Raw genomic sequence first — 576716 nt, forward strand, 5'->3', positions numbered from 1 at the left:
AATGAGACATGTGTCAGTACCATTCATTTACACACCCACGTTCATATAGGACTTATGTTGACAAATACCATACGTCTACTTAACTTCTCCCCAATGCAAACTGTAAAAACCAGCATTTGCTGTCTCCTATACTTTGTCACCTTGGACTTTCAAACCTTCGTTAAACTTTCACTAAGTCACCACACAGTGCGACAAAGCTAAACTGAAAGTCATGTCGGACCAGCTATTCTGATAGTGGCCACATTTTTATAATTTATCATCTTTTCTTCTTTCATCTCTCGTCTTTGGAGAAATCTGAAAGACTAAAACCTCTGTTCCAGGAACGAATCAGTGTGTGTGTGTGTGTGTGTGTGTGTGTGTGAAGTGATTAAACACGGTAGGACTTTATCAAACATTTGAAACTCAACTGCGAGTGTTTCCAATTAGAGAAAACCGTGGGAGTTACCGCCAAAGAGGAAAGTCTGTTTCGCATTGTGTAAAGTTCAAAACATTTCGAGGCTTAAAACAACCTTTTGCAGCCTAATGAGTGAAGTTGAAATGTTAAATATATATTTTTAATGAGGTAAAGTCGGTCGGACAGCACTCCACTTAAACTCTTGCATTTAGCCTTTCCCAATAATTACGCAACATGAGGTAGGTTGAGGCAGGCCTCCCACTCATGCTATAGTGATAGCCACATAAACTGGAGCCCTCAGCGTATCCTCCACCACACCTGCATAATGGACTTATGGAGGAGAAAGGCATGATGAAGAGGTGGATGGTTGCAGCACTGATGTGTTTTTGTTGATGAAGATGGAGAAAGGAGGAGAAAACCAAAGCACATCTCATTTTTGGAGCAAATCTGCAGCTGTGAAACACTGCATTGAAATCTCTCTCTCCCTCTCTCTCTCTCTCTGTCCTTTTCTTTCTCCCACATTCGCGCGCGCTCCCCCACGCAGCCGGGCGCGCACACGGGAACCTGCCAGCCCGTGCACTGCACACATGAGCCTGCTGACAGAACCCGCGCCTGCCTGGGATCGCTGCCTGGCGTCCCTGACGCTCCGCCGGATGCTTGCGCAGAGGACATTCGCCTCCGCCGGTCACCGCATCCATCTCCAGCTTCGTTCCCACGTCTGAACTTTTCCCAACGCGTGACCGTGTCTTCTTTTTTCACCTCATTCGGTGGGAGCCTGTGTCTGAGATCGTGTCTTTCACCGGGTGATGAAACCCCTGTAGAGCCAGACGCTGTTAACTTACCGGGGCTGGATGGCACAGCTCTGCGTGCCAGGTCTGGAAAGTTGCGCTGCGTCAGGGAGCATGGGCGCAAACTTTCAAAGCTTTTTATAATCGACAGTTAGCTTCTTATTTTTTTTAATTATAGTAAAGAAAATGAAGGCAGGTGAGTCACCCGAAGACTGAGAGGCGCGCACAGATCCACGGTTCTCCAGGTGCTGGGGAAAGGGACGGTGACGCGGAGGGAAGTCGTGATCTGTGTGGCGGATTGCGCTACGGAGGACGGAGGGGAACGCACCGATGAGACAACATGGGTGAGTGAGTGGAGCACCGTCTCATTTAGAATCAGGAGGCATCAGGAGGACCAACACTGGTGGACCTGTTAGTTGAGTGCAAAGATTTTCCTCTCCTCACTTCATCCTTATTCCTGCGCACACATCTGCAGCGTCACTTTGGCATCATCACTGTTCTCTGCAAATGTTTCCTCACATTCTTCTGTTATTTGTGGCGGAAGTGGTTTGAATATGCAGCAGCCAGGAGCGTCCCTGCACCTTTCACCCTCAGTTTAATGATGTGATGGAGGCTGCTTATCAGTCGACGGGGACCGTGCGTGTCTGCGCGCAACTGGGCTCGGAGCTAAACGACGCCTCGTTATGTGCCAGATAAACGTCTCTGCTGCTGCAGTGACAAGTTCATCCACACGTTCCCGACCTGAACTCAAATGGCTGAAATCTGGGGGAGGGGGGACGTGTCTGTTTTTACTGCGGCCTCCCCCATCCCACCTCCTCAGGTCCCTCTTCATCCCACCTCCTCCTTGTCTTCCTCCGTCCAAACCTCTGACATGTTTTGACTCCTCGTCCTCTCTCTCCTGCCTCCCCCCCACCCCCACCTCTGTACACCGCACCGCAGCTCCTCTCTTTTTTTTTTTTTACCTCCCATATTTATTCTCAATAGAATTGTTTTTCCATTTTCAGCGCAACTTCTGCTGAATATCGCAGTGAGGGACTGTTTTTTTCATGCACGTGCACGCGCAGGGTAGGTTTGACAGGAGATTAGCTGCAGACGGATCCATTTGAGTTGAAACTGCACCTCTCTGAGCTTCCTTTGGTTTCTCGTCTCCTCCTCTCACTTGTTGAATTTCTGCTGTTGTTCTGCTCTCTTGTATGTTTTACTTTCTTTTTTGTGTGTGTGGTTTATTCTAAGATGTAGTGAGAAGCTGATGCAGCCTGCAGGGATGCATGCTGCCCACACATCTGTGCACAGTTTGTGGCGTCTTCTCCTAATGAGCAGCTTAGTGCAGCTAATGAGCGCCCACTTTTACAGTTTTAATTATTTCACTACAATTACTACAGCCCAAGCCAAACTAAATGGTTGCATTTGTTAGAGCATCAATATTTCTGGCCAGCACGCTCTCCCGCTGGGTCTGCTCCCTCCATTGCTCTTTTGGTAAAGAAAATCATGTGCAATCCTCCACAAATCAAGAATTAAACCTCGGCATGATTTAATTTTCCAGATCATTCTCGTGGAGGAACAGGGCTGCAGCTAAATAGCAGCTGTTCAGCATCTGCAGTTGCACTCAACAACAATTTATTAATGCTGATCAAATCACTCAGGAAGTCAGTCAAAACAGCAATTCCTCAAATTTTAGAAACTCAACCCAGAGAAAGTTGGACCCTTTTGCTTAATGTATGTGACTGAAATGATGAACACAATTGTCGCCAGCATTTTGTGTTGATTGACCAATTAGAAATTGAGGTGAAATGTCAAAAACATGATATTTTGCAATGTTGAAGAAGGTGATGAAACAGACAGGGGTGTAAACATACACTGCTGAAGGTAAAAACTAATTATCCCAGAAAAACCCCAGAGAAACTTTATTTGCTCGATAAATTAAACAGACGTGACATTGGTTCACCAATGATCGAATCAACTACTTCATTCAAATCTATCAAATAATGGAAAATGCATTTTTTTCAAGAGTAACAAGTGAAGGAAGCTGCTTTAGATGGAAAATCTTTATGAATTTCATCGACGAACTTAACCTATGAAATTCATATTCAAGCCTCTTCCATAGCCCCAGAGAACAAAGAAACTAACAAACCTTGAACAGTTCAGTGCTGCAACGGAGGCTGATTTTAAACACTGGAGCTGAAGCCTTCAATAGGGAATACTCTGTCAGGGTGATGCATGTCTCCTTTTTGTCGCACTTGGTAATATTCACTTCACCACTGCCCACACATGCCATCAAACCCTCATAACACAGGATATCACATTGAACTCTCTCCCTTTACATCTTTTGTTGGAGTTTTTTTTTTGTGTCCCTTGTTGACTATATTCAAATGCAGCACTTCCTCCGAAGTCCTATGTTCCTTGATATTTCCGAAATAACTGTGAAAGACTTCCCCAAACAATGTGTCCTGCATATTGAACTCACGCAGTGAAGCACGTACAGACACAGAAGTGAGAACATAAGTCTGGCAGTAAGCTCTGGGAGCTCAACTTTCACACACAAACCACACAAAAGACTCTGAATCAAGAGCCACATGATAATGTGTTGTCTGTGTTTGTGTAACTGAAGCACAACGCAGCTTATGTTTGGTTGTCATGGTGTTGCACATTTGAACATTTTGGTATTTTGCAGCTAAAACCGAAAGATCATTCGTCAGAGCTTTTTAAAATGATGTAGTATTGATGTTTGTGTTGTACAGTGAATCTACCGCCTCTTTGGTTAGGTTTAAGCAAATCAGTTTGAAATGAGATGTTGGATTAGATCTAATATTCATAATTATGTTGTTATAAGTGTACAATCACCTCAACTATACATTCTTACATTGTGGTTTTCTTAGAATGAGCTTGTTCATTGGATATGGGTCCTCTTCCAGTGTCCACCATTTTGCACCCCCATGTTTCTACAGTAGCTCAGAAAAGACAAACCAAAGACACAATCTGTGTCCTTGGTTACCTGAAGGCCACTGTAGGTACAAACCTGCAATACGCAACATCCCCACCAGGTGCCACTAAATACTACACACTGAAAATGTACTGCCAACCAAAAGTTCAGGAAACGGCATCTTTAGGAATTATTTATTAACGCTCAAGAGTTCAGCTGCGTGACCCCGTAACATCTGATTGATAATAAACAGACAACCACACAGATTCGACTCAGCCGTCACACTTCTGATTCGAGTTTTGCTGAGTCCTGAGCGGTGCACAGAGACACACACGTTTCAAAGCTGTGAGAGACGGTAGGAAAAACACAGAAATCTCTTATGGGAAATAATCAGTCTGTGCTCCGGCAGAAAAATGTGAGTTGATGTTGGAGCTCATTGCTCATAATAACAGGCAGACTGAAGTTAGGTCTTCAGGGCCTCTAACAAATGACTGGTGCTGTCATTTCCCTCTGACGAGGCCCGGCCTCTTTGAGAGAAGCTTCAGAGAGAAGGACAAAGAAATACATAGCAGGACAACGTTTTTTCCTATTTTTCATCCTCTCATTATAAATGCTATCCCAGATCCAGAGGAATATATCTGGGTGTAATTTATGCCAAAGTATGTTTTCTATTCAATTACCATTCAGAATGACTGTGCTTTTATTCTGATAGATTAGTGCTAGAGGTCCTATTTTTGTTGCTGCAGGTGGAAAAATCAATGTGTTGTGAAAGAATGCAGGAAGAAGGTGTTTTCTTTATAACTCATCTATAATGTCTTCCACCGCATCCCCTCAGGGGGCTCCACGGGGGATACAGCCAGTTAGCTAATATAAAATAGCCGATTTCTCAGGGTAAAGTGAGCCAGTCACAGTAAATAAAACAGGAATCATTAAATTCACTCTGGTGCACATTGGGACTGTCTCTAGTCTAAGGGAATATCTTACTTTGCCATGAATCTTTAAAAATTGGCAAATTCCTGTTGGCTGAGTCGCAACCAGATCCCCCACCACCCCAACCGCCCCTCTGTACCTGCAGGCAGTGAATCACATCAGCAGAGGACAGAAGACAGGACGAGGGACTTGCTCATGTCTGTCGTTTGTCATTCTCTCTAAACGTCAACAGTATTTCAATGTCAGGAGCATTACTGACATTTTAGATTTGTTTCCAGCCCATGTTATTGAGATGATGCAGCTCTGGAAGTGTTTAGCTGTTGAGATGTTCTCTGAAAACGCCGGCTAAATCTGCAATTTAGTTAACGAGGACATCACTCCTTCCTTGTCACTTTAAAACAGCAGTTGCGCTGTGCTGCATTCGCAAGTACTGCAAAGAAGTGGGCCCTGTAGTGTAGCATCAGCCAGATTTAGCTAAAATGTCTCTGCAATTTGGGAATATTTCACGCAGGAAAGTCCCACAACTAAGACGGCAACGTGCGCCGCATACAAGACGAGTTCTTTTTCACTTCTAAAAGTTCTATGATGTCAATTCTCTGTATGTAGTCGTGGGTCAAAGGATTTAACCTGAATTGGTATACATGTATATGTATAATATATACATATAAATGCCGCAAATCATGTTTTGAAAATTGAATTTGATGTTCTAAAACTTTGTGTCTCAACATATGAGATCTGATATGTTCTTTTTGGTTTGCCTTTGGGATGCCCTGTTATCCCTGCTCACAATCCAGTAGACAAACGTATTAGTGGGGCTCAGAGTGCATATCCCCAAACTCCCCATTGCTGACTACTTTCACCCACTGGCTTCTCCATATCCTTGTGGAAAGCCCTGCTCAGCACTCATATCGATCAACGCAGCTCCCTGCCTCAATGCACACACACCAATAACCTGTGTGTGTGTGTGGGTCAATAGGAAAGCCAGTGTCAGTACAGTTCTTGATATGTGGGATATTATGGGCCCGTGAGCCGGGTCCAGATGTTAAGCGCTGTGGCTGTAAAGGCTGCCTCATGCATTCACTGCTGTGAAATGTCATCTGCTTTACTGGTTATTTTGCGAGTTTGTTTTCTGTATCTTTACTGTGGACCGTACATAAAGACAGACGATGTGTCTCGTGCTGTTGAAGTCATTTTGGAGCCCGAGTTTTCTCATGTGTGGAGCCACAGTCTCAAAGTCCCGCCGATGCATGCCCTCGACCAATCAGGACTCAGTCTCAGGTGTCAATCATGATGTTTCACCTCTGTTTTTATTTCACCAAATCACTGAATTACTGCAAAATTAACATTAATGTGAAAACAACTATCTAAACAGAAATGTCCCATCTACTAACATTGTCCATGTCCCATCTGCTTACATGGAGGAGGTGGGGTTTGTGATATATATATATATCTATATATATATATATATTATACTAAAGCCGGCTACAAGGGGTGATTAAGATGATTTGGCTTCACTATTGGGGAGATGTCGCGTCTTCTCATTATTCTTATAATTTTTATAGTCGATGAATTAAGCTTCTAGTTATGTCCAGTTTCTGGACAGATGATATCACGACAAAATTGTATTTTTACTTATTGTTTTTTAAAATATTCATAATATTATCAAGCACAAACATCGTGTTGGATCAAAACATAATTAGAGTTTTAATTAAACACATTTTATAAAACACTCAACATAATTTAATGCACATGTTTTTTTGGATTCTAAAATGTCTTATGCATTAGATAGTGAATTGCACAGGTACAATTTAAACTTTTGCATAAAGAATATTTTGAGTTTACTCTGTCTGCAGCAGCTCCTCTAAAAAGTGAACTTCCATCCAACACTTCTCATTAGAGTTCTGCCTTTCCTCGCAGCAGGCGGCCTCCATGGCCACACACAAAAAAATGCTGGTGTAAAAACCTTGACATACAAAATAAGCTCCTTGCTAATTAAATATTTCTCCGTTGACAAGTTGAGAATGTGATTTCTACTACTCAGATATAAAAAGATATTCGTTTCTGAGACAACTGTTTATTAGTGCCGTCATTTGCCTGAGATATGATCTGAACAATTAGCTGATTACCGATCGTTTGGTTTGTTGTGACTTAAAAATAATAATCAGTAAAACGATGAATGATTCAGTCGTTGAACAGAAAAAATAGCAAACATCTGTTTGCACCTAATTAGGACTGAAGGCCTGTTGTTTTTCTCTCTTTTATTTCAGTGTAAATGTAATTATCTTCACTGTTGGTCAGACAAAACAAACAAGTTTAACATGTCACCTGAAGCTAAGAAACGTCTACTCACTAATTAATCAACATAATGATTAATAATGAAAATATTCATCATCTGTGGCTAATTGAATTAAAAGATCTTAGAGAATTTACAGTTAAAACTCTAAGCTACATATTGTGGGTGATACTACCCTTCGCCTCAATGTCGCAAAATATCAGATGTACTCATTGAAACTTACCTTTGGAATTCATTTATTTAAAGCTGTTTTTTCTGTTTCTTACTTTAATGAAATATAGTTTCTGGGCGTGGGTGAATCCCTGCTCCTTGAATGTCTATGCGTCATCTACATTTCCACAGGAACGAGTGTGTTTCACGAGGCCGGGTCTCTCTATCTCCATGTCACACACCAACCTGAGGCTTTTCCCATTGTCTTTATTATACGATGGAACATTTCCACTCTCCTTCCCCCTGCAGCAGACCCCACAGCCTCTTTGCTTTACTGCAGCTAGCACAGCGAAGTGTAGCTATCCTCTCTATCGTCCCCCAACTTTAGTGGATTCTAGATTCACACAAAACACATTCGAAATTTAAAGACATTCTTCCCCCGTCACGCCCACACACATGTTTGTACTTCTTGACCATCACATAGCCCTAAATATAACCCTAACCCAATTCTAACCCTAACCTAACACTGCCATAATTAAGATAAACTAAGATACACCCAATTCAAACCTAACTTAATTTTAACCCTAACCCTAGAATAAACCAAATTCTAACCTAAACCTAACCCTAACACCAACCAATCCCCTTTTGAATACAGGATGTTAACTCTTTCATATTTATATAAAAGTCATGTGCAGATGGTTCACTCTATGTGAGCATTGGCCCTACAAGGTCCGAGACAGTTTGGAACACTAGGTGGCGTTATGAGCCTTGTTCAACCCATAAATATACTCTATTTAAAAATTTTTTAAAAAAAGGGAATATTAGTCATATAATTAAGTAATTGTGCCTTTACCTCTTTAACTGAGAAGATAATTGATTATACTATAAGGCCTCTACCCATGCCGGCCAATCACAATCAGAAACTCTCAGTGGCATCAGTTAAAGTGATAGTCAGTGGACATGGTGGACTGAACTGTGAGAAGCTCATGTACGTTACAGGCACTTTGTTCCAGATGTTACTTAACGCATCGATCTGGTTGAAGCTTAGACTTTAACAGATCCATACACCTAATCAAGCCATTAGGCCTTTTTCTCTTTTTCCTCTAAAGTGGCCCTGGAGTAGCTTTGAGAGAGCGAGCTGTCCGTCTTCATTCCGCTCTCTCGCTGTAATGCTCGAGTCGGTCACGTGCTCCCTCGACACACATCGCTCACAAATCCAGACAGAATAACCGAGCTAACGGAATCGACCGCTCATTTCAACTTTTAATAGATACTGCTCCGTTTAAGCCGTATTTTGCCATTAATGGTGTGGTGCCACCCGGCCGAGCTCTACTTTCCATATATCTCGCTGCTGCTGTGCGTTGTGTGTTTACCCTGGCTGCTGCTCCGCCTTCCCCCCCCCGCATGTATGTGCAGTTCCAGTAGTAGTAAAATAAGCTTTTATCATAAATCAGTCGCTTTATACTGTTTCGTGCTGTTGCTGCGAGCTGAAATTACAGCAGACTCCAATTTTCAAATTAATGGATATAAAATAATGGGTTTTAAGTGTGTAAAAGGTACTTCATTTCAATATTGTAATGCCTGCGTGTCCAATTAATCAGGGTTCCGTGATGCACCCTGGGACTGGTGATACGTCACACACTTCTGTGCCCCTGAAAATATTTTTAATTTTATGTGCCTTAAATCTGAGTGAACACACTCAATAATGTAATATATCACACATGCTGCTGGGCCCTAGAATTTCGCTTGCCTAAGCTAAGTCACACATCACACACTTTAAAACCCTTGGCTCCCGCGTCAGAGAGGAAGACAGTCGAGGAGAGAAGGGGACGGAAGGAGGTGGGGTCGAAGGAACAAGCGTACTATATATGAGTATATTAGTAATACTGCATACAAGGTAGTTTTATTATAAAGCACATTTCTTTGACAGTGGTACATTCAAGGTTTTGTTCAGGTACATTAAAAAGCACAGAGAAAACATTTAAAGAAGACAATCCTACAAATCTAAAAGGACGATCTAAAACAGTTGATGATGATAAAAGAAAAGAATAAAGGAGGCGAAGAGATTTAAAGTGGAGAAGAAATAAAAAGGAGAATTCGTATAAGATCTTGTTAAATGTAGTTGTTAAAAATAAGTAAAATAATACAAATAAAGTGGATCAAAACAAACGACAATGATTGTACGACCTTAGATTTTTGTAAAATAACATATTGGTAACATGTAAGAACTTAATCAGATTTTTCAGGCAGTCAATAACCTTGAGAAGCTGCCAAGAAGGAAACACCATCCAGTTTAATGTGTATAACCTGTGCTACAGTCGACCATTTAATAAGAAATAGTAGATATACTTTGTTTTCCAGCGCACTTCTCATTTCTTTGAAGTGCCCCGGTGTGCGGCCCCGGCACTGTTGGCCAACCCACTCGGGCACTCTGGGTAATAGCCTTTGCATCAGTGCTCTGAGCTCGGTGCATTCAAATGAAATATCAACTTGTCGCGCCGCCAAGGAGGACGACAGCTGACTCTGCTGGGTCTGCCAGAGCCCACTCTGTCCTCTGGGGGGGAAGCAGTCTCACTTTTATGAGATTTCACAGAGGTCGCCATCGGAATCTGACCTCAGCTGAGGTAATTGGGGAAAAGATATATTTTCAGAATAAAATTATAATTTATCTGGTGCTGTTTGCGAGCCTATTTTAGTCGAACATTTGAGTCTGGCTAACGTGTCCCAGTCGGTGAGTAGCTGAGCCTTGGGGGGGGGGTTAGTGAAGCACAGAGTCTGTTCTTTAATTGATATTTATCGGCTGCAATTGCATCATCAAATTGTGGTGAAGTCTTATTGGTTGCACACAATAAAATAAAAAAGCAATGCTTTGCTTTGAGGCACTTCTTCACATCTCGTCCCACTCAGAGTGCTGCTCCACACCGGGTGGATGTTAAGATTCTTTTAAAAGGGAAGTGCACTAATTTCACAGGTCGTCATGAGAACTACTGCAACAGGAATAAAAGTTGCAGAGCTGTTTGTGGCTTCAGAGGGAGCCACTCGTATCTGATAAAAAAAATCTCAATTGATGTAACTTGACTGGTTGGCTTAAACTGTCCAACTATGTTTTATGCATGCAGTGTTAAATGGTGGAGTAGGGTTTTAAAATGAGGTTTAATCTAGCATTATTTATTTATAAAGCTTTTACTTCACATTCAATTTCAATTCTAGACCCGCAGTTGGACTAACCAGGGATATTGAATTAGAAATTTAGACACAGGCTTGGATATCCAAAGTAAAATATCTGCAACGGGATCTTAAAACTCAGCTCGATGATTGAAACAAACTAATAAACAACACCACAAACTTAACCCTTGAAAGTTTAATTGGAGCAGATCTTCCTTCTGTGATAACTGAACTCAGGTTAACTTGTGTGCTGATGTACACACAGTTTAAATCTCCAGGATTTAAAGTCTACAAGATATGAAATCTTCCAAACCCTCTGGCTCTGATTGGTCACGCTCTAGTAAGAGGAGCGAGCCAGGTAAACAGATGTGTGTGGCTTACCGCAGGAGATCCAATCTCCTCTGAGGGGGAAGAGATCCGATAGCAGCGCCGCTCACAAACTCCAGTTTATATTTAAGGTTTTTTCAATGTACGTATTGTTTTATCAAATGACGATGATACAAAGACAGACATCTTTTAATTTCTAGGGGTATTCGTGCACTTGTGTTTCCGACATCTGAAGCATGAAACCAGGAGAAAACCTGAGTGGTGTCTGCACTTAGCACCACATTTAATGATTGAATAATCAATTTGTACTAAAGTGAGAGTCTCTCTTCATTCCTCCCTGTTAACCCTCCCATAGGAGCCTGACATACACATGTCCATTGGATTTTTATCACTCCTCTGTCTATGCAGGAAACCATGCTGAGCCAATGCATGCTAATTAATGATGCTGTCATGCGGAGACGCCAGTGGCTGGATGTTGTGGCTTTTTTATCGCGATGTACCGCCCGGAATTTTCAAACTCATAAAATATGCCTGAGTCTTCCTCTCTGTGTTTGAGAACAGGCACGCTAGATCGCCAAAGTAGTGTTAGTGATATGTTATGACACAGTGAGCTCTCCCTGCGGGTTCACAACAGAGCCCTGTAAATGCTCCAATGAGATTATCATTTAGGGAAAACTAATGAGTGTGTGTCGCTCTGTCGATGCTTGGCCAGATCACTCTGTACCTAATGGAGGTGATGGACGATTCAGGGGATTTATTTATAGCACGCGTTTCCACATAGAGTGTATCTTAACTCATTCTCATAGAGACCTCTCTTAGTTCCTCTACCACCTCACTTCTCTCTGCTGCTCTACTTTTTGCTGAGAGGTTTTTGCATTGTCTCTTTTTATACCCCTGCCCACTACTTTTGAGCATGAAGGGTTTGAATTTGATTATGCAAAAGCATGCACTGGCACACAGACTCTAATTAATGTCACACAGGAGCTTGGAAGTGTAACCTCTCAAACCAAGTTATTTATCAAACTTTGAACTTGGCATATTCCGATAGTCCGATACCTAGTGTTGTCTAATCAGAGTTTTCCATAAGTGTCGGCTGCCGGCCAAAAAGCTGAATACTCCTCTAAGTCCAGCTGGCTACTTTATTATATTAATATTTTGGATTCTAATAAAATTATTTTGATTAATAGGTTACGGTTTGCTCGCTGTGTGTACATTTACGACCTGTAGCCTCCGTTTCAAAACAATGAAATTGCAGGGTTTTGTTATTTTGGAGTTACTTTTGGCAAAGGTTTGTTTTATGATTGATTAAAATTAAAAAACAGCTTGTATAGGCTGAATTAGATTTGGGATTATCGTTGTGACATGTCTTGATAAATCAGTGCAATCTCATGATTATTATCCATGTTGGGCTAATAAAACTAAAATTCACTGGCTCCCCCACTGGTTGGCTACAACACATCCATGTGGAAAGGAAGGAGGAATACTTTTTAATGTCAAGATCGGATTCTTTTTCCAGCGCTTATGTGTAACAAGAGAACATTTAATCACCTGTAAAATAAGATGCCCATTATTTCCAGGCTGTAAACAAACCTGCCTGTGAAGACATACGGCATAATCACAAAACCTGTTGAAAAAATAAAAACATGTTTGCTACCTTTTGAGCATGAAATCGTTGCGGTGTCACGGTGTTTAATGAAGCACTCTGCAGTCTATGTGCCCTCACAGGTTAGCACACAGATATGATGGGATTTTTTAACTCGTCCCCCTGCATTTGTTTAAGCTGCATAATGAAGCTAATTAATGGTTATCACGAGGCGCTACACAACACTCTGTTTATTTATAGCTTCCTGAGCACTTGTCAGTTTGAATGCTTACCGTATAAGTAGATTACAATGCGCGTGATGTGCACATTTACAAACTTGCATTGTGAATTCATGCAGTTTGTCCAGCTTCTGTGTCGTCTCTCTCTGCCATGCATCTTTTATAACGTCTGTCCAGTGTCCACACTGATACTACATATCTCTGTATGCAGGGAACATGATGCATTTCTGTTTGTATTCATGTCAGTCTCCTCACTGTCGTTTTATGAACCAAAGTCAAACAGTAGCTTCTTACCCATACACAAAACATTTGCTGTTTCAATTTTTGAAATTGAGAGTGAGGGCATTTTAATAAATTGAGATATTCTTCAAAGGTTTGGGTAAACACGTGTTCTAATGGCTGAAGTATTACGCTGAGGTTAAGTTAAGGGTTCTGGGAACATATCTATGGTGGTGGTTATGAACCTTGACAGTACATTGTGTCAGTGAGTATCCTCGGAAGTGAAGTTATACACACGTGTGCGTTGTCCACATTGTCCATTGGCAGCTGACATTAGGTCGAGTGTTAACTTAGCCTATGTTTAGTTGTGTATGTTTTTTAATGCTAATGTTTATTGACAACCCATAGTAGTGATGTGAAGAAAAATGCCTGAAGTCTGCTTCTGGCAAAAAGTTAAATGAGCTGTAAAGTTTGATTCAAAATATATCATTGAGTTAGAATTTCCCAAGGGCCTGAAAAATGAAGTTATCCAATAATGTCATAAAAAAGATATCCTGAAAATTATCTTACAATGGAATTAATTCTGTGCAATTCAACACATTACATATTTTCCCTCCTCTCAAATGACTCCATACCTGTGGCAGCACACATTATTAGAGAAAGTTTAATTTCCCCCAATTAGACAAAAAGCCTAATTCGATCCCCGGTGTAATACAGCTTTTTACATCCACACAATGCTGCTGATCATTCATGCTCTTACCCACTTTATACTCTGCCATCCAGCCTGTCCAAACAAGGTTAACAACCTCCCTCCCTATGTGCCTTTGTGGCTCCTCATTGTTAATTGTCAAATCTGTAGCTGTTCCCTGCAAAGCAGCTGACACAAAACTGAACATGAGAGCAAACGGATGCTGTAGAAGAGGCAGCAGGACCTTTGAAAGCATTGTTGTCTTTAGATATGAATATCCATAGTCTGATCACTGGTAGAGTGAAACAAAATGAGAGCCCGGGGTCAAGGATGTGTCCCTTGACATATGGTGGAGTCAAAAGACATCAGGCACTGACATATCTTTTAAGCTGCCGGCTCTGTAATGCACCATGAAACATTTGAAATCAAACCAGACTGTAAGGTTAAGGGGCCAACTGTCATCTTTCATTTGAGGGTGATAGACTTGAGGTGACTCACTATGACAGTCATTGACTTTCTGCTCTTAGGCCTTGATAGGTTTGCCTGCAGGATCATTGTCCTACTGCTTTGTACTTATTGTATGTTGTTGAATTGTGCATATTTAAGCCCTTAGGAAAGAATCAGTAAATTGTCAGTTCTTGTATTTTTATAGTTTATAAAAGTTGTCATTGATTCAGATTACAAGATAAGTGCATTTATCAACGCTGGGGTTTTAAAATGTAAATTGCTGTTTGGATAAGGCTAGCAGCTTTGTGCGGTTGTTATATTGATAGACTAAAGATTACAAGATCTGTGACATCTGCACAGAGTTGGAACAGTACTTAAATGAAACACAAATTATGGAGTTTGAGTCTGTGTCACTGTCAAGGGAGTAAGAAATATCAGATCAAGATGAAAATATACCTGGTGTTTCTTCAACAAAGTAAAAATGCACTTACACATAATATTAAACCTTGAAGAGGGCTTGTGCTAACCCTGATAGAAGAGTACAGTCTCACAATTTGCTTAATGAAAGATCTGTGGAGTATCTATTGAGATTGCATCATCCTTGAGAAATGGTTCATGATATAAATGTCTTGAAGAGAGCAACATTTCAATGCACACTTTCTCAGAAACTCTTTTTGGGACCTGCCATCATATAAAGACAAATAAACAGGATGGTAGTCGACGGTTTAATTGCAGATAAAACTTCTAAATATGATTTGATCTTCAGTAAACCCCTCTCTTCGTTCTCTGTCTCATTATCTCATATAGGTCCACTGCTGTGTGATGGACGACTGACACACCTCCTCTTTCCACTCCTCCTCCTCCTGCGGGCTCCCCTGCTGTTCAGCTTTGGTGAGCGCACCTGCCCCAATAGCTGTCGATGTGAGGGGAAAACGGTTCATTGTGATTCATCTGGCTTCTTAGATGTCCCAGAAAACATCTCAATCGGCTGCCAGGGCCTCTCCCTGCGCTACAATGAACTGCACACCCTGCTACCCTATCAGTTTGCTCACCTTAGCCAGCTTCTCTGGATTTACTTGGACCACAATCAGATTTCAGCCGTTGACAGTCGAGCGTTCCAGGGGGTCCGCAGGCTTAAAGAGCTTATACTGAGCTCCAACAGGATCACGTCTCTACACAATTCAACATTCCATGGAATACCCAATCTTCGTAGTCTGGACTTGTCCTACAACAAATTGGAAATCCTGCAGCCAGGTCAGTTCCATGGCTTACGAAAACTACAAAATCTACACCTACGCTCAAACGGTCTCTCCAACATCCCGATTCGAGCATTCCTAGAGTGCAGGAGTTTGGAGTTTCTTGATTTGGGCTATAATCGAATCAAGGCTCTTACTCGCACCACCTTTCTGGGTCTTCAGAAGCTGATGGAGTTGCATCTGGAGCACAACCAGTTCTCACGTATCAACTTTTTTCTGTTTCCAAGGTTAGCCAACCTGAGATCGCTGTACCTGCAGTGGAATCGCATTAGGGTGGTTAACCAGGGCCTTCCGTGGAATTGGTACACTCTGCAGAAACTCGATCTGTCAGGAAATGAAATCCAGACCCTGGACCCAGCTGTGTTTCACTGCTTGCCCAACCTTCAAGTCCTCAACCTGGAATCCAACAAACTGTCCAATGTGTCTCAGGAGGCAGTGTCAGCATGGATCTCACTGACCTCCATCAGCCTTGCTGGCAACATGTGGGATTGCGGAACTGGCATATGTCCTCTTGTGGCTTGGTTGAGGAATTTTCGGGGCAGTAAAGACACCACTATGATATGCAGCAGCCCAAAGTATCTGCAAGGAGAAAAAATTATGGAAGCCACAATGAACCATGGCATCTGTGAGGAAACTGATTATATTCTGACTGAAACACCCTCACCAATGTCAGAGCTCATTTCTGAAGCAACTGCTGAACCAACCTTTTCCCCGACTGGCACCTCTCCACCAATGCCTCCAAGCAACACCTTTGGTCCTCTGCCACCATTTAGACCTCGACCTATTCCTCATCCTACTTTTCCAGGGCGCATGAACAAGGACCCTAGAGACTCAGTAGCTCGCACACGACCCACTCACTTACCACCCCCAGAGATGGAGCACATGACTCTGCACAAAGTGGTGGTGGGCAGTGTGGCACTCTTCTTCACCATGTCCCTAATCTTGACAGTTGTCTATGTGTTGTGGCGGCGATACCCCGGCGCAACCAGGTTGCTGCAGCAGCGATCCATGGTGGGACGGAAGCGCCGCAAAAAGAGTCCAGAGCCAGAGCAGAACCTGAGCTCCCAGCTCCAAGAGTATTACATGAGCTACAACCCTGCTGCCACACCAGAAGCATTGGAGGTGCTGGGCAATGGCACTGGTTCCTGCACTTGCACAATTTCTGGCTCCAGGGAGTGTGAGGTATGACCCATCGCATCAACCTAAAAATAAAAACTCAAAATCAAAATACAAAGGCTCAACAGAGAGGTAAATCCTTTATCAAGTATACCCTGTTATAAAAAGACACTGTTAAAGCACAGTTAAGCACCTGCACTGTTTGTTCATAACGTGCTTGAATTCAAATGTTAGAGGTCTCCAATTATTCAGGTTATCACTCTTAGAATCAACCTTTAAGTGGGAACCAGAAAAGAACCATTCTGATCCAGGGGAACTAATCTACAAGTTGGATAAAGAGAAACAAGTTACAAAACTTTACTATGTGTAGTTGTTCGGCAACTCAGAATTTATCTCTGTAATATTTGTTATCTAAATTATTTCACTTTAGAAAATGTTCCTCTTAGGGACCATGACTAATTGGACACTGTCTAACTATTTCACACACCACTCCACATCAGCATGGCATGGCTCACTCATGTTAAAGAAATCTGTTTGTATGTGGGGAGTTTGTGGGAGGGGTGTGTGCACGGAGCTTATTTTCCTGAGAATGTCCATTTTATTACTCATGCAAACCTTCACGTTGCCATAACTCTATTTATCTTGTTGTAAGACAACATTAATTAGGGCAACATTGACAGCAAAGACTATGAAGTGCTTCGGTATTGATCAGAACTTTACAGTTTTGCTTAAACGTCTTTGCCTCAAAGGTTTTTAATTAACCAAAACATCGGAACATATTAATTTGTTCAGTGCAAGGTTGCACATCCATTATAGACAAAGCTTTGTGATAAGCACAGTCTCGCTCTTTAGTGTTGAAGCAAGTTTCACCAGAACAGTTCAGACCTCTCCAGTTGTGTGGGGAGATTTATGGAAATCTGAACAGAAGTGAGACAATGTCGAAATCCCAAAATTCATGATATGACTTACAAGCCGATCCCTTTGCTGTGATAAGGGGTACATGTATAAACCAGGGTAATTAAAATCACCAGCATGAAAACTTAGGTAGGTCGTCTTTGTTTAATCTCAGGAAGTACATGGTCTTTAAAGCAATGCATACATTTGACAGCTTCACCAAAAGGTCCGGCGTAATTTAAAAGGTTAATTAAAACACTGCCTGCCAGATGTCTTGTTTGAAAAGATGTCAAAAGTACTAAGAAATGCAGGAAACTATCAGACACCTTGAATTGTGATTAGTCTACTGCGGATTCCAAATGTTATTTCATCATTGTCAGGTTGAAGTGTTTTATACAGGAGGCAATTACCCACTTTTCTCACCAGGAGCCTCAATGCAGAAAATAATTATTCAGAGGTCATGTGACAGGGTTAGGGATTAGGGTTAGAATTATTCAACACATTTTATGGGTTGACATGCTTCTGTGTTTGGCAGCCATTTTGCAAACTGGATACTCAAGGACAAACTCACATTTGGGTTTTTGGGAAACTCAAAGTAACCCCAAGCTGCTGATTTAAATTTATTTTGGGGGGGATGCTAATTTCTTAGATGCTTCTTTGTGCCAAGTTCTCCACTGAAGTGTGTGTGGGGTCAGTCCATCAGGCAGTCGAGGAAGATCGGAGCGCATGCACCTGTCAGATTCTCTATTTGGTTTAATTTTCCTTTTTTAAGTACTGGTTATATCGTTTCTGTGTAAATCATAAAACTAGTCCACTTCCATGATGAGTGCAACAATTTAGAGTAAAAGCGTAACTATTGGGATTATGTGCAATTTCTAAAGGCGACGGTGAGGAACAGTGTTTGAGATCAAATCAGTTTCTGAGGTTTTTATAATGCGCAAATGAAGGGAAATGTCCTTTTCATCTGCCTCAGTGACAGAGAGGAAACTGTATCTATATTCATACGTGTTAGTGAGGTAGCAGCTGATCAAGCAGGAGCACCTTGAAGGTTTGCTCTCAGAGGGAAGGAGCACTTCAGAGGTTCAATCCAGTGTTAAATCTAGAGCCAATTAGGAGGATCTTTTATGCAGAGAGGTTTGGCTCCTCTCAGATATTCAGCAGTTCCATACATAAAATAATGATGCATTATATAACAATACATATGTATTGGATATGTTCCTGAGCATGTTCCCTCAGCAGGGTCCCTCAGTAGAAAGAAAATGGGGTTTGTGGATCTTGCATGTGATAAAAGAACAAAATGACTGGTGTTGTTTGCTCGATATGTGGCCTCATCATAGACTGTTAACTGTGATTCAACAAGGCCATTAGTTTCAATGTTTTGTTTTTTTTTGGCAGTTTTGAAACCAAAGTTTGTGTAAGTTTGACTTTGATCGATAATAAGGTGGTCGCCGTGGCGTGAATGTGGCATTGACTGGAGTTGCAAGGTATAATGGTTTCATTGTCACTGCAGAGTGTGTAGGAAGTAAATTGTGTGGCTCTGAATTCAAGGAGTTATCCATCAAGGAGTTTTTTCTCTTCAATCCCTGATCCCTTGTTTATTTACAGTCCAAACTAGTTGTGTCCTTTCCCCCCTGAAAATAAATGAATAAGAAATTGGCTTTATTTCAGTTAGTATGCCAACTTATCGAAGAAAAGGCTGACAGACACAGCATTAGCAGAGCAATGCACAGTCCTGTTCCGCACAACAAAAGTGTTGTTCTGATTTCCCCACGCAACTGAAGATATTTCTGTAGCAGTCCACGTCAGAGAATTGTCTCTTGCTACATAACAATAATCCAAATCTCATTATGTCTAAAACAATCTCCCTGTCAGCATCACTGACGGGTGTGTTGCAGCAGTTTGTTTAGAGGGCGTTGGTGTTCTATGCTGTGGCTGATTTCAGGCATTAAATAATTGACAAACTGGCGTCAGCCTGTCGTACTTTGATGAAAGTGGCATTTCGCTGGCCGGCACAGCTGGTTATGCCTTTCATTACAGCTCTGTGCAGCGGCGGCGGTCCCTGTGGATGGCAACGTCGGAGAACAAAAGACGACACAACGCGATCACCCCGCTGTGGCTCGGATTTAGCGAGGTATCGGCACAGAATGGTGTCAGAGCTCAGCGTGAAAACAGTTTGATCAGTTCACTGTCTCTTTCACTTTGGTTGTTAGAGGCTTAAAGGCTGGAAACTTAACAGCCCCTGCAAACCCACACAGGTGTCATTATTTAGTTATTATTGGTCGAAGATGAAGATGAAGGTCTGCCGGGAGTTTCCTGAGATCACCTAAATCCTTTCCCGAGTGCTGCATTCACATCACATTACACCGAATGGAAATGAACACAGTTGAATGGGAGAAAAAGGACATGCTGTGCTGCGTCGAGGTCACTGGGAATTTCCTGTCAGCTACAATATCTCCACGTGGAGAAAAGAACAACAGACGGATAAAGAAAGTCGTCCTAAAATAACACCAAAGCCCTCAGCTCAGGCTAATCCACATCTAACATTAGAGCAATTAGCTAAATTCTTTATATTTTGGTGGATGGGGGGAAAAAAGGCTGGATTTAAAACAGTGCAACATTTTAAATCCCCAGTTCACAAATTGTAATCGAGACTCATATAATTAAAAGTGGAAAAATAATGAATTCAAATCATCAATAGTGTAGTAGTGTCGTCAATCTTCAAAGACGTTTGAGGCGGCTCTGATTAGGGGAAGAGAGCAACTCAGTCCACAGTCTGTTTCATGTCAACAGCAGCGTCCAGACAAAGTTGTGGATAATGATGGAGTCTTGTCGCCCATCCCAACCCCCATCCACCTGACCGTACCCCTCCCCCACCCTCTTACTCCGGAGGGCGTGAAACTACTTTGGTTTAGCAGAGGACGCTCAGCGCGCACGTGACCGTTACGCTGCGATTTCATTATTGCCGTTATCTCCGAATACAAAGCTGTCTTCTCCCCCACACAGACGGTGACAGTGACCTGATTTCATTTTGCATTTCAGTCGACATGAAACGTGACGGAATGGTTTGGCACAGAGGGCAGTGGAGTAGCAGCCTGGAGATAGCGCCGTCTTCTCTTTTTATTAAGCTGAGAATCAATCTTGAATTGAGAATTTATTCAGAGCAGAATTGTTCTTCAGACTCTCAAGTCCTTCAATGAATTCCCAAGCCTTTGTTGAATCTTTATATTCTTAGATTTCTTTGGCTTTTTAGAACCCATGCACATCTTATCACTTTTGCATTTGGTAGTTCACAGGATAACTTGAGGACGGATTATAAAAATACTTGGTCACTTTTTTTTTCCCTATCTAAAAGTGTCTTTTGTAAAATGATATAAAATATGCTCATTTCAAGCCAAAGGTGTGATGTAAAAACAATTCCTTCCATTTCCTGGTTACTAACACTTTAAGAAATGATCCAGTACATTCAGTGACTTTTTTATTAGTTGAGTTGTAGTTGTAACCTTCATCAGTTCTTTTAAGGTTCTTTTATACACAAGCATGTTCATTTTCATGAATATACTTGTAATGAGCTCTTCACCACTTTGAATAGAGTCAATAAGAAATTTCACAAAAAGGCGTCTTCTGGTGAAGGCTGTGGATGTTCAAGAGCAACAGATTGGTTCTCAGCAAAATAATGTTCTCCACATCTCAGTGTTGCAACACCCTGACAGATGCTGTTACATCGCGGCCTTTAGTAGTTTTCTTGATATGGTTTTAAAAGCAAAGTAAGTCATCGTTCATGAAAATTACTAATTTGCCCAACTCTATTTTCAAAACTAAGAACATAATTGTGCCTGTGTTATGTTATCAAGTAATTATCTCTTTAGTTTCTGTCAAAATGTTCTATTAAGCCATAAAACATTTGCTTGTAGAAACTTTATCATGTAGAAACTTTATGTTTCAACTCTCACAGCAGACTTCAGACGCCAAACATTTTTAGTTACATTTCACATGAAACAAAAACTTTCCATTACCTTAAGCAAAATGCTTTTAGTTCGTGCATCTCTGACCTTAATCCAAACAGACGTTCCCATCACAGTGATGTCAGGAAAGCAGTTTAGTTTCTAGCAGACGGCATCATCCTACAATGTCGCACTTTACTTCTGTGGCCCCATAATGACAACGTTTGCACTTGTAGATATGAATAAAGGATGGTAAGTCTCCTATGAAAAACAAAAGGGAATAAGAAGTACGTGTGTTTAATGTTGTGCAATGTGTTGAGGCTTGTTTTAAAGGCAGCGGCCCACAGACTACAGTCATTATTAATCAGCACTGGTCCAGGTCTGCGGCTGTCTGCACCCGGTGGCAGACATCTTCACCACGCAGACATGACCACCTGACACAGTGGAACGATTTCACCCCTGGAGGGCGGCGAGAAATTGAGAAGCCTTCTCCCTGAAGCTACTTCTGGGACCCGAAAATATCCCCATGAAGAACTTCCAGTCTCCGACTGATGATTCAAATCTTCAGAATTCAGTATCATAGACGGTCGAAGTCCAACCCAGGAAGGACTTGTAAACATACGGAAATAAGTTCATGGCCAAAAACAATCACAAAGTCGGGCTGAGACAGCCCCGCCGGGTAGCGGAGGCTGTGACGGCCTCTTGCGGGACACATAAAAAGACTGATTTACCACTTCGCCATCTCTCTGTGGTCGTTTCCTCAAGCGCTCCCTGCATCAAGTAGATACTGTGCTGCTCCCCTCCCTCCCGCTCCTCCCTCGCCCTCCCCTCAGACAGCTTTGGAGAGAGAAGGATGTCACACAGCCAGCCACGGCGCTCACTTTGCATGTCCCCTGGCTAATTTCCCCCTCCAGTCCCGTTCCACTTGACAGGCATTCCTCCAAAATCCATTTAGAAGAACACTTTCATTTTCCGCTCCCTCTCCCCTTTACCTCATCAGTTTAAGGGAACCATTAAGAGCTTAAGTGCAAGCAGGCGTACGCTGCAGACACAGAGATCTTAATGAATACACTGTAGGTCTCATATTCCAGGTTCCTGTGAAGTCATTTGCTCTGCCGCTTTTACTTTTTTTTTTTATCCCTCTCTCCCCAAATTCCTCCTTGCAGCAGCTTTTAATGTGTGCATCATGAAATCCTCCCTGGTCCTAAATTATTAAATTCATCATTTCTGTGATCAAACAAGATAGGGTTTTATAAAGGCTGAATTATTAAGAGGTTTTTACAGTTAATAGAATGCTTTCTATTACTTATCATGCTGCGACTGTCAGCCGATAACTCAAAACGCTATTGAAGACGATGGGGGGCTAATGACGGCGAGATTTATGTTTCTGACAAGGAAATCTGAAAACGTGCTCGTCGTTCACTGTTTCCGAATGCGGACGACGAGGGCGGCTGCTCAGACGACAATGCCAGCACAGCCCTCGGTGCACGGTGGAGTATTTCCACTTATCCACTGCAACAGCCTCTCTTCTATCTCAGAGCTGCAATTTCATGCCCTCCTCCTCGATTGCTGGGTCATCCTCACAAGAACTCCTCCTGTGGTGGATGATGATGCATGTAGTGAAATGTTGTAAACGTCGCTCTATACCCGAGGCGCTCCTCCCTATCGTACATGCAGTAATACAGTCATGCATACTCAACACAAACCCCAGTGAGTGGAGTATTATTAGCTGCCTCCGCAGCCTGGTCTGGGCCTGCAGCTAAGACAAACAGGGATCTTCTGTTTTACTGGAAATCACAACAAAAACAATACGAGAGAGAACAGCAGATTCTTTTTTAAAGTATATACATGAGTGTATGTTTGTGTTCCAGACTGAAAAATGGGGAAACAGCTCAGTAGCACCTTATATAAAAGATCCACCCCCTCTATTGCCCTAAATTGAATTTTATAATCTCCTATACAAGCCCCCCTCTTTCTTTTACCGCGGGCTTTGGCAGCCGCTGTATATTTCATCCTCTGATAACAGTAGCATCAACCCACCCACCTTCACTTCTGTAGAAAACACACCATCGTCTTTACACTGCCACGGCCGTTGTAACTGCAAAGACACACATACACAAAGTCGGATGAGTGGAAACTGAGAGGGAATAACTCGCAGTATTATGACATGACTGCACTACACAGACTTAGTGTAATTAAAGTGAACAACACCAGCTCATGCTGGGTGTTAAAGTACCTTAATCCCTGCAATTTAGAACCTTTAGTGAACCTGTGACAGCGCAGGAACAGACGAGTTGATCAGTAGGAAAATAGTAGACTCCTGCATATTTCAATCAAATGCTAAAATAATTAGTGGGAAGATATTCTGCTCATATTTAGGTTCATACCACAGACTTTGGGTTTTTCCAATCTGACCAACATTTCAACTATTTTCTGACAGTTTGTTAAAATGATTTAATGTATGTTGTTTTTTATCAGACAAATATTGTCGACCCTGTTTGTGCCACAATATGTGTATGCATATTTAAAATATCCAATATCTTTCTTCAGAATCACACAGTATTAAAGCTGTTCCACAGCATGATCTATAGTCCATGGATTTTTATTGCCTTCACCCTTTTTGCTGGAAATATGCTCTATATTTATTTCTTCCCCTCTCGTTGTCACATTCATTTTAATTTCACAAGGCTCAGGCTCTTTCTCTGCAAATGTTTGAATTATTAAAGTGTGGTTTTCAGGAGGGAGCCCAGACATTTGTGAAGATCACATATTTTTTAATGGTGCCTTATAGGCATCATGATTTGCTGGAATCAGGCAGCAGCCACAGCCACCCACGGATTCCATTCCTGTAGAATAGATTCACGCCGCCTAAAGTTGCCACTCAGATTGACCCCTGCAGGTCTGAGAAGTCTACATGTTATGCGATTGTTGTGAAGTGAAAAAGTTTGTCTTCTATGGTCCTGACCAGCTGCCGGGTGTTTTTCTGTATCGTGCAATTGGAACAGTCTGATTATTGTCTGATTGAGCATAAATTTGAATTTAATTAAGTTGCTTACATATGCTATTGAAACATAATTGCACCCTCTCACACTATCTATAAGGAAACATTAAGAATAAATATACTCTTCGATTGTTGACAGCCTTACCCTGGTCAGGAGGTATTATGAGTGAGGACGTTTCCAGAGAAATGGAAGCAGCAACAACAGAAATAAAACTGCAATAAAAATTGTGCAGATAAGGTTGTGTCAAGCTGCAGTGAGAAACAGTTCAGTTGGGACAGATACGGGGAAAATAACAGCCGCTGCCAAACAGAAAACTACGGACATGAGCACAATTTCATCGTGAGAAATGAAGTGAAGAAATTCACCCGTCATGTATTACAGTACAGTTCGATTTGATATATTAGTAAGTATAATTTACCAGTTAAATCTAAGTATCTTTGGATTTTTTGCAGTTGATTGGACTAAAGTAATATGAAGAGCCCAGCCTGGTTAGGACAAGGGATTCATCAGATAGAAACAATCAATGATCAATTAGGAAAATAATTGTTGCAGCACTTTGCTACATCGCCACATGGTCATATAAAGCAATGAGCCAAAAACATTATGACCACTCACAGATGAGGCAAATGACATCAGTTATCCTGCCAGACGTATATTGCACATTGAGTTGGAACAGCAGCATGTGAAGGACCAACATTACAACCAGGCACGAGGGGCCATAATGTTCATAGCTCATCAGTTCATTTTATAATACCGCAGTATATATTGTATCTCCAGGCCAAGTCTTAACACGACAGATAAAACTGTCACCGTTGTGTTGAGGTATGTGGAATGAAATTTGTTATGACATGAGATTGGGTGATTCCATAAATTCATACGCAGTCATTGGCTTTTTTAGTGCTTGATAACTGAAGAGCTCCAGAGTGAGCGTTCCTCACGTCTGATCTCCGAAGTTCAAAACTATTCCACAAAGTCACGTCATCGTGTTCGCTGTGTGACGATGTCTGCGATGAGCGCAGGGTAACGTCATCTCCGGCCTTCTGCTCAGAACTGCAGGATTTGCAGCTCACAGCGTCGTCTCTGGTTTTTGTTTTGGTTGCACATTTCACATCAGTTAGCAATAGTTAGCACACATTAGCCTGGAAACTTGGGTATTACATCGCTGTTTTTTTGTTAGTTAGGTTGGGGAATTTAGAATATAGTATTTTTTCCAACATTTTTGTTGAATTTTGTCGAATAATTCACAGATCTTACAAAAAATCGGACAAATTTAGAGGATTTCGATGTAGATCCACATCAAAATCCATATAAATATTTAAAACATTGCTTTGTAATTTATCTTTAAATAGGAACAGAGCGGATTGGACTGAGACTTCAGGTCCAGGCCTACAGGTAACATCTTACTTGCTTCTACAAACGTGTGGTTATTTACCTTTTTTTTCCTGTGAACCCAATAACAACCTTTAATCAGTTCTTGTTAAAACTAATGACATGAGAAGCCCTTTAATACGTTACCCAACATGAACTTCACACAAAGTATATTAACTCCACACCACACAGGAGCTCGCCACTTAAAACAGCAAACACACATAGATTAGCTCTCAAACGCCGGCCGGAGGTTGTAAGATGGGGATCGACTGTGAGAGGGAAGAGCGTGTGGAGCTGGAGCTCAAGTGCCGAAATAGCGTTCTTGCTAAAAAGCATAATAAGATGTGACATAAAGTTGTTGATCAATGTGGAAAAGTTCTTTAAGCAGTTGCTGTTATTTAGTGGTTGGGAGCGTTTTTACTTCTAAGAAACCAGCTTTTAGATTCCAGTGAACTGGGACTGGTTATCATCATGATAGTGTTTCTATTCCACGACGCTCGAAAAGGTCAGGATCCTGATATCATTTGCATTCTTTTTTCTGTTAAATGTCACATTACGACCGCTATTTGCTATGACACTGTCACTAGCGGTTGCAGTAGGAGTGCTAATTGCACTATTACACCCTCTGGCAAGTGTCAACAGCCTCTCCAGCGGGGAGGGGAGGGAAATGAAAACGATGTCTCCTGCAGCCATCTGGCAGTTCTTCAGGATCAAGTCCTATTATGTCAGAAAGCCACAGATGATTTGAAAGCGTGTGAGCGGGATGTGCATGAAGAACTTCTGACAAAGTATAGAAGGACAAGAAAAGATGCCTCGTAGTCTCCGCTACATGGACGAGCAAATTTTTGTAACTGGCACCACTTCAGCGTGGCTGAATGTTATGTGATTAACAAAAAAATGTAATTAAACACGCTCGTCCTTTTGGCCAGAAAACTAGAAATCGAGGCCCACTAGCCTGAAGACAAAACTGTGTTTGTTGGATAAATAAGAGCGTCAGCCACCGGGCCACACTTGGATACGGTTACATTTCCATGGCACGTCTGCATCGTCTGAGAAATCCACTTTTGAATCATACAACTTTAAAGAATTTTTATCCTCTCACACTCAAACCAGGAAACTAATGAGAGATCATGAACATTTTGGCCCAAAGAGCTATAAAGACATGACAATTGACACGTCTATTTTTGCAATTCTGAGATAGAAAATTATGTCATCTAATAGGAAGACAGTTCTGTGAAATAATTGATACAATCCAACCCCCGATCCTTTTGAGAGCGATAGAAATCTTTTGACAAGCAGCCTCTTTATGAAAAGGTCAAAGCCATTTCAGATTTCTTTTTTTTTGGGGGGGGGGGGGGGGGGTGTGTGAGCGTAACTCTTCCCTCCTCTTTAAATAAGTACCGAATTATCTCTGAACGAGGCGCCAGTCGAGCTGAGCAATGCCGATGTCCCCGAACACAATAAAGTGGAACGATCGCAGGCACGAGTTAAATAGATACAGATTAATGTCTGCAACTGAAATAGTTGTGTGGATGTGACATTATGGCCCCATTATACCAGTCGTTTTAACCATCTCACGTTGGAGATGAAATACACATGAGATTTAATGCACTTTAGTTTTGACTGAGCCATATATTGCAAATATTATCAAGGCAATGAAGCCGGTTATACATTTCTCTCATCTGTAGGCCAGTTAAATTATGACAAGTGCAGTTAAACCAGTGTTATTCATGAGAACAAACTTACAGCTAAAGTTAGAGTCAGGAGGAGTCGTTCATCCATTAATCACAGTTCGTGATTTGAGTGACACTGAATCTCAGTTCTCCTGTTTGTGTGAATGAGAGGGGCGTCGTTAAGGCCTTTGTCCGTTAAGGTAGAGAAGCACGATACAAATACTGTCCATTTCTAATTTATGAGTGAGACAAAAGTTTTTCTTCTCGGATTCTCATGAAGTCACATCAGTTAGTCTGCTCATTATTTGAGCTCAGCATCTCGACTTAAAGTTACTTGTTTTGTCCAAGTATTAATTCAAAACACAAAACTAATACAATTAAAGTAGTTTATTTTTAGATGTGTCAAATTGATATTATTGTCCAGGACTAATTTCCACTTAAAATGAGCTGTTATCTTTCTTTGTCACGCTAATTAATAGATCAACTATTTTTACACTGTTAATTGGGACTTTTCCATTGTTGAACTCGAAGGGTGCTTCAAGAGTGCGTACCTACGTTGTCGAGTTAAATTCCTGGATTGGCCAATTTATTCAGAACCTCTTCTTTGGGTCGTGTCCCATCCATTTACGGAATTTCACAGGAATCAGTTGAGTAGTTTTGGGGGTAATCCTGCTGACTGACAAACAAAAACAAGAGAATACCTGTCACCGAAATACAAAGTCCAAAGTTTTCCACAAAGCCGTCAAATCATTAAAGCAGATTTATAATAGAAGTCTCAGTCTATTAAGACTGATTAAAAGTTAACGGCTTCGGTTTTACTTCTACAACAAAGAGTGACGTTTCACCTTCACATTATGAAACTGAATTTTTTAACACAGCTATTATAAAATGCACTTGACTTCCCTCTGGTTATATTCAAAGTGTGCAATTTAAAACGCGGTTCTTAAATGCCTGTGATTTCTTTGCAGTATTCACTTTACATCCAACTGTAACACTGCCATCAGTAATCAGTATTCTTCACTTACCAGCAGCTCTGCATGGTCAGAATCAATTACTGAAGACACCACACACTACAGCAGCACTGCGTTATGGATAAAAAATGGGCCTGTTTGGAAGACTTAATCTGAGTTGACTTATGTCTCCTTTACTCCTAATAAAATAAGATTGTACCAATATCTGTCCGAACGAAATGTAGTCAATCATCTAAAAAGGTTTCTATCATGATTATTACAATGTGCAGGAGTCCATTTTAATTTACATCTGTCTCTCTTATTGATGCCAACATCCCCGTCCTGCAACCGGGGGCCAATATTCTGTCCGGTGGAAATAACGTAATAATAAAAGTGTTTACAACAATTCTATCACACTTAATCACATCACAATGCATTGTATTGCATCGAGACAGGCCCCTGAATTGAATCTCTGACTCAAGCACAGATTTTGATTCATGCACAGATGTTTACCGAGTCGATGTCGGTGGTAACGATACAGTCACTGGAAATTAATAGTTAGTCTGAGTCCCTGCTGCACAGTTTTTGCACAATATTACATGAGTTCACACACCAGACTCTGCTCCCTTGTGTGGCGTCGGTAATGAGTTATTCATGCTTATAAAATGTTGATTAATTGAACTGTCTCAGGCCAAAGAAATAATACACATGAACTCTAATTTCAGACGACTTTTCCTTCCCTCTATTAGTTACTATTGGGTTATTTTGCACAGGAAGTCATTACTGTCCGTCGAACGCTTATCTATTGAATTTCTCGCGTAAGAATAAAAGTCAATGGAAGAAAATTAGGAGGAAAAACCTGGCTTCAGTTGTGTGGCATATTTAGAACAAAGAAATAATGCTTTTTTGCTTTTATTTTGATATGACCCACTATTCCCAAATAAAAGCCAGATGTCTCTGTGGATGGAAACAAAAAGCTTATTTTTATTCAAATAAAATCAGAAACTCAGTTGTAGAAATGTTGTGTTAGTTTGGGAGCGAGGTTTTGAGGTGATGTCCAGAGCTGAGATGAGAGGAAGCAGATGCTACCAGAGCAGAAACCCTGTGACTCGATTTCCAACAGGACCCCGGGAGACGTGAGGGAGAAGAGAGTGGTCTGATTGAAACAGATGCAGCATTCAAAGAGTGCACAGAGCAAAGCTGATATGATGACAAATTGTTATGCAAAAGAAAATGGAAAGTTGTAAACTGGCAGAGACAGTTATTGTTGTGTTATTAGCGTACAAGCTGCCCCTGCACAGTTGGACGTCTGCTGCTGTGAAGCCATTGAAGTATCGGCATGGTGAATTCATTCTTCTGCACCGATGATTCAATCCAGAGAATTGAATCTCCAGAAAAGTTATTCAATCAATTTAAAGATTTAAATGTTTTCAATCGTAATGTCTGTCTTCAGGTGTGCTCTGAAGACACTGCTAATAGACTATGGTAAAAAAAAAAAAAGATAAAAGAATAATAACTAGAACTCATTAGAAACCATTAATTATTAACTATTAATTATGTTATAGAAAGTAAATAACAACCTTCCCTTAAGTGTCATGATAATCCTTCCACTAGTTTTTGCATAATCCTGCTAAATATGCAACAAAGAGAAGCCGGCAAAATATAATATGCATATAAATGGAAAAATATTTAAGTTAAATACAGTAGATACAACTACAGTGGAAGCAAACGTCCACCAAGGCCAAACAATCCCACTAGAAACTGTCTTAAAATTTAAATTCTGTTAACCACAGAACTATTCAAAACACCAGATCTCAACACCAGAATGCATGATTTCCTGGTGCACAGTTCAGTACTTTCTGCAGTAAACAGACAAACTAAAGAAACAGAGGTGAAACTGTACACAAGAGAAATATTCACAGAGGACAGAGAGCCAGACAAGGCTGAGGATAGTTCACCATCCCGCTGGTCTGAGGAAGGAAAATGATTTGTGAGTCTCTCTGTGTGTCGGACTTGCGGCTGCAGAGTTGTTTACCTGAGCACAAAGGCTGGAGTTGTGAGGCTCATTCAACCCGCTCTCGTTCTGCAGCATCGCAGTGTGCAGGCCGTGCAGAGTTGAGAGCGTGGATCACATGGTTCACTGCGCTCTGCAGGGCTCTACAGTCCTGAGCAGCACTTTACAGACCCATCACTGATGTCCCCCCAATGCTTTCCCCGTAACCAGGGTAGGCCCCTGGGAAAGAAAATTGTTGTTTATTTCAAAACTGGTGGGTCACAGTGGTGAGGGAAATGCCACCGATTATTGCTGGTGAGTGACACACACTCCATTGCTTGTCTTTCATATATGTTCTGCCGTCAAACTGAAATAACGTCACATCATCCTCTCGGTAACACTCTGGACTCAACCGTCGTTGAATTCAGCTTTTTGAATTTGCCTGAAAGTCTGACTCACACGTGTAAAAGAGAGCAGATGCAAATAAACAGTCAGGGGGTAAGTTGGGCAATCAGATCGTAAGCAGTTGGCGGTTATGGCCTTTCTAAGCAGCTACTTTCTGTTTAATGTCACATCCGACTCACAGACAAGCTTCTGAAATGATTCATGTTTAACTCAACGTGATTCATTTCGATGTGGGAAGTTCCCTCCAGCGCGAAAATTCCACGAAAGTGCCAGTTTCACAAAAGCTCCGAAACAGAAGTGGCAAAGGTGCAAAGTTAGCACGGTAGCATTTATGTTAAATGGACGGCATGCTCGTCTATTTGAGTAGGTATTTGGCTTTTGCATTCATGTTGTCCACTAATGTTCTCGTGAGAGGCCACTTGACACATCATTCACACAGCCGTTCAGTGTCTTGTCCAGGGACACTTACGGCACGTGCAGCAGAGGAGCCTGGGATTCAGCCACTATACCTCCTGAGCCGCCGCCGCTATTTATGGGGAATGTGTTCACTTGAAATAAACCATAGCAAACATAATGATGGAGCTGCACCTGCTTATTACTGCTCATTAGTAAATCAGTCATTTGTAATTGGCAGGTTTAAAGGACAGCTGTAGGGGAACGTGTGGACAGAACTGCTGAGGCCGACTTGTCTTCACCTGCACAGATAACGGAGAGAATAGTGGAAAACGTGTGGAGAGAGAGGGAGTGAGACTGAGAGAGGGACAGTTCCTTGATGCTTATCTCTGTTGAAAAGATCCTCTTAATATCCTGTCGTACGTGAGGCAGCACTGTTCTGTATTCCTCCATCTTAAGTGTATTCAAGCTTTCAGAGGCGATAGTCACCGAACCTGTGCGAGGATGAAACCTGTTTTAGATTTGGTGGAAGATTTTTAAAAAACTGTCATCCAGGTAAAGCCATATCCTCGTCAGGCTGATGTCAACCCACTTATGTGTTAGCTAAGCTACATGTTGCCTAGCAACGCAGCAGTGTGAAATCGTAGGCATAGAAAGTCTTTATTATTTTGATGATGCTTTTAACCACAGGACATGAGCTAAGATCTCTGCTGCACCCAAGAAACAGAAGGAGGCATTAATTCAATGACATGGCAGTTTGTGTTGCTCGGTGTTAGGACACGAGTAATGGATGCCGCCGTGGTCACGTCCTCCGGGTACACGAGCAGAATACCTCTTCGGGTATTATCCCTCAGACGATACATGTGTCCTAACAAGGGCAAGAACATATTGATTGCTTTGTTTTATGTACGTTTCCATTGTTGTGTCCACACATTCAAAATAGATTTTTATTGTGAACCACATGATGTATGTATATATATATATATATGTGGTCAGTGGGGGCGGGGGCGGCTGTTCCTGATGTGGTCATCCATCACCTGCATAAATCACAATCATCATAAATCATAACCCTCGCGATCAGATAAACATGCATGTACAGAAATATGCGAGACATTTCATCAGGGACACGTTCGCTGTGCTCCCTGCTCGGAGATTTCCTCTGGGAGATCTTCCAGTTCTACCTCCACACCACGGTTTGCATCTCATGCTTAATGCACACAGAACCGCTCACTGCTTAACTTCAAATGGTGATGTTCTTTCAGAGCGGTTCACTCTCTGCGGCCCACTTAACGCGTGAGTCTGTAAAGATTCTCCTCTGATGAAATATATTTTGGGATGTCAGAGGCGAGGGTAGTGTGGAGGGGAAACACAGTCAAGCTGTTAAACATGTTGATTTTCTTTCTCGACACGCTGATATCTTCATGCTATCAATTACAAATAAAGGTTAATTCCAGTTTAACAAAGATGCAGCCACTTCTGTAAGAGACATTTGTAAAGTGAGCATGGCAGTAGTCAGACTGGGCATTTGTGGTGTTTTAGTACAGTTTGCTCACTGGATATTTCTCTTTCTTGATTTCCTACAAATTTCTGAACACTGTCTTGAAGCACGGCTGGAGGCGGAATATTGCACTTGCTTTATCTATTCATACATTCATGCTCTCAGCACTAATAATAATGTGTTTATATAGTTAATGTATGTATTTTAAAAAGAGATGGGGATGCATTACATAACAAGAATAATACTGAGATGAACACAGATATGTTGCTGGAGCTGCAAGCCACGTTGAAAACATAAACAATCATACATGTAAAAAAGAAAAAGCACAATTAAGATCATTCATTTTCCATGATACATGTCTTTAATGTGCTCCGTTAGTAGCTGCTTTGACCTTGCTGAAAACAAAATTAGGCGTGTTTGATGGATGACTTTTTGTCAGACCATTAGTAAAGGAAGTCCATTACTTTGCCTTTTTATTTCCACTGAACTCTGTCGTGTTCTGAGCGAGCGGCTCCCTCGTTACCTCAAACCAACTTCTGCAGAAATCTGTCGATGTCTTTTTCCGTCTTTGATTTTTCGTTCTTTCACCAGCTACTGACACTTCAAACAATAGTAAATCAATACGGTGATTTCCTTTATTTATTTATTTTTTAACCGAGAAATGTCACTTGGTCATGATTAAACACAGGACTGAGTGTGTGTTTGTGTGTCAGCGAGAGCTTAGGAGAAAGACTAAGTATCTGTGCTGCAGAGATCAAGAGCTTATTCAGGCATCAGCTCCCCAGGAAGACTTTTTCTCGCATAATTGTTGTTTTCCTTCAAACAGGAATAAGCCTGCCTTTAATCTGTCCTTTGTCTGTATCCTAAATGGAGATCAGAGCAGAGCCGAGTCTGTCATGATCTCAACTGACGTGTAAATCTAACACTGGCATGCAAATACACACATGCACTAACTGTACATGGCCGGAATGACAACGGCTGCGTTCATACGCAGACATTGATGTTATCTCCGAAGTTGCTGTGCAGACAGTGATTAGCTCGACTCATTAACTTGACTGTACACAAAGACTCGACACGTTCAGTGTAGCCAGCCTCTGTATTCCCAGGTCTTTGGGGAAAGAGGGGGACATGGCGACTTCACACAAAGGGGGGTGTGGAAGTGGAACAAGGTAATTGGAGCCCTGAGTGGAGTCAGAGGCTTGTGATCTCTTTGTGAGTGGCTGGCATATGTCTGTGTTACTTCCAGCAGTCCCGGCTGTGAGCGATGATCTGGTGTTTGCAACCTGCTAATTAGTGTCCTAATTAAAAACACATGAAGGCATTGGGGGGGGGGGGGTGTCGCTCTGGACTTCTAACCTGTGTTCTCGAGAAAACCAGAGCTTCGTCACAGGAGTTTAATTCCTACATAGCAGGGGGCGGCACACTTCAGACTTTTCAATTAAGATTTTTATCATTTTTAGCTGATATGCTATTTTATCAAAACATAACATGGACTCAGTTGTGTCTGTCGTGTATAAACATGTACAAATACTCACCAAAACTACTGCTCGTTACCTCCACCAAGGAGTATCTGCATTTGTTTGTCTGCTCTTTAGCAGGACTTGGAAAACTCTACTATGAAACGTGGTTGGATGTGGTGTGTGTCAGAGAAGAACCAGTAAAACTTTGGTGTTGGTTAAATGTGGTTTAATAAGGAGGCTGTTAGGGCCTTGGCGGAGGTTTACGCTCTTTAATGCCTCTTACTAATACAACCACTCAGGCATATTCACAATGTATACATAAAACTGCCATATCACAGGCCAAGTTTTGCAAAAACCTGCAGACCCAAGTGCGTTTCTATCCACTTATTTTTACGTGTAAATTAAAAAAAATTCTGACATCATTCCAAAAAATGTTTAGTAAAATTTGACCAAAATTCACTGAAAACAAACCTGGTGGATAAAATCGTGAAGTACCTGAAACAATCTGGACCACGGCTGCTGACGCTTCCATTACCATCGACGAGTGGAAAAAAAATTGGCGGCAAACGAGAGCGTCGTATTTGTGCGGCGACGAGGAGAGTGTAACATTACTCAAGTTAATGCAGCGCGTAAATCAAACATAAACGCCATATATCCATCATATTTTTCTACCGTTCGAGGTCTGAATGACTTTCAATTACATTATCTTTACGCTCTCTTCTTTCTCAGAGCTTTATTGGCGTTTGACTGTAGAATTATCGCCCCCAGCTGTTTATCTTGATTCCCTCCGCTGCCAATATTTGCATAATAGTAGTAGATCAAAGTGCACGTTCACTTGTATTTTCTTTTTGATGAATTTCTAGTTCAATTTCACACAACGTCTGGATCGAGACCCGTCACACCGTTTCTTTGTTTGCAATTTATTATCAATATTATATTTGATTCCTTATTTAACCAAGAAGAGTCCAGTCAGACACACAGAGGCCTGGTCGAGAGCAAGCAGTGAATTTAAAGTTGTATATAAATACAAGCAGGGACAAATAAAAACACAAACACGTACAGGCATACAGGTAAAATAAAAAGGAATATAAACGATATAACATTGTCTTTCTGTATAGCAATTATCAAAAACAAACAAGAAGTCTTTATTTGGACTTGAAACTTACAAAATGGACGAACGGGCCCAGATGAGGATTTGAAATGAACCAGAATTGCAGTTGCTGTAGATCTACTGTCGCAAACGCTCGTGCACAAATACATTAATTAAGTTGCCACAGGTTGATGCACAGAGTCCTCTGAAGATCACATCAACCCTGTTTGGGTTTGCTTATGTAATATAATCAATACTGGGTTATGTGAGTGCTGACCAGTGATATTCTCCAGAGCTGTGTGTAGGATGTATGAGGGCCGTGTTTGTACATTGATTAAATCCTTGTAGCCTTCCTGCACCGTATATATATGTACACTGTCTATAGTGAACTTTCAAGGACGTCCCCTTTGCTTTTTCAAAGGAGAACAAGTCCCTCTGAGGATTTCATTCAGACTAGATCAGCCAAGTCATCTCCGAGCATCAAGGCAGCGTTGTCCAGCTGCCAGCTTCTCATAACTTCTTTTTCCAGCAGCTTAGAGCCTGTGTTGCATAGAAATGCCATATTTGCTATCACATCCCAGAGGGTATATGAGGTGACAAGATCTTAAATGGACAGTGAGTGTTTGTCCTTTAGGTAAAAACAAAAATCCCGCTCTGCGCTCCAAACTTTTCGATCACACTGCGATTTTCAAGATGTGCCCCGACAGCTGGCTTGTCACTGGACATCACATTAGCCCTGGCATTTCATATTCCTGGTGTTTGCTGTGTGAGACAGTGACAGGGCTTCTCCGTGATCCTGAACAGTATTAATAACCAGAAAGCTTCGCCTCTACCTCACACTGCCATCCTGAATTAGTGGAGAGGATGAACCCTTGACCAGAATGTTCTCCAAGTTTATCCTGGGCCTTTGCCAGCGAGACCAAACTTCGGCTAAAGCCGAGGAGGCTACTTCGGCCTTTCTTTTAGAGACAAACTGTTTTTGTGCTTCTTTCATGGAAATGTCAGCAGGATCTTCACATGTGGCCACAGGCCGGTGGAGGAGGACAACTTATTCCTCAAATACAGGTTGTGATGTTGTGAAAAGGCCAAAGTTGTTGCCCCAGAAAAAAAAATTCTGGAAAAACAGCAGCAGATAATTTTAGTTCCAGTTCTAACACATCGAAGGAGTCAAACACAAAACCTCCTCTCGATGTACGAGCGAGCGATCGGTCTTGAATCTCAGGAGCAGAAGTGATGAGATTTTAGTGAAGTGTGTTGAAAAAAAAAACTAATAAAAAACCATCCTTAACTGTCCAGTGCAGTCATGCAAAGAGTTGTAGAAAAACAGTCTCCAGCTTATGGCTAAGAGGCATCAAACGGCTAATGAGTGTTTGCAAAGTAACCATTTGAAAAAGGTGTGAGCACTAGAGTGAATTACAATATTCCTCATTTGGCCAGACCCTTGAAGACAATCATGCTTGAGAGGCATAATGAGTTTGGGTAAACAACAGCTCAGATATCTGTGACGCAAACAGACGGGCGTCATGAGAGCAACAAAGGGAAAACAAGAACAAAGCGGGATCGGAGTAAAAGTATATATTTGGTTCTTCTTGTGCAGTTTGTGAGCTTTGACCATCAAATCACAGTCGGCCGCGTGACCACCGTCTTTACGAGCGAAGCGATGCTGCAGTCGCTCGGCGAGGAATGACGAGGACGTGACTGGAATTCAGATGCTGCTGAAATGACTTTTAAATTATGAGACACATTTGCACTCTGGACTCATTCAGGTTCAACATGGCTCCAAGACAAAGTAAGACATTAAATGAACCAATATATATACACGTCTATATAAGTACCAACAATATACAGAGTTATTCCAAGTTGTCGTACTGTTCCATTACACGGTATATTGTGTTAGATGTGAATTGTAATGAGCGAATTATGGTTAAGTGATCTTAATGATGTCCGCTGCCTCGTCCCTCAGGGCAGTTGGACTTTTGATGCAAAATCACCTTTATGCTCAATCATATCTCAGACTTTCAGGCTCAGTCTCTCGGGTTAGAGTCACAGTCACTTTCCTAGTTTGTGGTTTCACTTGTTTGGATTCTAATCTTATCTCTGACTTGTATTTTGTGTTATGAAGCTTTGTAGACGTTGAGATCAGGATTCAGCTTCTGACCTCTCGGCTTCAGACCAAGACGTTTAGCTTTAGACGTCAAGGTGGAGTGATTGGGTTTAAGGACGATCGTTTGGTGAAGGCATCATGACCTTGAGAAGCTCTGGTCTGTGTGTGCACAATGAATTAGAAGTCTGTGCAGCGTCCCAACAAGGATAGCGGCACAGACTCGTGTATGTGTTTGTGTGTGTGTGTGTTTGCCTGCGGAGGCCTGCATCCCTCAGCGTTTGTGCTGCTTTCATCGGAGTTGACGTTAATGTGTGAGTGTGCACACAGCGCAGCCCGGGCTTTCGCTGCGAGTTGTCTCCATGTTTGTGCCCTGCTGAAATTGTCCAAGTCATGACAACGTGCGCAGCTGTCTGCACTTCACTCACACTCCACCTGAGAGGTAGATAAAGAGTTGAGTGAAGACTTGTCAGCTTGTTTGATAACGTTTAAATCAAAGTTCTGCTCAGGGCGCGCTCGCCTGAGCCTCGTGTTACAGAGATCTGCTTCACGCCGACAACAATCTCAGCCTGAGCAGCAAAAAAAAAAAAAAAAGCTTGAGCCGGGATAATTTCAAACAGATTCTGAAAGCTTTAAGAATTGCTTAGCCTGGCAAAACTGGCAGCATTTGTGCTATTAAGGCAACTTGGTTTTACCTGTAGCCAAATAGGCTCTTTTTAAAGGTTAAGTCATAAAGTAGAGAGTTTCCAAGCACAAATGCTGAGAGGCAATCTTGGATACACACAGCGGCTGTGCCTCCGTCAGTGTGGAGATCACTTCTTAAACGGGAGCAGAATGTCAGAGTCTCTTATTAATATGAAACAACATTTCAACGACGCCGAGGTGACCTGTGAGAGAGAGCTGACATTTAAAGGTCCCGAATTATTCACTTGTCATGATTTCTAATTTAAGAATTTCTACTGATGCAAATGTGCTACGTGAGAGGAAATAGATCATTTTCCACTTTAAGTAATTTCATACTGTGTGTAGAGGTGTTACTACACATTACATCAGATATGAATCCAAGAAACAAGAACATGTCCAGGTACTTTATTTGAGCGTCAATGAAAAAGTATTGAATAAAATACCATTTATGTTTTTAAATATCATATAGTCAGTACATTGACAAGTTGTTTCCCATTATTATTTGCGTCTGCATCCTTCAGATAAAAATAATACGAGATATACCTTCATAAATTCCCCATAGAGGAAATTCAGTTTGACACAGCAGTGCAGGGGAAAATGTTGAAATATCATAAGAATAAATCAGATAAAAAAATAATACAATATAATACTGTATTCGCACCATAGGGGCCACATTCATCAATATGTCTCTGATCTGAGTGAAAAGACGTTTTACATCAAATATCTGTTTAAAAAGGTAATATAAAGAAATGCAGTCCTCTTCTTAGATTCTATATATACTAACATATACTCTATATACTAACAATTCTTCATAGAAACGGTTCAGATCCGTGTTCAACAAGAAGATAATTGAGATTTCAAATGTAGCGAACAATGCATGACTTGATGTGACGGAGGAAGACAGGTTCAATTGAAAAAAAAAATTTAAATAATTTTTTTTTTATTATTTCTCCTTTAATTAACATTTTCATAATCAAAGCTTGTGAGAAGTCAGCGCGAGACACTGGGGAAGCCGGTCCACCTAAAGCCTTTCTGAGCTATCTGAGCTCTTGATGTTTCATCATCTGCTTAATTGCTCACCCTAATTTGCTTCGCTGGCGCTGTCACAGCCCCATTGTGCTGTTATCAAATCACTGGGCACTGTAATTAACTTTACATTGTAACCACCACCTCTGTTACTGCTACACTCCAGCTGTTAAAGGGTTTTAACTTCATTGTCTTTTCTTCTTCCTCCTCGCAGAACGAGTACACGTGTCCGCGCCCCCTCCCCGGTGCCTGGCTGGGAGACGTCCCTACCATCCGTTAACCTCCAGCGAAAACAAGGATACAGGAAGGCCACGTGTGACGAGAATTAGGATCCTACTTCAATTATCCACATCCAAGAATACGTTCAAAACGCTCCTTCTCGCTAACGGGGGCCGCGAAGAGGAGATGACACTGACTTTTTCTTTTTCTTAAGATTTTATAACGTCCTTCGTTTGGCCCGTGGTCACCGATCATCAGCTTTGTTGCAGGTCACCGTGCATTCGTCACACAAAAGGAGACTTGTGGGAACACAGTCCTGGTGGTGAACAGCAGAGCTTTGGGAGAACACTCATGAGCACTAATGGATGAGCAACATGGAAACTGTGTGGAGGTTATTGTCTCCATGAGGACAACGCAGCTTTGTTTTGAAAAACACTGCACCGTTTCAAGAGGCTTTAAAAAAGAAAAGTGTAAACTGAGCAGTGAATGGTTTGAATTGAAAATGCACTGAACACGTAGCTCGGGCCTGTGTGCAACATGAAGCGGTTTGCATATTCTGATTCCATATGACGCATCGTGTTTCCCATCTTTCGATAATTTTTTATTTTTTTTTTGGAAAAGACTAATCAAAGGCCAGGATGATGTAAATGTGCCTCACCGGAGCGGAAACATCACGACTCACTGGTTTCTCTCGGTGCACCTGTCGGTGACGAGGAACCTGCTTCGTCCGCTGGAAATCAAGTCAGCGGCTGGAAGGTTGTTTGAAGCGTGTGGAAAGTTACCGCAGGGAAGCGAGCGATGGCCCAGCCAACGACATCTGCTGAGGTTTCTTGTTTCGTTTGGGTTTTTCTGGTTTGCTTTTGTTTCTAATCACAATCACACCTCGACAATGTGGTTTTGATTCGGAGGACAGGGAGCGGCAATCAGACGCAAAAAGAGAGGACAAAAAAAACAAAAAGCTCCTGTCAAGGGTAAATTGTAATTTTCTGCAGTTGTAATGTTGTTAATGTTGTACTTTATGAATATGTGTTTCTGCCATTTTCAACACCAAATACCAAAGAGCCAAACGTGCGTTTTTTCTGCCTTTGGCTCTTCAAACCATGGGCGACGACAGATCTCGGATCTGTTCTCCCAGAAAAAAAAAAAAAAAGAATAGAAGCCTCAACTCCTCTCACGTCCAGCAGTGCTCTTGTTACCGAATGGGCTTTTTTTCATGTGTGTAACGTGTACGTCTTTGTGAACAAATCTCGCAACGGCAGTCTTCATTAGGAAGCTCTTGTCTGAAAGATAACTTTGACCACTGCTTTACATTTTTATGACTTATTATGTTTAACACACGCTTCACTTTCCTGACGATAATCGGCCGAACCCCCCCACCCCACCCCACCCCACCCCCCTCTTTGAAGAGAAAGCGGTTTTCAGCCATTAGACTTTCTTGATTATGTTCTGAGACGAGTTTAGTCGTGAACCTTTTGTTTCAACCTGCAAACTTCATCTTTCTACGTCGGAAAATGATAATTTTCTATTGTAAATTTCTGCTCTCCCCCTCCCCCCCTTGAATTTGTTGATATTTAGTAAGCACTTGTATTCTTTGTTCACTTTCAACAGTATGTTTTATAATGAAAATAATGACTTTACTGGTGAGCAATATGAATTGGTCAAATTAAAAATATTCATTAATCATTTTTTTTTTGTGTTGAAACTCATTTTTCTTATTTTCCTGTGTAATTCAATTCGCTTGTGTTTGGTGTTCATGTGAAATCCGTCCGCCCACAGATCTGCAGTGACGACTCTGTCACATCAACATTAGCCTCATTAATTTAGAGAGCAGAACATTGATCTCCGTTCGACCGCTCTGTTGTCACGGTGGCGCTCGCTGCCCCCCCCCCCCTGCTTCCCGTGGAATGTGTCACGCGGCTCAAGAGGGGGGCCTCGCTCACGGATTTCTGCTCCACATCCGCTGCAATTGGCACATGTCAAGCTGTCAGGCCGAGGTCCAGATGGCCAATCTGCCCGGCGCTCCCTGTGGTGTTTTCATATACTCCTCTCCACCTATGTGCCCCCCCCCACTCCCTCGTCGTGCCTTCCTCTCACTCATGTTCGGTTTCTCCCCATTATTTATGGCGTTTCTGGTCGTCTGTATCTCCGTCTCACTCTGCTTCCTCCCCATCTGTCAAAAGGGCCACATCATCCAAGTTACAGAGATTTTCTTTTTCTTTGGTGTTATCTGTCCATGAAGATAGTTTCAGTTCGACATTTTCTTTCCTATAAATGGGATGAAAACATTGGACAGTTTCATGCAGGGCTGCAATTTATCAATTCCACAATTTATAATTGATTAATCTGATTATTCACCTTATTGAAATATCAGAAAAGTTCCTGGGTTGCATTGTCAAGTTGTTTTGTCTGTTAAAATCGCCCAAAGCCTGAAGATGTTTTAAATATAGCGTTGATCGTGTGCTTCTGGAAAACGCAGTTGAAATCATCACATCCCGATTAAAAGTTTATGAAAATGTTAAAAAAAAAAAATCACTGTGCGAACACACCAAACACCATTTGGAATTCTTGAGATTTCACCGACGGACGCTGTCTCGTTAACTGATATAAAGTTGAGTATGACTCTGTTACTTGCAGGGCCGGAAATCTCTGACTCACTTACCCACTCACCAAAATGACACAGCACAAGAAAAGGCGTTTTAAGAGTGGGGGTGAGAATAGCAGGCACCATTCTTCAAAATAATTGTGAAGCTGCCTTTTTAAAGTTAAAACGTTGCATAAACGATTTTTTTTAACTTCCGGGGACAAAAAACTATGCGGACTGACTAACTGTGAGGCTCCATTTTATAACACAACTGCAAACCTCAATGACGGATGAATAATCCGATGTTCTTACTTTATATTTTGTCTGGCTTTCTGTTGGTTTGGGGAATTTTTGACAGATTTTATGCACAAATATAAAAATCCAGGTGCAGAAGAAAACAAATCTAGAGAAGAGCTGAAGTGCAGGAAAGCAACAAAATATTCGAGTGTAAGTGCACAGTCTGAGCACAGGCACAATCAGGGGATGTTTGAGTGCGAAGGTTTTCAGTGAAAACATTGAAAAATCTGAGCGTTGAATCGATGATCTCTCAAACTGAAAGGCCACGCATTGAATAGAGATGAAAAACCTCATACGTGTTATAGAAATACCTCTCTGAGCCTCATCCTCTCTTGTCTGCTGCACTTCTGTCTCCCTGCGATCATGTCTGCTGCTGTTGATCTCTGTAACTCAGTCTGCTTCTGCGACGCTGCAGGTCCAGTGGCAGCACAGACAGGCCTGTGTGCCTGAGAGCAGACATCATGCATAATTCATCCAGTCTGGGTTCCCCGCTGACCAGAGTCCAAACACTTGGCTCTCTTTAACGCCTCCACCGAGAGGCCGCCGGGATGATGTTTAACCATAAGCGAAACACACCCATCTAAGATTTATCAAGCAGCTCCTCTGACATTGTAAACATCGTAACTTTCACATGACGTCTTCCTCACTCAGCTCAGACCGGATGATGAAGTGCCAGTTTTAAGCGTGTGAAAAAAAAACCTCTGGAGAAAAGAAATGCACAAACAGGCCGAAGCAAGATTAAAGATTACGATGTAGAAACTTTAGAGAAGCTGTAAAAGATACGGAGGGAAAGATTATTGACTTCACGGCGACTTGAGAGAGGTCAGATGCTGTTGCACATTATAAACAAAATGCAACAGAGGGAAATTTCAAACCTAAGACTGAAACATTATTCAGAGAGAATCTGTCAGAGCAAGACGAAAAAACAAAGATAATCAGCGTCCCTTCTGAGCCTCTATATTGTTTTATCCCTTAGAAGATTTTTATGATTGGCAAAGCATGAAAGAAAACAGCATAACAAGTCGATTCTCGTGTTCCTCCTCCTCTTCTTCTTAATTCCCTTCAAACACTGATAACTTTGCTTAACCTCTCGGCGCCTGACTCACCATTGAATCACTCTTTTATGTAAGGCGTGTTAATTACATTTGACACTCCAATGCAAAGTTTCATTCAGGAGCCATTCATGAATGTCTGTGCCTCTCGAGGAATGACTCCCAATCTCTCAAAACCTCCTAATCTCAAAACTTGTTCAGCTCGGCTCAGCGGGTGGCTCGCGCAACATCTACCGGGGCGTTTGGAGCAATTAGTCAACGTCTGTCCGGGAGAAGTGAGTTAAAATACCAAACTCCATCACTAGACTAACGAGTCTGTTGTGTCAGCGCCGCTTTTTTCAAAGCAGCAAAATCGCTGCTTTTGCAACCCACCAGCAGAAGTGGTGTTCAACAGATCATCTGCTTCAGCCATCTGCTCCTGACTGGGGGACTGCAGGGTTCCTGTTGAGATCATCTCCGATAGCATCATCGCCAACTGCTGGTCTAAAGCTTTTTCCTTCGCATTCGCCTCCTTCTTTCAAACCTTCAATCAGGATGAGCAAACAATGCCATGGCAACGAAGGAGGTGTTTACTTTCTGACCGTGAATCATCGATTCTGAGCATGCAGCCCAAACAGCGTTTGAACCTTCAGAGAGAGAAGTTTTCAAAGTCAAGAGTTTTCACATCTGCAGCCTGAAGCCAAAGTGTCTTGATCGCCTCCTGGTGGCTGGCTGCAGTGTGGGTATTAAACCCCTCCGAACCATGGCAGTTCAACGCACTGCAAATAGAAAAAACACGAGCACTTTAAAAAGTCACAACACAAGCAAATAAAGAAACGCACTGCAAAACGTGAAAACAACACCTGGAAATGTTTGCAGGGGACCCAGAGAAGTGAGGAACCTGTCTGCAGTTCGATGTTTGATTTTTCCAGCAGCTGCGACCCCAAATTTTTGCAAGAATTTTTTTCTATTTGCATGTGTTTTCTTAATTTGCAGTGCGTTGAGCTCTCACAGCCACCGTACCTCCATGTTAGTGGATGCGACCAAATTAAAAAGTCAAAATGAATGTTCAATAAGTTTCACTCAATGATGGTTCCTGTTATTTTAAGTAATTGTTATCACACTTTTTACTTTTTCTGGTAAATTTGGTTTTAATTTCTTATTTGATGTTATGAAAACTGGGTAAAACTATCGATCAATCCTTCTATAGCCACAGCACGTACTCTGCAAACAAGCGCTTTCTTTCGGACGTTGGATATCATTAAGCGATGTCTTCGTCCCACAGTGTTGGTTTGGAGAAATTTCTCAACTAACCTGTTGGGAATCAGGGCATCCAGAAGGAGCTGAATTACAATAATCTCATTCATGAGAAAGTGATTTATTTCAGGAAATGTGGAATATGTTGATATTCCGGGAACTTTCACCTTTTCCTCAACTCAACTACTAATTCTCCACCTTGGTAGATAATCCACTATCTGTTTCATCTGGACTGGAGACGGATGAATCTAAATTGGATAATCCATCTGATCCCCAGGCAAAGATATATTAAAATTGGAAAATTCCTGCCTCGGAGCCAAATGTTTCTTATTATGAAAAAGCATGTAGCAGTGATAAGCAGATGACCATCAGAACCAGGACATGGAGCTTAAGGTTGTTCTTGATTGCAGAATAAAGCCCTGAACAGGAGCTCAGCAATAGTGTCATGAAGCTTCCTCATAAGACTTTTGCTTTTCGGTGAAATAGTTTTCTAATATTTAGCTGAAGTCTTTGGAGAGACTTTGAATGTTACTTCTTCTGCTATATGAGACGTATCGGTTTTTCCCTTGAAACGAATAATATGGGAAAATAATGGCGTGAACGGGCTGTGAGCAAAACAGTGAGTCGGAGTTTGGACCAATAAGAAAACAAAACAACAAGCATCAAAAGTAATTTGGCCCGTAACGCTCAAACATGTCGATAAAAAAGCACAAGAGCAAAACGATGCACTCGACCAAAATACAAATAAGCTCATCCACAAGAAATTAACTCACAATCAATACGTATACAAAGGAAGCACCTGAGATAACACTACACCATGAGAGAATAAATAACATCATATCAACACACGAGCTAACAACACATCGATGAAACAGAAGCTTCGTGCCTTGTTGAAGAGCAGCACTGATTTCTGGCCTGTCAGCTGATGGTAAATCAATCTCTCGGAAATATAGGTGTTGACAACAGACCCGAGTTCTTTAAGCTTTCTGACTCATATCGTCGCTATAACATGAGTCTGGATCTTTTTGGTTCTTTGAAGCAGCTTTGAAGTTTATCTGGAGCTGTAGGAACTGAATCAATGAACCTAAACCCTGCAAGAGTGCATCTTAGCTGCATCTCTTTGTGCTGCAGACAGAAACACATTTCTGCCCCAGAAAATAATTTCTTAAGAGACTTTCTCAATGATGTTGGAGCAATAATTGGCAGAAGAGTTTTTTAGAAGAAAGCACACGTTGATGCAGAAGGGCAAGAAAAGCAGAGCTTTTAGAAATCAGCGTACAACACTCAAGATGTTTGTGAAAGGCTTCATTGTGTTACTCTGCCAATTTGGAACCATCAATTTTCTTCCATGTGCAAAAAACCTCTGGTACAGTTTGTCCAAACATTATTCCCTTATGGTTAAAAATGCGCCTCATTCATGATCAAGTCCCTCTAACGAGGGGGACTGTGTGGACAGGAAAGGATTACAGGCCATAAATGTTTAGATACATACCCAATTACTGGTTTCAGATAAAAATCTCATCTAATTGGCCAGACTGTACTCGTTTAAAATGTTCTTCTGATCTGCAGTACTTCTCGTCTAATAAGCCACGTTGATGCAAAATAGCCGGGAACATGAAATATTATACAAGTTTCGTTTCTAAATGATTCCATAAAATATGCAGCAGTGACTTTGTACTGATGATGACAATAATTGCTTACCTTAAAGGTTGGATGGTTTCCCGCTTGGAAACAGGGGATAAGCCTGCAGGCCATATTTTATGTCCCCATGTCCTAACCTCACCCCAGGGCCACAGCCCTGTGCAGGACCAGGGCCTGAAGTGTTTCTCTGTAATGTTGTCTTTGTTGTTGCACCTTGTTGTTGGCAGAGATGCAGTCTGATAAGGAGCCAGAATCGAGAATAGAAAGCACTGAGCACATAAAAACTGTATTTTCGTATTTGTCATTTAGCTGGACTTGGCCAGAAATACTAATGGTTTAGTGTCAATTAGGCGAAGCATGATTTAATTCAATAATTCAGTATAATTCAATTCAGCAGACTTGCCACTAACAAGCTGTTCATCAAGCATCTGAATTTCCTTTTCCAGCCTCATTAGCCTTACAGCTCAATACTGCATTTGCTGCTCCGAATTTTCTCTTTCAATCTGTTTATTGCACAATGCAGACAAAGAACTTTACAATCAGCTCACCTTCTTCTCTATTTCGCCACTGGACGGGACATCGGATGAAGGATTTTCTGTAGGAGTGGATTCCTGCCAGGGTCACCTTTAGTTGCAATGCAGCAGGCAAATTCATCCGAACAAAATTCAACACCAACGCTGACCAACTGCACCTAAATACAGAAGAACAGAGCAAATGGAAATAGCATCTTTACTCTCAAACAACTCTTTCCTGAATACAAATAATTGAGATAAACAGCCTTTTGGATCTTTTGGCACATAAAACACAAAGATATAAAGTCTTCTACCTTCTGTAATTATTAAAATATGCATAATGAAACATGGAAACGTTTCATAAATATTGTTGCTGGGCCCAAATAAAGTTTATTAATAAATAAAAGTGGAAAACAACCATGGGCGATCACAATACTCACAGAACTGCAAAACAACGCATCACACATGCACAACACAAACATGAAAACATTCACAGCCTTGTCAAGTGGCATAAGAATGCATTAGAGGACACTGACTCTGCCAGATTTCCCTGAGGGCTTCTCAGGCCTAAAACCTCAAAAGCTCGAGCTCTCTGTGACTTCTCTGAGCCCACCTGATTAGAAAGTCTTCGAAACAGGAAGCAGAGACCCCACAGTCAATGCAGAGTCCGACCGGGAGCCAGTCAGACAAATGAAGACCATGCTAAGGTCAGGTTTTCTCTCTGAGCAGCAAGAGCTCCTGCAACTGTCTTCAGTTTACAAGGGAATTTCATACAATTGATCAGCTGCTAAAATCCAAATGATTTTCGGAGACAGAGCTGGTAGCTTATTTTCAACAATGAAATCACTGGGCTGTGTCTCCTAAGGGGGCACGTTAAGGATAAATTAGACCCAGTGACTGCACAACTTGGGTAGACTGATGCAACAGCCTTTTAGAGTTTAGATTCTAATGAGTATGACAAAAATGTTTGCACTGTATCTGAATTCAGCTGTTATGACCTTAAATAACTAGAAGGAGACAACGTCAGCCAGGCCGGGTCACCACGTCAACCAGGAGCCAGTGGACAGAAAAGTCAAGTCGTTCAATCTCCATCACACCCTCACATTCGATATATGTGTTGTTATCCTGTACAGTTCCATTCTTTGTTCACAAGACGAACCCTGAACCAACTCCATTCGATGAAGCAGAGTGTGACGTGTGGTTTAAAGCTCAGACTAAGCTAAGTGCTCCTTCAATCTAATTTGTCGTACACAAATTGACCTTTCCTCACCTTTCTTGTCGATGTGATGTCTCAAGAATGCCTTGAGGGAATCCTTTCACATTTTCTACAAAGATTCAATTTGATTTAAAAATGTACTGATTTAATTTTGGTAGCCAAAGGTCAAGGTCCCGATGGAGTTTTCTTCAAAGTGATATCTGAAGATCAACTGGAAGTTTGGTACAAATACTCACTTGGACTCACTGTTGACGGAGGCATACAAATGGATTGCCTTTGTCTCCAGGCACCAAAATCGAATCAGTTCATATTTGAATCGAAGCGAATGTTTGCACCAAATTTAAACAGATTCCCTTGAGGCATCCTGGAGATATCTTGTTCACAAGATGAAAACATGTTTGTACCAAACTTTCCCTCAGGCTGATATCAAGATATCACGTTCAAGGAAAAAATCCACTTGCTTCGTGAGGCCACAGCCGTGTCGTCCGTCTTTCAGTCATTAGGTCTGTGCTCAGATTAACTTAACGGAAACTACAGTTTTAACAACATCAACATTCAAACATAAACTGATTAGAAAGAATAAGGTTTTCAGGACTGAGACTAGAAATACTATCCAGACAGATGCTGGTGCATATTGTTTTCCCAGCAGTTACTGTCGCACCACCCGAGGGCAGAGGATTCTTCACTGCATCCAAGCATGTGTTCTTTTCCTGGACTCCCACATGTGGGGCGAAAAAAAGAAAAGAAATGCTCTTTCTATTTGACTGATTATCATGGATCCATGTTTCTCTTGCAGAGGGCCACTTAGAGCAGCTGGCCTATAACAGAGAACTTATCGTAAAGTGAACTAACGACTGGAAAGACGTGATTCTCACACAGCTCATCACAAAGCCTCTTCGCCTTCAGCTATTGTAATGGTTGGCAAAGACTATTTTTACATCGTGCTTCAGTTCTGCTGCAGATTTGCTTTTTATGTACATTTCTCACATCTGTGTGCTTTCCTGTTTGTCGTCATCGTTGTCACTGCCCTTGGGGCAGAGTCGGAGATCTGTTGGAGATGTTAGTTCTGGTTTGGTGGCTTGGTAATGTCCTGCTTGGGCATCATCCTCAGAGGATATCTATACACCTTGTTGCACATGCATTTGTGCAAACCTGAGTGGAAATCGGTCTGTCAGATTTGTTCTGGCACAGACACTGCGCTGCGTATGGAGAGTTGTTGGATTGTTGGCCTCGATTCAGCCTGGACGAGCTTAAAGAAAAGAACAGGAAGCTGATCCAGTGCAGGCGGCGATAACAAAGACAAATAGTGGGCCTTGGCACCTGATTAACGTTCAATGATCAGTGAGTGTGGGTGGATACTCTCCAGGACTGAAATAGGGACTGAAAAGAATCCTTTCATTCAACAGTGCAATCAAGTGATAAAGTTCAAACCACTTTTTCTTTCTAGTTCTTGCAATTATATCTACAAGAGAGAGCGCAGACTTCCGTCTCGACTGTGTTGTCCTCTGAGAATTGCCCAATATTTTCTTCAAAATACATTCATAAAAAGATGAGTTAAAAAAATAAATGGTGCAGTGGGTAGATTAACTTTCGAGACAGAATGCCAACATTTCCAAACTTAAAATTGATAAGGACAACCCAGCAAATCCATGTCAAATGACTTTTAATGCGATAATAATCCCAAATAATGGTTTATCAAAAACGCATTTTTCCCCCTTTGTTTGTGTGTCTGTCTGCAGGATTACTCAAGAACTGCTGAACCTGGAGTCGTCGGAAATGACTCACAATAGAGCCCATTCAATTCTGAAGTGGATTCGCACAATGTAACATGGTTCTTTTCAGCTTTTTCCATAAATTTGACAAAATCTTATGTGTCATTTGACCTCAATACATGCAATATGGTGATAAAGTGGCATTTTCAGCCTTGGTGCAGGTATGAACTCATAAATATGTACTTCTAGTTGAATGGGAGGGTAGTGATCTGAGGGTATTGATCTGAGATGGGTGGACACCTGACGTCGAACTTTGAATGAGGCACATCACATCTGAATATGCAGCCGCACAAATGACTCATTTAGTTTTCAAAACAGACTCATAAATCAGAAACTAAGTTTAAATCAGCTGAAAGAGGAGCAGAGGCCATAAGCACAGCGTCGCCATCTTTACTGAGAGTCACTTGATTTGTTATTTGCATAACAATAGAAGAAAATGCAGTGGAAACATAATTACCACTGTTGAATCAACCCCTTGCTGACATAATTTGAAGTAATGAAACTTTGCATGGGGAAGTATTTAATCCCTGTTTCCTTAAAGAAAAAAGCTGGTTTAACCCGGAGAAAATAGTTGTTTACAGTCACATATACTGGTCACACTGTACTGCAATGAATGAATTTTTAAAGTTAATGTTGTTGCCTGAGGGGGAAACACTGAGGCAAGTACCACGACAGGTGTTTACAGAGGCTACAGTAATTGCAGCAACATTACTTTGAATCATTACTGGAAATCTTTTATTGGATGTTTGAGGAGAAAAACTCTGCACAAGATCCACACGGTGCAGAGCAGAGCAGAGTTTGATGCTAACAGATGGGGAGTTGTTTTTTCTTTTGCATATTTTGTTTTGTTTTATGATGGAATATTATTCCCCCTGAATTAAGAGATGTGTGTAGATGAAATGATGTAAATTTAAGCACCTTGTTACGGCTTACACTTACATTTTATTGCAACGTGATCTCTAGTGGCCAAAGTAATTATGAAGTCAGGTGTTGTGGTATAAAGCTTGAAAGCGTTAGCAGGAGGTTGCTCTTGGACAAGAGGGTCAACACAACACTGATTAATCAAATTCAAATTTAATTTCCCACATACACCGACCATACACAGCACGACGTGCAGTGAAGTGCTTCTCTGTGACACTTCTCCACATGAACATAAGATTAGATAAAAAGATTTTAAAAAAACACTTCACTATTTTGCAGAGAAAATATACATAAAGACAATATTCATATATATACATATATGTAGTGCACAAAAAGATCAATGCACCTTTTTTAACATTGACAAAGCCTTTTTAGCGTTGCCATAGCGATGAAGAAGAAAAAGAAGTGCTGATTTTAACTCGAAGAATTTTTTAACAAAGAATTATTCATAAACCTTTAACCAAAAATAGCTGTGACATTATAATGGCAGGCTTCTACCTTGAGACGTGACAGTTCTGTAATCTACATAAACACTTGAGAGTCTAAATGTACGGGAGGATTATGAGACTCCGTCTATCTCATAACAAATCTAGAGATCGGATCTATGGGAGGGATTGACTGAAAAATGACTCTGCACACACATCTGAGCTCAGAATGTGTCAGAGAGACAGATCTGATCTCCGACTACGGGAGTCGAGGTCAAGAGAACAGCGTCTGTGATTTTTGCTTTATCAAGTCAGCCACCTACCTGGGAACCAGCAGCACAGCTCACATCAGGCTGACGTCTTGTCAACACAGACAGCGCACATGAATTAGTGAAGAGACTTTCAGGTTGTGGCCTGTCTGTGCTCAGTCTGATCATTAAAGTTGATGTCTGCATATAAAACGAAGAATCTGTATACCAACAGTCCAGATGTAATGTTTGGGGGGGGGGTACACCTTATGAAGCTTGTAAAAAATATTTCTGAGTAAAAGCTTCATGATTTATTAAGGGTACGTTGGTGAAATCTCACATTGACCATGTTTAAAAAAATTATTACATACGAAAAGGATTTTTTTTCTCCCGCACCTTTGCACTGTTGGTAGTTCAGCCATCAAAAGCTTCAGCGTTTGCAGTGGTGGTTTATTTAACCTTGGATTCAGCAGACTTAATTAAATGCTCATCTTTCACAAGGATCATGAATTAACACCAGAATCCAAGGACCTGAATTGCATTGACTGGAAGAAAAAGTGACAAGGCACAATGCCAAACCCGCAGATGGCACGTTACCGTATTCACGCCTTAAGCCGATGAGGACATGTACCATAAGAAGAAATCTTAGCACTGTGATGTCCCTGAGATAGCTCCCCCATCTGTTTTATTCTACGTCGAGTCAGGTCAGGAAAAAGCAACTATATCTTACAGTGTATGGCTTGATTTTGTTTCATGAAATTAGAAAATCGTGTCCACCATGAGAACAAATTACCCTTTTGACTGTCAACCTAACGACCAAATCAGAGACCAAATGGAGCAGAAAAACTCGCTGTGTTTAGAGACAGGTTGTTGGCCTTGTATCAGCCTGAAAAGGTTTAAATGAAACCAGGGAGAACAGGCAGTTGATTCAGTGCAAGCTAGTGATAACAAAAACAAATAGCAAGCCACAGCGCCGATGGAGACCATCCAATGGTCAGCAGGCGTTGGAGCGACTCTCTGCAAGAGACACGGGGGCTGACAAAATCCTTTCCATCAACTGTGCAATCAAGTGATAGCGATTAAATCAATTTCTCCGGGGACGTTATCATTGTGTGACTGCTTCATCCATCGTGCGATCACTGGATTGAACGTTGGTGGTTTTGTGGGTGCACAAACGCACATGTGGCTCTGCTCCAAGCCTCTCAAGCAGGTTTTATGGCTCTCTGGGAAACAATGCAAGGCACACAATAAGAAAGCCCCCGTTTCCCGTGGCAAACTGGTTTACACACAGCATGATCGCTCTGAAGCTCTAAAGCTCACAAGCATAACCTTAATTCAAGATCTCGATATTAAATCTCTGGAATCTAGAACAAATGAGGTGAACTGCTGCTTATAGTGCGTACTCCGGTTGATTGATATGGAGAGTTTAAATGAGTAAAATACAATATTTTAAAAGATGAAATGAAAAGTGAAAGCTTAAATCGCTGACTTCCTCCAGTTTTATTAAAATTTTGTAAACATGAATTGTATGATTAAACCGGTTAATGAATAAAGATCACATTGTATCCAATTTGCTAATTTTACATAAATATATATTTCAATATGTCTAAAAAAAAAAATCTAATTAATTTATTAATAAGCATTTAAATCTGTAATCTATAAAACCATCTTTACACAGCCTCAACAACACAGTTAATTCTGTCTAAATCTAAACTGATCATAGGAATATATGACAATTTGTTAATCAGTTAATAAGATTAAACCAAGTAGATTTTGACACTGAAGCAGCGAGAGAACAGCAGCGAGCGGCCGACAGGTACCGTCACCGAGCTGGTGTTTCTCTGCAGGACACTTTGAATGTGCAGCTCAGCTTGCTACTCCTCCAGGGCTCGAGGGGCAGAGTTTAGACAGCACTTCCAGAGCTGCTCGCTGACCAGATTCCACCGCGCCGCTCATGTACCCACACCACTTGGTGGCTGTTTCCGTGCCGGCCCAATGGATCCTGTAAATCAAGATACTCTGTGAGCCACGTTCCGAACACCGTGCTTTATGTCGCTCTTTGAAAAGGCATTTATTTTAATTCTCTATTGGAGTAATTAAATCGCTTTCAGAACATTAACACAGTGTCCTAAGCCATTAACATTCATTTGCATTGTAAGTTTTATGGGGCACATGAGATCACTCTGATGAACTGATACAGTAGTTTTGCACTTTAACAAGTCTCTGTTGGCTCAGATATTCCATGTCTCTGTGAAAGTAAGTACACGCTCGACAAATCAGGCTGCTGAACCATGTAGGGGTTACTGAGAAGAACTCAGTAACAATACTTCTCTCCGTTCCCTTCTTCTCTCTTCCTAATGTCATTGAAAAATAACTAATACTTTTCCATGACTAAGGTGCAGGAAAGAAAAATAATGTTATTGAAGGAAGACACGATAAAAAGTAATTGATTCTTCTTAGAGATTAAATTACTTTTCAAATAACAATATAACATTTCTGGTCCGAACATCACGTCGCATGAGCGCACAGCCTACGGTGCTGGAGTGGATGTAGCTTCACCACTTACATGCTGTGAGTCTGTAGGAGGCTGAATATTATATAGCGAGAGGAAAAGAACATGATGGCAACAAAAGCGTCTGACATTTGGCCTTATTTAAAAAGTAGAGAGAAAAGGTGAGTGTCAGGAGTTTTGTGAGAGGAGAAGCCCTGCGGCTACAAAATCTATGGGAAGAAAAGCTCAAACCTGAAGAGACACCTCTATGTGAAGAGCACAGAACCTGAGGTGACCTAACATTGGCTTTTTGAATGACGTTACTTTACTTTGAAAGCTTCTTTAAGCTGGGCACTTTGTTGAATTGGCATTTTACAACAATGGAGCATTTCTACCTCGCTTGTACGTGAAGCTTCAGTCACCTCGTGTAACGTTCAAAGGCTTCACAAGTTTAACAAGCAACACATCATTAGGGAGAGAAAAAGTTTGACCCAAAACCTGAAAACATAACTTGGCTGTCGCAGGGGCCTAATGCCGTGTTTACACCAAACCAGAAGTGTGACTTTGGCCACAGAATCGTTTGGATTTACTCGCTGTGCTGGCACAAGCAAATTAACGCAATCTGTTGACTTGTGCCCGTTCTCCAAGTAAACATAGTGACGCTGCCAATTGCTGCACTTGAAGAAATTAAACACGATTGCTCTGTGGAACTGAAGATAATGCGTCACTGAGCCCTTTCAGCGATTGCATTATGAAAATGTACCACTACCAACCATCCGATGGAAGAATCTTAGTTTTTTCTCTCTAAAATCTGTAATCCATTGAAAAGGAAGGAGAGTTGCATCTTGTAGCTCATCCTATTACCTGTGTCGTCAGTTAAGAGGTAGGAACCAAATGTGAGTCTAATGGAGAAAAACAAGGTAACATCATCCGTTGATCTTTGGAAAACCCCACACAGCACGAAGGATTAAACTCAATGTTCCTTCAGTACTGCTGGTGCAGTGCTAAGTAAAGATTACTGTTGTGGATCACAGATTGAGGTGCTTCTCCTCTGGCTTCTGTGGCCACATTGATTGGGAAAGGGAGGCTGAGCCAAAGCCCAACATGAACAGTTCAACCTTTCAGCTGGAGTCTTTCAATGGTCCAATCCACCCGGTGAGAATGGAGCAGCAAAGGTGAGAACAAAAGTGCAATTGCTGGACCTGAATTCCTTTTGTCTGCTCCAAAGTTGGTCACCTTGCGAGCACTGATTGATATCCAAACCAAGTGCGTAACAACCTCTCCAGATAATAGACAGGCCCCCTTCCAGGAGGTTAGAGTGCACTACAGGAAGTAGTCCGTCTCTTATTTAGAAACTGTAGTCCAATTGTTCTCTGATAAGCCAGAAAACTAAAAGAGGTGAGTAGTAAGCTCTGTGCTTTATGAGCGTTTGTGATTCTGCATGCCTCAGGGCGGGAACATGCTAATGCAATATGCATACAGATCATTTAGATAAGTTCACATCTTCCTTTAGTCTCCAACCAGTGATTCAAGATAACATTTCTGTTTTTTTTTTGTTACAAACCAACCCCCTGAAGAGAAGCTGTATTGACTTGAAAATTACTTCTGCACTGCAACATGTTTTTTGGGTTTTGGGGAAGGTGTGTGGAATAATTAAAATTCCTCACCTGAGTCACCCGAGTTTCATCCATTGAGCAGTGGAGACATACACATCACAACAAGGCAGTGAAATTCTGTCTGATGGTCTGATGTCATTACATCAAGGCAAGTGTAAAAACAACAGGTGGTGGTCTGGGCGAATCGAGAGGTCTGCGTGACACTAAAAGGTGAAAACAGCTGAGAAAGTCCTGGACGGGCTAATTTACGAAGCTCCAATCTGCCAGTGATGCATTTGGTCAATTCTTTCGACACCTCTGCTGATGTGAAATCTCAAAATTGAATTCACGTGTGAGTAAGAAAGCTTTTTTCAAAGGGCTGGGGAAGTAAATGAAGAGTTTAAAACAGGTTTCTGTGAACTGAAAAGCTAAAAGGCTGATCAGGATGTATAAAGAAAATATCAGGAGGATACATGAACGCTGTCTCACCCGAAAGCCCCGGCAACATACGACTATATATCGATTATATTTAAGCAATATGTTTTATATGAAGGCCTATTCTTTAATAATCCCAGCTCCATTCAACGCTTAAATCCTCAAATGCACTCACCATCCCATAAAATGTTTTTATATTTTAAGGTTCCATTGGAACCATACCAGCCCTTACCCCCGTCAGCCAATCAGGAGTGGAGAAGGACTCCCCTCTTTCCACCTTTAGTCTGTCCAGAATCCTGTGATGATTAATTAATGCTGTTACAGCAGAGTTATCCTGCAAGTGTTGCAGCTACGCTCCTTTAAACCAGGCTGTTGTCGGCGTGTGTGCTCTCTGCATGCTGCCATCAGTGCCTGTCAAAGATAGTCTGTGAGAGGATAACTTTGGCTCTGCAGCGCTGGCACGCAGACACGAGTGAAAGTGTTTCTTTAGTTCAAACAAATTCACCAGTGAGACGACGTCCTTCCAGCAGATCATTCCCTGTCACTGTCAGGGGTGGCGTTCTCCCCATTCAACTTTCATTCGTGTCATATCAATAATTTAAGCTTATAAACTTTTTATTTTTGAACCATGACGTGGACCCAGAAGCTCATGAAAACTTAGAAGCAGTGTGTTGTATCACAGCATTTGACACATTTAACCAACTTTTAATTAACGTGATAATAATGATTGGATCGGACCGATAACCAATGAGATGCTCCTGTTCAAAAGCTCTTTGTTGCTACAAGATGCAACTTGAGATTTCATCTGCAGAACTCAGACTGAGAGGACTCTTGACAACATGTCAACGAGCTTGGTGTTGGTATTGCTCACCAGCTGCCCGTCCACTCAAAGGTCTTGCGGTATGATTGGTCTCAAATTGATGGAAAAATGTTTTCTTCAGTTGCCTGACATAACAGAGTAATTACAGGATTCACGAGCAGCAGATAGTTGTACAAATTGGTTTGGAGGAAGTTCTGTAATAGCTGAATACAGCAGTGCCTCAGAGACTGTGATAAACCGGGAGATGACCCAGACACAGGATGAACAGAGGATAATGTGAAAGGGAAGCAATGCATACACCGTGTGTATTAATGAGAGATGACATAGAAAAATCAGTTAACACATTTATTACAGCAGCTTGCACAGCAGGTGGTGGTGAACAGTAAAATGAGCAGCAGCATTATAGACGACAGATTGAAGAAAACAGCCCGTGGCCTCGATTGAACTTGATTGGCCCCTTGTTTAAATCGGTGTCTGTGAGATAAGCGTTAACTGACACTGCTCATCTGACAGCAGCCATGACTTCAATGCAACACTGTGAATACGGTGGTCTGAGATTAATCCAAGCTCCCGAACTGGGAATAAAGATAAAAGAATCCCTCTGAGCCACTGGGACATCATTTTGACCTCTGCTGTATACAAACTCCTCTTCTGTTGGGCTCAATTTAATCACATTTCCCAGTGGGCTCAATGAAATAATATAATAGGAGAGGAACAAAATGGGTTTGGAAAGAAATTGCTCCTCATTGTCACATTAAACACAACAGACCAAAGGAGGGATGAGGCTTTTCTCTCTGTTTCTATTATTATTCCTTTCTTGAGCATTTCGTGCTCTGGAATAAACTGGTGTTGCTGACATGACAGCTCCACACAGGTGAGGCCAAATCATCGAGAGGTCAAAATCCTCCATGTTAGTGAATGGGCCTTTTTAAAATGTCGAATAATTTTTCTGTCATTTTAGTTCTTATCACAGTTTTAGTTATTTGACGCTATAAAAATGGGTTGGACGTCCTGTTGGAAGGCTGAGATTGACTCACGATTGGTCGAGCGCATGTATGGGTGGGACCTTTTCACTGTGGCTCCACACAAAGATCGCTACTTCGCAGACTCCTGCTCCTCCTCGTGTACGAAACATTTTGTACAATGGGAGGAAATGATGTCCATCCTCATTAACACTCTATGGATTTTAACTGTTATAGAATATAATGAAATGCCTTGTGTCTATATATGAAAATAAGAAATGTACAAACTGACGGATTGAGTTGCATGTTAAGTCTGACAGGATGAATTCCTCTGACGCTTCCTCGCATCATTATCTTCGTCTATTTCAGAAGTGTGTATAATTCCCTGGTGTAAAGGTTGACTGCAATAGACTTAGTTTACATTTTCGTCAAGATTTCAAGAAATCAGTAAACTTTTCTCTCTGCGGACTCGTGGGATCTCTTCTCTATTTGGAGTTGGTGCTTGTGATAGTGAGAAACACGGCATCTCCAGCGGTGTGCAGGCAGATCTGTGGTGTTAGTGCTCAGGGTTCTTTTACCCTGCGTTTCAGCAAGTGAATGTTACTAGAAGATGGGGAGAGACATTTTCCTTTGCCCCATGGCACCACAGGTTTCTTACAATTTTCCTCCTTCATAGGTTTCCATCACTGGTTGAAGAAAGTGAGGATGAACTTATTTTTATTGGATTGTCTTGTATAAACAGATCCTTTACTGTTGGTTTTGTGGAGGTATATCACAACCACACTGTATGTGTTGACAGGGCTGGATCCTCTCAAGGCTTGTTCATGTATTTAGGTGTTGATTTCAGGGTTTTTGGGGTGAGACAGGATTACTTGTCACTACTGCGCTAAAAGTCCGATCTTATTAAACTTTAATCTTTTTTTACCATTGACCTTTCAAAGCCACCTTGTTTGGTGCAGATGTTCTGACTTTTCAGTTTGATCCGAAACAAAACAACAGCTGTGAAAGGTTTCTCGGACCGATGAAAATTTGGTCAGATCAAAACAGATCAAAGCACTTTTGAACAGTTGAGGCTTTCGTACCAAAATCTGCCCCAGGAAAAAAAGTGAGCAGCAAACTGTACATTTTCACTATCTCCGGCTACACGAAACCAGGAGTGCTGTTGCTTTAATGAACTCGCTTAACTCCATTTGGAATCGTCAATAATTTAAAAGGTTCTCCGTTGGATATGGAAGATGAAAGCTGGTTTCTAAGACTTTTCATCTGATCTTAAGGTCAGTATCGCTCTTAAACTTGCTGGGCCTGCCTCAGACAGTTTAAGCCTCTGACTTGATCCTTCAGTTAGGTTCTTCTCGTGGGAGATCTGCTTTACTCACCAAAGTAACCTGGAGCAAGTATAGTTGGAGCAGGATTAAGCAAAAACTACACAACCAATTTCCTCTGAACTTGGTGGAGGGATGGGGCCTGGCTCAGGGAACAGCCGGTTATATTTTGGTGCAGATGCAAGGTAAGGAATTTTTTTACCACTTTCTTCAACATTGCAACACGGACCATTTTTCAACATTTTGTAATTTTTCAGGGAATAGAACACAGATCTCTTATATTTCTACTTTATGAGCGAGACAATCATGTGAAGGGTTGTTTGGCCTTCGCAGAGGTATGCTCTCTACTGACTGTCACTCTTGTTGAGTCTGTATATTTTCTACGCAGTGTTGTGATAATTGTTTCGGCCTTGGAGACTCAGACTTGGATACATATTTCCGAGCCTCCCTCCATCTCATGTATTAGTCATTGGCTACATCTTCCCTTTGTTAATACACAAAATCCATTTTCACATTTATAAAGTGTCTCAGCCTCCTCCTCTTCTCGTTCTGCTAACCATCCTTAAATCGGCGTAAACATTTTATGTTACCGCCTGTATTTCTCGAGACGTTCTTGAAAAGAGAATCAACATATTTTTAGCTCTGCTTCTCTGATCACATAAAAGACCCCCTGAGGAGTAATTTTAATGTTTTCAGGATGAGGAGCAGAGTTGCTCTTGCTCCTAAAAGGATCCTGAAATGGCCGGGAATCTGACTGACGACACCCAGAGATGAATTTCGAACCCTGCAGAGCTCAGCCTGTTAGCTCCGCATGTAATTATTAGCGTTAGGTGCTGTGACTAGAGTTATGGGATATAATTATCGCTCTTGGTGAAGAATAAACCTGTAATTTTTTTAATTTACTGAATTTCTGTGTCATAGGCTGAACGAACTTATCCTCCGTGGTTGGCAGCAATTATCCAAATAACGTAGAGGAGCAACAACAACAAGCATTTTGTCTGGTTTTTGAAAAAAATCTGCTTCTCACAAAGCAACTGTGCTGTGTTTAATACACTCAGGGCCTTTACTTAGTAAAGCACAGACCCACAGGGGTAAATTTTATTCATAGTTTCTTGGCAGCGATTCTGCTTCTTTCTCACTCCCCTCCCCACTCTCTCTCTTACCAGAGGGCCTCTCACATACTGACCACTCATGCAGGCATATATCCACCTAGGATAATCACTCTAATTATACAAACCACACTGGTCATTATTGAGATTCATGCTATTCCGAATGAAATCCCTTAATCCAGCGTACACCACTGGAATGGGCTGTGCTGTTAAATACAGTATGTTTGAAGCGCCGGCTGCTTCTTTTTTTTTTTTTGTCAGAGGACTGTGGAACCTGGCTTCATTACATGTGCTGGATTAGTGTCAAGGTCATAGCGTGTCCTTGAAGATCCATTTCCTATATGGAGTGGGAATATGGATATGGGCTACTGCCCCGTGCCGCTGTTTGAGTCATGTTATGTAATGAGCTTCTTCTGCTCCCTGTGGACTTAATGCCATTATGGAGATGAATTACCTGGCTCCCCCTCCCCACCTTTCGCTCTCGTTCATTCGGCTCGGCGCATCTCTGAGCAGGCCATTAGAAATGGATTATGGGACGTTTTCCTCTGAGAACACCAGCTTCTGTCGACCTCTTGCCATTTTGTTAGAACCGGACTAATATGTTTCCGTGAAGGCATAATCACTCCCACGACTCATGTCTACGCTCTGCGGGCACTGGGTGCTTGTTTTTGTGCTGTAAAAATAGTTTAAACATCCACCAACCACAGACCGTATCTCTCATAGAGGGATACAATCTACAAACTCAAATTTTTGCTGTTAAAAAGATTTATATCAAAGAATCCATCACGCTGGTGCACTCAACAATATCCCTCTGCATAACCTTTTGTTTTGGTGAGAACAAAGAGGAAGGAGGCTCTTCAGAGTATAGATAGATGTAGAGGTGTGTGGCTGCGGTGTATTTGTCATCAGCTGTGTGATTACCTGCCACAGGGCTTCCTCAGGCTCGGGTGGTAATATGTTAGCAGACCTGGTGCCATGACGTTAACGGGGCAGCCACCGCTGTAGGGCTCTTTAGCCCAGTCCTGAAAAGCAGAGAAGTTAAATGACGACATTGAGAGGATATGCTCCTGTCACGTGGAGAAAAAAAATCCCCCACCAGGATACACAAGAGAAAATAAAAACTATGTGTGGGTTGGCTCTTCTGGATAATTCATACTTAAATAAATAAAATATACAAATATAATTAGTGTAAAATATAAAGAAACTGGGATGCCCATTGGGTCCGCTTTAAAATCAGGCCAAACATTATACCATCAATTCATCTGCTTTACTCCTCTTCAGTAAGCTCAGAGTTCCTGTAATTGTATTCTATATAAAATGATGTTCCCCTTGAGTCTCTTAGTCAACAAAGTGAAATCACGATGTTCCCCTCAACATCCCTGCCTCAACTTTCCTCGGGGTAATTTTCTTTCCATCTTGCCTTTCAACGGCAGAGAGAGAGAGCCGTCCAGGGACCGAGATCATACATCTGCATGATAAATGTGCTGTTTTATCATGCGACCAGTGTGAGCTGTTCATCATGGAATGGACCTAAGCACTAATTCTGTATGTGTGTCACAGCATGATTTAAGACAGTGGGATATCAGCTACATGCAAAATGGTCTCAGTAATGTGGTCGTGGCTCATGTCTGTTCATTACGGCGACTGTGTTCCCTTTGGAGGCACTTGGCTCTGCTCACCTCGGGCAGGATTGACACGCCCACTCCCTATAACCCAGTAGATTTACAATAATGATTTTTTATTTGCTTGTCTACATTATGTATGAGTTTCTCTGTGGATGTTCTCCTCTGCAATTCTTCAATTAAATAAAAAAAAGTCTCAAGGCTATCTCCGAGCTCGCCAGAGCACGTGTTGATCCCTCGCAGTGTTAATCCAGGATCTTCATCATATTGCTGACATTTAGATAAACTGCATATCTAGTGATCTTTTTCAAATATGGATTGTGTCATAAACATATGTGGTCCACTCCTGCATTAATCTAGATTTGCATTAAATTTCTGGAATAGAAAATAAAGGCTGGTATAATGTTGAGTTACAGGATTATTTGTTTTATTACATCCAACATCTACCACTTACCTTCTCCTCATAGTGGATGAAAGACGCAGCCTCGGGACCCAGGTATTTGACCAGACTGGAAACCACAGCGTCCCTTCTCTCTCCAGCCTGAAAACAAAGGGAGATGCCTGTACCCATTACGCTCACTTCATTTCATTTAGAACTAGAGGGGAACTCTGAGAGCAAATGCTTTCACCAACGCTATCACTCCCCATGTTATAGAAAGTTAATTGGACCCACCCATTTATATAGATCCACCCCTGAACAGTGAAAACACAACCTCCTTGGTGGAGGTATACACACAACATCAGCAGCTGAGATATGAATCCATACTCCATAGAAACCAGCCCAAGCTGGACACAGGAAGCCGCAGTCAATTTGAATAACTCAAGCGTGGTCAGCACAGGCTCCTGGTTGTATTAGCACACACGGTGAGTTACACACAGAGCAGCTGAGGCCCGAGGACCGAGAGGACGGATCACCGTAAAGCGTCCTGACGGATCCTCATCTGCATGTCACTTTACCTTTGCTCCCAGCACAACCACTGTGGACCATTTGGAGCTGATGCTCCTGACAGAAGAACAAAGAGGGAATGGCAGCATGCCCTTCAACGCTTCTGAGCCATTTTCAACCAAAACCAAAAAAAATCCATCTGCGTACCAAGAACATAGTCTAATGTAACATTAATGGCAGAATCATACTTGTACAGCTCAGCGTGACCTTTATGTCCACTTGCCTCACACACACCAACACTATTTTCCTCTGTATAGCAGCGGAGCAGCGAGCGGAGGTTAATTATTTAGCACCCTGTGCAGCACAGCACAGCGGGGACAGCTAGTCTACAGCTTTGTGGCAAGTCGGGATAATGGCTGTGATGCCAAAACAACACGAGAGACAAGGCTGGATTCATTTATTTCTGCAGGTGAACGGAAAGCACTGGGATTAAATGATAATGTCAACAAGAAGGGAGGGTGGAGGCTGAGTGTGTGCAAAAGTATACAAGGGGGAAGAAGAGTGGAGGATTGCAGCAATACTCTTCTTAGTTTTTACTATATTAGTTTGATGGTGCGGGTGTGATATCCTGTGAGAAGTGTGGAACTGACCGACAGTCGCAGTGTCGCATTGTCAGAATCAGGTCCAGCAAGTGGAAGAGTAAAGATGTAGATCAATTAAAAACCAGGGTTCATCTGCGATATTCAACCTGGAAACTTAAAATATGAAGAATTCTGAACAGGGTTTGGTGGATTTGTTACAGCAGCAGCTCCTCTGGTTCAGGAAGCCGGGGATCATGGGTAATATCCAGCGTTCACTTGGCTCAGTGAGAGAGACATCGCAGTCAAAGATCCACTCAACACATTGATTGACTTAGTTTTTCTCAGAGCAGAGGGCGCTGCTGCTCAGTAGAAGTGACATAATGTTGTTTTAATAGTCACGGGAGAAAAATATGAATATATAACGTTATCAATCAGAAATGCAGGAATAAAGGGAAACTAACCCACGAGAGACCACGCTTCACTTTACACTTCATATTGTGATGCGTCTATAATCTAGAATAATCCAGTCAGGTACTTTTTAAAGCCATTTCTTCTGAGATTGCTTATTTACCATGTGGTTGAGCATTAGCAATCAAGAGGCTCCTTAAACTTGAAATAAACAATTTCCATTTTATGGCGAGTGGGCTCTCCACCTCCGCCTTCCTCCATGTGCAATTATGACGCTTGTTTTTGTTTCACTGCAACTGACTGGCACTTAAAACCAGGGATAAACAAACGATTATGCCATTAGTGAACAAAATAAAAGTATAAAAAAGTAATAATAAAAATGGAATAGAGGAATACTCACACTATATATGTTTTGCATGTACTGGAGTTACTGTTGCTGGAGCGCCCCACTGTTCTCAGTCTATATGCTCCAGTGTTTCAGAGTTCAGGTGGTTCACAATCTCTCATGCAGTTTTCATAATGCTGCCCCAGAGCGTTTTCTTTTACACAACAACATCGTCTGGATGCTGCACAGTATGTTGCATTTGTGTCCACACGTGACATTAACACAACACACACGCAGGACACAGATGAAGCCTTGTGGAATACTGAAAATCCAACTGTTGTGCATCTTTTCTCGAGGCATCGTAACGCTCGCCCACATTTGAATTGAAAACCGTGACATCTTATTACAGGCAACTCGCTGTAGGGAGAAGTTCTGCAACAGTAACTGAATATTTTATGCCTGCGACTACAATGTAAGTTTTTCTCGTAAGACCCGAGAATTTGTGTCCACTACCAACTAAAGTGAGGGAAACTCTCCACTGATTACTTTTCACCTTTTATTTAAATTTGGCTTAGTTAGAGTTAGCAGAATAAAAAATATATTGAACTGATAGATACATCTAAAAAGAGAAATGTTAATTGTATCTGTCTTGACGTTCTTTACCTCCTTGGAGCTCCACTGAGACGCTTGCTGGCCGGCGATGAAGCCCAGCAGGGCAGCATTACCTCTGGGGCTGGTGGCGTCGAAGGTAACGCAGAACGGACAGTCAGTGGAGGATCCTGTGACTATTTCTCCAGAGAAGTCCTTCTCTCTCCAAAAGGCCTGCAGACAAACAGAGGCAGTCATCACTAAAGACAGCTGTGCAACTCAAAGTACTCACTCGTGCAGGGACATATTTAAATCATGACTGTAAATCTAAGTCTAAATGAATGATTTGAATTTGTCCTTACGTGTGTAAATATATTGAGGATCAGATTTAAATAAGAAACACTGATTTTCCAGTCTAGACAGCAGCTATCTGGGGTCAAGACTCCATCTCCCTTTCACGGTTCACTGGTCGAACACCAAAACACGAGACGAGTCTCTGTGGGTGTTTTTCGGGGAAATATTTACCAACAGCTTTCTGCATATGAATGGTGATGAATTAAAAAACAGCAGTTAAACAACTGTTTCTGAGGTTCCTTAATGGCAGCAGTGGAATATTCACTCTTATATCTGATGTTATTTATTTCAGTCTGCTGCTGCCCGAGCTGCACTTGAAATTTTAAATAGAACTTTATTGTCCTACAAGTGTCACATATGTTCCTGCATCACGACCTCCTCCCCTCAAGGGCATGTTTTAATGGAATACAAATTTTAACAGATAAATAGTCTGGATACTGCACAGTAACAGCAACCCTCAGCACCAGGCCTACGCACAGCTTGGATGTAAAATGCAGTTTAATTTGAGGCGTCTTGACGTTGCTAACATCCCTGATCAAGTCAATCAGTTCTGTTCAGCTGTCAGTTCAACTTTATTATTACTCAAGATTCAATTCAGTTTTATTTGCAGAATAAGAGAAGAGAAGAGTCCATGTATTGTCCCACAGCTTGACTGTTTTGGGCTTTTCACCCATGCATAAAAAGAAAACATGTAATGCAGAATTTATAAATCTGGGTTAGTAAATAATGAACATGGTCGTTACAGCAGCTGAAGCACACAATGCATAGAGAAAACATACAATTACTAGTTTGGGATTTGACTCTATACATGGTGTGTATAACTCAGTTAGAGTGAAATGATTTTACTCTGATGAAAGTGGAAAAGGTTTATTTATTCCAGTGGTGAAGCGTTGTCTTGTCTCAGCTCCCTACAAACAATGTCCTCTCAGGGAGACATGACTACGGCAGAACTCACACCTCAAGGTAAAGAATACTGTTGGTGGGGAGGACGGAGTGTTGCTTGATTCTTTGGACAATCTAAGTGGCAGCCACAGAAATATTCAGGGGTGGTCCTCAGCTTTAAAACCTATTTGAATGTTTGCAAAACCTTTCTTGTATGTGTGTCAATGTCCCAGAAAAGAAATGGGTGATATTTTAGTTGCCAAGTGTTCACCAGGCGAAGCGGCTGTTTCACTTCAACAGCGTCCTTTCCTTCAATATTTAAGCATTTCAAACTTTTCATCACACCACAGGGAAAGATACCTCAAATCTTTAATGACATCAATCGTATAAGTCACTTTAGTTATTATTTTTTCTGCTTGGCTGAATTTAGCAATAAACAGGATCACTCACTGTGGTAAACAGAATAGAGGCCAAGCGGTGCATGTTTGTGAAGAGTGTGTGCAGATTACGAATGAGTAGTCCGCAAATTGAATGCTGTGCAGCCTCCTCTGATGTTTGCAGGGATTGCGGTGAAGAATCAAAGGCACGTTCATTCACTGATTCATAAAATATGCAGTGCAGTACAAACAACCGTGTACAAAACACAGTATATGTTGGAATACATCTCATATGGGCAGAATTTCCATATCTAATGTCAGGGGCGGTTCTATGGTCCTCCCTCAGATAGCATGAGAAATATAAGACAAATGTCTCATGAAATAATAAGCAGCTGGCTCTCTTACTATGTGTAGACTGCAGCCTCATGTAATAATAAGTGGCTCTAATGTGCAACCAAAGACTTCTGGCCACTTTGCATCGGCATCAAATGACATTTCACGTTGACATGTTTTATTGAAGCAAAGTTTCGTGACAAACCGACACGCGGGCGGAAATACATCGATGATCTTTGGATCACGTCTGCGCACTACATCGTGTTGTCTGTGCGTGTGCTCCCGCTAAGTACATTTGAACATTCACGTGTTCGCCTGCATCTGGTTGCATATGCATCTGACTGTTTGTCTTTTGTCATCTTCCGAACACAGCGATCTGAGAAACGTTAATTTTTTCATTTACTTTTGATTAACCCTGAACGCTGACTTGATTTGCTAAAATGATCCCGAGGAAATGTATTCAGTTTACCAGTTGTAGCTACACTAACAAAACACAGTTAGAAAGCAAAATGTACTTTGCAGTTTTACTTGGGTGGACGTTTGAAAAATCCACAAAGCTTTTAGTGGCCCTGTCAGTGTCTTTACCAGTCGTCTGTATGTGCCCGTCATTCATGCTGCGCAGGAGAATGTGTTGCATGTGTGTTTCAGTGCTCACTGTGGGGGTGGATGAATGAGGAGCTGAATGCAGTTCTGTCCATTTAAAAGCCTGTTTGAGGTCTGCTCATGATTGACTTCATTTTCCTACAGCTCAATAGTTTTTGCCTTTTTTCTTATAATTTCCTCAAAGGGATGTTGTTCCACCTCCTGCAGGAGGTTCCAGCAGCTTGATCCTTTATTTCTGGTTACACACAGCTTCCTTTGTGCCTTTGTCTCATTTGGTAAAAAAACTGAAAAGTAAAACCTATTGTGAACCAGTCGAAACACCAATCTATGCTTGCACTTTCCTGCTTGTTGCTTGATACAAAACAAAAACAATGAAGGCATAATATTCTTGCATTTAAATTTGACAGCGAGGATCTTACTTGTGCCTCCGCTGGCTCAACTACCTCGTTATTGCCTCATTGTTGGACCATGTTTACGAAGGTATACAGAGATCCTCGTACTCCGAGAGGTCGCACCTTCACCCTGACGCGGTATCCTACATTAATCCACTCTGAGGAGAGGGCCGGCTCTCGTGGAAAAGAATTTGCTGATGTTCTCTCTTTTACTTCACGTAAGCTCCTTATAATGTGGAGAGGATTCGGCTGCTCCGAGCGTTGCCCTGGCAAATTAACCAACATCGCGGGACATTGTCACAGGTAAGTGAAGGCACAGATGTGACGTCCAGCCTCAGGCGACCTCCAAGGACAAGCTGGAGCTTCTATGGTTGTCCCCCACTGTGGAACGGATAATTCGTAGCAGAAATGCAGATTCAACGATTTATGCTGAAAATTCAAAATCCACGACCGAGCGATACGACAAGAGCATTTCAGCGAACTGCTCAGTCAGCTCATTGTTCTCTCTCTCTCTCTCTCTCTCTCTTTCTTTGAATGTGCTACTAGAGAGACGCCTCTTGCCACCTGCTATCAAAGTGTCTGAGTGATGTCCTCTGCTCGTGGGGTTTTGTTTTTAATCACTCTCTTCTGCAATGTTTCCTGCAGGAAGTAAGATGACAGTGGCTTGTACTAAAACATAACCCGCATATGAGATTAAAATCACTAACCAGTGCATTATGGGTAGAGCTTTACCCTTAAAGCTTTTGCAAGAAATCTCCGAGCAGAACGTCAGTAAACACAGACGTGAAGGTTTCGATGTTTTGAGCTAAGGATTGCCTGAGGGTAACAAACCCTGGATAGCAGGCCTTCCTTAATGAATTTAATTGATTATTGAAATTAGCACTTCACAAATAATTCAATTTATTTAACGAGGAAAGCAACATCGGCTCATTGCAGTTTTTCTTAAGGAGGTTGTGCATGGACTGGCGGACGTCCAGATCCAAAAACATAGATATTCCATGCAACATACTTTCCCCAGGCTGGGAATCAAACTGTGCAGCATTCATGTAATGTAAACCCCGATGCAAAACCCAACCAAAGCTCTTTGTTGTTAATTGAGTTTGCCTCCTCTGTCATGTTGTTGTGTTTCTGACCCTCAGCCGCCGCCTCTCACTCACTTCTCTTATATGTTTCCTCTGCATTAGTTTCCCTCACAGCAGCTGAGTGTCGGGGAAACATAACCACACAGCTTCACAAGATTAATTTCCAGCGTTCCATTCTAGTGTGAAAGTATTGCATGTTTCTGTCCCGTGAGATCCGCCTCCTGTATTACAGCTGGCAGAAGAAACATGTCCTATTCATAACTGCAGTGAGTAAAGTGTAGCTCTGCAATCAATCACCGCACACGGCTGCAAACACACAAGAAGAGAGAAAGAGTTTCACATGACAAACATCTTTGTGTTTTTATCAGAACTCAAATATGCATCTTGGCAACACACCAACGCGCAGATCGAATAAATGATTCTGTGTTCATTACAATAGGCAAATTCACTCCGCTAACAACGCGCACAAGCATTTGGTTAATTAATTGTCAGAATTAATTAAGTGCAAAATGGAGAACAAATCAAATTTCATGTGCTGGAAGCTCTTCTGCCCAAAGTGCTGAGATCTATAGAGAACTTGTGCCAAAACGAACGAGCTGTGCTGCAGGATTTCTGTCTGATGACACAAGATAACAAACATATTTGAGAACTATTTCCCCCTCACCTCTGCTCATGCTGCAACTGACTGCAAAACATTTGTGCTTTTTCACTGCGCTCTGGGAATCTGATCTCAGATGTATTTCTGGATGTGAATTGTGGAAAACTATAAGTTGTTTCGGTATCTTGATACAGACGTTTGTGAGGATTATTCAACAAGATTGTTTTTTTTTTTTTCCTCCACTAATCTTGACAAATGTCTCCAAACAAAAAACAACCCATCATATTTCGATCCACATGCAAGATCATACACAACTTGCAAATCCATTACTTGTAAGCACCAACTGCAACCGCCATCATTTTTGATGTAGTTAAAATAAGCTTCTGTATGAACGACTATGGAAATAAAAAATTTAACAAGCATGAAGAACTTCAGTTGAACTTTAGAGTTTAACAGGGCAACAAAAAGGTTCTGGGTCCGAACCTGCCGACTGACCGACCGACCGGGGCCTGTCTGGATCACAGCAGAGACACGGACAAAGGTGACGACTTGGGAAGACAATGAGATTCAAAAACATGTGATCATCATTAACATGCTTTGTACTGCATCTTGCATGTGCCACCCCCCCCCCGGCCTGAACCCTGCAGAGATTTGTCATGAAAGCATCTGACCGTAGGATCTCCTGCTGCGGTCTTCATATCTAGACCCCATTAATGTGCAGCCATTTGCCAGAGTTCACAAATACTGTGTTATTCCTGATGGAAATAGCTTCACTGCTCACCATCGCATGTTTGTCCAGTTCAATAATCTGCTGTTGCCAACCTACACAATATCGATGTGGAATCTCTGACGTTGTTTAGAGCGAACATGACTCACTGGAGAAGAAAATGTGAAAATGGCACCGACTGTGCGGAGGACTGAAACGTGATTGTCGAATGAAAATGAATGTTCGCTCAAAATGTGCTTTATCTCGTTTTACTCACCGTCTGGTAGGTAATAATGAATTTCATGAGGTGGCCCACAGGCATGTTCTGGGTGAGGAACTCTCTCTGGCTGGGCAGGGCTGGCTGGTACTGGATCTTTGCTGTTGAAAAAAAAAACAACAACAGCACATCATGAATCCATATCAGTGGCTTCTTTAGTCTTCCGCGCTCTCACCTGGAGTACCTTACATGCAGTGTAGGACAAAGCTATGCTTGGTTGGAGGATGAGTAAAAAGAGGGAAACTAAATGTTTGATACTAAACTGGAAATGATGCCTCCTGTCGATCAGGAAGGTTTTATCTTGAATCACTGAATAGAAATAATGGCCCTGGCGAAAAGACATGACCTCATACTTCTGTGGCGGAGCACTAACCACGGCTCTTACATTTAAAAAAAAATCTCCATCCTGCCGACGTGAGTGAAGCAACTTCATCGGCGCCGTTAAAGGTATAGCGCGCGTCACGCACGCACGCACGCTGGTCCCGCGCTCCCTCCGGCAAGTGAAGTGACATCTGGCCGTAAGCCAGGCTTTTAACAAATGAACCAGAGGAAGATGTGAAACATCATTTAGAAAATGTCAAGAGGCCGTCAGCGAGCTCAAAAATAATGCCCTCAACGCTAAACAAAATTGATGAGCCTGATGCAGTAAAATTGAAAAACAGCGACATGATAAGTGGCTCCGAAGCAATTTGACATGGTCACTTAGACGTACAAATGACAGCGCTGTTCACATGACATAAGAGCTGTCGAGCTGTGTCATATCCATAATGCCACTTGTTTTGACACCAAAGACAGAAACTTACCAGCAGCAAAAAGCCTCAAACCTCATTATTCATCCGGCAGATGTTAAATCGTCGTCGGCTAAATGAGACGTAGTCTGGCAACTTATTCTTTTTGAGCAGCAAAGTGCTCCACGGTGACAAAACTGTCAAGGTCTCCCAAAGGGAAACAAATGTGATGTGACGCTTTTTGCAGGAAACTTTGTCACAACTCATCATTTGCTCCTAACTCGAGATGACGTGTGCAAACAGGTTCAGCGTGATGGCAGTTTATGTAACTTAATGACATGAGATTAAGCCGAAGCTCAGGAAGGTTTGCTCCGATGCCTCGCTGACGGATGGTGAGAGAGAAGCGCTTGTGTACAGATGTCATCCCTCGATCACAGTAAAATAATACTATTGTTATACAATCTTTCTGGCATCCGGCAATTTCCAGACTTGTTCTTTTGAAGGCGCTCACTTTTGGCCCTTTCTGTAAAGGTGGTCTAAATTACACAGCTCCTGCAGCGCAGGATAAATGCTGAGGATTTCCTCTCTGTCAACACAACTGAAAGAGCCGATCGAAAAAGGACAAAATACCAACTTCAACTTCACAACATTTCAGTGCTTGCAGTCGGTATGATGGAATTACTCCACTCTGCTCTCAAAAGTAAGACGGAGAGCACAAGAAAAGAGAAAAGAAAATACCTGAAATCTCCAAAATTCAAGGTAATGTCGATTTTATTTACTCACAGGTTGATGAAGTATTCTGCAGATGTGTGGAACTGGGACATCGTGCAAGATTATGGGCCGGACTGACGAGGCCCCCTTTGTTGTAACTTTTCTAAATATTCAGATCTTTCACATTTCCCCACAAACATATATAACACACCTGAGGGAGGCATCATCTTAACAAGCATTAAAACACCCTCTGTATCTGATGAAAGGTGATGAAAAGAAGTCGTGAGCAGACGGGAAAGAGTCCAGCCCGTCTTCTCTCGGGGATGCTGACGCAATTCTCACATGCGCCGCCGTCTGAAGTTTCCCTCGACTGACAGCTCACCAGAATATTTTCTTTGCATCATTCTGTGATCTTGGGAAAACCTCTGCGAATTCAGGAGCGTCCGGTGGCTCCTGAGCAGTCTGCATAACAGCTGCATAACAGCTGGGTCCTGACCCACAGCTCTCTAGCTTCTGAAGAGGCTGCCTCCCGCTGAGTGGGCTCCTTCTCATCGCCTTTTTCTGTCCGTCTTACTCTCACTTTCCTCTTTTAAAGCTAGGTGGCATTTGATCCTCCCACGCAACATTTTTGTGTGAATGCACCACCGGAGAACGCCGACCCTTGCCATTTGCGATTTCCTCCGCCAATGACCTGTGAGTCGTACTTTTGGTAGTCCTCAGCGAAAGGGCTTCAAATTCCCATTACTCTCTCGCTCTGAACTTTTACCTCCACACAGGCGCTGTCAGTGTCTCTGACTGTCAGAGGGATGAGGAAAAGTGAAACATGAAAAGCCACTCAAATCAAGACCTAACATCAAAGCGGCGATGATTCAGAAATGCAGCTTTCCGACGACAATTTGTGAAAGAGCAGGGAAACTTTCAAAAAGTATGAAAACAGCTAAAACCGAGCTTTCACTGAAGTTTGGTCCGTGGCACTGCCTGTGAAATTCCATTATCTCTTTCATCCTGAAAAGCCAACAGAGCAGTGCGGAGCATATTAAGTGGCAAACCAGTGTGGAAAATAAGAGGTAATCATATGCACGACGTCTTGCTAATATCTGGAAATATAAAAAACAAAAGACCATGAAGGCCGTGTGAAGCAAAGTTAAACCAGCGATGGAAACGCCTCTTATAGTGCAAGTCTGTGTGGGTATGAGTAAACACGGTCAAATAAAGAAGTCACTACAGAGGGATTCAAAAAAAGAAGAAAAGCAACTGTCGCTGTCGTAAATCTTGTTAGAACATCTGGGTGAGGGCAGCACAATTCAACTACTACTTCATCCAAATGTTAAAAGATAAAGTCCTTCATCTGTGTGCATCTTACATCACAGATCTTTTAATGAATCACAGATGGAGCCTCTTGACAGAAATTGAAATTGAAGCCTCAGTAGTGAACTCACACACACTCACACACACACACGTATAGTTGCCACCGTTACTTAATATTTCCTCGTCCTGACAACAACGATGACCCAGTTGCCAAAAATTCCCCTCATTAGTTTATACATTCTTAAATGAACTGATCTTTAATATTGGATGACTCTTAATGTCCAATGAATAAAATATTAAAGTAGTGGACTACAAACAGGAGACTCATTTGATTTTGACGTCTCATTTAAACTCCCTGAGAAAGTGTTTTTAATCAGCAGCTCGCGGGAACAGTGACGTTTGATCTGCGTACGGCGACGTCTTCTTTCCGATCGGACAACAGACCTTCTTCAGCATCAAGGTCCAAACATAAATGACAAGAGTTTATATTGAGCTTATTCTGTCCCTCTGGGGTTTGAACATTTTTCCACTGGTGAACACAGCTCTGCAAAAACCACATTTACTTAATTTGCCTGCTCATCAACACTCGCTGCATTGCTCATCAGCAGAGATGTGAGCTGCACACAGAAAGCTGAATCCATTTCCACTGTGTTTAAACTCAGCGAGAGAGAAATCACTTTGCATTATTTATTTTCACAATCACGTTATAACTCCCACTTCATGTTTAATCCCCAAATTAGGCGCCATTAGTTTAATTCACAGTGGATATTGGCCCGGAATCCAGACTCATGCCATGTTAGTTATAAATGCCAACGCACATGTTTCATACAAGACTCTGGACTAAACTGTGAGTGGCACCTGCAATCATTTCCTCACCGCACATGCAGCAGCTCCTCCTCCCTGAGAAGACACAATGGCGACGTCAGGTATCGTGTTGCATGTCCGCCTGTCAGCTCCGGTCGCGAACAAAAGAAACTGCCTTAAATTCGGTGCGACAATCTTTTCCGAGTGACAAAGAGAACTGCAGTGTCGCCCAATGAACTATAGATGTTCACTGTATGTGGACACAAAGCCACAGAGTTCACATGATAAAGGAAGACAGAGAAAAACACATTGAAACAAAATGTTAATTTAGTAACTGCGCCGCTGTCTCTGTAGCGATCACTGGATATTAGACTGCATGCCTAATTGCGTTATACTGCAACTTGCAAGCTGTGAAAGCCTAATTAGATTTTTTTTTGTTGTGCAGTGTGAATATTACACGGGAACCTACTCAAGCACCAAATAAAACATGCACACTTCAAGCACGATTTCAAAATGTCAACACCAGGCAAAAATTGCCGTTTCCGAGCTCATCTATCCCCCGTGCATGGCAACCTGCAAATTTGCAGTGAAACCAAATAGCTCATAAATCTTTGCGATGACTGAGAGAAGCGATAACAATAAAAAAAGCAACAAAAAAAAAAAAAGAAAGAAACTGACAGAACTCTTATAAAAGATGGATGCATGAATGAGGGGATAAATCCAGAGGCCAAGAACAGGACAAACATGATGTATGAGTGAACACGCAGCTCATATCCAGCATCTGCATCGGTGTGTGAAGAGAAACTGAAGGGAGTGTTCTTTCTTTTCTTTTCTGATCATTCATCGTTCTGCTCATTCACTGATGACTTGAGAATTAATTAGGATTTCAGATAACAAACATCTAGAAGAGGAGCCAAACACAGGGGAGGGGGGGAGGGGGGGAGGGGCTGTGGGTTCTTTACACTCATGGCGCCCAAAAGAGGTTCGGCATCATCCCGAGTCATTATCGTCATTCCCACTGTATGTGTTAAGCTCCTCTCTTCACTCTCCCGCTAACAGGAAAGCTGCTCAGGTTTACCCACTTCCATAAAATTGAAATGAAACATGTCACACAGACGACTTCAAGCAGCAGTCCTCTCTTTAATTTATCCCCGACTCCTTTTGGGAGAGGTGACGTCTCAGTCACTGGCCTTACTTTGGCTTTTGAGAGTCGCTGTCAACCTCCCCGCGCTGATTTAAAGCCAACGTGTGGCACTGTGGCATCTGAGCCGCAGCAATCTATGCTGCATAATTCAACACCGCTCTCAAACCTGTCTCATTAAGGACCCTGGCCATGGTCCATGGCGCTGGGTATGAGGCTTTGAGTGACAGATCTGTTGCCAGCTTAGTGCAAACAGGTACAGACCCAGAGTAAGCTCCAGCTCCAGCTACTTCCGAACGTGGCAGAGCAGCAGCCTCCACTTCAGCTTCAACTTGGACCAGCACCGACTCCGATTATTAATATTTAACCAACACATAACAAGCACGGGTCGTGAAAAACACTTCAGCTGCACCCATGAGACACCCCAGAAAAAGTCCAAAGATCTTTTGGTGATGAGGGCGGACAAGTGATCTCTGTAGTTAAATTTTACGCTGCTGTTCGCTCCACCCAGGCTCCACCCATCGCCTGAATGCTCCGGAGGATTCTGGAGACAAACTCTAGAGAAGGTCCAGATTCAATTGTCCGGAATTCATAAATAAATAAATAGATCGATAGACAGACAGATAGTTAGAAAGAAGTTATAGTGTCTAACTCGATATAAAGAAATAAAAAGTAGATTCTGTTCAGAAGTTTGTGTTTTCTCTGAGTGCTCAATTTGTTCACACAGTCAAGAATCAACACATTTTCAGATGCAAATGAAAAAGACGCTGCTGGTTTTCGAACGTCGAGCTAGTTGGCTCAATTAAAACTTTCTGCTTCTTGTGACCGGCCCACACTTTCCTGCTGGGCTCCATATTTTCCCCCTGCCTGGAAACTCGATTGCTGAGAGGTCAGTAATGACGTGTTTGTCACTTTCAACTTCTCGCCTCCGACCGTGGCGAATGTCACATTAGCCTCCAGTTTCAGCTTCGACTCCTGCGCTGGTTCCCAAAATCCAATCCAGGCGATTCCTCACAAATGTATCTACATGGATGCACAGTTTGCCACGTTTGACGGACACGCTGAGAGAGGAGGATACTCGCCTCCTGCCTCGGTGAGAATGTCATTTAGCGAGTTGATGGAGGTGGGAGACTGACACACTGACCTGCTAGATGAGGAGGGCAGGTGACAATCACAGCTCTGCACAAGAAGGTGGCGGTGGCGGTCATCACCCGAGCCCACTCAGCATCCTGCGGAAACAGAAGCAGCTTCTTTTAATGAGCATGTTGCACAGATTTATTGGTAAATGATTGTGTCTGGTGCAGAAACTCTTTTTCTGATTTCCTCATGGCTGACCACATCTTCAGTATCCAGCTGAGCATGTTTGAGATGGAATAAGTCATAGAGTTTTGGAGCCATATTACATTTATGCATATTATTGAGACTTTGCAGACATTTGTATGTGTTTGCACCGACAGTTTTTACAGTTAAATAAAGAGTATTGATCGCCCCCTGGTGGCTGGATTCAATTTTACCAAAGTAAAACTCAAAATGCATGTCAAAGGAATTTTAGGTCGGCGAAAGAACCCATTGCATTTTGGGGCTGATCTAGACAGAAAAATTCATGGATCTCGTTAAAAAAAGCAATGGTGCAGCTTGATTTGATTTAGAGGACCCTTGGTGTGCCATTAGTTATGAAGTACACATATACTTATATATATATATGATGTCATATAATATTTATAATATATTTTTGGCTGTTGGCAAGTTATCTGCTCAGAGAAGGATATATTCCTGTCATTTATTCATACCATGTGGTAAAAATAAACTTTAAAAGTTGATTAAGTATTTTTTAAGGCTCATGTTCTACTGTAAGCCAATATCATGAATTAATCATTTCCCTGCTCTCACATGTTCTCTCACATCCCTCACTCATGTTCAGTATTTCCACTAATCTCTGCTTCCTGCTGATGAAGTCAATCACCACAGAAAGACACTGGACAAAAAGCTCCTGTCCCTGAACACTGTAAAACAGACAGAGATTCTTGGATGCTGAAAATTAGAAGTGAACACATTTCCAGCTCTCTCGACCGGCCCCCTGGTAACGTTAGGATTTTTATTTTCAATGATTGATTCACAAGGAGCCTCTCCATGCTTCCTATCTCCCAGCACCACCCTCAGCTCCTCAAGAGAAACTCAGGGCTGCAAATAAAAGGTGTCCAAGCTCCTCCAGTTTAGACAAAGCTCTGCTCAAGGTCCCAAAGAAAAGACATTCATCTATTTATTTCCATATATCTGCGTAAAAAATTATAATTTTGCTTGTGCATGTCACCGTTGCTTCGCAGCGAGAAGACGTCTCATGAAACAGACGCCCCGCGGCTCTTTTCCTCCGACCCAGAGGAATAGAGCCTCTCTGTGTGAAGTTTGCACATTTCCCTGTGTGTGGGTTTTCCTCTGGGTGCTCTGGTTCAGCTTAGGTAAAGTGGAAAATCACCCATAGTTGTGAATGGGAGTGTGAACGTGTTTGTCTGCCAATGTGTTTTATCACTGTGGCAGACTAAATGTCAAGGGTGAGCCCTGCCTCTCCGGAGCAGGACGGCAGTCAATAATACTTTCTCATGACTGATCAAATCTATAGTTAATCTTTTTGATTCATTCATTTGTTAATTGATAAATATTGTTCTCTGTATGTTGCCTGCCACAATTTCCCAGAAGCCCTCTCGTTTTGTCCAGCCAACAGTCTAAACTCAGATAATATTTGTAAAAGACAAAAAATAAAAAACACAAATAAAATCAAAAACATAGAGCTTGAATTCAGAAATTTAACTTTAACTCTTTTATGCGTATTTTAAACTTAACTGCACTTTTCGTTAACAATGAACATTCATGAAGCTGCAGCCACTTGGCATTTTTGATGAAAAGACAAATTGTATAATCGTTACTTTAGACGGAATGCAGATTCCTGACTGATGGTATTCAGTGATCAGTACAATGGAGTCTAGTCCAGCGATCAAATAAATCCATCAGCCTTGGAGCTGAACTGTTTATTGATCTGGTGAACACCTGAGTGTGCTCACAGTCTTCTTGGTTTCCCAGCTGTGGATGATGGAGACAGTCAGGCGGAACACACATTGCCTTCACGGGAGACGGCCTGTTTCCCCAGCGAGGAAGCTTTTATCTCTGTGTCGTGCCTCATCAATCCCTGAGAGAGCCGTTACCGTGCCGTACCTGCCATATGGCCGTCACCGCCGAACCCAGCCGGACGTCCTCCAGCCCCACACGCTCCGCCAGGCGCTCTGAAAGCTGTTGGGTGCCTCCCTGTGGAGACACAGATACTACAGTGAAGGTGGGCTTCAAACCCACAGCTGCCCCGATTCCCTGGAGAGAAAAGTTAAAGGGTGACTTCGCCCAAATTACAAAGCAACAAACCCCCGGCAGTGTCAAGCCAGCCAGCCAGCCAGCCAGCCAGCCATGCAGATAATAGTTTATATTTGCCAAGAATTTTATGTATCTGCCTCTGAGACCTCTGCTGACACTTCAATACATCAAAACATTGACTGTGGTGAATAAGCAATTACAAATTATGCTTTAGAAGAAAAAAAGATCAGCAGCATCTCCGTCCAGAAACTGTCCCTGTAGCTCTGCAAGAGCCGCAGAACTGGAAGTAAACGGTTTTCAAAGGAGATAGAAAACTTCAGTTTGGCTTTTTTATCTATAAGCACCAAAGTGAAGCGAGATCATCTTCTTCTGCAGCCAGTCGTCACCGGAGGTCATCAAAATCATCCACGTTAGTGAGTGGGACATGGATTCGGAGGAACGCATCCTTCGCAGGCTGCATTCACTGACAGATTGCGTCACAGCTGCAAATTTGAAGGCTTCCTCGGAATATGTTTTATGAGCATCAGAGAAATTAACATACTCTGAACGTTTTCGTGGTTCAGATGAGTAAAAGCACACTTTTGGTGATTTGGAGACATTTCAGAGACGTTCAGAGAAATCATGTCTCAAACGTGCATTTTAAACTCAGAGCATTTTCATTTGACTTCCTGTGACAGACTTTGCTCTTGCATGATATTTGACTGATGAGGCACATTCCACTTCACATTTGCTGCCGCTCTCGCTGCAGCTGTGGAGTAGTCACGCCCACATTGCTGCTCATTAAATTTCGTCAGTAAAAAGCAGGAACCCCATTATAAATAACTTGCTGCGGATGAAAAACATGGAGGGAATTCATGCCATCTCTTTTTTTTAAGGCATCTTGACGGACTTTTCTGCTTTTAAACCCGACTGAGAAACAGAAACAGCAAAGGTTCGATAGCAAAAACACAGAAATAGAACAGAAAGGAGGCAAAACCTTCATGTTGAGAGAATGCACAGAAAAATTCAGAAATCCAATAAGAGACCAGAGCTCAAAGTGTTTAAACAGTCAATGAAGCTCCAAGGTCAAAGAAAGGCAAAGTGTTTGTCGGGACACAGTTTGAATGAGCAGCACAGACTGCAGTGAGAGGCTGGGGTTATGTTTTAGAACAGGAATTCAATGTGGTCTCCAGTTGTGAAAAAAGCACTCGAGCCAACACTGTCTGGAGAGGGACGTGAGCTCTGTACCTTTATTTTGAACTCCTGAGCAGAACCTGCAGAGCTCTCCAGAAGTGGCAGCAGTCCTCCAGCCGCTGCCGCGTACATGAGGAAGAACAAGAAGGACATCTGGGACGACTCCATCCCAAACACAGAGCGGCTGCACAGAGCCATCTCCTCTTTTAGTTCTGGAGGACAGGGGTTGAGATTCTCAATGTTAAATACTGTAAAACTGAGGCTGTTCTCCTCACCTGCAACTTTACTTTGTGTTATATATAAATGAATGAGTGATGGGATCATGACAGTATGACATTCTTATACTATATAGGTTATGTTTAGTGATCAGCATTTTACATGTAGACCAGTTTTAATTTATAGTAAAGTTTTAGACAATATTTATGAAATGTTATTAAAGGTGTCGTGTCTTCTTTTGTACTGTATTACTTATTCTTTTTGTACCATAAACCAGCAAAAGATAAAATTACATTAATGCCTCTGATATGGGACAGTAAAGTTTTTAACCTAGATGAACAAAGCCAAAATAAAAAGTCAAATATTTTTATTTTATGGTTGAGGTGAGTTGAAGTCAGTTGTTGCACTCAAACTGAGTACAGCATTTTATTTTATTTGAAGTTAGATACATGAGGACAAGGTAGGAGGTAACAAAAAAAAAGAAAAGAATTAATGCACAAAATAGCAGACGTGATATTTAAGGCAGCTTTTAACCCTGACCTGCAGTCCAACCGTGTTTCTCAGTGTAGGAGTGCAGGGTCATACTGTCCAGCTCCGCAGCATTGGGAGTCTTCGATGGATCCTGGACGCACACTGTCGCACACAATCTGTCAATCTGAGAGCAGAGCACAGTCACAACACACACACACACACACACACACACACACACACACACACACACACACACCATTCATGTATCTTTGAGGAGAGGGTCGATGGGAGGGGTTGGGATGAATCTCATTTGCTTTTCCAGGATCACCAACCCCAGCTTTAATATGCGCTTACAGAGGAATTCATCAGAAACACCTGGTCTCCCTTTTATTAGTTCCACCTCAGCATTATTTTATTCCCTAAATACAGAAAACCGCTGCGTTGGCGCGTTGCCTCACCTTCCTAAAAAACTGGGTTAAATCCATTAGCGTGAGTGGGGACAGAGCCGGAATATTGGACCTGTAGGTGCGGATTTTGGCGCCTGGTCCTCTCATGTGTTGCACCTTCCTGCCAGTGTTGAATTGTGGGTAGGTCTCTAAGCCCAGCTCCTTTATTAGCTCCAGGATGTGAGTTTGGGTGCTGAAAGAGAAAGAGAAGTAGTGGAAAGGATATTCAGAGATATTTAGAGATGGATCGACGTGGTCTTGAAAATATTATATTGCTTGATTGAGTCAAAGTCTTCTTAAAGAATGGAAGTTCTCTCCGAGTTCAAAAATAACTTGAACTGCATCACTGCACGATAAATCCAATAATTGCTATATTGCTTATCTATTCGCTGCCTGGGTCATAAATCACATTTCCTCTGTAGCTTTGACCCCAGAACTGTTTTGGTATCAGGTGAAAACCACCTCATTTGACCCCCTTGTTAATGAGTTTGCTCATATTATCTAATATCACCAGGCTGTTTTAATTTTGAAGGGGGTTTCACTCGGTGGAGAATCCCCAGTTGAATATTTGTTTCATGTCAGAGTCACATTTCAAATGCATCTAAATGACGAAAGTCTCTTTGTGAATGTATCTGTGTAATGTCAGTTAGAGCATGAATCATTCCCGTAGCTTCTGATCCATTTTACCTTCCGACCCACTGGCCTCCAAAGTCCCAGATGTCAGCCCCATTGGCCGCGGGTATTTCCGTGGACAGCGTGCGTCCTCCCACTCGATCTGCACAACAAACCGCACGTGATTTACTTCAGAGCAAAACAGAACATGACTCCTTTTGATAACAAAACTATTTTACAAACCTTTCCCCTCCAGTATCAGTATTTCTAACTTGGCATCCGTCTTTCTGAGCAAATGAGCTGCACTCAGTCCAGATAATCCGGCGCCAACAACAATAACGTCCCAAATTTTCGCAGTCATAGTCAAGCCCCAGTGACTAGGTTTTCTCCTGCCAACTTGGCGTGCGGTGGTAAACTGCGGAGTCAGAAACAGAAATCCGACTCCCTCTTCTTCTCTGTATCAATTAGGTTATCTCGCAGAGTCGGAACTGCTTTCATAATCGTGCACTTTGGAACTGTGAACAACTGAGCTCGTGACCTACTTGGCAGAGGATCGGTTGTGCAAATTTCAGATACAAACGCCAGGAGAGGCTTTTGATTTTTCAACAGCAGAGGCTTCGTCGGAACAAAAGAAGTTCTGCGCCTTTGTAACAAAGTATTAATTTTAATTCGGCTGTTAAATAATAATGCAGTAATTGGGTTATTCTTCAAACGTGCAGTATGTTAATGTGATTCATGCAGAGGGCCGTGTGATGGATGTTTGTTTGGTCGAGTTTTTATACTGAACACACTAAAGTCCTTCTTATCTTAAATCATCTTTTATAATATATCTTTATTTTATCTCCTTTATTTGTGTTTATTTATCTGTTTTTTGCTGCAAAAACTAAAAGAGTATGTCTGGACATTTACTGAGTGAGGGTGCAGCTTTCCACAAGAAAATGGAAAGCAGATTAAAATAAATTATTTTGATTTAGGACATATACATTTGAAGTCATCCCACAAATAAAGCGAATGTTAGTCTCACTTTTTCTTTACGTGTCTTTATTTTTTAATGTTTGTGTTCATTTCTTCTCGCTGTGCTGTTTTGTTTTTTGTCTTATTTCTGCGTTCACATTTTTAAGGTCACTTTTGCAAACTGTTACAAGAAAAAGTCAAACGAAGTGGCTAAACACTTGGAGGAAAAAAAGACTAAACCCTCAGATCTATGGAGGTAAAATACATTAGTACCGGTGCAAATCATCCACAGGGGTCAGCGGTTCAAGAACCATGAAGTATCTGTTATCTAAGCAGTACTTAATGTGTCAAACAAAGAAAAAAAAAAGTATGTTATGTGATTTAAGTCAAGGGTACAACAGTGTACTCTGTAAATTCTGCAGTGTGTGATTCAAACAGACTTGGGTATCATGCGGTTGGTTCATCTTTGAAAATGATGTTCTACTCAGTTTGCACATGGACTGAATATTTGCAGATAAACTATTTATATATATATATATATTTAGTATAAAGTGTTTCAGTGGTAGTCCTGGTACTTTTTATATAAGGTGTGTGGTGGTAGTACATTTTTTTGATGTGCTCAGTGGATGTGTCTTTGCACGGCCGCATCTAAACCCATATTTTGTTCACCGCTGTCTGATGTATTGGGGGGGGGGGGCAGACAGATCGCACGCATGAGAACAACTATACTGAGAATTTGTGTTAATCGAAACAGCGTGAGCAGGAGGGGATGAGCGGAGTGACCGTCTGGGCCTGCGGCGTCGTCACCGGAGGGGGTCGAGAAACTTGACGGTGTTGAGGATGACGCAGCACAGCAGTCGCCATTCACCTGCATGCCTGTGGTTTGCAACTTTGAAACAGTGAAGACTCGGTGTAAGATGTGAGCTGTGCATTTTTGTTGTTTGCCGGAGGAAAACATTTCAGACTCTGCACATTCAGCCACGTCCCCCATCCCCCCCCCTCCTCCAAACTGGAAGACCTTGACCTCTGTGAAAGGATCATGCATTAATCAACGGAGCCCAGTTTGTGAGATGACCACACCTCGTCCAATCTCATTGTACGTTTGAACTCTGGAGTCTGACAGGGCTGTGTGCTGATGACCTCTATGCATTTATATAACACAACTGTGATAAGCCTTAGTACGGGGTTAGTCAGAGAACTTTTAAAAATCATAATGAAGAAAACTTAAAGTTAATTACAAAAGATAAAACAAGAAAATGTAAATTACCTTGAGAAAATCTGATCAGAAAGCGTTGCATGTGAACAGAGATCAATGCTAAGTTTTATTACAGTGGGCTAATGTCTGTATCATTGAGAAGGAACTACGACAAACTTCAAAAAACTAACAACCCTAACATCAGAGTTCCTTGAAAGTAGCATTAGATGAATGCTAACATAATAAAGACATATTGAAACAGATTTAGGCTAAAATTGAACTTTTAGATTTTTTTTTTTTAAGACCTTGAGCCTAAAGTGCTTTGTGTGATTGTTAAGAAGAAAAAATCACGATACAAACACAGTGAATCTACCATCATCTGCAGCCGTGCATGTCTCCAGCTCGGAGTTCTTGGCTGCACGCCACCTTCGCTGTGGTCAAGAAAACAACGACGCAGAGAATCACCTAAGATCTTCTCACCATCTGTATAACAGTGGGAACGGCTCTGACTGTAACTGTATAACACGGCAGCAGATGGTGAAACTTGCCCCCAGCTCCCATCGTCCAGTGCATGAGCACGCTCTATAGTGTACGTTCTATAAATACCAATGCATGTAACATAGCTGATTTAATGAGTTTCATGGTACTGATATTTACTGTGTGCAACGTTCTCTGAAAAGGATTTTTGTTTTTCCTCAGACGAACATCATTTGGAAAAAAGCGGTCGGTAGCCTTTCATGCTTTCGAAGCAATTAAATATAATTTCTTCCAGCAGAATACAAAACAAACAAAAAAAAGATGCTTTTCAAGATTCCTTTTAAAAAGCAGTTTCTGTGAGTCTCCTACACGAGTTGCTCAGAAAAGAGTTTTCGAGGTGAGACGGGGGTTTCGCTGCGTTTTAAATGGAGCTGACTCTGTCTGTGACAAGTGTGGCCTCAAGCTTGAAATATACATGTTGTGAGTACAAGAGAAAACCCAGGTTAAGATTCAAAACAAGTGTTTGGTATTTTTATAGAAGTGGAGATAAAGATCTTTATCCCTTGTCACTAATCCATTTCCTCCACGATGCTGCTGAGGGATACTCCTCCGTCTCTCATTTATAAAGGCTGCTTCCCTGCAGATCTGGCACACAGATTAAATTTGTCCTGTCTTTTTATTCTCTCTACATCCTGTTATACAAACTGTGCCGGCTTGTGTTTTTTGGCTGAACAACCAGTTTCTTGTCACTTGAGACCTCCTGCTCTCTCTTTGTCTTCCTTTTAATTTGAAACCACCGACACCTGAGAAATGCGAGGTGCTGAAGTGGTGTATTGTGCAGTGTTGTCTTTATTTTCTTTAATGGACAGTGTTAATTTTGTCGGCTTGGACCTAAAGACAGAATCAGTAAAGTTATAAAATATTGAAATAGATGAAGAATCAAGTCGTCTAATTGACCAAAACACAAAATAGTGAGCAGATGTAGAAGTTGTGTGTTTTTCTTCAGTTCGGTTTCCTTCAGATCAACACCCCGAGTTTCTATCACTCACCGTCAGAAACTCTAATCATGTGGCGGCTCCACCAGTTTCACCAGGTTAACATTAGACTGCTTTGCATTGTTATTCAGGGATCAGGGCACTTATTTGTTTGTATGATGTTTGATTGTAATCTTATTTACCTGCATGAACAACATATCTTATGATTATTTTTAACCCCTGTCTGTTTGTTGTTTTTTAATTTTGGTGAAGAATCCGGTTCAGGGGTCAGATCCAGGAATTTTCTTGTGAGATGTTTTTTTTAAATATATTTTCTCAAGATTCCCATTAGAAGGATTAATGGATCTTGATTTTAAATCTAAATTAAAAAAAAGGTAGATTTAGGGAAGTGATATTGTGCAATTTCAGTGCAGATCCAAAGAAAATAAAGTGAATTTAAATGTAATTTCTCGAGGGGACTGTCGGGCCTTGGCGGATGCTTGCGCTCGACTGATTGCTCTTCGAGTTTTTGATATTTTTTCTGTGCGACTTAGTTTTACAGGTTGCGGTGAAAAGGAAAAAAGGAGTGCACATGGAGAGGCTGTTTGAAGCACTATCAAGGGAGTCTCCTGGTAAACAGGTAGAACAAGTGGAGCGGCCGTCCAACCAGGAGGCTTCGTGATAATGAGGAGTTGGTGGAGGAGGAGGAGGAGGAGCTTAGCGTGAGGCGCGGCACACTCCTGCTTGATCCTCTGTATTCCATCCCCAGGCGTTTGGATGTAGCATCTGCATTCAGGTAGTATTTATAAAAAACCTTCCTCGTCCGCTTGAATGTGTAACTTTTTGTTTTGCATCCATGCTTTTGTTGAATTCTCTAAAAAAAATCTATTTATATAAATATATATATCCACTTATTTCTACCTATTTGAAAACTCACAGTTTGAGTGAAGACAACCTTCTCATTGGATGTTTCTGTGTTTCCATCCCAGTCAGCAGCACTATGTCGAGACAAAGCTGCAGTCGCCGGGTGCCAGCTCTCCCCCTCGGCTGCCTGCCCTGGATCTCTGGCTTCTTGTTACACACTGCGACTCTCCTGAGCACGGGTAAGAATGCAAACACACGGGCAGATCAATTCCAGCCCACACTAACTCACTGACGTCTCCTCCCTCTGTTATCTACCACACTGTATTTCACAACACCGCGCTGAACGCGGCTTCTTTTTGTTTGTTTTTTGCCAAATGATCCCTGGTAGCTTGGTGTCTCTCTCGGCTGATCACTGCTGAGCTTAAGGCCTTAGTGGTGTGAGACTTCCCCAAGTGTTACCATGGCGCTCACAGTCTGTCCAATCAGGCGTTGAGATTATGCCTCCAGATGACTGTTGACTCCTTAATGATCCAGGGATTCCAGCTCGTATGTTGTTTTCTTGTGTCTGTGGCTCTGAATGCAAATTCTTGTTTCATGAGGAAGTGCATTTTATGTTCTGCACGCCGCTCGTTTTATTAAAAGTACAGGCTACAGTTCCTTTAACGTACACTAATACAAACTGCTATCAGCACACAGCACAGTTACACAAAGAGTGTTTCAATGAACAATATGATCTAAAACACCAATAAAAAGCTGTATATACCAGAAGTTGTATCCAGTGCACACTTGGCTCTGTGCTTCTGTAGATTTAAGATAAAATAACAGATTCTACATTAAAGTGTAAACTCTGAGCTTTCACCCAGGCAGGTTCACATTAATATACAAAGAGTTATACGGGAGAAACAGTCTAATATGGCCAACAGCTCGAGGCAAAGAAACTCATGATCATTTCATGTCCAGCAGAGAATCATTTGCAGTCAGTGATTTGCCTTAAGTCATTAACTAAAGCCATTTTCAGACATTTTAGACCTAACATAATTGGATCAGGACATTCTCCGGAGTTTGCCTTTCACAGGTCACTGAAATGTCCTTTCAGGCGCAGACAGGTGTGGCACAGCAGACAAAGGCGGTAATATATAAATTCTGCTGTAGAGACAACTTCTTCTACGTCTCATTTTAGCAACCGGTCGTTTGCGGGTAATCCTCTGGCCGATCTCTTGCTGTTTTCCCACATGCGCTCACTCTGACCAGAAAAACTCTCACTCGGACGTTTGCGTTGTCACATTCAGTCCCTCCGGAGAAAAGTCGGGAGATTATGTGGAGTTCAGTGCACGTCTGACAGCAGCTCCGGAGACATCCACAGTCGCTTTGCGTCTTCTCTGGTGAGGCTTTCCTCCAGCTCCATCACTGCAGCCACCTTTAGCCCCTGTGCGTCGCGGCGTCTCTCCGTCTTCGGTCTGGTCTCCACGGAGTGGAAGTCAGCAGCTCAGTCAGATTTAGCTTCAGGGTCAGACTCAGCCAGTGATAACAGCAAATTCCACATCTCTCACGCTGAAAAGCTCTGAGCTTTGTCGCTTTGTTGGTAGGTTTCTGCGTTTGTCCGGCTGAGTTATGTCGTCAGAGGGTTTTGACATTTGAGTGTGAGCCCAAAATGATGCTGTTTACCTCTGCATTCACTCTGCTGCCTCTGTCAGACATGGAATCATCAGTTAATGCCTGCGTGCCAGTCCTATTGGCAGCTGCACAGTGTATATGCCAAAGCCATTACAGCACCACCACTGTGTTTGACAGATACGGTTGTGGCTCATGAGTTGTTTTCCTTTTTCTACAATTTCTGTTCCCCTGGTTTCTTTTGTGTTTTTGTGAGCTGCAGTCTGGCCGCTCTGTTTCCGACACTCACCGGGGGGGGGGTTGCGTGTTCAATTCCTCTGAGATTACATGGTCATGAAATTGTCTCTTGACCTTAGTTAAGGAAACACGTCCACCCACGTCCTTGGGTTTTTTGTCACAATGCAAATGATTTCCCCACTTTCTGTTGTTCCTGTGAGGAATCATCAACCTTTGATATCTCTCTGATAGATTATTTTTTCTTGTGTCTGATTCCCTGAAGAATTGGGATTTACACAAGGGCTGCAGGTGACATCCACGGGCCCACAGACCCTCCAGAGGGCGGAGGGTGAGAGTGTGATCTTGGGCTGCAGCTTCACACTGAGCCCCTTTGACAGCGGAGAACTTGACATCGAGTGGTCGGTGGTCAGTCCAGACACCACGAAGAAAGATCAGATGGTAAGCTTCTAAGATCACTTGTTTAATTTGGAACAGAAAGGACCCAGAAATTAAAGCGAACCCCAAATATGACATCCATCCCATTCAAATGATTAGCAACGTGTGATTTGCTATTTCCCCTGGAAACCAGACCCGTCATCTCATGTTTATTCACTTTTGCTGTTCAACCAAATACAAATTGTTCCGGTGAATCCAGGATCAGCCTCACCTTTTTCATTTTCACTCAAATTAGTTGTTTATCCCATTTGCCCTTTAAACTAAATAAGTCATTAGTGTCCGGGATATTAAATTATGTTTTTTTTGGTCCTCATGTTGCCCTTTGGGAGCAGCCACTGTATCAGTCAATACAAGGAAAGATAAGTGAAGTCAGTGTACGTTACTGATTCCTGTGCAAATTCAATGCTTTGCACCAGAAGCGAAACACTTAACATTCTTGTGTGCAAATACGTATTTATCCACTGCTGCATAAATTAAAGCTGCACTAATGGATTTTCAGCCACTAGGGGGCAAAGGAAATCAAAAATGAGGTGACAAGCGCTTTAAAGTCAGTTTCCTGTTTGCAGAGAGCAGCAGACCCTCACTATCGTCCAAGTTAGACAGAGCAACATCAGCATTCACCTGCTGTCCCTCCGTCCTCCTGCTCAATGTCAGTCCAACAAACACTTCATGTCCTTAATGTCTGGTTTAGTCTCCATGATTAGAGGAGAACACTGGTTCCTCAAGTGCCAGATATTACACATTCTGCGGGTGTTATCTGTCTGCTGAGCAGGTAGTGTACAGTGGATTTGTCAGAGCTTGTTTGCTGCAAACAGCTGCCAGCTGCTGCTGCTGCTCCTGGAAACAGTGTTGGTGAGAGAACTGCACAGTTAATGTTACGTGAAAAAACAATTCAATGAGCTGCAAGAGGTCATGAAGTTCAGTGGAGCTGCAGCGTTGGTGGGTTTGTCCCTGTGAGGGACCCACAGCATTACATGTCATCATTTGAGTCAACATAATATTATGTCTTTCTGTTTTCCATCAGCTGCTGTCCTACACCAGCGGCACTGAATACATGCATGGTAACGACGCTTTTGCACACGGGCTCCACTTTGCCGCTCCTGACCCCTCGAGAGGGGATGCTTCACTATCAATAGCTGCGCTGTCACCTGCTCATAGTGCGACCTACCAGTGCAAGGTGAAGAAATCACCTGGAGTGGACACGCGCAAGGTGTCACTGGTGGTAATGGGTAAGTCAGAGTGTCGGGTTTCACATACTGTCTGTCTGCTTACCGCATTATTAATGACCAGCACCTGGGACAGCTGTGCTATTGTTCGGTTTTATGGAAAATGCAGCTTCTCAATTCACGTTTTAAAGTTTCTACACTCAGGTTTGTTATCTTCCCGGGCTATGACAGCTAAGCTAATGGCCCACTATGTGATTTGTATCCAGTAAAAGAAACAGTTATAAAGAAAATGCTCGAAATGTAGTTCATGAATTGAATTTAGTAGAAAAAAGTGTCGTCCCTGTATTCTGTCTTAAGATGATGAAAGTGAAGAGATTTATCTGATTCTCGTCCAACCTACTTTGTTTGAAGAGCTTGAGCAGCAGCTCTGGTGCAGGAGGGGTCGTCTCATTTACACATTTATTTACTATGATTTTAAGACTGTTTATTATATCACACAACTTCTCACAAAGATGTTTCATGATTGATCCAATAATTGGCCCAGTTATAGAAAAATAAAGAATATGGACCCTGCGTCTAGGAAACAGTTGAGGACCCAAATACAGAGGTCACTCAAGGGAAAACAATAATAAGACTGAGCAAGTTCGGCAAGGGCAAGTTCAAAAAACACGGTTACACGGGGTTAACACAAGGAACTTTGACCGATGAGAAGACGACAATGAGCTTAACGAACAAGACGCAGGTGGAAGTTACGAGGGGGAGGAACATGCTCAGAGAGGTGCAAACATCAAGAAATCTAAATATTTAAATCCCGGGACTGACAGTGAAGTAAATTAGACTATTTGGGGCTTTGTGATGTCATCAAGGTTGGAAGCGGGTGTGGCTGCTTGGAGCCACCCCCTTCCGAGGTCTAGATACTGAATAGTTGGTTAGTTGATGGCTCTGAGTGAAAGGAGATGAGTGGACTCACCAGGGCTCTGGATATGGAGACTGGAGGTGAGTGTGGGAGAAGCAGGGTCGCAGCCAATCACTGAAATTACAGATTTAAAACAGCAAAGACACAATTGGCTGATTGAGCTCATGGAAAAATCTGATTGGATTACTGTAAACAACCGGCAGCCGGTGAAATATTATCGTCAAATGGAACGAAATCTGATTCTCAATTTGGAGGCTGCATCTTTCAGAGGATGCCGTCTAACCACTTTCTTTCCGGGCCACGTAGACCGAGAAGGTCGAACTGAAATGAGACGGGTCCACGGATGATTTCCAGCTCGTCCCCACCCTCATTGTTGTTGCCTGGCAACAGAGCTGAAGTTGGAGACACCTGGATAGTTGCCCCTTGCTTTTTTTAACCTGTAACTCTTTGGTTGAGCTAAAGCGTGATACCTAAAGATAAGGACGTCTCGTTGTTTACCAAGGCCATTACCTCTTTGAATAACAGTTCATCTGTGAAGCGTAGTGAACTCTGGGAGAAGTTGGGCCAGGACGGATCTGCCCATTGGGATTGAAGGATGCTTTCGTCAGCCACGTTTGAAGGTGCCTTGGAAATGGGACGGTCTAGTTGCACCGCTGTGATGCAGTCGGTCTTCAAATGCAGACTCTGAAGGATGCGGTCCCTGAACGGAGACTCAGCTGTGGAGAGAGTCGTCCTGACGCTTCACAAGGCCAAAACATAAAACATCTGCACAACTGAAAGACTTTTGAAAAAGGTCCCCAACAGAAACACAACAATTTCAAACAAAGAATCCCAAGTTCTCAAAAAAGGTCCAAGAAGTCTCGTCAAGAATAAGACAAGACAGAATCATAACAAAAGTGTGAATTATACATTTTCTTGGCTCAACTTTTCAATTTATCGATCCAGAGCTGTCAAAATGTCAACCATTGTTATTTCAAATTGACGCTCACGATGTTTTCAGTAGGTGGAAGCGGACACATCTGATTATTTACTTTAATGAGTGTCACGATGTGTGTTTATTCTTATATAATAGATCTTCTACTTCAAAATGACCCAAACTGCCTCATCTGATCAAATTTGTTCAAAATAACATCTTCATACAAAATCATCTCGTAAATGATGATTATTTAGCTTGTTTACCAAATAAGTTTCTTACAAATGACACAATCATTTTTGCACGATCAGTGGGGTGAGGGGCTGGCTGTGGCAGAGGAGGTCGCCCGCTGATCATAAGCCCGGTGGTTTAATTCCTGGCTCCTGTGACCCTTGATGTAAAGTACTCTGAGTGGTTGTTACGACGAGAAAAGCTCTTCACATTTACAACTGACTTGTTGGACCTAAATTATTTCTTTGGACTCTCAACAAAAAGAACCTTGTATCAGATGGAATCAGGTCCGTGAAGCACGCTATTAAATAAGAAGATAGATGACCGAAAAGCAACACACACACAGTCCTGGTCGATGTCGTATAAAAAACGCAGAGAGGTAGAAATGTACCAATGAATGGAGGCAAGGTTTTCTTTGTTTTCCTTCTGTTGCAGTGGAAAAAGAGAGACGCATGAGGCCAAAAGAACCTCTGAGTCTTTGAGTTGCAACATCATCAACGACACCAGAGCAGTTTCTATTCTCTTTCACCTTTTCACAATGAGACTGTTGGTTTAATGCCTCGTTTCAACAAAGCTTTGTTTCCTTATGCGAGTCAGTCAGGAGTGTGTTTATTCCCATGGCAACCTCTTCGATCTACAATGTGTTAGAAAACAAAGGAAGTTTTGTTTTGGACTTTGAACGGATCATATGCTACAGTAAGTTAGCAGAAAAACTAATTAGCTAAGAGGCTATGTCATTCAATTCAGCCGGTTTAACATTGTGCATCTTAATGTTACTTTACTCAAACATGAATCAAATCAAAGTTCTCCATTACATTCATATGCATACAATTATCGGAATAAACATCAATAGATGTATTGATAATAATATAATAAAATTTTTGTTAACAGGCAATCGTAAAGCAAGACTTTATATTCCAAGTGCATATTTCGCAAAAAAAACAAAATGCATTGAGTTTGGTTGAGTCCATATGTGAAACAGAATTAGGGAAACTATGGTAACGAGAAGTCGAAGTTCAGTGTTTCAGTCTCGTTATCTCTTCAAGCTTCCGTTCCATATTGACTTTCGCATTAATTATGTGAATAAAGGCATTTAGTACATTTTATAGGATTTTCGAGTTTAAGATGTTTCTTCAAATCACATTCTCTCTATACGATTCTTCCTCTTGCCGTGGAAGCCACAGTCTAAATGCTTCCTCCCGTTTCATCCTGGAGCTTTTCAGCTGTACCGCTGCTTAAGAAACAGAACTGACATGGCAGCTCAAAAAAAAATAAATGTTGTCCCTTTGCCGTGTGATTACAGTGAAGCCGTCTGTGCCTAAGTGCTGGGTGGAGGGGGGGGAGCTGCTGGGAGAAGCTGTGGCTCTGCACTGTCAGTCTGCACGAGGCTCCACTCCCTTCACATACTCATGGAGGAGAGAGAGCGTGGGCCCCATCCCCGATACAGCCACGCAGAGTAAGTGTGACCTCTGCTGATGTCACGATGCTACTGCACAACAGAGAGTGCGTGTGCGTGTTGTGTGTGTTGTGTGTGTGTTGTGTACAGGCGGATGTGTAGTTTTTGATTCTGTGTGTGCAAAACTCAATTATCTCTTTCAGGGAACAGGGTGTGATTATTATTTTAGCTTTTTTTTTTTTTTTAAAGAGAAGGGATAATTGTTTGTTCTGATTAGTGAAATAAAAAAAAAAATATGTGAGATAATTGAAAACCCAGGTGAAAATACCACAAAGAAATAATGATGAAAATTAAACTGGGAATGTGCACAACCACCAGCTCAGAAGCATTTTCTCCCAACTTTCTTTATCCTCTTTATAGAATGACTGTTTTCATGAGTTGTTTTGACATGAAATTCATTGATCAATGTCCTTTTGCAGTGAGAAAACCTGCACCAGCACATTTACTCTCACAAAAGCTACATATTTCTAAGAGGAAGTTGATTAAAACAACAAACCTCGACAATGTCACACTTGTATTATTCTACATGTATAAACCAATCCGGAGAGATTAAGGCTCTTGCATGTAGAGCACAGTATGTTCTGCATGTGCTAATCCGTATCTGTGGGCGTTCTGTGCATGTTCTCTCAGACAGTGTGACCGGCGAGCTGAGAATCAGCAACCACTCACAGAGCTTGGCAGGAGTCTACCTTTGTGAGGTGAACAATGCTGTTGGAGCCGAGCGCTGCAGGATCAACCTGAAGGCAAACAAACGTAAGAGGGGAACGCACGTGCCTGCACGAGGACGGCACATACGTGGTCAGGAAGACCTAGATTTCCTCCTCCTCTCTTTGTCGTCGTGCCAAAGCCTCCACACTGCTCCACTTCACTTTCAACATCGTGAATCATCCTCGTTGTGTCTTTTAGACAGGAGGTCACGGTCAATGGAAAGAAGTAGCTTCGTTCATAGAGTGCTATCCTGGTCGTCACTTCCTGATGTGGAGTCACAGAGTCACTCACGGTTACAATAATGTGAAAATGATTCTCCTGCTTAACAGCTTCATGAAATGCAGCAACAACAATAGGTGCATTGATTAGAGCCGGCTCGTCAGAGTGATTCAATATAAATAGAATCATGAATATGCCTCAAAGAAAATCCCTTTAAATGAGGACAGTGCTCGTTTTATCATGTAGAGCAGAACCAGGGACACACCAGAGCTGCCTCACAGGGGGTGGATGTGGTGACTGTGGCAGAACCACCAGGGAGAGCAGCCGGTGATTCAGTGCACCATTACGGAATAAATCATCTCTGGACTCAGACTCAAACAAGCGCACTGGATTCTACAAATCCATAAATTGACTTTGTCTTTGTGTGCGTCGTGATCCGTGGAGCAGATCTTACATCTTGTCGAGTCCATAACTCCTGGTGTCAGTGTTCAGATTTTTTGGCACCAATCAAGGGGAACCATTCGTTTTCATTTCAAACGCAGGGTGCAGAGCTTCCGTCGCTTCAGCTTCGGGGAAAACCTGCATAACAAGATTGCAAGATTAATAGGAACTTGTAGAAAGAAGATTTCTCAAAAAAATGTTTCACTATTCCTTTAAAACAAGGTTGTTCTTACTTCCATGGTTTTAATTTAACATGGTTGAGTTGTGAGAAGACTATATCCCAATTCATAACTGCTGTCACCTAGCAACAGAGCTGCAGTTAATCACAATGAAAGTGTCACAGGGCACGATCACACACTTCAGTGTCCCTTGCTTCAGTTGATGAAGCTTGATGCTGAACATTTATAAGTGTAAGGATCAGCCACAATTGAACTTTAGATAACATATGTCATTGAAGCACAATGAATTCTGGGATAGGTTTGCTCGTCTGTTGCTCAAGGACGAAGGAGCCTTTGAAATGGGACAGCTCAGCCTCAAATGCTGACCACTGAATTAAGACACAACTTTATAAAGGCTCCACTACATCAAACAATAAGAGTATAATTGATTCTTCACAATGATTAACTCGTATTCATTCTGACTTCACAGCTCCAAACAGAGCAGCGGTGATAGTCGGCACCGTTGTGGGCTCCCTGCTCCTCATCCTCATCCTGCTGGTCTTCATCGGGCTCCTCTACTGGAGGTTGAGCCGCAGATTCCGCTTTGAGAAGGAATTCTCCAATGAGATCAGGTACAGACACCGCAGCTCCAGCAGAGAGAGCAGGGCACATTTTGTGGTTCGATAACTGAGCTAATGAAGGGAGGAGGAAAAAATCCACACATAGTGTCTGTTGGCAGGTTTCAACTCGTCCTCGTCTGTCGGCAAAAAGTCCCAGGAGGAAGAAACTCCAGCCTCTGTTAGCTAACGTTAAAGGGTTTGAACAATAGGATGAAACTATGGTGTGTGTGCACTTGTACATTTTTTTAGATTTGCATGAAAGTAGTAGAAGTAATAAGATGTTTTATGCCACGAGACAAAAAAATAAGGAATGAGATCAGCCAGTAAAGAGAGGACACGACACAAAACACTTAAAAATCTCTTCAATTAAGAATAGAACCAAATTACTTCACTAAAATAAAGAAAAATGTGAACACAAGAAAAGTGTAAATAGAAAAAGATATATTTTATAGAGGTCTACATTAACCAAACATGTCTCTCTCTAGTGATTTCATTTCATTCCTCCACGTTCATCTACACATTTGATTATGCAGAGCGTCGTCTGCTGTCTAAATACGAGTTCCTCTCCCTGTGTACAGCAATTTGATGAAACGCTGTTGAAACTCAAGGTTTTATGTGATGAGTGCAGAAGCAAACTGATTTTCTTCAGGTACGCTGATGCAAATATAACCGCTGACATAAATAACATCAGCTCCGCCTTATGCTCGGTCTTAAAAGTGTGAGTGGGATTCATTAAAAGTTTCAAACTCTTTTTGTTGATCGTCTCCGTCTTTCCTCAAAGTTTGGATAACGAGAAACTCTCTAGTGTCAACAGACTCTCCTGGCTGTTCTTGTCTTAAGACTTACGGCAATTATACAGTTTCTGTGGAGAGTGGTTTTTCAAACAAACAATAAAAAAAAAAGCAATACCTTACACCACTGTGGGTCAATGTAATTAAATGTTATATTTACCTTTAAGAAGAAGTCTGCGTTCTGAAATTCTGGAAGGAGCAGCAACAACGAGGAAACACTGCTGGATCTTAAAAGTTTGAAATGATGAGAAATAGTTTTTTTTTTCTCTTACAGACATTTAGCTTTGCTTTGCAGTAGAAGTAGAAACGGAGGCGAGCACTGAGCCTGGCTGTCTTCAGCTGAAACTGAATCCACCTACAACCACTAAAGTTCACAAATCAAACCTGTAAGAACAATTTTTCACAGAAAGACATGAGAGGTATCGATCTCGCCATCTAAAGCTGAATCGGCTTTTCTTTGGCGTCTGATGTCAGATGGTAATGATGATGATGACGGCACTCACTGCTGGTTTCCACTAAAACAATTTTTTAATCTTCACTTTTGTTGCATGGCTCTCAAAGACAGCTATTCCACCCTAGTATCAATCTCGGCGATGACCACGAGCCTCTAACAGGAGCTGCTGGTTCAAGCACATTTCAGTCCTCCGATGACGTAAACGGGGAAACGCCATCCTGGGTTGATCCAGAGGTGACAATATGCAGCTGACCTCACATCCTGACACGTCTGAGAGGATTTCTTCTTTTGCAAAAAAAATGAAATATTTTGGAGCTGTGGTTCTCATGCAGTTGAAAACAGCCCACAGGCTTTTAAAGCTGATGTCGAATTGGGGGCAGCGTCGGCGTGGGAGGACAGTGTTGTGTGCAGGAGACAGAGAAGCATTCAGGGCCAGAATCCTTCTCCATATCAGCGATAGACAGGAGTTAAACTCTCCTCACACGAACATGACTTTGTGGAGAGAAGCTCATGTGAAAGAGATGGCAGAGCGTAATAATGCGAGGCACACAGCGATGGAGCCTCTCACATCTGTCACTTACTAGTTTTCAAAGTAAACAGTGCAGCTTGAAAAGTTCAGGGATGAGTCATGCAGAGCATTATATCACTTCAAGTACTCCATTCCCTTCATCAAAAAAAAAAAAATACAGTGAGAAAAATAAGACTGAAGCTGTGACTCAGGATCAAAACGCTGGAGTAGAAAACCAACTGTAAATGTGCTCTGACAGCGAAAAAAACATTTTTCTTGACTTTATTCACTTTCACTGAACAAAGTCATTAAAACAGAGATGTTAACAAACAACCACCCAAAGTGCAGATTAAAAAAAAAAAAACAGAGATATGGAGATATTTTACAAAATGAAGGTCGTGTGGACGGATTTGTGCATCACCTGATTTTCTGACCACTCAGGGGCAACAGACACAAACTGAACACAGCGGCGACATGTTCTCCTTCAAAGTGTCAGAAATCACAAGCATTCGTTTGCTGCTGTGTTTCTGTCCATTTCACAAATAAATCTTTTCATGTTCGGTTTCCAGCGACGGCTGTTGGAAATATCTGGTTCTTTCATCACAGCTTTTGATGTGTTGCTAACAAATATTAATTACACTAAATAATTATTTATGCTCTAACCACTTTGTTCTTGAGGCAGCGAGGAGAGACTTGCAGAGAAAAAAGTTAAATGTGTTTCAATGTTAATTGTTTCCAGAAGAATCTTACGTAATAATGTCGGACAAATATCTTGCAACACAAAACATGCGTGGGAATGTGCCTCCCCTAAAGTTTAGATACTCACTCATGTCTGCTTTGATTTAATTTGGTGGCACATATTTCCTGTCTTGTTTCACGGCAGCACACGTGCGACCCAAGAATCACAGGTTCAAGAGACTCGAGGCACAATTTCATCTTAACGAAAACAAATTTATTCCCTTAACCAGCAAAAAATTGGCGTCCTTGGCCTGCACGGGATGAAAAGATGTCAAAGTGGATCTGTTGTGCGGGTGTTTCCTTTGACAGAGGAGCAGATCCGAGCTCCTGCTGCAAAGTTACGTAAATGCAGAATGCAAAGTGGCTCCTAAGCTCGGATGCTGGCAGCGGCGTTGACGAGGGGAGATTGTATTGTGTGCATGTCAGTGTTTTCTGGCTGAAACCAGCACCGGCATTTTTATCCCTTTAGCAGAAGAGAGAAAGTGAAGGCCGGGTCTCAGTGGAAGTGGGCACAGGGACGAGCATCCAAAGACAACAAAGATTTCTGCTGCTCAACAACCAGACGACATTACACAACCGTGTTCAAAATGGGTTCGAGCAGAGGACAAATCTTTGTGCACTTCTAACGACTGAATTTCAAGAACTTACGAGATCAGTTACATTGAAGGTTGAACTTCCTGTTGAGCGTTTATGTGACAAAAGCGTGATGTCCAAAGTCTTGTTCAGAAGAATCAGTCGCTTCCTGCTCCTCAATTTAAACTACAATTTAAAAAGTTAGCTACTGCATCAACTCTATTTGACAATAATGTATAATAAGTTTCTGCAAACCATGACAGAGCACAGTATAAGTACCCTACGTTGTTGATAAGACCATTGGTTGAGTGAATCAAGAAACATTTTAAGTCATGTATCAAGAAAACATGTTTGCATGATTGGTTCTAATCCCTAAAATATGAGATCATGCAGCTTTTCTTTATCTCTAACATCGTTGTTCTGATGTCAAACAGAGAGGACGTCCCTCCTCCCGAGAGCCGTCCTGCCAGTCGCCACATGAGCCGGAGCGTCAATCAGCACCCACAGGTGACCTACAGTCCGGTGGGTGGGGGTGGGACAGAAGTGAGCTCTCTCAGTGAAGTACCCACACATCCGCCCTCGTGCTCCACACCAGTCGAAAGCAAACCGCTCGAACACGGCGGCAGGTACGGATACGCAGTTTGAACTGAACTGAGAAGTATTAACTTCAAGAAGTCCAGAAAGTTTGTGTAGTTGAATTTGAAAATGAAAGTTTCAGAGTTTCGTGAACGGAACTCAAAGCTGTGCAATGTGAATTATTAAAAAAAAATGTTTTTCTTCTATTGCTAAACAATTCAGGAGCGACTGTGGACGTCGCTGATCATGACAAAAGCTTAAGTTATTACATTTTGTGTTGAGATTTGAGTGTTTTTATAATTTGCAATAAAACATTACAAATTAAAAAGAACCCGCTGTCTTTTTCTTTTTAAACAAAAGAGAAATATTTATTTATTTCATGATAGACCTCATTTGGAAATACTCAACCTTTCAAAAAAAATGTACACAATGAAGTACTTTTTTTTTTTCCAAGGATGTACTGACAGGAGTTGACAGATCAACAGCCACATGCAATGGGTTTTTGTCCACTACATAAACCCCCCCCCACCCCACCCAGACCCCAGAACTTTGTGTTCCTCAGGGGGAGCGATCAGCCTTTGTTGCACCAACTCACATCACAGACGATCAAACGTAAATCTGCATCGTCTGCTCAGGAAGTGTTTGTGAGCCCGAGCTGATGTGCTCAGTGTTTGCACTTTATTTCTCAGTGTGTCGTCTGAACGCTCCGATGCTTCGCTGGCGACGAGGAGACACTCATTTCATTTTATGAAAATAGCGAATCCTATTTTTTTTTGTAAAGCTTTTTTCACTTTTCATTTCAAAATTAGACAATTCCAGTGTAAACCCGCAGCGATACATTAAAACTGAAATGTGAGGGCGGAGGATACGGAGGATAAATATTAAAAGTTATTCAGTTTATTGTACATTGAATGGAATGTGAAATTAATGAACTCAACTTTTAAAGACATCTGAATATCTATATAACAAATTAAAAAGTCTGCTGCATTTATTCTCTCTGAGGGAATCTGTATGCCAACTCACTGCAGACTAAATGGCTGTTAATCAGTAAAAAAGTATTAAAGCCTCTGGGGAGTAAATGGAAACACTGAGCACTGCACCCCGAGAAAATCCCAAAGTGATTAAGGGCTCCTTCTGTGGATTTATATGAATTAGCACAAACAGTTCTTCCTTCAGGTTTAAAACTGTTTTGACACTGTTTAATGTTCACCAGTCAGAGCGGATTCAACACGTGTAAAAACCATGAATTAATATTCGAGGAGAAAAAAATCCCATCACCTGATCATCTGTAAAAATAAGGCAAGGTACAAAAAAAAAGATTTTAAAAAAATCCATGCACACATTAAAAATATGGCAGAATTTGGCTTCAAATGAAAAAAACAACAACAACAACAACAACAACAAATGGTCCAGTTCTCAAAACTAAAAATAATAATCTTGATTCTGTGCAAAAAAACAAAAGTAGAAGATTTAAAAGTGATGAGTGGTTGTCAAGTGGAACGTCTCCAAGATTCCCTTTCGCATCCGGCTGATTACACCCTTGTGACGCCAAAACTGATGTGAGCGGCGTGTGTGATTTGTTGTTGGCTATAAAAACCCTCCTCAAGTCTCCGAGAGTCCAATCCCGTCTCCAGTGCGGACGCGTTAAATGCTTCACCATCTTGTTTTTCCCCCCGTGTGTTGCTGTTTAAGTGCCTCTGTCCTCCGTTTCTTAATAACGTCCTCTGGATGTGGACAGACTTGTGTGTTTTCCAGGGGAAGGCAAAGTTCTTTACTGGCTGATGTTGAGGTTCAATATGCAACGACCATTCTTCAAAGGCACCGTACTGTACATTGGTCGGCGTGTGTGTGTGTGTGTGTGTGTGTGTGGGCCGCACATGGGCACATGCACACATGGAGAAGTAAAAACAAAGTTGATTCCCTCCACTGGTGTCAGCCCACAAGGCATCACCATGACAACTAAGGCAAAAATCTCTCGACATGAAAACAGAGCGTCAGTCTTTCTTTTTTTTTTTTTTCTCATTTTAGTTTTTCTCATCTGATTCTTTGCTGCTGCTAAAATCAACGTCCCCACGATAATCATTCGTAATGATAATAATCTCTATTCAATAAATTATCTATACTGTACAATTATTTCACCTCACGTAGACCTGCAACAAAAAGGGGCGTCTTTTTCATAGTAAAGCTTTCCATGGTCCGTCTCTGCTGCGTCCTCGGTTCAAGACAAACAGCGCGGCCAGTTTCTTTCTTCTTTCCTGTACACAAATTAAACAGGACGTCCTGCAAAAAACAAAACAAAAGCAAAGCTGATGCATAATTGCAGATAGAGAAACGGGAGAGGAACGCTCGCCGGGAAATCCAGCGGGAAAACAACAGCAAAAAAAAAAAAGAAAAAAAGGGAGTTCTTTTATTCCTTGTGTCATTTTCCTGGGGAGAGTAATTTTCTCTGAGAACAGTAGGTAGAAGATGGTTCCTGATTTAAAAGGAGCCAGGCCGGCAGACATCCCAGCTTTACTGCACTCCCTCTTCATCCACGTAGGTTGAAGGAAACCATCCGATCTGAAACATGAAATAATCAGAGACGCCTTTTTGTTATCGCAACAGACGTTAATTGGGTTCATTTAAAAGCCTGTGTCACACCAGGTTTAAAATAGATAATTGTTGACACTGAAAACAATCAGCTGGAATGTGTCGCACTGAGGCCACGCAGAATACTTTGCTCTAATTGGCTGAGGGCTGTGCATTATTCTCAGGCTAAGAAGCAGCAGCAGCAGCCTCATCCCCATTTAGAATAATAAAATACTTACTTTAAGTTCTACTTCTGCCGTTGCTAGGCAATAGCTTCTCCTACTTGTTGCAATAGTAAAGTGGCTCCTGTGCTGACGGAGGCAGCGCCGACAAAAAGGCTTTATTCACAGAGCACGTTGTCCTAATTCATAAATAATCAATATTTCTTCTTTCTTTAAATTCCTGGCAAGAGGTGATGTGCACAGGCCTTTGTGTTTAAACCTCACAGAGACGAACAGGATCCTCCCTTTTGTTTGGATGCTATAAGATCATATTGACAACATATTTTATTTAGAACCACGTTTCGTATATGAACAGCAGCTCAGGGTGCAGACAGGGCAACTGTCATAAACTGGTCAGGCTCTAATTTGTTTTTAAAAGCCATCCTCCTTTAATTTACTGTAAGTTTTCCATTCTTCATTATAACAGACCGGTAACTTCAATTCAGTTTGCTGGTACAACAGTAGCTGCAGCACCAGTCTGGTCTCATTACAAGAGTTGAGGGCGCTCTTCAAGCTGCACAGCTTCACATTAGCTCTGTCAGATCTGCACCCTAAAGTAGAAACAGTCCTAAAATAAAAAAGCTGAATTCACATCCAGTTTTACTGCCAGCTTTTAGAAGTGGCACATTTCCCAGCAGCCGGGCTTTTACTTTATTGTCTCTACCACCTGCTTCAGAAGAGCTCTGCAGTTCAATTATTAAATCCAGTCACTCGAGTACCAGGATACTTTTTAGGGTAAAATACATAAATGCATGTTTTTGACATTTGCAAATCTGTAACTTAAAGAAATCAGCAGCTTGAACTGGTTTTTTTCAACAGTAAATGAAATTAAAGCAGCAGAACTAGATTTTGCAACACATGAATAAACATTATCGTTTATTCAGTATCGTTTACTCACTCGTCCGTTGGCCTCTCCTTTCCACCAGCCCTGGTCTCCACCAATCTTGCTGTAGATTTTGACGATGTCTCCTTCTCGCAGCGACAGCTCCCTCATGTCCCGCGCCGCAAAGTTATACCTGGCCACGGCCGTGCTGACCACCCGCGGAGTGAACACTGGAAACGCAAGCGATGGGAGATCAATCCAGTCACAGATTAAATATCAGCTTATTTTCATCACAGCTTTTTTATACAATGCAACAACTGAAGTTATGAATCGCTAGTAATGAAGTTAAATAACAATCTGTATGCATGGGGGACAATGGGGGGGTAACACTGATCATTTTATTAGTAATTAGTCGTGAAGAGAGAACAGAGGGATGACGCTCGCCTCAGTGTTTCTTGTGACACTAATGAGCTTGATGAGAAAGGACAAGTTGTTTCATTAAGGGAAAGGAAATAGCTTTTCTTTTTTAATGAGGGATTGTCTTTCTACAACTGAAAAGTCCTCGTTAATGAAAATAGCACCGCAGAGAGCGAGTAATGAGGCTAAGAGCGCCGAGGCTTATTATGAAATTACAGGCGGCGAAGTGTGGGAAGGGCGACAGGAGCAAGAAAAGACACAAAAATCTGGTACCTGACCAAAAGGGAGCTGAGCTCTGAGATGAGGAGAAGTTGAGGCCCTGCGGACTGAGGAAGGAGAAGTTGTAGGAGGCGCAGGAGGCTGCTGAGAGGAAGATAGGAAGAGAGAGAGGAGGAAATAAAGCTGGAAAGTGATTTTGAGGCGTGTGCATGCAGAGATGCAGAGAAGAGGAGGATTAAGAAAAAGAGCAAGCTTCATTTGTTTGGATTGTGTCTGCAATTTAACAGTGCATTCTATTCTGACTATATTTAATCTCAACGGTTCCTTTATTCAAACAATAACCCTGTTTACAATCCACAAATTCATTTATTTGTGGATTGTAAACAGGGTTATTGTTTGAATTGTCAGTTTATGCATCATTTAGCAAACTTTACTGTTGCATATAAATACAGTCCGACTGAATCGTACCCACAAGATCCTTTTAATGGCAAATAAAGTAGAACCAACCAAATATAACATATTTCAATTCAAAACAATTATTTTCATATTGCAGCATCGTTATCTCATAATGTGGCTGATGAGTGAAACAGCCACGTTGCTCAGAGACAACAAGATGAAACCAAGGACCCGAGATGTTCGGGACACACGCACCCAGGTCTGATCATCTGTGTGAGGGGACGGAGAAAACTCGTTCAACCATTCTTCCCAGTCCCGTCACTGTTTCCATGCAAACCTGCAGGGGTGGGATGTTCCTGCAGCCTCAAAAACCCCAGGCAGGAAAAAGACATTGTCTCCATTCATTTCCAAATTTAGCCAAAGCAGGAAGGAAACAATCCCTCTGTAGTGGCCAGTTGGGTCTTCCTGCGGAGCCCACAGAGGCCGGCCCAGCGTAGGACAGAAGCCAGTGCGAGGCAGGAGCCAGTATTCATTCGGTGTAGTGGACAGCGAGGGCAGCCAATGCAGACAGCCAGTCCACCGGCGTCTTACTCAGCTGACAAACTCCTCCTCTTTGTCTTGCTCGCTTAATATATTTCGCTCTGTTGCCTCATTTTCTGACCCTGTCCCCCTCTGGCCCGCCTCCATTTCTTTTTGTATTTGTCAAGAGAGTCATTGGCCTCGGAAAGAACAGAACACCGGGGGAGGTGGAGAAAACAGGTTGCAGCCTGTCTCATTTATTTTCCACTCCCTCGCATTATCCACAGCCAAGATGGCAGGGGATTAAATTTGTAAGCCGGACCTGCACTTTATGTTTTGCACTTTATAACATCTCTTCGGAGTCAAATTAGTTGTGTCCCTGCCATTCATGGAAGCCAGCAGACTTATAAATAGGCAGAAATGTCCAGCCAGTCATACGTCCATCTAATTTCTGTCTCTTATCTGGATCTGGACTGTGGTGGCAGCATATGTCCTTGTCCATGGTCACATCTTCCAACTCTTCCTGAGGGATTCTAAACTGTTTCCAGGTCAGGATGCACCAGAGATCCCGGTGTCACCCTGCAGAGACAACACTGGCCCGTTTGGATTACTGGATATAAGAACCAGGAGTTCTGCCAACAAGGTCAGAACCTTCTGCAAGAAATGAAATTACATCTCAGGTCTTTTCTGGCTCCTTGACTCTGAATTCTAACCAGACAGACAAGTGTTGTCACTTCATGTCCACTGTCATTCTACGTATTTACACTAAGATAAGAAACAACTCGGAATTAAATGAACTGACGCACAAAGAGCAGTTCACGTTTATTCACAGTTCCGTGAAGATGGACTCAGTATACACAACTGGAGAATCAGTTGTCATCGCCGTGGGCGTGACGTTAACGTGATCGACAGCGGCGGCTGGTCGGCTGTGTATTCAAAGTTTATTAATATTGAACGTGTTGTTTGTTCAAACCAAATTCAACAGTGCACTTGCTCTGGGCTTTAACAACACACATGTCCAGAGTCGAGACGATCAGAAGAACGGTTCTCCAGATTCACGAGCCACACACACACAGACGAGAACTCTGGAACTATTACATTTATTCATTAAAGTATCATTTAAACAAAAGTAGGAGTTCAGGTCATGAAGCAGAAGAAAGCAGGAAAAATGGGAGTTTGGCCTCGGTCCATTTGTAATTTCTCAGCTGACTTTTCCTGGTCGTTCATGTCTGTAAATAAATGTTTCCAGGACTAACACATCTTGGTATTAGCTTCAGGTCAAGTGCCGTGTCAATGGTCCGACTGTTTTCTGACATTTGCAGAGAGAGCGACTTACCTGGAGACCGCGTGCTGGCCCGCGTTAGCGAGCGTTCTCTCGACTTGTAGGGGTATCGCAACGTGGTATCTAACAACTTGAAGCTTTCTTTTAGTGAATGGGCCTGATAGTACTCCACCAGCTCCTGTTGTGTGGAACAGAACAGAACGGATATTTTCACCCCGACATCCAGCTTCTTATTGGTATTTATGTACAGACGTCCGAAAACACGACTCACCAGGAGACTCTCAAACTTCTTGGCCTCAGTGATGTGAATCCAGTTGTCTTTTTCAATGACTTTAATGTGCTTCACTTCATCATTGAATCTGTAAAATCAAACAGCACAGTAACTACAGAGAACTCACCGATCAAATGACATTTTGCAAGACAACGTCACATTTTGTTGTATTTTATTCTCATTTACATTTGCAGCAATGAGTTTATATACGCTCAAAATATTCTGTATTGTTGTATAAAGTTGTTCTTAACTCATCAGTCCTAATTGGCCTTTGCACATTTCTTATAGACGCGATATTCTACATTACAATACATTATTATGTGACAGCTCGGACATTGTATTTCCTCGAGATGCATTCTCTCGGAGGGAACACACACAACAACAGGATTTAAGAAAAAGCAATTACTGAGTGGTAATTAGCCGGAGCTGAAAGATGCACTGAGAGAGCATCCCGTGAGAATCTCCCATGAGGTGAGAATAAAAACCTTCCCCTTGAGATTTTTTCTTCCCTCCTGTACGATGCGACACACTCACTTGATGCTGATGGCGAACCTCTCTGCCTCGGCGGTCCTCTCCCTGATAAGGTAAGTCCCGCTGCAGTGGGATTTCAAGAGGTTGTCGGCCTGCTGGCGCTCCATGTTCCCTGCAAACCTGCAGCGAAACGCAGAATAAAGGCGGTGACCTCCAGATGCAAAGTGATATCATCGAACGACAGAATCCACAAATCCTCGACTTCAAACATGCGTGTGGTAATTAATCTTTGGGTGGCGGCTACGTTTGGAGCTTTGAATTTTGAATGAGTGCGTGAAGTTAACATCAGTAGATCTGGGTTAATATAGAAAAGTAACCTGGGGGTGATAGAAGTATATAATATATAAGGTATGAGCAATATGAAGGGAACAATAGTCTGCACCCTTCTGAAGTTAAGGGTCTTACCAGGGATAACCGTAGTAGTCTGATTCCCTTGAGGACTGCCGGCCCGATAATGACTGGAAGGGCTGCAGCAAACAAACAGAAGCTGCACATTAAAGAAGTTATAAACAGAACACGGGGGTGGAGATATATATATATAGAGAGATTTATATATAGATTTATATGTAAGCCCCACACAGGTAGTTAAGTGCACACTTCAGAGAAAAGGCAATGGGCTCTGTTCTCAGAAGTCACACACACTGCAGTGATTCAGTGAAAGCTGGTGACAAACCTTTGGGTCCAAACAAGGTTTTACACACGAACTGGGAAAGAAGCCGCTCTTCTGTGTTTGTATCAGTTTCCCCTGGAAAATAAAGAGCAAGGAAACGTTTATTTGAAGAGAGAGAGAGAGAATTCAAAATGTTTCACACACACTAAACAACTGAGGGTTTAAAAATACATGAAGAAGGAAATTAAAACTATTAGTATGTTTTCTTAAGTATTGGAATAATATGTGAAGGTCCATCGAAGAGACTGTAAATCAATACATTTTAAAAAGAAGAAAGATCATCTGACACCATACAATACAAAATAATAGATATAATATATAAAACAAATGTTCATAAATAAGCTATTTATTGCAGGTGTGCAGTCTTATGTACAGAAATAGAAGATTTGCAACTTTGGCGCCTACTAGTGGCAGCATCAGAAAAGACTGTGCTAACAGACTGCACCAGTTTGATATTGTTGATGTTGTTATTAACAAAACACAATTCATATCATTTTAAATAGAAATCTGTATCTCTGCAAATAACTTTCATTTCAAGTTTATCTAACAATGAAATTCAGAACATTCCTGGGAACAGCACTTCAGGATGAAGGTGTGTGTTCCACAGCACACGCATTAAGAAAATAAATAAAGTATATAAGTAATATCAGATGTTGCAAGTTATCTCAGGTCGGTATAAAGAAAACAGGGTATTAATATAAAGGCTCTATAATTAAAATATTATTCCTCATGTATCTAATCCAAACCTGATCGATAGTGTTTATTTTTGGTTTTATGTGGGATTAGACCTCAGATTATTTCACATCAGATATAAACAAGATGTTAATCGGTGAGCTTTAGAGGTTCTGCTCGGTCGATTGTGTTTCCTTTGTTCAGCTGAGGAACAACTTAAAACATCCTCGGAGCCAGAGTCAGCACTTTGACCTCGGAGTCAAGGAATCGATGAGCCGGAGTGCAGAGCCAACAACAACTGTTTAAATAAAGATATTCCCGATTTACATCTGCACACGGTCTCAGAGAGAAGTGACACGGAAGTGCTGCTACCTCCCACCACGTCGTGTCCGGGTCTCCCTTCAGCAGCTCGATAAAATCACCCGTCTGAAAACACAGCGGCGTCTTCCCCGGAGGTGTCGGCGTACCGTGGTAGTTCCTCACTGCCACCATCTTGGGACCTGGAAACACAAGCATGGATTTGTGCATTAATGGAAAGAATAAAATCAAAACTGAACGTTAGCGTCGTTACGTTTCTAAAAACCTTCATATTTATCGGCAGAGAAAGATTGTGATGTTATTGTTTTGGGGGAAATTTACTGAGGAATTTAAGAAGCAAAGATCCAATGCTCAGATCCTCTGTTAAGATTTCTGCAGTGTATTTTGGATTTCCCTCTTTTTATGATTTCAGCTGATAACACAGAGCTGTTTTTATATTTAAAAAGTCCTGCTCTCTCGGTGAAGCAGTCTCCAATAAAAACAATATAACCATAAAATCCAGGATCTATCATTACAAGCCATCAAAAGCCAGAAAATACAATACACCAGTCCAATTCTGAATATCTTCAAATCTTTGAATCCCCAAAACACTTTTAAAGTACATACAGTACTAGCTCTGTATATATTTGCATTGCCCCCCCCCCCCCACCCCGCACACTCAATGAGTCTGATAAACTTGTTTTAGGTTCACATGCAGATGAACGTATCCACTAGATGTCAGTAGAGAGCTGTGCTGTTCAGCCTCTCTCCTGAAAAACTGACAGAATGTCCATGTTGACATGTTGGACGACAGGAAGTGCTCGTACCTGAGGACATCCCAGGTTCCTATTGGAAAAGAAAACACAAATACATGATCAGTGATACAGACACAGAGGCAGAAAGCAGGAAATGGTGATGATGAACATGATGTTGCTGTATTTGACCAACTCACCAAGTCGTGAGGATCTGAAACGAAAGACAAAAGACATGGACACAGTCAGGATTGATTAATTAATCATTTAACAAATTGATTATTTAACATTTTTAACATAAATATTGCAGAATAAAAGCCCTTTAAGAAATAATAATGATGATAACATGATACTGAAGAAGTTGAGAGGAGACACCTACTGATTTTACAGATGGTGATGACTTCCAGACACTCTTTATGTGCTCCTGTTCCACAGCGAGAGCAGTAGTAGCCCTGATAGAAGATGCCCCTGAGGACACACACAGGAAGACACACACACACACACTAATGTAAACAGGAAGTGTCTCAGACGCAAATTAACTTCTTGTAAGTACAGCCCACCAGGGATCCTGCTGCTACTTAGTATAATTCTATGATTGCTGCTACACATGCTCCATCATCTCCATCCTGTGATCCCTTTAAAATCACAAAATCAACTCGCTCTACTTAAGGCCATGCTCTCCTGCACTGTATTTGATACACATTCTATAACGCTGCGTGCATCGCACACTGCCATGTTGAATAGTGAGCGCCATAAATCACAACGGGATCCGCTGGGGCTGCAGCAGTAATTAGCATCTCGCAGGGAGTGAGAAACGCTGGTCCCTGCCTCCGCCGGCTCGCTGGATTTAGGTCAGCCGGGCCGTGAAATTTGTGGGTCAATACGCAGCGTGGAGTTTAGCCGGCCGACTGTAATAGAGGTGAAAGTGGTTGATTCAGTGACACGGGCTGTCCCTGCTGCAGCTCTCACATGGGACGAGGTGTGTGCACAGTGTTTCAAGATGTCAGCCTCTGTCTCACTTACTGGAATATGTCCTGAACATTACTTCAACGCTGACGAGGGACCAGGTTTTTCGCTTTTCACTAAATGTGGTCATTTCTCTCCAGTTCACTCTGGAGATCCATAAATTCTACTTCGCGTACGGCTGCTTAAAAACTGTGGTGAACAATAACCATGTAGATTAACTCTAGTGTCACGTCGATTTACTGTTGAACTACCCTGGAGTATTTAATATCAAATTGTTTTTTTCTGCTAAGTAATACTTCATTCGTTCAGAGTGGATTGTAGTTTTTACCCTGATACCTATATATTGAATTTTCCAATTTAGAATGCTGCATAAAAAACACGATGAACTTTTAAAACATGTACCAGTTGATAGTTACTAGTGAATAGCACTTGAAGAGTCTGAATGAGGACCCATTCATCACTCAGCCATAATGTCACTGCAGGATATGACAGTGATGTTGTGCACGTCAGCACCAGAGTGGAGGGGTCGTTACCTCAGCAGCATCCTGCAGGCTCGACAGTTGGTGTTCCTGTCAAACGTGTGCATCTGGAAGTTGTGCTGATTGGCTGTGGCTCTCTCTGGCTTGATGTTGGACCTGGATGAGAAGAGTAAATAATCCTGAATGAAAGAAACTGATGGAATCATTTACTGTAGTTTCCCGTGATCAAGTTCTCTGGTGTTTTAAATGACGGGGGAAAAACTCCCATCTGGTTATTTCATCCAGAGAAAAGTTGAATTTCAAAATTCTAATTTTACATTATGCTGTGACAGAAGCTTCATAACTACAGTGGAATTATACTTACATGGCCATTTCAAACTGCTCCATCCACTTCCTCTTTGTGTCCTCGGTTTTACAAAAGAACTGGAAGCCCTGCTTCCCCTGCAGGTGGATCAGGTAGAAACCGTACGACCACTGGAGGGGAGGGGAGGGAGAGAGAGTGAGGAACAGATGGCAGAGACACGTGTGGGCGGTGATGACGGACAGAGATGAGCCACAGAAGCTTGTGATACAGCTGTTTAAACAGTATATGTATGTATTGTATATGTTCACATTTCATTTTGAGCTAAATGAAGCTCCACGTGCTTTAGCGATGCGTTTCACCAACAAGCTGGAGAGCCAATCACAGAGCTGGCGGGTACACGTGCAATCACAGCGTGATACCCATTAAATCAACAACTGCCAAAGGTAGGCGGCAATGAGAAGATGAGTTAAATAAAGGGGGTCGCTTGAGCTTACCATTTTTCCACTTGACTGGTAAGCATGCAAAAAGAAAGACACCAGAGAAAGACCCAGTTACACATGCAGACATGGAGACACATGCAGATTCAAAACAAAGAGATAAAATAGGCCATGTTAGAGGAAAGCACTGCGGAATGATTTCATGAATCCTAAATGACCGTCACTGCATTTACACGTTCTATCGAGCATGAGCGAGCACAATGCATATCTGACACTTGACTGCGTCGCTCCTCATTTTCCATATCTGTAACTAGCATCAACGAGCTCCTTCGGCTCAGGAGCAACATCGGTAAAGATTACACAGGAAGGTTCATCAGCTGATTAGCAAAGATCTCATAAGAAAAAAACTGTTCTGCTCCAAACGGCTCATTTCTTACCTTCTTCATGTCGCGGTTGTTCATGGGGTCGTCGGACATTTTATACGACTGCAGCTCGATAATCTCTTTGAGCTCATAGCTATAACCTTTCCTCTTGCAGACAATGACCACTTTATCAAAGAGGAAAATATACCTGAAGACACACACACACACACATTTAATTTATCGTTCAGCCGTGAAAATAGGTTTCGTTTCAGCTTTTGAAGAGTTTGGACTCACCGGTCCTGTTTCGTTCGGTTGACGATGGAGCAAACCTTCAGCTCTCCATCGATCTTTGGCCTCCCGTACTCCTCCAGCTTCACCTGCTGCTTCGGTCACAAACACACACCCCATGTCAATCCACTGCATGTTAGAAAACTTAATGAGAGACCATTAATAATTCAGCTAAATCTGAATTTCAGAGAGAATCCAAATAGATACGTAACGAACGGTGCAGCAAGGAAACTACTAATTACAGTTTGAATCCAAATTTCTGGGTCTATGGAACGTGTAAGAGTCCAGAATTAACCGAGTGACTTTGCGCCTCAGCAGGAAACAACAGGTGTTGGAGCGTCGTGACAGAAAAACGGAGAGTGAACAACCATCTGGAATCCACGTAACTCCAGACTTGATTTATTGAGGACAATCCTGACAGGTGGAAGCAACGTGATGTAAACAGTCGGAGCAGATGAGACACAATGTGGACATTTTTCAACAATGGGCGAATGCTCGGTGACACTCGGTGACTTATCACTCTGACAAACTTTACACTCCTGCCTGGTGATAACATTTGTGCCGCTGTATTAGACTTTCATACACACACACAAAACTGACGTCTATAAAGATGTCGAATCAGGAAATGTGACAATAGCGGACGTAAACTTTTATTTACAGATGCTTTTGGGGCTTCAAACCTTTATTTGACGGTTAGGCAGTAAAAGGGGAGAGAGGGAGAGAGTGTGGAAGACGTTTGATGCTGCGATTATGCTCGAATGAATCGGTCTGTGGGTGCAGCAACTGTGATATCAACACTTCCCCTTTTCTGCTTGTGGTGTGAGGGACCTGTGCAGAGTTCTACTAAATGATGGTTGTCGCCCAACTCCGCCAGAAAAAGGCAAAAAAGGCAGAAGAGGAAGAAATGCAAACAGAGGAGTTTTCCTCCGGGGAACTTCGCTTCAGGCTTGTGTGCACTTCTTCGCCTCGACAAAGCGGTTGTGTAGTTTTTTAACAATAGATTCCAGCAGAATGTTTCGCCTTTACCAGCGATTTCTGTGATTCCCCTCCTGGAGCCATCTGGGAATCTCTTCGCTGCCTCATGAAATTAATTCAGTGTCTCCAAACACCTCCAAATAAAAATGAGCGAAACGACGCTGTGCACACAAGGACGGGGAAATGCAAGCGCAATCTAGGCCTCAGTCCCGAACACAGTATTTCAAAATACTTACAAGATTTTCGATTGAGCTTTGGAATTCGCTGATTTTCTTCAGCGTCTCGTTGTCCCGCTTCACTTCATTGATGTACATGGCCAAGTCCTGAGAAGACAGACAGCGAGACAAACTTTCAGCTCTTTCGGCCTTAAAGTGAAAAATCTTTCTGACAGCTGTCATATCAGGGTCAAATTACGCTACTTCAAGCCACAGCGGCTGTATGAAGGCATTTATGCATCTTTGGCTTTAAGCGCTGCAGAGTTCTTATGTAATATGTTTTTAAAGCACACTCATGAATGCACAAACGTGTGTAACACAGACCTGCATCGCCTCCAGTGCCTCTTTCAGCTGCTGCCTCTCTGGACGGTCAGTTGAATGACTTAAAAGTTCCTGCAGAGGGAGACGAAGACGATTTTTATTATTCGTATGACTTAAAAAAAAATATAGCTATTAATAAATACCTCTGTTGTCTCAAATCTGCAAAATAATATATATTTTCCGAAATGAATGAATCCTATAGAGCTACAGTGGGACGGCTGTGAGAGATGTTCAGTATCTGCTCTTTACTGTGATTATGGATGTGACACTGACGCGGCCGCAGATAGAAACAAGTCAGCAACGTACATAAAAATAAGACAAGCAGAAGCTGCCAACCCGCCTCCAGGTCTGACTGCTCTTCATGGTAACAAGATGACAGCAAATGTGGCGTCGCCGGCAAATCATATTGTCTCCTCGCAGCCAATCAATAACAAATACGTTAGATCGTTTGAAACCATGATTGTGTGGCTCCTGCCTCCACCGTCGGGAGCGATTTATGAAAACACAGTCGAGCTGCGGGGAGATACAAGTCTTTTGTAGTTTCGTCAGCTTTTGCAGTTTTCAGGCACCGTTTGAAAATCACATGTGACACATGACTAAACAAACTACTGTACTTTTTGAAATTCCAGCGCACGGCAGTGAGCTGCACAAACCGTGTTCAGGTTCTGTCAGTGTCTTCGCAGTTCACACTGTGACTGCAGAGTTGCTGGAATTTCTATAAAGACAACTTACAAAGACTAGACAGGGTGAATCGTCAGAGCTGCATGAACACGTCTTAGTTTGAATCTCACATTTGTATGAAGATCTTCAAATAATCCAACACGGCCTCTGTTGTCACTTCAGTTTTCTGCTTTCATTCACATCTTGAGGCTTTAAACAGCTACAAGAGAAAATGTTAAACATGTTTCTTGATGTGATATTTTCCTCATGATGCTTCTTGATGCCGTGAGATTCAGTCTCAGAAATAAAGGCGACCAGGCTTCTGCAGTGAATGTCCCCATTTTCTGGAACAGCTTAGTTATTCATATTAGAACCGCTGAGATCGTAGAAACATTTAAATCACTTCTTCTCACTGGATGAGTTTGAGGCCTTGATTTCATCTATTGTGCAATTTTTTAACTGTCATCTATTTATGATGTTTTATTGCTTTTGTATGTTTTTCTTTATGTTCTTTTGTCTTTATTTAAAGTCTTTTCCACACTTTGGTCAAGGGTGGTTGTTTTAGAGGTGCAATATAAATACACTATACAGCTTTTGAATGATTTTCAATTGTCATAGAAAGTAAAACACAAAGGTTACACCAGAGGACACAACTATATTATCCTCCCAGCTGCAGGCGCCCCGGAACAACCCGTCCTCTAACGTGGACATCACCCCTCACTGGTTTCCCACCAGCAAATCAGTGCCACCAGTAGGGAACCAGTGAATCATGGTCTGTAACTTTTGCACAAGCTGTTTGGAGATATAAGAGACACAGTCTCATTGTAAATTCATCAAATATTCACGTCCTGCTGGAGGAGAATTACCTCGGAGACAACGTTGCTGAATTCACTTTATTCAAAGCTGCAGGACATGAAAAATGAAGAGATCAGAGTGTTCACACCGTGAGCAACTACCACAACTGTGGTGATATCTATGCAGCATCAACTGAGGACGTGACGCATGAGTGGAGACAGACACACACACACACATGCACGCACACATGCACACACACACACACACAATCTCTCTTCTGCAATCTTAACCATCATAACTTAATGCAATGCCTCACCCCTTTAAGCCCTGGAACTAAATCAAACCATTCTCACGCCTCTCACACTCACACACACACAAACACGCACACACACAGGAACCTGTCGGCCTGACAATGCCCAGGGCCTCAGCAGCTCAGCAGTGTCCTGCAAAGCTGTGGGAAGCAGTGAAATGGGGTGAATTTAATCTGATTAGTGCACAGTTGATTTGACTTCAGTGCCTGGCTGAGACTCCTGCAGGGGTTCGATTCAAACAAACACAAGAGAAGCTGCAGCGCTCTCTCTCTCTCTCTCTCTCTCTGCGTGGACCTTCACCAGCTACCTGACGCAAACACGCTCGCCCCCCTTCCCTGGTCGTAATGCACCGCATCATAAACTCATGCGCTCATCCATAATTGAGATGCAACGTCAGTTAATCACGGGGAAATATATGCAGTGCTCAGTTTGTTTTATACATGAACACCGGGAGGGGCGCTGCAGGGAGAAACACTGGCTGAGGTCAGACATTGTGCTTCAATACATTAGTATATTGGGCGAAAGGGCTTCAATTAATGATTATAAACCACCATCACTCCTCATGAATGCTGCGAAAGAACACATTTGACATTGTTATTCTAAGAATGACCTAAAATGATTAATACAGCCATTAAAATTGACATCAATTAATTAAATCAAGCATATGACTTATAGACAAATTATTTTAGCACTATATCTGTTGCATTGTTAAAACAATCTCTAAATATATAAACTAAATAAGACGAAATATTATTCTGTAAAAAGATAAAATAATATTGTGAATAAATCATTTAAATTAGAGTAGGCTAGTGATTTAAAAAACATATTAAAAAAATGTACATTAAAATTTAATCAGGCTTTTAAAAAGGCAATTTCTTTACCAGTTTCCATTTCACTAAAGCTTTTCCTTTTTCCTATTAGCTATTCCATTAGCTTTGTCATTTAGCTTTTCCATCAACCTTTGGGTCGGATGCTGCTAAAACAAATCAGACACCCGAAACAAGCTTCATTGTACAATTCATTAATTTATGAATACGAAAGGCTTTATTGCTGTTTCCATTTCCAAGACGAACAGTAATAATTCTCTCCTGAAAAACACCAACCAACGCAACCAAATTAAACTTTAGTCGCTATTTGTAATTTTAGCAAATGATGGAAATAACCAAGTTAAGTTAAATGCCAAGTAACAGCTTGTGTTCCCGTAGAGCCAAATTGTTGGGTGAATGATAATAAAGCCAACAAACACTGTTTCATGTGGCAAGGTCAAACGTCTGGAAAAGTATCACAGAGCTGGTGATAAACCAGAACACCAACTGTCGCCCGCCAAAAGAAAAGATTGACTTTTTATGGACTGGCTGGAATTACAGCGGAAGTTAACCTCATCTGTGTCAACAGTGCAGGACTCAAACATGATCCCAGGTTTAAAGATGTGGAAGAATCTGACTTCATTCCACAGTGATTGGCAGCAGGTTTTTCAATATGTTGCAGAAATTGGACAATGCACGTCCTTTCTCGCTTTTCAAAGTTTCGCTTTCTGCTTATCTGTTCATACTGGCAGCGGGGAGAAGACCGCCGGATGCATTTTCATTGTAAGTGATCCTCGCTCATATTTTCTCAGGTAGCTCTTCAATAGAAAGTAACAAACCAAATTTCACAGAGACGAGCGAGAGAGAAAATACAAATGATTGCTCCCTTTCTTCCTCTGAAAGTGTGACTCCTGGTTGGAGCTCGGAGAAGGTGGTGAAGTGGTGGATGCTGCAGGAGCGTTTTGAGAAGTGTCAACGGACATTTACTTCCAAAGTGAAAGTGACCCACCGTTCAGACGTATTGTAACTGCTGTGAAGTAAATCTGTCGACAGCTGCGCTCCTGAATGAGAAAAGCGAGCTACGAGCCTTTCACAGCTGAAACTCAAGGCTACAGAGTGAGAATGTTTGACATTCAAAAACAAAAGAGTGGAGTTTATTTCAATCTGCTTCATGGAAGGACTTGAATTTCCTTCAACTGTTCGAGGCCAGAGGATTATTTATGACATATTTTGACATGTTCGCCATTAACCTCTTTGTCTTGCAGCTGTAAGAGACGTGTGATGCTTCCTACCTTCAGTAGTAGGTGATACTTGAGAACCCTCTGCATGGGAACCACCAGAAGATCCTGCAGCTTGAACTTCCCCTCCTGCACCTTTAAGGTACATTCCTGCGGGATGACACGAGCAGCGGCGGGGCAATCATTACACATAATGCACCATTGTGAATTCCCCCCCACTAACAAGCCCTCGTTCATTATTTAATCATCCATTATGTCTGGTTGCACTGGTGCTGTAGCTTTCACACATCCATGCGGCTCCATTAACAACAACGAGGCCAGTTTATTCTTCCAGGGCAGAGGAGCTCTGGACGTTGTTTGTGACACAATTAGCGCGCAGGCCGACGGCTGGATTCCTCCGGCTAATGTTTACATTTTTATATTCTGGCTCCACAAGAAACTGACCTTTGTTGGAATCTTCCTATAATGTTCCCTCACAGACATAAGTGTGGGAGCAGTTCAGTTTTTATAGCTGAGCCGTAACAAAATCCACTTATCGAAGGTTTTAGAGTGAAGCAACGACAGGAAGCTGTTTGACTCTGTTACAAAGCTTCTCTATTTTAAGAGAGCTATAATCATCTCATTCTTTTTGTCAACAGCTCCCACAGTGTTCCTCTGTCCAGGCTCGCTGCTGATGTGCCTGAACCCCATGATTACATGAGGGTGTTAGCTCTATGCTATCATCAATTCGGATTCTGGTTTGGATAAGGTTGGGGAATAATAGCTGCAATAGTTGCAATATCTTGCAGCAAAAAGAAACTCCAAATATCTTGGTTGCACACTGCCATTCACTGTTGCATTGTGGGAAACAATGACCACACTTTTGCTTGTGGCATAAACCACTGACAGAGAAAAACATAAAATCATAATATTCATGAAGGCTGAAGAAGCTAATGTTTATGTTGTTACTGAGTGATGGGATTCACCCACTTTTTAAAATGATGGGGGACATTACCTCCACTTTAATCTTGACGTCCTCCCGTGTCGCTATTAGCTCATCCAGTGTCTTCTGGGCGTTTTCCATGTGACTGCAGTACAGACCATAGATCAACAACCTGGAGAGAGACACAATTCAACAACTGTTAAACCCAATAACCTTCAGTCAAACCCTCTTCTAGAAACATTGCATCTTGTGATCGTTCCAAATATTAGCAGTTGCATGTGTTTTATTCAAAGCTCACAACATTTTCCATAAAGTAAAAAAGAGGCTTTAATAAGTACTAATGAATCCATTCTTAAATCTTTTCTAAAAAACACAGAGTCAAAGAAGAAGATCGCTGCTTGAGTCCACAATTATCTCTCAGCTGGTTCCTATCACGGAGCCTTGAGGCAATGCCCTGCACATTCATTTTAAGATTAATAACACAATTTGAGAGGTCAGCCTGAGGATCATCTGGCACTATGGGGGCAGATAAATGAATATGTGAATACATGTATTATGATTAGGAATAGATGTGAATTCCATAAATAAATAATGACCGGGTTCTCATCCCTGGGCAATATTTGGAAGGGGGGGGGGGCTCCTCTTGCAAATAAGCTGTAATCACAGAGCACAAATGAAAGATGCTGCGTTTTATCAGTTGTTGCTCTTATCAGCATGAGAGGGAGGAAAAAAAATCTCTTAATTTCCAGCAGTGAGGATATGAGAGCAGTGTTCATTAGATATTACAACGGGACCCTGACACAGATCTGTGGGCTCAGATGGGAGGGAGCTGAAAGTCATCTCGCCGGGAGGACGCCGGCACACATTCCTCACTCTCGCTGAGTCAAAGTAGGGCATTGGCACGGCTGGTATGGTGCCAAACGCCCCCTGGTGGTGTTGGCACTCAATCTCTCAATCTGAGTCTTGAATGGGGCGAGGTGGTGCAGAGAGCTGGCAGCCTGACGACTTAATCAAGCCTCTGATAGATGTGTGACGCAGGCACACAGAATGTATACACACCATGATATCCATCCATCCGTTATTTCTACAGCTTAAGTTATAAATGCCATATATACTTAAATATTCCTTCAAGTATATTTTAAAAGGATTTCAGTTTTCTGTTCCCAAAACTCTAACTGTTACAAACGGGTGATTCTCCATTATTAATACAAAAGCATCACATGAATTATTCTGCTGCAGAAATATTTCTAAAATGTCGAGGCTGTGAATGTATGATTCAGTGTCATGCTTTGCCAGAGGTGGAACTGTGAACACAGAAGAACAAACTGCTCCTTAAAAGCAGCGTCTCCATCACACCCTCTCGAACAGAGACCGACCGGGGAGACGATCACTGGAGCCCAGGCACGAGATTTGCCTAAGGACCCCCTGCAGAGACGCTCCTACCCTGCATGGTTAAACCAGCTGTGGGCAAAACTCTGCCCCTGATTAAGACTTGAGCCGCAGTAGGAGAGACAGCTCCCCTTAGCTTCCCGCTCCTCCAGGACGGCAAAGTGATTGAGATTAATGGGGGCTTTGATCAATTAGAAGACAGCAGGCGAACCGAGCAGCGTAGCGAGGATCCAGGGGCACGTGCCAGAGACACCCATCATATAGTGGGGACACAATGTGACGTGGAGGTCTTCTTTAAAGAAGCTGCTCCATGACAGGAATGCAAAGTGCTCACGCTACTGGAGTGAATGTGGGAAGATGAGGAAAAGGAAGGCGGAGCAGCATCTCCTGAGGTTTCGCCTCCTGACAAAAGTTAAACACAGCAGATCTGATGGAGTTTGTTTCAACATTTTGAGGAAAGTTTACTTTGCAGTGGAACCAAATTTAGCTGATGTTAAGCCCTTTTTCCACTGGTCAAAAAAAAACACGAACACCCACCCACACCTTACATCTGGCTTTTGTCTGCAGGGGGAATCTACTTTTACTTCTGGGTCAAATGACTCTGCAGTAGACACAGATTTTGTTTTAATCAGGTCCTGCTCTGATCTGCAGGGATGGAAACAGGGGCTGGCAGTCTGCACCTTTTCTGGTGCGATGATATCACACATATTGAACTTCCAGGTGTTGGTGCATAAATACCCATCAACCTTGTTTTTTCTAACCTTGCAAGATGCAACACTGGCAAGACAGCGAGGTGAGAGGATGAGTTTCTGGTGACGTTGAAAATGACTCAATTGGAAAAAGAGACATTTGTTTGTGTGTGTGTGTGTGTTTATGTGTACCACTGGGTGCTGGGGACACTTCATGGTTCAAGCTCATCCCTCTCATCATCCACATTTTTGTCTTCAGCACTAAATTGCAGGTAAATAAAGTTTGTATCTAGTTGGTTTTTCGGAGCATCTAAATAACGGTATTCCTTCCTGGCATCAAAGTATCACACCCAAGGTCTTGTCATCACAAACAACTCGTCAATAAAAGGCTAATGTGTTAAATGTAAATGATATTTTTAATAACAGCTTTCCATCTGAGACACGAGACCTCTTCCCTGAGACAGGCAGCGGGACAAAACAGCTAATGACAGTCTTGTCCCAGTCAGCCATTATTAGTGATATGCACATTCTCTTCTTGACACCTTGTGTAGACACATCGCAGCGGGAGGTAAGTATTCATCATTTCCTGTTTTCTCCCTGCAGCTCTGCCTGAATCAAATCCCGAATGTTCTGAATATTTCAATTAAATTACAAATCGTAAGGTAGCAATGAAGCGTCTTAGCAGCCTTTTGCAAAACAACTAAAGTAACCTTGAGAGATTGGAAACGGTCGAAAATAATTTACTCTGAACGTCTCACGTGGAATATTTACTCAGCGACAGAGAAGCATTAATAATGAAAATGCTTCCTTGTTTTTGCACCTTCCGTATGCATTTGAGCAAACATTGATTTTCCTCAAAGCGATGGATTTATGAATTCTTGACAAGAAGGAGGGAAAACAGAGGATTACGTGTTTATATGCGTTTCATTGATTTTCCTCTCACTGAGCCGAGTGGAAATATGAAGAAGATGCAGTTAACTGACAATGATCAGGGAAAAAATTGGATTTTATGTCGAGGGAGACAAAAAAAAAAAGACAAAGTTATCTCAGTCCTCGAAACAGCCGGATGAGGGTCATTAAGTTTTACTTGTTAACTCGCAAAGAAAAGCAGGCATTTTTATTTTCTACGATTAGGACCAATTGGCAAGTTTTTACTTGGGCCATTAGAAAAGCTGCAGCAGTTCAACAGTCAAAGAAAGAAATTTCCTACCAAGAAAAAAGGCAGAGCACAGATTTGTTTGGGAGTTCTCCTCTGGGCGGTACACTTTGCTGGTGCAGTAAAAACTTGCTGTATATATTGTTTTCTCGGCACCGGGGTTATCGCCCTGCTGTGCTGGCCTCTTTCATAATGAGGATGCTGTCGTGCATGTTATTTCACAGGAAATGCAATTTTGAGTAGCTGTGCTCTGGGCCTCCCCCCCTAACCCGCCCCGGCTGAGCCCCGTGAGCCGAGCCAGGCGACTGAGGAAATCTCCCGGCAAACCAAAAGTGACAGGGTTGTGGAACCAGCTAATATTCTCTGACACATGGCATTGGGACCCCCTCACCTCCACTCAGCATAGCCGGCGTACATTAAATGGAGGAGAACAAAGAGCAAAGACCTCCGATAAAGAGGCTCAGAGTGTGGCTGTGATTAGGCACCGCAAGGATACGGGGGGAACAAGATTACTCCAGGAAATGAGTCGGGGAAAGTCGCAAATGAGGACATCAACAAGAGGGTACTTAGACGCCCATTTAGTTATAGAGCCTCTCTGTGCTGTTCAATGCAGCCGGGTTCTCGCTGTTTAAGGATGGAGGAGCCGTCGAGATAAACCGGTGACATTTTCAGCGTGGCATTCACCTCAATGACAAACCAAAGAAAAGCGTTTCGTCTTTTGCGGTGATGTGAGAGAAAAAAGCAACAAGCACATTGTTGTAAAGGTCGCAGGGACTTACAAGCAGAGATAAGCAAATTATTTATGCCGAGGCAGGTCCTCAGGAAAATTGCCAGGATGCTTGATGAGAGCGACGCTGCGTGGGTCCAAATCTCCCTGGTCACTCTTGTTTACGGCCACGGAAGAGACGAGACACCAAGGTGGCCGATAATGAGGCAGGTATACATGTCAATCACACGCAGGGAATCAAAGCCTGTGACGCACGGAATCTGCAAATCTAATGAATCCTTTTTCTCAAAATAACCCTGAGTCGCATTTTGGAAAATGTCGCAGAGGGTGATTAATAACAATGAATGGTATACGATAAGCAAATTTGGTTATGAATAGAAGGCAAATGTGGCATTTCTGTCGGAGACAGGAAGGTTAAAATCCATCACAGAACAAACAGGTCGAGTGTTGAGCTGTTTCCAGACTCGCACTGAACTCCAGGGGCTGCGTGTGAGGATGCAAATGGCCGAGTCAGTTGCTCCAGACATTCTCCGCAGTTTTACCAAGGGCCTGGGAGGAAACTCTCAAGAGTGAGATAAGGTCTGGTGCGTTGATGACGTTTCTAACACGTTACAGACGAAGAATACAAATATCTCAGGATGCAGATCTTTGGGAAGATAAAGGGATTCGAGAGCTTTTGGTGATGAAGCTTTCATGTGCCACGGTCCCGGTCCTTTACTGGGACCTTCTCCAGGCTGGACCTTATCTGGGATTGCGTGCAAATTAAGACTCCCGACCACTGCTCAATCAGATCAGAGAGTCTCACGAGCTAAACGAGGGAGCGGGAGCCTGTGCATGCGTGTGTGAGATGGAGGGACAGAGTATGTGCCTGCCTCCGTCTATTAGTCGGAACAGAGTCTGTCGTGTCACACCCACTTTGCGTTACAGAGCCCTCTAGGCTTAAGGAAGAGGCCTGCGACGAGCCTATTACCTATGCAAACCGACATCACCCACAGAAATGCAGTGACTGTGTGTTTAAGAAGAAAAGTGTCCTATCAGGACGGCTGTGCAGAGTAATATAATACTTGTGTAGACGCAGACGTGCAGTGAAGTGTGAACTCACTCTGCTCCTGCAGTAATGACTGCATCATTCGACGACAGTGGCGTATCCATAGCCAAGAATACAATTATGACCGGGGCTAGAACCTATCATCACCATCATTATGATTATCTGTGAAGCAGCCGCACTCAGCAGGGAGGAAAATCACAGCTCCACTCGGGGATGCAATTTATCCACACGTTGCTCAGCAGCTGGGCCAAACAAAAAACCCGTCTGAGACAAAAGTGTGTTCAAAACTGTTTTCTCATCCAAATACTCTAGAGTTCTAAAATCCTTCACTTTTCAATCACTCCAGTGGAAACGAGCTTGTCGTTAGATTTCCCATTTTTGAAATAGAAAATAACGGCAGATTGCTGCAAAGACTTATTTCATTCATTTTAAAGGAAATTATGTAATTTACCGAAAAACAAATGCAAAGAATATATAATGTACAAGGATGTGGCTGCACAGGAGGAGCACAGGAATGTGACTGTGACACACTAATGCTTTCTTAAAAGGATTTACTCTGATTGTTTTTGGTTGAAAGAGCAACAATATATGCTAGCTCAGCTTTTAACCTGCTTATTCTCTGAACATTAATCCCATCAATCCTCCGACTCCGAGTGCGGCCAGAAAGAAAAACACATTTTCTTTCAATTAGCTTTAAGGGGATTTTAACTATATAAGCAAAACACAGCCTCAAAAACCTCCCACTGTGTGCATGTAGACATCGAATATGGATTTTAGGGGACGAACCTTTCCTTGAAGTCGAGGAAGATCTTCCCGAGGCCACTTCCTCCTGTGACCATGTTCAGGTCGATGGCTCGCAGCAGAGCAAAGTGGACTTTGATCACATCCTGAGAAAAAAATCCCAATAAATATTTATACACTGTCACATACATAGATAGATCTATATAAAAACATACAAACATGTATAAAAGATGATGTTCCTTATGTTTATTTATTATACACTGATTTCCTCTATTTTCTATTCTCTAAAACAGCTGGACGCTTCAGTTTTTAGCAAGAATTACTTGGATAAAAAAAAAAAATATATATATCTATACATTATTCATCATGTTTATGATTTAACGTCTCTCCTAAGTACTGTGCACAGAGCTGCAAAGGACAGTTAATGTGGAACTGCTTCAAAACAAACTACAGGAGCTGTGTTCAGTCACTGAAGGTCACCAGTGCAACAGTGTGGTTTATTGATGTGTTTTTAATAGTTGCTGGACAACAACACGCTCTTTGGCACCGAGGAATAAACACTTGTTTACATGAACGATTCATTGTTGGCTTTGGCCGAGCGTCATCCATTAAGTTAACTGGGACAGTGTAACCGACAACGCTGGAATCGAACACAGAGGAAAAAGACTTTAGTCAGGCTTTATGTCTTTGTTCACATTTGATCTGGGTAGATTTTATTTATTTTGAAGTTTTATACCAAAACTGTCCTTGAACCTTTGTACATTTCTCCAAAATGAATACAAAATAAACACATCTTTCCTCTTTTCCATCACTCTACTGAAAACACGACCCAAAAATACCTCCGCATACCGAGCGATGAATTTGCATACAGCACCGTGAACACCCACGACGTACACACTGAATAAACCACGCATCCTCTCATCCATTCATCCATCCATACACACATTCAATTATTCACTCGCTGTGCCACAAATCCGGGGCTGTGCTGTATAGAAATAATTTTCCTCGCTCGAGCGAATACTCACCTCGAGGTTGACAAAGATCGCCTCCATATCCTGCGGACTCAACACTTGCTTCAGAGGAATCATGTAGTTCTTGAGGAAAAACAAGACATGAGTCAGTGAAAATGTGTGTGTGTTTTTTTTTAAACACAATAATAGATTTCCTCCTAAAAAGCTTGAATAGAAACTCAGAGTTAATCAATTTTTCCCTGTTGAAAATATATCAATGAAATAACGTAAAGCTCCGGCTAAGCTTTTAGCAGATCTGAGGACAGCTCAACTGAAAGTTAACTGAAAGGAATATCAATACCAGGGTACGCAGTAAAAGTACTCAATATGTTTCTGTTATTCGGAGTTATTTGATTTCACTGAGTGCGTCATAAATACACAGTGTGCAGCTGTGCTCTTACAGGAGGAAAAGGCTGCCCGTTAGTTCTCCAACACTGTTTTATGGTTGTCACATTCCATCATCATAATAATAACAAATAGACGAACGAAGAAGCAATGAAGAGTTGACGGGCTTTATTAACCCCAACTCAATTAAGCTTAACGAGTCCTCTGATCATAGGAAGGTTATTTATTCTCGTTCGGTCTCGTGTTGGTCTGAAGCGGGAAACGCAGAACACACATTTAGTTTAATGAAATTAGCGGAGCGGATGATTTGTGGCACTCCATCGAATCGCGAAGGAAATCTGTCGGCAGGGAAACTAACGTGTGGGCGACGCAGATCTTAACAATGGTGTGTGTGTGTGTGTGTGTGGGGGGGGGGCTTCTTTAAACACAAAGAATAAGTATTTAGTAATATTGAGGGTTGTGATGTCCGATGTAAAGTGCTGCTGTAAATAAATTACTTTGAATGTAAGAAGTTGATTCAGCAACATTCCTGATGATGAATGTTTACAGTGTTTCCAGGCCTAGTTTTTTAGGCTTAACGTTAGATGCATATACGGAGGAGGACGGAACCTTCTTTCTGTTTTCTGTGTTTCTTTCAACCTTTATCTGTGAAAGCTCGGACGAAACAGAGCGATTGGAGCAGTACCACTGGAAATCATGGGGGGGCAGTGTAGCTAGTAGTTCAACAAGGACGATCTTAGGAAACAGGAAACAGCTCCGAGACTCAACGTAAAGCACGCGTGGAAGTATGTGGTCAGCGACATTGTCGAAACAGACTCTTTCTGTACGTTAAAGCAGAATAAATGAGTCACAAAACGTGTGAGGATCTGATGGGAGCACACACTGAACTCACATCTGCACGACTAAAGAGTTTTATTTCAAATCGATATACAAACATGTGGTAGTGGTGAAAATTAATTTCTTTTGGGGGCAACGATACCATCAACAGAAAGTGCAAGGAAGAAAGACAAAGCAAAGAAAACACGAAGAAAAACAGTGTGAAAACAAGAGTGTGCGTGACTTCCACAGGCCTCTAAAGAAATGTTGTGTGCAGGAGGGGGAAGAATACATGAATAAATAAAAGAAATGTCAGACAAATGTGAAACAAAGAGGATGCCAACATAAACACATTTCAGCAGGTACGGCAGACTCCATAAGCAACCCGATGAGGCTCTTATTCTGGAAAATATGACCCTCTTCCTGCTTCGGACAAATGATGATTTCTCAACCTCTTCAAAATAAAATCAGTTGTGCAGCAAAATCTTTATCTCATAATTTTAGGAGATGCAATATGTGTCATGTGCATTAAGTGTGTGTGTGTGTGTGTGTGTGTGTTCACGTGCACTTAAAGCTGCAGGGATCAGTGTCACTTCGGGAGGCTGAGCCAATAATAACCCTATCGATCACCTCCTGTGACATTTGTGCTCCCAAGTCAATCTGCCAATAACTGACATTTCCATGCTGTGACCCGACGCACAGGCCCGAAGAAGTGACAGAGGGGAACACGACATTTCTTGTACCTGCATTAAAAAAAATAAAGACATGGAGTTTTAAACACACACACACACTCTGACACTCACCTTCTCTATGTCCTCTAGAGTCTTGTAGTACTTTGCCTCGGTCTCCTGGATCTCCACCAAGCAGCAGTTTCTCTTGTCATCCTCCGTCATTCCCATTTTCTATAGTGACAACCGATCAGGACAAATGGACTGTAAATGATTATGTATGAACTCCGTCATGCTACACTGCATCTATTTTTTTTTATCATTTACATTTGCAGTTTTTGCACGATCATATCATTCTCCACGGAAAATAATATGTATATTAAAAGCAACAAGGATTTGCATGATCTTTATAAAACTGGAATTCAAGCTCAAGCCAATGTCCATTAAAGTACGAAACCAATAAAAGTACATAATGAAGCTGTAGTCACACGGATATTCTACAGCAAGAATAATTTAGTGGAAAACAAATCTTTACTTCACTATGAAATTATTTACGCCTTGTTTAATACGTGAATTACCAACACATTCAAAACATAATTAAGTTTCAGTAATCTTTCAGTAATCTCTCCACTATCTGCATAACGAGCTTTCCAGGGAATTGTGGGTATATAATTGAATACACAATTTCCTGTTTAGGAATTAGTCACAAACTACAACTGCTGGAAAAAGAAGCGAAATGCACTGAATGAATAAATTGATTTCCAGATCAAACTGCACCAGATGAAAATTCACACGTACGTGAAGACGGAGTGAGTTCAGCTGCTGGCAGGGTTTGGATGGCGTGAGGTGGTGATGACACAGAAGCATGTGAGCTTGTGTGTGTGTCTGTGTGTGTCTGTGTGTGTGTGATACTTCATGTGTATGTATATGAATCTGTATCCAAGGTGATCAAGTTACAGCCATCCAAGCAGATGCACATAGTGGGAGGATGGAGACGAGATACAAACATTTCTCATGAGGAGTGACGTGTGTGTGTGTCTGTGTGTGTGTGTGTGTTTATGTGCGTATGCGTATACATGCTCGTTCTGTAGAGAAAGAACAATATCATGTAACGCATATTCTGAGTGACTCACACTAATGAGCCAGGATGAACACACACACGTACACATACACACACAGTTGTTTTTCTATACTGTGGCAGTGATATGAGCAGCTTTAATGGTGAATAATCATCTAAGTCCTTTGACTGTTGTTAGTCAGGCCTCTATCCAGCACGTCATCAACCAATCAGCAGCGGCGCCGAAAGCCGGCAGGATATCGTGTATTTGTCTCGTGCTTCGATGCCTCAGCTGGTGTGTCCTCGCTGACATCACATTAACATCCAGCTGATGTCTCCGACGGGCCCTGAGTCACACTTGGGAGCCGATGAAGTCACTAATATAATTGGTCGGCCTTTCTATCGGGACGCTATGAGTGTGTTTTAAAGGACTGTGATGGGGGGGGGGGGGGGGGGGGGGGGGAGTTAACTGACAGGGTGGGGGTGAGTCACAAACACGGCAGCACTCACCTGCATGTATCTGATCTGCAGCGTGAGGGAGGCAAAGCAGCGCCAGTCAGAATCAACACCGGTTATTTAACACACACAAACAGTGTACGACAAAAATGTAAGTGTTGTCTCGAGGATACCTGGTCAACAGGTGCAAAATGAAACCATGCAAAAAGAAAAACCCTGCACACTGTCAGCATCTGACATGGAGAATGCCTGAAGTAGTAGTCACAGTACAAACACTTACATGATCAAACACCGATAAAGTGTCCACAATGATTAAAGGGCAGATTTAATGGTTTGAGGTTCTCACCATGGGTTGTCGTACTTCCACCTTAATAATGTCCTCGTAGATGTCATCCCCATCGTCATCGCACGGCACACAGTCATAGATGTCGTCCTCGCCCAAGTCATGTTCGCTGGAAAATAAAACACAGGAAACGTGTTGAAATGAAAAGATGCATCTAAAACACGTCTAATGGAGGAAGGAGGGAGAGCAAATATCCCTCAGACATGGTGTCTTCTGGTTTCTAAGATGGCGCTGGACAGACTCGAGGCTTCAAACCAGCAGCTCACACACCAGAGGTTGGCGTCCCAGCTGGTTGCCACTTGATCTGAACCCCAGCTCAAAAGGATAAATGCGTCTTCTGCCAAAAAGTGCTCGTATGCCCCCTTTAAACTGATCGATGAGAGGCACCGAGCAGTCAAACCACAACAAGCTCATTATCTTTCACGACCCCGATCTGAAGAGTGTCGCAGGCGGGGCGGGGGGGGGGGACGACACAGCGGCCGGCGTTCACAAACCTCCGCTGAGTTGCGTTACTGAGTGGCATTTCTCTTTAATGAGTTTATGTCGCTCTGGCACCCGGCTTCCTAACTGACCTTTAATTAGGGAGGCAGCCAGCAGAGAACAGACAGTTACTGTGGAGAGCAGCATCTACTGGGAAACATGCTCCAGGAGCTAACACTGCATCTCCCTGTGCTGCCTGATGTAAAAGCAGTTATTGTTCGGGAAACATATTGCAGCAGTTGAGATGCCTCAGCAGGAAAATGCTTTGGCCATGATGGGCCCACATCGATGTACTTAATAAGCAGGATGCTTCAAGAATAAAAAAAAAGAAAAAGAAGAAGGAAATAATCGATTAAATCCAGTAAACAAACTGGAATGGCACTCAGGAGAGCGAGGAACTCTGCCGAGGTCCAACAGTCCCTTTATGAAACTGTGTTTAAATCTGCTAGATATGGATTTTTACTTGGATCTGCACCAAATTGCACAAACTTATAGAAACCAGTCCTCTGAATATGGCCTTTTTTTTAAATGAAGATCAATTAATGAAATGGGTGAAAATGTCAATTTTACAATGTTAAAGAAAGCTGAGTAATGTCTTGGCCCACAGTTTGTGTTTCCAAAGTACCTGTGAACATACAAGCGGTGATCACTGGACACTGGACACTCAATGAAACCTAAAAACTTGATTATTCTCAAGGAAGTTTTGAAGTTTTACTGATTTCTAAGGTTTTTTTTTTTACATCCCCAGCATGCACCTGTCCCTTTCACCTCCATTTTTTTTGATGTGGGAGAAAATAAAGTAATGAATACTAAAAATAAATAGAGATAAACAACTCCCTCCACCTGCTCTGCTCAGGCACAGCAAGTGTCCGTCCTGCTTAAATGTCCTTCAGCAGGACACTCAACAGATGGCAAGTAAATGGAGGATTTCTGTATTCGGATGAATAGCAGCTCATCCAAACAAATCTATTTTTGATCCTCAGCATGTAAAACTACCTGTGAGATTCTTCTCAAGAACGTTTTTTTGCTTCACACAGTTTGCATTAAACATGGACAGAGTGTGATTGACAGCTTGTGTTGTCCAGTGGGGGAAAAGCCTCCAGCTCTCGGTCAGGATCCCTCACGTTAAGATCTCCAAGATTGAATATTTTATTTCCAGTGTGCGTAGTTTGTCAGTGCATGAATACAAGACAAACAAAAAGAAAGTGATATTTTGTCGAGATTGTCTAAGTTTGACCTTCTACATCGGCCATTACGTCTGAAATATCCCTCCCATCACTGTCTGTGTACAAAGACGATAAAAAAGCCTTAAATCAGATATTCAGCCTTGTCGTCAGGAGCTGCTTGAAGTTTTAATTGAGGTGGCTTGGTTCACTGTCAGCAGCGTGCTGCTTCTGTCTTCATTAAATAAAAGCGGTTGCCGTTGAATACTGAGGAGGAGGCTGCGTGGGAGGACAATGGCCGACACCATCCCATCATCCCTCTCTCTGAACCCAGAGATTCCGCAGAGACAGACGCGTTTTGCTCGGAAGAGAAGTTCTCAGAAAGCAGATGTAACATTTCATTTTCACTTAATCTCTCAGGGACAGTTCTGTGTGAGGGAGGTCCAGTGCAGCGATATGAACATGACCTGTGGAGAGATCTGAGATGAGCAGGGGCCTCCAGGGAGAGCATGGAGGAGCTGGAGGAACAGCGGAGAGTAAATAATGGAACGATAGAATAGAAACAGATTAAGAAGGAACAATGAATACAAAAATAATAATTCTGCAGTTCACTGATGTGTTGGAGAACTAATCGGACATGAAGATTACTTTGTGTCCTGTATATTTACTTGTCCTGTTAAACAGCAAACACATCAAGCCTGTTACATTTCTTTAATGACGACATCATGGGAATTCATGGGGACGTGTGGGCGGAGCCGCTGGACCGAACAGAAGGTGGTTAGCTGGAGACGAAGAAAGACGTGAGGGACGTTACAACCACACATCTATCGCCCTGTTCAACACTTTCTCTCTTTGACCTAATGCCCTCACACACACACACACACACACACACACACACACACACACACACACACACACGTGATTCACAGGAACGACATTAGAGGATAAACATCTTTCCCTTTTGTATATTATCTTTGGATCAAAGAAAAACAAAGTGCAGGAGAGGGACACGTGTCCTCCTCGTGGAGTAAAACTGTTGCACTGCTACGTTTCTATTAATATCGTTTTGTCTCTGGGGCTTTAGCAGCCATTAATAAATCATTCAAATCCATTTCTGAGTGTGTGTTTGTATGTGTAGGTGTGTGCTGGTTGCATGTGAGTGTTTCACGGCACGAGCAAGTGAAGAGCGGGGCCGCAGTCCTGGGGTCTGGTGAATTACGTCTAATTTTCTGTCCGATTACACAGTGACGGGCCGCAGGGCGTCTGGATGCGATTGGCCCGCGAGCCTCTGCTCCCAGGCCCCAATGACATCGAGTTACATCAGTGGAGAGTGACTCATGGTGGAGCTACTGAGCATATGTGTCCCAGAAGGCTCAGCAGCTTCACAGGGGGGCTAGTTATATATTATTATGTTACGTTGTCGTGTGGTGAGTAACAGACCTTCACAGCAGGAGTATGACGCTACAGGACGTGTGTGTGTTGAGGTGGTCAAACAGAAACCGAAGCATAAAGCTAGAGGAAGACCAATACGGGTTTCTGGAGGCCGATGCAGATATTACAGAGTAAAAAACCTCCGATATTGTAAATGTGGTTATCAAACCATGCGCATCTTCTCTGCTTTGTTTAATCTGTAAAATGAAACTTGTCATACCTCTGCAGCAAACATAAACTGAGATACAGATCTGTGTCTGTGAAAGGCTCTCAGATCAGCAAACCCCCGGAGCTTGTTAATATCATTAAACCTCTTTCTCCTGTTAATTCTGATTCTGTTCGTGTGGCTTCATAAAGTGTCATTTAAAAAATATGCCACTTAATACCTCACAGTAAATAACACCGAGAGTGAGCTCCATCCATTTTCAAAATATTGATTTCTTATGTCAACCTGCCCAAGGGATTAATGGAGCATAATAAACTGCAAAAGAGTGACAAAAAGCACTTGTGACACTGTTTGCTTTGTAACGTAAAGCTATGTGTGTCTTTCGCAAGAAGGGGAAAATAAGTCCCTTGGCAACTGTGCCCAATACGCTCCCATTTCATGCTTTGTCAACTCCAGCATGGAGTCATTCCAGACGGGGAGGACTGCGAGTTAAAGCGATGTGAAGACACGGCATCGCGAAGCCAGAGGGAGGAATCGCGGAGCAGGTTTACCATTAACCCAGGAGACCTCAATTAGGACGAGCCCGGCCTCTACCTGACTCACACACTCCTGCAAACACATCCGGTCCCGCAGGGACTTTGTAAATATACACGTGGGCCTATATCACAGAATCTTCACGTCATTTAGTTCAGAGCAGACATATCCGGCTGCAGCTCAGACTGACGGCCTGAAGCCTCAATCCACCTCACATGACATGAGCTCCTCTGACATGATACGGTTGTTATGGAGATCATCCAGCGGTGAGCGACCTCTAACAGACCTCGACGAGAAAATGCCGCAGAGTCAGTCTGAGACCACACATACTGTCGACGGAGCTGCTCGGCTGCAGCGTTTCAGAGATAACTCAGAAATGAGTTTTATCTTTAAATTCTACATCGGTGAAGCTCCAGACGGAAGTCCCCGGAGAGCGCGGAGGTTCACTGGTTCAAGTCTCCGGCCTGCTCCAGATAAAATGAAAAGTGTCGATCGATCTTTAGCTGCACGGCCGCTTGTGAAATCTTCCATTTAACATTTGGTCCGCTGACATGATCTCCGTTTTTAAAACCTCCCCTCGAAAAATCCATTATTTATAGATTGCTTTCCGCAGCAGTTAGTATCCTTTCTCGTCTTACCACTAAACTTAATGATGCCATTTTATAGATTTGTATCTGTTGCTGAGATATTCTGCAGCTCTATTTTCTCCCACTAAACATCTCAGGTGGCAAAATGGCTGTTTTATTCCTGACATGATGTTATTTTTACGAGGCGATGTGTCCTTCCCCTTATAAAAATCCATTAAAAACGACTGTACGATCATCATCAGTCTTCTCCATCACAGTTGCTCATATTCAATCATGCATGCATCAATATTTCAGGCTAATTAACAAGTCTTTGAGAGCGGGGTTATTGAGAGCGAGGCCCATGTGCTAAGTGTGTCCGACTGTATTAGGTGCAGGACCTGCTGATGAATCAATTATGCTTCTCCTCATTGATGAAACTAAATGCATACATGTTCTTGGTAAAAGGTCAGGGGCGGCCGTGGTGCAGAGCAGCATGATTAATTCAATAAGATCCAGGCCTCTGCACCTTCAGGTTACACAAAGAGCTCCACGATACAATACCACCGAACAGAAAAACAGATGAGCTCCAGCTGCAGGGCACCTGAAGCTGCTGCTGCTGCAAGGTTACAGGGGCTGAGACCCAAGACTGGACAGAGGAGATTTCACAGGGTGGAGGTTGGAGGTGAAGGAAACACAAAGTGTCACCCATAGAGAAAAATACACTATATACCACTTGGTTTACTGGTGGATTCTTGGATTTGTATTTGGAGTAAAATAAGGAACAAGCGAGAGATTTCCACGGACCTCAGTGGAAGGACGGGGCCTTTACCAAGAAAGAACTTTTATTTTTGACATTTTCACCAACTTCTTCTAGGAATAATTTGCACATCTTTGGGTGTGAGGGACTGTTAGGCCAATCGGTTAGATTTCAATCCATGTTTTTGTAAATAAAATCTTCAAATCGAACTTCGTATTTGCTCTCGTCTCTTCAGGATCACTTTTCTGTGAAAGACTTTCAAGGTAAAGGCCCATGCTACAGGCTTGCAGGGCTGCATGTTTGGCTAAGATGCACTCTAATCCAGTATTAACCTGCTTGGCTGGTGCTCTCTTCTAGCGAGAGCACATTCCCTCAATCCCCCTAAAGAAAATCTCCATCATGCATTCAGGAGGCATGTACGATATCTGCAGCTCGCATGCTGTCCTCTCTATCTCTCTCTCCTCCTTCTCTATCTCCCTGTGATGAATGACACCCATCTCAGAGCGGTTAACTAAGTATCCTCCATTAATCTGAGTGGAGCGGCTGCTGTCGCTGCTCGTATGGAGGCCAACTCAGGAGACCCAGTGTCTTCTCCTCTGTGCACGGGAAAAAAACACCCACACACCCAACTAACACACACACACACACACACACACACACACACACACACACACACACACACACACACGGCAGGCATCGAGCCACCGACCGAGTGGAGCGGCGAGGCAGCCAGGCCGAAAGGCAGAGCAGCGCTGGTGTCACCATGGCAACAGGCAGAGTGACTGAGGGCTCCGTGCTTATGTAATTAGGCGTTTAGAGGAAATTGACAAAAGTGGCGATCACGGTTCATTTTGAGACATCACAAGATGCATCGAGTCACATGATGTGGAGAGGAGGGAAGTCTGCTCTCGATATTCTTCTGTATTTATTGTTAAAAACCCAACAATTCAAATCAGGTATAAAATGCCAGTGATGCAGAAACATTATATAAAGCGCTCTCGTTTATCTGCAGCAAATATCAGCACTTCCCGTCCATTTCTACACAATTAAGTCTATAACTTCAGACGAGTAAAAGCTTTTCTCTGCTGCTCTCATCACAATAACGACAAGTTTACTGTAACCTTTCTTCTTATAAAACTGAATATTTCATGAAAATATCTCAAATGAAAACCGCTTTCAACCAGACATGCACTGATATCCTAAATAAACAGGACTCCCCCTGGTAAGAACTCTTGAGAAAGTCCGAGTGAGCTCTTGTGAAAGCAGGATATTGTTTGGAAGATTCACCACGAGCATGAGGGCGTGTTGATGTTTCTACCGCGTGAAGGACGCAAGAAGAAGATGTCAACTTGAAAAGACGAGACTCGAGATCGTTTGGTGATGAGGGACGCGTTGCTGTCATTGCGCTGTAAACTAAAACGTGATTTCCGAGATTTTTTTTTACGTCATGTCTTGTCAAATGCGCTCTACCCAGGCTCCACCCCTCACCGAAAAGATCTGGAGATTATTTTGTTTATTTCATGATTGGTGCAGGACTCCAGGGATTCAATTTAATTAACTGCAGTGTCCTCGTGGGTGACGGTAAAAACAAGTTTGTGTGGGTGTTGGTCGTGTAATTCATACTCACTCTGCCAGCTCCTCCAGGCTCCGGTACACATCATCCTCATTCAGAGCTGTGTCCTCTGACGGAAAGGGCCTGGAACACACAAAGAGACACACACAGGAAGTGAGAGAGGGCACACAACACTAAATCATTACACACACAGCACACGGTCCCGGGTAGAAAAAAAAAAAAAAAAAAAAGAACCAGTGGAAATTCTGCATGTTCCATCTGCCGGGTTGTCACTCTTTGCTCCATCACTTCAGCGGCAACAACAGCAGGATGGATTCAACAGAGGACGCCATCACTCACAAACAACCACGTCAAAACACATCAGCGCACCGCAGCTGACAGATAAAACACACGGAAAAAATGGCATCTTCACACTGTCAACTTTCTCAGGGACTTTTTCGTGGAGATGGACGATCAGGTGTCTTATAAATCCTCTCTGGGAGCTTTCAAGGAACCTCAGGGACGAGTGGAGAACTATAAAATATAGAATATGAGCCGTCAACATCAAATGGGCCCTTCTCCACTTAAGCGTATGTCCATTATGGCCATGAGGTCCACTCATTTCCGCCCCCACGCTGTTTACAACGACCACAACACTCGAGTGGTGGAGCGTTTTAAATAATATGGTCTCGGTGAACGGAGCGTGTTTGTAAAGATTTATTTTTCTTTCACGAGAGCAGACTGCCACAAATTATTAGCCGATTAGCGTTAATGCCGTGCACGATTGAAGCCCATTAACATCAGTGAGGCCGTGATCAGCGCTAATAACCAAACACGCTAACATTACTGAAACGGAAACAGTCTGTGTAATTAAAATTAATCCTCAGGATGTCTTATGAATCGCTAACCTCCAAGCTGTGAGGGCGGTAAAATGGAAATAAAACACAATTTAATGACAAACACAGCTAATAAATGCATCGCTATGGTTGATTTTATATTATATTTTGTTTTTCAGTTTGCTTTGTTGATTCCTGATAGCAGCGTTCAGTGTTCTCCCTCCTCAAACAATAAATCCAACACAGAGCAGCTGTGGTTTCTGTACAGTAAACAGCCCTGCGAGCTCGACCTCGACTCCCACTGTATAATGTAACTACCGGACACATGATTTGTTTTCCCGCTGCCAAAGAGCCACAGGAAACACAAACACACTCGCACGCAGAACTCTATGCTGCCATTACTCAATAAGAAGAAAAGGTGGAGGACGGAGAGACGGCAGGAGGAGAGTGAGGGTCTCAGGTTCATGGGAAAAGCGAGGCTGCACCTACGGGGTTTGACAATCACTGATGACAAAGCAATTCCTAAATGGATGCAACTGGATTTTACATCTAACAACTCTGGTCAATATCGACTGCACTGACACGACTCACTGTCAAGTTGAGCGAACTGAAGGAGAGACGGAAAATTGTTTGCCTTGTTTTAGTTTTCTCTCTTTCTATACTTTAAAGTGCATTTGGGGAAAGTTGAAAATCGATGCTGACCGCAGGAAAGAGAACAACAAGAAACACAATATATGAGTGTGTGTGTGTGTGTGTGTGTGTGTGTGTGTGTGTGTGTGTGTGTGCAGAGGTCGGTGAAAAAAAAAAACAACCATTCAAGGCTCTTATAAAAAGCTCAGAAATCCTTTGACTCAGAGGACGACTGAGACGCTGGGTCCTATGTCGTCATAAAGAACCTGCAGCAGTGACCAGCGAGAGCATCGAGGCCAAATATCACACGTTTGAGTGAAAGTGCAGCGTGAACTTTAAAATAACAGCAGCTTATTTTATTCTAGTTGTTTAAATGGCAGGTTTTTGTGCGTCGAGTTGCGAGCGTCTGTCAAAGCATTGGTCACACTGAAAGACTGTGCCAGCCCGCGGGTTAATGAATGCTCAGCTGGCTGGTCAAAGGTCGCCGTCGAGCACGCACACACACACACGCGTGCACAGAGAGGGACGTGCAAACTCTCCTGCAAACCCTCTGCTCTGCTTCATTTACTCTGCTGATCTTTATTTCATGTTTGACTGCTGTAACTTCATTAAAATCTCTGCAGGTTCAACAGCTCATTACAAGTATTACTATTAAAAAATAATAACACACACAAGAAAAAAAAAAAAAAAAAGAAGAAGCCTTGTGTGATTTTCTCGCACACTGTTATGAGCAGGAACGCAGCGCAGACGGTGCTTCCTCCAGAGCGCAATAACACACCCACATCTGATGGCCCCCTCCAATGAAATGAGCATTATATTATAAGTTATTAATGGAGTCCCTCAGGGCAAAATTTAATTACACAGTAGTTTGTGGTGTTGCGCTCACATTCCTATCGCTGCCGTGTTGTTTTGCGGAGCCAAGCAGTGTCCGATGCTGCCGTTTTCATTTCTCTTAAATGGTGCAACCAGGTGTAATTGGGCTGTGTTTATAATTTCATCAGATCTCTGATGAGGCGTCTCTCGGCGATTCGATGTTTCCTGTGAGCGTGTTACTTCCTGTTGGTTTATTCCAGTGTTTCTTTTACCTCTGCCAAGGATGTTATGTTTTCACCCCCGTCCGTTTGGTTGTTTGTTTGTTTGTGAGCAAGATTACACAAAAACTAATTAATGGATTCTAATGAAGCTCAGTGGAAGAATCCGATCAACTTTAGTGTGAAACTAGATAAAGACGTTATAGCCAGGATTTTAAAAATCTTTGACAGTGTGATTCAAATAAATAAATAAAAATCGATTGAATTTAAATGTGGTTTCATTAGATTTCTTTGATACTTTATCTGTTCATCCCTCAACACTTTTTTTTTTTAGCTTTATCATTCTTTACAGGTAAAATTATAACATTTTAAGGGTAAATTTATCTACTTTTATCAAGTAATCCTCTATTTAACCAGGAAAATCACTTCTGCCTGGGAGTCCTGGTCATAAAGTGAATAAAACTAGTTTCATTTATACAATCAAGCAGGGACCAATAATGCAAAAAAAACAATACAACAAACTGAAACACACAAACAAGCGAGAACCAACAGCAAACATGAACAATGGAAAACAAAAAGCACATGTTCTCTGAAAACTGATTTTTTTCCAAGTTTGAAATGTTTTGCAGCTTTTTTCCCCCAACATGTGGTGCATGAAAGAAAAGAGCAGATTTACACAGTTCGGTTCGGGCGGTTGGGAAATGATTTCCTCTGATGATCCAGCAATGAAGCTTCTGACGATCAACAAACTGGGAAAGTATTGTAACTTGTCCAGTGAAGCTTTTGTAATGTAAATTATGTTTTCAATAATTTCCCAGAGGTTTCACAAGAGTTCAACTGCAACACAGTGAATTAGTTCAAATTAATTACAACCATAACCCACAGGTCTGTAGCTCATGAGCAACTGAACCTGGTTTCTACAGGCTTAGAATTCAACATAAAGACACTTTTATGAATATTTACTTGGAATTAAATTGAACATGTCTCTGAAAGAAATTGTAATCTCACCCAAATAACATGATGAATGATGTTTGCATTATGTGTGTATTACTGTGTGATTGACTAAAAAAAGAGCTGTATAATGGAATTACATTTTCCAGAAGACAATAAAACAAAAAGACCAAGTGAAACATTTGTGTCCTTCCTCACTCTTTACTCTTCAAACAACCTTTTCCCGACTTTACTGCTTTGCCCTTCCTACATTGACTCCACTATTCCAATAAACCCCAAACTGCTTATGTCAAATTTCTTCTCCACGTTCCATAAAGCCGATGCTGGTGCACAGGGAGCTGTTGGGCACACGTGCGCTGGACAAAGCCTCTGTGAGTCAGTCCCATTGATCAGCGTTTGTCGAACAGCAGAACAACAGTGTAGTCGTTAGGTGTGAACGCAGCTCCAGTGGCCGGCGTTGGAAGCAGTTTCATGTCCCAGGGCGCGGCTTTGTTTCTGCAGGGGTCGATAAATCGCTGGAGCTCGAGCAGGCCGCTGCACTCATTGCACCGTGCCTGTCCATAAACCCTTCCTCCTTTAAACATGCATTTTTCATTTCACACACACTCATGCACCGGGGGAGGGTGCATGAGCCCGAAGTATCATCCGAGTAAGAGGCCTTTTTTTTCTTCTTCTCCTTAGCACATTTAAGTTATTTTCACAACATTTACATGTGGAATGAAAGAGTGAGGGACGTGCAGCGTGATAACTGCACACGGATGTGAGAAGTGATTCAGTGGGATGAGGGGGGGGGGGGGGGGGGGGGGGGCTATGATGACAGGACAATTAACACTGAGGCAGCTCGACCTTCTCCGCTGCACTGAAACCTCTTCATCCACTTTAAAGAGACTATGAAATATGTGTTTTGTTCATGTGCTACGTAGAAAAATGTGAAATCTGTGAAATGATTTGCAGTTACACAAAATCACATTAAGTCCTGACACACGTCTGACAGATAGACGAGGGAGGAAGTTCACGATGAACACGTGACCTTGTACTTCGGGAGGATTTGAGGGTTTATATCATCATCAGCAAACTTCCTCCTCATCCGCTCAGCGTCTTGATGCTGCGCTGAGGTCAAGCGCACTCTACGACCCCCATACACAACCACACAGAAGGAATCAGCCGTGAACTGGGACAGCGAAGCATGAGCAGGTTGGAGGTCAGAGCAGGGTTGGCTGAGGACGCTGACGATAAGCGGTAGGAAGGAGAGTGACGTTGAACAACAGGACAGAGCATGACGTAGGCTTACACGTAGATAAGCTGACAGAAACACAAGGTCGGCGGCAAGCCGGGCTCTCACAAAGGGAGATGGGAACACGAGGTCGCAGCACAAAGGGGATCGTGTTTTCGACAAGAAGAGAGAAAACTGTCATGGACTTCATTGGCAGGTTTTGCAGTGAATCATTTGGAGATGTTGGCACAATGGGGTTAGAGGTAAAACCAGATCTATTCAAATAAAAACATGAAACCTAAGTTTTAAAAAGTAATTTTTCCAAATACTAAAACTTTTTTTAGTTGACATGCTCAGAAATCACATCACTGTCCTCAAACTGTCCACCGCTGCAGCTCCTCTTTTCAGCCTCTGTCTCAAACACTTAACTCTGTCTCTTTAAGACCCCCCCCCCCACCCTGATAACTGGGTTTTTAGGGGGCGTGTCGGATGTGGGTGTTGTGACATCACATGACATCACGAAGGTGCAGAATAAATGACAAGGTGTTTTAGGAGCTTCAGTGTTTTCTATGGAGGAGGAGGAGGAGGAGCTTCCTTTACTGAAGTCTGAGGGCTTTTTAACTTTGCAAAACTTTTACCTTCACCCAAAAAAACTATATGTCACACTAGATGAAAGACAAAATAGTAAACTTTAAGAGTAAAAAAGTGAGGAGAGGATGTTAAAATATGTAAAAGAACAGAATCACCTCTTCCTCGCTGTACTCAGCAGAATTCACTGTGTGGCCTTGGATGTAAAAGAACGACTGAAGCTGAATCCACAAGAAGTGAAAGTGTCAGTGAGGAAATAATTGCTCGTCTGTTGTTATCAATGTGTAGAAGAGCATGTAAATGTCCATGTGCAACATAAAGCCTGGACTTGTGCGTGAAGGGCTGTGGACTGGAATGCTGACACAGTGACAGAGACATGAACTATTGAAGTCTGATTACACGGAGCAGACATCACAGTCCAGATCAATGGGCTTCAACAGAACGTCAATGGACACGCCTGTGGCGATGTTACCCAGAGATTTAACAGAGTGACGAACTCTCCGGTCACTGGAAGCTCAATAGACGTCCTGTTGGGGCGTCTGTACTCCGATGATCTGAGAGCATGGGGTTATTGTATCTGGAGCTGAACGCTGAGGGGCTGAAGCTGGAAGAAATCCTCGCGGTTAAAAAACATTCTTCTCTACTCGTTGATCAGTGACTTGTTTTGTGCATTGGTTCAGTTTCTGTACCAGCAAAGAAAAACACAAGACACACAGACGTTGGGCGACAAAGGAGAGAAAAGACAGAGTGACTGAAAAGTGATTTAGACAAGAGGTGACACATTGAATTATTACTGGAGCGCTAACTCCTTTTTCCTAATTCATTTTGGGACACAATAAACTCAACACTCATCTGAAATACAGCGGAAAACAAGCACATCTGTTTCCTCTTATTTGGCCTGAGCCTTTGCCAGCAGAGCCAGAGGTAGACAAACATTTTCTGTTTTTTATTGCCCTTGATTGAGCTTCTTTAAAAATCAAATGCTGGCGTCTCCTGGTAACTGTTCACTTTGGAATTGATTTGAATATTTCCTTGATTAACTTTCGTCATGTGCATCATCTGAACAGGTTGTCACAAATGATGGATCTTCCAGCCGCTTGTGAGGAGCACTTCAAGATCGAGTGTGATTTTTGATTTGCCTCTTCAAACCCGTCAATTTCAGGATTGCGGCAATATCGTCTTTTAAGGATATAAAATGTCCCAATCAAGGCAACAGGAAATTGTACTTGTGTCATATCTGTGGTTGAATCCAACTCTGCGATAACTTCTGAGACAAACGATGTATTCCTGTTTGTATTAATTACTCGTAGTGGATCATAATTCTTTGTTGCTGTTTGCTGCGTATCACGATAAAACTACCACATGCGTGACCATGATTTGTGCCTAAGTGGCATCGGGTGTATTTTCATCAGCAACGGTGGTGATTTTGTCAGTCTTTCGATTGCCCCCTAGTGGCCAAAGTTACATATTGCACATGCAAATCACCTATTTAAACTTTATTCAATAAAAAGTGGACACATGTTGTCAGTTTGATCTTATTTAGCCTCATTCGATAGTGTTTTAACCTTCACATGCTCTGACTCTGTAATGCACGTCACAACCTGATTCTGAAAGGTGCTATACATCACCGAGTCCGTGTCCATGTACACCTGGAGGGCGTGGGCATCCTGTGAGTGTGGCAGAGCATGTGTTTGAGTGAGTTATAACTGTTGTCAGGTCTGTGAGCGGCTGACAGGAGCTGTGAAGGGAGACAGAGGAAGTCTGTCATGTCATCGACCTTTGAATGGAGCTGACCTTGCCCTTAGCAGAGTTACGGAGAAGTCAGGGAGGAGACCCTTGAAGAGAGGCCGACTGGGGTCAGTAAACATCCTTGTTGTGTAAGTGCAATGCTTAATCGTCCCGTGTTCATGACAAATCATACAGTGAGTGGCTTCGGAACCTCGTCACGCATGTGTCATATGTCCTTGTGCATATCTGCGAAGCCTGTGGCGGAGGCAGGGAGATACAGCTGAATGCGTCAAGCTCCATTAAGCCCTGTTTAGATAATAACAGTGAATGTGTCCTGGCTGCTGATACCACTGAGAGAAAAACACTCTGATCCTCAGACCTGCACAGTTTGACTCTTAATGCTCAAACCGTCATAAAAAATATGTGTCATATGAAAACCGTTCCCTTCAGACAAAGCATTTCAGTGCCTCATTTAACAACCTTAATGTTTTCCTCTCAAGGCCAGAAGTCAAATGTGACCTTAACTTGATAAAGCCAGACTTTAACAACCTGTTTTCACTCCTTCTCCTCTACAGCGGGCGTCAGGCTGAACCCCCGGAGGCTGGAGGGAAGGAAGGAATTCAAAGTTTTATCTCATGAACGTGTCAGCAGTCGGATGCTTGTCCTTCCGTTAAAGGACAGTGACTCCATCTTGCCTCTGCCCTCCGACCCACAGTTTGAAGAGCTGAGCTTTAAATAATAGTTAGAAGCTTAATTATTATTCTGATTCTTGATTTTGATGAGCGTCAGGGTTAGAGAGTCAGGAGCCTGATTTACACCGAGGTCAAACCAGCATTGATTTTGACACCTTACAGCAAAAATGACCAGAGTGGAGAGGCGGTGAATTGGCCGACAGTCAGCAGGTTGTGTTGTTTTTATTAATGGCAAAGGACCTCTCTCTCTCTCTTTCTCTCTCTCTCTCTCTCTCTGTCACTCACCTTCTCTTTCTCCCCCCTTCATTTCCTGGCCGGGCTGCTAATGGGCGCGCTCCATTTACTCATTACTCAGATGGATAAAATGGCTTTTTATGTGGCGCCGGTGAGCCACCGAGCTCCGAGCGGATTCAGCAAATGAAGAGAAATCAGACGCACATTTCAGGCCTGATAAAGCAGCGCGAGGGTTTTTCTCAGCTTCGCCATTATCTGAGAAAAATTACAGCCCTTGAATACGACGTAGTTTTCTGACTCAGACTCAGAGTCCACGACGTGCTGAGTCGTTTGAGTGACAGATGGAAATGTGTTGTGGATTTCGTGCCCTGCACGATAACGGCGGCTACAAGCTGCAGCTAATTACAGAAAAAGGAAATTGACTTTTAAATGAGCAGCAGATGTTACCAGCCACCTGCGTTTTTAATACAGTAAATATAGAATCCATTCATCTGAGTGTTTTCTCTGTGACAGTGACGCTCTCGAGTGCCGTGGCTGTTCACATGATGAACGAGAAGAGTAACGAAGAAGACACGTACCTGATGCCTTTGATTTGTGCGATGCTGTGGTGGGAGATCCTCGACAGAGCAGAGATGACCTGAAACACAGAGAAAAGATTTGTTACCATCAAATTAGTCATTCTACATCTTTTAATTACTGATAAACATTTCATTGGCAAAGTTAATTTGATTTGAAGGTTATTTGTGGTTTTGTTCTAACTTAATTGACGGTGTCATCATACTGTGATCATGGATTATTTCATGTGAACTGCCCAGAAACGTTTGTTAGACACAAAAACCAGCAGTAAAAATAAATATAGAACAAACTATGATGAGTCCAAATCTGCTGCCAAGGCTCAACAGTTAGTTCCCTTGAAGTCCGTCGATTTGCAACCACTTTCACACACTCATAAATATCAGATTGTTTTCATAAAGGTCCATGAACCGAGGAATCCATGAAAAAACAACAACAAATACTTTTGTTTCTGGAAGCCGGTGAAAGGAGAACTCCTCGACTTGTGTCACACATTCTAACACATTCAGTAAACCAACAAGCAAACGGGTCAGCGATCAACAATACTTTCACTTTCTCCTTTGTTTCTGTGTTTTACCACGAGGAGGTTACACGTGTTCCGTTATCTAAGCTGATTTATCTCCGCTCGTGAGTCACACGCAAGTGGGTTTACGGCTGACGACTGCAGATGGTGCCGCTTATTGGGGTCTACAAAGGCTCGTCCAGGAAGATGAGGAAACCACCACCCCAAAACGCACACACACACAACAAAACACAAACCCCTGTCTCCTACGCCTCATTACCCACTCCTGGGTGCATTTCCGCTTGCAGCACCGTGACAATGCCAGATGCCTCCTCGACAGGGAGGAGAAAATTGTTATCTCAGCCCCTCATCCTCGGCAGGTGCGTCCTCCGCAGCCTCCCGTCGACCTCGCTCTCTAAAAAACACACAATGCAGCGTGCCGCCGCCTGGTTGTCTTTAAAATTCAAGACGAGCCCGCGTTAATGGTCGTCGTGAGGAGAGGACCCATCACCTTCTGGAGTATTCAGCGCTGAAGTGGTGTTGACCAAAAGCCCCTTTTCACTCTCTCTATTCAAGTTGTCCTTATGTTTAACATAATCGCTTGTGGAGAAGTGGAGGGATTACGTTCGACTGCATCACATTCACTGACATTCAACCATCCTGTGTGTATTGGGGGGGGGGGGGGGGGACCTCGCCGGGGCCATCGCTCTGCAGGATGATAAGGGGTTATTTCTCCGTGTAGCTAAAGACCCGTGTAATAGGCAGTCATGTTCCTGCCTAATGGTTCCAATATGTGCCCAGTCGACCATTACCCACGTCCTTAACATATACTCTAACTGCACTCTGCAGCCGGGGACCCAAAAGAGACGGAGACAAAGACAGAGGAGAGGCGAGGTGCTAATTTAGCTGTTTAGTCAGTGGTTAGGGTGTTTAATAAATCACTGTGGATAAACCCTTTGTGCTGCTGGGTGGCGTGATGCCCACCTGGCCACGCTGCAGCGAGGGATCACATATGGCCCCAGAGTCGTTATAATCTCTTTTTCCCCGGGCCTTATTAGCCCCCATTGTCTTTGTGGAGGAGAGGCAGACAATAAACTGAAATTTAGACACAGAGGATGAGAACAGCCTGAAGCGGTTAGCAGGACGCTGGATGAATTCAGTATTTACTGACGACCCATGTTGAATCCTGGGTGGTGTGATCAGCTGTGGTCGAAGACACACACACCCGGCTCCAGCCAGGTTGGTCCAGGTTCAAAGGATAGCGGTCACACAGCGCTGCCGAAACTCGCTCGGCCTGCAGGGGGGGAGGGGGGGGGGAAGACAAGACTCGAGTGTGCCGGCGCCAAGCTCGCTATAGCGTGACTTCCACACATCACGGCATAACGTCCATTAATATTAAATCTAAAGTTTCCTTTAACATTAAGCAGTTTGTTCCCGTTTTTCAGTTCATGTTAGCCTCACACACCATAATGTGCAGAATATGTCTCAGTGCTGGGAGGCGTCCTGTGACTCCCTCTGGCCTCGGTAAGAAATGCTAATTTACAATCTGTTTCCAGGGCGGTGGAAAAAAAAAAAAAAAACGTCTTCTCACACTGACGAGTGCATAAAATGACAGTTACATTTTTTATTTATCGCTGTAATGTAGGAGCTACACTCTCGCTGCAGACAGAGTGGAAGTGGATACAGAGCGGTATTTGATTTATTTAGCCTCTTACTCGACAAAACCCATATGGAGGGAGCATTTGAAACCTAGAGGCTGCGCGTGACGCTGTAAAGAAAGATTTACAGTGGAGTTTCCCTTTAAAACACATTTTGAGACCTGATGTGTTTTATCACTCTCATAATGCAACTCCTCTTACTCCCCAGCCTCTCCGATTGTGTTTTCCACTCTCTGCCCCTGGTTCAAGTTCTCCTCTCGTACTGGAATCAAGCCCGGCATCACCACAACAATTTGCATTTCGATAAAAACGGTTGTGATTGGCCCAACCAGTTTAACGATGGACGTAAATCTCTCTGAATGGGAGGAGGGGCCGGACCAATCAAACGAGAGTGAGTAAAGACGGAGGACGCTGATTGGTCCCTGACGTACCTCTGATTCACTCTCTTCACCCTCCTGTGATCCTGTGCTTCAGTCAGATCCTTTGATTCTCCTCACATTATTAATTTCTCTCTCATCTCGTCCTACCGGTGGGGTGGGGTGGGGTGGGGGGAGTTAACTCTGGGGCTGGCCAGAAAATAAATCCTCTATCTCGTCCTCAGAACATGCAAAAGAAAAGTCACCCCATCATGTGACTTTCTCAGGTTTTCAAACCAGGATCTCACCTTCACCCCTCCCCCCTCACAGTTCCTTACATCTCTTAAGTCACATGGGACCAGAGTGTAACTGAAGACACGTGTTCAGTCAGACACCATCACTGATGTTTCTGCATTAGACTGACACGCAACATTTATAATTTATTGCATTATATGTTTGTATACACGTGTGTGTGTGTGTGTGTAGTGCAGGGATAAGGATTGTGTCTATGGATTAACTGTGAGGCGACGCAGAGTGTTCGCAAACACTCTCGTCCCCTGGCAACCGTGGGCGTGACTGAATATGCGTGGTCATCAGTTACAAATCAAATCAAACCTGCGCCATGTGCCATTAACCGCAGGAGGGCGGGGCTGTGATCTGATTAAGGTCTGAAAATGTGCACGAGAGGACTATTGACAGGCGTCAGGAAACACACCCCGCTGCCAATTGGGTTTAGATCTGATGCAGTCAGGGACGTGATTGAAGCTCACGCCGCAAATCAATGCACGCGTTGGCAACAAAGACTCAGGATTAAAGTGAAATGAATCATGTTATCATTGTGGAAGTTTCCTCATTTCTCTCGCTCTGGGCTCTTCCAGCAGCAGCCACCTCCCCAGGAGTGTGATATATTTCTGAAGAATTCACACTTTGACAGGACGGCATTCCTCCGCTCATGCCAGCCTGCTAAAGTGGTGGGCATGAGGCAAAAGGGGGACAAGAGTGGGAGAGCCAGGAACAGATGGCTGAGTGGGAACCCTGCGTGCCCAACATCAATAATAGACACACAGAGGACGGCTGAGCCCGTCCGTGTGTGTGTGTGTGCTTGTACTTGTGTATCTGTGAGGACCATTTTGAGCACAGTGAGGACATTTTGGCCGGTCCTCACTGTTTCACTGGGCTGTTTGAGGGTTAAGACTTGGGTCGGAATGAGGTTTAGGTTAGGGTTAGTTTGAGGCTATTTAGTTGTGATGGTTAAGGTGAGGGTAAGGGGTTAAGGAATGTATTAAGTCCATGAGTGTCCTCACTAAGAGAGAAGTAAAAGGATGTGTGTGTGTGTGTGTGTGTGTGTGTCCTACTGTCCCACTGCCTGCGGGAGTTTCTGTCATTTACAAACCTTCCCTCTTCTCTTTTTCTCTCTCTTTCAGATTCCTTTTTGTATCATGCACATGAAAATGTTCTGTACTTCACAGTTAATAAAGCAAAGATTCTCCCAGAGCTGCATATTCATGCACGTGACTTAAACGCTGTAATTAAAATCTAAACAAGATTAGCACAAAAACTAAAATACTTAAAACTACAACATAAAATCGAATGTATCCATGGAAAAGGTAAAAGTAAAAAAAGGAACGAACCAAGCAACAATGCAACGATATCATGTAAATGTTCATTCGGGATGCAGTCAGATAGAGCGGGCGAGGAATGATGAATGAAATACTACAAAATAAACCTCGATAGAACTTCTGCTGTCCTGAATTATAGTGAAAGTGACAGACACAACACAATCTCTTCTGGGACGTGTCGAGACACCACACAACATCTCTAATGGTCTTTTCTGCCCCTTGTCTGAGCCTCTGAGTGAGTGTTGGACAGGAAACCTCATGAATGACTGTGATTAGTCTCCAGCTCATGTGTTAAAGTTGCTGAGTGCTATCAGGAGAGGGGCCTTTGCAAATCCTGATCCTCCGCTCAGATTGGCACCTGCCACATTGCACTAAATCCCTTGAAGCTGAACCTCCAGCTGCTTGATTACAGTAGATTTCTCTGCGTATGTCCAGGCCCAAAAAAATAAAAAAAGCAGGGATAGTGCTGCTGCTGCTGCTCCTGACCCAAAGACCCCATTTAGTCTCCGTGCCAAACAAAGTGGCAGTGAGCCTACGAGGGGCATCGGGTCCAGGATGTACATACGACTGATGTTACAGATTGAAAATGTAGCTTATTATAGCTTAACGTAAAGCTGATGATGCTAAAGGATTTCAAACCTTCAGATTCCCGTGCATTTCCTGCGCCCGTCAATATAAATTATAGATGAGATTATTGTCTACAGTTCAGTTTTGGAGCTGATGGAGCCCCAGGACCTTGAGAATTGATTTGATGTGAACCCGTTCTGCTTCAAGTATAAAGGGCAACATTGGCAAATGTGTGCAAACACCTGCCAATACTCTGCAGCCATGTCCATGACCTGTAACCATTTCACGCTCAATCACCATACATGGGCCTCGCTCACTCATGTGTGATCACACGCAATTTACAGGGTGTCTGTACATGTGTGTTATAACACACATTGGGACTGCTTGTGCATTTAAAGGCCCAGTGCAGCTTTTGTACATGGATAATAAAACGTGTTCTCTTGGGCTTAATGAGAACAACTCACACACAAACACAATTGAAAGCTGGAGCATCCTCATATGTGCTGTACAAGTTTACATGTTACACGCACACACACACACAGATCAATGGCAACGGTGCAATACTGTAGAAAAAGACGACAGGGAGGAAAAGACAGAAACAGCAGCACAACAAAAATACAAAGCCACTGATATTCAATTATTTGACAATACAAAATTACTTCAAGTGACTTTAACACACATTCATTCATTCAGTCATTATTCAATATCAAATCCATTGAATACAGAGTCACAACAACCAAAAAAGCGCCTCAGTCTTAACACTGTGGGACTGGGATGCAGAATGTGGAACAGCAGGAGATGCGATGGATTTACTCTCTGTGCGTGCAGCGTTTCTCTTCACCATAAACCAAGCTGAACGGTTTGGTTAAGAGGTCGACAGAAACGCTGCCTGAATGGCTCCGCGTTCGGCTTAAATAGCAAATCCATTTTTTAAGCCGTCTGAGCCGTGCAGCATTAATAACCCGTGTAAATGAGCCCTGATCAAACAACAATACCACAACGAGGCAAAATGCTGCCACACTGAACACTAACCGATGTCTAACGATTGTTGTGCACACGCGGCTTATTTGTTGCAAAGCCCGTCCATTCATAATGAATGAGGAGGCCGTGTGTTTGGAGTATCGCTGCAGTGTCTGGGCTCCGGGGGGTTGGGGGCAGGGAGGAGGGAGGTTTGGGGAGCGAGGAGGAACTCTGAGGCATTTGGTGACTCAGCAGCAAGATTCAGACGGAGCTGCCTCCACTGAGGAGTTTAACTGAACTTGCACGCACGCTGGTTTTACTTGGATAAGGCTTTGACACAAATAGTCGACATACAAGTTTTTTTTGTACTTTAAGGTTAAATAACATGTGGTGGTCATATGATGAAATTAAATATGACACAGAAAATCACTATGTGTGTGTGTGTGTGTGTGTGTGTTTCTTTAGGTGAGAGTTCAATACTAGGTTATGAAATAAACGGCCTGGGTGTTGCTGTGATGTGATAAATGTGTGACTGCAGGAAGCCTTCATCACTTAGAGCCCAAAGGGTTCAATCACAGAGGTGAGTGATAAGACGCTCTTCCCTCTTCTTACATTTCGGTCTGTCTCCTAATCTCCTCCTGAGGCACACTGTGCCTGACCTGCCCACAGGGACGTACCTGCGGTTTTGATGGCAACAGGGCAACTTTGCACTTCGCAAATTGCGAACGACGGCTGCGTTTACACGTGTTTGAACAAGGCGTCTCTTCGGGGACAAGGTGGCAGCTGACAAAACGACAAACGCTGTGAACAGGGGATGTAAAACCCACTGTCCTTCCCCTGTCCATGAATTCTTAAGCCAAACTGAGCCGCTGCCTTTCACAAAAACATGGAGCGTGAGATGATCTCACAATGAGCTGAAACCGCAACTGTGATTGGAGGCGAGAGCTGAAACACGAGAACAACAAAAAGAAAACTGTAACAAATGACTCAAAATCATCTGCGGGCCAGAGTTTCATTACAAAGCCATCACACAGGGTGGATTGTCAGTTCGCCAGTGTCTCCGCTCTTTGGCTGCAGGTTACCCCGCAGTTAGAAATGAGCTGAGATCAGACATGCAATCTGTCCACTATTACTCATGATGTCAATGCACAGCGGAGAAAAATCACAATCCTCTTCCAAGTGGAAAGAGCTGCGTTCAAACTACAAAAGGGGGAAATGTGGACGTGTGCACAGGCATGAGTGTATTTGTCAAATTTCATGCATGTTTCATTTGGCCCAGTTTTTTTTTTTTTTTCTTGAGTTTGACATTTGCATGCTAGACTGACCATCCCTCCCGCTGTGGTGAAAATTTCCCGGCTGCCACGTTGTGTTTCACGCGACTGTTTGTAGACTATGACCTGGTCCAACCTACTGGACCATCGCTGACATTTCAACCAGCGTCACATGCAAAGACGTGTGCACATGGCGACCTGTGACAAAACATCAGGAGCGGAGCGTTAATGTCATTCATGGTTAAATTGAGCTTAAAACACACAAACAGCTGTAAGAAAGTGGCTGAGAGGCAGATTTGTGCAGTGAAGCAAAGTGTGTCAATTAAGTCTGAATCAGAGACGAAATTTGAGCCAAAATGTTTACGATGTGGTTTAAGGCAGTGACAGGAAACTTAAATCTGTGGATTAGTGGCCAGACAACACTTTGACAAGATGATATAATGGGCTGATATAATCAGGAATACATTGGCAAGCAATCTGGGGAATAAACTTGCAGAGTAAATGCAGGGAGCCAGAGAGAAATATATATCTCCTTCCCCCGAATGAGGGGCGTGCATGTCCTGACAAAGAAGTATGCGCACAAATCAATACAAACTATTTGTATCGTCTTGCATCACGTTCGATGCTGCAGCATTTCTTAAGGCCTGTCAGATGTGCAGTCTGTTGTGTCTGCTTGCTGTTTGCAGAGCAGTTCCGGTCAGGTTGCCAAACAGCACTGTCTGGCTCGCATCTCAACAGCAAACAGCTGCTGCCTTCAGCCAATCCATCAGTTATCACACAGTCTTCTCTGCTCATTTCTTTTACTTTGGGCCCACGCAGCAAGAAAACTGCTGTTAGTACAGGCAACAGGATGTCAAAGTAAAAATCCTTTATGGTTCAGCACGATCCCCCGGAGAAGACAAGTGTCAAAACAAGCAATGAAATACTGACACACTTACCAGTAAAATAACTATAGTGTTTAGTGCTACGGCTTATGACAAAAGCAAAAGCGAGTTTCTACCTCTTCTTTTCTTATTTATGGAACAGATGAGTTCAACAAGCTGAAATTTAAACATTGTTGTTTCTAGTTTTCTCTGATGGACGACATCAAGACATATATAAATAAATAAACGTATTTGTTTCTCCCAGGTCCACTCTGATCATCTTACAAAACCTTTTTAAAATTTCACATTCATTAAACCCAATAACACACAAGAAGAGAGAAAAACTGAAAATATGTCTCCTTTAGATTAACCTGGAGGTTTGTCTGCATGAGCGCTTGCTTCCTCCACACTGTGTCTTTTAGATTCTCGTTTTAATTTCCTTATTGCGGAGGAGATGAGCCCTTGAGACCACGTCACTATTCCCTCAGTTGCTGGCAGACAATCACTGTAACGCACAAAGTTTGTCCTCAACATGAAAACACTGACGTCTACAAGAGGCATTTTTGGCGTTTAAACATCATTTTCAGATTTACCCGCCCCAGTGTGTACACGAGAGAATGATCCCTGACACAAAGCCGGCGGGAGCATATGGTGACACGAGGGTTTAAGGCTTTGAAGCAGGTTGTGGTGATAAGGGCAAACTGGGGATCATGGGAGGAAACGGGATTTCCCATGATGTGGTGGGGATGGGCTGATGAGGCGAGAATACTTCCCTCTAATTCTTATCAGACACAGGCACCTGAGCGTGTGTGTGTGAGAGAGAGAGAGAGAGAGATGGTCCAGTGCATGTCGGTGAAACACAGAGCGCGGAGAGAAAGAATGGGATTAGACCAACATGAGTAATCCAGCTGGCCTGTGGGAGGGAGGTCTGCCCACACCCCTCTGCTGGAGGAGATAAGGAAGTTGGGGGAAAGGGCGGGTGGGGGGGTGCGGGGGTTTGCAGACCCCTGCATCGTGCACACATCTGAATTCAGGATTTCACAACGGGACTTCAACACAAAGGTCACAATTCATGGTATGATGCAATCAGGGATTCAGTTTTGTGAGTATGAGAGATGTGGGTGTTTCTCAGAAACAGACGGTCTCATGAGACGAGGCTTTTGGTTGCAGGATGGAAACCGAAGGATTTCTGGAGTTAAAGGACTTTGAAACAAGATTATTCTGCCTTTATGTTTTCACTTTTGACCATTAGCTTTCTTTATTAGGTCCCCGAGCAACTTGTTTTCAATTTTATGGCACAACAAATTTCTGGAATAACCATTTAAATTCTGATAAAGAATATTAACCTTCATTTTTTTAATAGACTGATATTTTATTATTACTGTGGTAGTGGTAGTTAGAATTTGAAGCTGCAGTTCAAAAGTTAAAACTGGCTGGTTTTGACATGATTAAGACTTTTCTACACTACTAAAGTGTTTCTACAGTATATTTCCCTCTTTGCTTTAAATAAAATCTCGTTCCGCACTAACTTCATTTTACAAAATTGTTCCATCCACATGAGCAAATAGAAACGACCTCACACATTCAAAGAGGAATGCAGAGGCAGAAGCTGCAGATGAAGTTTGGATCAGGGTAATATTGGGCGAGTAATGTGTTAGTGTGGACCGGGGCGTCGATCACAATCTTTCCGTGCAGTGTTAAGAGCTCTCCTAACATGTTAGTGCTCGTTGGTTTTGCAGAGCACTGAGTGGTGATCAATTTCTCTCTCGGTCCTGTATCATTAATGCACAACGCAGACGTTCTTCCTCTAAAGAGAAAGCAGCTGCTGTTCCACACTAATGCTCTCAGGTCTCGTAACATTTCATGTGAGCTTCCAGTTGTTTATTTTGTGGTGGTACAGTACTGGTTCCCTTATTAATATGACAAACTGCATCTGCAGGACTGGTTTTATGTTTTATCTTGTGTTTCCCCCCCGATTCGATTGTGCCGCATGCTGCATACTGTGCTGGACAGTGGAACATGTGCATGTATTCATGTGCAAAAATCCATGTTTTATTCAAAGCACAAGAATGCAATCATGTGCACGTAAATAATTAAACATAAGTAAAAAATAAAAATTTAATTCCACACAGTATATTCTATTTCACTACCCATCAAAATATTATTGATGGGATATTTTTGATGAGGTAATAACGTTCCCTCTGACATAATTTTCTTGCAAGTGCCTGAGGCAGACGCTCCGTCTTCTTACAGTTTAGTTGTCTCCAGAGTGTCGAGCTTATTGGTTTCGTTTTTCATACACAAGTGGACGACTTTCCCTCGTCTCACTGCACAGCCAAGTCCCACTCCGCCGTCTTTAGTTGTATTTCTGGAAGACGGATCCAACAGTGACCCGCTGGCGCTTTATATTCCAACTGGCTGCAGCGGAGATACAGATGATCTTCTCTCACCACTCCCTGTCCCTTCAACTCTGCCAGTATTTCCTTCTCTGTAAAACCCTTATCACACAGCACAGTGTGTACCCTGTGGGAGAGAAGCATGTAGCCGGGGCTACCTTCAAATTCACCTCGTAGAAAGTCAAGTGTATTCATAACCACTTCAGGGACGGGATAAGCCGGGAACTCTGGCATCCAAAACATAAGGGTGGAACGGATCTCTCCCCGCTGCAACGATACGGCTTTGGTTTTGGTCTACACAGGGGACAACAGTGAACACACCATTCATCCATTCACGTGTAATACAAAAGCTAATTTTGCTCAGACTCGTATTGAAGTATATTCAACATCCAAGATCTCTGGTCGACTGGGTGAGAAAAACTGCGAGCAGGAGGAAAAAACTTCAGATACTTCGGAGTGATCGATGTCTCAAGTCGAGCGCTGACAGAGGTGCAGCGGCAACTATACCTACAGGGCTCGTCTGATTGGCCGGCAGGATGATTCCTTGGGTGCAGTGAAAGTGACAACTGAACAAAGGGGTTCCATTAGAGGCCCTGTCCCCTTCACTCTGCTGCTATTAAGACCCTGTCTGTGGGACGCTCAACGGCACTGACAGATGAAGAGGAGCACGAGGAGGCGAAGGCCAATCTCAGCTGTTGGGCTGGATTCCATTCATTGCTGCACCTGAATGTCCACGTGAGACCACAAGTAAAAACAGGTTCGGCACAGGCTGCATGAAAGTGAACTGTGTGAGAAACTGTGTGGTTTGATTGTTAAATGTTCGCTGAACACACATGGCAGCCACAGTGAGAGCGTAATCACCAGGAGGGGAAGGAAGAGGGGAGCAATAATAAATCCTGTGGTGTTCATAGTCACATTCATTGTTGCTAATTACGCAATAAAGAACAAAAATCATTTAAATGGCAATTAAACCAGTTGTATTGTGTTAATATAACAAAATGGCATCTAAATCACGAACAAATTAGGTTTAGACGTAATAAATTGGGAGATAATAAATTTACTGCTTGGATACAAACTGCTGGTATTTCACGTGTTGGACCTGTTGTGTGCAAAGAAACTGCAAAAAGACAAATTGATAATGAAAACTGCCTTAAAGCAGCTCAAGGCTTTAGACATATTCTAATATCCACATGAATAATATGGCGCTTGTATTATTCATGAGATCTACAAACAGCACAACATGCAGCTCAGACAATATGCATGTGCCTCGTGGGTGCTTCCTGTCTCAGCGTGTGTGGGCATCCATAGACAGCGGGAACTGACAGCAATATCTACAATAGGTCACAAGCACCTTCACTCCACAGTTGTCTAAGTCAGTGGTGCATTTAAGGAGAAAAACCCTGCACACGCTGATTGTAACAGGATCAGCATGGATTTGTCTACATGTGTGAGGAATGTGTCATTCACGGGCGGCACCGACAACGAGGGCTTTCTACAGCTGGGTCCTGATTGAGCCTCCGGGAACATGGCGTCGGTAAGAGCACAGTAATATACCCTGTCTGCCCCGGAGCTGAGTCCTCCTCAGACAACACAAACTGAAGAGTCACCAGCGGGGAAGCGGAGGAGACAGCGAAGGACCGTAACATTAGGCTGGGCGATGAAACAATACCAATAATCGATAGAACTTTCATTTGGAGCAATATAACACATTTGTAAAACATGATGCTGTGTATGGCGTGTAGGAGCATCGGCCTTTACTTTTAAAATAAATAATAGTTATCGAGTGATATGACATTTTCTATCTTGATGTAATAAACACAAACGCTGAACGTAATTAGTCCTGATTTCTTACAGATCGAATTCACCAGGATCAGAAATGACAATAGAAAGTAGATTATAGGATGAGAACAGAGTTATAGAAGTGCAGGTGAATAAAACTGACCTCTACCAGTCTCATATCTAATATACAACAGGGATGTTATATATTCTACATAGAGAAAGCAGCACATTGCTTCTCCACACCAATGCTCTCACGTCAACCTACTTTTTATTCGAGCTTGCAACTGTTATGTTGTTATGTATGTTGTTGCAGGACTGTGCTGGCTGCCTTATTAATACAACAAACTGTATCCGTGATCTGCAGGAACGATCTTATACATAATTTATAATGTACGTGTTTCCCTGAAAACATACCACCTACTGTCTGCAGTACCATGTGAGTATACACTACTGTACATATACACAAATGCTGAGTGTAATATATTGTGTCCTCATTGCAGTAAACACAATTGTACTTAAGTTTATCAAAGGCTCCAGTGAATGAATCCTCTCGGAATCGATAGGCTTCTCTGATGCATGTGCGCGTTGGTGTGTGATAGTGTAAACGTGTTACCCTCTGTGTTCACATGTTGTCCGTGTATGTGAGCATGTGTGTTACAAGCACGCTCGCAGATGAATGCGTGTGCAAATGCATGTCAACTTATCAACGCAGTGATTAAGTCTTTGTCGACTTTTCGTCTGTGCAGAGTCGCTCTGGTAATTTACTGGTTTTCTTAAGTGCGCAGTGACACATGTGGAAGCAGCAGCAGTAAATGAATCCAGGATCTACAGCACAGAGACAGACGAGGGGACATTCTTCTTCTGCCAGTCTGACTAACACGTGCCTGGCAGAGAGGCGAGGAAGACAGGAAGTGTGAAATGAGCCCGAGGTGTGAGGGGGAGGAGGGTGAAACGCCAAGTCCGACTTTATCTATCAGGCTGATGGAGTGGTGTGACATATTATAGACAGAGTATGGATGACTTGGAGGCAACTCCCTGACTCCACTGGTCTCTGACAACGTACCAGTGATTAAACCTTTATTGTGGTTAGACTTATTATGATTATTATGAAAATGAAAATGAAAATGATGGATGAAAATACTGATGTTTTTGTTGCACGAGATCTTTATATCTACAAATTACCCCAAAAGATTATTTATATCTGGGTTTATTTCTATAGCTGAGCAGAGAAGCCAATGAGAACCGTGATGTACCGAAGAATATGAAGGTTTTTACACCTGAAAATCAAATATTTGACAGATAGAAAAGCTGAATTTTATTTGATCCGCCTCCTCGACATGCACCGAAAAACATGTTTTGAGCTGCAGGAGCAGGCTGATCACCTCAGCTTGAATTAAATTACATCCTCCTGTGACAGGAGCTCAACCAATGCTGCTGTTAATAAGAAATTATCATAAAAAGGTGAGAAGAGGAAATGAGCAGCTCATTAGTCACCTCAGTATTTCTGTTATTAACTTTAAAATTCAATTTTTACCATTTATTTTAAGTGATAAATATCTCAAATAGATAGATAAAGGATTTAAAATCGAAATAATAAACTCTTTGGACTTGTTGTGGGGGTTGCGTGTCGGTTCAGGGTGACGGGGAGGTCACAGGAGTGCTTCAGATTACCTGAGGTACTGAAGAGACAGACTGAGCTTCACACACACACACACACATCAATGACAACTCGAGTGGGGGCAGGGAGGGAAAAAAAACTGCAAAAACAAACTACAAAAGGATAACAGGAGCGTAGAGGGCTGGGATTACACGTGAAGACGACACCTTCAGGTATACAGTCGTTCTCCGTACGCACAGAGGGAGGCTGAATGTGAGGGAGTGTTTGTTAAAAGGTGGGAGGGGGCGTTATTCTTGAGGATGATTATGTCAGTTCAGATGTGACAGGCCACAGCCTGACTTCAAAAGAACTCATTTCTTATTAATGTCCTCTCTGAAGGGAGACAATGCATTTCAGCCGCAGGGGGTGTGACCAAACACTGGCTGCGAGTGTGTGGCACATGTGTAAGAATGTGTGTTTACGTGCTTGTGCTTGTGTGTGTGTGTGTGTTTCTTCATGCGTGCACGTGTCTGCGTGCGACAGATCAAAAGGGGGCAAAAATCCAGAAAATAATAAATTGGATCCTCTTTGTGCTGCCACTCTATATGATGTCCTACACAACGGAGAGTGAAAGATCCCTCCCATGGCCTCCGAGTTCACGAACCGTGAAGGACCGACACGTCAAACTAGGCGACGGCAGTGGAGAGAGTGTCATGTCGCGTCGGCGGAGGGGAGGTTGGTGCCTGTTAACCTTTCAGGATGGCCCGACGCCTCAGCCAACGCTGGCAGTCTGTGTGGCGTCGCACTTCCAAAGCTTGAACCCCCCCCCCCCTCTCAACCCTTCTTCTTTAGTCTTACCCCCCCCGCTTCTCGCTGAATATTTTCACATTCCCCGATGCTGAAAATACTGTTAACAGGCCGTGCGACACCGAGAGAGAGCGAGGGAAGAAACGCGTGCGCCGTACGTGTGATGTGGTTGCAGCTCCGGGCCACGCCAGCCAAACTGCGCTTGTCAGCCAATGTGAAGAAACTGAAAAAAGAATAATGCATGCTGATGAGTGGGGGGGGGGGGGGGGGGGGGGGGGGGCGCACAGGGATTGGGGCTGGGGCTTGAAAGTTAGGTGGCCACGATTGTACGGCTCCAAACTGGTGAATAATTCTCTCTCATGAGGCTGGTTAATGCCACCGTCAGTGCCAGCGTGTCACTCAGGAACACTGTGGCATTTTGTTGTTGCCTCGGTTGAGCTTAGATCTCGAGCCCACAATACAAACAGACGCTTACAGCTGTGATTCATCAGAACTGTGCACAAATCTGGAGGATCCACGTGATATAATAGAGGACCATGGGTATTTTTTTTAAATAGTTCTAAACAATCTAATCCACAACACGGTGTCTTTGTTAAATATGTGGACGAATGAACTGATGCTGCGTTTTGAAGATTAAACCGGACAAAACGCTTCAGGCCACGCTAGCAATAGCGTTAACATTATGTCGGACAGCTCACAGCTTTTGCTTAAAATCACTTTTAGCCGTTTTTAACCAAAAACACTAGATGCTTACGTTTTATAAAATAATATCTTAAGTTACGCAGTCCCTACAGCATTATATCCACTTAACCATTCCTCACTCATAGGCATTGGGACATTTTATATTTAGTGTTATAAGTTGGATTCACATTTGTATTTATTGATCAGAGGCCAAACCAGCGTAGAACTTTACCAAGCAGAGTAAAGTGCTTCCAGTGGTTGGACGATGAGGGAATCGGAGGATTCATACAGCTTCTGTGGTCACAATGCAAACACTGCCGTTGGTTTTTTTTCCAACAGGATGTGGGGAGTGTCTCTTTTTTTAACTTTTGTCACTTCTGTGTGTGCGCATGCACCCATGCGTGACAGTCTGCTCGCAAATTTCCATACGAGCAAATGTGCGAGTTTTCTCTTTGAGTTTGAGTCAGAGAGAGATTCACCACAGCCTGACTTTCAATTTCAATCTCAGATGGGTGGGGGGAAGAGAGGGGAGAGAAGAGTGATGTACGTTATGCTTGCTAAAGATAACATTTGTGTTTTAGCCAAAATTATTGGAATGTGCTTCTAGATGATGAGCATGTGTGAACCACTAACAGACTCCACCCAAAAACATGAAGCAAAAACAGACTGACAGATACACAGATGAAAATCACTCTTTATTTTTGATCCCTATGAGTCAACGTTGGCATTTTGGGTTTAGATTAAATTTGCTCTTCAACAATGCCCCCACTATTAGCTGACTACAATCCCCCAGCTGTTGCTACACGGGCATTTTGGGCCGTTGGGCCATTCGTCTATGTCATGGAATACACTGGAGCAAATGTCTGAGCATATATAAAAGGTCCAAGGCATTAAAGACATGCTATTCAAGCATAGAAATCCATTCTCCATACATTCTGAGCTGCTCCGGGTCCTGGGATACTATCCATTCAGTATATGATCAATAAACACTGAATAATACATGGTTCAGCCAATGCTGAGAGCTTCAGCACACAATAACCACATCACTGTGCTGCGCTGTACGACCCTGGAGATTTACTCCTCACCAAATGAAGCTCAAACAAGTATCGCTCGATGGCAACTTTTAAGTCTAGATTCTTTACCCAGGTTTGACTTGGACACTAATTTATCATGATCCATCAAAACCGTGAACTGACAACACTCCAAATCATTTTCCTCTGGAGATAAATCAACAAATTAAAAGTTAGACAGGGTGGTATTAAATATATAAACGTGTCATCTTGATGCTTAAATACCAGAAGACAGCCTTTCACATTTGGACTCAATTGGACGTCAACCAGAACCAGTTCTCTGGACCACACCCAGGTTAAAACACAGCTTTCATGCTTGCTCATGTCTCACACTCTCTGGTCTTATAGGGCTGGAAAAACCTTGAAGACGCAAGCGATTGTAACCAGTGATCTTCCAGACACAACTTGGCCCCTTCAGTCTCGACTACATCGCCAACCCTGTAATGGTTTCTCAGTATTAATACGCTCCCTCAGATGTACAGGCAGATGCTGCACTTCCAGGCAGGGGCTGTCACTCCTGCTGCTGCTGCTGCTGCTGCTGCTGCTGCTGCTGCACGCGTGTTCTCACCAACTGCCTCACTTACCCTAATGAAAAATAAACACTGCTTCGCACTACAGGGACCATGCGTTGAAGAGTCTGAATTAAGCAATTTGAAGCAACAGACAGGCACACAACAAGCTAAATTGTTTACTGCGATGGTTTAGAAGTCGGCGAAAGCACATAATTCAATCCCCTCAGTGGCGAACAGAAACGTAAATGATGTAAAAGCGTTAAACAGGAATTTCTTTTTGTAATTATCTCTTCCAAACAAAATAGGGTAAGGTCAGGCTTCAGGGATAAAAGCTACAGAAGTCAGTGTTGAGAGAATGTGTGATGGACTGTGTAACACAAGTCTAGGCCACAGGACCTCACTGAAAGTGCTTTGAACCTCTTCCATCCCTTAATGGCATTTGGAAGCATTTCTGGGGAGGAATCCCTTTATTCAGCACACAGACGTCTGGAGCGGGAGAGGAGAGGAGCTCTGCCCGAGTGAAACATCACAGCCTCAGACTGTGTCAGCTGCAGACAGGGGCTCATTATGGGTCTCCGTTCAGTACGTCTCACCGGGGACAGTGTGGAGGAGACTGGGGGGAGGGGAGAGGATACAGAGACAGGGGATCCACAATCTTTTTTTTGCTTATGTTGCTTTCACACATGCACTGCAACACTGGACTTATCAGGGCTTTATCTGGAGGAGCTGTATCTGCAAATCAGTTGAACCACACGCCAGCTCCCCGCAAAGAAAACGGGTCATTTTCTGGAGACTTCATGTCGTACAAGTGTGCATGTTGATAACAGTTCTATTGTGACACTGCTGCAAAACAGGAACCCCCAAGAAAAAGGATTATCTACACGATAACGATGCCAAGTTCGAGAACTTTCTTGACATCGTGTTCTCCTGCAAAACCAAAACCAGGAGGTGAACATAAGTCTGATAAAGAGAATCTCCTGTTGTGTCCAAACCTCATTCTCACGCCGTTGCCCTTAATTCATATCATATATAGTTTTTCAAAAGAAGATGCAGACAGAGGAGTCCTTGTTGGATAACACAATGAAAAAACAGCTATAAAAGTCAGCAAGAGAAGATCCCTTCAGATTAGAGGAGGAATGATTTGAGTATTTTACTGACTCTAAAGTGAAAGCAGCAGAACCCAGCTGCGTTGCAGAGTTACCCTCACATTAAACACCACAGAACCTCTGACAGAGACCAAGAGTTCACCCCTTTGGGGGCGTTAGCCGCTGAATGCGAGTCACATTCGTCGCAATGCAAATCCCACATTGTGCCTTCAAAATCTGCCACTGAGGCAGAGGTTTTAAATCTGGTGACCAGGATCCAAATGATCTCTCAATTATTTACATTCCATACAAGATAGTGAGAAAGTACGTAAAACCTCCTCTAGCAAACCAAATCAAATGGTCGGCTGGTGACAGATGGACTCCAGGGTTTTTTTGTTTTGTTTTTTTCACCTCTAAACACTTGCTTCCTTGTGGGAGCTCATAAGCGCAAACGTATCTTCATGGGAGCCATTGTCATACCCGGTCTCATCCTCTCTCTCTCTCTCTCTCTCTCCACCTCCGCGGCATAGTGGCATTCTGTTATCCCTTCACTCCGATCACATCCGAAAAGGAGAAATACTTCTTTTCTTATGGAGTTTCAACTCTTGACAGAAATGCGAACAGAAAGGCAGGTTCACAGCCCAGTAGCCGGCTTTGCCTTTGCTCTTACACTGACGCTGGAGGGATTTTATATGTAGGTTTCAAACCAGGGAAATCCATTAAGATGTCAGTTGTCTCAGTGCTGGAAAAGTGCCGTCCAGGACTCACCTGTCTAATTTTATTGCCAAACCATGCACTTTTCCTTCAGGCCAGTCCGATTAGAGAGCATGAGAAAGGCTGTAGAATCACAATTGCTCCATAAGCCCATTTCCACAACCTCCTGCAATTGCCTGTAACATTTAATGGCATTTAATAGCTGTGTGCACATTTTAATAATGTAAGACAATCTTTCCCCCTTCTCCCTCACACTAGAACATAGAAAGACATCACATATAATAAGAAATATTTAGTTGTTATATTGTGTTAATTCCTGGTATTTAATATGACAAGCCTGTTTTATCTTGTTGTTTCCTGCTTCACATACATATTGGCACAAAGGAATGCACACTCGTTCATCAAAAAAATGTTAATGAACACACCTGCTCATCGCTATCAGAGCACATCATTCAGAATCTCTCTCAAAATAATAAAACAGACGTCCACACATACCCAGACCAATACTGAGGCAATATCCTGCACTTCATCTTCGCCACCTTCATTGGCGTTACTGGTGTCAGGAGTGGGTCGCTCTCGCACATGGAACAAGTGAGTTTGACAGCTGGTTTTATTATTGATGTGACGGCTCGTCCCTCGGAGGATGGCACTGACCTGTCTGTCACTTAGACAGTAACCCGAATTACAACAACCGAGAGCGGACAGGACAGCTACGTGCACGTATAGAGTACACAGTTCACACACTAGCACAAAAGTTGTCAAGGAAATAACCCCACAAATACACACATGCACGCAGAAAAAAAAAAAAATTGAGGAGGGGGACGTACAAACACATGTGCCCTTGTGCACACCCACACTCCTGAGCTCAAACTGAAACAGACAGTGACACTCTCAATAACCCTGAATCCAGGGGACAGGGTGGAATCTGACAAGCGGCCCTGTCATCTACGGGCGGGGTTGGGGGCTACATGAATCCAAGGCTATTATTAGTCTTTTCATTCAATCTCTGGAGAAAAACGCAGCATCACAACAAGCACCGACGTACCTTTTATCTCTTCAGTCTTACATCAGAGAATGTCCTTCTTAATGGATGTCTTAGTGTCACTACACGTACACTCACAGACATGTTTTAATGTGTGCGTTTCTGCACAAAGTGGAGACGGTGCGCTGTGCTTCCCCAGATTCAATATGCATATCATTGCTGCAGGGAAGGGTCGCCTCTTAAAGCACTCAGGGTGATGTAATGTATCCACAAGGCCACGGACATGACACCAGGAGACAGATCTGGCAACCACAAACATTATGACCAGAGCGGCACAGCCACACTATCCAAACGCTCTGAAACCACCGCTAAACCAAGAGTGGAACAAGGAGGGATGACGGAAACCGCAGACGGCCAAGGAGGGGTCAACAAGGTAATGGTTTTCAGGAGAGAGTGCGTCTGGATTGAAAATCTGAGCCTGATTTGATGTAATCCTACAAAAATGTGATTTCAGGCCCAAATCAAGAGCTGCTAATTAAGTGTTGTGTGACTTAACAATCAAAATACTTACATTTGGTGATTTGAGGACTTTTAATCACATTACAAATGGAAACACATTTAGGAAAAACATGTGAAAGCATATTTTGCGTGTGACAAATACATTGGTGGTTTTCATTAGTTATAATAGTGATACAGCTGAATTCATGGATCCTTTTGGCAAGAGGTGAACTCCAGAGCCAGCGGACTGACGCATCTTTTAAAGTACTTATGACTTACACATGTGCCTCTGAATGAGCAACACAAGTTTGTAATTGGAGCAGTTTTCTTGTCGATCGATGACAATTCCAAAAAAGCTGTTGCTTAAACACCAGCTGGTTGGAAATGGGGTTGTTGTGTGCAGTCCACATGAACAGGTCAGTAAATGTGCTGTAAAGCTGTAACAATGAGCGATGAACAACCCAAACACTCAGGAGAGCCCATGATCAACACGATCACCCCTTTGCACATCACACGTGGTCAGTGGAGTCACAGTACATAAGCAAAATAAATTGGAGCATCATTGGTCAATTTGTCGAGCCAACAACTTGGTCAACAGCAGGTCATCTCAATAACCACAGGCCAGATTGCCCTGAAACTAAATATGGGTTCACCTACAATGTCCACTGAGAAATGGACATAGCCGGTTGAATCATCCCTTTTCTCCTTATGGGTATTTGCAGGCCAACAAGGTGGAGATCTACCCAGGTGTGGAGTTGAAGCAACGGGTCTTCTCTGAAATCTCAGCCAGACACCATCTCCACGGCCAAACACATATCCCATGAGCGTAAAGGCTCACTTACAGCGAGGAGGACCAAGGTCATGGGCTGTGACAAAGCCAGTCGCTGCACAATGAATAATGCAAGAGGTATAACAGAAGGTACCTTATCTATTGGAAGTGACAAGAGTGGGTTTTTAGAGTAGACTGCTCCTCGTTCAGCCAGAGCTCATGGTGTTAATGCACTCTCAGTAATGAGCAACAGTCGTCTGATCTCTAATGTGTGCTTCTCTTAAGTGAAAAACTGTGTTCGGCTTGAAAAGGGTGACAGGGTGAAGCAGTAAACACCTACAAATAAAAGCTTCATTCATTTGTTTCTCAGTGATATCAGAGTAAAGGACAAAATTGATGGCAACATGTATGAAATTTGCCAAAGTTAATTTGTGAAAATATATATTAAAAAAAAAGAATTTGCAACGGTAAAGGAATTCCTGGATCCAACCTTTTGTCCGGATCCGCCCAAAAATGGAACAGGTTCTTTTCTGGCCCATGTCCGTTTTGCGCAATCAACCAACCAACACTAACAGCCAAGAACAACAAGCTGCTTTGGCCTCTTTCTTTATGCTTGATTTTAGAACAAGCCGTTTCTTTAAGGACAGTAATTTATCGCTGATTCTTTTTTCCTCGACTTTGCCACTGCATCACATAACATCCACACACGTCTCCATATTCAGAGAAATGCCTTTTCTCTTTCCTTTGAAAAAAGTCCTACTTTGAGTTTTTAAAGCATCAGGTTTTACCATTTGAAAAGCAAAATAATGGGTAATCTGTTTATTGTTCGACTGGGAACACACAAGGCTGAAAGGTAGAGGCACCTATTCAGAGACTGTGCTTCCTCCTGTTACCGTCCCGGGGGAGCAGCCACAGATTTCCTCAGAAACATCGAACAATAAAAGCCTACCCCATCCTTTGTATAGAAAATTGGTTAAATCCAGTTACCTACGTGTTGTCTCGAGCCAGAGGTGAAGATTTGCATGACCGAGGCGTGTTTTGCTCCAATTGTTTCACACGGGATTCCTGTTCCGACTACTGATGAAGCGATGGAAGTGGTTGAATGGCTCACATGGCTGCTGCGGTCAAGGACATGATGACAATGCATGATTTTTTATTTTTATTTCATTAAATGGTACATTAGCCTAAATGTACCTGAGAGGACGGATGCAGGATGAGGGCGGATGGGGCTGTGGTTGTGGTGTTCCATAAGAGAAATGGCAGATGGGGGAAACGTAAAAGCAATAATATAGAGTTTCCAGATCGCTGGGCTACAAGCTGTTTCAATTACTTTTTTCTCATCCTATTTTCTCCAACATTCTCTCTCTCTCTTTGCCGTCATATCTTCTCTCCCTCTCTTCACCAGGAAATATAAAAGCAGTTGATGTGTTTTGTTTGTTTTATAACGTTTCCATAATGGAAGACGCCGCATCCTGATCATCCAGAGCGCAGCCAGCCCAGGAAATGGGATTTGTCAAATAGGCACGAGGCAGGGACGGACGTGACAGAGCAAAACATGTGGAAGCACACCGCCCAACATGTTTAGGCTCTGGGCTGTGCATGTAATACTCGCTTCCCCAATTGTTTATTCATTGCTTCCTGGACCTCGCAGAGTATTGGAAAAGCTGCAGAGAAGGAACGAGGAGGAGAGAGATGATTGCTGTTTTTCTTGCTTGGTGACATTTCGGTTCCTTAGAGAAACATACAGCGCAGAGCCAGCTGCTCCAGGCAGGCCCCCCCCTCACATGGTTTAAGACTCTGTGCTTTAATAGTAGACAGTTGAGGGCTGGTGATGCTTTACAGTGGCTGGGTCTTTGGAAACAACTCGTAAAAAGGAACAAGATGGATGGCTTTATCCAGGATGCAATTGCAGAAGCAAACAAAAACAGATTTCAGCCTCCTGCAGACACACTCTAATTAGGCTATCCATGCAACAGCAACTCGACCCTTGTGGTCACAGACACTTTCACAAATGAAGGGTTCTGGGTGGTGATGTAGCTCACTTCACTCCCATGTTTCTTTTCTATCTTGCACTTCTCACGCCTGTGTTATCATAGCCAGACATGCCACAAATCCTGCCGTGGTTCACACGCTCTTCAAACATTACGATCCTCTACTCCAACAAAGTCTATACTTTATAGCAGATTTGTAAATCAGGTTTAACCTGGCTCAACCTTCGCCGGGCCAAGTCGTGCTTTAACAAGTCATGGTTTAAATCCGTCCATTTGCTATTCCGTTTATACTTTTAGGATTGTATTCACACTCAAATTAACACCTATGTGCAAGTTGAGGTCAACGATTAGCCTAACCTGCACTTTTATTGACTATGGCAGCAGCCGGAAGAACCCATGCTGGGACACGGAGAACATGCCAAGTCCACACAGAAAGGCCCCGAGCCAAACCTCAGCCAAGGAAGAGAAAAATAGAACATTAATATTCCCCAAGTTGTTATTTTCTTCAAAACAGCAGTATGGATTAATGAATGTAGACGTATCAACCCAGCTCAGGATTTGCCCCTCGGCTGTGAAGGTGACACCAGGGCTTCTCCGTGGCTGCGAAGGTCGAAACGAGAAACAAGCTATTTTATTGCAGCAGTAATCTGTTGCAGACGACTAATTCATTCATGAGGTCGTTTTTCCCTACTGTTCAATTCCTTCAAGCCACGAGCCACTTTATTAAGAGAGTAAAGCACGGGGGCTCTGTTCAGATAAAACACCCAAACGCTCCGATTAAACAAGCTCCTCTGAGTAACTCCGAGTATAAAAGCTCAACAATTAAAGGCTTTAGCACTGTAATGAAATTTGACTCTCCTTTTTAAAACTGACCAACTGGAAATGTCAAAGTATTGAAATGAGGTGATGCTAAAACTCTTTCGACCTTTAGAGTAGAATAAACAAGTGATAACTTTACTGCCCACTAAAGGGAACATAGTATTGTACTGAGCTAACTTGTACTTTCAGACCAAACAAAATATCCAATCACCAATATGTACATTTTTGATTTTAAATTGACCAATGGAAGTACGGTTTGTGAACAGTTAATTCACAATGGCGGATTTTGTTGCTGTTTATCAATTGCTCTGTTATCGTAAAATATTGTTCTTACTGTGACATTATGCTGGGTAGATACATCAAATATTAATATACTGTAATTGTGCAAATAGTTTAATGTACTTGTAACTGGACATTATTAATACTTTCATATTTGCTAACATAAGAATGAACAGTTCACAGCCCTACTGCCACTCTCTGACCCTCTGGTCCAAACCGTGTAAGCAGTTGCATACGTCTGTGACTGGATAAGGACTTGCTGTGAATCCAAACGGGTGTAATAACACAGTGGCGCTGCGGAGCGGTGAGTTTGGAGAGGCTCGGCCTAATTGGCAGCTCAGAGTGCTCAGCGGTGAACCCATAAGGCAACGGCCTCTTCCCGAGGAAAAGGCTCATTCTGTGGGAGGCAGGCGGGCGTGCAGCAGCAGGCTATTGACAGTGCCCCACAGTCTTAGTTCCAGCCTCTCACGGCTCTTCCTCTGCAAGCTCGACAAACACACTCATACACACACACTCACATATAAATACACAGATTTGAGTATTTAACAGCTGGGTAAGATCCTGGCTTTGAGCGTGTCGGCTAAGGGGCTTACAAGCTACCGTGCTACTATGAACAATATGTTGAACATTCGTGTGTGCATGCTACAAATGTGTGTGTGACTTCTCCATGGCCACTGAATCTCCCAGCATCCCTCTGGAGAAAGCAGCACACAGAGGCAGCTTTGTGTGTGTATGTGTGTGTAAGTGTGTATTGCCTTTGTATGCAGTCAGTGAAGGAAGTAGTACCAGTTACAATTTCCACTGGGGCTCTGTGAAAGACAGAGCTATGTGTCTACATGTCGCTGTCACACACCAGGGATTATTAAACAGCTAATCATGGGAGGAGGATTTGGATCAAGAGTTTCATTGAGTGACTTTTAAGTCCAGAGCATTGGGTCCGGAGTTTACCCAGAGTTTTCCTTTCACACAGGCACAATGCAGAGGGAGGTTCTGTGTTCACAAATCGGATTCTCCAACTCAGGGGAAAATAGGAGGATGTGCAGAGTTCAGTGCTGAAAGCAGCTTCTATTCTATGTACAGGTCTGGTTCTCAGAACTATATTTTCATTTAAAGTTAATCTCAAAAAGGTTATTGGACATCAAAAGTATGAGTGATGCACAGAATCAAGGAGACCAATCAGCAACCATCAGCATCTGCAACCACAATCTATACCAATGGACACTGGGGAGCAAATCTATGCAAATTGTAAATGCATGAATAATGCATCCATCTACTTGAAAGATGATGGTTCATGGATTACAGAAACCAATGTCAACTCTTGATATTACCACAAAAACACAGTATGTGTAGACACAGATGTATAGAGAGGACAGTCTTACATCTACATAATCAGAAGAGGTCACCTGTGTGGTTCAAGGTTTTCATATTTATCGTAATATTGTGCACAATCTTTTATATTCTGCTGAAGTGCTACTTTTTGTTGAGATAAGATCTGCGGTCATTTAAGTTCAATTCTATTTTGTGGCCTCTGTCTGCTACAATGCAGGAAGTTAAGGATAAGCTCTCAACCAACCTCACTGTGGGAGTCCAATGTGAATTAAGCATTAGATCAGTGAAGAGCCCTGCTGGCGCTCAAGCGAAGGACTCTTAACTCATGACACATCCTGCCCTCAAAGCAGTGACGGCAGCTTCAGCAGCCAGAGAATCGTGCTTAACTAAAGGACGACCTCAACTTCAAGCCGTTTACCCTCGCCACCGGGGGAGCCCTCAGAGGAGAGGAGCGCGCCAACGGACCGGAGTCTGCAGGAGGAGGCAGGCTCATGAGTCCAGTGCCTGTGGGGCTCTGCCATTAAAAATAAATGAAAAGTACACTGAGATACGCAACCTGTGGAGTGGAAAGTTTGCCCGGAAAACACCGAGAGCCATATAGTGTTTGAACAAATCAACCTGATCAAACAGTTGGCTGAGAAACAAGGAAGGAGGGAAGGAGAGAGGGAGGGAGGGAGGGAGGGAGGGAGGAGGGCGGGGGAGGAAATGATTGATGACAGGATTCATTCACGTGTGGAGATCTGGATTATTTTATATTTACATAAAGACACTAAACCATCCGGTATAAATCTGTGACTCGATACTGTCTGCATAGTAAAAGCATGATATAACTTTTCCATCTTCCGTGTTGTCACTTCACACCATTCTCCACAACTAGAGAAAAGGATTCTGTGCTTATGAAATGTCAAGAGCATTAATGAACAGATGTACAGAGGATGTCTCTCGTACTATTTAAAACCTGTCCTGAAATATGTGTCACTGAATGTTCCTCCTGCAATGTCACACTCACAAAGTTCAGTATATTTGAACTGAGCGGAGCTTGAGAGCTAAAGTACGAGTCCTACTGCTGCCTGGAGGAAACTCAATCTGACCGCAGCCAAAACAGTCATCATCATAATAATGACATCTACCATGGAAAAGGGATGAGGGACGGCAGACGGAGAAAGTCTGCTGACCTCCACACTGCAGTGTAGCTTTGCAGTTTATTCAGTGAAAAAGGAAATCTTTCCTGAGGCCATATATCCAAGGCCATCTAATCTATTACTCTGAGCAGAGCCCTCCACAGTGGGAGATGAGCGGTATCTCACTGGAGAGGCCTGGCAGCAGCTGGGCCTCCGTCAAGACAAAAAATATTATCAAGGAAAATAAGATTTCGATTCAGTTTGGGGTATAAGAAAATATTGGATTTTGTTTCATTTGACAAAATGAAGAATGAGGAGTTAGAGTTTGGACAGTTTCTAAGGCACTTTTTCTTTCCCTTGAACTGAAAGCACTCGACATTAACAGTTCTAACGATAATGTTATAATAAAGATAACACATTGGTTTAAATAGTTTTTTAACCAAACACAACACAACAGTGGTTAACCTGAGTAATACTGCTAGAATAGATATATAATGTTAACACCTCAAATCATTGACTGCAAAGGCCGGCTGTGCAAAAACTGTTTTCTTTTTGAGCTTTTCTCATAATATCTAAAAAAGAAACTGGCATATACTTGTTAGAAGTATATTTACAATGCAGTGTGGTGCTAATTGTATATAGATAATGGAGACACTGTTAGAATCCACCCATAACATTAAAGCTTTTGAATGAAATATAACTTTTCTAGAAATGCCACTCTGAGTACTTGGGTTGAAGTATAGCTGTATATGAAGCTGCTGAGTTTGTAGAATTACATACGTTCAATGTTTACAGAAATGAGGAATGCAGATTTTTTCCAACCAGCTGAAAACTACTGGTAAACATGCAAATCAACCAACATCATCACTGTCGTCAGTGTAAATGAATATTTACAAGTTAGCATCTATAATTTATGTTGGTTCAAAGACAGAAGGGAAATGTAGATTATCTCTTCAACATCAGACCTGATGTCAAAAATCAAATGTGTGCATTTCATGTCAAAACCTTTTAGATCGTAGTTTCACAGTTTCTGAAGTATAAACAACCAACTTTTCAAACTTGGAAATCCGAGTCCAATGAGTGGGTCGGTGCTCTATGACATGTGTGTGAGAGGCAGGGAACCCAAACAGCCCTGAGGGCTGTCTGGCCTGTGTCCAACTGTGTTTGCCTCTGTCTATCTCAGAGCCTCTGTTCCTCCTCCACTTGTTCCCCGGCTGCTCGATGTGGGGAGGGGTTGTCAAGAAGGAACAATTCCCTCGGGACTGATGTGCTCTCGTGCAGACTGCTGGCTCGGCCCATCACGTCCAGCACAGAAGAACATAATTAAGACACAACTGTTTCCAGCTGAACGTTGGTTTGTTTCTCGGCCTCGAGAGAATAACAACTGCTTTTATATGTAGGTGCTTGTTAGTGAGTCGCCGTGTTCAGACATGACCTGCAGATAAAGTCCTGAGAATTGGGTCCGACTGCACAGTGGGGGGGGGGGGGGGGGGGGGGGGGGGGGGTTCTCTGCACGGACCACGGGCGTGTTCACAACAGCAACACCTCCTCCACATTTTTCAGGCGAGAGGTGGAGCAGCAGGAAGAAACATATTAACTCAGAGATCACGTGATTTTCTTGACAACACTCAGACACCAGCGTCGGCTCTCATCACCACCAACTCTCCAGACATCTTCAGCCGTGTCTTCTATGTTTGTGTCTCCGCTTTTCCACTACAGATATTTGTTTTTGTCATTTTGGCGTCTGTCGCATGTTAAAAGCGTCATGAACGCCCTCCCCCACTCACTCGCAGTGAGTCCAGCGGGGATGATTTTAAGTTTATTGACGAAATGATGCCTGATCAGTCTGAACATAAATGCAAAGTAAATACATTTTTTCTTCCCAAACTGCAGCGAAAACTGTGCGACTGTAAAAAAAGTATGTGAATAATAACAATGTTTTGGATAAAGTAGGTTACAAGCGACTGTCAATACCAGTATCAGTGTGTCTGCTGCTTCATCCGGCTGCCTCCTCTTCAGTCTGATAAGAAACAAAAGGAGGGTGGCCCATCGTTTTCTTTTATCCCTCCACTGTCTCCTCAGTGCCACTCACACAGGGCCTGAGAATGAGTCCTTATCTACTGTGTGTGGGCTCCGAGCACAGACACACACACGGGACTGGCATCACAAGCAGAGCCGCCTGAGATACGTGCCACAGAGAAACCTCACAAGGAAGCAGGAACGCATTAATAGTCAAGTGAGATGAACCGTGCAATATTAATCAGAGCATTATCAAACATCATCTCAGATCCACTCTCACATGCTGAGGTGCTGCATAGAAATGTTCACACACACACAAATACATGTACACACACACTCACACACACAAATACATGTACACACACACTCACACACAAATACATGTACACACACACTCACACACACACAAATACATGTACACATCTCGAATGAACCTGAGTGAGTCTCTATAGGGGATAATTGAGTTTAATAGGAGAATAATAAAGGGAGATAACTACTGTTGGTATAAGTTTGTTGGAGGATCCAGTGTCAGAGTCATTGTACTAATATGCAGCGGCTTCAGGAACTGAACCTAATTGAGATTTTATTATTTATGGCACGTTTATACTCAGATTTCATTGAAGTTCAATATTGTCAAACGGTTACAATATATTGTGTTTTTCAAATTAATTCAACAAACTTGATTTTGGATCAAGTGACCACACGGACACGTCACCGAGCACAAAGAATTCAGTTGAATGATTTAAAGAGCTTCAAAGTTTAAACCAGTGGAGCTAAAACGTTCTGCTGTGATATGAGGAGACTTCAGCCTTAAGCTTGACCTCTTACGTCTGAGTACTTCACTAGAACTTCAGACCAGTACACTCACACCTTCACATGCATAAAACACAAGAGACAGGTACAGGGACGAGTTTTTTTGTTTTGCTTGAGGGAGTGTGGCAGTCTCCGAAGTACAAGCTAAAGATGTCCCCTCTCTCCCTAAAGATCCGTCTCCGGGGCCCTCCAGGCTGAGCTGGACCCTGTCAGGCCGCATCGGCTGGTATTTAGATGAGTGGGTACCGGAGGTGGCCCACAGCGCGGCACACGACACACCTCTGTGCGTGGGCATCCTGCAGGAAGGTGGTGAGCAGCAGTGACCAGACAGCAGCAGAGAGGAGGAGGTGGTGGCGAGGCAGCTGTTCCACGTCACTGCCTCATCTGGGGGTCAGGCCGAGTTAAGTGAGGGGACTTTTAGTGTTTAACAACAAAAGACTGAATTTACATGATCCCCTCTGTCATGTGCGTAAAAAGCTGCTTCTGGGCTTGTGTGCATCTTCGTTTGATGAAGATGAGGAGATTCAGAACATGTCCAGTCTGTCTACGAGTCACTTTAATGATTCCTCACATTATTTCATCAATTCTGAAAGACTCCCTGAGCCACTGAGAGATCAGAGCAGCAGTCCTCAGACCATTAAAAAAAATGCAGTGTGACGTAAACAAATATGTGTCTTTAGATAAAGAACTTTTAGAAATAGTTGCTGTGTTCGGGAATAAACGGCCGCAGGCGATAAAAACAGATTGAATCCACCGAAAAGACATTCTCATCATGACGCAGCAAACCTAAAGAAATAAGACCATCAACAGCTTCAGACAATAAAACTAAACACCCACACACACATGCTCTGCCTCTGATCAAACGTTTACCTCTTTGCAGCAGTAAATATAATTTGTGCTCGTATTTCAGTTACTGTGCTGACTTGTTTACATGCTCCCAGAGTCACATAGATTATTACAGTTAATCTGACGTGTCTGCGAGGAGTTTTTTCAACCGGAAGTTCAGCCGGATTTTTGCTGTCGTGCTGTCAAACTAATTAACTCAATGAATTCCCTATAGACCCCAAAAAAAGAGCAAAATATGCAAACAAATGAGACCTTGATGTGTGCAGTCACGCAGAGATCGGGCGTAAAACCTCTGGGCACACACAGAAGGAAAATATTGTTTTTTTTTTATTCAGTGCATACGGTCGGATGAGTTAAATTGAGATGCAACAACCAAAGGAAGCAACAAGGCATGAATCCAAAATCACTAAGCAGCAGCAAGAGTGAGAATATAACAATCACAGAGGGAAATTACAGAGAAAGATGACGACAGTGCGACTGTTGTTTACTAATCTAGCTTCACAAAACTCCAAGTCAAAGAAATGATGCATCTGTGTGTGTGTGTGTGTGAAAACATAGAAATGTAAATTCAACACGGCGGAGCGAAAACTGACGTCCACCTCATGCGTCTGCCTCTGTAACATCTGTTCACTGACACACCACAGCAACAGATGGAAACTATATATATATATACTTGTGTGTTCAAAATCATACACATGACATAAGACTGAAGTATAGAAGTTCATAAATGTGCATTGTATTGAGTTATACTAAAAGATGAATTATAAAAGAGCTTTAATGAAATATTTTCACTCTATATTTCTTATGTATATTAAATAAATGTCCATTTTGTTCGGTGTTGTCTTTAAAACCTCTTCGACACTTTAGATACCTACTGAACCAAAACACACAGGTTCCACTGAGCTATATAACAAACTATAACAGATGATGGAATCAGTAGCTTTGTGCTCTCCTCTCTTTCATTGCTCCTCTGCGCTGCACATCCATCTCCCCTCTATCAGCCCTCACGGGACTCTGAGGTATTTCTCCGCTCTGTCAGAAGCCTCTGCTTGAAAGCACGCCATAAGAAACTGCCATTTATACAGTATATAAATTCCATATTCACCCCGTCTGACTTATCGTTTCCCTTTTACCTCTACATCACGGAGGCAGAGGAAGTAATTTAGTGACGGAATATGGAGAGCGTCGGCCGTGGGGGGGAGATAAAGACGCTCGCACCTCTTCCCTTGAGGGGAGAAAAAAAAAAAGACGGCACTGCATTTTCACAGACAGGCTGTGGTTTGCCGACGTGAGATGCTGCTGTTTGGTTGCTAAGCCATATACTGCGATAGTACAGTATTAAACCTCCAAATATCACACCTCGTAAGCTGTCAGAGCTGCTGGGTGCTGCAGAGAGTACACAACACGGGTTCCAAGCATCTGGCTGTCAAGGGATGTGACTCAAATTCTGATAGAACCGAAGGATATTTCAGGAGGATGTACGACGGCATGAAGTCCTTTAACGATAATGTGAAAAATCTATATCCCAATAATCTTTCATTCTATCCCAGGGAAGGTGTTTTGCTAAATAAATGGGCGAGCATCATCAACGTCAAAAGTTACGTCCTGCACCATGACACTGGCCCGTTCATGGAAGCTGATACTCCAGAGTTGTCAAGCTCGGACAAACTTCGGACAAACAGCTGATTGAGGTGCAGCCCGGTCCAGCATTGGTTCTAGAGCAAAAAAATCTTTTATCACTGACTTCATATAAATTCAAACAGAGCAGGATTTCCACGTCAAACCAAAATTAGATTTTCTGACGGGGCACTTGACAGGAGGCATTTCTCTTTTTTAAATCCAAAATCCACACACAGGTCCTTAATGAAAGCCTCTGTTTTGCAGTCTGGAGGATGCAGCCATCACGATGCCGAATGTTGCCGAGCAGAAAGCCTTTACCGCTAATTGATCTGATATGAGGCGATGGGCCTGTGTGCGTCTGTGTTCTTCTAACTGAGAGATAATCATGATCCATTTCCCAGTCGACCATGCAGGGCCAAGATGTTGCCTCCTAATATAATCCATCGAGCTGGGTTTTGTCTGGTCAGATAAGTGCTGTAATTAATTATATTATGGAGGGAAACTTCATTAGCAGGCTGGGCCTCGGCCTCGGCACACCTCAGCTTCATAAACCCTGCTCATGTATCAACAGGTCGCTCACGAGAGTGACTGCGGGAATATGCACATGAGCTTAAAGGTTTTTATTCACATTGGAAAAGCCTTCGCGTATATCGTGTAGACAAATGTTTCTATAAGCGGACTTAGTTTTCAACATGGATTTCAAGTGCACCAGGTACCAGAATAAATATATTTCTACAATTCGGTGGCTCCTTCCTCAGATTGCTTTTTGCGCCCCGAGGTTCTTACTTTTTCTCCCCGCCGTTTTCCCAACTGTATGTTTTAAAAAGCCTTCTGCCTCTAAGGGACATTTGAATAAAAAAAATTAAAAAAAATGTTCACAATAAAATATATTTAATTTAGCGTTCACTTTGATATAGTATTAAAAAACAGCACTGATGTCAAAGGAATTCAGTTTCAGCTTTGAGAGGAAAAGCAGGAGTGGAAGATGAAAAAAAAAGGGAGAGAGCCCTAATGTGCAGAAACACGAGTGCACGCAGTTGTAACCTACACAAAAAGCACACAATGGCAACGCTGCTGATAGAGTAACACGTTCACGGCGCGGTGTCAAGCTGTTTAAACCTCATCGTCGCTGTTTTCAAGAGCGCGCCGCTTGTTTTCTGCAGGGCACATTTTGCATTTATATTAAGTCTACAGCAACTTCCACAGAGAGACAGACAGAAACCATTACATATTACATTATGTGTCACACGTAAAAGGTCACAGGGGATGAGGAAAATATAACAATATGAAGTCAACTCTGCAGAGGAGTGAGGACTCCGGGGATGGGCTGACTAGTGTCTGACTAAAGGAGGGTAGATGTGCATCACTGAACCCTCTGGAAACAACTGCTCCACACGCCTCTACTGTATGTGGACGGGCAGATACTCAAGTGAGTCCGTGACATGAAGTGGAAAAAGTAGACATGCAAGTCTGCTTTTTCTAAATTCAAAGTAATCTTTATGGAAACAATTATGACTCCTCGTTGTTATCAAACCCTCATGACAAAGAAGAGTCACTGAGGCTCGATATTTTACTGTTTAACCATAAACTTTACGATAAAAACTATAAATACAGACACACTTATAGAAGTCTAATTGACAAAATCAACATTTTTGATGTAAAACGTGAACAGAAACCTTATTTTTTTATTCTGTAGAGGTCAAGCTTTCGTATAAATATCACATAAACAACGACTTCAAACATCATTTTCAATTTCTGTGAGGACACCGACAGAAAACACAGGGAAACATGTTGCAACAGATTATAACCTTGATTCAAATGTAAACACCGAAGCAGCAAAGCGGCCACTTAACAAGTTCGGCCACCTGATGAACTAGGACGCGAGGGTTTGTTCTGCACACACTACATTAATGACACAAGTACACAAGACAGATCAACAGCTGGACTTTCAGAATCAATAAAATATTCAGCCGGCGGCTCCACACTCAGCTGAACAGCAGAGGCGTCCTCGTTGTGCATTCAGAGGAGCGCCGGCTTGTTTGTCCGTAATGAGATTCCTCATTAAGGTATGGAAGGACGGACTGGGAGGACGAGCGTGTGTGTGTGTCAGAGGGCAGGTGTGTGCACGAGGAAGACGGGAGACGCTGCTGATGAGAGGGTTTGGTGTGTGTTTGTGTTGAGCATGTAACGCATGTTGTTTTGTTCAAGAGGCCTCTGGACGCTCGGGGAGGTTGGAGGTGATTGGACAGAGCACTGAGGCAGAACACTGATCCTGTTGTCTGCTCCGGTGTTTGTGCTTTCATAACGAAATGATATGAAAAATGAAGCTGATTAAATAAAATGTAATCACTGTAATTAATGAATGAATTAATCTATAACAGGTCAGAAAGCAGAGGAAGAAGAAAAGGTCACATTTTTAAATTAAACCTTGAGTCTAAAAACCTTCCTTCACCTCTACCTTTATCAAATTAAGTCCTTATCAGTTGATCATCCGTTAATTAAACAGTGAATTCATCTTTTCAGGATTTAGTTCCATTCCAGTAGTGACAGATTTAAGTGGAATCAAACACGTGATATCATGGTTTTTTTATTATCTGACTGTTTGTGGACTCGGCTGCGGTAACGACACAGTTTCTCTGCACGTCACAACATTTCAATCACACACGTTGAGGTGATGATTAGAACTGAGACTCCAGTCAATCAGGCGACAGTCGTTTCCGTCACCTCGGGTTCATCAGCACTGTTTTCTTCCTTGGCTCCATCTTGAATACTGATGAGAGTTTCATTGTTTTAAATCATAAACTCTGAATGAAAGATGAAGATCGGTTTGGGTTTGTTGCATTTCTCCACTTTTAATCAAACCAAACCGTCTTCATCAAATCCCTGCGATGTTTATCGCTCAGGGAATTAATAGCCTCGATTTACGTCGAGGGATTTTTCTGACTTCCACCCCTCACACGCCTTCTCGCTCTCTTTGTTTACATGTATCTCTCTTTGTCTCTTCTCTGTGGTTTTTTGTCTCCCCCGCCCCTCTCCTCTCATCCAGGCATTCAGTCTTTCGGGACAGACTCGGGGCTGAAAGAGATTGCAGGGAGTCGAAGGAATCGATCATGAAGTGGAGGGAAGAGGAGCAACTAACTGGGGGGCGTAGAACAAACAGAGCTACTCCTGCCTCCTCCTGGAGAATGGAGGGGGGGACTCCAAAAACACAGACACTCATATGCAACATACATTCAAGGACAAGGCATTAACAATGAGATCATGGGGCACGGTCAGGATTAACAACAGCAGGATAAATCTGCAAAGTATGGTGCATTTACTCTTTTCAGCTAACGCACAGTTCAGGTTTACCTCTGCAGGGGCTTACACAACGCTCACAGGCTCCAAGGTCACATTCCAAACGGACAAATACTTTACTGACTGAATCAAATCCAACGGGAGAGTCCAGACGGATCCTTTGCAGGAATTAACGATCACGTCGGAGGTCAAACAGGCGCACGGGCGGGGGGAACGAGCAGAATCCCCTCAAATCTCCAGTCACACGTCCTGATGAGCTGAAAATAGGCCGGCGAGGTCTATAAGGGATTCCAGCTCTATCTATAGTGAGCGTGTAATGATAACCCACCATGCAATAAAGTCTCTATTCCATGAGGGAAATTAGTCATTCTGACAACCACTTCATCTGCCTGTGCTCCACAAAGAGAACTTCTCCTCTCCTCAGCCCCCCTCCTCCTCCTCTCTGTCACTTACAACGAGGCATATCACACTTTTCTTTTTTTTTTATAGAATATTTTCAAATTAAATATTTGTTCAGCAGAGGCCCCGCCTCTCCTTTCTGCAAGCTTCAAATGATGCAGATCCCACAGGACGTTGTGCTGAACAGTATCTTCCGCACTCCTGTGAGGGTTTACTTCTTATGTCTATCAGCCGTGCACGGGTCAGTGTGATGATTGTTCTGCTCGCACTGTATTCCTGTTTTTTTCGCTCCAGTTCTCCTGCAGCTGACTCCACACTTTGTCCCCCCGTACAAAAGACTTCAGCGATCAAGAGTCGGTTACAAAACACGGGGAACGACGTCATAATTTATGAATAGAGGCGTCTTAATCAGCCACGAGCATCTGAGAGTTAGACACACGTGTCGATGGGCGTCATGGGACTATTTTAGACGTCAGCTGAGAGGCTTGTTCTCACTGTGGTTTGTTGGATTCTGATCTTGACAGTTGTAGGAAGCCTCCAGCTCCATGGATGTATACATGTTGTCAGCACATGGTGGAACACAGCAGTGTCTACTCTGTACTCCAAATACAAGACGGAGACCAGCATTGTATCCACATATTCCCAATATTAGTACAACTATTCCGTTTACTGGCTCTGGATGCAGAAAGAAGACCTGACACAAAACTATCCACATTATTCATGTGAACTTGAGAACTTGAGAACCAAAATCTCAACGTTCAACACGTCAGGGAATCGATCAAACTGCTTGGTTTTCTTTGCAACGGTCATTACAGCCTCACACATGACATTATTAACATGTTAAGATTATGCAACTGGCATAAACAGCACATCAGTGCTCCAGCACAGCGGACACTGGGGCTTTCAAGCTGACAAGGGTCCATATGGGACACGGTTGACCACCATGACAGGTCACAGCTCTGTTTTCTACTTCCCGGAGCTGGATGTCAGGGTGTTTACCTGGAGAGCTCCCACTACATTGAATTTCCAGGTACTGCACAGTATATAGTGTGTGTGAACACATGGAATATGAAGTTAGACAAGTAAAAGTAATTCAACACTTTAAAAATAAATAGTTTTCCAACAACAAACCAAAGGTTACGGCCTCTCAGGACCACCAGCTGAAACTCTGTGTGCGTCTCCCTGTCAGTTTTGATCTTGAGGTTATTTTTGTCTGCAGCTTTGCCCACACACTGCAGGGCTCAATTAGCCACGGTGAAAAGAGGTCATTAAAAAACACAGACATTGCGAGGGCAGCCACTCGTTGGTGCTTGGCATCTAAAACCTGGCTGAGACCCAGATGAGAGACGACGCTTTAAATGTCACGAAAAGAGTCGAACAGTTCAACTCTGACTAAAGACAAAAGGAGAGCGAGGTGAAGGGAAAGAAGCGGGAAGAACAAATCACAGCAGGCGTCGATTGATTGTTGCATACATGCTACCTTACAACAACTCACATCAGGTAGACAGCAGGGTGCGATGGCATGTTGCCGCAGATGCACAGTTCCGCCCTCGGGGTACAACTGTGCATGGGATGTGCATTGTTGCCATTTGAGAAACAGCTGAATAAAAGTTTCTTTTTCAACTTAAACAGTGAAAATGACAAAGAGAAATGTTTTTGTTTGAGTGGCAATGGCAACTTTGCCGTGATGCCAACTCTGTTGTCAGCGGAGTGCAAGGCTCTTGTGGACATTTATTTGGAACTGCATCAAACTGTACACACTCATATATCAGTGCCCTAATTTTCATCAGGATCCATGACACAGTCCCTGGGAAATAAAAACCAACAATCACACAGACACGAATGAGAGCATGACATTTCTGTGATGTGGTGAGGATTACAATAGTTTCCCTTTCGGTCTCCTTCCAGTCTGATGACCCTCAGCTGTCTCATGTCTCATCCAGGCCCTCTAATGTGTTGCGTGTCTCATGTGATGCTGCATTAGCTTCACTCTTTATTTGGTTGATGTCCTGTCCTCTATGCTGCATTACATCTGACTGTGCAGCGGCCCATTAGCTCTTACTGTGTCTCACATTATATGTTATGTGAATCCAGCAGCTCACATCAGTATAAGCGTCCTGTTATACATCTGCGATTCACTGACAACCCTCATTAAAATCTGTTTTTTCCCCCCCATAGCAATGGTGACCAGAGTGTGGAACAATGCTCATCACACTCCCTCTCATCAGATCTGGGTCAAAACCTTGCAGAGCTAAAAGATTTTAAATATTTTAACAGACAGAACCAGGTATAAATTTAGCATAAATCACAACACTTGAATGTGAGTTTCTAACAGCGAGGGACACAGATAATTATCACACAACACTGCAGTTCCCCTCAGCCAGTTGGGTTCAGTCCTGGGACACCGTCCATGTCTTTGTCAAATATCTCGCCAAATATTTACAGTGATAAAGCTGCAAGAAGCCACTGTTTGTGATGAGGAGAGCGTCAAACTGAAGATTCACAAAGTTACCAACAAGCTGGTGAACAGAGCGGAGCACTTAGCAGCTAAACAGACAGAGAAAGAGACGGAGGGAGAGGAAAAGTGGGAAATGAGAGGAAACCATAAAATCAAACAGTACATTTTTCTCCAAGATACCATCCCCTGATTCACAGCCCGTAGTCACAGCTATAAAAGGTTAAAACACCACAACTGACATTTTGTTTTAAGCATTTGAAGGTCTAATGATGTCAGGATGTCCCAAGTTAAAAGTGGAATAGTTACTTTAAGTTAAACACAGTTTAAAGTACTTTATGTACTATTGTTAAAAAGTGAGACAGGTTCTCTCTCCTGTAAAGATGCTGCTGAATGCATCTTTATATGGAACCTCGGTGTCGATCCAAACCTCAAACATCCAGCCAGGTTTCAACTCTCTATTGACCTGCACGAAACCAAACCCACACTTATTGGGTTCAGGCAGCAGCTCGAATACCTTATAAATAAATAATGTGCTTCTTCTTCTGTGGAACCAGTTGTGTCATTGCAACTTTCACTCCAGTGTAAATTTGGGTCTAGGGAGTCTTCACTGCGATACACTAGACCTCACATCGGGACATTTAATAAAGCTTGAACAGCAGAATGAGTGGCTTCTCCTATTTTTGCTTGGATGAATGATTCCACGATCAAAACGAGCTCCTCCGACTCTGGGAGCAGATCGTACAAACAAAACCAAGAGAAACAAAGAATGATGAACTCAGATTAATGGCCCTCAATGGCTTTTGACACGCTGAAATTTAAACTAATGACGACGATTGGAGGAGGAAGATCAGAGGATAAACTGAAGGAGAAAGAAGAAAAAAAATCAATTTTCCGCAAGCACTTGTAAAATGTGATCTATTCTGCCTCAGTAATCTCTTAATACCTTTGTAAAACCTGCTCCGTGTGATATTAATAATGGCCCAGAGACATGAGCACTGATCCACACAGGCGCGAGTTGTAACGGTGTCGGGTAATGAAGCTGAAAGGTGTGTGCATCAAACACGGTGGAGATTTCTGTGCTTTCACTTTTGCGTTCCTCTACTTTTAGATGATCTTAGCATCCATTAATGACCCGGGCCGTTCTGCAGCAGTCAGGGCCTCTTCTGTTCCCGCTGCGTGATGACAGTCACGCCGTCACCTCAGCTTTGATTAAAGATCAAACTTAAAAAAAAATTAAAATGTGCCTCTTCAATAAATTCACACTGGGTCGAAATTGTCTGGGAAAGGAGACAAATTCAGACAAATAAGAGACGGCAGGCGAAATGTCTCCGTGCTTCAAGTGTCTTCGGTGGGAAGGTGCCCTGGAGGGTTGTTTGACTGACTCACCGAGATTGATCTTCTTCAGACGGATACTTAGAAAGCGCAGAGCAGGTGACACGGGGGCCTTGTATTGGAACTGAGGAATCATTGCATTATCACTGATCTATAATGAATCAAAGACCTCGGAGAAGAAGAAGAGAAGAGGAAGAGACAGATGCAAAAATGAGCCGGGAGTTAGAAGAAGAAAGTGGAAGGGTGACGGAGGGGCAAAGCTTTTTCTGAGGAAACAGTAAAAAGGTGAATAACTATCGGAAGAGATGATAATATTTTCCGTCTCAGATTTACAGCTGCATATAGTGGTTTCACATGATTGAGGCAATAAACTACTAATTGCAAATTCCGGCCTCAGGGCGAACTGTAAAGTTTTAAATTAGTAACCTGCTGCCCAGGCAGCCATTTGTTTCCTTGTGTTTTAATACCCTATAAAAATGACTTGAAACTTAGTCCAGTGAGTCATCCTCATTCAGAGCTACAGGCAGCACGTCAGCAATTAATGATTAATGCATTTTAGACTGTGTTCCTGTATAAAGAAATATAGGGAAGTAAGACTGATAAAAGTGGAAATTTGTCACAGTTAAATTAGGTTATTTGACGTGATTGCTTGGTAAATTACTTACACTACAGTGACAGTAGTGGCCCATTAACAACACACATGTGAAGCACGAAGCCGCTACGATGAAAAGGTTTCTTTGATAGATGATGGATCCATTCTCAAATCTGTTAAAAAGATCTTTACAGCAATGACATGCATGAGAATTCACCAGTCGATGACGAACAATAAAAAAGATAATTGGAAACCGTGAATGCTGTGAATATTCTTCTTGCATTGAAAGAGGCCAGAACGCTGGGTTGTCCTTGAACGCATCAACAGGGGGAGGTTTAAGAGGCCCTGCTTGTGGAAGATGACTCTAATTTTAAAAAGAGGATTACACATCCTACACTTCCTGAATGAAGATGTTATTAGCCACTGCTGTGTGATGAAAGCTTCCACCCACTCACTCACTAACCTGCAGACATGGCGCTGAACTGTTGCTCCTGTGTGGTCCTAAAACACAGTGTGGAGCAGCTGATTTCAATGTGCACACACAAAAAAATGAAAAAATACATGTTGCACGTCCTGAAGGAGGACGACACAGGAGGGTTTGATGCGTTCCCTCCACCGCACATCGCATTGATTAACATTCATCTTGTGAGCGAGCAGCAACACAGCAATGCTTGCACTGCATCTTACGCAGCCTCGGCGATCGACCTGGCCGCGCGCTGACGGACGGGAGAGGAAAAACACAGGGATGGTGGAGGCAGAAAGAGAGAGAGAACGATTTAAGATTGGAGGCGAAAGAGGAAAAAAACGGTTGGAGAAACAAAAGAGTCGGAGGATATTAATAACTGCAGAAGCTTTTAACCAGGCCTGCAGAGAAGCAGCGGGCTAGCCACTCGATTAGCGCCTGCACTGAAGCACTAATGACTGTGAAGACGGAATCTAGAACACACCTTCACACCGGGGGAAATGTGCCGCGGAGCCACGAATGTAACAGTTACACCGAGCAAGATTACAGACGTCAGGTGGTTGATTCGAAACCAGGAGAAGCAAAAGCACAGAATTAAACTCGGCACTGAATCATGCAGCGTTAAGAGCTCACTCTTCTACTGGCAGGGAGTCGCAATTACAGTATTGTGTTTGTCTGCTTGTACTACAACATTTTCACGTTGTGCCGTGTGGACAGAAGTATCTGGACAAACGGCACTTTTCAAATTCACATATCTCGGTGTTATCAAACTGTGAACCTCTCAAGGTGACATTCAGAGGCCTGGTAATAAGGTGAAAGGCAGTTAATGCACTTAAAACAATATAATAATATATTAACTCTGTGTTAAAGTGATCCACACACACATGAGACATAGTCTTAATTCATAGTTGTCCACATACTGTGAGACAGTGTCCTGAGGTACAACTAGCTACAGCAAATTCATCTATTGACTAATTCCCAATTCAGAGATTCATCTTCAAGTTTTTCAAATGTCAGAAAATAGTGCAAGTTGAAAGAAAAGCAGATGTTTACACGTTTAATGAAGAGTGGCAGCGGGCGACCGGCTCGTTTATCCGAGCTCGCTGCTCGTGTGTGTCTATGTTGTTATCTCTGCTGCTTAATCAACCCATTCTCTCTGTAACTGCACAGCCTCTGCTTTTCATCTTTGTTTCATCTCCCTCTTCGTTCTCTCGGCTAACGCTCATCAAACATAGATGGCCTGTTTTACGCTCCATCATTAGCTCAACTCCACTTCGCTCCGTCTTTGTGCTCCCCGCTCTCGCTCTCTCTCTCTAATTTTACCAAAACAGCGTCTGACTCACAGGGATTTTTCGACTTGATTTAGGTGAACACGACAAGCCCGAGACGGCGCAGACAACTCGGAGAGGAGTTGACGCATTCTGGCTCCGCTGTAAATCCATTAATGGTACATTCAATTAACATGGCAGAGAGAGAGAGAGAGAGAGAGAGAGAGAGAGAGAGAGAGCACCACGCAAGAAACTTCCTATGGTAATTAATTAAGTCATTATTTTAAAATGTAGTTCCCTCCACAGCTGCAGGTTGGTGGCTTGTTCTCATTTCTAATCACCATGGGGATTAACGTCAAAGAAACATGATCATCTGACTTTGGGTATGACTAGATTCTTAATTAATGAGCCTAAACGGACCAAGACCTACAGGTACACCCATTATTTTGCATTTAGGCAAACAGCAGACACGCAGCGAGTTTAAATTATGCTTTTAAAAAGTAATTTACTTTAAATCACAGCTGTGCATGACTAGAACGTTGAAAAATGCAGCTATGGCAAAGCCTTGCAGGTGAGTGTGTGAGCCTGAGGCAGGACGAGCAATGTTTTTTTTCCACAGGCGTAATCCCACGTGTCAGCCAGTGGTGGTTTGTTTTGACACGGGATCATATCTCAGGTCACGGAAAACGTAGAAACCGAGTCCCCGGGCTGTCATAACATCATAACACAGAGTTGGGAGCATATTGGGATCACGTAACGTTTCCTTGCTCAATGCATGAAGCAGTTTAAAGCATCGAAAAGTGGGTTTAACTGAAAAAGTAATTTGCTGTTACTGATGTCTAATAATAATTTTTTCAGGGAAGAAAAGAAAAATGTCTACCGGGTGGTGTTGGGTTAAATCTGAGAAAGCAGGAGCTCAAGGGAAATAGGAAATAAAACTTAGGGAAGCCATTAAATTTAGAGTTTGAAAAACAGCTAATTGGATCTCCCTGATTATGGAAGCAGCATAACTCTACAAAACATTTAGCGAAACATTGAATGCTCTAATGTAGGTCACAACAGACAGAAAAACATTACGTGATCCAAAATAAAATGTGTGTCTTCAAAGTGCCACGCAAATACTGAAATATTGATTTGTTTCTAGATGGAGCACAAATGATGCAACATTTGTCTGTTTGGGCAAATGGCTCTGATGCAACAGAAGTTTTGCAGCACAAGTAAAAAATAAAAACCATCTAAAAACAGCCACAGATAGTTCAGACCATCATTTAAACTCTAATCTGGCTGGTAAAGGACATTAATGTTGCATACAGGCCAACAACAAGCATCATGCACTTTGGTCGCCGGGGGTCCTCAGGGAGAGATGACAGCCCGCTCAGGTTGTTGTTTGGCAATGAGGGCATCTCTGGCTAAAAGGTGACATTGAGAAAAGCTGCGTTTCCTTATGTTATTCCCATTTAGAATGCTGGTATCCATTAAAGAAGGATTGTGTACTTGAATTCTGCAGAGCTGCTGTTTAGCTTGGAGAGTTAGCCACAGGAAATTCTTGTATTCTTAAATTCATGACTTAATTTGGCAATACCTCGTTATTTGTTTCTTCCTCACCGGCTCCTTTGGTTTTATAATACTTCACTTTGTTTCGCAGCCTTGCATAGTATAGTACGGGATGCAATTTTGAAAGTATAATTGAGTACAGGTCGATTTGGTCGTGTTGGCCGGGCACCTACTGGAGTTTTTACGCTGTACGGCAAAAAAAAAATTCTCAGGCTCGGTCGGGTTTGGACATAAAAAAATAAATTCTGTACTTAATTTTAGTTTGTTTGCCTCCTACATCCATCTTCTGCAGTCATCAAAAAACATCACGTGTGACTCACTGTGGAGCTGCTCTACCAACAGCTGAAGAAATGTCTAAATGTTTTCGGGAGCTTAAGCCCCGGTTGTGTAATCTCCAAAAACATCCTAGTGACTAAAGCCATCGCTGCTGCGCGACACTTTTATCGCTCACAGTTTAATCTTTAGGTTTCTGTTTTCCATCTCCGTCCTTCAGCCAAACACCAAATACCATTATATCAAGGCATTCGATGAAACCCATGGAGCAACTCAATGCTATAATCATCAGCTTCGCATGCACACTTAACATCCCCTCCTTTTAAATAAGCGTGCAACAAAACAAATAACCGCAGCAAATCAATTAACTGTGCGTATCACTGTGCATGTAACTGTGTGTGTGTGTGTGTGTGCGGCTGTTTGTTTTATTGCTGTATTACTCTAATGGGTCACAGAGATTATTCCGCTATTACAGCTCATTTAGATGGTCATTTATGTGTTAATCCTGAGTCAACACCAGACCAAACAGGCAGTCGCTGTGCAGGAGGAGGAGGAATGAGTCCGACTAGTTCCACAAAGATAAATGACGCAGGCAGTTTTCCCTGCATGAACTCACTGCGGGGAAACTTAGCTTTTAAATACAACAAAATACACTTTTGAGCATATTTTCATGCTCTTCACCCAGAATGCTTTTCAGATTCTTCTACGAGGTGGAAGAAGAGTTGGCCTTTAACCAGCAGTTTAGAGAACCTTGACAACCATGTTTGAATCCTTCTCTGCAGCATATTTCACTCCTCTGCTGTCAAATCTATCTCCAGAATACTGTCCAAATATCTACATGCACAAATATGTTGACAAATTCAAACGCGTGCAGCAGGTAACACCTCTAGCCGTGAAAATACGAGAGTCTGGAGCGAACAGATGGACGGCAGGCAGACAGATTAGGCTCCTTGTCGCTGCATCTTTGGGTTTCCTGTAGAATCCAATGTAACTGCTATGAACCAAAGGTAAAAAAGATTATTTACTTCCCACGGGAGAAAGATACAAGGAGTGCTTCATACCCAAAACAGTAAAGAGAAGAGATAACGGTGGGAACAATCTCTCCAGATAAAGTATAAACCCATTTGTATTTGCAGAAAGTAGGTTAAGAACCGATGAGGCCCGAGGAACCGTTGTGAGTCACCCAGCCTGCGAGCCCTGTCAGCTTCGGTGGGACGTTCGCAGGACTCAAACGCAAATTTTGGCTCCCGTGTGAGCCCGACCATTAGAAAACCAGCTGTCAACAAACAGCCGTCACCGCACGTGGCAGGATGATGGCACATCGAGGCCTCGGGGGGGGAGGGGGGGAAGACAGGACGAGAGATGACCATCACTGTGACAAGGAGCGACAACAAGGGCGCGGTGGATCCTACAAGCCGGCCACCTCGTTTCCCCTGAGATAGAAGAAGTGCGGCTGAATTCTGTACTTGCTCCCTGGTGACAATCCAAGGACGTGTGGTTTTATCCTCGTGCACATCTGGGACGCTACTACAGTTCACAGCTACATGAATACTGGGGGAAGATGAAGAAGACAAAACATGGCTGTGGTGGATGAACAGGGATCCAGAGGGAAAACTGGGACACACAAAAACAGGAGGATTTTGTGTGTTAAAAAAACTTCATTTTTCTAAATATTACAGAGGTTTGTTTACTTTGTAATCATGCCTCATTGTAAATTTGTGATATTTTGTGTCTTGATGTAAAAAGAAATCAGAAAATCTCATTATTCTGAGATTCGAACAGTGAGCGACAAACCAAATAATTATTTCACAATCTTAGTGAAAGTATAAAGAGCCGTCAAAGCTGTTTTGTTGTGAGCACAGAAAGCTCATCGAGATTGCACTTCTTGGACAATAACAGAATTTGAGTTTCCACACAAATACTAAAGTTATAAAAGTCATAAAAGGTATTTCTCTATCACGATATTTTTTTAATTCCTACTTTCACTTTTGCTTTGAAAGGAGCTTAAACTAAAGGTAAGGCTGTCGACATGTCGATCTTAAATTCAAAATTATACCAAGTAATGTCTGATCAACAAAATATGCAAGAGTTCAATTCAGAGGATCAGATACTTATTTTCCTTATGTGGTTTGATACTCATCTTTAAACACAGTATAAGAAAAACGTCCTTTTTATTTTACATAAAAGCCTCAGATTGTGCCCTTGTGTTCATTTTATCTTTTAACAGCTCTTACACATGTTCATGCATTATGAATGAATGTTAACACATTTTAAGAAATGTGTTAAATGATCGGAGGCTGGGAACTGACCAGCGCTCAGGTCTTCTATACGTCTTGACAGCAACAAAGAAGATTGATCCAACGGGATCTTTTCTTGGGGCTGCGAATTATAGCCCTGTCATTGATTTCCACTTTATGGGCCTGCACAGACAATGGCTCCCTTTCTCAGGGACAAAATGAAATATATAAATAAAACGAAAGGAGCACAAATGTTGCCACTGTGTTGTGTTTAAGCCTGAGGTTATTACTTCTCGGGGAGATATTTCTATTCATCCCAACCCGGGAGGAGCGTCACAAATCACCTTCTCGCACGCGCCATCGAATAAAGAGGCAGCGCAAATTCATTCATGCACACGCACAGTGATGGGATACCTGCTCCATGTCCTCATAATCACAAAGACCACAGGGTGTCCAATCTAATCAGTATTTAAGTGATGGACTTAATAAAGCAGCCTCTGATGCTTCAACAAGAGCTTCTACGAAAAACAAAAAAGCGGTTCAGGGCCGCCCAGGGTATCTAAGCCGTCTGAGCCCAAAACTATTGGATGTGACATAATGGAGTAAATCACACATGACAGAGGGACTGTGGTCGGAGAGGGGGTGGGAGATTAGGGGGTTTACTCAAGAGACAGTTGAGGTTTTAGGAGATTGAACCACAGCATTACAGTAAGTATAACCAGAGGAATCGGAAAAAAAACACATCTGACTTTTCAATATCTATCCATCCTTAAATAAAAAGCCATAAATCAATGCACTGAAATTTTATTTTATTATTTTCAATAATTTAAATCTTTATATTAACCAAGTGTATTAAATGTTAATAAAAAAGGAAACAGTATTCATTGTGTTGGAGGCAGATGTGGGTCAGGAACGAGGAATTTTACCATATTAAAATCAAAAATCGTCCATAAACCAGAAGGTCGGTGGTTTGAATCCCGTAATACTGCAAATCACAAGTGTACTGGACGGTAATGTGGAGGTCGAAGTCCCAAAAATATATATTTCACTCATCATTTGTTTCTTAGTGTCAATGTGTCATGCTCATTCTGAGCCTGGCATCATGAAAGAGAGACACTTCCACAGGGAGAGAGAGAGAAAGGAAGCCAGAGCAGGGGATTAAGCATGATTGTTAACATGCATTTTTAGGAGCGACTGAACGAGACCGAGCATGTGCATTCGAGCGTGTACGTGCCTTTCGTGCCTAATATGTGTGAACATGCATGTGTGCACACGTGTCTTCATTTAAAGCTGTAGCAGAGCATATGTTGATCAGAGGGCAGAACACCTTCCTCCTGCCCCAGAGCTGAGACGGACCCTGACGGAGCCACGGATTCCAAATCTCAGCTCCGTCTCATCCGAACCCGGCCGCTCCAACTTCTCTCAGAGCAAAGACACCGAGAGGGACCGCATCGGTTCAACTGTAGGAAGACTTACTCAAATCAGCACCTGTCTTTCCTCATGTGGAATGACCTCGGAGACTTGCAACCACTGAAGGAGTCCCTGAAGGGTTAACCCTGTGTGGTCTGTTCATCAGAGATTAACAGTCTGTGTGAATGGAGGCACTCTCAGGCCTCTTGAGGAACCAAGGCTTTAAAGTCAACAATTATGGGAAGGAAGCAGCAAAAGGATGCACATCAATATCACCATGGCTCTGTGGAGGAGTCAAACCTGTGACGTGGTTTGACCCAGACTGAAATATCCGAACAAATACTGGATCAGTTCTCATAAACCTTTAAATAAGTACAATCATGATCCCCAGAGGATAGATCTGCATGTTGCCCTTACATTTCTGAGAGATCCCCCAACAGCCTACAAATGGAACTTTGACTTCAACAGAATATTCAATACTATTACCTTGAACTGGACGGGTATTTTTAGGGGACTCGGAAAGTGCAGAGTTGAATTTGGTTTCATTTGGACACAAGCGCTCCGTAGCAGCAGCTGCTGGGAATCATTGTTGTAAGTGACGTTGTCGATGACAACAACATGGATACAGCAGGGAATGCACTAATAGGCTATTATTAACACTGGTGTACTTAACTGCATTTTTATTTTGGTAAAAAACGATTTATTATGTAGTTTGGTCTTTAAAACATGCTCCGCTCAAATTGCATTAAACGGCCCTGGTGCTTTGGCGCATGGCTTTATCAAAATATAAATATATAAATGAAGCGTAATTTACTAAAAATATATAATTAAAGTAGTTAACCGGAACAGAAAACTATTTTGCTCCGAACACAAAAAAATTTGTAATGAACTAATAATGATTACAAGATTGCCAACACAAGAGTAGAAGGTGAGAACAAATCCCTTCCCGGGCTCATTAAAAGCTCCACCTGGCAGCCTGTGATTAGCATTATGTGCACTAATTCTCCGGTCCTGCAGGTAAATACAGCGACGTCGCCTTTGCCATCCACTCCTGGCCTCATTATCACAGAGAATTAGACGACCAATTAAAGGGCATTACCTCGACAGTGGGATCGCCAAATCCCTGCCACAGTTAGATGAAACGTGGAACCACTGCTCGGCTAACTTCAAACATGAACAAAGAGGATGTTAGACAGATGTTTTGGGCTGGACGACCCCGGCCCCTTAGCTTTGTTAAGCATGAAATCAACAGGAATATGGCAGCTATTGATATTTTAACTTGGGAACAAGCCGAGGACGAGTTTTCCTCTAATGAGTCTTGTGGTTTCCTCTGTTAGCGATGGAGCTGGGTGAGAAAACGACAAAGATAATTATCGAGAAATAACTTTTCCTCGATAGAACTCATTCCATCCATGATTTGACGGAGGTGCACACCTGTATGTCAGGAGCGGGAGCGAGATAACGGAAAATTGGGCGACAGCGTGACCGAAGAAGACTTCAATGGACACAGACTCAAAAGACGAGGACATTGTGTGGAGATATTTTGGCTGTTTAAAGCACGACGAGAAGCAGAGTAGCGTGCACTGCAAACTGTGTCAAAGCAAGTTCCTACAAAAGGTAATTTCACAAATGTTTTTTTTTTTTTATTATCCGAAGCAGAAATGACACAAAGAGGGATTTATTTCTAGATATATATCGATCAGATTAAGCAGCCGGCTCGAGTTCCTGCAGCTTCGCTGAATCAAATCTGAACAAGAGATGAACACAGGGAGACAATGAGTGGACACTACTGATGGGAGAGGTCATTCGTGTAGTGACCGGGCTCTTCATTAAATCGCCAGTTCCAGGAATAGATGGAGTCTGGTGCGGGGGAGCGGACAAAGGAGGCGGAGGGGCGATGGAGGGAGGGTGCGAGACAAAGAGCAGTCGTGTCCCCGGGGAGCGGTATTAAGAGACAGATGAGCTGAGCAGAGGACGATGTGGCGGCTGTAGTCAGGTGAGGTCACAATGGGGACGGCAGAGATCCTCAGGAATAACGATGCTGCCCATTTCAAAGTCCGCATCCAGGACTGCCTGAAATCTGACCTTTGACCTCTGATTATCCAATGATGTTTACATGTTATTTTGGGTTTTACACAAGTTGATCCAACCCTAAAGGTTTTAATTCCTTTTATATTTAAAGCCAGTCTTTTATTCCAGATCACATATTTTTAGTTAACTTAAGAGCTTATGAGTCATATTTTAAAAAAATGCTGCGGTTGAATATGCTGAAAGTAAAATAAGCCATGCAGGGACTGGCTATAAATATCATCTTTTTTTTTTTTTTCTTCTAAGAAACCATTTAGCTTTCGGCACATTAATTATTAAAATGTGGGGATTTTACATTCAATGCTAAAGTGCATGTATCAAAAACTAAATATACTTTATTGAGGGCGTTTTAAAGACTCTTTTATTGCTGTCTGGCAGGTTCTCTCTGCATTAGGCTGATGTTTGGTTATCAATTACTGTGCATCGGTCGAATTTAACATCCAACTCCAGACAGCTCATTACAATAAGTCTCAGCTCAGGTCCAGTATTTTGCAGGAAGTCGTTACGTTAATTACATGCTGTGTATATTATTATTAAAATCTGGTCTTTAATAGTGCCGTACAAAGTTCTGGTTCGGATTATTCACACAATAATTACAAACTAATAATTTAATTGGTCAACTGTCGACATGCAGCTCAATTAGCTTCTGAATATGAGTTTACAGACTCGTGATTGGTCAGCATCTGCGGTACAGCGATACCTCGGCTCCATCACCCAAACGCTACAGTGCAGACTCAGGTTCCAAATGCACGAGATGGCAGCGTTGGATGTTTTGGATTCATTTCTAGATAGTAGGAGGGAGTGGAGAGCGTCATCCATGTTTGTTTACAGTCTATACTCTGCCGGTGATGGATAAATAGATAAGGTCAAAGTTAATCATAAACAAAAATCAAATGACTGTAACTAATATTCTATAGGTTCTGCATTAATTCTTCCTGTGCATGTAGAAGTGCAATCCTAGAGCTGGGGTTACAATCAGTAACCTCTGTTTATACTCGATCACATCACACACTATTTAATTCTTTGGATTGTAGGAGTGGTGAAAAGCTACAGAAGCTTGCATAAGTCATCATGGAGATTTCTAAAAGATTTTACATCACAAATTGCGAAGCTGGGAGAGACTCTGAGCGCATGCCTGCATAACAATGGCTCCCTGTGTTCCGCCACAGTCGTTTTCTTTGGATTGCACTGTCAGATTTTATCAGTGATCTATGATTTGCTTCACCAGCATCATCTCAAGCGTAAAAATAAAATCTTACAGCCCGATTTATTTTCTGTCTGACAACATTAGCGCTTCAGTAGTGCCAAAAATGATCTCTGCTCCATACTGATGTTAATATGTTAATAAATTAAGCCTTTTTTAAATTTTTGTTTAATTTCACAACAAGTTAAGTTGATCTGCTTGGGGCAGATAAAGTTGTAGCGTCATGGATGAAGCACTGACAACAGAGGACGTGGCCCATGTCTATTAAGGTGTGTTTGCATGTGTGTGTGTGTGTGTGTAATTTTGTTTGGGGGGTTGGAGCCTCCTCGCTGCCTGTCAGTCCCTGATAAATGATTCTGTGTGAAATATCTCCATTAAATCTGCCTTTATCGGGGCTGGAAGCCTCGTTCAGCACCGTCATTAGCATTGCAATTTATTGGACGGCTCCCAGGCTCAACAAATCAATTCCCTCGTGTACCTGGCCAATTCAGGCCAGATTAGTTGAAATTAGGCAGGGCAGGTTTTTAATAATGCATCTGGTGATTATACTGCAGCACTGAGATATCTTCGGTTTCACACACACACCCCTGCTCTTTTGAAGCTTTTGAACCATGTCCCACTGTGGTGTTTTCTTTTTCACAGCACAAAAGATTCCAGGCTCTCTGCTGCTGCTAAGTCAGCACTGTAAACAGAAATGCTTTCAATAACAACCAAACACTAAGATTTATGATATGGACTCAGAAAAGCCCTTCACTCTTGTTTTTTTTTTTTTTTTTTCCTCTTGCTTTATGAAAAAACATCAGACCAGGTTGTTTTTGTGTCGAGCTGTTTGTCTCTGCCAGCTCCTCTTCACAATAGGGAAGATGTTGTCAGTAATGGGGAGACAAAAACCTATACGCCACCTCCACAGCCAGCATCCTTAGAAAACAACCCAAAGCTTTTTAGCTTGATCTTGAATTCATTTGTGTCAAGAACAACCCACCAGAGACTGTATCTGCTGCTGTGCTGCTGTGTGTGCGTCTAGAAAAACATTTACATGTGAGACAGAATCAGAAGATGTGGGTTGTTCTCATTGATCCTCGTCTCACCTCGTCTGCACTTTGCTCTGATGTTACAGTGACCAGCTCTTCTGTGCCTGCACCCACGCAGACGACTGAGAGGGTGAAGGGCATTTGTGTTGATCAGACATTAATGCAACTCTGGCAGAGCAGCCAAGAGATGCTGTGATGCACCTGGAGCACCTGAGTTACTCCACAGTGCATATACCATGTATGTTTTTTTTTAAATGAGACCTTTTGAGCTCATATTCAGGTTCGTAATTATAATTTGTGTTATAAAGTAAAAAGGTTTACATGCTCTAATGTTCAGAAACACATCAGTTTCAATGGTCATCAGCTTTTCAGCCATTTACCTGACTTTGTTAGGGGGCGTGTCAGACTAGATGCTAGGCGTGCATTATGCAAATGAGGGGAATCGTAATTTTACAACTTTGGCCTTTTACATCCATAACAAACTAACTATACAGGGAAAGGGATAAACAGAAAAACTGCAATGTCTCCTCTAAATAAATCATCAACGAGATAATTGGGGCTTTTTAGAAAAACGAATATGTGAAGCAAAATGTGCATATAACAGAGAGAAAACAGAAAAAACTCATTACCCTACTGCAGCGGGGGGATGGGGGCTCTATCAGACGACACAGCTGATCCTGAAAGGCTCCGACAGGCAGTGAGAAACGGCCTTAACGTGGAGAGATGGTAGAGGGCTCTGCGAGGTTAGGAATTTCCTCAACCAACAGGGGGCAAATGCAGAGGAACATAGGCCAGAGGTTGTATAAATAGCAAGCCCTCCTTCCCAGGCAGGAAGCATGAGCAGACGACATCCTGCTCCGCTCCTTGCATGAATCCAAACGCCACAAGGATTCTACAAAAGTTGCGCAAAATCGCTCCCCCACAGAGCTTCTCCTCACGTGCAGCACTTTAGCATACGATGCAACGTCCGCAGTGCTAAAAAAGCTCTCGCGCATCAGCTCGACGAGCGCTTGCAGGCGTGCTCTTGTTTGTGTGTACGTGTGTTTTTGCGTGTACGTGATGGTGCCAGGCAGGGCGCTGTGCTTATTGGATTATACATCTTCCAGTCATTCAGTAAAGAGGCTGCTATTAAGGTCAAGAGCCTGGGGAAGGGGGGAGATTGAGAGGTGAAAAGGAGAAGAAGTGGAAAGAAACTGTGATGTATATTCACGGGCGGCACGCTGTCGCTTTGTCTCTCGTCACTGTCACCGTCCTCCTCAGCATCCTCGGCGAGGACGAGCGGCTCGTTGCGATCAACCCTGCACAGCAACTGACGTTATTAACATCCTGACTCCGCAGCATATCAACATGAAAATCGAACTAATCCATCGTCCACTCCTGAAACCTCTGTTGAATTTGTGCCTCTGTTTGTGTTTCACTCACTTTCGGTACAGAGGCGAGAACAAGTCAAACGCTATCGGCAGTTTAAAGTTGCTGTTTGAGTGATTGTTTCATTAAGTGCCGTGGAAAGCGTATTACAAATTATACGAACATGTAAAATGACTTGGCGCTTGGGTTAAATACACAAACCTGCAATGAAGCCGGGCCTGGACTCAGTTTTAATAACTATCCCCGTATCCTGCACATGAAAAATGATTTGGTCGAACCTCCCTACGCAGGACGCAGCAAATGAAAGCTGTGATTTTAAAAGTGAAAACCGACCGTGGTGAGACTCATTGCTCACAGCAGATAGCTGCTGCACAACGAAGGCCAGAGGAGAATATTTATCCAGATTTATCCTGATTTTCTGCACCAGCACCAAAATGACTTTTCAGGTTTGGGAAATTGCATATTCCTGAAAAACTACGGTCAATCTAAAGGTGAGACGTTAACACACAATTCCTCTTTGCAGAGTTACAGAAAATGCCACTGACAAGCAACTTCTCATGGGGCTGGCTTTTCTGTGACGTCTATAAAAACGGGTTTCTCCGTGATGATTTGGAAAACACACCTGTACACCTGCTCATTCATCCAACCAATCAATCAATCAGTTCCATGGCAGCAGTGCAGCGATGCATGAAATCGTGCAGCTACAGATCAGAAGCTTCGGTTACATCAAACATCAGAGTGAGAGGAAAATAACAAGTGATCTCAGTGGCATGATTGTCGGTGCCAGGGAGGCTGGTTTGAGGAGCGCTGATGTGAAACTGCTGTGCAGATTTTCATGCACGGACTGGGATTTCTGCACAAAGCACAGTCACAGCAGGTTTGTTAAAACATGTGACTCTCTGACAACAAAGTGCCTGTGTATATATGTATGTATGTATTGACATTGCTCTGAAGACATGAACGATCCATGACTGTGGACTGTGGGAGGAAGCCAGAGAACCAAGAGTGGGAAGAACATGCAAACTCAAAACAGAAAGACCCCGGGCGAACCTTCCTGCTATGAGGCGTCCAACACGTGAAACTAAAATGGCACATCCAGTTTCATGGTTTATCCAAAAACCTCATATGGTTTCTATTGTAGCGCGGCCATCTCAAAATCATTAATCAATACATCTAACTTTAGAAAGTGTAAAGCAAGTTCCACCTAATTTCACACATATTTCATTATGCATCAAAAGCAGCCCATGTAATCAAGAGCAAATCTAATGGGTGAGTCAGAAAGTATGTCGAGGTCGCACATGTGGTGCAGGGAAACACTTTCTGCAGCCGTCATGGGTCTGGCCACAGGCCTAATTCCTCCCCTGCCTGAACCTGCACACAGATCATCTTATCAACGTGCAAGTGAGTTGGCAGAGCGATCTAATGATACTGAAACTACAGTAATGTAAAGAAATCATCTCTGTTCACCGATTAACTTTCATTACAAGAAAAAAGCAGCGGTTTCCACCTCCAGCTGCTGCGCCTGTTAAAAACAGATATAACGCTCCGTCTTTAGAGATTCAAGAGTTTCAGCTCGCCTCAAAAACCCATCATAAATAAATCCTCACTCAACTATTTTTAGTGGAGCTGCACATGCTATAGCAGGAGGGAGGGATGGGTGAGAGAGGAGGGAGGGCGGCTCACTCAAAAACAAGATGTTGAGACTTTGGAAAAACCTGAAAGCTCTTCATTTCCCCGGGCCACACAAATCTCATTACCTCCCCCTGCACCGCTTCAGCATATAGGGTGAAATATCACGGCCTTTCACTTCAAAGTGCTGAGTAATACAGAGGCTGAATCTGAGCCGCCGTTCAGGACAAATGAAAATGTTTAGATGAGCAGGAGCGATGCTTTGATGAAGTCAACGTGCTTTAAAGGGGCTTGTGGGTCTGAAGACCTAAGACGAGGATAAACCAAACAGACGCTTTCTGCCTTGTTCTCTGTTTTTCTTATTTTACTCAGATTTTTGGGGGATGCAGGGAAGGAGTCAGGGCTGAACCTGGAGCCTGGGGCCAAACTCTGGCTACATACACAAGCCTTTTACTTTTACAACACCTAAACTGAGAAGTTTGGGAACGATGACGTTGCTTTATAGACTGCAGGGCTAGAGGAACTGAGACGCTTGGACACAATGACACAGTCACCTGCATTCACTTCCTTATTGAGTTCATATCAGTCACAACTCAGTGAATGCAAAGTTAACACGGAACAGTTCCACCTTGTTCTCGTAACATCCCTGTAGCATTCTCTGTCACGAGCAGATAATCTGCTTCCTCGTTAGCGATAACGATATCATTTTCAGTTCATGAGTGAAGTTATTAAGGACCAACTATTGAAGTTAAGATATGAGTTAACACAGTATTTATCATATTTATCATCTTATTTGAACCTGCTAGCTTTTGTTTTTGCCCTAAAGATGAAACCAGAGGAAAAGTCAGGTGATACAACAGCTTTTTCAACATTTCTAGTTGGCCGGTCATCTTTTAACATTGTGTTTACCTGCTATTGGCTATTTTGTACCAAGAAATTGATTTCAATGGATCTTTGCAATAAAAATATTGAAAATAAATAATAAATAACACTACACAGCATCATTTGTTGGAAGAGATCACACACACACATCTTCTTAAATCGAAAGTCTTACAAACTGCATCAAATAGAATAATCTTTATATCTCTACACAAAAGATCACTATACACTAGTATAGACATAATACTGGCTGACATGGTGTTCACACACTGACACACACTGACGCACACACACACACACACACACACGCCTGGGGAAACAGATCATGTCTTCAACTGAGTCACATGAGTCAAATCAAGTCCTGTCAGGGACAATATGAAGTCAGAAAGTGAATATGAGTTCATAAGAGAGAGAGAGTGTGTGTTTGTGTGGGTGAGGTTGGGAGGTAAGGCAGTACAGTATGTCTATATATATATGGCTTTGTGTGTGTGTGTGTGTGTGTGTGTGTGTGTGGGTAGGAAGCCGTCAAGCCACTTGATGTGTACAGTATGTCTATATATGTGTGTGTGTCACTGTGTTTATAAACCACAGCATCACCCCTGTGCCTCAGCCTCTGACTACATCTTGTGCAGTGCAGACACCAGGGGAGCGAGATCAATGCTGGTGCTTTCACTCAGGCACAAAGAGGAAACAACTCTCTATGGTCCATGAGACTTTCTGCACTAGAACGATTTTACATTTCGGGGAGCCTGGCTCAACCCAACAGCCCAAAGAGTAACAAAAAAAAAAAAAAAAAAAAACGATCCAGGCTTTTGCCGTTAAACATCCCTCAGTGCAGAAGAAAATGAGCTTGGAAACCCTTTTGAAAACAACAGAACCAAGTGATATTGGAAAAGCCAGAAGGAGGAGGTGATATATTAAACTGCCAGGGCCGCATGGCCGCTTGCTCTCTCTCTAGAAAATAAAAAACGTGTGTGTGTGTGTGTGTCTGTGTGTTTCGTTCGCCAGAAACTTGGCTTCAGGGAAGCTCCAGAGTTACTTTAGATGCTTTATAATATGCCCACAACTGCTGCAGGACACTGGAGCAAAGTCTTCTTTGTTTCCACATCACTAAAAATACCTCTCAGGGTTTGGATCGTGTTCATGGTTCATGCTCCTCCATCAGATCTGCATTTAGCAAACTTAAAAATAAAGAATCACAAACTTTAAAAATACATGCACACACAAAATACATACATTTATTTCACCCACCTACAGGTTCAATCTCCAGTTTCTGTTGATTCAAACCATAAACTATAAATAAAAAAACGTGCCATGTCTCCTCCATGTTAGTGGATGCGACGAGGACCAAACTATAAAATCTCAAAGTAAACATTAAATGTCAACTATTCATGTTTACAACATGTAAGTCTGGATATTTTAGCTTAATACCTGTACAGTGGGTGGAGATATAGAAATGTGTCGACCATCTCTTATACGGTTTCTGGTTTGAATAATATCGACCATCGTGTCACTCAAAACAAAAACCCAGAACTTAAAGGTGTCGGACATTTGTTATTCCATTTTTTATTAATTTTATCAATTATTTCTGACTCCAGTGTGACTTTAACTCCAATGTTCACAGTTCAGGACATAACTCTTGTTCCTCTGACAGTAAACAGCACAGAGTGATGGTCCGCAACCACGTCTCTATAATGAATACAATCCAGTGTGACCGCTGACTGCATGCCTGCGTCCACACAATGCTGCAGCCACACAAACACACACACACACACACACACACACACACACACACACACACACACACACACACACACACACACACACACACACACACACACACACACACACACACACACACACACACAGCCTCACTGTTCTAGCCGGGGTGGAAACAAGTTGTACCGGGAAGCCCGACTGTGCCAGCAGGCTCACAAAGTCCCCACTGTGTGTGTGAGTGTGTCAGTGTGTTGGCCTTCTAAAAACACGCTGCTGTCCAGTCACTGATTTCACTTTGGCTTTTAGCGTCATGCACAGCTTGCATCCTTCTCTGCACACGAGGAAACGAAGAACATAGAAGAAACTGGACAAGATTTTTTTTTTTTGATTTAAGCTTCATGTGTTTGTTGCATTGTTTACATTCGATCTGGATGGTTTTGGTTTCACGTTGCAATTTATTAAGCACACTTAAGAGTTCTGGTTTGGATTAAACTTAAAGGTCCAGTGTGTAAGATTTAGCTGAAAAGATTTGTGGGCAGAAATTGAATATATAATAATCCTGGTGATGTTTTGTTTTATTCACCATCTCTGTGGAGGCTGCCATGTTTTTTTTTACTAAACAGCTTTACTGAAGCTAACTCCTTCATGTTTGGAAGGGGAGGGTGAGGTGAGGAGTGTTCAGCTGCAACATGCAACTTCACCACTAGATGTCACTAAATTCTACACACTGAACCTTTAAAAGTCCAGATCAAACAAGGTGGATGTGAAAGCCTCTGTTGGATGTTATATTAATACTGAATAAACTGTAAGTATTTGTCTTATTAAGGGAAAATGACTATTATTACAAATTAACATTTTAGTTCAAACACAATTAACTATTAATACGGACTAGCTGGAAGGTTATTGTGGGAAAACATTCATGCATGAAGTACTGGAGTTTTATAATGACAGAGTCTATATACCTCTGTTGACTATAATCTTTTAAGCCCGACATTAACTAAGTCTTTGAAACTTTCTCATTCTCAGGTTGTGTTTTTGCAGAACTTTCTGACACCTGAGGCGATATAGCAAAAAAATAACTTCTTCTTTTATTTCCTGTGAATCATCTAACAACCCTTCATATTCAGCTCATGACCCACAGGGGGGATGCTGGATCGCAGGCTGGGAAGCAGTGGCTTTAAACATAAAGGAAATATTTATGCGGCACATAAAGAAAAGCCACACAGACACAAATCTCAGCACCGTGTGCTTCAGTGCGGCTCCGGCTCTCTCAGGGTGAAACTGAGGGGATTATTGATTGTTGCCATTTAGGCTGACACAGGCCCAGTCCGGCCATTAGCCTGCTATCCTCTCAGCCCCGACTGCAGTGAAACCACTCCTTCATCACAAAGGCCACTGAGGAGCCTCGCTGAGTGAACGCACCCCCACTATAATGTGAACTGCAGCGAAGTAACGCTTAATTATCTGCGTCTTTACTCCATCTCCGTTACAAGAAGTTCTTCTTCTGCAATTAGCCTGTCTGTTCCCGTCTTTGTCTCTTGTCCTCCTCAGACCTCCCTTGGCGTTCTTTCTCCCATCAAATACCTGACCTCTGTCCCAAAGTGGTTTTGTCTTGGTGTCAAATCCAAGTCCCATGTTTGTCGGTAGGTGTCCTCTCCCTCCCAGAGCCACTCGCTCGTTTCTGTGGCTTGTCAAGCTTGGTGACGTGTGGAGGAAATTATGATTTTAACAAAAGGACAGACATATAATTGTTCTATTTAAAAAGTAAATCAAATCATAATTACAAAAAAAATCATTATCAACTTATTTTCCAATCAATTAATTAAGAGTTTGATCAATCAAATGTCAAATCTTTGTTAAAAATGTCCAAGTTAAGACACGACATGTTTAAATTGAAGACATCTGAGAGAATGTTTGCTTCAGTGATGATTGGTTTTGATTGTATTTCAGAAATGACCTCTGTGGAAGCTCGACTTGTCAATGAAAGATAATCTTTCTGTCCCTCCCCCTCTGTCTGTCTTTCGCTCTTCATCCCTCACCCAATCCCTCCATCTTCCTCTCCCCTTCTCCTCCAGCCTTAGGGGAGCACCCAAAAGCAAACTAATTTTCCTCTCCCCCTGAAGCCTCGTTGCTCTCATAGAGTCTGTCTCCGTCCACCTTCCTCTGCCGCTCATTGTCAATCTTTCACCCTAATCTCCATAATGCGGTCTCTGGCAGGAGCTGCTGGATGTGCTTTGTCCAGGAGTCTGTCTGGCTCTGGGATGACGAGCAGGTAGCTATGGGCCCTCGCTCTACTGGTAATTGCAGCCCAGACAGACGGTACACAGCATGGGGGCCGAGTCGCACACACACACACACACACACACACACATATACTGTACTGTTCCCAGCTCTCACTTTCTGCTGCTGGAAGATTTTGCAGACGGGGATCTAGCAGCAAAAGCTTCAACCTGTTTTAGTGCACTGGAAAACAAAATCGCCCCATTAGTAAAGCTTGATCAATACATTGCAGCGTCTTGGGATTTAACACGTGTACAGTTTGTTCACGGTTCCAGACTCACTTTTCCGCACGGCTGCACCTTTGTTTACTTGTGAACAGGAGTTCCTCTTCCACTGTGTTACAGGCAGTGTTGAAGTTCACCTTTTCATTCCCCTTCATCGAGCGATTACTCTCTTATAACGGCCGAGAAGCGGTGGGAAAGTTTCAAGCTTAAACTGTGTTGACCCGGTAACAAGTTTAGCGCTGCCTGCAATGAGCGAGGGCCACACTGGCTGCGGCGACAACACACACACACACAGCGCAGCTTTCAAATTCGTTCAGAGTGGTACTTTTTCTTCCTCAGTGGCTCAGTCGCTCGCTGCCTGCACCTGCACCCTCATCATCAGTCATGTCTGAGTCGGGACCTCTCGCCCGCTCCGCCGGCTTCCTCCTCTCGCCTCCTTAATTTGTTTTTCTTTAAATAATCAGGTACAGACCGCTTCATCTTTGGAACACGCTAACGGCTAAATGGATTGTTCCGCGGGTTCTGTTGATCAAAGTAAAGGGAGAGGGCAGGTAGGGAGACGGAAGTGAAATAGGATTTTCTGCCACAGTGGCTAACACAGTACCCACAGTACCAGAAACAAATATCCACATGTACTCACACAAATCAAATTGAACTGTAACTTACACACTCTTAAAAACGTAGCTGCAGATTTGACTGTTGCGGCTGAAGTCTGGAACCTTGATGTTCACAGGAAGCTGCAGGAATAAAAGCTTCACTGTGACAATTTCTGGTTTAGATTTCACTTTAAAGTCATTTATTATGTGACCACGTCCTCATAAAGTTAAATATCCTTTACTAAACGCACAACAATCAAAGTGAAAGTTGAGTAACTTGTCAATAACTTGACAAATACATGTACAATGGACAATAAATAAATAAATATATATATATATAATCAATATATACAGTATGTTAGACCTTATTAAACCTATTAATTAAAATCACTGAAATTTAGATTTCCCCCTCCTGCAGCAGGTGTAGCGGACCTTCATTGTCATGGCAACAATACGACCCGCAGGAGCGTGCGAGCAGCAAGCAGAGCAGCCCTTTGTTGTTATGGTTACAATAGTAAATATGAGGGTAAAGGTTGTATTACCACTTTTATGAGTTCCTCCTTTTATTTCTATCGCTTACTCTAAACACACATAAAGTCAATCTATTCTTGATTTGAACATTTTCTCAAAGTATGGGTCGTGTTGCCTCACATATGTGGAAAGTTCTGCCTCTACCTACACATCAGGCGGTCCACCCCTCTGGCCACATAAGGCCTGTGCATCATTACTACCTGCAACGAGGCACCTGCAGGGAAATAAATGAACAGAAGCACTGAGGAGGGCGTCAGTTTAGTGGCGGCTGCAGGGGGGCATTTCTAACACCTGGCAAGTTACCCGACGCCACGCAAAAAGCCTGCTAGCTTTTTATCACCCGTATCGAATTACCATGCACCACGCTGAACGCTACACCCACAGCCGCGGGTAAAAAAAAAAAAACACAATCATCCTAACCAACAGGGATCAGAGGTGAGAAAGGAAAGTGAGAACGTGACAGCTGGTAGGAGGAAGAGCTGCTTGATGAGAGTATGATGGGAGGAAAAGGCGGAGAAAATTAAGTAGTGGTGACCATGGTGACGCAGAGTCTGACAGATGGGAGGAAGAGGAGGAAGAGGAGGGTGGATTATTAAAATCTGAAAAGGTAAGTGGGCTGGAGCATGTGGCTGATATCGGTCTGTCGTCCATATTACACTCAAATGTGTTGCTACAACTTTCTGTGATACGTGCCACAGGTAATGAGAGACCATGTCACCCGTTCAGTCTCATTTCCATTTTACAGCTTCTGGATGGGAGGAATCAGAGCCGCGGATCCAACAGACACTTTATGTGGCAGTGTGTGTGTGTTCTCCTGTTGATGAACTGGACTGTATTAGAGGCAATGACAAATTTAATGAACACAGTACAATGTGCTGCCAATGCTCCAATTGAGCAAAGTGGTTATTTTCACTTCTGCGGTCATGCATATCTGACGGAGTCATTTTCGGTCAGTGTGTGTGATAATCCTGCGTTTATGTGCTCAACTGCACCTGCAGGGCAGACAGGGAAATAAAGGTTATTCAGGGTCTTTGTTTATCAAGATAACAATGTGCAGGTTTTTTGCTCATCTGCAGTTTAAACCCCGTAGAGTGCTTTAGTTGCACGTCTCTGTTTTGATTCCTCGGCTGATGCCTGAGGCGAACATTTGCACTTTTAACCCCAGAGGTGGGAGGTTGGTGTCAGCCTCGCTGCAGCATCTCTGGAGCTGGTAGAGTTTCAGGTGTTTGCTCAAGGACATGTCAGCAAAGTTGACATCTTTGAGTGTAGACTGAAAGCTGAGCTCTGTCACGGTTCGTGCAACTTACATGGTACAAATGTTAAAAAAGAATACCATGTGTAGTAATGTCAGAGGTGCAGAAAGTGAATATCTTGAATTTATATATAATTCTGACCCCAGTAAATAAACCAGTGCTGTGCTTGGACAAAACTAAGAAGAGCTCATACCACCAAGGCCCTACAGTCACCTTAACTTTAATCAAACCACCCGTTTTTCTCATCAAGATCCATAAATTATTATAAGAAAGCGAAAACAAATTCCCGGGTCTGCCCCCTGATTCACCAAAATTTAATGGGATCTTCCTTAACCCATTCCAGATCCTTCCACCACATCTATGGTTATTGCTTGTTTTTCTCGATTAAAGACATGTGCGGTGAAAAAAATAAAAGAAATCAGCCCAGTCAACAGGAATAACCTGACCCGAATAACATTCAAAACTGTTTGTCCCTTTTTCTAACATGCTCAAACCCAAAGAGAAGCAAGTTTTCCAAATATGTTTTCCACCAAAAATATGTGACTTTCTTTCTTTGTTGTTTTTCTAACTGTCCCTGACACGAGCTTCTTCTTCGCGTCACTGTGCAACTAACGCAACAGACACAATGGTTGTGATTCATAATTCCAGCACATTCAGTTGAGAAAAACAAGGTGTTAATCAAACAAAGCAGATATTTCTAGTTTGGCCCCGTCCTGCCAAACTAATAACACAGTCAGTAAACACCAGAGTCCAACTCACTGGTAGAGAACCTTTTCCTTCCTGTGGCGTCTAATACTGCAAATCTGTCTGCTCTTCCTGTTTGATACCAACGTTGACTCAGTGCCGCACCAAAAAACTCTGAAACGCACAATATTCTGATTTAAATCAAAGAGCGGTCTGTGCATGTTTTTTGTGCCAGTGGACCCCCCCACCCCCACCCTCCTTATCCAAAACACAGAGGATTGGTTTTTACGTGACACGCTCTGTCATTTGGTTACTCTCATGATTTAATCAGGGGTTTTGTAAAGCAGCTTATTCTGATGATCCTGCAAAGCTACCTCGATGTTCTGTCCTCCGTGAGCCAAATGTCTCCCAAAAAAATAACGTCGCCGCAGGGCGAGCCGCTGAGCCACTGTTTACAGCAAAACAAAATGAAGGTTAGGGGTAATGATCGTCAGTTTGAGAGCAAGTGGGGTTTTATTACATCATCCGCAGAGTGCACCGAAATGCAAATTCAAATTTGTGCACAATAAGTATATTTTCTGAGCAGAGTGGGTTTGCCTCTCAGCTCCAAATGAGAGTAATCCCAGAGCAATGAAAAAATGATTGAGGACGGGCTCCTTTTTAGGTGATTTTCCTCCTTTTTCATGCCAGTGATTCCTCTGAGAATGTACCTGTCCATCATAGCTGCGCCTGTGGGGCCTCAGAGGGAGGAATCGGGGGAGGAGAAATAATGAGAGCTCACATCGGCTGCGAGGGATCCACAGACTCTGCCTCTGTGGGGGCTTCTCCTCTTTATCCCACCGCTTCAGTCCTGCAGCGCTCCAGAGGTGCCACCCTTTAACACCAGGGACACGCCCTCCAGTGACCGCTGACTGGCATCCAAGAGGCTAGAGAGAGGGTAGTGATCACACCTCAGCGACCTTCTGGGTAATCTGCACCGCACAACAGCGAGTTGAGAAACTTCACAGAGCTCGTGTCAGCTCGTCTGGTATCAGATAGTAACGTAATGGCCACCCAAAACAAAAGAGGCCAATTATTTCCACAACAGGACTCTGTAAACGTTCAGTAAACGATTTTTATATCGCTCATCACTTTTTTTTTCTTCTCGCTTGCTTGTGGTGGATTTAAATGACAGTGTTGTGCAACAGAAGGAAAAACTGTAGCAAGAGCAGAGAAAAAGACAGCGTGTCTATTGATGTGGGAAGATGCTGATTCTTCAGTTTCAACAGAGGAATTCTGTTAGTGCAGCAAACTAAAAGAGAAATAGGGGAGGGGAATAAAAGTGTTTAAGTATTCATGATTTCTGGGTCCGCAATTATGATTTTACACGAGAAAACTGCATCAGACTCTAGTAATTAATCATCACTTATGCAGACGTCAGAAAAACTAAATACAGATCTAATACAAATGCAGTTTTGAGATGATAATATGCTTAATTAGAGTTTTCAAACGAGAGCAGCTGGAGGAAATCCAGATGGCTCAGAGATTTCTCTGAAATGACACATTTCAAGTCATCTGGACCTCGAGCTCTTGCTCATCATCCGTCAAGCAAACCAGGCTTCACTGCGGACTGAAATCAAAAAACGGCTGCAGCCATTAGCCGTCCAAGTCGAGCACCGACCACATCCTCGCTGACCTCCTCTCGGCAACCACCTGTTTCCATGGGTATCACGGTAACGAGCCGCGGGGATAACGAGGAGGTGGGAGTGGAAGGAGACATGGGAGGGGGGTCTAAACACAGGGAGGGGGGGGAGGAAGTTCCCATTTATAATTCATGTCAGGAGAATTATCATCAGCACTGTGGCATTTGGGATGAATTATTGATTGTGTCTCGGAAGCTTTATGTAAAAATTTGCAGTTGTGGGGGGGCGGTGTCCTGATGGACAGGTGAAGCAGTCACCGCTCCTCCTGCTAGATCCAGGTGTGGAGGATGTCGGAGGATGAGCTGAAGTGAAAGAGCCACATCCTTTAATTAAAGATGCAACAATATTTATTTGAACAGTAACAGCAGCTCCACAAGCTTTAAAGTCGAATCTATAACAATGCATCTTATCCATGTTTGTATGTTTAGGATGCAAAACAGAACCAAGGCAATTGATGGGATCCACGTTACGATGATTCCAATCAGGTCTGTCAGCCGTTGGATTTCTAAGTAAAGAAGACTGTGAGTGCCTCACATTATTTCAGAGGGCTCGTATTAGTCCCGAACTTCTTCCAACCGCTGCAGAGGAAGATAACATGAGGAATCCGTGTTCCTCGGGGTCTTGACAGTAAAGGACTGCTGCTGAGGATGTGGTCACTAATGGACGGAGACGCACTGACCTGAGTGTGTGACCCCGGCTGCTTGACCTTTAACCCCCCCCTCCAACACTCACTGCTGCTCTCTCTACAGCCTGAGTCAGACACAACACGAATCAATGTACAGTTTCTATTATTCACCAACTGTAAATATATGAAAGGACCAACATGTAACCTTCCAGAGTGAATGGAAAGTGCAGCCCGTCCATTTCTGTCTTTCAAAAACATCAACAACCTCAGTAGAGAGCATACGTCCACCGAGGCTAAACAGTCTTAAATTCAAGCTGCACCAAATTGCATAAATTCATAGATATCGATCCTCTAAATATATATATTTTTCATCAAGACTCAAGAATAAGTCTCTGAGAAACTAGTGAAAATGTCAAAAAGATCTTGCAAAGATCCGCACAAACATTTAATGGGTTCTTTTTAGCTCAAGTCCATTCAAGATGTCTGGTTCAAGATTTTTTTTGTAATCACACTGATAATCAAACAACAAATGGGTGATAACATAACTTCCTTGGCAGAGGAATAATAATCAAATAGACTTTTTCTACAGGATGCAAATAATAATAATAATTATTTTATAGCACTTTTCTTCACAATGTTACAAAGTACATTAAAACAAGTGAGATCAAATTAATGTAAATGGCGATGTGAATCCATTTGACTCTTTTAAGTGTAGCTGTTGTTCCAGAGCAAACTGTTTCTGTGAATAGTTAATGCAGCATGCATGAGCACCTTTCCCAAAATGTTAACCAAGTGTACACAACAAAACAAGCCTGAGGCGTAGCCGGCAGACGCCTCCCTGACCCCTTTAATTAATCACAAATGGACTTATCTGTCAAAATATGTGCATACGTGTCTGCAAAATCCCACTAAACCTCTTAAATCGTCCTCTATAAAATGTTAAGTACCACTTACATGCCATAAAATGGTTTTTCATTGTAAAACAATGTATGGCACGCTGTCGCAAAACAAGCCACAAGCCTGTAAATACCTCGGAAACCAACAAAAGACAGCAGAGAGATCTGCGCTTTAATGTACTTTGCATGTTTGAGAATGTTCACATAGTGAGAACAAATGAGCTCAGGGTCAGACTGAGCTCTCGGGGCTGAGGTTAAATACAACCTTGGTAAACAGCGATCAGGCTGGCGGCCGACTGCGGCTGAGGCACGTTCCAGATGTGAGCAGCACTGGGCGTGGATGCTGAGCGACGTTAGCTATTTTTTGCTACGGAGAGCAGAAGGAAAATGCAACGAGCAGGATTTTCAGTAAACGCAGGATTTCAGAGCGGCACAGAGGGCAATCAAACACTTGCCGTCACACCGTCCTGACGCAATGATGGCTCGTGCGCCGCTGGCTCATTCTTATCACAACATACTCGCACCAGGAGTGGGTGTGAGATGAATGAGTGGGGAGAGGAGGACAGTGAGGAAGGGGAGAGATAGATGAGGGGAGTGAGGAGGACCTGAAAACGAAGCAGTTGGCACAGATTAAATCGTGTGTGTTTTGTTTCCTCCACATTAGTAAGCTCCATCTGTTTCAAGGTGTGTTTTCAGTATTAGACATTACAATAATCTGATGGCAGGTTGGGATGCAGAGCACATTTCTGAACACATATATATATATAATGCATTTTGCTGTAAAGTGGAACAGTTCAGAGAAACACATGTTCAAATCATCACTGTGAGTTTCCTGGTAAATGCACCTGAACCGTCGCTGTTGCACATAAACAAAGAGATCACACCAACGGGCGGATTTCCATTTAAATGCAGCACACAAACAAAAACCCATTCACTACACTATCAAGTCGATGAGCATCACTTGAACGGCTCCGACACTTCACGAGTCAGTCGGTCGTGACACCGGCGCAGTTTAGAAGAGGCAGAAAAAGATGCCAGCAGCAGTGTCTGCATCACAAACAAATGTGGCCATTCAACGACGAGCAAATCCGGCGGTTAACGTATCAGGGAGCTTCCTTCCTCCGCCGTCGACGAAAAATCACCAAACTGTTGATAGATGGTTAACAGGTGCGGGCTAATTATGCTAATCGCGGCAACAGCCAAATAAACTGATTGCCGTGTTCATTTAAATGACAGCAATGTTCCTTCGGTGGCTAATTAAAACAGGTCGGGAGACAGGAAACGAGGCGGTTGGGTGCGGATGGAGGGAGGTGTTTAAATAGAAGCGTTCTCTGGGGTCTACTGTAATAAGCTGTATTTCATTGGTTTAATGATGTCATAATGAATTTCTAATGATGGGGGATGGGTTAGGGTGCAAGGAAGAGGAGTGTGGTGATGTGTGCATGGGACCGCATAGAGCGGAACAGTTACCCCCCCTCTCGTGATTAGAGAACACAACAAGGGAGCAGTAGCTCGCGCTGTATGTGGCAAAGGGTGTTCCTGCTTGAAATGAGTTGAGTAATGAAAATAAAAATCAGTAGAGGACATCGGGCAGGATATCTGCTCCATCTGTTTTAATACCAGCCCCACTGGATGGAGGGGAGGTTTTCAAGGGGCAATTACTTTTTTTTTGTTTTTTGTTACAGCATTGGGCCCAGTCCCCCCCCCCCAGTCTCTGTTCGCCTGCGACCCAGGAAATGGCATCATTAGAGGCAGAGAGGGGAGATGAACTCTTGGGCCAGTGGAAGCCATTGTTGATGCATGGGCTGATTAATGTTGATAGAGGCGGATGCTGTCAACATCCTCCGTCTTCCCTCATTTCTACATGCCCCTGTTTTGATTCCACTCAATCAGATGAGATGGGGGTTTATATCGACATTTTTGGTTCTATTTTTGCAAACATCACATTTGTTTTCAAAAGGAGTTCCGCCAGGTACACGATTAGAGATCTTCTTTTTCATCCATGAGGGAATTTCTTTTCCTTCTCTGTTTTTATTCCCCTTTGCCTCTCCTGCTACAGACAATGCTAACACTAGGACGGTTGGGCAATACATCAATACGGTATCATTAGGCTGCAGTAGAAGTGTTACGTTCAGCTATCAGGCTACAGAAATAAAACAAGGAAAGAATACAAATGGGTTATTGAAGTAAAGAGAGATCACAGAACATATTTGATCTGGGAATGGTTTGGATTTCTAAAGCTGGATAAACAGCAGAGCGATATCCATTACAAGATTTGCAAAAAAGGAACATTACTATCCCAGGAAACAGAAAGTAAAAGTCTGCACTACCGAATTCACAGTGCAAGCACCCAAGCTCACAGAAAGAGCCTCTTGTGGTATCGTTAGTTCGAATCCCAGCAGCAGTCGGCTGTGTCTTTTTCAGACACTGCTGGATATGATAAGAGTTCAAAACAAGGAGCAGGGGCACAGTGAGTGCAACTTCATATTTTATAGTGAAAAGGATGATGCCAGTTGCCACTATGAAAAAAAACAACTGATTTCAGAAGCTCATGAAAGTGATTCTTTCTTCACTAACGGTACTAAATGTATATATGATCTCTTACTTAATTCTTAAATCCTCTAAACCAACGCTGGGATATAACTGTCCGTCTCCAGACAGTTTGGTATTCCAGTCAAACACCAGAGTAAGCAGTTTGTGATGCACTCAAGCAAAAACTGTCAGCGGATGCGTCTTTGGAGGGACGGACTGCACAAGTTGCATCCAGCATCGCCTGCAGCCACAACTGCACCACCTTCCAAACAGATTCACTCGTACGGCCGACGTCTCAGGCAGGTTTCAGAAAACGCTCCAAGAAGTGAAACGAAATTTGACGAGTTAAAAGTTGTATCGGTAGATTTGTGTCAGCAGTTGTTTATATTTTATAGCGACTTGTTCGGCCTGTATGTAGCAGATACTCTATGTGCTGTGTGGCGTTTAAAAGGCCCTCGGTTTGAGAAGATGCATTCAACGTTTGCGAAGGCTCCGAAGCTGCTTCACGTTTTTACACTTTTCTTTGTGTAATTTAGTGACAAAAGGATGAATGATACCGTACAATGATACATACTGCATGCGTGACAGAGGTTAGAATCCCCATTGTTTGCAAGCGGATGTGCTCACAAAGAAACTTTTGTGTCGTGGTAACAAAAGAGCGCATTAATCGACGAGCTGCAAAAGTATAAAAGCCAAAGGAAGTAACTGGAGGAATGCACGACCCTCTTTCATGTTTCGTTTATGAGGCATTCTCGCTATTTAAATGTATGTCACATTAGTGGGGATCTACTCAATTCAATATATTATAATGTGATGTTTGGCCTTAATGGAAAATCAATGGCGGGACAAGCCCTCCACCACGGAGACCATACAAAAGCAATTTCCAAATTGACATACGGAGGGTCTCTGTGATTGATTCAGACTGCTGTTGGATTTTAATACCGTCCGCCGTGAGCTCATTGACTCTCAGAGACGGTCTTGCGGTTTATCTACAAACTGCCAAATGGGCCCTCGTCTTTTTTTTTTTTTTTTTTCACCCTCCCCCTCTTCTTCACTCTCTCTCTCTCTCTCTCTCTCTCTTGTCTTTTCTTTCTCCATCTTTCCCTCGGCTCCCTCCTCTCTGGCCCAACGTGCAGAGAGCGGATCCGTTGAATTAAATCGGATACTTTGGATAAATGGGAAGATGAGTTTTACGCAAACACATCCGCTTCGCCATCGATCGCCGCGAGATGCGATGCAGTTCATTCATATCTCTGCAGAGTAATCCCCCCCCCACACAATACTGCAAACATAGTACACAAACACACAATACTGCAGAGATACTGTATTAACATTCCCACTGCGCCAATCCTGACACAATGGCATCAGCTGTCATCATCAATTCAATGACATCATACTGTCCCAGCTGCTGGAATTAACAGCCGACAAGAACTGTGCTGACCCCCCCCCCCCCCCTGTCTGTAAGCACACACACAGGCACGCACATGCACGTGCACACAACACGCTGCAGTCAGACGCATTAGAAAATGGAAGGAAACAATTCACTCTCCAAAGCTGAGGCCAGCGGGGTAATGCCAATCATGGATTACCAGTCAATCCCTTCCCCCGTCTCTATCAAGCACGTGGGTCCCTCTCCAGGAGCGCTCAGCCACAAGAAAAGAAAAGACACCATAAACCAGTCGCCTGTTCTCCTCTGTTGTGCAGCTAACTGGTATTGTTGCTGTAATTTTTTTTCACAAGCTGTAAACAACATAGTTTAATGACATAGAATCACTGATATATACAACCACAAACCTTCAGTTAAAACAACTTTCGTTCATCCATCCATCCAGTTTCCACCAGATATCCAGGTCTGAGTCACAGAGGCTGCAGAGCCCAGATGTGCCACATCCTCTAGCAGCTCCTGGGGGATCCCGAGGCATTTCCAAACCAGGTGGGATACATAATCCCCCCCTGAATTTTCTGGCTCTACTGTTAAGTCCCTGTCCAACATGCCCAGAATTTGTACAAAGGGAGTCCTTTCAATGCAAAAGAGTGTGACTTCTAGTACTACTCTCCTCCTTCCTGTTGTCCAAATTCCAAGAGCTCCGACCCGGCACACGGCTGACCTTCTGGCCACAACTCGGGGCAGTAAATAGAACCTCTCAGATTCCTCAGAGGTGGTCTCATGACTGCTCATTTAACACATGCACAAATCCACCTGAATATCCCCCAAGAAGCTCCGAGGACATGCCGGTGAGTGAGTCGGCCACCTTTACCGCTGAGCCGACACCCACGTTCACAGCAGGCTGTTAGAAAGCAGAGTTGGGTTTAACTCTCGTCCCGCAGTGACATGAGATGAGATTACTGACCCTGAAGTGTTACACCGAATGCTCATCTGAGCATGGTGCAGCGGATGTAGCTGACAGATTTGACTTTCGAGTGCCTTCAAACCCGGTGAAACCACATCTCTGTGCCATGTCAACTTCACACTCACACGTGTACCCACTCGTCCACTGACACACACAAGCTTCTTAAATATTTAAATGAGAGCAACATGGGTGGGCACACATTCCCAAGAAGCGTTGCAGCTAACAGTCATATGATCTAAACCCACACATCTTGCAGAGAACTATGAAAAGTGTATTTTTTGTTTGGTAAGCATGTACCACACAGGTTATCTTTGCATCTGACAAAAGTAGGACCTGATCCCATCACGCCCACAGGCAGCTTCGTGTCTCTGAGCACCTGCCGTAGTTAACTCGTAGCCTGTGGGCAGAACCATTTCTGAGCCGATCGCAGCATCGGTGTGAAACTTACTTTGCCGAAGTCTCTGACGTCGAAGAGGTCGAAGGGGTCGAACAGCTCACTGTTGCGAAGGCCGAACTTGTCGTGGCAAACCTTGAGGAATGTCCGGATGTTCTTCAAGCACAGGAACTGCAAAAAAACAAACAGAGGACAACGACAGTTAACTGCATGTTCAGATTTCTGATTCCAGGGATAACGTAGAGCCAAAAGCCTGAAGTCATACCTGCTCATATCGGCCAATAAACGTTGGTCGATGTGAGACTTTTAGCTGATGTTTGCCAAAATGCACTGAAACTATTATAGAATAAATGATGTTGAAAAAGGTATTGGCTATTGGGAATGGTGAAGTAGAAGTAATTATAGTTCGTTGTTATTAATATTATTTACATTTACATTTAAATGTTTACGATGATCAATTCAATGATTTCTGCTCCTGAGCCTGATGCCTCTCTCTCTCTCTCTCTCTCTCTCTCTCTCTGATCCAGATACGAGTCTCTGAAGTCAGAGCTCAGACAGAGCGTCTTCAGACAAGCCCGCCGGCAAAGACCCGCCCCCGGGGTGAGCGTGGCCTATTGGATGGACACACTGACCTCGCACTGAAAAGGTCGGAGGTCGCCAATCTGACAAACAACAACCATGGGACTATCTTCAAAAGAGACTTAAGAATCAAGACTTTTAAATTGGTTGGATCTGAAGTCATTCAGGAATGTGAACTAGAGCTTCGAGGTATTTAAAGATACAGAAAAGGCGACGGAGAGGAAAGAGTCTGTCAGTAATTAAAGATCATGCTTTATGGTATTTTTAACTTCTTCTCAGAATTACACAAAACTGTACAGCTTTTGTTTTCTTAATCTTCACTTTGTGCATGATTTATTATGTCAATTTGTCATTATGTGCCATTGCCAGTGTGTCTAATCTACCGTGTTCCACGTCTGGTGGAGAGAAACAAGCCAGACCAGTATTTTGGTTTATATTCCTTTATTGCAGATTGATATCTGCTTTCGCTACAATGGCTTCTCCACACCAGTCACAGGAATAGAACGTAGCCAATGAGAACTTGAGACAGGTGATTCACATGAGGGGGAAGGGTTCATATAATAAGGCGCCTGCAGAAGCCAAAAATATGCATAATAAAGCACATAATAAATACTCTGGTCGTGGATAATGATGGTTCCCAGTCTCTAAAATATGCAATCGCACAGATAAACCTTCAGGGATGTGGAACAGACCAATAACTGCACAGGAGTATTGAAATATTAAAGATCAGGATAACTGCCTCCCATCTTCCATCTCTCTCTCTCCCTCTGTGTGTGTGTGTGTGTGAAGAAGACATTACCTTGCGTGCAAATCCAGATGCTGCTCAGATATGCCCTTTCATTTCTCTGAGCGTGAGCGATATGAACTAATGGCCACGGAAGCAGAATGTACACGCTAAATAGATTTGAGTCGGGAAGCCGACGTGGAACAAAACTCTCAATTGTCTGTTTTTCTGCTGAAAGACAACACAACACACTTCATCCTTATGAAGGCTGTCGTGTAAAACTGGAAAGAGCAATCGGCATCCTTCTACGTCACACTTCTCATTCGACTCATCGACACCAATGTTCTGACATTAAACCAACTAAGAGTCTGAATAGAACACCGCCAGCTGATCCTACATATATCTGATTTATTTTCTCAGAGATTCACACACAATTCTCTGAGAAATCAACTATCTTGCACAATATTGAACAAAGTGAAAACTAATTCTGGATGCTCCCCCAGATTCCGATGTGCACCAAAATATAGGACCCACATCACATCCCTCTACAGAGTTTAGTGGAAATCCATCCTGTAGTTTTTGTGTAACGCTGCCAGCCAACAGACAGACGAACAAACAGATGAAAACATAACATCCTTGGCGGAATGAGGTCAATAGTTTGAATATTCCATGTAACTGAGCCGTTGGATTAAATATGAGCTTCACTGCAGCAGCAACAACATCTTCAGGTACAGAAACTCACTGCAGAGCCTCCTCGCTCCGCAGGAATAGAAAAGTGCACAATGTTCTCATTTGAACCTTCCAGTTAAACTGCAGTTTGATGAGCTTCACGGTTTCCTGTTGCTACAATTGACAATGTGGGACTTCAACCGCATCAGCCTTCCGTACTAATTAGCTTCCACGCTTTGGATGAGGCTTGAAAAGACAAATCAACTCCCTCTGTTCCCACTCCAGTGATTTTTCAGATGAGAGGCAGCTCCATCTGATATTTTCTGGTATTTTGTGGTATTTCATTTGGCCTCTGCTGGCCACACCTGAGAGCCCCGCTGACTCATTCTCATTCTTGTGCGCACATCTGCTCAGTCCCAGTGTCATGGGTGTGAACCCCATAAGAGAGACACACTGGCCAGTGAGGAGAAATGCGATTGGCTGGCTCGCCAAAGTGACATTTACAGTTCAGCTGCGAAGGTTATCGTGCCTGCAGATCCTCACGTGCAGTGGTGAAAAAGCTCCAGATATGAGAAGGTAACATTTGCTGGAGTGGTTTGGTGAGGGAGAAGGAGAGAGGGGCTCTGCAGATATGGATCTGCAGGGGGAAGATGTGTCTGACATTCTAATATATGTTTGGCGATAAGAGAGCCGGGGTAGTGGTAAAAAGAATTGCTATGATCTAGATGAAAAAAATACACCATTTCCTGTGGAGTGGGGGAGTGTGAGTGCACCTGGGAAAAAACAGAGCGCGGTCATCTCCTTGGGCTGAGGCTGCCCTCAGCACAATCCATCTGAAATTACCTCACAGTGGCCTGCAACGCATTAAAGCACAGATACTCCTCCATTTCTCACTGTGTCATGAGAGTGTGTTACGCACACAACAGCCTCAGACACACAAACTCAGCTGAACTGATTCAATGCCGACAGAATTCAAAGGTTTTGCACTTATGGACATAAACTATATTTTAAAAAAAACACACAATTAACTTCAGGCTACTGTTTAATTAATAATAGTTCAAGATTGTTAATTAACACAAGTTCCTAATTAAAAAATACCAACGAGTTGCTGGATAATGATGAATTTTCTCCTTTATCTGATTTAGAAGACTGAACAGTTTTTTTTGAAAAATAATAATAGTTGCAACCCTCCTTTAAAGAAAATAAAAAACTGGACAGGGGCAGATACAAGATCTTTCCCTATCAGGGGCCATAAAAGGAACCTCTACATGGAGGGGCCACATTTATGTCCAACATCCATGAGCAATTCTTTACTCAGTGAATTAAACTGTTGGTTACCACTGGCTCTCCAGATCAAGACGTGCATTATTAAATGCAAAAAGCTCTTCATTGCATTTTAATCTCAACGCTATTTTCAACAATAGTGATGAGTTACTGAATTGCCTCAGTTTGTGAAAGGGTCAAGCAACCAGTGACTGGACTTGGGCACTTCAGGGGTCAGCCGGTTTTCACTGTGGCCAAAGGGGCATTGGGCCCCGTCTGGATCCGCCCATGTATCTTCAACACATTACATCACTTTTAATTTTCAGGACAGCAGACTGGATCATTACTGCACGACAGTTTCACTCTGTTTCATTATACTGCAGAACTGTGGCGTCGCCGTTTCAAGCCACAAAAAGAAACATGCGGTTTTATGACTAAAACGTTGCAATAAAAGTTGATTGCAAGTGAAGCACATTAAGCAGGTGCTTGTTCCCAATTACAAGCAATTATATTATTAATTCTTTTTTTAGCACCTGTCACAAAATGGTGGTTCGTGTTGTTTTGTCAGTGTCTTGCGATGGAAAATACTTTGCGAATGCTGAAAGTGTTTAGTAGAAAAAAATCTTCACAGCTACACAAGAAAAAACACAGAAAATGTGCAACATTTCTAATAATCAGTTCTGAACCACTTGCCTCAAGTGTTGACCATCGTGTCAGCCCACCTGTCACAACTCTGAATACTGGCTTCTGAAAATCACGCTTTCAAGACTTTCAGTCCTGAAAGCAAGGGCAGCAATTACCAGAGTCAACTCCCGCTGTAATCATGAGCACTAAATCAGACTTTTCACAAATTATAACAGAGGAAAAAGAAGGTCAGAGAGAGCGAGTGGGGAATAAAGAGGCAGAGGAAAAGAGAGGAGGTGAAGAGAAAATGATAGAGAGAGCGATTGCCTGTAGGTGGACTCACAAGGCGCATGGCTCGTGTGCTCCACTGGAGCGTCGGCTCGGATTTTGACTTCTCAGTCAAGAGCAAACAACTCTTAAAAGAGGTAGACTTGTTGTCAGGAAGGCTGGAGAGAGACAGAGAGGAGAGAGAGGAGGGAGAGGAGTGAGAGGAGGGGAGGCAGGAGGGAGAGGAGCAGCAAAGAGTCAGGTAACAAAGAGCCGTCACCTCCCTGACAAGCCCATCTACTATATCACTACGCTACATCATACACAGAGGAATAATGCATAACTCCTCTGGGAGGGTGGCCCTTATGTGCACACTCTCCGAGATGCTTGTATCTGACGAGATACAAATTAGAGCATCCTCATAAAATCTGAACAACAGCATGTTAGAGAAATGTGATGCAGGGAAAACAGGGAGATATGGATATGAGGGTGAGGAGGAGGAGGAGGAGGAAGAGGTGGCGTGTTTTCCCAAAACCTCAGCTCTTTGGTGTCGGAGAGGAAGGAGGGGCTGGGAAAGAGAGAAGTCGACCCACAGGGGAGAAAAAGAGGGAGAAGCTGTGACAAGCTGAGAAACAAGAGGAAGCAGTTACGAAAATGCACAGAAGTGATGTGAACATGTTTCCTGGATCAATCATCTCCCTGGATCTACAACATACTGCAAACACAATAATAACACCTTGTGTCTGGCTCACGTTCTCTTTCCACCGTCACACACTGAGGTTCTGGAAATGATTTGTGTTGGTTGGTCAATTTGGGGGCAAAGGAGAATAAAAATGTGTTCTGCTTAAAAGTTTAAAAGATCATCAACAGAATGTAAGGAACAGTTTTAACGCAGTGTTAAAGGTTGTGGTAGTGATGCTATCCTCAGAATGTAGCTCATGAAAGGCTTTTATTTCTTGTTTCTAGAAGTTTTAGTGAACAACAAAGTTTGGGAAGGTAAAGATAAACAATATGTCTTCCATCAATGACGTACGCGGGTCAACGCCCCGGACTTGCCCTTGATTTGGTTAGCATGATTTCAACACATAGCCAATTCTTACTCATTGGCCTTTTAAAGGAGCGATAATCTGCAGACTGAGGTGAGTCACGAAGATGATCACATACTCAGAGAGGAGTCAATGAAACAGACGGGTGGCTGTCTGGGAACTGTGTGGGTTCTCTCTCTCTCTCTCTCTCTCTCTCTCTCTCTCTCTCTCTCTCTCAGACACACACAGACACAAAAGCACACACAATCCCCTCGTGTTGTGTCTTGGGCAGTGAATCATTCCACACCTCCACAACAACAGGAAGGGGGCTCTCAGCAGGTGAGAGAGCAGCAACGAGGAGCTCATATTAAGCCAAGAGAAGGCTGAGCTGTTTCCGACAAGCTGCACACACACAAAAACACACACACCTATACAAACCCGCAGATACGCACACGAATGCTTTCTGCAGGTGATGATGGATCTCGTAAACTTTGCGCTTGGTTAATGATCCTACAACCGAGGGTGTTGATTGCTTTCGGGTAAGGAGAGATTTAGTGATCGGCGCTGGAGCTTTCCAAAAATACACCTCATCAGAATGCTTGACTTTGCAGGAAAGGTCCATTATAGTAACATCTCATTCAGTCTCGGCTAAAATGGAAAGAATGAAAGAAAGAAAGAAAGAAAATGTGCTCTTGTGATAAATCGTCTGCCTGCGGGATGTTAGCACTCTGCAGAGCTTTCATGTAGCTGCACTGTTAAGGAAAGTACTGTTAGAACTTATAGTGTCGATAGATTAGACTCCTTTCACTGATCCCAGTTTCAAAAAGAGGAAAACTAACGTAAAGATAATCCAAATATGCCGAAGCAGTCCAGCAGTTCAACAATATGATAAATCCTCATTATCTAATAAGTACATAAGTCTGAAATGATACTGTTTCAACCAAATTTGGGGATTTTTGCTTGAAATATTACAAATGTGGTTAATCAGTTATCCCATTAGCTTCAAAATAAATGTTATGCTGATGATAAAATGTCAAATAATCAAATTTCAGCTGAAGTCTTTGGGTAAAAGACTAACTAGTGCTCAAAATAACAACATCTCGAGCAGATAGGTAAACCAACAATACCAAGTCAATGCCACTAATACCATGATAAACTAGCCTGCCAACAGTCAACCCAGCAGTGCATTGATGTTCTCAATTCACCAGCAGCTGGGATCAATAACAGAGCAGATAAACAAAACACTAATCTGTTTTTCTTTTCCAAACTTTGCAACATAATTCAATCCAGAGTTTTTCAAACATCACTGACTTCAAATGTCTGCGATCAATGAACGCTCTTATTTAAAATCAATATCTGCTTTGATCAACGTTTGAAACCGGCGAAACGGTTCCTCCGAGTTTCCCAGGGTCCGAGATCTCAATGTTTAGAGAGCGAGTAGATTGTTAACGATACTAAATGAATTGCTGTGTTGAAAGTAACCCGGAGTTTAATGAGTTATCATGAAAAATGTAAAGATCTGTGTTTGCACTTGGACACCCAGCTGAGGCAGGTTAGTACATTCTCAGGCGGTGTATTGTCCCCGCAGCGGATTAATGGACTGGGGATCCCACTTCCAGGTCACCCAGATGTTTAACTCAGTGAGGGGAAAGGCCCTGCTCCTGCAAATTAGAGAAGCGGACGCCACATGAATAATTCATTGCAATAGTATGCAAATGTGTTCATCTTATGCTATTAGCCCTAAAAGCCTGTAAGCAGGTGTGGATTGACCAGAGTTTGAAATCTCATCAGCAGACGAGGCAGAACTGCTTCGTTAGTGAGGCCCACGTGGCTCATGTTAAAATGTGAAAGTTAAATAGGCTAAGTACAGTTTTTAGAGAGAGGTTAATCTCCATTACAAAAGAAGATCATTGGGCTTAGAGCGCCGACTCTGGGGGGAGAACGCCGCCGTGATTGTAGAGCATGACTCCATAATTAAATCAAGTCCACCTTCACCTTTACACCGGCCACTCGTTAAAAAAAAGAAAAAAACACCATCAGCGTTCGCAGATAAGAAGCACGAGGAGGAAAGCATTCGCTGAAAGTAGCATGCCAGCAGTAACGTGCTCGGAACATGGACACGTCAGGGCATTCGTGAGGATAGAGAGGCAGTGAACCTGACACTGACTAAGAAAAGGAGGCTCCTTCCTGGAAGAGGGAAGCTTTTGTGTGGGAGAGAGTGAAAAGAAAGAGAAGGAATATGTCTTCAAGGTACAGCTCTTCTCTCTACTGAGGCGGAAACCACCACGGCTAGGGACAAAACTGCTCTCATGGATGATGGAGAGAAGGAGGAGGAGGAGGAGTTTTAAAATGCCAGCCATGTATTTCATATTTTATTTCATTTTTTTATGATAATATATATATAGATAGAGAGAGAGAGAGAGAGAGTTCAATGTGTGATAATGTTGGCGGTACCACCATATTAATCCTGGAATATTTCAAAGGGAAATTTTGCACTTTGAATACCTCGTGTATAAGTATCACACTTTCTTCTGCAAAGACACAATCGCATATTTCAAAGTTTCTGTCCTCCCTCTTCCCTCTTTAGAAAAAGCTGATTTTTTAACATTGGTGTTTTGCCATTTTTGCCAGAACTCTTTTGCAGATTATTTTCCAGACCTAAAACATCTATTTTATATTTAAACAAATTAATAATCCATTCTGGTTATATGTGTTTTATATTTACAGCTTGACAACCTCATTAATAATTTGCGTAAAACTACTTTAAACCGACTGAGGAAGACAAGTGGTGACCTTCACAAATAGTGGCGATGAAGAAGAGCTCAAGAGCGAGTTTTAGACAAAAGAGAACAAGAGGCATCGACTATTATCACCTTAATTCTACCTGACTTGATTTTTCAATTTCCTCTGACCTTTCATATATTTTTCTTTCTCTGTGGACCAGTAATAATTCATAAAGCCTCTTTTCTCTGAAGTGGTATAAACTGCACACAAAAGATTTGCACTCTTTTGTTTTTTGTAGCTGTTTCTGAGTCGTGCGAGACGGGATTCACCTTTGGATGACCGCCTATATCTCCATTTCCTGTCAAAGAGGAGGCAGTTGGTTTTCAGGACAGTTTCTAATAAATATCATCATCATCATCATCATCATCCTCCGTGCCCTGCTGCCTGCCCTGTATTTCACTCTGATATTGTTGCCCCGTCAGTCTCAAGGAATCAGCCCGAGGATACAGAGGAAAAAACCCTTTTACGGCCAAGATGCTAAAACATCCTGGTGCAGTCCTCGAGATTCTCGGCTACACTTCATGTAAATATGAATCTATAGTGTAACTAAGCAACAGGCCATGCTGCAGACACTCAGGAGAGCGGTGTGTGTTTGAGGCATTTCCACTCCGGGCTTAGCCGCAGACTCGAGGCTTGATGAATGTGAGAGGGAGGTCCGTCGAGAATCCCAGACACCCATGGATCAATGGCCACGTAATTTATGACATCAGAGCAGGGAGGGGAAGGCTGCATTTATCTTTTCCCCCGCTGAGTTCCCTCCTCACAACTTAAGGCTCACGGGAGCGGTTTAGCTCCCCCGTAAGAAATGGTACCTTTCACTTCTTTCCACGCAAAAGAAACCCTTGCATCATACGTGTAACATTACCTCAATGAACATCCTAACTGTGCCGAGCTTGGACACATTTAAAGTCCATTAACGGTTTTGGCAGAGCTGAGTTGGCTGTGGGCTTATACACATATGTCCAAAGAATTAACAAGGAACTTTAAATCTTGCGCAAATTGATGCATTTTGACAAAGCAGATAACACTAACATTCGATTAACCCTTCATCTCACATGACTCATCAAGAACACGGATACTTCTGTGAATCCAAACCAAATGATGCTTCCACTAAAAACATACATGAAGTTTATGGTTTATTGTATTTTCAATGTGCTCGAGGGCCAAGACAGTGAAATCTGAAACCACTGTTCAAGTGTTTGTCAGTCCTTTGTTTAGGGCGGCCATCAGGTACACAGGGGGACGTAGCTCTGGGCTCTTGGTGGCTGCGATTATCTCCAAGGTGACTAATGCTATTAACATGGAGAACAGCCTGTTAATTACCCGACCGGCTCTGGGGCCGAGCTCGGCCGCTTTAATCATCATAGCCACAGCTTGGATAAACAATCATTCAATCACACAGCGCCGGCTTTGCTGCGACACACAATACAGCAATCAGCCAATTTACAGATTAAGTGACTGGATACAGTTTACGTCCATTCAGTGGTGCACTGGACAGAGGTTTCCACTGGGCACTCAGCCAGAGTGAATGAAACATGAGACCACAGCGATACAAGCGTTAACCCACTGTATGGTTTGATTTGAGAACGACAATCACAGTGGGAATAGTCAACATCTCATGTTTGCACGCTCTGCGCATTCTGATAATCTGCCGTTTGCACAAAACACTTGTTATCAGTCGGAGCTGCACCTTTGCCAAGAAACACAACTGGTTCTATTGCAGCAATTGTAGTTTGATATTCTTTTTTAAACAATGACCAAAGTAAATACTAGTTCCTGATTGGCTGGCAGTCGCTTTTAATGACGCCTCAAGCAAACATCATACTGGCCGCAGTACTAAATACGTGGGGGTAACCATGGCGACATTGCTTCTAATTTCTACACTCTGGAGTTCACTGAAACCTAATCATGAGTTAAACTGACTACAAAAACTTTAATTAATGGATTATGGTTTGGACTCATGGGGCACGGGGCACTTTAGTGCAGACTACAAGTGCATTGGCGCTGAGCAGAGCACATACATCCGACAGAGCTGAAAAATCCTACGCTTGACTGGATAATTCTTATGGTAGAAAATGTAAAAGAAAAAAAGGAAGTGATCTGCCAACCTAAGCAATTGAATTCTTCAGACCTGGAGCCCCTTAAGTTTTTAGTCCGGTTGATTCTTCAGAGACAGGAGCTAAAACCAAGAGCACGGAAACCTTTTCAAGACATAACACAAAGTAATATTAGCAACCTCAGTATGAATAAGTGTATAAAAACACGTACAGTATGTTTTTTGTGTGAAACCGTGGCACCAATCAACAGTATCTGCGGGCTTATAATTTTGACATGACACAGGTTAATGGGGGATGTGACCTCTGTCGGCAGGAAGGAGTGAAAGTTTCTCCAGAGCCGTCTGTGACCCAGGAGCTAGGGCTATGCTGAGAGGGCATCAATTCTTCATTCCAGTGGCTCATCTTGACTCAAACACGTCAACAGCCTTGGTCTAAATGAAGCCACTTTGTTTACACTTAATCGTGACAGCTTAAGGTCAGTAAATACTGTCCTCTGTCACATTGCATCACATTGTCACAACTATTTTTTTGGGCCCTTGTCACTGCCGGTGCAGCCGCAATCACAAACATTATGTATTGGGGGCCACACTTTCTGCTTATACTTGTCCTGCAAATTACATCGGAAAGCTTGTTGGCACCGTCCCTCGCAATTAATCACCGTTGAGATAAAGGCATTGTCAGCATGGAGAGAAAAAGCTTAAGCGGAGGTGGCAAGGGAGGGTTAGTGAGGATGTTTTTGTTTATTTCTGAGCTTCATGCAAAGACGTTGAGGGAGTGAAAACCTGTCAACTTCGTGACAGTTAATTATCCATTTACATGGCTCCTCCGACATCATCTCACGTGTCACCCACACCTGTCGCTGTGATCTCCTCTTCACCGTTCCTGCTGAAATTGAATGAACTTCTCTCATAAATATGACCCAGCTGTCCGGGCTGCTCCTTTAAGGTAGCCGGGTGCTAAATCGGAGCGATCAAATGGCAAAGAGCGAAAGGAAGGGGGAAAAAAAGAAAGGCTTAAATCTTATCTTTTCAGACCCAGTGAGAAATAATACAGAGAAGACTGGATGAGAAAGAGATACAAAGAGCCTTGTCAGATGGATGTAGCGGTGGCGGAGAGCAAGGCGGGATCAAACGTCCGGTTTCTGCTGGTAATCCTTCTCGAGAGGAGACGAGGAGGAGGGGGAGGAGGAGGGCAACTGTGCCACAAAAAGCAAATGTTATTGCCCTTTTTTTTTTTTTTTTTTTTTTTTTCAATCCAGCAGACGAGGCAACGCCAGCCTCCTCCACAGATCTCCAGACAGTCTGGCACAAGGGCCACAGGAGGAAACCCTCGGACAGATCAGAGCCCTGAGCCTCCAGCATGGAAAGAGTGTGTGTAGACTGTGTGTGTGTTTGAGAGACATAGAGGAAGACAGTGTGTGTGTGTGTGTGCACATATGTAGCTGCTTATGTCTTTCAGATGCAACACTCTTCCTGTTCCGTAATTGGAGGTTTTAGCCCACGTACAATGTCTGGAAACCACAACATGGCAGCAGTGTAGAGGAACCCATAAAAACACAGGGTTATCCTTGTTTTTATACCTCAATGATGACATTCAGAACACATGTTACGTGTTAAGACATTCAACAGATATGTGGAGGACTTTAGCACCAGAGACTAGTTTATATGAAAAACTATAAAACATTTCACACACGTTTAGAAAATTTATCAGGAATATTTTATTTTTTCAGCCAAGTCTTTTAGCTCCCTGCACACTCAGACAGTACGGGGAGATATTCGTCACATTACCTTAATCACATATGAGAAAATAATGTTAATAGTATCTGTGCAAGTAACAAGAGTAAAAACAGACACAGCTACATTCTTTCAAATTCCCCATAGTTGTTCCAGTAAATTATCAAACAGGAAAATTGCTTGACAGATTCAGCAATAATCACAGTTTTCTGTCTGAAAACGCATCCAAGTCCTAATCACATTTGTGAGCCAGTAGTCCAGTGAAAACAAGACCTCAATCACCACTAACAAACCTCCTCATAACTACAGGGTGGAGGAAGCCAGCTCATGTTGATGGGTCTGGCCCCGCTCCCATTCAGACATGTCCTGAAACCTCACCAGAACTTAGATATGGTCCATCATCACAAAAAAAAAAAAAAAAACCTCTCAAGATCCTGGAGAGGCTGAGTGAAGGTTGAGCTGTTTATTCTCACATGACAACCATGAGATTAACCAACAACTGAAAGAGCAACACGGCCAATCATCGACAGCTAAGTGATGCTATGAGCTACGGTTTCAGGAGCGTCCCGGAGGGCAGAGGTGAGAAAATCTAAGAGGCAGAAGCAGCTTGATAAACCAGCTCTCTCTTCTACATCTCCCACGCAGTTGGACGCCGCCCGCAGCACTTCTTTAAAAATAGGAGGGAGAAAAAGCTGTCACTCTGGATTTAGCCTACTTTCCAACATGCCCATTAATTTCAAAGCAGATGGCGAAAAAAAAAAAAAAAAAGAGAGTGGGTTGGAGGGAGGGGTATCCTCTAAGCTGCTAAATAACAGAGTGGAGAGTTTCAGATGAAAGTGGCAGCGGAGAGTGTGACGACCCGGAGAAAACAGGGATGGGTGAGTTATTTTAGAGGAGATCAGAGGCTTATCATTTATAAAGATGATTATTCTCAGGAGTTTACAGGTCAGGTTACCGACATCAAAAGATGACGCTGCGAGAAACAAAAGAAACCCACTGAGAAGTTTTAACCCCCCCCCCTCGTGCAGGTATACATCAGAGATGGTTTCTGAAATGAAATAAAAGACAGAGATGGAGAAACAAGCCAGGCAACAGATATACGTCTCTATAAGACAAACATTCCCCGCAGGCGTTGCCATAAAGACCTCACAGCCCCCGCACAGCGCTGATAAAGCTATAAGCTGGGAGCAAGGTGAAGCAATCAACTCAACTGCAATCAGTCCATCTGCAATTAATTAACACGCAAGCCCCTCCGTGAGTTCAGCTAATGCACAGTGTTTGGTAAATCATATCGCCAACAAGACGTCCTCAAGGACAATAATTAATCACGAGATCAGCCATCATGACGAGCGTCCTCCAGAAGATTTCCACATCAAGGTATCTACACTCGCACCCAAGTGGGACTTTCCTCATGTTTTCATTTTTTAAAAGCTGCTAAAGCGTGTCGAGTTTTTACCGTCATGTGAGTCAGAAGGGGACGGATGGACGAGCAGCAGAGGTGGAGGAAAAAAAGACCAGTCAGTGGGTTTGTCTCTGGGGGACAAACGGAGCCAAGTGAACTCCCCTCTCAAAACGAATCGAACACGCCTGTGACATGACGTCATCGCCTCCCTCACCAGGACACCAGTCATCGGCAAAGAGGAGAAGAAAACCAGCTGAAGGAGCCAGGACGTCAAAACAAACCTGGAGCCGTGAGGAATAAAGGCGATAAGATCCACATTCAAGTTGCATAATTTAAAAAAAATACCTTAAACAGATTTGTGGCCTGACACACACACACACACACACACACACACACACACACACCTCATGAAGGGTTGTCAGTACATTTTGAGCAGGTCCATCTTTTCTAATAATTACGGTAAAGCTCTGATGTTTCCTGGAAGTAGAGTCTGTCATTTTTTTTTACAAATTATAAAATACAACTTTTTTCCCGCTCAGTCGTTTCCACGTTGTATTACTGATGACGCTGCTGTCACAAAGATCGAACTGCAACACGGCTCCCGTTATCAAACTGGCGACTGTCCAACGCAATGAGCAACAGTCACAGTCCTTATTTGAACCTGAAACCCCAAATCTCAGTGAGACGATAAAGACGTGGTAAATCAAACAGTGGATGTAGATGTCATAGAACTCTCTCTTTAATCTGACCACCAAGTGTGTGTGTGTGTGTGTGTGTGTGTGTGTGTGTGTGTGTGTGTGTGTGCGCGCCTGTCGTTTGATATTATTCCATCGCTCTGCTTGCTCGGGCTAATTTCACCACAGAGAGCTTCCGTGTTTTTCTGTTTGTTTGTTACTGCTGTGTTTCCTCCGAGACGACTGGAAGCTGTGACACGTTAGAACAACAGCTCTCAGCGCAGATTTAAAAAAAAAAAAGAAAAAGAAACAAACACTGAAGCATCAGAGTTTCAGATGAGAAATCAGAGCGTGGCATAAAATATGACAGAGAAAGTCCACCTTAAATAACAAGGCAGAGAAAGGACATACTCGTCGTGTATGAGCACTACCACTGTGCTGTACTTATACTCTGTACTATAGTTCCTTTTGAACTGTGTCCAACGATTCAGCCAAAGAGAAGAATTCAACTGATTCAAAGGACAAAATGAAAAACCTGATAGTTACTACTTCATCCAGGAGACGAAGATAATGGGCCTAGCTAGAGTCGACCCTGACCTCTGACCCCTTGAGTATTTCTGCCAGAGGATTCCTCCGTGAAAATCAATAAAACACACCATCGACGTGCGCTGTAGCCTGCCTGCCTACACACACACACACACACACACACACCTCAGGGTTCCCGTGAAACAAATACAGCAGCACAATGTCGGTACATTATCATAGCAATGAAAAACCTGATGAAAAACACTTCTATTCAAGCTCTGACAGATGATGCTGGTCTGAGTAAACCGCGGTGGAACAGTCATTTCCATCAGCCCTGTGTACACACCGGGCGTCACAGGACCGATCCCGGGCTGGAGCCGCCGGCCTCGGCGAGCAGATGCGGGGAGAGGTAATTATTTGGATACTGATGCGAGCGAGTGGGTGTGTTGAGAGCCTAATACTGTTTGGCCATGGATCTGGTCCACTCTATTACATGCAGGGGAGCTGGCAGAGTAATGGAATATTTGATGAGCGCAGACACACAACATCAAACACGGCGAGGCTAATATCTGCGAGCCGGACAAGTTCGACAGTCATTTTTATTATTATCCTGACACGGGGCGGAGGAGGAGGAGAGGACACCTGACAGAGTACGCAACACGCATGATGAAAGATTGTCCCCCAGGTCAGATTCACGGGTCTAACGAGAAGTGTTGCATGTGAGACGTGGAGAACTTCTTCAAGACCCAAGGGTGTCCTTTGAAAGTGGACGGGACAGAGATAGTTGTTTTCCCGGTTGACAGCCGTCCAAAACATGTGAGCTGTGCACTTCACTCCTGAGTTGTTGAAACTTTATTTGTCCGATCACACGAACCCCATCTGATGTCCGCACATTCCAACCAGGGACGTTTAGATCTCTGTGATATTAGAGCCCGACCAATGAGGGGTTTTCAGGGCTGACCCCACACAGACACAAATCTCTGGTTAATAAATATTTTTTGTGCAGTGAAAATAATGGCAAAAGCAATTTCAAACAAACTCATGTTAATTTTTGCCGATTTTAACTGAAATATTAATAATTCTGAAACACAGATCAGGAACATTCATTTAGATGAAGCTTCTTGTTTCATCACTACTCTCTTCGTCTGAGCTCGGACTCTTCAGGATCAAAAACGCTGACGTCGCAGTAATCTCTCGACTCCAGCATCGTCTTATCTGCTTTCTCTCGACTGGAAACACAGCTGTTCAAAAAAAAAAAAATCTCTGGAATTTCTGTGGCAGATTGCGTCACAACTGAAATCTGTGTAAACTATAGCACAAACTGTGTTTGTCTTGGTTTTTGTTACTCAAGTTTTGTGTTTGAGGGAAGGAAAGATTCTGCATCACATGGTTGTAATGTCGAAGGAACAAAAAACACATTTTTTAAGGGGAAAGCTTGAGGTTTTGGTTAAAATTGAAAAAGACATTGGTTCCCATTTTATGCTTTTCTAAGCTTTTTTCAAATTAACCAGAACAGATATGTTTTCAAAACCTTATCCAAAGTTCTCTGGATTAAATCTGCATTAATCATCATCTTCACTGTGTAAGCCTATAACGCAAATATTGCAGGTATGTATGAATATCTGATTTTAGCAGTTGGATACATTAACTATTTAAAAAACTTTATTATGAAGAAACTGCTCCGGCCACAGTGTGTTTTCAGTAAAGCATTTTCTGCGGCTAATTTGAACGATTAAAATCTTTAAGGTTAAACAAACAGGTAACAGCTGCTGTTTCCATGTGCTGCGCATATTCTGCACTTATTTATTAATTTAGATAAAAAGAACATTTTAATTCTGGCTCCGTGTATTACAGTATCTCGGTTTAATCAAACTTACATTTTACTTGTACTTGCTGATTATTTGCCTGGGCAGTTTGCCCGAATACTCTTTAATCTCTGGAATCGCTGCTTTGAATGTGTGCGAGTCGGCACACGGTCCAATGCCTGTCTGTGTTTTGTCTCTGCACACACCCATGCACATGTGTGAGTCCATTCTGATGTGACTCAGATGACCTGAGAGACAAAAAAAAAAGTCCCATTTAGCTTTATCAAAGGCGTAATCATGCCGAGTAAGAGAAAACACAAGTGAGATACGATCTCAATATAGTTACACACACTTGTATCCCCTCTGCTCCGCCGGCGCAGACACAGCCCTGGAGGCGACGCTGCTCTTTTAATGACTCGATAGAATGGTCGATGGCACATGTATACTCAGGTGAGCTGAGCTGGCAGGGATTGGTTTATGGCTCTCGCTGTGATACTTAATGGAGCAAAACCTGAGGTAGAACACTGCCAAAAGATCACCTCTACAACTCAGGGCTGAGGCGCAAACTATGACATTTGCATCAGCACATTATCAGGTCAAGATTATAATAGAGCCTGACCAATATAACGGCTGGCTGGTAAATTCGGGTGCAATGAATTCCACAACCAAAGTTTAACCATTAATAGTTTCGAAGACAAATGGTCCCATACGAGCCCGTCAGACATATTATCAGTATCTGCGTTTATGTTTCCACCAACACAAAAACTTTTATGCAGAAAAGATTATTTCTGAAAAAATACGATTTCAAATGTTATCAAACTGGTTGTATTTGTCTTTTCTTTACATTAATAGTTATGTATAAGTATGTTTATGGTTAAACTGCAACATTTCATTTGATAGAAATGATTGCACATTCTCTCCCCTGGTGGGAAGTCAGACTCTTACAAGCGAATCAGTGTTGCACGTACACATCTAACAGCTGCACCAGTTGCTAGCGAGTAACTGAGAGTAACAAACTCTGCTGCATGTATTCTCCCATGCATCAGTACAGTATCTTGGCATCAACACTGACAAAGGGAGTGAGAACAAAACCCGCAAAATACAATCCGTCTGCTAAACAGCAGCAGGTGGGTGCCGCATCCAGAGGAAGATCCTTTGTCTCTCCTCACTTTGATACGCTTTGGAATAACACAGACCAGCCACGGGCCAGATGTAGCCTACGTGCCTTCATAAAGAAGGACTGCATGCACCACACTGCACAAAGAGAGCTATTTATAAAAGAATCTACCATGTGCAGACCTCCGCTGGCTTTGCGGTACATCCAATTCTGACAGAACGCACAGTTGTAGATTAATTTCATCCCATCCTGTTTGCACCATCACCTGCAGCTATGCCTTTGAACTAACGTTCGCTCCCAACGTCACTGAGGAAACGTGACGATACAAGAATTCCATCGACGCCTCATCATTCCTGCAGAGGCAGAAGGAAGGAGCGCTTCATCCTCACACATTCGAATGATGAGGCTCACACATGAAACGTGCATCCTGTAGTCCTCCGTCCAAACAGACTTTCATGGGTCAGTATTTACAACATAAGCTGGTGTTGTGAGTCAATGTCTGAAACCAGCTTTAGAGAAGCAAAGAGTCATAACTGAGCAAAGCTTGTACCTGGACTCCTGTGAAAGACAAACAGTCATCTCCACATTAGCTTAGCGAAACAGCAGGAGGACAGCTACTTGCTGATAAAGGCATAACAGTAATAAGAGCCCATTACAGCAGGCTTTTCTCTCCGGGAGGCTAATGATAATTAGACATATTCTACTGTCCGTCCATCCATCACACGGCAGGGAGTCAGACACTGAGCCCTCTACTGTACGCTCCTCAACTCACACACACAACTATCATAAAGTGTGTGTGTGTGTGTTTGTGTATCGAGTGAGAGCAGCAGGACGATAATGTTTGGATCAAGGCAACAAATTTTGATGATCACACTCCTGCAGCGTTCGAGGGACTTTCTGCTGCTGATGGGCACCATAAAAAATATACGTCCAGGGTAACTTCTTTTCAGGACTCAGGCTTAATGTTTTCTTTGGATTTATGCAGGAGCCGTAAAGTTGATCCCACCATTTCACCGCGTATAAAACTCAGACCATCAAACAAGCAAGGGCATGAGACATGTACACTTTATATAACACCTTGCACTCGAAGCTGACATTCACCAATGAACTCTAATGAATTCCTATCCTGATGCTAATTACAAATGAGGTCTATCCATCCAGCGACAGTCCGATAACAAGTTTTCTGCCACGCTCGTTATTCCGCTCGGCGTTGCCCTATCATCCAAACACCATCGCTCACAGGAGCTCGCGCAGCTGTCGTCTAAACGAAACCTCTGCTCCTCGCCGCCTCCTTCCCTCTGCCTGCCATTTCCTCAAATACACAATTGATGCATTAAACTTCATTTGGTTCCAATTGTTTAGTGCAAGGTTCATTACAGACAGTTGAATGCATATCATTGTGGGGTTTGCAGGGTTTTAATTGATGGGGTGTTGGCAGGAGGGGAAGAAATCAAGGGAAATATGATGAAAACAAAAGATGTAATTGTTCATATTCCTCACCGCCGCCCACTTGGGTTGTTGTTTCATATTGTGCAATTTGAGATGCAACTCCAGGGCACGATGCCTATTGAGCGCGGGCATATTACAAAACAGCATGGTGGCACAGTGTTTACTGAGGAAATTACACATTGTGCCGCTGTGTCCCATAATAAAATTATTCAATTACACTTTCATTGCATTTGTTGACGCAGGTTTGGCTGGAATGGCAGTTGGGAATAGAGCATTAAGAGATGGAAAGCAAGAGGATATAAAAAAACAAGGCACGGATGGAGGTCAAGCATCTTTATTTTTGGGGGCGACTTGTAAAACGCGACTGGAGAAGTGACATTCACATCGTGGTGAAAGAAGTGGAAGAGTAAGTGAAGCAGAAGAGGGTGATGAGGAGGACAAGGAGGGAGGGATGGATGGATGTGGGGCAATGTGAAAAGAGGAAATGGGGGAAAAAACAAGGGCCGGGGGAGTAAATGATGAAGTTTGTGCTGTGTGATGCAGACACCCCCTGTTCTTGCATGAGCATATTAACCATCTCTCAGAATTCAGGACAGCGGAGCCAACGTGCACTTGGAAAACTTTCACAACTCTTAAAGTTTAAATGTTTAATCAGACTTCATTTTGAGAGGATGTAGAAATGAAGCAGCTGGTTTGGACATTAACCTCCCGGATAGAGAAAGAGATTAAACTGAAGGTTAAAGCTCGAATCGCTCTGGACGAAAACAACAACCTGAGAATGTACCAGAAGAAACCATGCTCTTTTTTTTCTCTCATCACTTCCTGTTGTTCACTGGTTAACCAGCTCCAATGATTAATTAAATCCTTGAGCTACAAGACATGAATGTGGTGATTAATCTTAACAGCTCTTGCCTTTGCTGTTTGGTCAAATAAAAGACAGAGCTTTTATAAAGCGGTATAAATTAAAACGAAAATGATCACAATTCATCGTAAGTCACATTTTCATCAGTGTTTGTTTGTTGGAGGGAAGAAATTATTCAGTTTTGCTGTGGATCAGGATCATCGTCCGGATCCAGGATTCAACATTTTTGTTAATTCCTCAAAGTCATGGATCGTGGACTCTACTGAGCGATATTCAACTTCCAAAAACTGCAGAGCTCCAAATAAAGGACCTATTCACTCTGAAGCATTTTTTTTTTTTTTCAAGTGATTCCAAAGTTCTCATTTAATTCCCTGTGACTCCCTGGAAATGGAAAATATTTCAACTGAGCATTTGGGGGAAGATTACCTTGCCACACTCCCTGTTTGTTGTACGAGCGGGAAGTTGATGCACCACACTGTTGCTGAGCGCAGGTGATGTTGTGTCATAGGCAACCTGAAATTGACCAATTTGCCAGGTCTTCAGGGTAAATCCAGCACTTACGCCTTGGCTGAACTGTGCATTGTACTGTGAACGTAGGTGTTTGTCGGAGGTTAAGAGATGTTGTGGTAAATCCATTCTGCTCTTTGCTGTGGCTCCTGCCCAGATATCTGGCTGTTGCCAAGCTTTAACAAACTGGCTCTCTCTGCTATCAGCCCTAGTTATCAGCCCGTCACACTGTACGGGGAAGATAAATCTAGGCAATTAAAATTTAAATTGCTGTGTGCACTGCCGTGACTTCCCTCCGCATCTCTCTCTGGCACCAGACTGGACTGCTTCAGTGCGTCAGATGCAAAGAAGAAGGTGTGCAGCCAGGGATGGAGAGCACGCCGGTCAAACACAGATACATCTCACTTCCTGAACAAGTTCTGAGTTGTAGTTGCCTTTACTTCTTTCTTTACTCGTAGTTTATCAAGTACTTTTGCTTTACACCCTCTGTCTCGTATTTATACCTTTTGGGAGAGTGGAAGTATGATTCAAGGATTATCAAACTCCATCTGCAGATAAAATGAGATTACCTGGGGAAAGTTGATGTGCGGCTTGGGTTTTATTATACTCCTGATATTTGGGAGTAAAAACAATGGTTTAATAATTCATTTACAAGTTCAATTATCAAACAAAAGCAAATATATTCTGGTTTTAGCTTTTTCTTTTTTCTACACCACAACAAACTGAGTATATTTGGGTTTGGGGCTGTTGGTGTGAACCTTTCGTTCCTTTGTTTCTCAAACATCAGCTCTCCTGTAAGCAATTTTAGATCCAAGATGCTCTGAAGGCAAGTGGCGTTTGTACAATTCACCCCAGACAGCTTTTCCCGAGAGGCTCTTCAGTCACCTTAATAGCACAGTTCCCCCACCTGGTCAAAGCCACTTCTTATTTGTCTGGAGAAACACCGAGGGGGCAGAGGGATGAAAATAGCAATCACATGTAGGGTAACTCAGTCCCTCAGGTGGCGTCAGTGCAGCAACTTTTCCCTTCGCTTCACAAAAAACCAGATTGGTGTCCGGGGAGAGTGATCGAGACGAGAAGGTTTTGACCACAACAACACAGCTCCACGTACCTCAGTGGTTCTTGTGAAGTGAAAGGATGAGACGACAGAACTGATGTTCTTCAAAAAGGGGACATTAATATAGATGACAGTCTGGGCCGAGGATGAGAGGACACAAATTACAAATTCAAAGCTCTTAAAGTTTCTAGGACGTCTCATCTTCTGATTCAGATATTCAGTTAACCATCACATACAGACTGGGGAGAAATTACACAACACATAACTTCCTTGGTGGAGGCAACAATTTCTATCGAGTGGCTAATGGAGCGACTTATCGTTTCAGCTCAAATTAGCCTGCCATCCATTTCCATTCAGTTACCTAATCATGTTAGCATTAACGTCAATATTTCAAATCATTTTTAAAGCAGCAGTATCATTAATAAGCATCGTCGCTGTCAAGCTGGTGAGTGAGAAAATCCAACCAAACCTCAGCTGCTATTTCTGCCCGAGTAATAAAAAAAGACATGAGCTAGGACAGAGATCCTCGACTCAGTGCGGCTCATCCAGCAGCTGTCCCTGTTCAACTGATCAATAACAATAGATCTCACCCTAGAGCTGCTTTCACTGTTATCAGTGCACATATTGACAAGTTGGTGGATCACCGTCAGCAACCAATTCAGACCAGAGAGTCAACAGTATTAAACTGCCGAGGATAACGCACAGGTAGTTGTTTTTCAATGAGAAGACTGAATGAACTGATTTAGGCAAAGTTTAAAGGTATAATGCATAACTGATATTAAAAGACTCCCAGGGACAAAGAATGTTCACGGATGAGGTAGTTTATAATAGTCTATAAACCAGTGACCAATACAAACAGTGGAAGACTGGCTAACAATTTGTTTTTCCTTCGTTTGCACCAGAACTTACAGCAGAGACGGTTACCAGTCAACCATATATGCAAAATTTAAAGGCGAAAAACGAAAACGTCCAGTTTCTTTGAATTAAATTGTGGATTTCTCTGGGTTTGATTGTTTTAGATAAAACACAAGTCAACAAAATATATAACAGAGGTCTATTTGTTTTCACACATTATAATGAAGAACTGTTTATCACATATATATTTATTAGGTATGAATCAGAGAGTCTTAAAAACCAGATTTTGACAAGAAATAAAAAAAACAGATGCAGCAGCATTTTAGGAGCTCATGCAAACACACACACAAAAATGACCTCAACGCCTCAGGCAAGGGAAAGCTGCTCCGTGGATTTTCATGTGGCCGTTTGCTTTAACTGCTTCTCCATCATCACATACACAATCTTTGATCCATGATAATGGTTTGTCCTCCTCCTCCTCCTCCTCCTCCTCCTCCTCCTCCTCCTCCTCCTCTGTCCCTTAGCAATGTATCCATCCATGTGGAATAACAACAGTAACATCTCAGTAACATCACCGCTGTGTCCAGATAAGCATTAGAGTGATAACCTCCTACACACACACACATGCACGCACACAAACACACACACGCTGGATGTTAAGATGCAGAGATCCTGGCAGAACACGGGGCCCATGCGAGGCCCCTCACGAGCCAGGAGATATGAGGATGATGGAGTCTCGGAGGTGTGGTGGAGAGCTGTGATAAAAGAAGAGCTTTTCCATCTGCTGGAGGGAAAAAGGGCCGGGAGCCCAGGCGTGACGGAGCGGCAGAGGCCACGCCCAGGAAGAGCGGGTATACATGCAAAGCTCCGTCAAAGAGAGTGAATGGAAATGTGAGCGTCAAGAAGAAATTTAAAAAAAAAAAGAAGGAGACATCCCTCATTTCTCACCCTGGGCTTAAGCTTTGTGATAAATCCCCGTCCTCTTTGCCACAATCCATCTTTCTAATGGCACTACTCTCTTATCCAAACTGCTATGTAAATATCATTCGTTATAGCTCATAGGCAGGAGTGCCAGCAGAGCGTTATTATGTCCGACTTGTGTACGTGCACATACGTACTGTGTGTGTGTGTGTGTGTGTGTTGCTATGAGGGGGTGTTTATGTACCTGTGTGTGTGTTCGTCTGCATAGTAAAGCAGCACAGTAAAGCACAGCAAACGGTTTCATAAAGGCCAACGTGGTTCAAATAGTTTCCGACTGATTTGTTTTATAGGCCCAGTCGATGCACAGCTGCATTCTGGGTGATACACAGTAAAGCACACATCATTGGGAATCCCAAAGAAGACAATAAATCACCTGCACAACCTTTTGGGTCCAGAATCAGCCAGTCTTTTTTTTTTTTTTCCAAAGGGTTTTTGCGGTCCATTACACACCATGTTGCTAATCAGCGGGATACTGAATGCTAATTGTAAACCCAGTGGGTGTTGTTGTCACGGTGATGGTTGCGGGAGCCGGAGCAGTCCTCTCTAGGCGTGACTGACTATGTGGTAACCTCAATTTAAACATGAGCTGCCAGCCTGAACCCTCTGATCTCATCATCCTGGACAGAAAAGAAACCCAACGAGGACTGGAGTCGCCTCGTAGCTCTTTCAGGATTTTCCATTCCAGTCAGGAGACGTTAGCGGGTTTATTTTTTAATAAGAGTCACGTGAGGCTTTTTGCTGTAATTATGTGTAATGGCAAACGCAGAGCAAAGGTTCATTATCACTGAAAAACACGAGGGCAGATCCGGAGCAGCCAGTGATGGAGTCGTCAGAGGACCTAAATGAAAACCCAGCCAGTGCTGATGACCTCAGCTGCAGAAGGGGGGGTTTCCCAGAGTGCAGGGGAGAAAAAAATGCTAACTTTAACAGGCCGCATTTGAATCCTGTAAAATGTGCCACAGGCTTAGACATGAAATCGTTCTTCCTCTGGCTGTTTGGTTGACTGAGAGTTGCACAGAGAGGGGAAAGACCTCCCTGCCCCATAAATAAACAGGCTCTGTCCTGACTTCCTCTGCACTCATGCAACAGGAACATTACAAAAGGTCGTCTGCAGCGCTCAAACTCGCAGCGAACCGATGAACTTGCATAACTTTAGTTAATCGTGTCCATAAAACAGCTGTAAATAAATATGGCTTGGAACTTACTGCACAAAATAATTCATTCAATAAACATCTGAAATACAAGGTCAATGAATTAAGGCTTTGGTCTTAAACTTTAAAGGAGGAGAAATCGCGCCAGCAACATGCGAAACGTTTGTTTTTGATTATCGTCAGTGTTGATCGATCCGCCAATTACTTAAACCATTAATCAATGAGTGGCCTGATTCATTTAATGTCAGGTTATAATGGATAACCGTCCGTCAGAGGTTAAAATGTCTTGTTTTGTCAAATCAACATTAAAAAAAGCCACAAATTACTATATTGATTAACTATCAAAATATTTAGTTTCTGTTGATCGACTCGTCATTTAAGCTTTATCTCTATCTCCTCTGTCTTCAAAAGATAATAGTCCGTTGATATTCGTATCGACTTCATCTTAAAACACCAAACAAAGTTCAAATCTGTTCTTTCATCGTCTCCTTCTAGATGAAAGCACCTCCTCCCTCTCGTTGTTGGAGAACGAAACATTCATCAACATTATTTCTAATCTAATCTAATCTATAACCGCTCATCCCAGAGGAGTTACATCACAACTTCCTCCCTGTGGGATCAACTGTCCCCTTGGTCACCGGGGGGGACGGGGGGGGGAGCGCAGTCCGGCACGTTGACCTCTGCAACCCCTCAAACCGGAAACCCCCACCGCCCCCCCGCCTCCATCCTGCCTCCCTGTTATGGATTATTTTAGCTTTACATTAGGAGCCCGGCCATTAGATAGGCAAGCTCGTCTTCTCTCCACATCCATTAGAGGCTCTGGCAAGGGCGGGGGTGGGTGGGGGGGTTGGGGCTGTCCAATGCAAGACGGGGGCTGACAAGACGGGACTAACAGCTCCTAGAATCAAATCAGAGAAGTCACTCTCTCACGGAGAGAGAGACACACTGGGAGACCTCCATAATTCATAGCTCATAATAAAATAAAGGGGGGGCTCCTGAGGGGAAACGAATGCACCCAGGGCTGTGCATTTGTCTGTGAGGGTTTGACTCCACCTGGAGCGGGGGTGCGCTGGGTGTAATGGATGGTTCAAACTCTTTGTCTCATTAATCAGACTTGTTTTTAAGTATGTGAGAATCAGGGATGGGGCACCGGGGCTGCAACTAATGATTAAGCTCATTATTAATGTATCTGATAATGATGTGTTTTGATTGATCAGTTGAGAAAATAAGCTGCTTTGGCTGGAAAATGCCGGAAAGTTTCCCGGAAATGAAATCAGCCATTTTTTCTTTCTTCCCCTTTTTTTGAAGATCATGTCACACGTGCAGAAGTGAACCTGTGCGTTACACTGCACCAAATCATGTTTCAGTTGTTAATGATGTTCCTTTCTGTTCTGGACATTTCCATTATTAGTGGGGAAGTTTCTCAGCTGATGACTCTGAGCAGAAATCATGTGAGCTGATATTTTATTATTGGATGTGATCCAGTTCCAGAATATTTAAACACACACACAAACCACAGCAGCATCTGGCCTTGGAATGATGAACAGCACTCTTGTCGAATTTGTTACGTTTGTTTTGATCGCAACAATTTGCTGTGGTCGTTAAATTGATATTAGTCGAGAGAAAATATGAGGCAGTGGCAAAAATTATCTTTATAAATCAGCTCCCATATGTTTTATTGAAGCTGGTATAAATTCTGCATACGTATCACAGGAGAAAGCAAATTGATGTATTTTACTCAACAAAACACAGGCACTATATAAATGTATATGTGTGTGTGTATAGACTACAGCTACTAGTGCTGAGTCATCATCTACATTTAAATTATTCATTAAACCACCAGTCAGACCCACCCTCAAGAGTTTCTGATCAATCTCTCTGTGTAGCTGTGCCGCGATCGGCCTGTCCACACTTCCCCTCCGTCCACACCGGAAACTATCCATCACAATCTGGCCAAATATGCATGTGGTTGTCAGAGGAGCAGTCTGTAACTGCGACTCGGCAACGACGCTGTTGACAGACGCTGACGTGTGGTTTTACAGCAACAAAGCAACTGCTCCATCTTGTATCTTTTTTTTTTAAAGTATTTCTGAAGCACAAGTAAAAACCTGCAGAAGTTGGAGAAATTGCACAAGAGCTGGAACGCAAGGGGTTAAAACTCTGACAGTAAACTAGTTGACCACAGTCAGGATTTACAGATGGCATGTGCACGAGAATTTGCATACGTGCACAACTCCGTGCATGGGTGAACACGTCAGAGCCCCCCCCCTCGCAGTCCTCTGCTCTTGATCTGCTGAACGTGTTTGTGTGCGCTCGTTGTCTTGTCAGTTTGCAGCACTAATCTAATTGGACTGCCGGGGTGCTTTACGTGCTCCATCATGAACGGCAAACACACAAGACATCAGGAGGATGTCGTGAAGAGGGAGCCAACGCCAACAGATGGCTGTAATATCCAGCAAATGAACGGGCAGATCTTTCACACGAGCGCTCAGGACGGGCCAGATGAGATAGAAATGCAAACGAGACACACAAACCACGCTCTTTGATTCACTGAAGGCTACAGAGTGCAGGGGGGGGGGGGGGGCGAGGAGGCTCCAGCAATTATTGAAAGTTTCCAAAACCAACAATCCATCACTCACATGCCAGGTGCTTTTGATTGTGACAAAAAAAAAAAAAGCAAAGTTTCAAGTGCTTGTGCAAATTCAGTTTGTTCGCCACGCGACTACTTCTGCCAAAGGGTTTGTCGGAAGCAGAATCACTCAGCCCTGACAGGTGGAACCGTGCATGTATGCAAAACGATGATCGCATGTCAAACGCATCAGGGGTTCGATACAGAAACCGCTGATTGTACAATCAACAGCTAAACATGTGCTGTGATATTATACAGCAGACACATTGATTTATATACTGACAAGAAAGTGTATGGAACACATCTGCATGACAGGAAGCCAGAATCTACCGCTGCAGTAAACGTATGATGCACTGCAGCTGAAGAATGAGAATGGTTGATTACAGGAAGTGTGAATCATGACTTTCTTTTCATCCACTTTTCTTTTTTAATTGACAGAGGATAGCACAAGCTTCTGCCAGGGAGGCTTTAGGAAAGCAGGTCCAAAAAACTGAGCAGGTTATAGTGGATGAATGGATCACACAGAGATCTTTAAGGGGTTCAATTCCCTCTCAACATCTTATTTCTATTTCAAATCTTTTGGGGAAAACCCCTTAAAACCAACATGGGGAAGCACATTGAGACAACATTCAAATGAAATTAATTTGGAATTTACTTCAACATCTATATATATATATATCAGTCCCACAGAACATATGATGGCCTCATCGTCAGATCATGAACTGAATATCAATCATTCACCAGCAGACAGAAGTCTGCCAGTAAACATTAAGCGCTCTACTGTCACTCCTCCTTCCCAGTTAAATTTAGGAGATGCACAAACCGTGTCTTCTGTTTTCTCTCTTTAAAAAAACATGGCCACTTGTACTTTTTAGTTGTTTATTTTTGTGTGGTTGAGATCATGACCCATTTCCATACTTAGGTTTGTAAAGCATTCACGTTCCTAGAACTGCTGCCGGCCGCTCTGTGACGAGCGAGTCTGTGATGACAGTTGCGATCGCCACTAAGCAAACCAGAGGAAGACCTAACGATCTCTGGCAAGTAATTTATGAAGCATATGCTGCAGCGAAGAGTGAAGTCATGCAGGAGACATTTTCTTCTCGTACACTCCTGCTCAGTCAACGGTTTGGGGGACGCAGCTGTCAAAAACACAACAGCATAGCTATACAGTGTACGCTAGCTAAATGTCTTGAGCTGCTTTGCCCAGGGGCGCTGCAAACAGAAAGTGCAGCTAAAACCGCTTTAAAACGAAACGGCCAATTAATCAAGTGCATCTTTAAAGTCGGAATAAAGCAAATGGCAGGGAATACTGTGTTCCCATCACGTTTTGTTGTCGAGCGAGCCATCCTATTTGTTTTTTCCCATTACAGCGCCCTCGTTTGTCCTGAGGCGTTAGGGACCTGTCATTAAGTAGATGAGAAAACGGAAATGTCTTCTTTTTTATATCGGTGGTTTGATTGCGCTTCTCAACACAAAAGTTCTGTGCAAGATTGTGTTTGTTCTCAGCGCCTCGTCGACTCGGTTTTAATTAGGAGGAAACACTTCAAGGTCACAGCGGCTTTAAACTGTTGGTTTTCCCACACTTTTCTGCTTGTTTTCGCTCCCTCTGCATCTGCATAAGGTGCAAATAAGGGCAGATAATTATTAACGTTATCACATAACCTTGATAAAACTGCACGCGTCACACATGCTGTGAACCGACAAAGATCCTCGCACCGGGATAAAGGGCATATGGGTTGAAGCTTCACTTTTTCTGATTGTGATTACTCAGCCAAATATGTGGATCGAGGTAATAACGAGTTCTGAGTGGATACAAGGTGAAATGTTGAAAAGACATTTACCAAAGAAAATAATATTTTATTTGTCCATGAACTAAAAATGCAAAACCTTCAGAAGCTGCTACAGAACATTTGGGAACATTTGTAAAATATTCTCAGAGATGTCCTTAACCAGAGGTAATGTAGTACTCAAGGTAAATATTTCAGTAGCCAGCGATGCTAGCTAGGTCTCTTTTAATTAATGGAGGAGGAAGCACGGTGTCACAAGTGTCAGCAGGGGTGCAAGGGAGCCAGGGGCCTCTATCATGCAGCTGTCTGCTTTCATGGATTTCTTCGATGAGGACGCTCCCTTAGTCGCCCTCGAAACCTTTACTCCCCACCTATAGCTCATCTAGTGATCTCGCAGATGTGGGGTGACAGCCAAACCTTCATCCTCCACCAAACCCCCTTAGGGACTCTGAGCTAACACATTTACAATGTCTCACACTTATGTGGACAGACACCTTGAAGCATGCAGGAACACACAGACACTTGTATGACTTATAACTCATGGTTTATTTTAAAATTACCCAGATTCTTAACCTGGAGATGATCGGTTTAAATAGATTTGACCTCTTTTTTTTCTCCCCATGCATCCAAAATGCTGCGGAACATCCTCGAGCACAACACAAGGTCTCTAATGTAGACAGCAGTTCGCTGTTCAATGCTTCCAGGGAGTTAAAGAACAACCTTTCATACAACATAACATGTGTACAAGGAACGTACTCCCATTAAGCTCAAAACCCTGCGCTCCCACTCTCACATCTGTCATGTTCTTCTGGCTGTAGTTAGGTAGCTAAATGCTAACACAGGCATGCTAAGATGATCATATCAACATGCCAATATGTTTGCTAGCGTACTTTATTATACTACGTACTTCACAGATTGAATTTTTGAGTTGCCGGTGGCACGAGAGGAAGAACCACAAGATCACAAGCGTCGTGCTGCTAGCATCGAATCATCTGATGCATTTTATTTCGCCCGTGAAGGGAACTCCATCTTTTCAAAACCATTTAAAGAGAGGAGACTGCTGCGCTCAGCTCTGTTCAAACCAATAACAGGATTTCCTTTATGTTGATAACATAATTATTTACATGGCCAAGTGCCCCAGACATGCAAATTAACATGAAGATGCACCAGAGGATTGAAGCGATCTGGAGCTCTAATTGCAGTAATTAAATAATAAATAAATAATCAACCGAGGATCATGAACTAGATTCATGTCGGCTTTTTTGCGATTCCTTTACAGTAATCAAAGCAAACAACACGTTTCAGCGTGACTGACAGACCAGAGCAGATTCGCAGTTATCAATCAAACCAGTCTTTTGATTTCTAAAATGTTGCCTCCGTGATTCTGCAAATTTAATTCCCGAGAGGTGAAATACATCAGTTCTGCCAGTCAAACAGCCAATCGTCAGTGCCATTCAGCTGTCTGGTTAGAGGTAAGCTAATTTAAGTCAGCGAGGCCTGTAATGATCTCCCAATAGTATCATCACTCATGCTGACATTTAAAGACAATTAAATACCTAAGGGATGCAATATGTCTGCGCACTTCTTCTAAACCCAATACAAAGTGCGGATTAGCTGGGAGCACATCTCTAATGGAGCACATCACCCTGCACCATCGAGCTCTACTGTCCTAATTATTCAGAAATACAGTGAGCTGTTAATAGAAGGAACAAGCTCATGCATCATAAAGTAGGTGTGTGTGTTTTTGGAAAAGTTTCCACTGAATTTAAATGATGCATTTGGACAATAGGCTCTATCACGTATGTATTTGATTATTTTTCTGACTGCAAGATTTTTTATTTCCACCTACAACCGAGAGAAAGGAGGTGAGGCAGGAGGTGTACGACGAAGTGAAGGTGGAAAAGATGAATGACACCAAGCAGCATAGTTCATCATCTCAGACGCCTATCTGAGGGTGAGGGTGGTCAGGAAAAATGTGATCCCGCGCTCCCCCCCTCATAACCTATCCATCAAGGTCAAGTCATATTGGAAAAACAAGGAAAGGATGAGAGGAATGAAAGAGCACTGCCAGGGGCAAAGACGAGCAGGTCAACACCAACACACAATCAGCCCCGCAGCTAAACTTAACCAGTAAAGTGGAAACGGTCACCTCTCGATGATCCTACGCAAGGAAGGTGATTGAAGGTGAGGACGACAATGGGTTCCATGCGTGAAGAGGACAGCTCTCCTGTGAGAGAACCTCATTATCAATGAGTTCACGAATACGCAGTGGAAAAGATAAGAGAGGGAACGTCCCAGTGTCATTGTGGGACAAACACGAAACACAAACAGCTACAATATTGTGTGAAAACGAACGAACACCAGAATGTAAGAAGGTTGAAACAAAACAACAGTCGCCAATTTGTGTTTTTGCTGTTTTGCCAACTCACAGATTCAACATTCATCAACTAAAGCTGAATAAATTTGCTGGTAATGGTCGATTCCAACACTGAACACGTTAGGATTTCTTATCCTGGTTTGGAAATAAACTATTTCTAATAAATGCTGTCTCAGCCAAAGGTACCACAAGAAGCCTTCCAGCCATTCTCGCCAGTGAAGCAGAAATGTTAAATAATTTGTGTGAGTTTTAAAATGTATCCACTGCATCCAACCACTGTCTCTACGGGGCCGGCGACACAAAAAAAAAAAAAAAAACAAGCGGGAAATGACAGAAAGTGAAACAGACACAGTCGAATAAAAAGGCAAATATAAAAGCAGAAGTCAGTTCACTTCACTCCAGCGTTCAGATTCTGGCTGCAGCACCTGCACTGCATACTCACATGGGATCAATGATGTAGAAAGAGCTGCTGTGACATAAGTACAGGGAACTTTCTTTCTGAAAATATCTCTCAAGGTCTTAAAATGTGAGATAAGCAGCAAGTGCCTACAGTATGTTTATTGTGATCTTAACCAAGATGCACAAGGCGTAGAAACGGCTCTGAACCACAGAGCAAAATCGGGAAAATTAGTGAGAAAACACGCCTCCACCGACAGCACTTAGATGCACAACATTAAAACCTGTGGAAATCCAGGTCGGGTTGCCCTGATGGAAAATGTTGAGAGGAAAATAACACCTTTCCCCCCCCACTCAGAGCAAGAAAATTACACACTTTGCACAACACAGCGAGCACTCAACACCAGAACACACCCACACGTTCTTCTCAGAAATCCGCAAAGTCACGATAAGAATGCAACACTTGGGTTTGGTGGGATAACAGTGGGGTGTCCGCAGTCCAAGAGCACGGCCTGAGCCAAGCATTGTTGGACCCATGCAAGGTGGGGATGGGTGCGTTTTGAACTCTCTGTTCTCCGTCCAGATGTTTCTTGTTGTCTGACTAAGAGCTGGGGAAAGGGAGGGGAGGGGATTACACAACTCACTCTCCCTCTCACTCCCTCGCTAACCCACCGAGTGCTTATGCTGAGCAGGAAGTAGGAAGCTGTGAATATCCTCAGAAACAGAAAGCAAAAAAAAACTGAAAGCAGAAAACAGAGAGATGGACCATCCAGTTAATTTTACAGGGATTTACATTCATGTAAATCACCCAGACATGTCTTCTGCAACATTCTGAATCACAAACCTTAATAATAAGTTCTGCTCTATTCTTCCTCGATCCCTTCATTACACTTATGATTTATCACAAGCATGGTGTATTAAACTATTTTGATGTATCTAATAAACAGTCAACTGAGTCTGAGTTCATTTCCCCATTGACCAATAAGTATATATATAGCCGAGCTGTCTCAGAGCGATGACAGGACACCTTGACTAGAATGTGAATTATTCCCCTTTGTGCTACCGATTATTAAACCATCACAGTCCAATATTTGTCAAAGCTTCTCAAAGGAAAACTGAATTTATTTGTGAGCTCTGTGATACGATCCCTCGGGGGGGAGGGGGGAGCGGCACAACGCTGAAGCCAACAAAAGGAGAAAATCTTTTTTCTTTGGCAAATGTGCCGGACAAGCAACTGTGCTATGACAGGAGGGAAGACTTCCAGAGGTTAGACATAAGGACGTGCGTCGATAGCTGTATTGATAAGTGACGATGGTTAAAAACGGCTGTCTGTAAATTCTGCTTGTTTGGCAGTTAAGGTAAATCTTTTCCTGCCGATGGAGGCCGAGTTGTGGAGAAGCAGATGAGAGATCATGTGATGGAGATGCTGAATTTGACAGGAGAAAGCCACTAACAGCCTCAATCACATTCTCTCTGACCACACCTTCTGTTTTTGTGTGTTTTACCCCCTTTGGTTTCCCCATGAGCTTCCAGCCTTAATTCTGAATTATTTAGCTTTTCTCTCCTCAGGCTCTGTTTTTCATTATGCTAACACCAAACCGGTGGCAGGTGCATTTAAGATGGGAAAGTGGACTGAGGACGCTCACGCTAACTTTCACTACCGACCATGGGGCCATTTTGGTGAGGCGAGGCACACGTTTTAACAACATGGCTAAAAAAAAATTTAAAAAGAGCAACACAACTGTAAGAAAAGCCTTTTAAAATGTGAATGGAGAGGAATGCTATTGAGTCTCAATCACAGACTGTGTATTAAAAACAGATGATGTGTCTCCACTTCCTCCCATTGTGCAGAAATTAAGCCAAAAATATCCCGGATGCAGGTGCCTCCATCTTTCCTTTATATCAAAGTCCCATTGATAAACATGCTCGACCAATCAGGTCAGTTTCAGCCGTCAACTGTGACACTTTTATGCCATCAATGATTAAAATGGTCCCATCCACTAACACGGAAAAGGAAGCTGGGACCTGTACCGCAGCAAGATGATTTGGCTTCGCTGTCATGTTGTCCATTTTTATCCATGATCTGACTCCGTGTGTGTATGACCATGTTTCTGTATCGAGATGTACGGACAGATCTATAAACACTACACATGAATCTGTAAGTGTGTAGAAGATAATGGCCCCATTTCATATCTTTAAGAAATATAAATCATAGAGGAACAGACAAAGAAAGAGAGATTTACAAGAAGGATAAATGACATGGTTTTTATATAAAACAGCTTTGATCTACAACAGATCGACTCCCAGTGTTATTCATAAACCAACAATACAACCGCACTACAACCCTGCATATATAGCTGCAATTATATATATTATTATAAAGACTGAATAGACTAAAGAAAAGTTGCCCTGAGGATGTCCATGATGGAGACAGACCAACTGTTTAATGAAGGAAAACAGGCCCTCACACAGCGATGTATGACGCTAGACTAAATATAAACACGTCGACACATATACAAAAGTGTGCACGGTTCTGGAATGTTTCAGTTCATATGTACAATGTCAGAACTGTCTTTTGTTTCCTGTGGGTTTTCTCCCCAAAGCTTTCCCGTCCACCACATTAAGGATTCCTGAAGTCTCCGTGAAAACAGCACGATAACTTCCAAAGCAGATAAAAACTCAAAGTAGTTTCCGTGGCCTTTGTTAACAGTGACAATAACAATTGAATTAGTATGCAACATGGCAGCGTATTTCAGATACATAATGGAAAAAGGTCCAACAATGTAGAATTTTAAGGACTGAGAGTCCTGGTGTGAAACCCGCAGAATACTAATGAACGTCTGTTAAAGACCGACAAGAGGGTGGTTGTGGTTTCTCTTGTATTCTGATCGTCCGGTGGTTAAACCTTCAACTGCACAATCTGGGTTTCATCCTGCTGAGAAGAACCCTGAACCGGCTGATGAGTCCTGGATAGTGGAAGTGATGGTGGGGTGTTTTCTTATATAAACAATTATACATTATGATGACATATTTATTCTTTGAGCCTTTAATCACTAATCTGATTAAATTTCAACTTTGAAATCAAAGGCTAAGTTCATACTGTGCAGTTTATTAGCGCTGATTCATCACTTTGAGTAACAGATGCAAACTGCAAACACATGGCCGCAGCCCCATGCTCGCTTTTTATAGTTTTACATCACTAGGCCACTAAAGAGTTCCTTGCAGATATGAGAAAGAAACAAACATTAATATTTAACTTATGATTATCAGCAGTTAATGTACAGAACACTGGAACAAAACAATAATTGGCAGAATAATCAGTGCTGTATGCATAATATAATATTTCATGAGAAGATTTCAATACTGATAAAAGGTTATATGTCATATTTGAAATAAAAATGTAACAGAACACCAAATATACAAAAGCAGAGAGTGTAAAATTACAAATCACAGTGGAGCACGCCCTGAGCTCAAGGTGGAGCGTGAGGGAATGATCTCTTCCGCCCTCTACAACCTGCACCAGTGTTCCACTTTGTTTGCATGATTAACTAGAGAGTGAGCTGCGGAGAGGATCGATAAGTGGCGGCCTTTTGCGGCACCGAGTCCAACGCTGTAACCCTACCTCTGTGCCTGTCCTATTCCGCAGCCAATTATGTGATATGATCAATACACGTTGGTAATGGGATATTGGCGCTTCTGGTGGCGATTGTGTGGCAAAGGCCAGAAAAAATCCATGATTAGTGCAACGTATAAACACTCCTTCTTATACTTAGCTGGCTCCCGGCAGCGCGTCACCAGGGTGTGTATTATTTGATTCCTTTGGCAAAGATATAAATGTGAAGCTTATCTCCCCCCCAGGAAGAGTGTGTTGATGTATTAGTGTGTTTGTTTGTGGGTGGGGTGGGGGGTGGGGGCTGTGCCTCTTCCCTGCAGTACGATCCAGATCCTAATCTGTTCCCAACCGCAGGAAACGGCTACAATCAGTCTACTGCACCACAACAACTCAAATTACACTCCTGGCAACAGCACTGTTCCGACAACGGCCGCACCGATCGGTGGCTGATCCCTGCAAGTGTCACTTCAGGCGGTCGTAGACAAAGACAGATGCCAGTCAAGGCCTGGGTAGAGAGAGAAAAAAAATCCTGGCAACTGATTAACAAATGAAGAGTCAAAATCAATTAAAGGCGAAGAGGAAAGAAAACCATCTTCAGTGATTTGGTTTGAGAGGAACGGCAGGGGAGAGATTCAGCCATCTGGCTCGCCTCTGCAGGGACAGGACTGTGGCCTCGCCTTTCTTGTTTCTCTGCAGAGCGATGGCGCCCAGCAGAGCATGGCTGGCCGCGGAAAAATTCAGGCACCATTCCACCGCATGCCCGTGCTAATTACCCCCAACAACCACGGTGCAGATGGAGCCTCTTTAGAAATCAGGCGTTGTCCATAAGGCTCCGCGATCTCTCTGTCCATCTCTAGTGGAATGGCAGAACTGGCAGATTGTTGTCATGGTGGACGTGTTTCCTCAGTTTCCCCAGAGGTAAGTTAGATAAGATAATTATGAGAGGATGCTAACAGAAGGAGCCAAGTCTCTGGAGGTTTCCACATATGCAGGAATTAAAGGTAATTCCGCTCTTGTCACTGAAAATGCTCCTTCCTGGATTCGCCGTGAGCTGCATTCACATGACATCGCTTGAATTCTGAAGGATTAGGTCAACTCCAAAGTTCTCCACATAAACACTGTGCCAGCACTTCAGACTGAGAGCAGTCCCTGAGGAATGCAGAGCGGAGGACAGAGACAGAGGCAGATGAATGTTGTGAGGGATTTTTTGGCGGAGTAGTGAGTGTCAGTGGTTTTCTGTACCAACCGGCTGAGTCACGTTCAAGCCAGAGAAAGACTTGTCTGATGCATACAGCACTGAAATGAATCATGTAATGTAGTATGAGTTTCTGTGGATCACAGTGCATCATAGCTCAGCACCGAAGAATATTAAACCACTGTCAGATGTTAATATAGAACTGATATGAAATTCCTCCCACCACCTCTCCACCCACGAGGCTCAATCTTCCCTTTTATTGGTCCTGAATCAAACGGAGCAGTGAGATTAACACATATACACAAATACAGGCATTCTGGTCATTTTGAATTTTCGCCACCCTTGATTGCTATGCAGCAGCATTTCTGCCCAAATTGTCACATCACAGACCACAGGGGCACCTCTTCAAATTGGGGCCTGAGCAGATGAGCGCTCTCTGTTTGCATTTGGCTGCAAACCATTTTGATTCATTTTGGTTCGGATGGAAAGGGTTCAGCTGTGCACCGATCAAGAGCGAGCAAAAGTTGATTTCATTTATTCAGGCTAAAATCTACGGTTAGATTCCCTCTTTGAATATTGCCTGAGGCCGATTTAAGCCTTTGCATTGAGCCTAAAATCATCTCTCGTGACACATGTTGTGGTCGCTGTGGTTTGTGTAACTCGCAGCACATGCAGACATATCACGTATTTACTGTATGCAGAAGGTCAGAAGTAAAAAGGTGGTTGGCTGGTTTGAATTCACTTCCTGTGTCTTTATCCCACTGCACTCGAGCAGCAGGCCTGCAGAGTTGCACTCCGGTACGTGCGATCGTTCATTTGCACTTAATGAAAATCGACCTCAACTACTATGTGATTCATTCAACTGTTGCATTATACAACAACTACTTAACTGCTTTCCTGCTTAAGTGTGGGGTATGCATTCTACCCACATAACACCAAAAGCTGTATTCCTTCACAGCCTCGGACTTATTCGCCTCATGAGCCGATCTGTGACAGACCGTGAGATGATATCACACTAATGAATGTGCAGAAAAGCTGAATCCTTACATTCTTACATGCAGACTGTACAACTGCACCAGGTTGATGGGGTGCTGGCGATTATGCATTAGAAGTGCTTAAGCAAACAAACAACAGAAATTCCAAAGTCCAACCTAATAACCATAGAATTTGCCTCTTTGCAGCAAAGTGTGACACAAAATCAAATAGAAACCAGGAAGTAGAAAAGCTAAACTTCCTTAATGTACTCCCTGTGATACTACTTATTATAAGTGTTATTATTAGTATTATCTATATACTATAGATATTATTATATACTATATACTTATTGATTCTATTGAGTGTAACAGGACTGAAATAGTTCACCAAAAGTTGCAGTTGCTGTCAAAATTCAAACAATTTCTGCTTTTATTGCAAATACAAAACATGAATGGCTTCTATTCATCACATTTGATCGTGTCCTTCACCGTGTAGTATCTTCAACACTTCTGCAAACGGGGACAGATGTTCACACTTTACTACCAGTGCTCGATTTGTTGCGCTATTCACATGGGATTTAGAGCATGAGAGGAAGCAGTGAAGAGAATATGGGTGAAAAATAAATACGTAAGGCAACAGAAGTCACATATTGACTCAGCTGTTTAGGTTCCATGACTGTATTGAATTAGCAATTTTAACTAGTAAGGTTAAAGCATATTTGTACATCCCTTGTTCAACGAATCTATTCGTATCCAGAGTGTCATACAGCCTCTACACAGCGCCAGTGCAAACACCAGAGAAGTATAAAGACACCTTTCAACACCTCGTCTGGGATGCTAAGGATATCCGAATGTTTTTACAGCTGCTGCATAGACAACTTTTATTTTAACAGTGTAATTTCTTACTCAGCCGACAAGAAAATTAGATAACTTGGAACAGAAGCAGCAGGGGCATGTGAACTGGCTGCTGTTTTACCGTCTGCTGCTTCCAAGGAAATGCTTATTTTTAGGCCCAGTGAATACCAAGACCGTCTTTCAACTCGAGGAAGTTCAAGGTCTTTCCTGCCGCAAGACATCCGCCCGAATGAAGTGACCTCGAGCGGGACTCTGAATTCCTACCAGCTCTGGGAGTACTGCTCTGCACTCTGGCCTCAGTGTGAAATCAGGTTGAGAGGTTAAGATGAAAGTGAATTGAACTACAGGAAGGTTCAGTGCATTAATACGACTGCTGATTAATCCCCTTGGATTTAAAAAAATATGGAAACCCGAGTCATATTTTTATAGCTTTGCTAACGAGGTAATCATCTGGACAAAGTTGCAGCGATGAATAAGATTGACTTATTTGCTCTACTACCGTATAACTTGTCTGATACGGATTGAGTTGAGATAGTTAAGGTAAGGATTTAACAAATCTGAATACTTTACCATTTCCAGACCAAATGTATTCAGCTATTAGAACCCTTTCCCCATTGCCCCTGAACTGCTCATGTAATTGTGTAGCTTAATCTCATAGCTTGTCATTTACACCCGGGATAAAGGCTACTTTCATCCACGATCATTGTTTTTAGACCAGTTCTGAAAAGATTTCCGTGACCTTCAGAGAAGGATTACTGCTCACAAAGGGTTAGAACCCCACGGCCTAGACCCATTCACTCCTTGTCAATCCCATTAGCTACCAGTGGCACCATCCCAGCTGTGCAACCCAGGACGTGTCTCTAACGAGCTCCATTAGCCATATTACCTGCATCCCACTGGCTCAGGGGTCACGGGGTCAACAGTAGACCAAACGTGGAGATTAAATTACCCCTGAGGGAGGCAGGGTTGGTGTCTATGGTGGTCACCGCTTCCTCCCCACAAACAGAGATTTGAGAGAAGTAGGTGGGCTGGCATTTACCATCTCGTTTTTCAGTTCACTTTCTATGATCTCATTTCCAACCACGCACAGCTCAGCAAGACGGCGCTTTCAGTCTTACAAGCATAACTGGCAATCTAGCGACTATTTTACTTGTGAAGTCAATTAGGGAAAAAAAAAAAAAAAATATACGTGAATGTACTGGAAAACAAAATAAGTGGTCCCACAGAGTTACAGCTAATGGCTAAGCAGGGGTATAGACTTGTCCATCAAAGTCGTCTATTCATTCTTTCCTTTTCCTTTTTAAATGAAGAGGAAAATATTTAAACACAAAGTCAAATGACTGTTTAATGAGAAGAGGTTTGCAAACTTGTGCAGCTCTACGGAGCTTTTCAGCCTCTTTTAGCTCGTTAGCTGTTTGGGTTCATGACTGCTACAGTTAATTAAACTTGGTTTTTAGACTCAGAGAACTTTCAGAAACACATTGTACTCTTGCATCAAGAAGCAGCCGGAACGAGTTTGCATGTAGCTACTGAATAAAACCAACGAGCGAAAAATCCAGACCCTTAAAAGCTGGTAGAGACCAAACCAGAGCTAAAAGATGAGTGAAGAGAGGATTTAAATTTGTCAGATGGTGTAAATAATATTCAGACCGTATCTGTTCTTCACTTACTAGTGATACTGCTCAGTTCCTGTGTGCAGCTATCAACACTATGCTGCCATCTAAACCCAATTTTCTTGCATTGTCTCCACTCCTGCTGCTTTCGTGTTTGAACAACTGTCTCAGAAAGATGCTTGAGGTCCTGAAATCTCGTTCTTCTCCAGATTCTATTTCATCCACAGAAAGCCAAAAAAAAAAGAAAACAAGCTTGTGTTTTTTGTGTGGAACAACTCCATGCTGAACCCGCAATTATTTTCATCAGCAGTTTGGTTGAAGACTATTTCCCACAGGAGGTGGCCAATCAGGCGTCTAATCTCAAATTTTCCCTAAGAAGGCAGAGTTTGAATATTGTGCTACACTTTGCTTGTGGTGTTTCTGTCCTTTACCCTCCGATGTCTTAGCTGTCCTGACAATAAAAAAAGTATCAATAGCAGAATTTTACAAAACTCAATTCCAATCCGCTCTGGTTACTTGCCAGCAGTAGCCAATATTTATAATAGGAGCTGGACAAAGAGGAAAATCCTCATTTTCTGTGAGTGGACGCAGCATCGTCTGTGTGGGAACTGGAGCCCTGTCGAGCACCGGTAAACTCCAGGGGAGCTCTGGGCTCAGCCAACAGTGATTCAATGTGAACACAGGTACTGTAACATCTCCCACTGACATACATATAACAGGCAAGTACACACACACACACAAAGAAACAAAAGCACAGCAACACACACAGACATATCCGCTTGAGTCATCCCAAAGGCATTCACAACTACCTCACTAACAAGAAAGAAAACACTGCAAAAGAGAGCGCAGAGCTCGGTCTTTGTCTTTCAGATGCAGCCTGAGGCTCAGACTCCTGGAGGTGTAACTTTGAGCTCAGGAGAAGCATCTCCACACACCAGCGCTCATTAAGCATCCTTCTAGAGTCTTGTGGTAAAGACAAATGCCTCGCTACCATTAAAAATACATAATCAGGGGGTTTACTGACTTTCTAAATGAAGGTCATCTTGATACCCTCTTTGCAAGTGCTACTTCGTCTCCTGAAGTCCGTTCACGTGTTCCCACACTCGCCTTTTAAAAAGGTTTTTGAAGTGATAAAGAATATTTTTCATTCTCAGAGATCTGATGAATGTTTTAGGTCAATGCAGTCATGCGTTGGGTCTTTTTGCATCCATATAACAAGGCACCAGAAGTTTCCTGTTGCAGCAACTCACGAGAGGATTTTTCTAAACGCTCCAGTTTTTGACACCTGTTAAATGTGGAACAGAGACCAGAATGGAAGAATTAAATGAATAACTCTGCGTGTACAAGGTCTGAAACTCACCCAAAAGTACACGATTTGTTCCCATCCTGTTACAACTGAAACCGTTTTTGCATGTCACGCTACTGCATTTACTCATCCCACTACAACCATTTACACACATTTACAGCTCATTGCTTTTTAATTTACTTACTGATGACCACAATAAACCGTGTAACGTTCCCATTGTTGCAGAAGGAGGATTCATGAATGGACATTTCCCTTTTCAACCATTTTCAAAATGTCCCCTCAAATCATGAGAAACGCTTCCCTTTGTGTTCTGCTCAGCGTGCACTTAAACTTAATGATAATGCACTAGAGCACAAACTGGGATCAGTGCCAACGGTTGAACTTTTATTGTTATTAGGGTCGGCCAACGGCAGCAACAGTTAACTAGTGGGAAGCTACAGCGAGGGTAAGCACATCCCTTTTTTGTGTGAGTGATACACTTTCACCGAAAGCCTCAGTGTGATGCAGGTCACACAACTTCACAACCAACGTCAACACACACACTCCCGAGTGTCAAACTAACCCGAGGATATTAAATGCGTAAGAGGAAGGACCCACTGAAAGACAAAACTCCGCTTTGGAAGCTATCAATCACCACGGAGCCGTTGATGAGAATTTTGGTCCAGAGAAAATAATCGCTCTGCTTCACCTCCTCTTCATTTGGCCGAGGCCCTGCCTCCGTGTTCCGAGCGTTAGAGCACACGCGCCCTGACCTTTTCCTTATCATAAATCACGTACCACTGTTCTGCTGCCAGGATTTTGTTTAACCCAATTTGTCACCGAGGACACCCCCCCTTCCACCAGCCCTGCAGATTCACTCTGTGGGACTGGAGGAGTGGGATTAGTGGGTGGATCAAAGCATGCCATCCAGACCCCTCCCTCGCCCTGTAATCATGGAAGTCAGTAGCTTCTGGATCTGACAAGACAAGGCTACCGGTGCTCACTGAGCAAAGAGGGGGGAGAGATGACAAACACCAAAAATAATTAGCATCCCAGAGGTTGATGTGTCGTAGCTTTCAGACATGAACTTCAGAAAATGGCTGGAAATCAGGTGGAGACATTTTCCTGAGTTTGCGTTTCACACATGAGGAACGCAGCAGGAGACCGTCCGCTCAGACGCATCCACAAAGACGGGGACATCTCTGGAAGGAAGGGGAGGCGTGTCGCCTGGGTAGAGCAGCAGGAGGACGGACATAACGACAACGATGCAGAAAACACAGAATCTTAGTTTACAGCTCATCAACACCTGCGTCTGACTCGAGAATCTAGTCGCCTCCTTCTTCGTCTCTAACTGTCACGTGATTGGATTCTCTTTCCTGAGAAATTTCGGATTCCGTTCACATCAACACGCCCACTCTCTCGCTGAGTTTTCTGGAAATGTTCCTGCTGTATCCTCACATGGGCTCACTGAGCGTTTTCCAGATATTTTACAAGGCCCACGGCAAGAACGATTCCAGAAAATGTCGGGAGCCACTGACTTTAACAGTTGTGTTCACATTAACGACTTAAGGAAAATGTCTGGAGTTCAGCGGATGATTAAAAGCAGCTACAATGGTACAAAACAAAGAAAAACGGTTCTCTGCTCACTTCTGAGAAACCAGAGCCACAGTGTTTGATGCACTGGTTGTTAAATGATTTCAAAAGATCGATTCATAATCAAAACTGTCAAATAAAACTAGATAGACCAATCGCTCAAATATTTATTTCAACTTCTTATTTCTGGAAACATGAAAGATCAGGATCGCAAACATATAAACACACCGAAACCCTCAGGCTCCGAATAACAGACAAACGTGCTGCCAGTGGTGCGATGGCCGTTTCAGCCTCTGCGGTCATGACAATTTAGGATAAATGAAACAATTCTGCGCGGAGGCAACTGTGATTCACTCCCCAGGACAATTCCCTGACTCGTCCTCGTAAAATAATGGCAGCTCAGTGGTTGTTTTCGGAGCAGACTTCAGGGGGAATAAAAGTCAATAGAGGGCTTCGCCACAGCGCACTTCTACTTCTGCTGCTGTGGTCGCGCAAACTTCCTGCGGCACCCGGCATTTCCTCATACTGGCTTTGGAGACAGGAATGGGCTGAAGTGGCGAGGGGGAGCTTTCCAGAAACGGAGGCCTGCTAAACCGGGAAATCCAAAAACCTCTAATCGCACCACAGTGTCAGACTTATGTTTCATTTGAGTCTAATTATATACTCGAGGCAGGTTTTCATCTGTTTACCCTGCGCTGCTTTGTGACAGAAAAGAAAGTAATTCTCAACTTTGGGCTTTAAATAGCTTCCAACTCAGGAAGCTACTACTGACGGAGCGTCAACTAACCCTTCCATGACCCTTGAGCACTGAGATCCAAGCACTTTCATTTAATTGCCCGGCTCTGTATTGATCTGCCACACCCACCTGGTTGTCCGAAAGGTCAAAGGTCAAGGAAAACTGGTATGTTTTTAATTTCACTGCCCCCACCCCCCCCATGTACAAAACCCTGCAGCTGCAAATTCACGTCCCCGGCTCGTCCCACGTATTCCTGATAACATGGAAATAAGCAGGTTGCGCTGCGAAATGTGTTGTAACAACACTAGTCATCTAATTCCATGTGATTACTGCAGACGACAGGAGGGAACTGAAATGTAGAGCCATCATCACACTCGAGGCCTGGTCGGTAAAGAACCCTCCACCTGTGTTTAATGGTCACACCTTATTCTCATAGACGTTTCTGTGCAAAAGTGAATGGACCCTGCCACTGCAGCGCCATGAAACACTGACATAACAGTGAGAGGAGATCTGTGGGCCTGGGCCAAGAACCGGGCTTGTTGTGACAGGAAGGTTCCTGCGTAAAGATCTGAGCAGCAGCTGGAACGAGATGCTATAAAATGTCAGATTCAGATTTCCAAACAATCGCAGCAATGCGTGAAGAACCTCTCTGGATCCACGGCAGGTGGAAATCAAACCCCCATCATCTCAACGCTTAAAGCGACTCACCTGTGACATCTGGGGTCTGAAGTTGATCTCCTTCAGGTCCACTGACCCCGGCGAGAGGTTGTGCAACATCTGGCACAGCAGCACCCCGTCTCGCAGGGCCTGTGCCAGGTCGAAGACGGCCGCCGAGGGCCACACGACCCGGTGGTTCGGGGGCAGGACCTTGCAGTCTATCAACCATCGCCCGCATTGTCTCCACTCCTCCATGGCTGCTCCGGGGGGCTCTCCTCGCAAAGTAACCGGGTCCGCGAGCTGGTTCACAGCGCGCTGAGGGCGGCGGTTCGCGGCGTCAGAGCAGGCTGTGGGGTCGGTTCCCTACCAGCTCCGGGGGTCCTCAATCATTCACAATCAGCTCGGTAAACAGGCAGTTTCACAACTTTCGACTAATGGCAGCAGGACAGCGCGATATGTCCCCGTTCCACACGCATGTCAGCTCTCCTGTCCCCTCGGCGTGGACACGGTGAAAGCGTGACTCGGATGAAAACACGGTTTGGTGAAATCGGGCTCAGCAGACGGCGGCGTGACCAGAAAACGGAGACGGGCTCCGGGAACCTTCTTCATCCTCAAAAAGTTTCCCCAGCATATCCAAAAGCAAAGGGTGTGAATGGATGGTGACGATAGAGGAGGATTACACAGCTGGACGCAGCGGTTTGTCATGAACCGACTTCCCCAGTGTCTCACATTTCAGTGAACCGACACAACACGATGTGGGGAGACACACACAGACACACACACGCAAAACAGCGTCTCAAGTCTGTTTTAGTTGTAGAAGTCCAGAGTACCCGACGGCATCGTGCGTTTCTTGGCGTCAAAAACAAGAAGTTGCGGTAAATTCCAGCTCCAAAAGGAGATTAAACACAGAAGAGTGTGTCCACGGCGCCTGGAGAATCACCCGCTCCCCACAACAGCGGCTCAACATCGCCCAGCGTGTCGCGGAAACATGCCCGGAGAAAACAGGGGGGGAAAGCGGCAGCGTTTTCGTTTATTTCTCCGATGAACGTTCCTTTGCTTCGCGCCTTTACGCACGCCCCAGAAACAGCGTTACGCGCACACACAGCTTTGCTTTCCTGTGATTTCTTGCCTCCCTTCCGTTCGCGTCCTCTCTCCCCCTCCGTCACTCGCGTCTCCCTCTCCTCGTTTCCCGTTCGGACGGAGATGTTCAGCGGTCCCCGGCTCCCGGCTCCAGCTCCGGAGTCCGTGCGTAAACAACCAAAACCCCGGGTGGGAAACCCCTCCGCGCGCCTGGATCGGTGCTGTCCCCGGTGCTCGGTGACGCGCTCACACGTGCAGGTTGTCGCGCGTAAAGGTGAAAACTTGGGTCGCGAGTCTCCGGCACTTTGTTGAAGTGGCTCCTCGCTCACTGTTCCAGGGAGTAGTTTGTTTGGCCAGGAGGCGAGGATGCGCCCTCTGATGGATGTGGAGCACACTGCACGGGGTACAGGGGGATTAAAGGGCCAGTTCCAGCAAATCATAACAATAATAATGATAATAAACTGTATTTATAAAGACTAGTATCTTTCAGAACACAGGTGCAAAGTGCTAATGCACATTTGAATGCAAACAAAAGGAGTTGAAATGTCTTCAGTTCCTCTGGAGTGTGTAAAGTCTGAGGAACTGATCTGATCTCAGTTTTGTGAGAACACATTTGTAACCAAAATGCTGGATTCAACCGAAGGTGAGGAGTTTCAGAAAGACCAAATAGAGACTGTCAGTAAGCCTGGAGGCCGGGACGCACAAGGATTCAAAATGTGGAAATGCCAAAATCACTTACTTCCTGTGGGACCAGTGAGTTAAGAGGATCGGCTCCAGGAGGCAAAAACAATCTGAATGTTTCTGTGCAGAGTTTAACTTTTTTTTGAAGCAAAGCAACGAGAGCAAGAACTCTTTATTCAGGTTCACAAACGTTTTTCGCAAACAGAAGAAATCCCACCACAGTCAGAGCCACTGAGCTCACATCCTCATGTTTGATGTGAACATCAGCTGAAGCTCCTGACCTGTGACTGTGTTTGTATCGCTGTCTTGTGATTGGCTGCTTGACTAACTGCATTAATTAGCAAGTGTTCCTAATAAAGTGCAGCAACTCAAACCACCACACTAGCTGTGGTAGAGACTCCTCTCATGACTCTGCTACTGGAAAATGCGAACAGCTTGTTTCAACTTGTCTCATCATACCTGTGGTTTTTTTTTTGGTGATGCCATAAAACTGTTCAAATGGAGCCTGTAGATTTTGGCACAGACACGTAATTATCAGAAAATACTCTGAAAGAATACTAGTGTACGAGTGTAACATGTCAGGTATGTGTAGTAATCTTGTATTTATGATGGTTTACTGGTTGCAACTTGCTTTCCCTCGGTTGTGTTAATAAATGTAACTCTGACACTACGATGCAAACTTTATAAAAATGTGTCAGGTTGATGTCTCAGTATTTGAGTCGGCCAACTAAGGATCACTTAAAGGTTCAGTGTGTAGAATTTAATGACATCTAGAGGTGAAGTTGCACGTTGCAGCTGAACACTCCTCATCTCACCCTCCCCTCCACAACATGAAGGAGAAGCTGTGGTGAACTTCAGTTGTCGTGAAAACTCAAAAGGTTTTATTTTGTCCAGTTTGGACGACAGTAGAAAACATGGCGGCCTCCACATAGAGGACCTCCCTCCATGTAAATATAAAGGTCTTAAAGAAAGAAAACAACAATTCATACAATTTAGATGAAACACACCAGTGAAAACATTATTTTATTATTTTAAATTCAATTTCTGCCAAAAAACCTGTTCACCTAAATCTTACACACTGAACCTTTCACCTTTTAAGACCTCCTGAAAAGCCCCATCAGCCTAAAATGTGGCTTATACATTTTAATGGTGCCTTTTTTCCAGAGGGAACCCTGTTGCCATGCTTACGCTTACACTCACACTCTCACACACACCCACACAGCAACAGAAGGTAGTGTGGAGAGTAGTGCCCGTGGTATTTGATTAAAAAAGAGAAGAGCATGTGTTCTCTGTTCTGTCTTCACATGATGCTCTGCAGCCTGAACAATTAAAAGGTAAATACTGTATATTGTTTTCTTACAATGGCTGCAAAATGAATGTAGGAACAGAGTAATGCTCTCCTGTCCCCCGGCAGCTAATACTTATGTGCCTCTGTGCAAGGCATGCAGTCCCCGATCCAGGGATACTGCTGCGTATGAGCTTAGGTCCTTGGAAGCTCCCAGAAATTAATATGTGAAGAGTCTTTTAGTGCATTTGACCATGATGCAGTGCAGGGATACAAAATCACATCATCAGCAAAATCTGTTCCTGGAAGAAAAAGAAAGTGCATGTTGTTAAACACTGAGCATGTGAAATAAGAAGAAGAGAGAACAGTTGTATTAGCAGCTAATTTACAATTAAAATTTCTAATATGTCACATTAGCATAAATCGTTTACTTAACAGAAGTGCATACATGTGCAGTTCACTTGACATCCACCGTGATTCAAACTGACACCGTGAGACCACACTCATTGAGTTTCCATTTTTTACCCACCGCAAGTGGTCGTCCACAGGGTGCTGAAAAGAAAATGAAAACCAGAGATCCATTAATCAAAGTCTCTTATGTCATGTGTCTTGAGAATCCTGCATGTGTGTGTTGTCTTTTTTTAACATGGGATCCATGCTCTGTGAGTGATGGCCAGAAATGGCAGAAATGACGAGTTGCCATTGAAGCTGTGGCATTGATCCATCAAGCCCCAAGGTTGCTGCTGGGCCGCCTGGTGGCATGTTCCATGTGGTGTGATGGTGATGCAGGTCACACAGAGCACGTCTCCCTGCAAGGACGCCAACAGGCCATCGCAGCATTCTTGATTTATTTTTCAGTTGTGAGCAGCAACTCACAACTGATTCATGTTGGATACATCCTTCACAGCTGTCCGACAAAAATGAGCTAAACTAGTTTTCGGTTGTTCTCTATGAATGACAGGTCTTTATGAAAAGTGATAAATAATTAAAATCCTTCGAATAAATAAGAAATGAATCCATCATCTGCTATAAAACCCACAACTGCAGGGTTTTCTCAAAAACAGAAGCTAGACTGTGAAAACTATAAATACCCAGGATGGTGCATGATGGCCATCTCCTGGCTGAGCACCAAACTGCACGCAGTCACAAACATGCAGGGTGTCGACAGCGTTGATCCAGTATGAGTCAGTGCCTTACTAACAAAGACTTCTGATGTAAGCGTCCCTGATGGATCCGCTCCGCTGGTTCTAGGTCCAAGCTGAAAGGAGCAAATCACTGAGATCCAGTGGAGCGTGAGCCGGTGGAGGCAGCAGCTGTGGCACCAGCTCTTGGGCACGTGCCAGCGTCTGCAGGGCAGTTGGCATGGCAGCTGAAAATGGAGTCATCATTTACTTTCCCCGCTGGGCTGTTTACCAAAGAAAATAACGCTGAAGGTATTTTACACCTTCTCTGCAAAATAAACCCAAAGCAAATGCTGAGGATTTTCTTTTGTCTATATTTCGATTTGCCAATGACCTGCCCCTGATCCGTTCCTTCCCTCCCTCTGTGAGTAAACTGGTCAAGACGAAGCATCAGCAGAAGAAAGCCTTTAATTAAACAGTTTGGACGACAGGGACAAGATGTTGGTTGAAACCCAGATAATAGGACGTATGCTGTCAGGCTATGTTGTAGCTTCATAGCGTCTGAAATGCCAGTGGTGAGTATTTGATTTATAAATACAGAGAATGAGAAAAGCCCTCGCTAAACACAACAAACTATGATGTGGGAACATTAAACAAATACAAAAATAAAGGTGTTTAACACTTTTGAGGAACTCTCATTTGGTCGCAGAAGAAGCAATAAATAAACAGTTCAGGTGTCATGAGTCACTGCTGTCTGAGGTGGAGCCGCTGGAGCTGCTGGAGGCAGAATCTGAAGAACTGCTGCTGCCGACATGATGAGACGCAGCTCTGCTGCTTTTCTCTGCAAGAAAGAAGAACCAAAAGCAATTCAATGCTAAATGGATCCTATCATTTTAATTCATTTCAAAACCAACTGAAGTCAAATGTCAGAATGTGGTGGTGGAAAGGCTTTTGCACTTACTTTGAAACTTCTTAAACTTCTGTTGCAGGCAGGACTTGACGTATTTCTCCAGCTCCCACAGAGTGGACGGCTTCAGTGCCTCGAAGTCGATCTCGACCTCGTACGGGTTGGCATCGCACATCGAGGGCTCTCGTGTCTGAATGATTTGCACGACGTGGGCCAGCTTCGTGCCAGGTAACCGGTTGATGTCCAGGCTCAGCTGGTGCTTCTCGTCGTACGTCATTGGCAGAGATTCCTCATCTGAGCCCCGGTCTTTGCTTCCCTTCCACAAGAGCCTGAGGGTCAATACACAGCGGTCAAGGTCCTCAATGGAGCTAAGACACAATGAAAACAAAGCTCTTAAGATATGAAATGTGTCAAACCTGGAGCTGGAATGTGGAGCGCTCTTGGAATTTGCACTCCCTTTATTTCCCCTGCTGTCCTTTTCCTTGTTCCTCTCTTTTTTGTTCTTCGGTTTAATCACAGGCACTTCAGAGAAGGCAGCGAGCTGTTCGTGAACAGCTTTGAGCTAAAGATCAACAGAAAAGAGTCACGGTGGGGCCACAAGAAAAGTCACAGATAAATTACCAGCACTGAATACAAGGAAGTTGGAGAGAATGCAAGATGAAGAACTACAATGAAACTCAGCAGAGCATTAACCTCCACTGAGTCCAACTCTCTAGTTAGTTATTTTAATATGACCTTAATTATTTATTTGCCATAAAACACAGGAAAACAAGATTATTCTGTAAATTATTCCTCAACTTAAATGTTGGAAAATGCAAATGTGATTTTTGGAGCATAGAGATCTGTGCAGGAACCCACCTGTTCTGCACCCACCTGCTCTTGCAACTCAGCGAGTTTTGTGGCGCGCTCCTCTTCAGAGTCTGATGTGTCCTTGCTGGAGGAAGGGTTGCCACTGCTCTGACTCAAACCTGCATTCTTAGTGGACTTAGCGCTCGCTGCTGAAATCAACGCCACAGTTTCGTCCGGCACTGCAGCGAACCTCGTTTCGAACACGCCCTGGGAGGAAGAAGAAAATGAATGAGGAGTAAAGCGGACTCTAGAGAACCAGACAACACTTTAATCATCAACAATTTAACTTGTGAAAAACACACCTGAAGTTTTCTGGCCCCGATTACCACTTCATGATCGGGAGGGTTGTATTTGTAGCAGTTAGAAAATATTAACCTGACATCTGCAGCGAACTCTTGTGCATCCTGGTACTCTCCTCTATTCAGTTTTTTCTACAAAATAAATCTCAAGGTTAAAATCAAGTGAAGAACAGACAGAATGTGTCTGTATGATGAAAACATAAGTGAGTGTGTGTGTGTTTGTGTGTGTACTTTAACAGTGCTGAGGTCCATGGGGTATTTGATGACATCATGGTAGTCGTGCAGCTGCAGAGCTTCAACGTTGACAGGTTTGTAGAAGGGCCAGGCGTAGGCCGTGTGTTTTTTCGAGAGCATTTCCTTAAGAATATCATTGCAATGCTTAAGGTGTTTGCCCGATTGCTCGCTTTGTTGCTGCAGCGACTCCTTTTCAACAAAGTCACCCTTGGAAGGATTGACGGCTTGATCTGCACTTTCGCGTCGCCTCTTGCTCGCTGATGAATCACCTGAATTGGTTAAGACTGATGAGGACGAATCCGTGGAAGTCGCTTCCATCCTTTTCTTCATTGGTACAGAAAAAAACACAATAAGGGAAAATTCTCCTCAAGCTCTCAAGGGTTCAATTCATATGATCGAGGGACTCACTTTAGTTGGCGGACATGTGGTCACAGTTCCAGCCTGTCCACCTTTAAACGGGCATCGACAAAAGTTCAAGGGCAAAACCAGCAACAATCCATGTTAGACTAAAGAGTAAAAGGTGTGTTTAAAGTTTAAGATACAAACAATAGTTCATTACCTGGAGTGCTACCTTTCTTGCTCTTGCCTTTGGCTGTGTAAGGTGAAATCTCCACTTCTGTCTGAGGCATCTCGGCGACTTTTTGCAGGAAGGTCTTTTCCAAGGCGAGGGCCATCAGCACTATGTCGTCTGTAGGCTGGAGGACAGAGGGAAAGATGTGATTCACTTTCTGTGATGCTAACCAGTGTGTTGACTTTCCAATAGTGAAGGCGCTCACCTTGTTGTATATGTAGCAGTTGGTGAACATGGTGTTGAAATCTTCCATACATTCACTTGCAGTCAAATAGTAGTTGTTCTCCAGTCGTTTCTTGATGGTTCCGAGGTCCATGGGAGATGTTATGATCTTATGATAATCCTGATTAAGGAAAATAATCAATGTGTCAGATTGGTGTAATCTTGCTCCTTGAGTTTGTCACAAAACTTAAAAAGGATGTACCAAAGTTTGTGTGTGTATCTGATCTTCTGAACCCTTGTGTTCTTTGTCAAGTCTGTTTACACAACTGATTAAAAATGATGCTCAAATTGAATGAATGTTTATATTTTGTCCTGAGTTGTAATATACTGGAAGAAACTATTAACAGGGTATCGTGCAGATTTGCAGTTTGGGATTTATTTGCCAGGATTCGGAGATATCTGCCTCCACCCTAATTCCACAGAGATGAATAGAATTACATTTTCCATTCCATCATCATCATTTCAACGCCAACAATTCATTCCAAAAACAATGTCCCAGTTACTCAGGACAATCCCATTCCAGTTTTGGGACTAATTGAAAACAACAGGAACCACTAGAGAAATGGTCTGAAGCTGATGAAATTAGTACAATTCTACTTCAAATGAATAAGTAATTAGCTAATTATTGACTAGGGGGCTACAAATTCTGTGATGCAGAATTAAGGTTGTTTCAGATGATTTTGTTACTAATACCCAAATTGTTTAATTGGGGTGTGCGTTTGGATTAGGAGGAAACAAAAACCAAGGGAGAAATTAAAACAAAGCTTTGACAAGAACATTAATGGCTGCAATGAAAGAAAGACAAATACAGACGGAATTTAAGGATTTAGAAGAAAATTTATGTCAGTGGAAGAAAAAGAAAAATTGTAGATTTTCCACAAGGCGAGAAAACCGGATTTGTTTAGACAGTTACATAAAAATAACATCTAGTTCAGGCCTACCCCTCTCTGATGATGCTATAAATGATGTATATAATAATTGTATATAAAAGAGATCTTATAAATATTGCTTTGAAAAATATTTACACACTACTCACTGGAAGTCCAAGAGCGATGGCATCGACAGGCTGGTAGAAAGGCCAGGCAAACTGGTGACGCCACAGGGATCTGATCACTATGTTGTGCATGTACTGCAGCTGGTTGGTCCTCCGGCCAGACTTGTTGGGGTTGATCACCTCAGGAGGCGGAGGGTTCACGACCTGCGGAGGACCCGGGTCTGTGTCTGCTGACATGACGGCGGTAGCCGAAAAGCAACAGGTTGTCTAGAGATGTTATCTTCTGTGGACTCTGAATCTTTCGTCTATAAGCTCATCTAAAGCTTCGGGGGAACATCCGCAATCCTCTTGCATAGTTTTCATGCCACACAAGGGGACCTGTTGATATACATGTAAAAAAAAAAATGAATAGGTTAGGATGGTGTGGTGGATGGGAGCCTCTGCTGGCAATGTGGTGTAATGCTACTGTGATTGAATCTTGTCAAAATCAAACGTGAAAATATTCAGAGTACAATTAAACTCCAAAAGCTGAGGTGCTGCATGCTGGGTCTTTATAATCACACCTTGATAGATAACTTCCAGACGCCTCAAAGGAGTAAATGTATGCAAAATATATGGCAGTGCACATTTTCATCATCCTATACTGTAGTGAAGTTAATGCAATTTCCATTTTTCAAACACTAGATGTAAATGCCATTCTGCAGTCGGCACAGTCTGTGAACGCTATGAAACAGGGAGCTACTTTTTAAACTCTGGAACAGTTGTGCATATATGATGGTTTATTTTTATAGAATACAAAGTGCTGGTCTTTGTAAACCTGTTTAAAGAATTGAGTTGCCACGCCCATCAAATGTGACACAAGTCAAGCAGTGTGGACAAAGACAAATATGATTAAACGAGTCTGCGAACAACAGAATCCATCTTCCACGTTTTACCTGAGTGTGAACTCAGGTAAAGCGTTTGTGATGCATTCATGTGTTTTTTACTTTTTTTTTTTTTTTTTAAACTACCAAGGGGAAATTGTTAGTGGGATACAGAAATCTAGTTCCTGTGTTTTGAAGCATAATTTAACCACAACTGTTAAATCTACTGAATTAAAACTATTGATATTTACATTTCATACACACATTAGAACAAAAGATAAATTAAACACAAAAGTGAAACCTGGAAAACTACAACTACGTGAAGTTGTTGTTGAAACTTTTTGTTTTTTTGTTTTTTTTAAAGCTACGTGACTAAGTTCACTTCCACAAAACCACTTTAAGATAATAACAAGAAGTTATTACACATGTTACAGCTGTTTTTAAACGAAGCGGCGAGTTTACACGGGGAGGCTGCTAACCTGAAACTAACCTGTTGCTAACCTGAAGCTAACTTAGCTTCTTCCTTAGCGCCGGCGGAAGAAAAGTGGTTTAACGGGAAGCGAGGGTGAAAGTGAAACGCACGAGAGAAGCCTCTTAAGTTTCTTTCTTTTACCAGCTCGACCAACTTAAAGTCTGCAGCAGAGTCAGGAGGAAACAGAGCCCGAGCCGAAGCCGCCCTGTTAGCATCACAACACGACAACATACCGTCAGCGCTGGAACCGACGAGCTTCCTGCCGCGGAGAAACCAAACATCCTCTCTGACAGCGTTAAAGACCCACAGCGCCCCCTGCCGCTGTGGAGCCTGCGCAGTCACTGTTAGCTCAAATGTTAGAGACGACAAACTTTCACATTACTGTCGATACTCACAGCGTTTCATCACATTCATCATCACATTGTTGATATTTCAATCATTCCCGTGTTGTTGTCCTGGAGTTAAAAATCCAAATCTGATTAAAATAAGTAAGCGCACGTTAATTTGAAGGACACCATGTTTCAATCTTAATACTTGAGAACTTAAGAAACTCTTAAAAGCGATAAACTTAACTAAGTATTGTCTTCAAATCATCGGACAGCGACGTCTTCGCTACGCAGGACGGGACAAGATGGTGAATATCCCTTGTACGTTTGAAGTTCTTCCACACAGTTTAGGTTTCCCACAACCAGTAGATGTTATCGGATAATAGTGACCACCAGCAGATGTTAGGGACATGTCTCCAGATGTGTACCTTCGTGTCACCAGGTGTCTCGGCCTTCTCTAAGGCAGGTCCACCTCAGGTTGATCAGACCTGGGTCCATGTCCGTAGCATCTTGGGACAAGACGGATAAGTTGTTCCCAACATCTTGAATCATCTTGTCCCCAATAAATAAAAGCTGGTTCCCACGAGATAAATATCTTGAAAACATCTTGCGGGCACAAGATAACAATGTCTAATGTTTCTGGACTTCAGGGGCTCTGCACAAAGTGACTTCAGGTAAAATTAAAAGTGTTTTTTTTTGTTTTTTTAAGAGAAACGCCACTAAAACAAACTCAATCATATTCAAACCATCCAGGCGGAAGGTGAGCGTTTTGGCGTTTTGATAAATACTGTCCCTCGTTGCTCTCCGTCGCTTCTGAGCGGACCGCGCATGCGCAGAGGAGCCAGCGGCCGCAGCACATTCCCCGCTTCTCCTCTTCTTCTTCGTCTCTTTCCCGGAGTCGAACGATCCACGGGCGACACGAGCCGCTGTTGCCTTGTACACGATCGTGCGAATAAATGTGCGAGTCCTTTTCTCGACAGTCTTCGAGAGGAAGCGACGCCGTGACCGCGGAGCTGCCGTAAACACCGTGAGTACCGCCGCATGTTCGATTCCCTCATTGTTTGAATGGGAGGGCCGCTCCGTGGCAGCTCTGGACGTTTGTCAACAGCATCATTTTCATTTTTTTTTTTTATATATAAAGCTGTGAAAAGATCTCACGACATTTAGCTCCTCTGTAATAAACCCACTGGGTTTAACATGTGGTTGTTTATCTCTTTATCACCCGGGAGCTAAGATGCTAAACGTTGAAACAGCGCAGACACGTTACGGTGTTAGCATCACTTTGAGTCGAGCAGCTCTGCTTTAGCTTTTGTTTGACGCCTCTTTGTGTTTTTTTTATTTTTTATTTTTACACATTTATCAGATTTAAACACGAACCACCATCAGAACATGTTTAACAAACAAACAGCAGCATCGAACCTCCGTGTGCAACGTCTCTGTTTACTTCTGTTAACCACCAACAAGGCCGAGTAGCGTTAGCAAGCTAAAGCTAGCTGACAGATATATTTACAGCCCGTGTGTGTGTGTGTGGGGGGGGGAAGCAGCTTAACACGTCTTGACTTTTAAACCATGAAATAAAATAAAATAAAGATCTGGATTATTCACTGCGGCACAACTGTCCAATTTAATTAAACACAACTTCATTCTGAAGTGGCTACATGGCTGTGAGCCGACTGTTTACACCACTAGCATGATTAGCATACACACCTAAATAACAAGCTAGTGTCAAATATCAGAATTTTATTTTTATATTTAAAGCTGTAACCGTTTGTCACTTTCACATTTGAACCATGGTTTTATTCACGTTTTGCAGGTTATTACTCATCTGTTCATACAGTTTGTTTTCTCCATTTATACTGTTTGCACTATTTCTATTTCTAACTTTTTACACATTTGTGTCATTGCACATCACAACATGTCCTCATGTTTAAATATAATCAGTGTGTGTACTTGCTGGTTCCACTGCACTTAACTATATACTCAGCATTTATTTAACTTTTTATTATTATTATTCTCTTGTCTACCTCATGCTGACCTGACAGCTGCTGTAACAACTGTATTCCCCCAGTGTGTGTGCATTAATAAAGTTTTATCTTATCTTCATCATCTGCCTCCTCTCTCTCTCAGGATTGTGCACAGTCGTCGCCAGTTCCATCACCATGGCAACAGAAGACAAGAAACCAGAGACTGATACGAAACCTCCGGTCGTGCCGTCGGCGTCCGCCAGTCAAAGCAAGGTTTGAATCTCTATGTTTTCGGTGTCGCCTCCCATTCCTCAACTTTACCCGTCCGCTTATTTTTGTTAATTGGAGGAAGGATAAGGAAATATGTGGAGGTGGGACTTTGGGGAAATAAATATTTGGACACTTAACACATGGTGGGAGATTTTTTTTAAATGTCTTATATTGTTTTCGTTTACAGTCTGCGCCTGCCAAACCAAACTACAGCCTGAAATTCACATTAGCCGGACACACTAAAGCTGTCTCCTCGGTCAAATTCAGTCCCAGCGGAGAGTGGCTCGCCAGCTCCTGTGAGTGATGTGTCCTGTACGCCAACATATGAGCCCGAGTAAACTGGGGCTGTGACTAATTCCACTTGATCAACTGTTATGGCATTCTTTTAATATTTGTTTTGTCTTTACAGCTGCTGATAAACTCATCAAAATCTGGGGAGCATATGATGGCAAGTTTGAGAAAACCATATCTGGACATAAACTTGTGAGTGTAACAGGTTCTTACCTTTACTGCCACAGTGTTAACCCTTTTTGTTTCTATTTTGAAAGATGGGATTATAGTTTGTAATCATGTGTAGTTGTAGATTTAATAAACACAGAAGGACGCCGACAAATCAGAGCCTTGAGTGCTGTGTGACTAATCACTTCCTATGAATCCACAGGGAATATCTGATGTGGCCTGGTCCTCTGACTCCAACCTCCTGGTGTCTGCGTCAGATGACAAAACCCTGAAGATCTGGGACGTCAGCTCGGTAAGTAAACTAAGACCAGAGTGTGTTCATCAAGGCGATGATAAAGTGTTGATTGTTATTATACATTCATGACATATGACCGGGAAGTTCACGCCCACCTTTTAGATTCATATCTGTGGTTTCTGCAAAGTTATATATTTACATCCCCATTAAATCTGCACTGACTTCCACCTGTGTTGCCGGCGAGAATGTGACATTTCCTCTATATTTTTTTTATCCAGGGAAAATGCCTTAAAACTCTAAAAGGTCACAGCAACTACGTCTTCTGCTGCAACTTCAACCCCCAGTCCAACCTTATCGTGTCAGGATCGGTGAGTAAGATGCTTTTTTTCGCCCGACGCAAGAGAAAATGGAAACCAGATGTTAGACCGTTTCTACTTGGAGAGAAATTCTGTGTGGTTTAGAAGAAAATAAATGGAGACCATTTTTGTTTTTGCTTTTAGTTTGATGAGAGTGTCAGGATATGGGACGTGAAGACTGGGAAGTGTTTGAAAACATTGCCGGCTCATTCTGATCCTGTCTCTGCTGTAAGTTTGTTTTAAAATTCTCAACATCAGTTAAATGTTCTAAAGAGTAAAATGGTGTCATTGACGTGATGATGTGTTTTGGGTCACAGGTTCACTTCAACAGAGACGGCTCCCTGATTGTGTCCAGTAGCTATGACGGCCTTTGGTGAGAACAAACCTGATTATCCGCCCCCCCCATGAACTTCACGATAGTCAAAACAATTAAATATTATTTAAGTGAATTATACTTGTTAGACTTTGTGTTGTCTACCAGTGGAAAACTACCCTTATGACATATTAAATGTTTTTGTCTTTTAAACATTGGCAGCCGAATCTGGGACACAGCATCAGGCCAGTGTTTAAAGACGCTCATAGGTAAGATCATCTCATATCCGCAGCAGCTTTAGGTTCGATCCCCTCGACCCGAAACAGTCACAAAAAAATAATCCAATAAACTCCTGCTCTCTGTCTTCGGTTTATTTTAGATGACGACAACCCTCCTGTGTCATTTGTGAAGTTTTCTCCCAACGGGAAGTACATCCTGGCTGCTACACTGGACAAGTGAGTTTTAATAAACCTTCCTCTCTGTTTCTCAAGTTGTCTTCACGTTCATCCTACTCTACTTCTTTACACGGTTCACCAGCAGGGGGCGGTATAACTCTAAAATTCACTTTCCTCACTAACAGTTTAAAGTAAATAAAAGGTGCAGGAAATAAACTATTGTCGATTACCTGTGGTTGTCATTTTAAATATTTGTGTTTATTTCCAGCACGCTGAAGCTGTGGGACTACAGCAAAGGAAAGGTAATGTACTTTTTTTTAATTGTTCAATTCAGGTTTTGAGTGAAATCTCAAAACCAACCTAATGTAAATAATGAAGTGTTTAACCTGATAAAGTAATATTTAATTGTTTTTTATCACGTAGCATTTGTTTTATAGCAAATGTTAAATTGTTCTTCCTTCTTTTCAGTGCTTGAAAACGTACACGGGCCATAAAAACGAGAAGTACTGCATATTTGCAAATTTCTCCGTCACAGGTGGAAAGGTGAGAGCTGTCATTCCTGCACGTTTTTGCCATTTGAATATCGGTGATGGTGTTTAAGTCGCTGATGTTTGCAGATTAGCTCCTAACGTTTAGCGGGCGCTCTCTTACAGTGGATCGTGTCGGGCTCGGAGGACAACATGGTTTATATCTGGAACCTGCAGACCAAGGAGATTGTGCAGAAGCTCCAGGGCCACACAGGTTCGTCTTTATTTTTACGGCTGACATTTGTGTCCGTGTGTCAATAGAACTGGGTTCTGGGTGGTTGTACGTTTTGCGTTCCTTAACACCATTTCAATTTTCCCTTCGTCTTTTCTCTCCAGACGTCGTCATCTCGACCGCCTGCCACCCGACAGAGAACATCATCGCGTCTGCGGCTTTAGAAAACGACAAAACCATCAAGCTATGGAAAAGCGACTGCTAAGCCCTCTTGGATCTTTTTGGGCCATTCATTCACTCAGCCTCTTTCTGTCTCTCCCCCCCCCCCTTCCCCGACATTTTGATGTAAAAGGACTTTTTATTCCAACGGAGCGCTCCTGCTGGATGTAGCAGGTAATGAAATTCAGCACAGTGAGACACGTCAGCCGAGACAGTTCCGCAGCGGACACGTTCTTCTCGTCACGTACAAGATATTTCATTCATCACATTTCACACATTTCACCCAGATTTTGTTGTCTCATAAGGGAAATGGTTGACTTTTGTTAAACTTTACATCAAGTACCTTTTTTTTTTCTTTTTTTTTTAAAACATGCATTTACCTTGATGTTCTTCCTTCATACAAACTCGCTGACGTTTCTGGTGTTGTACAATAAATGTAACGGTCATTTGGACTTTTAGTATCATTTATTTTGCCTTTTTTTTTAATTGTCTGTGTAACTTTGTAGAATCTTAAAGGTGGAGAGGTGATGACACGGAGCTTTAAGTACAAAAAAAAAAAATCTAAGGCCCTTTTGGCTGTTATTTATTCTTGTGGCACCAATATTAAAAATATTCCCCTTTATTTTAAACGTCACTTCTCAAGTTAGCGCTCTGCTTGAGTTAAGTCCTGTGTTGATTATTCAGACAACAACCGGACCTTTAGTTTGAAACTTGAAAAGAACACAAACTTCAACAGGAAGAAACGAGTTACTTAAAATATTTAATTTTTTAATCTGCCCCTTAATTGAGATCCCTCCTCTTCAAAAACAATTCCCTATTTTTGATTTCACCACAGTGACCAAGTGCAGTTATTTTGTGTTGTAGGATTTGTACATATTACACTTTGTATTGTGATTTACTTTAGCTGTCTGTTTATTTCTTTACAATTTCTGCTTCTCATTTAGCTCGTAGTTCTGAAAGCCAGCGGCCTCTTTTCTTCAGTCACCTGGATTTTTCTTGTGGAATATGTTTTACTTCTGACAGCCACAACCTGCAACTTAATAAAACCAGTTTTTGTATGTTTCATGTCACTGAGTGAAAACAATCTTTCAACCCGTAACAAAATCAACTGGCACCAGCCGATGTCACTTTTGAGTTTTTTTAATAACTTTTTTTCAGTCCAAGAAAGAACATTAGAGAACAACCCACAAATAACAGATGACAAAATTCCACCTTTTTAAAAATAGACAAAAATATAATGAAAGAAGACATTCCCATCTTGCAGCGACAGATTGAAAATGGCGAAGTAAAAGGCGACACAGTTACCGAGGTGCCGAAGTCAAATGTTCCTCTCGTTCTCTACCAGAAAATGTTCTCTTGCCTCGTTGAATAAGCTTTTCCACAACGTATACAACAGCCCACAGAAGAAAAGGCAAAGAACAGAGCACATAAGCGAGGGATAAAATTACCTTTGTACAAAAATAGATCTTTTTTCCAAGTGTTTTTTTTTTTTCTTTTCTCTTTTTTACTTGAACATTTTACTGTCTATGCAACGAAGAAGCAGTGATTGTGTCACGAGCTCAGCTTTTCCTGATTACACTGTTTGAACATTGAATTGCCAAGCAACACACATTTCGGAGGGTTTTTAAAGACTTAACCTTTTTTTTTTTTCTTGTCTGTTTTCTCTCTTTCATTGTATTTTCTCGTTGAGGTCCCACAAACGGCTGAGAAGCTGGTTCTTTTGAGTTCAGAGGTGTCTGCCATTCTGCTGGTTGATCAAGATTTTTTTATTTTTAATAAACTCAAGGTCGAGATGCAAATAAAAACTCCTCAGATATTTGTGGGGGGGGGGGAAACACAGTAAAACTCTGAGTTGAAGTAATCCCGGTGCCGAGCAGTTTGGTCTGAAAGACTCGTCCTCCCTCCTCTCTCTCTCTCTTCCAATCAACAGATCTGTTGATATATATTTATAAATATATACACATATACATATTAACAAAATATAGCTTTAAGTTATAAAGCATTCATGTGGGTGATCGTTTCTGTATCTCGTCAGAGAAGATCCTTGTCCGTCCGTTTCCTGCAAAGGAGTGAGCTCCCACATCGTTATGGCTTAAGATACCTGTGGTAACCGGTCACAGTAGAGTCAGAGCGGGACACTGCATCACAATGAAGACAACAGGAGGATATTCTTCTTTAAGTTGGGTCGAAACACACAAACCTGCTTTTATTTTCTCGATTACCTCCGCCAAGGAGTCACTGTTCCACCGCTGTTCGTCTGTCGGTTGCTTTGTTTTAGAGGAGATTATAGACCGACACCACTGAATGGATTTCCGTGAAACTTAACATTTACCTTAAGCCTCAGCGTGTCCTCGTGTTCGGCCTGTATCGTTGATCACAACTGAAGTTATGTCACTAACACCTACTGATAGTTGGGTAACAGAAGGCCTTCAAACGTACAAGGGATATGTTCTAAAAAACAAGGATGCAGTATTAACTAGTGCTGATCCAGATCGGGGCAGATCCAGGAATGTGTTTTCATTCTTCTTTAACATTGTGAGATCATTCATGTAAAATGTGAGGGGACTGTTGGGCCTTGGCGGAGGTATTTGCTCTCCTGAGTGCCGTTCTATTAAAATCTGCTTTTCTCTAAAAGGTACAAATCTAACCTGGTCTCACAGAAAAAGCTCTTTTCACCACACTGCTTCAATTTTCTTATTTTCTTAAACAAACAATGATCATTTCCCAGAATATAAATACTGTAAACTGAGCTCGAGCTGGCAGTCAATACTGTCACCTGGATAATTAGTAATAACACAGATCATCCATTTCTTTTGATTGAGAATAAAAACAACGAGCCGATAGATCATCACTCAAGTTATTGCTACCTTTCTGTTTTGTCTGATCCAAAACAGCATCGATGATGATAACACTGTGAGAAAAGTGCCGTCTCTCTCTCTCTTGTCTACTTGTAGAAAAATTCAAGTAATGTTGCAGCGCCGCTTCGCGTCCACTAGAGAGCGCTCACAGCTTCTTGAATCTGTGCCACCTCTCTCTCTCTCCTGCCCAAGCTGCATGTTGCAATCCCGCCTGAAGCCGACAGTATCTGACATTTCGAAGCTGCCACCTGAACCGGCTCTTTTTTTTTTTCCTTCTTCTTCATAAGGAAAAGATCATCGGATGTCTGGGGGATCAGTTTCTCAGAGGAGGATTAACGGGCCCTTTGCTGATGCACGTCTGTGAAACCGGCCCCTGGACACATGGTCAGCGCTTCCATGGAGTCCTGAGGGTGGCGGCAGAGTTTTGACTTTTTCAAACCTTTAGATTTTTTTTTTTTTTACTTTATTTTCCATTGTGAAGTTGTAATAAACTGGGGGCGGGTCACAAGCTGACAACTGGCCAATCACAGCTTTAACCGCTTGAAATGAAGGCGATCACGAAACGGAGACGGTCGATGTTAAAGCAGCGAACAAAACTTGAGATAGAAAATATCAGGCACACGGATTTATGACAATAAAGAAGGGTGTTTGTGATTCAATTTTAAAATGAAATGATTCTTTCATTTCAATCTTTTTTGAAAAATGTAGCTTTTTTTGCTTTGGAGTTTAAAGGTTTTTCAATTTTATATTTTCACTGACAGCAAAAGAGTGATTATTGACGTGGCGCTCTCAAGACTCCATACACCCGCTCACAACATTAACTGATGGAAAAGTGGCACAAATAGAAGAAATCCTTGTCGACATGCCCTTGAACTCCACTGTTCTATTAAACCTACTAGTTTGTTTTCAATGAGATCACTTAAGGCTGAATAAACCAGAATATCTGAATCATGTGGAAAATCACCCTAGATCCCAGATTTCTACTCCGGTCCAGGAAATGATTCGACTCGACCCACGACTCACAAACACGCTCTCAAAAAGGACTCGGCCGTACGAACATGCACCCGCTCTGTGGACAATCTTTGGAAATGCACTCGATGCATAGATTTGCAGCAGCTGCAGCATTTGAAGAAAAGAACAAGCAGAGAAAATGAAAAGCAGAATATGGGCGACAAAGCATATTTATACACAACATGGAGACATTTCAAAATTTCAGTTCATCTTGAATAACACTTGGTTGTCCAGAGAAGTGCAGAGAGAGCGACTGTGCCTGTCCCTCTGAGGAGGACGATAACTGGGGCGTTCCTGATTGGGCCTGGGCCAAATTCCGCCTCAGAGGTCGATTGCGTCGACGTCAGCTCTCCGACTCGGAACCCGACTCCGCTGTCATGAGGTTAAGTGCCAAGTAAGAAACAAATAAACAAAACAAATAAAAACAAAGATGGCTCTGCTGCAACAACACACGCTCTTTCCCTCCTTCTGCAAATGGTTAAAAGAAGAAGTGAAGGTCTGAGGATGGAAACGGAGGTAATCTGTGTGCATTGTTGTTGTTAAAATGAAAACTGAACATAACGTCAATACTGTGAATGGTTGTAACTTTCTGTACAGGTAAATATGAGGTTTTTCAAGGAGCTGACACCTGCTGCTCGGAGCAGAGGTTTCTTCTGAGGGTGGAAGTGTGAATGGTGAGAGCTGAGATTCTCCTGAAACGGAGGTCGGACAAGAGACGAAGAAGGAGCTCGGCGGTCGATGAAACAATATATTCCAACGCAGACGAGACGGCGAGCTCACTTTGTTGTGATCAGAATCCGGTGAAGGCTGACTGTTAAAACGAGGACGACACGAGTTGATCCAGGTTGCTGCACCGGCAGAGCTTCCACTGAGGCTCATTTGCAGCCAGAGTTTTCCTATGTGCAGAAAGAACAGTGCAGATTGTACAGAACGAGCTCTCCGAACCCTTTTATCGATCAGTACGTGAACCGAAAGGCTGATTATTGGACTGACGTGTCGTCCTCCCCGATGTTGCACAGTGCTAACAGAGTAAGACATGGTTGGATTGGTTGGATTTGGGCTGAGACCTGAGGTTTTTGAACACTTGCAGTCTTGTTGACACACCTCTACTCCGGAAAGCTCACACTTTAAAAAAAAAAAACAACAGCTAGTGCAAGGCCCTCCGCCGCCGTCCCTCCCCCAGAGTACGTTCAGCCCTGAGTCCAGAGAGGGCTCAAGTGTTGACGGCCCGAGTCTCCCCCAGTCCACGATTGTCCCGATCACGACGCAGAGCGTCCGAATGTGACATCATCACGTGGGTGTTAGAATCTGATCGTCTCTGCTTTTTCTCTTCAAGGTGTCGGAATAGCAAAGCTGAGAAACGATGGCTCAATATGTGTCTTTTGTCCGTCCTCAGTTCAGTCCACCGATGACACTCGTGTTTGATGTGTGATTTTTTTCCATATATATATTTCTTATTTATAATATTTTTTACAAAGTATAAAACAGACCCGCAGACGTGACGATTTCATTGTTTTCAAAACGACGGGAGAGGAGACAGGGAGAGGTTCTCCAAAATCCAAAATAGTCACGTGATCTGTCCCTCGTGATCTGAGATGGGATTTTTTTTAAAAAGAGGAGGAACCCTTCTCCTGGTCCAGAGGTGGTTGAGGGAGGAGGAGGAGGAGGAGGAGAGGACGGGGGGAGGGCTCGACCATCGACGCCATTATGTCATTTGATGCGGTGCTTCTAGCATCTCCATGAGGAAGGTGTCGATGGGCGTGTCCCCGATGAGCTTAAAGAAGAACAAGTGCTCGAGACACTTGAGGCCGATGGAGCGCAGCGCTGGTAACCGCAGCAACAGCTTAGCGAACCTGTCACAACACAAGAGACAAACTGAGACAGGAAGGAAGGAGACGATCCAAACTACACAAACTACACAACACGTACACACACTAATTAATTACTGGATGATTTGACGGCTGAGACTGACTCGTGATTGGTCGACCTCGTGTAGGGACGGAACCTCGATACTGCAGCTCTTGTATTCGGGTTATTTTAGCTTTATTTTTACAGCAGGAGGAAGTTTCAGTTTGTTAAAATTCATCGACTATGACTCCTGACCTTGTTAAATATCTCGTGTTTCTATCTGCTGACTACCAACAGAACTTAAAATACCACAGCGTGACGTTCTTTTGTTACTTATGCTTCGTTAACGTTCCTGTGAATGAAACTCCCCCACAAACTCCTCATGAACAGCTGGCGTTCATCAGGCTGAAATAATCAATTCACGGCAAGTTTGCACGGCGAGGAGAGTCTGATGACTCTTGTACAAGCAAACCAGAGAAGTTGAGGGTAAAAGAACAAAATGTTCCTGAACGAAGCCGACTTTTTATTCAGACATTCAAAACGTCTTTTCATTCAAATATCCTCCTTAACTTGGTGAAATTACTTTTCTCATGAATCTAAAAAGGAAATTGAAGAGTTTTATTGAATGTGAAAGGATTTTAATCCACACAATCATCTTCGACATTTATAATCTGATAACTAGGTGAACTCAGATCTATTCTATTGATTAAACCGATTGTTTTTGTGGGTCCTTGAAGACGCAGCTGTCATTTGAAACTCTGAAAAGCTTGTGTGGATTGGAGGTTGGTGAGAATACGAGTCCTCCTCTTATCTAAAAATCTCCATGTGTGGATTCAATGGCTTTGCTCAGAGTCTGGGGATGTGCATGATCGTCTCCGTGTTTGTCTTCGTACCTGCCGGGCTGCTCGGGGTACTTCTGTTTGCAGTAGGCCTCTAATGACGCGTAGACTTTCTCTCTCAGGGCTTCCACCTCACCTGGGTTCGACAAACCTTTAGAGTCTGCGGAGACACAAAACGAGAATTTCAAACAACAGCCACAACGATCTCTGTCCTCTCTGTGGGAAATTACTGAAAGATTCTTCTCTGCGCTGTTATAATCGAGTGCCTTGCTTATGGGCACCTCGCAAGACGCACTTACAAAATTGAGCTTTAACCTCTCGGGGCTCGTTGTAGACGTGTGTCGCCACATTCTGGGTTAGTCCAATTAGGACTGTGGATTCAAAGCTGTGCGAATTCAGGCCTCAGTGGACGACTCATCTTTGATTAACAACACAAACACGTCACTGGTTAACATTTCTCGTGAACAAAGCTTTTACGCGATTGATCGACGGTGAATGAACATTTGTTGTCAATGGCTGCACTGGATCACACAGTGTGGGAAAGGGGAGGACCGGGGGCCTTTTTAGCCCTTTAGCCCTCGGCCTCCCCTCCTGCACCCCCACCCAGCGCTCCCTCGCTCAGACCGGTCTTGCGAACCCGTAATTAACAAGCCGAGAAGTGAACCGAGGCCAGTGGGCTCGGATGTGGCCGGGACAGAATGTGGAACACGGGGGGATCAGTGCGCGGGGGCCGCTGTGCGTCTGAGGGCCGGAGGGAGGCTCCCACATCGAGTCACAGCGACGGTTTGGTTTATTAAAGCCTGGTGCCGTGTGGAGGAGGTCTGAACACCTAACAGACCTAAATGTGTTTAATACCTAATATTTGTATTTAAGAAAAGTCCAAAATAATAATGTTACGACCTTGCAGAAACCCATTTTCGTTCTTTTTGGTGGGAACGCATCAGTCAAACTCCAGTTCCCACTTCCCATGTTACACTAATGAGGTCAAGCTGAGTCACCACGACCAGACCTGAGAAGATTCTCCACCGATCTGAGCATCGACTCGCTTCATCAGGCCTGAGAGCTTCGTCTAAAACCCTCCTGGGTTCTTGCAAAAAAATATCTGCTGCGGACAAGGCTAGATGTTTTCGGTACTTCTTTCTCCCACTGTTAAAAAATCCTCACCACCGGAATCGATTTTAAAACGAATTCGAGCTGCGTCACAGAGGAAGCAACACTTTTTAAAGTCGTATCTTAAGCCTTCTGGGAGGAGAGTGTTTGATTCTCTATATATATCCGGAGATTGTGTTGAGGATCACTTTAGGCTTAATGAGTCATATTCTATTCTCGTGATATCATCTGTTTTTACCTCATTATAACTGAGCTGCAGCTCACACAGACCTTGTGCTGTTGTGTGTTTACCTGCTTATTCTTGAGCTTCAAAGTAGAATAAGTCACAGGTCTATGGTTTACATACAGTGTTTTAAAACCACAGCAAATGAAAGCACACATACTGTTCAGTGATAGTTACCTGGATTGAAAAGGACTATAGCTCGAAGGCACCCCAGTTCTGTCTTATCCATCTGCATGTCCCTCATCTTAGACACCAGCTCTGTGAGCACTCTGCACAAAAAGAGATGAAAAACCCAACAACAGTCAGAGGTTTGGCTCATTTGAAATTAAACAGGAGAAATAGTTCAAGTGTGTTTTAATCCTTCTTGGCTACCGGCCTGTTTTCATGTTATATCACAGAAACAAACGAGCGCCAGAAAAGTTAAGATCACAGGAAACCATTTGCATCTAATTGGTACATTTCTTCATCCAGATCTAGACAGAGACATTAAAAATGTGTTTTAACTGCGATCCAGCTCAGATCTATTTAAAGATAAACACACACACACACACACACACACGTGTACTCACAGCCCACATAGGCACAGTTAGATCAGTGGAAAAGTTTACAAGGCTGCAAAGTAATTATATTTAGAACATGGTTTTCATAAAGGGAAAGCCGCAGAGTAAACACACGCTGTAATCGAACACCAGCACTCCCACTGTCTGCGTGTGACATCACTGGGGGGAGTGTCGGCACTCGAACTCCTCACCCCTCTTTGACTCGGTCACACCCTCTCCCCGCCGCTCGCTCTCTATTTCCTTCTCCCTCCGTCCTCCCCCCTCTCAGATAGTAAAGTCAATTGTGGCTCTTTGCTCATTCTAATTCAATTTGCTCTGAGGAAGAACAACAGGCCTGGAAAAAAAAAAAAGAAAGAAAGAGAGAGAGAGAGATAGAAAGAAAAAGAGAAGACTCAAGTGTTTAAGCTAATCAGGCTCTTCATTTGTATGGTGAAGAGAGAGGGGAGTAGATAAAAGAACATTATCAGTTCTCTGTATCTTAATGCTCGCCACAGTTAATGCAGAGACGGAACATGTCCTGTGGCAGCGAACGCCAACGAGCGAGTGATCAGAGGAGCAGGAGAAGAGAGGAGAAGAGGAGGCAGACACTCGGAGATAGGCTGCAGCGAGAGTGGATGTGATGACGCCACCTGTTCCTGCCAAGTCTCTGTCTGAGGGGGAACGAACGCCAGACTTAATGTGTTATTGCTTTTATAACTTTCAAACTGTCAATAACAGTCACCAGAGTGGTTCCTGAACGCACCTCACCACGTTCTGTGTGTGACCCCTGATGCATTCAGCTGTACATATTTAATACGAGGAGGCAACCGATAGCTCCTGTTCTGCTGTGCCTTCCATGAAGAACACTCCAAAGGTCACACGAGTCAAAATTAAACCCCGCTGCAGAGGTGATTTCTGGGAAAAGATGATGACGCTGGTATCAGTATTAAAACATCTCTAATTATAAGTCATGCTTGATCACCAGCCCCTTGTTTCTCTGACTGATAAAACCTTCATGACCAAAACGTTGACGATTTATTGACATCAGCAGAAGCCTTTCATCAACACTTACAAAATACATACAAGTAGAACCAGCATTCTTTCTGAGTACAAGTTTGAATTAATTATCACATTTGTAATCCTTTATTGATCAGTAGTTAATATTGATACAGTCGCTGAGTCTGAGTACCCTTTAAGGCTGCGTCAGTTTCAAATGATTTAACCGCCCGCACGCTTCCGTAAGAGGGCAGCGCAGAGTCGAGAGTTTCTGACAACAACCAAAATGTCGACGGAGGAGGTTGCGATAATCTTCTTTTGTAAGACACACGTACAAAATGAAAGACAGTGGCGCCCACAGTTTGCACACGGTTACTTCCAAGTGAAGGAAAGTGCAATATATGGTGATAATGACCTGTCAAAGATGGCGCCCACGCCGGCACTATGGGCGCTGTTGCGGTGCACGTGCAGCCCGGTTGCCAACAGGATCCCGTCTTTCACTGCTATCGAACGGTGCGAAAATGATGCAATGAGGAGCTCGTTCCAACCTGAGGGAGAGATGGGGGGGGGGGAGGGATCGAGGAAAAAGCATGAGGAGTAGAAAAAAAGAGAAGCAAATCCCAGTACAGAAGTTCACACAGCATTCAAGCAAAATGAAACTGACAACAAAGGGTGGGGAATTTCGATGAATCAATTAGGCTGTGCGGTAAAGAGCGTGCAGCTCTCTCAAGCACAGGCATCAGGATATTACTAAGACATTCGAGTCATGCTTTCTGAGGGACAAGCGTGTAAAAGGGATGAACTGCGGCTGCCATCGCAATAAAGACAACGGGCTTGATGTGCCAAAGCAGGGGCCTGACACAGCGAGCACCGAAGACACAAGACGGCGCCTTTTGAGTGACAGGGCTCCTTTAACTGTTCTGCCTGGCAACACTTGCCTCCTCTCCCCAGAGTTGAGTTGGGAATGAGAGGAGCCGGGATGCTTTTATCTGCGATACAGCAGAACTAAAGCGGTTATTTATAGAAAACCTGAGAGCCGAGAAGAGACGAGCTCCTCAGAATAACGTCTCTCTCTGCTCGGCGGAAGTCTCTCCATCAGTGTATGTGCCACAGATAAGAAATGATGGGATGGGTGTGTAATAGCATCTTTTTTTTTTTTCCCTCCCAGAGGTGGATTTGGAATATTATGGTGTAATTTGGGGCGACAGGCAGACAACAAGGTTCAATGTGTTGGGAGAACCCAGAAGACCTTCCTGCGTGTGATGTGGGTGAATGTAACAGAGGTGACAGATGATTCACTCTCTGCTTTACGTTGCTGCTTCTGTGATCCTGAGCGGTTAACTTGCTTTTCCACATATTGCAGATATGCCCAATGAGCTGCTCTGACCTTGGTGGGTCTGACGTTCGTCTCACGTGACCAAGAGAGTTATTCACCGAATTAGTTTCTGCTTCGCTTGGATTTTTTTCTACCCGGATACAGACGGAGATGCTGTTTGTTTTTTGGAACATTTAATTCATCAGCTAAAATGCTTGTTTTCCTGATGTGCACGATCAAGTTTCTGTTTATTTTTACATTATTTGAAGGGAGGAAAAATCTTGTACCATGTATTCATATCTCTCAGCTGGGGGTCATCTTGAAAGGGTCATCCTCATTGTTTCTGCATAACACACAAGTCTTAGAACTCTTTTAAGGCCTTCTTGACTGACCTGCTCGTAGAAGGATGACCTGGTCGTCCAGCGGCAGCTCGGAGAAATGTGGGATCCTCTTGGCCCACTCCACCAGGGTGAAGAGTTGTTTGTCAGCCGCTTGACAGATATTTGTCACTGGATCGTTGGGCTGTTGGGGAGCAGAGAGACAAGCAGACACCAATGTGGAAGTTAGATATCCAGGTAATGCATAAAATGAATGGGAGTCTTTGTTTTTATCTTGTCACTCTTGGCAGAGGTGTCATGTTGAGCAACCTAACACCACCACCCCCCCTTTTTTACAACTCATGCTTACATGAGCGCTGTGAATAATGTCTGAAGAGGAGCGAGTGGGAAGACAAAACAAACTGTGAGTCTGTCCAAGCTTGTGGAGGAAATACCTGCAGAGAGCGGCCGGTGAAAAAACAACTCTCACTCAGCGGACGCTTTCTTTGGGGACCTTTTAGCCGTCGCACAAATCAGTCTCTTGGACAGCGAGCGGAGCTGGAGACGCCCTCCTGACAATCTACTGACACTTCAACACTGCGCTTAATGTTTAAATGAGACAATCACCAGACCAGGCTTCGTAAAAATAATACGCAAATGATTGTGTGTGATGATTATTAATGTTTACTCTTTAAATAATGATTGAACTCAATGAGAAAAAACTATTTCTCCATCGAGAATTCATATAAATTCATGGCTGTAGCTTTTAAAAATGTTTTTAATAGACTGATGTTCATTTCTGTGTGTAAAAGAATTTCACTGGAATCTGATTTATGATCGTTTGTCAATTAGATGGAAACACTGACTAATTCCCCTGTAAAAGAAAACATCCAGGTGAGTTTAGAAACGCTATAATCCTTTATTGATTTCCCTTCATTAGACGTACTAAGGAAGGAGACGTCTTGAGGAAACATGAGCATAAAAGCTGAGGAACGGCTGAGGATGGATGTTGCAGCTACAGGGATATGGAAACATCTGATATTTTGGTAATTAGGGTCTAAAACATGTTTTCTGAGATCTTTTATTACCATTTCCATCTGTGATGTCAGTCTAGTTGGGCTGAATTATAGCCGTTATATATTTAGTCCTTCTTTTCATTTTCTTGTATTTCTCAGAAATACATTTTACAAAATAAAAAAAAACTGCACTTATGTAAAACGTGAAACATAATTTGCAGGTCAGGTTTCCGCAATCTCTACTTTCCCTTCACAAAAATAAAAGAAGTATGAGCCAAGTGTCCTAAATATGAGCTACACTGCTGAATATTAGAACTTTTCCTGTATAGATAATGATTTCTGTGTGCACCACCAGCCTCAGCACCAGTTCAAACACAAGGACTGTCTGTCCTTAACTGTCCTGATGCATCAGATTGGGGAACATTATTTTTTAACCCACAGGGAGTTTACCAGCAGTGGTGGAATACTAATGCACCACACATACAGTATGACTGGCTCAGTGCAATGTAAATCCCTCTGTGCAAGGAGGGGAAGAAAATCTTAAACAACACCGGCAATCTAGTAATCTAGCATCGTCCCCGGAGGGCATACCCTTGACATGTTTGTCAGTAAACAAAGAGTTTCAGCACATGCGTCTGTGCATAATTTCAAATCAAGTAAACATCCTTAAATTCTAAGTATCCCTGTGTGAACTCGAGACTTTGACAAAAACAGTGAGCAACTTCTCCCCAACTTCCCCTTCGCCAAATCCCACCGATCGATGCTAAAAGCTCGGAGGATCCCGACATCAACTGCAGCTCTCAGGAGAAGATCAGTTCAAGATGAAGGGGAAAACATCCCTCCACTCACACTCTTCCTTTTATAATGTGCGGGCCAGAGACTATCCCATCCTCTCCTCCACGTTCTCCTCCCTGCGGTTTGAACCTCGTGCTGACTGCAGAGTATCACAGTTATGCAGCTGAAATATGAAAAACTTAAACCAGACACAAAGCCTACACTGTTTTGAAAACTGAAAGTAGTCTCTCTTTTTTTTTTCTTCTTCAGGGGAAGAAAGAAAACAGGCATCTTATGAATATTTCAGCATCTGATCTCCGTGGGAGACGTGGACGGGCACAGCCCAACGCAACAGTTTTCGTGAGCCGTGCTTCCTCTCAAAAAAACACATAAACAGACGACGCTAAATCATTGCAAAGGGCAACCCGAGCCAAAACAAAGAAAAACAAAAAGGGGCTTCAACGTGCGTCACGGTCGAGTCACCCCTCCTCATACGAATACAAGTCCCAGGGTTCTCGTTAAACACGACAAGCCTCATGAATGTTGTATGACTATCTTAGCCGTGTTTACACTGACCTGGTTTCTTTGCCTCTGTCTGTAGAGATGACAGGGGAGAGGCGCTTACACTTTCCTGCAACAATCCTCCGGCATCGCATTACTGTACTTAGTGTTCGTGTTACAGAGCAGCATTTAGCTTGTCGTCGAGCCACAATGGAGGAGCCCAACGTGACCTGTGATGGTACGACATTAACCCCCGTGTGTGAAGGGACAAAAGTCCACCTGGGAATTCCTCACAGATTCACTGGAAGGAGACTCTTCCGTGACCTTCACTGTGGGACTGGGAACGTGACGCAAACACGCTTGGACAGAAACGAGACCAACTGAATGTAAGAGGAGATATTTTAAGTTACTGGATTTATTTTCTGGATGCCAGACACAAACAACTGCTGTCGTCACTCCCGGCCAATCGCAGAGTTTATAGCACACTCCCCCGATGTGGTCGATCATCCTAATTTAGAGAAATGCCAGGCTTACATACTGTCCTATGAAATTTTCATCACTTGAGGAGGGGGAGACGAAAAATTTGCCTTTCAATTTTTCATTATTCTGCTAGACCCAGACTATACTAGCGTGACAACGGAGAGAAAATTGGGTACGCGTGAGCATGAGAATGAGTTACTCAAGTGCCCCACTTTTTTTTTTTTAGACTGAGGAAAGAAACTGTCCTCATACGTTGGCATGGGGATGAATCATCAGCTAATTATCTTCTAAACAACAGCAATGCTCCCTCGTTTTACAAAATATAAGAAACTGAACCTTTATATAAATTAATGCATGGAGGGCAAATAAGTCTTCCAGAAATAAAAGTACAAACAATTCAGAGTAAAGTAACATCCCCGGGGATCAGTGATAGCATCCCCCCCCCCTCCTTAAGAAAAAGAGCTCTCCTACTCTGATTGAAGGCACATTACTAACGCCTGTTTAACTCCTGTTCTAGGTCACCATGAGATAAACACACTTTATTCAGCTTGGCCAGACCCCAGTCATTAGACAGTGGCGGTGGCCTATTCATGTTGTACACTGATGGCCTGGGCCCTGTGATTAATTATAGCACGGGGCAGCGCCTCTCAATGGAGACCTCGCGGAGGAGGGGCTGAGGCAGGGGGACGGGATTCTGAGAGAAAGGGGAAGCCCTCGCGGTCAGGTCAGGCTACAGCCCAGGCTCCACTTCTGCTGCAGCATCAGGTCAATCAAATAAAGGGGAAATCAAATCAAATGTACATTGTTGCTCACTCGTGTTCGTATCTGCTCTTGCTAACAGAAGTTACATTTACACTGGGGCTGGTTTGTTATATGGGATTTCGCACAAACTACCAAATAGATGACTTGGTGAAAGGGTGCAGTATGGTTCATTGAAGAACACATTCAGTTTTGGTGTGGCTCCAGATCAGGGGTGAAAGTCTTTCTTAACATCGCAAGATTGATTTCTTTGCAGTTTTGTGCAGATCCAAATAAAAAGATAAAAATCCAGATCTAGTGAATTTAAATGTGGTTTCATAAGGAGACTGTCGGGCCTTGGCAGAGGTGTGAGCTCTGCTGGGTGTCATTCCAGTTATGATTTATGTTTTTTTCAAGATGTATTTTTCCAACTTTCCCTCCAACTTGGAATAGCTGCTGTCGTCGCTGTAGCTCTGCTGCTTGTATCCAATATGATGCATTATACTGCTACCTCTACCCACCTGCCAGGGCTGCACATCAGTCTGCGCTGCACCAACATTCAATAACCCATAATGACAAAGAGAAATCATGTCTTCAGATGTTTTTTCTTATCAAAATTAAAAACTGTAAATCTCATTTTACAAAAGTAGTCAGACTTCGCACAAAATCTTTTGGCAGCAATCACAGCCCGGAGTCTCTGTGGATAATTCTCTTCAAACTTTGCACACCTGCTGGGGCAGTTTATCCCAAATCTTTCAGACAGAGCTCCGTAAGACTGGATGAGAAGTGTCTGTCTGCAAACTGCCAACTTCAGGCCTCACCACACATGTTCTAAGTCTGGTCAACTCAAGGACGGTTAAGAGAATTGTCCTAAAGCTACATCAGGGGCGGTTGAGATAATCAGCTTCTGGCAGGTTGTTCCATAACTACAGACAATTTTGGTATTCTCCCTGACCAAGGCCTTTCTTACCAAGTTACTCTGGAACAGCTCTGGTCTTTCTGTTTTACAATAATTGAGAACAGTTAAGAGTTCAGACATGGTTTTATGCTCTTGCATTGATCCATTCCTCATCCTGGTTTTATTGTTATAGAATTGTTTTGTTTTTTGGTCTTAATGTGTGAGTTTTGTTCAGTCCCTTCAATTTGCCAATGACGGACTCGATTCTCAAAGAACATCAAAGCCAATAAAACTGATTCCGATTGATTCCACTTTATGTTGATCAACCTTGAAGTTCTGTGAAGACGAAAGTGGTGTTTCCATCTCCTCTGTATTCCTTCAGCAAACCTCTTCTTCTTGGTGTCAGGCAGACAGTGGGCATCGAGGGACCCACTGTGGCTGAGCTCAAACACACTCAGTGCATTAGTGTGTCTGGGCTGCTGGCAGCCTCCCCCTTTACTCCCTCCACCTAATGTCAACGCTCATCTCCTACATTTCCATCTGGCCCCCTGAATATAGCTCCCATTTACTCACATAACAGCTTTCACATTTCTACCTTTACTTCACAGGACATTTCCCTCCCCTGAAGCAGACGGATCCCAGAAGAAGCCCTCCCCTCTTTCTCTCCCTCCTTCAGTCTCACCCTCTGTAACTCCCCCCCCCCCCCCCCCTCCACCTGTTTTGGTAGGACGATGCACAGTTCCTCTGTTTCTCATGTTCCAGCAGAATTACTGAGAAAGCTGAGGCTTTGCGGGATGCTTTCAGGAATAGTCTGTCTGTTGCATTATTCATCAATCTTAGTCTCCTCTGTGTTAAAGACAGCCCACAGTGCCCAGATGATACTGAAGGGACAGATGCGGGAACGCGTTGCTGAGAGAAAGAGCCAATACGAGGTGAACAGGTAAACCGGCGCTGGAGACCAGAAGCAGCCGTCTCCAAAGGGACCAAAAAAGAGGGGACAAACAGTACGAATATCTGAGGCTCATCACCATCTCTGCACGCAGGCAACAGGATGTCAGCTTTTGAATACTCAACAAAAAGAAGTCTGATAAAAGTTTACTGTTTTAAGAACATTTTTCTATTGAAAAATTACTTAAGTAAGTATAATCTGTGTACTGACAAATCCGACTTTATGCATTATATGTAAATGACAGCATAGAAAGTTTTAGCTGTGAATCCTGAACTGTGTCAAAACTAACAGAGCTCTTTGTAGTAAACCAAAATAAACCAAAAACTCTATAAAGCAAAAACTAATACCAATGATAATAAAGAATAAAGAGAATGAAGGAATTCAGATCTTCTTGAATCACAAGCAAGGGCCAAGAACAACTCTCTGTGGACTCAACAGTTCGACGCAGAAACGAGATACTGTCCAGGAACTGCTTGCAGCTGGAAGAAACTAAAGTAAATTGTGGACAATGGTAAGTCAATAATTTTGGAAACCAAAAGAATCAAAGCAGGAGCCATCAAACTGAAAACATTTAGTTTTTACTGGCAGGGGCTTTGGACACAGTTAAAGTTTCACTGCCAAAAGTTTTACATCAACACATCAACGTGTAGTTTGGTCATATTGACAACAAAAATAGTCTACCAATACTACAGTAAGCATAATAGTATTAATAATAATGTTGAATAGTAGCCATTTGCAATAAATAAATGAGACTAATGATTCTCCCCGCCAGCTCCTGCATGTCTACTGTGTTTCCTGAATAATGCATAGAACTGCAGACTCACCGAGTTAGACGGCACACCAAGGTTGGTCTCAATGTAGGTCTCCGTCTTGGGTTCCACCGCCTGCTCGGCCTCCAGGATCTTCTCCACGGGCATGTCCTCATTGGCGCAGGTGGTGGACTCCACCTCGCTCTCACTCTTCTCCTTGGCTCGCTGGCGCTCCTCCTGAACGGCTGCATGTAACAAAACTGGTTCCGGTCACTACTGCTGTTTTTTGTTTTGTTTTATTTACACTGTCAATGTGTTCCAGGGCACTTGTTGTAAAGGTTCAGTGTGTAAGATAAAGGTGAAAGGGATCTATTACATACTCCTGGTGATGTTTTAACTTGTGTTGAATCGTTTTAATTGTACGAATTGTGGTTAGCCCAAACTGGACAAACAAAACACCTTTTGAGTTTTAATGAAAATTGAAGCTACCACAGGTTTTCTGTCACCTCACTAAATTCCACACACTGAACCTTTAAAAGAAAGATTCAGGATTGTAAGAATGATGGTTTGTCAGCTTCTAGTTCAATTAATGTATTTAATGTATGAATGTATTTGTAGTAAAGTGGTCCTAAAATGTTAAATCTGTTTTATGTTGAGAAATGATCAACAGACTTGTGGTAATATGAATATTGAATTGCAAAAATGCTCTTTGTTTTAGCAATTAGCATGTTCGCAATAGTAATTTTGTAATGTGTCACTAATGCAAGTGCATTCGCACAAGTTTATTGATAATCCTTAGCCAATGAATAGCAATATCAAAATTCAGAAAGTCATTTTGTATATTTTCTGTAAAAGTCAAAAATATGCACATGAGCCAATACGGTGAAATTATTCCAGTCACTTCTGTTTATTTTTTACAAATAACTGCCCTGGAAACCACCATGAGAAGATTATCTTTTCTTCCCCGGAGGAAGAAACAGCGTGCTTGATAAAAGTGAGATGAAATGACTTGATTAGCTTGATTATTGTTTTGCAATAGAGATGTAATAGTATGCAGAGCATCCTGCAAAACTGAATCTTCCCTTTAAGTGCTTGAATTCTTGCAAATGCATATTGCTTCTTTGCTCACACACACATATGTACAATGTACGCGCATGCTTGACTGTGTATTTTCTTGCCCATGTCGAGAGCCTGCATGCATGAGTGGCTGCTTCAGTCGTTGTGTCCTGGTGAGGCAGTGAATAGTGCATGACCCTGTATGTATTATGCCAGTAAACATATACAGAAGTGTTCAATCATAAATAATTGCTTCGACAATGCAGATGGAATATATTTAGGACCTCAAACCCACATTATGCACAACACAGCAGCGTGGAAATGTTCAAGGAGTTCAATTGGTACCTTATCAAAGAAACATGTTTTTCATGTAGTGCTCAATGACCAACAGCCTCCTCCTTTTTAGACACAAATCATTTACAGACACATAAATAATGAATGGGTTGTCACTCCTTCCTGATGCCACGTGTGATCACCAGAACATCTTAAACTGAAATTACCGCCTCATGATTGTCTGTCTCCGCCGACGAGTCAAGTTGCAGTTTAAATTCAGAATCCTGGAAACTGGCCTCAGGCTTTTGAACTGCATGTAGTGCGTTAAAGGAATTTAATGAAGGATAGTATGTGTGCTTTTGTAGAACATTGTGATGTCACAACAATGTTGAGCTTAGTCCTTCTGTATAAAAAATGCCAACATTTAATCATGTTATGTGTTAAACAGTATTTTCTATTAATAAATAGCATATTAATTTTTTATTCATGCCAAAAAAGATCACATGACCCTAACTTTTGACCACCAACTTCCAATCACTTCATACTTGACTCCAAGTGGATTTTTGTGAAATGTGCGATACAATTTCCTCCAGAAGTTTCTGATATATTTCATTGGGATATGATGGATGTGAGTTTACAGTGACCTTGACCTTTCTTACCACAAAAATGTAATCCACATGAACGTTAGTGCCAAATATGAAGAAATTCCCTCAAAGTGTTCATGATATAACAATCACAGGAATGGGACTGTGGGACAGAAACACAATCCCTTCACTACGGCTGTTGCTGAAAAAAAAAAAAGCCTCAGCGCAAATGAATAAAGACTTTGTCTTGTAAAAATGTTCCCATGTCTTGTATAAAAACCAATTGAAGGAAAGCTGTGTTGGGTTTGTCACCTGATTGGTTTAGCGAGGAGACACAGGAAATGGTTAAGGTGCTGCACAGACACCGAGACTCACTGTGGCTAAGGCAGGAGAGTAAGGATGGAAAAGATGTGTGTCTTTTCAAAAGGCTATAATTTACATAATTCAATATACCACAGCAAAAAAAACCAAAAAAAAACTATTGTGGCTTTTTGTAAGTTTGTCCTCCACACATGGATCAATAAAGAGTTTTCAACACAAAACATTAATAAAGTTATTTTTGTAAATTCAGTGTCATCATGGAAGCTTTCATTCACAACCGGACACCCGCCCTGCCTCACACACTCACACATACACACACAACACAATCTGGGTGTGCAGGATGATCTGTCTTCTTATGGTTCCCCTACTCTGGTTTCTTTGCCAAGTCCTGAATCAGAGTGGTCATGTTGGGGGGGGCGGGTTGTTAGACGAGGAAAGGGAAAGGGGCCCCACTTTAGAGGAACTGCTGTCTGGTGGTGGAGGTCAGCCCAAGGGTAGAATACTTGTGTTGGAGTCAGGGAGAGGTGAGGAGGGCTGAAATTATGTTAGCTTTATTCCCCCCTCCTCCTTTCCTCTCCTGACTGGGAGAGCATAAATTCATTTAATCCTGTTTTTCTGTGGATTCGCTTAGCCTTTTGGGCTACTGCTGCCTTGTTCTCTAACCACAGCCCTCGGGGTGCAGGAGGAGGCTTAGGCAGCACTGTGAGTGAGGCGAAAGGCAGTAAATGATAATATCCTTGAAAGGAGTAAAGAGCCCAACAATGATATAAATAAAGGCAAGACGGACGGGAGGGGAGGCCAAGTAAAGGTCAAGATAAACGGGCCGCGGATAGAATTGCCTCCAAAATGCATTTGTCCAAGTAACATAGATTTTTCTTGTTCGCACGACTTTAAACATTCAGGTTACGTCTACCACACACACACACCTGCACATGTACACCTGGTTAACAACTGTAACCTCCGCTGGCTGCACTGTACCATAATCTATGCACCGATGTATCTGCTTTCTGTAGCTGGATTGACCGTAATGGCGAGAGGCAGTGATTGATTTATTCAATGTGCGAAGGAGTGCTTAACAGCCCTGCTGAGAGTGCTAATATTTCTCACACCTCCATGGAGTGTTAAAATTCACACTTCACTGACTGTTTTCTTTTCCCCTGACAAAACAAAACCCTCGATGGCTTTAACCCCTCGGTAATCTTCCCTTGAACGTACAGAGGGTATTTGCAAACCCAATATTTACAACTAAGCATCGCTCTAGAAGACTGGAGATGGATAAGTGCGGCATCAAACAAGTGCAACCTCAACAGCGTCTGTAATTAAGAGCCCATCTCTCTGTGAGCATGCAGTCAATCAAGCGATCCATTTAAAGAGAATGTCTGCGTGGAAACGTCTTTAAGTACAAGCTGCAGCTGCTTCCGTCCAGATAAATGGAGATACGGTCTACATGTGCAATTTCTTTGAATATTACTTTACCTTCTTAGTATTCAGGGAACAGTTAGTCATGATCCAGTGGAGCAGTGCAACTCTGGTCTTAAGGAAGTCTGAGATTTGCTCTTGCACCTGCTGAATTCGTAGTAGTAGTAAAAATGGCAGATCCCAAACCACACCCATTCCTGCTAAAGCTCGAATCACAGGAGAAGAGCTCGGTCAACTTACCACAAGTACGTATAAGACTAAATCCCTTAACAGAGAAGTAAGACCTTGAATTTAAATTCATAAGTGCATCTGATGGACTCAATTCAAAGAAATAACGGTTCACAATCAGTGACTGAATCAATGAGCGAATGCATGACTGCTTATAGTGACATTTGGGATTCATTATAAACACCACATTTAACAGCCTTTAACTGTAGAGTCATTGTATGGGAGCTAAAATGAGCAGCAGTTGCTGCCTGGATGACAAACACGGTGGTTAAAACTGAACCACGTCCTGTCCCGAGAGACGACAGGGAGGGGAATCATTTTGCAAAAACTCTTGATTGTTGGATGTTGAAGTCCTCTCTGTCCACATCTGGATGGTATGTGCGCTCACTTCTCAAACTAGAGGAGGAGATGAGAGAAGCTAATGTTTTGGCTGTTGTTACCAGGAGAGGTGCACAACTGTCATACAGACAATTAGAAAGAGATGCCGTCGTCTTCAATTCACATTTAATCCATTTAACAAACGTACACTAAGACTAAATATATGATTTTAAAGGGACGGTTTGATTAGCAGTTTGTCCTCCAACTACAACTACACTCTCTGTCTGTGGCTTCATCATGCGGCTGATTGAATCACTGTATCCATTTCAAAAAGACAGGAGTTGTATACATTCCATCCGTAGTCTGTAATTTGAGGAATGCGGTGCACATGTTCATTTGGTTGTGAAATTATAAGACATTATCCCATTTGAGTGCTTTGATCAAATTTTGTGTCTTGAGTTTCACAGAAAGTAAGCACAGAAACTTTGTGCTTGAGAAAACAAGACGGTGCTGGATAACTGGGTGGACTGCTCTGCACAACCCCTGCTCATCATTAAGTGCATGAGTGGTGACATTCAGCAGAAGTTTGCACAGTTCCATTGTTGTGTTTTTATTCCTCCAGTCTACATCAGCGAGCTCCCCCAGGACGGCCTGTTCTCACAAACCCTCACTCTGCTTCCTCATCCAGTTAATGCTGGGTTCCCCGGGGTTGCAAAAGCTGAATGCATTATTTCCCCCCCCAAAAGAAGTGCTTGAAGAAGAAAAATTGGCTATGGCTTCCAATGCACAGCATGATGTAGAGCAGTATCACAGCTGCAAGTGCTTCTGTAAAATTTAATAGAGGCAGGAAACAAGTTGATTTACTCGTTAGAGGCAAATAAAAAGAAACTTACTAACGTCAAAGTCATATCCCTGGTCGTCTTTAGTAACTCTTTAGCACTTGCAGAGTTTAAATCAAACTAAATTTGATTTTATGTCTCAGCAAAGGCAAAGTGGTTGGTTTGCAAACTAAAGGAAGCTCTATATTTCTTTAAATTCTGATTTGTACTCTTTTCTATGGACTTGCAGTGACAGTGAATGTACTGGCATCTGCACAGAGCATCGTAGTCACAGCAGTTTAAGAACTCACCAGATCAGATTGGATTAGTTTGCAGAACGCTGCCAAGTGGAGTCAATCTGCACACTCTTGTCAGTATAACATGAAGGAAAGTGCACAGCTTTAAAAAGGGAATGAGATTACGTGATTTAACTGGCTGTGAATTGCTCCCACTGACAATACGCTTCCTACTCCAATGCCATTACCAAATATTATGCAGGGGTTCAGGTGTGTTTCTGGCAGGACATATATAAAATACATTCATCACATCCACTGCAATACTGCTTTAAATTGATCTGTATCTTAATGTGCATCTATGTGGATTAGTACAGCATTGACGAAATGGGTAAGTCGGACTTTATCCTCAACGGTATGTGCTGTACCTTCTCTCTTCATGCCCATGGCTAAACACTTCTGGTAGCGACAGTACTGACAGCGGTTCCTCTGGCGTTTGTCGATGACACAGTCCTTGTTGTCGCGGCAGGTGTAGGTCAGATCTTTACGCACCGTCCTTTTGAAAAAACCTTTGCAGCCCTCGCAGCTGTAAACCCCATAGTGTTTACCTGAGGGGAGACATGGAGACAATGGTTAGTGGTGTAACAATGAGGTAAACCTGTCTGCAGAATTCTTCATATTTTAAAAAGTTCCTCACTGAATATTTGAGATGAACGCTGCTTTTTAATGATTCATAAGTCTTTTTAACTGTTCTACAATTCAGCATCACTCTTGAGTATCTTACGACTTCTCACGGTAGAGCAAGAACAGCTGTTTGGGCTGAGGAGCGGCACCGGTCTCCCTATTCCAAGTAAGTGCAGCATGCATGCAGGAATAGCCTCTAAGATAAGCTAGCTACAGAGCAATTAAGAAGAAAGACCTGTTAAAGAGAGCACGATGTGAATTTGAAGTTACGCTGAGGTGGCTGCGAAGAAAAGAGGGGTCTACTGATGGTAAGCTGCAGGGTGGCCCATGATGTCATGATGACGGCTCTTTCTTTTCATCTGTGAAGGATGAAGTCCATTTCTCTCGTGAAGTGACTCTTTGTTGGCTCTTTTGACAAATAAAGTCTCTGAACACAGATGAATGAAGCATGACCTGCTAAAAATGATTGTTTTGATTTTCCCCCTGTGGCTGGACGTAGGACCAATGACGTAGGATGACACTGAAAATGTCTAATGAATTACACATCCTGCTTCATCCCGGGGCAGAGAACGCTTCATGGTTATTTCCGTAAAACATTCAAACACAGAGCTATTTGTTAGCTGTGCGAATTCGGACGATTCTGCAGAGAGGACCGTTTATCATTAGCTCTAGGCTAACAGCAGCCAAGGACATGGGTTACATTTTTTTGTGGTTACAGTGGTTTAGCTAGCTCTTTACCAAATGATAATCCATGATTAAAAGAGCCCCGGAGTGAGCATGTGCTGTGTGAAAGGTCAAAAAAGGTCCAGACGATAACACTAATAATGATATTTTTTGTTAGAGCTAACAAGTGAGAACTTGTGCAGTATAATTCCCTTGAAACTGGAAAGGAGAATCTTGATTTGAATAAAAAACAGTGACATCTTTAGACCTGTTCAGCGATATCAACAAAAATGACAGTATGTCATGTAATGGGATTCTGCGCAACATTGCATGGATGATTATTCTGCGACTTTTTGATGGATTACACCCTACGTAAAGCTTTAACTCAGAAAGCATCTCAAGTCATTCTCAGACGCAAACCCTGAAAAATGTCCGCTCGATTGGGTCTGGACAATTTCCGGAGTTTTTCTTTCAAATCTTCAGGGCGTTCAGGTGAGAGGTGGAGCCTGGGTAGAGCAGCAGGAGTCAAAACATGACGTATGAATTCAGCGGCGGGAATCTTTGTTTAGAGCTCATCGACACAGGTGTCTGCCTTTATCGCCAAAAGCTCTACACCTATGACACCTCTTTTTCATCCAGCTTTGCACGTCGTGTGTTCCCTTGTGGTGAATTCTCAGATATCCTGCTGTATTCTCACATGGGCTCACTCAGGCATTATCTGGGGTTTGCAGGAAAAAGGAGCTTGAAGGGATATTACCACGTTATCAGGTATCAAGATAAATCCTCAACGCATCTTTGTTTCCCTGTCTGCAGGATCACCAGGGGCAACTATCACACTAACACTGTTGCAGTGTAACCACAGTTTGATTCCAAAAATCTGCCTTCAGTCTTCATTCGCTCCGAGGCGCTCTAGCTGCAAGAATGAAAAAGAATCCGCCCACCCGCACCACAGTGGTGCTGGTGTGACCATGTTTTTCACAGTCGGGGTGCGATGAGCTGAGTGATGCACTGGGCCCGGTTCCTCCCTCAGACACAGTGCTTCTCTATTTCAGTCGAAGTTGAATTGAGGTTTGGTTTCATCAGACTCTACAATATTTTGCCTCATGATTTCAGATTTTTTCGTGTGCCCTCGCGCTGCTGTGCAAATATTCATTTTGTCAGGAGCGGCTCCTGTCTCATCTTCCTGCCATTCAGCCCAGAACTGTGAAGCACTCCGCCGACTGTTGTCCTTCCAGGAAGACGTCCCCCTGCGTGTAGCTGCAGTATGTAGTTTCTGCCAGAGCGGTCCTCGGGGCTGTCCCCTGACCAGAGTCCATCTTTGGATCTTCTTTGGAGGTTTCTCCGTGTGGTCAGAGACACTAGATTTAGTAATTCTCTGGACAGTACCGTTTTCTTTTCAACAGGCGATGACAGAGTCTTGTGTAATCCCAGCTGCGGGGAATTTATTTTTATACCACATTCAATTCGATGTTATTTGTCCAGCATCAAATCACAACTTATATTATCTCAAGGTAATTTATGATATTGTAAGGTCCTGACGAAACTTGATTTAATTTGTAATTATCCAGAAAAGATGCTTCACATACTTCTCCCCTTGAATTATACAAAAGGTTCCCTGGACCTTCTGGTCAGAGTTTGGAAATAATTCAATCATTTTAAGATAAAGAATGTGTTTATAACAATAGTTCCTCTGTGTACAGCACGTGGTCATGCAGTGGGTGTGTTCATCCAGGGCTGATGTCACTCACCTGAGGAGCGGTCACCACAGATGGCGCAGATGTGTTTGGTGAGCGACAGGGCCGTGCTGGAGGGCTGAGCGGGCACCTTCATCACACCGTTGAGACCGAGCGGCGGCTTGATGTCCTCCGTGCTGCTGATCGAGTGCATCGGCGAGTTCAGCTGGAACATCAACACACACAAACACACACAGCCACAGGTCACAAAGCGGCTCCCCTGAACGCCACACAGGCGACATCATACACGGGTCGGACACATGCAGCTTTATCTGATGCGTCCTAGTTAGCTGATGACATTGAGTTTTGAACGAGGGCCAGAACTGCAAAGGGGGGAGAAGGTTTGGGATCAGAGTAGAGTTGTTTCACACAGTTTGTCCTGAAGATTTAGTTAAAAGCAGCGAGTGAGACGGATATTATGACTTGTGATACTGGATACACATGGTCAGCAGTCCTAGCAGCAGCTCTTTTTTGCCCTCTTTCATTGCTCCCTCTGTCTCGCTCTCCTCCCTCCTGCTCCCCCTCTGTTTCAGATCTAAATCTGGCGCAGCAGGATCCTGCACCACTCCACCCCAGGAACTCTTTTATTCATGCTCTCAACAAGCCCCGCTGGCTGCCAAATGTTCAGCTCCAGCACAACTCCACTGCAAAATTTAACAGTACAGCGGAATGAAGATACAGCATTTGTTTTAGCAGCAGTGCAACTGCAGCCTTGAGTCTTGCTTCAATTGCTTCTTCCTGCCTCTCTGAAAAGAGATAAAATTCATCTCAACGTGACCTCCACTAACTTTTTGATAAAAGCAGAGAGCAAGGGGAGACTAATTATTCTAACTAGCTACATGCTGTTTCCAGAGGACATTAACGATGGAGGGGGCAGGATATAAATTATCCTAAAACACTAAGTGTACTAGAAGGCACAGAAGCTAACTAACCGTTAGCATCATCTTAGCAAAAAAACAAAAAGCACAACCCTGCTTGACTGGGGCAAGGAGAACATCACATTAGACCGGAGGAGGAAAAGGAGGAGGAAAAGAAGAACGAGACGGAAAAGTGTTTCACCCACAACAGAGCGTAAAGAGCTGGAACGGCAGCCGCATGGACTCGTATAGCCAGACGTGTTTTCATTAAGTTGCTGCACACGAGACGTCAGACAGCACAAACACGTTTTGGCTCTAAATTTAGCTTATTCCATAACAGAGGAGGTCTGTCTCCGTCTGCAGGGATCGGTCAAGACATTTTGTTCTTTTAATGATGAGACAAACATAGACTGTCATGCTCGGCTCTGGTTTGCCATAATACGGTGAGTGTATTCAATGGAAAACATGGAGTTGTACACACCACTGGTAACAATGTCCTCCCAAAAACACCACATACAGAATAACCCCAAAAATGGAGCACATCCGTATGTAAGCATAGAGAGAGAAGAGTCCCTCATTCATTCTGGGTCTCAAACTATTGATTATTTCATAATTGCCTGTATAATGGAGTGTTCCTGCAACGTTTAATCTTTAATCCATCGGTTAATTGATGGAAACCTAATTGATCATTAATCAAAACAAAGTCTCTCCTCTGTGAAACCTTGACATGTATTTTTTCCCCAATTTTTGAAATAATTGAAATTAATAAAAAACCAGAAACTACAGATAGTTTCTTTCCTCATTTCCCTCTGGTGCGATCAATACACACCTGCACCTACATAACTGCTGCATTGATTAATGTGCATGCACCAATAATCAAATGCATCAGTTCAGGAAAGTCAAAACCAACGTAGGGAAGTTTTCTGAGACAACCCAGAGACACCAGAACAAAGTCAACTATCTGTTATTAAAGCGTAAAGGTCCGATAACTGATTTGGCACACGGAACCCGAGAGAAACTTTGCAGAACCCGACAGATATTCGGCTTTTTTTGGACCCGAACCTGATTATCCAAAATGCAGCATAATAAAATCAAAGTATACTATACTGTATACTACCTCTCCAATACTGAGGATTACACAGACACAGAATATCACATGCGTCTGACATACAGTAGATATTATGAAGTGTGCACATTGAGCTGCTGTGCCTCCTGGCACTTCATTTCACCTTTGGCATCTCGTCGTGTAACGTTCGATTCCTCATAAAAACTTCAAAATTAGAAAAAACGTCAGTAATACCAGGTTCACTTTCGCTCGCAGCTACGACATGTCACGCTTCCATCGAGTGTCATCAAATAGAAACTGACTCCTGCATCATTTTACACACAGACTCACAGAATTCAGCTTCATGTTTGTGTTGTTGTCATGGCAACTTGTGTTTTGAATGTTTGTCTGCATTTGAATGATGAATCCACTGATGGGCACTGTGGGTTGAAAAGGTGAAAGCTGTCCGTGACATGAAAATTTTCAATTCACACACTGACACCAACCCCTGGCCTGCTCTTCACACCCTGTTTACACAATACACACTGAATGCAACATACACACGACTCTTAAGCTTCCGGAAAAAAGAAGAATGATGAGATTATTCTCGGGTTATTATGCTGAAGAGCCTTTCTTGTGGTATTTTACACATCATTTCATTATTAATGAAGGAAATCTGCAGAATATTGATGGAGCCTAGTTTATATTGCTGCGTTTAAACTGTCAAAAATGTATAATTTGCAATATTTAAATTCACAGCAGACACACAGGCGAATAAGAATGTTTATTATTGTCAGTTTTTTGTCGGTAAAATATCGCTCGGTGCTGGAAAAAAGCCTTTTTCCCCGGGAATAAGCAGATTTTTTAAGAAAAGCGTCTCAGTGACACAAAGGGACCAAGAAAGCTGCATCATCTGTTTGGAACCAGCTGTGGCAGCATGTGCACACACCCACATCTCGGTGTGTTCGCCCACACGCCCACATACACGCACATGTACACAACAGAAGGCCTTACCTCAGTTAAACGCCTGAGTCTAGTCTTTTCCCCTGTAGCGCAGCGCTAACAGAGCTGTCTCCTCGCCTGAGATTCTCTCTATCAAACCCTCTGTCTGCCTGACAGAAAAGTCTCTTCTTCTCACAATCTATTTTCAGTTAAACCTGCAACACAATCTCAGAGACATCGCTCCCCGCGGTGGGGTGGGCGGGCCGAGGGGGTCTTTCTTTCTCTTTTGACCATGGCGATGGAGGCAAGGCGCGGGGATTAAAGTGGCTCAGGGCTGGTTCTGGAAATAGAATACATATGCCCTCCACTTCAACACATGCATGTGACCCTGGGCAGGGTGGCACGTCAGCTGTGTGTACAGACGCATCGTCTTGGGAAACCCCTCGACAATCCTCTTCCTTACTTACTGTCTTTGTCTGTGGAGGAGACTTCCCTTCAAAACTCTTACACACTTGAGGGAAAGGAACAAACGAGGGATATTTAACATCAAGGACTGGAAATGTAGGACAAAAGATTCCCCGCAGAACAATGTACAACACCAGCTCCTGTAATGCTTCATCTGAATTACAGTGAAGTGTTGCAGGTGTGACGCAACATGTTGTGGAGGACATTGTACATCCAGTACAGTGTGGGTCTCTTTCTGCTCGTGGGTGTCAGATTCTGCACAGAACTGATGTATGTGATTATATGTCCCGTGCCACCCGCTGGACACCGACACATTGATGAAATATTCAAACATGTACGGACGATGAATTAATATTTCCTCAGAGGAGAGTCGGGTCCTGCAGAGCCGAGGTTTGTTGACATTTTAATGAATGGCCACTGGTGAAAGATAAACTATACATTATTTTAATATTTTATGTTTCACACACAAATGTAGTGAACTCCGCTAATATATTGAAGAAGTTTGTTGCTGAAATAACAACTTGTTTTCTTTTACTATTATAAGACGATAGCAAGATACAGCTGCTCATTTCTGTATAATATATGTATATATATGTTGTAAATCAGAAATGCTCAATACCTCCAATACTACAATTAGCTACTATTTGCATAGCAATAGGATAAAACAATACTAAAATTAAAAAGTAAATAAAGCTGAAAACATTACAAATATAGCAAATATACAGATAATAAAGTCCAAAATATATAACACTATGTGAACTTGTGTTTTCATATAAACAATAAATCATGTAAGAGCCATCACAAGTTCCCAGGGTGATGTCTTAAATCTGCATCGAGAAGCTGGAACTATAAAAGTGCTATGATTGATCAATTCTAAAATATTTCAGTCTTTTAATCTCCTGACAATCAACTAATCAATCATTCATTTCTGCAGACACAACAACAACCACTTGAAAAAGAGATAAACTCACAAGTCATAACCAATAATACGTCAAATACATGAATAAACAATAATCAGTTCCATAGATTGGATTATTGTCAACAATCAGCAATGAGATATGAACAGTTGCTGTGAGTCGGCCCGGCTCTCTGTCGTCGTCTTCCTCAATCGTAATTCACTTTAATAGAAAGAGTCGTGCTGGCAGCGGAGCAGGTGCTGTAAACTATTAGTATGCTACGACAACAACGCACGGCAGTGAAATGAAAAAGCGAGGGAGTCGTCCCTCGAGTGAACGGAGGAGAAAAGGGAAGAGGAGCGCAGACAGTGGAGGCCTCTGCTTAAGACGGGCTTAGCTCGATTCACAGAGTCAGAGCACAGACTTTGCACATAAAGACACTTCAAAAGGAGACATCAAATCCTCGCGCACCACTCCTCAATGCACAAACCTCATGTGGAACTTCAGTTGCTTTCCAGTTCAAGGGCACCTTCTCCTTTTTTTTTCCTCTTTTAAACACAGAGAAAGTTATCTTCACAGAATTCTTTTTAAAACGCCCTTACAGAATTCCTTCATGAAGCTACGCGGCGGGAAAAAACACAGCCAGGAATAGAAAGATCTATTTTACGATCTCAAACTCAATCACGACCTAAACCACATTTCTCCCTGAGAATGATTAAAAAAAAAAAAAAAATGCTATAACCTTAATTTACTTTTACTTCAATGCGAGTTCGGCTGCGAGGAGCGGGGAGGCGCGAGTGTGCGGGGATACAAATCTTGTGTTGACAGGAGGCAACACATAACCAGCTGCCTCCTGAGAGGTGAGGACAGGGATCGGGCCACGATGTCACCTCGTGATAACCCCGCATCACCTTTGACCTCCGACACCTCACGACAATCACTTCCTTCTAAAAGCAAATTTATCTCTGAAGAATGAGAGGAATGAGTGAGAACCCTCCTCTCCTCCCCGTGATGTGTGTGTGTGTGTGTGTGTGTGTGTGTGTGTGTGTGTGCGTGTGTGTGTGAGTCTTATCTGGACACGAATCAGCAGAGATGGGGGATCGGGTTTTACATAAGGGGCATGTGTTAATGGGCCTGCTCTTCAGTGGCCTTCAGGGCACATTCACAGTGAGGCACCCTTCAGGATCAATTACAGGTTTGAAAGGCACCTGTTTGAAAACACATGGCTCACAAACAAGCACAAATCCACCGACACGTGGGCGAGAGAGCACAACACGGCAGAAAGGCTCATCCCACAGTTCGGCTGTTTGCGGATGAACTCAGGGGTCGTCTGCAAGTGTGATTTGAAACATATCCTTTGGCGGGAGAAATAATTCACGGATCTTGACAAAGTGTGTACTTTGGTGTGGATCCACATTAGAATCTGGATCTAGCTGATTCAAATCGGTTTTAATTCGGTTTATCATTCTTCTGCAATGGAGATCATGATTTCACGGCCTCAGCGTTAAAATCCTACTTAAAATTGTCTCTAGAAGCACCGAGTACGATTTGATCATTCTCATGTTAATCGTGCAGATTGTCTTTGGTCTCAGTGGTAAAAAAAAAGAAAACCTCAATGGGATCCTGCTGTTTATTCTTAGCAAAGTTACATGAATCTCCAAATGTTTCAGGAACCCGTCCCTGCGTCAACTATTCCCACGACTGATCAGCATTTGAAAAGAAATGTACGTCAACTCCCAAACACCGCCCCCCCTTCCCAAAAAAAACATAGGATCAAGATCAAACTCTGCGCTACCTTTCAAAATAAGATGAATAATAGATGATGCTTTTAACAAAAGAAAAGAGTTCACAGAAAATAGGTCACCTCTGACGACTCCATTGATGCTTAATCACACAACAGTTTTTTTTACAGATCAACAACAACCCGCTGTTTACATCTTTGGGTTGCCAGGTTTGCAAGTACAGACTTGAGGACGTACTTTAAGTAGAAAAGTTTAAAATTTTAAATTCATGAGGAAATGCTGTTCGGTCTTGATATTGGAAAGTTCGCAGGCGACGACAATGAAAGAGCAATATAAAAAAAAAAATGTTACATTTACTGTAATGGCTTATTAATGATCTGTAAGTGACTCCATGAATCATGTATTAACTGTTACTAAAGTTTTTCGTGACACCGTATAAATCCTCGCCCCATTGTAAAACCGCTCTATTGTTATTGTCACTCGGTTGTAATAAAACTCCCTCGTCTCTCCCGGTGGAGAGAATTTAGGAGAAGCAGACATTATTCTAGACGGCTCGGAGTTTTCCAACACTCACCCCCTGCTGTGCCACAACAGATAAAATGAATCATCACAAGCACTGCTGGCAACTCGTGTGTGTGCGTGTGTGTTTTGACAGAAACTGTTGTTACAGTGAAAAAGCGGATATTAAGACTATCAGCGGCATGAAAGGCGGCGTGCCTTACAGCAGAGGAGTGGGAATACACAGAGCGACGCCGAGAGAGCGAGCGGCTGTTGCACCTCAGCGTGGCAGAATCTGTGTGTGTGTGTGTTTGTGTGTTTGTCTAATTCTTTGTGGCATCCATGGGAGTGTTTGTGTGCACAAAGGGGTGGGTCCACAGCATGCATACATGTATTTTTAATTTTTGTGCCAGTTGCATTTGTGTTTGTTTGTGTCTGCACATGTTTCTGGATCTTATGTGTGAACGCGTGAGCCAGTGTTTCTGTGTTATTTGTTTGTGTGTGCGTGTCTGTGTGTGTTTTCAGAGAAAACAGTGTGACTGTGGGCACTGACACAGCAGCTCCTACAGCTCTGGATTCACTCTCCTCTCACACAGCTCCTCTCCATGTACTCTGACTTTTTCCAGTCATCATGTTAAGTCATCACTGCGTTTTTAAGTCTAATAATCTGCTCTCTCTTCACGTCGCTCTCACAAATAACCTGTTTGTTTTATTCAGTTTTTAACTGAACTGTTTTGGGCTGGTTTCAAAACTGTCAATTACTCGACAACCAGACGGAGACTGCATGAATACAACCGTATAATAAACACTAACAAGCCATGCGGCACATTTGTGGTGAGCAAAGTGCAGATGCAGCATATTTTAATAGCCTATACGTGATTTTAGCATGAATTTTATGAATTAAACTTCCATTAAATCTATCTTTCGCCGTGAACTGCGATGAAAGTGACCTCTCGATTAGCATGACTGGCTTTTCTATTAGTGCTAATCAGGCAGTCACCGTGGTAACGGTGTAAGCAAGTCATCATAAGGGACTTTTCCTGATCTATTTTAAAGAGGTTCTTCTGGCGCTAAATTAAAATTAAGGATTGAAAGAAATGTTGAATTAACAGATTTTATTCAGAATTAATGAAATTTCTCAAATGTAGTTTCCCTTTTATTCGTCTTTGTCGATTAACGTGCAGGAAAAATGGGTATCAACAATAGACTGTGTATATAAATGGATGACATGACAGCTACCCAAAGAATGAACGCCCCCCCCTGGTGGCTGGCTGCAGCATAGGTCATAAACCCTGCCTCCACCATGTTGAGGGATAGGACATGGACCCAACTAAAAACTTTGAGGAGGCATTTATCACACTGCTTCATTTCTGGATGGTGGGAGAAAGGGGGGACACATCGTCCATCTTTATTTTCAGTCTACGGTTGAAACATAAGCAGCAGAACAAGTTCCATAAACTCCAAATACAGCTGGAAATCTGTGACATGTAATAATGATCTTATTTATGTCATGCGTCTGTGATAAACGGGTGGTTTCTCTATCCATTAGGAAGTCTTCCTGCAGTTATCTGGCCATTCATCTCCAATGTCAAACAAGCAATTAGTATTTCCATTTTCCAAAGCTAAATCAAGCCGTGAGTGTTGCACTCGTGTTTCCACTGTCCACTGGTGAACGTCCTCCAGCGAGTCATTGAAAACACTCTTCACTGACTAACTTAGCACTTAGAGATGGATCAAGAAGTATTTTCAGGGTCAAAAAACGAGACCCAATCATGAGATCAATTTTCTAGTAAGTCCATTATCATCAAGCCATTCACCATGGACCCACTTTTAATCTGATCTAATATTTTATAGAACTGCACATTCATGCGGGATCGGAATAATCAGAAAAATGTGTTAGACCGCTTCATGTTAGAGATGCTGAGCTGTCGACTTTCAAAACTATTTCACATAAATTTGCTCTAACTAGCAGTTACTTAAGTTACATTTGTTGCATGCAAACTGTTTATCCATCTCAAGTACCGAGCACCACATCTTTATAACTCTTCCACTACTCTTCTCTACTATTTCACACCTTCCTGAATTGCTTTGAGCTCAGGCTGATATTCATCTATTAACACACATCAGTCACCAACAGTTCCATCTTTAACCTTCCAGCACAACACGACAGCTGTCAGTCACCGCATGAAGGTAAAAAAAAAATAATGTGGCGAACCCTGAAGCGCCTCGAGTCTCAGCAAGTTACAACAATGTTTTTTTTTTCTTCAGTTTTTTTGGGAAATGCTGTTTGACCAGCGTTTGCCTCCTTTATCCTCTCAGCACAGGGCTTTTTTTCTTTTGTTGTCGGGTTTTGCTTTCACTGCGTGACGAATCGAGCTGAGAGAGTCGGTAACTACTTTCTGCACCGAGCCACAGAAATTTTACAGGTGTGTAACGAGTGAAAAAAAGAATGGAATTAGTCACACAGAGAGCCGTCATTACACTTCACAGACATGCCACGGCGTACATGTCTGTCCACAGACAGTGTTGAGTTGCTGTAAGATCACACCACCAGATGCCATTAAAACCCTAAAGGGATTATTTGAAGCTTTAAAATAAATGTGCGTCCCGGAGGCATTCAAACCACAGCGTCTCCAGTCTGCATTAGGGGGCTGCTTTCTGAAACTTAAAGCTAATGTTGCCGTTTCTATCCCTTATAGCTGCCACCTCCTAAATGGCTTGTCTCCTGTGTGGCCCCACACAGGGCAGAACACACACAGGCCCCAGTGTGATCATGTTATGTACTGTCACTTCTCAAATGATGGCCTGAGGTATGTCTGTCTGAGGTGGTCTGAAAGGAAACAAGTTGAATAGTAAATTCCTCATATTTTACAGTTCATGTGAATATCTGGTTTCCTTTTTGAGTTCGACCAATCACCAGGCTCCAGATGTTAATAACGCCTGGACCTAAAACACCTACATCACTGTTTGTGTTTTGCGTTGAGAAAACATTCAGCTCGTGGGATAAAAGAAATCAGTCTTGGAGCCTGGATATCCAGAAATAAAAGCCTTCACTGCAGAGGAGGTTTGAATATGAAACTTCTTTCTAAAATACTTGTAAGTAACAGGATTAGTTTGATATAAAGTCCTGGCTGTAAGAATATTAGGTTTTCTTCACAAGACCTGAAGACTTGTGTACGAAAACTTGCAGTGAGGCACAACTTAATTAATTCTACACATTAGTTACACTTCCTTGAACTACCAGTGCAGGGGGAAAACGGCTTGTAATTGCTACCTGGAGAAAAAAATTCTTCCCCTCCCCCCCCCTCATCCATTTGAGGGTTGATTGACGTTAGAGAGCCTTAACTGTTCCCCTGGGACTCCACACACACACACTGCCTCTTTGTGCAGCCATTAGAGCCATGCAACGATGATGTCATGCAAAGTGACTACAGCGAGGTCCATCAAAGACCAGAGCAGCGGAATGGACCTTTATTACTCCCACACAGGAAAACAGGCCTGAGGTCCACCACTCTCTCTAACTCTCTCTCTCTCTCTGTTTCTCCTATATGTGTGTGCACGTTGTGTTTCGGTCTCCAGGCGACCCTAACCTAAACACGGCGTACCCAAACCCGGCGCATGACATCAGCGCCACCGCTCATTTACAACGTATTTAGAGTGTGTTCCATTTCTTGTAAAACATTTACACCTTTTTCGTATTAGTGTCCGAGTCCAAAAACACCCTTTTCGTGCTTTATATGTATTTTCAAGCCAAACTGAGAGGCACTGGAGGCCTGTTGTTGGTTTAGGATTCTCAGGGAGGTTTTTTGTTGGGAGAGCGCGGAAGCCAGACGGTTACTGACCGAGCCGCTAAATGGAAAATGCGAGTCGGCAGTGGTCCGACGATAAAGGAAACCCCCCACCCCCCACCCGCCTCCCGCCTCTTTTCCGCGAAGAACAACAGCCAGACAAGTCTCACCATTGTCATTGGAAGTGTAAAACCCGGAGTATAATCTCTTCCAGCTGCTCGGAGAGTTGCGGTGTCTGTGATCGTAGGGATGGTCCGAATTGTCTGCGAGTTCAAACCCGCAGACACGACCACCGACGGGTCTGATGCTAATGGGAATGGCCGTGGCCTGGCACTGGCCCCGGATCACGTACCCTGGGGACACGTCTCGCCATCACTGACCTCATATAACTAAAAAACAAAAGCAAATATATGTTTGCATTTCACGTCAGGGACAAATCCTTGGCGTCAAAGTATGTTTGTTGACGGTGTGTGTGGCCCTCAGATCAATGCACATGTTGTTCTGATCTGAAACAATACGCACAGAAGATAACTGGGATGCACCGAACAGAGGCGGCAAACAAAAAAAACTCTCGCTGGAAAATAATAGAAAGAAAAAGCGCAGTCAGTGTGTCTGTATGTTTGGGGCAGGACTGAAGGGGAAGTACTGCAGTTGGAGATGTAAGGATTGGCTGATGATAAAGGACCGTCTCTGTCTTCACATGTGGTTTTGGCTTTCGGAGGACGCAAGACTCCCGCAAGAATGGGACTTTTGTTCATCCCGTCCCCGGCTTTCATCAACTTGTCACTGTCGTCTTTGATGTAGAGGAGGAGTAATCCTCATTGTTCTTGGTTTTTATCCTAAATTCTTATTTACATGCTTTTGATTGACTTTTTCCTCTGAGGCCAAATTTTCACCTGGATTTTATTGTCTCTGAGAAGACGCTGATTGTAGTTGATGGTAAACAAGGCTGTGATGAGAGGGACTGAGAAAGAAGTGGAAAAAGAAAGACACCACAACTGTGGTGTTATTTTCTTTCTTTTACGACACTGTAAGATCATTAGGAAGGATTCAAGGTCTGTATTGTCACCGTACTGAGGTACAGTGAAGTGTGTGTGTGTGTGTGTGTGTGTGTGTGTGTGTGGCTAAGTAGAGGAAGAGGCTGAGCTGTGACCTCGTTACAGTCAACTGATCTTGAAAACGGCCGAGTGTTAAGAGCAAGCGACAAACGCCGTCTGACTTAAATCACGTCTCATCAAAAGCTTCACACCTCACGCAGGAGGCGGCCGCCATCTTTAAACTAACAACTGTTCTCCACCCTCGCAGAGTAGCGGCAGTGTCCACAGTTTCAGTTATGCAAGTGTTCATGGGTAACGGCTCAAACCATCAAATGAGTGGAGCTGGATACAGTATAAATAAAGTTGTGGGCAACAAAAGCAGAAGTGTCAAAGAAGAAGTTCTTATTTTATTGTAATTCACGACCAGAATCATAGATTTATAGACTCGCGTCCTGCTTACTGGTACTTGTAAATGCTAAATAGAGAAACAGGAAGTAGAGTTACCGATAAAATAAAGTAATGCATGGCATCACTTTGTGTTCTGTAACGTCTGCTACGTAAACATCCAGCCTTTCGCTCCGGAACAGACACAACGGGAAAAGTGTGGGAATTTAAAAAACGTGAAAGAGAATCAGAACGAGAGAGAGAGAGAGAAAAAGAGGGGAGAGCTTTCTAGCAACGAAAGATTCTGGCCGCTTCCTGAAAGTGGCCCTAATCCACTCTTAACTCTATTACATGTGGGACACTTTCATTTAGAAGGCGGCGATAAGCCCAACAATAGCGAGGAGAGCCCGTTCCAAACAGCATCGCATTGCCGACGCACTTTAACACAATTATTAACAAACACACACACACAAAAAAAAAAAGGGCAGCCGCTGCGTTTTGGGAAGTGGGGGGGGGGGGCAATTTCAATTTTAGATATGGTTTCAGATGGAAACTGGGCCACTGCCGGCTTTGATGTCTTAATTGTGTGTGTGTGTGAATGCAGGAGAAGAAACTGAGGCTTATTGATGGAGCAAAAACAACAGAGATAGAGGGAGAGCAAGTTGAGACGATGTGAAAGGGAGAAGGAATAAAAGAATGGAGGGAAATTAAGAGGACAGAAGACAGAGGAGAGAGAGAATGGAGGGACGAAGGGAGAAGGAAGTGAGATAGGGCTGCGGAGAGCGAACAATACGCTGCAGTTACAGACGAAAGAGTGACAGAGCTGAAGTGCTGTGGAATCCCAGCTGAATAGGCTTTGATTAACTGTGGCACGGGGTCAACGCAGGGCCTCAGTGCGCTGGGGCCGGGCTTTGGACGATTATGTGTCTCTGTGCGAGTGTGTGTTGCACTTCGGAGACAAATGAATAGAAGACGTGATACACAGCAGCGTGTGCGGTTAGTTTATAGTAAGTTCGAAGTAAACACACAGAGACATCTCACGTGACTGCGGTGCAGGCTGCTGAAAATAAAGGTTTCTGTTTCTGAATGGGACAGAAAGATAATATCGATGTAGTATTTATTTTTGCCGTTAGGCATTAATATGAAAACGTTTACTCTACAATTTAAATCAAATGTATTAGGTTGTATTTTGTGAATACTGGCCGCTAACTTCAAGCTAACATGTTCTTCTGTACAAAGCAACGTTCATTCCCCGTCTGCAAAACAAGTGAGCGTATGATGCTGAGCCCATAATGTCATCTGGAAAACATCTTTCTTTAGCGTATCTTGGATTAGAAGCTGAAAACGGACTTTGGACAGCACCAGTCACTGCATGTTTCCCTCCTGACTCAGAACAGGATGTCTACCAGCAGCTCCCAGATCAGTGCGTTGTTTTACCTACATTCAACTCTGTGTACCTCACTGCCTGGACGTCACTAAGATCATTCCAGAGTTTGTTGTGACAGTAAACCCTCGGCAGCTTTTCACAAATGGTGGCACAAACTGAATTAAATAACGTTTAACGAACATATACCTGCTGTTTCTTCATGTGCATGCTCACACACGGCTGTGGATGTGTGTGAGATGCATGTACTCTTTGAAAAAGAGAATATTTATGCATTTATGTGATATATTTAATGTTATGCTCCGCGTTCAAGGGAGTAAGTGACCTTGAAGATGCAATATTTCCTCCTACTGTCACTATGTGATCGTGCACCTGCAAGCATGTGTGAGTGTGTGTGTGTGTGTGACAATCTGTTACGGGCCTCACCTGGGGGCTGACGCTGGGGCCGTAGCCCATGCCCGGCGAGTTCATCGAGTGAGGGCCCATGGGCGAGCTGATGACGGAGAAGGGCGAGGCCATGCCGTTCATGGGTGAACTCAGCGTGCTGATGGGAGAGTGCAGAGAGCCGGAGGGCCCCATGGACGTCGGGCTGAGCAGAGACGGGTGCATTCCTCGGTGGGATGTGGGGGAGCCCAGGGGCGAGGAGGTCATCTGGCCTGAAGAGTCTGTTCAGGAAAAACGAAAGAGGAGAGGACGGACTTTTAGAATGAAAGCGATTAAAAATGGAAACTGTCTTTGTGAAACATTTCTGTCAGAACCCCATAAATCCCTGTTCCTCATGTACATATTTCAATATTCAGAAACATTTTTCACACAATAATTTAAGTTTTCTGCTGAGCCGTCGCTGGCACCGAGGACTCAGCACATCTGGTGAAGTGTGAAAACAGTTGTTGAATCTGAGCACGATCCAGCAAACTGGTCAATTCAGCAAAAACGCTCAAGACTATTAAAATCCGATGATGGCTCTTGTGGGAAAGAAAGTAACACGAGAGTCGACGGAGGCTTATTATCGTCGCACGGTGGAGTGGGTCTGTCCCTCAAACTGAAGAGTCCACCTCTTCACGAGCGGTTCCCTTCAGGGATCAGTGAGGACAGGGTGTGCATCCATAATGCATGGCAGCAGCCATGTCGCCTCGAAGTGACGTTTTTTCTCTACAGCTGAACTGCAGCAGCACAATCTGTTTTGGAGGAAATATAATCGCTGCCTGGATGGAGTTCAGACGCAACATGTTTTTCGAATGAACGCAGCGCCACGTTTATTAACAGCAGAAGAGTCGCTCGAAGGAGGCTGGGGCGGGCGATGACTGCACAAAAACGCACAACAGTCACACCACGGACCTCGGTTCGCATCCAGGGTCCCATCTGCGGTGAGGTTCAGGCAACAAAAGAGCTTTGGTGAAGATTAGGGGAAGATTGTGGTTTTTGTCAGATGTAGGGACAAAAAAAAAAACTGGTTGTGTGTGAAGTCTGTTTTGAACCAGACCTCGAGCTTTTCCCAAATTTAGAGTCTCGACAAACAAATGGACATTGTTGTGCAAGATTTGATATTGGTGCAAAAAAAAAAAACTGTACATTTTACTGATACATTAAATGTTTACGTATTTTTAGAACGTGCAATATTTGTATTATGTTTTGTAATTTGATTGAAATTAAAATGATTATATATGATATTATCTTTCAGCAGCGACTCTCACTCTCTCTTCCTCTTCATTTCTGATCAGTCTTGTCTTTCTCTGTCCCTCTTCTTTCTTATCTGTTCATCACGGAGGAGGGACACATCTGCAGTTTAATTTCTACCCAGAATTTGCTCCATTATTAGTGTCTATCGGAGGATGTAACAAACTAATCCGATAAACCCACTGAGACGATCTTGTGACTTTGGGCTTCACATAAAGACGCTTTACTTGCCTCTCGAACAATGTAGATATCGTTTGAGAATTCATTTAGTCACTAATCGAGCAGAAAGATTTGCTGAGTGACGCAAAATGAATCAGCAACTGTTTTTTAAATTTCAAGGGAAAAACTTTTCACTGCCCACGATTCAAGCAAAGTGAATTTCTTTGGAATTGAAAGCATCATTTTGGACTCTGGGATTAATTGAGTTTATATTTAGCAGATGAATCAAAAATGAAAATACAGCTGCAGTTTAATTCTTCTTCTGCCTACAGCAGGAATTTCACCTCAAAGTGATGGATACTGACATGCTTCAGTAAATATAAAGACATTCCCATGTTTTTATTTCAATCTTCAGATTTGAATTGTATATAAAATGATATATACACCCCCACCCCAGCAGGTGATATGGAACAGCTTATCCTCACCCCGTCTGTCTGTTGTCCCGACATACCCTCCTTTCATACCCTGTCCTTTTCTGACACGATACAACTCTGCTCTTTCCGCAGCGGGGACATGGACTAGTTATGTAACCAATGAGCGCTTGTCTATCACACTCCCTCGTGTCATAAGCGACCAGGTTCCTCTCTGTTTCCGCCTGGTGGAATAAAAACTGATGGATGCCTCAATTAACCCACAGCCTGGGAGTCCAGAGTGATTTTCCTGGACTGCTCTGTCTCCGTCCCGGCTGAATTTACAGGAATCTGATTCTGTGTGAACGCGTTATGACAAAATTGGGAGGGGGGGGGGGGATCTTTGCATCTTCCTCCCTGCATCGGCAATCCTCCTGAGCAACAACCTAACTGCCAGCTGAGCCAAGCCAAACACTTCCTGCGTATCCTGCTCGCCTCACGAGCACTTCCTGTCAGCACCCACACACACACACACACACACACGCACACAAAAACACACAAACACACACAAACACACACGCCCCCATCCTTTTAAAAACAAACACCCATCCATCTTAATAAAGGGCTAACAACAGCTCTGCATCAAGCTGTATTAGTTCTGTTTAATCCTGACTGATACCCCTTGAGCTTACATCCCTCTGATTACATTTTTTTTTTCCTAAAATGCACCCACACACGTAATTCCTGAGAAAGAAAAAATAAATAAATAAATAAAAGCTCTCCCCGAGCCAACAATTCCCATAACCCTTCTCCAGTTGGGTTTTAATTCAGCCAGATAAAGCGAGCCGTGGTATTAGGGCTGCCAATCTGCCATTGTAGGCCTCAGCAGGGGGGAGAAGCTCAGCTGACAGAGTCCCAGCAAGGCCCCACCTCGAGGGAGATGACGGAGACGGGCTGGGAGGTAGATAAACCTTACGTCTCTTTCTCTCCCATTCATTCCTTATGTCTCTCTCTCTCTCTCTTAAGAGCTTTTCTGGGAGTGGAGGAAGAAGCTGAGCTGAACATTTATTGAAAAATCTTTTTCAAAATCCTCCCTGATGTTATTTTTCCACATGGAGCTACGAGCTATGTGGTCATATAAGTGAAAGGTCCTATTTGGGCAAAGCTCCCAGAACATACAGTATATGGAGATATACATATCACGCAGCAAAGTGTGTGTGTGTGTGTGTTAGAGTGCATGTCCGTGTGTGTGTTTATTCTTGTTGGAGTTGGGTTGCCAGTGTAGGATTACAGCAGGATGAAAAGGACTCTGTCCTAATCCTCCCCAGAGAGGAGAGGAGAGAAAAACAAGGAGGAAATGAAGAGGAGAGAAGGGAAGGAACCGAAAACCAGAAAGGTGTACGAAGAGAGGAGAGACGAGGACAGAAGGAGGTGTGAGGAGAGGAGGATGGAGGAAGGCGTGAGGAGAAGAATTGAGAGGACACAAAAGGAGGGCGGAGGGAGGTATGAGGAGGGGAGGATGGAGGGAGGGAGGGAGGTTTGAGGATTGGAAAAGGGAGAAGAGAAGGTGGAGGAGAGGAGAGGAGAGAAGAACTAGGAAGAAACGACAGGAGGAGAGGAAACTGTGCAAGGACAGGAGAGGAGAAGAGGATGGAGGAAGAGGAGAGGACAGAAAGCAAGGAATCTAAAGGGGAGGAGATAAGTGAAAGAAAAGACAGGATGATGTGAATGAACGTAAAGGAAAGAGAGGACAAGCAGGACAGAAGAGCTGCGTTGTGTTGTACTTCTGTCTGTAAATACAAGCAGCGCCACATGAATTCAAATCAACCTGTTGAACTGGAAAGTTAAATATCTCTTGAGAAAACATTGCAAAGCTCCGGCGACTGTTTATTTGATGCGTTCTGCAGGTAGAACAAACATCTGCATTAGACTGAATAAGAGAGAGAGAGAGAGAGAGAGTGAGGCAAATCGGTGAGCGAGAGGCAGAAGAGGAGGAGGAGGTGGAGGAGGAGGAATAAAAATGATTGAAGCATGAGTGGCAGTCGTCCAGGTTACTGAACGCCAATATACAGGGGGGGTGAAAACCTCCACCTGTCACTTGGCCTGGATCACTGGGCACACGAGAGCACAAGTGACAGCTACAAATAAGCAAATTAAAGCCCGTCTCACTGGCAGCCGTCGACAGACTTGTCCAATTTTCACTTCTGCACTGCACACAAGCGTCTCCTATTTCTAAACAATCCTTCCCTCCCTCGCTCTTGCCTTTTTTCTTTTTCGTTTTGGCTCTTTTGTTCCGCCGTTGGGTGTGATTACACACAGGATATTTGCCAATTTGTGTTTGGGCTGTTTGCGTGGCTCGTGAGCACATTGCACACTTTGATAAATGGATGATTGAGATGACAACGGATGGCGGGATGAGAGGAGACGGCCCTCCACGGGGGGAAAATGACGCCGCCGTGGCGTTTGTTCAAAACGTTTTGAGGCAACCTCTGTTTACGGTTTGCTGACAGGTGATCTGTCGTGCGGTGAATAACGGCCGTCCCCTCCAGAAAGGAGACACCGCCATCCGTCATTCTTTCAGCAGCAAAGGTGGAAACACAACAAAATGCTCGGAGTTTGTTCAGAAAGTGGTTTCAGAGGTGGCACATGACGGGAGATCGGACCGGCTGAAGGTTGGAGGCAGCGTTTGTGGAGAACGAGATGAAAATGTGTGAAAAGAGATAGATTTCAGTTTCTGTGAATGTCAAAGTCTGCGTTATCGGGAATCTAACTATGCAACGGTCCTCCGAGTCATTCTGGGAGACAGTGACGATCCTGCAGAATGAAAACGAAGAGGAACTTGATCTTTGATCTCTTGTAGTTTCACTGAGTCACGCCACTTATTGGTCGGGAAGCGTTTGTAAGCCAAACGCAGCTCGTCGTGAAAGACAAGAGAGCCGGCGTTCACACAAACCTGCACCAGACTCTGCTTAATCTGTGCGTCAGGTAGAGAAACGAGCCGCTGATGATAAAATGGGAGAATTGCTGCGGATTCTCGGGTCTTGAGATACAAACAAGGGATTGGGCGATGATTAACGCGAAAGAGAGGAAGAACGATGCACGCTTCTGCTTTTCATTGCACGGCCTACAACTGGGATTTATTAGGCTTTTTCCGTTTTTTCAGCTTGGTCTAGTTTTCAGTTTGGTTTATTTATTGCTCATCCAGGGGAATAATAGGAAAACAATATGCTTAACGATAATCAGCAAGTGGTGCGCCCACTTCTGTGTGTCTTTGTGACAAATTTTTACATTTTAAAATACACTCACTTGCCTGTTTCGACTCACGGGCAAACAGACGCTTGTTTTTTTGTTTTGTTTTTTCACTCTGCACGCTCCTCCTCTATTATTCATCTACGAGTGCCACAGTGGAGATTTAGTGGATCATGAGGGTACGGGATGCAGTAAAAACAAAGAGGGGGAGAGCTCATAAATCTCAGTAAATCACCTCCAATTGCCATCTCGTCACTTGTGGCAGCAAACAAGCACAAGTCGTAATGTTTTTTTCGTTCGCGCTCACAAAGCGATGCCTGCAGCGGTGCCAGCTTTACGTTTGTGCTGCTCTTGCTTCTGTCCAAATATTCGTACTCTACTGAGGCTTTGTTGGATCTTTCCCAACAACAAACATATACAGAGAAACACACAGTGTCCCGACCGGCTCCGTGCAGATCCTCGCACGAACAATGGGTTTTCTATACCACCCTGCTGGCGCTGGGTCAGCTGAGGGATGATGGCATTGGTGGGACGGCGGCCTGGAATTAAACGAGCACTTCATGATTTGGATTTGGTGCAAATAGAGAAGTCATGAGTCACAGTGCGACACCACCCGCTCCCACCTCGGTGTTGATCTGGGACGACAAGCAGATTGTTATTTTTTTAAATTATTATTCGCAGGAACGTTTTGGAGAGGCAGGAGAGCAGCGAGCGCCGCGGCTCAGTCACAGTCTGAGACGCTGCTCATTCACATTTCTCCAGATGGTTTCAGAGGAAAAGATTCAACAAGAAAACCCAAGAGATTCAGTCGGTTGCGTTAACAAAAAAAAAAAACCCCAGAGCTCAAAATAACACCGGAGTCGGTGTAACAGCTTCATTTTCAGAGTTTTCCCGCTGATGTCTATATCACCATGACGACAGCAGGCGGATGTGCTCAATCTCTCACGACGCTCGGTGCTTGTTTATAAACGAGTTTCAACGATGAGGATGATTACTCATCAGCTTAATGTCACACTCTCTATCTGTCATTACAATTAAATACTGAAGCCGACGTGTGTGTGTGTGTGTGTGTGTGTGTGTGTGTGTTCATTAATCAGGGACTGTCTCTACTGTCATCCACAAAATAAACAAGTTGAATAACAGTAAATATCTCAGTCTCAGTTTATTGTATGGATAGGGGAGTGGTAGTCTAGAGGAGTGTGTGTGTGTGTGTGTGTGTGTGTGTGTGTGTGTGTGTGTGTGTGTGTGTGCGGCCAGATGAAATGTCAACATGTGACGTGGCCGCAGTTACCTTTTCACCGCTGTTTGATTGTTTGTGTGACTCTCTGCAGGATAACTCAAAAAAGTTTTTGCCAATTCCCGTGAATTTTTTGTTAAGAAGTGGAGCATGAGTCAAAAATGAAACCATTACACGTTGGAGCAGATCTGGACGAACGGGCGCTGCCAGGAAATCTTTTCACATGGCGAGATAGGAATCAGATGTTAAACCTTGGCAGAGTTAAACACTTTCCGAGTGGCCGTCAACTGCAACCAGTTTCTCGATAAATCGATTTTAAGTTGAATTTTGTTTTAAAAACAAACACAACATGAGTGAATTTTTCATTATCCAGGATATCAGTGCAATTCAATCCATCCAGCACAAAGTTTGATTTCCCTTTGTGTGACTTCTTAGTTCTTCTGTGTTTTGTCAGAATATTCCACCTTTTACTACCTGACACTAGATGGATAGTTCACATCTTAATATACGAAGCTGCGGATCAGAACAAACTTCAAACAATGCACCGAAGATCCGACAGGAAAATAAGTATTTGCGGATTCCAGCGTCTGATCCACACCTCTGAGACGTGGGAGTGAGCAAAGGACATCGCAGCCTTATTTAATGCACGAGGGATCCTTGATGAAAACAGGGTTTTTGTTCTTAGTCGTTTGTTCTCCGTGGTCTTTAAATAATCCTTTCACAATTTAATAAACAGTACAGAAGGAAACAACGCACCGTGTTATCATGGATTTCCCCCTCAGTCTCATTACTTTTAATTACACGAAGCAAGGTGAGCGATTCGGGAAAAGTGCACAAATCCACGATGTGACGAGTCATGATGAGATATTACCCGACAGCAGCTGAAACTCGACTCTGTGACGGCGCTAATCAAAAGTATCCAGAACCTCCTTTGACTGTTCACCCCGCTATCTGCCGGCGTCCGTGATCGTTTAGTCTAAAACTACAAAAAAAAAAAAAAAAAAGAGACTAAATGTGGGATAAGTGGCAGAAAAGAGGCAAAACAGGCCACCCATCACTTCACAGTAGGTGGGCTGCTAACAGCCATCATTTGATGCAGTGTGTTGATATAACCCGATTCTTTTTTCTTGCTCAAACAACTGCCCTCATTAAAGACTTAATTCTTCCCTCCCACCTCCCTTTTTCCTCTTTTCTGTCTCTCACAGGCTCTCTTTCATTTCTCCCCATTTCACTTAACTTCCTTGATAGCGTGTGGGTGAGGGCGCCAGCTCCCGGGGCCACACCAGCGCCCTCGGTGACTCTTAAGTGTCTGAAGAGGCCACGGAGCCGCGGCTGGCCGTGGCGAGGTGCCAGCTAAGCCGCAGATTACTGGCGCTATTGCAAACTGTGGCCCGACAGCCAACGCTGTGATCCGCTGATATGGCCTAATTGTTCTCTTTAGCTCAGAGGTGATATTACATCTCTCGCCCTCGGAGCTGCGGAGCCGGAGCTCCAGCTGGATTTCTGAGCACAGAGGCTGACAAAGTGTTACTGGAAGTAGCAGCTTGGAAACACTTCTGTCTAAAGTATCCGACTCATCACAGGAGGGACCTACTGGCCGAACATCTGGTTGAGCAACTGGAGAAAATAAAAAGGGAATAAAACTATTCAAGATGAAGTGTAAGGTGTAAATGTCCTCGATGGAAACTTGTTGCCATAATCTTCCTGTCTTTGAGATTTGGAAATAAGACACGATGGATGAGAGTACGTGGAATGTATCGCAGCAGCTCTCAGGAGGTTTCTGTAAATGTTCTGATAATTCATATTTAGTTTGAAGTCGTTTATATCATACAAATATGAAACAAACACTTTGTATCCTCTTGGATGAGAAGTGAAATTCAATTTGTTTAACCTGGACGACACTTCAGACTCAAATATACATAACAAATGTAGTAAATAGTTGTGTTTCACTCTCATGTTTGGTTGATATCAAACTTAACCTGTTTCTCAAACTTCAAACTTATTTGTTTTTGCTCTTTTCAGGACCAGAAAGTTTTTTTTTAGCTTTCTATTTCTCTTTCAAATAGCCCGTGGGTTCTGCATCACATGGTGTCACACAGCCGTCGGGCTCTCGGTGTCACCTCTCCGATCTCATAGAGGAATCCCAGCGATGGAAATCTGTCACAGCGACGGAAGACTTCAACCCCTGCGCCTTTTGCTCACTGAAAATAATGAATATGGACATCTGAAACCGTCAAGAGCAACAAGTAGAGAGTAACACACACCAGCTACAAAGAGAATAAAAAAACACACCTGAGAAGGTACAAATAAATAACAGCCAGCCTGGTTGGCAGCTTATGTCACGAGCAACGACTGACAATAGCATTTGATCAAAGGGATGGCGTGCAGCCTGTGGAGCGGCCGTCACAAGAGGAAGATTACATTTGCACCCGGCGCTCTTTGACTCGTTTTGAGGATTCATTACCTTTTCAGAGCCGCGGCAGCTTAGCGCTAACTTAATAAACTCCGAGATGTTAAATAACAACAGGAGTTTTTGTGTAATCTCAGTCGGACAAAATAGAGGCTTTGGGGTGTCTGCAAAGTTTGCTGATCCCATTATCCGTGTGTGGACCCCCTGGCATTAAGTAAATGGGTTCGCTGCTTCTTTTTTTTTGTACTACAGATGGGAAAAGTAAAATAAAATAAAAAAAATCCTATATTGTGCATACCGTCCTGAGTGGTCCCATCTGAGACTCTTCTATTCCATAATCCAAGAACCGGGGAAATGCAAGGCAGCCAGGAAGCTGTGATTCATCAAGCTTCCTCCTTTGTTGCACCCAGAGATGAAAATCATAACACAGGCCCTTATCTGGATCATTCACTGCCAAAGCACACTTGGAGGCACATGGCCGAGCATATATACATGCACACACAAACACAGAGGGATAATAACATGACGGCAAAACACCAGACTGTAACTCAACAACAGCAGCTGCAAGGAAACTGATGCTTTTGATTAATTTTCCTCAGTTGTGTTTTCACTACGTTGACAAGTGTCAAGTCTCAGAACACGATCGTGGACTGAAAAGAAAGAAAAGCCGAGTAGAGAGTTGGAGGGAAACAATATATTTAAAAAGACATGCTTTGGAAAATGTTCATGATCAAGTTCAATAAAAAAAAAAAAGAAGTAACACATGACATGTTTGATGATCGGAGCAGGAAAAGTTCTGCAGACAAATTATTCTTGTCTGGTCTTGACACACTAAAGAAACATGAATTAGGAATCAATGACACACATATAACATTTTAACTCGTCACTATTTCTGCTTCCCCTCAACAAAACACTGGCAGTGTGGTCCACCCCACATATGGATATTCGAATTGACGTTTTCAAATGTACACAGATGTAAAAACTTATATTCTTTTCTTTTTATTTATGGATATTCATAATAAACTGTAATAAAGTTTAGTTTGATATATTAACCCATATAAACCTTTTAGAATCCATATCAGTCAGGGTAAAATTACAATCATATTAATATTATCACCACATTCAAGGTAAATGTGTTTTTTTTAATCAGAGCACCAGGATGATTTTTATTCAACCTGGAGACATTTAAAAGGAGGAAGAGGAAAAACAGCCACTCATGACGAAGGGGTGGATGGGAAATGAATTCACGAGGTGTGTGTCGGTCGGCTCACTCTCTAAGTGTCTTGTTATGACTCACTAGTGATAAAGCCATCAGTCTGCGGAGATTAATTATTCCAATTACCAAGCAGGAATAACAAACTGTCCCTTCCCCTCTGGTGACATCGGGAAGAGGAATTTGCCACTCGATGACTGGTCCAGAGGCAGCGGCTGATTGGCAGCTTCCATTTGTATCGAGGAAACGAGGAAAAACACCAAAAAGTGGAGTTGCCGCGTGCGCATGTGTGTTCTGTGGAGCCGGCATCATGGCCCGTTCCAGCTCTCTGACGCTGAGATGGACATGTTTATACGTGATTCAAGACAACAGATCCGTTTTAATTTGTGTCAGTTCAGGCAAAACAAGCTGGTTCACATTGAGGTTCTGGGTCAGAGAAATAATATCAGTGGGAAGCTGGAATTTATTGACTACATTACAAGCATCCTCTCTCTCTTTCATTTTCCCCCTCTGATTATTATTCTTTTGTTCTCGGCTGTGAGGTGCTGGTCTGTTTGTAATGAAATCCAAATGGAGCGGGTTCTGGCTACCGGCCTTCTGTTGGACCCCCCCCCCCACACACACACACACACACACACACACCCTCCTTTCTCGTTTGTCCCTCTGGGGAACGAGCCTGAGATAAAGGGGAAGGGGAGGGACGGGCTGAGACAGATTGATCGATAGATGAACACATAGAAAGATAAATTCAAACAGGGAGGAAAAGAAAGCGAGAGCAAGTCTTTCAGCGAAAGCTCGAGATCGCGGGGGCCAGTCGGAGAGAGGGGGGGGAGGAGGGGGGTGTCGGCGACGATGGGAAACTATGTGTGTACGTGCTGCAGGAAGAGGCCTAGCGAGCCGGGGGGAAACACACGCGCCTCAATACAAGGAGGGTGAGGAGGGGGGTTGTATGTCCTGAAGAGTGTGTGTGTGTGTGTGTGATTGTCACTGGAGGAGTGTACTTTGGATCAGGGCATCGACTCGCAGCAAACAAATAACATCAAACCCAGCAGGGTGGAGACGTCGGCATATCGGTGCACGCGGGACGTCGTGTCCAAGACAAACAAACGAAAAACAAAATCTTGAAAATATGGCTGCATTGACTGATGAGGCCCGACCTTATCTGCCCCCCCCACTCCCTGCCCCCCCCCTACTCCCCGCCCCCTTCTCTTGCGCGGCTGCACACAGACAGTATCTGTCCAGTACTCACAAAATCAATTAACTTTTGGCCCATTATCAGCAACATAAGTCACATGGACTGAGCTCAAACAGCTTAAATCAACAGCGAAAAACCTTAATCCACCGAACGCTCTGTCAAAAAATGCAAGATTCAAATTGGTTCTTCATCACACGCTGCCAAAATCAAATGAGTAAAATCCAAAATAAAAGTTATAAACGTCAGATTTTCTTCCAACAGGATGATGCAAAACCTGCAGATGCAAATCTAATCTACGATGATGCAAAACGGGGAAAAGAAGCGAAGCCTCACAAAAAAGGAAAATGCAACATTTGGTTGAAAAAATCAATCACTTGATTATCGTTCTCTTTATTTCGTTATCGCTAATCACCCGCTTGCTTCAGCTCTATTTAAATAACACATCAGCTGTGATCAACAACTTTCTGGATCTATCTTGAAACAAAACAAAAAGGGCACATGATGGCACTAGGATAAAAAAAATAGATATCAATATTGGATTTGTTTTAAAGCGTATATCTGCTGTGCTTTCTGTTTAAGAGCAGAAGATCATGACGGATTAAACTGTCTGAGTCTGCAGAGGTGATGTTCAGCAAGGCGTCAGTTCAAACAAGGACATTGCATTCTGGTGAATTACCAGCGTGGGTCACTCTTCAGGGGGTCTTTTGAGGAATAAAATAAAAAACAGTCAAAGGTAGTGGAGCGCAGCACCGTGAGCATCAGCAGACCCTTAAGTGGAGCTGGCATCCATGTGGATGAGAGCCTATGGATGCGTGTCTCTTTATCTCTCCCTGGTTCTCCTGCTCTCACATTTAATTTTCCCCCCATCCTCCCTCTCCTCTGTCCCTGTTTCCTTCAATTTCTTTCCACATCTTTCCTCCTGCCTCCTCTGCTCATCAGAGGGTCTCCCCAGAGGTGGAGGATAATCCCAGTTCGGAGCAGCGAGTCTTTCATGTCCTGGGAAGACACGCTGGCGAGAGTGCTGCCAGCTCTCTTTCCTCTCTCTCTCTGCAGATACCTGCATCAGCTTCCCCCGGCTCCGCTGTCTGTCTCCCTCTCTGTCTCCCTCCTCTCCGTCTCCCTCACCCTTCTTCGCGTCTTCACCCATGTTTATGTTCTCCTTCCTTATCGAGCCCATTGGTTTCTGCCGGGGACGTGACAACCAACATGTGTGTTTAGACAGCACAAACAAAACACAAACACCGGGGAGTCGATCCATCTCCAGGAGTTGGGAGTTCAACAGAAGCACCAACTGCGGCGACCTCTTTTGTAATCTCTGGATACGACTGAAGAGCCACAGGAAGAATATTACTTCAGAGAAGCTTGATTCAAAAAGTGTGTAAGATATTTTTATCTTCTTAAAGCAAGACGTTAAAATGAAATCTTTACAGTTTCTCCATGGGTCTTGAAGATCCAACTTTTAAAGTTGTTCCTACAATTGGAGCCCGTTTTTGACCCGATTTCCATTTGAGGAAAAATTAAAAAGTTAAAAGAAGGTGACCGTGTCCACAGTTCTCGTTTGTACATGCGAGCGGGCAAAGCTTTCCCACTTTTTAAAAGGCGACAGAATGAGTAATTCCACCGTTAAACAATGATCCCTCAGTCCTATCATAAAGGTGCTGTGCTGCAAGGAACTTTTTTCCGATGATGCAATGATGCAACGCACATTTGCTGTGACATTTGTGCTGGGAAAGTCATTTTCTGGAAGGTTCGTTCCCGAGAGGTAAAAAAGCATATTTCTTTTTGCCTGTGCCTCTCATTGCCTGGATGCCCATGAATTACATGTTGGGATTGGCTCCACGACAGAGGCCAAATAAAGTGGGTGTTATGATTGGCACTGAGAGCCACGCTTGAGAGAAACAGGTGTTGTTCATTGGCTCACACCGATGTGCCCATAGCTGCGGAGCCTTGCGATTGGCGGAGAGAAGACACCACCGCTCTGGGAGGAAGCTTCGCTGATGCCGGGCATGTTTGCGGGCACGGGTTGGCCGAGGCGGCCGGGGGGGGGGAGGGTAGAGGGGGGAAGAGGGCGCCGCAGAGAACAGACCACCTGGATCATGGGCCTCAAAGGCCGGCCTGACAGAGTCAATCTGAACAACAGTGAACAGAAGACAGCCAGTCTGCTGACTTCCCCTCGCTTGCATTTTCACTGGCAGCTCTCCAACAAACACACGCTGTCCAGCAAGACTTTCAAAAGGATTTTCAGCTCGGGTTTTTCCACCAAGCTAAGGGGGATTTTTTTGTTCAGCTCTGCCCAGTGAAAATAGTGAGCAGATTAAAAGTCTCAAAAACACCAAAAACTGTCAGGAATTATCATTATTGAGCAAAAGTCTAAAAGGATAACAACGATCGGGGGGTGAGGGCTCGGTGTCTTGAGGGGATAATAGACAAAGTGATTTTTTTGTTAACCATTGAAAAGAGCGAGAGGGCTACAAGGTTCAAAAATGGCTAAATCTTAAATCCACTTGAGGACGTATAGTTCATTATTGTCACTGTTCTTATTAATTGTGGTTTTGAGAGACATCTTACTGGACATTTTGTCTTTAATCTAAATGAAGAAACAATCTGCCAGCCATTACTGAAACATTTCAGCCTGTTCCCAAAAGAGATTTAATGATTTTCGGGAAATTTAAGACTTGAAAAAAGAATAAAGCCGGAAAAAAGTAGACATGCTTCTGGAAAACAGTTGAAAAGTTACCAGGTAGAATTCATTGTTTGGACTTAAACAGTTGGTTTCGACGTGTAAAATGTTGTGGGACGATGCAGATGTTGAGCTTCTAAATGTCCATAAAGACGTGAGACAGTTTGAAAGAGTTCAGTGTACTCAAGCTGTTTAAAGGTCCACGTGGGCTGTCGCACATTAATCTCTAACCTCTCGACTCGGCCCTTTACAATACGAAGTGAAGTTGACCTGGGCTGATCCCGACACTTGGCCCCTGTCAAGTCTCGGCAAGAGCTTCACACGCGCTGCAGCAGAAGTTATTTCTCTCTCAAGTCTTTATTCTTAATTTCTCTCTGGATCTTCCTCCTCTTTTCTTTGATATTCTCGTCTTTCTGTCCTTTGACATGTTATATTTCCCTCGTGACCTCGCATCCTTATGTATGAGATCTTTCATCCATGACTAGCAGCGGTCCTTAGGGTAAGGAGGGTGTGGGATTTCTTTCTTTTTCCCTACATCCCCCAAGGGCACTGCGTGGGGGGCAAGACAAAACATCCAAACATCAACAGAGGAGAGACTCTGAGCCAAGTTAGCAAACTAATGGGAGAGGCCACTGACAGATAAACTCTTATGAAGAAACAGCTCCTCATTACCACACACAGGCTGCAGTGTTTTATTTGGACTCAAATCCATGCGATAGGCCGAGGCTCGGATGCCTGGCTGCCTATCTGCCTTCAGCCGAGAGAAACTCCATCCTCTCGCCACGGGAGTGTCGGAGCACGACGGTGGGGAGGACAGGACTCCCGCAGTCAAACGTTGCCTCTTGTGATAAGTCATGAATCTTTCACAAACACGCTGATATCCCACCCACACAGACATGATTAATATCCCAATTAGACCAGGCCTCATGGCCTCCTCCTGTTTTTAGCCATAAATAGGATTCAAACACATGTAGACAAACCGTACGGATACAGCATGCATGAAAGCAAATTGCCCACAATAGAAACCATGAAACAATCAACAGATACAATACCCACGTACATCCACCCACACATGATATATACAGATCTATACTTGAACAATAACAACATGATCTGTCTCTCATTTGCTTTTTATCACTAGATACCTGGTTATTGGGTTGAAACACAGAGGTAACAGCAGGGAGGAGTCGATTGAAAGAAGAAATTTACAACCGCTGCAATAATAAACTTAGTTTCTCCATGGATTGTTATTTCATAATAATGATGATGTCGAAAAGTACTGAAGAGAAAAAAATTGATTTCAAGCTCTCAGAAGCAAAGATGTTGTGTCTGATCAAAAGTACAAAACACAAAAACACAAAGAGAACTGCAAAATGCTGCGTTTGAGAAGCTGTAAACAATAAAGCTCGACTTCTTTTCTCAAAATACTTGAATGATCGACCTAATATAATCTCAATTACTCGGATCAACGTCATGTAGCTGGATCATAATTGTCGGGTCTGTCAGTTTGTTTTTCAGATATAAAGACATTTTAAAAACTGGAAGTCAACCCTCAGATTCTACCATTAATCAAACACTCGATAGACAAAATATTCAGAGTCATGGCTCCTCTGTGGAATATGGTAGAGAATGACATGCAGCAGCAGCAGCAGCAGCATCGTGTGAGGGACAGACTCTCAGACGAACCAATCACAGCGCCCGAGAGCAGCGCTGCGCGGTTCAACCTGACGCTGACTGATAGCTGGCTGTGGATCCTGAGGGGCATGGAGAGTTTAATCACCCATAACCGCAATTACAGACGTACGCGTCAGACTCATAAAGCACTGAAACAAGATGAGCGCCTCCCTCCTCTCCTCCCCCTTGGCGCACATGAGCCAAATTCTACAAACACTCGAGGAGGAATGAGGGAGCTGAAGGCCTAACCTCAGAGAGAGAGAGAGTCAGAGAGAGAGAGAGAGCGGGGGGGGGGGGGGTGCTTACCTACTGCATTGCATTACAGGGAAAATTGCGGTGCATTAATTACTGCTTTTAATACACTCATGAGCCATAAAACAAGTTGTTACGCACTCACTCTGCAGCCGAGTCGCCTTGTTGTCAAAGTGAAGACGTGCGTCCTGTTGTGACTGAAGATATCTCAAGATCTCTAAGAGCCTCGAAATAAAAAATTCAAAGCACTAAACTCCTGCATCGGTGATTGCACAGAAAGAAAAAAAAAGCATTAACATATCAAATACGTGAAGCCACGTACACACACTTATACCTAATGCGTGCATGAGGACGTGCATGTGAGCATACGCTCTTAATGATCACATAAAAGCTCGTAGTACACCGTAAGACAGGCCTTAGGATGGATTAAGATGCAAGCCTTTATCAGTGGGTTCCCACAATCCCCAGTAGACCATCTCAGCTCTCTCTCTTTTTCCCCCCACTTTCCATTTCTCTCATTCCTCAGGGATGGTGCTGGGAGAAAAGAGAGAGCGAGGGAGGAAGAGAGGGAGAGAGAGAGTGAGAGAGAGAGAGAGAGAGAGAAGGGAGGATGGTAGGAAAAGGAAACATACTCGAACAAGTATGCTAATGGCCAGGCCATGGACAGGAGGTCATGCTTGCTAGACAGCACCACCGCTTTAAAGCGAAGAGGCCGACGAGAGTCTAAGTCGTCCTTGTGGTTGTAATGAGTCGAGCACAAAAAGTGTCGTAATGAACGTGGAGATTAGCTCCAGTAGGTGAATGGGATGGGCTGCCGGGGGGGTCAACGGGTCAAATGGCTGTCATCTGCCTGAGGGTTGACAGGCTTGAAGGCATCACATGATAAGAGCGGATTAACTCCTGTTTCAATCCTGGTGGTGCAGTGAACGCAGCATCAGGGCGCTCGCAACCACAAACGAGCGCAAGCGGGGGTGGGGGGGGGAATATAACTGAGATGAGAAGCAGAAAGTTTTATTATTTTTATTACCTCAAGCCGAGGAGGTTTTGTTTTTATTAATAGTCGGTTATTTAGCAGGATTACGCAAAAAAAATAGGACAGGAGAGATTGTTACGAAACTTGGTGGAGGGATGTGGTGTGGGAAAATGTCTTCACTGGATCCAGGAATTATTTTCCTCTTTCTTTAACATTGGGAGATTTACATCTCGGCATAATTTTCCTTGATTTCTCAGAGAATAAAATCTTGGTAAAAAAAAAAAAAAATGGGTGCAGATCCAAACTGAAATCTGGATCTAGTGAATTGAAATGTTTCTTCGGGGGATTGTTGAGCCTCGGGGGAAGGTATGTGCCATTTTTTTTCACTATACAATTTTGCAAGAGTCCAAATCCTGTTCCAGTTCCAGCCACAAACCCAAACGAATCAAATTTAAAACAATGAAAACAGAGAAAAACAACAAACCCTAAGCCATAGGAAGATGTGAAATTTCAAAAACACAACAAACAGCTTTAACATCAACCATCAGTCGTGAAACGGATGAAACGGGAGAGTCACAGAATCTGATTTTCAAAACCCAGTGTTGCAGAACGCCTGATTCAGAACCCTGCACGTCCAGTCCCCCGCCAACAGAGGGCCAGTTTACACCTTTGACTCTACGAAGTTGAGGAGCAGATTAGAGACGAGCTTCAGAGACGACCTTTCACCTCCAGAGTTGACCTTGGGGAGCGACGGGTCACAAGATCACCATAGCAGTTAATGGATGAAACAGTGGCTGCACAACACGGCCTCTGTCTCCACCACACGTCCTCTTTGGCAAATGAGCCCCCTCCTGTCCTCCACGGGTGATGAAACTACTTGGACACAGGAGGAAAACATCAGTTTTTCCCCCCTTATCGTCATCACCACCACACACACACACACACACACACAGGCCCGAGTGTTTTTCTCCGCTATCGTCAGCAAAACCTTCGCACACGATCGGCTGCGATTGACTCGTCAGCTGCACAATGATGCGAGATAAAGAGGGTGAGCTGCCCCGTGTGTGAAAGGTCAACGCTCCTTTAGGGCGCAGGCGAGCACACACTGTGTAAACAAGACAGGCGTGAGGATAAATCACGTAGACCGCATTTATCGCCTTAGTTGGCCAAGAAGTACATCCGCTGGAACTTGATCCAGGACTAATCGCGTGGAGGAGAAGAAAAGGGAAAGAGAGACAGAAGAGAGGGAGGAAACTGAGGAATCAGAGAGATGGAACAAGGAGGAGGGGACAGAAGACAGAAAGCATTGTTCTGTCCACCTGTGCACAAGTTTAGATCAAAATGAAAATGCCAGAAATTATGCATGCATCCATCAGAACTGGTGCTTGATTAAAATAAACTTGCTGGAAACACACGATCATTCATTTTGCGGAAATTTCAGAAATGTGCTCCGAGCATAGAGACGATTTTCATGGAAATAAAACCCGAGGTCCAGTAGATCCCGTGATGCGTCATTAGCCGCAATCCGACCTCTTAGTTCCGCTGCTCACTTCACGGGTTGTCACATTACTTGTCACATTACCCAGACGTCACAGAGAAGACGCTCTTAGATTCGGATATGTAATTATCTGCTGCGCGGTCGATGAATAAAACAGCGTTTTGTGTAAATGTGTTCTCGTCATGTATGATTGGAGGTTTGTAAATACACGCTGACTGAGTGGGATTCTAATTTCCCCCCTCGTTTCTGAAGCCTTCCCTTAAGCTTCCCGGCAGCACGTAAACAGGAAGGCAGGGCCCTGCGTCTTCCTGGTTTGTTGCGCTGAGGGACCTGTGATATAGAACATGGAAGTAAACATGCAGAGGAACTTCAAAACTGCACCACAATATTGATTTAGGATTGTTTGAAACTAAATACATGAAGTGCACCGTCAAAATGAAAACTTGAAACTAAAAAAGTCCGGTAAAAATTTGGCTCGAGCAGCAGTTTGATGTCCTACAAGTGAGTTTTTGGTTTCTAACTTTATCAGAAAATGTTCATGTTCATCGTATGCAGCCGTGTTTAAAATTCAATTCATAAACTTTTATTGTTTGGAATTTTTAGTATCAAAAGTATCAAGTTTTTAAGTAATATTTTTCAAATATATAATTAACAGGACAAATTATGTGAACGAAATTGGCACAATTTATTAAAACATTTAGATAAAGTAGTTGTGAGTTGACCTCAATATTTAACAGTCTGGTGCAGTAAGTAAATGTTCTAACTTTTCTTTTGTGCTGTGTGTGTGGGTGAACTACATTTTGATTAAGATTGCTGAGAACCCCAGTTTAACTGAAACTTAATTAAAAACTAAATCATGAGTCTAGAAGAGAAAAAAAAAACCCTCGTCTAATGTAAGTGCAGCTAAATCTTGAAATATAACTGAAGCACAACAATTGTTACAGATAACAAGAGGGCAATGACATCAGTGAGTCCACACGAGCGTCCCACTTGTTTCTCCTTGTCTGACAGAGCCGAGGAAGCTGTTTGCATCATTCCTGATATAAGAGCAGTTTGATGTACAGTGCGTGCAGCAGCAGATAAAACATCCTGAAGGATTTATTAGTGCCATCTTCTGCCTCTGGTGGAGAGGAAATATGAAAGATGTTGTTTACAGTCACTTTCATACAGCATCTTTGAAGACCAGTAAAAGAAAAGGTTCCTCTTCTGTCTTGTGGTTGTAACAGCTTTAGTGTCCATGTTGGAGCTCGGTCTTTCGCTGTTCATTCAGTAAAATCTCTTCCTGCTCTTGTATCTTTAAAAGTTTGATATGGTGAAGTCTGACGTTAATGTCATCCAGACCTGCAGCTGGATCCAGGGGGATATTCTGGGTGCAATGAAAAGTTTTCTGGTCCGTCTGTCCGATCAGTGACGAGTCCTCGTGAAAGAGCTCCGAGGACAGACTGCTCGTCCTCACACGTTACCACTGATGTGTCAGACACGGCATCTGTCAGATTCATATTTTTTATTTTTTTTAGATACTTGATGTTTGATGGGAGCACGTTTCTGATCTGACGGCCGTGTCACTGTTCTGCATAATGTCCAATACAGACTTTTCCTCCGGAGGGGACTGGAGGACCTCAACTGAGAAGACAAGGCAGCACGAATCCAGACGGCCCATCGCAGGCAGTTGAATTATTTTTACAATCCTCTGTGCTGCTCTGGTGTGTCAGTGTCCTCTTCCTCTGATACAAGCGGGAAAAATAATTTACCATGACTGTAGTTAAGATAATCTGCAAATCTTTTCGATTAGATGCCATGATTTTTTTTTCCTGATCTTTACTTTCAAGGATCCATTAGTGATCCGGTAGATCTCTGCTCTCCCTCCGTATGAACGCCACTTGCAGAAAGTGCGGTTATGCATTAGGTAACATTCTGCGGTTATAGATCAGTCATTTTCTCAGCCATCAAAGGCCAAAGTCAACATCTCATCCCTCAAATATTATCAACATCTCAGGTGATAACTCAGATAACAGCCATAAAGCCTTGTCGTAAATAATGTTCTCTGCATGGCGCTCAGAGAATAATGTACTTTTCAGGTTGTTATCATTATGTAACCTACAGCGCGGCTGTGTTTGGATTGAACTCCCGCGCACACACACACACACACAAATGCGCTGGGTTCACACATAATGATTACGTGAACAAGCAGTGAGAGGCTGAATCAACACATGCTTGATTATCACATAAAGCTCCGGTGCCATCACTGGTAATAGACTTGTTTGTTTTTCCATAAGCTCTAAATTCTCTTTTTTTAAGCCCTGTGACCTTTGGCAGACAGATGGAGGGCAGGAAAACACAGCGCTCTCTCGTTGTATTAAGCATAATGATGTGAACAGACACTCTCCTGTACGTGTGCCTCGGCTCCCCGGTTAATCACGTCTGTGTGTGTGTGTGCGTCTGTGCGCACTTCAACAACAAATATGAAAGCACGTGGAGCAATTCCCTGTCTCTAATTTTCTGCTTTTGCATGTGCCTTCGACACTTGACACCGTCTGTGTGCTTGTGTTGCTTCGGTACGAGCTGAGCGAAATCTGAATAATGGATCCGACGGCGCGTTGGTGTCGGGTGAGATGTTGCCACCGCACAACTAACCCGGCTGTTGTGTAATCATCAGGCTCATACACATGTGCCCTGCCAGCGTGTATCACAATACATGGAACAGATGGCAGGGAGGGTGTAAAATAAACACAAATACATGCTCATTACCAGCTCGGGTTACAGGCAGCTGCTGCCGCTCGTTTTGCTTTTTGACATAGAGGTTCAATAAAATCACGACCCGATAAACTCTGTGTACAGGAGGGTTGAAAACAAAATCGCAGAGCAGAGAGCAAACACAAGTCTTTTCGGTGTGCATGTGTGTGTGTGGTGTAATCTCTCGCCTGTGTGGTACATGTGAAATCTATAGCGTTGTCAAGCACAGCTGGCAGAAAGAGGAAGAGCACGCAGCGTTTTAAATACAGTAAAAATGTATATATATGCATACATGCAAATTTGAGCACAAAGACTCCTGCAAAAAAAAAAAAAAAAAGCAAAGGCATTAGGCCTGTGGCAGCTTTACTTTCCGGCATTAAGCTCCTGATAACACTGTTGTCTTCCCGGGGAGAGCAGATCTTCACTGGACTATAGCATTAACAAGATAGGGACTAAATGTTCCACGTCCTCCGCGTTTCATAATATTTAGAGCAAAACTGTCACGTAAATGATTAACTCCTCCCTGGGCGATCCTCCCGCAGCCTCAGGGCGAAGCAATCAAGGCAGGTGACAATGTAAATGAGGACGACGCACACACACGACCGTGAAAATCAGAAACTAGTGGAAGATTTTTTTCTGCCACTATCTAAACGAGCTGAAGGTGACAGCTTCAAATAGCTTGTTCTGGTCGTGTTCGCCAACTAAAATGCTACAGGTTGAATTTTTTTGTAAAAAAGAGAACATTTCCGAATTATTCACTTCAGCACACACGCTCTGTTCGTCCTTTTCACTTGTTTTTGTCTTTTTGTATTGCACATCACGCTGTCCTTTTAGTCACATCAAAGCTTTCTGAACCAGGAAATCTTGTCAGCGTGATTCATAAAGGTCTGGCTAACTGAACCACACACCGCCAGACCCTGCGATAAACAACCACCGGAGATATGTCGATGCTGAGCCATCGAGTTTTGTCTCCTCTCCAGTCCCTCCCTGTCTGCACTGCACTCTCTGGATATTACTCTCCCTTTCACCATCCTCATTTTAAAGTCATGCCACCACCGCCGCCGCCGCTGCACAACCGCGTTAGTCAATTAGCTCAATGTCAGTGACTGTAATGGACTTGTGGACATGAGGCCCCCACGGCGTTTGGTGCTCTCTTTCACACAGGCCCGACTTCATCAAACAGTCCCATTGACTGAGCCGCCCCCATTGGCAGACACTAAAGGTCAACTTTCTGCAACAACTCCCCCGCCAACGCCCCAGAACTTCCCGGCGCTCGGAGCACAAGAGCAAAGTTGGATTAAAAGACGATTCTAATTTCTCACAGCCTCTTTTTTTTTTCATATATTTTGTTTTTGGGTGCAGACAGACAAATGGCCTCAACCATTCTTCCAAATTCTGCTTCGCTTCTCCCCCAAAAACAGCCTCTGTGATCTCCACTTTTTACGACTTGTCTGCTTCTCGATTTGTTGTCGTTTGTTTGGTGAAAAAGGGACGAAAGCTTTAGTGTCGCCACGGCAGCCACATCTGCTCCTCAAGGGCCAGCAGCTCCTCAGACCAACACAGTCCCGACAAGACATTTCCATTAGCTGTTGCATTACCGTCACCCCCCCGACCCCCCCCCCCCACTCTCTTTCTCCATGCACCCCCAGAGGCGGCTCTCTGAGGAGAGAGCATGTGGGAGTTGCCTCCCACTTCCACCTCTCGCATCCCAGCATGTACAGGCCTGCATTAGCGCACTCGGGTGGACTTGTTTCTGGATAGACATGTGACATTGGGAGGTTAGCAACCCCCCACCCCACCACCACCACCACGGTCGCACACATCTTTCTTCAAACCTCTGCCCTCCGCCCCTCACCCCTCAGTTCCTGGTTTGCCCTCTGTGGACGCATATGGGCGGGGCCATCGAGAGCTGAGGAGGCAGGTGCTAGGTTTCTGACCTTCCCCTTCACGAGATCGGGTCCAGTGACATTCGGATCAAGAGCTTGGTTACGTCGCATCTCCCTCCCCCCCTCCGCCACCAAGCTGGCTATAATGCCAAGCGTGTCGAATCGCTTTAGCGTCAAAATACAGACACTCCTCACCCATCTCTCTCTCTCTCTCCTCCAGCATCCCTGACACTGGCTCTTTCTCTCTCCCCAGCTTCTCGTCCTCCGGGGACACACAGAGTCTGATGATCTGTAGCTGCTGTTGCCCTTCAAATTCCCATCGACGGGGACGGAGGTAACTGACCGTGGTTAGAGGAGGAACAGCCAGAACCGCCGCTGACAGCAACAAGCTCCTTGTCCGTTCTTAAAAGGACACCTCGCCTCCCTCACCGCCTGCTTAACACACAGGCCGGTGCACAAACAAGAAGTGGCCGGAGATGGACGTGTTGGGATTAGACCTAACATTATGACGGATCACATTTCAGGAGAAAGACTAATGAGCTTCTACTGCCACATAATTAAAGATTGTGACCCAGTGTTCAAGTGACACTACAGATTTCTAGGGCCAAGAAAAACACCCCCGCATTCTTGCGCTGTTGTTCTTCATTGTTACCAAAGCAGCTTCGGATGTTGCAAGCGAAAACATAACAACCAAGGAAACGCGTGGTTTGGAAAGAAAAATAAGACTCGATAAATAAATCACAAAAATTGGCTTCTTCCGTTGGTCTGTGTTTGTCCAAATATCTGGCCCTGCTGCTGTTGGCCGATCCAGATGTTTGATGCAGACGTGTCGGACTCTTCATCATCGTGCGGTGACGACAGGAAAAACAAAACAGGCACCGTACTTTGAAAAAAAAAACGATGTTTGTCAAACATCTTAACGCTGCGCTCTGTTCATCACATGTGGTCATTTTTAAACAGTTTCTCTTGGTGCAATGTATGTTAATAATTTATCTCAGTGCATTTTTAAGCACAGGAAGAAACACATTTCCCAGTGTTTATTTGTGCGGCAGCGCGTCATGAGCCAGCCGAACTGTTCCTCTGCCAGCGTGACACACATGCGATTCTTTCCTATCCCCATCCTCCCATGTTTATCTGCGGCTGGAGGAGCCAAGTGTCCCTCAGCACTTACTCAGCCTTGTTGATACAGAGATGAGACCCCGGGATCAGGCTTCGGGAGAACTGAAGTGACACTGCAGCCTCCGACTCTCTCTCTCTCTCTCTCTCTCTCTCTCTCTCTCTGGTTCGATCAGCTGACCATAACAGACCCAGAGTGTGTGTGTGTGTGTGTGTGTGTGTGTGTGTGTGTGTGTGTGTGTGGGGGGGGGGTATCTGGGTTAAGACGTACATGTTCATTCATATTCATGCCGTTCGTTAATTTGCCCATATATTCCAGAGGAACCCAACGTGCTTTCGTCGTGATTAACATACTGTTCTATGTTAGGAAACATGGGGCCCGAAGAATGAGAACTTGCTTATTCATGTTTAATTAATGCTAATGAAAAATGCACGCTTTCTCTTTTTTTTTTTTTTTTTCTAGATGCGGAGCCCGTACTGTAAAACCTCACTCGTGGGGTCAGGATCAACTCCGAGGAGAGCGGGAATCTGTGGCAGAATGAAATTTCATCTCATCTGTGAAAACTGCCTCTGAGAGAATATATTATCTACGAGCTAAATATAACTAACGACAAGATAGAACATGCATTTAAAAAAAATAAAAGAACGAGTTTTCTGTTTTGAAATAACAAAGAGACCTTTCTGATTTTAAAAGAACAATGGATCCATTTGTATTCTGCTCAAAATATTTATTAGCCATTCAAATATGCCGTACTCCAGATAATTTAAATTTAAATGCTTTTTCTTTTGTGCTGCCATGATCCAAATTTAAATTCATAATGACTCTGAGGATTTCAGCTCGGTTTAAAAATTCAACTTCAACTCTCAGCTCTCAACTCTACCACCCTTAATTACACTGCGGAGATGACAATGACTGCATGATGGTGGGGACACGACCACGTCTCGCACTGTCCCATGTCCCTGGCTGCCAGCCCGCCTCGCTGTGTGCCGGGTCTGAGCTACAACAATGAGATAGTATTTCACTCTGATGGTGCTGCCGTGGGATTATAGGCTCAGAGAGTTATCAAAGGCTTAGTTGCTCTGATTTCTAGTGACCTGTCGTGGACGGCTGCCATCACTCCGTGCAGCACAGAGACCTCCACCTCTGCATTTGCATCCAAGCAGCGGCTGTGGTGGCAGCGGGCCACCGCAGGGCCACGTCGTTTGGTGGATTTCCATTTTCAGACGCGACGGACATGTATTGTGAGTATTCTGTGAATCCCCTTTAGATAAGAGGGACTATAGCAGCAATATGAACGGAATATGATACTAGGGTGTTCGGAGAGAAAATTGGTTTAGTAGTTTTTGCAAATTAACAAACAAACCAGACGAAAACATAACCTCCACAATGGAGGTAAAAATAAAGTAGTTGTTCTTAACTAACGTCAGTTAGAGGCTGTGCTGCACATAGCGACTGAAGATTTGGACTTTGTGACACGTTTAATTTTAGATGTTGTGTTTATGGTTTTTCCACTTGTCACAAGACACCAAAAAAATAATAACGCAGGTTTATTTTTGACCTTTTATTATACAACACTAATAAAACTTGTGGTTTTGTTATGAAACGCTGCTGCAATAAATTAACTAGAAATAAAATAAATTGCTTAAAAATGTAAACTGACCTTTTTAAGTTTTCAATTTGATCCGTTTACATTTCATGAGAATTTGTCTCAGTTTAAAAATTTGACCAGAACCATATTTTTCTTCTTTTTTTTTTTTAATTATCATCTGACGTCAAGAGACAACAGATGTGATGTGTTTTAAAGCACTGCAGCAAATCTGTTTTCAATTAAATGGCACATTTTCAACAATAAGCCTCTGTGATTGTTCCTGCGTTGATGGATGTGGGACCTGGGACATGGGCTGAAATCTCCTCTTGCTAATATAACTTTATTAGATTGTACAGAATTTCTGCTTCTCATCCCTTTTTCATTTTTATAACCAAAGTATAAAAATGAGATGAACAGCTCAGTGGTGTGGTTCTGAGGAGCCGCGGCCAAACTATCTCACGGTATCTGATAAGTTTAATATAAATTCCAAATTCAAAAGCCAATTAACTGAAGAGTTTGGCAGATCCTATCCCAGTTTTGACAAAATCCAGTCCTCTGGCCTCGAGTAAACCCCGGACCATTAAAAACACAGATATTAGCTGCTGCTTGAGATGAGACATCATAGTTAAAATGTGTGTATGTGTGTTTGAAATGATGAATGGGGCCCTGGCCCCATAATCCGCGACTTGGCGTCCTTCGGCCCCTCTGGTTTCTGACCTAGGAAGCAGCCAGGGACAGTGCTGACTCTGGCCAGCCAATTAGAGTGCAGGGGGTGCGGGGAGCACGGAGCACGCTGGGGCTAACGAGCTCCCTCTCCGTGACCCTCCTCACCTCTGCAGGACCCCACGATGGGAAATATGAGGAGCCGGGAGCCACTTCAACTTGCCAAAACCTCCCCAACCTCTCTCTTTAGCCTTGTTTGCTCCCCCCCCCACCCCAACCTCTCGTCTCAGACCCCGCTGTGCGACCACAAGGTCTACAAACACATGCTGCTTCCCTGCAGAACCCAGCCACATGACATTTTACTGCCATGCTGCAGCAAAAAGTCGCTTCATGGAAAAACAATGAGCGTGTATTCACACACACATCCCAGGCACAGAGATGAAAAGCTTGCGTTTCAATGCAGTTTACTCTGGCCTGAGTTTAGGTGGAGGGGCAATTGAGCCTCTATCCAAGTCCTCTGAATAGTAAATGAGCTCCAAATTAATTGGCAGGATTTGTGAGGCAATGAGATAATTCTGAGGCCGCGTAATGAAGTGGGACTGCCATGAACACTAATGTGGCTTGGCTTTCAGCGTAATTGCTACTTACTTAAACAAAACACCACCAATAAAGATATGCAAACAATACACCTGGTGTGTAAATGGAAGCAGGTAACACAGAGGACGGAGCGGTGATATCATGTTAGTTTTATAACCGGTGCGTCAGTGAGCCTCATCCAAAGCTAATGAAATAAAAGAGAAGGGGAACCAGTCACAATCATCTACATCCAGCAACCCCACCCCCTTTTCTCTCCAGGCAGAATTGGTCCTGTCATTTGGACCCTCCAAACACGGACCATATGTGAGTTCAGCACTGGCAATCAGACTGCATTGTGGAGCAGGCGGCTGAGTTCATCAGGAAAAAATTAGCCCGCCGCTCTGCAGGCCTCGCTCCCATTGGCCAGTCACGCGGTCCGCTCCGTTTGAGGGCACCCCAGACATTCCTGCGGATAATCTTTTCCATTCCTCTGCTCAGCTCGGTGAGGACAGACCAAATCACAGCACAAGGCCTGCATTGTGAGGGCCTTTTCAAAAAGCCCTGTTTTCAATGCCGTCCTCTCTCTTACGCTTTCCCTCTCTCTCACCTCATACACCACAATCCCCCCCCCCTGCCCCCCCAAAAAAGGAGGAAAACGTTTTCCCATCATGCCTCCCTTTTTCTGATATAAAAACGCGAAAATGATTTGGCGCTTTTTTGAAATAATCCTGCGGAAAAGTGAGGTCCCGAAACACCGTGTTTCTCACGGTCCCATTCCAGTAAAAGTTTGTTTTTGAAAAGCCCAAACAATGTAAAACCACTGAAACCGGAGCCCGGCCACATCAGTCCGCAGCCCGGAGTTCAGCAGATCACTGCTGAATACGTCTCCCCGGGCGAGGCTCACAAGCCTTCCCAGAAAACCTCCTGCTTGGTCACCGCTACACGCCTCGCGCCTCCCACAGCAGCTTGTCATTGTGGCCGTAGTCGGGCAGCTGGAACGCCAAGATTGGAGGACAATCACACAATCTGGGGACACTGGTGGATTTATAGTAACACGTTCCATAATTAGACCCATGATTATTACAGGGTCTATAAAGTTTAAAAAACTGCAGCCTGTCCACCCTCTGCTGCTAACGGTTCACTTTCTACAGCTCACTCTGCTCTCGGCTGCTCAGGGAGCTCTGCTGAATTTGTTTAATATCTCCGCTCGTGTAGAAGCAACAAGAAAAGATAGTGAAATCGAACTTTTCAACACTTTCCACACTCCACTACATTTGCCCCTGAGTCTGAGGTAGACAACATAATCTCGAGCGAGTCATATCCTCGTGTGCTACAGCCACAACACATAGGAGGAAAAACTTTACTCTTCTGACTTTACGTTAAATCCAGATGCTCCTAATTGTTCTGGGAACATGCCCACCTTTCCTGCCGGGTGTAACTGTGAAAAAAATGCTGCAATCAATCAAGAAACGTCTTAAAAATACAAAGATGGGGGTGAGGTTGGTGGAAAAACCGTGCACTTCTCTGATCATGCTGAAACTTGTCCATGAAAAAGTATTTGCCTGTGAAAGAGGGTCTAACATTGTCTCCACTTCAACAATGCAGAATAAATGTTATTGAGATTAAAACTTATTTTTAAACTTTATATTTGCCTTTAGGATGACTGAATACACTTTAACGAGAGTAAAACAAATATAAAGTATGAGTTGTTGTTTCACCAGTTATGTCAGACTGCCGGGGCTGATGGGAAATATGGCCCTGCAGCATTTTCAGGCTCAGTGTCCTGCTTTGAACTTGTCACTTTGCACAGGGTGTTCTATGTATCATCCAGTCTATGCAAACAAAAACTGCATGGACTGTACAGTATGAAATAGAACAGTTGCTACTACTCCTCTGTTATACATTCACATTTCAGTTCCTTCTGTTTCTGTTTCTGACCCTGAAAAATAATCAAATAAAAGTGCACAGTGACGGGTTTGATCAGTGTAATCGTACTGGATTGTATCATTGTCTGATAAAATGGAATTATTTTAAAATGTGGAAAGACCTCCAGGCCAAAACCTGGCATTGCCAGAACAATTAATATCCACGACTGGGTCTGGAACCTCTCACTTCACTCTCGAATTTACAAGGGACATGTTGCAGATCAAAATGCAGTCGATGCAGTAAGATAAACCTACATTCATTCACAGTAATGAAATGCTGGATGCTTAATTTCTTTCAAAGAAGAAATAAAACTGTCGCAATAGCAGATTGAGTAGATCCCTTTAAAATCAGCTAATTAGATTAATCAGACTGTATAATTGTCGACATTATCTTAGTTAGTAGGAGTCTGGATTTCTTTGTTTGCTCCGTTAGCGTTAAGCACATCTCGTATTTACAAGCCTTTCATTGAACGTTTAACCTGTTTCTCCTTGTTTGGAAACAAGATTACAAAACCTCATGACCACTGAGAGACCGACTTAACTGAAAATTTAAAAAGACATTTACTTATAGATTGTTAAATCCACTGAACAACTCCCACTAATGCAGCTCGCAGCACTTAAAGCAAAGTAGAAATTACTTTCAATCGAGGAGAGTAAAAGCATTACGTTCCTTAAGAGATCATCTTTTTAGAATCACCTGAAAATGTCAGAATAGATCTACGTACTTCTGTAACTTTCTTGTTCTGAGAAGAACTTAGGACGCAAATTCAAAAGTATCTGACTCTGACTTGAAACAGCTGCTCTGGTGGAGCTGTTTGTGTGTTTATTTGACTTTCTCTTGCCGTCATGCTCTGCTCAGTCGGCGGCCGCCTTCAGCTGCGCCGCGGGAGGAGCGAGCCGTTGGGCGCCGAGTGATAAATGTATCGCTGTTAAACGTCATTGCTCCGCGCGGGTCGGTCCCCTACTCATTAGCCACATACCAGACGGTTCAGTCGAGAACATGCTCTGAAGTCAGAACCTGCTCGTCTGTGGTGGGGGCGTGGGGGTGGGGCGTGAAGGTGCAGAGGTATTTGGAGGAAGGGGCGGATCTCGGAGCGCCTCTGTTAACTTGTCGATCACCGCGGCTCCACATGCGAAGACACCATTAATCATAAAGTAGCGGCTGAACGCGGCCCCCGAGCCGCACCTCTGACCGGAGGCGATGGTGTGTGTGCGAAACAAACAAGCAGCACTTTGTTTAAAAGGAAAAAAAAAAACTGTTAAAGCTTATTATGATAACACTTCATTTTAATTACACCAAATCAAACCACATCTATACATCTACGAGTCTTGAAAGCAGATTAAATTAAATTATATGAGATCGTGTTTTAGATGTTGAAAGTCTCTTCTGTGCATTCACCCACTATCTTGTTACGAATATACAGTAAAAACTAAATATGGATGGGAGTTGAGACCAGGATCCGACCGAGGACTGATTCCAAATTGTCCGAATAATTTTTTGGACAGTTGTGCATTGCAAAACCATGATGTCAGACCTGCTGCTGGAAGACTTGCAACAAGAGGGAGTTACGGCAGAGAGGGAGGAACGGTCCAAAGAGAAGCAATATGCTAAGAGGTATTTCTTCACAAATGGGTTTATAACAGAGGAATGCCAAGTGTTTGACTCTTTACACACCAACACGTTTGTTACCGAGGGTGATGAACTGAGTTACTCTTCATCTCAGTTGTGTGCGCTGCCATCCAGCTAGCATCTACCGCAAGTGAGGCCTTTATGGTGCTTCTGTAAATTACAGCAACACAACTAACCGGGGCTACACAATCCCCCCCGTCTGCACGCACATCGCACCACCCAACACCAACCTGAGAGATTCACTGTACAATGTTATCTTAGATATTACTGGTGGTCTTGGTGTCAGTAATATCTCCAGTCCCTTTCTCACCTGGTAGTTCACTGAGGATAAATTCCAACATTTAACAAAAGAAATAATGAGGTGTGAGGCGCACGAGTACATACAGTAAGAGTTACCTGAGGACGGCCGGCGCTGGTGCAGGGGACACATGCCACTGAAGCAGGAACAAGCCTCGCCTGAGCGACCTCGCTGCATGGGAGGGGCCAGTGAGCACTGGGGCTTCAGGAACCCTGCAGAGACACAGATGGAAAAAATTAAACAGACTGAAAACATGATAAATTAGAAATAAAATAGAAGCAGATAACCAGGACGACAACATCAGTTTGATGGGCTGGTAACAGCTGAAACTGGAAGCTTCTGCCACCATCGGACCGACCGCTCACATTTAAAGCTCTGTGGCCACCGGGCCCTTTCCCCAACCTCCTCACCGGTGGCCCCACACCACCTCACCGCTCATGTACCCAGGGTGACAGCTGTGGACACTGGACACAACAAAGCCGGGGTGAGGAAGACAAAAAGCTGCTGGGCACGGGACGGAGGTTAGCGGCTCTGTGCTTGCAAAATGCCAGATCGGGCCCAAGGGCCTGGAGGGTCTGGACGAGGCCGTCTCACTGTCTGTCTCTGGGGTCAAAGAGGTCATTTTCAATAGGGAAGTCATTATCCGGCACAATGAAGCAACTGAGTGGGCTGCACCCCCTCCGGACCAGCGCTCACAAGCCGCTGACATCATTCAGAAAAAGAAGAGTAACAACTAAATCAAGATTGACAAAAATAGACGCAATTTTGGGAGACATTTCTTGAATTACAGCGAGTGGATACATCTGCGGAGAATGTTAAAAGCAAGCAGATACAGAAGGAAGTTGAAACCAAATGCACCATTTATCAATCATTAAATTGGAAAAACGTGCCAAACTCTACAACCACAAACCCTAAGCAGACCTTAAGTGGCAGTGTGGCATTTGATTCCGTGATTGACACCGTAGCCTCCAGCCAGAGTGGAAACTTCTGTGTGAGCGCTGTGCTTCCCTCCGTCAGTGGAGGATTCACTAGCGTCTTTATTGACTTGGTAGCTCATGCGGATCTCATTGGCATCGGCAGATCTCCGCAAATCCAAACTTTATTCATTCCTCACGAGGACCTTTAGATTTCCAGCAAATATCAAGAGCAGGTCCCCCACACCCCCCCTCACCCCCCCGTCGCTGTGTTCTCAGCCCAATAAAACGCCTTTATTTCCACCATGAAAAACATGTCACTCTGGATGAGCTCAGCGAGTGACATTTAAAACAGGCAAAGGGATACTGAATTAGTTCCCCGTGATAAGCTGTCTGGGATGCTGATACTCTTTGCTTATAAGTATGTGCCGTGTGTATGTGTGCATGTGCAGCCGTATGGATGCGTGAGAAAAGAGGAGTGGGGTGAAGGGGGTTTCATGCCCGATGCATTCTTCAAAGCTTTGATTAACGTTACAGATGAAGCAGGGGCCGACGAGGCGAAGCAAGTCTGAACCAGCAAGAGCAGCGAGCACAGTAAGAGCCTGAGATCATCCTGATTATTATCATGAATTAAATAAAACAAATGACATTTTAACTATCTCATTAAACTAAACATTGTTTTGGAGCACAAAAACGCTGCTGTTGTTATAGAATGATGGAAAAATGTCAACTCAAAGCAGCAGCAGAGTTTTATGGCGAATCATTAAGAGTAAAGAAAGGCTGGAGGGGCATGAATCAACAGTAACAACAATTTATGTTGGTGATTCTACATAATAAGAGCTTCAAAGCTGACGGGACTGGAGTCAAGACTGTGTGTGCATGTGATTAAGTTCAGAGTAAGCTGTAAATTTGTTGTCAGTCTTGCAAGATTAATATCACATCAAAATACAATCAAACAGCTTTTCCTTTTAGCGTTGGTGAAACCAGTTCAGTGTAATTTGCCATGATTTTGAAATATCTGTCTGTCATCAAGTCTTTTTTTTTTTTCCAAATAGTGTCAAGCACAGAAATAATAAACATAATCCAGATCCGCAATGTGGCAGACTTCAAACTGACGACAAATTAAAGAGTCCATCTTTGAAGAACCACTCAATGCTTTTTATCATCAGCATGAATATTTCAAGGTTGTTTACTGTCCTCAGAACACGAATCATTTACAATGCAAAACGTCTCAATAGCCAAAAGAGGATTTTCTTTTAGTTTTGTTTGAATGTTGCAGATACTTTAGTAAATCAGTGCGGGAGGGATTTGTCAATACTGGACGGTGGACGCACTTCACAAGCACTTTTGATTAAAGACAAAGAAGAAGTCATGCTCCATCAAATGTAGTCAGCCATATTTTCCCCATCGTTGCCTGAATCAATTCACCAGGAACACGGCACATTCCTGGTTGTACAAAGGGGGTCAAGGGGCAAACAATGACACATGTTATAGAGCTCTGTGCAATGTCACTGAACATTAAGACAATAACATATGAGCCCAAGCTCCCAGTCAAGTCGGACTTTGTCAAAGTCAAGAGTAAACTAAACAGACAGCAGCTCCCTCCCAAAAAAAAAAAAAAAACGCCCAATGTTGTAAGCCATCCAATGGGATGACATTCCCACGAGGGTTTCGAACACGTGGAATTTCACCTAAAGCTCAAAGACGGCTAGAAAATGGAACAAATTAGTTTGAACCTGATCTCAGCATCTCAAGGAGAGAAACCTTATCCTTTGTTATTTTCAATGTAAATACACGTCTATGCATTTTAACTAAAGCCTTTCAGAGAAATCAAATTTCAACAAAAGAAAAAAAGAAGAGATCATCAAACGGTCTGTTACTTGACAGCTGTAAAAATATTAGAAAAACTTTGGATTTGAGAGTTATATATATATATCTCTGTCTTTTTCCTGTTGGCATCATAAATCATTTTCAGTGAAGGGCTTTACTTTTCAGTCCTTGAAGTAAACGATGAAAGGGAAGCAGCAGCAGGGGCGTGTATGTGCAGGTTCAGGATCCACTGTCACGAGCGGTAAGGTTGGTACATGTCTCACCATTAAATCGTCTCTGTCATGAGGCATCATTATGTCTTGGTATGCTCCGGCAGGACCCTGATTACAGAAATGTTTGATCTCGGGCTTCACTTCTGAAGAGCGAGGAGCTCATTGGCTTTAATAATTGTATGATCCAATCTTCGGGGGACAGGCTCAAACCTTCCCCCCACTAACAGCCAATCAGCATTATCCTTACCAGCAATCATGGGGGATCAGAGAAATGTAAACACGCTGGGGGTTTCCTCATTAAAGAAGGGCTGCTAATGAAATCGCATCCAGCATTTACAACCTCGTGCTAATGAAGTCAGGCCTTTGAGATGTTCCGCTAATGAAAAAAAAGGTTTTTCCTATTGATATAAGGCTAATAAAAGAAAGTCCTAATGACAAGGTTCTAATGAAACAAAGGTGTGTAAATGTGCCAATATAAGAAAACTCGCTGATAAGAGCACAGCTGAGGAATTTTCATTAGCAGACGATCCCCATTTATCACAGATACATCAGGGAAAGAGCTTCTAGACTTTACAAGATCCCACAAACTCTTTTGAATGAAATACATTCAAGCATTTATGAGACTTTAAGGGATTGCAGCCGAGCTCCTTTAAAGCGTCACGATTGTCCGTGTCCCGTGTTGCCGGGGTGATCAAGCCCAAGGTCAAAGTTCATTGGGCCCTTAATGCATCTCCCAGGTGCAATAAAAAAAGAGCCTTTCCCACATGGGACTCCAGGGGATAAGGTCCTGGCAGATCATGCAGGAGGACGGACCGGCAGAGCCGCCATCAATCACTACGGTTACCATCGTGAATGCCATTCACCTTCAGCGTCGTGTGATCGCGCAGGACAAAGACTTGACTGTGAATTAATTCTGAAATGACAGTTTATGAGTAACTATAAGAACAGAGTTCATTCAGTTGTTTTATATAAAGACTTGTCTGTCAGAGATGTTCAGCAAGTCCTCGAACTATTCAGGGATTTTCCTGCATTGAGGATAACAAGGCGACCGCCTCAGTCGAATTACAGCTGTGACGTGTGTCATCATGGTCACACTGCACCTTTTCCTCGGTTCAGCAAACTTTGCGAGGAGCTAAAGGACACTTCAGATCAGCTGGTTATCAAACATCCCTCTCTGATCCCCGTCATCAGCATGGAGAGCATCAGCCTCAACATTTCTGCCCCATCAGCAAAATGTCTTGAAGGAGAAGACGAAGCCTCGGAGCTCTTCTTTATTTTATCACAACAACAAAGCTCACCTCAGATTACTGGAGGCAAAACCTAGATTCTGATCATATTGTCAAACTTGTTACAAAAACATCTTTGACATACTTTACATACATGTACATCTTTTTTTTTTTTTTTTACTGCTGCTGCGTGTTTATCTTCTTATCTGGATTGATTACCATCTTACACTTTCAGAACCGCAACTTTGAAATTCCACCCCGACGTGGACCCCATTACTGAGACCCTGAGGGTCCGAGAAGAACCAAACCAGACCCAGAATAAAACAGCAAGGTCTGTTGAGAGCTTTAGCTTTTTAAACAGCCTCTGTCATAGGTTACAAATTGTATGTTGTTATATTACAACTGTGTTTTGCAGTTTTGCAGCCAACCTGCCCGTCACTGTGGCTAAATATTCTTAATCTCATCTGCCTTGGAAGAATTAGGGGAGCGTCAGTCACCTGAGGGCATATTTTAGCCCTAATGGAATGTAGGAACTGATACCCATGCAGACCTTGGTTAGAAGACATAATTCTAAGGTTTAGCCACAACAAACCAAATCGGCTGATTCAAACCTTCCTTCAATCTATGCATGTAGTCCTCACCCAACCGCAAAACAAAAGTGACTAAAACCTGCAAGTCGCATTTGTTTATCAAGCTTTGACTCACAAAACCAACCGCTGTTGTTGAGGTCTCTGCGCCGGCAATAAAAAGTTAACTGGACAGCTTTATTGAATGACTTATTAAGCGACTGTGTTTTGCAAGACCTAAACTGAGGCGCTTTTGAAATGAACAAGAGAACCTTTCTGTGACTGCTGTTTCAAAAAAAAAAAAAAGAGCAAAACAAAATGCATGCCTTCCTACGTCGTCCGAAATTGAGTCTGCACTTTCACACAGTGTCAGTGTGGTGAAAGTGGCAGTTACCCCGGTGTGCCATTTGAAGCTGCAAGGTATCTGCAGGGAAAGGTACGACTCACAAAGATGACCTTTGTAAAACTGTAACTTTAGGAGAGTTATTATTGAGCAGCACATGTCTGACTTCACTTCCGCTGCCGTCACAGCTCCTCAGCCTTCAGAGAACCACAGAGAATGCTCCTCAGTTCAATCAGCAGATATAAAAAGCTTGAACTGATTCCTCTGATATAATTACAAAATATAATTCTATTACCTTAACCTGCAGTTTTGTGCACGCTTACGATGTATAAACGCTATGTCGACAGTTATTTCCACTGCCCTTGTTGACTCCAGGGTTACGACTACTCTCACAGAGCCAGACCTAATTCTAACACTTTGTAAAATGAACACACGTCTGGAGACAAAAAAAGTTGCAAGTGTGGTTGTGGTTGTGGCAAAACTCTGCCGCTGACAAAGCTCCGCCCACAGGCCTCCTCACAATTCAACCCCACCACCTGCACACATCTCTGGATTTGTACTAAAATCTAAGTTTGGCTTTCCCCCCCGCCCCACACAGACTTTTATGCCATAACCAAACTAAGCAGCCTCCAGCCATAACTACACCTGCATACGGAATGGATGTTAAGTTGAGTTATAGACAAACGTATTCAAAGAGTATTTAAAGCTGAGTGATGGATGGGTGTATTTTGGCTGTGGTAGTCTCTCAGGTTCACCTTTCCCACAGGGACGTACCGCCATCTCTCAGGATTGAAAAAAGCGTTACAGCGCCGGGGTTAAGCTCAGATGAAACCAAAGCAGCACTTCCTGGTAATTTATAGCAGTCATTTGTCTCACTTGCCGTGACGTGACGAAGCCAAAGGCAGGCCATTGGTGGGCCGCCGCAGACAGACAGGGGGGAGGGCGGGGGGGAGAGGAGAAACTAAAAGAGTGTGGTAAATGAGGTTAGAGGGGAAGAAAAGAAAGGGCCGGTTCAAAGACTGCTTGTGCACGTCAGAACCTTTCTCCGGGGCAAATAGGCGAACAAGGGCCTCACTGCAGCCCAGCAGCCAGAGCAGCTCCTCGGGCAAATGACTCTAATCAAATTTGTGTGACTGGACTAAGAAAAAGCTGAAAGGGTAAAGGAGGCTCCTTTCACCCGGGAACAGACACAAGGAAGCATTTAAAAAATCTTCTATCCCTCTGCAGATCTTTACAGTAGCAGTTCACATGACGGACTATCTGCCCACACCGACAGCCCTTGGCACGGCACGCACTGGCCTCTTTCCTCAGCTGTGAAATATCAACACCAGAGAGGGAGAGAGATAAAACTTCCTCCAATGGATCACTGGTGGAAATTCACCCGACACTTTGTAAGATTCACCCTGGTCTGCTTTGCTTCAACTTGGGGTCAGAACAGATATTTTTAGCTCTGATTAGCTGTTGCAACAGGATGTGTTTCTGGCCTTAGTTCATCGACGCAATTTTTGCTTGATGGTAGCTGACGTTCTCGAGTGATCAAAGAGAATCACCTCCAGAGATTCAAGATAAAATAACACTGAGCTTCACTGTATGGGAATGAATATTCTGATGCATCAACAGCGGTGCAGAGGTGATCCATGGCACAAAGTGAGGTATGGCACAGCGTAGCGACCTCTACTCCACTCGCTGCGCCGCCCGGGCCCCGGTGGAAGCTCCCGGAGCACGCTTCCTGTTAGCCTGCTAAATTGACTCCACACGCCCACGCTCCCATCTCTACAGGAGCACAGAGTCTCCCATTAACCTCCTCCCGCCACCTCGGCCCAGTACATCTTGAATCCGACAAACTCAGGATGTAAACATGCGCAAACACCCAAGGACAAAACACAAGGAGGGACTTGTGCAGACACCCACATTCTGTTCTTCTCCTCCAAACAATATGTTCTATAACTCTGACCTAGATTCACTAATCAAGGACGATGCATGCTTGAGTCAAGAGTTGCGCTAACATTTGCTCTCCATGCCTTTGTTAGTGCAACGTCCTCTGTAACCCCGGTGTCATTCATGTCATGCATTTATAAACACAGAAATATTGACCCTGTGCCACACTGAAAATGCTTTCCTCTGAAGCTTTCACCTCTAAAATAACATTTTCAGTTTTCTGAAAACTGAAAAGCAACAGGAAGATGTGACATCGAAGATGCTGCCACCTGAAAACTTTCAGATTTCTCAGTTCATTCACTGCTTGAAATAAATAACAAATCATGACGTATTTGTTTCAAAAGATTCACATCTGTTTTGAGGGAATAATTAAAATAATGATGTGCCATTCCAGAAAATGGAAACACAGCTGTATTTTAACAATCTATCAAAAGAAAGCCACATATAGATATCGTGGGAAATATTAAAGCCTGTTACGTGAAATATACTAATATGAGGTGGTACATAATTCAAAACCTGAAACAAAAACATCTGGAGCAGCAGCTGCCCTGCATGAGCGTGCACTGAAAACCAGAGCAACAATAAAAACACTTAAATTCATAATACAGAAGAAGAAGAATCACACAAGACGGACCACTTGCCAGAGAGAGTACAAAAAAATAAAATAAAAAAACAAGGATGAAGTGGATTCTTTGGCTAAAATGGCTCTTTAAGTCGGAGCCATTAAATATGGGGAACGGGGGATTTTAAAAGCAATGATGTTGATTCCATCTTGTTGACAGTAAAGCTCCATTAGGGAGCGGACTCCAGAGGGGAAAAATATTGGAATAATCCCGTACAGGACTTCAAATTTACAGCAAATTGGTTGTAAAGAGCGCACCTCCGATTCAGTATCACTGCACCACAGTGAGCCAGGCTGGACTGGGAAAGACTTGGACAGGAAAACACAGCTTACAGAGCAGAATTTAATTTTTTGGAATGAAGGGTTCAGGCCAAGAAAATGAACGGAGACAACAGGTCACAGAGTAAACCTTCAAGTATCAACATTTCGTTTTTAATGACACGGCTCATGCAGGACTGACGTACTTTGAGACGGAGATGTTTTGTTTCTCTGGATTCTTAAGAAATAAAGAAAATAAACTTTTACCTGGCATCCCAGCTCCAAGTCCTTTACAAAGGAAACTCTGCACGCAGACACATTATTTCCATAAAAAAACAGAGAAAGGACGGAGGAAATCCAATTTAGACGGTAAGATTTTAAAAACTAAGCTGGAGGAGGACATTGATTTTAATCTTTAGCAAAGACTCAGGAAGGTTCCAGAAAGCTCCGTCTGTCAACTAGCTCTTTGGCACTTAACGCACGTTATGCAAAACTATGAAATACTGCAAAGAGTCTGACCTGCTGAGCCATAAATGACATGAGTGAAATAATTACTCTTAAATGGGCCAATCTTGCAAAAAGCATTTATGATAATGGATTTACATTGAGTTTTACCTAAAAAAAAAAAACTCTTGTATAATAATAATAATTTTTCCTCCCCTAGAATGTCATGGAAAAATACTTGCTTCTGTCCAGCCATAAATTGTGTAATACTGAATATAGTACTGTGCGGGATTAAGGGATCTGGTGCCACACACGGTTGAGTTGGGTTTTAATAATTAAAAAGTACTGAGAGTTTTTACCACGTTAAATTTGGAAATGGAAAATGCACACTGGCTAAAATCAATGCAGCCTTTATTTTAAACAAAGCGTTGAAACTAAAAGCACAAAGGTACTTTAGTTTAGCATTAGACACAGTGAAGGGGAGACAGGATACAGATTGAGAGAGTAGCGTAGAAACACGCAGGAAGTGGTCCAGCCGGTCAGGAGTCGAATCAGGGACCTGCTGCTCCAGGCGTATGTTCCATGTGGTATTCGCCATGAGAACTCGACCCAAGCTACATGGTTAATTCATATTCGCAGAAAGACGTCTTATTATATCTGACAAACCCAGTGCTCGCGAGCTAGAGCTGTACAATCTACACGTCAGCGAGCGAGAGCGAGACAGCTGAGGCTGCGGCTTGTTATGGGTCACAGTTTTATTCCAAAGCCTGAATGATCTCTTATGCTCTTCAGGAATGGTTACATACCACACATTCCGAGAGGCGACCAAATCGTTCCACTTGAGGCTGAGCCAAGCAGCTGCTCGTACAGGGAAGTCCATCGACAGTGGATGTGCATCGATTTCGTCCACCTCTCAATCTGTCCGGTCCTCGGACCATGATACTGTATTTTGCAAAGCACGAATCACGAATGTCCTTTTGTACATGTCTCCCCTTTGCTGTTAACGAACCTGCGAGCTACACCTTGCTCATCAGGATTTCTAACTCTTCAGATTGAGGAGGAGAAGATTTCTTCTGATTGTCAGATTTTCAGATTTTAGCCCTTTGGATGACACAGTTAGAGACTGAGGTGTTTGTAGTCTGATCATAAGTTAAAATCATACCCTCGACATGTTAATCATTGAAATAATCAACGGTATCTGTCTCTAATTAAATTGCACTGACTCTGACGAGGTGAAATCAAAAGAGCCGTGTACTACAACTTTCCTAACACTGAATTAAAAGGACTCTAAAATAGGACACCTGAACAAATACGAGAAGAACAAGCCCAAGGACAAAAATCTCGACAGGATTTCTCACAACGCCGCTGAATGAAAACCAAAATAAACGGCGCTCGCTGAAGTCAAATCTGACCTTGTGTGATATTTATCCGCCGACCTTTCTTAAAGAAAAGTGAGGATGTCAAGGATGAGGCAGTGACTCATGACTTCAGTGAAACAACGGTTCTTCGATGTTTTAAAATATGCATTCAATAGATAATCAAGGACTAATTATCGTCCACTATAGTTACAGATATTAAAACATCAGGAGGAGGAGACAAATCCTTGGATCAGTCATGAAAAGAAACAGAAACACAGAAGGAAGCCAGCATGGGGGCGAAACGAAATGGGGAAGAGGGATGGAGAGCGAGAGAAGAGGAAGAAACGAGCGTGAGAGAGGGATAGAGAAAGAACAGGAGAGCGAGGGAACACTTACAGACTGTGTGAGAAAAAGAGAGAGAGAAAGAGTGAGGAAGGGAGGAAAAGAGGAGAGACAGGCAGAGGGGGGGGGTAGACAAAACTAGGTCAAGTCACATGACTGGGATCGACTGCAGGCAGGATTAAATATCCTACAGCATGTGGTCATTTACACAACAAATGTAGATTTCGTTTTATAAATTATTTCTCTTCCATGGGGGATGAGGCTTGGCATAGAGAGAGGCTGGTTCGACACTGTATTCTGGTTGGAAGCGAGGCTTTTTCAGTGAGCACAAAAACAGAGCTTTAAAGACTTGAGCGAGCCGTTCCCTCCGAGACAGGAAACAAAGCGAGCGGCTGAGATAGCATGGAAATGATCATAGCAGGAGGGAACACGGCTCCAGTACGAGACAGCTCCATTGTGACGGGCTAATGGCCATAACATGCACTGTCCATCACCCAGGATGAAACAGGACGTTGAAATGGTTTTTAAAAACTAAGACGTTACAAATGACAGCTCTGAAAATGCTTTGGCGAATCTAATGGAGGCAGCACGCACAGAATACAGTGAACACAAACACGTACATTAAACTCAAGCTGACGCGATCAGGAAATCTAATTCTTTTTCTTAGATCAATAAAAATGTGGGTAATAAAGTTCTCTGGTTTCAGCCTCTCAGATGTGAATATTTTCCTGTTTCCGCTGTCGTCCATGATAATAAACACTGACAGTGTGTTGGGTTGTGGTTCGTTCGCTGGACAAAGTTAGAAACGTGTTCAGTGCACCAGGAAGTCGTGCTGGACTTTGGGAAATTAGGACGATTGACCAATCAGTTAAATTAGTGAACAATCAACAAATGGGATAAATAACAATCATTAATCGAAATTGGACACATTCCTTCATAATCATCGATGTTGATAACAAACATTTGTAAGAGGTTTAGATTTTAGGTCTAATTCATGAAGAACCTAACAAACTGTTGAAAAATAGACTGATTGCACAACTTTTCTTCTGTGTCTGTGGGTTTTTTTTGGTTGAAAAAGAAAAATAGCACAACCTTGAAAAATAACCTGGAAAAGACTGTACGCCACTTTTTCTATGGCAAAACTATTTCAGACACATACACGCCTGTAGATAAGAATATATGTGAACAACAACACTGAGGTAACTGAGATGCACATACAACATAATGCAGGATGCCATGTCATGGGATGCAAAATGCCACTGGGACCACCACCCCCTACCCACCACCGCCACCAGCCTCCACCCGGCTCCATCCAAAGAGGAAACTATAGCTGCCAATCAAGCGGAGGACTCCGGGCTAAGCTGGTCATAAGCTCAGTCAATCCCCTGGAGTCCAGCCTGTGGAATACCAATCATTCATCCACATATGTGGTCAGCTGAGGCCAGGACACACACACACACACACACACACACAATGTATACGTATGTGTCTGAGCGACAAAGAGCTGGTCACTGCTTGATAATCAGTCACTGGTGGAGATTCCCAGCCAGATCCGAGCCAATCAATGTGATGTAATGCCACTTACGACCCAGACCGACACGTGGCCCCTCTCGCCAATCGCTTTGACCCCCCCGGGGGCCGGCGGGATCACGAGGCCGAGCACAATGCATTTAGAGGGGCCGGGCTACGAAGAGGAGATAAACAATGCAGCTGCCGTGCTGAAGATCGGATCGACAGAGTTAGAACAACAACGAGAAATATGATTTAACTTACGTCACATAAATGTGCTGACGATGTAGCTGGTGAACTGAAATGAACTCGTGGCTTAAGTGTGCATTAACAATAATCTACATGTAATTATAAAGCATAACACACCAGGGTATTAGGAAAAGCTGATAGACTTTAAACAGCTCCATTTTTAGTTGAGTATAATCCCATCAGGTTACAGAAAGAACGTTATACTTAATATATTTGCCAACAAGATGAAGAGATACGATTTTTACAACCAACTTGTTTAACTAATTAAACTCTGAACTTCACCAGCTTTATTCCCCAGGGTCATTGAGGTTCTTACACATAAAGTAGTGTAACTACAGCTGATTTGTTATTTTGCCAGTGGTCTAACATTGGTTATGTTTCCGCTGCTCTGCTCCTCGTTGTGTGTCCTGTTTCTGAATTCAAGTTTATTTCACCTCAAATGTAAACAATCACTTGACTTGGTATTTATTGGAGGCGTTTACGAGGGAAAACATGAAATTCTTTGGTCAACCCAAAACTATTTACTCCAAGTTTTACAGTGTAGCCTGGTAGTGAGAGGAAAAGCCCTGAAGCATTTAAAAAAAAAAAAAAAAGGCAATAAGAGCAGCAACAAGAACCAGGTGAAGAGGTGAGGCCACATTGAGGGCTGGCAGCGTGCTCCTTCCAAATGTCAGTGACATCACCCAGCGTCTACCTGCGGACGCCGCGAGACGCAATGAGCCAGTGGAGCACGAGGCCGCTCCAAAAATACTAAATCTGCCTTCCAGGGTTAAAACTCTTGTCTCAAATAACAATTACTGACCAAGAGAGGCAGACGGTCAGATCGGCTTAGAGCTGAGCAGTGCTGCACCCTTTTTAAAAAAAACTAGGGTCCAAAACAGCAAAGTTAATTTGGATCAAGGGACGGGCGAGAGGACGAGCCAGAGCAAGGTCACTCTGCAGGGCTGCACAGTTACGTCTGCATACGTAATGACCTTAAGGCAAAGAGAAAATGCTTCCCAGAGCAGCTCAGTGTCGAGGTTTGTGTGAGCTGCACGGCCCTTAGGCGCTCGCATTTTAGAGAAAGCAACTGTCATAATCTGATTTTAGGACAATCCCTGGCACAGAGTTCCGTCTTTCGAGGAACGCTTGTATCAATAATCCTGCTGGTCTGGTTTGCACATTCATTTTTCTGTGTTGGTACAGTGTGCGGATCTAGAGAGACGAAAATAATTAATCCACGAGGTGACGGACGGAATCATCTAAACCATTTATCAAGAAAAAACGTTAACGGTTTTCCTGTTTCCAGGTTGGAAAATGTCAGAATCTGCCACTTTTTCTGTTTTCTGACATATAAATATTTTGGTCTCTGGTTGCTCTGATGATAGATGTTCATTTATTTGACTCATTCGTCTCTGGGAAACTGTAACAGCCACTTTTATTGATTAAATGAGGAAATAGAACTTAGATTTATTGAAAATTAAACTTCCACAAAGAGAGAATACTTATTTTTAAGAAGCACGATCAGTTTTGCATTGTTTTTCCACCAGTATCACTCATTTGAAACTTTGTGTGTTTCCTGCAGGAGGACACAAGACGCTTCCCACTATAGTCCACAGCAATACAAGTCCTCAGAGAGGAAGAGGAAAAGAAAATGTGAAGATGATTAACGGGTAAAGTACATTTTTCTTTCTGCTGTGTACCAAGTTAAGAAGGTGAAGTTGGATTTGTGCATTATTTACAGATTTTACGTAGATTTTTTTGTTGTTTTTAAATCTGATTAAAAGAATGACCATCTGTTTCAAGCCTGCACATATCGACTTGTCGGCTCAGCCAGGCAGAAAGATGTAGGCCAACTGCAGAGCAACTTTGGAGAGAGAGAGAGAGAGAGAAAATCAGCTCAGTGTCCTCACATAGCGAGCGATGACTGATCAACTGTTTCCCTCAGTCTAACAACCAGATAATGAAGGAAAGTGGATCCACATTAAAACAGCTGAGTCTGATTCTTTCCAGCAGCTACAATAAAATATTCAGCAGAAACTTGAGCAGATAAACAACTGAATTGATAAAAAAAAAATCGATTTCGATATTAACTGGATAATATTCCTTGGATTTCTCTCGACACTCCCCAAACCCTCCCTCGTCTCTTTCAACCCGTCCTCCCTTCATTCTCTCACTCCCGTCCCTGTCTTCCTCTGATCACTGCCCGGCTCCTGCTGCAGCTCTCTGGGGGTGCCCGGCATCAGTAAGCCCATCAGAGGGGTGGGGGGGGCCATGATGCGCCTCTTTTGATCAGAGCGCTCGGCGCATTAGCATGTACCTCTGCCCTCCCCTCCGCTCCGAGTGAGCTACCTGCCTGTCAGCGCCGCAGACCCGCGAGGAGCCTCGCCCAGGTAAGACAGAAGGCGTTCGGCGCTCGTCTGAATCTTAATGGCTGATGAACGAGACTCGCACCGCCACACATGAGAGAGAGAGAGAGAGAGAGAGGGAGATCCACTCTTGTGATCTCGCTGAGGGGACGGACACAGGCCTCGCCGTGCATCTCTAATGTACAGTAAGGGCAGCGCACTCGGCTGAGATCCAAATCCACTGAAGGTGTTGATTCAGGATCCATTCTGTGTCTCTTGAGACTTCGCACCTCAAAGGGAACCTCGTGTGCGCACTCTTTGTACGTCCTGTTCAAGGACAACAAACCAAAACATGAAAACAACACACAAAGGTAGCCTGTTTGTGTTTTCATCGTTATATACAGTGGCTCTTTCATGCCGCGCCAGAGACGTCAGTTTTAGTTCTTTACTGTCTATGGAAAAATTATTTTTCTTTTTACCTCCCCCTGCTTTTATGAGGGGTTGTGTTTGGCCCACGTCTGGCCCAGGTCTGGATCCACAGATGGGTGCCCTCTCACTTGTGTGCCACTTAATTAGGCCGGGCCGCGCACAAAGGAGCGTTGGTCACATGGGCCCAATTTGGCCCACCATAAAGTCTGTAAGGGCTCAACATGCATTACAACGGGAGTATTTACGTGCCTGCCGCACCAGGGTAAGAGACTTTGAAGCTGCAGAAAACAGGACGGGAGAAGAAGAAGAAGAAGAAGAAGAAGTGAAAAGAAGTAGAAAAAAAACCCCCAACTGAAATGAAAGGAGGGGACCCTTAAATTCCAGGGAATTTTTCCAGATGTTGCACAAATATTCTGCTGAGGCAATCCAGATGTGCTCACTCTGTTTATCCCCCCCCTCCTTCTGCTGACTGTTCCAGGGACTTCTCTTTCTTCCCCCTTTCCTCTCGTTTCGCCCGCTCTTTCTCTTTCTACAACCCCGCCACCCCTCCCTCCGTGGAGCGGCCCACATCAGTGTTCCCCGATAGTGCCTTTTAAGCGCAGGCTTTAATAGCCCCCGGGGCGCCTTAGCATCTACTAGGATCCGGTAATAAACATTCACTCTCATTCCCGACAGCACACGAGTGTGTGTTAGCAGGAGAGAGAGAGAGAGTGTGTGTAAGAGAGAGGGAGATTAGGTGCCTTGTTTTATCGCTCTTTGGATCAATTAACAATTAACTCTGTTACTAACAATAGCTGCACTGATGTGATGGGGTGGGGAGGGAAAGCCAAGCACCCAGGAAAACAAGGCCTAAACAAAAACAAGCCGGAACCCAAACTGATCTTCCCAACACGTCTCCGTCCACCCCCCCCCTTCACCTCCGTACAAACACCGTCATGTCTGCCGAGGCTGCTCCTCTCCCACAGAGCGTGACCCAGCCACAACCCCTGACCTTCCCTCTGCCAGACAGCACACTGACTCTCAGCTGCTCCGCTCCGTGCTGCTCCACTTTGTGAATCAGCGTGTCAGGGACTCCCAGCCAACTCCACCAGTTCAGAGCGTTCGTGCTGCGGCATCGGCCAGTTGTGCACATGGCACACGGGGGGTGGGGGGGTGGGGTACACATGTGCAGGTTTGTACACACAAAGCACATGGATGTGCACACGCAGATGTGCAAACGCCAGAATAAACATTCGTTCGTCATTGTCAATAACTTGTTGAAGTCATCAGTCAAATATATATAACTCCCAGAAATTGTTACAGCCATTTATTAAGTGTTCATGCAAACAGTAACACACACACACACACAGTTGCGCACAATCCTTGTTCAATAACAGTCCTGCCAACAACTCAACACTCAGATCTGTCCTGTTTAATCTGCAGCCTTCTCCTGTTTCCCATTCTGGTCCGAAACAGAAGGAAGCATCCTAAACGTGACACTTGAACTTGTCAGAGCCGTTTGTGCAGGCAACTGTCAGCACTTTGGTATGTGGAACAACGCTGACGACAAAGACACGGCCAGCGCCTGCACGCCTGCCTGTCTCCGTCTGTCTAGTAAACCTGGTTGCTCAACTTTGTTCTCACACACGGCACAAACAACCGGTTTATGAAGAGGGGTCGCCCACATGCTCCCTGAATTTAATAATATAGTGATTAGGAGTAAAAAGTAAAAAAAAAAAAAAACGCTCACTGCAGTCAGGGAGCAGTGACACAAAGCCTTGTACAGTACTTAATCCATTTACATGACACTGAGAACATTTTCTCAGTCTAATAAGCGAGTTAAAACTTTCTATAGACGGGACAAAAGCACATTTAGTTGAATGTGCTTTCATCGCCGCTATTCATAAAATGTGCACTTACGTTTTTGTAATTTCAAACATCTACAGTGATTCCACAGTTGTCTACTGAGCAAATTTCACTTTGACGGTAATAAGCTTTTCAAACTTCAATAGATGGAATGTTGAAGAGAAAGGGAGGGCGGAGTCGGAGGCGTCAGACCAAATGTAAAAACGGTATAAATGTACTTTTCACTTTAGCTGTTCTGTTCGAGACGGAATCACTGGTACGGCATGTTCATCCGTCGGTATTAAGAGTTAGAGGTTCCATTTGTCAGTGTTGTTTTTCTAGCTAGACCGCCCATCCCCCCTCCCTTCTTTACTCTTAACACCCAGCCACCTTCCCGCCGCTGAGAACATTCCTAAAACCAGACGGCCTCAGCAAGGTGTCTAACCGTAGGTGACGGAGCCCTCCAGACTTCTGCTCAGGCTGTCTGTATGTGTGCACATGCGTACAGGTGTGTGTAGCAACCGAGACGCCACAGTCTGGGGCGGATGCACGAGCGCGCTAGACCTGCAGGCGTCAACAAACAGTAATGACGCTCTACTGCAGGCAGAGGAAAAAACCTGACAGCTCTGTTATCTCTGTTTGTGAAAGTTTTGAGTCATAATGTGAAAGTTGTAATTACGTAGACGAATGGACAGTGGGTGCTTTTTACCCATTTCTGAGAAGACCTGCTTCTGTTCTGTTTGGGTCTGCTCAAATCGCTCCTGCATCAGTAATCCAGATGGTTCGGCAGCTCCAGTAATGGATCTTCTGTTTATCATAATTGCTGTCGCAGCCTCTAACCTTACCAACTGGTTTAAAGAGTCACTCTTCCAAACACAAGTTGAACCTGATTCCTATCGCTACAGGATGTGAAAGTCGAAGAAAACTTTCCGACGCAGAGTGTCTCAAGAGCCAAGTGGGATCTGGAAAAACTCGAGTTGATGTCGCGGTTGAACGACGGCTTGGCTCTAAAATAGGGAAAGCTGAAGCTGGCGACGATGGCTCTCGGTGTCATCCTGCACCGTGCAGCGAGCGACACAGACAGAATGAATCGAGTGTCAGAGACCAGTTCAGGTTTACGACGTAAAACTGCAGCCATCCATGAGGGAGCCACCGAGGTGCTGGGGCTTCACTTTTGAGGAGTCGTCATGTTGCCCGTCTCTACATTCAGTCTATGATCATAGCTGTTAGATAGCAGAGCCAACATGGGGATTTATTGCTTCAACTAAACACTAAAATATCTCCATGTTTTAAAGGTCATCTAATATTGCTCAGATTTAACTTGTTTGGACACGTTAGTGTAAGAAGTGTTGCAATAGCGTGACGCTGCGCAGCATCAGATGTAGAGTTGAGAGCACTTTCCACTCAACTTGTAAACTCAGAAATAATGTCATTTTCTAAGAATGTTTCCTTACATGTAAGATTTAATCTGACTACAGGCTTTTAACAAAGCAGCTCAGTATGGAATAAGTACATTAAAAGGAAAAAGACAGCCGCGAGAAAGAGTCTTACAAATGATGCCACAGACGCAGTGATATGCGTAAACGGTGCAAGATCTTATCAGAGTTATGTTTGCATTACTCACATAATGAATTATTATTATATCAGTCATGTTATTTTACAGCCTCAGTCTCACACTTTGTGTTCATTTCCTCTACAAACACTTGGATGAAAGAAGCTGTTGAAGAGGCGTTTCTGAAAATGCTGCATAACTCATATTACGACAGCAAAGTTAAGGTTTTTATCGGCTAATATGTAAATTCTCCAGCAACACACATCACCGTTATTACTGCAGTGTGCCTGAAAGTGTGTGTGGTACCAAAAACACAACCTCAGAGAAGTGAGTCACTGGCTATTACAAGTTGTGTTTTGTGCCCATGGGCCACTGTACCTTATTCTGCCTTGGTCTAATTTGAATTACGGCTGTTCCCAGTGTAAGTTAATTTTCTAGGTATGAAAGCCTTTGTGTGTGTTCAGAGCAGCAGATCTCATTCTCTCTGAAGGAAGAAATAACCACATTTCAATTCTGAGTTGGGATTGTCCTCAAATTGGCAGCGTGAGGTCGACTCAGCGAGGTCAGATCTCACTTTCGTGCCAACGCAAACCTCCACCTGACTGAACGCAGGAGTAAACGGGTGATATCCTCAGCATTCGTGTGTATCCAGGCTGAGCGTGTGGTATTTAAAATCTTCTGTCTTACGCAAATATAAAAACATTCAAGATTGACTTAACATTTACAGTGATTTACTTTATCTGGCTCTATCGTCATCCTGCATACATTGTTCCAAACTATTCCATGTGCGTCTAACACGAGTACTTACAGTATTTACGCATGTCGTCTTGGCTCTACATTACTATGTGAAAATATGAATAATACAACGTCTTCCTCACCGTGGTGATGTGTATTTATTCAGCATGCAGGTGTGAATGCGCATTAACTTCGCTCTCAACACTGCTGTCTCCTGCTTACGCACAGTCATACATGCACTCGCAGACTATAATGGGAGCTTTTTGAATGTGGGATTTTTTTGTGGCCCCTTGCCCGGGCAGTTTGCGGTAACCCCCCCCCCCCCCCCATCGCAGTCGTGGCATCTGGCAAGTTGACAAAGAAAGGGCGATGGCGATGGCGGTGGCGGTGGTGGGCGGGGCAGGGGACGCTGGGATGGGCGTGGGGCACACTGGGACACCTCATTTCACTACATGTAAACTCAAACAGAAACTGTGACAGAGAGGTGAGAGACGGCCTTAATTAGCTCGCTCTGCTCGGAGTGTGTTCTCATGTGCATGTCTCATGAGTGTGTGTGTGTGTGTGTGTGTGTGTGTAAGAACAGGGTGGGTGCTGTGTACACACCTGAATATACAGTTTCAATGAAAACAACTGCTCAGCTGGAGTCCACAACTTAATTCTTTCTCTTTCTCTGAGGAGCGCCGCAACATCAAACACACGATTCCTGCTTTTGATCGTGTTACACGCTGATGATATTGCAACCGGTGTAACAGATACATATTATTACTACACGTGAAGCAACGACCCACTGCAGTCAGATCTACACTCTGCCCACTCCAGACACATTGTTCTACATGACCAGTTCAAGTAAAACAAATCAACTTTTTTTTTTTATCTGTGGTTCTCATCGGGGCCAATTATAAAATGTGGGCATAAGGAAATATAATGACATGAAGGAGCATAACATATCTAGGATTCACTCGATTCGTCATCCCTCTCCAGTGAATATCCATCAAAGCCTATGCACTCATAACTTAATTACAAAACACATCATGACTGCCAACAGCCGAGATATTTTCATGCATTACCGCAATCACAGAAGAGGAGTCGACAGTTGTTTGTTATTATTGAAAACACGGCAATCTGCGGATTGCGGAGGAGAGGAGAGGAGAGGAGAGGAGAGGAGAGGAGAGGAGAGGAGAAGGTAGTGAGACATCTATTTGTGGTTTCTTGGCAGCGTTTTTAATTTTACAACACACATATGCTATTCTCTCTTTTCATTCCTCCATTAATCGAGCTGTTTCTTCCTCAGTCTTGGCCTGTCTGATTCTGTGATGCACACAGAACACTGAGAAAGGAGAGTTCTGGCTCGAGCAGAGCAAGCTGACCTTCCTCTCAATGCGAATTATTAGTGTGATCTGGTCAAATCCCCGCAGAGACTATGTTTCCACTTCAAAAGAGCGGCTGTACGTACGCTGAATACCGCCAGCCCACAGAAAAGCCATTCAGACACTCAGAGGACCTGCAATAAACCCTGAAACGAATGGTGCTCGGATGATTCCAACACCGATTGGTGAGTGTTCACAGCAACAACCGTCAAGCGTCTGCCAATCCAAACTGTGAATGTAAATTACGGCTGAAAAGACAAGCTGATTTAAGTCATCTAGCGAGCAGAAACGCCAATCATTCTCTGGTTCTAGTGTTTAAAAAGTGAAGATTTACTGTCGTCCCCTGTTTCAAATCATTGTAAAATGAACATTTTTGGTTTTGGGACTACGGGAAGGGATTAAAAAAGCAATATGAAGACGTCACCTTGAGCTCTGGGAACTTTTTGAAGGCCGTTTTTCACTATTTTATGGCCTACACTTCAGCTGAGCCTCGCGCTCTGCTGTGAATCACCACAAATCACGCAGATTGTTGAAACTCCGAGACAGATGCACTAACAACTATTAGAAGTAGGGAAAGAAAATAAAGACAAAACATAAAAAAAAGACAGATAAACAAAGAGAAGAAGCAGGAGCTACTGTCTTTCACCCTTTTAAAAAACAGAGTAAATGCCAAAGGCAAATTCCTGAAATGATGGAGCACACAGGGAGCAGAGGTCAAGATTTGAGGTGCAGAGTTCAATGTGGCCGTTATCAATAAAGAGCGCGGAGCTTCTTACACAAATAATTAACGAGCATTTGAGTCATTGCATGATTTGTGCATCAGAAAGCCTCCCAGCACTTTGTGATTCGTACTATGTTTAGAACATAAACAAGTGTGGGCTGCAGAGGAGAGAGCATGACAGGCTGAAATATGCATCGTTTTATCTGAGGCCAGCGCAGCTTCTTCTAAGTTATGAAGTATAATTAATGCTTTATAATGATCAGCAGAGAAATTCCATGAAGGGGGAAAAAAAAAAACACAGGCCTGCATTTCATGGCAGTTTAGTGTAATTAAAAAAACACACTCTCGCTGTGTTGCATACTTGGAGCATAAATCTTTTCCTTCTTCTAATGCACAGTTTGGTTTGCATGTTGGCAGGGGTGAGGGGTGGGAAAGTAGAGGGTGGGCACATGGAAGGCAAGCAAAATGTTTTCTTTGATTTCCGTGAGTTAAAGGCCTCGTGGGTGAGATGGAGGGAGAAAACAGAGAAAGGAGAGGGAGAGAGAGCTGTCACTTTAAGCCATTAAGTCTCGCTATAAAACTCCTCCAATAAAAATGACAGCTGCGGCCCTTTTTCTCAAAAGGGGAGCAAAGGCATCACATCGGGGAACACAAAACTGGACGGCCGTAAAAGACAAACTTGGCCAAATGCTTTTGGCAGTGTAATTATACCGCACACACAGACACACACAGACACACACAGTCAGACACACACAGCCCTCCCGGCCGGCACCCTCCCTGTATTACCTTTGTTCCAGAGTTACTGCCAGAAAAGGAATGTAGCCCTCCGTCCTCTCCCACACACACACCACCACAAATCTCACTTTCTCATCAAAGACCATGAACTTCATTGATTTGGGAGAGTGTGTGTGTGTGTGTGTGTGTGTGTGTGTGTGTGTGTGTTGTTACCCCAAACAGAAAGCACCAAAGAGATTGAGTGTAGTGGATTCTCACACACACACAAACACACACACATGCCACTTTTCAACAGGATTAAATTAATTGTGATGGATCAAAACAGAGTGTTTTTGTTTCATTGAGTTCAGTAAATCATAAAAACTTGAGTCAACTTTACTTTTACACTGATCAAAATCCAGCACATGATATAAAACAGATGATTCAGTGTTAATATGATCGTTTTAGACTCGATTAGACTCAATCTGCCCAGTTCTTTTTTCCCACTGAACATGTAAGAGCTCATTAGACTGTTATTCACGACGAAAAACTGGTTTCAATTACACGAAAAGTTGTTTATCATCCAAAGAATCTTCTTTTGTTAATCCCAAACTATGTTAATACAATTTAATCGCCCAAATCTGTCACACAAAACTGGACACCATTCACTCTGGACAGCCCAAATCCAGGATGTAGAAACACTCAACAACACCAGACACGTGCAGCATCCAGCAGCTGAAACCTCACGACGCCTACGCAGCTGCAGGTGCACGAGAAAGTAGCTGCAAACTAATCAAGCAAACAGAAAATCAATACCTGCACATAAACTTTTCTCCTACTCAGCATTGTACTAACACTCTCTCCTTTCACGGCCACATAGTTTGCTTCCACTTTCACAATCAGCTCTGACAAAAGGACACATTCTCCTTTTCAATGTCGTCCCCTCGGTCGCCGCTTCGTGTCAGACTCGTGGGTGGGATCAGGTGACACAGCAGTGCTCCGAGGAAGCGGTGGCCAAAGGCGAATGTCGTCACCGCAGCCAACAACCAATCTATAATTGTAAAATGTACTCGCTGTCATTTCAAACAGTGGCATGTCAGAATTCCTAATGCGGCGGGACAGATAATTACACTGAGTACGCGGCTAATCGATAAGTCCAAGGACTTTGCAGATTGCGCCGTCCTTCAAGTGGCCAATTAACAATCAGCGCTCAAGTGGACCTTTGATGGTGCAAGTTTGAATATGAATGGTGATTTGAGGGCTGACAGATTAGGACTTTGGGCGATGAAAAGGCTGCTGATGCAGCATGTGGTGTTGGTGTGGAGGATGAGATGAGATCCAGAGCTGCTGGGGAAAAGAGAAAAGTGTTCATCCAGGCTTTAACAATTAAGTGGTGGCCCTTACACCAGGCAGATAAGACCTATCCTGCCTGTATGTGCTGACAGGCGTCTGGATTAGCTACTCCGGTGCACAGTTAGGCAGAGTGAAACTTGAATCACTTTCAGCATGGACACACAATACAGTGCACCTGTAATAACAGCCTGTCAGTGTGTGTGTAGCGCTGGCGGTTTAGCGTATTTCTGGGAAGCCACATAAAGGCGTTGTGGCGACAGTGTCAGTGAGCGGCCTCTGCAACAGAAGAAAGCCGTCTCAGAAGTCTCAGTGAATCTCCTCGGTGCGTACAGGCGGCCGGTGATACGTGTCGAGGTGTAACATGATGCCCCAGTGAAAGAGCAGCAGACACAATAACAGGGCTCGCCTCCAGTCCTGGGCTGTGTCTCTGCTGCAGGGGACAAGGGTCTGCTCTGTTCACTCTGACAAACTTATGGCGGCGTGCAGCATTAATGATTTACAGTAGGCCGAGCGTATCGCCGTGTGCGTTTCAAGCTGGAAATTTAAAAAAGGAGCCATTAATAAAAATTACACAAGATTAATGGACTCAAAACAGAAATGTGCATGAACCAAATTATTTACCCTTATTTTTTTTTTCCTGGGAATGCAAACACGACCTGTGATAGTCTAATATTTGAAACGATGACAGCTGTGTGTATAAATGCCCTCTTCAAGTCCGGAGGGAAAAATGAAGCATGAAAGTTGCCACTCAGCTCCTATGACAAATACAGTAGCTATATGACTGAGCCTGCTCTGCAGCCTGCATGTGATCAGCAGAGAGGAGATTAAATGGAGCGTTTCCTTCCTCACAAAACAGGCTTCTGGTACAAAATGACTGCACATGATTCCACCTGTGTCACCTGTGTGTGTGTGGGGGGGTGTCTGCACTGATCTTTCGCAGGGGCAGTTTTTTTTTTTAAATAGACTGTCCTCAAAAAGTCAAACAAGTTCACTTCTCAATCATCAATGCTGCTTTGAGCTGTGAAGTGTTTGCTCATCGTGGGAACGCGTGTTCCTCCTCTGGAAGGTGGCTTGAGATATGGCATTGTGTGATTTAGTGCCGCACAAATAAAGAAATGAATCTTAAAACCATTAGCCACATGTTAAAGCCATGTGGGAGGACAGCAAGTGGTTAACTTTAAAAAGTGTACTTACTAGAATACGTCCACGCAACTCACACGCATTGCAAATACACACACGTGCATTAAAAAAAAACAGGAAAAACTCATTTAAAAATGTTCGTTGAAGTTAAAACTTCAAGATTTTTCTCTGAGGTTAGCAAACGCGTCAAGTCTTAACTTTGTGGGAGAAGTTAAATCTGTCGAGGGTTCGAGTAAACGTGCAAAGTTAAAACAGCATTTAATTGCAGCGCACGCGAGGAACGCGCACGGTTTATCCCGAGTGAGATGTCAGAGCCACGCACGGATGTCGCACACGCGACATTAGACGGTGTGCGCACGGCAGATGTGTGTTAATCCAGAATAAAGTGAGGATGATGCGTGTTGGTATGAAAGAGTTCGCGATCCCACATCAGGCAACTCGCTGCACGCGCTGTCAAGAGATAAAAGGAGGGCGAGACCGAGTCACCCTGAAAAAGTCCGATCAAAGGCGAAAAAGCATGAAACAAACCAACTTACCCAGCGACAGGAAGGGTTTAGTCTCCATGTCTGTCTGTCTGCTGCTGCTGCTGCTGCTGCTGGTGGGTTAGCTCATGCCAGCTGAGACGACCGCGTTCGGGAGTTGCTCGCAGGCGGCTGCCGCTGCTCGAGCGCACGGCACCGGACCCAGAACAGACCAGACCCGGCGCTTCCCCTCTTCCCTCCGGCTCCTGTGGTCCCGGGGCTCGGAGCGGCTGCAGTGACAGGTCGCTGTCTGTCTGTGTGTGTGAGTGTGTGTCTGTGTGTGTGAGAGAGTGTGCGTGTGTGCGTGTGAGAGATAAGTCTCAGCAGAAAACCTAACGTGTCTCTGTTTGTTCACTCAGCTGCTGCGCTCCTCTCTCCTCTCGTCTCTTCTGTACAACTACTCCAACTACTGGATCCGCACTGCAAAGGGGACCCGCGCAGGGGGGACTCCCACCGACGTCCGCCCGGCTGCAGCGACACACGACCAGCAGGACTCAAGCCTGAACGTGGACTTTGACATTTAACGCAAAATAAAGATAAGAGGATAAACACTCGGTGCTTTTCATCCTGAATTATGAAGAATCTGCAGGTTTCCTCTGCGGTTTTTTTTTTTTCTCCCAGTTTTTTTTTGTTTCCCTCCTCACATCACGTGGACCTCGTTCAGCTGCAGCAGCAGCTTCTTATTCTTTTCACTGCTTATCTCCTGTTATTCTAACCTGGTCACATCTGTTGAGCCGAGGCTGTTGGCTCATGTAGAGAGATGTTTCGAAGCAATTAGCCTATCTCTCCGATCTGCTGTACACCCTGAGTCCTTTCTAAATTCAGACTTGGGTTTATAGCTTTTAAAGCTTTAAGGGCTATTATTGAGATTTAAAGGCCGACATTCAAAGAACTAGAACTTGTGTGTTGACTGCACATTCAGACGTTTTGAACAGTGCATTTTAGAGAAACCTAATAAACTATACAGGAAAAAGAAATCCCTATATGTTACCAAATTCAGGCTTGGGAAAACCCAATCCTAACAACAAGGCAAGAAAAAAACGCTGTTTCAATACCCACATTTCCCCAAACTCTCCCTCTGCATCTTCTAATGTTTATGAAATAAATTTTGTGCCAGCCTGGTGCAAAAAAAAAAAGAAAGAAAAATCTATGAATTTAGTGCAGATGCATAAAAGTTAAAGGCAGACTCACATAAATCCACCCCAGGCTAGCTTTACAGCAAGCAGCAGCACGCTTGATTTGCATAACTCTGGCTGCATTATACTTATGTTAGATCTTGATCATTTCACCCTCGTTGTTCTTGCTGCAATATTCCGTCAAAGCTCACTGTCGAATTCAAGCCGGGCCCATCTTGCACGCGCCTCCTCTCCTTCAAAACACTCGACCTGTGCACACAGAGCAGGCAAAGTGAAAAATGTCCCCTGCTTTGGCCCAGATTGAAGGAGAGCTCCACAGACAGTCTTCACACTCTCCCCCCATACCGTAAAATCCCTTATGCAGAGCATATAGGAGAGATGCAAGCGTATACTGTACATAAGCCTCCTGCAGCCACCCTCCAGGCCCCTGTGATGAGCTTGCTCTTATTAAACACTTGAAGGTGTTTGCCATATTTGCACTGAGGCAGGATGCATAATTAATGCAATGCATGGCATATCACAGATCAAAGCAGCTGTGCAGAAAAAAAAGGAAAAGTTAAGTCTGACTGGGCACCGATTCAAGGTGTGTTCGAGCGCATGTGTGAGAAAGAATGTGTGTTTTTGTGTTTTATGTCCGTTTGTCCTTTTATGTGGTCGTGTTGTTTCTGCGTAATTGTGCAGATGTCTGTGAAAAAAACGAGGCCTTGCATTTTTGAGAATATTTCAATCATTTGTCTTCCAAGTAAACAATTATCAATCACCACACGCGGTCTGACGACGGATGGTCAGACGCGTGGTGTTTGCACGTTGATGTTAAGTGGCTTAATTGGCTGAGTAAATGCCCATTGGTGGAGGGAGGGAGGGGAGAGCGGTGATTGGATGTCCTATTTGTCCTCACTTCAGAAGGCTTCTCTTGCCTCAGGTCTTCGCTCAGTAATAGAAGACAGACACGACGTGGTCTTTTTAATCACCTCAACCAGGCCAGGTTCTCTCATCGGCCGTCTGCACCAGGCTATTTAATCCTCAACTTCGGCCATGATTAATAGCAGTCTGACCCTTCACCTCCATCCATATAAATTCTCTTGAGGCTGTTGTGGCTCTCCTCAGCTCCTCACACCTCCGCTCACAGACCTCGAGTACACACTACACTCTTAATCGCGATATCTCTCGGCTCAGTTCTTCCCCCTCTTTCTTTCTTTCTTTCTCCTCTGTCGTCTCTCTCCTCTTTAAGCAATGTGTCGGGGCCTCAGGGGATGAGAGACCACCACTGTTACGATACACTCTGCTATGGTTGCTTTGACAGCTCCCCCTCCTCCTCCTCCTCCTCCTCCTCTTCTTTCTGCTTCTCCTGAAGTGGGTGATAAATGAGACAAGAGCCTTTTGGTCTCCTTTGTACTTTGACCATTCACAACAAGCTCATCCGTAAAAGTGATTATGGCCCTTCTTGAATGGCAATGGCAATGGTTTCCAGTCCCGAGGAATGTACAGATAAATGTACTCTGGAAATATTTTTGCAATTATTTTGTAGTTAGTGTTTGGAAAATAGTGAACAAATGATCCAAAGGTTCCCAAGAGTCCAAGGAGACAGGTTTAAATTACTTGCTGATTAAATCTAAGAATCTCACACCAATGAAAATCTACTGGAATCCATCTTTTCAAATTAAGCCAAGCGTCTTATCAAAATACAGGGAACCAGTAAAAGCAAGTCATCAAAGTTGATCTGGTTTGTATTAGGAGGAAAAGCCTGATATGTCCCTGCAATGAAAACCTGATTCCACTTAAATGTGTCCGGTTGATTGACGGGCTGAGGAAAAAGGTGTGCACAAAAGCATGTGAGATCATTTGGGCGTTTGCTGAGGTGTTCGGCATTGTCCGCCCCGAGGGGAGGTCTTGATCGTCACAGCCCCGAGTTCACATTCCTTAACCCCGGGGTCAGGGCTTTGTCTGAGGATAGCACTGAGGCAACTTCCCCTGCGGAAATCAACAAGAGCTGACACACTGAACACTGGAGACGCACACAGAGGCAGGAAGAGCGACCATCACACGCACAGAAGCACATACGTGGCCGTAAAATGTTGTCTCAAAACCAAAAATACTGAGGACAGATGTGTAGGGACCATATGGGTGTGTTGCAGTAAACACAAATCACATGTTGGTAATTTACATTTTTGTTGACCGCTTTTCAAATGCACACTGCACTTTTAGTTTTCCTTCTGTCCCAGGCTGCCACTGGTTTCCATTCGTTCTACACAGAGTCAAAGTCAATTAGCAGAGTCTTATGTTGAGTGATCCGTCACTGTTAACATGTGTGAATGTTGCATTGTTGCAGAAATACCCAAAAAAATCATAGGTTCAGTTCAGATAATGACAACTGAGATTATAGTTTCTTATTTTTCCTATTAGTTCTAATAATATATTGTTTTACTCAGCCAGTGGATATAAAGAAGGGCGCCGCATCTCTCCTTCCTCCCATTGTACAAAATAGGTTAGAATTAGATAACTTAAACCCGAACCAAAATATATCCCAGGTACGGACGCTGCTTCTGGAATCAGAATCAGGGCAGTATGTCGTCCATCTTTACATACGGACTATGTACTCAGTGACGCAACTGCTCAAATCTAGGGACACACCGACATCCATCTTTACCGGGGTTGCAAAACACCAGAGGCCGAACAATCAGAGCCACATTTTTAAAGTAACAGTGAGTCGGATTTCATTGTTTCAACTAGATCGTTGTCAAAATGCAGGAAAATGAGACCCAAGTTGTAAAAAAAATGAAAAATCTGTTCATCACCAAGTTAAAAATAATCCAGACTTGATATTCAGTGTAATGATTCATACAATTTAAAGTGAAGGACAAAACTATTGGAAATCAATGGATGTCTGAAAAAAATTCAATTCAATTTCAATCTGCAGATTAAATCACAGTGACCCTTGTCTGTCTGGAGCTTTGTTGATACACCATGGAGTAAATATATCTACCAAGACCTATTAAATATAGATTTCAAAAAACAATCCAGGTTTCAAACGATGTGCTTTCAAAACACATTTCATCTCGTGTGAGCTGCGTTGGTTTTTCTCTGCCGTGTTTTCACACACAGAGTTCATTTCATTGCAGCTGATAAAAGCTTTGTGGCTATCTGCCCATCAAACCGAACTGATAGATGGCAGGAGTCTAGGCGCAGAGCCAAGAAATGCTGGTTTAAAAAAATTAAATAAAAATTTTTTTTTCCTAAATGATCCGAGCCCATTCTGCTCAGGGCTGTTATCAATAATGAACGTTACATCAGCTGTATCGCTGGCTCACCATGCTGGGTTCTGAACGCTGCCACAGGCAGATGAGACTCCCTCAAAGGGGACGTCTGAAGCTCGGGCATGCATCATTCTTTAATATCATATTAAAGTGAAATTGGCTACGTTTAGAACAGACACTGCGATAAATCTCGTCAGCACTTGGCAGAAGCTGGTTTTATCACGCGGCGGAGAATCACCGTCCCTGCAGAGCATCATCTTCTTACCTACGATTGAGTCCAGCATTATTGCTTGATGATGGAGCTACTCTGCCGCTGCAGCCGACAGATTGGGAAGGTGAGTTATGGCTGTGCAAAGGGTTGAAGGTGTAGTCAAGCCTTTCTCTTTTTTTTTTGGGGGGGGGGGGGGGGGGTCTGGAGTTTAAAGAGGACAAGTGACGTAAGTGCTGGAGGGTTTAGAAACGACTTAATCACGTAACTGATTCAATCAGTAATTTGCATTTGGTTTAAGTTCGGGGTCTTTAGCACGTTATGTAAGATCTGTACTACTCTGAGTCCGTCTGTCAGTCTTATTGCAGCCAATTCTGTTTTCAAATTACAGTAAAACTCCTGGATTTCCTGTTGAGTGCAGCCACATATAATGGCAACTGGAAGGAGAAGTGTCGACCATCGCTGATGAGATTCTCTTGGGTCTAATTTACATTTTACAGAAAGCATTTTTTGGGTTGCAGTTGCAAAGCTCCGCTGCTTTGCATTGCATTGTTGCTGATCCTGCTTCCTAATCCTGCATTGCTTTGCACCATTGTCACTTGCAATCAGAGCACATCCTGCAACAAAATGGTCCCAGTTCAGTCCCATATGGACGAAGGATCGGTGTGAACATCTGTGTTTTGCAATTCCTATTTTTAACTTCCTTGAAATATATGTGCTTCAATATGCTTCATTCACAAACGTGTTGGGCAAGTAAGCGAACCAAGACGTGAAAAATCACAATTGCAGCTAAATAAAGGTAAGAGAATAAAACTATAATTTAACTGACACATTAACCTCAGAGAAAGGTTCTACAGATCTGATATTAGTCAGCGGACGTGTCCTGAGTGACTTCCTCTTCAGTCGGTACAGTGCAGCTGGGAGAGAGTGCGACACTGTTGGACTTCAGCTGGGTAAACATTCCCCGCCGAGGCCAGAGATCTTGTGTACACACAGGGCACAGCGCACGTTCAGCGAGGGGCCTCACAGCCGCCGCGAGGATGGATGGTCTAACCAGGCCAGAGTCCATGTGGGCACAGCAGTCGAAAAGTGTGACAGGAGACCACCCGATCTGCTGCAGCCATGAAGCTCAGATGATCAGATACCAGCTCGGTTTAAACTCTGTTTCTGACACTCGCACCACACGCGCACATGCGTGTTTGCAAAGATGCACACACGTGCACGCCGCATGTTAAGTGATCCTCAGACCGCCCCTGAAGGAAATAGACTCAATGGAGCTTGAAAGAGACGGAGAGAGTCATTTCACTGAGAGGAACATCAGAGTGAAGTAAGAGGACACCTCCTCTGTGGGTCCCTGAGCGCTCACCTGCAGACCAGCGATGACAGTCCGCCACACGTGCACACGAGTTGAACCTACGATTCCAGCACGGACGATGCAGTAGAGATAAATGCATTTTTCTTTGCTGAAATCAAAGTCATTTGTCTTGTGTTTGAAAGGAGGCCTGTGGAGATATCTGGGCCCAGTCAGCCCAGGGGATGTGGAGAGTCACAGTGATGCTATTTGTGTGGATTAACCCTCCTCATGATGCTGCTGCCAGTTCCCTGACCCACATTTGCAGACTTTTGTGTGATTCAGACATTTGTTTGTTTGTGTCCTAATTAGTAGGAAACCAAAATAGAAGGAAACACTTGGCATGTTAGTCCACTGGATGGAGAAATAAAAAATAATAGATATTGGACGATTCTAACTCAGTTTTTTTTATTTTTGGCTCGTGACTCCTCATATGTGAGGCCCGGACACAAGATTCTGTCGTCCTCGGTTCAAGGAAAATCTCTCAGCACGGACTGAGCCCAATTCTGTCACAACAATGTTCCACTCTTTAAACTAAATTCTAAATGTGGTGCATACACGAGTGAGGCCAAAAACAAGAATGTCATCAATGTATTATTTGATATGTTCTATATTTAACTGCCAAAAGCTTGTGGTTAGTGTCCATGTTACACAGACTTCCAGAAATCTCAAAAGCATCATGTTTTTACCAGGGAATTATGACACATGCCCACATGGGAATGTGAAATTGCCAAATTTTAAGAGAGGACCATGGATGGATTCGGATTTTGCACATTCAAACCTTGTAGAAATCCATAATTTTCAGGATGTCTACATCCTCGACAAAAAACAGCCCATTGTCTGTATTTTGATGCAGGTTCAATTGGATTTAAGGCAAAACAGAAACCACTTTAAACATGTTCTGTTATTACAAATAAAACATTTGTATTACTATGAGGCCTTGATAGGGATAAGCACTCCTTTTATGTTTCTAGTATTATTAGTATTTCCATCGAGTAGTGTAGGTCTCGGGGATCATGTTACTTCCTCAACATATTAAATGTTTTCTGAGTTTTACGAATTAAAAAAATAAATAAGCAAAGAATGAAAAACAATTCAAGAACAGCTCTGTCTTGTCAGCCGGCCACTGGAGCGCCACCCTTCCTTCACACATTATCTGCCTGTGAGCTGTGAGCGTAGCGCTGGATGTGTTTGTGTGCACATGTGTCTGAGCCACACTCTCACTGTGATTTACAGCTCCGCTCACACTCTCCCCTTCTGCCTGCTGGTCAACTGCCATGGTGAAGGCGGCTACAAAAGACCGGCTACGAAGCCCCATAAATCTGGACACTTCCTACCACTGTCTCCCACTTCAAGGGAAGCCCATCCTGTTGCAAACGTGATTAACCCTCTTCCTCTCTCTCTTCCACAGCACACACCCTGCAAACCTCCCTCCCCCCAACGAGAGGCCCTGCTGCAGGGGGAAAAAAAAAAACAGGGCCCCCCCTTCACACCTCAGAGGCAAGGAACCTTCCAGATTTGCCATTCCTTCCCTACACAGGAAATTAATAATATATAAACTAGTTTTTAGCTGTCAGCAGGAGAAAATACTGAAAGGAAATTAAGCAAAAATGTGAAAAATCCTTCACACAGTGATTTACCTCGTGAAACCGACGGTGGAGAAAGAACTGCAGTCGGTATTTTGAATAATATAATAAGTAACTGGATAAACAAAACAGATTATGCAAGTAGTTACAGTTTTCCTCCCTCGCAATATTCTAAGTATGAAGGCAAACACTTTGTTCTTCAAGTTTCTAAGAAAGTGTCTCTCAATGACAAAGTAAAAAAAAATAAATAAATAAAAGTTTTCAGAGGACTTTTCAAACCACAGAAGACCCGTTCAAGATGAGTGAAGCGATAGTCCCAGCATGCCAATTTGCTGCTTAGTAAGGAAGTTTGCTCGATGCTGGGAGGTTTTTGGATCAGGAATAGAGACGTCTTGTCATTGAGCTGCCCGAATGCATCTATGAAATTTCAAATGAAAAAAAAAAAAAAAAAAAAAAAAACACACAGAGAGGGGGGAGGTGTGCTGTCAGCGGAGAGCGGGTCCTTCAGTGAACTGTGGCAGCGACTTTAACACGAGCGGCTAACAGCTGAAGCCCCAGTCTGCTCCAGCCCAGAGGACACACACACACACACACACACACACACACACACACACACACACACACACACACACACACACACACACAATCCCCCAAAACAACAACACATGAGCTGCACATCTGTCCATCCGCCAACTCAGACACATGCTATATATAAACAGAGAAAAGCATAAGCATGCACATTTAAGCGCAGACACGCATGCATGCATGCACACACACACACACATCATTTCAGTGGCACAGAAAAGCCGGCACACACTCATTATTCATGGAGAAAGACACACAGACGCTTGATCTCCTCTCTGTCAGTCAGGATCTTAGTTTTCGGTTCCAGCTGAGGACACTGATGTAACATTTTTTGGAAAACTTTACACGGCCAATCAAGCTGCAGCCGTCAAACGTCTGATGCAGCAAAAAACACAAAACAACCCTGGTAAACATTTTCTTATTTATAACGGGACAGATTTTGAACTGGTGTATAGATAAAGTTAAACATTTGTTATTGTCTGATGTTAAAGGCCAACCCCGTTCTGACAGGTTACCATAAAACTTTATTTCTCCAGCGCTCGGCACAACATGGTTGATCCAAAGTGCTTCACAGTAAAGAAGTGATAACAGGAAAAAAAACAGATAACAGATCTATTTTACTAGTGTGCGTGGCAGCTAGCTTGATTGTCAATGTGTTGGTACAGTAAAATGAATGCAGGTGCATATTCATGTTACTTAACTGAGATTTTTAAAAGAATAAAGTAAGAAAAAGTTTGAAAAGGCAGACTCTTGTATTAACCACAGATATATGTTTGCAATGTTTTCTGTCCGACAGTCAGACGACATAAGTTAGGTCAGTAAATAATCTATAAAAGTAAAGTACTGATCAGTACAGGTTACATTAACGTCTAATGTGCACTGTTATATGTCTGAAAGACGAGGGATCACATTCTAAAAGTAAAGGAGCTGCGTTGAAGCAGTTGAAGTATTTACTCCTCTGCCACCTGCATCAACATGGGAAATCCTGTATATCCCGACAGACTGTATATACTGTACACAGTATGGTAGTAAAGTATGGTGTGTATCAAACACGTCCCGATGACTAATCGCCCTATCCCCTTTTCTCTGCAGACAGGTCCCGGGGTCAGTTTGCTGTGGGTGGCGGAGACATGCGCCTCTGCTGGCGGAGTGTTTGATCGAAAGTTACTCAGCTGAGACTCACCCCCTCCACCCCTCAGTCTTTACGACCTCGCCTCCGCTAATAGAAAAACACCGATATGATGAGCCCATTAGCCGTATAATGATTTACACTGCAGAGACCTGTGAAGGAGCCGCCACCTGCTCCCACACTCTCCCCTCGTCTTTACCTCTGAACGCATCACGAGGTCATTATGTCGTTATTACAATCATACCATCAATGAAGTCCCGGCACCAGTAACAACACCTGTTTGACGCACCCTCGGGGGGCACGATGCTCCCCAAACAGCCGGCATCTTTTATTCTCATTTATTTCATTTTATTTTTATTTCGGCCGAGGGGAGAAAATAAATAAATGGCGGCGCGGCTCTGTTTATGCAAATCTCATTTCACATGCATCTTACGTCCTGCCACGCTTGCTTGGCGGCGCACAGCTGAGATTGTGGGGCAAATGACAGCGCAGAGGCTTAATATGACTGATTTCCTCTGTAATGATAATGCGATTGAGCGCAGTGTTTGTGGGGAGCACAATGGGGCGCATGAATAAGAGAGGGTTTCGGAGTCAAAGTACAAACGATGGAGGGAGCCCGGTGGGTGGGGGACGACTTCTCCGGGTCACCCTCCCTCTCTCTCTCATACAGTAGATACACTAAAGCATGTTCTTACTTCTCAGGGAGCGTCAAGTCTGATCTGTGTGTGTGTGAGAGAGAGAGAGAGAGAGAGAGAGAGAGAGAGAGAGAGGGAGGATCACAACATATGGAAGTCGTCAGTGGGTGAAGTCTGCTATTGTACTGCAGTGATGTATGAGTCTCCATAATGGATTGCTGTCAACATGTGGTACTTTGTGTGTATATTGTGTCACTCTGGCCGTCACTGTCCATTGTTTTCTACACACTGATTTCTTCTTTGTTTTTTCGGGCCACCTGGCGACGACGTAAACAAGCTTCAGTGCAACACTGGTCCTACTTCTTAGCAAACAGCTTATTTATTTGGAGTCATGTCTCTGGCCTCTTGACTTCCTTCAGCCAACTTTATGTTCCCCAGCCAGTGGCTAACTTTGTCGGCCTGTTATTTGCTGCCGGGCAGGAAATGCATTGTGGTTTTGCTTCTAGAAATAAGAGCAGCGAGTGTGAAGAGTCAAGTTTCGGACCCAGGAAACCGAACAACAACAGAACACAGAGAGCCTGAATCAAATCAGTCAAATCATTGCAATAATTGTAAAATTCAAAGAACAGTGGACATCCAGAGACGGGACTTGGAGAGTGCATACTTCTGCAGAGGCTAGTGCCCTGTGTTTATCTAGATCCACTCTCAGATCTAACGGGTTCCTCCTTGGGTCATGAGAGCAGCAGTTTTTGAATAATTCTGTTAACTAACAAACAAACAAAAAATCCTCCCTCGCAACTACATCTGCTTCTAGGAAGCGTCTTTCTCTCACTTTGGACATGGACGCTTCTCCTTATCTTAATTCACGTCTCCTCACTCACAGCTCTTTTGGTGACCTTGACGTCCACCATCGCCGAGGACGTCTCAGATCCCTCGTTGCTGTTCGAAGGAGCCTGAGGTCTTCTGTCAGCCGGACACACGTCTTCGTTAGGAGACGTCACAGTTTGTGTAAGTTTACCACCCAGTTTAAAATGTATTTGTGGGCTGATATAAAATAACGATATGCGTTTACCTGAGACTGTTCAGTAAAAACGACCTCATAGCCCATGTGTGCAATCAGCCTATTATGTCCCATAATAATGTTTTACTGTTAGCTGACCTTTAGTGGCTGTAATTATTATGACAGGAGCAATGGAGGGAGTCAGGCGACGTAATGTGAAGACTGAATTAATGCAGTAGACGGAGGCTATGGATGGATGGGTGAGAAAACATTTGACAAGGACACACCACTGTTTGTTTCCTGTTTGAAACAGATTGATATAATATGAGCGTCGTTTGGAGTCTGATCAATAACACGAGCACGATGATAAGCTGAAAAAATGAAATAGAGGTTTTTAATAAATATGCATCTGCTTGTCAAACTGTTAATTTAAGGGAAAACATGTAGAAATATTTGGACATATGTTGGAGGACATTACTATCAGTGTTATTTGGACAGTACATGACATTATCTGTGCAAACACAAACTCAGAGTCATGCAAAGCTCACAGATAAAACGACTCCACCATGACACTCTGTTATATTTGAATAGTTTGACTCCAGTCTGCAGATCATTTTGTAAGTTCCGCAGGTTGTGAGCTGACGATTGATCCGTGGTTTCAATCTGTAGAAATTTAAAGAACAGTAATATTAGAGAGAGTTGGTTATTAAACAGAGCGGACTGTTGCTATCAGGCAACAAAAGCCGGCACTGAATGTTTGCTCAGATACCGATCTGCACAATTAGTGTCTGTTCAGATGAGTACAGAGATTAAATACAAAGCAGATGCAGATAGAGAAAATAAAATGGGTCATGTTATGAATGGGTATTGGTAATAGATTTATATAATTTTCCTGTGAGCACGTTCACTCCTTTTCAAAAGCTATTGACTCTATTCAATCATCAAAGTGTTTATAATCCAGTGTCAGTGGATTTGCTTATAAAGAGGAGCATTAAATGAATATCAAAAAACGCGCCTGTGTTTCGCGTCTCACCGAAGATCCAGACAGAAGCTCAACATCAAAGCATAATCACCCATCACATGTCCCCGTGTTGGACAGATACCTCCACTCACAGAGAGCTGCTGTCATTTACATAGCGCGGCAGAGAGACAGAATCAAAAGGCAGAGACATCAAAAAGCTGCCAAGGTTTTTTTCTCCCTCATCATTTCCTTTCTGACTCTCCAACCTCTCCGTCGCTCCCCACCAACTCCTAATCATCAACCAACTGGATTAGCATGCTGGGTATCCCATTCTCATTCAGAGGGGCCCCAGAATTTTTTCCTCCCTGCTCTCTCTCCCTCCATTTCTGCCATTTCATCAGAGCGTGCAAGAGTCACCAGTCGGCTAACTTCATTGTACAGATGAGGGTCAGGGGCAGGTCAGCTCCCAGGATCCTCCAGAAAAGCAGAGGTCCTGGCCTGGCCCTGCAGTCTGCACAACCTCACCCCGGCTCCTGGCCTGCCCTCATCTTTCGGCTCGCCCCCCCCCCCAACTCTGCCCCCTCAGGACCAGAGACGCTCTGGAGGTCAGCAGCCTATTTGCGAGGACACTTGGCTCTCTACGGGGGGTGAGAGATCCTTTACAAGAGCCCCTGTCATCTGCACAGTGACTAATGAAACCAGCTTGGTGACAAGAACTGATGAGATGCCCCAGGCTGGCTCATTGCTCCTCCGCTAATGACACCGACCGTGGCTCCGACTCCCCAACTCCTGCCTCGGCAAGTTCCTAGAGCATGGTCCTCATCACTTGGGCCGTGAACACGTCAGCTTTTGTTTATTACTAAAGCTCAGTTTCATGCAGTCACCGGCCGCGAGTCGCTGCTGGCTCTTTAAAAACACCGGGTTCCCATGGTCTGATGCTTCATTGGCATCTGCACAAAGGAGGCTGATGAATGGGCCCAGAAGACCTGATGAAACATTAACACAGACAGTTGGCCCGATGGGGGGGGGGGCCGCAGATTAAAAGATGACTCAGTTTTATTTTAGTTTTTTTTTGCAAGGCAGATTTCCTTCTCGTTTTTTCTCAGTAAAACACGTCTTCCGAGGGAAAACAACGAGACGTTAATGAAAAACAGCGTGTTGTCGTGTTGACGTCTCGTTATTTAGCGTGTGCTGTGTAACATGCAGGACAAAGAACACACGGAAAATAAAAAACAAGACAACCTGTGGTCTGCAGAGATGCTGAAGCTGGACACAGAGCATCGCTGTTCCACCCCTGGCATCACATCAACTGGGGCAGAAACATTCATTATTCACAAGCTCTATGCATGAATTATGTAATGTGATAGGTCATTCCCAACACTTTAGATGTTGGAGTTTTTATAGAAAGCAAATAAGGGCTACGAGAGGACAAAGTCATCCACAGTCGAGCGACTCCACCAGCTGAAGGATGATGTGCAGAGTAACCTCTGTGCTTCTGTGTCTTTTTAAATCAAATAGAAATGTGCATTTTTTTATTGGCGTCTTCTGAATCTACTTACTTCCCTCGCATAGTGAATTACACATGGTAAGAATCTACCGACTGTAATATTATTATGTGACATCAATGATATTTACACTTGTGCAAACCCAATCTCATCTATTTTCCTAACACAGAAATCATTTATTTGTTTTATATCCCTTAACATTACCTTCTGGGGCTGCAGCTCCATAGATTAAATCACCAGCTCCACACAGCCCAGAAGTTTGTGGGAGTTTGGGAAGTTCTCCTTGTTTTGTAACTTCTCTGTTAGAGTGAAACGAAATGCAGACGTAGCTCTGTCACAGACTTATGTAACTTTATGTAACACAAATGAGGAAGACAGGCTTCGGGCTGTGCTCTCATGTTGGCACGCCACCAAATAACGCAAATGAAACTCGGTATAATAATAATAATGCTCTCAAATAACCGTAAAAGCACCAAAGCTGTTAAAACCTAACCGTATCCTGCGCAGGTAGATCTGACCTTTGTGTTTTTGTTGAGCTTGTGACTACAGCAGTCCGTTTTTATACAAGGCAAATAAAAATCTCAGATCTCAAGCAGTCATTTTAGGTCAGCGGGGGGGGGGGGGGGGGGGGGGGAGAAAAACGGAGGTATCCGTTACACGCAACTGCGTCATGACCCCAGAACGATTTCAACACAAACGTTGAATAGTTATCTGCAGATCCCCTCTGCTGCACGGTGATATGGATGACAAATGGTCTGTCAGAGGCTCTTAGACAACAAGTCATAATTGAACCATCTGCACAGACGTTGCTGTAAATATTTCAACAGTTATGGACTAACTGTTCCATCTGTGCATCCCTCCCTGCTTTTCTTTCCTCTTACTGTTTTCTCATAATGTGATTTATCGGGTGGGATTTCCTTCTCTGGTGATTTCAATTTTTTTTACGTCTTTAGTGTTGGGGGGTTTTATTCTTCAATGTCCCTATTTCTAAATATATCTAGTTTTCTGAAAAGGAGAAGAGAAAAAAAAAACCCACACACTATCTTTCTTTCTCCCTCCCTCCTACCCTCCCTCCCTCCCACATCTCTTCCTCCCCCATCCCAACCTGAAGCACTTATAGCTCCATGGCAAGGATGAGAGAGAATATTTAATTTTATAAGATGAAAAAAGAAGTGTCAACCCCTGTGCAGTCAGGGAGGCCACAGCTCGCTGCCGTTTCTCTCGTGCTCTCCTGCTGTGAGCACATGGGAGGGAGCCGGACTCATTCTTTTATTTTGTTTTCGTTTGTCTGGAAACAATAAAATTAGTCAGAGACTGGAGAGATTTTCTAAGGGGCTCAGGTTCTTTGTTGTGTTTTCTTGCTATACCAATAACTGTATTTGTTTGCATAATTCATTCCCATTTCTTCCTTGTCTGGCGCATCGCATACAAGTTAATCAGCCACACAGAGGATCGTGCACATAGAGTGTTAGTGCTGCAAAATGCATATATATATATATATATAAGTATGGATTATTTACAGCACTCTTCACATGCAAAATACTGTTTATTAGCTGGAATATGAATATTCCTTCTGCTGCTTTTCCTCCAGCACATTCCATCTATTCCCTGCTACAATGATCCTGTAGCTTTCTTTCATATATAAAACATGACAGCTGTTTTGTGGCCTGTTGCCCTCTAAATATTTCTTCTCCCATTTCAAAAGACGACACCACCATCACACATAATTCACAGGAATATGAAAGCGGCAGTTTTTACATCGCTCCATTTGTTCTTATGTCTTGAAAGAATGGTGGGAAATGGGTAAAAAAAAAAAAAAAAAAGAAGAGGCTTAGCGGAACAATAACGTATGCACAAGGACTTTTGGACAAAAACTAATCATGTTTTCCACAGTGGGATGGAGAGAAGAACCACATGACAGAATTTTAACCCGTTCTCTTTCTCTCCACTTTCCAAGCGCTGGGGGTGAGCAGAGAACGAACCCTATGGGACTGCTCTATTTAAATTCCTATACAGTTTGACTCGGGCCTTTGTCTGCTACTGCCTGGTGTCTGCTCATTGTTCGCATGTAACATCCTATAGACCGAGTCCTGTGTGAGAAGGAGCAGCCGCGCGGGGAGACGCTCTCCATGCATCTTCATCTACAGACTGACACACACAAAAAAAAAAAAAAAAAAAAAATCATGCAGCGAACATATGGAAAATTCCTCTAAAGTGTGATAGAAAACATATAAATGGCCGCTTAGCCTGCACCTATGAATGGGGGCACAGATGAGACAGTGTGTGCAGAGCTGGAGGCCTCTTGAAGCAACTCTGCGTCTCAGTCTTGTAAAAATTGCTCAAACAGGAGGCATCAGGAGTCTTTAAAGCCTCCTGTCACACATACTCTAAAGTATATATATATAAGGGGAGGGGGGCCAGGGAAGGGAGATTCCCTCCCTCGTACCCCTCCTCACATACATCTCCTCATGAGAATAGATCATTTCTGAAGGACAGACAATGGAAAAGACGGACAGGGACACATTTGGGTGTCGGATTTCTCCGGCGAGGGTTAAGACGAGAAGGAAAAATCTGGTTCACGTAGCTTTCCTTCATTCGTCTAATGCTTCTGACATAATATAAAAATATATTTATGAGTGAGAGTCTGCAGTTTTTAAAGTCCGTTCATCAGTTCAGTTACTTTCAAAGAATTTCCAGCTCCTCACATGTGACATAAAACTGTTTTACTTCATTGGAAATCATTTTGACTTCATCTTCTTTTGATTTCAGAGCATTTTATCTGCAAATCAACTGAACTGAGAGTAAAACTATTTGTAGTTGTTAGATAAAGACAATAACAGACTTCAGATGGTGGGTATTTGAAGGCTCGGGTCCATTTTTCTGACCCTCTATTGTCTAACTGATGACTCTGTTGTGTGTTGTGACCATAAATCCGTCCATCTCGCTGTATCGTCCTGATCCCATCACGGTAGGAACGCTACGACAACAAGACCCGTCAGCGTCTTTGTGCATAATTAGGACCGAGACGGATGGCTCAGTCCTGTCCGAGCCCCCCCCCCCCCCCCAGTCCATTTTTCTTTCTGATGAACAGGGAGGGAGACGGCGCCCTGTCATCTGCAACGGCAACAGTAAATCTCTTTCAAAGTCACCCTCGCGTCGAGAACGAGGGGGGGGATGTGGAGCACTGGACTGGACACGTGCACATAAATGCACAGCTTACACTGCAGCACTATTCCAAATGAAAAACTAATCCTGTGTAGTTTTTAGGAGCAGTTGTTAATTTGTCTTTATTGTAGGCTGTTATGACGACTGTGTCCCATGATGCAACATGCCTTACACAGCGGGGACACGGTTTAAGATCAATCACAAGAAATCCAATCGTTATCTTCGAAGAAAGTTTGCTGCCTTCAAAAGTGATTTGTGAGGTCCTGGATTCCACCACGACAACAAAATGTTTGCATCAGCTCTCATTCATCACGGAAGGAGACAACGAAGAGATGATGAGCAGTGAATGAGTCTGATCACTGTTTAAATATCTACAGACCAGGCGGAGTAACCGCACTGAGCCGAGGTCATGAAACACGTCTGCCCTTTGGTTTGTTTATCAGGATTACACAAAAACTACTGAAGAGATTTCAAAACCCGGGGGGACAGATTGGACAAAGGCAGAACCCACTGAATTCTGGTGCAGACTTGGACAAGGTGCGGATCCAGAGATTGTTCTTTTCTCTTTTTTGATAATTTAATTATTTCCAATTAAATTATTATTATTCTTATAACTATGAGTTTGTCCACCTGTAACTGTGAGCTCGTAAAGAGGGCAGAGTAGATACTTCACATATCAACTGTGGAAGTGACAAAGAGGATGCACTGTGTCTGCAGACGCTGCTCTGGATCCAGAGCAGCGTCCCCTCTCTTTGAAGGCTCCTCTGCCTGCACTGTCCCGTTCAATCCTGGATTTATGCCTTTGCCTCCCCGCTCCCCTTTGATAGCTATTTGTTCTGTGCAGCTTTGACTAAGGGGAGAAGCAGCGCACGAAGGAGGCAGGACATTAAAGTGTGGAGATGTTTCATGCACTGCACTGCCGTCACTGAGGCTCGCTCCGTGTGCCTCTGCCTGTGACCCAGCGCCGCCTCAGATGCCGCGTGGATGTTTTTGTTGTGGAAATCTCCGAGTGGAGAGGTGGGACGCAGGGTTACCTCGACAGGCTGTGTTTGTGTTTTGTTTTCGCTTTGTGTCTCTGCAGCTTTGGTTTGTTCCCTCCCTGTCCTGTTCCTTTCCCCATCCTGGATGTTGCAAACTCCAAAAGTCTCCCCACTCACCTCTTTATCCCCTCTCTCTCTCTCTGTCTTTTTTTATTCTCCCCCTCTCGCTTTCTCCCAATCCACTCCTCCTCCCGTGCTTCACTTCTCAGGAAATAACCTTCTATTGCCTTTTCCAGTCCCAGAGGACTGAGAGATAAAATCCCTCCTCGGTCTAAGGGGGTTCTGTGAAGATAGCGTAACAGTCTTTTCTCACAGTCACAGCTCCAGGCTCTGTGAGGAAGCCTCTGCCCATCCTCCCCCTTCCTCCCTTTCCCCATCCTCCCCCACTCCCTTCCTCTTTCTAACTTTCTCTTTGCCAGAACGGAGCCGTTCTCAACGAGGTATGATGCAGCTCTGCATGAGAGACGGAGAGACTGGCAGCAACTCGCTTTTTCATGCTTTCAATTCTGGCTGGAGCCACTGCTGAACACCGGCCATCACTCACCACCAACATGCCAAACAGCTTCTACACAAAAACAAAGAGTTATACTCGAACTGATGAAACCACCTGACTCTGAGGTTATGATGCTCTGTCCAATACTTAAGACCTAAGGATTCCCATAAGTTTCAACCCCATACTTTATGCCAGTAAGCATAATATTAGCACAATAAGATTGCAAGCATGAGAACATTATCTGCTGACATCAGCTTTTTAACCTCGTTGTAGTCAGCATGTTAGCATCACACACAACTTTTTAAATGTAAGAGTTTGGCTTAAAGCAAGATTCTTCCTCATTATGCCCCCAAGATTTATTTTAATATCTTTACCATGACTCTTCTTTTTAAATTTTTTATTATTACTTCATATTTCCTTTATCTTATCAACTTAACATATTTCTATATGTTTCCACTTTATTCTATTCACTTATGTTTTATTATTTTACTGAAAACTTTCAGCTGTATTTGATGCATGGAAGGAGCTAGGCTATGTTAATATCATGTATTTATTCCACATCATTTACATTCAAGTAACTCCTAATTAAAGCATCTTGAAAACACAATTTGAATAAGTTGCGTAAATAATGCAGTGCAGCAGTTTATTAAAGCTCATTCCTATTTCATGTTTCTTAGTTTGATGATCACTTGTTTTATATTCCAACAATGCAACCAACGGATTCACTTCTATTAATAATGAGCCTTTAACCAAACGTAATTGTCTCTAATGGGTGCTGCAGCATTAGCTCCTCTCTGTTTGCTTTAAACAGATTGAAGTTACACTGATGAATATCAGCACTGAGGCTGTTTAAAGAAATGTAACCAGTAATAGATGATGGCACACGGTGGTTTAGCGCAGCCGGGACCTGTGTGTGTACAGATGTATGTGTGTGTGAGCATATGTGTGTACTGTATGTGAGTTTCAGTAGCCCTGTGGCTCGGCCGTGTTGTTTGTTTAACCTTATCAGGAGTTGTCATCCACTCTGGCCGGCGTAGAGTGGATTTCAAAAAGGAAACTCCATTTATTACCTTCATGTGAAGCTCACTTCCTCCAGAAATGAGGCCCACGCTGTAAAAACAACCATTCATATGCAGTGTTATTCGAGCAGATTTCAAATCGTCTCTGGTTATGTAATTGCGACTTATCTTAAACTCTGTGTACAGAGGTTTGTACCGCAGCGTTCTAACATCTTCGACCCAGGAAATATACAGAAGAGGGAATGAAAAGCAGCTGGATTATCTACATATGAATGAAGAAAGATCATTCATTAAATAAGTTATTCTGCTGGAAGCTAAAAAAAAATAAAATAATATGTCCCTTGTCAATTTTACGCAGAAAAGTTTTTTCTTCTTCTTCGAGAGAGAATGATTTAGAGGCAGTGACCTGCTTGTTTGACCTCCATTCATTTTTCTTTGCTGTTTCAATGATTCCAACTCTTTCTGACGCGTGGCAATGTTGCCTCAAACAATAATCAGGGAGTTCTCTCCAAGCTCAACGCGTTCTTTGGATGTATACGCAGGGAAAGTCCCATTTGAACTCTATAGAAACAAGACTGCAAGTTCACTCGTTGAAAAAGAAAATGAATCAGACAGCAGCTGAAATGTGTTCACGAAGAACACGGCTGCATGAACTTCACAGGTTTGGATCTGAAGCTCAGTTTTTCCACCTGTCATTTTCAAAGAGTTTACTTTTTTTTTTTTTTTTACAGATGTTGAAAGTGTGTTTGCTAACGAGGGGAAAGATGCACCAATTGATCACATGTGCCATTCTGTGAGCCACAACGTCCCCCAGCCAAAAAGAAGACGCACCAGCGTGTGTGGACATGCAGGTGGCTTGGAGGACGAGGACGTTTGGCTATTTTGCAGAAATAATTGGACATAAGCAAGCTACGTTTAAGATTACACACTAGCTACGCTCCAATTACTCTACTTAAAGAACCACCAAAGTTTCTGACATGTCCTAAATTCATCCAACCTCGTGAACGCTGCAAGTTAAATGACAAACGGTCAAATCTGAAATTCAGTCGGACTCTAAAATGAGTCAGAGTCTCAGAAATCGGCTCAATTCAAGCAGCGTTAGTAGCGACAGCTCTGCAGTGCAGACCCCGAGTTTAACCGCAACAACAACAACATCCCCCGGACGTTTGCACAGTAGCTGCACTGATTCACATCTCCTACACATGTGAACAACACCAGTCATGTGTGGAAACTACAGTGGGCTCCTCAGACAACGACCCTCAGTGTTCATTGTTCCTGTTGCAGACTTGTGATGCTGCTGTTTGATTCCAGAACCTGTGACACAGTCACATCAGGATACAGGCCAGGCACGTCTCGGCCAGCTGCCTGGAGGAAAAGCAGCGAGAAGCGTGGTAATTGTATTTCATTGTTTACTGTATAATTCAGGGGCGGGGTTCCACAGTTTGTTTTCCTTTTTTTTTTTTTGGGGTTGTTTTTGTTTTGGAGTATAAATATTAAATGATTATGTAAAATTAAAGGGGACAAATTTGGGCTCGAAGCATAAAACTCAATGAAATGCAAATACAGGATGAACAGCTTCCTGGGGGGAGGAGACATGGAAGTGTTTATTTGTCAAAAGTCAAAGTAGAATTTAAAAATCTATTGTGTGTACAGAAAACAATCTGTACACACACACACAAAAAAAAAAGTTAAGAGGAAAGTTTTCTTCCCTCAAAGGTCAAAAAGTTAATCCCGGCTCACACCTGGAGGAAAAGTCAGGTCAGAGCAATGCACACGTTACTGTGACCAACCATGAGCTTAAGTGGTTAAATTAAATATCAAGAAAGAAATCCTGCATTCGTCCCTTTGTCCTGATTCACGTCGAGATTCGTTGGTTTCTTTCCCCTCACCGAGTTTTGTCTGCGTACTCTCACTGTATGTATTCTTGCTATAGCACAAGGTGTAACATCCGTGGCATATTAAATAACCCTGAGTCCTTGTGCATTAACAGTGTATAAATGGGGATTGAACTATGTTTTCTAGGTGTTTCTCTCCCGTTTGACCTCCTAACCCCGAACCCCTCCATCTCAGGACTCAACCCAGTCAAGCAAAACAGAATCAACAGCAAACATCCACCATGACCGCAGCTGAAGAGTGTCAGCCTTTCACTGCAGCATTCACAGAAATACCACCAGCACTGTCTCGTGCAAAATCAACACTCCCACCCTCAGACACCCTCAGACACACTAACACACAAAATCTAACCGCAGACGCACATTTGCGAATCTATTTTTGGATCATGACAATGATCTCACTGTGACTTGAGTCCATAAATGTTTCAGAAAGCTCCACAGGAAGCGTTGAAACTATCGAGAGTCTGAAAGTTTTGAGCTGTAAAAAAAAATTGTTCAAATGAAAAACGAACACAACTGCGGCAGCTACGCGCTAATCTGAGAGGATGAAAGACGAAAAGAAAAGTTTTAACATGAATAAAACCTCAAACGTGAACTTTGGGCTGCAGATAATAATAGATAAAGGTGATTAGTTGTTGTTTGTGTGGGTAAAGAGTCATGTCACCTGAGGTAACATCCTTCAGTGCTTCGTCCATGAGGCCCCATGATTTGTTTATGGTTAAATACTCATTTGTTTACTGACCTTTCTCTGGACCCTCACTCTCTATTATCCCCATTGTCCCGCTGTGTGTGTGTAAGTGTGTGTGTGTGTAAGTGTGTGTGTTTGCTGCTGCACTCAAATTGCTGTCTCAGTGTCCTTATGGCCACTTATCACAGGACAGCAACATGCTGCTATTAATAAGCTTGTTTATGAGGCATGTTTTACTTCCTCTCCTCCTCATCTTTTTGTCGTGATCAGTAGCTTCTCACTGTAAATGATGCAGCAGCAGCAGCAGCAGCAGCAGCAGCAGCGGCGGCAGCCTCTCGTGGCGAGCCCGGGTGCAGGATGTTGAAAGTGTACAGCAACAAGTTGGAAACATGAGTAAACAGAATGTGCGCCCGTTGCACAACAGCACACAGGCAGCGGTTTTTCACTTCGGTTCTTTACTTCCTTCTCAGTGAGGGCAAAAATTACTGGATATTCATTTTTTTTTCTTTTCCCCATCGTCTCCGTCATTTCCACCTCCACCTCCGTACGCGAGCGCCAAATTAAAAGGAAGCCGCCTTTAGTCTCACTAACCAGACCCAGGTTGCCAATTTTCTCTATTTTTACTCTGCTCTGAACATTTTGTTTTTCTGTGGCAGAAGTCACACTTTCCACTGCACTATTTCCGTCTGTGGGTGAAAGTGCAGTGCAGACAAAAGACAGAAACCACTCAGCTGGCTAACTTCCTGTTTTCTCACAAGGTGCCCGCTTCTACTCGAGCAGAATAAGGTGTATGTGCAGCATATCCTGCGCTGCTGATACGCAGGTGATTGAACAAAATGCTCCCACAAGAGCATTTCAAGCTATTATGTCTTTACACACAGGCTTGAGAATGAATTGAGGACTAAGAGGTAAAACCTCTTTTTTTTTTTCGCGTCCACCGGTTTCTGTGTTATTTCTACCTGTGAAAGGTTAACAGGCTGCGGGTGGTCCGGTGTCGGTACTTCAGAATACTGCACCTCCGAGAGCCTGTAAAGTCACTGTGTTTTCACATGGCTGGAAAATTAATTGAGGATTTAACCAGAAAGCAAAAGTCCCCGTTTCCAGGAAAGTTCGGCAGCAGCCGTGCAAACATGGAGCCTCGTCCTGCTGCTTTTTCGCCTCATGCAGTCACTCTCTTAGCGGCTCTTCTTCTATTCATTACCCCTCCATTACACTGCTGATGAAATGAATAAATCAGGGGGAAAATGTGAAAGCTTGTGGGTTTAGTTCAGGTCCTGACGGAGGGAGATGAAACGAGGCCACAAGCAGTCACTTCACACATTTGTCTCAGATTTCCTGACGTTGCCCTTCGAGCTCATCAGACAGACACACCCACACTGTTTTGTATCTTTAGGTTTTCCCCCTAAACTACTGCATCCGCTCTAGCTTGAAGATCCCCCTCCCCACCCTCTCCTCCGTGATGCAACACCTGAAGAGTGAGCACAATCTCAGCTGCTGCAGGAAATGATTCCCTTCTTGTTCCAACGAAAAATGGGCCGTTCCTTTTCTATATATCAGCACAGACACATGTTGCATTCTCTCTTTAGAGATTTCAAAACATACCAAACATTTCATTCTGAGCTGCAGGGGGAGCGTTCGTGTTTTGATTTGATGCAGCTATAAAACATATGTCTCATGTTCTTGTCAGTTAGCACGCAGCTTCAGTGAAGGGTTAGAACCAGCAGCTGCAGGTGATACGTGTTCTGTGATGTCAAAGTGTGTGACTGGGGAAAAAACTCGTCTATGAAGCGTTCAAGGAAAAAAGCAGAACTATCCACATGAATTCAGTCGGCGGAGAAAGACATCTTCAATTGCAGTCATTTTCTTATCTGATATATAAAGTTATATCAAAATATACACACACATATATATATGTATATATATATATATATATATATATATATACATATATATATATATACACACGCCAACACACACACACAAAGCAAATGTGCACACAATTCAACAATTCACACAATTAGGAGAGTGTATCTGCAGAAAATAATTGCATTGCAATGTTTTGGTCTGTTAATATTTGACTATGATTCAATAAATTATCCAATTTAAAATAAAGGTCACGAAAAAATGGCCAGAAGTGTGTGTGTGTGTGTGTGTGTGTGTGTGTGTGTGTGTGTGTGTGAGAGAGAGTAAATGAAAACACTAATAATCCAGAACTGACAGGAAACATACTGTGATTGGCCTCCGTTTGCACTCTTTACTGTAAAAAACCAGAGATGTCAATCATGAGGAAAAACCCCCAGTAGAAAAAAACCTTCCACTAACTCAGCTGCAGCCGCCGAGTGTTCAACAGGCCTCATGACAAATTACAGCATGTGATCGTGATCGCACAAACAATCCGGCTCCCGGCTCCCCAGACTATCACACGCTCAAACACGGAGGTGTTGCCCCTCTGTGCGGAGGCGTCACCTGTCAGCGATAGCCCATGTGGTTTTGTTGACGGCGTCCTCTGAGGAATGCTGATAAGGGCCCGGCAGCGAGATCCCCTGAGCGTGCAGGGGCTCGGCACATTGAGCGGAGATTCGTCAAAACATGTGAAGTGGACTTGTGGCTGATTGAGGGCCTGATATCCTCTGGTCTTCATTAGAGAGAAGAATGGGGGGACGGCAGGGGGGGTTCCACACCACGGAGCCGGAGCTCCACTTCCCAGCAACTGGGTCAGGCAGAGAGGAGCCGCTTCCGAGCTGGAAACCCTGACTCCTGACATGACGGCTTCATCAGGAGCTCTGAATCACAGCAGTTCTGACACAGCTGCAGGTTTCCACACATCCACATCCATCTTATCTCACAAACGTACAAAAGAGAAGCAGTGAACTTTTTCAAGTTGGTAAAAAAAGAAAAAATCTGAGATTGAGACCAACAACTTTTCTTTTGTAAGAAAAACACTTTAGATTGACAAATAAATAGAATGAAGTAATAACACCGTAGGATTATTGTTATTATTTTCTTGTGCCAATACTTTTTTCAAGGCCAAACAACTTCAGTCCCAGTTTCTCAATGTTTTATTCGTCAGTTCAGGTTTTGTTTTTTTAAACACTAATATTTAGTGTCACTGTTTTGGCCTCAAAGCTCTGATGAAATGACGATAATAGAATGAATCTTCTATGTTTGAAGAGGGTGTGCGTCTCTTTGATTCTGTGAGTCGTCCACGTCAAACAACAGAATACACCCTCTGCAGCTTCTCCTCCACGTTCCGCAGAATAACAATCCAGTGTCCTTCAAACCCATTGAAAATCCCTTTCCATTAAAGTTTGATTGGACTCCGGCACAAACACAAATGTGTAATTCATTACAGTTAGAGACAAAATCATTCCTTCACTAAATGTCCCTTAAATCCAACATTGTATTTACTCCTCCATGAACTGTGTGGCTCTGTAACAACACTGTGCTGCTGAGACCTTGGTTTACTATGAGGCTTTGTCTGCTGGAGTTAACAGTTGCTTCCATATATTTTTATTTTAAATCTGTATTTTTTTCTTGGTATTAGCATTTTAACTCTGAATGCTTCACCTCGTCCAAACTGGTTAAAACAATATCGAATGTGTTGTCTGCTCTGCGTTACATTAGATATTTAAGTAGTAAGATTTTCTCATTTCAGCAACAACTCAAAGTATTTTACATCACAGCACCTGATGCTTTGTCCATCACTCACACATCTGGAAACACACTCACAGCCGTCAGCGGTGTTGTGGGGCTCAGTCGTATTGCACAAGAACACTTCAACATGTGGACTGGAGAAGCAGAGAATTGAACCATCGAGTTTCTGATTCGTGCACGAGCCGCTCTACCTCCTGAGCCACCTCCAAATAGCGGATTTGCCACCAAAATCTTTCCCGAATGTAACAAGGTGTGGATGTGGTGTGATAGCACTGAGCTGACTGTGACCGCGTGCTGTCGTATACTGTACGTTATGTAATCTGAACACAAATGCGTCCCCGCTCAGACACATTTCAAAGCCTCGTCAGCGTTGCAACGTGCACAGAGAGAAAAAACCAAACACAGCTCATCATTCTCATCACTGGCGATGATCGTATGTTTCCTAAGAGAGAGGGTGAAAGGTGAGTGGACAGAAAACTCTGAAGACAGATCTGGAGTAAAAGACAATAGGGAGAGAGCACGGGTGACGTATAGACGACTGGAATCTCATCCCAACGGAATTATGCACGGTTTAATTTTGATCGAGCTCCAGGCAGAATAAAATGCATTAGAGGTTTGAAAACTATTGTCACTTGAGAAAAGAAGGAGCGCTCAGTGAAGTGCAGCGTGGGTGAAATCTTAATTTTTTATTCTCGTTAGTATTCCAGGAAGTTTGAAGCAACTCATTAAAGGTGACACTTCAAATCAATAATATAAAATCAAATCTAAAAAACATCTAAACAAAATCATGAAGAAGGAAAAAGCGATAACGTGCACAGACTTCGACTCGTATATAAAATATACTAAGAGGAGTATAAAAACAGAGGTGAGCTATGTTCGGTATAACAAGATGTATTTTTTTGCTCAAATGTATTTTTCTCTTCACTGTCCATTTTACCAGGAAACAGTCAACAACATTTTTCCTGCAGCTGGTGACTCACTGACAGAAAGGGGCCTGAGATGCTGATCTAAGATAGACTCAGAATAATGGAGTCAGTCCTCTCTGCAGCTCAGAGTACATGGAAAAAAAGAAAAGAAATAAAAAGCATCCAGATGGCTCACAGAACCTATTTCATATATTAATTGCGGCCCGTTGCCTGGTTCCTGGTTTCAGGTCGTCAATCCGCTGAATTCTGCAACATGAAATAACTTTGTGTTCCTGCGGGGCCGCAGCTTTAATGGGAGGGTGGGCGGCAGAACAACGCTGATTGAGAGTAATCACGTTAATGGCCATTACAGCTTAAATAAAGGTAAGTACTATTACTGCATGTGGAAAGTGGGCTGTTGCATTTCGCCTTGTATTGTTCACACCGTTGAAAATGTCTTGAATTGGTTATTTGGAGGTGATGGTTGACAATTCAGGTTTTGGCATTCACACGATAATTCATTTATTTCTTTTGCAGTTTCTCTGGTTTATCTCTCTCTCTCTCTTTCTCTCTCTCTCCATTCCACTCACTTATTACCGAACCTCCCTCTTAACCCTTCGTCATGACAACATATGTCCTCCTACGGTCTGCAGGTAATCTCAGTTCAACGTGGGAAGGGTTGGTGTGTGTGTGTTCATGTGTCATGGGGGAGGGGGGGCAGTATTCGTGCTTTGAGTTGCCGTACTGTTTGCAGTCATTACGCACTTACTGCCTCTCTGCCATCTTCCTGAGCAGCTCATCATGGAGAGACACTCAAGGTCTCGCTCCCCTGCAATAAACATGAGGCTTTTTCTTTGCGGCGGCCCTGACACTCAAAACCTGCGAAGGAAGTGTTTTCCTTCCTTTTAACGCTGCTATCAACCTTGTTAAGACGCGTGAGCATGTGGTGCGAGGTGGCGGAGGGATTACTGTGAATCAGCGGCGCCCAACGAGATGATTGTGAGACGAAGACGAGCCGTTACTGTTCACGGAAGAAGAAAAGGAAATGAATTGTACTTTATTTGCTCGTGAAATACTGGTTTACTTCGTCAGGACCGGTCTGCAGTAAATAATATTGAGGAGGAGTGAGGAGGGGAGATCATTGATTTCAGTGTATGACAAACTCATCAAACTGAAGACTGGTTGTAAATTCTGATATGAAATCTATAAAATCAACTGAACACCCAACGTGTCTCTTGGTCAGAGGTTTTACAGAGTTGGAAGGAGTACGCTGCTGTTGGTTGAAGTCGGGACCTTTATTGTCGTATTTCTTTACCTTCATAGATCATTTATTGAATCATATTACATTCAAATAATAACGGAGCTAATTCCTTTCAGCAGATACACTTTCAAATGGTACTTCAGTCTTTAAGGATTCATATGAAATTTTAAACTTTAAGATAATGATATGTTTGGTTGTTTTGTTTATGCATCTTAACTTGGTTAAAAATCAGATTCCAGATCCACAGATAAAGATCACAGAATCCATTTTCTCCTGAGATCAACATGTGTCACTGCGCTCTACAGTGACAGATATTCAGCTGGGACCAGAAAAACAAAGACGCCTGTGACTCTGTGTCTCTGAAGGCCAAGTTGAATTCCTGAGCCCTTTTAGTGCCCAGCTGTTCACGTCCCCCACTTTCCTCGTCTTTGTTTGTCGTCTGGTTCTCGGCGTGCTCCGCGACACCATTTGTCTCCATAACAAGAGTCTCAGTAAGCAGAGTTGTGGCGGGCCCACCTGCAGGAGCCCCGGTGCTGGCCGCCGCTCACCGCGGGCCTCCCAGGACTACCCACAGAGGAGGAGGCAATTAAGGCCCGGGGAAGGAGCCATAAATCTCCATAAACTTCAGCGAGCCTCTCTCCCCCCACTTTCTCCGGACAGTCGGATAAAGCATCTCCTCCTCAGCAGTCCCCCACGCCGACTCCAGAGGAGACAAGAACTCCTGATCACAGAGCAGCTGACGGGCAAAGCTGCAGAAGTTTGCTCCAGGAAAATATATATTTATCTTTGACATCTTTTCATTTTTTTCCTTGTTACATTATCAACTATGTAATGTAACATGCAAGTACACGTAATCCTGCAAACCAAACTGAGCCATTATGCCGGAGACAGTCAACACAAAGCTGCACGGTTCGACGATAGAGTGCAAAGCTGAAGGGGAGTTATGAATTATAGAGACATTTTCTGACTGAATGCAGCGGAGAGCATTTTCACAACACGCTGTTTAACATGAAACCTTTTGTCTGGGAACGCTCGGTGGAGAATCGCCTCGCGGTGCAGTTCAGGGGAAGAGGCACCGGGCTCACTAATCAGACAGGACGTGCGGCGGAAAATATCTCTCTTGAGGAGGAAATGCCTGCTTCCTTTTTTATCATATTCTTAAGGACGTGTTCCTCTGCAAAGCTGCTGATGTATGGCCTCCGCACCACCACCTACAGAGACACGCAGGAGGTGTGCGTGTTTTCGTTGGAGGGGGGAGGGGGGCAACTGGAAAGTGTTGGTGTGTAACCTGTCATTTTGTTTTATTAATATTCTCAGTTTTAAAGCTTGTTTCCTGGAAGAGGATTTATTCTAAGGATGAATGTGTTGGCCAGTCAATTAGTCCACCACAATGGATTGAAGTATTTCAATAATTATTGAATGGACCGCCGTGAAATTAGCTGCAGACATTTATGGTCCCCGAGGACGGAGCCTGCTGACTTTGGACCAGACCAACCTGAGGATGAATTGTGTTTCTGAGTATATGAAAAGTTCTCCTGGTTATGATGAATAGTAATTATCTGGAAAAAAGTTAAAAGCCTGAAAACAGGGATTTTTTTCAATGATTAATAAGTTTAAAATGAAAAAAACAACAATACAACCTAGTATTATAATCATTTTTAGTAGCATTTGAAGTACCACATTACCCATAAGCCTTTTGGACTAGATTGCAAATTGTTATGAACAAGTCTCAGGATCATGAACACAGCGTTCCGGCTGTATTAAAAGATGGATGTCGTGACAGCTCTCGTAAAATGAAGCCAAATCATCTTGATCGCCCCCTGGTGGCCCCCCAGTATAGTTCATAAACCCCTCAAAGTCAGAGAGGACCTTTTTAAACAGACGTGAGTATATTAAGTGAGTAGAAAATATGACTTAAACTGAAAGCATTGCTTGTTTTGTTTGGATTTGAACCTAGTTTTTCTTTTTCTTCAGTCTCACATTCAATATTACAAAGGCTCCACTTTTCCATAGCAACCGCTGTCAGTCACATTTTCTGCGAGCGGTAATGCAGAAGGAATTTATTTGAAACAGAAAGTATGTAGAGGTGTTTTCAAGGAACAAAACGCTTCTTAATTAAAACAATCAAAACCCAGTGTGCTCAGTTTCAGTTTCTCACTAAGTAGGATAACTGTTACCGAGGAGACGTGTTAATAGACGTCTCACGGCGGACGCTGCTGATGGAGATGTGAAAGGTGGCGACCTGATCTGTGAACTGTCTCTCCTCCCTCCCCCACCCACAACAAACAAGCCACCTGTCTGGATCATCTCAAACACACATCTGGGAGAAAACTAAAGTGTGAGTGTGTGTTCCACCTTTCATTGACCTACAGACGTTTCTGAGCGCCGGTGAAACCTCATTCTGAGGTGGCAGCGCAGCTCATTCGATCCATACACCTCTCTAATGTTCCTTTCTTTTTTACTCCTCCTCCACGTTCCTCCTCTTTCGGTGGTGTGATATCACTTTACCGGGTCACCAGATTTCCCAGAGTCACCGCGGGGACATGTTGCTCACCTCTTGACTTCTTTACCTCTTGAACTGAGAGAATTTCCCCCTGATGTCGGGCTCAGACTGCCAGCTGTCACTCTCACCTCCCCCTTATTGAGGAGCGAAACCACGAGTGGGGAGAAGGTGTGCAAATTAGTGAAAGTGAAAAAGGCACGTAGTGGAGGGAAAGCCGATAAGCATCAAGCTGTACTTGTAGAGCAGCTCATCTAACATTAATGGTAGAGTAATTGGTTCGTAACTGTAACACTTACTCTGCCATCAATAATGACCAGAGAGGTGAGTGTAGAGTTACTTGGTCGGGATAAGGGGCCATTGTGCCGGAGCCGGAGCCGCGGGATCAGCTGAATGGGCCCGCACTTATGTCGGACAAATATTTATACAGTCTCACGTTACTGGAACATTCTAACTAGAGAAGACAAGAATAGGCCGGGTGATTGAAAAGTCAGATACACATGTACTACAGTTCTACTTTATCTGAGGATCTACTGTTGGGATCATTCACTGATCAAAGCTCAGGAAATTCAATAATCATACAATAACTCCTTAGACTTGAGAGTATTTGTTTTCTTTATTCTAAATGGTGGAGATATTTGAAATGCCTTGTGGAAAACATCCGTTCGGTTCATTTACATTTGTGTTTTTAAACATTCTCATTAAACCAGTTCAAATAAACCAGATGTTTTTGTTTAATTTAGCGACGTGAAAACATAAAAACTCAAAGTTTTCCCTCTGAACGAATCAAATCAATTCAACCAAACCGTAAAAAAAAAAAAAACGTAACCTGTTATTGTTATTTTAAGATTTTAATGACATACCTTCATGAAACCAGAGTCATGCTTGAAATGAGTCAAATGTTAGGTTCACACATTTTTCTCAAAACATTCTTCAGGTGCCCACATGAGCACAAAAACCCTTCTTGCTCGTTTGAATGATTCCTGCTGTTCACACACTCCATTAAAAGATATCATGTGTACTTATAAGTACACATTATAAAGAGTGGAGATTCAGATCCGTGACAACTGCCATGTTAAGTCGAAGTAATAGAAAACATTATTAACGGCCAATAAATCCTTATAGGAGATTTAAAACTGATCATGACATCATTCTAAAAGCTATATGGTTCTAACGTTGCAATAAATAATTATATTTTATGAAACTGCATTAGTCTGTATGTATGACTTCATGATAAAGTCATTTAGCAACATTCAAAAATGCAGCATCCACCCAAACTGAGGACAGGTGAGTTTCCATGGCCGCCAACTGAACTACAGCTTGTTCTGACACCATGTATTATTTCTTAGAAATCCTAATCACAGGGAAATATCTACATTTAATCTTAATGTCCGGCCCACATAATTTTACTGGAGCAGCTCAACAGTTTTAAAGTCTGGTAACTGAAGATAATGGCACATGATTCAGGTCCATTGTATTTAATTAAAGAGTCCACATGCCCTGTTATGATTCATCCTGTAATATCGCGGCAAACGGCAACAGAATCAAGAGTCTGAAAAGTTAATGTGAACGACATTTTCCGGAGCTTTTGTCAAAGGATGGCAGAATTAAACTGCTGCAGCTCGATATAGCTTTGTTGAGAACATCGGGAAGTAACGTGGGTGTTCCAGAAATGCCACACAGAAATGCACTGAAATAAGACTGCGACTTTGCAAAAGTTTCCTTCTGAGACTGGGCTTTCATAACTCTGCTGATTCTGATTAACATTGCAGGACGTAGAGCGGCAGCCCCACATCCACAATCCGCCCCTGTTTTCACTAAACTAACCTTGAATGCTGCCAGGTTACATCTCAGAGCCTGCACTCATTTGAAGGGAATGCTGTATATCCGCTCCAACCCCAACTTTAGTAGTATCATCAATTTGATGAATGCCAAAGCAAATCCCTGCATATACGTCAACTTCAGAGCTGTTCAGACTTTAGATTCTGACATTTCCTAAGTTTATGATTCAATATGAGGTATTTTGCACAATCTGGTTTCTTTGCAACTTCCTCCCCGAGGGTTTCTCAGCATTAAATCACTCGAAAAGAAAATCTAAAGACGTAGAAACACAACCAGCTTCCTTCTATGTAAACTGCATTCTTTGTGACCTCAGTTTGTTGCAATGGCCTTGAACGATTATGTTATAGAGTTATTATGTACGATATGTTGGACCTAACAATGGTATTTTATCTGTGAAGCCAATGGATTGCGTCCTCGGAAGGCACGTAGGAAAGAACTTTATTCCATTTGTGATGAAATCGAAGGAAAATGTGGAAATAAAGAAACAGCAACTTGGTTTTTGAAGTCAGACTGAGTTGCAGAGTGACCCCAAAACCCCCTCCCCGTCCGCAGTACCCGAGGAGCCCTCTGAACCTCCCCTGAGAGCCACAGCTGTTGGGGACCTCTCTTTGAACCCACAGCAGGAGGTCCGCTGCACCCCCCTGGCCTTAAGTTATCCCTTCTCTCCACCGCCGCCTCAAACTTTGCAGCCTGTAACCATAGCCTGACGTGGAGTTTTAAGAGGGCTCAAACCTCCCACGGCAGCTGCCTGCCTGGTAAACGGATCCAACGCAGGCGGATCACATGCGAGCGCCGGGGGTAGACCTGCTCATGTGTCCCACTGCCTGCTCCGTTTGCACAGGATCACAAAGGAACAGGGCCGTGAGGACTCAAGAGGCTGAGCAGAGAGGACAAAGTAAATCAACTAGAAACTTTCAAGGTGACCCGTTCATCAAAATACTTTGTTTATCGTCAATCAGAAGACGAAACAGGAAGAAAATCCTTGGGTGATTTAAAAAGGACAACAAACAAATATATTAAATTTAGCGTTTTCATGTACAGCTTGTTGTCGGGTCTTCTGTGAGCCTGTAGGAGGTGGATAGATGTTTTTAATTTATTTTATCTTATTCATTTAATGAAATATTGGAAAATTAAACACTGATCTCTAATTCCTACATGACTTCTACATTAATTGTGCGTAATGACAACATCAAGGACATGTTTGTATTTCTTTCAAGCCCATCTTCATCGAATTCGCCCATATGTACATTATTTCAGTGTTAACAGGGACCCAGCAGCAAACATGAACACTGTAACTGGCCAATTTTGCAAAACCCTAAGATGTTTCTGACTTCATGATGCCATGCTTTAGTCTTATAACTGCCAAATTAGGTAACAAAATAAATAGCAACAGCAAATGAAAAATAAAATCCTTCCCTGCTCTGTGAATTCTATCGTTCTTGCGCAGTGTCAGGAAATTTGAACAAATATCAGTGGCACAGCGGCAGCTGGGGCGTGCCGTGTGGGACTTGTAGTCATTAATGAGTAGTGACTAATTGCTCCGTGGTTCTGTGGGAATACGGTGAATCTCCATGGGACTTGTTCAATGCTAAGTTTCCTAACAACTCATTTTCGCTCGCTCTCATCTGGGTTTAAAGCTCTCCAACCTTACAGCAGATTACCAAAGAGGCGGTGAGATAAATTAAGTAGAAACAATTATTAAAAGATTTGCATCACCCTTGATTAGTGTGTTGCACTTTAACTTATAATGCTGAGGGGGGACGGAGCCATTGGTTCCGCAGAAAATCTATTTACACAAAAAAAATATGTATATCGAATTCTGGGTGAGTTTTTCTTAATGAACTTGTTTTTATTTACTGACTTGGCTGGCTGAATGTGGCATTCAAGTCTAATTTTCTAAAATGCATTATTTATCACTATTTCTTTTAAAAGTATCAGGACGAGAGAACCAAGAAACAATAAATTAGCTACTCAACGTCCCCCTCACTGAGCTGATCCACAGGATTTACCGCCCGTCCTTCGCTTCTCTTAACGTTCATTGTTGCTATTGATTGCCATCAGTTAGGAATGATTTTCTTCCCCCCCTTTGTTTCATTTGCTGTAGCCGCTTGTAATCACTTAGAGCGTGAGCGGTGTCTTCCTAGCCTTGAGGTGGTAGTTTCAGATGAACTAGATGGGTGACATTTGTCTCAGCTCTGATGAACTCTCACAGATCAATAACTCCTTGTCAAAGGTGAACACTGCTTGAGTGAGCATCTCTATCAGGTGGCATTTTGTTTATTCCAAGACATAAATCCAAATCGTCGTGTTCAGAAACCTGCTTGTACGTGTGCTCTACTCTGAAGGACTGATGCCTGAGGAATGTGAACAGATAATAAAACGTTCCGATCCACAGACTTTTCTTTTGAATATTTTCTGCAATTTTGTACATAAACCCCACTAATCAATATATCCATTGTCAATGATATTTGCATTATTCGCTGATCTACATCTGTGAATGAGTCCTTTCCCACACAATGGCAAATAAAACATGCTGCAGACCTTCACGACGAGTTACCATTTCCAATATACCAATAACTGTGGCTGAAGCTTCTTCTTTCTTTGAAAAGTTTTCACTCACTAAACTAATCCACCAAATTCTTATCCTCAAGGAGTTATCATGAACTCACCACAGAACATGAAGACGTACACTGGGCCGGAGGCATTCATGACTGTAAAGACTTGTCCAAGGATATACACATCTGCTGCTAAAGCTTTCATCACAAAGGACGAGCACAAGATGAAGAAACTACATTTTTAGCCTGTGCAAGTTTTCAACAGACCCTTCGGCTTCCTCCTACAGTCTAAAGAGATATCACAGGAGCATTTACATACACTGGGCACGTGTATGCCGGTGTAAACAGGAAGTAGATTCTACTACTCTGCAGCCAGTTATGTTGTTACAGAAAAATACAAGGAACAACAAGGATGATTAGTACGAGGCAGGGATGTTTCTTCTTGGAGGGATGACAAGGTGGAACTATGGGTTTTACAAGATTGTGTCTTCACCACTGGTAGTTGAGTCATGACAGGTGAGAACCGATCCCAGGACGCAGATTCAGGTGACTACATCATCGATCCCTTTCTGTCCATCCAGACTCAACAATGCTTCTCTGGTGCTTTCAAACTCCAGAGTAGTGTTATAAATGGTATAAACTAAAAAGTAGTGTACCTTTCCTGTCGCCTAATGTCAGCTGCGATTGGCCCCAGCTCCCTTGTGATACTCAAAGGATAAGCGATAAATGGATGGATGGATGGATGGGTTCTCTTCAGCGCTAATTGTTTTCCATGGTTCGATTTCTCTATAGAAGAAAATTGGTTTCTTTTTGAATTTGTCCGACAAAAGAATCCACATCGTTCACCTTAAAAACAAATATGTACAGATGCTCTGAGATGCAGTTGAACATGAGGAAGACCGAGGCAACAATAACACAAAACACATTTGGAGGTGATTATAGAGCCAGTCATGCTGAGTGACTCCTACAGGCTGAAACACTGCTTACAGTGTTTAAAGTGGATTTGATGAAAGCTTTCATTCAGTCCAGCTCATTAGTTTGAGCCTTGGATAGTGCTCACCCTGAGATTACTCACAGCGGGCCTGTGCTCAACTGCCAATGCCAGGAGGTTTGCTTTTCATTAATTTCTACATAAATCACTCGGTAGAAGCACTAATCAAAAGCAGAACACCTAACACACCTAATATGTCCAGAAACCGTGTGTCCACAACACCGGCCTTCTGTTTGAGAAATAATACACAGAAAGGATTCGCTCCAACAACGTGCTGTCAATCTGGATTCTTGTGTGAATAACTAATTATACGTTAAATGGCAATTTCTTTTGGATTGTTTACTTTATTTCCTGGCATTAGGGTATTGCCAGGGTTGTTTAAGGTAAACTCCAGTTAAGGAAAGGCATTTTAAGACCTTAAATCCCCATTCACCATCCCAACCTACACACCCTTACACTCTGTCTCACTGACCGAAGTCCACACTGTTCCCTGCACCGAGTGTGAATCATATTTCCGGGCTGATTCATATTTGACTTTTAGTTCGAGCAGTCTGAGACAAACTATGCTCTGCTGTACAGGGAGATACATTCAGGAAACAGCATAGTACACTCTGACAGGATCTTTTTCTTTTTATATGTACATTTTGTTCTGCTTCGCAATATTGTAAACAACAATTCAAGCAACCAAAACTTTTAACCATGTGGGTACGGTTCTTTGTTCCGATATTAATGTGTGAGCGAGTGCATATTCCAGTGAATCCAGCAGCAGTGAACATCCTATATTTAACCTTTTGTTGTGTTATTGATTACAGAGAGCATGTCCGGACAAAGCACCGTGGTCCATCGTGAGCCGAACCAATCTTGAAAGTAAATAATAGAAAAACTAAAGTAGGCCTCTTAATAAGGAGCACGGCCATCTAGCGATAAGAGCTTGTCCACAATGTCATTAAGGTGATGACAACATCAGTGAATGCATCTCTGATACCTAGCAGACACGAGATTGTCGTGTTTACTGGTACTTCATCATGTAGTGCTTTTTCCCCAATGATGGTTCATTACTGCAGTGATAAAGAAATCCTCATAGGGAAACATTTCTCTAGAGTTCTCTACAGGGAGAGGACACACACAGATAATCAAACAGAAGCAATGTTGCCCAAGGTCTGAACATTTCAGTCTCTTTCTCAGTGATGCATCAGCAAGTCCGATTTTTAAAACGACATTGGGACAACAGCCCCCTAAAAGTGAAAAGGTTTTTCTTCGCCCCCTGGTGGCTGTCTGCCGTGTAGGTCGTAAACCTACATCTTAGCAGATGGGCCGACTCTGCTACACGACAAACACAGTTTTGTCATTTTAGGTAGTTCTCATCACGCTGATGTATGTTTAAGTGTTGATTTTACAGAAGGTTTTATATAAAAATCGTGCAGAAGATGGCAGCGTTTGTGTCCGGGATGTTTTAACCTCATTTTCCCTCTTCAACCCAGATGCATTTTCCCTCGTCAGGAGCCACTGATCTCCACTCAACAGCAGGTTTGTCAAGTGTTCCCAGGAATCAAAGGCTCCCTGCTGATGATTCTAAAAATCCATAAACATTCTGTGTGGTCTGGGTGCACTGGGTTACTTGTTTGTCAAGTATCAACGGGAATAAGGAAAAACTCACCAAAAAACAGACAACCTTAAAAAAAATCACCTACAACCTGAAACACAGGAAATCACTAAAATAAGCAGATGTGTCGAGCAGCATAAAACTGCTTCATGGAAAATTATCTTCACTGCGAGTCACTCTGCGAGGTCGACATTTAGCCGATGCTTTTATCTAAATGTTAAAGATTGGAGGCACATTTCTCCGCTGCCCTCGTCTCCTCACAGCCCCGTGTCTGAGGGCGCTCATGCGTGCGGAGGGGTTGCAGGCTTTCACCAACGTGATCCCGGGCCCTTACAGACGGAAGACGGGGCCGGCTCCTGTCTGACTCAGCTCAAGTCCACGCAGCGGGCTGTCAAAGCCCATCATCATCATACACTCCTGCGATCAATACCTTACAGCCTCCTGACAGAGTGCGTTAGTGCAGCACACTCCTTCTTCTCTCAGTCTCAAAAAAAGGAAGAGGTGCAGAGGAAGAGAAGGCAAACATTTGTGTTGGTAGTGACAGTGTTGGCTGGCATCATGCTTGAAACAGTACGAGGGTTATTAAATCAAATGTTCTGTAACTGTTTACCGCGTTTGATGAATTCCTTCTACAAATTCCCGCTATTTGAATTCATAAATGCATTTGATCCGTGCCACCACAGTGATGGAGCGTTTAGTTTCATCAGCCCAAGTTGCAATCGGACATATTTTGCAAATGTTGCAAGCTCTTGCAGTGCTTTATAAAACGAACACTTGAGGCTTGTAAAACAGTTTTGAAATAAAGTTCAACTTTGGAACCAGAGGGACAGGGTGTCACTTTTTATTTTGAGCAACACATTTTCCCTGATTTCCCAAAAAACAACCAAACACCGCCAAACAAGTTATTCTGAATGATTTATAAACTGAGGACCAGCTCACCAGATCAGTATCTAAACCTCGTTTTTTCAAAAGCGTTGTTCTCTTGTTCTCTGTAGGGACGTTAGGAGCCGAGCGCTCACCATCCTATTGAATGTTTGAGTTGGGCAAACTCGTGTGACTACAGGAGAACTTTGGCTGATCAAAGGATAAGACCTTCTGATTAGATTTATGATTATTCATTTTTTCCCCCCCAAAGGCTGAAGATGAGAATGTTTCTGAATATTACTTCTGCCTTAAAGGAGAAGTCTAAGACTAAGCAATAAAATATACAAGAGGCGTTTACTGGAGCTTCATGAGGCATCGCTGACACAGGCCCTGAGAGTGTGAAAGTTACTGCAAAGAAGTGAAAATACCTTTGACCTACAGTACAAAACGTCTCCTGGGGCTTTATATGTATGAAGCAATCTACAGGACGGTCATGAAAGTTGGTGGGTGTAGTCGAGCCTTCTCTCTAAATCACCAAAGCTGTTGCAACAGCGACTGCTTGAATTCCAAGGGTATGTGCCAGCTCCCCCTTGAGAGAACCACACACACACAGAAATATATGCACATACACTTGCAAAATCAATAATCTTCAGTCCTGCTTGACAAACACAGCAGAGCTTCTCCCTTCTCCATCCTGTCATTTCTCCGTCTGCAACTTGTGTACGACATTAAATCAAATCTGAAGCCGCTTTTTAAAAAAACTTTCTTTGTCTGAAATCCACGCGTTTGCATCTAAAACAAACATGCATATCGAGGGGATGTTCTGTAGAAGCTGCTCATAACAACTCTGCATTAGTCACTTTGAATGACATAAACGTTCGTATGGTTCAAGGCCTGAACAAATACACACCGTGAATTACAGTGTAATCAGTTATTTAGCAATTTAAATAGCAATGAAGGATCTTGAACTCAAGCAAAAATGATAATATACATTATATTTGTTATTATTATTAGTTGTTTGTAGATCTTTTGAGGTTTTTTACATTTTGTTCAGTAATTTATATATTTATTTTGCATTGAAGGATCAAAATGCACCTGATCACAGTTCGGAGTGTAAAACGGTCCCAAAACCTTTTTTGTACTTATGAAATGCTTTCATTTAACATTATGGGTTATTGGTGCAGTGTACATTAACATACATTAAGAAATGGGGAAAAAAAAGCTCATTTTGAGAATGAAATAATGATGTTACGGTCAAAAGCAGGCCAATCATTATTATGACGACGGGCACAGCTGTGCAGGAACAAGGCTACCGAGGAAAAATAACCAACTGTAATTATTTTTTGCTTTCAAAACAAAAATACGTGTTTGACTCACCCATGTCCAGACAGAAAGGATCCATCGTGATAGAGGAAGACAGATCCACAGATTTCTGTCTTTGTCTATCAGGTGCAACTTGCCCTGGAAATCAGACGAAGTCTACGTTTCTTCAAACCGCTCTCTGAACAAACTCATTTTTTCTGTCTAGCTCAAAAGAATGGACAGTCCCATGTTGCCGATCAATCTGTTGAGAGCTCCACAGTCTGGGCTTTAGGAAATCCTGGCTTTCTTTAGTTCTAGCGTGAGCAAAAGAGAGCATCGCATGGGTGAACTGTTAAACAAGACTTTCTCATGCCTGCTGGTAGCTCACAGGACAATGCTGCTGCTGCTGCTGTTTGTTGTCTGGTTGTTTTTACTTGTTCTGTGGCTTCAACACCACTTTGTTCCACGGCTTCTTTTCACAGGGCATCATTCACGAGAGCACGAATGTGAATATTATCAGGGTTTCACACACAGGTAGCAGTTTGCATGAAGGTATGATGGAAAATCTACTTCATTTGTTTTTGCTTTTAAAGACTAAGCACTTATATTATTTTGAATACACACGATTTAAATTACGAACCCTTTACTCATCACATTAATCTTTGCACACTCATCCAGATTTATTTCAATTCAAATGGTTTGTTCCCTTTTTTAACGACTTCAAGCAGAAGCCACATTATTTATTACATGAGCTGATTTGTTGCTTTCTAGCCCCCCCCCCCACTCGACATTAGAACCAGTGCGTATTCATTGAAGGTACAAATATGTTGGGTAATTCACATTTTCTCCCCTTCACGATGGTGTAAACCATTTCAGTTTGCGAGGGTCAGATAATATTGAGGGATATTAGCTGGAAAGAATTTATGAATTTCAAATTTAATTTCGCCTCATAAAGATATATATATATATATATAAAATTTCTAATAATCAGTCATGCACCAAAAGTCACACTGACACTGAGAACTGCCTGTGCAGAGCCTCTTTACAGGACATTCATCTGGAGGCAAGCAGAGATCTATAACATCATTCCATCACATTGACTGTGACATGAGGCCACGGACAAACACAAACCTATTTGATGTTTAGACGTCTCAGGGTTAGCACTGCAGTCCCTCAACTGTAATGGGTCAATTCAGTGGGTTTATAATATCTTTTTTGCAGCTTGTTGCTATGCTCCTCATTTTCTGAACTGTTTTCTTTTCTGTGCAGGAGATTTTTATTTTTATTTTTATGCTGCTGCCATGCCTCCCTCCACTCAGGGAGAAATTTGTCTCTACGAGCCATTAACACAAAGGAGAGAAGGAAAAATAAAAAGCCCACATCCATTTTCCAGCGACCAATTATGCTTGTAATTTTTATTAATCAAACATGGCTTGTTTGTTATTGCAAAGTGCATGTAATGCTCAACAAAAACAACCTCATCCATGGCAACCAGCACGGCAACATGTTGCGCAACAGAGGTACGATTTCCTGAAGAATATGGGATTTACTGTCCAATGCTCTGGTGTTTTTCCCACAGTTTCGATGCAGTTTAAACTAAATGAAAGTCCTCACTTCATACTTTTGATCATTTGACACCCAACATGTCACGTTTACGTCTTTTTGGCTCATTTGCTGTTCATTGGCGAACCCAAGATACACGCCGCAGAAGAACTATAAAACCAAACACAAATCTACCATTTCCTCTATAAATCTGCCAGGACGACCATTCCGTCTAAATGATTTCCTTTTGTTCACTGGACCGACACAGGAAAAATAATTAGCTCAGAATCAAAAGGCATGTGGGTCATAAAACCCTAATGTTACCATGACGATCATCTTCACATGTGGAATTGTATTTCTGAACCGTGCATGTCTGAGCTGTCAGAATAATTTTGCAGGTCTCTTATCATCCCGGTTGTCATGCTCGATGAGCCTGAAGCAAGAACCGTACATACGAAGATTTGAGCCACATTGGAGCGATCTAAGAGAAACCACGACATTCACTGACGTCCACTGATGTGACTTTTGATAAGGTTGGCTTGACTTTTCATAAAGTTCATGCACCAAGCAGGAGAAGCATTCATGATTTTGTGCAACACAATGACAGTAAAGGCTTTCTGCTCACTTCATCACCGTCTTCATGGCCTGACCCTTACATGGGGTTTCTGTGTTTTAGGTTTTTCTTCTGTATTTCCTTTGCACAACAACAGTGGACAGTCCGACAGCTGCCTCAGGGTCTTTATACACGTCACTGTCCAGAATCCTCTTTTGTCAATTCTTAAAATAAAGAAGTGAGAGCCTCTATGAACTTGTTTGATTTCTCACACCAGGAACTAAAACTCAGAAATATGGAAATCATAATTTCACTCTGTGTTAACATTATCAGTGAATGAGACTTGATAATCTTCGGGGCATGGTTATTCTTGTCAAACTTGTTTTAAATAATTATTAATTGTCTTTCTACAGCTAAAAGAGTTTGGTGAATCTAACTAATCAGAGGATCCTTTCAGGTTTATTGAACTTGCGCCGTAACACAACGTGCAGCTTCTTGTTTTAAAGGAATCAGCTTCAGCTCATGAGGTGCATCACCACAAAATTACCATTAAACATATGACTGCTATGATTCAGAAAACCACCAGGAATGTTATTAACCCACACGCGAGCCTCAATCATCTTACATTATGCCATCTCTTGAGTGACGCGTTTAAACATTTCCATACCTACGCCGCCCACATCCTGACCTCCGGTTTGACCCAGAGGTCACGACCCCTTCACACCAACACTGGGTAAATATTTCCTTCCTGATTCACCAGAACACATTGAGCTGGGTGGGACAGACTACGGCTACGGATTCCAGCAGCTGAGCCAGAGAGAAGGACGTGGTGTGAGAAAACAAATTCGACAAGAGGAAAATAAAGGGAAAACACGGACTGGCTGGTGGGATTATGTGTGCAGTGAGGAAGGGGAGCAACCCAGGCCGCTGTTCATCTATCATCTTAAAAGGCAGGGTTAGCATATGGGTCCATCCTGGTTTAATTAAAACCTCTGGCCTGAAGGGGAACTCGACCACCGCTCTGGGCTCCGGCAGGGCACACACCACATGTGCACCTGGGGGGGGGGGGGGGACTGGGGTGGAAATGGGACTGCTGGGGAGGGAGGGAGGGAGGGAGGGGGGGGACATTTGAGACTGTTTAAACAAATCAGTGAAGAATATCAGTCACTGGAGACCCTGCGGGAGATGCTGTTGGTTTGTCCCCCTGCTGCAGAGCATTTGTCTCCCTTTGAGAGACCATTTTGTCAAATGGTCCGAAAAGAGGTAAAGGAAAGAGGGACGTTCCTGAACATGAGACGGGGGAAAGTACCTGCTTTACTGCTCCGAGCATAGAAGCATTCTGGCAATTTACAGCTAGCACATGTCGCTGGCACTTAAGTTGAATGCAGCTAATAAGCTATCGGCGGCCTGCAGGACCCCTGACCTGTGTGTGAGTGCATGGCTGTGTAGATCCGTGTCCAGCAGACATGCATGTGTAAAACCCAGATGGTCAGCTGTAATAAACAGGGCCAGTGTTTTTGACTCACACCGAGGGCACGGTGTTGGTGTTTCATTTCATCAGGGCCTCTGGGCATGAATGTGTTCACCCAGACTCTCAAGTAGGCTTTATGAGGGTAGAGAGGGACGCCTGTTTCCACCTTGTTTGAAACTTTTTTTTTTCTTCTTGCAATGGGGCGCGGCAGTGGGGAGGTGCTGGAATAACGGAGGCCGCAGGGGGCGGGCAGGGGATTCAGGTGGCCTCCTGTCGGTGCCGGATGTTTTAGCAAGACAACACGGCAACAAGGGCCTTGTGACGGAGGTCTGTGCAGAACCTCCGTGGAACAGGCTGCACTGTGAAGCAAGCAACCACATCTGTTTTCACTCAAAACAATCAGGGGCCGGCACTGCAGGCAGCTTGAGCCTGTTATTAAAGGCTTTCTGGGGCCTGCTGAGGGACGGCCCAGACTGAGTGATTTATCCACCCTTTGCTGAGTGGATGAGGATCGAGTGTGATGTATATGGAGATGGAATTCCAATCAGTCATCCTTGCCAGGACACCTACCCAGAAGGACGGATGAATCTAGGCTGTCTCCTGCAGCAGGATGAAACTGCCCCTGACATCGTGCATTAGAGGAGGGATTTCTCGATGAAAGGATGTATACGCAGATTGGTTTGTGTCCTAACCCAGATAGTACATCACTCAAATCCAATGGCTTGGAGAAAAGCAGTGTATATAATCGGGGTTCGATTGCCAAGCACTTATTTTCTGTTGAGAAGCAACTGCACTTGTTGAAATGTTAAGTGCTAAACTTTTCACAGTGCCAACTACATGATCTCATGTGTATAAGTCAACATCATATTAATGTACATAGGGGTGGTTTACGCGGCGGTCTGAATTCGGAGCAGCTGCATTAAAGTGGCTCGAATCTTCAGATCATTTTACGCTGAGGGCAGACTTGCGGAGTAGTTTATCTTTCAGGCTTTGGGGCTTGGAGGAGATGGGTAAAACTCGTGGAAACCTATAAAGACAAACTCTGAGCACTTCTTTGGGGCCCTGCCTTGTTCCTCTGAACGCCAAAGCGGGCTTTTAAATAATTTGGGGGGAGCCCTCTGGAAGCTGAATAATTCACTGCAGCATGATGAAGTCTCTAGCCAGCTGGGTGTTCCATTAGTCGACTCACTACTCGACAGCTCTATTGCCTGGCAGGCCAGCGGAGGGAAGGAGAGCTGGGGAGAGGACTCTGTCTCTGTGCGAGGGGATGGGGGGGGGGGCTCACCATCCCGTCCTCACTCTGCCCACTTCAATTACATCAGCCACCGGCTCTCTGAAAAGAGAATCAGGCACCGTCTGCCCATTTTTGCTACAGACGAGCCTCCACACACCACACCCAACATGTGACATTCAGCTGTTGCAGTCCAACCTCGAAGGACCCCGGTGCTCGACATCTGATGGGAAGGGGAAAGAGGGAAATGCATGTCCTCTGCGCGTTTGACAGTGCACGCTCTTGACGTCTAATACCTTCTGCCACATCACCGGAGGATACATTTTTAGGTCGGATCTGGCTGCTGAAGTAAATGACCCTGCTCGCGTTGACGGCCATTGTTGGGCAGTTTCTTCCATGACAGGCTGGAGAAATAACGTTGGCCTGCTGTGGCATGATCGCCAGTTTAGCTCATCTAAGCTCCTCTGGCAGAAGAAGCAACGAAATGACTGGACATACCAGATCAAACGCTGCTCGGCTGTGACTAAAATCTACTTTCCTATGAGGCATCAAACCAAAGAGGATTTTCTGCAGGGGGATATCTCTCTGCTTTCGTCTCCCCCACATACCAATTATCTGAGATAGTTGATAGCCAGGGCATGAAATGTGAAACAAGTATGGACCTGTGAGTGACTCACTCTAATGTACAGGTACACAAGAAATGCACTGCAAGAATTCCCCTTCACTTCATGTCGGACTCACCACAGCACTTTCATAGCACTGATTCATCCATCATGTCGTTTTCTGAGGATGGTCACTCTCCTTTCAGATCCAGATATCACTCAGGTTAACCTTGCCTGCATTCCCAAGGCCCCGTCTCCGTGCGTGTGCACAGACCCTGTCAACTCTTGCCCAGAGTGACAGAGCAGCCAGCCTTACCTTGTGCTGCCAGCCAACCTCATTCATAACATCATCACCTTCACTTGGCCATGTCATGCCTCTTACAGCAGATGGATGTCTCCCACCCAAGGACAGCTGGGTAATGGCCCTCATCCTGACTTTAAGACGGGGCGCAATCACCTGTCATCCTCAATTTGTATGCTGCAAGCCAGAACAGATAGCCAATGCAAAGAGAAAGAGTGAGCGAGGTCCATCACACTAAAGCGACTAACAATTTAGACTCTAAGCAGAAATAATACACAGCTTCCTGTACTGCTCATATTTCCTTGTGCCTTGTTGAGCTGTTTAAAAGATATTACACTAGTTATGTGTACATAGTACAACAAACCATTTTTGATAAGCTTAAACAAATGAATCCCTCTAATGCGTATTGCCTGCCAATTCTCCCCATCCCTTTGTGCAGCTTTGCTTTCAACTCATTGGTTTGAATTTGCTGCTCCACAGAGACACAGACTTGCAGATTGTGTGCTACCTAAAAAAAACAAGAAAACGTAGATTCCATGTGTTCAATACTGCAATATTTCTTACCAACAAGCCCAAATAATCTGTCAAACACGGATATTAGGCAGATATTCCACCACTTACAGCTGGATATGTTTACATTTTCTCAACAACAACTCCTCCGATCAATTTAACAGATTGAATGAGTTTCGTGCTTTTTACTTCGGAGGACTGACTGTGAATCAGAGAGCACGTGTTTCAAATACATCAGTTAATTTAAAAAAAACAAACAGATGCATTCATAACATTCTAATTACCTAAGTAACCCTAAAATATGGTGCAAATGCCCTCTGGTTTAAATATGTTGAATAATTAGCATTGGTCCAAACTGCTAACACTGTTCTCCCCCCGTCTCTGCTACTGCTGATAGTCTGAAACCGTGCAGACCGAGTTCTTCCTCTTCAAGCTCAGGATGCTTGCATGGTTGAAGTCTAGACCCCTCTGATTAAAATTTAACATCTGCCAAAGTTCTGTGAATCTTTCATTCCCCCCTGGGGCACGCCATGATGAGTCTAGTGAACACTAATGAACATATAATGAGCTACAAATAGCTCTCCAAATGGTCTGGTTCCTACGCTGCTTCCTGTGTCCTTAGATACATCTCGAATGGAAAATATCCAAATCTAAACAATTAAACATTATTAGTTCGTACGGTTACATAAAAGCAGAAAAGACACTGGCGCGATCACTGAGAGTAGAACTTGTGATCTGTGGCGCATCTGTACATTTCAAACGCTCCACTATGAGTAAACTGGAAGCAACAAAGCGGGGCGGGCTTTCTCTTCTGGAGAACAATAACAGTCGGGGATTCTGAAACACTGCTTGTTTGTAAAATGCTGCCAAACTTTAACCGATTTAATCCCTTATGTCTTCATTAATAACAGTGATGACAGCATATTCATGACTAGGGGCGCTTCCTCCTTGGAAGATTACTTCTAAAATCTCTTAATCCGTCACCAGTTAGCTGTTTTCCATACACCGCAACAGTCATCTCTGCATGTGAGCCGGGCGGCTTGCTGACGGGTTTGGGCTCTCTCCAGCTCCGGGCACAGAGCGAGAGAGAGAGAAAGAGAGAGAGATGGCGAAACACACATGAAGGACAGAGAGACAGAGGTAATCATCGTATTCTAATTCATTTGGTCTCCTCTAAACTGCAACCTAGAGCCTTTTGTCTCCCAAAAAACACTGAGTGAAGAGCAGAGTGAATGCTCATGGTTGAGGAGGAGCTAACCATTTGCAGAAACCTTCAAATGCCGGGGTCAGTTCATCCACTGACGTACACTGGATCTGGTTTTCACCAGTATAACATTTTTAATTTGGGACAAAGTGCACTGAAGAGATGAAAAATAATAGCAGAGAAAAACATTGGATGTGTGTCTGGTGAAGATGAAGGAGACTGGCCTTCCTCAAATTACTAACAAGCATAATATTTTAATCATGATTCAAAATGGATTTCTTCGTCTGAGGTTTCACATGCACTGGTTTAATCCGATTTTCCACACTGGTTTAAATGGATTTAAGAAATCTCCACTACATTTAGTTGGAAATGTGGTTCCTTACCTGTCTGGTCCAAGCTGAGCTACATAAAGTTTTATTAGTTCTTTAATTCTTTTGTTTGTATTTGTTTATCGGTCACCTAGGACATTTTGGATAGATATTCGTGCTCCCCAGAGGAGGAAGCCTTCTGAAAATGGCTTCGACACATTTACATTATCTTCACTCACTCTTAAAGTTTAGCGCTATAAAGCATAAAGCCATAAAAGACCATTTTCACCCACGGTTGAAATAAGATGCCAAAAATATCTCAGATATAGCTGCTGCCATCTTTCACAAGTCAGCTGGATGATGGTTAGAGAGCATGACGTTCAGCGAAGTGAGAGGTTACACAACGAAGAGAAACATTTATGAAGCAGAGAGATGAGGGAGTAACTGGGGCAAAGTATTTCCAGTTATTGTCTGGATTATATACTCGAGTTTTTATCTAGTTTACTTTAAACGTGTCCCGTTTCTCTTTATCGACATATTCCAGTCTGTAATTCGGAAAGCGCGTCGCGTTGAAAGATATTTCTCTTTCATTTTAAATTGACAGACATAGAGGACACGGACATACTTCATAGGTAGAGGAGCAACAAGCTGAAGCAGGTGATGGCAGGCTGAGACCAACGTGCTCAGAGGGAGGAGAGACGCTGCCAAGAAAAACCTCATTCCTACCATGCTATTGCTGTGACAGCCCAGAAGTGATTGAAAAAATACATCTCTTTTATACAGGAGCTGGAAGCATGTGAGACTCTGACAGGAAGACAAAGGAGAGATGTTTGCAGGCTGTATATTCCCCTGTATCTCTGTGCTGCTGTTTCTGGCTCCAGGTCTTGATAGAATACAATCAATAAAAAACATTACGATCAGATGCAGTAAAGGTTGAAGTTCTACAGTACTTAATAAACTCTGACATCTTCAAGTTGTGTGTCACTTTCTTTTAAGGTTTTGGCCACTAGGGGTCGCTCGTTCAAAACAATAATAACAGACCTAGTTTAAAGATTTTTGTGCAGCAGCGTGGGATCATGGGAGTTTTTGCTTTAGATGATGTGTTCAAGGTTTATTCAGATTTTGGGGTTTGTGAAATAATAATGTAAGTAAGAAAGTTTATTTTATGTTAACACTTCTTTTAAATATATCTGATTGGATGTGAAGTACACAAGTCAACAAAGTATATAACATAGTTCTGGTCATTTTCACACATTGTACTTGAGGTACACACTCATATGATAATTATTAATTAAGCACTGTTTTTATTAGGATTTATTTAACCTTCATTTATATATATGTATTTATTGTAAATATGTTTAAGCTGCCTCAGTATGACGGTCTAAATATGTCCTTACTAACAGTCTACATGAGTTTTGCTCAAAAACGCATGAATCCAAAGCAACAATATCTAAAATCATGAAGACGTGTAAAGAGAAACAGTTCATAAAATTCAGTATTCATCAGTCAGAAAAACGGGTGAAGCAATTTACGGACTGTGCAGAATCAAACCTCACTTGTCCTCTTCCGCAGGGAGGTGGAAGTGTACTTGTTTCCCCATTTATCTTTTTTTTTGTTTTAAATCTAGAATTAGAGATTAATTGCCATCTTGTATGGAACAGCGCTATTTTATCCTTGTCGGTTTAAATTTGGTAACTCTTAAAGCTACAGCCGACGCCGGGACCTCGTCTCACAGCAGGAAGCAAAAGCAACCAAACAAACAACATCAAAGAAATCTACATAAATAATCAAATCTTTTTAAAAGAGAAGACGAGAGAGAGATAAAGACAGGAAATCTGTGACCAACTTAAAGTTACAACTACTGGTTGATTTCAGACTTGTTTTTTTAAAATTGTTTGTCTTTGTGAAAAATTGTGATAAATGCAGCATGTGACTTCTCATAGCCAAAGACTTACATCTCCATCAGTGAGAAGCGGAAACCAACAACATCTACGGGCACGTTTAGTCTATAAATCACTTATATGATTAATAGGTTACTAGAATTGTCTTGAATTAATTTCCCATTGATCAGCGTCTTACACAAAAAATAAACATTAATAAAGGTTGTACCAGAAAAAAGAGCATCTGTGACGTACTTAACATCAGATCAATTGTCCCCAAACAGAAAGGACAAAAAGCAGGTTAGTGAAACCATAACTTTACTCCCCCATATTAAATAATGGGGCCGCTTTTGCTCCACTCACTCATTTCTCATGCAGACGCCTATGAAAGCGGCTTTGCCTCGTAATGAGCTACCTGCACCTATGGGCTCATTTTTTCTTTTTTACAGAAGGACAGTCACGTCTTTTCCTCTGTCTCGCTCATCCCCACGATCAATTTTCATTTCATTTAACTCCTATCCATCCTCTTACTGCTTATCTGCTCGGCCCTGATGAAGTCATCATCATTCTCCTTTACCCGTCCCACCCCCTGATAGCCCCCGGACAGATCCTCTCTCCCAGCGGCAAAAGCTCGATTTGGGACGCCAACATCCGCCCTCTCCGTCAGTCCAACACAACCGTAAAGAGCTGGACTTACAAGTGCTGGAATCATAGAAGAGACAGTACTGGGGTGAAAGAGTGAGTGGGTATGTGTGTCAGGCACCGCTGCTGCTTCCCATATGAGATTCCTCTGATTCATGTGCACTCGGTTCTATCAGCCACCGTGGTGATGAAGAGCAGACCGCAGGGCAACAACGGCCCCTTGTTTCTGATGGAAAATCTATTTCCATTCATATCAAATCTGATTTGATACGTCAAACTTTTCCATCTCTGCCACGTGTAACCTCTCTCAGTACAAATACATATTGTGTTTAAAAATAGATGGAAAGTCATAGCCAGGGATGAAAATAAAATGTGGTTAGAATATGGTTAGGGTTAGGGAACTTAATTACTAATGTAAGGGGGGGTGCTATGGTTACAGTTAATTAAAGGAGAAACATTAATTAAAGGTCTGTGACCAGTGGAAAACTTCAGCCTCCTACATGCTCATTTAGTCTTACTCATCTGTTTCACTACATATTAGCATTTACCTCCTTGATACTTGTTATTTTACATAGACTGTAGCTTATAATAAAATAATAAAAGTGTTATCTCAAACAACAAGTAGAGGGCAATACAGCAAGATGTTCAATTTATAAATTAGAGTCCGTAACTCGAGGTGTGACGTCACAGTGGGTCGTCCAAGCACTCCGTCTTTCTTGACAGTACACAGATGCTGCATGTGGCTAAATGACACTGTTGTATAATTTGAGTGCAGGATTTTGATCATAACTTAATCAAGCTCCACAATTACGTTCTGGAAAATGATTTTGTGTGTTTGAGTTTATTTTATCTACCCGAAATTGTTTTGTTATTTTATCCTTCTCAGCTAAACTACAGTTGATTTTTCATTAACCAAAAACAGTTGAACCTCACAGTGAAAATAAAAGAGATTATGTGGTATATTGTACAGTAACTCACTCGTATACTGTGTACATATATTTATATATATATATATATATATATACACTGCACCCTGGCACATGCAGCTTCACAGAGAACTTTAGTGACCGATGGTCCATTAGTCCAGTGTAAACAACCTGTGTAAACAAATGGGATGTGTCTTGGAATCCAGCTCTGGTCTGCAGAAATGCAGGCTGATTGCCATTTCTGTGTTTACTCTAATAAAATGTTTCATCATTTTGAAAGTTCCCATTTTTTTTTCTTCCTGTAGTGTAAACAGGGCCTGTGTACGTCCCAGTTCTGCAGCACGATCAACATCAAGAGCGACCGTATGTTGCATTCAACATAAACAGAAATGATTTCTCAACACGGAGAACACGACTGATGAAAATATATCAATGTTCCAGTCACATGATCATGAAACCAGAAATAGAAACAACTTCATCAAACGAGCATCAATCAGGCAACACATTAATTGGATCCAGGCATAAACTACAAAGATGGACGACATGAGCTCCCCAAAAGCGAAGCCAAATCATTTTGATTGCCCCCTAGTGGCTGACTGCAGCATCGCACACATACCCCAGATGGACCAACTTCAACACAGGTAGACTTAAAACCCATTTTTCATCAACATGGTTGACTTTAGCTCCAGTCACACTGACAGCGTTCATTTTTCCATATCTACATTCTTCACTTTTTTTATTAAAGGAGGAAGTGGAGACATGTCATCTTTATAAACATTCTACGTATATATATTTTGTTATATCAGACTCCTGGGATTTGTAAAAAGCATTTTATATGATAAACAATCAATCAAAATTAAAACTTAATAGAACAGTCTATCATAAAACAATCCTATAGATGTACAGGTAGACTTTCGGTATTTTCATGCTGGTGTTAAGTTTCTCTTACATCAGATTTTCCTCCTACAGAAACCGCCGTGGTGCCATGACCTTTCTTTCCCCTTATTCTTGGATCTGCTCTTGAAAGCAACGCTGTGTTATTTCATCTCATTAAATGCACACAGTAAAACTGACTCTCACCATTTTACATTTACTGAGTAAAAAAAGAAGGAGAGGGGGAAGATGCCCTCTCCTCTGTTCCTTTACATTCAGTATTGATTTGAATGAAAATGGCACAAGCGGAAGAATCACTTTCACATTCATCACAGCCGTGGATGAGAGGAATGGCACATGTGCTGCGATTGATCACAGTGGCAAAGGAGCAAAAAAAAAAAAAGCCTGGCAAAGCCCCTCTGGAGGGTACCACCCCCCCCGGTGCAGCCGTTGTAAGGTGATAGATGACTTAATGGATAAATTAAACAATAAGAACGGAACTAACGTGTGTAATCGTTATGGGATATGACAGTGAAATGTGTGCTATAAAAAGAGATTCATGAGAATAGAGTCATGCAGCGTTCATCATTTCTATGATCAAAATATTCACTCTTATCGTTGAGTCAAATGCTACTTTTCTTTCTTCTTCCAACACTGACTCTTGGCATTGTCCTTTTCTTGTATTGAGACTTGAGGCATCTAAATGGAAGGAAAAGGTTTCTGTGGTATTGGCAGAGTGAAGAAATGGTTATATAAGGGAAGTGGCTATCCAAAAGCCAAGGGTAAAAAATACTGAAAAGCATGTGTTTCCAACAAGAGGCCCACTTCATAATGTGGCCTCAGGAATTACATGAAAAGTTGTAGTAAGAAAAAAAAACTCCAGACGCTTGGATTGTGGCTGCACTGAGAGGGACAGAGATAAATTTGTTTTCCAGATGAGAGAGCATCCCTGCTCCATTCATCCCGTCCGCGCTTTTTTTTTTGTTTGAGACTTATTAAGTGTAAATGAGCCCCTGGCATTGAGCTCCGTTTGGCAGCGGTCGGTCCAGGAAAGGTTGGAATCACATGGAAAACCCACCACAGCTGCCAAAGAGGCAGGGAGGCAATCAGTCAGGCCAAGAGTTGACACTGCACCCATGGGAGCCGACAGCCCGATCCTCTGAGAGCGTCTCTCTCTCTCTCTTTGATAAACACTGATGTTTGTTGAGCTGTACCATTCCTCTGTTTGTTCTGCAGCACCTACACAACCATCACAGCCTCCTCATCACAATCCCCTGATGTGCACTACCTTGTATTTCCCCCCGCTCCCTCTGTTCATTCCTCACGTTCTTCAGAGTTTTTTTGATATTTGGTACTTTATGGTGCTAATGAGTTCTTTCCTCTCCGAATATAAACGCCGGGTGAACCGCAACAAATGCATAAACACAGACAGACCCTTTGATTATGAGACTCTATACGTTGGAGGGTCCTGCTCTTATTGGCACGCCGCGACAGACCGGGGGGGGGGGGGGGGGGGGGGGGGGGGGGATTCTTGCTGAAATGAGCACCAATTATAAAAACACAGCGAAAGTGACTCCAGTCGTCTTCATGTAAGACGGTAAAGTCAGTCACAAGTCAAATGTTAGCAGATGCATTCACCTGCAAATTCAATATGGATACTTATAGCAGATGCTTAAAGAGATACTTGTTCGCTGCTCACATGTCTGGTTTATCAGTATGTATGGAACTCAGGACAGGGGGAGGTCAGACAGAGGCTAGCGTCTTAAACTGCTCATTTGGGGAGATAATGGATTCACAGGAGAGTGCTTTGTGCTTCCACACAAGCCCGGCTTCGGCGATGAAACAGAAAAGTAGAATAATCTGCGGTGAAATAAACACATTGCCTCTCGCAAAGGAAAAGCACACGATTTCAAGGGTCTGTTTGGATTGTACACACTCGCCAGACTTAATGTTGAGGAGGGCTGTAAAATTTAAACCCTCCGCGATCAGATTACATAGTGGGGGTTTTTTTTTTGTCCTTTGAAACAAAGAGAAATAATACGGCAAGAAGAGGTGTTTTGACAAAAGTCACTTCATGACTTTTTTTCACAAACAGGGACTCAATCACCACAGTTCCCTCGATGTATTGTGATTGATAACTCATGTTCCAGGCCCAAGTTAAATCTCAAACATCCTTTCATTAGCTCCTCCGCTCCGCACATGTATCATGCTACTTCCTTCCTCGCTCTCGCCCAGTTGCAGCCAGCACACATGTGGTTAATAGGATGATGATGTGCAGACCTCGGAGTTCAGCAGGGGTGGGGATTTTTTTTTTTTTTGGGGGGGGGTGGGGTGGAGATACAAGCCCCAGTCGACTAAAATAACCAAATAATTGGAATTTCTAAAAACAATGGTTTCCTGACTTCTCCCCGACCCCTCACCTTATCATTCTAGGGTCACGAGGCCTAAACTTGAACTCGCATACTCATGAGCACTTGGCTCACGGCCACCTCAGGTTAACCCCACAGCCAGCAGCCTGCCACAAGAGTTACAGGCCTGTCAGTCCGGCTCAGCGGATATGGACCGCTAAGATAAGCCCTCCCACTGGATATCTATTGGATTCTGCTTCCTGTCACTCTGCCTTCTGCTCTGTGATTTTCAAACAGGAAAAAAAGTACATGACATATGAATCAATTGACTTAAAAAAAAAAACTAAAACTTTAAGGAAACGTGGCTTCCAGCAGGATATCATCAGCTAGTGAGCCAAGTGTGCCGTCCATGGCCACCCTTGGAAATACAAAATGTTGAGTGGACACACTGATGTGAGACAACACGCCTGTGGATCCAGGTTGGTACCAGGGAAACAACAGCTAGTTACCTTGGTTACAGTCAGATCTCTATCTCCAGCTTGTTATGAAGCGTACCGAGCAGGGAGAGAGGCTGAGAGTTGTAATGGCATTATTAAAATGGATTTCTGTTCATGAAGTCTGAAAAAAGAAAAGAAACACAAGACGACAGTACTCACATGGTGGAGACATGTGCGTCTGTGTGACGTGTTTTATCTGATGGAGGAGGTAAACATGCAGAGGGGGACAACAACAAGTAGAGATGAGTGATTCAATCTGCAGCATGAGGATGATTCGATGAAACAGTTCAAAATATTCTTTAAATTGTTGGATTTATTGACATTAGATTCTTCTTACATTCAGTTTTAGCAGATCTTGCTTTATCCTGTTATATAATAAATATAAAGGCACTAGTAAGTTAAAATCTCACTATCAGCTTTGAAACATTTCTACTCAAAAGGCTGATTACTCCTCATCATTACAAGGTTTCGGTGTCAAGCATCTTCGAAAGACTCCGACAAAGCTTTTCAAGCTAATAACACGAGACCTCAATGTGCCGGTTTCTTTGTCTTTCTCTGTCAAATCTTATCGGGAAGTCGGCAGATAAAATAACAGTGAAATATAAATAATTTCAGGGCATGAAAAGCTCAATACTGGGATCAAAATATACTCTCGCTCGCACAATCCAGACCCCCTGCTGCTGTCAGTTTATTTTACTATTCTGGAGTTGTGAGCAGATTTATGTTGAGCTTCACTGAGTTGAACAGAGAAGGAGAAATAATGTTTTTTCTCACCTTCTGGTTCTTTCTTCCTCAGTCTCTGTGCCATCAGGACTTTTTGCTTGTTATAACCCAGAGTTTATTTGTTATAGATTCATTTCTCTCTTTAATCTGAAACCTTTATTATCATGACATGTATCAGTAAAACTTTGAACTGAGCTCTTCATCCTCTTTTCAGAATCCAGATCAGATCGAAAAAACAGACAGTGATGGAAACAAGAGAGAGGGTTATTTATAGGACCATTATAACCATCAAACCACCAATGTCCTGCCCTCTCATTCCCCCTCGTTATTCTAATTTGATAGTTTTTGTTTTTTAATTCACTCCTCGTGATAATTAGAATTCCTGAAATCTCCAGAGAACTGTCCTTCTTATCATCTCAACATTTAGCATCTGGATTGTTTAAATTGCATAAACAGGCGACGAGCAGCGGCTGCGTCTGTTTAAGGTGAGTAACGTTGGCGTTCATGAGAACAGCGTGGTCACGACAGAGTCGAGCTTCGCTGGAGTTTGAATAAACATTTGAACAGCGTTTTGTTCAGCGGCTCAGTTACTGCAGGTCACTTTTACAGTTTCGGAAAGCAACATCGACATGTTCAGGACGGGTGCAGCAAAAATGAATTCCCATTTTCTTTGGTTACCCAACGTGAAGGATTTCAGTCCATTAGCACATTAAATGGAAAATAGAAGCTATTCTTTGTTGGAACACTTCACCTTCCTAACGTCATGGGAAACTGCACTGGGTCATCACTAATAATGGGTTGAAATGATGTTTCCTCTACTTTAAAATCCGCTCATTATTTGAATCTTACTGACAAAAGCAAATATTAACAAACACACAGATTCGTGATGCTATTGAAATACCGATGTGGTTATGTAGCTGTGTTTTCAAATCCAAATTGCTCATTTTATTTATTTAATCACATCATGAGGGACCTTATTCTTCCAACTGGAACATTAGAAATGTATGTAAAGGTAATTGTTCCCCTCCTCTTGTTGTTGTTGCTCATGAGGGTAAAAAAAACTGAAATGTTTACAGGGAAATCCAATTACTGGTGATTCAGAGACACACTGTGCAGCCATGTGATAATGGACACATGCCGACAGTCACCCAGAGCCCTCGTTGTCATAATTGTGATGTGAAAAACGAGGTTGTAGGCACCTGAGTGAATTCAAACAGCACAACATTCAGTTTGAATCGTAAAGATCACAATCAGAACATTATTCCACATCCAGGGAAAACAGATAAAGGATCATTATTGCCTCTGACTCCTCCACTTTCCATTCAAGTAGCAATTCTGTGAGTGAGACAAAGAGGGTTTTGTTGTACAATGCGTCACTGCAGCCAAAGACAAAGTGATGTGGAGGCTCTACCTGTCTGCACACTTCCTGACTTGTGGAAAGCTGCTCTTATTTTAGGTTAATACACCCACAGGCCTCATCCACACGGTGACTCTCTCTGATTAAAAGGCTTCAATTGTTCAATTGTGTCGGCGGCTCCGGCCCCTGGCGATATCGAGGAGGGAGAAGTGAGGGGTTTGTGTGTCTGTGTGCGATGCAAGCTGTGCACAGTGAAAGAGTGAACTGTGAGAGCGCTGAGAGAGGGATTCACATGAGCTCTCCTGTCTTTGACGCACATTCATCATATACGCACGGCTGCGCACAAGACGATCACACACACACATGTATGAGCACACATGTATGAGCACACATGCCTGTACAGTAAAAAAAACCTTCTGTCTCCACAGTGTCAACTTTCCAAGGAAGTAAGAAAAGCAACTTTGTTTTCAGCTCGACAACTTTGAGCATAACCAGACTTGAAGGTTTTCACATTAAACCCAGTTATTTTATGCTATAGCACAGAACCTCCCACACACACTCACACAAACACAGGGTACAGACGTGGAGCTGTAACCTATAAAATCAATACTTTCACTGATGAGAAGCCGAGTCCTGACCAGAGTCTGTTTGACAGGCAGTCGACTTGGCTGCCGAGAGCATCGCCTGCGAGTGGAAATACTCCTCTGCGTCATAACATTTACCTCAAGTCATCATGGGAAAAAAAAAACGGAGGCACAATGGCTGGCAGTGTGTTTAGCTCGGTGCGCCGTGCCTCACTCTGTTATTAAACATCATTAGACAGGCAAATATGACAGATGATGAGGAAGACAGCTCAGAAAAGCCCACCCTAAAATCCCATCTCATTTTGCCTACTCCACAAAACCAATTTGTGCAGCGGCATTAAGCCGTCAGTTGTAAGTGTGGCGCCACAGACTCACGGTCGGCCTCCAAAATATGGGGTAAGGGAGGGAAAAGGGGGCGGCGGGCTGGGCCGGACAGACTGCGGGTGAGTGTCTTAAAGTAGGATCGTGGTGCTGTTCACATTATGTCTTGCTGGGAATGGAAACATGAACATTTTACAATAAGTCACTCATAATTTTTACAGCTCTCTCCCGATTGATACTTTTCCCACATGCTGCTGCAAGTCTGTGAAAATCCTCTGTTCTTTGCTCAGCTGGCGACGGAGCCGCCGCCGATCAACGCACTCCTCTCTGCCTCTTACATAAATAAATAAAACATTAATGAGGCCCCTATTTATCATTCCTCGCTTCTTTTTCACTCTGTCTCCTTCCCCTTCGCTCTCCAAGTCACTCTTTTCCACCAACTTTCTCTCCTCCCTCCAGCTCTCCCTTATCGTCTGTGGTTTTAAGCTGTGACTAATGGTTTGGGGGGGGGGGGGGGGGGGGGGGGGTGCTATCACCAATGCAGGAGACAGAGAACTGCCACTGAGAGTTTGCAGTCGCACACAAGCATCATGCAACACTTATCTGTTTGCACGGATTCACTGCAGAACTGGGACAGTCACGTTCGGAACGAGCAGAGCGTCGGCATTCACACCATTTGAATAATCTCGCCCCTTCTCATCTGATCTGTGACGATTATAAATATCATGCACAAAACACGTGAAAGAGTTCGGAAGTCGTCATCTACAAAATAGGTAGTCGGCTTGACGATACATCCTCGGATGGACGACAGGACAGGGACACTTTTTGCACAGGCCCTGGGGACCGAGACATCAGGTCCAGCCTGAGACCCCCCCGCAAGAAGGGACGGTGAATATTCAAGGTTGTAGAGCTCCGTTCAAAGACACTGTAAAATCGACCACAACAATGGTAAAAGGATCCGAAAGAGAAGCTGAACCCATAAATGACAAAGAACAACCAAAGAGATGCGTAACACGACCACAAAGAGATGAGAAATTACACAAAACAACTACACTCAGACGCACAACGACTGCACAGAGATAACAAAGCAGTTCCAAAGACTCACGAGTCCAATGATCCTGTTGTGGTTGGTTTAAGTTTGGCACAAACACAAAAACACTTGACAAAGATTTAGTCTTGAGGAAACAATCACTCACCGGATCAGATGTGAGTCATAAAATCAGTTACTAAACAATTACATCACACAACCTCCTGAGTCCTCGTGGAACAGAAGGTTGAGAACAGGCACGTGTCACTTTTCAAAAACCCTCAACGTGTTTTTCTTAATTTTAGGAACCTCGGCAGATTGTCAGTGTCCTTGTTTCTGATTTGTATTTCTTCCTGTCACCTTTAACGCTCGGCTCTTGTTGGACCATGCAAAGATGATGAAGAAACATGACTCAGATCTTGTGTTCAGATCTTGTACTCGACTCTAAACAGATCATCTGACAGTCCAAACCCCAAATTCCCTGGTGTGGTGTGTTGAATCACAAACAGCTGGAACGTTTGTAATACTGGTGAAGAGAGCCATCTTGTGGACGTCCTGAGAAACAATCTCTGAACTTTTGAACCTTCGTGTATTTCTTTCAAAAATATTTTTTGTTTTTCAGCTTTTTCTGGATTTGTTGAAACTGAATTTTCTCAGTTTATGTCAGTTTAACTTTGCGGTCCTCTGAAGCTCTGCGTGTCGGACTTGGGATAACCAGAGTCAGATTCTCTATCACATGCTGAACCAGATAAATGTGGTGATGTGGAAAATAGAGAAACACCTCAGGTCAGAACGTGATGGGTTGTGAAACACATGCATGTGATTCTGCAGAGCCACCAGACGTCTCTAATTTGCAGGATAACATCTTGATGTGCATTTGAAGTATCACTTCATCATGAAGCCATAAACTCCATGAGTGCTCCACTTCTCAAGAGGCTTTCATAATACACATGCGCCCTCTTGTGGGGTCGGCCTGCACTGCGTTTCAGATGCAGACATACTGTTGGCATCAGGCCTGGATACATAAGAATGTTAAACTCTAAAAACCATGTGAAATGCTGACCTGAGCTCTGCTGGTTGGCAACAGAGAACGGAACATTTCCTCTTTGTTCTGAGCCGACCACACACGGTGCTGAGGGGAGGGTTAAATGCAAGTTAAGTCCGTTTTAACAAATCAAATGTCTGTTGCCGAGGGCTGGAAATTTGTGCAGTACATGCATTCCTCTAATCCTTCATCCTAAAGTATATATATATATATATATATATATATATAACTGTGGAGTTGAAGACGTCTACAGGGCAACACATACAAGTGTTTTATCTCCTTTTCTTTGCTTTGTTGTCACAGCACTTTGTCAACTCTGTTTTCAAAAAGTACTATATTAATAAAGTTTATTATAAGTAGTATTATTATTAATGGTAAACTTAATATGAAGTAAGTAATCCAATGGCTCTTATTAAGTATTTTAACAGTTTCTTATGTGTTAACATGGGGGATTTATTTGTCAACACAAAATAAAAGTTAAAGATGAAATGATTAGTTTTATAAAATGTGTCTGTGGCGTCACAGTAATCTTGTTTTTCGATCCTGTACATTCAACGTAAATCAGAGGTGGCTCTTTGAATCATGCTGTGATAGAAATGTGAGTTTTCAGAGATCTGGGGGAGAAGAGTGAGTTCTGTTGTTATTGGATCAGACGGTCGAGGTGGAAACTTCTCGTGTCCGTGTTTCTTTGTTTATCTTGAACTGTGGGGAATAAAAGTGATATGATCTCATGTAGCGAAGGCAAACAGGAACAATGGTTCACAAACAATCACATATTCCATCTCTGATCTAAAATACATAGATTCTGCAGGCACTGGGAGGCATTCAGCAGCTTTCACTTTACTGAAAACACAACGACTGATTTACAATAACCTGCAGGTTGTGTTTAGCCAACTCGCTGCCTGTTGCCTTGTTAATCAGTTTGACTTCAGCCTCCCTTTACTCTTCCGTTTGCCTGATCGTGCACCAACATCTCTGAGGCCTTGAGATGCCTCAACCTGTTCTTTAGCAGCTGAATACAATTCTGCAAACTGAAATCACGTCGAGTTAATCACGCACAACAAGGAAGATGGATAAATATACAGATGGCAGGAAATCTGGGAGGAAATATACAAGGTCGGTTTCTTCACTGTACAATGTAGCGGGTAAACATGTGTGGAGTTAATTACTGCAATGGTACGACTCAGAAGGTAATAATTACAGAAGATGTTTTATCTGCTTCACGTTTGAAACATCAGCTTTTATGCTACAGCATTCACAGGAAACATATACTCTACATAATAATATACATTATATTCTCAGTAACACAAATTTATACTATAACCATGCATTACTGGAAACATTATGCAGAATGAACCCCTGCTGCCTCTGTTATTAAAATGCACGTTGGATTACACAGTGCTGAAATGCATAAAAACTAAATGCTGATAGAACGCATTGAAAAACCCTCATTCTGGTGAGCGCAGATGCTTCTGGTTTCATAATTGGCAAAGTGCGAATACAAGCACAATCACAAGGCTCAACACAGGAAATGCTTGTGGAACCCAGTTAATAATTCAAAAGTACAGCGAGGTAGGAATGCTGAAATAGGAGAAATTAAAAGCAAGGCTCGAGGTTTGTGTGTGTGTGTGTGTGTGTCAAAGCTTCAGTGATGTTATTCATTTGTTAACACTGAATTAAATGACTGGATGAATCTCTTTTAGTTTCCTCTAAGGTATTATTTCAATTTATGGAACACGTACATAAATAAAGAAATGTATTGTCAGAGGTTAACCCACTGACATGCGCTCTGCAGGGGGTCCCACGCTTTTACAAATGGAAACAACAAATACAAACAATGCATGGAAATCATGCAGCACTGGCATCATTACTGAAAACACGAGAAACAAAAACATTTGAATAAGCTTAAACGATGATGGAGAAAAGTTATTTACAGGCAACTTATTCAAATCAGAAGGAACCTGAAACATGAAATTGTTTTTACCTCCAAAAATAAAACTGCAGGTTCTTTTTTAACAGATAATTTACCCTCCATTAAACAAACAATCTTCGTCCACACCACAATTTATATAATAACTCCATCCAGCTAACACACAAAAACAAAAACAAGTATGCTGGGCCAGTAGGGGGCGATAAAGACAACAATCTATCAAATACCAGAGATTAACGCTGTGGTCCAAGTAACATGTGTGAGACAGACGCATGTGAACGTGGTGCAGTACGAACCAGACGTACACAAACCAGTAACCTCTGTTGTTGTTGTTGTTGTTGTTTCCTGTGCATTATAATGACACTTAGCATCAGTGGGCGTGTGGGGCTCATTTCCTTCATTCTAAATGTTCACACAGAACCTGGAGTTATTTGAAAATCTGCTCTTTGGAAGGAGATTTAATCCAAAAGGAAAAAGTATGTTTAGTAAACGGTTGGCTTCAGTGAGGAGTTGCTGCTGCATGAGGAACAACAATCGTCAGTAGAGACAGAAAGTTATAACGTTATGAATAAATTGACGCCTCATATCTAGGTGGAGCCACCTGAGCGTGTCCAACATCGTCTCCGTTCTCTCATCAGCCACGTTTCCAGGAAACCAGCTCTGATAAGCCCACTGTACAAACAGCTCGGTATCAAACAGCGCACAGACACAGTTACCACAGCGGACATGAACACAGGTCTGTGCCAGAACATCAACAGTGAAAGTTGAAATATTTCCAAAGCTAAAATATGATGCATTAACCGCTGGTAACATACAGGACATCACATGCAGCCATTAAATGATGGCAAACATATCAAAGTGTGTTCGAAATCTTTTTCTATGTCTGTGATCTTTGGGTCTGAATGATGCAGCAGTAACATTAACAACCGTGATTGAAATCTGTTTTTTCTTCTGCTGCTCCCTGTGGTGTGATTCTGTTTATAAAGGGACGGGGCAATTTTTAACCCCAGGTAGAATCTAAATTACATCACAGCAGGTATGAGGAGGCGTGTTAATATAAATAGCGGTGGATTGTGGAAGGCTGCCCATCATGACAGGAGTAATGTTTTTGTGAAAGATGTAGCTCCATGGCAACATTTTGAAATCCGTCTCAACTCAGAAGAGGCACCTTGACTTTTCTATTAAATGGCTGAATCACTTTCCTGTGTGTGTGTGTGTGTGTGTGTGTGTGTGTGTAGCTCTGCAGCGGTGGCATCTCGTGTGTGGGCTGGAGACTGAAAGTGTTTTTTTAATAAAAGAGAAACAGAGGGAAGGCAGAGCTGTTGTGTTGGTCTATTGTGCTGATTGACCTCAGAGCTTTCAGGTGTAACTATGGGAGCAGAAACTGCAGTTTATCATTGTGCTGGAAGATGAATAACACGCTGAAAACTTTATACGTCACAGCAATGCATCAAAAAACTCTTGCACCCCCCCCGAAAAAGTTACTTTGGGCGAGAACAACAATTGCTCAAGAAAGAAATGTCAAAAAATTTGAGCTGACATTCTCTGAGATTTAGAGCACGCGCCGGTATTTGACATTTATTAATGGCACCCCCTATTCAGGGGGATTTATTGCAAAATTGATTGGCATGCACTGTGAAATAATCTTGTCGTATAAATGGCAAGAGAAGCAAATTGATTATGCATCTAAAATCTCATTTATCAGCGATAAACAATACAAAAACTGATTGATGCCTCTGGGTCCGATGCCAATACGTTCTCCATCATCCGACAGTGTCGAGCCAGGAGCAGCCTCGACTCCCTCTCCTCTACTCTGGCCGACACAAACGGATGTCGCCGTGCGATAATGACGACAGCGCTTACAAAACAGGAAGTAGGTCATTAATTAAACTATCAGAACCAAATCAGAGATAGATTTAGAAACGCTCTGCTCTCCGCTGGTCTTCTTCAGAAATAGATGAATGTTAAATAAAAAGTTGAACAAGAACTCAACAAGAAGCTGCACTGAACTGTTATTAACTGTTTAATTGAATCTGCAGCCACAGCAGATGGCAACATTGCTCCGTCTATGCGGCAGCAGGCCCTGACAGCGAGGAAGAGGTAAACTCCCAGCGGGCAGTAGATGGCAGTCGAGCTTCATTACACTGCTGGTTGGCTGATTCTGAAGACACTCCAGGGGGATATGGAGGACTCCACCGCCAGACACCGAGGGAGACAGTAGCAACAGGAAAATGATGTCACTGCCAGAGATGGCACTCTTGCCACAGCGTTGGTTTCAGACGCAGCGAGCATGAGCGGCATGAATGGACAGAATGGGGCGTCAGAGGGGATGAGATGGGAATAAGGTCTGGAGGTCGGACAGAAGGGCAGAGTGTGTGAGCGGCAGAGATTAAAGAGTCGGAGGAGAGGAGCAGCAGAGGGCCGGTTTCATACAGATGAGGCTGAAGCGAGGGGTGGGTGGAATCGTTTGTCTGCTCCAGCCACGGCCTCCGACCACTTCATCCACAAGCTGACACGGGAATTCTATTTAATTGCGTTATTAAAGCCCTTTGATTATAATCCGAACGTCACACAATCATGCACCTGCAACCTGCGTTCCCTTTGCTCAGGTGGTGGGCTTGACTGTTTACCAAAATCGAATCAGTCACCGTGAAAACGTGTGATACATTCTTGCAGTATATTCCTCGTCCTGTGCTGCCCCCCCGCCCACTCCCTCGCTCATGCCTCCCCCTCACTCACATCTCCTCATGTACATTAATGATCATTTGCATACAGACAGAGGAAGAAAAAAACAATACAAGAGGCTAAAAGCAATCTTGCTCTGCTTGTTTTTCATGATGTGACTTGCATGAATTACTGTGCCCCTGGCACCTATTTCATTTCCAACAATGCAACACACTGGCAGGATTGTGCAATTAACCAAATGACCCCTTAATCATGTCATCTTGCTGTCTGCATATCACTGACAGAAACAGGCAAATCTGATCGCTCATTTCAGCCGATCACCCAAAGCAAAATATAATGGAAAGTTAATGAAGTGTATTAAAAGTCCTTATATTGTATTCCCCTCACATTAAACAAAGGCAGCTCCTAAACAGAGGTGACATTACGTCCATCACTCCACTGAGAGGAACCAAATAACAGAAAAACCTAACGGGGAGCATCTCGGAATCCTGGTGAAGCATTTCTGCGTCATGGTGTGGATGGTCATTTCCTCCCGTCCTGGGTGCTGGTTAAACAATGGTAATAACTGCACACTGATGAAGGGAGCAGCCTTCCTGTTTGCAAAGCGTCCTAAAGCTGGTCATTAATTTTCATTAAGTGCTGTCAGAAAGGACCATTAACCAGGCTGGAGAATAATCACCTCCCCAGAGAGTGGACCTGTTTATGGCACAGGTATGGGTTAATAGAAACAGCCCACCTTAGTGACACAACACTCATAACACATGCACACACACACACACACACACACACACACACACACAAACAAACAAACACAGACACACTAATAGTGAGATTCTGTAATGATTCATTTTCATTTAGGTTGTTCACTCTTCATCGGTGCCGAACTGGAAGACACATCTCTGAGAGGGCAAATAACCGCGACCATTTCTTTCCAAGTACATGTGTCATTAGTTCCATCTCAGCATCTTTGTAACCTCAAATATAAAACTGCATGACCCCAAACACCTGAAACACCCACTGCAGGCGACCTGTTAGCATCTAATGAAGAACGTTACGCATTTAGCAGCCACAGAAACGTGTCTCTCGGGAGATGGTTGCCACTGGAAATAAAAAAATGTTAATTGGAATGATAGGAATGATTGTGTCTGGTGGATCAGTGCAGAGCAGCACAACATATTGTTTTTCTCTATCAGCTTCTACACAAAACCACATTTTTGGTTATTTCCATTTGATTTAGCTTTTTTTTTTTTCTCAGGTTTTAAATGGGTGGGGCTCATTTAGACAAACGCTCGGTTACATTTTCATGCACCAGTCGGAGTGCACTCTGATTAAGCGTACAAGTATTTTTGTCCTCTTTGACGTCAGCCCCATGATGAGAGTACACACAGTACAGAAAGACTGATTTATCTCGAGTGCAACTTTATGATCACATGAGATCTATATGCTGTAATCAGAAACTAGCTATCATTACAACCAATCAGCTGGCACCTCTGCAAAGTTGGCGGCGATGACAATAATAGCCCAGTTGGCAGTTGGGATCTTTATAGTGGCAGAAAATTCACTGCAGAGTGGATTTTGAGGATTATGTTAGCTACTTTCTTCTCACTAGTCTGTGCATGGATTATCCTGTGTATATGACATGCTCTCCAAGTCATTTCGTGAGGGTTGAAAAAGGGATTTAGGATTACATGATCTAAATCTGCTCTGTATCTACCATATGGAAGCTAAGTCTATCCATTATCCATCAAAGTGTCAAACGCTGTGCAAGGGAGCAGCTGTCCATGGAAGGCCAGCCAATTGGTTTGATACAGGTGAAAAGTGATGTATGATTGCTGTAGCTAACCAATCACTCTCAGTCTGCCAGATGGCTTTGGCCTAGGGACACTGAAACCACATTAGACCTTGATTTCCCCGCTCTACGGGTTTCAGCCCAGTGTTGCCATCTTGGTGCCGTCCTGTCCCCCCCCCCCCCGTGTTGATGGGCGACCTCCCTGGCCTGACTCCCTATTTGAGCAGACTGATATATACGTAGAGGCAGCATTGGACTCCTGTCCTGCTCTGTGGTTAATGGAAAGTCTTTACCCACAAATGCCGAACAGCAACTGAGTTACTGGGAAACAATCGTGTCTGTGGGGAGAACAGGGACCGGTCTGGAGAAAATTACCTTATTGCATATTGGTGCAGTTACTGTTGAGAAAATTAACTAGAATTGAGGAAGTCTGGTTTGAATAAAACATCCAAAAGTGTCGGATTGTTGGATTTTACATTTGTGCAACATTACAAAAATCTAATTCAATCAAATATTGGAATTAGCACCAACACAACATTGATTCGTTTGATTTGATCGCTACGCTAAATTGCGTGGATCATTTTGCACGGCGGAAAAACTTGGAGCGAGGATCCACTTTTGCTGGATGACCACGTATTCTTTAAATCTTTGGGATCCCCACCTGTCGACTCCCTCGCAGTGGGCTACAAAGTGTTTCATCAGTGTTTTATAAAGTCTATTTCATGCACGTCTAAGAGAACAACTGTCTACAACTGTTTCTCCGTGCATTTTCTTTCAACCTACAGACATCACTGTCATAGTGTATTGGGCAGTGAGTGCTGCCAAAACGCATCTAAGTGTTCATGTGGCAGACTCCGGCCAAAGGCATCCAGAGCCAGAGTCTGACAGCTGATTGAAGCTGCTGCTGACGTCCTGCTCTCACTACGTGACCGTAGTGTAGAGTTGTTGCAGAGCAGAGCTGGAAAAGTGAACAGAGGTCAAATATCTGTGACTAAATATTGTTATTCACCAAACGATTTCAAAACTCACAGCATTACATTACAACACTAACTTTTCAATGCACAAAGTAAAATGAACTATCAGGGAATAGTGAAAATACATTTAACTCGTGTCTTGATCACCCCTAGTGGCTGGCTGCAGCATAGGATCAAAAACCCTGGCACCTCCATGTTAGTGGATGGGACCTGGACCAAACTGAAACAGTCCCAGTCGTTATTTGACGCTAGAGGATTCATTGCTAATTGAAGGGGGGTGGGCGACTTACTGTTCATATTAACACACTGATTGAGTTTCTTTTTCTTATATCTCTTGGTTATTTGGAAAAGAGCTTTTAAACTTTAACTGAGGGACTAATTACATGCTGTTGATTAGAGACTTACTTTTCTAAATGGAACACTGAGGGGTTTTTTTCTAATTAATATCTCAAGAGGAGAAAGAACAATTACACTGATTATTAAAAGTTTCGCCATCAAGACACAAACCCTGGTTCATTTTTCTGAATAGGATTCAATGCATTATGGGAGAAAACGGTGGAGAGGCTGTAAAAAAAAAAGAGAAAAAAAAAATATTGAATCATGACATTCATGTTGGAGTAAAAATTGGAAACAGTTTTCAGAGGTGATAAAAACCAATGCAGTGTCAGTGGGGCTGCCTTGTGTGATACTGATCACTGCTTGGCTCCTGTCCTTGAACACTTTTAGTGAAAGCTTCAGCATCGAACCACTAACTGCATCTTAAAGTGACACCTAAACTATTTCTGAACAGTTGATAAACCATTTAAAATGTTGGATTTATGTCATCTGCTAGTCACTTATCTTACTTGAAATACTAAACCTTGTTAATCTTTTTACTCTCAAGATGCTTTTTTATCCAATCTTCTCCATTAGTGTCAGTGATGTTCTTCATATGTTAAAAAAACAAACAAACAACAGTTGTAGTTGTAACTAATCCAAAACAATACAAAATAAGGAAGCCAACAAAATGAGTAATCCGAAAGATTAGCATCCAAAATCCTGTTTCTATCCAAAGAGCATTAAGCATCTTTGATAAATGATCTTAAAACCTTGACAGGAACATAATCACATCGAAACTGGAGTGAAGCCGATTAACTGTAAATTCTGATCTGTAAAGGTATTGACCACAATAGTACCACTTACGATCAATACTTTTTGAATACTCATCGATTTCGTTAACGTTGATACATCCAATACATGCATTGAAAATGGCAACGCTATCGTCACATATTGGAAAACAAACAAATACAACATCTGTGAAAATCTCTTTTTTTTTTTTTTTTTTTACAGTCAATCCATAAATCTATCACGCTTAATTGTGGAGTTGGTAATTTGTTTTATGTCGCCAGAAATATGGACCTAAAACACAAAAAGTAATAAAAAAAACCCAACACAGATACAAAATACACAATAAAAAGGTCAAAAAAGAATTATGGAGTTGGCATTTCTGAAGTCTCACAGAGGCGATAACTCCGCCGGGAGTCGGTCTGTTTTCGTGCTCAGGGCAGGAATACGTAAGTGAGTGAATTTCTTTTTAGCATCATTATTGAACCCTTCTCACATTTGCACTTGCTTTTGTGCGATGACGAGCTCATTACCACATCGACAGACTTCAATGCGGCTTCACTTGTTTTTCTAATAAAGGCGTCAATCAGTGCGATATCGTCTTATCCCGGTGATGCCCCCTTGTTCTGGAGATTTTAATGGTTTGGATGCATTTTGTTAACTTGAATTTCTTTTCTCTTTCACTTTCCTCCATGAATCCACTCACCAGCACAACCTCTCACCAGGCTACCTCACACAGAATTACTCCGAGTCAGGTTTCTCGATAAAATTAAAGCACATTGTCATCTTTTTTTAGATGTTTTATGCTCCGTGGGTTTGACTGACTCACACGTCCGTGGCCACAAACACATGCTTATCTATTTTTTTTCCAGCCCACTGAAGTCGGCTATCATTTTACCCCTGCGTGGTTCATCAAAGATGCAATTTCTAACCCTAAGGTTTCAATTCTTTATCTGTCTTGGGGGAACGTTAAAGCAGGCGGACCATAGAATTGCCTCTTTGTTGTGTACATTGGATTTGTGTTTGAGCAAGATGTAATGACATTGTCTGCTAGTTGCCATGGTGTTACAGGAGACCACAGTGCATTTCTGTTTTCCTTTTTTTACATCCGTCTGATAGCACCTTGTTTTCCTCCTCCTTTCTTCTCCTTCATTCCTACTTTCTGTTGATCGTCCTTGCTCGTCACTTCCAAAGCACTTACAATCTTAAAGCTGATGTTTAGTTGATTCAGTGTGTGAAAGCGGAGCATCTGTCGTCATCTGCTGCTGATTTGCTCAAAGACGAGTATGAAGCATGATGAGCTTCACAGCTTTAAGACCTGACTGAAGCCAAAAGCTGCCACACTACAGCTTCTCAGAGCTTCTAACAATCAATGTCACTTGCTAAAAAGTGACTGACAATCAATCACCCTGACTCCCAACTGTCAAGACAAGGGGAAGACAGGGCTCAATTTGTGGTTTGCTAACATAGCTGTGAGTGAGGAGAGGAGACTGACTTTGTGGCCCCTTGGAAATCATTTGTTTCTGCCATGTCACAGGGAAAAGGGCCAAAGATGAAATAGGTGATATTTCAAAAAGCAAATAAGATCTATGCCACTGTGTACTCAGTATACAAAAGGTTTCCAACAGTATTAAAAACCAGCAAGAAATTATGTTGAAGACAACAAATCTCAACTAAGTCTTTCGTTATTCTCTTAATTTAGGTGTCATGACCAAAGACTCTGAATACTGCAGACTGGAGGAGCCCGGGATCGAACCACCAACCTTCTAGCTATCGTGGACGACCCCCTCTCCCTCCTGAGCTACAGCGACATGAGTTAGACCATAATCTTTGGCTTTATTTCTAGTTAATCCATTGTGAACAGCTCGACAGCTCTGTTGTCTACGACTGTAGTTTTTAAAATTAACGTCACTTCAAATAACCTAGAACTAGATAACTTTTCCATTTGTTGTGCGAGACTATTGCAGCATAAAAACGCTCTACATAAGAAAACAATTACACACTTCTTTTTTAATTTTCTCTCAGCCATGTAAACACAGAGCTGTGCCTCCAATAACACTCAGTGATGTCTCTCTGACATGGAGCCAGTCTACCGAGACCCAAACTGCAATTTCAGTGGTTTTTCCAGAATAAACAACACTGTGTGTGTTCATCGCAATAAAAGTCTATGTCACCCATTGCAACAGTATGGCCCTTTAATGTCTTTTTAATAGCTTTTGGAGAACAGTAGATTTCTGTGGTACAGGAGCTACATCACGCTGTGGTAACACAGGGCAGTACTTGTTAGTATAAATTCCTTGTTGATTTTGAAGTTTTATCCTTAAAAGCCTAATCATACAACTCCAATCAAACCGGACCAAAATCCTAGCATCAGATTCGAAAACGACACCTGCTGACGGAAAAATAATGACGTCTTATTCAAGCATTGGGAGCCGTCAAGCCCGAGGGTGTGTGACAAAGGCAAGATGGAGGCAAGGACGATCAATACTTCACTCTGTATGAAGCAATGGGCATTAAATACTCCTCTTTCTGCTCCCCTAGGAAAAGAGCAAACATATCAATCAAAACCCAATCAGCCATGTCCACTCCATACACACAAACCCTGGGGCCACATGCCAGCTGTCCCATGAACATTTATTTTAGTCTTAAATGTATTATCATGGCGATTATTCAGAATTGATGTATTCATATTTAGTTTGTGAGTGGCTGGATGACCTCAGCAAAGGTTACAGAGCGTTACAGTGCGAATGCAGTGCAGGATTTTGGCCTTTCCTCTGAAAGCGAGTTTATGAGGAGAGATCTTGCAAATGACTGTTGACGGGGCAGGGGGCATTCATCAAGAAAACAAGCCACATGAGCACCGAGACCAGAGTTAGGGCTGGAATGAATCTCGTAGAAACAAATTTAATCCAAGCGCTGCCACAGAACCCATTTATAATGTTAAGATCACAACATGAATCCATGAGAGAGGAGTGCAAGGGGCAGGGAAAGAGAGAGAGAGAGAGAGAGCCAGGAGAGTATCAATTGAATAAATGAATGTATAAACTTCGTAGTAGGGATACAGTCTTTTGAGGTATTGTACTGCTGTTGTACTGCATTCTCATTGTTAAACTACGAGCTGAAGGTTTTTGAAGGAGGAGTCATTTCGGTATTAAAGGTTCATCGTCTGTAAAGCTCCAGATTCCGACCGGTTTTAGCCCATTTCTAAAACACAGCCTCACATCCTCTGCGCAGCCTTGTCTGCAGACAACAGCTCTCTGGGGGCAGGGCTGGTTCATATCGAGGAACAGCAGCATGCTCGGTCTTCCACAGCCGCTCTGACAGTCCTGTCTGCTGACTGACTTTCAAAAACAACTGGAGCTTTGAAAATTGTTTGGAAACGAAAATGGAACGGAAATCAAACAGTTGGACGGGACTGTGTTGAATTAATCTCTCATCTCGCAATCTAAATGCATTTGACGGAAACATTTATACCGTTTTTAATCAGAAATGATGAAATAGGTGAATCTGCAGAGCGATTCAAATGTTCACTGACACTGTATATTTCCTTTGCTGTCCTTCCAATGTTTTCTCTGCAGCAGGTGAAGAATAAAGTGGTTATATAAGGCACTGAAAATATGTGGTTATGGTTCAGAAAATGTGGAATTTAAACATTGGCTTATTACGAAACGTGTTGTGTACTCATTTCTCTAGGGAGCTGAAAGTGATTGGAACAGGTGTTTGTGTCTGTTGTTTTAAGAGTACACCGACAAAATACTAATACACACATGGGCTGCGGCACAACAGGCATACACTCATTTCTATCATCAACTACACTTCCACTTTGCATACAAGCCAATCCATATATATTCTCTTTTACAATCCTGCCCTTATAATAGCACCCATCACCTGGTTTTTATATGGGAATGGATGACATGTTTATTAGAGTGATCTTTAAAAAAAAAAATGCACTCAGACAGGCACCTGTTGATCAGCCTGCCAGAGCTCGTTCAGAAGCATCTGAGCCTGATGAAAATACCAGCAAAGTCAAAACAGAGCCAGCATAGTAGAAACACCTTGCAACTATTTTTCTACATCAAAATCAAGCATCGTACAGGATGGCACCACATTTAACCTTTACCAAGTTTAAAATAGAGCCAGTTTAAATGCTTTGCGTCGCTGCTGCGGAGAACAACGACATGAAGAGAGTTATTTAATATGAAAAACAAAAGGAAAACATTGTGGTCTAAAAGAAGCGAACAATGTTTCCACCCATGAATTTCAGGTAAATTGATAAGAGTCTGTTCTTGGATTGGTTGTTGCTATGGGCAATTTCTACGAGGCCTTCCCTCCCTCCCTTCTATTCTTATTCTCTGATGAAAATTGGCAATCATATAATAATCCACTTATGAGCGTGCACGCTCGCTTCACAGTGGACTCAGCAGCAGTTTTCACTTCAGAGGCCGCAGACACCTCAGGCTGCTCTATCATGAGCTCTCCCAGGCCAAATGCAGAGCTCTCATCTTAGAGCTTCCTGTGTAATCCCAGATCAAAGGTCCCGGGGAAACGGGAATGGATTCTCCGCTCTAACAAGCACACTTTCTCAGATGGAGGAAACTGAACCCATTTTTCTTTATCTTCCCTCTGCAGGTTAGTTCACTCTCTGCACTGAAAGATAGACCTTGCCATGATAGCGCAGGCCTTGCTCGTAGCAGAACACACAGGGAGATAGGCCGCAACGCCTCTTCGGCTGTTTGATGTCTGTTTTTCAGCTCCCTGTTTTCGTGCTCCCCAGAGTAACAGCTGACGATAAGCCAACGAGTAGGCAATACATTCCAGCAGAGTGAGATGTTACACAAAGCTCACCAGGACTTTTTTTTAATCAAATAAACTATGCATATTGGTTTTTATCTTGAATAACAACAAAACATTCTTCAAATCCTGTCGGCCATGTCTAACTCGGGACAAAAACTCAATCATCGCCTTGGTGTTTGTTCAGAGGAGTAAAAGAATAAGAAAATAGTTTACATAACAAACACAGCGATGAACTTGATTTTTCTAAAAATTCAATCAGCGCAACATTTTGGGGAACAAACATCACTGCTTTCTTTTCAGGAGTGGTGAGAGAAGACTGATGGAACAACAGACCGACATCAAACTTTCCATAAATGACAAATAGTCATAATTAAATCATTTTGTGATGCCTTCTTCAACCATACAAGTACAACTACCCTGTGAACCAAACCATTGGAGCACCGATACTGAAATACACGCCTATGGCAGCAGGCACCCTGTACCTGTCATGATAACAATATTAAACACAAGTGAATATATATGGGTTATGTTCAGGCTAACTTGTAAGAATCCTGTGTTAAGTTTGCAGAAATGGGAAAACACGTTTCTTGTCCATGCTTTTCTTTAAATCAAACCGATGACCCTTTCTTTATCATAACCAAGTGTTTAATTTAATACAGATGTCGACACAGGCCTTCTGACCGTGTGAAGAACTCATTTCAACCAAAACCACAATACTGTTCTAACCATGTGATGTCATTGAGAAAACTTTTGAAGAAGTTTTTGTCTTCTCAGCGGTGCCATGTTTTCATAGATGCCTGTTGCTTCTCTGTCCGCCGCACTAACGATCGGGGAAAAACAGAAAGAGAAAAACAGTGAGGCTTACTGAGATATAGGGAAGTGAGAAGAGAAGATCAGAGAATTAAAATCTGGCCCATGTTCAGAGTCTCTGTTTCATGCTCCGGAGCCTTTGAAAATCAGAAGGGCTGACTGGCAGCCAGATTTGAAGCGATGGCGGGTGGGAGGTGGGGGGGGGGGGGTTGTGAGGGCAAAAAGAATTGCAACAGGAAACATCAGATGCAGACAGACAAATCTAAAAGTCAAAATGACTCAATAAAACATCAGTCACACTTTCTACAGCCCTCCCATAAACAGACAAATATGAAAACTGAAGGACTTATTTTGACACCACTTTGTAGTACTGCAGTATTTTAGTGAGACGACCATAACATAAAAATCTAAGTCTCAGGAAGACACTGGTGAAGCAGCAGATCATTGTGCTGTAGGAGTTGTGTGCAAGTTGAACCAGACTTTTGATGATAGTTAATTAGGGATACAGTTAATTTTAAATCTCCGTCTGCATACATTTGTCTCCTGTGTTTGAATGTTCCTGTCCGTGTCACGGTTGAGTTTCAGTCTGTTCATTTATCCTTTCATTCAGTCCAGCTGTAGTAGAATAGAGGTATGAGCCTGCGGTTGGGTGCCTATTTCAGGAAGCTCTCTCCTTCCCCTCTGCGTCTGGGCTGTTTCTAAAATGATTTTGTCTCAGCCTGACCCTTTGCACTTTATCCGTCTGCTTGAAAATGCAAAGAAAGTGCATGCCCGGGAGTTTGTGCCAGTTATTGCTATAACTGAAATTACTTTGAGCTGGAATCAGGGAGGAATATGAAACTTGCTTCCTATGAAACTCAGTCTGAGCCGGCCAGATGCTGACACCATCATTAATAATTCATTCCAAAAAAAAAGGGTATGCCCTCCAGAGTGTAAGTTCAAGTGACTTTATATTTGTCCAGCTCTATAGTGACATCCTTCAAGTCCACCGTGACAGATGCATACGCAAATTTGACATCTACTGTCTTTTTTTTGTTTTAGAAAAATTTGGTGCTTAGCAGATATGTTCCGTTTAATCAAAGGAATCCTGATTAAGATGAACTGAGGTATAAACAAAAGAAATATCTGATAATATAATTATTCCCGCACATCCGCTTTGACTAGCTGCTAGCAGAGAGGAGCTGGTTGACTGATCTTCGTACAGAACAGTTCTTTTCTGAGTTCCTCCATCATTAAGCGTCGTGAATGAAAGCTTCTAAGGTCTTTCAACACATTTAGAAAAGCAATTTGTTGCGGTTGAGTGATACCATTTTTAAATTATACATGGTGAATTTAAGTATTTAAAAATAAATACATTTTTTTTGTTCTCGTTTTATTTTCCCGAGTCTTTTCTTCAACGTCTGCCTCCTGGGTCGTGCTCTCGGGTCCCTCCTCTGATTACTGTGACAGCCCAGTTGTTTACAGAATTTAGAACTCATTACAGAGGGGAACTGTTTTCTGAAGCACATGTGCAGGAGGCAAGGGCAAATTAGCACCCCTCCTGGAAATTTCACACTACAAAACATCTTCAGCGGAGCAGGTGGCATCACTTCCACCAGGCTGTGAACAACTTTGAGAGACACACACGGTGAACCCTGACATTATCAACAAATTAGTGAGGGCGTTCTAGCGTAGCAGAGGGCGAGTTTATCCAAAGAGTGTGATGGCTATTTATTTAAGTAGTGCGCATAAACCAAAGCATTGATTGTTGCTGAATTGCCACAGTTTGCAGGAGGAGAACAAGGTCAGTGTGAACTTCATCCTCTGACTAATCCCTCTGATGACCCCACAACTTTTATTTTCCTTTTTCAAAAAGAAATTAAAAATCTCCAGGAAGAAGTCGTGAATACTTTGAGTCGCATCTACACTGGGTCACACTTCAGCCTCTTGTGGGCAAATTGAGTATTACAGCTTTGGATTTCATATCGAGATAACTGTGGGTAATAAATCTGTTCTAGTACCACATATGCTAGGGTTTGGAAATCTGGGCCTGTGCTCTGAAATCTACCAGCAGTATCATAAATGAAAATGGTCCTTGCCAATCATATTCCCTGCAGTTTGCAGCATTGAATTCAAGATTCACAGAACCCTTTGTTAAATTAATTACATTTGTTCTTTACATCCACTGACATGAGGTGCAGACACCCGAAGGACATTTGTCAACAATTTCTCACAAATTTAAATAACAGTCTTGACAGTTTGTCAAGTACAGAACTAGTCCTTCACAGCGAAGACGTGTTGAAACTTTTACAATAGGGTGTTAAGTGTTTCGCTGAAGTGCTTCTTGATCATAAAGACATGCTCTTGTTCCTGCCTGCGATGAGTAATGCCGGATGACAGATTGTTCACATCAACCTTCACTTGCTGTTGAATAGCCGGTAGGTGATTAGAGAGGTGATATTCAACAATCTACGTCTGAATGGAACATAGTTCACATAGTTGTTCCAAAGAGCCAGAGCACAAAGTGCAGTTCTATCAAATACAAGATTATAATGGTAGACAGAGCTGAAAAAAGTCCTGAATGCATTTGTAGAGATTGGAATGACAGCAGACAAGGACCGACAGTGTGCAGTGTCACAATACACAATCGAGTGCGAGCTACATATGGTCTAATTCTACTTTAAATGCCCGCCAATCCAGCCAGCTGGTCTGAAACCGAGTGACATCAGAGAACCGCGTTGAGCGGTGCCACAATGAAATGAAAGGTCTGTAGAAAATGACTTGAGATGTTTTCCAGTCTTTCGTTTAATTTCATCATCGACTGATAAACTGAACAGTTTAAAATCCATGAAATCCTGCGTCACCAGACGAGATCTGTAACTTTGCGTGTCGTGGTGATGCTTTATTGTAGAGCGACTGGTCCATGACCTTAACTGCAGGTATCTAAGGGTATGAGACGAATCAAGGTTGGAGGAACAACACATTCAGTACAACATGTATACCATTCTCATTTTGTCTTCTCATACGTTGAATTTGTGGACTTGGATTTGAAAAGGAATTCAAACTGACAGAAATTCTTTAGAATCCTATATAACAGGACAAATTAGGACATTCACAGCCTTTGCTTGTGCAGCTTACATTCATGACACATTATGTTCCCATGTTTCATAGTAGCACCTTATACAATGAGTATGTGCTGTTAAGGTCTTCAACTACAATTTCACTACACTTAAAAATGATGTCTTACTGTGACATGTCCATTAAGTGTGTGTACCCATTAGGTCCATGTTTTTCACTCTCTCTTTTCTAGGTAGTAATAGCAGCAGCACAGAGAACAGACCTCTGTTGAGGCGTTTCACTGAGACTTAAGATAAATGGCACAGTGCAAGAGGCACTGACAGCAAGGGACAAATGTGTGTAAAGGCATCAGCTGAATGACCTTTAGTGTCAGGCTACAGCTGAAGCTGCGACATGCGTCCCTGGATGGTCTTAAGACAAAAGGGCGACTGGGTTTCCTTGACTCTACTCTGCAGCAGATATCAAATATTACCGAGCTTTGGGGATTAACTTCTCATTCGAAGTTTTCCTCCAAATGTCTATCTCACACACTCGCCCTCCCCACCTGTCATCCTTTCACTTGATTCATTGATTTAGCCCTGTAGGCAAGATGAGAGTGCTGTGGTGGCCGGATGAAGCACTCGCTGAGGGATATGGACATAATTGTAGCTAAGAAGGAGAAATTACAGCTTGTTATACAATTTTCAGGCAGCAGTGGCCTAAAGGCTGGAGGAGTGCAGTTCTGTTGGGAAGGTCAGCAGCTCAATTGCCTGCAACACCTCAGAGGAGTGCACGGGGAACCATGGTCACCATGAAAGGCAATAAAAGGACAATTTACTGCCTTGATGCGTTACACCGTATATTAGCCGAAGAGTGAAAGGTCCATATTGTCCCCTTGATCTGTGCATGAGACATAGTTCTTCTGGAGCACAGCAGAACAACACTTCATGTGAGGAAACAGTTTGCACAATTCTTATATTTTTTAGAATACAGGATAAGACTTATGCAGGACTTAAGATGCCAACCACCAGTGGATGTTAGCGGATGTTAGGGACATACAGTATCTTCAGTTGAGTACATCCTCTAATAAGGCAGGGCCTGGGTGTCTGTCCCTAACATCTTGAGGCCCAGTTGGGATCTTTCCTATTGATCCAGAGCCTTATGCAGTGTGTGATGTTTCTTTCATGGTCTATTGCACTCCAGACACGTTGTTCTGCCTCAAATGTCATCTGCTCGTACTTACATAAAGTCTGTAAGGTTGTGTGGGCAGTAACATGTGACTAATGCATGGAAATACAAAACAAGCCCTGACTTAACGACGCACATACATATGCTATAGGTGCTTCAAATATAAATATCAGTGCTCATGTTACCAAAGTAAGCTAAGACTGTCATTGAAAATATCTGATGGTACAGTCTATGATTGATTTTATCTCTGCCTCCGGGAAACTCTTGATATTCATCTCTGTTCACATACTACACAAATAAATATATTAAGATAAATGTGTATTCGTGGTCTTGTAGGTTGATCAGTAAAAATTCAAGTGCTTTTATGTTCAGCACATTTTCGATGAAATCAGAAGAAAAAGCACGCTTGACATTGTATGTAGCTTTGTTCTGCACCACTCTATTCTGGTTATCATGCTACAGCGGGGATATGGAAGTAATAGAAATCCTCCAGAATTTTAAGTACACTAAATATAAAAAATATGTGCAGCGCACGTGTGTTCAGAATATTGATTGATGGTGCTACGTGCTTTAATATACCTCAACTGCCTCCATGTGCTGTGTCACAGGCACGGCTGCAGCGCCGTCTTCTGACCGTGTTGGAAGGCCGAAGACAAATCCTCAAACCAAACTACAGTAACTTTCCCTTCCGGCCCTCGTGTCTCCCTTCACTCCCTCACAGTTTGAAAAACCGTGGCTCGACAATAAACATTTTCATTCCTAATTCTTCCTCTTCCTGATTCATGTCAGCTCTGACAGTGTAAAACAATGTTTACATAACGCACGACAATGACTGTGCGGTTCCATCAGCTCAGCTACAGGCGGCAGCTCCGCCGTCTTGCTCCTGCATTAATTTCAGTAAATATTTAATGAGCTGTGACAAAAGAAAACTGGAAACAAACTAGGAAATCATAGGAGGAGCAGATCCAGAAAACAATTACAGATTGTCTCTTAATCATGCCCTGAGCGTGGGAGCAAGTTGACAATACCTTAATTACAATGTCACAAAAATTGGAAAGGAGTTTGCCGGGCGACATGGAACTGATTTATTTAAGTGAATACACGCAGTATGCACAGTGTTGATATGTAATGTCTGGGCTCTGACCTTATCTCTCCACATAAGCAAACACCAAGCTCAGCACAGAGCCCAGCTATATTCAGAGCACGACTCCAACTACTCCATGAAATGTACGAGTGGGTGCTAGTCCAGCTGCCGTGTGGTCGCCCCCCCGGTACACAGCACGTACAAACACTCAGGGTAAACACCATCTAGTGAACTGAGATGAACGATAGACTGAAAAGACGGACGACATATGACAAGACAAAATCATCTTGATAGCCCTCTGGGGGCTGGCTGCACTATAGGTCATAAACCATTCCTCCTCCATGCCAGCAGATGGGACATGGACCAAACTAAAAAGTCCAAGAAATTTAGATAGTTTCACAAGATGGCTTCGTTTTTGTAATCTACGAGAAACTGAATCCAGCAGATGAAGTCAGATCAGCAAATTAATCTTGAAAGCAATAGTTTAAAATAGATGAATCGATGTCTTTAAATGACATTTATGTTCAGGAGCAACTATATAAACCACACAATCAGAGTTCAGTAATAATAAAGCAAGCAGTCAGCGGTGAGAAGAAAATATGAAAGTGATGTTCTGCATCATGATTACAACCCAAATCAATCATATTCTTCCTTTTATCAGAGATCTGTGTTTGTATTAAGTGGGAAACTCTCAAATGCCGCGAGCAAAAACCCATTTGAGCCATTGCAATCATGGATATTCATATTAAAACAACATGGACACAAACAGCGTGAACGATTTCAAGCATGTGTCACACACAACAACAGTAAATAACATCAGCCACAACAATAAAAGCAATCAAGTCTCCCACCTAATGCTAATACAAATATAGCACATTGGCTAGCTGGCAGCCTCACAGCTACTCACATCAAACTTGTATAATTACACAAAGCCCACAGACATTACGATAAAAACAGCCTCTCACCTGAAGTGAAGCTCGAAGACGCTGCAGCTTCGTCCCCTGAACAGTGAACTCCCATCTTCAGGCTGGATGTTGTGTTTAAGATTTAAAGAACAGATATATAGAATAAGCCTCATTGTTGATTCAGTTCCAAGATTTTTTCAAATCAATGCAGCAAAAATGAATACAGTGAAAAATAAAACACCCGCAGATTTAAAAACTGCACAGTCATGGTGTAGTAATAGAAAGGAAAGCCATTTTACCTTCAAGACGTTATGAAGCGTCACAGAAGTTTGACGTCACGTTTCAGGAGGTTGCTCCTCTGTTGTCAACATCTTTGAGACCTTCAAACTTTTCCCATGAAATAATGTCAGAGTCAAAAGTATCCGAACAAACAGCAGCAGCATAATCTTCTTCATTCTCGTCCACAGAAAACAACTCCACACATCTGGAGAGGCCAAGGTGACTTCAATAAACTTAACGACTCAGGAGAAACCTTCAGGGCCCAAACGTGTTTCTACTGAGCAGGAGATGATCCAGGAAGCTTCAGGTTTAAACTTCTGGTTCTCACCTGTCACCTGCCCGGCTGTCGTCCAATCAGATCACTGGAACACCAGAGTCCATCTACAGGGTCCTGACAGGGACAAAAGAGTGGAGGACAAAGAAAAGTGAGAAATGATACAGGTCGGGAGATGTTTTTGAGTGCATTGCATTCGCATGAGACAAATTAACGACTTAACGACTTCATCTTGTTAATTAAGAATGTAGATGAAACCTTAACATAATGTTCCAGCTCTAGAAGCTTCTAATATGTGGGATGTTTCCTTCTCTTTTTTTTTTAGCCCCAGATTTAAACTTTCTTTTTTCGTCGTAATAATCCATCCTGATCAGTCAAGCAGCTCATTACTGTTCGGCTGTGCTGGTCCGGTCCGACACTGCTCGAGGTCATTGCGATACAGAATGCATTGGATATAAATTGCGTATTCTGCTATATATAAATGATGTTATTGGTTGAAGTGAGGTTTTTTTTTTTAATTTGGCAACTGCAGCATCTGTTCAACTTCTTCTCATTTATCTGGGAACACTTTGCCAAGAGAGGTTTATTGAATTGGCTGCATTCATTTCCTTTAAGTTAGCTTTTTTGTTTTATATTGCATTGAAGTAAATGAATTTTTAGCACCGTGCACGTCTTACATTTATTTCTCCTCCGCCTTACAGCACATGCTACATTCAGCTGCACTTTAATGAACCATACAGCTGTGAACTGGCATCACATAACTTCCCATTTTTCCCATAATTGGTACATTGTTGTATTTTATCCTCACCATTTGGCAATCCCATAATGCCTTGACTTTTAAAAACCCATAATTCAGAGGAGAGATTGAGTGACTCGCAGCCAAGTCGAGCTGTTTTCTCCAATGGCCTTTTGAAACTCAGCCAAGCAAAATCTCAGTTAATTAGAAGTGCACAAAGATGAGGGAGTGAAGGGAGAACACGGAGGTTGACAGCGGTTTTTCCTGCCCTGGAATAAACAATGATCTCTTGTGGGCGGTGGTGGGTGCTTTGGCACAGAGGGGGAAAGCAGATTAAAAAAAAAAAAAGACACAGAGATAGAAAGATGTAGGATCTGAAGCACGCTGTGATCATCAGAATCTTTATCAAAATGGAACCAGATGTTGCAAACTCTGTGGCATCTGTGCAAATATTTACTGGAGAATTGACTTTTCGAGAGGTGGAATATTGTGGAGAAATTAATTTGACTTGATTCTCAATATCACGTTGTCACACAATTATTATTCTAATTATAATAATTAGGGAGGAAGTTGGCATAGTGAGTCCTCTGCAGTGATTAAAGAGATATCCACCCAGGCCTTCAGTTTGACCCGAGTCGCTCTGTGATTTGTGTAATTGCTGAATTTCTTATTCCCACGTGAATCTTCCACGAGTCCCATGTTTGTTTCCCCCTTTTCTTGTTTTTCTCAAAGATTCCTTAGATTTACGTCCCTTTTTCTTCCTTATTCCTTTTCTCGAATTATTGAGGCTGCGGCAGAAATAATTAATGAGAGCTTTGATACCATTACGAGAGCAACTCCGGGGCTCATCCAGCTGCGCGGCATCGAGACAATGCAGGCACGCTCAGATCCATCAAAAGAGTAAAATCTCCAAAGATAATGACGGGGATGACACGGATGAGTGAGTGTATTCCTAAATCACCAGTCCTGAGTGAGTATGGATGTTGATAAATCTGTTCGGAATGCTCAGAAACCTGGACAGTACTAAATAGGCCAGCCTGAAATCTCGGCTTTGTGATAAATTGCCAAAGCCTAGATTCGGCATCTTGGTGGAAAAAAAAAAACACTTTCCAGGATGTGTGAGGAGAGAAAATAAACCTGACACACTCTGCTGGGCTTTTGTTCTTTTTTCTTCTGCTTTAAAACATATTTGGGATTGTCAAATTAAAGCACAGAGCTCTTTGAGAGTCACTGCTTTTCATGCCCTTGATGCGAATAGACAAGCAGGTCCATGGGAATCGCTGCTCAAACGTCAAAACCCATCGTCTTTCTTCGACACGAATGGAGACATTACTTTTGGCTTTAAGGGAATGAATTGTCAAAGTCGCCTGCTTCAGTATATTCCACTAAATCTCATCAAATGCTTGGCACTGTCCTCTCTTTCTCCCCCGGAGGGTGACGACGGGCTGCAAAGCTAAACTGCCTCATTACTTCTTTTTTTCTGTGTCCACAGCAGAAGCATCAGCTCGATGTTTTCTCAGTCGTCTCTGCAATAATAAGGCACAGTGGGCAACCTGAACTCGAGAGCAACTTTCACCTCCAGCGAAGCTTTCGGAGGGACGGACATTTATCACCATCAGCATCCACGAGGCTCCGCTGCTCATTCACACATTACCTTAATTAGGATTTTATGAGAGGTCATTCCTCTTACTCTGCCACTTAAAGAAGTGCACTGTAGACACGAAGAGAGGCAAAACAAATCACATTTATTATCTGGGTTAACTCACCTAAATTCACGCTGCTTTATGTAGTGCAATAAGAGATGTTTAGAGCACCACTGTAAAATTGGACTGTAAATGTTCTCTCGCCCGCAAGTAAAGATTAATTTATAGATTTGAGTTAGAAGCAATATCCCACCTACACCACCATCACCATCAGGCACGCTCACAACCTAGATGAAGATCTTAAAAGCTGCGTGTAGAGATCATCAAGTCTTGTTAGCGAAATAATTACATGATCCGCAGGGATGGTTATGCTAGTGTTAAAGATTCAGGTATAAACGGTGGGCGAGTGTCTCTTCCTCCTGTTAAATCAAGATGCTGAGGTCAAAGGACATTTCAACCAGAAAAGATTGTGGCTTTATTTCGTCTTTCTCCTCCTGAAACAACAACAACAGTGATGCAGGTGAAGTTTAAAAAAGATCTCGGCCTCATTAGAAGTAGCCTTTAGTCGCCTCTGTCACATTTTAAAGCCTCCGACAACAATTTCACTGGGATGAACCTTCACAAAGACCTAACTCACTAACTTTTAGTGGCCCTGCTAATAAATCGAAACCAGAGGAGACAGGGGGGGGGGGGGGGGCATATCTTTGATGGATCCTGTTAGTCAAAAAGTGCCTCAACATGAGTCAATAGACTGTGTGACAGGTGCAGTCAATACTGAGCCAGCATCACTCACCTGCGACTGCAGGCCCCTGTTCTGTGGCACTAATCTGGCAATCAGGCCGGATCAAATGGGCAGGCGTCCTGCTTCATCACTCGCCTGTGTCCCTCTGTCAGAGGGCTCTGTTCGGTTTAATACGCAGGAGCTTGGGTATGGAGAGAAGGAGGAGGAGAGGAGAGATTAGGAAATCAGGGAGGCCTCTGACACCTGATACATTTCCTCTCATTAGTCAGATCCAAAAATCCAGGATGCAGGATCCGCAGCCTCGTGCACTGACAGCTAATCAACTCCTCATTCATACCAAATGTCAAATGAAGGCCCAGAATCTGCCGGCTCCTCATCCATTTAATATTGCGTTACGGCCAGATTTGTCTTTAGCTCATACAAGTGAATTCTCATCATGTCAGACCTCTATCTTCCTTGCCGTTGTGAAAATGAACCCATATCCTGTTAATAAAAAAGAGAAATGAATAATCTAATCTGCAGATATTAGATCTGTCTTATTTGGAGTAGGCTGAGAGACCAGAGGGGGGGAGGAGGGGGAGAGGAGAGGGGGAGAAATTCTAGACTAATGCACTTTTGTTTTAATCTCTTGGCCAAACAAAGTAGAGCAAACGGTTCTTCTGCAGGCGCAGTCTCTGTGTTCACATCATTAATCAGGAGGAACAGAAATGGGAGTTTGCTGCTGCTTCTTTCTTTTTTTTTTGTCGACAGTATTTCAAAGAAACACTCGGGCCAGAGAAACGCAGTGAGCTCCTCAGCTGTGTGTGAGTGTACGGGACTCTGTCTTTGTGCACTGGGAGAATATATATATACCTGCACAGAGATCCACAAATAGATTTAAATTTAGATTTAGATTTAAAAAGCCCATTTTTGAGTGAGGGGCAGAAATGTTCAATGAAACAGAAGCCATGTCCACAGAGGAGAATGAAGTATGGTGCAGGCCTCCTGGCGACATTTGTATCAGTGTTGTGCTGACTCAGCTGAACTTTCCCTCTGAGCGACTGATGAGAAGAGGCGACGGTGCAGTCGAAGCCGTCGTTATCGTTTGAATCCAGCACTGCTGAGTGTGTATCCTCGGCCCCCTGCACGGAGAAGAAATGACCTGTCTGTATCTAACTGGCACTCCCTCCGTCTCCCCCCCCCAACTCCTCAGCCCCTTCTTCAACGACACGCCGCCCTGACCTTTTGAGACGAGTCTGAACATGCAGCCGCATTGTCTTGTGACCTGTTGTGTCTGATCCATGATGCTCTCAAGAAAAGCAGCAGGCGCGGATCTGCGGAAGTCTCCGGTTCCATCTGCTCGGAGCGGCCAGAGCGGAGGGGCTCATGTGGCAGATAGAGGGGGAAGTTATCACATAAAGTTGTTCTGGGCATCGTGCCTGTCAGTGATTCAGTGTTTCTGGCGTTGTCTTTATAACGCTCATGTGCAACGGGGGAGAAAAAAATGCCCTCTGCATGAGGGAGAGTGTGACCAAATGTGTGAAAGTGAACTGGGGTTTCTTAATCGCTCTGACCAGCAAATGTGCCGCTCACGTGCCACAACCCCCTATGAGTAAACACACATGACGATTTCTGCACTTTAGGGAAACTGGAGCTTTCCAAAATTCTCTGATAGCAGTTAGTGTGGGCCAAATCCATATTTATAAGCGACAGCCAGGCGACATTCTTTGCCTTCAGCAGCCTGTGCAGAGCAGTAAATTGAATTCTGCCACGCAGCTCTCCCTGACAGAACGCTGAATAAGTGAGACGATCTGTATTTTAGAGAAATGCATGACTGGTGGCCCGCATACGCATTAGAATAAAAATGATATGTTGGCTGGAAAACTCTCACGGCACTTGACAGACAGTGCAACTGCACAATAGCAGCTATTTTAAAACTGGACATGACAAAGAAACTGTTTTTGGGCTTGGGAGTAAAAGGGGAAGATTAATGGTATTAGGGTTTATTTAGTCTGGGGACTGCTGACTTTATAAAATTCAAAGAAGAAAATTACTCTGGAAGGCATCCAGAATATATTAGTGCAAAGAAAATAAATATTTTATTTACTCCCTTTTTCTAATTTGGTCAAAACTTCATGCATTGATTTTTTTTTGCAGCCTTGGAGACAGAAAGTGAGTCCTTTGGGTTTTTTCTGTGCAGCTAGCAGCTTTTTCTTCCCTGAATTCTCTGATAATAAAGCAACACAGATTATTAGGCATAATTAATAACAGCCACAGTTGTATCATTATTGAATCCAACAGAAAATAATTTGGAGCTGTGTGAAAGGGAATTTGAAGGTTTTCTTAAAATCGTCCCATTCATCTGGGTCCTGTGTTACTAGAGGATCCTGAGGTGGTCTGAGGTCAGTTGTGTTAAGCTCCTGATTATAGTTTGGAGTGTGAGACCACCAGAACACACTGGGCGTCTAAATAATGCATGACGTGACATGTACAGTAGATAGGGTTCCACTTTTCTTGCTGCTGTTAGAGCAGAAAATACAGATTTACACGTTATTTCCATTAACAATAAATCCTGAAGGGTTTAAAACAGTCACAGTCCCTCTCATTGGTTGAACCAAAAGTTCATCCTGCAACCTGAGTATCAGAAAACGCCTTAAATTCAGAACATACGAAGACAACAGAGGAGCAACAGGAACAAAACACTGCAATTACAGAAAGAGGCTTTAATTAGATGTTTTGTTCTATGTCCTAGTTTGTAATTCCCAAGCTGCCAACATGGGACCGCTCGTCTCCATGAATCTTCTGCGTTTGCACCGCCACGCCTCGACTCACGTGTCACAACAAAATGCGGCACATTCACCATTTCACCTCCCGCACGCTCTCTTCGTTTTTTGGGTTGTGTTGCTGTAGCATTGCTTCACACCGGGGCAGCCAGTGAGTTGTTTTATCAGAATATCAAATTTAACATTTGAGATTCCATGTTTGCCTTTAGTTAATTTCCCTGTTGGATATTGTTGTTATTGTCTGATGATGTTTACAGTTAGTTTGAGAGAGATAGATAGATAGAGAGATAGATAGATAGATAGATAGATATATATAGAGAGAGAGATAGATAGAGAGATGTGCGTTGACAAAAAGACAAGTTTATATCAACAGGGGAGAAGGTGGTGTGGGTTTGATATTTTGCGTTGGAGTACTCCACTTTTGTATGAGTCTGTTTCTTAGTCAGTTCATCTGAAGCTCTTCAGATTTCCTTTTCATTACTTTATGTTTGATGCCGAGCTGCTTCCATCCTCGCTCCTCCGTTGATGCCGTACATCGTGGAACGAAAAGAGAGAAAAAGGAAAGCCTTTCACAGTTATTGTTGCCTTTGATAATATGGCCCGGCTATAGATACTGGGAGAAATGAGGGCATGCCATCTCTCACTCAGACTGATGTGTTTTCTTTACTTTCTTTATCACCCACCAGGCTGGAAAATTGTCTTTAGCTCCCCATGATCTCCCCTCGATCAGAAAGACACGTGACATATACAGTGGAGTAAAAGAAGAAGAGAGCTGTACTTTATCGAGCTGTTTTTTTTGATGGTTAAATCCAATCTTCACCTCAAATCAGCATTTTAAATCCATCTGTCTATCTTTTTTTTTTCTCACTCACTCTGATTCACTGAGACGGATTGACAACTTTGGCCTCCATCTAAACTTGCAATGAGAACTTTGCCCTTGGTTGAGAAGCACAGCGACTGTCTGGCTCGACTACAGAGACGTTTCCAAGCAGAAGAAACGCGCATTCGATTTTCATGCGGCGCACTGTGATACACTCCTCTGCTGTGTGATGCAACATTATGAAAATGTTCATTGTAATTCTAATAACACATGACTGCCTGCAAGAGGAGATTGTAATTGGTAAACACGCTGCTTATGAGAGAAGGCTTGTGTTTGAATCTCATTCATAAAACATAAAATTTGTCAGCTGTAAATAATACTTTGAATGCTTTAATGAGGCTTTTCTGCAGCGACATATTCTCTGTTAACAATGTGAATCAAATCTGTGAAAAACAAAACATGCTTTATTTTGCATTCTGGCTGTGTAAACTGTAAAACTGCAAATATTCCAGTACCTATATACTTTTTTCCGACAGTTATGCAGGTTCTAAACTTCGTGTATGCTGGTGTCGTGTCAATAAACAAACCTGCTGCCTTAAATTACCAGCAACTATTAAAAAGTTTGCTTTAGTTGCTCCAAACAGATAAACCAGAGAATCTTGTTTCGGCTGCATGTTTTTTACTGAATTGTTCAGGTCATAACAGACAAATGGCTTCATCCCAACCTGAGTTTTAACATCTCTCGACGCTGCCATTACCAGGAGTGAGTAACAATCCCATAACACAATATGCCAAACAAGCTTTGGGGAATTATGTCCTTGTAGTGTCTGCTTCAGTTGAATATGCTGGCAGAAATTTTTTTGTCAAAAAAAAAAAAAAATCAGTTTTCTGACATATTCAATATCTGGATTTCTAAAACTTGGTAAATGATGTTGATTCAATGTTTAGATGAGGTGACGTTTAGATGTAATCCACAGAGCATCGTTTTCCAAAGATACGTGACACGGACGTCATTGATTAATGCTGATCATTATAATTGAAGATTATTGCTACGTGACACGTTTACCACAGTTGAATCAAACACGACAGAAAAACTCAGGATTAAAGAAAATAAATAGTAAGAAAGAGAAAACATGACTTTTTAATCATTTGCCTTGGTGAAGCAGAAATATCCTGATGAGCGTTGACATCTTTCACAGCAGCTTCTCTTTGCAGCTGGAATATGTTTCTTATGTTTCTGTTTGCAACATGTCCTGAATTATTGATGATATACATAAACAACATGTTAGAAGTCTTCAGCATGTAACTGCAATGTCTTGGGGAGAAGCTACACAAGTTCTGCTGGAACACAGTAAAGCTCCACGTCCATCCTGTGCTGGGAAAGATTCATTTTTTATGTAACATGTGGGGCCATTTTATTTCTGATGAGCGGACCGCGGCTGGAATTATTGCATCGTATTAAACAAAGGGAGTTTGTGGAAACCTGACAGGCTTGGCGCTCATAAAGGATGATAATGAGAGCAAATCAGCTGATTATACAGAATCCTCCCTCTCAGCAGGGGCTGCTAATTCTGACGCCCGCATGCACAAAATCATTAATCAATGAATGCTTCCAATTATGCAGGAGACAAGCGTGTTCATTCATTCCAACCTGGCTTTCAGTTTCTGGCTCGTTTCAACAGCAGAAAAGGTGAAGGGGGAAAAGAAGAGAGGAGACAAAAGCTGAAGCGTGTTGTGTGCATTAGGACAGAAATACACTTAGTACATCTCAAAAACAGGTTTTATCAAACTCATCAACCTGGAAGGATTGTGATGACTGTACTTCAAACAGCCGCCAACATTTCCTACATGAACTGGAAGCGTTTGACCAATTACAACACAGCGGTAGACTTGGATTTATCGAGGGGGGGGGGGCCTTAAAGAGACAGGAGCTACAACAAAGCGTTTCAGACAGAGGCTGAATAGAGGAGCTGCAGCCATCAGGAAAGTGATGGTTTGATATTTGATACCTGAGAATCAGCAGAATGTGTTTCCTTTGACAGTGACTGTGAGGATCTTTAAATATGTTCCCCTGTATAAAACAGAAAACGTGAAAATCTAATTAGGCCGCTGTAACTAACCTACAACAATAAGACTTGTTTCTTGTATATTCTAATAACTGTCAGGACTGAGTGAGCTTCATGTCCGACTCCACACATGTGAATGGGTTTTTTGGGTGCACGTAGATGAACCGATCATGCCCGCAGTAGCAGCTACACTTCAGATGAGCAGATGATAGCTGTGATGTTGGGAGGCAGGGAGGCAAGGAGGCGGGCGGCAGAGGAGAAGGAGAGGGAAGCAGCAGATGGTGAAGAATTCTCTGGGTTTATTTCAGGAGAGTTCAGCCTTTACGGCTCATATACCGACTTAATTATAAGACAGAGGGGGAGAGTGAACCCCAGGAAGACGGATTTAAAGAGGCAGGGAAATCTTCATTAAGACCTGGAGAATCCTGGATCCCTGTTAAAAAATGACTGTGCAGCTGTAAAACCTCCTTAAAATCTGACAATGCATCACAGAGATTTTGGGGGGGGGGGGATAAAGTGAGACTATCCTCCTGTAAAAAAGGAGCTCACAGGGTTGCCTGTGCGAGAAGCTTATTACGACTCATGGTTAGGTTGTGTTGTTATGTGACTTTTAGCAGCTACTGGTCATTACCTCCGCCAAGGAGCTTATGTTTTCACCTGCTCGTTGGTGGGATGGTTTGTCGGGTTGTTTGTCAGTGCATATGTGGATCAAGGCCCTTTCCAACTACCTTATTCATTTTTCGGGATATAAAGTACAAATCTGGATTTTCCACTGTTTACATCCCATGACAAATAAATCTGGTAGGCTATAATTTTACATTTCTACTATAACAATGAGACAATCATGTCTAGGATTGTTCTCTTATCCATGACCCTTCCTCAAACTGTGTGTTTATTACTATCCCACCATGACACAGATCCAGCCAGTGGTACATCCCATTGGGTAGTTTCGAAGGGTCGGGGCAAAGTTATGATCGAACTTCACATTGGAGACGTCTTGGAGGTGGGTTGGTGTAGTTTGATCCGAGACTGGCTCTTTAAGTCGGACTACATGTCGGTCCATGGGTCCAGATCACGGTCTGAGGTATCGTTCACTCCTGTAATTTTGGTTCGGACTAATCTCTGCCCTTAGTTTACATCTATAGTGTCAGGAACATTGGGGATATGATTAATTCATGACGGCAGCACCAATCTCAAAACTCCTGTTATTTCATTCGTGCTGCCAGACCCTCAGATAAATACCCAGATAAATATTGACTGGCAGCAATTATAGTCGTGAACAAGGGTCAAATTTTATAAATCCACACCAGGCGTCTTCCAAATGCTGTGATTTACACAAAATACATTCATTAAAAAGGTGAGGAAATTCTACTCTTGCCGTGTTCATGTGGTTATTTTAATTAATCAGTCCAGTATATTAAACCCTATAAACTGTGTGTTAAGAAAGAACTTGTCTCTGAGCATCATAAACCACCTGAAAAGCCCCAACTAAAATGAACTGAAACTTGATTTGCCCATTGTTCACCCCACAACTGAGATGTACAAAACAATATATATTCTCTGTCAGTTCAAATCTCTTCAAATGCCACTCTCGATGGTGCGATGACACTTGCAGCGGTGAGAATTAGCCCCGCGTAGCTCTGGGTATTGAAACAGCTGCTGCAATTTACACTTTAAATAGTGTAAAACGCTGTAAACATCGACTTCACAAACCATCAAAGCCTCAGCGTTTGAGGGGGAAGAGCTTAGTTCAGAGCAATAACTGAACGTTATTTACATTTTAGCTTTAAATAAGCGAGATCTGTGAAAACGCTCTGAAAGTCACAGCTCTCCCGGGGGATTTCAGTGTGTCTAGGTGATGTGGTTAAAATCTTTTATCCAGCGTGAGGTTCCTCAAAGAGCCTCTGCGCTATAATCGAGCTCTATGACAGATTTTTGAAGCCATGAAAGACGAGCTCAAACACTAGTTCATTAGAGTAGCTTTCATTAAAAAAGATCACTGTGTGTCCTCACAGTTTCTACATTTGGTCCCCGCTGCTCCCTCTGCGCCAGGAGCGAGAAAAACACACATATCGGACTTCCAGCTGTGTTCACACAAGTTCAGCCTCAGACACACATTCGTAACACGGCCCACAGATGTTTAAAAGCTGGACGTGGCACTTCTCTTGAAAGTCGTGGAAGGTTTTCATACCACAGAACGCCCTCTCTAATCAATGTGCCGTCACAAATCTGGCACCGTCATATCTAAGTAAAAGGCGGCTGCTGTTCTGCTTAATGGGACGGAATGGCCTCAGTCTCAGTGTCGGGTTCCTAAGTGGCCCGTCTCTCGCTGCTGTCCACCTCGCCACTCAGACGACCGTGAGTGGTCTTAAATAACTTTTTGTAATGGTTAAAGTTGGCTCTCAAAGGGGAAATGTCATCGAGCGAGTGGCTGAAAGTGATGGAAGTGCCTGTTATAACAAGTTCTGGATGGATAGACAGAGACCAGACACGTCCAGATCATTATCTGGATCCGCACCAGATTTCACCTGTTCGTAGATTTAGCACTTTACACATAACTGAGTTATATATAACATTAATTATTCACAGAAACGATGAATCACCCGCTCTAAAGTTGAACCTGTTGTTTCTTCTTCACCAATGGCTCCACCAAGTTCTAAAAAAATGCGTCAGTAGTTTTTGCGTAATTCTGCTAAGAGACAGACAAACGGTAAATGGAAATGAAAAACATTACTTCACCGGCAGAAGTAAAACTCTTTTGATTCCTTTTCTTATAAGTAAATGAAGCCTTAGAGGTTAATGCTGGATGTAGTGCTTTATATAGCTTTCAGAGTAGAGAGAGATGGGCAAGTGACAGGGTCAGAGTTCATCCCACAGCAAGATAATGACCCAACACTCCAGCAGAAAAGGAACGAGATGGAAAATGCACATGATGGAAGAGCAGCACAGTCTCCAAATTAAACCTAATTAAGCTGGTTTGAGACAAACTGGACGGGAAATGGAACGAAGAGCAAAATGAGTTTGAATAGGTTCAAACTTTGTATGAGATAAAGCAGATGTCTGGTACTGAGACATTACACGATGCCGATTTAATTAACGAGCGATACATTGGAGGTGTAGCGTGGGTTGTTGTTGCCAATTAAATCCCCATAACATAAGGAGAGTGAGAGTAAAGATTCACCTAATGAATCGTAGAATGTACAATAATTAAAACAGACTAAAATTAAATGATTTGACAGCTGAGAATAAACACAGGTATGTCAGGTAGAAATAACACAAAGGAATCATCATTAAAAAGTTCATTTCATGTTTGCTCTCTGTATTTCCAACCTTTTAAGTGCTATTTTGAATATAAAAATAATGTTCACTACGAACTTAAATGCATAAACTGCTATTGATGTGTGATTTTGCACACATGCATATTCTGGGCAGAAGCTTGTATGCGAGGAAAAAAAAGAGAGAACATGTGAAATCGTCGAGTGTGACTCTTGCTTGGATTGTTTCTTTCTTTAGTTTTTGGCCGCTAGTCAAGAAGAATAACTTCTTTTGAAAAACATGCAAGGAGCCACCGAGCCCTCTGAGCCTGCTGGGTCACCTGGTCAAGTGAATATGGATCGGACTAAGGGGAGGCAATGGCAGCATCTATAAGTGGAAATAAATCAATAAAAATACCTTTTTCCTGTGAGTGGTCTGAAATCCACTTGTGTTATAGTAAAAGAGGTTTAAATGCCAGCTTGAATAAATGAAACCTGATATGGATTTCACCGTTCAATCAGTTTGAAATATTCTCAGACGCCCCAATGAGTGAAGACCTGATGTTAGTTGAGAGCGATGGTGACGCCAAAGACAATTTCCTTCCACCGATGATATTTGCCTTTGACTCACATTTATTGAACATTACGAATGCTGCCGTAATCACCGCAATTATTTTCAATTTGCCATCATCCCCTCTCTCTCCTTGGCGAATTAGAGAGAACTCCAAATTAACAAGACTGCTGAGATTGTCCCCATTTAAGTGTCATTCCCACTATTTAGATTGGACGAGCTGCAGGTCACCTTTTCCACTGTTCACTCTTTCCAAAGTCTTTAGCTCCTCAGCTGGGAAACCATCATCAGCCCTTGTGGAATATGTAAGATTAGTTATGCAATGTCAATTACATCAGCCATCAGTTATGCCACAGTGAACATTAGAGCAGCTCTGAGTGATGGTGGGGGGGGGGCTCCTCCTGACCTTCCATCGTTTTATTTATTTATTTTTGCGGTTCTTGGTCCAGAGAGTGACCTGAGGAGGGGAGGGGGGGGGGGGCGCAGGAGGTTTCTGTGTCAGGGAGGCAGAGTGTCAGGTCGTCTCTGAGCTCCCGGGACAGAGAGCGAAGTGGACAGCTGCCGATGTCTGAAAGCCCGGGCAAACAGGAAATGGCTAAGAGACACACACAAAGCTGTCGGCCTGCATTAGCGTGAGTGACAGTTTCGCCACCTTCGGAGTCCCACGGACATGCCTCTCTGCGCCGGACGGGAAATGATGCCAAACCACAGGTAGGTGTTACAGACTCGTGAGGAAAGCCGTGTCAGGAAGTTGATGGAATCTCCGGTGGACGATGTGGGAAGTGAAGTGACCATGATGGTTTTTAAAGAACCAAGGCCACAGGAGCTGGGTTTGGCTGTGCAGTGTGATAATATGAAATGCTTTGACACAGAGATATTTCTTGTCCATCCCTCCTTTGTGGGTCACTTGGGTTCTGCAGACAATCCCAGCAGACGTTGGGGCGAGAGGCGGGGTAAACCTGGACAGGCCACAAATCAATGGCTGACATATACAGACAAACAACCATTTGCTTTCCCAACAAGAGGCAAATGAGTCTCTGATTAACCAGAGCTGCATGCCTGGACTGAGGCAGCTGGAGAACCTAGAAACTCTTCATACTCGCCAGCTTCTGCACCAACATGCTGCTTTTATTCATCCCTACAACGGAGAAAAATAAAAGATGTGAGGGCTCTGTAGCGTCCTGAATGCAAAGATAATCTGTGGACTACGTTTAAGCCCAGCAGCTTCATGGACCACAGATGTTGCCACTGCATTTGGCAACTGGGATAAACTGGCAGCGAGGATTCCTCTGCGCCATCAGATGTGTGATTGACCAGCACGTCGACTGCATGGAGTCGGCCATCGTTAGTGGCCATTATGAAAAGGGTTAGCACGATGAAAATGTGACAGAATCAGCAGATGAGAATCTCGAGCTCTGCATCACTCGAACATGTTTCCCACGTCGTGAGGTTTTTTCAGTTTCTTTCTCTACGAGCATGAGATCACAGTCTGACAACCCCAGTGTAAAGAAAATCAAAACAAAACTCTGTCGTATTTTCTTTCCGCACTCAGTCATACTCTCATTTTGTATTCCGAGCATGTGACGACGATTGTTGAATCAGTTTCACAGTGGTTTGAAATGCTCCGCAAGTTTGTTTTCTCCATCCCACCATCACAGTCTCTGGAGTGCAGGCTATACTAATGAGTTATTTCCTCTCACACCGATGCAGAATTTAAATGCATGTTGCCAGTTGACTGGAATCTTCACAACACGTTTAAAGTGCAACTTTTAACGGAAGAGATAATGTGGCCGCTTTGGTTTGTCCGGCCTCAAATTGCCTTAAAATATCTTGTGCTTACTTGGAAGGAAGAGAGATTTTTCTCCTGAGTAAGTCGTCATACTAAATGCCCACTTTGTCCCCCGCCCAGCAACTTCAGCTGAGCTTTGCTTTGCTTGCATCATCCATCCAGTCTCTGTAAATGCACGGCTCTATTGATTGATAACAGTCAAGAGTGAGGACTCATCCCTTGATCTTCCCGCCGCTCTCCTGTGCAGCATTTCCCTCTCAGCAGTCAGGTCATTAATCTTCACGTTATTGGTGAAATGCACTGACATCCCTCCATAAAATGGCACTTAATTTATGCATTATTTATGCCTCATTTATGTGCTCAGGTCCTCTGACTATTTATCAAATGTCCCCTCTTATGTCAAAACATGGAAATTGAGCGCCGTTACTCATGATACTCGAGGCAAACACATGAGTGGACAGGAAGTCTCTGGGGACCTCCACTCACTGTCACAGCAAAGTCTCATCCAGGCGACTGTGTGGGAAGAGCTGCTTTTTAGCTAACGAGTAATCACGCAGGGGACATTGCGCAAAATGATGCAACGCATTTCAACATAGCTGAATGTTGAAGACGTCACTTCTTCTCTATGATAAAAGTCTTTGTGTTCTTTCTTGTGATTGAACTATTGATGGCATGCAGAGATTTTCAGACGAGGCTAAATAATAATAATAACTAGAGAAACTCCATAAGTGGAAACATGAAAAGAGCCTCATGCTCCCTGTGCGCAGCCTGCAAGCGATGGCAATCCACCCACTACCCCCCCCCGCCACCGCCCTGGCCTATCATCCCCACATTGCCCCAGGAGCAAGGTGCGTCACACTTCGCAGCGCACGCAGACACACGCTCACCTGCGCCGCGGCTGCAGCTACGCATCAGCGGCCACCTCCTCCACAGGAGCGGATTCCTCTGCGCGACCTCTGCAACCTCAGCTGTCGCTTCCTCGGTGTCAATCTGAATTCATTCCCAACTGAAAGCCCGTTTTTGACACTTCATGATGCCTCGGTGTACGACTCTGTTCTCTGGACCCCTTGGGAAATAGCTTGGAATATGGAGGCTAAGGAAAGAGGACAGATATTGGTTGAGGGCAGATTGATAACTAAATCGTTCCCCGTTTTCCTTTGTGGGTTCAACAAATTAACACATTTCCCTCTTTCCTTTTGCAATGCAGTGTTTTAAACTCGATACTTTGTTCTTAAAACAGCGTCAGTTCTTTGTGGCAATGCTCCCCTCGAGATTCTGCTCCATGTAATGATTGCATCACATATTTTCTGCCACTGAAGTTCCTTGACCTCACTGTCATGTCCATGAAAACAGTTTGAGATGACTTTTGCTGACTGGATGTTTTTTTTTTCTCTCTCTCTTCTTGATGCCGTTCCGAGTAAAATCTCTGGATGAAAAAAAAAATCCCCAGAGATCAGCAGTTTCTGAGACCAACAATCATCCCATGGTCAACGGGAGCTGAAAGTCACTGATCATGTTTTGCCATCGCTCTGATTTTCGATGTAAACATTAGCCGCTGACTTGTATCTGCATGATATCATACACTGCATGCATAAGTGGTTCCTAATAAAGTGCTCAGACAATGTTCGTCCCCCCTCATCTGCACAGTGGTTTTCTCTCCTCTCTTTGTTGGTGCTCAGCTGCCAAGGACACAATGATATCAAAAAAAAACGTTCATATGTGTATTTGCTTTGTTTGATGTCGAACATTATCAAATTAAAAGAAATCTCTTCAGCAGACTCGAGGAAGTGACACGAGCGAGACCTACTTCCATCGCTGCGACCCCGGGATCTGAGCTGACTCTCCTCGACAAACGCACGGGTCCATAAGGTACCGTTACAGAAGCAAGAGTCCAATTTGTCAGTTTTCCCTCAGAGCATGAATCAATGATGAGAGGACTTAACTCAGCCACGGGGGGCTCTTCCTCAGCAGATGATGCATCTGCAGCTTACATAAACTGCAGCAGATGTGGGAGCACTTATAGCACTTGGCCGGCATAAAAATGACATAAAGCGCAGGGTAACAAGGGCACAGATGTTTCCTTCTTTAAGGTAGAAAGCATCTGTTTGTGTGTTTGCTTCACTTACTGCACCGTGCAGTTTTAATGATGAATGTTTCCACGTTATCGTCAAACGAGATGCAGGTTTAGACGTGTGTGAAATGCAGTCGTTTGATTTTCAATCATGTCACTCATCGTCAAATCAAAATTTGACAACTGTGCTTCCTTTAAGAGACAATTTTTCACTTAACTGGATAATTATATCTAGAAACAGATCTGCTAATGTAAACAGCAACTAACGAACGTTTCATCCCTCATTTGATCTAATGCATATTAATGTGCTCACTGAAAAAAACTGTCTTTATTGAATCCAGAAGAAGAATCTGCTGTTTGCCCCTGAAGCAATTAATATTTGAAACTTTCGTTGTTGTCCTAATATGTGTTTAAAAGTAAAGATAACTATGTATGAGTGTTGCATATATAATCCATACCTCCTCTAATTCTTCATTTAGGGCTTCGATACTTATATTGATGGGAACAGACTCCACAGGGCCGCATTACTACATTTTGTATCTTGGATCTATCGCCATTAGAAATTTAAATTAAGCACTGAGGTGCTGAACAGCAAAACAGCTTGTGTGTATAAAGAGGGAACTAAACGTCACAAGAGAACCCACTGGCATTTTCAAAGTTTCCATATTAATACTCAAACCGTGTAATGTATGCAATCAACGCTAAGTTTTTGGTGTTCTTAAAATTTCAATTCCTGTAACATAATTGCATAGCGCTCAGGTAATGTCAAGAGTAGCCTGTGGACATGTCCAGCTGTGATACCAGGAGCTGAATCATCAGAGTTACGAGGTTTATTCTGTGATTTGCCTGCAAAGACTTTAAATAAGACGGTGTTTTCCTGACATTTCTGCTGCAACCTGCACAGACCAGATTACATTCAGTACAATCTGAGGACCCTGCTCTGAAGAGATGTCACTTTCGTTTTTGACCTGAGGAGGAGTTGGACTGAATCCCCAGGAAGCACTGAATGGGGAAATAGATTTAGATTGGATTAGATTAGAGGATGAGGATACTGACAGCAGAGACTGGATCGGTGTCAGTAAACCCATGACGACACCAGGTGGTGTTCTGGGAATATGTGAGGAAACATTTAACAGGGAGAGAAATCGACACTAACGAATCTAAAAGACTTTTCAAAGAGCAGAATTAATAATTGAGTGATAACTCAGTAGCCCATTAAAGATGTTTACAGTGGTAACAATAATTATTCACAGAAGCAGCGTTGGCAAGAGAAAAAGGCCCTTGAGTTTTGCTTTGGCCGTATATACGTGTCTCCTTGATGAAAGCAAGGAGAAATACGATTGGATTAGACCTTGTTGTGCCCTCTGGCCTTGGGCCTGTTTATTAATACGCATTACTTTTTAATGTCTCATGGTAAATAATGTATTGGAATTGTGACAATATGCAGCTTGGCCATTACCTGCAGGCTATCAGATTGATGGCGGGGGCCAGCGGGGGCCTTGGCCCTTTGATGACAACGTTACGCTATAAATTACGGCACAGATGCTAACTGTGGGAATTTATAATGCAGGCAACACACAGGGATGATAAAAGCACAGCTAGGTGCACGAACGGTGACTGAACTTACTGAACAATCTCCGTTCACACCCCCGGGTTTCTTCCATTTTGCTTTTTACTTTGTCAATATTTCACATTTTTATGCTTCATCAGATCTATTGTTGTGAGACATTACTTAGAAGCAATTATCAATGTGGCCAATGATGTCGTAATACCAGACATTGCATTTGTCCCCAACCACTTACTGAGGAGACGCTTTTTCACAGACGCTTTATTAGTTGCAATGTCAGAAAAGGTAATTAGCATATTACTCACGCTGGTAGCGAGATGTATTTGGGTTTTAAAGACATCTCAAGGTGAGAATATCTGAACATGAGACAGTAACTTTACATAATAATGTGGAGCACACAATGACAAACACTTGGAGTTTTGAAATGAAAGGAGTGAGTGAACGAACACCAGCAGAGTCCAAGGAAATGTTAAGATCATTTTTTTAAGGTACTTAAGTTCAAAGGGAAAATGCCGAGAGATTTTAAGGACAATGTATGAAAACAATTAGCTTTGAGTTGAATCCTCTTATCATCCGAGATTCACACTGCAATCGTATGCATGTAAGCTGCCCTGTAATATAATTAGAAATACGTCCCAATCACGTTTCCCTCTGGAGCACAGATTTGCAAATTCTTGGGCTTTTACCTCCCTTCATTAAATATGAAATGATTATTTTTGTGTTAAGGTGGAGACATAACACATATTTGAATGAATTGTGACCCTAACTCTAAAACAGGGCTGCTCCGTCTCTTCATATTATTTCTCACTTTAGCCGTAATGTAGGAAGTGGATGGTGTCACTGATGTTAATTACTGAGCATTTAAACTTTGTGTTATAAAATTTAAAGGGTATATTGGACTGCGGTAATTCCGAGGTCACAGGAAACCATTCACTTTTATACGTATTCAATTTGCTCCTCAAGAAAATTCCAAAGGATTCAAGAGTGGCTGTAAGATAAGCGGAATAGAGCTTAATGGATTGAAGACATAAAGGAGCTGATCATCCGCCTGCAATTAACAGGCGATGAACTGCAGGAGTTCAGTGTTGCAAGAGTTTATTAAAGCTAAACTTTAAAAAAAAACATTCCTTGACCCAAAGCCCTTGATTTCTAAAATCCACCAAAAAAACTATAACAAACAAAAATGATGTGATTATTTTCACTGGAGCAGAAGATTTTCTTTTTAGAGCAGAGAAATTGGACGGGTCAAAAATATCAACATTCTCATCAGGTTTAATGAGCCTCGTGGTTTAACTCATATCAGAAAGATTGCAGTTTGGATAAAGTTAACGGCTATTTATTCTTCTTCTCCATGTATTCATGAAGATGGAACTGGGCAGGTACGACATTAAGGCCTGGATTATGTAGAATGTTGTACTTCTAAATTCATAGCACAAAAATGATTGTACTTGGCCCCAAACACCTACGAAGAACATTATCTGATCATATAGTTACTTTGGATGGCATTACTTTGGCCTCACACATAAAACAAGTCTCCAGGAGAGTCTTCGTCTTCGTCCTTTGCAGAATATTATGAAAATTAGAAACATCCCATTCGAGGATGATGCCAAAAACTAATCCTTACATGTGTTACCTCCACATTGGTTGACTGTAATTCCTTGTTGTCAGGATGTCCCAATAAATCTGGGGGAAGCCTCCAGTGAAGCCAAAATGCTGCCGAGAGCCGAACCGAGAAGAATTAGGAAAACGAGATCACATTTCAGCCATGTGAGCTTCTCTCCTCTCTGTAAAACCCCAAATATTCTCCTTAAGCTCTTGATAACCGAGCTCCGACAGATCTTAAAGAGCTCACGATTTCATTTTATCCCGTTAGAACATTTCGCTCCCTAAATATAATCCTGTGGTTTCTAGAGTCTTCAAGTTGAGGAACCTGAAACAATTGTTTCTGTATTGATACCACCATTCCACTTATTGCTGTGATTACCGTCTCTATACCAACTGGCTTGGCCCGGGCTTGAATATTATGGTATGTGCAGCTGTTCCTGGTCTCTCTCTCTCTCTCAAGGTCAGCCCCGATGTTGGCAGATGGCCGCCCACCCTGAGTCCAGTTCTGCTGGAAGCCTCTTCCTGTCAAAAAGGACGTTTTCTCAACTCCGCTATCACAAGTTCGTTGTTCCTCCTCGTGTACGGTCTCAACGTGACCCCGTAAAGTGCCTTGAGGTAACGCATGCTGTGATTCGGAGTTTTACAAAGAAAAATTGAATTGACAAAGGTAAATTGAAGCGACAGTGTTGAAAGATTTTTGTTTTTCTGGGTTTTCTTTTCTGGATTTGATTTATATCGACATTATTTTCATGGCATAAAGACAACCAAGAAAACCTTAACTCGATTGTGCAGAAATAAGATAAGTGCGGAGAAGAGTAAATGATAAATATCAGTGGGGAGTGTAAATGATAACACAAAGAAATCTACAATATGAGAAATGAATACTCTCGTATTTTCAGCTTCTACAGTTTAGTAATTGCTTTGGGGGTGTAAGTGATAGAAATATAATAAACAGCTAAATATGTTGGATATGTGCAGATGTATATAAAGTGGTATAAATAAGTTCTGATATTGGTTTTGGTAATTGCTTGGTATTGGTATTTGAAGACCAATGTCCCAGTTTATAAATACATGTAGGAATTGTTGCATAAACTGTGATTATAATTTGAAAGATATATTTCCTCCACCTCTGTAGATTCAGAATGACTCAGTTGTTCCTGCTGCGGCCTCTGGTGAGCTTCCTCTGAAGTTCAATTCATTCTTTATATTTAATTTGACCATATTTTGCGACACCGACTCCCGGTGCTGCGTTGCACGAGTTCACTCAGATTCGAAAGCATGAGCTGAACACGACGTGGGCGTAACTCTGGAAGAAGAAGAAAAAAAAAAAAAAACCAAGCCCTGACCAAGTGTGGGCTGGCAACGAATACTGTGTCTGCGTCAGAGAGAAAAGACAGACATCTGACGGTCCCTGATACAAATTCTAGAAACTGTGATTTCAGTACGAGCGTGAGAGGAAGTATGAGCACGCAGCAGCAAAGTGTGGGCTTCCTTTGGCATTGAGGGCTCAGGCTAAATCCTGGAGACAGAGGGATCTCCTGTATGTGTTCATACTGTGGACATTCATGCAGGCTGGCAGGGGTTGGTGAGAGCATCTGTTCTCAGTGTAATGAGTGTGCCCCGCCTCCTCTTACACACTCTCACCATTACCAGTGTTTAATTAGAGACATCCCACCCTGGTTGTTGCTGAGGCTGCTGACACTCGTGCAGGGAATGGGCGGCCATGACACTGACAAAGGGACCCATCGACACCGATTCCAACGTCGTGGGGGCGGGAACGGGACAAACAGGAAATGCACATACGGGACTGGTTGGTTCTCAGGTGGGGCTTTGCAAGAATTAAGAGCTGAAGCCACTTCCTCTCACAGCTCACATGCATTATTCAGTAGAATAAAACCAACAGTCTGACAAGGCTGTCCGGTCTATGTGATGGAGAAAGGCTTGTTGAAAAATGATGCGTCGCAGTCAAAACAGTGTCCAGGCTTATTCTTATGAATAAAGCATTGTTGAAAAATGATGCGTCGCAGTGTGGGGGCTCATTTTTACCTCTGTAACAAATCCTGTTCCTCATGTCTGCTGTCATCCTGTGACAGAAACGTATTTGTCTTGTTTTTGACCCAAAAATGAATTTGCAAATCTTAAAGTGTACGATGCACGGCTATGTCAACGAGTCCTTCTGAACCTGAACAAGCAGAAGTTTCCGCGTAACTTTTACCAAAGGTGGCGGAGGTACCAGACCTTTGGGGGTCAGGAAGCGAACCTCATAAAGGGTCATGGTTTAATTGAGCTAGGGCACAACTTGTCTGGGTTTAGGAAAGCATCACATTTTGGATTAGAATTAGAAGATTGGGAAATAAAAGAAACTGCATTTCTATTCAACCCAAACTATATGTCTGGAATATCTAATTTCACCGGCATTACAGTCACTAAATGAACTAAATCAGAAACTAATACATATGTTGATGAGTAAATGACGTGTGGTGGAGGTTATTTTAAATATATATATATATTTTTTACCTTTCATTAATCTACGTTACTCGGCCTGACCCTTATTTACACTTGAGGATTTTCCATTTCAGGCAGTGAACCAGCCTGCCCGGCTGTATCAGCCTCATGGGATTTATCAGCGGACCTTGTGGGCTTAGAAACAGCAGGTATTTAATACGAACAATTTATGTGAGACCCACGCAAATTAACAATTCAGGTCACTACAGGCAAACGGGCGCAGGCTAATTGGCAGAGATGGGAAACTTGAGTCACACGAATTGACTCAAGAGGCAAATCTGAGGACTTGATGTGATTAACATGGATCGACGGGACTTTGCTTGGTTTTCATGACTTGAGCTCTAACACCCAGATTGAAATGTTAAATTTTTTTTCTGTGCCGAGCAAACCTGGTGGTGATTCAAGTATGATATTATCTACAGCCGACTCAACTGCTCGCCTCTAAACCCAGAGAGGAAAGGGACCTGAGACGAGAGCGTCTTCAGTTAACTTCTGGGATGATGTACTTTTATTTAGGTAGGATAAGAACGGAGATTACACTGGGAGCAGGTTTAAGATAATGAAATAATCAACAATGGAAAATAATAAGAAGAGTAAAATATTAATAATAACTAATAACTGGGTCACATTTTTTATAGTAGTAGTTCGATCATCCGCTTTAAAATTCACCCCTTGACCTCGATGACACCCCACGAGCCGCGCCTCCTTCCTTGAGGACACTTAAAGAGATGCTGAGTCAGGCGGGTGTTGGAGGTGACAAATGTTTCTCCATTGATGTTGTGCAGATGATTTACAGGCCCAGTTAACTGGGGAGGTCTGCCAGGCAGGAGCTGCATGTGAGTAAGTGAAAGAGAGAGTGTGTGTGTGCGTGTGCAGGGAAAAAGAGATGAATTGGAGAGTAAACACACATAAATCAGTTCATCCCCATTTTTTCTTTATGAAATTGACTCCAAATTTCTTTGAAGGCCCACTATGAGTGAGATTGGGATAAACTAGCACTCATGGAATGATGGGAGAACGCTTATGTGACGGAGAAGAAATGAAATAGAAAGAATCAAATAGATTTTTACCTGAACCTCGTTGAATAACATCCACTGAATGTGCTTAAACAACAGAAAAATATATCACTTTCTCTCTCTCTCGCTTTCGTTAATTCATATAAAAGAACAGATTTGAAGTAAGATAAGACCATGACATTTAAAAGAAAAGGAAATTTAATTAAATACAGAAAATAAAGAAAGTGATAAATATTATAAGTGCGGGCGAGTTCAAGATCTAGTTGAAGTCTGAAGTACAGATAAATGTTTTAAGTTTTCTTTGAAAGGTGTTTACTGAACTAGCTTCTCTGATATCTAGCGGCAGTCTGTTCCACAACTTTGGAGCAAATCATTTACAAAAGTTGGATCTCTTTCATTTAGAAGACTTGAGGAGTTACACACAATTTATTGAAATAAAAACACATCTGCACCTTGTTCTTATTTAAATGCTTCAGTCTTGGATCGGTTGTTGTATACATCTAGAGCCTCATGTGGGATTATCTGTGATTGGATGAAAGCGTAATAAGGAAGAACAGCACAACAAACTGTAAATGGATGGATGGAGAAGACGTCATATAATACTGGCTCAAAAAGTGAAGAGCACCTCACAGGTGAGATTTAAGGATCAAACCGGGACATTTCCAAAGAAACTGCATTAAAGCTCAGTTTCCTAAACCTCAGTGAAGCTGCATTAAAACTAAGCACTCGCCAGAATATGAATTCAAAGGGAAATCATCACTCAGGGGTAACTTTAAATCCAGCCTCTCTAAAATCTTTTAATGTTACAAAGCGATTTTTTCTTCCACCACTTCAGGACCTTCTGATGCCACATTCTTCGTTCAAGGCTAAAGGAGCAAATTCTATAGCGACTAAGAGGCAGAGATCAAGAGAAGGTTAACAAGTTCTTCTTATTTATTTATATTTTTCTTTTATTCCGACAGTTGACTCGTCACAGAGGCCAAACTGGAGCGGAGGCATCAGGGAATGTCTGTGGGATCGGAGGATGGTGTTCAATGAGACACTAACACAAACACCGATAACTTCCTGATGATCAATGAGCTAATCCCTGGGGTCTGCAGTAGCGGGAGGGGTCCATATCAACAGGTAGCACGCTGTAATGTCCCAGCATGCATAGGGATTAGGGACAAACTGGACGGATATCATGAAACTTGGTGGAAGGGTGAGGTTTGGGAAGAACCTTTTAAATGTAGCTGCAGATCAGGGGGCAGATCCAGTTTTGCACTTAAATTGTGAGCAAAATTGGACAAACCCATTAAAACTATCATATTCAAAGGAAAAAAATATTCATATGTATGATTTGGCATTTATATGTATGTTACAGCGTCCTTAAACACACCAGAACATATAATAAAGGACGTCAAGACAAGGCAAGATCCATGAAGAATGATGGTTTTATGTATTTATTCATTTAAAGCCAGTCATGCTTTAAATGGACCTTCACACTCAGCTCATCCCAACAAAGACTAAACTACAGAATAAATAAAACCCCAGAAGATCTGCAGGTCGAGAAACTCCTTCTGATTTTTAAAAGTCAAGTCAGTTCAGATACAATGGCCGTCATTATTTCTCTAATTTCTGATTTAGCTCATATTCGTATTTAGCAAGTTTGGTAAGTTTAAAAAAAACAAATAGTTTGCAGTGCTAAAATAAATGTGCATGAAACTGACCTCGAGTTTGTGCCCAGCGTTGTAAGTGAGAGATTTATCACAGGGTCACAGTGGAGATAAAGTGTGGTACCACAGCAGCGGAAAAGTTTAGTTGTGTGGCCATGAGAGCTGAAGGAGTCCTGGTGGACGAGAGCTTTATTCAGGGCTGTTGGCAGATCTCCAAAGGCCTCTGCATAGTTGATATAAGGCCTGACTATCTGTTGTGATAGTCCTTATTAACATCCAGCGTATTCGTTCTTTTCTCCCTGTCCTCCTTTATGTCTTTCTTTTCCCTCTGTTCCCTCATCTAAATTGTATGTGGAGGGGTGTTATGTGTTTGGGAAGAGGACATAAATCCACGGGGGCGCTGCAGGCAAGGTCTTCATCACAAGCTCATTTCTCATCACTTTGCATAAAGTCAGCAGCTTCATAATTACACAGGGCATCAGTGAGTGTGGATAAAGAAAAAAAAGCTTTGTGCAGCCACGACTGCAAAGACACATCATAGTGTTCAGAGTCCGGTCAGTTATCTTATCAAATAATGATGATGACAATACTCCTGCTAAACCATTATTTTAGCTTCATAAAGAGGATTTTAATTAGTATTTTATTATATAAATATATAAATGCAGGAGACAGTTAGGATAACTTGACGGCTGTTATTACTGTGATTTCCAGCAGACATGCTAATATGCTACACTATGTGGACTTATTGTGACTCTACAGCCGTTTTTAGACTCGTCCTGGGGTCCGGACTTTCTCCTTCTGTGCTCAGACGTGTTCACAACGGCAACAGATTCTCTGCAGGCTCCGGGTGAGGGCTGGTGCAGGAGGTAAGAGGGGAGTTAGTCTCAAGTTTCAATCCGTTTTTTATGGCATCTAATAAAATATTGTTCAACGTCACCTGATTTAACCTGCAGCTCCCTGCAATCATAGCATTGCGTCATAATCAATTAGATAGTAGCAGAAATGCCAGGTTCATGAATTTCAGCAGCGGACACTCGTAGTGAGATAAAGCTCTGACTCACCTCAGGCAAATGTCCTCTGGTCATTTTTTTTTAAATGTTGCAAAAAAGGATTCCGAGAGATATTAATTTTTATCTTCGTGTTTCATATGCATGTTTAATAACCGGTCTGAGCTGGTTGGCTCCTGCTCTGAAGAACGGTTCTGCCAAACGAATGGGTTTGTTGGGCGGTAACGTCGAGCTCAGCGCTAACACAAGGGAAATAACCTGTGATGCATCGACGAGAAAGAGGAAATAAAGGAGAGGACAGGGGAAGAGATGAGAGTAAAAATATCTGGGATGTTTTTTGATGATTCTGCACTCATACCGGATGCTTAATTACTTCATTAATTATCCTGCCACAAAAATTGGGGGGAATTTAACAAGTAGTCATTAGTTAATCTTCAGTTACAATGCACAGGCATGAAGGTCAATACAATAAGTCACTTTAAATGAGATATATATTCAGATACAATGACTTGTGAGGGTATGTGTAGATGGATTTAAACACTGCGGACCAAGGGCGATTTGTCATTTTTATGCAGGCGCAGCAGAGGACGACTGTGCATTTCCACACTTTCACAACAGCAGAGCGGCAAAGGTTTTCTCAACTCTCTGTTCTCTACGTGCTTAATGTCCTCAGTGATTTTTCTGATGCAAAATAATCGTTGCGTTTACATCTCTTAACGTGTGGGAGAGCATGAAAATGAAAATGTCTGTCCGTCGCTGCACACACACACACACACACACCTTGGCGTGCACATCTGCATGCATGTGTGCATCAGTCTGTGTGCTCCATACCATTTTGCAGTGATTAATGTCCCATGTCTCCTCTCGGTGATCAGAGATGATATCCCATAATGGCCTTTGTGTTGTAATTTAGAGCCAGAGGGTGAAAACAACCAGCACCACAGTCAGAATGAAACGAAGTTGGAGGAGAAGCTTTCTGCACAAATAAAATACTAATACATTTCATGCACTGACAGATCATGGGTTCAATCAACTTGGCTGGAAGCTTAGAGGGCAAATGTTTTTCTTTCTGTTGTGCAGATGCTAGAGATGAGACGAGTTGTGGTCAAATCAAAAAAATTTAACGAGAATCAAATAATTTAATCGTCACTTAATCGTTTAAATATTGGAAATGTTTATGTGGACCAAAGGAGAGCCACATTTTCATCAGATTAATAAAAAACAATGTTTGACTGGACCCGAAGCCTTGGTTGCCATGACACCACACCATGCTACAACATTTCATACAAAGCCACACAACTAACGGTGCTTCCACTGCTCAGACTCTGCAGCAACACAAACTGCATCTCAGCTCAGATTTGTTGCATTGTTGTATTTTTGTTTGTGAAAATCCAAACTGGAGTTGTACCCGCGCTCTTTGTGGATCTTGATTTCCAACCTTAGTAACTTCACCGTTATGATCCACCCATAATGTTATTTTAGGGTTGTGTTAGAGCAGCTGCTGGAATCTGCTGCTCGGCACCTTTCTGCCCTGACCTGCCCTCCGTGGGTTTGTTTGTGTGCACACTCCATGTGAGCTATGTGTAATTATACTGTGATCTGAATATTATTTACTTCTTGCAGCAAATACCATTGTTTGTTACTGTTGTCCAATGCATGTAGCTTCCTGCTGCTGCTTGTTATTGCTGATTTGCCACTGCTGGATGTCTGTAGGCGTAGCGCTCACTGGCATCTGCTCTGTAACCAGAGAATTATTTCCCTTCCTGGGAAAGGACTCAGAGAATTTGTAGCTAGTGGTAAGTAGGGAACCAGATGGCATCCAGGTTGGCCCGCTTACTAATGGTGAGTATGAATTAAACTTTGTTTACTCTTATTCTGGAGGGCTGCATCTCCACAGCACCAATACAAATATGGCATGCGACTCTTTCTTTCTTTTTCTAGGTGGAGGTGGAGGCTGCCCAGAAAACCACAGAGAATGAATTGTATGTTTCCTGCTGCCAAGTGCAGTAGTAAATATATAATTCAATGTATAATGTATCATTCATAAATGTGGAATTAAGTGGGAAGAGGTGGATTAAACATGCAAAATCAGTTTTACATCAGAGCTGGATAAGATTTAAATAATTCATATTTTTAAAAAAACGCTTTTTCCATCTTGCAAAATAAACTTGATGAAGAAAAATAAATGAAATAAAGAATTATATTTAATAAAAAGAAGGAAAGAATAATTATTTGTCTTTGACTGTTTATGAGAGTTGGTGCTATATAAACACATTTCTGTCCGTGCCAAAACAAAACTGACTGTGGACACTTATGAAACAACATATTATATTTTCAATAGAGTCAAATTAACACATCTGCAATTTTTGGCCCTTGTGCCATTTCTCTCTTTTTTCATTGTATCATGATTAAGCTCTCAAATGATTTCATAAGATTTCATGTTATAAGTAATCCAATCTGAGCAGCGGGTGAGTTCTCAGTAATAATGTCCCCTGAGGTTAGATTATGATGTTAGAAAGGTGTTCGGAAAGTTCACAATGAGCCGACAAATGAAAATTTAACCTATTTGTCACAAAGAGCTTCACAGAGATAAGTGGCAACAGCGGAAAGGAAGTAGTTCTTAAAAAAAAAAAAGAAAAAGGAACAAAAGGAGACGAGGACATTAAAAAACTTCAGCAAATGGGGCCAGAGCCGGAGAGTGTGTGCGTGAGCGGGCTGATGGGTGAGTCTGCGCACACGCTCACCTGTGAGAGGATATGAGTGGCGCCCAAGGCAACACAAGAACAGTCTGTAGGAGAAATGAGTGGATTAAGGATGCATGAAGGTACAAACGGGGTGTGTGGCGCAGTCGGAGTTAATGTAGCCTGCAGACTCTCAGAATACTTAATTATGGACACAAACACAGAGACGAGTCCATTAATGCCAAGTTGATCCTCACGGAAATACCTCCTGACGTGTCCTATAGAACTCTACCTGCACACATCCTTTGGCTTTTTTCTATTTTTATATATATAAAGTTTTGGTTTTAATAGTAAAGATTAACCCTCGACGGTTATTATAAAATGTGTATATTCCCGAATCCTGAACCAGAAGAGCTGCCGCTGCAACACCTCCGCCCAACTCGCTGAATATTGGAGATAAACTCTGGTTTTTAATGAGGTCTAAGTCTTTTTTACCTGATTTACAGTTCAACGTTACTCTTGAACTCGCTGGGCTGCAATTACACCAGTGACAAGAGCAGGCGTTCAGGGTGAGGAGAAACTATTTTAAGGTAGAAAAGTTGCATAATGTTGCTTTAACTGACAGGAGGTGGGCTCGGTGAAGTGTTGGTGTAGTTGGAGCGCTGGGTTTAGGTTTTCTGGCTTTAAGATGGAAAGTTTTATTCGTGATTCTGAAAAAAGTAGTTTGTCAGGGTTGAATCTTTTTTTTTCTGCACCGAAGCAGAAGCTGCACTTTCAAACATCATGGGTTCATCCTGCTGTACACAAACAGAGCTGCAGTGTTTGCTAACACAGGCATGTTGCCCTACATTCACAGCAGCTGCACTTACAGCTTCAACACAACTGCTGTGTAAAGACTGTGAGAATCACATCAGGTTTTTTTTTTTTTTTCCTGCTAAAAAATGGATAAGTCACAAACACAGGATGTTCCCGAGCAGCTAATTTAGCTCATGAGCTTCTTCATGTCCCTCGTAAGGGCTCTGAGATCATTAAGTGTCATTTGTCTTGAAGAAATTCGCAGGTAATTGCAAAAAATGATGCATTTACTCTCTGCGGTTGCAGAATTTTCCTCCCTGCCTGATACAGGAGATCACAGAGGAAATTCACGCCAAACAATGGTGCATTAAATTTTCTTTTTGTCGCTCTGGGCGAAAACAAGGGATGTGAGGAGATTGCGTGACGGGGGGGGGGAGATGGAGGTGATGAAAGAGCGGATGGGGTCTGGTTGGAGGGCGGCAGGATCGGCTACTTCTTCTACCTGCACGGCTGCGTGAGCGACTGGGAAAATAAAACTGAACATCATTCTGTAGTAGCCATTTTCACGCACTGATGAGGCTGAATAAACCAAACCATGAAATTTGATTCTGTCGCCTGATGCTTAATAAAGTCGGAAAAAACCTTTCTTCCAGTTGCTGGTTGAGTGTTTGCACAACAGTGGATCCACTCTGACCACCGTTCTCTCACTTTCCAAAATACTTGATTATCCTCTTGTCAACAAAGAGTCAGATTTCATACGAGTGCTTTTCATCGGACCGTCGTTTCAAACATCTTCTGTGAAAGATTCATATGCACACACTTGATCTTAACTTGTGTTTACAAGTAAAGTAAGAACGTGTGTTGAATTAATAAGTGATTATTTCCAGAGGGTTTTAAGTCGACATTCACAACTGAAACATGCACATTGTTATTATCTCCATCAAGGAAGTTGTGTTGTAAGTTTTATGTGTTCGTGAGCAGCGCGATCAGACTTGATCAAACTTCGGTGTAAGTATGGGATCATGAGAAAGAACCTATTAAATGTGCGAATCCAGGATTTTTCTCACTGATATCTATGAGCTTCTGCAATCTGGTGCAGCTTGACTGAATTCAAGGTTCTCGTTTGTTTTGTTTGTTTGTCTGAAAGCAGGATTACTCAGAAACTGCTGAACAGATTTCCATCACATTTTGTGGAGCAGTTCATTCTGCCTCATATCTGGGGTGGGTTTGTTCTTCCATGGGTTCGGGTCTGTCAGTCACATCAGTCATATCCATGAGCTGTGTGCTTATCGACATACGTTCTGTATTCACTGCATCTGTGACCTGGTAGATTGCTGTGGCCATTTTTTAAAGTTGATGACGGATTGTGTGAAACCTACCTCCACTTATAAAAACAAAATGTGTGAGATCAACCATTCACACATATGTGCATTGACTCACACCAAGCTTTTTTTGTTCCGCAAAAAACTCTTCATGGGATCAAACTCCGTATCAATGCCCTGCACACTTGTAAACCTTAAAACCCAACAACACTCATTAACATCTGCCCTTTGTCTGCAGCGGGAATGGATAAGTTCATCATTCACTCCCAGGTTCGAATGACAGTCGACACAGGTTTTAATCATCTCGGCAGTAATGGAAACGAGACGCAGAGTTTTCAGCAAAGTCTGCAGGCAGCTGAACGGAATGAATCGGCTTCTATAGCAGGTTTGAAAAGCAAACAGCTGCGTATAGCCTGGAATTATGGAGGGTTGATGTTTGAGGTGGAGCTGTGCCGGTGTTTACGTGATGTCACTGCGTCAGAGAGGTAAATTGCTCTGGTGTAACGGGCTCAGAAAAACCTGGTGAAGTGTCTTTATTCACACACGCTGAGAAACACTCGAGTGGCTGAAATGAAGAACACGTCAGGTGAAGCAACCGTTTGAATTCCACTGGAAAAATCAAAAAGCAGAACGAAACCGACAAAAATAAAAGCCCCTAATATGAATCAGCGGGGGGTCCACGGTGTTTTTGATCAATAACAGTGACTCACACACGAGCGACACCTTTCACAAACAATTTCCTGCCTGAGTTTTGTTTCGCGCCTGAACACCAGCAGGATAAAGTTAACTTCAAAGAGCGGGGGGGGGAGGGGGGATCTGCACACTTAACCCCGCTTAGATGAAACCACCATGTTTTTTTTTTACTTTTAATTCTTTATGAGAGGTAGATTTTGCCCCTGACTGCTTCACAGCTCCCCGGTTCTGTGGGATTTGTAATTTTTTTTCTGCTCAGGCTTCAGCAAGTGTGTTTTGTTTTTTTTTTTCTTTGGGGCTTAAAAATGTTTTGCTTATTATTTGTTTGCTCCAACTTTTGAATCAATCATGATGCTCAAACATCACATCTGACACCACATTTGACACGTCGGTGCCTTCTCATCAACATCAGTGCAACCGAGCATGACCTGCAACCTTTTTTTTAAACACAGGCTGTCTACATCTTTATTATGCCGTGCAGCGGTTTTACATTTGCATAACTGACTCCGTGAATGGATACGTGTCTGTGATCCATCCTAGTTAAGTAGCGTAATGAGACAGGCAGATATAGCAGAGGTGAAAACAGCGTTTCATGAAAACACTCGCAAAAAAAGAATGCTCGGCACTGTACATAACTTGAATGTGCTTAATGAGGCCAACATGCCATTTCACACACGCTTGCTAAGACACACAGTGGAAAACACAGGGCTGCCCGTGTCACTTTCATAAATCACATTCCTCCACGTCTGGATTTAAGAGTTGAGCAGATTCTAAAATCCATTTTGATTTTCACGGTGGCACGAGGTAATAAATCATTAAGGACGCTCCCTTCTGCATTTGTTTAAAGAGCAGTGAACAGCGGCTTGTAAATCTCCCGTGACTTCGCCGTCCTCGGCCTCAGGTGAAAAAAAAAACCGAAACAAAAAACAAATCCAATACATGTTCTCACTCGAGCTGGTGTGATTTAACCCGGCGCGTTCAGTCTTTTTGATACATGAGGAACGGTCGTGTTGTTGGATAATTGAAACATGCGTTTGATTCTGGCGTTGCACGCAGGCAGACTTTGAAGATTTGAAAAGCAGCTGCACCCCTTTAAATATAGAAGAAAAAAAATAAGTGTTCTCATTTCTGTGTTTTGTGAGCGTGAATAAGGATGTTGTAGAATAAAGGAGCCTTCTCTGCGTTTAAACCACAGACTGTATACAGAGAAACATATCCTGCATGTAAACTCTGCCATCTGGAACATTTGGAGTCTGTGGAGCAGCAGTTTGTGGACGGAGCTGCAGCATTGAAATCCTGTGTTTATGGCGTAAAATAAGTATTTAAACATCAGTGTGAGAAGAAGTACAAAGATCATGTCCCATCATCTGAAAAGGAGGAGGCAGAGCCCATGACTATTACTGCAGTCAGCCACTAGGGGGAAATCAAGACACTTTGGCTTCATCCATCTTTATATAAAGTCCGTTCAGGTCGACCAGGTCCTTTCTTCCTTCTTCTTCTCAGGCTTCCTCCCACAGTCCAAACATTTGCAGCTCCAGTCTCTACATGTCTGCTCTGTACTGTCCACCTGTCCAAGGTGTCCCCCGCCTCTCAGCCAATGCCAGCTGGGAATTCTCCAAGGATAAGCAGTATTGACCCTGGCTGGATTTAATCTTGTGTGTCAGAGTTAAGGGTTAGTCAGTAGAGAAATGATGTGGCGATGACACAATGATCTGATTATTTTCTATTAAAATCAGCTTCTTAAATTGACAGATCTTTAGGGTCGAGACTTCCAGTGAGTTGCAGAAACGAGACTTCACACCACAGACACGTGATACTTGATTTGAACTTGCCTTGGAACCTTTTGTAACTTAAAATCAGCTCTGCCCTTAACACCCAATTCATACAATTCTCCTTAAAGCAACACTTATTCACCATAAGCATTACTGCAGGACTGTCCAATCGGTCCAATCTGCCTAGAAATCAGAGGCACTGCACATCACAGTGTTTGGGTCTCTGTCTGTGATGCAACACACCAGTCACTGTGGACACATGGCCCGTTAACGTCCAGCTGTAAAGTTTAATGTCTTTTCCATAACGGTCCTCTGTTTATTGTGTTTATATCTATTTATTTTATCTTGTCCCAGCTGCAGCAAAACAAAGACTCACTTCCAATTTGTCTGTGAAGTTTATAATCTATACATTTTCTATTACATACATTTTGCAGCATAACAGGATAAAATTAATCAGCCTTCTTCTTCATTTAAAATTTTTTTTTTTTACACAAAATACTGCTGCCAGATCAACTCCAGCCATAAAATGTGATTATATTACACCCGTCCTGACCTCGTCTCACTGGTTTACAACTGGGCGTGATCAGACTTTAAAGCACTTGTCTTGAAAGAGCAGTCATTATATGCACTTATCAAACTTTTACATCCAAACTCAAAAACGTTTTTTATGATCTTGTCTCAGCGCCTCTGCTGTCGATGTGTGGGCTGAGTTCAGCGCTTCAGTACGGAGGTGGCTGTAGCTTCTGTTAAGGCTGCTGCTGACTAATTCCCATCGCTAGAGCACAAAGTGTCCAAAGTCCCAGAAGATTAGTTACGGGGTGTTTTTAGCTGCCGAACAGAATCCTCGCAGGATAGATTCACAGAAAATAGTCTTAAGGGTGATATCACAGTCTAAAGCACGAGCAGAGGGGCTGACAATGTTTTTCTGTCATCCAGCGATAATATAAACTGCTGTCCATCACTTGACTGACAAACCTAAAGAGCTTACTTATATTCATAAGGAGCACGTTGGAGTACTCTTCCCATATTTCAGTCAAAGCTATAAATGTCTCTTTCTGTTGATGTGACGGGAGAAAAGCAACAATTCCCACCTTGTCTTCTGTTTTGCAGAAGAATATGAGAAGATACAGATAAAAGATAAAGGTGATCAGGGTACATTTGCAGTAAATGCATATGTACTTTGTATATAAATATGTATAAACGGGATGACAGCTGATACTGGCTCACTATTGGTCGAGCGCGTGCACCGATAACACGGCTCCACACCACGATCGATGCTTTTAAGACTCCGGCTCCAAATGATGTCAAGATGGCGGCAACCACATCTGGGATATTTGCTTTTTAGTTTTCTAGTAGTTTTTGTAGTATAGTGTACAGTAACTAGGTAAAAAGCTGATACAAAGAATAAACAATTAACAAACAGGAATTTAAAATAAAGGAATCCCTGATTATATTTAAATGATTCATACGAGTCTAAATTAAGGTTTTCAAAGGTGCCTCTGTTTGAGCGAGGGTGTGTTCCAGTTACTGATGTTCGGTTTTACTTGTCTCTGCTTGTCTCTGGCAGCTCGAACTGTCCGTCAGAGCAGCGTGAGCTCCCGCTTTGGCTCAAATGGGAACTGCCACTTTTTTCTTCTGTTTTTTTTTTTAAGCCCTCTGCCAAATTTGCTAAGTGAAAGTTCAGCTGCATTGCAGTGAAGTCAGCAGGGAAGCTAAGAGAGTTATTTTTCCTAAACATCTCTCAACCTGTCTGATCTCAGCAAGTAAGAGCTCTAAAGACATGCAGAGATGCACGTCTTCACCGGCACGTCTCGTGATCCTGCAGTGGGAATAGGGAGAACACAGTGCCTGCAAACCTTAATTATTCACAGCAGGGAGGCTGTTGTCTGGCACTGAGGAGAGAGACACAAGAACTAATCAGAAGGTGACAGTCTCCACAGGACCTGCGGGATCCAGTATCCTGGAATTTGATTTCTCCTTCAGGCCCCTTCTGTGGAAAATGTAACCTTCTGGGAAAGGTTTAATGGGGTTTATGCTTTTGGGAGAAATTCATCATAGAAACATGACATTTAATGCACCTTTATACTTGTTAATAAAAGGCCCTGACAAACAAAGCAGTTTACCTCTCTCCATGTGCTCACAGCAGAAGCGATGATCAAACAAAACAGTGCAACACGGTGAAATAACACAACACGGCTCGAACAGCAGAAACTCTGAAGTGCTTTACATTCTGTGCAGCTAGTCGTTGATGTCAGACTTATTCCTATTATACAGGTGTACCGCACAGAATAAGACCATAATACAGATGTAAACCTTTGACTGTAGTAAATGATGTATCAAGTATATGCTGTGTAGGAATTTGTCATATTAATGAAACTAAGCTGTAGAAAATATGTTTGCATTAACATCGCGCAGGATCTGGAAAAGGAAAACTAAACACTAAATTACAGCTGAACACATATTTCAGCTGCAAAGTCTTGAAATCCGTGGCCTTCCAACAGGAACTGTGTTTGCAGGGAAAACCTTCTCTATGACAAGTGAATCCTCTGTTAAAGCAGTTGTGATGTTGGTGTAGACGCTGCGACAAAATGGTAAAACTTTATAGCCCAATGAGCTGCGGCAATAGCACTCAATCTGAGTGTAATAGATACTTCTGTTATCTACCAGCTGATGTGTTGGAGAAATCAAACAGAGGAAATTGGAACAAGTGGGAAACACTTACGGGATCGTATTTTGACATGACAATAGGGTGCTTGCTTGTCTCGGTTACATCTTACACCATTAGGAATGGATTCACTGACGATCCAGTTAATCAAAGTCTCTTTACCAGCTTCAACGAGGCCCTGTCGCAGCGGATGGGACTGACAGAAGGAAAACGTGATCGGTATTCTCGACCGATCATCGGATTAGAGTCTGGTTTAGACAATAGATAGTAAATGACAGTTGCACTAATAACATGTCTGGTGCATTTGCCCCAGTGGAGGCTGGAGTTTTAAAGGCCTTGTTTCACCATGAGGTGTAATCAACCAATTGATTCTTCAGCTCTAACGTGACACTAGGTCAACAGGTCAAATAGAGAAACAGTAGAGCAAATACATGCTCATTCATACAGAGTGCAGACAGAGAAATATTCCAAAGTGATATTATATTCATATTGTTTGGTGACAATAGTCACATTAATTACATCTATATCTTCCACCCACACTGCACAATTGCTCATTAAAATAAGTGAATATGGACAAAACACATTATTAGTCTCTAAAACAACAATACAAATCAAAGCTGTTGAATTGGTCATTAGAATCCTATTAATAATAATAATAATAATAATAATAATAATATTGACAGCAAAAATAGACTTTAATGGAGCTCCACCATCTGCTTGACGAACCCATCAGGTAGGTCCCAAGGTATGGGACAGACCATTGTCCTGATTGTTGAAGGGGAGGCATCGCTTTTACTTTGCCATTATTCCAGTTGACTATTTTAAGCTTTAACGGGTCAAATTGTCCGTCCTGACGACACGCCCCCGTCTCACAGCTTTCGAGGAAATGTAAGAATCGCACTAACTTCCAGGAAACGACATGATTCAATTTGAAATGTTTACTTCACCACGCACAGCACAAGCTCAGTCTGGGTCTTTTAACATCTACCTCCATTTTTTAACATCTACCTCAATTTTCCTTGTACATAATCTTTGTCTCAACTTTCTTTGACCTTTGTTTTATTTTTCCTTGTCTGTCTCTCCCCATTCTCCCCTCCTGAGCCTGTTTGACTCGGCTGAACACGACTCGAGGCAATGAGAAACAAAGAAAAACACAAATCAGCCTTGTCAAAGCATTTCTCTAACTTTCAATTTCCTCCCTGTTGTTGCAGGTTGTACATCATCTATTTCTAGCCATCCAGTGTTATGTTGCTTTCCCAAAAAACTACAAACAACCCTGCTTTGTCAAGAAGCACAACTGAACCATCAGCGGTGGCTTGCAGTAATTCAAGTCTCGAAAGTCAAAGTGCGCATTGATTGACAATAACAAGGGCCTTCATAAGAATGGAAAGAAAAGGCTCTCTTTGTTGTTCTTTCTCAGAAGAATGCTAATCCATAGTCTAACAGTCTTTTCCTCTCCACGATTCACTGATCTATAACGTAACTCAAACACAAAGACGACTACACTGTCACATGGAGGAACCAAAGCATTTCGACACGTTGACATTTGAAAAGATAATGCTGCCAGATGAAAATCGGGGATCACCAAAGTTAACAAATGCTGTGTCTGTACAAAAAGACACTGCGCTCCCTCAGGTGTTGATATATTTGGTTCTTTACTGCGGATGCCACCCTGCTGGAGTATAGAGTTTGAACATCACAAAATAGTCGCCAAGGAAACATGAATCTCTAAACAAAAATGTTAGTGGAACCAACTTTTTGCCACATAGATGTGTAACTGCATTTGTCATTAGATGAACAGACTTTGATCATCAAAGTCAATATGGCACATCCTCTGCACACTATGAATATCTGATGCTGATGTATCTGACATTGGCATCCTGAATTCATTTTGGTTCATTCAAAAGAAATCTATTAAAACATGTCACATGTAAAATGCTAAAACAAATTTAGAGAAATTATACTTTTGGTCATGGGGAGAGAAGTATTGAGGTATTTCTGGAACTCGTACCAACTTGTTTCAGTCCTTTTAAAAGAGAAAATACAAAAGTCTTAAGTTTGTCTTCTTAATGCTTTACGCCTCTACACCTTTTTTTCCTCTCTGTCGTTGTTGTTTGGCGTCAGCGTGATAAACCTCTGCCGTTGTTAATGACCTTTAGGTTCCTGGATCTAGACCCTTGAACATAACGTCTCTGACTGATTGCTGTCGTATCCTGGAGGAAGCCTCCTCCTCATGAGATAGAAGTTTTCCTTCGCAGGACATAATCAGCTGATAATCAAATTTCACACTTGAATTGGTATCAGTGAAATCTTAATTCATTTTATAATATTCTTTATACTGCTCAGTTGTGGACTCCTTCCTCTTCCTGTGTGTTTATGGTTTAATTCAGAACAACACACAGCTTCTCCTGCAGTTGTTATAAAAGCGACAGTCCACCTTTAGGCCTTCCTCTTACACATATAGATTGAGACCTAACTTAATTCCCCAGCTGGAAGTCTCCACCGAGTCTCAGCTTCGACAAAAGGAGAAAGACGACATCACATCATGATACTCTGATGACTGCAATAATGAAACACTGTTCCCTGGAGAGGTTCGCTAGTTTTCAAATTGTCTCTATTATGGCTCCCAATTCCCGCTGATTCTCCAAACACATCCTGCCGTTCTCACCTAGACAATGTGCTCAGAGCGTCTGTGGAGACGGTGACTGAAAGGAAATGTAGTCAACTCAAACAAAACATGCCTGGATCTCATTTAACTTGAGGAGCCCAGTGGAGTTTTCTTATAAACACATGGTTTCTCACTTTTTCTCTCCATAAAATTCACTGTTTTTCCAACACAAATGTGTTGAGTGATTTTTCTCTGAAATAATCACTCAACACTCGGATCGAGTGGATCGAGCGCTCAAACATAGATAACAGTCATTGTCGACCTTTTCAAGTCATAACCCACAAATTGATTCCGAGTCTAAAATATGTCATTTTATTTTGAAATACATTATCCATCTATCTCATGACCCCGAGGTTGAGAATGAATTTTGAAAAGTCCAGTGTGTTACTGATGCAAAAAAGAAGGTATGACATATGTGGTGGACAAAGTATTAACACCAGACGCCCGATGAATTAGTCTTGTTAAGAAACTATTGATAGTTTGAACTTAGATTCACACTCGTGTTCACTTCCACATTTGTTCTGATTTCATTGTTTCGTTGCAGCCATTTCTGCAACGAGGCCGCGTTTGGCTGTAAAATGATAGTTTGTTCATAAAAGTATGTTATTGCCCAGCTCCATACGGCCGTTACTTTTAACAGCATTGCATTAGTTTCACAAAATAAACCTTAACTTCTGGTTTTTGACTCTACAGGCTAATACACTGCTCTTTATCTGGGTTTACATGTGCAGCATGTCCAAACAGCAGCACATCAAAGCAGGTTCCTGTGGGATTTTCACATTGAATTCCACATGTACACATTTTATCCGACACACGCAATATCGGATGGTTTTGGGATCACATTGCGTTTCACCCTCTGGATATTCCACCATGAAGAACACCTCCCTCTCTTCCAGGGATGTGTTTGGAGTTTGTATCTTTGAGCCAATTACAACACAGATTGCTGGACAAGTTCCTTTCCTTAAAAAAAAAAAAAAAAAAAAAAAGGGGAAATGCTTTCTATCCATCCACTGGCACATTTCTTTAAAACCTGTCCTCTGAACTTACGAAACACAGCCACAGGAACGTTTAACCTCAGTGGTTGGAAGGACAGAAGCGTTTTAATCACTAGCAGATTTGCACATGAAAAATCACCAAGCTGTTAAATAACAAGTGAGGTTTTACATCCGTGTAGATGCTGTATTTATGCTATATGAGTAAATCCTTAATTATTTTTCAAACCCATTTTGCCTTTGTGTCGTTTAATGTGCACCTGCTCGTGTGTTTGTTGGGGGGGGGGGGGGGGAGGTCGAGCTCTGTGGTATAAAAACTGTAGCATTCAATTAATTTTTGAAGAGTCAGTCCCCCGTGTCAGTCACAGCTCGGTTTTTATTGGAGCAGGAGGTTGAGCAAAGCTCCAAAGGGGTTTAACCAAAAGGTGAAGAGAAATAAATGGATCTTTGTCTCATGATGGAGTTCTCACGGGGCCACAATCAGAATTAGATGTGGGGCCTTCACAAAATACGCTAAACTACTGATTCTCCAGTTCGAGTGGAGCCTCACCAAACTGTTTGTTCAGCAGCGATGGCTTCACAGTCTCATTTACTGCAGGTGAAGTTTACAGTTTCAGAAAGTAGAGCTGCAACCAGCCTCACCACAGGCCAAACAAACGACCTGATCCAAACAGGCAGGTCCAGATCGGGCACTGTGCTCGTAAACACAATTCTGCATTTGGGTTCTTTCTTCGTGTTCCTGCTTTCCTCACTTCAAAAGCATCAACCTGAAATAGACCCATGCTCTGTTTGTGAGGATGAAAACTGAAAACTAATCCCTCATGTGTTTTATTTGACCTGTTCCTGATCCTGCGTCTGAGCTGGCCAACATCAAGCTGCTGGTGTCCAGTCAATAGTCCCGGCCGCTCTGCTGACACGCGGTGTCCTGGCTTTATGTGTGACACTGGAGATGTGACTACTTTCTGAAGCAACTGTAAACTGACAGCACATCCTCACACAGTCGCTCACACAAGTTTTACTGAGTGAGCTTAATTTCAAACGTGCCTACATCTGAGTAACATTTGCTTAAAGACGTGGCACTCAATTATGTTTAAGTTATGTAGCGCTGGAGGCACTCTGCTTCCTAGGGAGATATTTGGTTAAGTGAATCTGCAGTGTACTGTTTCACTAACACGCTGCTACTATCTTTACATTTTTTGGTGGGGTGAATTTTAAATCACGGCCGACCTGCTGGTTTCACAAATTAATTTCTAAAGTCAATTGAGGGATTTTATTTTAGCATTTGGCTTCTTGACTCTCAACCTACAGATTTCCACTTCACGTGTACATGTGCACCACGTGGAATAAAATTCACTAATGGCTGAGCAATTTCGCTTTGTACCGTGGAGGCTGCAGCTCGGTTTGTAACAAAAATCAATTCTCTTGCAGCGGGGGGTTCCATATTGACTGTGATGTTTGCAGATGAAGGGCTGGAGAAACAGAGCGCCAGGTATGAATTAGGAATGAAGATGAATGGAACTCCCGGCGTTGGAGCTGCAGGAGAGGTGAGCTAAGTGTGTGAAACCCCCCCCCCCGACTACTCTGCCTTATGGAGCGCTGACAAAACGAGCGGTTGTAAGTGCAAACACACTTTTAATAGAACTGAAACTGCCGGGGAACCAAAACAAATCAAACACCTGCAAACTGTATTCACACTGATTCATTTAACATGTGTCCAGAGGTCAAAACTCATGTGGGAACCTCTTTAGATACAGTCTGTGGTTGGAACAGATATTGCATGAGTAGTTTCCTTTGGCATCATCCATTTTTCATTTAAATGTTCTTGCTCCTAATTTGAAGTAGTACTTTGGAAGGAGGTTTTGACGCACCTTCTTTATTCGTTTCTAAAGGGTTAAACACTACAGACAGGTGTCAGCACTACAAACAAGCAACACGACTTCTAAATCATGTTTCTGTAATAAATAGATAATAAACAACACGGGAATCAACCTCATTTTTATTATTTTCCCAAGGCTATTACAGCAGAAGTCTATTGTTAGAACATAAAATGGACTGAAAGAAACACAACACTGTCAGTTTGTAAAAAAAAAAGAAAAGAAAGAAGGGAGAGATGAGAGAGAAAGTGCCGGGGCTGACAGTTCAATCAAATCGTGGGTAATAGTTCATTTTATCTGTGTTCGTGTTCCCAGGGCGGTATCATGACCAGACACCTGCAACCCGGAGAAAATGCGAGCACAGTGAGAGGGCATGCAACTTCAAACAAGGCCAGGATTTGAGTCAAAGATTTCAATCGGCGTCAGTATTATCCCAGCCTGCAGGCACGGGTCTGTGGAACTGCCCCGTCTATCTGCAGACAGACTTCTGCAACACAGGCGAGATGTTTCTCCGAGTCTGTAAGATCTACTGTCAGAAATGTGTTAGACGACATTCAAAGTGAATCCCATTTGCATGCATGAACCTCTGGGTAATGCTTAATATTTCCACAAAAAAAAAGAACTAATACAATCATAAATTCCACAATGATTCCAGATAGATGTTGAACATTTCAATTACAGTTATGTTAATTTATATATTTTGCATGCATGAAAAAATAAAAGCAATAGAGTCCATGATGTGTTTGAACTGTAGATTACATTCAACATACTAAAAGACGGGATGAGTCATCACCAAAGTTGTTGTTGTTGTGCTTCTCCTTTGACTGAAGATGCCAACAGGAAAGATTGTAAACTTTCAGAGATTCATTATGTTGGGAGATACACAAATAAATAAATAATGGCAGAATAAACTATATATTCCCACATGAAGTACCTTGTTATTCTTTAAAAACTAAAACTGCAGTTTGCCACTTTGCCATAATGGAGGTTAGGTCTCATTTTCACTTGTTATTAATATCTGTTAATTCCACACTGGTAGGTGACAATGTTATTTTCTCATTGCATCTCTTCAGCTGTGAAATAGCTTTTTTGCTTATTTCTGTTTTATACATTCATTTAAAGCGTGGGTTGAATCCCAGAAGCTTTAAAAATGTTTTATTGCATTTTCATCTCCTAGCCCAGATTGAACCCTACTTAACTTTAGGGATTTACATCCCGTCCACTACATTACACCGTTTAAAACTTTCCCTTCACCCGGCGTCACCTGGGAACCTGCAGGGTCAAACTTTGCTCTGGTGTCGGAGGGAGGAATCTAAAAAGAGCTGATGGGGCACGAGGACTCCGGTAGAAAATAAGGGAGTTTGGGGGAGAGTTCGATTCTGAAATCTAAATGCAAATTGGAAAACCTCCACCACACAAATGTACATTAGTGAAGGTTTTTTTTGCACACGTGTATTCTCCCATGTGGAGTAGAATTTAACAGGAAGTATTCTGCGATATGTGTTTAGCAAGCCTCCGAGGGCCGGCTGGAGCATCCCGATAAGGACTGTTAGCTGCAGTGCAGATGTGTCCTGCGCTGGGCTGCTTGTGTGCCGTGTATTGTGCAGTTACTGGTTGGGAATTGGTGTTCCTCCCTGCACCGCCGGTCTTATCTGAAGGGACCCAGGGAGCACCTAAGGGGTGGGTCTCAGTTATGACAAACAATTACTCGTCACGGAAAAGCAGTTGGAAATAAACTCCCCTGTTTGACTTGCTGTTTTAATAGAATTGGTTGACTCCCAAAATTAAGTTTTTCTTCTTCACCCAGCAGCAGTGACTTTATTGAGGAGCTCCAACAGCACCACGTACCCTTGACTTACAGTGAGTGTGACAATCCTGCTAAATGAGAGGAACCCAAACTCATCACGTCGCCGCCCTGGGAGATTTTGACGGATTCAGCAAAGTCCATATTTCAGTGACAAGTAGAGAAGGGTCCTGGTAACGCCAGCGTTTATGACGGCAACATTTCACACCAAATCCAGTCAGTGGAATGGAACTGATCAATATTCGCTCTGAGCAGTGGAATAAATCTGCCTGGAGCCTTCACCTCAGGTTCAACTTGATAAATCTGTGCTGCTGACCATTGGTAACTGTGTTGACCTGAAGCTATCACCAGGAACAGAGAACCTGGGTCCATGAAAATATTTAATATGGTTGGAAAATTAAATTTGTCTATTTTATGTATTGGTAAATGAGCTGAATTTATTCAAACATTTACATGATGTCAATACAAGGCCTGAGCATCAGGAGTGATTTACACCAACCCTGCTCATGGGCACTTACCTCCTAAGCCACGGCTGCTGAACTGTAGCTGTTAGCTGAATGCTAACTACTTCGCTCACTAAAGGTGCTCCATGGATATTAGGTTTACTCACCTACTGTAGATGCAGTGTGTTTATCCTTAGGCACTAAACAATGTCGGATAGTTCTCAAGATTTAATTACATGCACACATATACATACAGATTCCTCACATTATAATCAGACGATGCCCAAACACTCCCAGCAAGGGCCTTGATGAGAGTTAAAATCACCATGGTAACAGCTCTCGGAGCATTATGTGTGTCCATGTAAAACGCTCACTTCATCTACTTATTGAACGCCAGGAATATAAAAACAAAAACAGTACCACAGTGCTATTGGCAGCTTACAAGTTTTCCCTCGGAACAATGTTGTGAGAAAGAAGCATCCACGCTTCATCAACAAGTCACACAGGGTATTCACGTTGTCTGAGTGAAATTATAAGAAAAAAAGAATTATCACCTCGATTCTTTTTTTCTTTTCTTTTCTTCAAACAACATGATCTTGGCCCCTTTCCTGGAATGTGAGTGTGATCCTTGGGTAATAGCGGCATCATTATTTTACAAGAGGGCCCTTCCAGTGGGAATACACTGTGAAAAGAAACCTTAATTTGTGCTTACAGCATCAGCATGAAAGAGAAAGCAAGAAAAAACTGGAGATACACAAAACTCCCAGATAATTTTCTGTTGTCGCATCCTAACTTACGACATCCCTTACGTAAGATCAGCTGAGAAAAATAGAGAGTTGACAATTTAAAGGTCGATCGAGCAAACCAAAGTTATCTGGAGTTTCAAACCACACTATGTACTAAAAAGATGCACAGGTGGTATCTTTAGAGTGCAAGCAAGTTAACCAATGCATTCCTCGTTGTTCACCGCGATGCACAAATTCTGTTTCGTTGCATAAATCTGAATACAGATAAATATTTGCTTCGTAGCAAACCACAGGTTCCCAGTGTCAAAAGCAAAATCAGCCTTTGTACAACTTCCAATTTACAGGCAACGACATGCAGCGGTGATTATTCACCTGGCCACAAGAGGCCCCTAACTTGGAAGAAGTAAAAGTTTGTTTTGAGTAGTGGCCCTTTTTGCAGTTTGGTCTTTGTTTCCGGGGAGAAAAGTCTAATTAAAAGATATGAAGCATCAGGACCTGCCAGGACCTGCCAGCCCCTGTTGACCGCATGAATTTCACAGTTCAGGGTAAACAACTTCAGTGAGAGACTGATGATTGAAAAGGCTTTGTGAATCCCTTCAAACCCCCCGTGGTGCAAGGCAGGTCAACTCCGAGCAGAGAATACAGGATTCAGAAAGAAAATACTTGGTTTGCCTGACAAGCATAGATCTCCTTTACAAAGGGCAACCAGGTCTTTTGCTATCCAGATTAGCTCTCTGAGGGTGTATGTTAGACAGAAGAGGAGGGAATTTGTGAATCTAAAGGGTTATTAGATTTTCTGGGATCTAAGGAGAGCCCTGTGTATCCTGCCGAGCTCTGGGTTACCTGACAAAAAAACTTTCCTCCTTCCACCTCTCAACAGCAGCAGGAAACTGCCTCAGAGACGGTCTGTGTTCTTTCCCAAGCTCTGAATCTTCTCGGAGCAAAGACTGAGAAAAAGTGTGAGTTTGTAAGAAGGGAATTTGTTTAACAAGGTGAGAGGATAAGTTATTGAATATATTATTCCTCTAATCTAACCCCTGCTACTTTATACTTCAAGTACTTCAAGTATACACTGTTAAGACAAAAAAAAGTTTTTTCACCTTGAAGTATTTGCTTCATGTTACCTTGTTGTCTAGAAAGAAGCACTGTTGTATGAATGAGATTTTAAGATAAACTTCTTGAAGAGCTTAAGATTAGATAAGTGCTAATTAAAGGGCAGAAGAAAAAAATATCTGATGAAAACCCAGTCACTGGAAAGCAATAGGCTAAATGTAGTTGGTACAATTTATTATTTTAATTCTTAATATGTTAAACTTAAAATTAGAGGTTTCTGTAATTATGAATTACAAATAAGTAAATAATAATAATTACTAATAGCAGTGTACTATATAATAGTAAATTATTTAAATGAAAGATAATTAGCTGGCAAACAAACATAGGATTTTGAGTTGGTATGATTTATTTCATATAATTATTTGTCAACCTCAAAAGATTTTTATAATAATAAATATGAGTTTTGCTAATTTTTCAGTTTTTGCTGTGAAAACTGTGAAACACGTACAACAGGTAAACGGTTTGAGACTGTGATCTGTATTCAATGTGTTAAAGTGCCCACAAAAAAAAATCATAGGCGGAGGAAGACGTTTCATATTGAGATTAGGTTGCACTGAAATCTGATGACATTGACCTCAGCTGTGTGGTCATCAGCTGAAATAACTAGTCAAGTATAGTAATATTACTTTAAGCAGCCAGTCTATTCATACATTTTTTCTTCAGTTGGTCTTTAGCCCCTCAAAGAGATTCAATTACGCACCATTTGAACATAGATCATAAGAAATACTGAAGCTGAGCTTTAAGACTGGAACACGAATCCCTCAGTGCCCTTAATTGTGGTGCAGGAATTAAACTCCATTAGCATACCTTTGAGGAGGAATTCATTTTTTCTGCTTTTCAAAAACACAAATGTGATGAAATAACACAAGCTCTTTAGGAAACAAGGTCCACGGCAGCAGCAGCAGCAGCAGCAGCAACATCTCACACAGCCGGGGAGTTTTCACTGACCGGCTGATTCCGTAGCCGAACATCACCAGCAGCCATACATGTCCTCTTTAATATAATCCTTCCTCGGTCGTTCATTACAACCTGGACTCACTCCTGTGCACTGTGTGAAAACCTGTGGCAGAGAGGCGTCTCTCTGACACTCGTTCATTTTTCACCACAGGAGGATCTCCTCTGTTTAAGTGAATGTGATGCAGGTCAATTGAAGACGCAGCGGGGCCCCTGCAGGTTAAAGTGCCATGCAATCAATCACAGGATTATGGATCAAAGGGCCCGGCTGGTTCTCACTCTGAAATAAGGATTACTCCTGACAATGTCACAGAAAACCTTGTTTTTCAATCGCTCATAAAGGATTGTTTACATGCACACGGATCACAGACGGAATCTGAATAGAGCGTGGTGTGCACGGATTACAGTATTAGCGTCGCTGACGTACCGCAGAATAGGTACTAAATCATTTCAGGTATTATGTAAATGAATACTTTGCACTTGTCTCCACACAATCTCTTGTCCTTCAGTTGAGCATGCTGCTCTCGTCGAGGGATTGATCACTCTTCCAAAAGATTTATCCTCATTTGGTATTTTGATGAAGCTGGTGTCGGGCGCCGTCTTGCCAAAATCTTTTTTTCAGCTGCGTTGGATTGGGTTAGACTGCAAAGGCCGTAGAATATGATTCATATTGTTTGTTTACTCATCAAACCAATCAGTCTCCTCTGAGTGCCTCACATGGATCCACTTTGTATCCTTTAATTTTCTTGTACGTCGTGTGGAACATCCTTGTGGCTCAGCTGTCAAACACTTTGCAGTTTAGCCAGGTTTTTTAGTTTCAGCTCTCTCTCTCTATATATATATATTTTAGTCTGGTCACATAACTACTGCAGTATTTATAGTCCATAAATGAAATTCCCAAATTGTCTGGGTGGAAGAGTAGAAGAGTCTCTACTGGGCTGCTAGCTCTGGCTTATGATTGCCAGGTTGACATTGGGAAGCAGCTACAGTTTCCAGAAGACACTGCGAAGACGATATCAAGGCCCCGTCTGATCCTCACAAGGTACAAACTTATCCAACTCATGCTTTGATCATTTCACACGATAAAAAGTGAATAAATAGTGTTTTCGTGTACACAGCAGATAGTTCTGGGATCAAGCATTTGCCGGGATTATTGCTGAGCAGAAAACCTGCTTATTCACATTCACAATTAAAGCCAACGAGTCATCAGTGACACCAATCATGCAGGTAAAGTAAAGTGCCGGGCTTCTGATACAGTGAAAACCACAACAGCTGATTTTATGGAACTGAGGAGCATCTTGACCACGTGAAGGTCAAAGTACGTGTCAGTTGAAAGCGAGATCAACTTCTACCTGCTGCTCCAAAGTTTTACAGTTTTGGGAAGGAAAAAAAAAAAAAAAAAACTCCTTGACCTTGTTATCTACTTGTTAACTTTTCACATCACGCAGGTGATCAACTGATCTGAGGGGTCTCAGAAATCTGTGCATCACTCGCAGGAGCCATTGAGGGGTTGCAGGCTGAGAGAGGGTTGTCACTTCTGCTGAAGATGAAGGGAAAGCTGCAACTTTTATGTCTCGTGTTGACAATTTTAGAACAAGTGTTGATTCCAGATCCATGTTGAAAAAAAGCCGCTGACATGTACACACGGTGTTCTTGAGGAGCTGTAAATAGGGAGTGAGCTGCAGCTGTAAACAAGGTTCTGAGAATAAACTGATGATTTGCCTCTGTGGGCTTTGAATGCAGGATCCTCATATGTAAAGCGACAACAGTAATTACAGTGTGTGGCTCGTGTGTTCTTCCAAGAAAGCTCCGTACTGTACAGCCCTCCGCGGTGAGCGATGTCCACTCAGACAAACCCCTAAAACCTGTTTAAACTGCCCGTGAATGTTCCTACTGGCACCTTGGTGTCACAGTTTCACTCCGTTTTATTTCTTTTCTTAGATAAATTACTTCCAAAGTCATTTCTTCCAAAGACTCAGTGATGCAGTGATCAAAGTGAACATTGAAAGTACAAAAGGTTCCACAGAGAAAATGGGTACATGCACCAAATTCCAAACTAATCTCCCCGAATGGTTCTGAAGGCATTTCTTTCAAAATTATAGAATTCAACCTCATGGTGGCATTTGAAGACGAGTCTTTGCATGAGGGTTTATCTTTTGTTGACGAATGAATAGACTTCATCACAGAAATCCCACTAACAGATTTTGACATACTTCAGTTTGGAGGACAAGTGACCAAGGCACCACAACTGCTTGTGATTTGACAGGAAATATTCTCTCGCAGTTAAAGTAAAGAAAACATATTGAAGGCAAAGGGATTTGACTTCATCCACACACAAACCCAGATCTGTTTTGAATGGCTCAGTTTACAGCTAATAATCCTGGGCAGGGCCGTGACTGTATCAGCGGCTCTTGAGTGTGGCACAATGAGCCCCTTCTGCATGGCTGAGCAGCTGATAGTCCCAGAATGAAAGGTTTATGGAGTCATTAGTAAGGTTTTCATATGTCGGTGCCACTTTTAATTACTCCACAGCTAATAGTCATGTCCACTTTGAAGGAGGTGGACAGAGGACGGACGAGATGTCCTGTAATTAATATTTGGAGGTGCCCTACCCTTTCCTCATTCTGCTGATGTGCAGAGCAGCACAGGCCATTTGGCTTTCCATGGAGCAGGATGAGGTTCACATTTGTGTTATGGGTTATCTGATAAGCTCATCACAATACCATATTGCCTGGGCTGCTGAGGGGCCGCGGTTATTGTCACGACTGTATGTTTTGTTTTTCCACCAAATGAGCTGAAGTGGCATCCCCCACTATGAGACTATAATATAAATGAGGAAACGGGGGAGAAAGGTCCCCCGTTCAATGTGTAAATTATGATGAGTTTATCTATGCAGCTTAATGAACTGCACAAACACACACCGACATTCTGGAGGCCATTTTCTGCCAATTAACAGAAAATCAGCTCGGAGCAGAAACAAAACAACCTGCTGCATCCGGAGAAGAGAGAAAAACCGCTCCGTCCCAGAACTGGAGCAGAAAACCCACCACATTATTTACCTCCTGGTTAATGTGTGAACACTAACAAAGCATTTCCATTACAGACATTTCTCACGCACAGTAAAGTGGCCAGTGATGACATTATTCATCGCGCGCTCTCATCGTCAAATCTGAATGTATTCAAATACAGTGTGAGTATACCTCTGCAGTATACACTTTATGAACAGCATAGTTATAATAACAGCTCTAATAGCAGCACTAAGTCACAGGAACCCGATCCATCACTGAGAGCTGCTTCTACCTCGACTAGTCAAACTACACAGCGTTCACCCAGGAGAGAAACGCCAACCCAAGAAAGCACCATCAGGAACATAGCGTGCTGTCAGTGCATTTCCACTGCACACAGTGGTTTTTCTTCAACCTCTGAACTAATTAAGACAGAGCAGCGGGAATATTCCCTTTCATTTCCAGAGTTAACTGCAGCCCACATCAACTAAATGATTATCTAGTTACTTAGGCTTCTGTTTTCCACGTATTCCTGGACGCTCACCAGCTGCTAAATTGCTTCGACACACAGTATTGACGGAGCAGATATTTTACATTTGAAGCAGAGTTATTTGTATTAAGACGTGTCAGATGCGCAGCATTGTGCAGAAAATGGCTCGGTGGGATTTATTAAAACAAGAATTATGCATGCATTTGTTAACGCCTTGAGAAAACATGTCTTAATTCGCCACTTGCTCTAAATGAGTGTGTTATTGTGTAACTGCACAGCATTGCAGTGGGTGTCGAGGAATACATATGACTGAAGCAAATAGAGAAATGAGGACGAGCAGAAAAGAGCGGTTGGATTTTTCTTATCAGGACTGGTGCTGGTGTTTTGTACCAATTAATGTTTCTATATACAGTGTGTTTTCTTTCTCTTTTTTATGATGACAACATGTCAGCGAAGAGCTGGGATTCATATGAATGGATGTTTTTTCAGACTTTCATCCACACACACACACACACACAAACTTTTACACACAACTATAACATAACATAGATAATCGAAAATTGGATTGTGTGAATGCTAAGACTATGAGTGTTTGCAAAATACATGTATCCACTGCACAATGCTAATCATTATTAGCAAAAAGCTGTTTACAAAACATTTGTGTTGCAGCTTTTCGTTTTTCATCTGGTGCTGATTTGCAGCAGCAGTCGTCACTAATGAATGTTAATTCTGCAAGAAACTCGATAACAAGCCGGAATTATTGTCAGATGAACCCCCCCACCCCCACTCAATAACACCAGAGTGCAACAGTGAGTGGAAAGGGCAGAAATAGTCTTGTTCTGCTGAGGATCTTTGTCAAACATCACTCTGTTTATTTCCCCCCCCCCCACCCTTAATGTTCTTTTGTCACCTCTGCCAGGCACTGCCACTATATGGCCTCATCAACAGTCCTGCATTAGCATTAGAAAGCATGACATTTCTAGCCACTGTACTGTGAGGACATGATGGATGGAGTGCTGCTGAGAGGGTTGTCCCGTAAGGCTCTGTCATCGCTGCAGAGAAACTCAGACGCTGGTCCATTGGGCTTTGATTTATATTTCTTGCAAAGGCCCTTCATGTGCAGTTAATGACAAGTTGTCTGTATACTTCTTTTTTTTTTTTTTTTTAAGTAAAAAGTGCCTGTGAGCTTTTTATTTCTCTTATTTAAATGTCTGAGCTTTGTTGGCTCGGCACCAAGGAAAGGGAAGTCATTGCAGAGATTGATCAGACTTGGTCCAAAGCTGTGAAACAAAATGCAAATATGAAATATTGGTCAAATAAGTCATGTCTGTAACAGAGTCCTAAAAGTTGCATGTAGCATAGCATCGCTATTTTAGCCACCGTCCAGAAATTAAAAAAATAGTTTTGTCCTGAACTTTGGAAAACTAAAAGCCTCGGAGTGCCAGTGGGCCACAACGGCCGACCTGGTTCATATATCGGAGGCATTTCAGACAAGTAGGCTGATCCAGGACCATAAAGTGCTTCAAAGACAAGTAAAAGAATTTTTAAAATCAATAGAGAAGCCGAGGGCCAACAAAGTAAGGAGTTTAAAATATGTACACTGTGTTCTCTCCCTCTGTTCCCGGTTTGCACTCAGGCAGCAGAGCTCTGAATCAATTGTAACTGATTTATAACATTTCTTGGGTGGACCAGATAAAAAGGGTATTGGTCTCGCCTGGTGGACATAAAAGCATGAATTAGGGGTTTGGTTGTGAAGCAGTAGGAGAAAACTTTGAATTTTGGATTGATGATGGCGCTATATGAAAAGTTTAGGGACAATAATTCATCCTAAAGGGACGCATCTATCTATTATCTATACCTCATCATTTAGGGGCCATGGGGGGGGGGGCTGGAGACTATCCCAGCATGTGGGGTTTACCCTGGATAAGTCGTGGGCCCACTACAGGTCAAAAGGAGATATGACTGGACCCAACAGTCTGTAAGTATTTGATAAACAACCCCTCAAAACCAAAAACTAATAAATCTGTGTCAGGTGATGTGTTTCTGATTAGCGTTGGTGAATCGACTGTTAGCATTTCTCTTTTATGTAAGTTTTTCCTTCTTCGTAAACTGAAAATCAAGTCACACAGAGAAACTTAAAAAACATATCACTGCATATACAACCACGAGAGCCATTGTAATGCATTGAGAGAGCGGTGGCAAAATGCTATGTCTGGTGATCCATAAAGGTTGCCCTTTACCGAGCCTCACTCCTTTTCAGCTGTACCGCGACTCTCCGTGTGTTGCTGCGGGAGTGGCACCCTGCGCTCAGGGACTTTTGAAAGGTGAAAACTTTCACAGCACATAATAGCAACCTTACACACCCACAAATCAGGACAACAGGATGGTGCAGTGAATTTTGAGAGTAATAAAAAGAAGTGTCCTTGAGCAAGATACCAAATCCTCAGCAGGTGGAGAGGCTCGGCTCTCCTGCCGATTCTTTACCGCTTGGTATCATGCAGAGGAAGACGAGGAGGCAAATATCCAACATTGCCAAAGTCTCAGAGAACTGGTCTGTCGAGATAATAAAAAATATTTTTTTGTGTATAAATTGAAAAACCTGATGCCGTCTGAGGAATAAAGGGAGTAAGGCTGATAGAGATACGAAGGGGGCCAAGGGCACGGCCAGTCAAAGTGATGAATTCTCCCCATTAAGGTCTCCTGCTTCAAATGCATATATTTTCAGGTCCAAACAATCGTCAGAAAAGCTCTTGACACAAGAGTCCGTTTAGTTTCCTCTGATCAGTGGATTCACTCGAGCAGCTTGTGACATGAATGAGACAGAGGATACAGATTTCTATCACATACGCTTAAGCTCCAGTGCCTTTATTAGAGGGGTGGGGAACCTTCTTTCTATCAAGGACCATTTAAATTTTTATAACATCCTTCCAAGGCCATACTGAATAATAGAAAACATGTATCACACCATCCTCTCTGTGAGGCGTCTGATTCCACCTGAAGAATGAATTTGTTCTTGCAACTCACTCTGTTCAACACAAAATTAAACTCTTTCATCGCCGAGTGTCTTTCTTTTACTCAAACTGTCCATTTGTCAAAGTGAGACATTTCACATCTTTCTTTCTTGGCAGTCGCAACAAAACATGTCAGTGACGGTATCTAAGCCCTGATCATGGCCCAGACACGCTCTCAGCTGCAAGGTCTGGTTTTTTTTTTCTTCACAGAAAAAGGTAATTGCTCTCACAAGTTGTTTTATTTTTTTATCTGAGTTGCCTCGTGGGCCGGATCAAACTGTCTCAAGGGCCCTGTAGGCCCTGAAGGTCGGAGAACCCCTGGTTTATAAGGTAGTGTTTGATTTCAAAGGCTCTGGTTGTTGCACAGAGGTCCTGATCTGTTCCGCTGCTTCCAAATGCAGCTGGAGGTGTTTTCTCTCCGACCGCTTGATTTTGTTCTCTCGTATCCTTCTTTGCCAGGGCAAATATCCTTCAAAGCCTGCTGGAGCAGCCATGAGAAGCTTCTGTCAAGATTGTTTGCTTTGCCAAGGTGTGATGGAGTGGACCGGGTCCCTCCTGTGTCCTCGTCATTGTGTCATTTACTGACGGCTTCATGTTGAGTTACTAAGTCATTCTACCGCAGGGAGCAACGGTCTCACATACATCCTCATAAAATGTGTCACTCTTCCATGCAGCTGTCCCGAGGGCTGCCATCTTTGCCTGTTTTTATGTTTCTAAACAGCAGGAGAGTTACTTGTTGAATCTTGTAGCATACACACATTTGAAAATCCCCTCTCAGGCATCAGCTACTGTAAATTGCATGTTCTGGCAATTTCAGATGTCAGTCTCATGCTTAAATAACATTTCTGTTGCTCTTCCAAAACAGCAAACTGAATGCAGACGAGGTTTCATAAGCAATGAAAGATATGAAACGCTGTCGGTCTTAAAATAAGATATTTTTGTACGATGAAAGCAAATAAATGTGTCGATGATAAAACACGATGAACAAATTGTTATTGAGTCGGTTTTTTTCTTGTCAGATCTGAACATCAAACGTGTTGTTTTGTTTCACATGCTGTTCAACAGTAGGTTCACAACTAAGCTAGTGGGCTATGAGGCTGTAGAGCAACTTGATAACCAGGAGGTGGGTTGTTCATCCAGCTGATAACTAGAAATCAAAACTAATGTTTTGTTCTCTATCCAACATGACTTTAAAATGACCATGTACCAGCTGGTGCCAGTGACTGTCATGGTTTGGTTTCTTCAGCTGTTGCGTACTGACCCTGCTGAAAACGACCCCAGTGACAGTCCAGATATCCTTCACGCACGACCAAGCTTATTCTACAACAGCACTCACATGTCTCATTGCAGTGCAGCACACCCGAGTCATTTCCCTGCACAGCATCAAAGAAGAGATCCAAAACAAATGTGCAGACGTAGGTTCTGAACCGCTCTCTGCTTGAACGACTTCCTCAGGCTCATGTTGCAAGAGGTCATCAGCGGTGAACTGAGTCACGGAGCCTTCAGACTGTCTGTTCCTCCCTTTTGCATGTGAGCTGAACATCTGCTGTAAGTCGCTCTCGCTGCAGGATGTCCCCTTTGATTGGATTAGAATGTAAGTATATTCTTTCCATTTTATCCACCTGCTTTATGTCTAGTAGTGAATGGTTATGATTGTGCAAGTGGTTGCACCTCAAACACAATAGGGACCAGGGTTATAAAGGGAATCCTTCTGTCTTGGTGTGACTCTGCACCCTGGTGCCTTCCTAATGATCTCCGACACCTCAGCGGGACGACACTTCCCACCAAATGTGTTACACGCTTCTGTTGTTGTTGAGTTATTTCAGTTTGAAATACGATGGAAGGCTGAAGAACAGGCCGACTTGAATTTCCAGCAAAAACAAAAGATGCAAAAAACTTTCCAACCTGTGATCAACATGTTAGAAAAGAGCAGGTAAATGGAGAACAGCAATTTCTCCGTGAAGAGTGGACCCATAAATGGTAGAGAAGTAAATGGCAGTGATGGAAAGTTGGTGAGCGGCACAATAGTGGACGTGAAAAGACAGAAAAGCTATAATTGATGGTGATGTCTGAATTTGGAAGTGAAGGATTTGTCTGCACGGTTGAACAGAGAAAAGATTTTTCTTATTCAAAGCTTCATATGAGAATAACGTGATTTTATCATTTTAACTATGCTCGGACGCTGTCGGACTAAATGAAAGAGCCGTAAGAGTGTTCCTATTGTATCTTAAATATGTTGAATTTGATGAGGGGATTTATCAGAGGGTCCAAAAGTTCTCTGCAGTCGCTCAGAGGCCTGAAAGTGGAGTGTGACTCACTCAATTAAAATAACCACTGATATCACTTCTGTTTTTCAAGTCCCAGTTTAGGGTCCTCTGCTATTTGAAGTGGTATGAAAACACTCGGTCGAAGCAGTAATTTTCAGAGACTGCAAAAAGTAGCTTTAATTTCACATATAAATAATAATAATCTATTGTGGAAATGATAAAAAAAACAAACCTGAGAAATCACATTTAAGCTCTTAACTAGAGGGTTCAGATGGAGTGTGCTTGAATAAATATATTGATTAAGTCACGTACCCGTCTTCACCTGCCCTAATGAATAATTTTCTTCATGTATGTGCCCCGAGGATAGATTAAGTATTGTCTGACTGGTCCACTGCATTGGATGATTAGGGCTCTCATTAACAGTAGAGCCGGAGTGTGTAAATCTCAAGAGGGAAGAAACATCGAGACCAGTTTTACAAGCAGTGTGTGCAGCCGTGACACACGCTGTCCCTCTGTGGTGTGAACCAGAGTTTGGGAGGTGGAAATGGGATTCTGGGGAATTGGCTGCCGACTTATTTCCCATATCCTGGGAAACATAAAATGGGAAATCGGGGGAGAAACATATTAAATTTGTGACAAATACCAAACAAGCTGATCGGTACAAAATACGTGTTCCAAACTATAATAACTACTACCTTTACACTGCAACAGTGAAGACCAGCAAGACTGAGCTCGGGCTGTTAGCTGCCGTACAGGCAATAAAGTGGTTGGTGCTATTCTCTGTGTCTTGGCCTGATATTACAACACAATGTTCGCTTACAGCTTGGAAATAGAGCAAAACAAAAACTTTAAAAATTTCCTACAATTCCCAAAATAAAGTGGTTTCACTCCTGGGACAGAAAAAGTCGGGAAAAATATTATTTCCCTGGTGTGCACTGCCGGGTACCAACTCTTAATCTTCATATCATCAGGCTGTTTTGGCTTTTTTTATTCGCGACCTTAGAAACGGGAGTTGTTTAAGTTGTATTCACGCTTGAAGACTATTTTCTTGGGGTCGTTGGTCCATATATACAATGTGACCTGACAGTTTTATCAGACGGGCACGACTGTAAGAATGATAAGAGATGTCACATATCCATCCTGCAGTTCTCGTTGCTGACACGGCAGCGCTGATATGAATTTGGATTTGGGCGCCATGGAGTCACATGTAGGTCACAGGCTCGAAGACCTGAATTGAATGAAAAACAAGTTTTTAAAGTGCTATCAATGGAATATCAATACAAATACACAGAGAGAATGTGTGTGTGTGTGTGTATGATCACCTCCACAATGATGGTGACTCATTATTTAACATGTTTACCATTGAACTGTCTTGGCTTTTAACAGCTGCTGCTGCTGAATCTATTCTGCTGATGAGAGGACAAACTAAACTCCTCTTTTTTAACGATTAGTGGACGGTATTGATCGCTGATGTTTTACAGCGGGGAGACATATGTGCAGCGTACTAATTGTGTGGTGTATATTAACACTGACTCAACAATCCACAGCTCTGAATCAATTTGAGTGAGTGTGCACCTTTTGGCACTGATACAATTTCATTCTTCTTTCATTTCTATAAAACATATTCAGAAAGATATTGTCTGGAGGAATCTCAGGAGCTGCCATACACATCGATGACTTGAAAAGACTCGAGAGCTTTGAGCTGTAAGTGCCGACACAGGTGTCTACAGGTTGTATACAAAACCACATATTTCTGCAGTGGAACTGAATACGTCATGCACAATGTCCTAATGTGAGTTTCATATGTGCAAGGCAATAATAATGTCCTGACCTGATCGTCCAAACATTACGTTAATCACTCTATTTCTAAATGATTTCCTAATTCATTTAATTTTGAGTATAAAAACAAAATTTTCACACATATTTTTAATAGAAAACACAATTTCAGACCAGTAATGTTTGTCGGATTCATTTTGAAGGTTTTAAGGACTGGGAATGACAGAGTAGGAGTAAAAGTGAAGGTAGAGCGGTCTGTCCAGGGTTGTCCTCATATTTTATTAGAGTTTAAGTTGAAGAGAGTGAAGTGACGAAGAGCAAACCTGTGTAGTTAACAGGAAACACTTTGATCTTCTGCTGCAACTTGCTGCAGCGCTGACCTTTGCTCTCCCCGTTAAAACATCCATCATTCACGGCGCCGGGTTGAGGACAGAGCAACCCTGTCCCCCCGCCCCCCCGTGCACAACTCCGGGACACCTGCCTCGTACCCGAATGGAGACATTTTCAGGCCGAGCTGCAGAGATTTCATGCGTTCAGCCAGCTTTTCCACACAAGTGGCTTTTCACCTCCGCAAACTTTATACTTCAATATTTGACTCATCAAAACATGGTTTAACTTTGACACTGAAATGAAGTATATCGATCGGAAATCAATGTCCAGGGCAGTTTTATTTTGAAAACACATATTTACTCGCAGTATATCTTACTTTCACAATTTTCCTATTTCCACACTCACCCATTAATCAATGCAGCATCTCGGTGCTGGTGGGGATGATAGAAGCAGAAAGAGTTCAAGCTAACAGACCTCGGGGGAGTATGATTTTATTCAAACTTTTTTTCTATTTACACGTATCTACGGTTTTAAAGGGTTAGAGTCTTTGCTACTGCGATTTTTTAATGCAGTTTGATGAACAGACAGCCCCCACTGTGGCTGGAGGAATCAAACATTATTTATCAGGTCTTATATAAGAAAGTGAAAGGATGGAAAGAATGGAGAGGAACTATCTGCTTGTTTTCTCTTTCATATACAGATCAACTAAAATATCAACTTACAACCCTGAAAGATTCCCGAACTGCGAAGCTGTTTTTGCTCCACCGGCCTTGACGTTCTTGAAAAGTGATTTACATACATTTTTTGAAAACGCCTTCCATTTTGCTTCCAGCTGACCCGTTCAGATGGTTCTGATGCGTCGCTGGAATCCATTGTTACTTTGACCCGCTACAACTGAACTGGTTGCATAACAGTTAAAGAGGCCAGGAGGACCATTGATGTTAAATTGCCTGTGCTGCCTCACATTCTAACTGAGAGAGTGATTTCAAAGGCTTGAAAGATGTTCGAGTATCCTCTTCATCTCCGGAGAGTTTGAACTTTCTCCCCTCTGGAGCTGCCGTATCTCACATGTGTAGATGAGGACCAGCCTTGAGGCTCGTGTGAATTTTAACTGCTGATAAATGCGTTGGATGGATGGCGCTTGGAAGTTCTCCGGGTTTTTCTGATGTATTTTATGTTGTTTCCCAAGGTTGCTTTCATCTGTTCTATATGACGATCTATTTCATCTATTTCTATACATGTGCACTGTGCTTTTTTTTGGGGTGTTTTTTCATATACACAAGGTTATGTGTTTCATATATGTTTGCATGTATTCACATAAAGGCAGTCAACATTTTTTACAAGAAATCAAATCAAACCTGCTCTACATGTTATTATTATTTAAAAAATCTTCCTGCTATTCTTCAATCTTGTTCCCTATTTTGCACTGTACAGAGTTATGTTTTTAACTTTCCCTTAGTTTTATTCTCTTTTATTTATGCAAAACTGTTGGAAAGTATATTTCATTTTCATTGTAAGCTCGTAATGACAATAAAGAAGTTTTCTTGAATTTCTCCTCAGCAGTTTCCTGTCATTCATTTGAAATCATGTTTCTTATCAATTGACTTTCTATGGTGCAATGTCAACACTCATTTTAGCTCTTTTACCAAACACTGAGGCTAAATATATAAATAAATGAGCCAAAAGACAACAAAACTCTAACGTTGTGCGAGTTCTTCACAAAATATACATGATATTGTTTGTCGCAGTTTTTTTAAGACATTGAAAGTCATATTTTGGACAAATCTCCAAACCTCGTGCCTGTGATAAAACTCGCGTCCCTTTTAACCTGATCATCTTTGATACATGTTCTTGTTATCCACGCTCATGTCACTCAACACGAGGTTCAGGCGAGCGCAGCCCTGTTCCTCCTCCCACGCAGAGTGGAGATTAAGGCAAAAGGCCGGTCCGCTGCCGTGCGTTCGTGTTCCCTGATCAGAGTAAACTCTGTTAGATTTCATCTCTGGCTTCTCTGCTTCGTTTCATCTCACATCTGCCGCACACACCGAGCACCGTCACGGCCTTTGAATGTCATTCTTCAGTCACACAGGAAAACCTTGCATGTAGAACATGTAAGTAACTCGCATTGCGGTTTCCTCCCCTCCCCATCACACAGACACACACACAGCCGGATATCTCTGCAGCTGTGAGGACGCTCGCTTTACCTTTGCCTTGAAATTATCACCTCACCTTAAAACCAGGTATTTCCACCATCACCACACACACACACACACACACAGCAATTATTCTGTTTTTGGTGATTACTATAACACACTCTGATGGAATAGCCGTCTGGGGGCAATTTAGAGTTCTGTGTCTTTCCCAAGGACATTTCAACGCGCAGACTGGAGGGGCCATGAATTGAACCAGCGACTTCCAGGATGGTGGTTGAGCACATTGAGTCGTGCGTGGCTACGAGTCAATAAAGAAAGAAGATACATGAACCGTTGGTGAGTAATGATGAGTCAGAGGACAAACACACAGTTCAAAGATTCTCACTCATCAAAGTCCAGCTCGAGTAGATCCTCAGGACATGGGGCCAAACTCTGCGTGGCTTGGCTCAGTTTCACCGCCAGTTCAAAACATTACTGACCGAGTGATTAATCCCTTTCTAACTCTCGCTGCTGCATCAACCTCACTCACGCTCTCCGGATAAATTAGAGCAGGTCAGTCTTTAACGAGGGGACTAATGCTCCAGTCTCCCTCTGAACACCATTAACCTGTCTGTGTAAAAAGGACACAGGAAGGAGACCATTGATTGTGCTTTAATCTCTTACTCGCAACCTGCTCTATCGCAGTTGGGATAATTGAACGTCCATTGGCTTTAATATTAGTCCATCTTAGCTTAGTTTTCATCCTCCACCAAAGTATTATGACGTCTTCATAGCATCAGCCACCCCGTGCACAGGTCCACCCTGCTGTCAAGGTAAGGTTGACATAATCCGACTACGCTCTGTAACATGTACACAGGGATATGAATGGAATCTCCCATTAGCAACTCCTGTAAACCTCATAATTGAAACGTGTTATTCTGAATAATGCCAATAGCCAGATTATTGTTGTCCATTTAAACATTATCAGTGATGGCGGCGCCTCCGATGTGTAATTAGCAACAAAATGACAACAGATGGCAGTTTGCAAATCACCTCGCTGCAAACTTTGGTTCTAACAATATCACTGTTTGCCATCTGATTTTATATGTTGTCTCTGAGATAACACTGGATAATGATGGAAACACGCTGGCTTCAGATGAAATGTTCTGTCCTCTCACTGCCCTCCTACTGTCTCTTTGTGAGTCTGTCAACTGTGATCATATGGGCTTCTTCTTTTTTTCTTCTCTTCCAGCTCAAATGCAAAGCACTGCTGCGAACGTTAGAAGAGACTGAAAAAAGAAACTGACGACAGCGTGCAGGCGACATCAGGTCAGTCTTCTTCTTCTCACGTTTGACAGCAAAGTGCCATCGAAATTAAAATGAGCTGGCTGACCTGAATTTAAAGAAAATTGACAATAAAAAAGGAAACGATTAAAGTTCTGTTTGCTATTGAAGGCAAAGAAAGAACCAATGCTGCAAGTGATAGAGTGAATATGTTATTTAAATGTGCAGAGCATGAGCGCGAACCATGATCTGATGCCGTGGGCTCATTGATGCAGGTTCTCCAAGCTCCTCGTTGCAATCCCAGATATCAGACAGCAGAAAAATGTGGTGGTTGAATATAACAACTCACATTGAAACCTGTGTGTGTTTTAACTGGGTGGCCTCGTTTACAAATTGATATGATTATTCTCATTTGCTTTACTAGGAATCATCATTTTGTCACAGTATTTCATATCACTCAGTGCTACATGACAGGCAGACTTTGTCCTGAGGGTCTGAGGGGCTGCTCTGAATAATGATGGGATGCCAGATGGTCTTTGTCAGGCAGGCTTACTCCTGTGGGTCTGGAGACTGGCCTGTACAACATCAGCCTGTCACTACAAAGTGATAGACAAGACAAGAGCAACAAATAATAAATGATATGGTGTGTAGCTTTATTGCTCCCTACTGGGGCTCTCTGCTCTGTGGTCGGACCTCAGTGCTGCTGCTGCTGCTGCTGCATACGTGTTGCAGGTGAGCTGCTCATTCTGTTCTCTACAACATGCAACATACCTGTTAATGGGTTGGTTCGTGGGGTGAAAGCACAACAAACATGTGTCCATTTCCTCCCGCTATCAACAAATAAAGCCAAAGTATCCCAGATTACTATTAGTTTGTTCGTGAGAGGGAGATAGAAAGAACCACAGTGGGTCAAGAGGAGCTCAACTATGAAGCAACAGTGCAAAACAACATTCTGGAGATCTCCTATGACATTAAGTTCATTAAGACATGATGGTGGGACAAGCTGAGACTATGGTGGTCGAGGTTATTAATGGGAAACTGTAGAAATGGGGGAAAGAATCAGACAGGTCCCTTTGTTTAAAGCACTCAGCAGAATGGAGCAATCAGTGAGAGTGTGTCCGCCTCAGCTGCAGAGTTCATAGTTAACCAGTAGCTCCTACAATAGACTGTCCCATCCCCAAACATAAAATGTGAATTTACATCTTTGTGTGAATCACATCACCAATCTTTCCCAACCAGGGAAGAACAACCCACGGGAGGCAGCTGCAGATGAATGCCCCCACACATGGCTTTGGTGCTGAGGGAAAAATACGTCTCCCACAGGTGCCAAAACATGGCCCAGATACCGGCCTCCTATGAGGGAGGAAGCAGCAAGTGGCCGAAACAGAAGAAAGCACTCGACGAGTCCCGGTTGGACGTGAGCTTTGGTAGCAGTGACATCTCCATCAGCGTCCGAATCCAAGGTACACACCCTCTGAATCACTCCTGTTAATCACTGCAGTCCAGATACACTGACTAATCCTCTGGAGTCATGTGATCATCGAGGGAATAATGAGGTTTTTATTCACATAAAGCTGATGCTTTCTTTGTATACACAGTTGATCCGCTCACACTCACGCGCGCACACATCCTGCATCGTAGGGAAAACGCGATGAACAGGGAGAATACCGTTGATGAACTGTGAGGTAGTCATTCAGGTTTTTAACATTTTGAACTTGACGTTAATAATTGAATCCCTGATCCAGAGCGTCACACTTGCGTCCTGTGGTTTCAGGAGCTGCGATCATTCTAAATCCAAGGTGACAGCAACACAACATCATCATAAACAAGATAAAGAGCTGGTGAATGTGGTCACGGGTCGGTTGTGTTGTTATTCACACACGCTGCATTTAATTACAATTATTCTAGATAGAACAGAAAAGTATTTAATATTTCAGACACAAATTAAAATCCTTATTAAGAGCGTACGCCACCTTATTATACAGAAGTCCCTAATTCCTGCTGCATATCAGAGTCCTGCTCATTATTTCATCCGTCGTCCTTCTCCTCAGCCTCGTTCTGCAGCTGCTGCTGTCAAATCCCAAAGCGTTCCCAGGTCAGATAGAATATATAATCCTCCCTGCAGCTTGTTCTGAATCTGCCCTGGGGTTCCCCCCCCCCCCCCCCCCCGTAGGACACGCTTGAAATACCTGAATTGGAATACATTCAGAAGGCATCACAAACCACCTCATCTGTCTCTTCTCAACACAAAAGGAGCAGCAGTTCAATTTGGAGCTCCCTGTGGACGTGTGTGCTCCTCACCCTGTCCCCGAGGGTGAGAGCCGAGACACCCCGGGAGAGAAAACTTCCTTGTGCTATTCTGGGTTTGAATGTAGATCAAGTGGTGAGACAAGAGTTTCACTTTCAGGCTCAGCTCCGTCTACACCATTCATACTGGCCAGGCTTTCAGTCGCGTCCTGGAGAATCTAGAGTAAAGCTTCATCACAGGCAGACACCACGACTCTAACACTGATTTATTGGTTTTTAGGGGTGGAAATCAGCTGATATGGGTCTTTAACTGATTTCTATTGTGTTTTTTATGTGCAGAGATGAAATAAAAATGCATTTCTGTTTACATTTTACACCACAAATACCATCACTCCTTTAATTTAACCTAAACTAAATATTATATATAGAAATTTAACTAATTTTACTCAAATATAAAGCCTCATTTACATTTCTTCAGTCACAAATGTTTATATATTATATTATATTGTTGTTGGAAACTTTTTAACATCGATATTGGCATCAGCTCCCATTACTTCATTTGACCGTATTAGACTAGCACCTCTCCGTGTAGTCTCCAATGAGCAGACACATATAACTGAGTCATAAAAAAAAGTGATTGAGGTTCACTTGCAACTTAACCTCGAGAACAACAGACGCATTCGCAACGGCCCCGGAGTCTGGGAGCCGGCAGAGCTGGCCCGGTTACAAAGCCCAGTTTCCAGAGAGGCGTCATGATCTGAAACCAGTGAGTCAGGAAATATCTGCTGTGAATATGCAGGAAGTGTGAATAAGTAAAGAGCGAGAGGAGGCTTGTGACACATTGATTTTGGTCTGAGCAAAAACACTGTTTATGGAACTCGTTCATGTGAAGGCGGCCCACATCACATCTTATTAATTCCCAGATTAGTTCCTCGGTTCAGGCTGTCATGGGTTTAATGTCTCAGCGGTAAACTGGAAAATTATTGTCTAGACATCGTCAATAAGTTAAAATCTCTCCCTAGCAGTTGATCTGACAAATAATGAAAATAAATATCTGTACAAATGGTTTTACTCTGATGGACTGCAGCAGTCAGATTTCAGTACCTCTGATTTTCATGTCATTTATCTCATGGGAGAGTTAACAGAGTATGTAAAGAGTTACCTAACTTAAAGTGGGGACACTATTACAAATATTCACATCATAAAAACTGATTTATTAGTCTACTTACTCCAGGAAACATGAGATGATGCCTTAAAATATCTCGAACTGCAATCATTTACTTTAGCGATTCGCTTGCTCCACTTTGATTTTAACTTTATTGAACATTTTGGATTTTTAAGGGATGAACCCCTACTGACTTTGGTCATTTTCACTCGGTTTCTTCTATTTGGCTACCACTGCCTATTTCCTCGCAATGCAAACCTAATTTAAGTGTCCCAGGAAGTGCACACACGCCGACAGACTGTAAATGGATTTATGCACAGTATTAAAAAGCTAATGAGTGAGATAAAGCTGTACACCAGTGCACACGGCTGAACAAAGAGACTCAGTGCAATGAGCTAATATTTAATCATTTCTTGTCGTTTTGACGAGTTTGGAAGACACAGCTGTAAAAGCCTTTTCAACACGTTCCTTCAATCGCCGCAATTGATACAGACGCAGCTGAGACTTCATGTTTTTTCTCATTAGGCATCATAGATTAAACCTGCAAACATTTTTCTCCGTGACTTATACGTTCAATTCAGGTGCATTCAGTTTGAAAATAATACAATGAAAACCGCGGTAACATATATAACTGCTGCTGTCCAGAGCGAAATGAAATGGTGCAATTCAAAAAAAGGGACACATTTATTTCAGAAGAAAACCCAGGGAGGCATATTTTAGAAAACACACAGATGGCTTGTTCGCAAAAATATAAAAGAAATGTCTCAAAATGATGTATAATTTCATCAGCACTCATAATAGCTCCACTTTCACAAAGGTAACAATTTTCATTTTTTACATTTCACAGACCTGAAATTTGCAGAACAGGGTCTCAATGACAAAGATGAAGAATTCTTCTAACTTGTGAGTTCACTGAAATACGGTGATTCACCCATACATTAATTTAAACTCTTTTACTTCTTAGTTATTATTTGTATTTAACTCCTTTTAAACTTTAAAAAATATATTTTTTGGATTGTCTAATGTTCCTTGTACAATCTCTCATGTTGCCTTTCAGATTGTATGTGAAACACTTGCAGTAATTCCCTTGTTGTTGAAATGTGCAAAACAAATAATCTTGCCTTCCCTTCTGACTGAAAACCAACATCGGCAGTCATCACTTTAATATCAGAGCCATCATGTGTCACCCTGATTTAATCACTGTCTTCAGTCCTGTTCTCTGGCTCATAAATGAGGTTGTCAAGTAGCAGAGCAGCCATAAAAAAAGGGAGAAGGAGGAAGCAGCACCTCTTAACGGAGCTTTTTACCCCAAGGTTGTTGTAGATTTCTGGAGAGAATTCAAAACCATTGGTGCCTTTTAATTTCAGCGTGTGCTTCACAGGTTTTCTCCAATTCCTTGATTTGTTATGCTAAAAAGTATAAAATAGACGTGAAGCTTCTTTTTCGTTTTGGCAAAAATGCAAAAAGGGAAAACCAGGGAAGAAGATGAGCGTGGAAATGAAGATAAACTCTAACAAAGACAACTTGGATCACAGCAGAATGGACGATGCACTAATATGACGCAGCAGATGAAGTACATTTAGTTTAATCTCACCATAAAGAAGTAGACTATGTTTTGCATGTAGTGTATGAGGTATCAATGCATATTTATTATTAGTATGTCGTATGTGACATGTCAGGTCCACACGCAGAGGTTGGGTGACTCAGCCACACAAAGAGACAGGAGGAGGTTTTTGGGAAGCGTGGACGAAGGACACCTGAGAGACAAACAGCACTGGGAGTCCTGGAGCAGACAGACAGAGCCACGGGGAAGACAAAGAACCAGACAGCGCCGCCTGGGAGCAGCAGAAATGAACAATCTGGACACGCAGGGAGGGAGGGAGCGGACGCAGGAGGAACAACGAGCCGGAAACTCTGGAGGAGAGTCTCAGGGCGCCGTCAGGAAACCAAAAAACAAACAGGTTCAGTCGGAGCGCAAAGGTTTTCTAAAGTTCATTTCTATGATGTTGAAGTATGAGGTGACATATAATATATATCTATAAATGTAAGAATATAGACAGAGAGCTGCTTTAATCGGAAAACTGATGTTTTTCATCAGTACAATATATATTTACTGCACATTGGAATACCCAGCATGTGGCGTGATATCAGCGTAGGTGTGATGCTCCGATGAACGCAGACATCGATGTGGTAACTGCAGGCAGGTCTGACGCCTGTGGGCAATTTCAGCCGGCAGCCGGAGCTTCAGCAGCGTGGTGTTTCCTACAAATAATAATAATAATAATAAGAAGACCGTCTTCTTGGTGTTTCTAAACATTTCCTTTGATGCATCATATTTTCTTGTGGTTGCAACATCGTGGAGGAATTGCAGGAAATGATGTGTCTTCTAAATGATGTCAAAAACAGTCGGAGCTACTGGTGAAGATACTGTGCCAAGATTTCCTCCAGCTTCTTTCCCTCTTTGTAGCTGTAATGATGTGCACCATTGAGTGATGAGGGTATATTTCTTGCCAGCTGAAAACAAATTGGCCCAATCTTTACACATATCATTTTGTTTCCCCCAAGTTACGCTGGCATGTTCGCATATTGACTCGCAGCCAAATGGAGAGTCAGTTACTCAACATACTGGGGTGACTTAAGATTATTTACTGTTTTACGTTTTTTTTTTTTTTTTAATTTAATGATAAATTTGTGTTTTTGTTTTGTGAAGTGTGCAGAGGGATTGTCTCCATCTTTTATGTTGGTGTCTGCTTCAAGTGCTTCTCTCGGCTTATTTAATAATTAAGCCTGTGTAATTACACGATTAACATAATACAGTCACAAAGTGTCTCTCACATGGAAGTGAAAATGTTAACGTGAAAACAAACTGATGCTACAGCTCGTGCATTTTCCCCGCGACGTCTGCTTAAGGCAACTGAAACATGCTCAGTGTTTAACAAACTCTTAGTTTCCACTGGAAATACTTTAGTGTCAAATCCTCTTTGGTCTTGTTCAGGCTGCTGTGATGCTGCTGCCCCCCCGTAATCTAGGTTTTTCTTCCTGATTGGCTTCCCGCACACTTTCACACCGGTCTCCATGACAACTGAAGACCTTCATGTATAGACGACTGGCAGTGGATGCATATTTGTCACGTCATTAGCGCAAACCTCCACAGTAGCGGTGGGTGGGTGGCATCTTAGCCTGTGCTACGCTAATTGCAGACATACCCTCCATAGCCCCCATGTCGACAGCTGCGCCCACAAACAGGATGACACACAACTCCGACTTCCAGGTCCACTGACCCCTTCAGAACACGCAGCGACAACACAAACACAAGTGCAACACAAGAAGGTAGACTGTATATGAGGATGGACAGACATGCTCCATGTTAGCGGATGAGACACAGACCAAACTAATCAGGCAAATACACGTTAAATACATTCATGTTACTTATTTGAAACTCAAGCAAAAGGGGTTCGCTCCTTTCTTCCACTTGTGGTTGACCTTTGACCTTTGTTTGTCCGTCACTTGCTGCAGGCTAATGACAAACAGCAGGAATATAACATATTCAAATCTGACACACTGACCGACCCACTGCACCTCATATTTTGGGAGGATGCCTGGATCAGAAGAGCATTTTTCAGGTGCATCAATCAACGTGTGTCCATTGCATCTCTATCACCTCCCTCCTGATACAGGAGCAGAATAGGGGAAACTGTTAGATCAGCCAATGCAGAGTGTCATCAGCTCAGTCACGGCCGCTCCTCCATCAATGTCATTGTTGTTTACTATTCTGCTGCATTGCATCTTACTCGTGTGCAGCGCTGCGACCGTCCTGAGACTGCGAGCTATCATCTCACAGAGCTACAACTTCAATTTCAAACCTCTGCTTTCTGTATAATGGACTAATACTGGGTTTTATCAACCCTCTAAAACTCAATATGTTGTCTTCATAAGTGGTTTCTAAGACAAAAGGTCGCATTTGCCAGTGCGGCCGCTGAATCAATTTTAAACTCTGAAAAAACACAATAATAAAAGCCAAGTCTGTAACTCAGAGCATCAGATAAAGTTGTCTTTGGTGTGGAGCCTCTGCCGGCTTGATTAAGGCAGTGGGGGAGATTTACTCAAAGTTCTCTGTTGATCCTCTATCTGCTAAAAGGTCAGTTCTATCTCTACATCAGTGCCGGAGCTGAAATGCTGCTGTTACCTGCCTGTTAACAATCCAGCTTTCATTTCATTACTTTGTTCATCCACGCTGGATTTCTGTTCTGAAAACCACGATATGTTCAGCGGTTTGTCGAATCTGTGCCCAATTTAAAATATTGTTAAACTGAGGACGGCAAAAGCTTCCAATTACAGGGAGGGATTTTACACTTCAGCTCCTGTTCTACCGCTCACTTTATTCTTCTCATGTGACGCATCCAGAATCAATTATTTACACCAGTTACAGTTTTCATTTCTGTTCTAATTAATACACAGAGAAGGCTAATTTAAAGATCACTAGATGATGTAATACAAGATTCCCCTCTAACATAAAATAATTAACAAGGTTGCATAAGGAAACGCATGCATGTGCATTTAGATTCATTTCAATTTTTTATGCTGCACAGTTTGACGCATTCACATTTCTTTACAGTCGTTGTGTGACCTCTTGGTCAAAATAGCTGAAACCTGGTGCATCTACAGGAACTGTGAGTCCTCAGTGGGAGTCACTCATCTAACACAGATCACCACCTGTTTACACCGCTGCCCTCTGGGAGGCGCTACAGGTGGTTTAAAAACTCACACACACAGACTCTCAACAAGCTTTTATCCAAGTGGAGAACTTAACCAAGTGCAATATTATCATGAACAATGTTATTTTGAGCAATTTTATAGTTATTTAATAGACTGAAATGTCTACTTGTCTGTATTTTGCTATCTGTACCACTGGGCCGCTTCATTTTGCTGTATAATGCATTGAGAGGAATCCATGTGAAGGTGCCCTTTAGTAAAATCTCATTTGGATGAACAGCTGTTTCTCTTCGGGGATCAGCATGTGGGACTCTTCACCCTCTGAACTCAAATCTGATCACGACCGAGATTCGTTCTCAACTCAAACTCACCGTGACCTTTGGTATTTGAATTCATCTTTGCTGAGAAGTCGTTCTTTGTTTGGTCGTGGTCGGTTTTTGAGTTTGTGCCTAAATCATTTCATTGTCACTGTATATGGAACTGAGTAAAATAGGTAAAAGCAATGCAAACTACTGTAGCTTAGGCAGTAAATATTGTGGTATTTTTCAGTATGCAGTATATTTCTCCCTATAATCTACATTACACAAATGCATTAATTTAATTTCTAAGAAAATACCAGTATATCTGTTTCATAGAAGACTTTGTCCAGGTTTAGAGGAGTTCACATTTCCCTTCTAACTCTCAAGCTGTGCTTCAAAGTTCATTGTATTTTCTGTCTCCCTTGTCTGGGAAATAGCAGGTGTAGTATTTTCCTCTTTACTCGGAATGGATTCTGTCACAGCGAGAGCTGACTTCATTTTTCACACAGAGCGGTCGTGCAGCTCAAGGATGGGAGCGCTAACAAGTGCCTGTGCTCTTGTTTATCAGTGCTGTCCACGTATGTCTACATTCATTGGCGCAACAATAGCACTGGTAGTTAATACTTTCCACAGTGCATTTTAGATTTGTAGCACTCAGGCTTTCGGGGACAACTCTGAAGAATGTGGCTGTCCTGCAGCCGTTGTACCGTCTCCGAGACACTAATTGCACCCATTTTTTGCTGGACATGTTGCCATTGCTGTCCCCTCAGTTAGAGCAGTTTTGTGTTTCTCTTTGGTCTAAGACAGATTCTCCACTGAAGGCATAGTCATAGTGAAGGATGAGAGGAGAGAAACACAGCGAGAGAGAGAGAGAGAGAGAAAAGGCAAAGAAACAGCATCTGGAGGAGAAAAAAAAGAGGAATTGAGATGAATGAATCCTTGAAATCTTTAAAAATCACTGCGTCTTTAATGACGGCAAGTTTTTTAAACTGGTGTCACACTTTCTTTTCCTGGCAAGAGGGAATGGAAACTGCAGCTAACAGAAGATTTCAGCGCTGAAGTGATTTGTTCCAGATAAGTTTGTCCTACTTGGACAGACAGGCAGCGCCCTAACTAGCAGGTTCACTCGTAAGCCGGTAATCTCTTGTACTAAGACTTAAAATTTAGTTTCCCCAAAGTAAATGACCTGATAAGCAAAACTTATTTTATTTAAACATATCCTATACTAGTTACCATTAAAACAGAAGTAGCAGCAGTAATATTAATAATAGTGGTAATTTAATTGATTAACTTTACTTACAGGTGCAATATTAGCATTAATACAAACATTGTGTGCTAACTATAATATTTATCATACTACTCATATACACAAAGCAAAATCAATATTATTTATATTATTAATCAAACCTTACATACTTTACTGAACTTTGTGTATATACTCTTTTTGCTTGCATTTTTATAATATCAAGTATTTGCTTATTTTTTAAATGTCTATATTTCCTTTGTAAATATTTATAATGGGGATAATTGGACATAGAAGGATAACTAGTTTTTTTGTGGTTGCACGATGACATTCAAACTTCTTGAATCTTGAAATATAAAATGTTTATGTTACAGTACTATTCCAGTCAAAGGGCAGGATATCAGAGGTGTGGATAAAATGACATAACAGCAAAACAACTGGAACTGAGTAGAAAAACACTGAACGTCTCGCCTCGCCTCGCTGCAAATGTTTTGCGATGCATTCACATGTGTCCGGCTTAATGAGATCTGCAAAGGCATCACACTCGGTGTGTAATTTATGAATGATACTCAGCATCTTCCACCCCCTCTCAAGTGAATCTGATCCCACAGAATGGAGCAGAATCTAAATTATTCAGTTTGGTTAATTGAGGGCACGAAATTCCTCAAACTCTGTTATTGGTCCGGGGGCTACGTGTGAGGTAGCCGCGGCTAAACGCAGAGAAATCAAGGCAGAAAAATATGACGATGAAGGGGCAGAGGCACGTGTGTGTAAAGTACTGTTCACATTAGTAATGCTTCCCAAATCCTTCTCCGTGAGCCACATAACGAAGTACTGCGACTTCAGCTCCTCTGTGCCGACCCCCCCCACCCCTCGAATCTGGATCGTAACCTGCCACACTGATGATTTCACGCGGCTCTTTGCTCTCTGAGGTGTTTTGACGACGTGCTCCGTGAGAACTGCGGGAAGGCTGCCAGTCTGTTTGATGTCAGAGAGATGCTAGCGCGCGGATGTGCATAGCGGAGCGGCATCTAAATTCACAAAGCCAGCCCGGTGTGTAGGGCCACATGGTGGTGCACCCCCACGTTTCTGTTGTTTCAGGCCACAGATTCATTTCCTCTCCCTTTGGCGCTCAACAGCACCCGATGTTAGACGGGGGACAAGCCCGGGTTAAATGATAGAAAATCTCTTGGGTTGATATTGGATTTCTTAAATATGCATTTGTCCTTTTAGAAAAGTTGAAACTAGAAGAAAATAGCTCAGCATGTTCATATTATTTAACCAGCGCCAAATGTTTTTACACAGGATTCGCCTTGAAAACTACTGCCCATCACACAAAGTTAACTTTTACTTTTGGAGGTATAACTACTGTATATTTCTATGTATAAAAGTCCTGTTTACCCAAATAAATACCAGTACTATTCCGACTTCCGCTCCTGCAAATATTTGACGATAAACACCTAATAAAAACAAATTGGAGTGCTTTTATTTTGAAACAGGCCACAGGGAGTGTTTCACTGTCAGTTCAGCTCAGATCTCTCGAGGAGCAGCACTGGCCTCCGCAGCTGAAGTCACTCACATCTCATATTACAAGTTCATGCAACTGACTTCTTATCTATTTCTATATCTCCTACAGGTCATTCATGATCCGCTGAGGATGATTCCCAATGACTTTGATGAGAGCCTGCATGAGCTTCGTGCTTTTGTATAAAATGTGTTGATTGCCATTTAATCAGCCTCTGACATTCATGTGATATTTAATTCAGGCGGCACCTGAACCATTTGGCTATTTGTGCAAACTGTCAAATTACTTTTATTTTTAATTGTCTTTTCTAACTAACAAGTCCAGTTTTATTGGATTGTGACGATTGCTCAATAAAGAAGAGAGGGAAGTCATTTGTGCACATTAGCTGATGACTCACACATTTCTCCGTCCGTGGCGAGAGAATGGTTTGGTTAAAACTTCTCGGACCTCCTGCAGAACTTAGAAAAGCTCCGTGGCTTCGATTTCTGTCTAACATTAATATTTCCATTCATACAGAAGCTTTTAAAGAACGAGTGCTAAACAAAGCGGAGGTGATTTCATCTAAATCAGCGGTGGCATTGTCCACTACGCCCTGAGGAGCCCATGGGAGTATCCACCATTTTACGTATCTTAAACGTGTAATCTAATAAAATTGCTTATCTCAGCTCACATCAAAGCCTTTGTAGTCATTTTATTGAAATATAAAAATTCTGTCTCATGCTCGTATCAACGCAGTCTTCGTCTCTTCAGCTCAATACGTTTAATTGGTATGAATCAAAACATTGAAGATTATACAATTCAATGATAATAGCTCAGCTCTGGTATTTTCTATATGTCTGAGTACATTTATACATATATGCGTACATGCTGCATATATGAAGATGTATTCACTCTGTACTACACACCAACCCTGAACATGTATTACTGCATGCTGTGGTAAAATTAAAGGAATAATTTGACATTTTATGAAATATAATTCACTTTCAGGCTGAGTGCTTGATAGGAAAATCCATACTGATCTCATCTCTGTCCATTAATTAGAATTACAGCCAGCAGCCAATTAATTTATCCGAGCACAAAGACTTGAAACAGAGGGAAACGTGTTCACTGGCTCCAGATGTAACAAAACCCACATATACAGGCTCCGGCGAAGATCATTAACTAACACGTTCCAGTTTAAGAACAACAGTTCATTACAATGGTACAATTACTGACTGGGACCAGTTCGGGAAATTGCTTATAGAGCTGTTTCCTCTTTATTTCAGTCTTGGTGCTGGCGATAGATTCATATAAATGTTAAAACAAATGTAAGAAATGTTTGTTGGTGGTAAAACTTTCCCTAACAAGACTTCAGAAAACTAAACCAAAAGAAATGATGTATTTTAAGAACTGTTAATTATGTACGATGAAAATATTACATGCTGTTCAGTGAAGAGAGCCTAAGAAAAAGATAATACAATAACACAATGTTATTGGTGCTGCAGATGCATTTTATCTGATGGCCTTGACATTTCTCCGATTTCAAAATTAAATATAAGTCCAGCAACTGAAAGGAATTGTTGTTTGAGTTGAGTTAAGATTTGGTTTGGGGAATAATCCTGGTTAAAAGAGGCATTTTGAGTATCGGTAAACGAAAGTCCACGCTTGTCTCAGTTCTGTGCTTTGTTGATGCATCCTCCTCCTTTGCAGATTATGTGTCTCTACATCAATGCTGCACTATTTCCTCATTTGCTCCTGACAAACACTGAGTCTGTATCATCGTGTTTTGAGGCGTTTTATGTCATTTTTCTCGTCAGGATAGTTTCTCTGAAAACCTGCGCTCCGAAGGCCAGCGAGTTTCATCTGTTTTTTTTATGCATTTCCCTGTGTTTAATTTCTCTAGAGGAAAAGTGGGAAACCAAAATAAATTATAAAAAGATTCATACATTAAAGGAGGAATAAATAGCGCCCCTGTGGCTCGGCAGACTTTGACTTTATAGGAATAAGGAAAGGCCAGAATCTTTTGAATGAAAACTTTGAAATGCAACCTCCCGGTGTCGTCGGTGTGGAGGTGGAGGGGGCAAACTCCTTTTAATGATAACGGTTTCAGTGGTGCGAAATAATTAGCTACAGTCCGACGGTGACTGAGAAATGCTGTGCGAGTTGTCTCCCCGCTAAAACCTATGTTCCTACCCACATCTCTGAGTGAGTCACTTTTTAATAGTATCTCAGTCAGCTGTGAAATGTTTTCCAGTCGGCTTTAGAGCCCAAAAAAAAAAGAAAGAAAAAGAAATACAGATACCACGAGTAGAGAACCGCAGAGTCTGGATGTTGGCCCCGAGTTCTGCTCTCTCCGGATGATTAATAGTCCTTTGCTTCGCTCAGACACCAACATGAAACCCTCCTGCCGAGTTTCATTAACAGCTTCACTCATATTCCTCCGATTTTAATTGGTCTTCATCTGAATGGCTTGAATGACTTAAAAAGAAACGTATCGATCCGAGCTGGACCGTATTTAACGCTCCCCCGAATGTGCAAATGTCTGTCAGCAGGGAGGAGACGTGACGCTTCCTTCCCTCGCAGCTGCTGCGAGTAATGTGCCCTTTGGGTGCATGTTTCTTCCTGCTCGCGTCTGTGCCCTGTCATCTGTCCATGACTCGTCTTCCTTCCTTCTTGCAGAGTTAAATACTATTCCTGTGGTTATTTGCTCCTTTGAAACGTCGGTTTATCGATGCAAATATTTCCAACGTTTTAATTTTTAATTTGCCACAGGGAAGAAAAAGGTTTATGTTAAATATGGGGGAATGCAGCAGCGGGTTAAACTTCATCATCGGCGATTAATTGAACAGCCGATCATTGCACCAGTGACGATCTATTGGTCTCTGATAAATGTTAAAGTTTGAATTCTGTCAGGGAGTTTTTCAATTCTGTGTCAGCTTTTTTTTTCTCTCCTGTTGTTTAGATGCTGCAAGGAAGCGTAGAATCGTAACCTTTTCTTTTGTGCTGCTTTCAGGACGATCGTCTGTGTAGTTTTCTCTCAAGTTACTTTTTTTTTCCTTCTGTTTGTTGTTTTGGTCTGGACTCTCCCTGAAGTTACACATTTCTTCAAATCTTGGCAGAGAAAGATTGGAAAAACCTTCATCTAGTTATATGTTGCTCCCCTTTCCTGCAGACCGGCCTTGGGGGTCAGAACATGCAGTTTTTCATATCATACAAATAATACATCACAGTCAAACATCGGTTCTTTTCATTTCTAATAAATACTGTATTGAAACCAGCTGAGTTAATTATGTGTTATGTGAACATTTACCTGATTTGTCATCACACTGCATGACAGGACTCACAACCTCAGGATAAAGATGGTAAAGAAGTTCTTAAAGAAAAATGTTATGGTCCCAATACCTAGCTGACAGATTTTATGAAATGGAAACAAGGGGAATGTTGGGTAATGATAGCAACTGTTTATTTCCTGTTTGAAACTAATCGTCATCCTTCCTTGTTTCATCTACGACCAAGATGGAAAACTTGTTGACTTCATGAATAAGCAGGTAGTTGATGACAACAATCATCACAGCTAATAGTCAAACTATGTTTTTAATAAAACATAATGATTCTTATTACGTTTGTTTTTGACGACCGTGACCTGAAATCCACTGTGTAAGATAAAGTTTTAATATATTTCCTACCAACACACAAGTATCTCCTGAGGTACTTCTGAGTTAGTTAAGTTTCCCGTGCTCCACTCGGAGGATTCATCTAGAACACGGAGCTAAACAGAAAAACAAACATTTGCCTTATCTTTCGCCAAAGCTCCCAAATATCTCGGCAGAAACACTTGAAAGGGAATTGAATTCTTTTATTGGCCTGATCATAGTTTAAATTTCTCTTTTAAATGCTCAGATTAAAAGGCATAGCCAAGTAATTATCTGGAATTTCTTGATACGATACGGACCTAATCAATATTCCACTATGGCACTTTTGATTGAGAGGAAGTCTCTTTGTCCCCAGAGGTGGCCCCAAGCCATATTAATACCATGAATACAGCAGCAGGTAGCATCAAGCTGTTACACTGCTTACGAGTGTGTGAACGCTTAGTGACACGAGTTGGCTATTGCTCCCTTGATTGAGACAATTAAACTGACACACACTAAACTTCAAACAGCACATCTCTTTGTATGCGTCATCTGTATCCTCGCTGCAGAGCAGCCCTATAACGCTCGGGAGGATTAACATGTCGTGCATATTAATGTAATGCTCGCACGCGCAGGACCCAGCCCGTTGTTTGATTTAAGTTGAGAGACGTGTTTAAATCACGATCTACAGATGTTTATGTTATGTCGCAATGCACGGATGTTGTTTGAGAGTCGATGCAGTAATCAGACAAAACTAAAATTTGCTTTGAATTATCACCCTCATCATTTCCTTAATTTTTCCCATTTCCCTTTGTCTTGTCCACTGTAAAAACATAAAGTCATTCACCAGCTTCCTCTTTCAATTCATTTTTAACATTAATAGTTTAAGAATGACATTATGTAAATAAATTGCCAGCACCATATGCTCCTGCGTTTAAAAGACTCGTTTGAGTTGTAACAGCAGATTTCTGTTTAGGTTCAAGTCGAAAGGTTCAACACACACAGAAGGAACAAACATTTCTGTCATCACGACTGGAGACAAATTGTCGCTAGATATTTCTCTTGGTTGCAGTCTTCAACGAAATCACTCTGAAATCATCAAGTTGATCAATAACACACAAATGATCTTACTTTTCTGACAACGTTCTTCACTTATAGCAACTCACAGAAAGACGCATGTGGAAGTGAAAGGGCTGCGTTTCAAGAATTGCATTTAACCATCAAGCAAGTCATAAATAATTATATACTGTATATTAAGTGTCTGTCTAAAAAAATATTATAGTGTAACTGTTGTTATCGTTGTGTTCTTGTCTAGACAGATTCTGTAAAAAGTTCTTTGGATGGAGAAAAACTGACAAAAAAATATCTGTTAGTGTCGACAAGGCCTAAAATTGAAGATGTATTTTCCATATACAACATACACAAAATCCCACAGTGGGTATTAACCATTGGTAATTGTCCAAAATCTTAATTAATGTCTCATTATTGAGTCAATCATTGCTTCTTTGTAAGGAACAGCGAACGAGTGGACAGAGCAGCCAGTGTTATGATCAGCACAAGCTTCACATCCCAGTTTGTTGAGATAAACCCTACAAAGGCGAACCATCTGTCCAGTGTGGGTGGCCGTCATCTGGCCACCTGTACAGCCTGCATCATCGCTCTGATGTCAGGTGAAGTCCTCGCCTGGGCTCTGCCTGTTTGGGAGCAGCCAGCTCTCCTATGTGTTAATTAGTCCTTGTTTACAGCGGAGGTGATGAAGGTCTCTCATCATCCAGCCTCTGCGAGAGGCGATTTTGGGCCTCGTGCCAAAGTGTTTGCCACGTGGGCGATTTGTGTTTTTCGGGGCATAAGCAACAGAGGCTGGCTGGAATGTTGGAGTCTCTCCTCTGTGCCTTTCAACAAAGCTTCACCTCTCAAGCTGAGCGAGGATCTTTCATTGCTTTGGCTATCTGCGTCAACACTAGTCTGTAAGTTGAGGAAACAAAGGGTCGTCACTCATGAGACGCACCCCCACTTCCTTCTCTTTCAGCTGCTCTCCCACTTTTGCAGTATCATCCAGTTTCCTTGTCCTCTGATCCGTCAGCTACTGACAAGTGCACCGCAGCTCTGGACCCCCGAAGACCATCGGCATCAGATTCGGCGAAGAACTCTCCTTGTAATGTGTTCATCTCAAAATTTAAAGTTGAACAATGTCTGCGATGAAGACGAGATGGTAAACCAAGTCAGTTCTTTGTCTGTCATTCCAATCTGCTGCCAAAAGATTATGTTCCTGAGAATCGGGCCGTTAACAATGTCTTGGTACAATCCGGCTGAGTGGTACAAAGCCTTGCATCAAAAATGGATTTGCACATGTAATGAAACTGTCTTGATCCGTCTCAGTTTCACCTCAGTGACTTACCTGTCATGCTTCTCATCCTTTGTCATCCATGGTTGGTTGAGCGACGATGAAAGCACCAGGTATTGTCATGGTCACCATGGTCAGCTTTTACAATCCAGCTATCTGAAGGAAGTATCTCCTAAATGTAATAGCATCTATGGGCAAGATAGTTATTATTCAAGGTCTTGTTGGTGGATTAATCGAACTGTTCGTCTCCAGCTTCTCTTTTATTTATTCCAAATTCTATGAAACCTGAAATCACTGAGATTATTGAACAGAATCACAGTTATAAGCCATTTGTCTCTGCCTTCCTCTGCCCACCTTCTCCAGTCACCTTCCTCCATCAATACCAAAACACACAGCAACCAAAATAACAAGCAGCAGCATGAGAACAGTTTTTCTCCAGGTTTTGTCTCTCAGACGACATCGAATCATCCAGAGAGCTGTAAATATTTGCAGTTTCTTATTTCCTCTTGGTCTTATCATGCTGCGTTGCATCATTACATCATAGCATCAGAGCGTAAACTCTACATTGAGCTTAGAAATTAGATTGTAATATATTTCATTACCTGGGGTTTGTTATTCAATGTCATTAAGGGAAGTTTAATTAGAAGAAATACTCTTAACAAACAAGGAAACAGTTATCCTTTGATTTTATCTTCAGGATTTAAACAGTACATTTGTGTGTTTTGTGAATAAGATAAAAAACTCACGTAAATAGAGATGACAGTGAGATTTCTGGTTTGAGGTTTGCATTCTGCTGGGATGTTGTCACCGAATTATATTTACAACTTTTAGGATTCCCCGCTTACAACACAGTGGGAACATGGAAACTTTCCGTCCATTTCATAAAAATAAATTGGATCTCCCTCGTCTTACATCAAATGGGTCGACCCATCCCCAATCACCTTCAGCCTGTTGTCTGAACTCCTCCCTCTGCTGCTGGAGGGGCAGATTTATTAAAAATTGGCTTAAGCTTCGGGAAGATGAAAGCTCCGCTAAGACAGCCGCTGTTTGAACAGTGAACCGGTTTTCTGATATTAAAGGGAGTTGAGAAAATTGGACCTCTTGGAAATGAAGGACGTAATAGGTCATATGGACGTGCTCTTGTGAGACTAGAAAATCATATCATGTCCCAACTCTTCTGTTGGTCAAGTTTATTCACTCATTTATAAAGACGCTGTTTATCACAACGCAGTTAGCTGGACAGTCTTTTGAATATTTATTTATTTTTTCACAAGATATAATTGAACCGATGACGTGAACTGAGCTGGATTCCTTCTTTCTAGAGTACGTGCTCATTTATAATGAAACTTACACAATTGATGCTTTCATCCAAGCCGTCTGACCTCATTAACGTTTGGCCCCATTGTGCTCTTACCAGTCTTTGTGTTTGGCTAATGCTTTAAGAATTATATTTTTCTTCTTCTGATCTACATGTGTGAAGCTTAGCTGTAATCAGGTGTATTTTCTTGCCTTGAACTGAGGTGATATTACGTTATTACCTTTCCTTTCTCTCAATCTTTTAATTATTACTTGTGACCCGTGTGTGACCCAAAATAAATACACTGCTACCGACGATCCAATCAAATAATAAACAGCAAATATACTGTGTGTCCTTGGTAAGACATTTTGTGTTGCAGAACTTTTGTTGCTTTTTTTTCCTCCTTTCCCATCTCAGTCACCCTGTGACCTTTCGGTAACGACTTATGACAAATCTATCTGTATATAAATAATTTAAAACTAGATATCCTGTCAAAAATATTGATACATCTGCAACCGTTGTACCAATATTATCAAGTACTAAATGTAATTAATGACATATTTGTTCCAGGGTCAATGTTTCCGCAGAATGAGCAGTATTACTTGATGTATTTTTAATGCAGGTCTTACTTGTAATTAAGTATTTTACATTGATGTATTGGTAATTAAGTAAAAGCTTGGAATACTACTTTCACTATCGCAGGGTGGCACGGACATTGTACCTTATTTGTCAAGGTGGGTATCACCGTTTAAATTTCCTTTCTGGTCACATGACAGATGGGTTTTTTTTTTGCCGTTTGAGTAATTGCGTCACCTTTTGGCTGGTCGGTGACACACGGTGGCAAAGCTCTTGAGTAACATGGTTGTTTTTCAACGGACTCATTACAATGTCTTGGCTAGTTGTTGTCCACAGGGAACTGTATTCGTGCCCTCATTCTTAATTAAAACAATAGACGATCCCCAGGCACAAACAACACTTTGGTAGCACATTTGTTGGTGCAGCTAGTAATTAATTGTATCATTAGTATCCGTTTTGTATTTCAAACGACTCTCATTTACTGCAGTCCTAAGGGGCCGGTGTCCATACAGTGTAAGACCACACCAAAACTGTTTTTGTTGTTCCCTGGGTATACAGTTATGAGAACTTAGAGGCCATGCCAGCAGCATATCTAATTAGGTATAATTTTGCTTGGGAGCTTATCAAAGCCCTCTCTGTACCGCAGCCTCTGTGCTCAGGAGCTAATGACATCGGGACACTAAAGAGCTACGCCTGATTGCACTGCTGGATCTTGCACTGACTGTTTTAGTCTTTTTTTGGAAAGTTATCCTGGCCGCAATAAGTCATATGAGGGTGGTCTGCTTTGGATAATTGACCCGTTAGACGAACTGTGACCAACATTGCTTGTGTTTTATCCAGAACTTTAACGGATTCCAGAACACATCGGCTGAGCAGAATAAAAAGTGCAGCCGAAGTCAAGGGTAGGGGCCACACTGATCAAAAATGTGAAATGTTATTGGTTATGATTTTGTATTTTTACTGACTTTAATCTCTAATTGGCTAAAACTTGATGTAATCGGGCATAAGTTAATTTGGTGGCTACAAATTAGGAGGCAGCAAAAACAAAGTGGATAACAGCAGCCTACCATTAACATTATTTTGATAAGGGTGTAATATATTCAAACCACCTCATTTGATCAGGATATTTATTTTATTCCAACAACTGGCAAATAATGTTCTCCCACCAGCTTGTTTCAAAAAAATATCAAATTAATTATTTGCTTTAATTAATTCAGTTGACTTCTATAGACGATACCACAAGATCAGGCTCCTCACATATATGGTGAATGGATATGGAAAATATCAGTCAGTGAATATTAGCATTTCATTACCATGCTTTGTAGTGACAATAAAATATTCAGAATATGATAAAGAGAGCGAGTGGAAACTGAATGTTATTTACAGTACATTAAACTCATCTTTTTCATTTACAATGTCCTGGTGTTTCTTCGCTTGCATGTAAGCGACGGTAAAATTGCCGTGTTTTCATTTTAGAAGACGTGCAACAAATAGGTCTCATGAACCATATCGTCCTGTGAGATGAGGAGAAGAAAAAACAAGTCTCTTACAACCAATTCCACTAAGGGTAATATAGTATGCAATATAAAATATATCCACCACATGTAATACAGCATATGAGCTGTGTCTGGACTTTGCCCCCAGGAAGATTAATGGAATGATGTGAAGCCTTTAAAACTGCAGCGTCTTCTGTGATGTCTAGCAAAAATGAAACCCAAAGACTAAAACTGGAAAATACTATTTTCTGATGGAGGGATTGCCGTGAATTTTGGCAAACAGTGACCGTTTGTTTGCACGTTCCCCTGAATTTCTGAGTAATGCTACTTTAATTGTTTTGTCATTCAGTGAAACAGATGGATTTGTTAAGATTTTCCTCCATATTTATCAACTTCTTCCAGAAATCACTGTCACATATCTCAACAATCGATCTTCACACTTGCAATGTGTGTTGTTAATGGCCCAAGGAAGTGCAGCGTCATATTTGCATATTCAACATTAACACACATGCATCATATTTCCAGTTGTTAAGATTATTCCGGAGCCATATCTAACCTTGCAGGCACCAGGCTGCATAAAGGTAATATAATGTCAAATTAGATATTTACCATAGTCAATGATTTTTGTGTCAAAAGGTCAAAACCACACAGACGCATCTTCAATCATCGTCTCTTCTCCTCCATGAGTTCATTTTCATCTGAGCACAAACCACATGGAGAATAATGATTTGTCTGTGAGAGGGGTAAGTGGGTGGTTTGCTGCCCCCCTGAGTAAACTTGAAGTACAAATCACCTCTGTGTGGAGCGCCCGCCTGTGGCGTGACACGGTTACATTAACAGCAAGGTCAGCTTTGGACAAATACATTAAAAGAACACTGTTCCTTTGGGCATCATTTAGTTAAGAGGGGATGCTTAATGTACAACTTACTGAGTGGACATTAGCTGAGCGCAGAAAAGGACAACTGACCCCTTTTGCAAGTGAATCAATGTTCGGAATTCCTCTTTTGTGTCTTTCGTCACCTCTCCAGGGAATGTTTTCGTTTAACTTGTCTCCAGTTTTGTGGTTCATATATTAAAATATCTTATCCTTCATGCATTTGAGATTTAATGCAATATCAAGTAAATGTACAAGAAGTACCCAGTAATTTTATAATGACCTAGTCCTCATCAGGCTGAAGACTACTTCCATTTATGAGTCACTCAACGTCTCTTAACGACTTCAGAACAAACCCTTTAAGATTCATGCTTGCCAAGAATAATGTTGTTGGAATTAATTTTAATTACTCATTACACTGCTCAGGTGTTAAATATGGCCGCTCACAACAGGAAGGTCGGACAAGTAATAAGCTAACGGGAACTGGGCTTAAGAAAGTCCAGAAACAATAAGAAACACTGGAAATTGGAAAACAAGTTAGAGTAGCTGTATTTGTGAGACAGAACATCTTCATCACACCCTGGTGGCTGGCTCCTAACCCCTTCTCCATGTTAGTGGGTGGGGCATGGAGCTGAACAAAAAAAGTTAAGTACAGGGTTTCTGTCATTTTAGACAATTCATATAACACTGATGTTAAATTTGAGAGTAGCCACTGCAGCAACTCGGGGATAAACCACATTCAGAGGATCTAACTTGATTTGATACCACTGGAAGGCTGATGATATTCTTGACTTTCTTTTTATATATTTGGAGTTGGAGCTAGACCAGATACACAGAGCCAATTAAAGAGCTACTGCACTGCCTCACAACAACTTCAAAATACTGCAGAGTGATGCACACTGGAACAGAGGCTCCGGGGGACCTGAGAGCTTAATCTCACAAATGAAAATTAGCCTGTATTTTTAGCCATGCCAGTCGGCCCGTACACCACTTTCATGCAGAAACATCTATTAGATACTTTACCAGTTACCATTACCAACATTTATGGTGCCCAGAGGATGATAGTAGTTTTTACATGTAAGACAATATCCAGGGTTTCCTTCCCACTATAAATTCTCTTCTCCATTCACACACAGGCTCAATCTGACTTTAAATTAATTGTGTTCTTGGTAGCAGACGTACATTCCTCTAGATAATGTCTAGATTAGTTCAGGGTTGGACTGTATATGCATTTGTGAAATCAACCCTGCTGGTTCTGACTGAAGTTCTTAAAAAAACTGGATTATTTATTTGACATTTTCAACATTGATGGTGTCCAGAGGACGTTGCATAATGACTTGGGCCATTCTCTGACTTTTCGTTTTGCAATGACATGAGGTTGGGACGTACAGTTTTGATTCAAATGTCTCAAGGACCAATTCGATACGGCAGAAGATCTGCCACAGTGATCCACCACGGATGAAATATTCCTTTTCAAGAGGACCCATCAACCCTGAGAAGACTTCCTGCTCACCTTTAATCAAAATTCCAACCCCTATCATCCTGAGATAGTCCCTCAACTCTAGATGAAAAAAAGATGATCACAATGAGAGCGGAAGATTGAAATCTTTCACCTAATTGCACAGTAGAACATTGATTGAATACTGTAGATTCCTGGTTGAATGTTTGAGTGAAAGCAATTATATGTGAACCAATTTAATCAAATATGTTCTAAGGTGATAGATAAATGGCAAAGGTCTGTTACTGTCATATCAAGAATAATTTAGAGGGTTGGTTTTACTACAAGTGTAACTCAAACTGTATTTTCTAATTATTTCAGAATAAACAAACATTTCTTATCAACATTTTATTATTGTGGCTGATTGGTAGAAGTAGAAACAGCAAAAATGAAGTGAAGCTACATAGTGTGGTTAAAATATCCTCCTGAAATACTCTTGTGCCTTATGGTCCAGATGAGTGCTGCAGTAATGTCTGTCCTTCTGGAAGTTTCTCCTGTCTTTTCAAATCATGTCCAATGAACTGAATCAAGGTGTAGAAACACGTCGATGACGATGGCATGCAACCGTACAAAATGTCAAGAGCAATGGAATACAGTCTGAATATTTATGTGATATTTTGAAGTAAAAATATCACTTTCTCCTGCTTATAATAAATGTCACTTTGTCAACATGTCACATTTTAACATAAGGCTGCTACATGAAACAGAAAGACAGAGTTTGAAAAGATTTATTTAAAAGAAACAAAACATTTTTAAAATCATTTTCACGTTTCCTTTGTGCAGTCCATCTATTCATTTAATTATTTAGTCGTGTAGCCTTTTTTAACTTTCCAAGATTTTGCCAAACAAGCAGGAGGAGTGTTGTTGTAATACCCAGACATTACTAAATCCATTCAGCAAATGGGTTTGACCTAGTACTGTAATAAGTCAGGCCGTGAGACGCTGAAAAAAGAATATTGACACTACACCCTTTGTGAACTCATCATATGCAAGGATCAATCAAACGGATTACAGGGATTACCAAAAGCCTTTAGTGTAATACTCACTTCGATTTTTCTTTGACTGATTATATTTTTATGATTCGTAAGAGATTGGGCAATATTACTTTGAAGTCGGAGCAATGTTAAGACGCTATGATGTGGGGAAGACTTTCCCCATCTTCCCTCGCAGCACCCTTGATGCCAATTACGGCAAATTTTCCTATTAAGAGTCTTCACTACCATGAGGGCTTTCTTTAAATCCTAGTTTTAACTTGATTTTCAACATCTTGAAGTAGACTTCATCAAAAATATTTAATCCTCAGTGTGCATAATTTCTTCATCCTTAACGTGTGTAATGTTTTCATCCTTGATGTGTGTACTGGCAGATCCAACCTTCAAAATAAACCAAGAAGTAGAACTTCTTAATAAGGAGTAGGAGCTGTATGTGTCAGACATGAATAGCAGATCCTCCACCTGGTTTATCTGAGCCATCTGCGGTAGGGTTTGTAATTTTCTGTAAAAAAGTATAAAGAATAATGAAAAAGGTCAGATGTTGTTCATTAACTCTGAAGGAACTTAATTACATTGATTTTCAGGGCAAGTCTTAAGTGTGTAAAGTGACACAGCTGAGATATCTCACAGATAAACTCTTTTTCTCTGTGACAAGCTAATCTCGAATGGCCGCTGGCTGCAGATGTACATGAGGTCAATTAGCAGGATTGCATTAGAAAGCAGAACATATGTGGATGTGAGCATTGATTGAATACACACACACACACACACACATATATATATATATATATATAATGATCCATTGATAAACCGAGCGAACCCTGCGAGCTAGTTCAGGAAGCTAACTCGAGCTGCGCCGCTCCAATCATGTGACACACCTCATTCTCTGTAATCCTCTATTATACATACCCACCTTATTAGATGGCCTATTTAAGCAGAGAGAAATTTCCCAACAACCCCTGCTCCGACGGGGGTTACAAGTATCTGCTTGTCACTCCCATCATATCTGTGTAATCATATCTGGGGAGTGATCAAGTCGGAGCCTCGATGCCAAACACAAACTATGTTCTACTGCTGCAATAAACATTTGAATGTGAATTATCTGACTGAAATTGTTCTTTAAGTCTGTACAATAAAACACAATCTACATCTTCACAGTGTGCAGGAGCGTCCACACTCAGTGGTCAGTAAGTTGAGAGCTGGTTTGGACCTTTTCCCAGAGGTCCAGCAGTCGTTAACTCAGCCTCCCGCATCAAATAAAGCACTGGTCCCTTTATGTACTCTCAAGTTTTCCAATGACCGGGCGATATCATCCATCACTGTGCTGGTTCTGTGTTTGGATCCAGCCAGACTGAGCTATGCCTGTGGCTTCTGAGGTTGAGAGCTTTGTGCAGTGAAAGTGTTTGCAGTGGCTTGAGAAGCTCTCTCTCAGTTGAACAGTGGTTTTTCAATGCAGGTAATTGACATTCAACAAAGTGATTCCTGCCCCAAAGAAATCATTCTATGAAAATGAATTGAATTTGAGTTGTTTTAGTGGATGATAATCTGTAAAATTTAATCTGAATCTGTCAAAACAGATGTGACTAAGAAAAACATAACCTCAAACACATGCATTATAATATTTGAGCAGATTTACCCTTCTGAGCATCCTTGCCATAGTAACATCATATTGACTTACATACTCCTGAACTGTTGTGCCAAGGGTAGGAGCCTATTCGCTGTGCTAATTGTTATTCCAGCCAGTGAGCATCTCCCTGACTACCAGCATTAATGAGATCTGATGGACAGATGGAAGGCCACCGTCAGGGCAGCTACAATGATTCAGCAGGGAGCGAGGACGGACAAGACACAGGAAGTTTTTGTTTTAAAACCGAGAGCAGATTAGATGCTCTTAATAACAAGGACCTATTTGCATTTCAAAAGAAGATGTAACAATTAATTTTGTTACAACTGAAACAATTAAAGCACTAGTTGTTATATATTTGCCACTAGGGGGCAGAACAAAACAAAATAACACGACTTAACCACGTAGCATAGATTCAATTTTTGTTTGTGGGATTAGTCCTAGTTTCTTACAAGGGAATAACTCCTGTCTTTACCAGCCATGCATGGTAAAACCAAAGTTAAAGAAAAAAAGCTGTTGTCATCATCATCTCTACCATCTGACATCAGACGCAGTGCTTAAAAGAAGTCGTTCCCGCTACTACACTGGACAGGAATCCTTCAGTTATTTAGTAAGGCCCTTAAAGGTTGTTATAAAACGTTCCCCACCCCTGATTTCAATGAAGCACAGCATTGGTTCAGGAACATCTCTGGAGTTGTGCGTGTACTAACATCAACTGTTTAAGCATTCATGCTTCAGATTCACAGCTGTTTAGCCGTCAGCTGACTGGTATTGTCCAACAACATTCACATTGCCAATTCATCCTGACACATCTGTTTACTGAAGTGCTTATGTTGTTGCCGCTCCTCCCACCGACTCCGACACTTCCTTGTACGCTGTAGTTTCTGTATCGTTGATTTAAATTAGATCTAATCTTCATGTTTATGTTAATTAAAGTGGGTGTTGTGTTCTTGTTTCCTGGCCGTGTCTTCATTGCTGCTCAGATTCTTTCAACACCTCAAGTAGACTATTAAATAATGAAACCATTTGGTATGAACGCAAACACCTTGAGTAAAATGTCTCTGCCAACCTAAACGACAACGACACACAAAGCACAAAGGTGAAATGAAGCTGTTTTGCCAGAGTGTGTCCTCACCATGGCACTGGACTCTGGAGGCGGTTGCACAGACAGTTTGTGTCATGGCTGCTCTCCTTGTTCACAAGACTGTCCTGGGATTTACACACCCCGAGTCCGTCCTTAATGAGAGCTGTAATCATCCTATGCACTGGACCAGACAATCCAACTAACGAAGACAACCGTAAGATGAGGAAACCAAACACACTTCTCATCCGCTCCTCTGGGGTTTTGTGTCTGAGTCTTAATCATAGAACTTGACAACATGCTCCGTGCTCGTCATTTCCAGGCTTTGAACTAATTTTCCATTTCTGGTAGAGTTTATTCAGACCAATTATTCTACTGACACAGGCTGTTCCACCATAATTCAACCTACAGAATCTAATAAATGCTTTTTTGGTTTTGTACATTATTGAACGTAGCGGAGAAGAGGACACCGACACACCATCACCACTAACATCGCTCTTCCAGAACTGTTGTGTAATAGACAGATTGTAATGATTAAGAGATTTTAGGAGAACTCCTCAAGGATTATTGATTCCTGAACTGCCAAAAACTCTCTCTCACCAGAAACAACTCATTTATGCCTTTTCTGTTGTACCAGCTCAGATTAATTAGTTCGATGGTAGAAAATCTTTTCACAACAAGTATTTGATGCGAGTTTGAGCCGAATGATAATTTCTCTGGTGTGGGGATCTGCCGCTGTTAGTTTTATGCCAGTATGACTATTCAAACAAGTTAATAATGTTTCAAAAAAGTTTTAACACGTGCTGTGGTAATAAAGCAGACGTTTCAACTTTTGCAGATTTTTTTCCTTTGCTAAAAATAGGATGAGAAATTGCACATTTCAGCAGACCTCCATTTTCCTTGTAACCCATCACTTAAGAATTTGATATGCTAATTGCAGCAGTTTTTTGCTATAATGGATTTTCTTGGAGTAAAGTGGAGGCAAAGGATAGGAAACCTGTGTGAGTTAAAAGTGCCACGCTAAAAGGGAATTTATTAAAAGCAAGACCTGACATACCTCAGCATAGGGAACATATTCTGAGATTTAATTTAGTTATTTAGACATTATTAACAATTGTAGTATTTTGTTGGGTTACACAATAATATGCATTGTTTATTAAATGTTATTAAGATAAGACCCAAACTGAGAAACTCATATAAAGACTCTCTCTAACCTTAGGTAATTTCAAATGACAAAATAGCACATTGTCTTCCTTTAGACGAAAACAAGCTGCAGGAGAACGTGTAAGTGAATTGCTCCATCATTACCCTCTGTGGGTGAAACAACAGCTTTCACATGTGCTTCCTTTGTGCAATTTTTGCAGGCCCACCATGAGACTGATTGTAGCACAGAGCCCTGAGAGTGTGCTCATCTCTAACCTGCTCAAACCTGAAATAGAAAAACATAATGGTTGATAGTCACACAGACGCATAGAGGATGAATGGAGGTTACGATTCCTTGTTGACAAACTGCTTCTTCAGTGGCCACCTCAGTATGAACAGACAAAAACAGGGTACCTTATTTTCCTCTCTTTTTCTTTTATGAGTAATCAGTAATGTTTTTGTTTTGTGCCACCGGCTGCAGGTTCAACATTTCATCGCTACCTTGGAATCAATTTTTGACAATGTTGGTAGCCCTGAAGCATCATTCGGGTTTGAATCTTTGAGTTTGAGTCCTATCCGTGGTTTGGTTCATGTGCTTCGGTAATGTTCAGGGAAAGGGTTTGCTCATGCATCAACTTCCAATGCAGCAGAGGATATTTGCAGTCCACAGGACGTTTTGGAATATTATGCTAAAGGGATACCCTGTGTTTTTTATAAGTAATCAGGAGCGGGGGATTGGAACCTGACTGAGAGCACAAGGACATCACATGACGAGCTACATCTGTGACCTGCACCCTTGCAGACTACTACTGCTTCTTATCTAATTAGCTGGACAAGTCAACGTGAGATTCAGCCCAGTGGCTTTTGTGAAGGGCAGTTTGTTTGATCAATTGTATTGATCCAGATAGCCAGAGCCACCAGATCTCTGAAAATGTGACTGCTACAGAAGTAGGCCTATACCAAGCCAGGGAACTCAATCAGTTTTTGTTTTTATCCCTTCATGTTGGCATCGTTAACGTTTGCAGCTCCCTCCGTCTCTCTCTCTCTATATATATATGCAGCTTTAAGGCAATGCTGTAAAGCTTTACCTTTAGACGTCTTCATCCCAGGTACTTTGGAAGTCTGTTCTCTCCTGCTCCCAAATAATTTGTTGGAGAAATAATTTCAGTTTGGAGGGTAGTTACTTTATCTAAATTAATTACTGTTGTCAGCAGCCGAGGATACAATGCAAAGTAAATAATGTATCCGGTGAAGAGGAGGCAACAGATTTCTGTTTGTGTGAACGAGGCAGCTTCTCACCGTTATCTGCCTGAGTGCTTCCCAAAATGTAATAAGTGTATGAGGAGTTGGGGTTCCTATCTGCCTATCGCTTTGTGCTGGTTGTCAGGCTTTTCTCTATTGTGAAGCTTTCTTCTGGCAGCTCAGCTCACTGGACCTTGACAGCATTTCATTAGACGGGAGGTCCTCCGGGTTCACTAGGAGAAAAAGCCTTTCTTCTTCCACAGGCACACTCACCGCTGTTATTCTGTACCGGCCCGCATAAGACAACTGCTAAAGTAAATGTGAATGAGATAAGAATATATGGCTGGCTACACTCTACAGATGGACTTTGTGATCAGCAGGGAGTCAAGAACATACAAGTCTTTTATTCTTTTCCCTTGAAATCATGGATGATAGATGCCAAGCTAAGCTAAAAAAGCTAAGTCATTGCCTGTTGCTTGTTGAACAACCTTCTAACAACTGTCTTTGTGAGGAAGCTAAAACATACTGAACACCATCTCTCTCAAAGGTGAGTGGGGTCAAGAAAATTAAAGTTATGAAGGAGAGTTAGTGTTTCATCTGTAAAGGACACGCTGTATTGATTGGGTAAAATAGTACTTCTATTCGATCGTTTTCTAATTTTGAAAATGTCAGGTGTTTTTCCCAACACTGATGCGATGCAGTCCACCATGCCTCCAACAGTTGCCTGACTTTTCCAGGAACATTTCTGATATATAAAACACACTGTACCATCCGTTCTTCAAGCAGGAAACTGCATAAAACGTACATTTATTTTTAACACCTTGACCCTTGAACCAAATTACTAATCCTCGCACTGGGCTGAAGTATGAAAAAGATCCACTGCACTTAAAAATATCCATATTAATGAGACGAGGTGGAAACTGCTGTGTAGGTTGTACATGAGGGCACATTATCACTTCGGTGCCAAAAGCACAAGTATAAAGCAGAATTTAAATGAAAACATCACACCAGCATTTAAAATGACATTTTTGAGGTTCTCTAAAATGATGCAGAGTTGCTATCATGCTGACTTTATGGCACCAGGGCAGATAACAGGGACTAGTGATGCTTTAGCCAACGCAGCAGCGGGGACAAGAGACACTGTCTCATCCTGATCCCTCTGAGCAACCACAGCATCTCCCCGCTGAGATAACTGACTCATTTTGTCAGATGATGTTTGAGATTTGGCCTGTGAAATGGACTGGGGCTCTATAAACCAGAATAGAAAAATGCACTGATGATTTTATACGCCTACTCTATTCCGATTTATTAGCTGCAGGAGAATGAGGTAAGCATGACTGGTTAATCAAATTAAATAGAACAAACAAGGTTTTTTTGCTTTGCATGCAACTATATACAAAATAAATGCCTTGGTTAGGTTAGGTAATAATTGGCAATTCATTTTATGGTCATGATATGAAGTTGGAGACAGTTACTTTGCCTGAAGTGAAGAGGGAGATAGGAAGCGAGCGGGTAAATGGAAAGGGCTACTGGGAATGACTATTAACTGGTGAGGACATAGTGCTGCACTCAGCAGATATATTATATCTCTAGAGACATGCTGATCAGGTCTTTCCTAGACCTGACTATTGACTATTGTACAGATTCTATACAAAAATGACGGTGAAAAAGATTGCATAATGACCTTGGCAGCAGGGGCCATTTTGAGTCTGAAACTAGTCCAAGACAGAATTGTTGAGAGAGGAAACTTCTCAGAAATTGGAGATTCATTGAAATGAATAGCTCTGAATAGGATATATTTGATTTAACAAAAATGAAAGGATCATGAAACTGTTAAAGTGAGACAATGTGGTCTTCCATCAACACAGGGGAAACGTGCCTCTACCAGGTTCTATATGTAAAAGCTCTGCATTGCAGGTAATCAGAAAGCTCCGTGATTACCAATCACTGCAACGCTACAGGCAATCAACTCAGTCCAAGGCCAGAAAGGTAAAGTGAACTTAAATTCGTTTTTGCTGCTTAACAGGTTTCATCAGCAGGTGGTCAAACTAAACTAAACAAAAAGTTCTCGATAGGTCATAACAGCTCTGCAGAAAAAGGTAAGTGGCTAAAGAAGGTAAACCTGATCACATTAGCATTTAGATGAGGAACTCTATTAAGAAATCTGCTAATACTCATGAAATCGCTACGATTAGGTGTCTTACAACTGTTTATTGAATGAAATGATATTTAATACCAAGGACAAAATCCCAGATTCAACAGAATGCCTCCAGGAACAGCGCGTACAACAGATATCAGCATCTACTTAGTATGCAACAGGCAAAGGCCCCAAAAATGCATTTTTCCACTATCACTGTAAAAAGAATTGCCTCAAAACAGTGAATAACTTTTTCAGAGCATGCCAACCTCTCAAACAGACCTGTCATGCTATCAGAATTGAATCAATTCGGTCCAATAACATTTGGACAGAGAAGTCAGCTGTGGCTCAGGAGGTAGAGTCGTTCACTGCTGTATTTGGAAGGTCAGTAGCCTGCTCTTCCAGTCCACTTGCTGAAGTGTCCTTGTGCAAGATGCTAAACTCCACAATTGCCCTTTATGGCCATCGATGTGTGAATAGATGATTGCTCGAGAAGTGCTACATCATGGGAAACTGTATGAATGTGTGACTGCTAGCGTAAAGGGAACTGAGTGGTCGTTAAGACGAGAAAAGTGCGACATAAATGCAGTCCATTTACAGTTTTTACAAGTGGAGCTTCAAGATTAAATTACTTTATCCAATTAATGTGTGGGGGGAGCTAATATAGGGAGTCGACCGTCTTTGGCAGGGGAAGTCTCGGACACATATGCTGTTATCCTGGTCGGCTGAAGGACTTTAGTGTGCATGCTCCGTGGGTCCGAAACTGGGAAGCACGAGGAAGCTGTGATCAACTTTGTCTGGAATGACACAAAATTGTTGGTATTACCTCAAATAGATGCAAACACAGACAGTGCACCCAAAGTAGAGACTCTGTTTTATTAGTAAAAATGATAAACCTATTGTGAACCCGCTTACGAAAAATAAAAGCTACTGTAGTTGAAGAAAAACACAGAAAAAAAAAACCCTACTGTTCCAAACTCATTCTACAGTGGCTGCAAGTAAATGAGGCAACAGGGGATGGATCCTGCCAAGAGCACTGCTGGAGTCACAGCTGTTCAAATGGGAAAGTGGGAGACGGTGTAGACATTTATTACGATTCTGGGACACTCAGTCTGATTACACATTGGTGGCCCTGTAATTGTCATCCTCAACAATGATGAAGTAGTTCCCTGCTGCAGCAAATACAATAAAAGTGAGTCGAGTTGGGCGCGAAGGGTACAACAACTGAGATGAGTAACAAAGTTGACGGTGGGAAATTGTTTTTGGTCCGTCAGTGTGGGTACGTCCCGCAGTTTTCTGTCGAGTTAAGGTTTTGTTTCCTTGAGTCTGATACCCGAAGGGCAGTTTGACCAAGAGGAGCTGTTGATTGATCGGGGCACTTTAGCCTGGAGGATCCTGCTGTGTCCACAGTGGGCCTGCAGGCATCTTCATCACTTTCCCTTAAACCCAGGAATCACTCTGTGGTGATGAATGAGGAAGAGGCAGGGGGGGTATGCAGGAACAGGGGTGACAAAGCCCTCTGTCACAGCAGCACACAGCTGGACAGAGGCAGAAGAATGGGAGTCAGTTGGGCAGGTCTGGAGGGAGGAGGGATCTTATAAATGGCTCCTGCTTTGGGCCAAATACTCAATTAGCCAATCTGACAAAGTGCTCAGTCTCCTCACTGCCTTTGTTTCTCTGGCTTGGTACAATGTTTGTTCCGCAACTTACAGGTGGAGGAGAAGGGGAAGGGGCTGCAGGTACGATCGGAGCGCAAGGTCACAGAGGTTGTTTTCATCCTCATTCTTTACCATCAGTTGTGATCATCAATTAAATGAGATGAGATGAGACTTCATTGACATGAATTCCATCTTTCACAACCCAGACATCATCAGCATTTCAGCTATGATGATATTTTTGTCACCAACTTAATTACTGGGATATGAGCCTGCAGGGAATCCTGCTTGTAAAATAGACCATTATTGGAAATTAATCCCTTAAGTGAAACTCGTTTTTTTAATATTTTGGGTTATGGCCAAAGCTATTCCATTCATTTCTATAGAAACCTGAACAAAGAACTGCAGTAAAAAATTAAAAAAAACTCTTAATGTGGGTATATTAGGTATAATTATTAATAACAAGAATACAAAAATGAAAAGGGTTGTTTACATTATGTTAATGTAAAAGAAAAGATTCGGCCTGTATATCATTAACTGGCCTCAAAAATCCAATACACAAAAAGAAACAAAGAAAGTATTTAACCAATTCCTAATGTATAAAAAAATGTAGTGAACACAAACCTGTGAGACTCAGTACACAAACCTTAGTCCTGTAAAACGCAGTACCTCCCCCCCATGTCTTCACTGCAGAGGACGGATGTCTCTCTTGGGAATTAAACAAAACATAATAACCAACATAATAACCTCGGCAGCAATTTAGTTTCCTTCCACAACTCAAATTAGTTGGATATATGAGTGCATTTGTAGGGAATTGCTGTTTTACATGCAGGAGGCGTATTGCCCGCTAAGGTTAGACCCGTAGTTTTTTCAGCGTGTGTTGATATTAGGGTCTTAATGGCGTGTGTGCTTGTGTATATATGTATATACGATGGGGTAGGGGGGCTTCATTAGACGCCCTCTATCGTCCTGCTGTTCCATTTGCAAAGTGTGATCAGTAATTATCCTCTCTCATTACCGCGACCTGGAGAGTCGAGAACAGGGAGCTCGCTGGGACCCTTCAGATAACGCAGTTGACACGGGGAGCTGTGGAGAACACAAATACTTAACCACTAACCACACAACACATAACAGCCCTTATCTGGAGGTTCCAGCCAGCTGACAGGAGCTCACTGAAAACGTATTGAGGAGCCCTCCCTACGGAGCACGAGGGCTGTAAACATAAGCTGAGATATGAAGCCAACATACACATACACAGGTGTATGTACCAACACGCACCAGCCACACGTGAACTTTACTTGTATGTGATTTATTTTGTCACAGCAAGACAATTTAACACCCAGAGGTGAAGTCCTTCAAAACCTGTAGAATTTACAGCCTTTTTTTAATTTTTTTTTATCAGCATTTCATAGAGTTCAGGCAGACTGAGGCAAATTGAGGATTTTCATGGTAAACAACAGAATTCACTGTAAATAACAGTGAAAATACATTTTAAAAGAGGAAAAAATGTTATGGAAAACACAAAAAATGTGAGATCGAGATAAGATTTTACAGTGTTTGGTGTCTTTATTCTGTAATTCACTGCTTACATAAAGTCCTGCTAAACTTGTGGCTAACACACAGACGGAGAGGGACCTTAAAGAGGCTATATACAGATGTATTGATTATTAAATACCTGCTGAAACAGAAATAAACATCATATTACTGTTCTATCATCACAATACCTCCGGAGCAGCTCAACTGTTCCGTATCACAGATTCTCAGACTCTGAATTTTTCCTGCAGGAGTAAACACGGAGAACCTGTTTGCAAAACCTCTGATACACGTTGAGCTACTTTAGCTCGAATTAAGATCTGAGTTGTATAATTGTGATTATTTTTGTCAGGGATCGTATGAATATTTTGTAAAGCAGCCATGTTTTCACTCTGGGTTTGAAACGTCACCTCTAACAAACAGATGAAATAATTTTAACGATCTCTCAGAAGAGATGAATCACTGCATATTAGAACTTCACACAGCAGCAGGTGTTAATTTTCCAAGACTCCATGACGGCGTACCGTTGATACTTTTTAGACTCAATAAGCGATAATTGGAAATGAAAACGGAGCTCACAGTTTCCTCTCTCAGACAAAGACGTCTGCAGACTGTCAGATGGACCCCATTAGGGATTCATTTCCTTTCTTCCGGCCTCATGTTAAGAACAGATTTCTACACCTTCGACTTCAGACGTGTGAAATTTTATACATTTTGCCTCAAAAACACCCAATTACCCCACTGGAGTCACTTATTTCATATCGTGTTAGGTGCTCCACTTGCAGTCCTGATGATGTTACTTGTAAAATAATATAACTTAATATTGAACCGCTCGAGTGTGAGTTAATGGGCAGCTCCGCGATAACATTACCCCAGATTTGCCAAAGTAGAACAATTAACCCATTGAGATCCGATTGTTCTTGTCCGACGGCCACGGCATATTGCATTCATGCTCAAAAGCATTTCTTTCCGTTTATGGCACAGTTTCTCCAGCACAACTAATTAACTTCAGAAGAGCGAGGCCGAGGTGCAGCCAGCATGGGGGTGGTACAGTAGCAGGTGTTGTATTTTCACCAGCAGTTAGACTATTTGGGACAGAAAGCCCTTTGGCAGCCTCAACAAGCTTTTGCAGCTGAAATCTTTTGCAAACCGTTTGCTTCTGTTTTGGATCCACACCATCACCATTATTTAGCCAGCGTGCTTGCCAACACTAACTGCCTACACTAACTGCCGAATTAAGCATTCAGCGGTGCTCTCGCTCTGACTTTGAGGTCATTTTCACTCTGGCTTACAATACAGTGATTTAATTTTGCAGATAGTACATCACCGGCTCATTGTTATGGATAGCGGCTCATGGAAACTGTTTAGTGAGACGTGTTTAATCACAGAAATTAACCAATTCGCATTATCTTGACTATGCTTTTATCTAGATTCGACAGACGTGACCATATTAGACCTTTTTCGGTTGCAAGTAAAATTCAAACTGTTTGAGATTTTCCTGATCACCTACAGGGCTTGTTCTCAACTATGTCTTCACTTTGTCTTTGGTACTTTATTCTGTAATCACAGCTGGGGATCTTTGGGTTGTTAGTTTTCCCTCAGTCAGAAAAGGGAAAGTAATTGGGCCTTCACAGTATGGGCACCAGTAGAACATGCTTCCTCAGTTCAAGGTAGTGTCGTGTCGTGTTTGGTTTAAGTTTAAGTTTGTGTCTACCTGTTGCACTTGGTTTTTCAGTGCTATGTTTATTCTTTACTTTGGTATTTGTTCTTCTCTGCATTTTAACACTACGTATAAAATGTCGTTGAGTTTGACAGCATGTACCTGCAGCTAGTAGCTTGGTCTTTGTGTCGTGTGTGGATGAAAATCAAAGAGACGTGTGTCCTGTTCTCAACACCAGAGATTTGCTCCGAGGTGACTGACTGGATTTCCCTTCATGGTTAATAAAGAAGAAAAAAAACATGATCTTGAAATGATCTTGAATTATAACGAGTAGAACAGTGGGAACATGCTCTTTGCTAGAAGTCCTCTGCGATTGCATCATAGCTTTCAGAGCGAGCCTGTGTCAGTATAACTCTTGTTCCACCTTGTTTTACATCATCATATTTTGCACAGAGAAAAAGAGAAATGGAAAATTTCATGGACCCGTCCCATAACTCTAAAACATAACATAACATCTGTGTATACGTCTGCTAGTAACCTGGCCTGGACAATGAATATAACCTGAGCCACAGAGTTTTATCAAACTCATCTGACATTTGAATTAGATTATAATGAATGAAAAATCATCCCATCCTATTTACAGAAAACTCATTTTCCTTTGCTGACTGTGGAATTATTCAGATTCCAAATTGGTCAAAACAATGTGATGAAGTAAACTGCTGAGCTGTAAAGAGCTGGCAACACATGTGAGCCAATCATCTGCTGAATTATCATATGTTTTAGGCGCGGCTCACACTACTGACATTTTTAAATGTCACAGACGGAAAAAAAACAACCACAACAGCAACAATTATAATGAGTCGGGACTGAAAACACTTCAAGAGGAGACATTTTACAAAGACAGCGGAAGAAGCCATGTCAGGAATATGAAATGCAGGTAAATTAGTGAAAGATACTGGTCAGCAGAACTGAGCTTCTTTCAATCATTACAATCCATATTTTACTCTCTGAAAAAAACACATTTAAGATGTGAGCTAGTCAAAAAGAATCAGTACAGCTTCATTTTGAAAAACACAATACAAACACAGAGCTGTGTTTGTTTCCTCCGGTTTCATTTGTGGGCAGTGTTGTTCTCACAGTGGCTGCTGTGCTCGTTCTCAGAGGTCAGTCGGGTGTTATAAATATTTCTGTTATCATAACCTCCCATAACAACGCTGTGCCAAGAGCCGTTCTACATGATGGAGGGCCACGGTGTACGACGTGGCTCCGTTTCACGTTTGGTCACACCGCGGGCCTGAATTTTAATCACAGTGTCTTTCCAAGCCATTAAAACTAGAAAGTGACGTTTATTAGACAGCGGAGGAAAATAAACAAGCCCTAATTGGCTCGCACTGAGAGCGCTCCCTTCTCCCCTCTCCCCTCGGCCCTCGGCCCTTTAGCTGGAGAACAAACCTGCTAGGGAGTGAGGTACAAAGCTCAAGAGCAGACTGACCTTTGGAGGCTCGCCACATCCTTTAAGCGGACCTGCAAAGCCAATAATGGCTGCACGGAGCGGAGAGCCACGCTTTTATTAGCAAATATGCAAACAGTGTTGACACCGATGATTCATGACGAGCAGTTGTGTTGCATAACGTCGCTACTGGCCCTCGCTGTTTAATCAAAGTAAGATTTATCAGATTTCCTTACGGGTTGCTGGGTAAAACACCATTTACTGATAGAATCCAATTTAAGGACTCTCTCTCTCCCTGAGTCTGATCATTTTCCTTAGTAGTCTTTCACCCTTTCTTCTCACACTATTAAACACCCACCCAAAATAAGAAACAACAAGCCAGAGAGGAGGAGATGGCACACAACATGCCTACAGGGAACAATAATCTGCTACCAGGTATTGGAACATTAGTGCAATGTTTGCAAACAGCCGAGCACATCAGACTATAAAGTGTGACAATTTGATTACACCAGAATAAAGTGCTACTATCACACATTAAAAGCTGCTCTTACCTGCAGCTCAGGCGCGTGTACACTCACAAATATGTCTGTTGGATAATTATCAGGCTAAAGGTTCTTTTACCACGATGGAGTGAGAGGAAAACAATACAGACACATGTGCATACATTTAAACACAGGCTGCATATTATTGACAACCCCACTAGGTACATAATTTAATTCATCTTTATGTTTCACTCATATATTTGACCAACGAGTGGATGTTTGGCTGAGGGAGCAGTCACATTATGGGACCCATAACAATTGGGGCATATCAAATCCAACTGCCAAGGCTGTCACCAGAGTAGATGGAAGGCTTTGGCTCAAACTTGGTGGCTGGAAAATGTATTTCCAAGCAAAGCAGCCCAGAGATGAATGAGATACAATTAGTATTTAGCGGGCTGTGTGATTTAGGACTTTTCCGTGTAGCAGAAGCTGAACAGGACGTTGCATAAACGGTCCTGAGAGAACTTTCCAGTTTCCAACAAAAATAGGATTGTCCAACCTCTGTAAATGATCAGGCCATTAGATGATGATGATGAGACTGTGAGGAGAACATTGATTTTGTCATTATTATTTATTTAAAATCAAATTGCTTTCATTATGCTGTGACACCATTTCTTAAATCAACCACAGGTGCCATCTGAGAATTGCTCTGTTTGCAAATCCTCGTCCGATATGAGGGTTTACAGAAGTGGCCATGGTAACGCTGCAAAGATTTGTAATCCCCGAAAGGAACGTTTTTCTGCTGGCTTCACTTTATGTTCACGATAATATGAAACTCACATGTGATTTTATCAACACACTTTAATTGGATTATCAGGACAGGACAGCCAGATGAATGAAATTAATATACATTTGACTAAAAGAATTGTGACTGAAATCGTTGAGATGTAAAATGTACCATGTTGCATTTGCAAATTCAGCGATAAGCAGCGTTTGATTCTGTTTAGATGGTTCTTGGTATTTTTCTGGTCATAATGGAATGTGAGCGATGATTATGTAACGCAAACCTTACATCTGTTGGTCTCCTGCACTTCCTCTGCCTGGTGCTCACACAGTAAACCGCCTCAATAACAATAAATCACCACAATAAGCCGACCAGCGGCTGCAGCCTTAAAGAATAGCAGCTTTTCCTTATATCCTGCCCCCGCACTTGAAACTAGACATGATGCATAGAGTGGATTGCCACAGTTGACATAAAATTCAGTATATCAAATAAGCTCAGTGCGGTGGCCCAGCAGCATGTCTCCAGGTAACAGTACTTCAGACGGGTAGAGATGTATTTTACTGATCCTCCGTAAGGCATGAACAGAGATGAAAGAAAATGATTCCTGTTCAGGTAAGTAAGTAAATGTATCATAACTGCCAAAGAGTCCCACGGGAATAAAGGGAGGTATCACTCCTCCTTCCTGGAGGATCTTCACAGGCTTTGTTAGCATAGAGCCCTTTTTTTTTTCTTTCTTTCAGTCCAACACCGCCGCAATGACAAGTTGTTAAAATACTGGATGTGTGTTCGGTTTTTCGACGGCTTTGAACTTGACAACAATGCCGTGTTAAATAAATTGAGACAAATCCTTTGGTTGTCTGATGCATGCAAATACATTACATCAAATATATTCGGTATTCACGGTATTCTGATGCCGAAAAGTCAAAAATGCTTCAAAGCTCAATGTGTAAATCTGTGCAAGCTAAATAAAGAAAAAGATTTTAAAAAAAGAAAGAATCACCTGTCAGAAATAAAAGGGTTTTTAAAAATGTTTGTTTTAGTTGGTTTTTTAGGGAAATGTAATATAATGATGGAGCTCGGGCAGAGCAGACTCACACCGTCTGAACAAATATCCTCCACACTGAACTGAGGGCTCATTTACAACGTGGACTGCTCACAAAGTCCCGAATAAATGTCATATTTTATATGAATTTAACATTTTTTTTATTTTTCACCCACCTGAGAGCGGCTTCCTCAAAGAAACCCAAAGCTTTGGTGCGAGAGCAGATATTCAGCGGCTCCAGCACGTAGACGATGTACTGTATATAATTGAATCGTGTGTCAGAGTCAGAGGGAGGGTTATTGATTATTGGATAGTTTTTAAGCCTATTCACTTCAACCGTGCATTAGCTGATGCACCATGATGTATGGAATATAGAGAGACTCCCCGGGTCGTCTGCTTCACTGTGAGCATGAAAGCAAACAGAGACATTAGCAGAAACGTTGAAGCTAATTCTGGTTTAGAACAATAATTAATTTTATTACAGACTGTATTCTAGGGATGACTTGAATGGCGATGTTGACTTTGCTGGAAGAATAGCTGGAGACTGATGATCCATTGTACTGCAGGAATGTGTGTGTGTGCAGTTTTTTAATTATGAGCTGCCCCATTCCTATAGCCTATATATAAACATATATGTGTGTAATCCCCATATTGCATGGAGACAAAACACAAACCCTGCTTCATATGGCTCACTGGGGTAGTGAGATTAAATTATGCTATAAATAAAATTCACATGTGGGAGGAGATCATGGGGAAAACAGGATGGAGGTGGGAATTTTCACACCAATAATGGGGATGCAGTTTGCTCAATGACGATACCGACATGCAGAGAGAGACAATAATAATAATAATACATTATTTATATTTCTTTTTAAAAAAACGTAAGTTCATAGTGACAACTGACCACGTGCCTGTGATTTGCTTTTCCTCTTGAAATGGCACAAATGGCTGCAGGGAGCCACTGTGGACAAATTCTTCTCATTTCTTTTTTATCTCAGCAACAGCAGGAAAACAGACTCTGCCCCAACAATCGCAGACGAACACAGGAGTTCACCCCCCCCCATCCATGCAGTGACAGAGAGGAGCGCTTTGCTTAACCTTAGGCATTGTGTCGCCGCCCTCCCGGGTTTGAGAATCTTGTCTGCCAAGAGTTCAGCTCCAACGGTAGCGTGAGTGCTCCGGGTAATTAATAACATTATGTTGTGTAATTACCTTCTATCTGTCCCCCGTGGCCCAAGGGACTGGAGCTGCAGCTAACAGGAGAAATACTTTACAGAGCAGCCGCAGTGACCAGGAGTCGAACGCTGACCCAATTACGTTACGAGGAGGAAAACTTCACCCAGAAACTCCACGATCTTTGCTATATATTAAAAAAAATTACGCATGGATATAAAACAGGTGTGCCTCTAAGTGCGTGCATTTCTATAGTGAGTGAGAGTGGTAATTAAAATTTACTACCCCAGCTCTCAGACGGGCATAAAGCTCCTCAGGAGGAAGATGCTTAACCCATCAGTTCCTCTCCCAACCGCATTCGTCTACCCCCTCCATCTTAATAAAAGGGACACAGATAGCTGTGGGAGTTTGCCTTCCCCGAGTCTCATCATTAGTGCACTGGCTCAGCCGAGCAGCACGTTGTGGAGACCAAAGCAGCATCACCTTCACTTTTAAACAGAACGCTGCATTTTGTCTCCGAAAAGCTATACTCTCTTTTTTTTTTTTGGTTACGAGTCATAAAATATGGAATTTGCATTTTTATAGTAGTTGTTTAAAGAGTGATGCATGTGTGGGAATCGTTCACTGCAAGAAAGGAAGATAGATTTTCTTCTCCTTCACGAGACAAAATGTCAAAACACCTCATGATTCCTTTATGTTAAGCATTTCTAATCAGTCCTAATCATGGCGGTGTTCATAGCATCTCAGAGATCGTCACCACTTTTTAAAAAGGTCAAATTAATCACTTTTCTCTGGTGTTGAATTAATTAGGCGTTTGAACTTTTCTCAGAACAATTGCAGGGAGGAGGTTTCTTTTCTGTACGGCACAGGAAAAAGAGCGTTAGAGGACTAGAGAAACCAACTCGCTCTCAAAACCAACTGACGATAGCCATTGACCAGAATTGTATTATGGGATGTCACATACAATTAACCCTGAGAAAAGTGCTGGGCTGCTGGGATCTCTCTCTCAGATTAAGCGGGAGCTGAGGTGGGCTCCTGCAGGGATACAATGAGGGCAAAGGTGCTCCGTCTTTGTTTGAAATTTAATGTATTTGAACTCCGGCTGATATCTTATCTCCAGTGAACCTTTTCGGTTTGAATTTGAGAGACGAGAGAAAGAGAGTTACACCAAACACTTCGACGAATGCGCACAATTTGTGTTTCTGCGATTTAATGCGAAAGGTTAATAGTACACTGAACACAGAGTTAAGTTAGATAAGTAGCCCTCCACCAGGACATCGGAAAGCTTTCAATCATCATGTAGAATCACAACACTGCTGCCCTTCCCAGATCTGCAGCATAAATAGTGTTCCATTCATTAGTGCGCTTATGTTCCATATGAGTTACTCTTAATGTTGCGGCAGAGGAAAGCGCAGCTCGGTATGACATTGCCAGGGACGATAATGAGAAACCCTCTTTAGATCTCTCCGTAATTGTCGGGATGTTTACAGGAGCGATGGAGACCACCTGGGCTGAGACAGATGAAAATTGATGATGCGCCTGAACCATAAAACTACTCAAAAGAAGAAGAATGCCGCCTTGTGCACAACAAATATGATATTAAGGGCTTTTTTTCTTTTTCACTGCTTTAAAGAGCTCGGCCTCATTGTGTCTTAGTGCTGCCCTCGGTGCAGGTTCGTGTTTAGACGAGGAACCTAACTGAGATGATCACACTCAACAACAACCTTGAATTAATTCAATGCCCCAAACTGATTTAAACTCATTACAGATGAGTTTTTGGTAACCTTGGTCTGGTTGGATCCAATCTTTGGTTACAGTTAGCATGTACTGAAATGAATGATTTAGAGCCGTATTTGTATTTTTGTATTCTTTAATATGAGAAGTAGAAAAATTACTGAGAGATGACGTGAAGGTAGTGGAGAGTTTTACACCTGAAGGCCTCAGACGATATATAACAACTTTCTTACAGTTGAATTGTAGAAATTATTCTTCATGGGAACTTATATATCAGTTATTCTTTCCATGAACTGATGTTGGTCAGGGAGAAAAAACAAGACGGAATTTCATGTCAATCTGAGGAGACAGAAACAAACAGGCTGACCTCCTCGCCGGAGAATAAAAAGACAGTTGACGTAAATCACATGATGTCTAACACCAAACTCCTGCTGTGATGCAACGTTTCCTTAATTCTGTGATCCCCCCACTGACAAGCAGCCGCGCAGAAGTTACATCCAGATGCCAAAAGTATAATGCAAGTGAGGCAAAAGATGTTTCGGCTATTTCTGCCACCTCCTTCACACCGAGCACAAATCCTGCCTCCCACACTTCTCTTGCTGTGTTTAAACACACACCACAGTAACTTTTTCTCTTAGCTTGCACAGTAGTTTCATGCATATTTGGTGCGTGAGTGCGTGGGTGTGCACGTCAGCAGCTTGTATTGAGGAGTAGAAGGTGACAGGAACACCACTGGCACCACATCTATGTATTATCCGTTTTAATTATATATTAGAGGGGATGAAACAGCAGAGGAACTTGGGTGAATGAAGAACAACCTCAATTCCAGGCAGCTGGTTCACAGGTGCCTCCACTTTGCATCATCAGACGGAATCACGGCAAATGAATTGGAAGTGAATTAAATCCTTGGTGCTCAGATTGTTGTCTTAAATGTTGGGCTGGTGAGGGCAAACAGAACATCGGCTTTAAGGTTCCACGTGCAGCTGAACTCCAGGGGGTTCCCTGATCAAGATTGAATGGAACCACACACAAAGATTGTCTGTAAACCTGTTTGAGATTAAAAATTTTGGTTAGGAATTTAAAATTTTGGTGAGGCCCTTTAAGAAAAAGTGTGTGCTTTGGAATTTCTGACCACTAGTGTTGCTGTAGAGAAATAAATGACCCCTGTTTGTTTCCTGCATTGAAATGATAATTATCCAGCTCAGTTTTTTGTAGGAACACACCAGAGATTCTGAAGACCTTAAAAGATATTTGCACATTTTCAGAATAAGCATTTTCACTAATGAAACTAATCAAAGCATCTTAATGAAAACAAGAATTAATCATCTGGATTCATGGTATTTGTGTTGCTTACACTTGGTTAAGTAAGTACAGAATCTAAAACATCTTTAGGGTCGTTGTAAAGACTCTTAAGACAGGATACCAGTCTGTAGCTAATTCTGACCTCTGGCCTTTCCTGGCCAGAATAAATATTTTGAACGTGCGTCTTTTCCTCATTTTATTTCTGTTGTGCATGATACCATTGCTCTTGGTATTGAAGAGTTACAATATACAGATCAGGGGCTGACCTTGAGAAAGTTTCTTGACACAGAAAAATAAAAAGAGTCGTCCCTTCCCCGAAGCGTCCTTGTATTTCCTGGCGAGCTGACTGATAAATGACCACAGAGGAGCCATCAGACCTGGGTGTTGCGGGCCGAGCTCAGTTGTCGGGTGGAATTTAATTGCTGTGCTCGGGACATTAAGGAGAAACGCATCCTTACAGCAGCGGCCACAATCTCCGAGCCTCTTGGTAATGGCCCATTTTCAGTACAACACAAGGACGCAATCCGTATATATTACTAAGCAAAAACATGCATTGTCAAGGCACACAGCATCAGACTGTATTTGCCAGTTCACTGCTCTTAGTTCCTGGAGAGAGGGATGGGTGAGAGTGAAGAAAACAGTGCTGGCATTGTCACACAAGCACCACTATCACAACTCACATGATTGAACTGGAAATCCTGTGATCCTGAACCATTCCTCTTTGTGCTGCCAGCATCCTTTCTGAGGGGGGACTGTGATCTTGTGCTTTTACCAGGAGGCTTTCATGACTGTGTACCGCCTCTAATAATAACCCCTGCAGCATATTACTAATTGCCCCTTCTGGTGTTCACTCCCTATCGTGCTAGATGTTAAAGGTACGTCTTAAGCTATTACCATTATCTGGAATTATCTTCACCTTTAGTTCTGCTCTTGGAAACTTCTGCAGAAACAGTTACTGGAACCATTAAGAACCTTTGGATGATTGGAAAAAGACAGTAACGGCAGGGAGAACCTATGTCATAAAAATGGGTGCTTATTGGATCTAACAGTTTTTACCACTCTGCAAAATGCAAGTTCTTATTAATTTGTTTTAGTGTATTTAATGTCTTTTTATATAAAAACCTAAGGTGGAATTATAACAGACTAACTCCTGCAGTACAAGAGGAAAAGCAGAAAAGGCCTGTAACTTCAAAAAGATTCATCCAATCATCCATCTATTATCAAATATAGTCAAATATCAAATATATATGGTTTGTTTTTATTTAAAAAGGGTTAGTAAAGTAAGTAAAGGAGAGACAGAAAAACCCTTTAAGTAAAAGGATGTGGAAGACATGTAGTAGAAAGAGGGAACTGCTGCTTTAGGTGATTAGCGCTACGCTGTTACAGTCTTTGTCAAACATTTGTAAATCCCAGAAAAAGTCGGATAAAGTAGTTCACCTGCCACGTCGTCCATCTTACTGTAAAGTCTCGTGGACATATGGGTAAAAAAAGCCTTTTCAAGATATCTCGATTTGATCCCAATTCCAGAAGTCACTCATGTATCTGTGATATTTTATGTGATGTGCCAGCAGCTGCTCATCCTTTGGCACAGAGGACGGAAGTTCAAGCCTGTCATCCGTTCATAACATCTGCATGAATTCATTTTATTGCTTAAACTGTCTCTGTGTGGCAGTGTTGACAGTCATAAAAGATTGGTCTGGGATTCGAGCCATATTCCTGCGAACCTCAAGCCAACACGACACGGGAGGACGTTGTGTGGGTGTCAGGGGACGAGTCAGACGGACGAACATTAACTCCCCCTCTGTTTGGAGTCAATTGAGTTTCAAAGTATTCTTTTCATTTTAAGTAAAGTACGAAGGCTGGGGCTAGTTGAGTTATAATTGACGTCTGAGGTAAGTGACAGAAGTGCGTGCCTCGTGACAGCAACACTTAGCTGCCAGGACAGAGCCACTGACAAGTACACCCACACTTTCTGTAGGGACTCATTAATCCTCCCAGTCAATGGGAACTCGTTGCCACATGGGAAGGTGAAGACTTATGCGAGTGTCTTCGCGGACTCGTTAAACTTGTCATGCACACCTCTCACCGTACCTCATTACTGGTGTGGAAATTTCGGTCCTGCAGAAGATGCTCTCCGCCCCGAGGTGAGGGTGCCTATGGGAACAAAACAAACGCGCCATGCCCTGCTGACACCAGACAAGCTGACATCAGATGGAGGAGCGCGGTCCGCCTCGGGGGCCTGCTGGGCGGAACAGCTGTCAGTCAGTCGCGTCGAGGACGGAGCGAGAGGAAGCTCCAGGTCTACGAACAAAGACGTGAACGCACGAGCGGTCGGAGATGTGCTGCTTCTGATGCTGGCTCACTTCACAACTTCACTGAGGAAACTTTTGTGGAAACATCTGTTGCGTTGACATTCAAACAATATTTGTTTAGCGATAATAAAGCGTGTGAATGCGTCTGTGGGCTCTCATTCCCTGCAGACAACACTGTATAACTCATGTTTATAACAATGCTGTATTGATAAAGATTATCTTTATGATAAAAAATAGGCCTTAATTAAAAGGCAGTCTTTAGGAGGCAGAGTCCTAGTTGGTATTCGGGTTGCATCCCCTGTTACTCATAAACAGTGAGTGTTACAGATGACGATGCCCTTCTGCAGGGACGAGCAGCTCTGAGGGGGATATTTGGGAGCTGCTGCAGAAACTGTGATGAACTGGAAGGTCTGTAAATTCACTTGTAATGGCTACTCCCACAATCAAGACAAGTTGATGAGTTTCTTTAAAGAATGTAATACATCCAGAACATTTAATATTGTTCTTGCATCCTTCCCCCCATCTCACCCTCTCTGCTAACTTCTCTTCAATGGGTTTGAGTTTAGCAATTTCAGAGATACGGTGAGGATGAAATATCGGTTTTGGTTTTTGCTGCTCATCCCATCTCTCAGGGAGCAGTTACAGTTCCAGGCTCTGGGAACATTTTTCAATCTTTATGACTCACACATTAGATTAAGTCTGTTTGTTTTTCTCTTCTTTTTTTTTTTTCCTGAATGGGGAGCTCACAGTATTTATCATAATAAACATGACAAATCCTATTTCTTAACTCAACTGCGTACACATGCAATATATTTTCAACTATGTTAATTACTCACAGGACTAAATGTAACACAGCACAGCTGTTTTTTCCAGGCGCAGCATGTGTGATTCCCTGCAGCAATGCAGCCGGATGCAGGATGAAACACATGTTTTCTTACAATTTGGTGTTCTTCTATTATTTGTCCGACAAGCCCTTGCATTTAAAAGTAGGGCATTGTCAAACCTCTGCATTAAGTAGTTTTTTCCCGTTGATTCACCCTTGAGGTTTGGGGAATTGATGGGTAGTAGTCGACTTGAATATTTGAGTTTGGAAAGGTTTGCTGGGTTCAAAGATTATCACAGTAGCTTGACCTCTGATAAGTAAAAACGTGTTCCCCGTTCTTTTTAACTCCAACAAGGAGGTTCTGTTCTGACCCGTGCACGTAACGACCCAAATGCTGCAGATGCAAAAATGTCGAGTGTTTGGCCCTGGTGTTGGTTTGTGTTCATATTTGTTTATGAATTCCAAGATTAGGATTAACCCTTAATTTATCATAAACTTATCTCAGCCCTTTACATAAGGACAGATTCTCTATGCAGGTGGTGGACTGACCCCCCCCCAATCTGCTGTAGCTGTGATTTCCCCTCTGAAACGTTCTGCTGTGGTGAATGTCAGGCTGCCTACTTTGATTGATTATGTTGCCTTTTAGCCGACTGTCCCACCGCCTCATCACCACCCAGAGGAGAGCGAGCAATGAAATAGGAAAAGCTAGGCGGTCTGAGACCCTCATCACTATTCCCCGCTCTTAACGTAATGACGGTTTTGCATCTGATCTTTCCCTCCTCCCCGCCTGCCTCCCCCTGCAGACACCCATGTTTATACAAGGTCGACGTGCTGAGATCAGACATGTGGAACGCTGTGCGGAGAATCCCCCACCAGACCTATATCCACCTACTCCCGGGGAACACACCTAGGGACGCCTCTGAACTTCTCCACAACACTCAAGCTGTGGGTTCTCTGATGATTCAGTCCTCAGCGGCTCACCTCTCTCCCGTTGCCCTAACAGTTGCTCAGCAGGTAGCTTCTGTTCCACCATTTCTATTTCAGAGGCGGATTTGTTTTTGAGTCAGGAGTTTGCTCAAGGTTACGAAGAGAATCCACCTTACACCTCTACGCCGGTTTCAAGGTGAAGCAACAAGCGCACATGTAACATTTAATTACATATATATGATACAGTGCTAATTTCAGCGCTGCTCCACAACTAAATCGATTGCTCCCATTGATTGTGCTGCAGACCATGAATAATTCTGCATGTTTGCCAGGAGTGTTGTTGTTGCTTCAATAATTTACAGAGGGTATCAGTGAGTGGGAGAGAGTGAGAAAATGCACAATGGCGAGGTGCACCATGGGCAACTAATTATAGGCCCAAGGCAGACAGTTAAGGGTACTTACAGTCACACAACACAGCAGAGCAAATCATTATGTGCTGACTGAACTAGTTCCTTTAACCAGGGTTACAATTTGATCAGTAGCAGCAACATCATAAAACCTTGTTCCACCTTACCTCGCCGTTAGGTTTCCCTGAAGCTCATCATGCTCGAGAGTGATTCCTACGTTAGTGATGAATTAGTGAAAACAAATGTTGCTGTGCTACTTTTAAATGAATAAGCAGCAGTTGCATTTTGCATAAATAAAAGAACTTGTGGATCCAAGATAGCAGCAACTGTAGCATCCCCGTTATCCCAATTTACTCAGCAAGCTCATGTTAGATGATAATACTGGACATAATGCAGCTGCTGTGAGGAAAATTGTTTTAAATGTGAAAGTTTCTCTCTGAAGCCAAAAGTAATCCTCACAAAGGAAAGTGTAGTTGGAAGTCGGCTTCGTTTTGAAGGTTTTTTTGTTCCACGTTCAGAGCAGAAAGTGTTTTTTACATTTCGACTGCAGTTGAGTGTCGGTTTCTGGTTTTGCTCGTGTGTTCCAGTGTGTGAGTTTATTCCTGTTTTACTTTGCATCATGTGCTGACAGGGTCACATTAATAATACAACAGTCCAATATCTGTACTGCTTATCAATGGGAACCAATGGAAACAATCCCAGCTGACATTGGGCAAGAGGTTTATAATGGTAATATTTGCACTGGATGTAGTATTATAATATATAAGAAAACTGCCTCATGGTGTCATGGCGACCATATTTTCAAAGAGGTGAGTCATCGGGATGTAAACAATGTGGTTTGAGAGAAAAATCACAAATAGACTGATCAGTGGTTTTATGAGGAAGAAAATGCATTGTGGGTATAACTGTGTTTGTTTACACCAGCACTCCACGGGGTATTTTTAAAATTTTAAAGGTGAGTCTTTGAGGTGAAACTTCCAGAACAAAACTGTATGTGTATTTATACCTGAGATACTTTAACTCCTGCCTTTCCTTCGCTACCATTTCTTGTAAAATATTTAATCACACGTCTATTGAAACTAATGGTCTTTTTATTATGTATGTATATTTATTCAATTATTAATCTTTTTATGCCCTGAGGCAGCTGAGAGATGCTTCCCGCAGTTTCACCTGATGGAGGATGTTCTGTCTGTCATGCTGCGTTTCAGAGCATCCAATTTAATTCAGACCTACTTTAGCATCCACCAACCTCCATCTTGCAGAACTATCCTCCAGAGAGGAATGTAATGGGTTGGGTCAGACTCCATCTAAGTGTGCATGCAGAGTGCACGTACACTATATGCAACCTCAGCATATAATGGCTCCTATTTGTCTGGCAATTATTTTATCTGGGATCAAATATGTCATTGTAAATGACAGTGCTTTTGGGAAAAAGAAAGTATTTCAAGTAGAATAAAAAAAGAACAACAAATATATATATATATATATATATATATATATATATATATATATATATTTATGCTGCCATTTCAATAAGCAAAGGAAAAGCTCTCGAAGGAAATCAAGTGGAAGCCACACGTTATTAAAATAGAGTGTTCAGAGATCGGAGTGATACAGCAGAGCAATTTAAATTACAATACATGCTATGAGAACACGGAAGGTCACACAGTTCGGAAACAAGTTCAAGTTCTGCACCTTACTGTTGTTTTTGTCCACTGAGCTTCTCAATGTTTACGTCATCCTGTAGTATAAAGAACGTCAAGCGTGTATTATATTATATTTGTCACTGTAGTAGCAGTTCACTCTCGATTAGACTCTTTGCTCAGTCACTCACTCAGAATTAGCATATATGCGGTTAGGCAATCAGGATAAGATTATGATAAGGCTAATCAAGCTATCTGGGCCGTACCCACAAAAAGACCAGAGCTGACTTCAGTCACCATCCACTTTTTTTTCATGCCTCTATAAAATGAAGATTAAATTAATTAGCGCATGAATGTATAACGATATCGATGAGAATATTATGCAACAATATCTGTGTGTGTTTGAGTCAGAAGTTAATCACGCTGTGGGTTTCGAACTCCCTTTTGCAGCACTGGTCCACTGGCTCGTATCATATATGGGTTTTTGAACGCTTCATTTTTTAGAACTCGCGCCTAATTGATGCTCAACTTAATTTGATGTAGGTCACACAGGCCTACACCTAACCTTGCACTTTATTGATATCGTTTGCTCAAAGTAACGTTGAATGATTATCGTCCAACAACTTGAAATAGAAAGCTGGGGTAAAAGTGCTGGCAATAAAAATTAAACCCATAAAATAGAAACCTAGAATCTGCAACTGCAGACCATGGTAACACATTGATTTCCAATGATCATCAATATCCAATTCTACTTAACTTTGCTATATTTCATTTGGCCAGTCGGCCAAACGCTGGGGTCCAGAAGAAGAAGCTCTGTTCAGGGCTCACTGTCAGTGCATTTACCTGCAATGTCAGAAAACAGGCTTGATAGACAGAAATCAGAATCGAGTGGGTTGTTCCTGAGACACTGAGGTGAAGCAGCCGCAGGATTTCAATTTCGCACCTGTTTGAAGATGCAGCTGTTGTCTGCAGAGGTCGAAAGGTTCAGCGGGTTTAGTCCGACATCAAATCCAACTTTCGCCTGTGAATTAGTCTCCTTTCTGTGTGCATTACATCAGGTCACAGCAAATGTTGTTGCTGATGTAACATGCAGGCAGATTTAACAGGAATTACTTCTGACTACAAGGTTTCACGTTTGAGTTTTATTTGTCATATTAACACAGGGTCAACGGTTTAATAACAGATGTTGGACAAGAACAAACCGCTCGGCTCAGCAGTGCAATATTTTAACTAAAATAAAAGCAAGGTAGTATATAATAAAGTCAAATATCATAAAACTGCAAGTATATGTAAAGGTGCAGTGTGACATGAAGTAACTGTATAGCGTGTGAGTGTGAACAGTTATTGCAGAAAGGGTTGAATAAATTATCTGAAGACTGCAGAGCTGAACAATTTGCCAAACAAAAATTCAGATCTGACCACCGATAAGAACTCGATAGCCGTGGATATAAAAACTAGTGTTCTTCTGTTCAGACATATGAAGTCAAAGGGTGTTTGAGACGACAGCAGAAGTGAGAGGTGGTGCAAGGAAAATGGTGTGTTTTGTGTTTCTGACAATGATGTCACTTATTATCAGAGATACAGAGAGCAGAGGGTCTGGTGGGGAAGCAGAGTTGGGGTGGGGAGGGGGGGGTTGTGATTGAAGGCGGCTGACAATGCAGCCTGCGGCAAGGAGGACGTCATGCTGGTTCAGCAGCTCCACCTGAGGATACAGTGCAGAATGGAAGAGACACTGAGCTCTTGCTGTTTCCATGTAAAAGAAAGGCGAGGGCCTGATACTTGTTTACACCCAGCTGGAATACGGGCGGGGTGGCTTTGCTTATTCTCAGGCCGAGGTTCAGGGTTCAGGCTCAGACGGAGAGTCAGGCGCGGAGCAGCAGGGACGTGTTGGGCTGCGAACAGTTGAGCATCACAGCCTGTGGACAAGTTTGAGCAAAGATGATCCCGAGGTTTTCGGTCACATCCGGCTCGTGTGTGCTGGAAAAATTGCAGCCAACATCTTGCTCCACCTCCGCGGACTCATGTGCTCACTGCCGATGTATGATTGCTACAGGTATTTAATTAAAAGATCAAAAGAATAGATGGTACTCACCCCTCAAGCACACGTGGACGTTATCAGCATCAAGTATCTCGTTCTAGCACTGCAAGAAGGTTCCTGGTAAGAATGCAGATTAGGACAGGAGCCTTTCTGTGTAGATCAGGGTTTGGTTAATCGGTAACTCCATATGCTGGCCCTGCGATATCCTGGTGACCTGCCCGGGGTGTAACCCACCTCTCGCCCTGTGACCCTTACAGGATAAGCACCGCAGATAAAGGATGGATGGAAAGATGGATGATCTCCCCGAGCAGACTCTTTCAAATATACTAACATTGATTTACAGATATGGCAGTTTTATCCTCTATTGTTCATTTTTGTGTGAAGCAACCGGTTTTAAAACTACAAATAGCAGCAGTAGTATTGGGAACATTAGCAGCGGCAGTAGAGGTATTTCTTTTTCTCCGTCTCTCCTCTCACTTGTGGCAGCTGGACTCGGCCTCTGTCATTAATTAATCACGGCAAGTTCTGGCACGGGCACAGGAGTGCGTTGTGTTGAGGGTGCGGCGCGTCGTGACCCCTCGACTAATAAGGTCCCCTGAGGTGATACTGCCTCAGAGCGTCGGGGGTCCGGAATTTAAAATCTTGCAGGTGAACCGTGCAAAGACAAAAGACTTTGATTTGCATGCCTTTGATTTCAAGCATATAATTTATTCATTTCATCTAATCTGCCTGTCAGTCTCTCCTCACAGCCGGCTGTCAATCCCTCTGTGTCATGCTCTCTGACAAGTGTCACCAAGGGATGAGAGATGAGGTGACAACGGGTTGACAACTGAAAATTGAGGCGCTCGCTATGCTAACAGGATTTAAAAAAATATATATTTAAATAGATGTTTGATAAAGAATGAGCCTCCAAGGCCATATTTGAAATAAAAGAAAACTTTTACTGAAAGGGAAATTGCTGGCAAACAAACAAACAAATGAAAAAAATTATTTTAGTTGGATTCAGAATAATTGTGACAACTGCTTGTTGTTTATGGCGATTACTCTCAAGCCAGTATTTCATCGCCCCCCCCCCCCCCCCCCCCTTTGCTGCCATGTATTTCATCAGGATTCCATCATCTGAGGATAAAACACTGATCTTCTCTCTGGTTCACATTACGACCGAAAACAAAACATATATCATAAGTTTTTCCTCCATCCAAAGAGTCCCGTGGACAATTAAGATGACTCATCCTCTGCCCGGAAGGTGTGTGACCTGAGAACTCGACGGCAGTGCTACAAACGATTAAACAGATCATCGCTGTGTTTATATAGTTTGGCATATTTATGACCAGTGATTGGCGTCTGGTCTTTCTACGAGTAAACTTCACCTTAGACCTTGCGAGCCGTCTCTGTGCGGCTCAAATTATTTATGATATATTGAAATAGACAATGCTCCAGCGTTCAGACTCAACAGAAGCTACACCTGCCAAGGCCTTTGACGTGATCCATTTCAGTAAGATTCATCCTCCGGGGACATCAAATCTCTGCCTGGAATTACATAACAATCTATTTTACGTTTAAAAATTTCAGTTTTAAGCTCATTTCTGGACCAACAGACTCCCCAGATTGGTACAATATGTTTTCTTCACCCAATAATGGAGCATCATTATCCTGACATCGCACCCGTAAATATGGGTTTTTAAAGGCATTGCTTTAAAGAAACAGATCCTCGTGCTTCATCATTCGAACAGTCTGTACTCTCGGGCTGCTGGCACTTTGATGTGTGAGGAACAGCTGTTTACAGAGTCAATTGTACAAGACAACAAACCCCAGTACGGCAGCGACTGACACGGCAGACTTTGATTTCATGTTTGCTCCCTTTCTTCTCCGTCACATGGTTTGACTCTGTCACAGCTAATTTGTGTCTGGAACTAGATCTTTGAAGATCTGAACAGGAAAACACCAACATGAAAATCTGATGAAGGCCTGCAACAATAGATGGATGATGTATGCACGGTTTGGATTGTTTATATATATATATAGGTTGCAAGGGAAAATATGTTTTATTCTATTTGTATCCGTATATTTTATGCAACAAAATGAAAAATAAGTCCAAAGAAACATCTGAACTTTATCATTTTTTGATTAAAACAGCTTCACATACGCTACAAACTGATGTCCTGGCCTTCGAAATAGTGGAAATATTGCACATGGCAGGAGAAAAAACAGTTTTAGGGCCAATTTTTAGGGCAGTCATTAAAACAAAAAAGATTCCTCAGGAGAATATGAGCAGGGAGAGGCTATCCAAAGCACAGATTAGATTGTGCCACGCTGAGTTTATAGGAGATGAACTGCAGACACACAAATCTTAGCATATGTTGGCTTGTGGGCACAAGGGAACCGCAAACTCCTGCCTTTATCCTGGGAGAGACAGGAAGGAGAAGTCACCTTGATTAAATTAGTTGTGTATGAAAATGGGGTTATGCCTGTTGGGAGTTTGTGACAAGGGCTTATAAACCTCGCCTTTCACAACCGTGTGAGAATGACTTTTTAATTTCCTTTTCTGTTGCAAGTTATATTTCTCTCTTTTGTCTTTTGTCCCACAAGGTCTCCACGCGTCAGGATCAATGTGGGATTCTCATTTGGTTACTGTCCCCTCCACTCGTTGGCATAGTAAGTTTCTATTAGCGTCCTCCACAGCAGATACTCGCAGGGTTTTTCATCCTATTTTCTTTCCTCCCTTTTCCTTTTTCCTCAGCCCATCAGGAAACATCAGGCCAGACGTCAGATGTCACGTTCATGCACCCAAACCTTGTTTTTTTCCCTTCATTTTTCAAACAAATGGAAATGATTAGTGTGACATGATTACACCCTGGTAGTTTAACAGATGAATTGCAGCTATGAATAACAGAGGAAAGGCTTTTTTTTTCAGTCAGCTCTGCTTAAGATGTTGATTAGTGCTTTCACAATCTGGCTGTAGCAGACATTCTTTTTTAAACTATTTGAGTTTGCAAAGAGAATTTGTGTTTAAAAAGCTTTTCTACACTACGCAGCAATGGAAGCGAACTTCTCCGTGGTTGTCCTGCAGGGCCGCTGCTCGTCTCCCGCCGCCCGTCAGCAAAGTCACCTGCCAAAGAAGTTCAATCGGGTTCGCAAGGTCGAGGTCTCAGCAGCTGGGATCATCAGCTGTCCGTCTCCATTTCAAGGCAGATGATGGACTGCACATAAATAGCACTTTTCAAGTCTTAATGTCCACTCCAATAGCTTCACACTCCGATATATATTGCCCCTCACACCCTGACCGCGCAGCCATCATAGGTAATTTAGGGTTGAGTGTCTAGCCCGAGCAGCCGGGGATCAAACCGAAGATCTTCGGATTAGTGGACGAGCGGCTCTGCCTCCTAACCCAAAGCCTTGCTTTCTCCTTATCATTGGCATCTTCGGGACTGAGGATTTCCTGCCCCCTGATCCCTGTTTTTCTACATCAGAGGTATTTGCCGACATGTGACTCACCTTCATCATATCACGCCACGTTTCTCCTTTGCAGCTGCTTGTAGAACACAGGTTAAATAATTGATTGTATTATTCATCACAGCTTGAATTCTGCTTGCATGCCATGGTCAAATTAACGTTCCTACCTTCAAAAGTTAGCATCTGCTAATCAAAGGTTTTTGAGTGGACAAAGGCCACATCAAATTATGTTAGCGCTTCTCTATTCCATAAATATATCCATGCCTTGTCTTTTCCACCTTTCTCCGAGAGCGTTTGAGAACATTCTTCTTGACATATTTGTTTCTTTCCTCCAGTTTATCTATTTGGCCTCCGAACTCAACCTTGGCTCCCACAGATACAGCAAAAAATGGGAAAAGGAGCTCTGTATTATAACATGAACACGTGGTGAATTTGTTTAATCTTTATCTGACCTTACTCTCTGTATTTAGTCATCCTGTGTCAAAGAGTCCCATGAATAAAACAATGCATATGAGGTAAGGAGAATAAAATAGTGGACAAAATATAACATCATAGAGTACAAAAGATAATTTCAACATAGAGGCAGTGTGACCTAAACATACAAAGTAAAGTAAGAAATTAAGAAATCTCGTGAGTATCCAATTTAAAAAATAATAAATTAATTTATGAGTATTGAAATCTAATGGTGAACTTTAAATTGTTGCTATTCTCCCAGTTTGCCCATAAATGAGTATTGATAACAACAGCACGACCTAATTTGTTCTTGGAAATCAAGATAGTGGATTTTAAAAGTAGTTCACACAGTAAAATAATAACTGGAGTTATTGTGTTTCACTCTCGAGAGGTCATCCTGCCACTAGTTGCTGAACACGTACACGCAAATGCGCAGTGAGTTGTTTCTTGGAGACACTTTACAGATCTGAGCCAAGTTTTAAATTCAATCTTACTTTAAATCAACATGTTATGATTAAAACTTCACACCTAAAACTATTCAACCTGCACTTCCCAGTCTCCATCAATTCCCTTCAGCAGAAAACTGAAAAACATTTTGACCTTTTCTTGTTTTATGCACCCCGGACAATTTCCTGGAATCAAAACCATCATTCCACTCAGAGAAACTGTCATTTCAACACCAATCTGCCACGAGTAGAAAAGCAAAGTAGTCCAGCTCACACAAATGGTCCCCAGGTTGAATAATTGTATGTCTCTCGATGACTCTGTATTGTATGTAGTGTCAGTAGATGCATGATTGGGACCCGTTGTGGGCGTCAAGGCAACAGCTAAACCAGGAACGATCTCAAACCATTTTTAACAAATCCCGCTCAGCCGTGGTTCAAGGTGCAGAACTGACTTCTCAATTCTGTCATTATGATTTTTTTTTTTTTTCAGTATTTCAGCTTCACAGCAACATAAGATGACGTTTTACTCCAAAGTAGAATATTTAGGACATGAAGAGGAAACTTCTCCTGTAGATTCAGAGCACCACTGAGACCGAAGCCTGAGGGAACTCGCTTTTCTCTCTCTGAACTCGTCTGCTCCTCCTGAATTAGAAAATAATACTTCTTCTTACGCTGTAACTTTTTAGCCTCAGAAGTTTTTTTTTTTTTCTTGTCTTCTAGTTATGTGTTTCTTCATTTTATTCTGTCCGGTTAAAATGTTAAAACGAGGACTCGCTGGTTTTATGAACAAATGGTATTTGGCAACATAAGTAAAAGGAAATATGAAAATAGCAAGAATACAATCAGTGGAACAGCGTAAATACTGTATAAGAAACAGGTATTGAACATATATTTAAACTTGAATGTCTCATATCAATTAACGAACTAACAGAGTAGTGGAAATTATCTGCTGCGATTTATAAAGTGGATGTTTTAGACACAGATTTCCAGTCTCAGTTATTATAATATTCATATGGATTCAATTCTCATGTGTCTACAATACGTCTCATTCCCAGCAGCAGCAGCAGTCTAGTTTACTTCAGTGCAGAAAACACAGGGAAGAGTTTTCTCCCCTCCTGCTCCTCTGGGGATCTTTGTGTCGCTCTGCATTGTGTTGTTGTGTATTGTGTTGCTGTGTATTGTGTTGTTGTGTATTGCACAGCGCTTGTTGTTGTTCTTTTCTGCTCTTGCACATTTGTCAGAAAAGCAGAAATGCTTTGCTTTCAGTAGGAGGTGGTGCTGAGGAATTTAGACCCAGAAAAAAAAAAAAAAGAGACGCCCACCTCTCGAGTGATTCTGGTCATGAGAGGTTTTTTCTGCTGCACTCTGACAACGTGGGACACAATCTGAATCAGTCCTGCTCGTCACAAAACACCTTCTGTGGGTGGCACATTTCTCCAGTTGTTTATTTATTTATTTTTTCTCACAGTCCTGAATTGATTTGCAGTACAATGCATTCAACACTGGTGGAAAAAAAATATGCAGGTAGAAGTAGAATTTCGAGCAATCTGCAAAAGAGTCGAGAGCGAAGTCGACCTTTATTTTCCCTATGAGGCAAATTCTGTTACAAACACCAGAGACACGGTGAAAAACACTGCTGAATAAATATGGACATTAAAGAGCTAGTGCATAATTTAAGACGTTTCTACAGGGTTTCCTCACAGCAGGCTTTTTACTTCAGGAAGCACAGGTGTCACTGAAACCTTTCACAACACCTTCTTTTAATTAACGTGTCCAAGTGTTTAATTCAGTTTTTAATTCAGTGCTTTTTCTATTTTGACTTCACAGCAAATTTAATCATTCATGAAAACATGAGCAGAATGTAAAGGTTAAACTTATTGTTGGCCGTCTGAGCGGGCTCTGTTTTAAGCGCCGCATGTTGTAACGATATGCACATAAAGCTGCTGTCAAACTGAATTTCCAACAACCAAGGACACAGAAAATAAGCATAAGTGGTTCCGGTGGAAAAAATATGTCATGTGTATTCTTCTTCTTTTATGTTACTACATCAGTCGTCAGTTCCTTTTCTCTCATTGTGTGTGTCCCACTCGCTGCAGGCGTTCCAAAAACCGACTCTGGCAAAAAGTGATTCTTTAGGCCTTTTAAAATCTCATGATAGGTGCAAGCATTAACACAAACTGAGAACACAAAGGCCACAGCCTTCTGTATTATCTCCCTCTCACAGAGCGGGGACGCAGGACATTAATCACTGCGAAGTCACACCTCAACAAATGCACACATGCACACACACACACATGCACACACACACTGGTGCTTCAGAGCGAGGGCCGACTCATTCACACATACAGTATATAACCACTGTCCTGGTCACTATTAGTATTTGTTCAATTGATTTGACCTTCTTGACAGAGTACTATAGCCCGCGGCTCTAATGGCCGCTAGTTAAAAATACTAAATGAATATTTCAGTGGGTGCGTAATTACTGATGAAACAAGGACAGAGTGTAAAGTCATCACCTCCAGAGGGGGAACCTTTCATGTGTGCATTTTGGTTTTCTCTCTTTTATTTCCAATTTGCCAGAGAAGTGTTGCACAGATCTCCGTCTGTCCTTTCAAAGATAAAAACAAAGACGTGTTACTCTGTGAACAAATGCAAGGGTTTCGGCGGCCATGCAGTATTTAAGGCATATTTTACCTCGGAGATGTATGCCGCTTTCATAATTCATTACAATTTTACATAATGACACCATTTCATGTTTAATGCAGAGGAGATAGTTTTTCTTCTCTTTCTTATTCTCTGCAGTCGCTGTTCTTCTGTCACAGATCAACTGAGTGCTTCCTCTCCTCCGAGCCACATATTGGGAAAAATAAATCAACAAAGGAGAGCAGGCATGAGGATCCTCGAGATGCATTCACTAAAAACCTGCTGTAATTATCCAGGCAGACTGCTGACTTTAGGTAAAATGATGAGAAATGAGCTTCAGATGAAGACCTTGCCTGGAGCATCTCGGTAAATTGATGTCCTGTTCCCCAACCCCCCGTATAGTCGAGTTGGTGGGGGCGGGGGGGGAGAGCAGAGGGGAAAACAGGAAGAGGAGGAGAAATGAGGGGAGGGAGGAAAAGGACAAGTGCACTAGATTTTAATAAGGAGTTGTCACGGCGGATAGCCTGGCCCTATATCAGCCATGCGGAAGCTTTGGGAGATCTGCCAACGGGCCCTGAACGCAGCGCCGCTTCACTCGGGCTCCCTCAGGACCCATAGTCACAACATAAAACTTCACAGCTGGAATGCGGCGACTGTCCTTTACAGCCGAGGCGAAGCACCGCATCTCTTTGGTAAAACCTGTTCATCGTAACCATCATAAAGCGTGACCTCTGAGAAGTGACCTTCAACCCTGAGCCACGCCCCCAATCTTTAAAAAACCTCAGAAAAGTTAAAACCTTTGTCTTTTATTTCTTTCTATACTGATTAACAGCTGAGTTTATAATGATGTACAGATCCCTGATACATGTCAATGTTATTAGTCACACAGCAGTATGTAAATGAAGTCCAATATCGCAGCTCCGCTCAGACAACAATGTTTGATTAAATATTCTCATCTCAGCCTCCACACAATCATCTAAACGTGTTAACTTTACACAGCGTCCATATCCACTCGAATTCAGACGTTGCCAATAAAAACAAACACTCACAATTTGATTAAAGCAATTTTTTTATTCCACAAAAAAAAAAAAAAAAAAAAAGCTCAAACAAACAAACAAAACTTGTCTCCCGCACACCCCCCCCCCCCCCCACCTCCTCCCTGCAAACAGGGTTCGGGTACGTGCGGCCATGTGTTTGCTAATCACACGGTTCCCTTTCCGCAATGCATTGTGGACTGTCAGGGGAAATCACTGTCTCCGCGGCTGAAGAACACAGAGACTCTGAAAACTAAAGTCATTGCTCAGAAAAGGGTGGAGTTGATTGATGTGCGCCGTGTGATTTGCCAGCCTCTGCACCACCGGTGGAAACTCCTAATGGATTTCCTTGTGCCGCATGTAATAGATTGTATTTGACTACACGGGGACACGTACAGGGAGGTGTTAGGTGATGTCAGCTGATCAATGTGTTGTTCACGTGGGCGAAACCTTCATTGAAAAATGTGGCGTCCATGAGTTTTACATACCTGACTTTTTTTTTTCCTACCTCCGCTGACCTCAACAGAGAAACAAAGGATGAGACTCACGGATATTTCACTGAACTTATTTTATAAAGCTCTGGAGGAAGGAGTCGTGTTAGCGATGGAGAAATCGCCGTCTCTATATCACGGGGCTCTCAGCACCTTTTCTTTTTTCAAGTGTGAGAACAAAATTTGCCTTTTCAATTTCTGGTGTCACCTGGTTCTTGGAAAAGGTCACGGATGATTTAACATAACAAGAATGAGACTTTGACTCTGGAGTCCAAGGCTCGTGTCTCATCTCTTAACAGTTCACTTTCCACACAGGCATTACTCCGAACCTGAGTACTTTAAAACGTAAAAAAATGTTTTGTAGATTACGCAAGTGACTTTTCCAACATATCCGAGAAGTTTAGAAGGAGAAATGAATACAGTGAATATATGTCTTTGATTTCGTGATGACTGTCCGTCAAAAGCAAACTGATATCTGATGAAGCCTTGTGTGTGGAGCAATAATCAATAAGAGCGAAGCTGAACAAGAGTGTTTTCCCAAACAAGGAAGCTGGAAAATCCACCGGAGCGTCGTGTAGCAACACCGTTCATCAACTGAGCCGAGCCTGAGCTCTGTGAATCATGAGCTTGTTGGCGAACGGCCTTGAGACACAAAATAAAAGATGGATCGTGCTCTTTCACCCGACAGCGACGACACGGATACTAACATGCCGACGTCCGCAACCTTTGTTTTAACCGCTGTGAATTATTATGGGTTTTTTTTCGGACGTGATGGTGTTCAGTGTGTGACATCACCAATCTTGTCTAATCCAACGTTGCCTAGCTACAGAGCTGCTTCTTTCAAAAAGTGGATGTCTCTATTCCCTTTATGTAAAATCACACAGTTGCATATCATTAATTTTTCAGTATATGCAAAATATAAAACACAATATAAAAACGAGATATGGAGAAATACGCACGGCCTTAGATCCAACAACCTCCTCCAGTAGAGTCTGGCCCCGGCATACTGTTATGCATTGCGTTGACAATAATATACTGGCATGAAAAACAATTTAATATTCTAATAATGTGGCATTCGGGAAGATTTTCAATGATTGTCAGTCGAGAGCAGCGTTTTTTAAATCCAAGGACCCGGTCCAACAATGAAGTCGCTCTGCTTTCATAGTCCTGAGTGCTTTGGACAATACAGTTGCACAATGGACAGGAGGGAAGTGTAGGGGGATTGAAAAGGTTATTTTGAGAAAAAAAGAAAAAAAAGAAGGTCAAGTGGCACAATCAACCAGCGGTTATTCCCCAAACAGTATCTACTCCTCTGCTTGTCTCATCCTCTCAATACAGATGAATCTGCAGATAAACGCAGAACCGGTCGTACTGGTGGAGAGTGAGTCTGCAGCGTTCCGTTGCATCATGGATCTCTGTTAGAATCCACTGTGAGTTATTACGAGAAAGCTCATGTTTTTAGCAGAGGCCAAGGCCTCGTGCTGGGGCCGACTATAAATCAGAAAGCCTGAAAGGGAAGTTGCATATAGTTAAAACCCAGGTACATAATTTATAATGCAGAATGGTTCAGTGGTACAGTCCGAGTTAATAAACCACAGGGTGTGATCATTTCAACTACAGCGCAGTACCCGAAGCAGTTTGTGTTCATCATCTATCAAAGCAAACAAATGAAAATATATATTATATTATATTGTAATATTCCAATTACACTGCTTGTGTTAGCGTTACTTTCCAAACCTCGCATGAGTCGCAGATGCATCATCACTAGGTATTTTTTTCTGTTTGCAAGCGGCCCTGCAGTATGTGTTGAAAATGTCTCATGATTTGTAGCTGAAAGTGTTCTCCAGAACAGCAAGCTGGATCCCAAGTGTACCACGCAGTACTGTGGCCTCATTGACATACCTATTACTGTTCTCTTCTGGTTCTCTCGCTGCTGCTGCTGCTGCTGCTGCTGCCGAGGCGGTTTCTTTTCACCAGGACTCAGGTCCAGGGAATAAGGCCTCGATAAGACGGAGCACTGATTTCCACAGTGAGCCACAGACTCAGGTTTTCACAGTCGTGGCCCGACGAGTTGCACAAATCTCTCAATTACTATAATTGATAAATGAATATCTGTTGCACCACGGCAATCAGTGAATGCATCAGTGGATAACCCTCTGTTAGAATCTCCACCGGTATGTTCACTATGTAAAAATACACGGAATGTGTCTGTATAATAATATTGCACATTTAACAAATACAGAACCATAAGAATCAGAAACCCTCGGAGACAAGTGAACTTCCAGATTGTTTAATTTCAACTGTGCCAAAGGAAGGAAACAGAAGTTATTCTGTTGTCAAACGTTCTCAACCATGAGATCTGATCAACGTCAGGTCCTCGTTCCTTCAGCCCCTCAAGATTTAATGTTCCACTGACAAAATATGAGATTTAAGCCCTTGTGGTATTATGTATATTGTTTGTTTCCACGTGTGATTTCATAAACCTCCCCCCCTCTCAGAAACAAAGTGTCCAGCACTTTGGTCAACATTCTCCACAGGCTTGACCACAGAACTGAATCAGCATCTCCCTGACAGTGTGTCAACAGAAGCTGAATATGATAAGCCTCGTGAAGGCAGGATTTATTGCAGGCCGGTTATATTGGATGTAGCTCAGTGCATCTAATAAACTGGCAATTCAGTGCACAGCTCACACTATAGGAAAATAAACCATGCAGAGTGAAAGTGTGAGCGGCCGCTCACCTGACAGTTCAGGGAGCAGATTCTTCCCCCTTGCACCTGATGTCATATAAAAACCCGAGTTCTACAAAGACAACAACACATGTCGCAGTATCACAGGTCTTAGTTGAGTATTTATGTGGTTGTCGGTTTACGACATCGTCAACATCTCTCATACTCTGGCTCAAAAGCACTACAGTGTATATACAACCTGGAATAAAAAAGAAAATCTCTCATTCTTGACCTCCTCCACGATCTCCAGCGGGACAGTTAAAGTTCCTCTGCTCCGGTAGTTCAGCGCATTCACTTTGAAATAAAATAATCAATGCTACATTAAAGAGCCAAGTCTCAGCTTTAATTTGAGTTGGTTTTCATCATTATTAAATGTGTGAGACCTCTTAACACATAATGCCCAGATTGCGAGAGTTTTGGAAGTAATTGGGAGCTCGGCTTCCGAACGATTCTTTGGCAGCTGTGTGTCGTTAGCTGTGGGTTAAAGATCGGCCGTTTAGAAGGAGGTGGAGCCATCTGTCAAAATGAGGTGGAACAAGGTGACCATGAGCACGGGAAAAAAAAAAACACAGGAAAAAGGATCCATCAGATCCAAAATCAACAGTTGAACAACTTCAGGGAGATCAAGGATGAATCCAGACGAGTGTGTGAGTGAATCATTAACCTGCAGCCAACGTCACCAGGGAGCGTGTCAGGGTGAGGAGGTGGAATATCTCCGACTGGTCGAGTTAATCACCTGATCTCAGTCCATCTACTGGGTAATACCTGTGCAAACTTGGTGGGTTGAGTTGATGAAAGCAGGTGCTCACAGGGGAAATTAGAAATCGACACCATGCGGGTCAAGTTCCGTTGACCACCGAGGAGGAAACGGAAGGTATGCAGGTGTAAGACATTGCATCATTCGGCAGAACAATGAGTTTTCAGGATGACAAGGCGGAATATCGTTGACGGGCTGAGTCCGTCAAGCAGCAGGAGCATCACCGGCTGACGTCTGTGGGATCTTCAACAAAAGTATTATCCACAAAATATTGTACAGTATATTATTTTCACAGAATATTCTGAAAGCTCAAACAAATAGATATAATGCGTAGTCTGTAATAATGAAAATGAATAAAAAACCGTTTAATGATTGTGTATTATTTTATTGCTGTGATAAAATTCCAAATAATAACTCATCATTTATTTTCACAGGACCTTTAAAGAACGCCCATTAAATTAATTTCTTGCCTCCAGCTCTTCACAAACACCCAACCTCATCAAATAAGTGTGGAACCTTATTTACATACAAATCATTATTTGCTCTCTCATCATATAAATGGTTCCTATACGCACAGAATCGCTCCTAGGAACAGCAGCATCTGCACGTTCACACTCTGTTTGCCGTTATTGTTTGTTCTTTCTTGCTACTGACTCATTGCATTGTTCATTCTGGATTTTTTTAAATTTTTTTTATGTGAATGCGATTCGACAGAACAACGATTGTGCACAAAAGAATGATTCGTGTAATATGCATGGCGGCTCCAGCGATGACAGACCGGCTGAATCAGACCCGTGCTTCTCTCCAATCAACCTGACTCCACATGTTTTACAAGCATCCTTCACCTGAGGACTTGAGTTACATTAATTGTCTCAAATCAAACGAGGCCGGTTGAATTTTAAATGAAAGAAACACTCAGACTGCCTCTGTGCATGTATTCGTTTTTTAAAAATTACCACTTCTTTCCCAAGAAGCTGATATTTAAGGTTGATACTTGGTTAATTTAAAGCACATTAAGAGACATGCATATTTAATATAGTTGGTAAATGTCTAGACATGTGGAGTGGAAATAAAATCTTAATGAATTTGGAGGAAAGCGTTTGTTGAAGGGCCACTGATGAATTGTCGGAGATGGAAGAAAAGAAAAAAATCACAGACAATATTTAAAGAAAATGTGTTTAAGCCTTTCAGACTAAACATGAAACCAGTGTTGTTCTCCCTGAAGAGTCAAGTATGTGTTGAAGCACTGTGCGTTCTTATCTGGTTCTTTGAACAAGCTAAAACAATGAAGGCTTTGTCAGCGTGTTGGATTTTGTTTTCCTGTAGGATGCTTTCAAATCATCCTCTGGAGAAGAAATTTAAATCATACAGCAAAGTGGGAAATATAAAGCTGCTTTTGTTGGTTCTAATTTCACACAAAAAAAAAAACCTGGCAGGCTTTATCGAAATATTATGCCTAGAGTTATCCTGCATGCGAGTGCTACAGCGTGGGAGTACAAACTGACAGTACTGATCGTGGCGTTCAGTCGTGATTGTGGTCCTGCCTATACTTGCACTCAGCTGTCAATCATGTCTTTGACCTCATACTTACAGCATTAAATTATTAAATAAAACCAGACATCACCTAAAATGACGTTTGAAATGTTTATTGCAGCAGCAGAACATTGAGTTCGGCTCCGAGTCCATCACTTTTCGACATGATTACATCGATATAATGGGGGGGTGATGAGAAAATATCTTTGTCCCATCTGCTAACATGGATGAGGCAGGGTTTATGGCCTGTACTGGAGCCAGCCAATAGGGGGCGATTCAGATCATTTGGCTTCACTCTTGGGAAGCTGTCTGTGTATTTAAACATGTCGTTCTGGGGACAGGTCTTGGAAAGATTGCCGCTGTCTCACCATCTCACGTCCTGCGCGTCTCTCCAGATGGTCACAATGTCAGATTAGGTGACGATCGTCCTGCTGTGACTTGGCTGAGAGACGTGTCACACCGGGTGTTGAACCTTTTAACAGCGATGGCTCCTTATCCTTCGTGTCCTGACATACAGAGCAACACAAAATACATCACAGATCTCATCCGGTCTGGCATCGTGTCATAGGATCGTCAACCGTGAAGTGTCTCAAAGGAATAAATAATTGTGTTGTGCGAAGTCCCCCTTTGTTGGATCTGGTCATTGTCAGGCTGATGTTTTCATCTATCTCCGTCTACTGACTGATTGCCATTGGATCCCACGGGTGTTGAGTGCATTGCTATAAGTTGTGTACCGTTCTGAGAAAAACAACCTGAACACGATGTTGTTCCGTCTGCTGAAAGTGCTCCTTGTGGCAATTATAAAGAAGCCGTCAAAACTGTTGAGTCATGCACTGTATCCTTGGTGCTTTGTTTAATCGGACTGTGCAAACACAATTTGCACAGAATATTCAAGGATAAACAACCGAGCTGAGCATGTTTTGTCTCTTCTGCGTTGCCAAAGAATATGCCAGGTATTTTCTGAATGCAGACCCTTTAGAGTTCAATACAAAAGCACAGACCATTGTGCGTTTATTTATTTTTTTCTGTATTGTAGGTTTTCACAGAAAAAATAAACTATTGTCAGGTATGTGTGCAGTGAGCCCATCATAAGGATAAAGGGTGTAGTGTTCAGCCTCAGGCAGCTCAAAGAGGTTGCTGAGCTTGGCACCTGGGACCCCTGTCTCTCTGCAGGAATTGGCACGGAGCCGGAAGCTTCTCCGAGAGCCAGGTGTTGTTTTATTTATCTGAAAGCACAAGTGACCTTTCTGGAGGAACGCCGCAGAGAGACCTGCCTCTGAGGGCGGCCTGCCATCCCTCTGCTCTGTCACATACCTCCCAGAGAAGGAGGAGACCGAGAGCCATCACCCAGGTCCACATCCAGAGTGGCAGAGGAAAAATATCCAACACCAACCTCTTGTTTGACTATGACACCATCTTGTTCTTCAAGTTTCGACTTGAGTGCGAATGTTCCCCCTCCAGATAAAACCATTTGACTCCGCAGGACAGGGCAGGTTTTCTGGCAGCTGCTGATATTTATTCCACATTGCCAGTTTGGACATAGCTCCCCCTCAAGACATACTGTCCATCTCCCAGTGATGTGCAGACAATGTAACCAGACAATCTGCATTCCATGTTGCACAAAGCAGCAAAATGTTTTCTCGCTTAACATCGACCCATTCGAAGTGTCCTTGGACAAGATACCACACCTCAAATCACCCCTGAAAGCTCGGCTGTGAACGCTTGATGTATGATAGAGAAAGTGCTGCAGAATGAGCCACTGTGTGACTGGGTGAACCCTCTAAAGGATGAGTTTCACTTTGACGAGTGATCAAGACTAGAAAAGCAATACATCGATATATCAACATTAACCTGTAAGTCACTTATGCCATTTCTTTGTTTTTCCTTTTGTGGCACTTCACTGGAATTCCTGAAGATATCAGAAAGAATATCAATAAATACTTCCAATAGCTTATTATGCATTTAACCGACGTAATCATCGTTCCATTAGCACTGAAACCTGATTATGCAAGAACGCATAACCGATAATACATCATGAAGTGCATATCGATTGTGACGCTGTGCAACGTCTCGACTGCATGATCAGTTTCTAAACGCCCAATCAGGCAGAAAACAACCAGGCTGGCCGCAGTCTGCTGCTGCTGCTGTTTGCTTTTTCTCCGAGATTCGTCATAGAACGCCCCCACAAGGTTTAATCAGATGAAGGAGGCGCCCTGTGTGCATGATGTGCTGAGACTCGAACAAAAGCAGTCATGGCCGCCTGGAGTCACTCCACTTCTAATTTCTCTTTGTTACAATGCAGGAGGAGGCTGAAGGGGACGGTGGGGGTGGGGGGAGTGGTGGAGGAGTGGTGGGATGCTGCAGATGGTTACTATGGCAACAGTACACAGCCTTGTTTGTGTCTGTGGAACTTGGGAGAACAGCTGTTATTAATCGTAGGTGAATATACGAGGGAGGATTGATTTTGCCACAATCAATGCAATCGATGCTTTGTATTTTACTGCGTCCCGAGGGCTTATTAAAGGAGAACATGAGGAGTCTGCAAAAAAAAAAAACAAACAAACACACATCACGTCGCATGTTTTCATTTGTAGAAAAAACAAACATTCGAGAAAAAAATTATTTTGAGGAACAGATGCTTGTACTGTTCCCTGGGAAATCAATGAAAATGTTGCAGAACAGATTTGGAATGTCAAAGAAAGTGAAACATATATTTTAGAAACTTAAACTATCAGCGGCACAAACAAGATTTATTTCAAGGTACCACATCGACAATCACGTCATGGCGCAGCATCGAACTCAAGAACCATAAAGAATCACACACGTGGCTTCATCACCTTTATTATTCTGGATTTCACCTCACAGTCGGTGACTTCACCTGAAAAGTCTTTTACTCCGTCCACACCGAGAGGACGGTATAAAGGAAAGTAAAACAAGAGAAAGGGAAGGGAGTGTGTCAGAGGCCCGTGATGAATGGGGCCGGAGAATGTCAGTAAATGCCATCAGTCCAAAATCATTTTTTCCAGCCGTGATCCATGGCCTTGTGTTGTTTACATCTGCTGCTCTGAAAATCCCTCACAGTGACTGTACAGAAATCACCAGTGAAATATAACTGTGATTAACAGGACTTTGGGGTAAAGGACCTCGTGTCCAGTGATCTCACATGCGACTCCACATTTATTAAGTCTGGAAACCATTTGCAGCTCCTCAGTGCAGGGACGCTGCTCGAGAGAGAGAGAGAGAGAGAGAGAGAGACGCTGCTTTTTATTGAAGCTACACATTTTTAAACGCACATTAGCAGACTGGGAACTGATAAGAGCCAGATGTTGTATTTTTTGAGTTCACAGCAATAAAAGTACTGTTACCTCAAACAAACAGAAGTACTTCAAATGTAATTTCGATATAAACATATACAGAGGTATTTATTTGCATATACACTGTTCCCAGGTGAGAGCCGTGCGGAAAGCAACCAATAAATTCCAGTGAGGCACTTTGCAGCCTGTGCACACAACTGATAATTACACACATACACTCAGGTCCACCTAGCTGAAGCTAATGCAGTCTAATACAGCAGCCCTGCAATAAATCCTCCTTACATGAGGGTTAATGTTCAGTTTTTTTTATTGAAACTGTTTCAGAGAGTTGCTGATTCAACTCCGTGATCATTTGGGAGGCTGCAGTTGAGCTGCATTGAGTGTTTGTTCCATTCAGCTTCACGCTTATTGATAAAAAAAAAAAAAAACTGGGTGGACAAAGTAATAGCGACGCGTGACTGCCACAGTGGGCGTCCATAGACTTTATGTAGGAACATTAAGATGTGTAATTCAAATAGCTTGCCAGGGCTTACAGGATTAATGACAGGAGACGGCAGCAGAGAATGTGATGTACTGACAAAACATTGCTAGGCAACACGGTGGTTTTCAATGACATTTTATTTTACACATCTGCATGAACGTTACTCTCAGAGTCGTTGCTCTTTATCCGACTTTATCCGACTTCTAGCTTTTTAAATTCTCACTGTGAAATATAACCAGTCACACAATATATATATATATATATACAGAGCTTTTAACCATTGATCTACAATGAATTCTGTCATTGTTTACATTCGGGACGCGTGCAGTGGTCAGTGTGGTGCATTACTATTGTTTTTTAACCTATTAACAGATCAAGCTGACATGAGCTGAGTTAGCATGATGACATCATTCCAAATTTTATTGCATAGTTTGAACGTAACAAGCTGGAAACGTACGCAACAGACAAATGACATTTCATGAAAAACAATTTTTATATTTCCATTTCATCCATTAGCGCTAATGTGGTTAACATGCATATTTCAGTGTTGTCGTGGAGAGTAAACCTGATTATCTCCACTAAGTGCAAATCATGGTCACTCAGATTAGCGTTTCATGCTTGAACAGTGACTACCTGGGTAGGAAGTATTGCACACTTGCATTAGGCGTCCAAGTGGCTTCGCTTAAAAGCGCGCGTCACTAAAAGCCTGCACAGTTACTTTTCACAGGAAGCGCGTCTTAACCGTCAGTTTTAATTGTGTTGTTAAATTACAGGACTCGCTTCCGTGACCTTGAATGTGGAGGAGGACTGGTCCTGCTAATGTTTTCATTTCACCAATAAACCGGGGTTTTTAAAATGACGCACGGTTACCACAACAAAACCAACACGAACAACAAAACACTTTCCTGTCACACACACATCGTAAATTCATCTATTTTATTTGAACATTATTAGTTCATAAAAA

General features: G+C 42.7%; 7 protein-coding genes across 33 annotated transcripts; 3 read left to right on the forward strand and 4 right to left on the reverse strand.

Moving 5' to 3' along the window:
• Positions 1–741: 741 nt before the first annotated feature.
• On the forward strand, positions 742–40896 carry lrrtm4l1 (leucine rich repeat transmembrane neuronal 4 like 1). 2 transcript variants are annotated; one of them, XR_002203447.2, is made up of 3 exons: positions 742–1526; positions 14950–16646; positions 39207–40896. XR_002203447.2 is itself a non-coding variant. In XM_020103512.2 (3 exons), the coding sequence occupies exons 1-3, from the start codon at positions 1523–1525 to the stop codon at positions 39270–39272; spliced, it is 1701 nt and encodes a 566-aa protein (XP_019959071.2). In that variant the 5' UTR covers positions 863–1522; the 3' UTR covers positions 39273–40896. The 2 variants fall into 2 exon arrangements, 1 of the variants encoding a protein (XP_019959071.2); XM_020103512.2 differs by having other exon boundaries at positions 863–1526; positions 14950–16580.
• An 11703-nt stretch (positions 40897–52599) lies between these two features.
• LOC109639840 (amine oxidase [flavin-containing] A) lies at positions 52600–81270 on the reverse strand. The gene is made up of 12 exons (XM_020103513.2): positions 81071–81270; positions 80903–80990; positions 80228–80408; positions 79839–79953; positions 79137–79294; positions 77760–77849; positions 75697–75781; positions 69861–69961; positions 64332–64490; positions 61923–62009; positions 60768–60868; positions 52600–53114 (listed from the first exon to the last, which is right to left on the reverse strand). Exons 1-12 carry the CDS (start codon positions 81186–81188, stop codon positions 52979–52981), a joined length of 1419 nt encoding a protein of 472 aa, XP_019959072.2. The 5' UTR covers positions 81189–81270; the 3' UTR covers positions 52600–52978.
• A 3906-nt stretch (positions 81271–85176) lies between these two features.
• vsig8a (V-set and immunoglobulin domain containing 8a) lies at positions 85177–100528 on the forward strand. Its single transcript, XM_020103515.2, has 8 exons — positions 85177–85223; positions 85417–85530; positions 87402–87577; positions 88599–88803; positions 92104–92256; positions 92887–93009; positions 94273–94414; positions 97901–100528. The coding sequence occupies exons 2-8, from the start codon at positions 85428–85430 to the stop codon at positions 98109–98111; spliced, it is 1113 nt and encodes a 370-aa protein (XP_019959074.2). The 5' UTR covers positions 85177–85223; positions 85417–85427; the 3' UTR covers positions 98112–100528.
• vav2 (vav 2 guanine nucleotide exchange factor) lies at positions 99223–259347 on the reverse strand. 12 transcript variants are annotated; one of them, XM_069513269.1, is made up of 30 exons: positions 256973–259347; positions 213156–213272; positions 142335–142393; positions 133929–133997; positions 127208–127313; positions 126916–126930; positions 125484–125582; positions 123535–123603; positions 122555–122655; positions 116832–116931; positions 115892–115987; positions 112031–112099; positions 111728–111814; positions 110523–110608; positions 110304–110436; positions 109924–109938; positions 109490–109599; positions 109180–109281; positions 108060–108148; positions 107881–107894; positions 107756–107774; positions 107004–107131; positions 105963–106034; positions 105695–105756; positions 105293–105409; positions 104759–104846; positions 104542–104665; positions 102345–102431; positions 101730–101884; positions 99223–100601 (listed from the first exon to the last, which is right to left on the reverse strand). In XM_069513269.1, exons 1-30 carry the CDS (start codon positions 257174–257176, stop codon positions 100554–100556), a joined length of 2640 nt encoding a protein of 879 aa, XP_069369370.1. In that variant the 5' UTR covers positions 257177–259347; the 3' UTR covers positions 99223–100553. The 12 variants fall into 12 exon arrangements, with proteins under 12 accessions (XP_069369370.1, XP_069369363.1, XP_069369362.1 ...); XM_069513262.1 differs by having other exon boundaries at positions 102345–102434; XM_069513261.1 differs by having other exon boundaries at positions 110523–110611.
• A 2191-nt stretch (positions 259348–261538) lies between these two features.
• Positions 261539–266820, reverse strand: LOC109643567 (bromodomain-containing protein 3-like). 10 transcript variants are annotated; one of them, XM_069513280.1, is made up of 11 exons: positions 266733–266820; positions 265207–265542; positions 264154–264291; positions 263937–264072; positions 263786–263826; positions 263375–263701; positions 263147–263275; positions 262869–263051; positions 262412–262557; positions 262050–262324; positions 261539–261929 (listed from the first exon to the last, which is right to left on the reverse strand). In XM_069513280.1, exons 2-11 carry the CDS (start codon positions 265399–265401, stop codon positions 261826–261828), a joined length of 1674 nt encoding a protein of 557 aa, XP_069369381.1. In that variant the 5' UTR covers positions 265402–265542; positions 266733–266820; the 3' UTR covers positions 261539–261825. The 10 variants fall into 10 exon arrangements, with proteins under 10 accessions (XP_069369381.1, XP_069369377.1, XP_069369379.1 ...); XM_069513276.1 differs by having other exon boundaries at positions 262854–263051; XM_069513278.1 differs by having other exon boundaries at positions 266641–266751.
• Positions 266821–267590: 770 nt separating this feature from the next.
• wdr5 (WD repeat domain 5) lies at positions 267591–272800 on the forward strand. The gene is made up of 14 exons (XM_020108721.2): positions 267591–267852; positions 268953–269062; positions 269247–269355; positions 269469–269542; positions 269721–269810; positions 270032–270121; positions 270254–270337; positions 270427–270482; positions 270645–270691; positions 270802–270877; positions 271086–271119; positions 271286–271360; positions 271471–271558; positions 271681–272800. The coding sequence occupies exons 2-14, from the start codon at positions 268985–268987 to the stop codon at positions 271779–271781; spliced, it is 1002 nt and encodes a 333-aa protein (XP_019964280.1). The 5' UTR covers positions 267591–267852; positions 268953–268984; the 3' UTR covers positions 271782–272800.
• Positions 272801–272859: 59 nt separating this feature from the next.
• Positions 272860–445608, reverse strand: rxraa (retinoid X receptor, alpha a). 6 transcript variants are annotated; one of them, XM_069513412.1, is made up of 12 exons: positions 445469–445608; positions 445230–445291; positions 341406–341519; positions 310691–310929; positions 297242–297392; positions 294575–294754; positions 288972–289156; positions 282867–282996; positions 281575–281707; positions 279802–279893; positions 278346–278451; positions 275757–277457 (listed from the first exon to the last, which is right to left on the reverse strand). In XM_069513412.1, the coding sequence occupies exons 2-12, from the start codon at positions 445282–445284 to the stop codon at positions 277310–277312; spliced, it is 1533 nt and encodes a 510-aa protein (XP_069369513.1). In that variant the 5' UTR covers positions 445285–445291; positions 445469–445608; the 3' UTR covers positions 275757–277309. The 6 variants fall into 6 exon arrangements, with proteins under 6 accessions (XP_069369516.1, XP_069369513.1, XP_069369514.1 ...); XM_069513413.1 differs by having other exon boundaries at positions 288972–289141; positions 341394–341519; XM_069513411.1 differs by having other exon boundaries at positions 341394–341519.
• Positions 445609–576716: the final 131108 nt, after the last annotated feature.

Source organism: Paralichthys olivaceus, chromosome 18, assembly GCF_024713975.1.
Source record: "Paralichthys olivaceus isolate ysfri-2021 chromosome 18, ASM2471397v2, whole genome shotgun sequence".
In the NCBI taxonomy this organism is placed as follows: Eukaryota; Metazoa; Chordata; class Actinopteri; order Pleuronectiformes; family Paralichthyidae; genus Paralichthys; species Paralichthys olivaceus.

Coding starts and splice junctions, on each gene's coding strand:
- vsig8a (XM_020103515.2), top strand. CDS start 85,428: ATGTCGAGACAAAGCTGCAGTCGCCGGGTGCCAGCTCTCCCCCTCGGC. Junction 85,531..87,401: donor TGCGACTCTCCTGAGCACGG/GTAAGAATGCAA, acceptor GATTCCCTGAAG/AATTGGGATTTACACAAGGG. Junction 92,257..92,886: donor CCCCGATACAGCCACGCAGA/GTAAGTGTGACC, acceptor ATGTTCTCTCAG/ACAGTGTGACCGGCGAGCTG.
- lrrtm4l1 (XM_020103512.2), top strand. Junction 16,581..39,206: donor CTGGCTCCAGGGAGTGTGAG/GTATGACCCATC, acceptor TCCTCCTCGCAG/AACGAGTACACGTGTCCGCG.
- rxraa (XM_069513411.1), bottom strand. CDS start 445,284: ATGGGAGTTCACTGTTCAGGGGACGAAGCTGCAGCGTCTTCGAGCTTC. Junction 281,708..282,866: donor GGTCATCCTTCTACGAGCAG/GTCAGTCAAGAA, acceptor TCTCTCCCTCAG/GTTGGAACGAGCTCCTCATT. Junction 277,458..278,345: donor TACCCCGAGCAGCCCGGCAG/GTACGAAGACAA, acceptor GTGTTGTGACAG/GTTCGCTAAGCTGTTGCTGC.
- LOC109639840 (XM_020103513.2), bottom strand. CDS start 81,188: ATGACTGCGAAAATTTGGGACGTTATTGTTGTTGGCGCCGGATTATCT. Junction 79,295..79,838: donor GAAACACGGTTGGACTGCAG/GTCAGGGTTAAA, acceptor CCTGTCCTCCAG/AACTAAAAGAGGAGATGGCT. Junction 77,850..79,136: donor CTCAGGAGTTCAAAATAAAG/GTACAGAGCTCA, acceptor GTGTCTCCACAG/GGAGGCACCCAACAGCTTTC.
- LOC109643567 (XM_069513276.1), bottom strand. CDS start 265,401: ATGTCAGCAGACACAGACCCGGGTCCTCCGCAGGTCGTGAACCCTCCG. Junction 263,702..263,785: donor CCACATGTCCGCCAACTAAA/GTGAGTCCCTCG, acceptor GTACCAATGAAG/AAAAGGATGGAAGCGACTTC. Junction 263,052..263,146: donor TCGGGGCCAGAAAACTTCAG/GTGTGTTTTTCA, acceptor TCTTCCTCCCAG/GGCGTGTTCGAAACGAGGTT.
- wdr5 (XM_020108721.2), top strand. CDS start 268,985: ATGGCAACAGAAGACAAGAAACCAGAGACTGATACGAAACCTCCGGTC. Junction 269,811..270,031: donor AGATCTGGGACGTCAGCTCG/GTAAGTAAACTA, acceptor TTTTTTATCCAG/GGAAAATGCCTTAAAACTCT. Junction 271,361..271,470: donor TCTCCGTCACAGGTGGAAAG/GTGAGAGCTGTC, acceptor GCTCTCTTACAG/TGGATCGTGTCGGGCTCGGA.
- vav2 (XM_069513260.1), bottom strand. CDS start 257,176: ATGGAGGAGTGGAGACAATGCGGGCGATGGTTGATAGACTGCAAGGTC. Junction 110,437..110,522: donor AACCGAACGAAACAGGACCG/GTGAGTCCAAAC, acceptor GTGTGTCTTCAG/GTATATTTTCCTCTTTGATA. Junction 105,757..105,962: donor AACCTTGTTTGGACCCAAAG/GTTTGTCACCAG, acceptor TGTTTGCTGCAG/CCCTTCCAGTCATTATCGGG.